At 38.8% G+C, this 576,716-nt stretch overlaps 4 protein-coding genes across 6 annotated transcripts; 3 read left to right on the forward strand and 1 right to left on the reverse strand.

Annotated features, from left to right (window-relative positions):
- Positions 1–299: 299 nt before the first annotated feature.
- On the reverse strand, positions 300–6,606 carry CCDC59 (coiled-coil domain containing 59). Its single transcript, XM_060777379.2, has 4 exons — positions 6,381–6,606; positions 3,057–3,279; positions 2,317–2,416; positions 300–616 (listed from the first exon to the last, which is right to left on the reverse strand). Exons 1-4 carry the CDS (start codon positions 6,499–6,501, stop codon positions 455–457), a joined length of 606 nt encoding a protein of 201 aa, XP_060633362.2. The 5' UTR covers positions 6,502–6,606; the 3' UTR covers positions 300–454.
- Positions 6,607–6,614: 8 nt separating this feature from the next.
- On the forward strand, positions 6,615–53,505 carry METTL25 (methyltransferase like 25). 3 transcript variants are annotated; one of them, XM_067469120.1, is made up of 13 exons: positions 6,615–6,985; positions 11,033–11,191; positions 16,035–16,141; positions 19,766–20,395; positions 22,611–22,755; positions 29,695–29,789; positions 32,138–32,167; positions 34,366–34,439; positions 37,190–37,283; positions 42,960–43,034; positions 43,872–43,943; positions 49,389–49,524; positions 52,638–53,505. In XM_067469120.1, exons 1-12 carry the CDS (start codon positions 6,712–6,714, stop codon positions 49,500–49,502), a joined length of 1,869 nt encoding a protein of 622 aa, XP_067325221.1. In that variant the 5' UTR covers positions 6,615–6,711; the 3' UTR covers positions 49,503–49,524; positions 52,638–53,505. The 3 variants fall into 3 exon arrangements, with proteins under 3 accessions (XP_067325221.1, XP_067325220.1, XP_060633360.2); XM_067469119.1 differs by lacking the exon at positions 52,638–53,505 and adding an exon at positions 51,711–52,449; XM_060777377.2 differs by lacking the exon at positions 52,638–53,505 and having other exon boundaries at positions 49,389–49,842.
- Positions 53,506–137,870: 84,365 nt separating this feature from the next.
- On the forward strand, positions 137,871–369,513 carry TMTC2 (transmembrane O-mannosyltransferase targeting cadherins 2). The gene is made up of 12 exons (XM_060777375.2): positions 137,871–138,009; positions 241,716–242,286; positions 277,569–278,397; positions 289,215–289,329; positions 296,065–296,150; positions 298,536–298,720; positions 302,993–303,071; positions 318,807–318,928; positions 339,269–339,350; positions 346,655–346,769; positions 347,627–347,690; positions 367,373–369,513. Exons 1-12 carry the CDS (start codon positions 137,927–137,929, stop codon positions 367,550–367,552), a joined length of 2,511 nt encoding a protein of 836 aa, XP_060633358.2. The 5' UTR covers positions 137,871–137,926; the 3' UTR covers positions 367,553–369,513.
- Positions 369,514–434,677: 65,164 nt separating this feature from the next.
- On the forward strand, positions 434,678–434,883 carry LOC132775378 (large ribosomal subunit protein eL39-like). The gene has a single exon (XM_060776130.2). The coding sequence runs from the start codon at positions 434,687–434,689 to the stop codon at positions 434,840–434,842; it is 156 nt and encodes a 51-aa protein (XP_060632113.2). The 5' UTR covers positions 434,678–434,686; the 3' UTR covers positions 434,843–434,883.
- Positions 434,884–576,716: the final 141,833 nt, after the last annotated feature.

Here is a 576,716-nt window from a genome sequence, read left to right on the forward strand (position 1 = left end):
TATTAATTTTAGATGCAACACTCCAACTAATCATGTGTATTCATTATAATCCTCAGTGCTGCAAAAAACCCATATCATTTACATTTTGCTGTCTACCCCCTAAAATCCTTTACTCTGAGAAACTTAAAGAAAAATCCCTTACTCTGAGAGAATAAGACTTCCTGCATAAGAAAATGTGGATTTGACTACACTGAGAGAAAAGAACCTGGACATTTTAGCTGACTCCCAAAAATAAGATCTAAAGAAGGATGTTTAAATTTAACACATCAAATGTCAAATGAACAAATTAAAATACAAAATGAGAGTTTGCCAACATGTTTTATTCTGCAACCTTTGAGTCATAAATTAACAAAATTAACAAAAGTTATATCCCAAAAGTAAAGGAAGAGGCACTTACAGGAAGAAGAAAATATCAAAGCAGCTTTGCACCTGTAAAAAAATGATAATCAAAAGATCATGGATTCTGCTGTATTTTCTGAAGGAGATACTCCATTTGTATGTTTAGATTTGGCTGTCCTTTTTTGGTTCTTTTACTTAATATTTTATAAGCTTCCATTTTCTTCTGTTTGTAGAGTTTCCTTGCTTTCTCTCTTTCTTCCTTCCTTTGTCTGGCTGCCTGAAACAAACATTGAAAGTATTAAATGAGCCACTAGTACGTAGAGGAGAAATCCTCCAAGCAGGGAATACATTTTTTGAACTAAAAGAAATAATAAATATGTACTGAATAATTGTAATACTTGAATCTGTTGTAGATTGCAGTAAAAAATTTCTGTAAATGGGTAGCAGATGTCTCTTACCACTATGCTACTATTTAGAGTAGTGACTCATCTTTTCAAAATGACTTATTCTGTAAATTATTTATTTTAGAAATCTGCATGCTAGAACAAACGTAAAAAATGACCTAACTCGACCCAGCTCTTCCAGCTTAATCCTGCCACAGGGAAAGGGAAATTCTTTCTCCCAATCATTTTAAGGGTTGATGGTTAAAAATCTAATAATAGTATGTGTCCTAATGTCATATATTATAGAATAAATTGGTGCTACCATTTTAAATGTCTTCTCAAACTTTTGAGTTATTTCTTTTCTATACGGTTAGGTGGTAATCCAACACATATTTCTATCAACCAGTTCTAGAACATAGAATCAAGGAAGAAATATGGATAGATTAAGATATGAGACTACTGGATATGTGGTCATAAATATGAAATGAAGACAAAACAAAAAAAAACTTTGAAAGTCATGGTTTTCTAAAGTAAGCTGAATGCTTCTGAGAGTTTGTATAAGACCATGTAAATGTTGCACAAAAGCTCCAAATTTTGTTTTTGGTTCACTTTACATAGAATGGCTGATAGTGATAACGAGAAATTATAAGACTGAAGCAACAATTTTGAGAGTATTACAGGTGACTATTGCTGTCTCTTTTCTCTCCCTGAAAATTGTTAAATCAGATCACTTGTTGCATAACTAAAAAGATTTGTCTGCCCTTAAAAAATGTTTCATGAGGGCCAATAAGCCCTGTTAACAAATGGATGGTGCAAGATCATGTTTTTCCTCTACACATGCACATACAGGACAGTCAGATGAAGACTGGAAGCAGATACAAGCCATCAGCAACTGCTGACTTGGATGTGCCTTCCAGGTCTTTTTGACCTTTTCCACACAGCTGAATAAAATCTCTCATTATCTTCTTTAAACTGGAATATACGGCAGCGTGGACGCAGATAACCCAGTTCTAATCAGATATTGTGGAGTTTTTTGCCTTGATATTCTGGGTTGCATGGCTGTGTGGAAGAGACATTCCCCCCCTTAGATAGTTTTGCTTGGTTTTTGAAGGCAATCCACTTCCACATACAGTTGTCATTTTTATGCCAAATCTACCTGGTGTCACCCACCACTTCCAAGCAGAGGTATTATCAGAAGATCACATCATCACTTGGCACAATATATCTTTCTTTTGGAATGGTAGATAACTTTTTTCTATTCTGTCATCCTATGTGACAATAGATAATGTATTGCTGGATATTTTGCTTCCTCCCAATGCTGTGCAGATAGTGTCATATTGTTGATCTTCAGAAATATATTCTGAGATATATACCCTGTAATTCTAGAGTTATACCAAGACCAGTAAATAGAGGTAATAGAAAATAGTATCTCCATTCCATATCATTATATGAAAGAGTTGGCTGACAGGATCAACCTGCATGGGAGAGGGCAAACAATGATAGCCTCTTCTCTGCCCACTCAGAATTCCACAATATTACCTATTTCAGTTAAAGTTAAGACTGTGTCAAGAAGATTCAGCATAAGTTTCCATACCTCTTTTTTTCGATCTTGCTCTGCCTTTATCCTCTCATAATCTTCTTTGGCTTTCTGGTTTGCTGTTTTTGTTTTTAATTGCCTCCCAACTCTATTGGATCTGGATTAGACAAGCACATGGGTGGTTAAATTGAGTATATAGGTACTGTTTAGTAATTGACAGCATTTATGAAATGACAAAACATAATGAAGACATAGTCCTTCTTTAACCAGTTAGACAACAGTAGTGGCAGTAGGAATTTTACAAATGTTGAGTGCCTCTTCTTACTACTATACTATTTTAGGGGAGCAGCATCAGAAGCCATGGGTTTTCATTGCTAGAACCCCATATTTTGGATTTCATATCAAAAGAACAAAGTAATTTGCCAGGTTAGTGTTTTGTCTTTATTGTTCTAAACAACTGATGTTTGAACATGCAAACAAGTAGCAATGGAAAAAACAAACCTAAGGGAAAATATTAAATAATACACATTCTAACTGACGACTGAATTTTGAAAGTGTATTTTAAATAGCAAAAGATGAAAAATACCCTCTAAACAATCAACTGGTTTTGCTTAGCTGAGATAAACATAAAATGTAATCCTAAACACACTTTTAAATTTTTCCCTCTCATCAGTTTCATTTTAATATCTGAATCAGACACATGGATCACTTTGAAACTTGAGTTTCACCAGTCACAAAAACAAATTTGGTTTGCATAGGAAATCACAGTAAAATAGCAGCTATTAAACATTTCTTACTTTGGTGTTATAGACTCTTTTCCTTCCAGTATATCTTGACTAGTATTCCTAGGTTTCTGTTGTTTCTTAAGCATTTCTTCTTCTGCTAAATAAAGATGTTTCAAGTGTTCTGGGTAATCTTCTGTGTACTCAATCTTCTTGGAATTTGCATTGCTTTCCTTTTTTAGTAATTTCTTATAATCATGTCGGATCTTTTGTTTTCTCCAATAAGCAAAGCCTTTACCTAAAGGCATCAGAATGTGCAATGTGAAAAAACATGTCGTTATTAAACAAACACAACTTTTTTGTGAATATTGCTGCCTCCCCAAGTCACTGTTTGAAATAATACTACTTTGTAGCAGTCAAGCCAATAAAGATAGCTACTATTAGTACTGCAGCAAGTGAATTAGAGAAGAACATTTATTGAAAAACCTTATGTCTATGGGGGGTAAATCTGATTTACTCCAAACAAAATGATTACAGCATATAAGACTTCCTAGAAATTTTAATATTACATAACAGCTTTTCCCAGCCCATTTTTGTAGTGTAAGAGCGTTTCAGGCTAATTCAGTCTTATGAGTAACATTAGTTTATCACTCTTGAGCAGTCAGTGACAAGGGCATCTGTCAATATTATGACTGAAACAAATACTTTGTTACATCAAGTAAGCTGGGATATAATGGGCAAAACAAACTTAGTTTTTTGTAATAGTCCTACATATTCTGCTTGCTTCCAAGGAGAAATGGTTCTGAACTAATCTTTCTTTCCCAAATGAAACTTCTATATAGTGTTCCTGGCACTGTAATATACAAGATACTTTGCACTTATTATTCTGTCAGGAGAGAAGATTGCCTTGAGGAGGAAAGCAGTTCAGACTACCAATGGCTAAAGGGTATTTCATGGGCTATATGATCATTAATCAAGAGAACCACTTCAACCATGGCTCAGTGGATGGAAAATCATTGCCATGACAAGCTTCAGCTAAACAAACCTTCCTTATCATCAAGGCATGAACATTTAAGCTAGGCATTTTCCTTCTACAGCCATATACTGAAGCTTAACTAGCAAGTCAGGACGTATAAGTGATTCTAACCTTTGATCTAAATCAAGATTTTACTCTCTCTGTCACTCATGTGAAAAAATATACTATCAGACATATAATGAATAAAAACACCTCACTGATTCACTTTTGGAAGAGAATCTCTTATCAGCAGCATTCCTTGTGCAAATTGTAAGGAGAACTTATAGACTTTGTTTGGATATGAAAAGGAAAGACAACTGTGTTGGCTCATAACAAACATTCCACAAAACTGTACAATTATCAGAAAAAAATAAAGCATCACAATATCATATCATATCTAAAATTTTGTGTTTCCCAGAACTCTTGTGGACACATTATCAGGAAAACATTTAGATGGATCAGGCTGTCCTAGATCAGAATGGTGAGGACGATAGGTCTTCAGCTAATAGTAGCTCACTAATGGAAGGTGATAACTGTCAGCTGTTTAATAAAAGAACTACCAAAAATTTTCTATTTAAATTTGGCTGCTAAATTTAAGCATGCTGGTGATAACCCAGAATGAACTTTGGCCGAATAGGTCTGCCATTACAGTTCTAATCCTGAAACAAGGCTCAAAATGTGGTCATTATCACTCCCTTCTTGTATGTCTAAGTATTGTGCTCCTGGCTTTCACTAGTTCTATAAAAAACTAAATAAAGCCCAACAAACCTGAAGTCTACCTTCCCCTGTTTTTGATTGCATGTGGATTTTAGGTTATATTTATGAATACACATTGAGCAGCCCTTACTAAAACTTCCAGATTTTGTGCATAATGAGATTTCTTGGAGATTATATTTTATATAGTCTGAGAGGAAAATGTATGTAAATATTTTAAATAATTTTGTTTGTGGATGGCCTCATCTCAAATGTCCATATGAACTATTTGCAACATTTATAAATGGAATGGAAAGGAAATGGATTTGATATGCTATCTTAGCTGGCTTTTAATGGTTTAAATTTTTATTATTTAACTGTTATTATTTAAATTACTTGTTTTAACTTGTGAAATGTATTTTATTGTTGTTGTTTATACTTTTTACTTCTGTTTTATACAGGCATTGAATGTTTTCCTTTATTATGCTGGAAGCCGCCATGAGTCCCCCGGGGAGATAGGGTGGGCTACAAATGAAATACTTATTATTATTATTATTATTATGATGAAGGATTTGGGACTTCCAGATAAGGGATGTTCAACTTGTACAGTATGAGAGAGAGCAAGAGAGAGAACAAAATACCTACTATGAACACAGAGGGATTAATTCCCACAAGAAAAAGGAATCCTAAAGTATGTCCAAACATTTGGTGTGATGCCAAAGACCTGTGCGTATATGTCTAAATCTAACTGTAAGTCCAAAATACTTTAATAGCTTGGCAACTTCCATGGGCCTCATCTCTGTGAGGATTATCAATTGGATTTAACCTACAGCCAAAAAAAATTATGTAAGGAACACAGAACAACAAAAAGAAATAAAGAAAACAATCTGCACGGCGAGGGGTCCATGTATGCTGTAGAAGTAATGTAGCTTGACACTACTTTAACTGCCATGGCGTAGTGCTATAGTATCACGGGAGCTTTTATTTATTTATTTAAATCTTGCTTTATTTCTCCATACAAAGTCTCAAAGTGACTCACAATCAAAAACATTATAACTTAAAATATACGATAATATCACAGTGTATCATTATATATTATTATATATAATCAGTAGTATTATGTTTACTATATTAGTCTTATTATAATACAATATTATTATTCGGTGGTGCAATGAGTTAAACCCTTGTGCTGGGCAGGACTGAAGACTGACAGGTCGGAGGTTCGAATCCGGGGAAAGCGTGGATGAACTCCTTCTGTCAGCTCCAGCTCCCCATGCAGGGATATGAGAGAAGCCTCCCACAAGGATGGCAAAAAAACATCAAAACATCTGGGTGCAGACAGCCAATTCTCTCACACTAAAAGCGACTTGCAGTTTCTCAAGTCGCTCCTGACACAAAATGTAAGTCATATTATTAGATATTATTATTATTGCCTTGTATTATATTATAATATTATTATCAATTTATTCTATTATTAGCATAGCACAATATTAGTATTGTTAGTTGTAGTCGTTTCACTAGGTTTTTAGCCGTCTCTGGCGAAGAGTGCGGGTGCCTCATCAAACTACAAATCCCGGCATTCCATAGCACTGAGCAGGGCAGTGAAAGCGGCGTCATACTGAGCTGATTCTGTAGTGTAGGCCCACCGGAGGCCCCCTCCCTCCCTCCCTCTTTTCTGCTGCCGCTCTTACCTTCCTGGACGCTGCCCTTCACCTGACGAGGGTCCCTCCTCCACGGCCGCTTTTTGGACTTTTCCGACCCTCCATTTCCTTTCAAACCCGAAAAAACACTCCTTTTCGTCACCGGCGCCATGAGCCTGGAAGTCTGCCTCTTTTCTCTCCGCTTCGTCGCGTCCCTTTTGCGTCACCAAGCGAGCGCCCTTCACATCCTCTTTCGAATAGATTTTACTTCGACGCTCGATTCATTTTACCTGGGGTGGATACAGCGCATGCGTGGGGGAAACCTCGGCAACAGGACACCTCAGTGGATCGCCGAGCCTTGGTTTCTCTTCCAGCCTTGGCCATGTCGGAGGCCGAGGCGTCTTCTGAAGAGGGCCGCTTGCTGCCTCCGGAGCCGACAGCCGAGAGGGTGTCCGCTCGGATACGGGCCGTGGCTCGGTTCCTGCGCCGGGCCCTGCCGCTGTGCCTGGCCCACACGGTGGACTTTTACACGCGAGGCCTGTGGGAGAAGATGGTGGCGCTTCCCCCGGAGACGGTGCTGGAGGCGCTGAGCGGAGACGGGCTTCGGAGGCTCCTGGAAGAGGCGCCCGAGCAGCGCCCTCTGGAGGAGCCCGCCGGTAACACCCCGCAGGGAGGGGAGGAAGGAAAGGGAAGGGAAGAGGGAGGGAAGGAGGAGAGCTAGGGAAGAGAAGAAGGAAGGTTGATGAAGACATAGGTTGTTAGAAGGGAAGGAAGGGAGAGAAGGAAGGCCCGGTTTTGCCAAATGGGGTGATGCCCAGGGAATAGAAGAGTTACACCCTGTTGTTTCTATGTGCAGGTCTCTCATATATATATATTAGGCCTGGGTAACAACGCAAAAATTTGTTTCTAAAATCGATTTGTATTTGAGGTTTTTTTTGTTTCGATATTTAAAATAATTACAAAATTTTCCTTTTAAAAACTTCGATATTTACAAAATTTCGTAAATGGTCAAAAATTAACGAATCGATTTCTGAAACAATAACGAATCGATTCGTTAATGGCGGACGCGACCGCGAAATACGCTAAAAAACCTCCAAAACCTTCTGAAGCTTCCCTCTCCCTCTGTTGTTGACTGTTGGTGTGATATTATAATTTTTTTCCACTAATTAAACCATAAAACTGGCCCAGACATGCGGAAATAATAACAAAACGACCTCAAAACAATAACGAAACGAATACAATATCGAAATACGAAGCATTTACAAAACGTTTTTGAAAATTCGTTTTTTTTAATAATTGCTCCAGAATGGTTCGTTATCATTTTGTAATTGAAAAAATTAACGAATTATTAACGAATTATGAATTAACGAAACCGCCCAGCCCTAATATATATATATATATATGTATATGTATATATGTATATGTATATATGTATATACTAGCTGTCCCCTGCCACGCGTTGCTGTGGCCCAGTCTGGTCATCTGGACAATACGTAATGAGAAAGTGTTGGTTTCTAATATATGTAATTTCTTTATGCTTGTGGATAAACAGTATTCCTTGCTTTTTCTTTGTCAGTGTTGATGTGGAGGTTGTCTGCTTTGCCCACCCTGAAACATGCAACATATCATTATCCTTCTTTAAGGGTCCTTTTCAAATCTATGATACTATATCTCTCTCTGTGTGAATCATATCCATCTATATCTATATCAGTGGCTGGATGGCTCTTTGTCAGGAGGACTTTAATTACGTTTTCTTGCCCTGGTGAAGGGAGTTGGATTGGATGGCCTTAAGTATTTTCTGTTGGTCATGGAGGTCCTGTGTGGGAAGTTTGGCCCAATTCTGTTGTTCGTGGGGTTCAGAATGCTCTTTGATTGTATGTGAACTGTCAATCACAGTGACTACAACACCCAAATGTCAATGTCTGTTCCCCCAAACTCCATCTGTGTTCATGGTTGGGCATATGGAATATTCATACCAAATTTGGTCCAGATCCATCATTGTTTGAGTCCACAGTGCTCTCTGGATGCAGGTGAACTACAACTCCAAAAGTCAAGGTCAGTGCCCACCAAACCCTTCCAGTATTTTCTTTTGGTCACGGGAGTTCTGTGTGCCAAGTTTGGTTCAATTCCATCATTGGTGGAGTTCAGAATGCTCTTTGATTGTAAGCAAACTATAAATCCCAGCAACTACAACTTCCAAATGACAAAATCATAATTTTTTGAGTGATGGTCACTCCTTGCGTTGTGAGACATTTTGTTGCCAAATTTGGTGTGATTTTGTTCATTGATTCTTTTGTTTTTAAGGTACTAATTATGCACAGAGCATTTATATATATATAGATGTGTGTGTGTGTATATATATATATATATATATAATTTCTATTTTTATATTTTATATACATATACATACACACACACACATATATATACACATCTCTCTCTCTCTCACACACACACACACACACACACATATATATGAGAGCTGTGTGTATGTATATATATTAAAATATAAAAATAAAAATGTAATGTTTGTTTGTGGGATTAACAGAACTCAAAAACCACTGGACGAATTGACACCAAATGTGGACACAAGACACCTACTATCCCAAGGAGTGACCATCACTTAAAAAATGATTTTGTCATTTGACCCAGTTTACCTGTCCGAACGGATTCTCCCCATGAACCATCAAGGTTGTTAAGATGTTCTGGAGAGGCCCTGCTCTCTGTCCCACCACCCTCGCAATTGCTTCTGGTGGGGACGAGGGACAGAGCCTTCTCAGTGGTGGCCCCTCGGCTCTGGAACTCTCTCCCACTGGAGATTAGAACTGCCCCTTCTCAATAACTGAGTCAATAACTCTTGATCACACGGACGGATGGTGATGAATTGTGATTTTATTTTGACGACTTGGCCTTATGTAATTATATGATTGCTTTTTAATGTATTTTATATATTACTGTATTATGGGATGTGATGTTTTAAACTATTGTTTATGAATCTTTGTTGTAAACCGGCCTGAGTCCCTCTCTGGAGGTCGAGAAGACCGGTATATAAAAGTTCTAAATAAATAAATAAATAGTTGCTGGGATTTATAGTTCACCTGGAATCAAAGAGCATTCTGAACCCCACCAATGATGGAATTGAACCAATCTTGGCACACAGGACTCCCACGACCAACAGAAAATACTGGAAGGGTTTGGTGGGCAGTGTCCTTTGGTTTTGGAGTTGTAGTTCACCTACATCCAGAGATCACTGTGGACTCAAACAGTGATGGATCTGGACCAAACTCTACACGAATACTCCATATGCCCAAATGTGAACACTGGTGGAGTTTGGGGAAAATAGAATCTTGACATTTGGGAGTTGTAGTTGCTGGGATTTATAGTTCACCTACAATCACAGAGCATTCTGAACCTCACCAACAATAGAATTGGGCCAAGCCTCCCACACAGAATCCCCATGTGAGCCACAGCAACGCATGGCAGGGGAAAGCTAGTATATATATATAAATATAAATATAATGTTCGTTTGTGGGACTAACATAATTCATAAACCACTGGACGAATTGCTGCCAAATTTGGCCACATGATACCTACTAATCCAAGGAATGACCATCTCTCTCTCTCTCTCTATGATTTTGTCATTTGGGAGTTGTAGTTGCTGAGATTTATAGTTCACCTGCCATCAAAGAGCATTCTGAACTTCACCAACGATGGAGTATTGTGTCCAAATTTGGTGTCAATTCGTCCAGTGATTTTTGAGTTACTTTAATCCCACAAACGAACATTACATTTTTATTTATATAGAGTAGCTGTCCCCTGCCAGATGTTACCGGCGGGCTCCTCCAGAGGGCGCTGCTCGGGTGCCTCTTCCAGGAGACTCCGAATTGAACCAGACTTGGCACACAGGGCTCCTATGACCAACATAAAACACTGGAAGGGTTTGGTGAGCATTGACCCTTGAGTTTGGGAATTGTAGTTCACCTACATCCAGAGAGCACTGTGGACTGAAACAATGATGGATCTGGACCAAACTTGGCATGCATATTCCATATTCTCTAATATGGACACAGATGGAGTTTGAGAGAAATAGACCTTGACTTTTGGGAGTTGTAGTTGCTGGGATTTATAGTTCACCTACAATCAAAGAGCATTCTGAATCCCAGTCAACCTCCACGTTCACTGGACCCTCACAGGACCCTGGCAGAAATGGAAAAACTGAATTTTAAAAAATCATATTTTTTAACCCGAGTGAACACCTCTCAAAATCTCTGGGTCCTCCAGAGCAACTCTGTGGTCAATTTCTGCTGGACGTTTATCTAGAATTCCATTGAAGAACCAACAAAAGTGTTCTGTTTAAGAGTCTCTTGGACCTCCAGCACAGCTCTATGATGGAAGTTGAGCACAGGGTCATGCTGGAGGACCTAGTAATCCATGGAGAAAACATATTACTCTAATCTGTGAACAATAAAATCTACAAAACCAAAATCTATGAATGTAGAAGGCAGGCTGTTTTTCTCTAGTAAGGAAATGAGCACAAATCAAATTGTTTCCTAACTTTGCGGAAAATCTTACAGATCTGAAGTCCTCAGTATTTTCTTCTGTTTGTAACATATTTTGACTTGGCTTGGATATAAAGGCTTTAACACAGTCTTGATTTCTAATCATCTTGAAGTTAACTTCTTTTTCTTTTTGTTTCTTCTCAGGTGAGTTTCACAACATTTTTTGTGAAAATTCTCAGAGGTTGATTAATGTACAAGCTTTTGCTTTAGCTGCTAAATACTACTCTATGCCAAACCTTGGAGTGTGTATCCCATTGGAACAGATGCTCAAAATTCTGAACAGTAAACAGCAGCCAGAATCTGGTAAGTTATAACCTTGGAACATCTTTTTAAAGCTTTCTTTTTTATTAGTCATTATTTCTTTGTATGTGATATTCCTTAGTTCTTTTTTTCCCTTTTCTCTTTTCCTTTTAATGTTTTCTCTTTTGTTTGTAAAATGAAAGTGGTTAAAACCACACTTTGACAACAGCCCACTTTGTGACATGATCTGGACTGTGAGCCATAATATTGTCATATGTAATGCTACTTTTCTCTGTGCACCCCCACTGTCATTTTCTTACTGTCCTTTAACAAGGAACTAACTGGCTTTTCAACAGCTGCTTACTTTCTTCCTAACTTAATATATTAAAGCTTTCCTGGTAGAGATAGTCTTTAAAAAACGAGACACACAGTTCTAACAGAAGTAGAAATTGTACATAAGAACAAAACCATTTCAAAACATTTTTTTTCGCTATTTGATATCAAAAGAAGACTCAGTAGATTGAAATTGCTAGCACTTACTGGAGAGGCAAACACTAAACTTCAAAACTGTAATATCTTCTTTTCATATGATCCCTGGGACCTTTAAAGTGTGAATGTTTAACAGACTTTGCTAAATACTTTCCTCCAGAAAAGAGGCACATCTGTTAGCTGTTGAGGAATGTTCTTCAACAAACCTGATTTTTTTTTTAAAAAAAAGGTAACTTGCACATGGAGAGGAATGTTACAACATCCAAATGTACTGTTTTGAAAATTCTCTTTCATGTTTTTTTTTGTGATTTTTCCTATGATAAGGAGAAAAATATGCCTGAGAGATTACTTTGAAGATCTCTGCTGCTTGCTTTAGCAATAACCAAAGTAGCTTGGAACATATTACCCATTTCTAGTCTTCCATGAACAGAAATATATATTTATTTAAAAAATCAACTTACTTCTATATCAATGTACCCTAAGAGCAGAAGTCTTGTGAAAATTCAGTGGCAGTCTAGAGTCCTTAAATATTTGTGAAGTTTCTGCAGTCAAAGCATGTTTGAAGCTGCCTCCTTCAAGAATAAATTAATATTGCTTAAAGTAATTTGAAGATTAAAGGCTGGATCCAAACTGTATTAGTTGAACTTAGGTTCTTTTGAATCAGTTTGAAATCTTAGTAATTACCTACTTAAAGTTTCATTGAATAGAATATGAACAAAATACCTTGTTATGGACACAACTTATGATTTCTAGGCAGAAACATATGCCCATATGCCCATATCCGAATTTTATTATTATTGTTTCATTTTAGGCATAGTATCACTTCAGGTTGAAATTTCAGTGTGCATTCAGACTTCATAAAAAGTCTTCTAAGTACAGTATCTTTATCTTAAAAACATGGACTTTGAAGTAGTATTTTGGTGTTAATAAACATAACATTTCAAAGAAGCAACCAAGCAACAAAAAAACCCCCACAACAAAACATAAAAAAAATATTGTATTGTATTGTATTGTCGAAGGCTTTCATGGAATCACTGGGTTGTTGTAGGTTTTTCGGGCTATATGGCCATGTTCTAGAAGCATTCATTGTATTGTATTGTTTCCTGAATAGCTTTTCTGAAATATTAGGGGACTGGAAATAGAAGCAAGGCAGGAAAGTTTTATTTCACATCCAAAACCTCATATTGCAGCCCATTGGATCTTAGTCTTTTCTCATCTATACCTCAAAAGGTGTTGCCAGCACACATTCAAAAGGCATGCCATACTTACTCTTTTTGTTTGCTAGTATCATATTTTATGCACTCATTTGTCACTTGATAGAATGTTTATGTGTGCTAACAGGTTTTATATATTCTACCAGATGTTTAAATGTACATGCCTTTTGGACATTCACATGGAAAATTTAGGATATTTCTGACCACAATACAGTTCTCAACTTTTAAAGAAGCAAAACTTTTTGGCAATTATTCCCAGCATGTTCTTATTAAGTTATAGCCTGGTGATTAGGAACTTGGCAGATGTCAGTAATGTATGAAGTGCAAGGAGGGGATTCTTCCTACAGGAAAGACTGCAAAGTGTCTGGTGTCTTGCAAATATAATTGCGGAGACCTTTTTCTTGCAACAGTCAGCACATGTAGGGCTGCTAGTTGTTTTGTGTTTCCAGTTCACACAGACTCTTGATATCTTTAGAATCCAAACTGAAAATTGAGAATTGGCTTGGCTTTCCATAACATCCCTGATTTCTGTGCCAGTGTTCTTTCTGGTGTATTATGCTGCTCTGTAGACAATTTATATTTTACTAGCTGTGCCCTGCCACGCGTTGCTGTGGCCTATAGTAAAACTTATCAAAGTTGAGGTAGATATCTGGACTATTATGAAAGAGAGGTCCCTACCTATTCCTTCCCCCTTTCCCTCCCCCTTTCTCTCCTTTCTTCCTTCTCTACCTCTTTCTTTCTTTCCTTCTTTCACTACTTGGTTTCATCCTTCCTTTGCCTTTCTTCCCTCCCTGTTTGCTTCCTTCTTTCACTTTTTATTTCCTTTTATTTCACCACCATCATAACAATAACAATAATGCAATGCATTGCCTCTGGGACCTGACACCTCTCCCATTCCCCCTAAAAGGGTCTCAGAGGAACAATAGCATAATAATAATAATAGAAATAACAACCTTTACCTGCCAGGTGTTGCTGTGGCCAATCTTCCCTCTTTCTCTCCTTCTTTCCCTCCCTCCCTCCCTCCCTCCCTCCTTCCTTCCTTCCTTCCTTCCTTCCTTCCTTCCCATCTTTCCTTCTCCTCTTCTTTCTCTATCTCTTTCCTTCCTTCCCCCTTTTTCTTTCTCTTCTGCTGTCTCTCTTTTCTTTCCTTCCATCTTTCCTTTTCTTTCCTTTTCTTCTTCCTCTAACTTTCCTTCCTTCCCCCTTTTTCTTTACCTCCCTTTCTCTTTCTTCCTTCTTTCCTTCCTTCCTGTCTTTCCTAGATTTTGACAGGGCGGGAAGGGGCGGGGTGGGGTTTGGAGGTGGCGTGAAGTAAAAGGAGGTAAGATTGGGGCAGGGGAGTGATGGAGCGTGGGGTTACGTGTGTGTGTGCGGCAGCGGGGGGAGTGATGGAGCGTGGGGTTGCATGTGTGTGTGCGGCGGCGGGGGGAGTGGGGTTGCGTGTGTGTGCGGCGGTGGGGGGAGTGATGGAGCATGGGGTTGCGTGTGTGTGTGCGGCGGTGGGGGGAGTGATGGAGCGTGGGGTTGCATGTGTGTGTGCGGCGGCGGGGGGAGTGGGGTTGCGTGTGTGTGCGGCGGTGGGGGGAGTGATGGAGCGTGGGGTTGCGTGTGTGTGTGTGGCGGCGGGGGGAGTGGGGTTGCGTGTGTGTATGCGGCGGCGGGGGGAGTGATGGAGCGTGTGGTTGCGTGTGTGTGTGCGGCAGGGTGTGTGTGTGTGCGGGAAGCGGCGCGGCGGGGCTTGGAGTGGGCATGGTTTCCTCAGAGGGAACGTTGGCCGGAAGGCCATGTGCGCGCGCCAGGAAACTTGCGGCTGGGCGCCAATGCGCATGCTCAGTTGTTTTGCCGTTTTGTGAGTGTGTTGTTGTGTTGTTTTTCATTTTGAGTAGATATGTTTGTACCTTGTGGGTTGTGTTATGGGTATGGGAATTTTGGTTAAGTTTCGTTGAGGTTTTTTTGAGTTTTGTTCTTTTGCCGTTTTGTGAGTGTGTTGCTGTGTTGTTTTTCATTTTGAGTAGATATGTTTGTACCTTGTGGGTTGTGTTATGGGCACGGAGATTTTGGTTAAGTTTCGTTGGGGGATTTTTGAGTTTTGTTGTTTTGCCGTTTTGTGAGTGTGTTGTTGTGTTGTTTTTCATTTTGAGTAGATATGTTTGTACCTTGTGGGTTGTGTTATGGGCACGGGGATTTTAGTTAAGTTTCGTTGGGGGATTTTTGAGTTTTGTTGTTTTGCCGTTTTGTGAGTGTGTTGTTGTGTTGTTTTTCATTTTGAGTAGGTATGTTTGTACCTTGTGGGTTGTGTTATGGGCATGGGAATTTTGGTTAAGTTTCGTTGGGGGGTTTTTGAGTTTTGTTTCCTCGTTGGATGCCCCTAACAAATTTATATATATAGATATAGAAAATTATATATTCGGGCAGCTTTTGCATAAAGAGTTACTAGAACTTTTTGTCCAAATATTTTAACTGATGAATCAGATCAGACAAACCAAAAGAAGTATAGAAATGTCTAAAGATTACATTATTTCTCTTCTGTGAGAAATTGAGTGATCTCAGGGATGGACTGTTGCATAATGACCATGTTATTTCATTGATTTTCAGCACCATCAATACAAACACTTTAGCTGAACTAGCATATTCTCAACTATATCTAGATGACCTTACATGCATAATTAATCCTATTTATTTATTTATTTATTTACCACATTTATATCCCACCCTTCTCATCCAGAAGGGTAATCAGCGTGGCTTACAATAGAGGCACAATTTAATGCCTTGATTACATATAAAATAAAACAACCTATACATTAAAATTACATAAATAAAACGTATCAATTAAGACAATTACTTAAAATCACATAGAAACATAAAGCTCACATTTCAAAACTATAAACTATACTTTGATAAGAGATGCTTATATAAATATTGTAAATGAGACAATATATTTAGCGAAAGGCTATTAAATATGCTGTTTACCTTTCAGTGGCACTTTAAATGATTTTTTGAGATTTGTGATATATAGTTTTCCTGCCTATTTTTAAATCAATTCGAACATTGTATCTATATTAAAAAATCAACTTGTACAAAATAAATTTGATGGTTATTTCAAAAGATTGATAGATACTCATTTTTGAGAGAACTAGATTGTGACCATATTGTAAATTCTGAAGTTCAAAGACTTTTAAATTTATTTTTCTCTTTTTGATTAGGTGCAGAGATGAAAACAGATGATTTCATGAATAATAAGAAGTCACATGAAGTGCAGTTGATGTCAGAATTAGTGTATGGTATAGCAAAATATTGTGGCTTAAGCCAGGTAGGAATTCTTAGAATTTGATATTGTGTCTTCTTAAAAGCTCTTATTATTTAAGGCCTGTTGATGGTTGAGGTTTGTGGAGAAGTTGGCTCTCTTTATAGGGCTGTCAGTAGAAACTTAAGTCTAGATTCAGTCATCTACAGAGAATATAGGTTTTACTAAATAGTGTAAGTGTTGAAAACAAGAACTTTGGAAATACAAACATATTTGTTTACCGCATTTAGCCATATAACATTTAGCCATATATAGCAAAACAGCAGATTAAACAGGGGCAATGGCATAGTAATGTGGCCTCTGAGGATGATCTCAAATTTCTAGAAGGTTGATAGGGAAGGATAGACAGGCTTTTGGATCTCATCTCCCCAAGGCATTTTAAAGAGATTCCAGTCTAAACCTGAAACTGTCTTTCCCTGTGCCTACAATTTGTAATGGATGGCAGAAAGTGCTATGGTGTGGAGATTGATTATGTTCTATATCACAATGAAAGAAAATAATAGAATATTTATTTTGAAGGGTGGTTGCTTGAAACTTGAACCTCCTCAAAATTTCTAAACTGTTCAGTTAGGTTCAAGAACAATATCACCTGCTCAGAAATCTTTCTCAGAAAATGTTAACTCCTTTGGCTCTGTCCAAGGTCCTGGAAGATGAAATGCTCACCTGGTAGATGAAATGCTCACCTGGTACAGACCTATTGAAGGTACCCACTTGCAATTTGGCAGGGTTAATCCACATTATAGAGTCTGTCATGTCTTAACATTTCATGTAGATGTATTGGGACATACAAAACCCAACACATATATTAAACATTGTAAGGTTTTTATGCATTGTCAATAGAAGGACTAACAATATAAATTTCTATATATTCCATTATGTCTGAATCAATTGAACACTGAATTAAACTCTAAATTGAATTGAGAGACCTTTGTATAGCCATAATTATCAGTCCATTGGTATTTGTTCCTGTCATGGTTCATAGGCCCAACATCTCCTCCATTTATTTCCATATTGTTGTTGGATATTAGGTTTATGACAGTGCTAACATGAAGCAACTTCGCAGCATATGTGTTGCAAGAAAGCCAAGCCTATCTAGTAGGGAGAAGCTGTTTATCTAGTAGGGAGAAGCCTATCTAGTAGGGAGAAGCAGGAAGTAGTGCACTGCTTCCTGTGCACTACTCAAGATGGCTTATGAACTTTCAGCATCACAGTATCACAAAATACAATAAAACATATTAAAATTCAATTGAATCTGAAATGATGGAGAACAGTAACATTAAGCAGCAAATCCTTGGCCGGAAAAAGCCTATCACAATAAGAAAACCTACCACCTGGAAGACGCTGAGGGGATGAGAAAAATGTGTTTCATAGTATTGACTTACTTACTTAAGAGAGTAACTGGTTAACAAAATCAGATGAAACGAGGAAACTGCATCTGCATGCAAGCGTCACCTGGAGGAACAGATGTATATACTAACAACCGGATGTAAGCTAGTCCTCTTAATCGGGTATTCCCTAGTTCTGTGTAAAGGCTGACTTCAGAAGCGTATTGTCTGAGGCTCCTTCTCAACAGCCACTTCCAGGACTCTTGGAAAATAACTGCTAGGCAATAACCAGTTATGATACACTGACAAAATAACTAGAAGATAAGGTGCTTGGATATCTGTTTGCAGTGGCAGTCTGTGAATTTCAAATTGCCAAGCTGGCTAGAAAGAGACAGAAGTTTATAGGAAGACAAGAACTACAAAGCATAGTTAAACGTTCAGCCACAAATGGAAAAAATTGAAAGGAAAGCCTAGATGCACTGAGGTAATTGTAGGCCTGTTCGGCTTATAAACAGGCCAGAATAAGGGAGTATTTGCTATGATTTGTACCAGCTGGGCCATATTGTGCATGCCAGATGATCTGAAAAGCAGGGAGTGGTGCAGCCAAATGCAATGGAAGCCTGATTCACTTTCTGCACAAACTTCCAGCACAATTTGGATGAACAGTTTCCTACTGTTCTTCCAATGTTTATACTTGTTCGTTTTCAATTGTTACTAAAATGTATATTTTGTTGATTAAACTTTGTGGATTCATTTGTATAAGATACAATATTGCAAATCTAAATTACAATAGCTTTAAAACTGTTAAAAGAAACCCCTTTTAAAAACATTTGGCCTTATAATATTAATTGAACAGCTGTTTTAGAACTAATGTCTTAATTCTGACTTCCTCTTGAATTGTTTTTTTGCCTTGCTACTTACAAGAACTGAACTCAGTAAAGATTTCATTATGCTTTGGAACAGTCGTTTTCATTGTTTATATTTGTGTTGCCCTTCCAAGTTGAGTCAGTGGTTCTTCAGTAGGGAACAGTTTTTTCCAGTATGTTTTATTTCAGTGTGAATAGCATGACTTTCATTGCTCTTTCAAAGGGAATATAAAGGTTCATTAAATGTCTGTAAAAGTATATATACTTTTTTCACTGATTAAAAAGTATATAGAAGTGCCAAAATATTGCTGGCACATTGACAGACGCTAGAGGTCAGTAGAGTACAAGCAATTATCCCTTGTGCTTCCTCCTAGGAGTGGTAAAGAGCATTTTGAAATAACAATGGAAATGATGAAGGAACATAGATTTAAAATTATATTCATGCATAGCGCTTTCACCCTTCAGTTGTTGGGAAATCAGTTCATGCATTCTTTTTCCTTTGTTCTAGCTGGAAACTAGATGTTATGGAATTCATATAGCTGAGAGATCATTTTTAAAAAGAAAAAAATCAGAGGTGTCTGTGTTGAAAGCACACAACCACAGCTGCGTGTGTATCTTTTGAAATCTTTCTAAAGATAAACCAGATGTTTCTGGTGGAACAAGACAAACTTTTAATATATGAAACTATGATTCAGTTTTCTGTTTTTGGTTCTGTTTCTGTTTCTTTCTCTTTTTTTGGAATATTCTTCTTTTGGAATAAAATCTATTGATTACCAATACAATTTTAATAATGTTACCTAAAACCATTCTCTCTCATAGGTTTCCCAGATTACAATTATTTTTTGTACTTGATTCAGAACACTGTTGTATTAAAAAGTAATACAATCTTGGTTTAATAAACTAGACTTAATGTTCTCACACACAGCTAGATGGAGTTTTCTTCATACTGAGGCCCCTTCCACACAATTGAATAAAATCCCACATTATCTGCTTTGAACTGGGATATGTGACAGTGTGGAACTCAAGATATTCCAGTTCAAAGCAGATATTGTAGGTTATTCTGCCTTGATATTCTGGATAATATAGCTGTGTAGAAGGGTGGAACTCTCTGCCCCAGAGTGTGGTGGAGGCTCCTTCTTTGGAAGCTTTTAAACAGAGGCTGGATGGCCATCTGTCAGGGGTGATTTGAATGCAATATTCCTGCTTCCTGGCAGGGGGTTGGACTGGATGGCCCATGAAGTCTCTTCCAACTCTTTGATTCTATGATTCTAAGGGCCCTGAGAGTTGATTTTTCAAATAAGGGGGCCATATGTTGGAGATAATTTGCTTCAAATAATAGAAACTATAGTTGGTTTTGTAATTATTTTATGATGGTTTTCCACTTTTTGTTGTTTGTACCACTGTGCGCTATTTTAAACAAATCTTCTTGTTGTCTCTAGGTTATTGACCTGGGCTCTGGTAAAGGCTACCTGAGCTCCTTCCTGTCCCTGCAGTATGGTTTAAAGGTTTATGGAATTGATTCCTCAAATACAAACACCCATGGAGCTAATGAAAGAAACAGGAAATTGAAGAAACACTGGACAGCCTATCAAAGAAGGGCAAGAGCCAATGTCAGAGGCCAAGTACTGAAAGACAAAAAGGAAAGGCCAGAGCAAGATAAAGAGAAATGTAAAGCAAATAGCAGCGAAAATCTCTTAAGTACTAATAACAGTCTTCAAAGTCAGGCCCAGGTGGCTGCCCCAGATTCTCAAACAGCTGATGTTTTCACAGACTCTGATATATGTATTGCTAACAAACAATATGAACTTCATTCTGGCGCCCAGCTGCAGTCTGATGAGAGCAACACTCCAGAATATGTGTTTCTTAATATTCTGCCGGCTGATGCCGTTGAAGCTGACTCTTCACCTAGAAGTAATTGCAGGGATCTCTGTGAAGAGGAGAAAGAACGGAGAAAAATGGCTTCCCTTAAAGCCAAAGCAAGCAGGTCAAAAGAAGCCAATGTATATTCTCCATTAACTTCATACATCACGGCAAACACGGAACTCCGTGACATTGTTGAAGATCTGGAGGTTATTTTGATTGATACATAACATTTTAATCAACCCCCCCCCCCTTTTTGTTGTCGTTGTTATTAGAACATAAGCTAAAAAATCACGAATCAATAATGTGGTATTCTTTTTTAACACAGTACGGGAAATATGCAGTCTGGAGTCTCGTACAGTCACAGCATTGTTGGGATTTCAAAAATACCAATCAGAAATAGAATTTTAGCCATGTGGGGTTTGATTCATAATAGCTATTTTATGGCCATGGGTTTGTTTGTTCATTTATTTTTACAGCTAAGAAATAAATTCACAAAAGAAAAGAAAAGGAAAAGGATAAAATAAAATTAAAAAGATACATATGGTTAAAGCATGGCAGGGCTCCATTCCTGAAAAAGTGTATTATTCTATTATTACATTGGACCCAATTTCATAATCCTAGTAATTCCTAGGAACCATAACCACAGATTATATTATCAGCTTTCTTATTTCTCAAACTTAATAAATGGTTTCCAATCTTTCAGAAAGTCTTCAGTTGGCATATCCTTTAGAATCCATGTTAATTTGGTAATTCAGCCTAACTCAGCAACTTTAGCAATCTATTCTTTAATAATTGATTCTTCAGTCTGTTTCCAGGTTTGAGCAAACACTATTTCTACTGCTGTGGTTGTGTGTTTAAGACGTGATTCATTTTACCATCCAATTCTTTTTAAAGAATTTTCACATATTCACCTTGTGACAAATATGGGCATTTTTCCTTGTATAGAAAGTTATGCCTGTATGAAGTACCATTACTTTAAATTCAGAAACATTTTGACCTCCCAATTAATTCAGTGGTTTGTTCACAATGCCCTTGGTGACCATTATTTTTCAAGAACTTCTGTATGTTACATGATAATACAGATGTTTTAATATTAAACCTTATTTTACATTTGTAATTACTTTACAACATTTTCAGTTTATAGAGCATGTAAGGCCAATAAAAGCAAAAATAGATTCCGTACTGGAACTTAAATTCAAAAGTAAGTAGAGGAAAAGAGTATGAATTGAATTAAGCTTTAATATAATAAAACTAAACAAAATCTAGTTTTACATTTCTGTACCAATCTGAAGTTCCAGTGTTTAAAAATTCAAAAACATGGAGAAATGCCGATGATGAAAACAAACTTTTCATGTGTTGGAGACTGCAGCACATTTCAGAAGTTAAATCTATAAATCAATCATACATGTTGAAGGTACAAAATATTGGAAATATTTTTATACAACTCATCTTCTTATTCCTCTTATGTAAATCCTTCACATCACAGGAAAAAAAATACAAGAATGTATAGAAAGTTGCTATCTAAAAAGATCAGCATTTCACAAATGAGCCTTGAGTGGAATTTTCTAAGAAAATAGGATGAGGGCAATTTTGGGTGACTCCCCACTTCCTTGTAGTCTCCTCTAAGAGTGCATCTACATTGTGGAATTAGTGCAGGCTGACACCACTTTAACTGCCATGGCTCAATGCTATGGAATTCTTGGAGTTGTAGTTTGTTGAGGCACCAGGACTCTTGGGCAGAGAAGGTTAAAAACTAGGTAAAACTATAAATCCCATGATTCCATGGCAGTAAGCCATGGATGTTATCCATCTGCATTAATTACACAATATAGAGGCTCCTAAATCGGCTTAATTTTCTAATTAAAATTACCATTTTAAAACTGGAAATTTGGGTGACAATAACCTTTTACGTAGAGATAAATTTAGAGTAATACAGTATTTTGTTACTATTTCGTGCTTAGTTGTTGCAGTTGGGTTTTCCATAGCTATCATTGGACTAGCTTTTGTTAATCAAAGTTCCACTCCTACATACTATTCTAGTACTTGGCCTTCTTTCCATCTCGGCCACTGTGGTTGATATGCCATCACTTTACTGTCCTACCAAGTTGTTCCCTATTATTGTAATTCTCTATTTTCCTTTGTCTTTGGTGCAAGAGTAGCAACATTGCCTATGAACTCTGCCGTATCCTGTACTTAAGAATTTACACACAGATCATCATTTTTTTACCTCTGCCCAAAGTTGCTATAGTATTTTTTGCATATAATAGTATTTTGCTCTTAGAGCAGTGGCTCCAATTGTTAGGATTTCGGGGAGTTGAAGGCCAAAACATTTGGGGACCCACAGTTTGAGAACCACTGTCTTAGAGTGTCTATTATCCTGCTTGCTAAGTTCAGAACCTGCTTTTTTTGTCTCTGTTCCAGGACTGTGTGCTTGTGGGCCTTCATACTTGTGGTGATCTTGCACCAAGCACCCTACGTCTTTTTAATGCTAAGTCTGAAATTAAGGCAGTTTGTAGTGTGGGTTGCTGTTACCATCTGCTATCAGAAGAACATGAAATTGAGAAAGGTACCTAAGTCAAGTTTTTTTTCTTTTTACAATATGTTCTAATTAATAAATACCTTTTGTTCCCTTTACTGGCTCCTTTCTCACTAATTTTAGCTATTTTTGAAAGTAACTCAACTTTTGAATGCCCTGTGGCTTTCCTTTTTTGTCTTTATTTTCATATGATCTTTTCTGATTATAGGCTTATTAATATAAAATGCTTTAATGTGGCTACAGGCAGCTGTTTTTATTCCACCTCTATATGCAAACTATATGTTTTGTTCATCATTATATTTCCTTCCTCGTAGTGTTTATATGAGATGCTCCCCTTGGCTGTGTACATGTAACAGCTCACTAATTCATAATACAGAAACTTGTGCATCAATATAGTGCTGTTTACAACCATTTCTTCACTTTAAAAAACCTTAAATTTAAAGGAATTGTTTTAAGTTCACATAGTTGCAAAAATTAATGCAGAAACTGATTTCCTTCATTTTACTTCATAGATTTCATTCTAGATGCTTAATGGGGGTCTGAATATATTCAGAATTGTCTTGCAATTTACTACAAAATATTCATTACTAAGATGAGGAAAAACTACTTTTGCTTTTATTTCTAAAGGCCCATCTACACTGCTATATAATGCAATTTCAGAATGCAGTTTTTAACTGCATTGAACTGCATTATATGGCAGTGTAGACTCATATAATACAGTTCAATGCAGATAATCTGCATCCTGTAACTGCATTATACAGCAGTGTGGATGGGGGCTACATCTTTGTTTTGATTAATCTGGAGTGTAGACAGTCAAGCACACACATTCTGTAGGACTAGTTTTGTTAGTATCTTAACAAAAACAGATAAAAGACAACAATTTGCCTAAGTGCATGGAGATATCCTTTTGAATAATTCCTTGGGCACAGTCCAACAGCGTTGAGCAAATTCAACATGCTTCACTTTATGTTAGCAAATTCAACATTCTTTACCTTAGATTTCTTTCCTTATTTAAAGGGGGTCACTTGGGTTCTGTAAACATACAAAGAGCCTAAATCTTTCTTTATTGATTATGTATCTTGGAGAACATAAATGTTCTATGTCTGACCCTCTTAGTGCAATAAATTTATTTTTCTGTCTCCCCTAATATTAGTAGGGGGAAAAAAACCCTTTGATGCCATGGCAATTTATTAAATAATCCAAAGAAAAGATCAAAGCACTTGATTTCATTTCCATACCATCTCTAAATACAGCTATAAGGGGAAACAAGGCTGTAGTGTGTGAATGAATTCATGAAATATCTGACACATGGTGTTAAAGCAGTGGTTCTCAACCTGGAATCCCCAAATGTTTTTGGCCTACATCTCCCAGAAATCCCAGCCAGTTTACCAGAAAATTGTGGTTTTAATCTGTTTTCTTTTTCCTTTGAAGCACAAAAAAGCAGAAGTGTTTTCCTTTGTTGCTTAAATTAGAAATATTATTTCAGTCATGCTGTGACAAGGTGTAAGAACCAATATTAACTCTTCTTTGTGCTCCAATGATTAATGGGAACTGTATTTGATTGTGTGCTCCCATATTTACTCTGATATGTTATTCTAGATCTTGTTAAGAAATTAAAATTAAGCAAATAACCAGGTCCAATATCTCAGTTGTTAAATTGCTGATCTTTTAACAAGCAATGCCCTTAAAGTTGGCCTTTTTACCAGTGAACCGTGAAGCATCCATCATAGCACTAATTCTGTAGGTGAAAGAATCCAGGAATATAACAGACCAATCAATTTCTTCCTGTTCTGGGCAAATTAGCAGAAAACATATCTGTTGAGATATAGTTAAACATGGAAAAAAACAATAATCTCAACAAGTGTATCTATAGGAGTGATTCAGTAGACCAGGGAAAGGTGAAATGTCGTCTTGGTGCCATATGCAATCACCTGAGGCACAGAACTCCCCTAAACTGCCCTTTTCACTGTTTAGCATTAAAATATGACACCCCCCCCCCAAAAAAAATCACACACACACACAAACAAACAAACAGATGTAACCTCAAGCTATTCTCAATTTTCTTTTGTTCTTATGTTTGGGGCACAAGTTGTGGGTGCATTACCATTGGTGAAAACTTCTGTTTCCAGTGTTTAAAAGTGTACCTTGATAATATTAGGTCTTTATACAATTCATATTGGCTGTTTTCTTTTAAGTTAATGTGCTTTTCTTAGTTTTAAAGTTTGGTACAAGCTTTTCTGTATTTTGAATTGAAAATGACAGTAGTAACATTTTAAAAAAAATTGTGCTGTGTTTGTTGTTTATTAGTTTTTGCAAAGACAGGAGGGGATGTTTATAGCTAATCAAAATAAACAAAACTCATGTGAGCGTGTGATTTCTAGGTTTTTTAGCTTTAAGGGTATTGAGGGATAATTTTGATTCTGCATCTACAAACACTCCAGTGGACATGGGCCATTTTTAGTACCCAACAGTAAATTTAAGTCCTCCAAAAAGGAAAATACTTGAGAGGTCACTCAGTGCAAGGTTTTTACTCTGCTTGAATGAAGATTAGAACATTGTCACTCATATATCATGGACAACCCAAGTAAAAACACAATTTTGGTAGCTAGCTACCCCAGTTTAGTAATCTTTATAATTAAACAATTTATAAATGTCAGTACCAGCCTTGTGAATTCAGATGTTTATGAGATATAGGTTCCATATGATTTTCCTTCACTATTTATCTATGGCCTGCATCCCTGCTAATAAGTTTATGATTAATGCGGGGGCTTTTTGATGTTTTTGGCAGGTCTTGGGTAATTTACACTGACAGCTGCATCTGATCTTCAGTCAATTGTTTATATTTTGGCAGGTTTTGCACAAATTTCATGTTTTGCCTTGAGGCATTCCATTATTTCCCAGAAGTGATTAGAAATGAAGTCTGAATATGCTTTCAATTCTTGTTGTTGTTATTGTTAAACATTCTTATGGTGAATATAAAGTCTGGATATATCTATGTACAATGGAACTTTAATATATGAAAAAAATAAACTGGGGTGCAAGCTAAAATGAAAGTTTGCCAACTTTGAAAATAAGATAAGAAAATGCTTCTTCAAGACCAGTGACAATATTAATTTTTATTTTCATTTGCAATGATTATGTACTGTGTGCAAACCAAGTGCTTTTTCTGACAAGATGGAAAATATCTTAGAATTTACTGATTTACTTATACATATTTTTAGATCATGAATACTGGACTTCATGTTGAATAACTAATAATTTACAGTTTCCTTTTACTCCAAATTGCACATTACTGCTGCTCAATATTTACTTTTTACAAAGTTTCAAACTACTATTAATCAGTATTATTAATTTTGGAGACATATAGAAATGTGTTGTGTGGATTCAAGTTATTTCTGACTTATGGTAATCCTAAGAGCAAACCTATCATAGGGTTTTCTTGGCAAGATTTGCTTGAAGAGGATTCACCTTTGCCTTCCTCTGAGGCTTTTTTCATGTCAGGAGTGACTTGAGAAACTGCAAGTTGCTTCTGGTGTGAGAGAATTGACCATCTGCAAGGATGTTGCCCTGGGGACTCCCAGATGTTTTGATATTTTTCCATCTTTGTGGGAAGCTTTTCTCATGTCCCAGCATGGGGAGCTGGAGTTGACAGAGGGAGCTCATCCACACTCTTCCCAGATTTGAACCTCCGTCCTGTCGGTCTCCAGTCCTGCTGGCACAAGGGTTTAACCCATTGCACCCCCAGGGGCTCCTCTCTGAGGCCGAAAGTGTGTGACTTATCCAAGGTTATCCTCTGTGTTTCCATGGCCAAGCAAGGATTGGAACTCTTGTATCCTAGTGTCCTAGTCCAAAATTCAAACTAAGGCACCACACTCTTTGAATTGTATGCATTTATTAATCAACTGCAATATAGGAAGCAATAAGCAGTTTTTTATATGGATTTACATGCGGAATAAATCTTGATGTAGGTACTGGGTCATGCTTAGGATTTTTCCTCCCTAAAATGATTGTTTACTTTTTTTGGTTTGTATTGATTTCTTAAGAAAAATATTATGAGGCATTTTGAGTTGTTCTTGATTGGTATCATTTTAATAAATATGCATGTTGACAGTCTTCATTCGATAATAACAAATACTGTGGCACTTTAAAACTCATTAATTTATCACTACAGGAACATTTGTGAGCTGTAGACTAAATGAGTTTTTATAATTTTCTGTTTTTCCATAAAAATCTATTTTCAGAAGGTTTCCTGAATGTTAAATTTGTAAACGTCAATATATATTGAACTAATACTTAAAAAGTTGCCTCTCCCCTGTGTATTGTGGCCAGCTTATTGATTTGCATTGTAATTAGCTTGTGGCCAAAGTTTATTTATGTGTTTATTGCTTTTTAAAAGGCAGCAGGACTTTGTTTTAGAAAGACATGGATTTTTTTGTGACTCTATTTTTTGGCATTATATAAAAGCATCTGTCTGTCACAGTATTCCAAATATGTTTTCCATGGGCACAATATCCCTCTTGACATAAATAAAGGAGGTAACGAGGAGAAAAAAGAAACATGCTGTGTTACTACTACTTTATTTCATATCTCAGATTTATTCTGTGAAAGTTTTTTAACCTCCAACAAAACTGAATTTGAATGTCATTGAAAAGTTTTTACCTGTTACAGTTCCTAAACTTATCTATAGATGTAACAGTGCAAAAAGTGAGACTCACTATAATCAGCTTATAGAGTAGCTTGCAGGCTTGCGCAGTTTAGAGATGGCCTACATTTCAGTGAAAATTACTTTGTTACTCTTAATGGAGAAATAAATTTTATTGTCTGCCCTTGTCCTCAATCCCCTTGTGACTAAGAAATAGATATGGTCCTCTCTCAAGGCCAAATTAAATACCAACCTAAGCAAACATCTCAAACAACACTAGTGATGTCAAGATTTACTTTTCTTCTCTGGTATGGTTTTCAACTTCTTTGCCTGATGAAGAAGTCAGTGAACATGAAATGGTAGCATAATGGATTTTGCACCTTTTGGTGTGACGAATCAGTTCCATTGCCCTTCTACATCAATTAGTCATGCGCTCCCCCACTTAAAAAGACAACAACCCAGATTTGCTCAGCTTTCCAAAGAGCATCCCACTTTGTAGGCTGGATAGAGCGCTATTGCAACTACTACTCTAATCCAGGAGTTCTCAGTTTCTTTACAAATGCAGAGCCCATTTGAGGGAAAGTTTCTCGTGGAGCTCAAATAAATGTTTCTATATTATTTATTAAATATTATATTATATATAATATATTACATACATATCAGACATGAGCAAACTTTTAGGCACAGGGGCTGCATAAAATTTGATAGCTAGGCCAGTGGCAGATGGTTGCAGAGTGTTTGTGTGAACTTTTTGAAAAAACATGAACGAATTCCTAGACACACAGCACATATCTCACTTATAGTATAAGAAAGAAAAAAGAAAGAAATATGACCCCAGAGGTCATCCAGTCCAACCCCCTTCTGCCATGCAGGAAAAGCGCAAATCAAAATACCCCCAACAGATGGCCACCTAGTCATGATGATGATGATGATGGCAGAAACCCCAGGGGCCATCCAGTCCAAACCCTTTCTGCCATGCAGGAAAAGCATAATCAAAGCACCCCCTGAGCAGTGGGAGGGAAAAGGGGTTTTGGAAGCAAGAAAGGCGAGGGAAAAAGGACCTGAGTGGCAAGGAAGGTGAGGTGAAAAGGCTTTTGTCATCAATAAGGTACAGAGAAAGGGAGGAGCAAGAAAGAGGAAGGGAAGCTTGGAGGTGGGCAACCCCCCCCCCCCCGAATTTGAGAGACTTAGGCCCCTTCTACACTGCCAGATGAAATCAAGATTATCTGCTTTGAACTGATTATATGGCAGCGTAGATTCATATAATCCAGTTCAAAATGGATAATGTGGATTATCTGCTTTGATAATCTGCATTATATGGCAGTGTAGAAGGAACCTTAGGAAGAACTTGTCATCATGTAGTGTACATCCAGATTGGCTATGCCTCCCTGCTACAAAAGAATGCTTTGCTCCATTTGTATTCACCACAAACTTAGTTTGCCTTTTGGGGAAAGCAACATAAAGCAAGAATGTAATCAGGGTCACTGCCTCTAAATTGGATGTTCCATGGTATGGATGGGCTTTTAACTCATTTGATTTTGTTCAGAAACATTGGCATGGGCTGTTACTATAATATAATGTTTTCTGTACTCCTGTACTCACTATGGAAGGAAATGTTAATGTTAGTGTTTCTTTCATCAATGATTATTATATCTTGCAATCAATCTTATATTGAAGATTTTCTTTGATTTCTAACCTAGAATTAAACCTGTGAAGAATGATACACAGGGGAGAAGAACAGATGTTGCAGCATCCATTTATAGAAGTCCATTTCCCAGACAGTTCTTGCGTTATAATCTAGCATTTTCTCTGTTCTTTGAAAGTCTTTGAGGTGACAAGGTTAGAAAAGGCATTTTATTGCCGTGCAGCAAGAGATATGTTAGCATTTAATAGGCTAGGGAAAAAAATCAATAGATTTGGTTTTTAAAAGGTGATTAAGTTGAAACAAACTTTTAGTGTTTGATGTTTACTGATTGGTCTCCTCAATATGGTTCTCCTTAAATAGTGCCAGGAATGTTTGGGCTTGATCCATAACTGTGTTAAGAAAGCAAAAACACCTAATGTATTAAGCCACAGCTGTGACTGTCTGCTAATGTGTTGAAACAGTATTGTAAACTGTATATTAAACAGTGTTGATAATTGTTTCCAATACACTGCAGTCCTTTAGACAAATGGTTTTTTTTTGTCAGATAAAACATTTTTTCCATACTGTTCTTTTGTAGTATTACGCCTAGTAACATTTTAAAAAGTTGTAATGTTGTGCTGTCAAGAGTAATTTAGATTTTTTTTAAAAAAAAAATTACACATTGTTACTTTTTCCTCTGCAGATGGTACTCATAGAGTATGGGGTTTCCCCTTGTGCCGATATTTAAAAGAAGAAGGTTGGTTCTGTGGACGTAACGCCAGAATGGCAGCCTGTTTGGTACAGTTTCCTCTACCTCCTTTCCTTTTCATTTGGAAGCCTAGAATTGTGTCCTAAATACACTAATAAGCAGAGGTGGTCATCATTTGATAATCGAGATCAGTGGTTCTTAACCTGTCGATCCCCAGGTGGTTTTGCCGACAGTTTACCAGTTGTTAGGATTTCTGGAAGCTGAAGGCCAAAACATCTGGGGACCCACAGGTTGAGAACCACTGATCTAGTTGATGTTGGCTGCAGTGCCCAGCAACCTCAGGTCTGGATAGCTAATTGGGAGGAATGTTGGCAGCTGCAATCCAAAACTATTTTAAGGGCTTCATGAGTTGCACTGCTGGTATGAGATTAATGTTATTAGTGGTGTATTCATGCTCAGTTTCAAGCAACTTTCATAATTGGTTAACCATCCAGCTACTCATATTTTGTTACTACTATGGTTAAGAAATAATTAAACTTAGGCCACAGATTAATTAGATCAAATTGGATAAAGGCTAGTGGTTCTCATTCTGTGAGTTCCCAGATGTTTTCGCCTTCAATTCCCAGAAATCCTAACAGCTGGTAAACTGGCTGGGGTTTCTGGGAGTTGTAGGCCAAAACATCAGGGGACCCACAGGCTGAGAACTACTGGTCTAAAAGAAGGAAAGTTCATTGCAGCCCAGTCTTCTCATTGATTTTGCTAGTATTTTCTGGTCACCCTAAGCACATGGGACAAAATAGATAGCCTGTCAATTTGCAAAGTTAAAAAGTTTATGTTTTTAACCAGATACCTTGAAATGGAATGTTTTGTTATCTCTAACCTTGCTATCTCGATATATATTCAGATTTCTATGGATATTCACATTGGGAGGCTACTTTGTTAATCTGTTACTCACCTCTCAGTTTAAATGTATGTGATTTGTTATATTTTGACAGATGCTATCTATGAATCAAAATGGGCTGGTAGTGTCTGCCAAGTGTTAAGCAGATCAGAGTATTAGAGCTGCTCTGCTGCTCCTGGTTGCAGTGCTATCCCAATCTTGTAACACACATCTTTCCTTTGACTCAAATGCTTATTTAATCCTCATCTGATCCTCTTATATACCTCCGTCTGTGCCCCCTTGACATGTTCATCCTTTGTTTTAACTTGCATAATTCCACCAAAATGCATTCAGATCTCTTTTGCTTATCTTGCATTTTAGTCCCCTATGTTTCACTATGCTGAAGAGAGGGCTGCACCCCCCTCCCCAAATTACATTGACCCACCCTGTTCTTATTGATATTCTGGTTAAAAACGTGCTCAATATACAGTTAAAACATGATCAGTATACATATATAACCACAACATGACAATACCTGCATGAACACAGCAATGATTTTGACCCATCACATTCCAGACTATTTCTGGAATTATGGTTCCAGTGGCTGCTAGATCAAGGTTTTGTTTTGGCCAGCAAATTACTGAAACTGTTGTCTTATTATAATCCCTCCTTCCCACAATTAAGGGTCCATCTCAGCATCCATTTGGGAAGAGATTTTTAGGTGTCATCATTGCAAAACATTGCATTGCCCCTCACCATTATTACTTTTTAAACCCCATTAAGTTATCTTTAAAATTAGCAGCCCTTTGAATATTTATTGCTGGCCTTTCAGGTCCTTCAACATATTCTCATTACCATCATTCTCTCTTTCCTATTGTTCCAGTAGGGACTGTCATGTTTAGGTAGTAATTTAAAAAAATATTTGCATAAGACGTTAGCACTTTTGGGAAAATCTGAACATTTTCAGAAGTAATTACTTTTAAAAAGAAAGAAAAAAGAGCTTTGAATTTAGGAAAAACCCCAAAGCATTAACTCTACAAATGGTTAAAACCAACCTAGTATTTCAATCTGGATCAAACTGCTGGTTAAACAAAAGCAATAGCAGCAGCACATATGGACCATCAAGGTTTGCAAATGTAAGTAACAATTTACTATCATTCCATCTCCTCCCCCCATATTATTTTATTCATAAATACACTGCAGAGATTGTGTTTTGTGTGAAGGCCTACATTTTCAATTTTATATACATTATTGAATGTGAACTAGAAACTCACTGGAGACCAACACTGGTTATTAGATTGAGAAAATATACTTCAAAATATACAGTCTAGTATTATCCTAGCTCTTTGCAGAAGTAGATATATACATTTCATTATAATTGTGCATTCTAGATTGCAGTCTTAAATAACATGTGGTGATGATAACACATTTCAGCCAACAGACTTTTTTTGTATATCACATAATCCGTTAATGGGTTATTTTTTCTTTATGAAGTATGTATACAAAATGTTTCATTTGGAAAAAAAAACCCCACAGTACTCTTTATTCTGTTTAAAGGCTTTGGAGCGAGTTGCAGTTGGCCAAGTGGTGAGTAATGTTGTATGTTTAACCCTTCTAATGACAAAGCCAGTTTTCTCTCTTTGAATACTTTGAATGCATGACCTTGTGCTGAACTTGTGGTTTGCTGGAATCGAAGAGTCGGGCAATAGTAAAGCTTGCATCTGAGGCAGATTGATATTCTGCATCAACACCATGAAATTGCACTTCTGTTTTCTGCTCTTCGTGAAGCAAAGATAAAATGTAATTTTCTTCAGCTAATTAACAGTGACTGAAATAGAAAGAGCATACATTAAAAGCACTCTGCATATCTTTCAGTTCAGTCTAACTTTATTTATCGTCAAAGCTTTCTTTAAAGAAAGCTTTGCATTATTGGATGTTACTGAATAACTGCATTGGGGCTTGTTGTAAACTGTGTTTCTGTAGTCCCACCTGTAAATTTAAAATAAAAAACACATTTTCTGAGTCTAAAGCTATATTAGTTAAAACGTGGTAATTTTCTTCTTCTGAGAATCTAGCAAAGAAAATCAAATTAAAGTATGTGACCTAGTTGGAATCCATGTTCTATTCACTTTTGTTTTTTCCAAGAATTTATTTGGATAGGACTTAAACCGGATGAATGGCCTTTTTGAGCTTACTGTCTCTATAGTAATCTTGCTTCCATTGACTGTTGCAGACTATAGAAGTCTTTCTTGCGTCCGTCAGTGACTGCCATGGACCTCCATTTCATTCCCTAAAATATACTACATGACTTTGTAAAGAACACAAGGTGTACAGAAAATCACTTTATGATTGTGAAAGTCTGAGAATAGGATATAAAATTCATGAAATACATTTAATGAGTCACATTTAATTGTTGCCGTATAACAAAGTATGAAGTACATTCTTCCAGTTGCCTACTTTGATACACAGCACATGAAAAAAGCAAGCAGAAACCCTGTTTTAGGCACTCAACTCCCATCATTTAAGTTTGAGTTGCTTGAAGTTGCAGCTTTTTTTTACATAAATACAAATGTTTAGGGTGTGTTGGAGGAGATTTGGCTGTTAGTGCTCAAAGGTTAATGGATTTCTGTTGCTCCCTTAAATAAAGTGATTTTCTTCTTTAGTTGGGCATCTTACAAGATTGATTTTTTTTTCTTCATCTTGCGTGCTTTCTGAGTAATGTAATCAGAGTTCATAAAACTATATTTTAGAGGAAAAAAGCACACCCTTCTCTTTTCATTTTTATAGTTGGGTAGCTGTGTTTTCTCATCGCCGCAAGTTCAGATCTTTCCACAAGACTTGCTAGTTGCTGAAATGTTATTTCTCAGTTTATAGCCCAATATTGGGAGAAAGTAAAGCCATATTGTACATCATAAAAAATAATTTTCTGCCATTTAACCAGGAACACAGTGGTCAGATCCAAAATCTTGCCAAAATGTACCAATGAACAATCTGTGAATATTTGTCTCAATATTAGGTCCTACAGAAATAAAGATATAAAAGGAGGAGAGTACAGCAAGGATTTCCTTTTAATTTATTGCAAATGTTTGGTTTTGGCAGAAATCTCAATATTCTTTGTTTTCAAATCCCCATCAAAATTCTTTCTGTGGCTACTTCAAGTAATTGCTGTGCCACATACCAACCCCTATGGTATATGTAGACAAAAGATGTGGTTGGTTATCCCATGAGGTTTACATGTCAGTGTATCCCTGCTGCAAAGTCATTGATTCAGGAGATTACATAAGGGGGTAATTTGCCCTACATTTTCAGAGGTGGAAGATGACAACTGATTGAATAATTGGTCATTCTTAATAGCAGTAACTCCTTCAAAAATTACATTGTTTTCAAGTTATTGTGAAGTATGTGTAAAGGAGCTTATAAAATTCTTTTAAAATGTTTTGCCTCTTAACGTTTGAAAAATATTATACTAAATGGTTACATTTATGCTGTAAAACACACAACAGGGACTACTTTTGCCTGTAGGTCTTTCTTTCTTTTCCCTTGTTCCAGTTCCTTTCAATGTTTGCTGTTTCCTGAATTTTGTTCCCCCCCCCCCCCCCCAGTAATTATGGCTATATTATTATGTTTCTAAAGAACAACAATTTAACATGGAAATGAGAAACTTGCTAGCAACATTAGTAGGAATGAGCACTAACCAGTAATTAGTTGAAGACAGCAAACTATTTTTACTATTCTGGTTGTGGTATCTGCTTCCAGCTAAACTTCCTGTTGTTGATTCCTTGCAGCTGCCTAATGAATCATTGTTTTATCGAGCTGTACTGCAGGTTATTGTAGTAGAAGAATATGGAGTCAAAAGAAGGTAGTGTGCTATAACTTCACATATCATTAAGGACAGACTTCCTTCTTTTTATTCATAATCTCAGTGAATCCTGAAAATAATGTACAGCAAACATTTACTATCCCAGTTAGCTGAAAGTGTTTTTTTTTTAACCTTCGGTGTTGATAGTTTTTTTTTTCAATTGGTGCAGCCTGAAGATGTGGACAGGATCCTTGGAGAAGTGAGAGCTACCACATGTATTCAAGATCCTTGCCCATCCTGGTGGATTAAACAGGCCAGAGGGGAACTGGCAGAGTGGGTGAAGGTGGTGGTCAGTTCCTCCTTGGAACAAAGCAAAGTTCCAACTTGCCTAAAGTAGGCAGTTGTGAGACATATATTAAAAAGTCATCCCCAAATCCCTCTATAATGGATAACTATTGGCCAGTGTCCAACCTTCCATTTCCGAGCAAAGTTCTGGAGCATGTGGTGGCCTCCCAAATCCAGGAATTTCTGGACAAAACGGATTATCTAGATCCATTTCAATATAGTTTCAGGCCTGGTTATGGAACAGAGATAGCTCTGGTTGCCTTGGTGGATGACTTATGAAGACAGCTAGACAGAGGGAATGTGTCCCTGTTGGTTCTTCTGAATCTCAGTGGCTTTTGATACCATTGACCATAGTATCCTCCTGGGCCATCACACTGGGATGGGACTGGGTGGCATTGTCTTACAGTGGTTTTGATCCTTTCGGGAGGGCCATACCCAGAAAGTGGTGCTGGGAGACTACTGTTTGAACTCCCCACAGTTGACCTTTGGGGTTCCTCAGACTTCCATTTTGTCTCCCATACTGTTTAACATATACATGAAACCGCTGGGTGAAGTCACAGTTTTTGGAGTATGGTGCCACGTGTATGAGGATGTCACTCAGCTTTACTTTACTTTACAGGGAAGCTGTCCTGACCCTAAACCAGTGCCTGTCATGAGTAATGCACTAGAAGAGGACAAACAAATTGAAACTTAATCCACACAATTCACAGTGCTGGTTTTGACCTTCAAATCCCTAGATGGTTCAGGTCCAGGCTATTTGATTGACCGCATCCCCTTATATCAGTGGTTCTCAACCTGTGGGTCCCCAGATGTTTTGGCCTTCAACTCCCAGAAATCCTAACAGCTGGTAAACTGACTGGGATTTCTGGGAGTTGTAGGCCAAAACACCTGGGGACCCACAGGTTGAGAACTACTGCCTTATATGAACCTGCCTGGGCCCTGAGATCTTCAGGAGAAGCCCTCCTCTCAATCTCACCTCCATCTCTAGCACAATTGGTGAGAACAAGAGAGTGGGCCTTTTTGGTGGCTACCCCTTGACTCTGGAGCTCCCTTCCCAGGGAAGGTAGAATGGTCCCCTCCTTGCTGTCCTTTTGGTTGAAGGCTAAAACCTTTTTATTTAGACAGGCTTTTGAAGAGGAAGGTTCTTAACATCAATTCAGGGGATTCTGTGGTTTTTTACTTCGAATTTTTTTAAACAGGGAATTTTTTAATGCTCTTTATAGTTAATCCTGTTTTAATGTCCGTTTATTTGTATATTTTAAATGATTATGCTGGTGCTTTTTTGTTAAACCGCTTTGAGTCCTTTTCGGGGAAGATAAAGTGGGATATAAAAATAGCAACAACAACAACAACAATAATATAAATCTGTCCTGGACTCTGCATATTCTGTTGCAAACTAGCTCACACTTTAAAGTCTCTTCTCATTAAACCAATTAGTGGCAAGGATCTAGTGAATTACATGGTGCTCTTTCTGTACTAAATTTCGCAAACTCAACTCTTTGGAATGAAGACGGCACATGCAGTGTCTGCTTGAAAAGCAGGCAAAATTAAATGGAGGAATAAGTAATGATGCCTGCTATGAGAAAGCCAGTGGGGTGTAGTGGTTTGATAATTGGTCTCTGGAGACCAGGATTCAAACACTTGCTCTGCAATGAGAACCCACAGAGTAACCTTGAGCAAGTCAGGCTTAGAAGAAGGCAAAAGCAATCCCTTGTTGAAGAAGCCTTTCTATTATAAGTTCACCCTAGGGTCACCATAAGTCAGAAACAATGTGAAGCCAGAGTGGAACCCATAGCTTCAATATGTTTTGTTTATCTTTCATTGGCTTTAAATGGTTATAACCTTATAACTTGTCTGGTAAGATTCCTTCCTAATAATTAACTAATTTAAGATCAGCAAGGACAAATAGCAGCTTCTTTACACTAGAAGATACAAAACGCTTCCCAATTCTTCCCAAGGAAAGTGGGATTAAGTAACAAGATACTAGTTGAAAGGACGGCAAGGTTGACTGACTCATTAGTAACAAAATACTAAGCGGTAGCATCAGGATTATTTGTCACCAGAGCTCCGAAAACACTATAGTATAACTTCAGATGAGGCTTATGCTGTGTTTAGAGGCTCATGTAAATGCCACCTATATAGATAGGACTCTCCTACTATTCCTTTGGACATGGTCCAATATATCTACACCATTATTTTAAAAATCCAAAAGAAACTGGAAAAAAACATTAGAAAGAATATTTTAAGAATACATTGAGTATAATAGTTAGAACAAAAACAGACAGGACACTGAGATAAGCAAATATAGCAAAACCTTTCCCTTTTTTCTGAAAGTAATTATATTATTTTTTTATTTAGCTTTTACACAGCTGTCCATAGTGTATCATGTTTGTGTGTGTGTTCTTTGGGGAATTACAATAAGCAGCCTCTTAATACAACAAAATAAATGTTTTTTATCATTTCAGTGATCGCAATATTGGAAAAGTATATTCCAAAACATCATCCTTCCTGGATTATGTCAGGAAATCTTTAAAAAAGCTTGAACTTGACGAGTCAAAGGTAAGTTGGTGATTATATTGATTTCTCATTTATTAAATCAGATGTGTTGTTTGCTAGATGGTTCTTTTGTTTGCTAGATGATTCTTTTGAAATCTGATTCTGTTTTTTGGATAATGAAATTCAGATCTATTGTATATCTAAGTTACAGACCAATGCCAAATTACTGCAAGCTGAATATTGATTTGAAAAAAATTACTACATTCCTAAAATTGTTTTATTATCTATAAGAAATATTTTTGAAAAAGCTATCCACTCGTAAAATTGTTTAATTTAAAGCAGATGCAAAACAGCAGACATAAATGGAACTGTCGTAATTTGTAGAGTAACAAAATTAATTTGAGATTATTTTCTTATTGGACCTGTGTTAGCTGAAGAGTATCTTCAGTGTCAAGTCAGTAGTATTATTGATGTCAAAATATGGTCTGTAATGCTGCACAGTGCCTGCTCCCACCCTCTGAAATGGCCTTATGTGGAAGACTAAGCTGTCACCCTCTGTTTTCCTTTTACATTTCTATTTAAGTAGGCTTTTAATGTGTGAGCAGGGAAACTTCTTACTATGATGGGTGTTTCATTTATTTTTTAAAAAAATTGCATGTCTTTCAATGATTTTATGGTAATTAATATGGGTTTAAAATTATTTTAAAATTTGTATTGCATTGTTGTTTTACTGTTTTTGGCTACATTGGGTCCCACTTTCGGTGAAAAGGCAGCATAGAAATGAAATCTATCTATATATTATTTATAGCGCAAATAGGTTTGTATATGTGTGTGTGTGTACGTGTGTGTGTGCATGTGCACGTGTGTATACATACATGCTTATGGATGATTTCCAAGACAGTTCCTCCTTCTAGAGATCATTAAGGGCCCTTCCACACAACACAAAAGAAACAGGAGATAACAGGTTGGGTGGGGGGCAGATGATGTTTGTGCTAAATGTACATTCAACCTGATACAAAAAGGTCCTCCTTTATCCTGCTTCCAGGTGAAAAAAGTGGATTTTCCTATGACTGTGTGGCCCTGCAGTCATATAAAGTTTGGGATTTCCCTCTGCTTCCTGCCTGTGCAGATTTTAAACATTCTGAAACAGCTGATCAGCTGTTCGGACTCCCACAGAGACCCAGCTGGTCTCAAGAGAAGAGAAGCAGAGAGCCATTAGAGGTCTCTGAAAGTATTTATTTAAAACTTTAAAATATTAAATTGTGAATAAGCAACTGGGGAAAGAGCAAAATCTGGTGGCATTTTTTTTTATAAAAAAAAACCCCCATCGTTATGTGCTGATATTTGTATGTGCACATAGCAATCTCTCCATATTTGTATTAGAATATTTGCATGTGTGTATATAAACATCAGTGCATAATTCTATCGGATGTTCCCCGTCTGCCTTCCATTTTATCCCAAGACACAGAAAGGATGTGAGGATGGCAAGACTGTGTGGGGACTTGATCTTAGGCCCCAGGTTTGTGTATCCAGCATATTAATTCCTCATTTTGGAGCTGTCTAGTAACTTCATCAGACTTACAGGAATGATAGATCTGGACCAAACTTCCCCCATGATCAACAGAAATTATTGGACGGGGGGGGGGGGGGGGGGGGGGGGCGTCGGATGATGACAGTTACAGTACACTTTGCATCTAGGGAGCACAGTGAATCCCACAAACGATGGCTCTGGACCAAATTTGACAAATATATCCATCATGAATACTCGCAGGGACAATGACAGATGATGACAGGAGTTGTTGTTTACCCACATCCTTATGAATTTTCTATTAGATCCATTAATAAAATCCAAAAACAAACAAAGACTATTTCTAATAGTTATCCTCACTAAGGACATAATCCAAGCATCGCCAGATGCCAGAGGGCCCTTTCACACAGCCATATAACCCAGAATATCAAGGCAGAAAATTCCACAATATCGGCTTTGAACTTGGTTATCTGAGTTCACACTGCCATATATTCGAGTTCAAAGCAGATAATGTGGGATTTTATTCAGCTTTGTGGAAGGGGCCAAAGCTAGTAAGTAAATAAATATTAAACCACCTGCTCGGTGTTGTGAGGTTGGGCATCACAGATGCAGGTGTGGACTGCAGAAATTTGTGGGAGTACTAAAATGACTCCTGGACAGCCTTGTCCACCGTAGCATCAAGGTTGTATGAATTAACAGCTATTAGCCATGGGAGCTAAATAAAACGTTAATGGGCAGAACTTATGTGCCTCCGCATTTCATATTGTTTAAACATTATTTATCATTTCAAACTGTTCTGTATTGATTTTATTGTATGTTGTTCTGTGATCCTTGGACTTAAGTTGGGATCTAAGTATTTTAATAAATAAAATAAACAGAAGCAATGCTTTTGGACATTACTCAGCAAAATAAGAAGTCAAAATAACTTTTCTTTATACTATTCTTTATATTTTAAAAATACAAGAATGGGTCTTGTTATGTTAAAAGCAAATATGAAGTTGCCTCCTCAGGCTGCTAACTCTACCCCTGCCCTCTTTTAAAAAAAATAAAACCCAAACTACATCTTATTTTCATATGGTTTGAGGCACCTTTAGGTTTAAAAGTAATAATAAATATTGGAAGCCCTCTAATCCTTTGGAAGCCTCCTCAAGTGATCCAATCTCTAGAATCTGAAGTGATGTCCTCCTTTTTCAAGACATTTGTTTGCTGCGATATCAGAATGTCTGACACATTAACCATAGGCCATTACTTTGCAAATCTGAAAAAGAGTATTCAAGGAATTGAATAAATCCACAAGGATTTACTTACTTGCAATCACTTATTTCAAAGTTGCTATTACTGGACTAACTTCACCTTTGGCAAGAACAGAGCAGTACATGTAGCTATTTTGAATAGTTCTTTTGCACAGGCAGAGGTTGCATCATATATTTCAGAAAACACAATCTGCCATGTGCCTTACCAGAATTGATGAACCAGCAATAGATTTGCAAATTTGACCATTTCCATCTGTATCAACAAACCTCTCAGATATGAGTAGCACAGTCTTTCATGTATTTCTCCAGAAGTAGATATTGTCAAGATCAGCAACTCTTGTTCTGAAGTTTCACAACTTGCCCTCATTTGGGGTTAACTTGAGTTATAATGTGAATAGGTAATCTGTAATAAGAACTTCAGTAAGAATGTTCACCAACTGATTGTTACAAAACAGATATAGATCAGCATATGTACTTCAAAGGGATTATGAAAGGCTAATAGGGTAGCGGTGTGAAAATGTATATTTGTGCTCTGCTTCAAATCTAGTTGTATTTCATATATAAACCAACATGTAATCTACATGATGCCAATGCCAAATTCCAGTTTAATCTGACAAGGAGTTTCAACAGCAGTAATATCTACAGAAATCACCTGACAAACCACAGACTTCAATTTAATATAAGCAAACAGGAAAGCCCCTACATTAATAAGGTGCTGGAAGAAATGGTAGACATCTGCCGATAAAGAGTTCCCAGTCAAATATGTATGGGATTTCATTAAAGGCATTTCATCAGTGTCATGGAGAATTGACCCCTTTCATGTGATTATTTGTACAATATAACCTTGATGAAGATGGCCTACAGTATATAACTTTTATTTGTACTTTGAATATGAAATAATAATGTAAGAGTTTCAGGAAAAGTTACTTACCTTGATTTTCTCCTTTTCCTGCTTCAGACGTAATTAAAAAACCCCAATGGTTTTGCTACTACAAATTGACTTTCAGCAACCAATCTCCTCCTTTTCTTTGTATGGTCTGATTTGTGCCCTCTATTCCTGGCTTTAGCATATGATAATTCTCAAAATTATTGTTATATAATGATGTCTGAAGTTATACAAACTGTGCCGTATGCAAACAGTAGTTTGCTGTGAAAGCAGAATTAGGAAGTATGAGAAGAGGTGGAGGATAAAGCAAAACAAGCTCATTCATGATTGTCAAAACATGCTTTAATATTTATGTCTTAACTAGGCTTACATGTTCCTCTTCCTTTCCTTAGTTCTTTTTTAATGTTATTTATTTATTTATTTATTTACTGCGCTTATAGACTGCCGTTCTCAGCCCTGGGGCGACTCACGGCGGTGTACAACATGTAAAATCAGGTGCAATTTACAACATAAGCCAACATCAACTAGCAATATCAAAAACAACATTAAACAACATCAATATCAATAATACAATTACAATAAGTCATTCGCTACAAGATACTCCACTTTGGCAGAAAAAATGAGATGCAAAGATACAGAATGGGGGACGCCTGGCTCGAGAGCAGTACGTGTGAAAAAGATCTTGGAGTCCTCGTGGACAACAAGTTAAACATGAGCCAACAATGTGATGTGGCGGCAAAAAAAGCCAATGGGATTTTGGCCTGCATCAATAGGAGCATAGTGTCTAGATCTAAGGAAGTAATGCTACCCCTCTATTCTGCTTTGGTTAGACCACATCTGGAATATTGTGTCCAATTCTGGGCACCACAATTCAAGAGAGATATTGACAAGCTGGAAAGTGTCCAGAGGAGGGCGACTAAAATGATCAAGGGTCTGGAGAACAAGCCCTATGAGGAGCGGCTTAGGGAACTGGGCATGTTTAGCCTGAAGAAGAGAAGGCTGAGAGGAGATATGATAGCCATGTATAAATATGTGAGAGGAAGCCACAGGGAGGAGGGAGCAAGCTTGTTTTCTGCTTCCTTGGAGACTAGGACACGGAACAATGGCTTCAAACTACAAGAAAGGAGATTCCATCTGAACATTAGGAAGAACTTCCTGACTGTGAGAGCTGTTCAGCAGTGGAACTCTCTGCCCCGGAGTGTGGTGGAGGCTCCTTCCTTGGAAGCTTTTAAACAGAGGCTGGATGGCCATCTGTCAGGGGTGATTTGAATGCAATATTCCTGCTTCTTGGCAGGGGGTTGGACTGGATGGCCCATGAGGTCTCTTCCAACTCTTTGATTCTATGATTCTATGATTCATCGTTGAACCACAATCCAAATCTCGTTATCCATGTTCCGTTCCAATCGTCATTGCCAATTGTTGCCGCACTTACTCAAATGCCTTCTCAAACAACCATGTTAGTCTTGTGAATCACAATTATACATACAATAAAAAGAGAGCTGGAATACACCACACATGCAGACACTTTGAGTGCCCTCCTCCATTTTTTCCAATATCTTCATTCCAGTTTGGTGCTCCCTAAACATCTGCTTTATAGGAATACTAAACTCATCAGCTGAAATAATTGGATCCAAGTATCTTTCTATTAGTAGTAGAGTCCATATGGATCCAACTCAAAGTTTCCAAGCTTGTTCTTTTATCAGATATTGACATAAACTTACAGAACTTGACATATTTGTTAACGCCAAATTGACACCCCACAGAATTCAGTGGGATATACTCCATAGTGAAAGCATGTTTAGAATGGCAGACTTAGAGGTATTTTCATTTTTTACAATTCTAGGCATAGTTACAATTCTACAATATTGTGTAACTTGTACTGCAGGTAACTCAGGCATAAACAACCTCGAGAGTAGAAGGGTAGAAGAAAGTCATTAATAGCAAGTTAGAAAAATATTGATTGCCAAATGAAATTTTTCTTTGTTCTGAAGTATTCTTAATTAGAGAAAATAATGTTAGCATCTGCTTCAGGTAAGCTTTAATTGCTGTCATCAATTTTCTTCCTATTGCAGATTTCAGACAGCCGCATAATGGAGTACTTTGAAAAATACAAGCACAGAATGAATGAGATGGAAGCTTTTAATATGGTAAAAATAACAGTATTTGAAAAGTTGTTTTTTAGGTTTACACTAGGCTATCATTGATTTGTAAGAAATTTTATAATAGGGTGGATCAATTTGTGTTATGATACCATAGAAAAATTGAAAAAAAATCACCCCTTAATAGGGAGCATGCTCTCTTCCAAAAGTATATTAGGTGTCAGTAAAACAATAACGAGAACATATGGATATTCTTTTTGAAGTATAATAAATGTGAAAAATGTCAGTTTCCTTTTGAACTCATATTAGTCTCTGTGCATTCCTTTTAGTACATTTCATTGTTGGTTTTCCTTTTAACGAGATTCCTGCCACTTGAAGTGGGTTTTTTTTAATGCTGAGTTATACCTCAAAGCTACTAAATCAATTGATGCCATGCCTAATACATTTGACAAGCTTTGATCTTTTACTGCACTGATATTCCAAAGATGTCCGGCAAAATAGAATTGGTAAGGTAGGAGTTGTACTGTATTTTCTCAAGAAAACTTGCCCTTTAATTATTTTGGTAAGGAAAGGGTTTTTTTTTGGGGGGGGGGGTTTAAACTGTTTGGTAGCACAGACTCAGTGCTGAGGACCATTTTGAAAACTTAATAGGAGGCAAAGGATTTTAGTTAGGTAAGAGTATATTCGTAACACAGTTTTTATGCTTTTGCATTTTGAATGTCTATTAATAGACCATGGCTAAATCCTGTTTTGAAAATGCCTATTTTTGTCAGCAGGGCTGAAAAGCTGCTGACATTGTTGATAAAATCATGAAAATCCCATTAAGATGAAATTTAAATTATATAATAAATATTTGTTAGCTAAGTTGGCATTTAATTCTTTCAGCTGAAAGTTGTCCTGGGACCTTGCATAGAAGTACTGATCCTTCTAGATCGTCTCTGCTACCTTCAGGAACAGGTAATTAGATGTATGACCTGCAGTAGTAGTTTTATGAACCATATTGGGTCTCTTTGAATTAGTAAAATAGCAGCAGAGTAAATCTTTTTCATATTGAAAAAACACACATGTGGTTTTCACATATTTGCCAAACTTTTAAAATGTTCAGACCATCACTCCCAACATAGCCTAGCAGCTGTTTTTACTTTGGCACAATCTGCGGCAGTTAAGTTTTTATCTTCTCTAAATTGCTTGGTAAATTACTAGTAATAAAGAAAAAGTATTGCCCAAACAGATATTTTAATTGATAATAGTTGAACTGCTGAACAGTTTTTACTTAGTGCATGCTACTGTTGATGTCAGGAGTTGTATTCATATTTTAAAAATCCATACACATTGGGATTTGAATTATGATAGTGAGTTATCTGGGATAATGTTTGTAAAATCATCTTGGGTGTTAGGTTCAAAATGGGGTTGTCTTCTACAAAAATAATTATGAGTGAATTTAGGAGTCAGTCACATACTTTTTTGGTACTGGTTCATTTAACCAGTCTTTGCTGTTCTACATATACTTACTATATACTAATGTGGAAATGTTTCACCCAGAATACATATTACTTCTAGCAGCATAGTTGTACTATGATTCTAGATGTCACATATATCAACCTGTGGGTCCCCAGATGTTTTGGTGTTCAACTCCCAAGAATCCTAACAGCTGGAAAACTGGCTGGGATTTCTTTGAGCTGTCAGCCAAAACACCTGGGGACCCACAGGTTGAGAATCACTGTTCTAGGGTTATTGTGTTGCCACTCAAATGGAGATTATGCACAGTATCCAAAATGGTGGCTTAGCAACATCATCTTGCAACTTCACCCTCTGCATTAACCACATGACTGGATGATCTATAGCCTGCAGAAGTAGCATCCAAAGAAGAGTGACATCTGTATACTTGAGCAAAAGGGTACTCATTTGATCTGGCAAATGATTTCCCATTATAATATTTAGAAGGAAGATGTTTGGTGATAGACTCATAGGTCATTTCATAACTTGCATCATATATGTTCATCAGCCTCATGCAGTTTCCTGTAAGAACATGACACTGTGGAGTTCCAAAAGGTATCAAATCCAAGCAATTGAAAAATGAGTTATAGGTGGCAGCACATTGTTGGCTGAGAGTAGAATATTATGTAGAGATCAAGACTATCAAAATGTATCAAATCACTTTGGTACAGGGCTTGGAAAATTGCAAAAGAATGCATGTCCTCAGTAAATATTTTTAAAATTCATATACACTTGATTCAGATGAATTTGGCACCTTTTGGAAACGCTGCAAATATATGGCCATTAGTAGGAGCTGCATGGAACTACAGGTTCATGTAGTCACTGCAGCTACATAACTTTGGCTTCAGAAAATTCCTCATCAACAGTCTGGGGCAAGAAAGCAATTGACTATGCAAGCAAAAAAAAAAACTGCCAGAAAAACAAAAATCCAGACAGACTTTGTTGCATTACAGCAGCTACATTAAACAACCAAAAGAAACAGATTTTTTTTTTTTTTGGTATCTTACCCGTTTTCTAAGTAGTAAATTCAAGGGGTTTCTCCCCCTATTCTTTGCTTTGCCTTTCAAAGTATAGATTTGATTTGTGAACTGATCGTTGGGGGCACTGACCGCACTATTTTCATTCTTTCTCTCACACTCTCTCTCTACTACTGTTGATATATAGTTATATTCTGGTATGTAGTTTCTCTACCTCTCCAGGTGCAGGCCCACTTTCCCCTTTCCATCTCTGTTCCCCCAGCACTGGCCTTTTCTTGGAATTCAGCAGAAATTGCTTAAAAAAACAACCCTTTGTAGCCCCCACATATAGCCCTTACATTGAGAATTTATTTCTTCCTAGGAAAGAAACTACTGCCACTTCATTCTCTTTGCAGGCAGTTGCTTTGTTTTGTTTTGTTTTTATGCCTTAATTGACTAGGGGAAGTTATGAGGCAGGACCAAAACTTCACATGCCTACTTGTTCTTCTTTATGTCTCTGCCTTTTTTAGCATTTCTCCTTTGTCAACCCTCACTTGCACTTTGTTTCTTTCATTCTGTTCTTTTCCACCCCAAAAATAAAGGGGCAAAGGAAGCATTCTTTTTGTTTGTGCTCTTGTGAAGGAAGAATAATTGAGAGCTGATTTGTTTGGGGAAGAGAAGGAAAACTGTTTCTAGAATCTTTTATCTTTGTTATGAAAACAGATGGTTGTTGTACTCTAATGGAGCTCTCCATGGAAGTGGAGACAATGTTCACTCTAGATACACGCAGGAGAATCCTAACTATGGAGATCAATGCCATCTGTTCTTGCAGTCTTTCTACTTTAATACTTTTTTCGTGTCAGGGGCAACTTGAGAAACGGCAAGTTGCTTCTGGTGTGAGAGAATTGTGCGTCTGCAAGGATGTTGGCCAGGGGATGCCCGGATGTTTGATGTTTTGCCATCCTTGCGGGAGACTTCTCCCATGTCCCCGCATGGGGAGCTGGAGCTGACAGAGGGAGCTCAACCTGCTCTCCCTGGATTTGAACACTAACTTTTTAGTCAGCAGTTCTTCTGGCATAAGATTTAACCCATTGCGCCATCGGGGGCACCTACTATGAACAGGAGAGATTTCCAGTTGTTATATGGAAATAGAAAGCTTTCCTCACATGTCCCAATCACTTGTACAGTCCTGTAATGTTTGTTTTGCTGCCTGTATCCCAGTTCCCTGTGACAATTGGATTTTGAAAATGTTGGCTTGTTGTGGAAACAAGGATTGGTGATAAAGCTTCCAAGGAGATACCTTTTCCCCATGACAAATCTTACAGGAGTGAATTTCCCTTCCTAAGGGTAAATTTCCTCTTGTTGCTATTGTCCCAGTCCCAGGCCAGAGAGAGAAAGAGAAGGAAGAGGCCTCCTCGCCCGGAAGGCCTTCCTGGGACACAAGGAAACTCTGAACCGGGAAAGCAAACGCCAACCTCCGTTTATATTTTGGAATTATATCACAATCAAATGTTTGTAACTCAGGAATTGCCTGCTCATTGTATGGATGAAGAAGCACTTACAGATGCAAGCAGCTGCTTCACTCTTCCCTTTGCACAAACCAAGAAGCCTTTCATTAAGTGTAGTTTTTCATTTGTCCAAGTGGCTCTAGTTAGTGGCTTCTAAACAAGCCAAATATTTAATATGATGACTTCTTCTGAAGTTAGAAGCTATAGTTTTCTGGTTCAGAAAACAATGGTTAGCGAAAAACTTCACTGCAGAGGTTTATTTTCAGCTGGCCCAAAGCAAGGAACAAAGTAGCTGTCATCCCATGGGCTAAAATGTTGCTTCTTAATATGATCTGTTGATGGTTTAAACACGACCAATGGTTAGGCATTATCACATTAGTAGTAAATCCATTTTTCTCATTCTTCAACCTGGATCACCTGTAAATAGTGCTTGCATTTTAGATGTGCAGTGAAGTTTAGGTAGGATGGCTGAACATTTTGCACATAATAAAAAGAAGGGATGAACAATGAAGACTGTTTTGTATTAATAAGAGGTTTTGTTTTTGTTTGTGTTTCCATGCACACGTGCATGTGAGCGTATATCTATACATGGGCACTATGCTTTTATAGCCCTAACTTTGGACTGTGGTTGATGTTTTGCAATCTTTTTTGTATTAGGAATACATCCATGTGAACTGCTCTGGGCTTTTTTCCCCATGAACAAGTCCTTTGAAGATTTTTATCCTAGGATTTTAATTTTTTTAATTTAGTCTACAGTGTACTACTTGGAACAACTGATTTCTAATAAAAGTATGCTTTTGCTTTTAGTGGCTATTTTTAGAGAGACTGTTGAGATATCTAAATAATGATGTAGCTTTTTCCTCAAGAGCCAACAAGTTTTAAATTATACCTACAGTGCCAGGGACCTTTTCCATAAGATACAGGATTTGTGAGCAGACCCAGAATTCTGATTCTTCTTCTAACATTTTGGTTTTTTAAAAAACTTACTAAGTGCAACACAGGCGGACCTGTGAGCCAGAAATCCCACGCATACAAAACATTTTCTACTGCTGGCATTTCACAGCAAGATTTTTAAGAAGAAAAAGGGACCAATCCGATCGTGTTTAACACTTTGTCTTTACTAAATTTGTCATTCAGTGATATGTTCACCATGACTGCTCAGATATCTGACTGTGATATCATTAAAACAATTCAGTGCTATTTTTCTGATACACGTCTTGGTACAGAATTGGAACTGGTCATTGATTTTATAAATGTTTTTGTATTGTATTTTATGTGTTGTGTAGCACCATTGTGCGCTACTTTGCAAGCTGCCCTGAATCCCTTTGGGAGATGGCGGTGGGGTATAAATAAAGTTGTTGTTGTTGTTGTTAGGTAAAGATTTCCCCTTGACATTGAGCCTAGTCATGTCCAACTCTGGAGGGCGGTGCTCTTCTCCATTTCTAAGCTGAAGAGCTGGTATTGTCCATAGACACCTCTAAAGTCATGTGGCCAGCATGACTGAATAGAATGCCGTTTACCTTCCCGCCGAAGTGGTACCTATTGACCTCACATTTGTGTGTTTTTGAACTGCTAGGGGCTAACAACTGGGGCTAACAGCAGGAGCACACTCCACTCCCAGGATTCGAACCACCAACCTTTCAGTCAGCAAGCTCAGCGGTTTAACCTGCTGCGCCACATGGGGTTGTTGTTGTTGTTGTTGTTGTTGTTGTTGTTAAATTTCACTGTTTCAGTGGGTCTATTTTTGCTGGAATAAGAATTACATTTAGTCTGATATCCTCATTTTAGAGATGGCAGAAGATGCTTTTTACTTGATGTAGAAATGCAAAATGACACTTCCAGTCATTAAACTATTAATTAATCAATAAAAAAATGGAAAAGTACATTTGTTAATACCCCAAAAATCTTACGGTCATTTTTGTCATATACTTGCACAGCTAGAGTTTCAGAAAACAAATGAAATAATACACTTTTAATGCATTAATCAAACATATACCTTCCCACCTTGTTCATAGAAATTGCTACTGTGAACTACTTATACTTATGGATTTCTCAAACACACGCACACTAGCTCCTGATAGTAACCCAACAAGAGCTTGTAAAGCTGGCCAATGAGAAAAGTGTTTCACTTCTGTAGACATCTGGTAAGTTCTTGGACTGATAGATTAACAAGGATGAAATAGAAATTCTTCATGTGGATTGTGAATTCACAAGGAAATGGTCAAGATAAGATAAAGGTCTTTTAAAAAGCAAAGCATTTAAAACTGTTGTTATTAGCACTAAAAGTGCCTGGGAAAGATACTGGGAGATTAACTGTTGTTCGTAGTTGGCACGTAACTTACAGAATTTGTGTAATGTTTTAAATATGAATGTGTTGCTATATATGAGCTTTCAAAGTCAAATGTCTTCTTGATATAGTCTGATCAAATATCATTTTACAGGACAACATTGCCTGGTCTGGACTGGTAAAGCTTTTTGATCCCATAAAATCCCCCAGATGCTATGCAGTTGTGTCTCTGAAGAAACAGGCGTTTCACATGCAAGCAAATGGCTAAATTGATCCAGACTTCAAAACCGGTATTACTGATGGATTTTGAGTTCAGTTTGTTTTCTACAGTTGTTCTAAAATTATTTTTAAAATCTGCTGATTGTTATTTTAAAATGCTTTGGTATGTTTATAGCTTAAGGCAAATTAATTATTAGAAAAATAAAATCTATTTTTGTATGCCTGATTACCCTAAATTATTAATAAAACAGGAAATGCAAATTTTTATTCTAGCTTTAAATGTCATGCGAATTCTTCGTTTCTTCATGAAAAATTAGCAAACTGTAGGCCAGAAAACCCATATCACAGATCGTCCATAAACAGATCTCCCAATTAAAAATGTGAAGCTAGCTTTGTGTGTTTCTATTTATTCTTTTCTCACACACTTTGTTCTAATTAAGCTCCCCACCCCACCCACCCCCACACACATTTATCCCCAGAAATTACTGTTGGCAACTTCTTTAGTGGCACAGTTTAATAATTACAACCAGTATAAGTATGGGCTATCGGAAAGTTGGATCATTCCTTCCTTCCTTCCAGCCATCAAATCTCATTTTTGCAACCTCCGAAGCCCCCCCCCCCCCCCAACTGCTTTTTAAAAAAAGTTTCAGCACAATTTGAGGGCATTTTTGCCTGAACGATGTTCAGAAAGTTTCCAAAGGCTAGGAAAGTATCCCTAATCTGTCTATTTTCATAGGAATCCTCAACGTTTCACCATTTCTAAAAGATTCTGAGGACAGTAGAGCACTATTGGTGCGGCCCATGGGGCAGTTTGGTAAGAATTGGCTCCTGACTCCTGTGTAAAGCCTGCCCATGCTTTAAAGAGTCACACATAGAAAGTCAGGGAATTGGCTGTGTCATCCTCATTCTTTGCTTCTCATCAGAGTCAGTGCCTACTCAATGCTGCCTCAGGTTTTTTGCCTAGTAAATAGTTATTAGTACTTCTTTACTGCTTAATGTTCTCCCTACATATCCATACTTCATAGGGTTTTCTGTGAAAATTGAATCATATATAGCTAACAAGGACAAGCGTAACACTTCAGTTGCAACAATCATATCCCCCAAATTCTTGTATTTATCAGGGAGCTATGGCCAAGCCCCACTTTCTTGGCCTATGTACTCTTTCTACAGTGGCAGGCTGCAAAGTGTCTGTGCGCGGCTTACAAAATCTGGCAAAAATTCAATGCCGTAACATACATATTACAATAAAAAGGTAAAAGTTGTCCCCTGACATTAAGTCCAGTTGTGTCCAGCTCTGAGGGTTGGTGCTCATCTCCATTTCTAAGCCTAAGAGCCGACATTGTCCGTAGACAACTTCAAGGTCATGACTGCATGGAGCACCATTACCTTCCTCCTGGAGCAGTACCTGTCGACCTACTCACATTTGCATGTTTTCAAACTGCTAGGTTTGCAGAAGCTGGGGCTGACAGTGGAAACTCACACTGCTCCCTGGATTCGAACCTGCGACCTTTTGGTCAACAAGCTCAGCAGCTCAGTGGTTTAACCCACTACGCCACCAGGGGCACATATTACAATAAAAACCAATATAACCATAAAACATACCCTATCAGCTATAAAACAATGAAAGCATATTAGCAAATAAACACATTAGACAATGAAACTGTTTAAAACATATAACATATTTAAAGTATAAAGTGCCAAGTCTTGGGTTAATAATTCGTAATTAGTCCATAGTCATTGTCCAAATGGTTGAAGTCAAATTCCGTATTGGCCTGTTCTCCAAATGTCTGAATACACCCATATTTATTGACCAGTGTTTTAAATTGCTCTATATAATAATTTAATCTGACGTAATGGTGCAACATGGGTATATCTCAGTTAACGATGGAGATGTTTTCCTAGGATTTACTTCATTAACAGAAACTTTGGAACCAGAAGTAGAAATAACATGTAAAAAGTATCTATGCCACAAAAAAGACTTGTTGAACATGTTTCAGCACAAAAACAAAGAACTTCCACCCAGACAGAAGGCAAGAAACGGAATGCTGGGCTGGGCTCTGATAAAAAAAAATCTTTATAAAAGGAAGCAGCTTTGTGTGAGGCTTTGTTAACAAAGGTATCCCTGCTTGGGTTTTTTAAATTTAGTTTGTGAATATGTTAACTTAAAGAACTAAGGAGGTAACTCCAGAGTGGAAGAAATAATTTCTGATAGTTTTATATTGTATTTTATAGCAAATATTTTAAATATGTTTTTCAGGTAACACAAAATGCTGACATATTTTAAACTGTATTAAATTGGCAGGCTGTTTTGTAAGTAACATGCCTTCTTAAATTATTTGGGCTGGTGGGTATTATTTGGGATCTATCTGTTCAGTGGCATTCATGCTGCTGGTATGAAATTGTCTGTGGCCATTGCACAGCATAACATATTTGCATGAATGATCTTTCAGACATTCTCAATAAAGACATCAAAAGAACACATTTGTAATTACACAACTCCCTAGGACTAATGTTGCATCCCTTCACCTTTCTTGACTCTCCAGATGTGGCCATGAGAAAGAGTATTTTCTGGAAATGTTGGGGATCAGCAGCTTACCTTTTAGATGCACGGGGACACACAGTGCAATATTCTTTTTTTTTCACCCACTTCCTCCCCCTTCCCCTTTTGCCTTGGGGAGAAGATTGTTCCTAAAAAATGGCTATAGTCACCCAGCCTTTCTGTACCGCTCCAGTAATGAATAGGAAAGTAGCAACAACAAAAATGACATCCATTTGTTAGTACTAATTGGCACAGGCCTATTAAATCAGTGTAAATTTGGTAAGTCGATAGTTAAATAAATAGCATTGGTTTAATAGGTATACTTTACTGGGGACTAACAACTGGATTTAGGTCACTGCTATTGGATAGCCTGGATTTAGGTCAGTGCTGTTGGATAGCAAATGAATACAAATGTATTTGTGTGATCATTTATCTTGTAATGAAATAGAGGATAGACGGAAAAGATACATACAAGTCTGCTGGGAATATTTCTGATATAACTCCTGCTGAAAAAAATGAATTACACAAGGACTTTCATTTAGCAAGAACTCAGAGAACGATGGCTTATACACTCTGAAATCGTTCACATGGAGCAGTCATGTGTAGAAAGTACTATTTGACCTGATTTGACTCCATTGTTTTCAGGTTACAGTGCATGTAAATGAAGGTTTCTGTCATTCCATGAACTATTGGGAAAGATGGTGTTGACCTCATAGTTACACTGCCTCTTACTGTGACCCAGATCTGATACAATGTCAATAAAAACCTCTACTAATGCACCAGAAATTATACAGCGGATACCCCAAGCCAGCAATGCTGACTGTAACAACTTGCCGTCTATCTACCTACCCAATCATGTTGTGGAAAGTGAAAGAAATTAGAAATATAGTGTCAAGGAGAAAGAAGCAAAGAAACAAATACAACTCTGAAAGATAGGCGGCAAGAGACTCGGTGTTATATTATCACCTAAAGGCTTTCTTCTTCCTGTGTTGGTGGCACAGATTGACCTCGCTCAGTGTCCTTTATGCAGTTCTTTCCACAGAAGTTCTCTTCCTGAGGAATTTTAAACCCTATAAATCGGCCTTGTGGCTTTTATGGCATATTCCACATGTTAACAATCAAAGCATTTTGAAAGTTCACATTAAGGGTGCAAAAAGCCAAAAAGTTTCATTAGATTCTGTAACAGTATTTCATTATTGATGTTATTGGCTAGAGGGATGTGAATTGATTTGTTGATGTGTGTATTTTTAAGTGTGAGTTCATTAGACCTGTACAAATTTTATCAGTTTAGTAAGGAATAAATGAGTGAGTTCTGTTACAAGTCAGATCGTTTTTAAAGGTGCAGATCGAGAATTATCTCAATGTATAAAAATTGGGTTGTAAAATTGGATGTGTAAAATTGAGTTTATTTCATGCTCATATCAACATGTTGAGCTCAGTTGTAACTACTAATAAACATGCAATACAATGTAAAAATATTAACATGTATATGAATGATAATTTGCTAGAAATTAGTAATCGTGTAAAATAATATGTTTCTTTACAAATGCTTTATCAATTGTAGATATTATAGGCAATGTATGCATAATAAAGATTTATTAAATTATACTGATGCTAAGAAACTTGCTCAACTTGAGATTTTAACAATTCATGTGTGTTGCTGGAAACTTTCTGATTTCTTTTCTAAATCAGAAAGTTAGTGAACCATGAAGAAAAATGTGCATGCTTATCCAAGCTTAAAAGCTAAGTAAGTGGCAACAGTGACTGTTGCCATATTAAGAGGTGAGGATTATTCCCTTTCTGTTCCTTGCAATATCTCTTACTCAGGAGAATGTCAAGATAGCAGTAGCCTGAAATCAGGCATTAAATGCTATAGCTGTAATATATTTCAAAACTGAAAATCCAGGTGAAAGAAATTCCAAGTAAAACACATATAAAAGGAAACATCCACATAGTTATGTTTAAAAGGCAATTAAACTATACATAAGACTAAAAACCATCAAAACCGTATATATTAGAAACATGAAAGATAAGTATAGTACAGTACACTTATAAAGTCCTCTGTAAAACAGGTCCCAGAAGCCTGTTGGATTTAGCATATTAACTGAAGGAAAGTGTAGCCACAGAGAAGGTTCTCTCTTACATTCCCACACAAAATCCCTGTCAGGGATGGCCAGGTGGCCAGGTGGATAGATGGCCTCCCCTGAAGTTATTAGAACTTGAATAGGTTCATTTTAGGAAGATATAATCCATCGGATAGCATGGGCTTGAGCCAGATAATAGTATTATAGGTCACAAAGAACAAAATACACAAAGAAATGTAGAAATGTCAAGGCTTTGGAAAATTCACAGTGAAAAATTCACCCTGTTTGAACATACAATTATCTTTACTCAGACTATCTGAAAAGGATGTTATTTCCCAGGTCAGCACTGAAAAAGGAAATGTTTTTGAGACTGAGTATGGGAACTCTTTCATCACTGTAACTAGGAGCCCCTGGTGGCGTGGTAGGTTAAACTCTTGTACTGGCAGGACTGAAGACCGACAGGTTGCAGGTTCGAATCCGGGGTGAGCGCGGATGAGCTCTCTCTGTTGGCTCCAGCTCCCCATGCAGGGACATGAGATAAACCTCCCACAAGGATGGTAAAACATCAAAACATCAGGGCATCCCCTGGGCAACATCCTTTCACACCAGAAGTGACTTGCAGTTTCTCAAGTTGCTCCTGACATGGAAAAAAAATCACTGTAACTAATTGGTAACAGTTTTCTCCTGCATTGGAAGAGGCATAGGACCTCATCCCGTAGAGGCTGAGAGGTGTCATGTCCTTGCTTCCCCCATAGCCCATCATATGACACGGCTCCATGCCAGCAGAAAGCACTCGACTCCTCATAGAAAAAAAGCTAGAGAAGGTGAAGAAGTGGGGGACAGCAGGAAAATGTTGTGGGAAGGAATACCACGATCCCTGATATTAAAGAAATGCAGCGTGATACTGTCCCACTGTTTCCCCAGCTGTCTCCTGACTTCTTTGCCTCAATATGATGAGGTCCCTAGTGAAGATGATAACAGGATGGTGGCCATAGCCAATTCTGGGAACTGTATCCTCTTCAAATACTTGAATGTTTCCAGACTTGTCTGAAACAAAGGCAATCAAAACAAACAAAGATTGAAAAATGTTATATTACTAAAATACAGATTTTAGATTATTGTGATCTTGAATTAGTTAATTTGTTTTGTTTTCTTTATCTAACTCTTTTTAACTTGTTCTACATTTTAAGGGCTGTACTGAAAATGTTTTATTAATACAAGATGGTACCTGAAGTTAAAACTACCGGAGTAAAGAAATCAAAGCTTCTAAAACACTTTGCAGATGTATAATGTAATCCCTGATACTTAGAAGTTGTGAGTAGGCACGCACGGATTGTGCTGTGAAGCTATTACAGAAGTATTTAGTAGCAACAGGTGAGTGGGAGGAATGTAATCAATAGGATAACATTGATTGTTCTGGTGTAAAAGAGGGTGCAAGTGCTGTATCTCAAGTGAACTGAGACAGAAAATCACATGTTCTTCTTAACAAGCCAATATCATATCAGCATGACATCAGATGGTTTGTAGTGATACTTTGGCATTGTCTAACACAGCTGTAAGAGTAGGGAGTGTAAATACTAGGCATTAGGTGAAGCTTTGCATATGTGAACAGGCCACACGTAGAGAGCTTCTATTTTGCTTGACATCAGTCAACAGATCGTAAGCACACAAAAGTCTCCTCTGAAGATACTGCATGGAGGTAATATGCATGAATTGAAAAGCCATGTTAGGCCTCATGCTCAGACCATTGATAAACTGTTAATGTCTGAGCTGTACTACTTCTGAAAGCTGACGGGAAGCATCATGATGAATTACCTTTCAAAAATAATTTCTTGCACATTTATAAAAATTAGTATTCTAGAAAGAAGTCTTGGCTTCTCCCTGAAATTTAGTTTATAGAGAATAATGAGTATAATTATTTCAATCAAGTGGGCATCTCAATGTTGTTAGGCTGCAACTTCCATCAGCCATAGCAAGTGTTGATGGATGATGGGAGTTGCAATCCTACAACATCTGAAATGTCATGTCTTTTTTGTTTCTTGTACAGAAGGCCATTCAATCACATCAACGGCTCCCATGTGCAGGCACAGTATTGATGCCTTTGCTATTGTTTCAGAAAATAAGGCCATAGAATACTTCCTATGTAGAAAAGAAAGGCATAGCAGGGTAATAAATTAATGCAACACTACATTGCTTGGAAGACATGGAAGTTTCCATTTTCTCAGACAGACAGGAAATAATGAACAGAGAAAGAAGTAATCCCTTCTTTAAAGAGGAGTCTAAATCCATGATAGTGCAGTTTGCATTCATGTTGATAAAGGTGTTGTTAGGAACAGCTGCTTTTCAGCTCTACATGGAATTTATCAAGAAAAACAAGACATGATAAATCTACTTGGCTACAGCCCAGATGGTTAGACTGATGCTCAAAGTGCCTTAATTCACAAGCTGCCAACTGCTACAGAGGCCTAAGATGAAAAGAGAATAGTCACCTGCTCAGAGCATAAGTTAGTAGTGTCAGACACTCTTGAGAGGAAATTTTAAATCAGCAGGAGCAGTGCTGATGCCTTCTGGTTTATTAAATCATAGAGAACAGTAATTGAAATGTACGTGGGAAATCTACATTGGCCAGGGCCTTGCATATTCTTGGAATAATGAATGAAAGTTGACAAGCCCACAATTCACAAGAGTTTTTCCACCATAAATCATGAATTCACTTCCCTTGATTTTGAAGGACTGAAGTCATTGAGAGGGTACACAGATGTTTAGAACACTCAACACAGGTTGCTTTTGCATAACTGGTGTCTACATGGATTTTTTGTTTCTCGTATAGATTTTTTGTTTCTCGTATGTTTCATTAATGATTGATAATATATACCACTTAGAAGAAGATTATTTCCTGGTCCTGCTTGGATCACTGAATTTGTAGTAACTTAACTGCAAGGCACCTACTGAACTATTCAGTAAAACTCTTGGACTACTGGATTACAACAAAAAATCTTCACAATTAAGTCACTCTTTGTGTGAGATTTTCAAAGACAACCTCTGTTAGACAACATAATAATTTTAATTAGGTTTTAAAAGACAACTTATGCTACTCAAAATAAGATTTTTTTTCCTTTTTTAGGCTTCTTTTCTTACTATTTGCACTATGTCTAGCAGACATGTTGTCAAATAGGCTTGTGCATTTTGGCTGAACCTTGATCTATTTCTGCTGGCTGAATACCAGTATCCATTTTCATGCGCCTTCCAAAAATGGGTGGGTAGCTGGATAGCAGTTTTTGCTCACTAGCCCAGAAATGCAGCAAGATCCGACCCATTAGTAGCAGTGAGGCTCACCTGGGACCCTTTCTTTTTTCCTTCAAGGGAGCCTGGGTGTCAGCAAGCAGGGTTAATGAAGCACCTTCTTGGGAGCCTTTCCTTTTTTCCTTCAAGGGAGCCTGGGCGTCAGCAATGGGGTTAAGAAAACACCCTATCCGGCTCATTATGGGGGGGGGGGGGGGACGGACTTCCCACAGGCTCCCCTTCCACATCCTTGATTAAGACCTGGATTAAAAGCATCAGAGTTAAGATACCACTGTTTCTTTGATCCTTTCCCTTCTGTCTGTAGAGGAGACCAAGTTTAATGCTTCGTTAAAGCTGTTTCTACTCTAGAGGAGAGGCGCTGCAGGCAGATGCGTGCTTTCTTTCCCTGCAGCACATCACACAACTTCCCAAGGCATTTTAAGGAGGCCCAGATAAGGAACAATGACCTAGAGCTATCTTCCGTGGGCTTTCATAAAAATCCCCTCTTTTGCCTCTACTGCAGGCCCTGTCTGGAGTGGGCATGCTTCAATTTCCTTTCTGTGGGTTTAATACTTCCTTAAAGCTATTTCTACTTTTTACTCTAGCGGAGAGGTAACTAGGTGGTAGTTGTTTTCAGAGTTTAAAAATTTTCTTTATGTTTGCTGGGATTAATAAAATTATTATCCTTTAAAAGTATTTGAAGGAGAGGAAGAGAAGGAGAAAGAAAGCTAAAAGGGTGACTTTCCCAAGCCCCCAAATGCGAAGGCGCACACCACCCACCGACCCCACATGTCCCCAATTCCCAGTCAGCTCAACTGAAATCAAGAAAATAAAGGAAAATCAAAAAGATTAAACTGTGATGCCAAGTAGGGGAGATGGGGCTGAGATGAGCTGCCACGAGTCCTGTTATGGACAGGAATCCTTGATGGCTGAGCCCTTGCTGCTACGGGCACCCGAACAAACTGAAGAAGCTAGATTGGCAGAAGGAAATGGCTAAAAACAGATCCGCGCTCAAGCCTATTGTCAAGCATAAAACAGAACTGAGCTCTAGTTTAAATCAATGCTGTGTTTTGTACCACTACTAATTGCTGTTGTAAGCGGTTAGAACATATACTCCTATATATTGTTGTTATTGTTGTTGTTGTTGTTTATAAGAGGAAATGAATTAAATAAATGTATTTTTGTACTTTTCAAAAATTCACTTCACAACTCATAAATGTAGAATATGAGCCATATGTTTTGATTGATTTTACATTTTTCTTTCAGATGGTATTGCTCAAAAGAGTTTGCCATGGAAAATATTTTGGAAATATTGTTACATTGAAAACTCTTTCCATTGAGATTTGAAAGTCATTAACTAAGGACACATGTTAGAAAAAAATGTCTAAAGACAACATGTCAGAGTGTCAGGACTAGGACACCTCTATTACATTGATGCATTTTTATTGCCATTAATCCGTAAATTCCCCGCAGAATGTACACAAATATATTATTACCGTGCTGTATTTGTTTTCCAAATTCTGACCCTGTTTGGCAAAATGCAGCCTAGGATATGTGAGCACTGAGACCTTTTTCTCTTCAGTAAGTCTGAAGCATCATTTCAATGTGCCATTCTCTGTTAAATAGCTTGGAGAGTTGCATATGAAATCAAAGTAATGCTCAGTTTCTATGCCAACCTAGTTTTGCAACATAGGTATCATAGATGGAGAAGCAGGATAATAGAATAATTTCACTGATAGTGCTATTCAAGCCAAGGTAGGCAGATCAGGTTGCATTTAAAGGGCTGGGGTGGGTCTTGAAAGTGCTCTAATGTATGCTCCCTTTTGACATTTGCTCAATTTGCTTTCACTAAAATGCTGATGATGGCAAATAAGACACTTTTTTAAAAGGCTGGAGAAAGCTGTAAAAGCTGTAATCCATCGAAATCAGTATGGCCATGTCAACTAGTAGCAGCAGTTTTTCAGAGTTTAACAAAGGGAATATTCTCTGACTAGAAAAGTCAGAGACGGGGGGCGCATCCACACAAATTGTAAAATGCATGAGCTCCCACACTTTTACCTGAGGTGTCCAAACAACATCTCAGGGAAAAATAAATTTGACACATGGAAAGACCCAGGTCTATACAGGTGTTGGCCCTGTGTGGATTGGGCCTATGGATTGCATTGCTTGACTTCAAGGCCAATCCACACAGCTGCCTCAGGATTTCCAGCCTCCTAGAGCCTGGAAAACCCAAGATAACCCCCACCCCAAAATCACTTTAAAACCCTAAAAAGTAAAAATTACTTACCTGGCCGCCATTGCCCTGTGGCTGGCCTTCTTGGCACGTAGAAATGACATGCCAGGAGAAGGGGGACAGGAGGAAAATCGGTCCTTCCCCCCTTCTCCTGGCATGTCATGGGTAACGGCAGCCAGGTAAGTAATTTTTACTTTTTAAGGCTTTTGGGGGTCGGGGTTGTTGTCTGGGTGCCCTACCGGAAGGTCCTTTCTGAGATGCTGGAGGTGCCACCATCACTATAACAAAAGGGGAGGGATATGATCCTCTGTATAAGAATAAACTATTTATCCCTCTGTTACACCTTTAAAAATGGTCACCGATGGTCAAAATGATCTACTTAAGAATTTTATCATCTCTTCTGTTTCTACGCCCCACCATGTTTTTTTTTCCTCTCCTACTATATCCCATCCATATCAAGCTATTCCATTTGCACTTATGCCTTTGATACTTCATTTCTATTATTATTGATCTGATTTGATTGATGGGGAATGCCACTTTTATTTTAATGAACAAAAAAAAAACTACAGTCTCCAAGAAAAATGTTTTTAAATGTACTATAAAAAGATTTTAGAACTAGCTGTGTTGACATAGCATTTTATCTACACTTGAATGTGCACAAGTGGTTTTTTTCCCTGAATGAATCCTCATTCCTTTCAGTGCAAGAGATAACTCTGTACATTCATGGTAATGCACACATGAATTGTTGAGCTCATTGGAGGAAAGGAAATGCTCAATTAATAAATACATCTTCTTTCTCCAGTGGAAATTTATTCCCTCCCCCTCTTAGTTGATTTCTTTACATCAAAGTCAGAACTCCTGTATCTGAGTACCAGATAGTTGTTAAATTGCCCAATTTCAGAAAATGTGCAATATTGTTTAATCCAACTCAAGATAATGCTATAGACAGAAAGAGTGAAACATACTTTCTGTAACTGTATTTTTTAAACCAAAAAGAGATGTTACCAATGAAAAATGGGGTGAAAGAGTATGCCTACCTATATATTGTTACTTCAATAATTGTCACTTCAGTAATTGTAACTGAATGTCATATGGTAGAAGCAGAGTGACACAGATGCAGAGAAGATGTCAAAGATGCCTAAATATTTCCACATACTTTAGCCCAACCCAGAATGTCTATGTACTGAAAGACATTCTACTGAAAAACAACTACACTCAATTTAATGAGCAGAAAACAATAGCAAGGCCAATATAATTAATGGAAACCAGGTGACAGCCATTGGGGGAAAATGTCAGCACTGACCACACCAACTGTTTATTGTGGGAAGAAAGCATAAGGATTATAATCATTACCAGTTAATGAATGTTGGTTACTAACTTCACACATGTACTGTTTTATGTTACCCAGTAACCGAGGTAAAAAAAAGCCCTAATGCCTTCCTTAGGTACGAAGGGTTACATTGCATGTTTACTACAACTTTTCCTAATATAGAGCTTTCTTGGGTGTTCCATGCAGTATGCCTTTTAATGGCTGTGTCAATTTAGAAACAGATGTTAGATTTATTTCTTCTGTAAACAGGACTGTTTTCAAATAAGAACAGTACTGCATACACTTTGTACAAGAGAGATTTTAAAAGTAGACCTTATTTCTAAATACAGTGGTAGAATTCAAAGATGTAATTATTAGAGGTGTGCATTTTTCATCAGTTCTCGTAATTCGGATGAAATTCGTTAAATTCGTACTTATGAGGCAATATCCGATACATTGGCGTGGCCCACGCCAAAAATGTAATAATCAAAACTTACCCCATAGTTTTTTGTTTTCGTTTTGTAAATCTTGGAAGCCACTCAAAGTCCGTTTCATATTCAGTGCAAGGAAGCAAAGCTGAAAAAGCAGAATCAAAAAGGCTGCCTTAGTGCCTGCTTTGGCTTCCCTCTTTAAATTAGTAGCCTCTTGCCATTGGGAGAGGGGAAAAGAGAGAGCAGTATTTTCTGGAAACAGCACAGAACTCTGGGAAATGTAGTTTGGGAAGGGAGGGTTCCTATGCCAGAGAATTCAAAAGGCCCTATCCTAAACTACATTTTCCAGAATGCACTGCACTGCTCAGCATCAGAGAGATCTGCCCTCCACAGACAGCCAGAGTTCCAATAAATTACGTTTTTGTTCCTGTGTTATAAATGTAACTTCCTAATTGGTCCTTTCATAAAAACATGGTGAACATTTATTAAACCACAGAAACTTTGTCTTTGAATGAGGGACAGCACATTTTGCTGTAGTCTCCAGTCTACCAATTTAACATTGTCATCCACCCATATAACAAAGTTTTTGGCGCAAAAACAATGTTCCTGGAGTAGAACTACTACTTTTAAAAGTAAGGACTACACAATTAAACAGGAAATAACACTTTCAAACTAGGAATATTTTTATTATTAAAAATGATATTTATATAAGCTTTTGAAAATTCCACAAAAATCCCTGGATAAGTGAAACATTCCAAAATTTGGTGAGCTAAGAGTGATAAATGTGTTCTACCATTGTAGTGAGTTTCACCCCAATAGGTGTAGAAATAAGGGCAAAAGAAGCCCCTGAAGTTCCCCCAATTATACTAATTATATGCAATTACTATAACAAAATAGTACTGAAATTTTGTTGCTCTAGTTATAGTAACAATTTTTTCACTAACTATACTTTAGAAATGAAATGCGAGCACCCCCAGTTTTGTAAAGACTTCTGGACCATTTGTGTAATGGATTGCACATCCCTAATAACTATGTTATTCTGAATCAGTATTAGCCAAAATCTTTTCTCCTGACCTTGCCACTCATATATGCCACCTCATCATCTTGTCTACAAATTTTGTCATTCAATTGCTCATAGCCTGCTCATAAAGTCTGCTCCTAAACATTTTACTCCATGCATCTGATGAAGTAGAATTAAGTATTATGAAAGCTTATGCTACCAACTTCTTTCTCAGAATCTGAAATGTACAACAGGATCCCTTTGTATACTAATATATAATTGGCATTCAATACATTGTTCAGTCATAGCAGTAGTAGGGTGTAAATTATTAACTCTAGTTGTGGGAGTGGAGCAGAGAGTATAAATTATCCTGTTTAGATAAAAAGCAAGTGACTTACTCAACCAATGGAAGCTGCTACCCTTTGGTGGATAGAATCTGCTCCTAATTGGGCTAAGGCAGAATTATTGCTAAAAGACTATATATAAAGGCTAATAAATTGGTCTATCTTAGATTATGTCAACTTCGCATCATTACCCTCTAGAGATTTTTCCTTTAAAATGGTTGGAGATCTACAAACCAATGCATGCCTATATACATTTTGTACATGAATGGCACTATTTTGGTTGCATATAAATTCACACTAAGGGGATTAGTCTGCAATTAACATGTTGAAGGAACAGGCAATTTTGGGCCTTCTAATTGTTTGGGGTTACAACTCTCATAAGCCTTGACCAGTGGCTGAATTGCTGAGGATAATGGAAGCTGCATTTGAAAACAGCCAGGGAGAAGCAATAGCACTTCCCTGTATTATACTGAATGCTCTTAGCATGACAAAGGGCTTGACCCACCAAGAACTCTACTCTGAATCTCAACATCAGCTTCTTTAATTCCATTTAAATTACCATTGTAAATCATTTTAGGAGTCTCTAGAATGAAATGTGGGGGATTAAAGAAATGGTCAGTTGACAAGTTTGGTTTTCTAAGAAAGTAAAGATATAAAATGAATTGATGCCTCCCAGAGTTGTCTCAAAATTGAATTAGTATGTTAAGCAAAAACATGTAGCAACAATAAGATCCCTATAGTTTTCTTTGAAATTGCAGTTATTGCATTTTGTCAAAAAAAAATTCAAGGTTTAATAAGAAGTTAGTGACTAATAAATGATCCTCTTGGAAATGCTGGCAACCACAAAATCATTTTTTTCTTGTGGAGGGTTCTGTGTTGTCTTTGCATACCACCAGTACCTGATTTGTGAGCACAAAACCCAATGGTTCATTAGTCCTTTTCTCAGACTAAGTTCCTATTGCTCTGAATGCAAATGCAAATCACTTTTTAATGGCAAAGCTGACAAGATAGGGAGTGCTTTGTTAGAGCTATGACTTGCACTTAATTAAGCCAATTAGCATTTAATGTAGGCACCTTTTCCATGCTAAGACTAGGCACTAGTTCTCAGGAGACAGTATTGCATTTTTACACAGGGAAAATGTTACCTTTTTAAAAAGTAAAGAAAAAGAGAAAGTAGGTCAGATGTTTCAAATTATTTTTTCTCTCTTTGTGGATGAAAAAAAATGGACTGGGCTGCTTTTTCTGTGGAAAAGACACAAATGTTACCCTCTTTTGGTAGGAAAATAAACAAAAACAAAAAAGTAAGCAACCCTATCCTCCTGAATACAAAAATGGTGTCTGTAGCCAATGGAGAAGACAAAAGCTAGTTTCACACATAATATTAATCCATAGTTTAGCACTCCTGGAATAAGACTGGCTTTTAGAAAAAAAATTAAAATCATGGTTTTGGGACCAGGCCTTTGGGCAGTAGAAGTAAGTGTATGCAGCATTTCGGAAAGACAATGACTGCAATGGCGATTCGACGGACGAGACTGTTTTATTGTTTTAATGATTGTTTTATTGCTTGTGGATGCACTGTTTTTAACTTGATTTATGTCTAATTGTAGAGTATAATTGTAATTATTTGTACTGGCATTGAATTTTTGCCATTACTTATGTGTAAACCTCTTTGAGTCCCCCTCGGGGGTGAGAAAAGCAGTATACAAATACTGTAAATAAATAAATAAATAAGTTTTGGTTTCTTGCTTGCTGTTTTCCTTCTTTTGCCAGTATGGCCAATAAGAAAGTTAGAGGCATCCACTTTTTCTTTTAATCTTTATGGTCCATATATATATTCATTCTCTCTCTCTGTGTATGTATGTATATGTGTGTGTGTGTATATACACACACACACTTATATATGTATGTATAAGCAATATATTGCTTTGAATGAGTTATTGTTATTTACCCTCCAGTTGATTCTGACTTACTGTGACTCTATTGTAGGGTTTTCTTGGCAAGATTTATTCAGAGGAGTTTTGCCATCGCCTTCCCTTTAGACTTATGAACCCTGGCCTATCACAAACATACGTTGGTTAATGGAATGCATCAAAAAAATTCAGAGAAAACATCATTTTCAGAAGAAAATCAAATTAATTATGATGAATAGATCTTTGACTGTAGCTCATGAAAAATTATGATTCACTCTGGGAGTGCCACAACATCTGATTCCCCTGTCATTTGAACCATATTCCACAGAAGACACCCCTGCCAGGGCACAATATGGGAAAAGCAGAACGATTTCCCAATAGCAAAGGACAAGATTTTTTTTTATCACCCTGTTTAATTTATATGGAGGATGTATGATACAGAAAACAGGATTAGACTAAGAGGAGCAAGCATGAAACCTGCAGAAAGGATAGTAATCAATTTAAGATATGTAAATGACACCGTAGTACTTGGAGAAACTAGCAAATATTTGGAAAGTAAGGGGGGAAATTCAAAAATAGGGTTGCAGCTGAATGTTAAGACAAAAATGATTACCTCAGATGGTTTACATAACTTTAAAGTATATAATGGAGACAGTGAGATACAGTAAGATCACCATATCAGTGAAACCAGTACATATGGTTTCAGTTATTCATGGTTTGACTTATTCAGTTATTCACTTAGGGTCTACCATACCTTTCCTTGGTACCTCATTAATTATTCCAAATAAATCTCTGTTCCACAAATACGTTATGGAATTCTTTGCTTTTGGCCTATGATAAACTGGCAATCAACAACACCGCTCACTCATGGTAGGTATCCTTCCTTCTCTCATCAGAGTTTCTGCTAATAAAAGATCTGCTATCATCAGCAGTTTCACATATCCACACAAAGTCTGGGAATGTATCCTCCATGGATGTGGAGGTTATACTGTAGTTTAATGTTTCATATACTGTTGTAGTTCAGCTTCAGCCAGGAGCTGCTAATGGGATCACTGATGATTCAGAGGGGATTGTGGGATTTCCTGGGGTGCAAAGTGATACAGATTCAGACCAGAGAAATGAAACTGGCTCAGACAGTGCCTAGCTCCAAACAGGAGCTAGAAACAACGTCATTAGATAAGGGGTCCAGTGAAGAAGAATTAAATGAAATGGAAAACGCTCAAGGGAAGGCACCTGGTGTTACGGAGATAAGCAAAATACTTCATTTATAGTTCAAAGCAGAGAATCAGCTCCATAGGTCTGAGAGAGTACGTGGGTGTAACGAAGCCACCACTTTGTAAGGACGACACCAGAAGCAGTAGTAGGGACTCCTACTATTTGTAATGGATTTACTAAATTGATAACAGCTAATAGCCTGTACTATTTTGTTGGTCTTTCTTCAATGTGTAGTATTCGTAACAGAGGCTTGGCTTTAAAGGAAACTGTAACAAGTTTATTGAAGTATAGAAAAAGCTTGATGGTTTCAATGTTTCTTAACTCTTAGAGGCACATTTCTTCAGTGGTTACATTTATAACATTTCATAAGACAACTCTTGAGAGGACTGTTCCTTCCACTGGACAGGTTTTTAACTTCTTTTCCTTTCACATGTGTTTCTTTCCTTAACAGATCACTTCAGGACTAGCTTATTCTTTCCCTATGTTATTTCTGTTGCAGTAAAGATGCTTACTGGGTTTCTCTCTCCTCATGCACTAACTACTAATCTAAATAAGTCAACTTGACTTATCTAAACCTCACAGGCTAAAAGCCTAAACCTTCTTGACTCTCAACACAGTTCTCTGACTACAAACTGCTATACTGGTTCTCAACACTGTAGAACCAGCCTTCCCTGCAGTTCCTAGACTACAGACTGACTGTTTTAAAATGCCTGCCCTGCCAAGTGGCAGTTGGCTCCTCCCCTTTTTCCATGGCAACCCAGCTCAGGGTGAGCTGAGCTGGCTACCATCCCCCAGTTATGCTATTTTAAATACCCTTTTTAAACACCCATCTATAATTATATATAACTGTAGGTTAAAATTCACACTTCACCACAGTGGGAAAGAGAGAGAAAAAATGTGGGAGACATCATTATTTCATGAGTGCTTATTAACAGCCAGTTGATTATCTTATGTTAGTTCAGGCAACGTTGGCTTTTGAGGGAGAAGCTAGGCCTAAGTTCTTGTGTCAAGTCAAGTCCTGGTTTTGGATTCAAATATCCTGGAAGATTTCTATATTCATGTGGTCTGATTCTTGATCAAGTTTTTCTAGTATACCTTTTGTTTATGGATTTATGCTGTACTTGTGAGCTTTGGCTATTCCTGGACTGTGTTACCTTTGGATTTTTATGAGATCTCTGTATGGCTATCACCTATTGCTAACACTTTTTTTGGATTATCCCTCTTCTTTTTATTTCCTGCTTTTTCCCATATATTTTATGTGTTTTTTTGTTTTTGTTTTTTTACAATAAACTGTTTGCTTATATCCTGGACTCTTGTGTGGTGTTATGGTCAAGGTGGCTCCAGGCCTGGGGTGCAACATATACCTTCATTCAGGCATTTAAATGGAAACTGTAGGTAAGAAAACAGAAAATTACTAAGAGGCCATCTACATAAGGAGCTCCTGGTTCAAAATGGCAGGTTGCCAAACGATGTCCTCTGCAAACATGGGAGGAATTACTACAAAGTGCTAAAAACACAAGATTTTCAGTTGTAGGAATATCCTGGTTCTGGCTGGAAAATGCAGATATTTGAATTTAAGTATGGCTCTACACTTGTAAAAATATGGGATTTTTTATGTTGGGTTGTTCCCAGGTTATATATGTTGGTTCCCGATTGGTTGTATCCTAAAACATGGCAACAGTTGACTAGAGGGTGAAAACTTTATCCTGGTAAGAGAAACTTCATCCTCCACATATTTGTGACACACGAACAAAGGTTTTGCCATGTAATCAACTTTCCATATGTTTTTATGATAAAAGCAATGAGGAACAGATATGTATAACACAGGACCATTACCCTGAGGACCTCACTATCTCTGAGGATGTTTGCCATAGATGCAGGTGAAACGTCAGGAGAGAATGCCTCTAGAACATGACCATATAGCCCCTCAAAAACCTACAAAAACCCATCACCCTGTTGTTCCCAGGCACAAGTACATAACCAAACCTGTCTGGACAGATGACCATGCAGCCTCTGAAGTAATAATAATGATGAAGTTCTGTTCCTGCCTTAAAAGTGTCAATTCCTGTTTAATAGTGTAGTCCTGATTTTGAAAGTAATGGTTCTACTCCACATGTGCCAGAAAAATAATACTTTTTCTGTAAAATACATATTAAAATACACAAAGCAGAGATTAAACAAAGAAAACACATTTAAAATTCATGTTTAAAAACTGTCTGGATAGGCCTGCTGGAAAGGATAGGTCTTTAGATATTTTTTTTAATTCTGACAGTTAATTCTGAAAGAGCAAAATAGAAAGACAAGTAACCTAATTCTTAAATGCAGTTTTTGGGATAAAATTCAGGATTTTTTTAATCACATGAGACCCAATGTACAATGTCTCTACTGTTCTAAGCTATAATTTGTTCCAGTTTTCCACACATTAAAAAAAATCTAATTCTTTCATTATCTGAACTTCATAACGGCACATGATGTATCTGTTAGAATACTTACATTTCCTATAGTACGTATGATATACAGCTTCTTTTTGTAGGGAGTTTTCAGAATGTTTTATGCAGGTGAAACAAATCCTCTTTCAGCCAGTCTTAATGTATTTGAACTTTAGCACTAATTTGCAATATATACTATTCTGACATATTATAAAAAATCATGACATGGAAAATTGTCCTATCTGACCTAAATAAAGCAGGATTAAATTAGAATTTTGAAGGCAGTCTTTCTCAGTAATGAATCATTCTTCTCCCCCTGTTTCTTTTCATGGGAAAATAATGTTATGTGATAAAAGTAGAAATAGAATAGTACATTTTTCCTCAGCGAGATATTTCATATTCTTATGTTCATAGTGGAAGTTAATGAACTGCAGAGAGAGGGTGGGCTTGGAGTCTTAGAAATAACAGCATTTCTATGAGTCTTGTTCTTCTCCCCACAATTTCCACAGGTTTTTTTTTACACTTAAATATAATATTTGGTACTTTTTAATAAACACATTTACTGCATATCAACCATGGTTAGAAAAGTCACTTTTTTTGGATTACAGGACTCCGAATTTCCCAGCTAGCATGACTACTTTCAGTGGGAGTCTGAATGCTGTAATAATTTTAAAAAGCTTTTTCCAAGCAGCACCATTGTAATTGTTGCAATAGCATTATAAGCTTTTAAATATCTATCTAAAATCTCTCAGGGATGTCATCCAGAAAGTTGAGCTGAGATGTCATCAGTATGTTGATCATATTCCGTTCTACATTTAATTTCCATCTAGCCATGTCAGAAATGCTGTAGAGTTCTTGAAACATTGTGTGGATAATTTTTTTATTTGTCTGAGCAAGAAGAATCATAATCAAGGAAAGATGAAGCATTGCGGATAGACAAAGCAGATGCCTTGAATGGAAGCTTGCAAGTAATCCTAGATAGAATTGGTCCCTCCCAATAAGGCATGCAATATAGTTCTCATTTTTCAGTAGCTCTAACCATCATTGCCAATCGTGAAGGATGTTGGAGCATGTAAGAAATCAGTTAGTGTGTGTGTGTCAACTGTAAAATAAGATGCAGGAAGCTGATTGGTTGGGCTACACCTGGGGAGCTGGCTGAGCCTGGGAGTTTTGGATACTGTTAAATTTTTCAGGCCTGAGCTATGCAGGTGCTTGAAGAGAGAAGCAGAGAGAGACAGTTTGGAGTGTGTTCTTGCTTAATGAGCTGCTGGAAGGATTTTTACCACATGGACAAAGAAATACCATTTTGAATCTCTCTAAAAGGATATTATGTAAGTTAATGCAACTGATTACATGATTGTAGAAATGTTGTTCTGAATTACAAAGAGTAAATTATTTGTTCTTTATTGATCATCTGTGTAGCATATTTTCTTTCTCTGGCAAAGTGTGTGGACAGAACAAACACATGATTTATTTTACATTTCAACACAAAGGATGCTGGAAATGCATGGAGAATCACATGATTCCTAAGCCTAATCAGTAGAGATTTTTGTGTGTGTCAGGAGTAACTTGAGAAGCTGCAAGTCACTTCTGGTGGGAGAGAATTGGCCATCTGCAAGGACATTGTCCAGGGAACGTGTGGATGTTTGATGTTTTACCATTCTTGTGGGAGATTTCTTTCATGCCCCAGCATAGAGAGCTGGAGCTGACAGAGAGAGCTCAAACCACTCTCCCTGGATTCGAACCACTGTCGGTCAGAAGTCCTGCCAGCACAAGGGTTTAACCCAATGCACCACCAGTAGAGATTATATGATATATATGTTCTGCAGTGACTGACCATAACTGTCACCATTCCCTTCCCTGCTCACACCATGCAGAACAACCCTTTGGCACCACTCCCTTCTGTCTCCTTCCCCAGCACATAACTCATCCAATCTATCAGTATTATGTACACACATATTTTGTACTTATTTTCCATTAAGTAGGTGTAGCCCTTCTGTTTTCTATTCTACATGGACTTGGTTATTGCTTGTTTTGACTTGTATCAGAAAGATTCAAGGGAAAGAAGCTTTGCTCCCATGGCAAAAGAACTTTGTCTGAAAGGCCCTAAATCTAACACTAGCAAAGACTCATTAGGAAAGCCCTGAATTAATTATGGCTTACTAATAAGCATTCTGGATAATAGGTTATTCTTGTTAATGTACTTAGAGAGGTGAAACTTTGCACATTCAAAGTGTTGTCTAGGCATCTCTGTTTAGTGAAGGTTCTCATTTAACAAAGCAAGGATTACTTTAAGCTACAGTTGACTGGTTGATAGATAGTTTTTAAGGCATTTTTTTCAGGAGTTTTTGTATAGAAGGTACATGAATAAAGACTAGAAGTATGTTAAATCTCTTAGAAAGTTCACTGTGGACATTAAAGAGACAAACCAAGTATTTTATAGTTGAAACTCAGGTATGGGCTATATCTAGATAGACACACATAAATTGGAAAGGAACTCCATCATATATATATATATATATATATATATATATAAATGTGTGACTTAATTAGATTTTCTTTGACATTGATTAACAGTTTGCAAAGTGTTTGACAAAGTATAAAAGGTTAAATATTATAGCTAGCTGTTAGTTGCTTCTCTTCCTGCTGTCATAGCCTCATACAGCAAAAGCACATTCTAATAAACTTTTAAAACAGTTTTATGTTGCTTTAGTTTTATATCAATCGATGTAAATTTATCAGATAAGAAGCCAAAGAACATCTATACAGACAATTATGAAGTGACTGACTTTGAGTATCTGGTCTCCTGCATACTGATTGTGCTTGCACCAAATTTTGTGTAATGTTCCAAGATGCAGAAGAATTTCTTAGTAAAATGATGCTCAGTTTCTGAGACACTGAAGCATTTAAGTTTGACAGCGTTCATTTTTCAAGACAGGTAATTATGACTTTTGGCAACATCACTTGTCAGAACACTGACCCGGCATGACATTTGCTGATATATATATCAATATTAGTTTTCCTGCTGTTAGAGATTACATGGTTGCATGGATACACATTATGCATTAGAGTGACAGCATTTTGGTGAAGATATTATTGTTGCTGTAGGAACTGGCCAAATACAAAGGTATTTCTTACTAATGCTAGTCACAGCATGTGACTTCCCGAAAGGGCATTTTGTTAATACAGTTATGATTTAATGAACAAAAGACCAAAGTTAACATTGCTGAAAGAAGAAAGCCAGTAGAGGTCACCATTTACCATGCCTAATATTCTGTAAATTAAAAAAATTGGAAAGGTAGTATGGGTAAAGGGGGGAATGAAAACATCTGCATTAAGAAATATATACTGTTGTTTTAGTCGGAAATCTGAAATAGAACTATTATTAACTACAGCATTTTCTCTTCTGAGGAATCTCTCCCTCTTTCCTCACCCTCCTGAATTTCTCTATCCTCTCTGAAGACTAAGGTTCCTTCGACACAGCTGTATCAACTCCACATTGAACTGCATTATATGGCAGGGTGGACTCAGTAACCCAGTTCAAAGCAGATATTGTGGATTATCTGCCCTGATATTCTGGGTTATATGAATCTGTAGAAGGGCCCTAAGAGTAAAATACAACTTTATGCAAATAAATTTCAATTTGAGCAACATGATTTTCCTTCCTCTTTGACCTGCATCCTCTTACATCTTCTCTGATGGTTTCTGTTCCAATCCTTCTAGCCATATTTAGGAAGTGTTCTTTTAACGTTTCCCTTATTCTATGAAGTTTGGGATGATACTCCATTCCCCATGTTATCCTCTAATAGAATGCACAAAGCTGATATGGAAAGCCCAAACTAAATCACTGAACGTCATGGCTGTAGGGGGATTTAAATCTCCCTGACCTCCCTGACAGTCCAACTGAAAAAAATATCACATTACTTCAGAGTCCAGTTTTTAAGGGTGAAAAGGATGAACCCTCAGTAACCTCACTAGTGAAATTAATAGCTGACCAACAGTTCAGGCATGGGTATAGCTCAGTGATAAAGCACATGCTTGTCCACAAAAATGTCCAAGGTTTCATTTCTATCATCATCAACTACAGGAACAAAGAAGCAGTTACCATAATTGGTGAGAGGGTTGAGTTTGCTGTGTCAGAATAGACTATACTAACACACATCCTCCAATATCTCTCTTAAAAAATAGGACAGAATGCTCATTCATTCCCCCTCTACACTTGTGACCAAGTCAACCTATTCATGCTAATAACCTATTCATGCTGATAAGCTTCCCTCACTGCACAATGTTTGCACCCTATCCAAGCCATCAGCAGAAATGCTGACGGAGGATAATGTGAGTAGCCTGCTGGGTGCAGCATGGGAGGAGGCAGAGTTGGCTCAGCTCAAAGAGGAGGAGGATGGGGATGAGGGCAATGGCTGGTGAAAGGCCTTCTCTTAATTTTCCAAATGCCATTGCTCTGACTCTCAAGGGGAAGAACAGCAGCCGGCATGCCTCCATCATCCCTTTATCCAGCAGATTGTGAGATGCCTCTATTCAGACTGCCATTGCTCTGGCATCTGAGAAAAAGAATAGCCCACATTTGCCCTCCTTCACTGCTCCTTTCTCTTCTCCTTATGTGTCATCCCTTATTTACTGTATACTCATATATAAGTTTAGAAATTTTAGACACAAAACCAACCCAAAACTTGTAACAGAATAATTAGCACAATATCTTTCAAGTAGAAAAAGTTCAAAACTAGAACTTTTTATTATGTTTATTGGTATTTTAGATTAGCTATTATGCAAAATGTTAACATGCTCAAGGATTTTATGCTGTGTTAAGACATCATTTTTTTTTTGGTTTTTAAAAAAATATTATGTACTTTCTTGATTTAGATATTGTTTTTAATGCCTAATTGTATATTCTGTTTTGATTTAAAAAAAAGGCTGCAAACACACACAAAAAGTCTGGGAACCATTTTTAAACTTTGTAAAAAAAAAAGAAAGAAAGAAAAAAGAAGGGAAACTTTTTATAAAAGGCTTAATAATTTAACCTGTTAGAATATGGGTAGGTAATTTATAAGTAATAAATATCAGGACAGAAAAAAAGAGTAGAAAAACAATGTAATATGAAGGAAGAACAGAATTATATATGAATGTCTCCAACCCAAGAGATGAGAAGTCACTAAATTGGGAGTTGTTGAGGACTCCAGAACTAACAAAAACTTGTCCATCTCCCTGCAATGTTAACAATGTTAACATCAAACTGTTTCCCAACCTATATCCTGGCCTGAAACCAGATTGAAATCATCATCATCACCAACTTTATTTGCACTATACATCATTTTTCTCTATGTATGCATTTAGACCAGGTATGGGCAAATCCAGGTCCAGGGTCAGATGCGGTCCCTTAGGTTCTTTTCTCAGGCCCTCCTTTCTCTATCTTTCCTTCCTTCTCTCTTTTCTTCCTCCTTCCCTCCCTCCCTCCCTCCCTCCCTTCATTACCTCCCTCTTTCGCCCTTCCTCCTCCCTTCCCTTCTACCATTTCATCCTTCCTTTCTTTCGCTCTTTCCTCCCTCCTTTCCTCTCTCTGTTTCTCCTTCCTTTCTTCTCTTTTTCCTTCTTCCTTTCCTCCTGGGGGATGTTTAGCTGGAAGAAAAGAAGGTAGAAAGGGAACATGAGAACCATGTTTCAAGATTTCCAAGAGTGTCCCACTGAGGAGAAGGGGGGATGATTTTCTGCTGCTCTAGAGATCAGGGCACATGGGAGAAATGGGTTCAAATGGCAGGGAAAGAGACTCAACTGAAAAGATTAGGAAGAACTTCCTGGAGATTGGCATTGGCTGCCTAGGAGTGTAGTGGAGTCTCCTTCTCTTGAGGCTTTTCTGCAGATGCTGTCTATTGGGAGTGCTTTGATTGTGCCTTCTTGCATGGCAGGGAGTTGGACTGGATGGCCCTTGGGGGTTTCTTCCAGCTCTAGGATTCTAGGATTATATATCTGTAGTAGGCAATATGGAGTCTAATGGATACACTTTTTCTCTCCTGTCCACCAACTCATCCTGACCAAGATCAACTCTTTTGGGATCCAAATGTTTCCCGTCTTTCCTTCATTTTCTGCCTCCGAAAGAGACGAGGAAGGGGAGGAAAGGGCAGCAAAGGGACTTTGGAAGAATCTCCTCCCTCCCAGCCCACTTACCCCACTCCAGTCCCCCATACAGCCCTCAAGTTAAAAAGTTTGCCCAAGCCTGATTTAGACAATCTGTCTCACCCAGGAAGCTTTGGAGCTAATATCTGCTATACTGTGGGAAGGAATGCCCACACTTGAGACATTGTGAATCAAACCATTTTAAGGTCACCATTATTGGGTGGGTTGTTAATCTGATTTATTCTTTGAATTCACAGGAGAGCATACAGCTTGAATGTCTAAAGGGGGGACGGGACACATACATGTCAATTTAAGCATGCTCACAATGTCTCCTCTCCTTCATTTTTAAAAAGATAAGTATGTCTTATTTATATAGAGTAGGGTTTATGTCACAAACAGGTGTCTTTCAGTGGATTACAGTTACACACAATTAAGCACTAAGGAGTGGAAAACTGATGTGTCTTTGACAGTAACTTAAATTATGCACCAGTGGAGACACTATCTGCACTGATGCAATTACACATCTTCAAATTATTTAAAGTATTTCTATTATTTTAGGTACTGAGAAGCACACGTCTTACAACAAGTGCACTTACAGCCAGCTGCCTTGAGTGGTATTCTGGGTAACTCATCACCAAATATATATAGGAGAGGGGAGAGATACAACATATATATGGCTCCATTTCCCTTTGTTGCTGTTTATTTATTTATTTATTTATGCGCTTGTATACCGCTAATATCTCAGCCTAAGTCGGCGACTCATTGCGGTTTACAACACTTAAAAAACAGTATTCAGTTTTAAAGCATAAAACACATATACAATACAAATTATTGGGCCACCAATAATAATCCCATGCATCTCGTAACTGGAATCGCAATCCAAAATTCATTGTCCATGATTACCAATCCTTTAGTCATCAAAATTTGTTGCAACGGATTAACCAAATGCTTATTTAAACATCCATGTTTAAACATCCATGCTGTTGTGAGCCTCCACGTAGTAAATCAATCCTTTCATGGTTTTGCGATTTTTCAAAAGTGGGTTTGCCTTCCTGTGAGACTGAGAGAATGATACTTGCCCAAGGCCATCCAGTGGGTTTCCATAGCCAAGAGAGAATTCAAACTCTGGAGTTATTACTACACTGTAGTTGCTCTCCCCACATCCCCTTGCAACATCCTTAACTTCCAGGGATTCTTGGACTTCAGATGGCATTGCCCAGAATAAAAAGAATGATAGAATTATAGAATCCTAGAGTTGGAAGAGACCTCATGGGCTATCCAGTCCAACCCACTGCCAAGAAGCAGGAAAATCACATTCAAAGCACACACACATCCCAACATGGCAAGGCTTATCTTCTTAAAACACTAAAAAGGTAGACAAAAGGAAGAGAAATGAGATGTTGAATTCTGTGGTCAGTAAAACTTTTTATCATCAGTTAGTAGCACACACAGGAGTCCATCAGTCTTTGTATGCCTGTGTATGCCTTTATATTTTTATTGATCCAAGCTTAGTATTTTCTTACTCCATCCACACTGACCAATGCTCCCCCATGGTTTATTGTAGAGCCACTGCAGCTTCTCTCAAAGGCCATTCCATGCCTGATGGGAAACTAGGGGAGAGGAGGGCAAAGGAGCATCTAGCTATGTGTGCATAATCAGACACAAGGCAATGGCATCATCTGTAGAGATCTCTGGAGGATCTAACCAGACTTTTCTCTGTTTTTTTTTCCAGGCATGGAGTAGCAGGGTGTGAATGGTTACAGTCATTCTTCAGTAAGTTGGTGGGCTATGCTGCACTCCAGGTCAGGAAGAAGCCCTCTGACCTTAAAACACACCACACAAAGAGTGAAGAAACAAATCTTCTTTTATTGAAGCTTAGTAAATAGCCAGAAGAAATAAATGCTTGTAAGAAAATAAGAAGATTCCAAAAAGTAATAAGTCTATAAAAAGCAGTAACACAAAGCAATGTCCACACAAGTCATAAAAGCAATCCAAGACAGCATTAATCCAGACAGAAATCAAACAGGATGCAAAAACAATCCAAAAGGCTAAAAAAAAAAAAAAACTCCAAGGAACAAGACCCCTTGAACAGGATTTCCATGGCACATGAACTTGGTTTCCAAATGATGCCTGATCTAACAGGTTTCCCCTTGAGGCAAACCTTATATCCCAAAACTCAGAAATTGGTTTTGTTTCCTCCCACATTTCCCCCTTATCAGACAAAGCCTTTCGGAGCGACGTAAACACTGAATTTACTGTCAATCCTGGCTAATCTCCAGCCACCTATTCTTCAGCTCCCTATCTGGCTGCTCATTAAAATTCCCAGGTATCAGATTGTTTTCCAAACCCAAAACTTGAGAGCTCACAGTGAGAGGGAGTGAACTATCATTGCTAGGCCCAGCATGAATATTCTCATGAGAAACTGTCCTTTGCAGTGGGACCTCTCTATCATTGTCTGCCTGAAAATCATTGACCAAACCATCTCCATCTTGTACCTCAGCACCATCATTGCCCTCATCATTTCCCACATCATAATTCTGATTCCCAACAGGCTAGTTAATAGATTTGTTGTTGTTATTCATTCAGTCGCTTCCGATTACCTCATGGACCAGCCCATGGCAGAGCTCTCTGTCGGCTGTCGCCACATTTAGTTCCTTCAAGGTCAAGCCAGTTGCTTCAAGGACAACATCCAGCTATCTTGCCTTTGGTTGGCCCCTCTTCTTTTTTCCTTCCTTTTTCATTCCATTTCCCCCAGAATCATTATCTTCTCCAAGCTTTCCTGTCTTCTCATTATGTGGCCAAAGTACTTCATCTTTGCCTACAACTTAATTCCTCATAAAGAAGGGCTGGTGCTATGTTGAGCCACATAGAAGGCAGCCTTTATGTGTGATGCAGTCACTAACTGCATACATTTTCCTCCAGGAATTATTAATGGCAAATCTTTTCTTTTCTCCCAAATGAATTTCAGGGTTTTTTTTTTTTTTTTTTTTTTTTGCTGTGAATGATGAAGACAAGCCATTCTGAAGACTGAGATTGAAGGTTTTAAAACTGTCATTCATAATCATTCTGCTTGGCATACTGTGGATCAGTGTACTACACCTGCCAACAGTGGTCATATTTTGATGAGTTTGTCTATTTTATCATGATCACCAGCCTGAATTGAATGCCTGCCATATCCCAGGCAATATTAGTATCAAAGAAATATACTCTCTGGAGATGCACATGACTCATTTGTATAAAACTGTGAAAGAAATATAATTTCCCACCCCAAACCATTAAATTACATTCAGCATTACATGAATGGGATGCACATTTTCCTTCTGATTTTCTGTGCGGGATGTAACTTTGATTTTATCTTTCCTACCCAAGCCTAGCAGGTTTCTAATGGCAATTTTTAACTATGGTGTAATGCTGATAATCATAGCAAGAATAAACTGAATAATATTAAGTGTACAAGGAGATACTGAGCCAGATAATGTAAGAGCCTTAGTCATAAGTGGCAGTTAATTTTTATCATCATTAGTTGGAAAATATGATCACATTTTAATTATGCTTTTTATTAAATGATGCTTTTAATGACTTCAAATGGATTTTTACATATATTTAGATATCATATGTAAGTAAAAGCTATTTTATTTAAGACCTTTCACCTTTCATGTATTTTGAAAGAAATTATTTCGTCCCCAAGATGAAAAAAACAGTCTTGAAACTTTAATGCAAGCCTAAAGTTTATAGTGCTCCAAATGAGATTTAAAGAGTGTTCTGGGATTCCTTTGTAGTCCATTCATATGAGTATGTGTGAGTGTGCCTTAAAGTTGCCTGTTGACTTATGGTAACCTCATGAATTTCAGAGGGTTTTCTTAGGCAAGGAATACTCAGGCTGGATCTATATTGCCATATAAAATCTAGATTATCTGCTTTGAGCTAGATTATATGGCAGTGTAGACTCGTATAATCTGGACTCACATAATCCAGTTCAAAGCAGATAATGTGGATTATTCTCTTTGATAATCTGGATTATATGGCAGTGTAGAAGGGGCCTTTGAGAAGCCCTGTTAAAATCAGTTAATCTTATGGCTTGAGAAGATTACTTTAATGTAGCTGCTCTAACTGTTCTTAGGTTTGAATCAAGTCTTATACTTTTCAGTTATACATAAATCCCCACAGACTGTTATGGGGTACAATGCACCCAGGATTTTACATGGATGGATCCACAAAACCATAGATATTAGTGAATCCTACTGAAATGACAGACCTCTGGCCCAAGAGCAGGCATGGGCAAACTTCTTCTGTCCAGGTGTTTTGGACCAATTCTCACAATTCCTAACAGCTGATAAGATGGCTGGAATTTTTGGAAGTTGAAGGGCAAATACCTAAGACAGTGGTTCTCAATCTGTGGGTCCCCAGATGTTTTGGTCTTCAGCTCCCAGGAATCCTAACAGCTGGTAAACTGGCAGAGTTTTCTGGGAGTTGTAGGCCAAAACACCTGGGGACCCACAGGTTGAGAACCACTGATCTAGAGGGATGAAGTTTGCCCATGCCGGTCATAGAGTAATGCTGGAGGTCCTAGAAACTGCCTAGAGAGGACATATTTTGTCAGATGTGGATAAACAAAATCACAGCTACTGGCCCTGCCTATTTCAAAGTATCCTTGTTAGTTTATTACTTTTTGAAGTAATATTTGATAATATATTATATTCTATAATAAATGTTATATATTTTCTTAGCACTACACAAAAATGGATGGAATATTTTAATAATGTTAGTGATTCGTTTACCAGCTATGGAAACCCTCTCCCTTTTTAAAAGCACTTTTTTGCTATCTACTAAATTGCCATCTGCTCATGACTACAGCAAAGCTTTAGTACAAGTAATGCTATCTTGGATAAACAAAACTAATAGAAGCCAATTTCTTTAATTGATAAACAATTGACTCTTAACTTGAACAAGGATAATAAGTTAATGTCTCCTAACACAGCTGGGAAACAATGCTACTTTAAGGGAAACAATGCTACTTTAAGGAAACCAAGACAAGTGGTATGTCATGCATGAGTTTGATTGTCAAAAATAAATAAATTGGAAACTCAGAGAAAGAGCAGCCTGGAGAATCCATCAATGCTCTCCAGCATAGTCAATTTCCTCACTCTGGCTAATGGTAAAACCTCAGTCTCATGGGCTGGTTTTTCTAATGTGGAGCCTCATGGGATACAGACTCATGGATCTTTTAGTAGACACTTTTGGCTTAGCCCTAGTATCAGAGTCCTTCCATGGATTTTTCTGAAATGATTGCCTACTCCTTATGTAGTTTAGAGTGTAAGCTGCTACTTATGGCGTGGATCAATACAAGCAAAACCCATTCCCTCCCACTGCCCATTCTATGGCTAGACCACATATTCTGCCCCCTATACTAAAATACTAGTAGTGTATCACTTTAAGATGCCTCATATTCAAAATGCGACTCCCATTACAAAATCATTCAATTCAAAGGAACCATTAAACCATCGCTGGATGATACTGTCCTTAACATGAGCATTCTTCCTTGCTGCCCTTTGGCTGAGGCTTGATCATCATCTTTTCTTGATCTCCAAGAGAGATTCTGCAACCTCCTTACACCGCATGTTCCTAATTTTCTGGAATTTGTGTTTATTGTGTATATCTGGAATGTGGAATGCAGAGTTTATTGCACAATTTCACCATAATAATAATCTTACAATCCTACGCACATGTTTTCAATTCGTATTACATATATAAATGCATATGCATGCCATGGTGGCCAAAATGCCTTCAGCATGATGTACAGGCAAATTATCCCAGTCATGTTTCTATTCTCACCCACTACTGTTAAACCATGCTTGCAAAATATGTACATTGCACAGACTTTGTTCTATTGTATTATCCATTCATTGTAGGTTTTCTCTAGTCCAGTGTTCTTTATCTAATGTTACTTGGAATGTTGGTCACTTGGGAGGGAACTGAAAATCAGTTTTCCCTGGTTGGGCAGTGGGTGTGTGAAAGCAGGACGACAATAGAAACAATTAGGAAATGGTTGGTGGCCTGCTTGAGAATTGAATGACATGCATTACTAAATATATAGCATGCTGCTCAGTTAATCTTTCTTTTTGACTTAAAAATCAGTGTGCAGAGCACAGAATTGGAAGGAAACTTGGCTTTTCTCTCCCCCCCCCCCACCCCATATTTGCCTGTTCAAAAAACACACACAACAACCAAAGGGAAGTGACTACTTTGATATCAATTCGCACAAACTAGTGCCACCGCATACCAGAGAATCACAGTTTGACTTGCAATTACGAAGAAATGTAATGTCAAGGTACACAATATCCTGTTTTCTCTTGGTAGTCCCAACTAGAGTATACCTATTTCAAACGGTTCAACTGTTATGATTTATTAAGAGCAGTTCCAATTAATCTTGGTCAACAACCTTTTGCAGCAGTTTTTACAATATCCCAGTTTTCTCTCTTCCTTCCACTTCCCTGCTTTGTCCTCTGCTTACATCAATTGAACAAGCTTGAGTTCAAAGTGAAAAAGTAGTTTGCATTCAATTAATTCAGCAGGAGAGAGTCTGAAATGAATATTGCCCTTTTTGCTAGTCTTAGGCATAAATTATCTGTTTTTTCTTCATTAATAATTTTTGGCATCTTGACTACAGTCAGATGTTGTTTGGCTCCACATGTCCTGGTTTTCATCTGTGACATGCTGGAGGGCATGCTGTAAAATCAATGGGATTTATGTAGGTGTTCTTTCCTCATTCAATAATTGATTCAATAAGTCTACTCTAGGTTTTGATGACCAACAGGATTCAGGCTTGTATGTTTAGTACAGCAGGTACTTGGGTTCCAAAAGACTATGTGTGAGAATAGGGATGGGAACAGACAGAGAGACAGAAACATTACAGTAGAGTCTCGCTTATCCAACATAAATGGGCCGGCAGAACGTTGGATAATTGGAAATGTTGGATAATAAGAAGGGATTAAGGAAAAGCCTATTAAATGTCAAATTACATTATGATTTTACAAATTAATCACCAAAACATTGTTTACAACAAAGCAGCAGAAAAAAAGCAGTTCAATACATGGTAACGTACTGTAGTAATTACTGTATTTGCCTGCCCACCCCTAAAATGAATAGACAACACACACATATCTTGGGTTAATAATTGGGCAACATTTATTAATTGTTACCTATTTAACTTTCAAATATAACTAATCTACAAGTGTGTTGAACTTGGTGTGGCGAAGCCGAGGTAGCGTCCCTGTCCGGCCTACCCTTCAGCTTATCTGGGTTCCCTGGTGACCTAAACCTGGAAAACCTCTAAGGAAAAAGTATGGAGAAGCCTCTCTCAAAGTTGTTGGAACCTGACCCTTCCAGTTTCTGGGCCATTCGATTTCACTTCACCCATCAAATGGATATCCAGGTGAGTGATTAGGTAATGGCCCACAACCCAAATGGGGGTGCCTTGGATGTACACCAACATTTAGTGTTTCCCCAGCTATTTACACTAGCACCTATTTAAACAGACCATATAATCCCAGCTGGCCCCTCAACAGTATAGGGTAGGCGAAAAAATCCTCCCAGATCATAGAAAGGAAAAATTCCTACCTGGTCCCGATATGCAACCACATTAGGTATACTGTTAATGGGCAGGAGTGGGGGGTCAATGGTCAGCAGCCTAATGGTGTTGGGGCAGGCTGCTCTTCAGCTTGCCATGCCCCCTTTTTTAGATGGTTCCCTCGGAACCATCTCTCCTCTTCCTCAGGGGAGGAGGCAAATTGCTCTCCCTCCCTAGCTTCACGAGGGAGGTAAAGTCTCTTACCAATTTAGCACCAAAACATTGCAAAGTATTGAAGCAGCAGTGGATCTGGGTGAGAGGCAGACTGTGTTGGATAATACAGAACATTGGTTGGATATGCAAGATGCTACTGTACTTTTATCAGATTGAAAGTTCAGACTGGTGTTGCAAATGTTGTTTCTGCAGCTACATCTACACTGTAGAATTAATGCAGTTTGACATCCCTTTAACTGCCATGGCCCAATGCCATAGAATCATGGGAGGTGTTGCTTTACAAAATCTTTAGCCTTGTCTGCCAAAGAGTGCTGGTCACTGCACATGTTCTCACAAAACCTCATCACATTTGATTTTTTCAGTGTCCTAGGATGCTTCCAGGACTCCGAGAGGATGAAACCTGCTGGATCCCATTAGATGATGCTCAGCTACTTTCAGCAGGGTTCTGTCCTCCCAGCTTCCTGGCAGCACTCCACAACGGAGCCCTGAGAACATAGGAGGCTTCCCATGTTCTTATAGGACAAGCTGAGGAAAGCGTGGGAGAAGCCAGGTGGCAATGCTTCCCCCCTTGAGATGGGGAAGGGGGGTTCCTCCACTGCCTGCCGGATTTGCCCCAATACCCCACAAATGCCTCTGCTTTCCCCCGACTTGAGGTCTGGTGAGGTCCATAGAGACATGATGGAAGTCTCAACTGCTTTCTTGTCAAAGAAAACCTAGTTTTTCAAAGGCTGTTTGGGATCTCTCACTGCATAAGTTCATGAAACTCTTTCTCTTTTGACATCTCTTGCCTGTTCAGTAATGTCAATCTAATCTACTATACTGCTATGATAAATAATATTGACTGGAGGCAATGACTTCTGGATCTCAGTCCTGATTTATATTTTGGTTTGGCACAGTGATCAAAAGGAGACAGCATCCAGCCTATTCTGTAATGGTGCAGGTAACTCTACATATAACTTTGTATCAGCTCTTGGAAACAAAGTTTCTATGCTCGATCAGTTGTTGAGATGTATTGTTTATATAAAAGATACAAGTAGTCACGCCCGTGTCTACCTTACCCTCTGTAAAATCCACAGGGATTTTCTTTCTCAAATAAGAAAGATTAAAAGAGAAAGGAGAGATTACCACAAAATCCCTTCTACAGTAAACTGTAAAATCTTACACCTTGCAGCTGCCAGTTGTAATCCACAAAAAGCCATACTATATAAACATTTAGTTCAGGAAAAAGCTTTTGGATTATAACAACCAGAATCCTCCCAGATAGCATGGTCACTGGGAGCTGTAGTAAAAAAGAAAAAGGCAACTGTACCATTTTCTTCTGCAGGACCATAGGAAGGCCCTCCTCCTTTAACACTTTCTGTTTTTCAGATTTTTTTTTAAATAGCACAATTGGGAGAAAATAACTTTCTTGATTACCAATTGTGTAATTCCAGTAATTGATGTCACACAGTAGTTGACACCTAGTTCTGGGCCATGCTTATGTTGAAGGAGGAACCATGAGTGTTTTGCTTGTACAACCCCAGGGATAGGAACAACCTTGTTAGAAGCAATTGAGATCTTTTTAAATAAAAGCAGAAATTTGTTTAATCTATTTTAACTGAAATGAGTTATCTAAAAGGGAATTGCTGCAAGAATATAATTATACAGTTATTAGCTTATTAATGAATTAAATATAAAAGAAAGGGAGAAACAATGGCAAAGAACTAACAGAGTGTGTATTTCCCAGTAGGTTCTTTGCCCCAAAGCCTCATTCTTTGGCGTTATTGCTAAATTAATTCTCCTATTGCTTTGTTTTTGTAAATTGCAAAATATAGATAACATGTAGACCAAAAAGGAGAGTGTGTGGCTTTTTTTAAATCTAGGTGGTCTTCTATGTTTTGTTCTGGACAACAGAGAAAACCAGTTTTGAAGTTCATAAACCTAAGGTTAAGAACTAGGATTTATGTACAGGGAGATGGGATTATAATGGAGCAAAAAAGGTTAAGAAGTGAGTTTTTAATGTATTTTGTTTATTTGTTTATTTTTAAAAGGAGATAGAGTTTATCTGTTAATTTTAGTTAATTTTAGACTAGAGTTAGAGAAGTTATGGAGAGGGTATGTTATGGGATTATATTTGAATTGATTTCTTTGATTTGTTTTCCAGTTTTGTGTTTTTTATTTTTTTTTGTTGGAATTAAGTTACATTTTTGAAAAATTCGTTTTTAAAAAGAAAAAAATCAGTTTTCAAACATTCATGACATTTCCCAGCTTTGTTTTTGCAGAGTTTTTAATGCAGGTATTTGATTTCACTTTAAATAGCAAGTTAACATAAGATTTACATCTAATTATCAGCTTCCACTGTAATTAAATTAGATTTTAAGGCTTTTTCGATGGTGAAGTAATTGCAACAATCCTTTTTTTAAAAAGCTAATGAAACTAATATGTAGGATTTGTTGGTGAATTCACCTTATGTCAATTAATTGTAATATCTGGAAGTTGTAATCAATCATTTTTTAAACACACACACACACACACACAAAGCTAACTTTCTATCGATGGATAGCAAGAAAAGTGGGTGCCTATATTGGAGCCCCCGGTGGCGCAGTGGGTTAAAGCACTGAGCTGCTGAGCTTGTTGATCGAAAGGTCACAGGTTCAATTCCGGGAGCGGCGTGAGCTTCCTCTGTCAACCCTAGCTTCTGCCAACCTAGCAGTTTGAAAAAACATGCAAATGTGAGTAGATTAATAGGTACCGCTCCGGCGGGATGGTAACGGTGCTCCATGCAGTCATGCCGGCCACATGACCTTGGAGGTGTCTACGGACAACGCTGGCTCTTTGGCTTAGAAACGGTGATGAGCACCACACCACAGAGTCAGACATGACTGGACTTAATGTCAGGGGACTACCTTTACCTTTATACTGGTACATTTTATCATCATGTTAACTTTTAAAACTTATTTCTTTATTGTGTGAGAAGCAAATTGAAGGTTCAGTTATAATGTATTTAAAAAAAACACAAAGTTAAAAACTTTACATTGTATGAGATTTCCTTTGACCAGAAGCTGGCCACTTGGAGTACCTCTGGTGTCGCTGTGAGAAGGTCCTTTATTGTGCATGTGGCAGGGCTCAGGCTGAAATGTAGTGAGTGATCTGTGGCTTGCTTTTCCCCACACTCACATGTCATGGATTCTACTTTGTAGTCCCCTTTCTTAAGATTAGCTCTGCATCTTGTGGTGGCAGAAAGCAGTCTGTTCAGTGCCTTCCAAGTCGCCCAATCTTCTGTGTGCCCAGGAGGGAGTTTCTCATCTGGTATCAGCCATGGATTGAGGTTTCAGGTTTTAACCCAGCACTTTTGAACTCTCTGAGGTATTCCTGCAAATATCTCTGTAGACCTTAGAAAGCTGTTTCTTGATTTAAGGGATTGGCATGCTTGTTGATATCTGAACAGAGGGTAGGTCAGAGATGTCAATGCCTTGGTCCTTCCATTATTGGCTACTATTTTCTGACAGATGTCAGGTGGTGCAATACCGGCTAAACAATATAATTTCTCCAGTGGTGCGGGGTGCAGGCATCCTGTGATAATGTGGCATGTCTCATTAACTGTTTTAACGTGCTGATATGTATTCTACACTTGGCATGCATATTCAGCAGCAGAATAGCAAAGCACAAGGGTAGATGTCTTCACTTTTAAAAAAAAAACCTTAAGGCTATGTCTTTATTTTTTCTTCTTAGCATTTGGATAAACACATATAAACACAGGTGAGGATAATGTAATTTACACATACAGTTGCTTAACACCACCTTGTCTGCTAGTGCACATGGCTTGCTAGGGAATTCATATGGCGCTACATCAGCGATTGGAAGAATTCAATAGTGTATTATTTCCTACTGCTAAAGGTACATCAGATTTAGGCTGTCTTGTGACAAAATGCTTTTGGTTTGTTCTGTCAAAAACATCTGTTTACTATTACTTTTCTTTGCTGTTATGATTTTAAAATCCATTCTGAATATGCCCTTGACAATAAACCACACTAAACATGACTGGATTAATATTCTCTCTAGTTTACATATTTCTTTTTTAAAAAGTGTAATGTGTTAATGATGACAAATTATGCTAAGATGCAGCCAGCACTTTCAAAATAAAATCTGTTCCTTTAATATAACAAATGGATGATAGCATTTACCAAAATGAATACCCATCAACCTACTTCACGATTGATGAATTCATAATGTCAGTTTAAACAGAAGTAATCCAATTACACTTTCAATGAGCACATCAGTCTTGTTTTAGCTAAACATTTGCAGAACCAGTAAGAGGTAATGCCCATGCTTGTGCTCTGTTTAGAATGCTAACGTGTACTATAAGCACTTTTCTGAGGATATTCATTACACATAAGAACTATGAAGAGTGGTTTCCAGTCTCCAAAACTTTGTTCATTGTCTTTGGCTTTATATCAGTCAACATCATGGCATATTCCAAAGAATTTGCAAGGCTAGGGCACACATTTAAGCAGACTTTCCCCCCATCTATTGGCAAGTAAGTGATATGTGCTTGTATAGTGTTGGAGGAAAATTCTGAAAGTGCCTTGGACCGCAAGAATATAAAACCAGTCCATACTCCAGGAAATAATACCCGGCTGCTCACTGGAGGGAAAGATATTAGAGGCAAAGCTGAAGTACTTTGGCAACAACATGAGAAGATAGGAAAGCTTGGAGAAGATAATGATGCTGGAGAAAATGGAAGGAAAAAGGAAGAGGGGCCAACCAAGGACAACATGCATGGATGGTATCCTTGAAGTGATTGGTTGACCTTGAAGGAGCTGGGCAGGCCCGTAGCCAGGATTTCGATTCGGGGGGGGGGGCTGACTTTTTTGCAGGAGGGGTTTCAGGGGGGCTGAGTTTTGGGGGGGGCTGAGTCTGAGTGAAAGAGGGTCTACCCTAGCAAACCTTTTGTATGGTTACCCCAATACCCCCATGCATATGAGATATATTGAGTATGGTGATCAGATCATGATATGAATAAACATAACAGTTTAAATAATGCACCAGTAAGGCCTTTTCGTGAACCACCATGAGAATTTCGGGGGGGGGGGGGCTGAAGCCCCTCAAGCCCCCCCCCCCCCCGGCTACATGCCTGGAGCTGGGAGTGGCCAAAGCTGACAGGGAGCTCTTGTGTGGGCTGGTCCATGAGGTCACGAAGAGTCGGAAGCAACTGAACAAATAAACAACAAAGTATACTCTGTATTATCCTGTAACCACAGAAAAGAACAACCTATATTGTGGCTATACCTGGGTCAGAAGCATATCATGCAATCACTGGAGAACCTAGAGAGGCCCACAAACACTTACAGGGGGGATATTTTTAGAAAAGTGGGTAAGTGGATAAGAGATCGTATTATTTATATGGAAGTGTAAGTCAGTGTATTAAAATCTGTTGTAGGATTGAGACATGCCATGAATCAGACCTTGGTTGTTTTTAAACTAGCTATATGTTTGAGGGACTGTGAAATGGAAGTGAATGTTTCCCAGGCTGGATCCAAAAGGAAAAGTAGCTAACATCTTCTTATAGAGTTGATCTACAGATTGCTGTATGATCTTCAATCTATTTATATAGCACCTTTATAACTTTTCTATCTAACTTTCAGGCAAAATACCTAAATGAAACAGACCACAGTTCAATGATGATTTTTAGTCTGAAATATGAAGTTTAGACAAAGATCCAGAGCACCATCCCATTGGCTTAAAAGCCATCAGTTGCCAGTGCCACAGGTGAATGGCCAGAATATATATGAATATGGAATGTAGATAGAAAAACATCTATGAAGACTGTTGTTCTTATGTTCTTGCAAATTTCCCAGAGGCTTTTGATTGGTCACTGCCATAGGCAAGGTTTTTAGGTAGATAATATATACTACCAACTTGCCCACTCTTGTATATAGAATGCAATTATACCTACACTAAGATTTATGCATTTACTGGAGAAAATAATAGTGGAAACAGCATCACCATATATGTTCTTCTCATTGTCTGTGTCTAATCCTTACCGAGGCTGATATTCTCAGGATGATTTTATTTCCTCCTCTTGTCAGCCTGAACTCTTTCGCTCCAAGGCACATGGAATCCCAATCTTATCTATCCATTTCCAGATGTAGATCCTATAAGAAACACCATTGTATTTTACTTAAAACAGTATTTTGTATTTATTCCAAGCTTTGGTTTCCATATATATATAGCTCCTGAACTCACAAAACAAGGCAGAGTCAGAGATACAAACATCAAGTCATCCTTTGAATCACCATATTCTATTCCTACTTTTTCTTTACCAAAGAGTGGAAGAAAGAGTTTGGAAACTGGCTTGTTTTCATGTGTACTTCTGCTTGGCAAACAGAACTTTTTGATACTTTTCTCTGAAGCTGCAAGAGTTAAAAACTTTCTTTTTTAAAAAACCAAAACCAAACAGATGTTGAGGTTTCAGAAAATTCTAACTATTTGGAAATCAAATATGAGACTCTTAGACAAATTCTATAGCAGTGTATAAGTTTCCTCTATACCTTATGTTCTCAGAATGTGCTGTGTTCTTTACTATGTGTGCAGTCTAAATGAATGGGATACAGATGAAGGAAAAATAACTATTGAATCTCTGTAGAAATTATTCCCTAAATATGGAGGACAGATGAAGGGTAGGAGTGAAAGGAGAACAACATACAAATGGTGTGGTGGGTGGCTAATATCAATTTTGTCCTATACTGTGAGAAAATCATAACCTTTTGAAGTACATCTGGACAGGAAGCTTTTCCTTTTGTTTGCTTCCGTTCAAACACAGTGTTCCCCTTAAATGTTATACATTTGGCAACAACAATGCCTAAAATTATTCTGAATGTTAATCTCCTGATACTGTTAACCATGGTATCTTTGGGTTTAGTTAGATGTAGCCATCTAATCAAAGGCATGCATTTGATGAATATTCTTTAAACAATCCAGGTTGGTTGTTGCTCCTACATCTTGCAGTAGCAAATTCCATAGTTTAGCTATATGGTGTAAGAAGAAATATTCCTTTTTGCCTGCATTCAATTTTATCATGAATTTGCTTCACTGAATGATCCTTGATCCAAATATTATAAAACTGAGCTTGGACAAGTTACCTGTTTCTGAGTATTTTTGATTGAACTGGGAAACTATAAGCTAAGATCCTACATTATGCTTGTGTAATGTAGTTACACTACGGTTCCCTACACCACTGCTTCTTAACGTGTGAATCCTGGCCCCAAATGGAGTTTCCTTAGCTCAGTGTTGAAGTCCTGAAATATTTGGTAACAGTAAAAAATTTTTTACCAAGTTTAGACATTACACAATTATGTTAGTGACAACATGCATTGTTTACAGTGGACTCTGCAGAAAATGCTTCACTTGTACTTCTTAAAGAGAAAATAAGTCAGTTTAGCAAGCCTAGCAAATGAATTATTCTCAGTATATGTTTTATTTTTATACCTGTTTTATATACCTATGTACTTATGGTTGCATAAGGATTTATTGGTAGAAAGGGGTCATTAGTGGAAAAGGTTTAAGAAGGCCTGCTCTACACCAGCGCTACTTCAATTGGTAGTCCTTTGACTGGTGCCAGTATCTGGGCTATTGACTGCAGATCAAAGGAAAGTTCCAGGAAAGAAAGAAACTGGTAGCCAATGGGCATAAATATAGTGCCAGTCTATGTGATCACATAGAGTGAACTCTCTCCCTTCCGTTGATCCTCCGCATCAGATAGCTAAAGAAGCACTGCTCTTACACTATCCTTATACTGAACATGACATTAAGTACTGTTTGTGAATCTGCAAAAGTCCCTGATTATTGTCCCATTGTGCAGTGGGAATTATATAGCAATTATTTCTGCAGTCCCAGTGAATAAAGTGGTGCATTTTAGGAACTGAAAAGTAGCCATGCACCCAAGAAGATGTATTTTTTCAGGCAGGCCTTTATTTGTGTAAAGTGTTGCACTTTCATCTTTATTGGAAATTATGTCTGAAATAAATTTAAGTGTTTTTAATCATGTATCCATTTTTGTTTAATTCTGTTTTAACATTTTTAAATTAATGTTGTAGCTTGATCTTTATAAATTATTGTAAGTTGCCTCAACTCTCATTTGGGAGATGGGTGGGATATACATTCAATAAATAAGTAAGGTAAAGTAAAACTTTATGACTGGAATCCAGTAGATGTTTTCCAGTTAGAGTAGATCCATTTAATCAATTTCTGATTGATTAGTCAATATATGAATACATCTAATTGAGTCATTGACTGTAATCCAGATGAACGATTCTCAACCTGTGGGTCCCAAGATGTTTTGGCCTTCAACTCCTAGAAATCCTAATAGCTGGTAGCATATTTGTGTAATGTCTAAATGTGGTCAAAAAACATTTACTGTTACCAAATTTTTCAGGACTCCAACACTGAGCTAAGGGGACTCCATTTGGGGCTAGGACTCACAAGTGAAGAAACAGTGCTGAGATTTCTGGGAGTTGTAGGCCAATACACATGGGGACCCTCAAGTTGAAAACCACTGATCTAGATTATACTAATAACAGGATTTCAGCCCATGTGAAATGATTGATTACACATGTGAAACTGAATTAATCTGAATTATCACAAAATGGTAAAGATACAACTGTAGCAAAGAAGAAATGGGTTTTGCTGGAGGAAGTTTGGTGACTGCATGATTTTTTTGTATGATTTCTGTTGAATTCTAACCTCTGCTGTGGTAAGAAATTAAGTTTCTTTTGTCATCATACTCAAAACTAGGATACCAAACAAAAATTGAGTTAATATTCTGGCATATATGAAAATTTGTAGCAAAATTGCTAACTACCACTTCAATTCATATTAACTCAGATTACAACATTTGACTGTACAATGATTAAATCTATTCTTGACTGCCCTGGATATCCCACAAATTAACTTCATTTCTGGTATCGTAATGGTGACATCATCATCATCATAATTATTTATATACTGCCCTATCTCCCCAAAGGGACTCAGGGTGGCTTTCAACAACAAAAATAAAAAGACAAACATTCAATGCCAGAATACACCAACAAAGAGAAATACCCCCCCCCCCCCCGGATCCCAAAAGAAAATCCACAACTATAACATAATAAAAATTATCACAGATAAACCAAATTAAATGATAACATAACTAATAAAAAACTCTCTATTATTTTCACACCATGACAGACATAATTTTTAAGATCTCTGTGGTTGTCTGTTTTCTTCATTTTTTCCTCTATTAATAAATTGATATGTTTTCTGTGGAACACATTTTAGGAAGAAAGTGTTTAGATTTGGAGATTTTTTTTAAAAAACTCAAATAGTTATCTAGAAGGAAAATCAGAATTAGTTTTCCTTCTAGTTGTCTAGAAGGAAAAATGAAAAGTACAATTGGATATTACCTCTTATTAGATCATTAAAATGTTACACTAAAAGTGGCATGGCTTTGTGGGTTTATCCAGAAAGCTTTGTCAAGCACAATACCACAAACATTAGGGGGCTGGGAAGATACAAGTACAGTAATTAAAATTCTCTCTCTCTCTCTGTAGCCACAAGGTATAGAATGCCAGCTAATTGAACTGAAGATGTATTTTACATCTTTCTCTGAAATGCATTGTGATTTATTTATGCCCATTCTTCACAGACTAGAGGAAATTGAAACTTCTACAGAAACATAGATGTGGTTTGGTTGGTTTCTAATAGAAAATGATCAGTGCATGCTCCCATTCTTTTCTCTAGCATGATTACAAGTACAGATGATGAAGAAGAAAATGTTTCCTGATGACTGGGAATTAGCCAGCATGGTGTAGTAGTTTGGACAATGGACTAAAATCCAGCAGAACAGGATTTGAATTTCTGCTTGAGCATGGAAACCCACACTCACCCAGCCTCTGAACAGATTTTGCCAAGGAAACTCCATGGTTAGCCACCATAAATTAAAAATTATTTGAAGGCACACAGCCACAATAAATACAATAAGGCAGTTGGGGTGGGGATATTAGGATCTAACAAAAATTAGTGAGCCTCAACATAGCCATCCATTAAACAAAATAAGAAAATATGTTAGTTTTTAGCTTAGATTGATCACTGAGTTGCACAAAACCATCTGGACCTTTTTGATAACCATAGTTATCTGACTGAAAGCCTACATGTAAGATCCTTGTTTTCCAGTCAATGAAGACTGCTAATTCTGATTTTAGTGGGCCAATGAACTCACAAATGGTTTTAATTTGAATTTCAATGATCTATCAAAGGTGCTGAAGCTATTTTAGGTATAGAGTTCAGCACTCTGGATAGTTCAGATTAAAAGATTGAGAACATTCGCTGCAACATTAACATTGGATTTTCTATTTTCCACTGCTTATATTTCAATGTACTGTATCATAAGCATAGCAGAAACCAGCTGTCTGGAACCAGGGGCATGTGAGCAGAGGCTGAGGAAGGCGAGCCATCTACCTGCAAGTCAGAAATAACCTCAGGATAAGAGGTGAAAGATATATGCTGAGAACAATCTCCAGTCAAGAGGCAAGTAAATCATTGGCCTAAGATGTTGCAAACAGCAGCTGAATTTTCAAAACAGAGATATGAGACAGCCAAGACTGGGGTTCTTTTCAAGACTTTCAGAACAACTTCCCTACTGATAAACCTAAAAGCTTGTATCCATACCCAGCTTCCCAACTGTTATCCGTTAATATATTCCTCTTCTTTCTTATCTGCTGAATTACTTTACTGCAACCTTTGAACTCATTTTTCAGCAACAGAAGTAAACTGAAGAACATAGGACAAAGTGGAGGAAGAGTGAGAAACTGGGACATTTTAAAAGCAGGTGAAAAGTGGAACAACCAAGGATTAATTGGGAGTTCCTGCCAACTCAGAAAAGTTGTGTGGGGGGTTCCTCATGAGTACCAAGGGAGTCGTGTATAGGTGCTGCTTTATGGAAAGTATCTGTATAATTTTTCCCTTTTTAGAAGAAAATGTAATAAAGAGAAAACTTAAACTTAGCTCAAGGGTCTTTCCTTCCCTGTTCCAATTTTCTCCATGCAAAATGAGGAATGCATTTACCACCAATGATCACCAAGCTTATCTGTTTGACTTTCTATTTAAGACTCAATGGAAAGTTCCTCAGGAGAAAAAACTCAATCTAAATCTCAATTGAAGATTTGGTATGAAGAGAATGCTGGTTTAATGCTGGTATTTCTCCATCTTTTACCCTTGGCCTGTTTATAGCATAGAGGTCAGAGCACCAGTCAAGTGTTATGACTGAAGAATCTGTTAAGATGGGGAAACTTCATCCCATTGTTCTTTTATCCAAGATACTCAGGTTGGTAAGGAACATGTGACATCTCCTCGGAAGTTCTGGGGCTGGACAGAGACCAATCCTGTTTCAAAGTCAACCCTAATTGAACAGGATTCTAAATGAGATCTTCAGTGTTTAGGCTCTTTCAAATAATCTCTGGTATTTCATGCATGTTGACATTGTGAATGTGTTCAAAAGAGGTGGCATAGAGGGAAGCTATGTGCTCAATGACCTTATCTTTATTTTGATTGCCTCATCTGTTCTCCATCTCTTTAGAAATGCAGGCAAACATTCCAGTCCTTTGAGCCAGCAAAAGCAAATTGCCTAGGCAAACAATCTGTCTTCCAAAAAGGATTTTTTTCTACCTTAAAGCAGCAGATTGTCAGGGCCTAAAGGTTAGTGATTCATTACCCTTTAAAACCACTGATCTGTTGACCAGTCTGAGAATTTGTTTTTTTTTACAAAAACCCAAAAAACTTTGGTAGCTTCATCACTCAGACATCTTGAACCACACCATAACTGCCTGAATGCTTCAGCAGCAATATACTCAGGAATAATTTGGCTAATTAGCACTCTTGACATAACTCCTGCTATAAGGTACCATTTTTTTTATTGGCCATTTTGATGATCCATATTGTGTTAGGGAAATAAAACTGCACAGCAAAGAAAAAGCCTCTTACAGAGAATGATTTTTAATATTTCTGAGTGTCCGCAAAAATCAAAGAAGTATTTTGCTGATGCTCCTAACACAATTTTCAAGGGTTTCTTGGGAAATTGAAAATCTCAATACCCTTCAATTTTGATGTAAAGCAAATATCATCTGAAATTCCTTGAAAGGAAGAAATGATAGCAGCAATTCTCAAGAAACATTTCAACAAAAATTGTTCATATTATTATATGACTAATTGTGAATGCTGACACATGAATATAACAGTGATTGGCTATTTATCATGAAGAAAAACAATTCGAAATTCAGTCTTTTAAGGACCAGCTTCTTTGAGCCACATTTGTAATTTACAAGTTCTTTTATTGCCAAGTATCAATACGATGGTTTATGAATGCAGATTGCCAGATGAATTGGTTTCAAATAAATTAATGGTCTTACTTCAATCTATTGTTTTGATATCGAGGATGACTACTGGAAATATAAGATCACATGCAACAGTTGTTGAATAATTCTGTTGTTGACTTATTTCCTTTGATTCTATGACTCCAGGTGCAATCTTTTACACTGCCTTTCAACCATTAAAAGTATTGATTTCTTTTAAGCTAGCAAAAATAAGATTCCGCTGTTGAATGCATGTCCACTTTGATAAAGCTGGTGATAACAATATGCTGCCAATCAATGTATGTTTATAAATCTGAAGGAAAATTATTCTTCTAATTCTGTAATGGGGTGACATTTGCGTTCACTTTTGAAAGCCTCATATAGTCATTAGGCTTGAATCCAAAACAGTTTGACTGAAAGTGATATATAATATTTAGTGGTGCATTTTCTGTAATCCCCTGAAAACAGAATGGGGAGGACTGAACCAAAAAGCCTAGCAAAATGGATCAAGACAGCCAAATTTATCGGCTACTGGAGAGGATGAAGTTAAGTCTTCATTATACCTAAGGCAGGGGTCTGCCATGATGCTAATGGAGAAGATCCTGCTGCATCTTTTCTCCCTCCCCAGCAGCAGAAAAGTTCCCTAGGCTCCTCCACAAGAAAGAGCTCTGCAGGGAATGTATTTTCCCAGTGGATTGGTGAATTGTTCTGAAACCTGGGAGGCCTGCAGTTGTAAATGTGGTCTAAAATTGAGGTAGGTTTCATGCAGATGGGTCTTAAAAGGACTGAGGATTGAGCCTTTAAAGTTTTCCATTGGAGCCAATGGGCCAAGTCTTTGGCAAATGAAAACAGCAACATTTTTCCCAATTTGAGTAACTTCCTGGTAAATGGAATGAAGAGTTAGCCAAAAATGGTCCCTGAAATGGCATGCCTTTTGGCTACATTGCAAACCTCTAATAGTCATAGCTAAAATCTCTTTAAATAGAATTGATAAAAGAAACTTGGAATTCAGCAATGGTGAGGGGCGGTAGTAGTTGTGAAGGCATTCCTTCCTCCCAACAAGAATTTTGTCCCCTAAATGAAATTTTATTTCAGTCCCCAAATTTCTATCACTGGAGAGAGTTGAAAGTTAGAAATATTTTATACTGAGAACTCCTATATTTGTTGTGTTCATATTCCTTTCGTAATTTTGCCTGCCTTTCTAATTTGTCTGATTAAATTATATTTCTAAATGCTCAGCTAAAGTTTTAAATCACTATAACACTGGAAATTTAGAATATTAGGGGAAATTCCTGTGAGGGACGGAATAACTAGTAAAAAAATGAAAAATCTGGCTATTATTGCATGAATATGTTTATTTATTACAATAAATATTTGAAATTTCAAAAAGTCATGTTAGCAATGACTAAATAGAAACTAACTGTTTCAGGACTGTAATTACAGGGAATCAAAAGGATGATATTGCTCCTCCAAGTAAGAATGCTGTCCCTTCACAGGAATTTCCCTTAATATTCTAAATAATAATAATGTATGTGGGGGGTTTTTTTGGAGTAAAGCTGTTTCTTGGAAATGTGCACTTTCTCTCAACAATAAATAGTAAAAATGAAAAATCTGGCTATTATTGCTATTTATTGCTATTTATTGCTGAGGGAAAGTGAACATTTCCAAGAAATAGCTCTACTCCAAAAAGACATACATTATTTATTTATTTATTTATTTATATCATATATAAGGTATGTAAAACTATGCTTCAAAATATTTTATCTTGATATCAGGTTGCATTGGAAAATTCTCAGTAGTACAACTAGTTCCAAGTTTCATTAAAGCCAGATGTGAAATCTTCCTTATATTTTCAGGAAAATTGGGATAGCTATCTGTCAAATCAGAATACCCTATCTTCATGTCAGAAGGTTCAGGAGTAGGACAAAAATGATTGATGGGCTGTTATAGACCTTCTAGTCTATAGCCTGGTGAAGCCAAATCATTCAGGACTGGAGAATTCTAATTTTATAATAAATATTTTCATTAATTTTAAATTATAACAAACAGAATAATCAAAACATGGAATAACAGAGAAGTATACAAGCAGTCCAAAAGTTCACTGAGAAAAAATAGGCTGTACAAAGAAAAATAGACAATTTAGAGTTATTTAGTCTCTAGGCTGACATCTTGTGATGCATATTAAAGAGACTACTTTGTCCTTCAATAGAATGAAATACCTGGAACAAAGTACAGATTTAAGGAAGGAAGATAAAGAATGACAGAGATGGGAAGAATGCTGTAAGTAATTCATAGTATAATGTTGATGATCAATCATAGAATAACAAGACCAGGCACAAAGACTGAGGCCACTTTATTTAGCCCATTCCCTGCTTGGGTTGAAAGGAGCAAGGAGGGAATCAACCTGATGTTGGTCCAGCTAAGGCTGGATCCTATGGCTCCTCCATGAAGGCATGATGACAATAATCTTGGACAACAGTGGCTCCCAAAGTGACCCATTTAAAGTAGGATCCAGTATCAAACAATTATGCATTATTTCCCCAGCCTTATTTTCTACCTTCAGAGCTACGAGTCTACACCTTGTTGATGGGAAGCTTCCCACCGGTGCGGAAATCACATATCAAACAGATGGAAAGCTCTTTAACCTCAGCAGACTGAAGTAAGCTAAAAGTAAGGTCACAACATCTTCTGTTATAAACCTCCAATACACAGATGATAATGTAGTCTATGTTTATTCAGAGAAAGATCTGCAAGCCACTTTAAACGCCTTCACAGAAGCATATGAAAAGCTTGGCCTCTCATTGAACATCAGGAAAACCAAAGTGCTCTACCAACAGACATCAACCAATCCCTCTGCAATGCCAGAAATGGAGCTTACTAGTGTAATACTAAACAAATCTTGACCATTTCCACTACTTAGACAGCCACCTCTCCACAAAAGTTGATATCAACGTCAAACACAACACAGTCTGAGCTCTGCGAACACAGCCTTTTTCAAAATGAATCAGAGAGTGAATATCAGGACATTCATAGAGATATTTGTTTATAAAGCTGTTGTCCTTCCAACTCTATTGTAGGCCTGCAAAATATGAACCATCTACAAATGTCACTTTTGACTTCTTTAATGATTCCATCAGCATTGCCTTTGAAAAATCCTGTAAATCTTGGGAAGACAGGCGGAAAAATGTAGCATTCTGAAAGAAGCAAAGCCCACCAGAATTGAAGCTGGAGAAAGAAATGCCATTTTAATCCACATTCTGACTGAGCCTATTCGAACAGATACAAGTTCACACTCAGAAAGTTGGGGTGACTCCCTCACAGGGCAATACAAATGCTATGCTGAATAATAGTGTCATTTTTGCAGGAGCTGTCCAGTCTTTTTGAATGGTCAGTTCCTCACATAGCAAACCATACGAACAATCAGTCCCTTCTGTTTTTTTCTCTGACTGGCCTAAATGCATCTTCCCATCAGCCTTTGTGTATACCTTGCTGGTAACACCACTAAGGCCTTTATGCCCCATCAGAAACCTCACAATCAACCTTGGATGAAAAAACTAAGGAGATGCTACTCCCCCTGAGCCCATCATGCTCCCTGACAAATCCTGTCCCATTGCAATAGGTGGATAAAAGAGGGATCTGCAGCCATTGCTAATTTGCGACAGAAAAATGAAGAAGCAAAAAAAAAGTTATCACCTATATTGATGAATGGTGAAGAAGGCATTAAAAGGAAATTGCCACTGAGTCCCCCCTAGGGGGTTGAGAAGGGTGGGGTAAAAATGCTCAAAATAAATAAATAAAATAAATGTAAGCTTGTCATCTATTGGCTCCAGTGGGTCTCTTGCAATTTGGACAGTGGCTCTAAAAAAGCAAAATAGCAAGTGAAATATCTCTTCTGGCACCAAGTCAATGTCAGAAATATCAAGCTTTTGCAAAACTAACTGTCATGGATCTTGTCTGGGATAAATAAATTAACAACCCTACTTGAAAACTAGCAGGAAAGACCAGGAGCATCCTCATTACTGTGCTAATCAGGTTAAGGAATATACCTCAATAGGGTGTAGGATGCATGCCATTAATGTGTGAGAGATCTTTTGATTGAGATGGTGCAGCAGTCCTGCCATTTTTGAAATTCTGTATTTACCACTTCACGGCCTGTTCATAGAAATCTGTATATGACTGAAGGGTTTTTTTTTACATGTGGTTTGGACAGCTAAGATTCTGTTTGGTAACTATGGTGGCAAGAACAAACAAAGCCATTGGTGCTCTGATTGTAAAAGAAGGAGAATACATTTTTACTGAGTGGAGAGAGACTGGCAAGTGTCAGCAACCATATTTTCTAACCCGGAATCCAAAATAATTGTTGGAGAAGACCATCTACATATTCATGGCAATTCTCTCAAGGGTGCCTGGCTCCCTTTCTGCTGATATCTTTGTTCTTCTTCTTTTCATGTCTCTCTCACCAAGGGTTACAAATATTCTTCCCATTTCTCATTGGGGGCTACAGTGAAACACTCAGATGTCTAGTTCAAGCATTTCTCTGTTGCTGGGTTGCACTTTTAGAAAGCAGAGGTGTCCTTGAATGTCTGGTCAGTAGTTGCAATGAAAGCATTTACCTGTGGGAATATTTCAAAACATAAAGGATCTAGTCTGCTGCTGGATGCAATAAAGAGCAATAATGTTGAGGCCAGATGCAATATCCATATAAATTCAGTGAAACTCTTTGGAGCAACCCAGTCACCAACTGTAGTAATAAGGTCATATGGCCAGCCTACGTGGAGAAGACTAGCTTGGTGAAATGCCAGAGCAATGCAACCAGTTCACCCCAGTTACCCTGCATTAAGAACTAGAAGTTCTTTTATGTTGTTTGGACATCTAGGAGCAACTTCTGGTCCACCTCAGGGTTTAGGGCTGATGTAGACAATCCTCTAATAATTGACGTAGACACAGGTATACTTTAGGGTGGGATTTCTGCATGTATGCATCCTGAAATTACTTAGATCCTGTGCAGATTCTATACTAACTACACTAGTCACCCTCATGGCTCAAATAGTACATACATTGTGGACTTCATTGTAGCCTCAGCAATTTCTTGATTTCTCTAATCTCTTCTTGGAGTTCATAAATCTCTTCTATAAGACAAAGACATCTGTCACTTTTCCCAGAAGGTATCCTGGCAAAGAACAAGTTCATAGTTAATCAGGAAGAGTATAATACAATTTTCTTTAATGTCTGTCCCTTCTTACTCATTATTTTGAGCTTGGTATGATAGCTTTTATCGAGACATTAATAAATGGAAACTTTCGGAGAATGTAGTTTTGTAGGTTATAATAATTATGCCTTCCACAATTTTGCTGATGTGACCAGTTCTGCTGAAGTCAGATAGCTCATTACTTCATATTTTTGCATTGATATCGATATAATTAAAGAATCACTCATGCGTGATATCCGAGGCTTACTAAAGTAGCTCCAGCTAAACTCCCCAGTGTTGATACTTGACCAGAGGCTCTCTATGTTAGATATCTGAGCCCATGAACCCCCATTTAAATTTCCCATCACACCACAGACTGATAACTTGGTTGAAGTGCAGGAATGAAATTTCCAGACCTCTTGGGGGGGGGGGGGGGTATCTTCATTTCAATTGATGTCAGATTTGGCTGAGAATGTGGTAAAGTAAACCAAACCAAGTTCAATTTTTCACTTCCAAGTACAGAGGGACTCTTAGGACAAACCTTTACTGAGCTCTCTGGGTGGGATAGGTAGAAAAACACAGCTTGTTATAAAAAGATCACATCCTGAAATAGCATGATTCTATAAAACTCAACATTTAAACATTGTACAGTAATACTATGAAACTATAAACTGAGATGTTTAATTCCAGCCTGCATCTTTATAAGGAAAAATGTACATGCATGCCAAAGAAAGAAAGAATTCTAGTCATGAACACCAAAGGAACAATATAAATCAGAACAGTATAATTAATACTATTTTAGATCACAGTCAGCTCCAAGGTTAATTCAACATAACTATTCCACCTGATAGTGTAAAGTGATGTGATAGTTTAATAAGAGATGCACACCAGGTGCAGCTAACTGACAGACACCTTCCTCATGCTGACAGATAGAAAGCTCTTGGAAATCTCTACAGAAGGGTCAATTTATTATGGCATTCAGTACCTCCAGCTGTTATTTTTCATCTGAAATATGTGAGCTGCATTGCCTCAGATGTAGAAGGAAATTGTTTCATGGTTAATGTTTCTTTGTCTGTATTCTGAATGCTTGATTCTTAAGGAGAAGAGGAACATACCGGCATCTTATTTCCAAGTGAGGTGGCCTGGATGCTTTCAGGGAGCTAGGCACACACACACTATTGCAATGGCTCTATTGGCTACTGGTAGTCTCTGCTATTCAGATTAAACACGGAGATTCCTTTCACTCTTCTGGAAGCCTTCCCTATCTTGAGTTTCTCTTGATGCCTTTACTGAGAATTCCCACCATTCCTGGCCATTGATTATGCTACATTAATGACTGTGGCTAATGTCAGATGTTGGGTTAAAAAAATCTGGAGGGAAAAAACTGAAGGCATTCAGATAGGGGAAAGCAGGCAACTATTTTACACAAACAGCATATTCCTCCTATACAAGTTCTATTCAGAAATAAAGTTTCACCGAGTTCAAGGGTGTTAGGAACAGCTTGGAAAGTTGCTTTTGAGATGAATTAATATAATTTTGAATCAATTCACTACTAAACAGTGGGACCCAAATGGTATTCTGGATCCCATTTAGCTGCCATCTCAGGAGTTAAAATCAATAACACATCCCACTTCCTCAATTCTCATATCACTTTCCTGATAAAGCTTGTTGTTATGGCTGTCCTTCTTTGTTATTGGAACTCTTGGTTTTACATAGATGAGGAAGAATGTTGACATGGTTTTCTATAGCAGGAGTCAGTAAGGTGTATCTCTTCTAGATCTTATGTCTACTTGGCATGGTTAAAGGTGAGGAAATCTGGGAATTCCAGTTCAACAATATCTGATGGGCTATACTTCTCACACCTTGTCTTATAATATAGATTAGAAGTTCTCAAGCTTTCAACCTCCAGATGCTTTGGCCTTCATCTCCCAGCTAGCATAGGCAATGGTCAGGATTCTGGGAACTGAAGTCTAAGGGCCCTTCTAGATAGGCCTTATATTCCAGGATCTGATCCCAGGTTTTCTATTTTTTTTCACAGATGATCTGGCAGTGGGGACACATATAATCCAGTTTAAAGCAGAAAAGCTGGGATCCGATTCTGAGATATAGGACCTGTCTGGAAGAGCCCTAAAACAGAGGGTTAATGCTTTTAGGACTTTTGGTGTAGACAGAGGCCATGTTGGCTGGAGGAATTTTGAGACTTGAAATCCAAGAAAATAATCATTCAGTGTTCTGAACTGTATAATAAAATTTGAAATGGTTTGTAACAGTGGAAGATCAAGACCAAGGAAGGAAGAGCCCCTACATACCTTCTTTTTGTCTTACCATTCTGCCTCTTATAGCCATACCATCCATTTGCCAGATACTTCTGAGGGAGGAGATTAACAAAAGGATCTATGATTTTGTTACTACAGTAGTGTCTCACTTATCCAACCTTAGCTCATCCAACTTTTTGTATTATCCAATGCAATCTGCCTCCCATCTGGAATAATGTCCAGGGTGGGAGAAAGAAAGAACCCTTGTCTGCTTTAGTGCTAAATTCATAAATACAGTAATTAGTACATAACGTTACTGTGTATTGAACTGCTTTTTCTGTCAATTTGTTGTAAAACATGATGTTTTGGTGCTTAATTTGTAAAATCATAATGTAATTTGATGTTTAATAAACCTTTCCTTAATCCCTCCCTATTATCCAACATTTCATTTATCCAATGTTTTACTGGCCCGTTTATATTGGCTAAGCAAGACTCTACTGTACTTGCCTGTTCAGTCAGATGTTTTTACAATTTATGAGCTACCATGAGATTAGCAACTTGTTCAGACACCCAGTGGGTGTTAGGGTGTTTTTTTCCATCAGTTTTTGGCCATTCCCACTCAGCTTAAACTCACCAAGCCCACCATGTTCTATGTATATCCTACAGTTAACTTATGCATACTGCTATCCATGCTTGAGGTTAACACCATCTGTTAGTTATTAAACAATACCTGAAATGAGAATGTATAGCTTTCGTTTATGCATATTCTCTGACTAAACATCAGCAGCCTTTGCATATTTGTTTTACTGCTTTTCTATGCACGTCCTTTGTGCTTACCCACACAGAATGCATTTCTTTTTCTCACTTTCTTTTTGATAAAGCTTGAAACAAAATGTTGATAGAGGATTAAATATATATCTTTGAAATAAATAAAGAGGGGGTCTCTCAATGCATACATCGCTATGTGGTATCTTGTGCTTTATAAAACAAACATATCTGTCCTTCCCATGGTCTGTCATAAATTTATATTAGATGGAAGCCGCTTTCTCCGTAGAATGATGCTCCATTTTAACTGGAATGATACTCTTCACACTGGAGTAAGAAAAAATAATTTAACTTTGTTTTGTGTTTGGATAGTTATTTCCCAAGTTTTGGATGATCTAACAATGATGATCAGCAGGACATCCAAATCTATTCACAATAACCTTTTAATATGCTAGGTTTTTCCCCCCTTACTTCAGTGAGTGGTTGGTTCATTTCTCACTACAAGCATCCTATTGAATATGGATGCACACTGAACCGCTATCCAATCAGAACTGCTGTACTTGTGTTCCCACCCATATTTTAATGGATCTGAATTTCATCCAACAAAATGGCTATTGCCTCTGATTTCTTGTAAATTGCTCCTAGGATCTATAATTGATGATAAGTAGAGCAGAGATAGAAAATGTGAGGTTCACCAGATATTGTTGGATTGCAGCTTCCAACACCACTATCCAGTGTAGTCCCACAACATGCAAACGGCATGGGAAATACTTTATTTTTCCAAAGCTAGTGAATGCTACTTTATGCACCGATATTAATGGGAAATACTTTATTTTTCCAAAGCTAGTGAATGCTACTTTATGCACCATCCTTATACTTTTCTCATGTCTGCTGTAGTATATATGACAAAGACAGAACAACAGAAAATTGAGTTTATTTGTATGTGCAAATTGATGTGAAAAATGACTCAGACCGATGTGTATTTTTAAATGTAGTTTACCAAGTTCTGCTTCAGGATTTGTGGGAGGCTTTTTAATCTCCCAAAAATAGGTACTCCCACATTGAACATGGAAATTGTCTATATATTTTTTTTCCTTCCAAAAGAACAACATGAAATGTTTTTCAGTAAAATTGTTCACCAAATCTGTTGTAGCTTTGGCATGGTTGTTTTGGAAAACAAAAGCCAGTACTTCTAGTTTTAACATATCCTACACAATTGACAAAAAAACAAAACAAAACAAAACAAAAAACAAATAAGTCTAAGACAATTGACTATTGATTTTAAATGTCACATAATGAAAGAAAATAAATGGTTGCAAAATTACTATGGCATTCTAATTACCAAAAAAAAAAATCATATAAAATAAATCAATTTTCAATGACATTACACCCTGATACGATTATGTGCATTTACTGTGTGTGTGTGTGCATGTGTATGTGTGTGGTCCCAATGAAATATTCCATGTTTTGTCATGTAAAGCTATATGGAATATCTCATGGGTCAACCTTTTCTGTATGATAATCTCCCATTGATCTTAATAGACTGTCAGAGGAAGCAGCTCTGAACTCCATCTTTTTTACAATGTAGTATTGGCATCTTTTGTCTAGAAACAGAGAAAAATATATTTGTTTTGTCTTGCCTTTCCCCTGCCTGAGAAATGGCTACATGATTGATTCCGATTATAATTATTTACTAAGCGGTTTTAGGGTGCGGTCTTATAACACTTATCTGAGAGTTACCCAAGTGTGTTTTTTCCCATTTATAGCATTGGAAATTAATAAATTAAAAATAAAAATATTAACATACATTTTAAAAAATATATTACAACTCTAAATAAGATCTCTTAATGACAGCATGACATGAAAAGTCCAATGCTAATTGGTTTATAAGAGCCTGATGGCTTAAAATGGTTTTGACTTGCCAACGGAAGAAGAGGAAGGATGAGGCCATCTTGACTTCTCTAGGGGAAAGTTCCAAAGTCCTGGAGCAGCCATCATGATATAAATATATGTGTAAAAAGGAACTATATAGATGAAGATTTTGTAGACTCTACATGTCTATGGATGGGAATAGAGGAATGGGAATGATAGAAGATGATGCAATTTTTGGCTTGTTGCAGCAGTTCCTTGCATGTGTTCTTTGCATTCACTATCCTGGATTTTCCTCTCACTTATCATCTGCAATCGGGTGGCACATTCCTAATGCAAGGGAGAAAGCTGCAATTTGTATTCCAAGACACTATTGATTATAGAATGAGTTATTCAGCTTATGATTTTTTCAAAGCAAGGTGGATCATGTTTTAGGGAAACAATCTGTTCCATCCCTCCTTCCCAGTGTGGTAAACAATAGTTAACTCTGTCGAGGATTTGGTCGATTTTTTACGGGGAAGGGGATTCATGATGTTCAACTCAGTAAGAACAATATAGCACCAGGGAAGATTTATTAATTGCAGACAGGTATTCTGAGTGGTCTGGTAAAAGTTATTAAACTGATTCAATCTGTAAATATTTGGGGCTACATCACCTTGTTCCATCCATTAGAAGCAGATGGTACTTCCTGCAGGAAACATTCATGTAGCTTTAAAAACACCCAGGTTCATGGATCCTGGTGAATTTGGGGCTCCTCAATATTTGTTGATCTGTCTGTTATCTACTTGTGACATGCCTTCTGTTGTGAAGGTATATAATGGACTGAACAGGTCATGTGGAATTCAGTTGCTGTGCCCATAATAAAATAAAGGCACAAATTGACAAGCATAAGATAGCACTTGTAGGATATCTGGAAAGGTCAACCAGCAACTCCATAATGTATAGTTTGCATCCATAAACCAGCAAAAATTGTTAACATTTTAGAATAGATTAAAGTGGGGAGTATTTGCCTTTCTATCTGTTTTGGTTCTCTGCTCTTATCAACCCCAACTAGCTGGCAAATGGTAAGGGACAGTGGGAATTATAGTTTAAAGATTCCACATTGCTTCTGCAGATTATCCCTTCTCCTTGACCCAAGGAGAGATTTCAGTGCACTGCTTTTTTGTTGCATTGAGTGAAGCAGGCTTCTCTTTTCTAGACACTTGAAAAATAAATGAAATACATATTCTGTTTGTGACGTGAGTGGCAGATTGTCTCTGTGTATGCAACAGAAACAGCAGCACTAAAACTGTCTTCTTCTTGCCTCAAGAGTGTGCCCTGACAATGACTTAGAGGGCTTACTTCTAGAACTAAGTGAATGCATGGAGGTCATTTAGTCTGTGAGAGATTTGTATGGTCCCCTGACTAGCACTATGGAACATGAGTGATTGAGAGTGCCATCGATCAATATTTTATACTAGAATGTGATGAAGTGTAAAAAGTGTGATTAATGGGGCAATCACAATCTTTTGCTTCTCGTGGAGCTGTAAAGCTGCTGTTTTGTGATATTAACCTTTTATGCAGTGAAAAGTTATGTTAACTTTCTGCACTGCTCTTTCCATGATTTACACCACAATCACAGCCTTGTATTAACCTTATGACTATCTTCCTCCCTCTCCTAGAATCATGAGACATGAGTTGGATTTGCTCTACATCTGTGTGGTTCTATCACGAAGCCTGGTCTGCTGTTGCTCTTGAGTGTAAATCCATAAAACAGATTTTTTTTTTAACTACAACTCCTGTGATTCCCTGCCAGCATTTGGGGGATTTGGGGAATTATAGTTTTAAAATGTAGCTTTCTCCATTTCTGTCATAGCTTGTTGTGCAGAGAAAGACATGAATTATAAACTAGAAAGGTGAGTACTGAATATTTGAACTTAGGGCCCTTCCACACAGCCCTGTATCCCAGAATATCAAGGCAGAAAATCCCGCATTATCTGAGTGTGGATTCAAATAACCCAGTTCAAAGCAGATGTTGTGGGGTTTTTTGGTCATGGTATTCCGGGATATATGGTTGTGTGGAAGGGCCTTATTTATCTGAGTAATTATGCTGTAAAATTTCTCAGTCCAATAAGGCCAGGCTGACAATAAAGCAGGAATAAAATCTTTGAAATACTGTTTCTTTCTGAATGAACATCTGCAAAAAATTAGTCATCTTGTTACTCTTTATTTTGGGGTTTTCTACACAGAAGAGGGCTCTGTCATATGAAATAGATCTGTTTTTATGGTGATTTAAAAAACACTAGGTCTGGATAGCAAGTTGTTCTGAGTCAAAATTAGCTTTATATTGTCTAAATAAATACATGTTATTTATAATAATAATAATAATAATCATCATCATCATCATCTTTATTTGTATACCGCCCTATCTTCCCAAAAGGACTCAGGGCAGTTTCCAACATGTAAGGCAAACATTCAATTGCATTCAAACATTCAGGGAGATAACCACTCCCATGTTGCGGCTGCTCCACTGGCTGCCAGTCTGCTTCCGGGCTAAATACGAAGTGCTGGTTCTTACCTTTAAAGTCCTAAATGGCTTGGGTCCAGATTATTTGACAAACCGCATCTCCCTCTATAGACCAACTCAGACACTGCAGTCATCGGAGGAGGTCCTCCTCTCAGTTCCACCCCCGTCCCAAGCACGGCTGGTGGGAACGAGAGAAAGGGCCTTCTCTGTGGCTGTCCCCCACCTCTGGAACTCCCTTCCTAAGGAGTTAAAGATGGCCCCCTCCCTCCTCGCTTTCAAGAAACAGCTGAAGACATACCTTTGCTTCCTGGCTTATGAGGAGGAGGAATAGTAGTTGGTAATACTACCATTATACCTTCGATTAACAGTTGCCATCCGTATTCGTGCCCTGTTCACCCCACCAGCTCAATAGATATCTTGAACAATGATCAATTGATCTGCCCCAAGGAAATGGGAAATTGTTTTCCATTCAATGTTTGATGTTTTGTTTTATGTCTGTTATAATAGGCTGTGTTTTTAATTTAATTTTAGTTGTTCAGTTATAATTCGTGTTTATATGTTGGGCTGTTTAAATTTTGTTAGTATGTATGTATTGTTGTTGTATTTGGGCATTGAATGTTTGCCTTTTATGCTTGGAATCTGCCCTGAGTCCCTTCGGGGAGATAGAGCAGAATATAAATAAATTATTATTATTATTATTATTATTATTATTATTATTATTATTGCCAGAAAGAAACCATACAGACAATTACATCAAAATAAACACATTTGACAACATAATACAACCTAATTAAACTCAATAGAAAAAAAAATATTGAAACATATGGTTCCATCAGGCTGATCCATTCCTGTACATTTGAGTATCATCATTCTTCTGAATAATGCCAGGAAGAAAAGTAAAAATCTCAAACTAGGTGAAATGGCCTTTGTGGTGATAGCAGAGAAATAGTGAAGTTGGACACATAATCGTCCTTGGAAAACAGAGCCATACAAAAAATAAAAATAAACAGGATGGCTTTAATCATGGGCTTTATCACACAAGGTTCTTCAGCTAAAGTAGCATTGTTGCTGAAAAGGCTATGCAGTCTGGATTGTTCTTTTTCCTATTGCACCTTGGGAAACTTTCCAGGATTCCAAGGTTAGCTTACACAGTGAGACTGCCCACCCAGTAGCTCTTATCTTTGCCCCCTTTTCCTAGTTCGGCTTTGTATCTCTGAAGGTAGCTCTCAACTATCCTCTTTCTGATTAGAATTGTTTTCTTTAAACACAACTTGTTTATATAGAGAAATTTAAATGAAAACATCTTAGTTTTAAAAAGTATTTTTTTACCTTAGTCTTCTGCTTTTATCTGGGGTGGAGGGATTTGCATAACCACCTCCTTTGTGGTGATCCAAAATGGAGAGGGTGGAGATCAAGTCTCTTGAAATCAATGATTTCTAAAAACACACCAAGATGCACTTTTGGGGAAAATGCCTCAAAAGAAAAAAAAAATCAAAGTCCAAGTTGAGGAACTGGGCTATATGTGTGTTCATAATAAAAGATTGTCCATCCCTGTCAAAAGCACAAAAGCTCTGCCAGCCTGTTTGGTTTCTTTGGCACTCTAGTTCTCTCAAATGTATCACTGTTTCTGCATTGTTTTGGCCTGCTGTAAAAATCAAATTTGAATTTTTCTCTGTCTGTGGTCCAACCCCGCCCTTCTCTTTCACACACACACAGTATCCCCATCTTAAAGCTAAATAATCATTAACTGATTTGCTTGCAATAGCAAGTACTCTTTAACTTCAACCATGGCCGATTAACAAATATAATGGGAAATTGATTTTTTCCTGCTTAAGGAAAGAAATCAATGGTAATTTAGACCAAGATAAAGCAGTGCACAATTGAGAAATTGGAGTACCATATACAAATTGCGGTAGACCTAAAAAGAGGAAAATATGGATATTAGCTAAAATCAGGGGATAACTTTCTAAAGGGTCCTATATCTTTGCATTAGCACAGTAATTCCATGTACAACATCTCTACTGAGATTTGGAATCGTCTAATCTAGCACCTGCCAATGACTCTCATCCTCTCCACTTATTTTCTTGATCCAAATACTTTCACTCCAACATTTAATATCAGAATGGCACTAATGTTATCACAGGAATATGTTTGCTGTAACAATCTGCTACCCCTACCATCACTGTTGTGTGTGTGTGCTTTCAAGCCACCTGTTGACTTGGGGCAACTCTATGGATTTCATATGGTTTTCTTAGTCAAGGAATACTCAGAGGTGATTTTACTAGTTCTTCTGAAATATAATAAAGGTCAAGGTTTCTCCTTGACATTAAGTCTAGTCGAGTCCTACTCTTGGGGGTGATGCTCATCTCAGTTTCTAAGCGGAAGAGCTGGCATTGTCCGTAGATGCCTCCTAGGTTATATGGCTGGCATGACTGCATGGAGCTCCATTACCTTCCCACTGGAGCAGTACCTATTTATCTACTCACATTTGCATGTTTACGAATTGCTAGGTTGGCAGAAGCTGGGGCTAACAATGGGAGCTCACTCCGTCTCATGGATTTGAACCGCCAACCTTATGGTCAGCAAGTTCAGCAGCTTAGATGTTTAATCTGCTGCACCACCATGGCCTCTATTGTTATATAGGTAAAGGTAGTCCCCTGACATTAAGTCCAGTCATGTCTGACTCTGGGGTGTGGTGCTCATCTCCATTTCTAAGCTGAAGAGCCAGCGTTGTCCGTAGACACCTCCAAGGTTATGTGGCCGGCATGACTGCATGGAGCACCGTTAAAGCAGCTCAGTGCTTTAACCCACTGCCCCACCAGGGGCTCCCTATTGTTATATAGCCTATAACAATTACCAACCTGCTCATTGTTGCTGGTCTATCATCCAAGTATTAACCAGAGTGATCCTGCTTAACTTCCAAGTCTAGATGGGTACTTAAACCACCACTGTCACTAGCGCTCATGTGTGAATTTGTGACTTCAAGTTGGCTGTCTGAACTTCATAGGGTTTTACTGGGTGAGGAATCCTGAGAGGTGATTTCTCCAGTTTGTTCCTGGTGCCTTTAGGCTTTTTAATTTCAATACCATTGCTATTACTACTTTGCCTCTACAATGTCTCAGATGTTGTAGCACAGAAATTACATGAGCCTTGATGCTGTTTAAAGGACTGTATGAAATTGCCCAACAAAGACTGACAACTTGGCTTTTTCTGCTCTTTACCAATGGCTCTCATATGTTATCAAAACCTGTCCAACTGACTCTGGTTAAATCAACAATGGAAGCACAAGGGGTAAAATTATGAAGTACTACATTTATGTATAGAAGACGGCATGGTGTAATACAGTGGTTCTCAACCTGGTAAACTGGCTGGGATTTCTGGGAGTTGTAGGCCAAAACACCTGGGGACCCACAGGTTGAGAACCACTGGTGTAATGCTTTGGGTGTTGGATTAGGAGATCAAGGTTGAATTCCTAATCAGAAACAGTCGCACTTCCTCAGAGGAAGAAAAAGGTCTCTGAACACATTTTTGCCAAGTAAATGCTATCATATGGTGACCATGAGTTGGCTTGAAGGTACACACGAACCAACAATTTTATTGGTGAGTTCAGATAATTTGCAAAACAATGAACTAATTCTTAAGCCAATGTGCACTGGTTATAAGGATTTCTTTCTTGCTGCTATTCTTCAAGAGTTTACTTTCTTTTGATTGTCTAAGTTCTCACATTCTTTACTTAAATGGGTTGTGAGATATCTCGTGTGATAGTTTTTTCTATTTCTCAATATGCCTATTGATCGCAAAATTACCAAGTCAAAAGCCACTCCAGATAATTCTTTAAGCTTCTGTGACAACTTGCGATTAAGGGGGAGCGAGGGAGCTTCAGTGGAAGCAATTGCTGTGAAATGAATGTGAGCCAGACAGTCATGTCTCTTTGATAAGTAGGACAGTTTATTTTTTGTCTGAGCAGCATTTATTTTTGCATCTTCTTTGTTCCAAATGTTTGCACTGAAGCTGCACTTCATTAAAAACATGAGAATGTTTCCCAAGGTTCTGAGATAATCTGCCAGCAAACTGCATTAAAAATGTGCATTCCTTTCTTGAAATAATAATTAGAAAGAAATGCTGCTCACAAAAGCTGGACAAATATTGGCAGCCCACAACGAGAGAAGAAGAGTATTTGCAAATTTGATGGGCCAGTTTGTGCAATGGAAGAAACTGTCGGCGTCAGTCCATTTAATTCAAGTCAGCAACTGCAGCTTATGTCAGTTGCAGCTTTGGCATCTTCATCCTTGTTACTATATATCAAATATTTGTATTCCTGAGTCCTGTTTGCAAGAGTGTTTGAGGAGCTCTTGTTATTCATTGAAACTAGTCATTTGTGCACAATTGAGCACATTCACATAAGAAATGTTCACCTGGACAGTTCATATGAAATGGCTTTTGTATTCTGGATTGGCACTCAGTTCAAGCAGACAAAGGAGAGGCCAACATGGGAGAGGAGAGAGAGAGGAGAGAGAAGGAACCTGGCTTTAGGCTTTGTCACAAAATGAGTCTTAGTATACTGGGGAGAAAACAGTAAACAAACATATACAGAATTTCATAAACAATTAGGAAATTAATTGAATTAAAGGAACTAGGATATATAGTGCAATTCTTATGTAGAAATGTTAATTTGGTAAGAGTGAAAACCAGTACAGTATGCACTGTGTTCCTATCACTTCCTAAGAAAGCAGAAACAAGTCAGTGTGTTTTCTTTTAATGAGAGTGTGTAGCATTTGTCTATGCCAGGATAAGCAATGTTGTTCTCTAGCTGTTGTAAGACATGTGGCTCCCATCAGGCTCAGTAAATGGTCAGGAATTATGGGAAAGGCAATTTGAAACATTGTTGAGAATACCATGTTATTTACTTCTGCAGTTTTGACCATGTGGGGTAGTGATGCCTGCTTCCTTTGAAAGACAAAAGAATGGTGTGTAGGTAAAGATTGTATCATCAGGGCCTTCTGGTGCATGCTCTATCTCCTTCGTTCTCAGTCACTCCATAGAGCTTGGAAAGTTGTGGTCCAAAAATCTCTTTCCTACTTTCAGCATCTACAATTTCCCCATGTCCAAGGACTTGGGAAAACAGTGACAAGTTACAATGTAAGGTGAAAATACAAGGAGTGATTCCTTATGATCAAGGATGTAGTTGGGAGAAGGAGAGGGATGAAGGCTTTCATACACACACCAGAATTCAGCCTAAGTGATATTTTCATCTGATCCCTTAATTTTTAGCACTGCAATAACTTGAAAATTCAGTTGCCTATTGAGAAATGGATTAAGGCACCCTAAGAGCAAGAACAGGCAGAATTATCAATAGAATGCGAATACAGGCAATCCCCAAGTTGCAAACATCCAACTTACAAACGACTCATAGTTAAGATGAAGCTGAGACATTAGAGAGTGAGAGAAATCTACCCCTCAGTAAGGAAAACCACTCCTGGAAGAGTTATTATGGGGAAAACCTGTTTCCACTGAAGCTTTCTCGCCAATCTTTGTTTCCACAACAAACTACAGTTTTCAAAATTCAATTATCACAGGGGCAGAAAGTGATGTGAAATCTTCTGAACAGGGGCACAGAGAACAAAACAAGCCCCACAGGAGTGTTCACACATTCCTATGGTTTCCAAAATACACACACACACACACAGCTGGAGTTACACTTTAAAATGTACCAGTTCCAACTTACATACAAATTCAACTTCAAAACCAACCTGCAGAACCTATCTTGTTTGTAACTTGGGGATTGCCTGTACAGAAAATATATGAGTTCTGGATGTGAAGTTTTCAATGTCTCCCTTCTGCAGTGATAGAAATCTGGGGGAAAATTAGCTCCTGTCATAACTATACCTTGGAACAGCCATCCTTTCCGTCTATCTTGGGTAGAGAAAAGAGGAGATTGTTTTTCCCATGGGAAACCAAAAATTACAAGCAGCATTTCCCACATGGATGTGACTTGAGGACTACCAAGTAAGTATTGCGAGGATCAGTGAGTCTGGAAGCAAGAATGGTGATTTTGTTACGATCTTCTAGTATATGATTCACAAATATTTTGAAAATAATGTCTCCTAAGTGAAAGCCAGTGGTTTGATCACTGGGCTATGACTTTTGAGACCAAGGTTTGCATTCCTGCTCAGCCATGAAATTCTCCTGGATGACTGTTGGCAAATTACAGACTCAGGGAGAAGGCAAGGCCACTCTGACCAAATTTTGCCAGGAAAATTCTTGATAGGGTCCCTGTAAGTCGGAAACTACTTGAAGGCACACAGCAAAAACAGCAATCTCTTGCAAATTGAGTCACGAAGTGTTTATTATTCCCACCCATGTAGATCACATATGGGGGATTCCAGATGGAAAGAAAAAGATAGATATAGGGATTCTTTTCTCTCTCTTTAAACACGCTTCATGTATTCTTCGATGAAATATTGGATTTTTACTTTTATTATCTCACAGGATGAATGGAACTATGAAAGTCAACTGTTTCCCTGCACCTGGGCTCAAATTCAGATGACAGATAGAGTACAATACAAACTCACTGTGGAATGAAGCCATCTATTAACATTTGCCTTATCATGGAAATTTTACCAGTCCAGCTCCAGTGAAAATATATGACTGATGGGCAATGTGATAGCTCACTGTTGAGATGAGAAGAAACAGATTTTAGTTGTTGCTAAAGCCTTTTCATTTAGTGAACAATGTATCTGCCAAGAAATGATGAAAGACAGGATATGATGCATACACCACGCATGCAGCAGTGTCCTCTCTCCACCTGCATAAATTTCAGACAGTGGACTACAGTTTTCTTTATACCAATATATGTTTGACATACAGAACTACATTTCATATGAACCTATTTAATTCCAGCCAACTCCCTCTTTACTTTGTATAAGGACTAAGCTAGATGTTACAACTTTATATATAAAGAACTTCCTGGGGGTGTTTTAAAAATAAAAAAATGGGTAATGGTGAAAAAGACTGATGGGGTACAAATAATACACTGTCTGAATTGAGGGGGTGGGGAGTTTGAGAGTATGTGGCAGAGGGAAAATTTGCACTATAGCAAAAGAATTAAAGCTTTGTAGGTGGCTTTGCAGTAATTAATAAAAGTATAAATTGCATATAACATTTAGTTTGACATTACACGTGTTGTTCTGAAATAAACATGCTATTTAAATGTAAAGTATTGCATTAACATACCTGCACATTAACATTCACATGCACAGATACATGTCAAGAATGAATGGCTCAAAATCCATAAATAAGCTAGAATGGCAAATCTATGAAATTGGCTGCTCAAGTCAACATTCTGATGGGGATGAAACATTTATATTTATTTCTCCAAATAAAAACAAGAAAACATAAACTCATACCCCTTTTCTTGCTTTACAGACAGTCCTCAGGTTATGTACAAAATAAGTTCTGTAGGTCTGTTCTTAAGTTGAATTGTATGTAAATCAGAACAGCTGCATTTTAAGTGTAACTCCAGTCATTTTTTTAGTTTTGAATAGCATAGGGAAGGGTTAACAGCTCTGTAATATTTGTTTTACTATGTGTTCTCCTCTTTGGAAGATTTCTCCTCATTTTCTGTCCCTGTGACAACTGAATTTTGAAAATGTTTAGTTGTCATGGAAACAAGGATTGGTGATAAAGCTTCAATGGAGACACCTTTTTCCATGATAACTCTTCCAGGAGTGAATTTCCCTTCCTAGGAGTAGATTTCCTCTCACTTCCTGTTGTCTCAGAGACAGGAAGTGAGATTTGGGCTTTCACCCCACAAGGAGGATAAAGCAGAGAGAATTGTCTTCTTTGTGTGTGGAATCGTCTTCTTTGTGGGGTGTTTCATGAGGTTCCATCTTTAAAGAAGATGGAGTATTTACTTATCCCCATCATACAGGATCATTTTCTCCAGCTTCTAGCTCAACCATCTGCTTAGAGGAGACAAGGCATTGTTTTTAAGACATCACTTCTGTGGGTCCTTTGCCTCTCACTCCAAAGGGGACACACACCCTTTTTAGGAAACTTCTTTCAATGGGACCCACACTGTCTTTAAACCATAAAGCACAGAAGAAGGATCACGGAGGGGCACTTCATGAAATGGAGAAATTCGCCACTTCCTATCCTATGGACATTTTTAGACATTTCTACATGCATGCAATGGAGTGGAGTGGATTATTGCCTGGCTTAGAAATCCTTCCATGTACATATGCTACAGAGGTGGAGTCCCATGCTGGGGAGATGAACCACCACCGAAAGCAGTCCTGTATCATTTGATGGGCTTCATGGGAGTCCACCTTTGACCTGTCTTTGAAGTGTGTAGAAATGGAGGAAGAAAACCATCTGATGAAGTCCAAAATCTTTCTAATGAGGTTACAGACAGCTGTAAAAAATAAATAAATCTCACAGTAGTTCTAAAACTGCACCATAATAACCAAAACTAATAAAAATCATGGAGTTCTACTTTAAATGCACCTTTAAATGGGCGGGTCTTTGTTTTAACATCTAACTTTTTTTTACCTGTGCATGTAAATGCTTAAACATTTTCAAATACTACTAAAGAATCACCTCATGCAGATGGCTCCAAGGTTCACCTAGCAATGCCACCCCCATCTTTGTAAGTCATATTTAAGTTGGATGCTTGCAGCTCGGGGACTGCATATTACAAACGTTAGGACACATACAGCTCTTATTGTGTGTGTGTGTGTGTGTGTGTGTGGGGCGGGGGATGAGCTGCCTATTTTTTCAATGGGTCAATTGGGTAATTTCACCCTGTGAAATGGAGTGTGTTTACCACACCTAGGGTGTATCTACATTGTAGAATTAATGCAGTTTGACACTACTTACTATTAGGTCAGGCAGTAAAACCACTTTGGCTGTTCTTGGACATCAACATAACAGGCCAGATTACTGTTACACATGGTCATATGAGAAACATCTCAAAATCCATGAATTAATAGGACTCTGGGGCAAGCTAATAGTAAATAGTGAGGAATCCTGAGAGTTGCAGTCCAACACCTGGAGGACTGCATGATTCCCATCCTTGCAATACATAGATGAAAGCACAATCATATTTGAGTATTCATAGCAGGGGGTTATGAAGTATATTTATCAAATGAAATATACAAAATGCAATATATGAATGGAAATTGTTAGCAAAACTGTATGCATTAAGGAACACTGCAAAATGCATTTGTATTTGTGTGTGTCTGTTTTATATCACCAGTTTGTAATTTACATTTTCTGTTAAAAAGACACATTGTTTATTTCTAAATGGAATAATCCTCATTGTGGATTTCAATGTGTCTAGCAACAGAGAATAGCTGTTTAGTGTTCACTTCATTCATGAAGTGCAACATATTTGTATTCTTTGTCTGATAAAGTGTATATATTCCACCTTATCCTTCAAAGCTTTAGATTGCTAAAGTACGTAGTTTGACAAGGCAGCAGAATATTATGAAGAAAACTGGACAGGTAAACATGCCAGTATGGCTGCTGAAAGTAGGAGCTGCACAGCAGAAGGAGTTAGACCAAAAGCATATTCACGACTATTAGGATTTCTACTAGAGATATATATAAAAATTTTAAGGAACATGTTTCATCCACTTTGGGTTCAATCTCCAGAGACATGTGCGAAAGTAATTGTAAAAGGAAAAAATAAATATATCCACCATGCTGCTTAGGGCATGGCTATGCCACACCCTTTGTTCCCTGCTTGCCAGCCTATATGGGAAACAGAGAAACACCACATACTGTACATTTACTGCTTCTTTTCCTTCCTTCTGCAGCTGTGATCAAAGAAAGCTTTTCCGGCCACACAAACCAGAGCAAAATGTGGCCCTATGAAACACGAAACCTCCCAGGAATGGCGATTTCATGTGGAGATTGTTCTTAAGGTATAATGAGCTGATCTCATGTAAACTGATAGCTAAACTAATCTTAAGGCAGGATCTGGAGCTCAACCTCATTTTTATTATAGGTTACCTTTAGACTAAAAGAAGGATTAAGCAATCGTGGTTTAAAAAGATGGGGAAAAGTAAAGCAAGCATGTTTTAGCAAGTCAGGGGGAATTTAATTTTGCTTTTGCAAATCATTTCCTAGGATGAGTTTTGCTAACCTCTGGACCTATACAATGTTACAAACAATTATGCTGTACCCAGAGGAATTCTGGCCCCTGGAAATGTCTTGCACACATTTTTCTAACAGTCGAGAGACATATCCAGATTGCCTTAGTACTTACAGTTAGTATGAAAGCAAAACATGTGTATTTTGACAGATAAAACCTTTTATTTTATTTTACAGGAGTGTATGCTGACTGTATACAGTATTATAACAGGGCTTTTCTTGACTCATTATGAAAGAGACAGAATGTAGTGGTTTGGATCAAAGAATTGAAAGAGAACATAAGGAACATTCAATCCAGTTCCCTGCCATGCAGGAATACACACCCTATAGCAGTGGTGCTCAACCTCCCAAATGCTGCGACCCCTCAAAACAGTTACTCATTTTGTGGTGACCCCCAACCAAAATTATTTTCATTGCTACTTCGTAACTGTAATTTTGCTACTGTTATGAATTGTAATGTAAATATCTGATATGCAGGATGTATTTTCATCCACTGGACCAAATTTGGCACAAATACCTCATATGCCCAAATTGAATACTGTTGGGGTGGGGGATTTATTTTGTCATGTGGGATTTGTAATTGCTGGGATTTATAGTTCACCTACAATCAAAGAGCACTGATGGAATTGAACTAAACTTGGCACACACAACTTCCATGACCAATAGAAAATACTGGAAGGGTTTGGTGGGCATTGACCTTGAGTTTTGGAGTTGTAGTTTACCTACATCCAGAGAGCACTGTGGACTCAAACAATGATGACTCTGAACCAAACTTGGCACAAATACTCAGTGTGCCCAAATTTAAATACTGGTGGAGTTTGGGGAAAATAGACCTTGACATTTGGGAGTTGTAGTTGCTGGGATTTATAGTTCACCTACAATCACAGCAGGAGGAGGATTTTTGGTGGGAGGATTTGTCATCTGTTTCCAAAGAGTTAGAGAAGGACTGGCCTTCTCTGTCAAAGGGGTTCTTAAGAACATCAGAAATATGTGCTTTCTGGTGGTCTTTGGTGACCCCTCTGAAACCCGCTTTGTGACCTCCTCCCCAGGGGTCCCAACTCCTAGGTTGAGAAACGCTGCCCTATAAATTGCCATCCAATCTCTGTTTAAACACCTCAATACTCCCCCACACTTCAAGGCAACCTATTCCACTGAACGTTGAATTGAGATGCTGAGTCAAAAACTCAAATCTCTGCTTAGCTACGGAATGAATGTTTTTGGGTCAATCACACTCTCTCAGTCGAATAAGAAGGCAATAGCAAACTTCCTCTGAACAAATCTTGAAAGAAAACCTTCTGCTAGGTTCACCTTAATGTTGCTATAAGCTTGAGTCAATTTGAAGTAACATAACAATAAACAACAAAAACTTCATTATGAGTGGGGAAAAATGACACACAGCAAGCATCAAACTGCATGGGGAAGTTATTGAACAGACCTGTATGAAGAAGGGATATTACTTGTATGATGCTGCATCTCAATCTGCTTTTAAACATTTAGTGATCTATTTTAGATGAACATAAATCACGCAGGTTGTTGCTCCAACTGGTCAAGTAATTTCAACGTAACAGGGGAAACAAGAGGTTCATCCTTACCATATCCATTTGTTTTTTATACAGAGATGTAGAGATTGTTTCTGTGCCTTAAATATCCAGAGCATGTACTTATCAAGAGATAAGTACATGCTCTGGATATTTAAGATAATTGTGGTCTTTCACACATAGCTGGGAAGTGCCAGACATGAAAAGAAGAAACTGCAGCATTTTAAAAGCATTTTGACTAACCTGGATTTCTTTTTCTTGAGCAGGTTTAGCATTGCTGCTATCCTCTAGCTCCACTGACTGATCGGAATTAGGAACTGGTCCTTCCTAGAAATAAGCCATTATAAGACTTATTCTATCCACAGATCCTCTCTGAACTTCGTTTCCATTGTAATTGTTTTCCTTGTGGAAATAGTGGCTTGCCCAAATTCCATTTTCTCATCGGGGCCCTAGGAAACAAGAAAGTTAAATGGCACAGCACGGATTTTATTATTGTGAAATGGATTTGCCTTGGATACAATGGTTTCCTATTTCAGAGTAAATCATGCAGGAATGAAGAAAAGCTGTGGTGCTGAGCCCTCTTGAGAATGAATGAGTTTTTACATATATGACATTGTGGCTGGACGCCAGCTGCTAAACCTCCGAAGATGGCCTCAGATGATTGCTTTTGAGCAACCTCATTCCTACGAAACCCTCTGTGATTTAAAGCGAGGCTCTAGAAATGAAACATGGATTTCCTCCCCTTCACCTGATATTTTTCTCTAAATAAATGGCCAGCTTATAGGCCTATAACTTATCATTGGGAGCAGTTACCAAAGCATAGCCCAGCACATGCTTTGCATGCATAAAGTCCCAGAGGTAAATCCCTGGCATCTTTTGAATTGTTTGATTAAATTTCAGGAGAGGGGGAAAATGTAAAATTATTGCTTTGAAACTCAAATGCAGACTATAAATACTTGATTTAATCTGAGCCATATACATGAATGGCCCACAAGAGAAACACATGTCCAGCTAAATGTATTTAACCTAATGGTTAAAGAGCCAAAGACAAAATATTTTTCACCAGCTTTACATATTGACATGCATTGTGCTCCTATGGGGCCTTATTCAGAACTATGTTCCATGGGAATTGCCAATAGCCAAGTGTGCAAGATTTCAAGCTTTAGTTGGTGGCCTTTATCAGTGGCAAACTCATTATTGCCACTGATGGGCTAATTTTAGAAGCACTTATTTTGTGTGTGTAGTGAATTAATAATAACTAAATATATTACAAAAACTTTATAGACCTCCTTCTCTCCCCGAGGGGACCCAGACCTGTTTACATTCAAAAAAAGACAAATATTTAATGCCATAATAAAATTCACACAAATCAAATAATATTGAAACATCAATAAACTTACAACTTACGGGGAACTAAAATTAAAATGAAAAAATACAAAAGAACACAAATACTTAACTAAGACATGGTTACATGGTCCTTCTATGTCCCACCTCGGAGTTTAAGATCTGCTGAGGGGGCCCTGCTCTCGGCCCCACCTTTATCACAAGCGAGACTGGTGGGGATGAGGGACAGGGCCTTCTCGGTGGTGGCCCCTCGCCTGTGGAATGCACTCCCCAGGGATATTAGGACGTCAACATCCCTCCTCTCCTTCAGGAAGAAGCTAAAAACCTGGATGTGGGACCAGACCTTCGGGTAGGCTGGCAGATGGACAAAGACAACAAATCATGACCAGAGTAGGAAAGGACAACGACAATGCTAAATGGTTTACGGACTTGGATTTGGTGAACACTGACCACAAGATGTTTTTATTGCTGCTAGTTTATTGTCTGATTGTTTTAATCAGTTATAACTGTGATATTATGTGTTACATTTGTGTATTGTATATTGCATTGCATGTTGTAGTTGTTAGGCATCGAATTGTGCCTTTTGTAAGCCGCCCTGAGTCCCCCCTAGAGGGTTGAGAAGGGCGGGGTAGAAGCACCCCAAATAAATAAATAAATAAAATTACATTGGTTACACTAATAAAACAGAATTATAATAAAAGCACTTGCCCCAGACAATTAAACAACTAAAGTGCATAAAAAGTGCTTACATCAGTTGCGATTTAAAATATACCGTAGCAGCCATAAAATGCGAATAAATTAGCCAGCATTTCGGACAGATTGGCTTAGGATGTGCTATTCCTTCTCCTGTCTATACCCTAAGTGTATAAGTGTGTTTTCAGAAGTTTTTTTTAAAGGAGAGGAGTGTGGGGGCCATTTTTATTTCTTTGGGAAGGGAGTTTCAGAGACAGGGAGCAATCATGGAGAAGGCCCTCTCTGTCGTTCCCACCAACCATGCTTGTAATGGGGGTGGGATTGAGAGCAGGGCCTCCTCCACTGATTGCAGTGCATGAGGTGGTCTATACAAGGAGACTCAGTTTACTTGGACCCGAACCATTTAGGGATTTATAGGTAATGAGCAGCACTTTGTATTTAGCCTGGAAGCAGACTAGCAAGTAGCAACCAGTGAAAGTGCTGCAACATAGGAGTGGTTCTCTCCCTGTATGGAGCCCCAATTAGTAACCTGGCTGCCGATTTCTAAACTAGTTGTTACAAATCAGCATGTCCTGTTATAGTTATTGATTTGATACTTGTCTCTTAATTTTTATTCCCACTTAAGTGTATTACACTGACTATATTAAATGCCAACCCATTATGTGCTACCTATGACAATAATTATGCATTTTGTGAATTGGCAATACATAAGAATAAGGCAGATTATAAAAGCTGCTGTTATAGCTACACTGTTACTGTTATCAGAGATCTTCAAGGAATGGATTTAGTTTTCTTTTGGCCATTGTTTTGAAGCTGGCTTGACGAATAGAACTGTTTGATGGCTGTAAGCTGCCTTGGGCCCCAAACAAATGAAAATAAAATAATAAAAAATTAGAAAGACAGAAAGGAAATTTAGGACATATATCCTAATTTTGTCTCTCAAGTGATAGATGAGAAAGTCAGCAGTTTAGTGGTTGCATAGTGGATGAATTTGGCAACATCACTGAATAGCATGTTTTCTAGACAAATAGAAGATAGCAGATAAAGAGAATTGTTATATAAACAAATGGTCCTACACTGGCATTCTGATACTAGCCCAAGGAAATTATAGACAGATGAGAATTTTGGTCCCATTTGTCTTTACCAAAATCTGCATATTTTCTTCATATTCAGATTGAAAGTAACTATTAAAATTGAGAGAATTTCCAGCTGATAGATTTGTTCATTGAGGAACAGACCTTTGAATAAGCATCCCTTCAAAGTCTAGATTTAGAGCTCTGCGATTTCAACTACATTTGTGCCACTGATTTAGGATCATCACCTCTTTTTCCCCTGAGAGCCTCCTCCTCATCTGCACCATATGGCAAACAGATGCACCGTACTCCAAACTGGAAAGAGCTGTGCCTAATATGAATGGTGTAGGCAGGAGAGGATTTTATTTCAGTGCATTTTACAAAGGAATTTACAAACATTTAAAACTTTTATCATAGGCAAGATGAAATCTCAAATCTGGGAGACAGCAAACCAGAATAATTTCTCCACCCCTAATCAAAAGGATAATATTGTGATAGTAAAATATGAAATCTAGAAGACCATTCTTCCATGGGTTTAGGGTTTGTGAGAGAACGTGGTCTCCCTCCCCTCGCTCAGTTGTTTGTTTGGTGGGAACATGGGAAAATACTTTCTCTGAGGCTGCTTCTAGACTTCAGAACTCCCTTCCAGGGAAGGGTATGCTAACCCCTCTCTGATTCTGACCAGCGAAGACTTTACATGTTTATAAAAGCTTTCAGGAATGGTACCCCTCCTACAGACAAGGGTTGAACTTTCAATTTTTATTTATTATTACCAAAATTCTATAAAATGTTTATAACTTGAGTTGTTGTTGTTGTTGTTGTTGTTGTTGTTGTTGTATGCCATCAGGTTATTTCCAACCTATGGCAACCCTAAAGTGAACCTATCAAGACCATCCCAATGGGCTAATAATAATAATAATAATAATAATAATAATAATAATACTTTATTTATATTCTGCTCTATCTCCCCAGAGGGTCTCAGGGCAGATTCCAAACATAAAAGGCAAATATTCAATGCTTGAATACAACAACAATACATCCCAACTAACATAATTTAACAACCCAGCATATAAACATGAATTATGACATTTAACAACTAAAATTAAATTAAAAATGCAGCCTGTTATAACAGACATAAAACTGCATATGGCTGAGCAAAGATTCAAATCCTTGGTCTTCAAGATGCCAGCACAAAACCAGTATACAACACTGGTTTGATTTTGCTGATTTGATTATTCTAAAGTTTAATTAAAATGTTCTCTCTAGTAACCTCTAGGCCTTCCAGTGTGACTCTATGGTCAACTTCTGCCACAAATTAACCTAGACATTCCTATAGAGTGCACTTATCTAGGTATTAGCAAGGTCTCTATTGGAAGTTTATAATAGAGTAGCGCTGGAGGACCTAGATATTCTTAGAGAGGTACTCTTGGCATAAAAAAAAATACTTTTTTCTTCACATTTTCTTTGACAGGGGTCCTGTGCCCCTAACCCTAGCGAATGTAGAGGCTGGCTGTGATTGTTTATTTTAAAAGTTTAATTTCTTTTAAAATTTGAACTTTTAGAAAAAAAATTATTATAAACAGTTTTCAGAGACAAGCAAGATGCAGTTTCATCACATCATACTGATATATAAAATAGTGTGTATATCCCAACACCAACTATCTGTCATTCCGTTCTGCTGGTACAAGGACTCACAAAGTACCCATGAGAAGACCAGCTATATCTGCCAGAAAAGTTCAATTCATGAAGGGTCCAATTATATATTCAGCACTATCTTTAATTAAAGGACTTCAATGTCTTGCCCTGGTTGCTGAGTATGGCTCTATAACAGATGCATATTATTTTTATTGCAGTGCCAGAACTTTCCCTCCCAAACACAGCTTTATATTTTATTTGGCAAATAAATTATTTTGCATCTATGCTACATCTGCTTGTTCAATGTGAGTCAGGATTTCCACAATACCATTCACAGTTGCGCTTTCCCACCAGTTTAGACCTAATTTCAGCCCTCTTTGACAGTTTTTAGGTTATGCTGCTCATCTTACCCTTACAATTACTGGCATTTGTATGTGTTCTTACAACCCTCCTACTCTCTCCTTCCTCTGTTAGTCTGTGACAACACTAATTCCATATAATGAAAGCTATTTTGAAAATGACTACTTAAAGATATATCTGAATGCTAAAATCACTGCTCTTTATACCTTGTAATTATCACACATCAAACACTGAGTAACTTGACAGATTCTGGTGAAGTCTAGCTAGTTAGTATGCTGTTTATCTACTTTAACCAGTAAAATACCAAATAATCACAGTTGTACAAGTTTTTACTCTCTTTCACATGCTGTGTTGATTTTTTTTAAATCTATGCATAATTATTGCCTGAATTGGTTGGATAAAGTCTGACCCCAGATTAAAACAGCAAGTGAAAGAGCAGCCTATTTTGCCTACTTTTCCATAGTCTTAAACATCACAGTAATTCTGTTGATGTGAAGAATATTGCTCTACAACTTGAAATGCTAAAGTACAGTTTTATATTCATTATTCCACAATTACTGCTTTACCTTGATATACGTCCTAGAAAGTTCAATGGGGTCTATTCCCAGGTGAGAAGATAACAATTTTGTTGCATTAATGATGATGATGATACCACTATTACTAACATATGAATGAAGCGTAGTGCTGACTTCTATATTGGTGTATCCCTGAATCTACTCTGTGCTAACCAAGGTGCTGAAATTATTTTGGGAGTAGGATTCAGCATAATGGATAGCTCCTTTCAAATTAAAAGTAAAATCCAGAACAGATCCACAACTCTACTTTCTTGGTGGCCACAACCAAATTTGAAGGAAAAAAAATCTAATAAAGTAATAATTAGAGATGGACAAAGTGACTAGGCTTATACAATCACCAGATCTTTCCAAATTGGAAGAGGAATGGCAGCCTTTTATTGACTATTTAAAAGAAGAAAAGGAAATGAAAATATTAGGCATTCTATAGCACCAAGAGAAAATTAGTAGTACAGGGATGTAGAAACAACAACAACAACAACAACAACAACAACAACAGCAACAGCAACAGCAACAGCAACAGCAACAGCAAAGAAAAAATAGATAAGTCAGTGACAATAGTAACAGGATCCCCAGTGGTATCCAAGGGATCCTGAAAAGTTAATCTGAGCTAAGAAGTTTTATGACAAAAATAATAGATTTTTTGATTATGAATAAGACAGCAGAGACAGGACAGGAAACGTTATTTAGGGTTTTCTATTTTCCATTTCTCAACTTTTCTATCTCCTTTGTTTCAAAGCACTGTTTACCTATTTTTCTATTTTTCTGTTTTAGAATAAAAAATGTTATTGTTAAATAATTATTTCTTTTTTTCCTTTTCAACACCATAGAAACCTTTTTAATATTAGATAGCAATTGAAGATGTTAAAAATGTACCCATTCTATAGCCACTCTTGTACCCCTCCCAGTTCTTCAGAGATTTGCAATAAAAATTATATAGAAAAAAGTTAATTAGGATTGTTGTTGTTGTGTGCCTTCAAGTAATTTTGGTCCTAGGGTGAACCCAAGTCTAAAGTTTAGAGTGTAAATATTCTTGGGGGGCCTCATCCAGCCTGCGGACCTTAGTTTAGGTACCCCTATTAAAACCTTTTTAAACCTCTGCATGTCCCAGAATGCCATAAAATGAAACAATGGCAGTTAAAAATTGAATCATTACACTGTGATTCTTCATAGTGAAGAGGTGGTGGTGGTGGTGGTCAAATGGTTTTATATAAGCAGAAACAATCTTATTTTCAGACAATGCATAGTCACAGTATGGAGCAGCCGCTTTCTTGGCAAAGATTCCTGCATTGGAGATAATTTTGATCTTCAGAGCAGTTCCTCTGAGCCTGAATACTAGTCAACACTAGTCCTGTTGGGAAAGGTTGATAGAAGTATAGGCAAATCTAAACTGTGTAAGCTTTCATGCATAGAGCAGCTAGGAGCTGCTAACATCTTGCCCTGCATGACTTTTCACACAGATGTGTGTGTGGGGATCATCTTACAAATGAAAAAATAAATAACACCAAATAGATAAAAAAGGAGCAAAAGAAATATGACCCTTGGCTTGAAATCTGTTTTCTCTTCTCCATTCCAAGCCAGCTGCTGAACTGGACTATGACAGGAAACTTATCAAAAAGAATGAGCCTAAAGATACTTGCATAAATAAATAAAACATTGTATTTTAAGACACATAACTTATTATTACTATTCATTATTTTTCAATTAATTTATTTTTTCCATGTTTTTTCCAGTAGGCATCCTAAAACAACTTACAAGTTCAAATGGAATAGTTAAAATAAGAGGAAAACTAAAAGTATGACCCTAAACTTTAGACTTAGAGTCATCCTAAACTCAGTAAAACTGAATTTTACTGTCAAAACTGGTTTCAGAACTTTCTTTTTTGAAAAGTGAAAGATAAACATTATAACTAAAATAAAACAATATATTAAGCATAATGTTAGAACACCAAGAAAAAATCAATGTTCTGCCACTGAAAAAGGGATGCCTAACACAATCAAAAAAGTGAAAGATTTCTGTTTTCAGTGAAAAATGAAAAAGAGGCTGTAATTTTCATGTAAACCATGAAAGTCAAGTTAATGAAATGCAAGATACTCCACTTTGGCAGAAAAAATGAAATGCAAAGATACAGAATGGGTGACGCCTGGCTCGAGAGCAGTACGTGTGAAAAAGATCTTGGAGTCCTCGAGGACAACAAGTTAAACATAAGCCAACAATGTGATGTGGCGGCAAAAAAGCCAATGGGATTTTGGCCTGCATCAATAGGAGCATAGTGTCTAGATCTAAGGAAGTAATGCTACCCCTCTATTCTGCTTTGGTTAGACCACATCTGGAATATTGTGTCCAATTCTGGGCACCACAATTCAAGAGAGATATTGACAAGCTGGAATGTGTCCAGAGGAGGGCGACTAAAATGATCAAGGGTCTGGAGAACAAGCCCTATGAGGAGCGGCTTAGGGAACTGGGCATGTTTAGCCTGAAGAAGAGAAGGCTGAGAGGAGATATGATAGCCATGTATAAATATGTGAGAGGAAGCCACAGGGAGGAGGGAGCAAGCTTGTTTTCTGCTTCCTTGGAGACTAGGACGCGGAGCAATGGCTTCAAACTACAAGAGAGGAGATTCCATCTGAACATTAGGAAGAACTTCCTGACTGTGAGGGCCGTTCAGAAGTGGAACTCTCTGCCCCGGAGTGTGGTGGAGGCTCCTTCTTTGGAAGCTTTTAAGCAGAAGCTGGATGGCCATTTGTCAGGGGTGATTTGAATGCAATATTCCTGCTTCTTTGCAGGGGGTTGGACTGGATGGCCCATGAGGTCTCTTCCAACTCTTTGATTCTATGATTCTATGATTCTATGATTCTGCTGCTTTGATTTCAATTGTAATTTTTTTAAAGGACAGCCAGCTTGAGTTCCCCCTATTCCTATTTTTAATTCCTAATTTGTGTTCATTGTATAGAGTGTTTGTGCTGTCTGATAAAGAAACTTGCATACTTCAGTATAAATTAGAAGTGGGAAAGATGATGCTCTTGAGATATTTTTGGACTGCAAGTATCATGGTCTCTCAACATCTTCTGTCCTGGCGAAGACTGATTGGAATTGCAGGCTGGAGACTGAAAACTTTTGGAGGGTCATGCCTCCCAATTCTCTGCTGTAAGAGGGGCACCTATGTGATAGACAGTATAGAAACCTGCCATTTCTCTTTTTATACAGAACTTTCTGTAATATATGATCACTATTGTAATGTATGTCATGTGTGTCACCACCTAGAAAGGCTAGATTGCTGTAATTTGAAAATAAAAGGGTGGAAACACCCCAATTCGTGTAGTAATGTTTGCCTTCCTCCTGTGGGAAGTGACATTGTTTCCTTCCATATTTTTAAAGCCTCTTTTGTTCCAACAGGCTTTAAGGTTGACATGCTTTGCCAACCTTAAATTTCAATTTTACCATTGTGCCCAAAGCATAATTTGCACTTACGCTCCTTGCATTTCTAACTAATAGATCGTGACACATTTTATATGACTTGAAGCACACATTCACAAAAGTTTGGCTAATGTGTATGTACACTCACACTGAGAGTGTACAAAAGAAAGACAAAAACCAAACAAAATTACCCCCCCCCCCAATAAATAACAAGGGCAGAAAAAAAGGCCAAGTGTTGCAAAATGAATCAATGCACCATGTCCCATATGACAATGCATGACAATGTAATGTTGGTAGACAACAAAAGAGATTTAGAGATGAGCTTAAAGCTAACTTGAAAGAATGTGGTATAAACACCAAGAATTGGGAAGCCCTGGCACTCAAGCATTGTAATTAGAAGCCAGCTGTTACCAACAAGTGAAGGAAGAAATATGCCAAGAGGAAGGAATGCCAAGCAATTCCATGTTGTGACCACCTTCCATCTGGAAATTTCTGTCCCCAATGTGAAAGACCATGCAGATCCAGAATAGGTCTTCACAGTCACTGACTGTCCCACTGTCAAGACTCTACCTCTGGAAGACAAATACCTTCAGTCATGAGTGATCATCCATAATAATAATAATAATAATAATAATAATAATAATAATAATAATACAATATTCAGTGAAAAATGTGATTGAATCAGAATGGATACACACATTGTGACAGACAAGATAGTGTCTGTAATTCAAAGTTTGGATACAATTTGGAGGTCTGGTCTTTTCAAAATGGATGGGAAATCAAATTGTCCCTGTGGTTATTGGACCATCTTGGGATCAGTCCTATTTATTTATTTATTTCACACATTTGTACCCCGTCCTTCTCACCCCCAGAGGGGGACTCAGGGTGGCTTCACAACAGGCAACCATTAGATGCCATCTCATAAATTATAAACAAACAATTACAGTTAAAACAAGCAGTTAAAACATCAATTATTAAAACATTAATTTAATATCACACAGGTTCAAGCTCACACAAGACCAAGGGAAGCCCTTTGCTTTGTTGCCATGTAACTTAATTCTCCCATTCTCCATACCCCTCTCTATATGGAGAAAAGGCTTCCTTAGTCTCACACTGTTTTTACCCATTTCATGTATTATCTAGGCATTATCTGAATTGGGACCTGGCTTTATTCAACATTTTCTGTTTCAGTTAGGACCATATCTATTGAAGTAAATGAGATGCTTGATACCTAGAAGAGCTACTTTTTCAAGTGCTGTACAAACTTAGATGGCACCTGATTTTTAATAGGATGTTCAAGAAGGAGAGGACTATTCAAGTCTGGATGGATCCACTTGATGTATCAGATTTGAGCAACAGGCTGAAAGTTGCCAATCACTCTCTCTCTTTTTAATAGTTTGAAGCTACAGTACAATTTCTGAAACTGCAAATCATTTCTATTTCTTTTGCTTATTGCAGTTTACCCTTTCGCTTGACATCACTGCAGAAAGACAGTTGGCACATGTATTAAATCAATCAGTACAGAAAAATTATTCTGTGTTGATTTGTGAAGGAAATAATCTTTTCTTTGCTGTGCATATCAATGAGGAAAACCCAACGCAAGATTAAGTTGAGCTAAATTAACATCTTCTGAGTTGAAGACCAGATACACTTAATAAGGAATAGCCCCCAAGCAATCACTGAAAGCTGAATGAAACTCTCTTGCCAGGGCTTTAATATTTCACACATAAATGCTTCCCACCCTAGTTCTGAAATTACCACGATTGGCGATGACACATTGAAGCCATCAGAACTAACTGAAAGCAGCAAGGGGGATTGGTGCCATTCAAAAGGAGGTTTCACGAGAGCACTTTAAAAACTGCTGGGGAAAGGCCCTAATGTGCTTAAATGCCTGATGAGTGTGGAAAGGGTGTGTTTAATAATAAGGGACTGGGGCTGGAAGAGGAGACTTGTTAAAAGCTTCTGGATTTCTCACACACAGCTGGGTGTGTAGTGCTCTCACCGTCCGGCTGATGCGCCTTGCCTCACGCTATGCCACTTGAAGAAACACTTTCATTGCAGATGTCTGGCATAAAATGGAGTTTATTTTGAGACACCAGTCGTTTTATTGCTGGCTTGCCTTCTCTTCATGTTTGAATTTTTTTTAATGTGGGGATCAACTGACCTATTTCCTTTGGTTCATTTGTTTCCATATGTTTCAACTGCTCCGAAATAATTTGCCAGTTGGGAGGCAAACAAAACAAAATAAACGTTCTTTAAAATCCTTGTTGCATTTTATTCTGGGATGTTGCTTTGTCCTGCTCTTGAATTTTTCGTCATTTCATACAAGTAGATGAAGGCTCTATTCCAATTCCCACTAACCTTGCCTGAGAGGGAGAGAAGAGACAATGGGTGCATCTACACTGTAGAATTAATGCAATTTGATACCACTTTAACTGTAACAGGTCAATGATATGGATTCATGGGAATGATAGTTTGGCATAGCACTAAAATTCTTTATTTATTATTTATTTATTTATTTATTTTTTGCATTTATTGACCGCCCCTCTCAGCCCGAAGGCGACTCGGGGCGGTGAACAACAACAAAGAAGACAATGTACAATGAACCAAGACAATACTAATCAAACAAATACAACATAACACACACCTATACTAAAAATCCGCTTCGTCAGGTCCTGGGGTCGTAAGCAAAATCGTAGTCCTGGTTCATTCCGTTTTCATTCACTACACTCAACTGAAGGCCTGCTCGAAGAGCCATGTTTTCAGGCCCCTACGAAAGGCCATCAAGGAGGGCGCCTGTCTAACTTCAGCAGGGAGGGCGTTCCATAGCCGAGGGGCCACCACCGAGAAGGCCCGCTCCCTCGTCCCCGCCAGACGTGCCTGTGAGGCAGGCGGGACCGAGAGAAGGGCCTCCCCGGATGATCTCAAGGCCCTCGTGGGCTTATAGGCCGAGATGCGGTCTGCAAGGTATTTTGGGCCGGAACCGTTTAGGGCTTTGTAGGAGAGCACCAGCACCTTGAATTGGGCCCGGTAGCAGATCGGCAGCCAGTGGAGCTGGGACAGCAGGGGCGTTGTATGCTCTCTGCGTCCAGCTCCCGTTAACAACATGGCTGCCGCGCGCTGGACTAGCTGGAGCTTCCGGACCGTCTTCAAGGGCAGCCCCACGTAGAGAGCGTTGCAGTAGTCGAAAGAAAGCAAAGAAAGCTGAAGACCTTGTAAAATACAACTCCCAGTATTTCTTATCAATGAGCCATGGAAGTTAATGCCAAAATGGATTAATTCTACAACATAGATCACCCAGTGTCTGCAGGGTTTAATCTTCTTCCTCACCGGCATCCTTTTTCCCTTGTGTGTTCTGTCTTATTTAGACAGTAACCCCGAGTGCAGGGAACTGTTAAATTAAAAATTTGTAAACAGCTTTGATAGCTTTTGTGGCTAAATGTATACATAATCCAAACAAGCAAATATTATGTACTTACTTGTGCCTTTATTGTTAGCATGCCAAAGAACTTGATATTGCATTGTGACATGCAGACAGGGCAGAGGAATACAGTCAAGCCCTGTTCACGGATTCTGCACCCATTCCATCATCTAAGACTTGAACATATTTTTTAAAATCCAAAAAGGAAGACTTGATTTGGCTATTTTATAACAACAACAACAACAACAACAACAATTTATATAAGGGGCACTTTTTAAAATAACCTTTTTTTCTGTACTAATTGATTTAATACATGTGTCATTGTTAATCATGGGGCTTGAACATCCATGGATTTGAGTATCCACAGCATGTGTGTTCTTTCCTAGAACCAAACCAAAGCAGATTATTCCAAGGACTCACTGAAAGAAGCAAGACACACATAACCTCAGGGGAAGGGGGCTCTTGCAGGATTCTTGCTCAATTACAAACACAATCCCTTTCAGTGAAAGACCTCCCTTCATATGCTCCTACAGATTTATTTATTTATTTATTTACCCTATTTATACCCCGCCTTTCTCTACCCTGAAGGGGACTCAAGTCAGCTTACATATAGGCAATTATTCAATGCCTTAAAACACATACAATTCCAAAAACACTAAAATCAAATTTAAATTAATGCATATTAAGCATTTAAAAACATTACATTCAATATTAAAATCATGCCATCCATAATGGTAGTCCCAATGCTGTTTCATAGTGATGCACATATTCCAAATCTGTTATTGCACTGCATTATTCTCTGAAGGTCTGATCCCATAGCCAAGTTTTTACTTTCCTTCTGAAAGCTAGGGGGGAGGGGGCTGATCTAATGTCACTGGGTAGGGAATCCTATAGTCAAGGGGCCATCACTGAGAAGGCCCTGTCTCTTGTCTCCACCAGTCATGCTTGCTAGGAAGGTGGAACCAAAAGCAGGCATCTCTAGATGATCTTAATCTCCGAGGTGGTTCATAGGAAGAGATACGTTTGGACAGATTTCAATTTGAAATGAAAGAGGGCACACTAGCTCCTCCCATCCACCCAACCCCAGCAACATATCCCAAAAGCACTTTATTAGAGATTAAGATTGTCCGCACATTGCACCTATCCAAAAATCCTTATATATCACTCAGCACACTCAGCACTTTTTAATCTGTACCCATTACATTTGCCCGGCCTAGTTTTTATTGTATCACGGTGTGTTGCTTTATTGTTTACTGTTATTGCTTTAACGTTTTTGATTTGCTTTGGTTTATATGTAATAGCTATATTGTTGTTTTATTGTGGCCTTGGCCTTTGTAAGCCGTATCGAGTCCTTTGGATAGCGGGGTACAAATAAAGATAATAATAATAATAATAATAATAATAATAATAATAATAATAATAAAAGCAAGTATTATTTTTCATGCAGTACTTGTTTGTTTTTCTGTGCTAACATTTTTAACAAAGAAGTGCAGTCTGGTTCTTATGACTTATGATGATCCAGGTTATTTGAAGGTTTGTATCTCTATATGCCCCATTAGATCACTAGATCCTCTGGAGAGGGCTTTCTCTCTGTCCCACCCTCCTAAGTGTGTTTGGTGCAAACAAGGGAGAGGGAGGGCCTTTTTGGTGGCTGCTCCAGATTCTGGAACTTCTTTTCCAGAGACCAGGATAGCCCTATCTCTACTTGTGTTTTGCAAGTAGTGTGTGAAAATATTCCTCTCCTTTTGGGCATTTATGGAGCAGTGGCAAATCCTGGGAATGTGGCGAGCAGGATTCTGGGACATGTGTGTTGTTTTTAAAATATATTTTAATTTTTTAAAAATATATTTCTTTGATTCTAAGATGCATTTTCTCTCCATAGAAATATCTCTAAAAATGGGGTGTGTCCTAGAATCAAGTGTGCTCTCTTATATATTTAAAACTTTTTTTCTCTTGGTGGTACTGAAATTAGTGGCATTTTGAAAAGGAAAAAAATCTTTGCTTTTATGTCTAATGACTCAAAGGGTTTAAATGTTTACTTTTTACACCCATATTTTAATTCTCTTGTGTTGTTTAATCTGTATTGTGTCAGATCTGAGGTTAGCTGCCTCGAGTCCCTATGTTGGGGAGAAAGGTGGGATAAAAATACAGTAAATAACATAAAACGATTATGCTCCTAAGCCTGTGTTGCCTTGGTGACACTTTAAAGGTCCATGTCATGGGCGATCACAGGGGGCCGAGAATGATTGCCTCCCAGATGTTGAATCTTGGTGGTGGATCAGTACATGACTGTGAAGGCCTATTCTGGAATCGCATGTTCTTTCACATTGAGGATAAAGATTTCCAGATGGAAGGTGGTCATGACAAGGATTTGCTTGATATTTCTTCCTTTCATCCTCTATTCATGCTTCTTCAAAATCCATGGTACTGACGGTAACAGCAGACCCGTAGTAATAAATAATAATAATATATAATAAAACTTTATTTGTATTCTGCCCTAACTCCCCAAGGGGTCTCAATTACAATGCCTGAGTGTGAGAGCTTCCCAGTTCTTGGTGTTCAAAAACTTGTGATGAGCAGCTTTTGCCTTTCTTGAAACCAGCTTGTTGTGGAATCATACATGGGTCTATTTTTCCATAATTCTATGAAAAAAATGGCACAAAAAGATTGGTCTATAACTTTTTGGATCATTATGGTCTTTGCCAAATGGTTATGACTCTTGCTTTCCTCCAGATTTTGGGGACATGACAGGATGCAATGCAGTTGTTCATCAGCTTCAACAGCCAGCACCTTGCTTTTGGGCCGAAGTTCTTAATTTGTTCCATCCATAGATCATCTAGGTCAGCTGCTCTGCTATTTTTATATTTGCTGAGAACCGTTTATAATTCAGTTGATGTAAACAGTTCATGAAAGTTGTTGTTCCCCTTATCTGGCTGTCTGGTTACTGGTTTCCTTCCTTGTTTGGTTTCCCATTCTTGAGAAGTTGATGCACTGTCTGATCTGCCTTTATGTTGGTATGGGTAGTGTTGGAGCTCAGACTGTGATTGTGTGTAAGGAACAGGGTGCTTTGGATGTGGGGAGTGATGACAATGAGGTTCATGAAGGTAATGGTGTTTCCAATGATATTGATGCAGAGAAGGACCAGGAGATCCCTGTTCAAAGTGTATTTTCTCATGAGAATATCCCTGAAAGGTGTGGGGATGATGGTGTGCTCCCTGAGTTGCTACCGGAGAATTCCCATGATTTGGAGTTTGAGAACAGCTCGGCACCTGGTTGAGCTGCAGAAATTAAAGAGCAAATAGATAGACGGGTTGTGATTAGTCCAAACAGGCAAGCAGATCAGTGGCTCCCGCGTTCTGCCAGGCTCAGAGAATGAAAGATAAGAGATTCAAGGCTAAAGTGAAACCAATTTCTGGCTGCTTGGGATATAGCTTAATGAGGAGATAAAAGTCCCAGGTACAGGATCTGTAGTCAGATGAAGCAAGTCCAGATCTCGTCCCTGTTCCTTGGAAGCCTTGCTTTGGAAAGATTCATGTTCTAAGTGCCTTTGATTCATGTTTTTGATTCTTGGATTATATGATTAGGTGCTTAAGTGCTTTGGATTCATCTTTCTGGTTATTTGAATTTTACTATAGAAGTTTCTGCTTTTTTCATGGACTTTGATGGACTAATTCCTTGGACTATTTGGTTCTGGCTTATCTTCCTACCTAACTGGATTTACCTATACTTTTAAAGTGCTTTTTTTTTTTTTTTTTTACTTTTACTGCTTTTTAATTATCTTCAATAAACGGATTGCATTTCTACTCAACTGTGTGGTGTTTAAAGTCAGAGGGCTCTTCCTGGTCTGGAGTGCAACACGTATTAGTTTGTGAGGGAATCATTGCTCAGCCATTTTAACAGTCTCCACACCTTCTGATTACTCCTGCCCATATTGACTTCTGTTATCAGCTTTATTCTCTGTTCCTTCTTGACTTCACAGATGGAGGACAAAGTGCTCTGCGCTGCCTGAAGAGTTTACTCACTTATTGGGTCTTCATCATGGAACCTTAGTTTTCCAACAAGGTAGTTGTATCAGAAGTAATGCCTTGAAGGTAGTGTGTTCTGCAGCCTCTTGGTATAGAAGCCTGTGAGCAGATTTTTACTATTTCAATAGAGCGCTCGTATTCCTCAGGGACTGGGGCAACTGATATGATCTTGCCATCTAACATATCTGATAATTTAGACCAATCTGCCTTTCCGAAGTTGAATTTTCATTTCAATAGGACTTCCTAAGGACTTATAGTTTGGAGCAATTGGCATACTATCAACTCATGTTGTGTGTTTGGTATTGGTGGTCCCACTGATGTAGTGCACTGATGCACAATGCTGTCACTCACAAATAGGGTGAGGTTGTATCCTGAGTGCCCTTTCCTACTGGTGTAAACTGGTGGGAACTTACTATCCTGAAAAAGCTATAGTTTGTGCAATTCAGCCCATAAAAGGACAGCCTCTCCATTAAAAACACATATTTGGGTGTTTATACCACATTTTTAAAGTTAGCCTTAAGGCCATCTTTAAATATTTTTTGTTGTCCACCAACATAAAGGTAGGGAAAGACCAAACAGGCATTGGGTTGTTGTGAGTTTTTCGGGCTGTATGGCCATGTTCCAGAAGCAATCTCTCCTGACGTTTTGCCTGCATTAGGCTTGTTTGATTTAAAAAAATGGTTCAAAACTTGTTTCGGATGCAGGGGGTGCTGGTGGTTCGATTCTAAAGTCAATTCCAATTTTCACAGAAAAAAATGTTCAAAATGTTTTGAAACTTCTGAGACTTCAGAATCCTTTCGTTAATGCTTTGAAAGTGTTATTTCCTGTTTCATTGGGTGGTCTTTAATTTGAAAGTAGTTGTTTTACTCCAGGAGCGGGGGGAAACAAGCAGAGGAAATTCCTTCCTTCTCTGGTTTAAAACTTACTTCTCTGGCTTGAGCCAGAGTAAAACTTACTTCTTTGGCTTGAGCCAGAAGCAGGAAAAGCAAACGGAGGTAATTCATCCTTCTCTAGTTTATATCTAGTTTCCCTAGCTTTAAAACTTACTTTTCTGGCTTAAGCCAGAAGTGGGAATAGCAAATGGAGGACATTCATCTTTATCTAGTTTATATCTGGCTTCTCTGGCTTTAAAACTGGCTTCTCTGGCTTGAGCCAAAAGTGGGAAAAGCAAACAGAGGAAATTCATCCATCTCTGGTTTAAAACTGGCTTCTCTGGCTTGAGCTGAGGCCAGGGACCAGAAACAGGGGGAAAAGCTGAATAATTTCCAACTCACTTGCTGAATCAGAAGAAAAATGGGGAGACTAGCTTCAGAAGGGCAAAGGGACTTCCGATTTCCTAAAAAAAATTCAAAATTGCTTCAAAAGGTAATTTTTCCAAGCTTATTCCGAATTACAGATTCCAATGGTACCTAACCATTCCTAGCCTGCATCTACAGCAGGCATCCTCAAAGGTTGTGAGGTCTGCTGGAAACTAGAAAAAAAATATGTTTATGTATTTGTGGAATGTCCAGGGTGGGAGACCCTTGTCTGTTTGAGATAGGTGTGACTATTGCAATTGGCCACCTTGATTAGCATTTATTAGCCTAGTAGTTTCAAGGTCTGGCTTCTTACTCTCTCCATTTGTTGGGAGATGATTATGTGCACGCCTGCATCCATTTATCCGTTCTTTCTTCCTCCCATTCTTTCATCTATTCTTGTATATATCTATCCATCTGGGCTCTGTGCATCTCAGGCATGTATGTATGCATGCATGCATGCATGTATCTATCTTATCTGTCTTATCTATATTATCTCTCTCTCTCTCTCTCTATCCATCTCAGCCAGAGAGGCGACAAAAAGCAATGCCTGCTTGCAGCCCCCACGCCTGGCTCCCCAGCAGCCTTCCCGGCGTGGAGATCTTTCCACCTGACTGGGCTGCAAGGCGGGGAAATCCACCTCCGTGCCAGCGAGCCAGGCTTTCCTTTGTCCCCCCGGGCACTTGACCCCCTTTCCTCTGCCGGGCCTGGGCTCCCTTCCAGCGCCACCCTCTTTTGTTCCGGCGTGAAAGCGAGAGCGCGCAGAAGGGAAGCGGAGGGGAGGGCGAGGAGGAAGGGGAAGGGGAGGCGGCGGAGCGAGCGGAGCGCGAGGGGGGAAAGGGGGCGTGTAAAGGGGCGTGGCCGGCCCGGAGTGGGAGGGGGCCAAAGGGGGCGGTGGCGGTGGCGCGCAGGCGCGAGGGGGAGCCCCGAGAGCCCCACGCGGGCGCTCCCCTCATAGAGCCTCGGCGGCCGATCGCTCAGTTCAGTGGAGGGAGGGAGGGGAGGGAGGGAGGAGGGAGCGGGCCGGGAAAGAAGGGAGCCGCCGGCTGGAGAAGCAAGCTCCGCTGAAAGGCTCCGGCTCGCCCTCCTCCTTCGCCGCCCCCAGCCATGGGGTAAAAGGGAGCGCGCGGACGGAACAATACAAGCGGCTCTGGCTGGCGGCTCCACCCGCCGCGCGCGGACGGAGAGAAGGAAGGAAGGAAGCAAAGAAGAAAGGAAGGGAGGAAGGGAGGCGGGAGGCGGGAGGCGATGCGTTGGGCGACCCACGACTGACCCGACCCCACGGAGAGCCGGAGGGATGATCGCGGAGTTGGTGAGCAGCGCCTTGGGGCTCGTCCTGTACCTCAACACCCTGGGCGCCGATTTCTGCTACGATGACAGGTAAGCCAGGAAGGGATGCGGGAAGGAGGGCATCTTCCCTTCTTCTTCTCCGTCTTCTTCTTCTCCTTCTTCTGGGAGGCATTTACCTTGCGCATCCTCGCTGTAGGTTGAACGCACTTTGGCACCGCCTGGGCCGCCCTGGCTCAAGGCTCAAGGGGAGTCGGAGTTGCCCATCGGGGGAACTCTTTCGCCACACAGACCTTGTCAAACTGCAATCCTCGGGGTTGCACAGCCATGGAAAGGGAAAGCGGGGTCAAGCTGCGTTCATCCTGCCGCGGAGACGCGCCTCCCAGGAAGGCTTCCCTCTGGGATTTCCCTTCTTCTTCTTCTTCTTCTTCTCCTCAACCTGCTGAGCTTTTGAAGTTAATCGCATCAGAGAAGCGCCGCCTCCGCCCGGTTCCCCATCGCTTTCCCTTTCCTGATCCAAAGTCACGCAGGGTTGTGCCTCGTTCCGTGGCGGGGTCACTTTCCCTTCCCTGGGCGCATCTGCACTGGACAGTGAATCCAGTTGGAGCCCACTTTGGCTGTTCTGGGATCCTGGGAGTTGCCTTTTTCTAAGACAGGGAAGATGAAGACTTTAGAGTATCCCATACAACAACTCTTCCGATGCCATAGCATTGAGCCATGGCAGTTCAAACTGCCTCCGTTCCTTCGTTCCCTTCCCAGATCCCCCTCTTTCTGCCACTCCTTTTGCGGGAAAGGAGAGCCGGATCACTCTGAACGCAGAGCACGTGGGGCGCTCCCCCCCCTTCTTTCTTCGGGGAAGGCGCTGGGCTCTTCTTCCTCCGGCCAAGGCTGTTATGTCTGGGCTGAGAAACTCCGCAGGCGCTTCCCCTTCCATCCGCACGCAAGGAAGAAAGGAAGAGGCGAAGGCTTTTCCTGGAGCCTTGCCACTTGTTCCTCCGGACACTCCTGTTTCCAGGGCGCCTGACCCTTCTTCCTTAAGCGCTAACGCACATGGAGGACTTGTGGGGTGTGGAAAAACACGCGGGCTGCCAGAAGAGTTTGGGGAAAGTCAGCTCCAAGGCGCAGAAGTTCTCCCTTTTCAATCCCTTCCCTGTAGAACTTCGTAGCAGGAACTTTCCTAGACAGAGGAGGCATCTTCAGTGTAGAATTAATGCACTTTGATAGTCTAGAGATAGGTGTACAAACTGCAAGTCGCTTCTGGTGTGAGATAATTGGCTGTCTGCAAGGACGTTGCCCTTGAGATGCCCAGATATTTGATGGAGCCCCCGGTGGCTTAATGGGTTAAACCCTTGTGCCAGCAGGACTGAAAACCAAGTCGCAGGTTCGAATCCAGGGAGAGCATGGACGAGCTTCTCTATCAGCTCCACCTCCCCATGTGGGGACATGAGAGAAGCCTCCCACAAGGATGGTAAAACATCAAAACATCTGGGCACCCCCTGGGCAACATCGTTGTAGATGGCCAATTCTCTCACATGAGAAGCGACTTGCAGTTTCTCAAGTTGCTCCGGACATGATTTTGACTGCCATGGCTCAGGGCTATGAGTTCGGGAAATTGGTAGTTTGCTGTGGCACCATTTTAACTGTTGTGGTTCAATGCAGTGGAGCTGTCATATGGTGCTGCACCAGGACTCCTTGGCAGAGAAGGCTTTTATTTTTTGGTGACAGGAGCAACTTGAGAAACTGCAAGTTGCTTCTGGTGTGAGAGAGATAGACAATTCTGGTCCATCTGCAAAGACGTTGCCCAGGGGACACCCAGATGCTTTACCATCCTGTGGGAGGCTTCTCTCATGTCCCCACATGAGAAGCTGAAGCTGACAGATTGTAGTTCACCCTACTCCACAGATCTGAACCACTGACCTTTCAGTCAGCAGTCCTGCTGGCACAAGGGTTTATCCCCCAGTGGCACAGTGTGTAAAAACCCTTGTGCCAGCAGGACTGAAGACCGACAGGTTGGAGGTTCAAATCCGGGGTGAGTGCAGGTGAGCTCCCTCTGTCAGCTCCAGCTTCCCATGTGGGGACAGGAGAGGAGCCTTCTGCAAGGATGGTAAAACTTCAAAACATCTGGGTGTTCCCTGGGAAACGTCATTGCAGATGTCCAATTCTCTCACACCAGAAGCAACTTGCAGTTTCTCAAGTTGCTCCTGACACACACAAAAAAGGCTTTAACTCATTGTGCCACTGGTAGTTCAAGAGGCTAAAGATACCTCTTGAACTGCCATGGTTCAATGCTATCCAATCACAGGGTTGTCAGGTGGTAAGGCAGGGAAGATGAAAGACCTTATAAAACTATAACTTCCAAAACTCCATAACCTTGTGAGCCATGGCAGTTCATGTAGGGTGAAACTGAATTTATTCCAGAGTATAGATGCACCAAAAGATCTCTGTAGCCACTTAGAAGAGAAGGAAGGATGTTCTGCACATGATCTTGTTTTAGAGTTTTGTAGGACAAACTACGTCCCAAAACTTGTTCTGGATGAAAGCTGCCATTCTGAAGCCCTGGAATGGGAAACTCTGCCTTGACTTTACTCACAGGGGCAGTACTTGCTTGGAAATTGCCGAGTACATGTTCAGTGTGTTTCCCTGTGTGCCTGTGTTTGCAGGCGCATTGTCCTCTGGAAATATCTGCCGAGCAACTGTTCTGAAAGCTGTCCTCTTGTGCTCCTTTGCCTGTACGTCCAACAATCCTTTATGCTAATTCATGAAGATGAAGCCCCCCAGGACTCAGGCTGGGTCTCTTTTGAGTTTGGGCAGCTAATGAACCTCAGTGTTGAAGAACCAGCTTTGAATTTTAGGAAAATGTCACAGTTGTGCCGGTGCCTCTGCCATTCCTTAAACAGACCCCATGTTTGGAAAGCTGCTGAAAAGCTCGATGAGCAATTAGAGAAAATTCCAATTTGTGCCTTTTTCCGGTGACTTAATCTGATTACAATTAAAGCAGATGCATAATTAAAATATATTAGGGAGAACAGCATGCTTGGCTGAGCTTATGAGCCGTCCTGGGGTGTTTGCATGCTTCATTGACGTTAAACCATCCAAAAAGTGAGCATAGATTTACTCTGACAGCTTTTCATCAGCCCCTTTCCCCCCTCCCCCTTCTCTGTGGAAAGTGAATGGATCCCCTGGGTTAGTGAACTAAGTTTCAGCAGAGTGGCTTTATACTGTGGGGAGGGATGCCCCTTGAATTCTCATGGATGGGAGTCATTTGACACCGCAGTGTATAAAACCAAAAGTAGCTCCTTGGGAATCTTACAAATGATAACGTCAGCAGTCCTGTCTTCATATTTCCATTAGGTTCCACTGTTGTTAACAGATAATCTTTGATTATGGCTCCCAATATATTATACTCTTGTGATGGAGTAATATAGAGAGTGTATGCAAGGACAAAAGTGAGAGGAGAGAAACTTGTTAGTTGTTAGAAAAAATGTTTCCAACTTTGAGAGGCAGAGAAGAAGCTGTTTTGTCAAAGGTTGCTTTGAGAACTATTTGCCTTCAGACATAATCTGTCTGCAGTTAAGTCAATTAGTTGCTCAGTCTTGAACTTCGTTCCGCTTTGCTACTCACTGCTGTTGCTGCAGTTATGTGGCTACTGGTCGGGTAAACATATGATGTGGTCCTTTCAGTGTTGCACTAATGGCATGCCAACTCTTTTGCCTTGTTCTTTGGGGTCATAAATAGTTAGTTTAACCATTCAGTTCCATATGATCTCTAAGGTCTTCTTCTTCCAACTCTTTGGCAAAGACCTTAAGTGCACTGTCATTTTAGTGTGGTTTAAAAGCTTATAAAGTCATTTTGAAAAACAAGCCATTGCTTCCAGATGAGCAACATAAAGGCTTTAGAAATAAAATCAATTTGAAAGGAAATTTTCCTCTGTTAATGCTGTCCTCTTTGGTTTATGTCCAAGGACTGTAATAGGTAGAGGATATTGGGATGGCTCTTAAGCAACCAATACTGCCAAAGCTAGTTGTCATTGTACTTAAAACATGATGGTTGTACTTGAAGAATAAGTGCATTTCTGAAGCCTTACCATTCAAACTACCCATCCAACAAAGACAACTGCATCAGTCTCTAGGTCAGTGGTTCTCAACCTTCCTAATGCTGCAATCCCTTCATACAGTTCCTCATGTTGTGGTGATCCCCAAACATAACATTATTTTCATTCCTACTTCGTAACTGTAAATTTTCTACTGTTATGATTGTAATGTAAATAACTGATATGCAGAATGTATCTTCATTCATGGGACCAGATTTGGCACAAATACCCCATATGCCCAAATTTGAATACTGGCGGGGTTGGGGGGTTGGTTTGGTCATTTGGGAGTTGTAGTTGCTGGGATTTATTGTTAACCTACAATCAAAGAGCATTCTGAACTCCACCAATGATGGAATTGAACCAAACTTCCCTCACAGAACTCCCATGACCAACAGAAAATACTGGAAGGGTTTGGTGGGCATTGACCTTGAGTTTTGGAGTTGTGGTTCACCTACATCCAGAGAGCACTGTGGACTCAAACAATGATGACTCTGAACCAAACTTGTCACAAATACTCAATGTGCCCAAATTTAAATACTGGTGGAGTTTGGGGGGAAATAGACCTTGACATTTGGGAGTTGTAGTTGCTGGGATTTATATTTCACCTACAATCAAAAAGCATTCTGAATGCCACCAATGATAGAATTGGGCCAAACTTCCCACACAGAACCCCCATGACCAACAGAAAATACCGTGTTTTCTGATGGTCTTTGGTGACTCCTCTGACACCCCCTCACAACCCTCCCCTTGGGGTCCCGACCCCCAGGTTGAGAAACGCTGAGGTAGAAGATATTGGTATGGCTCAAATTTGAAAGGAAATTTTCCTCTGTTAATGCTGTCCTCTTTGGTTTATGTCCAAGGACTGTAATAGGTAGAGGATATTGGGATGGCTCTTAAGCAGCCAACACTGCCAAAGCTTGAAATATCCTGTGCACCTGGTTGTCATTGTACTTCAAATGTGATCGTTGTACTTGAAGACTAAGTGTATTTCTGAAGTTTTGCCATTCAAGCTATCCAGCAAAGACAACTACATCAGTCTCTAGATGCAGATGGAAGGGTCAGTGCTCCTTGCCTGCTTAAATGGCTTGATGTTCTATGATAAATCAAAATATTACCGGCATGAGTATACAGAACAAGCTCTTTGTTGATCTCAGCCTGATAATGCATTAAAGAATGCTAGCAGCACTTCTATTGTACTTTGTGTCTTCTTTAATTATCAAGGTTATTGCTTAGGATTAAGTCTATTTTAAAACAAAGTTTACCTAATTTATTTAAAAGCCTAATACATAAACAATATTGATTTTCAAAACCCACTGTTTTATGTGAACTGATATTATTGATTATTCTGTGTTCTATGGTTCAGTTAGCACTTTCATTCAGCACAGGCAGACAGGAGAGATGAAAACTGCAAATTGTGATTGCTTCTGTGCTTCACCGACATATCTTTTAAAAATAGAAAGCCTAAAATATTCTAACTAGAAACACAGAATAATGCTAACCATTAGAATCCTGTATTAAAATATAACTCTGCAAAAAGGAAACTGAAAAGAAAACCTTGTGATACTGCTTTCCAGATGGGAGATGGATCATACGCAGAGCCTGAAAAGGATCAGTATGTTTATTGCACAGAGTTATTGTACTTTCAAACTTTGAAGCTGACAATCCTTTTTAGAGCAATGCCAAATTCTTCAGGTCCCTGTTGTACCAAATGCACTGTTAATTTAGAGTGTTTTCCTTCTTGAGTGGGATCACTATGAAAGAAGTGCCCGTAATTGCTTTAGGTCTTCTAGTAGGTTATAACCATAAAACTGTTTTTACAGAAATATAATTGTATTTCATGATAAAAAATATCATGGAAAATAATATGGAAGGCTGGCATAGGATAAAAATAGTTAGAGTCACAAAACACTTCCTTATTTGTTCTGTTCTGAGACCAAATCTCACGTTGAGTAAAGTGAGTTAAATTAATTCTTGAGTTTAAGAACTGTCTTAAAAAGAACTGACATACCAAATGTCTATATATAACATTGCAGAAAGATTGCTTGAAGGCAGGACACTATGAATGCATATTTGTATCCTTATAACTGGACCAGCTGCTGAAATTTGAAGTTAAGTACTACTGATTCAAAGATGCAATAGAAGGGAAATAAAGCTCGCCTCTGATCTTTCTGTGGTGTATGGAAATGTATATCATCTTAGGAATAATTGTAAAGCAAATAGTCCCCCATCCTATTTCTCTAGTGACTTCTGTGTTGTTAAAATCCTTGAGTTTTTAATTTGTTTGGAAAGATTAAAGGATTGAGTAAAGGTGATATGATATATGAAACGCTGAAAGACTAGAAAGAAAAATCTGCCATGGCTCAGTATGTCAGGGAGGCTTTTGTAGCAAGTGAAGAGAATGCCCGTTGAATCTGTTCCTATTCTGCTGAAACCTTTTCTTTCTCATGTTGTTACAAAACATCACCATGTTTGCTGAATTAGTGCCTTGGATTCCACTCAAGATTCATGCAGGTCTCATTCTTTATAGCTAAAATCTGGTGCACATCATGGCAGCTGAAAACACTTAACGCACCAGTTGGACTCCCATAGTTGGAAAAACTGTTTTTATTTGGAATTACACTGATTGGTTTGGCAGGCCAACAAGCCATAATTTACATTGAGGAGTCAGTTATCAGTGCGATTTGTAGTCAAAGTTTGTGACTGTTAGTATACAAGTAGTTTGTGTATGATTTAGTGCCTGAGATACTGAAGGTCATACAAAACTGTAGTGAGTTTGCAGAAAGGTACTCACACTTATCCATTGAAGTATTGTCTCAACAAACAGTGCATTTTACAGATAGTGTAGAGATAAGTGTACAGATAGTTTTTTTCCTCTGTCAGGAGCGACTTGAAAAACTGCAAGTCACTTCTGGTGTGAGAGAATTGGCCGTCTGCAAGGACATTGCCCAGGGGGTGCCCAAGTGTTTGATGGAGCCCCTGGTGGTGCAATGGGTTAAACCCTTGGGCCAGCAGGACTGAAGACTGACAGGTCGGAGGTTTGAATTCAGGGAGAGCGCGGATGAGCTCCCTCTGTCAGCTCCAACTCCCCATGCAGGGACAGGAGAGAAGCCTGCCACAAGCATGATACAGATAGGTGTACAGATAGTGATGTACAGATAGTTGGCACAATGGGTTAAACCCTTGTGTCAGCAGTACTATTGACCGAAAGGTCAGCAGTTTGAATCCAGGGAGCAGGGTGAGCTCCCATCTTTCAATTCCAACTTCTTCTGCAGGGACATGAGAGAAGCCTCCCACAGGATGGTAGAACATCTGGGCATCCCCTAGGCAATGTCCTGGCAGAGGGCCAATTCTCTCATACCAGAGGTGACATGCAGATTCTCAAGTCACTCCTGATGGGGAAAATAAAGATTGTTTTATTATATTGCTCTTTAATCTTGGATGATAAGTCCCACAAAACCACTGACTTTGAAAGAACTATGTTTCAGTGTCAACAGAACCGTGCTTGCATTTGGTATTTGGTTTTTCATTTTGGGTCCTTTCACAAGTATCTTGGATTAGTGCATCCTTTTTCACAGTTCCTCAGTAATTTTTTTTAAATAAATCTCATGCATCACACTTCTCAGATATTGCTTATATTCTCCCTTCAGTAAGTTAACAAAAAGAGAGAGAGAGAGAGAGATGTATAGCTGACCCTGTCTTGTCTTGCTTCCTTTGGAAGTGTATAAAACCATTTCAGGACAGACAGGTGTATACTGACTTCTATTTCACTAAGGTCTAACATAATTAAAACTGGGCTTCATGAATCAACTTGTTTGGTTGGTAAATTAATCAGTAGGGAACCCATTTTAATCATTATGTCTGGCTTTGACTGACATGTTGGTAATTGTGGAAGAGAGAAGTTTTTTTTTACTTGGGCAATTCATTGATATAGAAATGGAAAATGTCAAATCAAGGCTAAAAGACAGTTGCCAATTCTCATTTGAGTTAGCCCACTGAATTGTTTGGATTTACATGACTGTAGTTGATCCACCTTTAGCTGGCGTTAACAATTGGATTTAGACTCTTAACTACTTCTTTCAATAATGTGGTGTTTTGTTGAAGTGTGAATTGAATTAAACTCCTGGTTATGTCCTCAGAAACTACTTATATTGAGATGTTGGTGATATGAATTTATGTATTTAAAGTTTAGTCACCATTTGATCAGTGAAAAGATTGAGTACATAATGAATTAACTAGGCAAGCAACCCTAATTTAGAGGAGCGTAACAGTGGCTTCTACAAGGTCCCTTATGACATTCTGGCAAACAAACTAGTCGAAAGTGGACTAGGCAAAACTACGATCAAGTGGATCTGTAATTGGTTAAGTGAATGAACCCAAAGAGTGCTCACCAATGCTTCCTCTTCATCCTGGAAAGAAGTGATCCGTGGAGTGCCACAGGGTTCCCTCCTGGGACCAGTTCTGTTCAACATCTTTATTAATGACTTATATGAAGGGTTAGAAGACATGATCATCAAGTTTCAGGGGAGATAGCTAATACCCCAGAAGACGGGAGCAGATTTCAAAATGATTTTAACACATTAAAGAGATGAATGGCCAAAACTAACAAAATGAAGTTCAACAGTGACAAATGCAAGATACTCCACTTAGGCAGGAAAAAAAATGAAATGCAAAGATACAGAATGGGGGACTCCTGGCTCAACAGCAGTATGAAAAAGCCAATGGGATTTTGGCCTGCAGAAATAGGAGTATAGTGTCTAGATTCAGGAAAGTCATATTACCCCACTATTCTGCCTTGGTCCGACCACACCTGGAATACTGTGTCCAATTCTGGGCACCACAATTGAAGGGAGATGTTGACAAGCTGGAATGTGTCCAGAGGAGGGCAACAAAAATGATTAAGGGTCTGGAGAAAAAGCCCCATGTGGAGCAGCCTAAAGAGCTGAGCATGTTTAGCCTTCAGAAGACAAGGCTGAGAGGAGACATGATGGCCATGTATAAATATGTGAGGGGAAGTCATAGGGAGGAGGGAGCAAGCTTGTTTTATGCTGCCCTGGAGACTAGGGCATGGAACAATGGCTTCAAACTACAGGAAAGGAGATTCCATGTGAACATCAGGAAGAACTTCCTGACTGTGAGAGCTGTTCAGCAGTAGAATTCTCTGCCCCGGAGTGTGGAGGAGGCTCCTTCTTTGGAGACTTTTAAACTGAGGTCGGTGCTTTGAATTGATTTTCCTGCTTCTTGATAGAGGGTTGGACTGAATGGTCCACAAGGTCTTTTCCAACTCTATGATTCTACAATTCTATGAAATATTTAAGCTAGTATAATAGATCTTGGTGGCTACAAGATCATGTTCCCCCTTGAAAGCTTACCTAATAATATATTTCTCATAGGAACATTTGTCTTAAACTATTTTGGTTATATAATACAGGTAAATCCTCATAATTCAAAACAGCAATAACATGTAAATAAATTTGTTTTTCTATCCCTTGGGATTGGTAATATAAACATTAAGAAACAAATGTATGTTAGCTGAAACTTTCCCCAAGTTAATGTGCTTTAGCTGAGCTTCTCCCTTGGGCCTGTCATATGAGTTTATTTGGCAACTAATCAACATTTGTTGGAAGATTGAGAGCAAAATACATTGCCATCTGTCTCTTGATTTGTTGTGTATGATTTCTTTTTAAAATCACTGCATAGCTTCCATATACTTTCAACGTCATGGGAATTGTGTTGCTACTGTAAGATTTTCAGGTAACTTTTTTTTACATTTGACTTCCAGTATTCATAAAGAGAATTGAATGATGGGTTCTGTCATGAAGGTTTGACACTGACATTAGCAAATATCTCATGGAGGTTTGATAGTCACATCAGGATATGTTATTGTATATATGCAGTAACTACTTGGAAAACTCCTGAATGTCAACTTCCCAAACTACCATGTGAACAAAAATAAGGACAACATGGATATGTGTGTCTGGTAAGGGTGAAATAACATAAAGAGGAAATATATGAGAAATGGATTAATAAATGGCTATGAGACCTTCAGTATCACTCAACAGAAGATCCAAGCAGTGCTAATGTATTCTACAATCTAGGTGATATAACCTTACCAATGGTTACTATTACTGTAGGCTATATTTTAGAGGAGGGGTGTCAAACATATTTTCATTGAAGGCCACACCAGCCTTATGGTTGCCTTCAAAGGACTGTTGAATCCATGAATGGAGAATCCGTGGATACAGAAGGCCAACTAAAATGTTTTTGCATGGTGATTTGTTTTTAGTTTTTCCCTAGTTTGGGTCCCCAGATGTTATTGAATGACAACTCCCATCACTTTTAATTATCTACCATGTGGACTGGGAATATAAGAAACGTGTTAATTCATATAATTCATATAATTTATGTCTGTTCTCTAATGTATTAGAGGACAATTGAAGGGGGAAAAAACCCATAACTGTTGTGTTCTGATATGCACGTAATAACTGAATCCTAGACTCTGTCTGAAATTTCTGCCTTTAGCTATACCAGTACATTAGAAACGGCAGTTGTTACTTATCTTTAATCTTCAGTAGCTAGCATTACAATTGAAGGACTTCTCTTGATCCATCTTGTGCTTCATGCAGATTTTTACTGATTGGATGTGTGTGAAATACACATTAATGTGAAGTTTGTCTCAATTCAAGGAGCTATTCAGGCTGTTTGTGAATTAACTAGAAATGTGACCTCATTGCCAGTTATATTCACATATATGTGTAATTGGGTGCTAAAACGACGTCTGGTAATATTTTTTACTATTATTTTTTGTTCTGTTCTTAGTAATAAGTTCTAACCCTTGCATTCACTATATGTCTTCGCTTTGTGTTATAATATAGTACATACATAATAAGTATTATAGGTCTGGCATTATTTCTTTGAGGAACAAGTAGCTTTTGGCTTTTACAATATGCAAAAAGGGATCCCATAAATTTATAAGTAAAAAGTAGGCTCTTGTTCTACCTTTTTTTTGCTACTTTTCCTTCTTTAAATGGCTGTGAGGTATCTCGTGATGTGGCATATTCTTGAGGGTGAAGTGCCACAAGGGCTAGCCAACCCCACTAAGCACCACCTCCTCTCTGTGTACCCCAACTGGGAATCTGGCTGGAAGGTGATTCAATGGGGCAATACTTCACATGTGGCTTTGGATTCAGGTATTTCACCTTTAAATTGTGTGTTATGTATTCTGGGACAGTATTGTTTTATTTCCATGATGCAGATTGGTTTAGCTTGACAGATTCAAAAGGACCTTGAATCAATTTAAAGACTAGCTGAGGGATCAGTGTTGACAGCATAAGATTTATTGGACTAAGATCCCTTCTACACTACCATATAATCAGATTATCAAATCAGATAATCCACATTATCTGCTTTGAACTGGATTATATGAGTCTACACTGCCACATAATCCAGTTCAAACCAGATAATCTGGATTCTGTATGGTAGTGTAGAAGGGACTTAAGACTACTTGCTTATTCAGATGTATCTGAGAAAGTAAACTTTGGGTGCATTTACAGTGTAGAATTAACCCAGTTTGACACCATTGTACGTGTCATGTCAATAGAACCATGGGAGTTGTCATTTTAAAAAGTCTTTACCATTCTCTGTCAAAGAGTGGTGGTGTCTTGTCAACCTACAGACCTCGTGATCGCATAGCGTTGAGCCATCACCATTAAAGTGTTGTCAAAGTGTATTAATGCTCTGCCTATGTACCCTTCTACACAGCTGAATAAAATCCCACTTTATCTGCCTTGAACTGGATATATATGGTAGTGTGGATTCCGATAATCCAGTTCAAAGCAGATATTGTGGGATGTTCTGCCTTGATATTCTAGGTTATCTGGCTGTGTGGAAGGGCCCTAAGAAACCTTATACTGCCAACTTTTGTTTTTGATGGTGTCTTCTACACTGCCATATAATGCAGATTATTACATTGGATAATCCACATTATCTGCTTTGAATTGGATTATATGAACCTACACTGCCATATAATCCAGTTCAAAGCACATAATCTGGATTTTATATGGCAATTTAGAAGGGGCCTAAGGCCCCTTCCACACAGATGAATAAAACCCCACATTTTCTGCTTTGGACTGGAATATATGGCGGTGTGGACTCAGGTAACCCAGTTCAAAGCAGATATTGTGGAATTTTCTGCCCTGATATTCTGGGGGCCTTTCCATACAGCAATATAACCCACAATATCGAGGCAGAAAATCCCACAATGTCTGCTTTGAAAAGGTTATCTGAGTCCACACTTCCATATCTTCTATTTCAAACCAGATAATGTGGGATTTTATTCAGCTGGGTGGAAAAGGCCTGGGTGATATGGCTGTGTGGAAGGGACCTAAGATACCGTAAGGTCTCTTTGCATGCTGATATTTCATACTAACATCGCTATGGCTTTGCATTCAATTTAAAGATTGTTAGACCCATGTTCAAATCTGTTGTTGCCATTATTTTTATTGATGTTCCAGTCTTTTGTAATTTGTTTTACTAGCATCTGTAGTGCCCTTCAGTAAGCTGTAAAAACACACTCCAAAAATAAGCAACTAAAAATAAGTGAATAAATCGAACAATATGACAGGGAAAATGGTGGTAATAATACAACTGGAATCTTAAAGGTCACCAGGTATTAAAGCCTTGGATTTTTTTAAAATATATAGTTTACTATTGTTGGGAACATTTTATAGAGGTTCAACTGACATTGATCAATGGACACTTCTATAGATGATGTAGCAGAACCTTATGCAGATACAGCACGAGGTTCTGCAAAAAGTTGCATGAGTATATCAACAGAATATACTAAGAAAGTACCTGCAGTTGAGAAACCTAAACACATGAAGATCTGGCATATGGGAGCAGGGTTTAAATGCATGTCCATCTCCCACCCCCTTTACTTTGAATTCTGTGCAGGCAATTTCGAATAATAAAAATAACTCTAGCTAGTAGTGAACAAACAAAATGAGCAATGCTGCTTCAAATATGGATGAATGCCTTTATGTGTCTGGTATGTTTACAGTATTTGTGACAGTAACCTCTTTTTTCCAGTCAGATTTAAAACTCTCCTGTCTTTTCGAAAGAAAGATTTATATGAGAATGAAAAGGACAAGAATGCCAAAAACTGTCAAAACAATCAGGTGTCTTATTGAAGACTTGGAAGTACATCTGGTGCATTTAGAAATGATGCAGACATGCTTACTAAAGACCATCTCTACCCATGAACATGTTTAGCATTCCAAGTGTGTATGGTAGCCTTTTTTTTTGTTTGTGTTAAATAACATAAAGCAACATAAGGCTTGTGAGCACATAAACTGATCATTTTTTAAAGGGTAGACTCAGGTCCCATCTACACTGCCAAATAATGCAGTTTGAAAGTGCATTATATGGCCATGTAGATGGGGCTCAGACTAGTAAATGTAACCTGGAGTTTTGCAGTTCTTTAGTTGTTAGAGTCACACTTTTGACACATATAAGGATGCACATCATGACGTGAGGTTGGTAATAATATGAACTTTCAAGAAAACACACACATACCTAATGAGATTTGAAATATAAATATTGAAAGACTCATTGAACACATAGCATTAATATAAAATATATCATGGGCCTGGTTAATAGAATTGCTGACTTGTTAATCATGAAGCCTTGTGTATTTTATTTAAAGATGGGGTTTTTTTGCTTTCTGATTTGATCTTTTTATTACAAATCCTTTGGATTTTCATTTACAGCTGCTTGTATTGAGTACTTGAGGTGCAAGTCATGGTTATAGTGCAATCCTATGCATGGAAAGTATATCTTACTGTCTTGAATGGAGTGCAGTACTTAGATCAGTGTTTCTCAACCTTCCTAATTTATTTTGTGGTGACCCCCAACCATATCATTATTTTTGTTGCTACTTCATAACTGTAATTTTGCTACTGTTACGAATCGTCATGTAAATACCTGATATGCAGGATGTATTTTGATTTACTGGACCAAATTTGTCACAAATACCTGATACATCCAAATTTGAATACTGGTGATGTTGGGGGGGGGGGGGGGATTGATTTTGTCATTTGGGAGTTGTTGCTGGGATTTATAGTTAACCTATAATCAAAGAGCATTCTGAACTCTACCAACAATGGAATTGAAACAAACTTGGCACACAGAACTCCCATGACCAACAGAAAATATTGAAAGGATTGGTGGGCATTGACCTTGAGTTTTGGAGTTGTAATTCAACTACATCCAGAGAGCATTGTAGACTCAAACAGTGATGGATCTGGACCAAACTTGGCATGAATACTCAATATGCCCAAATGTGAACACTGGTGGAGTTTGGGGAAAATAGACCTTGAGGTTTGGGAGTGGTAGTTGCTGGGATTTATAGTTCACCCACAATCAAAGAGCATTCTGAACCCTACCAATGGTGGAATTGGGCCAAACTTCCCACACAGAACTCCCATGCCTTGAATGGTCTTGCTGGCATGAACCTCCCTCCAACCTCGGATGTTCTCCCTTGCCTGCAGATGCGTACCATGCTGCCATGCACCAAGCATGCCTGCTCTCCCCTCCTCACTTGGAGTCTCAGAAACAGCCCTCCCCTTGGCTGAGAGGCCAGCCAATCACATTGGAGGAGGGCTTTTGGTAGGAGGATAAGCTGTCTGTTTCTAAAAAGGAAGAGAAGGACAGGTGGAGACATCTTCAGCCTTCTTCCAAAGGGGTTCCTAAGATCATCAGGAATATATGTTTTCTGATGGTCTTTGGCGACCCCTCTGAAACCACCTCATGACCCCCCTAGGGGTCCTGATCCCCAGATTGAGAAACACTGCCTTAGATAATAAAGTTGCTTAGGATTGCAGTTCAGCACTTTAGTTTTAAATGAATTGAAGTGGGGAATTTCATTGTAGATAATATGCGAGTCCCAAAACTCTGCGTACTTACACTAGCTGGATGTGAAATGCATTTCAAATTTTATTCTTATGGTTTTAACTTCTTAGTCTTTCCATACCTCCTGGCAGATATTTGCTTCTCCCTCCCATTGAAAGCAATAGGAGGTAGAAACATGCCATCTGAATGCCTCAAATAGACCCACCTACTTGCATAAAGAATGGATTTGTAATTGTAGGTTGTGTGGCTTGTGTTAACACATGATTGTTTTAGTCATTCAAGAATGGATGTTAAGAAGAAAATTTTCTTTAGCTTTAGATTGGTGCTCATGTTTTTCTCATCCTCTTTTTATTTTTTAAAAAGAAGGAACAAAAAGAGTAAAGACACCTATACAATGACTGAAACCTGTTTCTGAGTCAGTTGATAGGTCTTTGTGAATAAGATATTATACTTGGAACAAAACCCTTGAATATAGTTTCAACAAGCCTCTGAAAGGAATTTCAATTATGAGGCTTTAGTACACTTTATTTTTATTGTTTAAGCACATATCACATTTTATTTTATTAGATCTTTATTTTTGGTAGTCTAGTTTTTATGAGACCACAGTGGTGCAGTGGGTTAAACTGCTAAGCCACAGAACTTGCTGACCAGAAGGTCAGCAGTTTGAATCCACTGTACAGGGTGAGGTCCTGTTGTTAGCCCCAGCTTTTGCCAACCTAGCAGTTTGAAATGCAAATGTAAGTACAGTAGATGGTTAGGCACTGCTTCAGCGGGAAGGTAATGGCACTGTATGCAGTCATTCCAGCCACATGACCTAGGAGGCATCTATATACAACACTGGCTCTTCGGCTTAGAAATTGAGATGAGCACTACCCCCCCCCCCCCAAGAGTTGGACTTGCCTAGACTTAATGTAAAGGGGAAATCTTTACCTTTACTAGTTTTTACAAAATTGTCATGTTTTAATTTTTCTAAATACAATGTACTGGAAAATGATGAAATTATCATTCTTTAATTTAATTTTTTAGTCGAAGTGCTAAAGTGCTATTTCTGGGTAGCTACTAACCTTCTGTATCCTTCAACTAATTTGGAGCTGGCTTTGGAACCATTTTTATTGTTGGGGTGTAGTTATTGGTAATTGAGAGTTAGTAACCTTTGAACTCTTTGTGTTGTCTCTTTCACATGAGTGACCACGTGGATTCTTCTTATTTCTTTTCAAAAGAGCTGAACAAATTGTCAGAGTTGTTCTGTTAACAGAAAACCATGAAGAACCATTGGTTTTTAGCTCTTTGCTAGAAAGTTTGTTCAACATGGTACCTTTTGTTCACTACTCTAGCAGTATTTTGCTGAAAAATTTCCTTTGATCAGAACTTATCGTGGTGGTCAGAGTAAGGAAAAAGGAAATAAGATTCCAATTATATTGACATAGCCTTCTAGGCAGCATCTTTAGTTATAATGCAGTCTTTCCTCAAAGAAAGTACTTTAGACTTTAAAGTGCTTCATTTTTCATCACTCTAATGAACCCTGAAAACAAAGCAAAACAAAAAGACTTTGGAAATTAAAGCTCAGTCTTAAGATACTACAATCTTTGTTACTCTTTCTGAATTTTTTTTTAAAAACAGCAGCAGTATTACTTTACAGCAGGCAATCATTTAATTTTGGCAAAATTCCAAATGTCAATATTTTTCTCTTGTAAAATATTTATCATTACAACAACAACAGATTTCAAGCAGTTAAAGGTGCCTTGAAAAACCAGTGAGATGATTTGGATGATGTTTATAAGAATCACTCATAAAGTAAATAAACACACTACTTACCATAGACTTCAAGGGTCAATATTTTTGCCTTTCTTCCTTCTGTCAGATGACAGAATGAACCATCTGTTCAATTCTTCTGGTAGAACCCTTGAAGTCCTCCTTGAAGTAACTGCTGAATTCCATGAAGCTTTTCTTCACTGGAGCCATAGATATTCACTAGTATAAATCTTATCACACTGTGCTATTTTAGCAACATAGCCCACTTTAAGTGGGCACCTTCTTTGGAGGTTTTTGAACAGAGCTGGATGGCCATCTGTCGAGGGTGCATTGAATACAATTTTCCTGTTTCTTAGCAGGGAGTTGGACTGGATGGCCCACAAGGTCTCTTCCAATTCTAGGATACTGTGCTAACATTTTTTGGAACTCTGGAGTTTGTAAAGGCCCAAGAGCTCTCTGGTTGGGAATGCCCCTTCCTAAACTGGAGACCCCAGTGTTCCATATAATATTGACATGGCAACTAAAGGGGAATAACTGTAGTGTGATAGTCCTATATCTCTTCCAGGCCATGTTTGTCCTGAAAGCAAAGTTTGACAGATAAAGAAACCAGGATTTCCCACTTGGGAGTACAAACCATTACCAACTAGGCTGGATTATAGGATTCTTTTGCTATTTATGTCCTTGGTTGCTGAACAATGTAAAAATGGGTTTGCTTGGATGGGTGGCAGATTTATGAACAGGCAGTGCTGTTTCAATTCTATCATAAATCAGGACAAAATTGTATGCCTTTAATTTTTTTCTACTGTATAGATGGTGTTGAGTCATCTCTGTATGGGCACTTTTTCATTTGTTGAACAGAAGGAACTGGACACTTTTAGAAACATAAATTGACATTGCCCACAATGACTGGGCCACGATGCTAATGATACCTAAAGCATAGCTTTTCTAAAGTATCTAGCACATTTGATGTTGTGATTTTGCAAACATTGCAGATTTTCCACAGCAGTTATCCCTTTAGAGTTGAGAGTCTTTTATGTTTCCTTATATACAGCACAGTTGAAAATAGTTTGGCACTGTAAGATGATTTCAGTTGATATGGTCTGTTCTCTTCAAGGCTGAATGTTCAAAACAGAGTCTTAGGTCAGGTTTGTTGTCTTAACATAATGCTTTCGGCTGAGCACTGTATCAGCTTTGGTTGTTTTAACAGTGATCTTGATCTCTTTGTGGCGGGATGCTAGAGACATACAAATTACTTAATATCCATGCATTAATCAATCTATGTGATAATGTATACCTTTTAAGTAAGGAAGCTTTTGTATTAGTCATGGCAATTTAGGATGCTTGCAATTGGTAGAGATATGTGCCGTAGAGATATGAGCAGTTGAGTCATTTCCTCCTATAAACAACTTTTCAAAGCATTTTATAGCTAGCATATGTATTTCTAGTCTTGACTGGTTGCTGTTTTCCACAAATGAAGCTAATATGCTTGTGTAAGAATCAAATCTTAAGCAGAATGTATCAGACATTTTATGTAGGGTGATATGGGCAGCCTGCTGTCCAACTCCTGTTCCCTGACTGCAGTTGGATTCCTTATAATCTAATAAAGTTACATTGCCAAAACTTGAAGTGTGTGTATTCCTGGACTCAGTGATGACAGGGGATACATTTGCTCTGCCCCTGTTCTGGAGATTGTTAGGGTTTGTAGAGATTGGCTGGTCTTTTAGTGTCTTTTCTATCTTTTCTCTGTATGTTGCCTACAAGTTAGCAGTTTGTAGGAAAAGTTCTGTAGGAGACCAAGGAATGAAAAGTATGATAGGACTGCACCTTCATCCATTGCAACTTGCCCTTCATCTTCATTCATCGCACCTTCATCCTCTGCAATTCACTCCATGTCTCCATTTTAATAGGAAGAAACATTTGACTTGTGACATTCACTGGTGGCTTGATGTCAGTTTGAAAACCAGATGAAGGGACACAAACCAATGTCATTCTCCACTACAGCAAGTTTTTACTAAAAGCACTCAGTTCAGGGCAGATTTTAACAACTTGGATATGGAATTTGGAGATTTTTAGCTTACAATGAGGTGTTGTATGCGTGCCGTCACATTCAGACACTATGAAGTTAAAACTAAGATGTGCTTCTCTCTTTATCTGGGCGAACCGCAGGTGCCTTTCTTAGAAGCTCCAGATTCTCAGCAACTGAGGCCAGTCCAGAATTGAACATCAACAGAACATTTATTTTACAAAGTCCTTGACAGACTTGGCACAGCTTGATGAAGTTATAAACACAAACAGTCAATTTGGGAAACCATATAGATGTTCTTTCTTTCCTTTTTCCTTCAGTTACCGAGTTAACTTATCCCCAATGGTAGAAATATCCTGGGATCTTTTACCCTAACCCTGAGCTGTTATCTTTCAGAAAGAGCAGGTCTTCCCCTATCTAAGCTCAAGATTAGTTTTGGAGATGAAGTAATGGAGCCTTTCTCAATGGCAGAGAAATATGGAGATATTCCTTGCCCCAGCACTGAGCTACTGTCCTTTAGAAGGAGCAGGTCTTTCTCTATCTGAGCTTAGCGCCAGTTTCTAAGGCGAGAGGGTGACTTTACCTTTAACCTCAACCCTCAATATGAATTGTACTCACAATGGCTTGTCCAAGCTGCCTAGCTGGCCACCAGCACTAAAGAAAGCAGGAGGGCTTTTCCAAAATGGAGATCTCATCCCCAGGAAAAAGGGCGATCTCTAGACCAAAAGTATACCTTTTAAACCAATAGCTGCAAAAGGCTTGCAGGCTGGCTTCCAACCTCTGTTAATAATTAACTTTCAGGGTGCTGCTGCAACCCTGGGGAAAATGCAAAGGGATGTTATTTTATGCAACTAAAGAGCAAAGCAAACCAAGCTCCTGGAAGACGGAACAGTACGGTTTCCGGGCTGTTCCTTATAAGTTAGGCAGAATGCGGTGCCATGCATTGAGTAAGGAAAATGATTGGAGGAGGGGGTTTAAGCGCTTTTTGATCTGCAAATAACAACCAAGTTCAAAAACTTGTTACATCACATCGTACTTTCTTTCATTGAAATTACTCATAACAGTGAAACAATTCAGTTTTTTTGTAATTTAAAAATAAGTAAGTGTGACAGGGCATTAAACACTGATATTATGATTCTTGTATTTGTTTTGATGGAGCTAAATGTTATCACTAAAGATGGGTGTCTTTTTTGTTGCAACAAAAGTACACTTCTCTTTCAATAGATTTTCCCAGCTTTGCCTATTTTACTATTGGCACTGCCTGAGGAACTTGCCTCATTTTGCATTCTTATCCAACCTCCTTTGGCATCAGTGAAGTTCACTGGATGAAGGATTTGAAGACCTGAATGTAAGATCAGGAAGGGGGTGAATGGGTGGCATATTGTTCAATTGTATTCTTAACAGTGAACCTTTACATTTAAAGAAAATGTGATTGGATTAGAAAAAAAATATACTGCTAACAAATCTGGATCTATTTTTTTCTTTGAGTTTGATTGGATAAGATTTCATATATTGATTTTGGATGCATCTTTTGGTTCAGCACATAGCAGAAAACTTAAATGTCGTTCGGGTTATTTTCATCTGTCAAAAATAGGTTTCTCTGTCTCTTGAAATGCTGGATGATGTATGATTTGCATAATGCAAATGCATGATTCCGATAGATAGAGTGCACATAAGAACGGGATATATAATTGCCAGAGATGTGAGACAGGGGTGAAATTCACATCTTTTTCTTTGCACTTTATCCAGGAGCATTCCTGTTAATAACCAATTCGAAAAGGAATGCAGGGCTACCATTATGGCAACAGTGCTTTCTTGTTTCATAAAGGAGTGGTTGGCAGTGGTGATCATATTGTACTATATGGGAGAACACAGATACCTTTGCAGAAAGAGCTAAACCGTTTTCCTAACTAGAATAGGTCTGTGCCTTAAATCAGTGCTTCTTCTATGTTCATATCCATCCCGAGTTTTGTTTCTTGATAATATGCACAAAATGCTGATTGCAGTATTGCTTAGTTTAGTTCTGTGGCTGTCTGACCTTCAGATTTGTCCTTGGTGGATAATACTTGCTGTGCGAGATGACCTTCAAATTTGTCTGCCCTAAGGCCAAGCAGCAGCAGGAGTTGGATGTACTAGTTCTTTATTCAGGAACAATAGATGGAGAGAACATAACACCTTTGGTGTGCTGTATAGATCACCTAACATATCCTGACTGAACCATGGAAAAAGCTGCAACCACCCAAATAGCTATTATAATGTTAACATGAATCTTGAAGATATTGCATATTCTATTGGCTTTTATGACCTCTGCCAAACTATAGCACTGAATTTTCCTTGAAGGACAAGGTGTTTGGGAAACCTCTCATAAAGCAGAGCCCTGCTGACTTTCCCCTCATTTCCTTTAAAAAATATCTTTCACTGACATATTTTGGTTACCAGTGAAGCCAATAGGACCCTGGCAAGTACCTGTTTACTTGTACTGAAGAAGACACTATAATTTATATTGGTACTCCTACTGTAGAACAACAATATGAGATTAAATGCAAGATAAGAAGGAAGCTGCAGTGCGAAGATTGGAAAAGTATTAGTAAATCTTTATTTCTTTGCTGTAGTGCCATGTCATTCAATAAACTTCCTCAAAATGCCTTGACTGAGAATCTTGTTCACAGAAATTTGGTAGGAAGTCCTAACAGTGTTTATGTTATAGCTTCAGGTCAATTCCTTCTCCAGAAATGTTTTTGATTTATTTATCTCTATTTTAGTAGATCTTCTTGGGGTCCAAAATGTTTCAAACATTGTTATTTCTTGAATTAATTTCATAAACTTTTCTGTGCTACTTTTCAAATGTTTACAGCATATTTTCTTAGTAAACTTAAAACAGGCCTTTGAAGTTGACCCAGTGTTATTCTCCCTTATTAAGATGTATAGTTGTCCATCCACATTTTCAGTTTGAACCTATACAGATTTGATTATTCACAGATTACAAACATACACACTTTGTAGGAATCACAGTTTGGATTCTCATTTGAGAACCTAGATATGTGTTTTCAGAGTTGAAAGATAGTGTATTTTAAATTAGCACCTTGCCCAGTTTTACATGGGTCCTGCATACCTAACCCCCATGAAAGTGGACAGCCTACAGTTACATTGCATTGATGCAGCTGCTCGCAACTTTAAGCATTATTCAATTCCAGCTTTGAAAAATCTTGTGGGTACATTCTCTGGATGAGGCTCATCTTGATTTCTAAGGTATCCTGGTTCATGTTTTGGCCAACTATGCTCCCAAAATAGAAATATTGAGGCTCAGCACATGTGGTATCATGCATTTTATCTGTCTCTACAATAATTCATTAATCATTGTCATATTTATGGAAATGTTTGGATACTTGCTTATAGTATGGATATATCTATATCTAGGTTGGTTTATGTTTCTTTGATTCCCTGTTGATAAACATTTTATTGCCTGCTGATAAAAATAGCATTTTTCATTATTTTTTTACTCAATGGTTTCTTGGTTTACCATGCTTGGGCTATGCTGATAAGACGGTTCTGGGAACTGGATTCCAAAAACATGTCCCATATCCATGAAATCTCTTTATGATTCGGAAAAAACTAAAGACATGGATGTTTGAACAAGCATTCGGATAATCCGACAAAATGAATTTTGACGATTAAGGATTGGTAATTACAGACGACGAATTTGGATTGTGATTCCAGTTACGAGATGCATTTGGATTGTTATTGGTGGCCCAATAATTCTGTATTTTATATGTGTTTTTATGTTTTTAAATTGAATATTGTTGTTTTAGATGTTGTAAACCGCAATGAGTCGCCGACTTAGGCTGAGATATTAGCGGTATACAAGTGTAATAATAAATAAATAAATAAATAAATGATGTGGACCCAAGAAATTTCTCTAGTGGAAACCATGGCTGAAGTCCAGGAGACATCCATGGCAAATCTCTTGGTTTGGGTGAGCATCAAACTGCTGGGGTTAAGTATGGTATCGGAACAAATTATACTTCATGAACATTATTCAGCATATTTAAAAGATTTCCTGTTAGAAGCTGTTTGTTTCAGATTTTTTTGTAAACATGTCAGCATATAAGAGGTTGAGGTAATTATAAGGGAAATGGGTAAAGACAATTTTATTATCTTAGATTAAAACACACACACCTATTTATGACTCAAAGCCGAATAACATAAAGTGAGGTTGTAACAATCTAGTCAAGGTCTTTGGCTTTCTAAATTGTGCTTTGACTGTTCTATGTTCAGGACTTTGAGTCTCGCTTATCCAACCTTCGCTCATCCAACATTCTGTATTATCCAACAGCCTGCCCCCTGCCCGGATCCACAGCTGTTTCAATACATTGCGATGTTTTGGTGCTAAATTCATAAATACAGCAATTACTACATAACATTACCATGTATTGAACTGCTTTTCTGTCAATTTGTTGTAAAACATTTTTGTGTGTGTTTAATTTGTAAAATCATAATGTAATTTGACATTTAATAGGTCTTTCCAACATTTTCGCTTATCCAACGTTCTGCTGACCTATTTATGTTGGATAAGCAAGACTCTACTGTGTACTGAAAGGGTTGGAAAAGGTCCATATCTAAAACAGTAGAGAGCCACTGTCATTCACTGTTAACAATATTGACCTAGATAGATGCATATTCCAAATTAATATTTCAAAGCGAGCACCTTTCTTTGGCTATTAAGACTTATATAAAAATAATTAAATCAAAAGATTTAAATTACATCTACAGAATATACGTACAATATTTTGCTGTCTTCAGTGATTCACTACCACTCCTTCAAAAGCATGAATTATCCAGCCAAACTTTGATCTTCAATGGGATTAAATGAACCTTGTTAGGTGATTTACATTTCACTTCATTCAAAAGTAACTTCACAGATACCATTTGCTTAGTCGAATTTTCAATCTGCTGAGTGAAAAGGGTGCAACATGGGAATGCCTGCTCAAAGGGGAATGTGGTAGGACTGAAATATATATAATAATACCCATGACCAATATAGACCATGAAATCTGTTCCATCATGTCCTTAATGTGTTATTCCTTCTGTACAAGGTTTTCTCAATAATAGGTGCCAGCTCATGGTTCTGGATATCAAATTAAAAAGCAAACTAGAGTTCATTCACTCTGTAGGATAACAGCATTGACAGTCAATTTTAACTGCCATGGTTCCAGCCTTTGTATTTCTTGCATAGGTAGTTTGATGAAGTACTAGAGCAGCTCTCTGCCTGAGAATTCCATATAAGTAAATTGCCAATCCCAGGATTGCATAAGACCCCAGACTCTGACCAGAATTACTTACATCACATAAAAATGCCAGCAGGGAAGAAACTGTAGATGAATCTTCTAGGTATGGAATTCATATTATATTTAATTTTATGGACCCCCTGGTGGCACAGTGGGTTAAACCACTGAGCTGCTGAACTTGCTGACTGAAAGGTTGGCGATTCGAATCTGGGGAGCAGGGTGAGCTCCCACTGTTAGCTCCAGTTTCTGCCAATCTCGCAGTTCAAAAACATTCAAATGTAAGTAGATCAATAGGTACCAATTCTGCGGGAAAGTAATGGCAATCCATGCAGTCATGCTGGCCACATGACCTTGGAGGTGTCCACTGACAACACCAGCTCTTTGGCTTAGCAATGGAGGTGAGCACTACCCCCAGAATCAAACATGACTTGACTTAATGTCAGGGGAAACCTTTACTTTAACCTTGATATTAACATAATAAAAATGTTTGGTCATGAAAAAGTAAAGTATGACCCCAGTACCCACAGAACCAGTACCTATTCACATTCAACAAAATATGCCTTTTCTAGGAATTTTCGAAGTTCTTCAGGTAATTCTATGGCATGCTTTTACCAGAAGTCGCTATAGAGTTTCCCTGGAAGACATAATAAATTCTCAAGTTTTCTAGGTTTTTCAGGGTGCATCTATGGTAACTTCTAGCATTTTAATATTATCAACAGTGTCCTGTTTCCATGGTAAGTATCCCCCAGTGGATACATAGGTTGTACTGTAGTGATAATATTTGTAGTCTTTATGGTTTATTACTTTCCCCCACACAAAGATATGAAACATTAATATATTTATATTTCAGCATTTAAGATCTGATCAGTATGCATACAGAAATTGTAAGTGTAGAAAGTAGGAGAAAATTTGAAATTGCTTTTATATTTGGATCTTCATAAGTTCTTAATTTTTATACACTTGCTTGTTTCTTATCATAAGAATGATGGACACAAAATTATGCATTTCTACAGTAGTATGGGTTTTAGCAAAATTTAAATATTCTGAGTGTCCTTCTGTCACCCATCTTTCTGACACCCTCCTTTTTTTTTAAAAAAAGTGAAGCGATGAATGTCACATTTGCTATTTTACAGTCTACTATGAGGATTTTTAAAAAATAAAAACAATATGAAGTGTGTGTAAGTCATTTTAACAGCTTGGTTTCATATATCTTGGCTAGAAAGAACAGTCTGAATTAAAGCTTGCTAAATCCCATAAGATTTAGATAAGCAGAGCTTTCTGTATTTGAAAGGCATATATGAAATGTAAATTAACATTGCATTTGTACTGCTTAACAACCCGCCCTGCTGTAGTCTCTCAGCATTTGTGTGGCACTGCGAATTGTTACATGCAAATAATGTTTTGAAATAAAATGCTTAAAATGCGATAGTTGCAGTTTCTGACAAGCTGCACTTTCTTTAATCCTTGCTCCTCTCCTTCTTACTGATTCCTAAAATACGAGTTGCTAGGGTTTCTTTTTAAAGGCTGAAAGTTGGCACCCAGCAGCGTCTAAACGAAAAGTGGTACAAAGACTTCTGGTGCAAACAAGTCCTTTCATTTGCAAACTGTAACAATTTAGACGGCAGCCTATGGTTAGGCTTGTTTTGTCCTAGTCTAATTTCTTGACAGTGCATAATAAGTGCTGAGTAATTTATAAGCCCTCCCAATGCCAGCACAGGAAGCCCTTAAGCCAGTACAAGAAGGCTTCCCTATGTTGATACTGCAGACTTCCTGGGATTGCTGCCAGTATTAACACTAGATCCCTAGATATGCCGCTCCTGTGCCAGGCGGCCTCCTAGGGTGTGTGTGATTCTAATATCAGACAGATTCTTCCTTGCATTAATGGCAATAGCATCCCACGAAGTTACAGAGGGGAAAACTTTTTCCGAAGTGTCTGGTGTCCTTTAAATGACCAGGGCCCCTAACTTTCTCTCACTCTTGTGCTTTTTAATGAGATCTTGATGCGCAGATACTGACTGGGGAAACTCTGTGCATATAATTTAAACATTACCGCCAGCAATACCATCAGTGAGACATGACTCATCGGAAGAGGCTGTAATACTTGGTAAAGTAGAAGACATTAGGGAAAGAGAAAGGCCCAACTGCAGGTGGATTAACACATTCAAGGAAGTGGTGGTCCTGCGTTTGTTCGGTCGAAGTCAACTTGACAGCCTATATCAACAGTAACAAATCCAGATATTAGGACTGGGTTTTCATTATTGGACTCCATGTTCATCTACCAGTTGCTGTGTTGGCTAAGCCTAATGGGAGTTGCAGTCAAGCAGCTGTTAGACTCCATATGCTCCTAAAAATCTTCCGATACTTACCCATCAAATTGTTGTAGAAGGAATGGTGCTGGTTGATAAGTTTGTTTCCTTTCATGGCTATGTGGAACCTCAAGATCTTAATTATCTCCTTTTGTACTATGGAAAAACAGTTGAAAAGTGTATGCCCTGACCTCTGTTCATTCTCTGAAATGACATAGCCTAGTTATCCCTGCTGTCTAATTGCAGTAAGGCAGTTGTCTCTGATGGTGGGACATGAGGAATAGCAAGTTTGCTGCCACATCCTTTGAAAGCTCTTGTCACTCAGAGGGTGCTTTCAGACAACCCCAAAACAAGCATTTTAAATCTGGAGAAAAAACATCCCACACAGCAAACCCACACACAGACCTGTCAGTTCAAGTAAATTGTCTCCCACTGTCTTCACATTTTTCTTTGAATCATATAAAAATGGAAGGTGGATGGGGGACATCCGACAGAAGTATTTCTTTTTTTAAAAAAAAAATCACTCCGCTATGCACTGGACCTCATATGCACACATGCAAATATCTAAATGTAAACTCAAGCAGATTTCTTATCTCTCTCTTCACCCAATTGTTAATTTAAGCACTGTTTAGTATTATAAAAGAGAGAGTCTGAGAGAGTTCTAATTGTTTTCCACTTGTGCTTCTCTTGAGCCACCTGTGTGTCCGTGGCATGTTTTGACAACTCGATCAGCTGATCAGCTGTTTTGGGCTTTTTAAAAGTACATGTGCACTTCAGCAGTCCACATAGGGGAAAAGGAAAGAAAGCATGTGTTTTGCATGTCTGCAGGCATATACAGTCATGCAATGGTGCACATTTTTTGGACAGAATTGTCCCTTTTAACATGCGCTTTTCAGCTGGTAACCAGATTCTGCCAGCACTTTGGCTAAATGTGATTTAGCCATTCCCTTTTTTAACTCAGTTACTTCTGAGTTTTAGCCATGTATAGAAGGGCCCTGAGTTGCCCCACATTTCCAAGAACCATGAATTGTCTGAGATACAAGGGGGCCTTGCGCTGCCTTGACTCTGCTGGAAGTTAACTCTGACTTGGCAGTTGCCTTGCATTGTGGCACCTCATGCCATCCTGCCTTTGTTCCAGAAAGTCTCAGCAGCACAATCAATGGAAGCAGAAGTCAGCACTTCCTAAATGCCTGGCTTTCAAAACCCAGGTCTTATGAGAGAGGCAAAAGATTTCTAGGAAAATCTTGATGATACAGTTCATTTGGGGCTGTGGGAGCTAGAGAAGACCCTACATCAAGATACCTCACAAAGCCAGATCAGTGGTTGGGAGCAGAGTAATTATCTTCCACATCCCTTTTTAGCCAGTGTTTTTTAAACCCCCACCCCAAGTTTTGATTGCTCAGTGTCGTTCTTTTCACTAATCATGTGAAAGATGATTGATTCAGAAAGGTATCATTTATTATCCTGATCATGTAACTGTGTCCCTAATTTCCCTGGAGTTGGGACAACACTACAGCTCTGCAGTAGTAATTACAATGTGGTTCTTCCTGAAGAACATTTTTTTTAAAAATGCATTGCAAATTTAATCAGCAAACAAATTTTATTTTCATTTCTCCATCTTTTTCATGTGTCTTTTTTAAAGCAGAATTCCTTTCCTGCTCCTCCCTTCTCTCTATCAAAGATTGCCTGGGGACAGTGGAGGAGAAAACCTGCTTAAAAATGCAGAAAGCAATTTCAAAGGTGGTGCTGTTGGACTGCTTAATATACTCCATACTCAGATGTAATTCCAGGCTGTCCTTGGCGAGTGCATACGTTTGTCTTCAGAAGTTCCTTTAAAGCTGTTCAGTGTTCAAAGCGATTGTCCTTAGTTTGATTGGAAACCTGACATCTCAAACGGAATAATGATGAACACTCCTTTGTCCCTCTGATTTGCATGCAACAAAGGGCTTACATTTCAACACCAACTTTGGTTACTCTGATAGTTTGTATGGAGCTAAAAGTTTACAGTTGCAAAGGGATCATGGATTTCCAAAGAGAGACTGTGAAGCAACATGGAAATTACAATCAAGGTCTTTAATAAATACATATAATTTAAGATAAAGATGAATAGAGCTATCTATATCATTGTCATATGTGCTCACCTGTAAGAACTTCTATTACTTTCTAAACTTGCAAATTTCTAAAAAGTACTGGTCTACAATTGATCTTTTTTTTTAAAGGTATATTTTGTAATGTTACCAGAAATGTTTCTGTTTAGCATTATACATAAATAAAGAACTGGATCATAAACATGGATTACTTCTTCGATTCGTGATGACAGTAGCAAGAATATTATTTGCCCAAATTGAAACGCTGATAAGGTAAGAATGGTTGTAACTTGTTACAGTTGCTGATTTGACCCAAATTGCAAAATTACCATACATTTTACAGAATAGGTTTTTTTTTTTGACATGTCAGAAGCAACTTGAGAAACTGTGAGTCACTTCTGGTGTGAGAGGATTGACCATCTGCAAGGACGTTGCCCAGGGGACGCCTGAATGTTTTATCATCCTATGGGAAGCTTCTCTCATTTCTCTGCATGAGAAGCTGGAGCTGACAGATGGGAGCACACCTTGTCTTGTGGATTTGAACCACCAACCTTCAGGTCAGCAGTTCAGCCAGCACAAGGGTTTAACCCATTACACCACCGTGGTTCCTACAGAATAGGTTAGTTGAAGACTTTGTGAAAGACTGCAAACCATTTATGGACCTTTTGAGCGATGAGAACTCTAACAATGTTATATGGTTATTAGTAATTTTAGTAAGCTCATTTAGTCTGATCTAGAATGGTGGGAACAGAGCTTTATGATGTTTTAGTTGTTTCGTATTTTCTTTTTTATTCCTTTTTTGTCCTGCTTTTTCTCAGTTTTTAAATGTATATGATTTTGATTGTAAATAAATTTGTCAGTGTTATAAATAAACAAATAACTTGGACATTTCTTTTTTTGAAAATCCATAGAAAACATTACATTTAAATATATATTTGAACAAGTAGTTTTCAATTGCATAGCCATGTTACAAAGGGGAAGGAAGGGGGAAGGAAAGGACATTGCAAAGGAAGACTAGACAGAGAAACAGCTGAATCCCCAAATTTCAAACCATTAACCAAGAGGCATGAACAAAGACCATGGCTTCATGGAACATTACATATACGTATACATACAACAAAGGGAATTTTCTCAGAGAGAATTTTGAACCCATGGAACAGATTTTAGGTAAGCAGGTATATTGTTTTCACACATCAACACTGAAAACACATTAGCTGTACTTCCGAAGTGGTAGCGAATGGGTGTAGGAGGAACCATAAGTCGCTGACTACCAGTCAGGAGTATGTGGGTGAGAAATTAAGTGATAATGGCTTCTGTTCCTTCACTTTCACAGCATGGGTGAAATGTTTGCTCCTAGTGGAGTCTGATAGCTTTATCATTCTAGATAATCATATTTTTGTGTGGTGGTGGGGATTTCTTTGTGCAGTCAAACTTGTTCCCCAGAGCAGCTCGCAGTGCTGAAAATATATCCCTTTTTAGCAATTAGGGTACAATTGTTGGGGAAACCTATCAACCCTACATATGTTGTTGTAGGTTTTTTCAGGCTATACAGCCTTGTTCTAGAGGCATTCTCTCCTGACGTTTTGCCTGCATCTATGGCAAGCATCCTCAGGGGTAGTGAGGCTATACATGGACATATAGCCCGAAAAAACCTACAACAACCCAGTGATTCTGGCCATGAAAGCCTTCGACAACCCTATGTTTTATTAAAAATATGTTTTTTTAAAAATATTTTGGTTGCTGATTTTTTTAAAAAAAAAGAAGATGGGGAGAGGAAATTGTTATGACCTGTTATAGGAAGATACACTAGTCTTGCCTAAAATGGAACAACAATTTTCCAAAAGGCATGAATTTGGAATGGTGTAATATCTACTGTGTGGAGCCCCCAGTGGCGCAGTGGGTTAAAGCACTGAGCTGCTGAGCTTGTTGATCGAAAGGTCGCAGGTTCGATTCCGGGGAGCGGTGTGAGCTTCTGCTGTCAGCCCTAGCTTCTGCCACCTAGCAGTTCGAAAACATGCAAATGTGAGTAGATCAATAGGTACCGCTCCGGCGGGAAGGTAACGGCACTCCATGCAGTCATGCCGGCCACATGACCTTGGAGGTGTCTATGGACAACGCTGGCTCTTCGGCTTAGAAATGGAGATGAGCACCACACCCCAGAGTCAGACATGACTGGACTTAATGTCAGGAGACTACCTTTACCTTTTAATATCTACTGTATATGCTCTTTATATGTCTAGAAATTTTAGACAAAAAAATTGACCCCCCCCCCCCAAAAAAAAAACTGGACAGAGTCATCCATGTGTTTATATAAGTACTGTACCTTAATTCTTGTCAGAAAAAGGAGTCAACTGCTTCTCAGAATGGAGTGGCAAAAAGCAAATCTTAGTCCACACCTTGTTATTGTTGTTTGTTTGTTCAGTTGCTTCCGACGCTTCATCACCTATGGGCCAGCCCACGCCAGAGCTCCCTGTTGGCTGTCGCCATACCCAACTCCTTCAAGGTCAAGTATCATCCATCCATCTTGCCCTTGGTCCACACCTCTTCTTTTTTCCCTTCCTTTCTTCCCAGCATCACCAGCAAAACAAGATCCGACCCATGTATTCTCTCTTCCATGGTGCTGCTTCTGGCCTTTTTGAATTCCTGGGTGGGGAAATGGTGATGATGATCAGGGACAGCTATCTCCTTGCTTTCCCCTCTCTGTGGAATGACCCTTGACTGATCCATGGGTCAAAGTGATGTTCATAATTTAGGTCCCAAAATCTTTTGGCTTCATCCATGAGGTTGATATAGACATGAGTATATAAGGTAGTTGGTACTGAAACTCCTGACATTTTCTAAAGGGAAAAGGGTTACACCTATAGAATACTGAATGTTAGCCAGGAACTCAACATTGCTTTCAAATGCCTTATTTGGGATGCATAAGCTTGCTTTCTTCTATTCTGGCTAAGCTATTACGTCCCAATAACCTCAGCTGTTATCTTATAAAACCAGGTTTCTATGTCCATTGCCTCTGCTACCTAATTTAATCAATATTTTCCCAGTAAACACAATCCTTTCCATATGAGCCTTAATGGTCTTTTTGGAACTGTGTGTAGGTTTGTCTTGTGGCTGAAAAGTTGCTGGATGGAGGCTGCTTAATATTGAAGATCAAAATAGATAAAGCAGAAATATATATTGCTTGCCACCGCCCCCTGTTTTGTAGATAGCTTACTTAACAAATACCCCAAGAAAGAAAAGTGTGATAGAATCTCTTTTTTGGCCAGATTTTCCTAATGTCTTTTTTGGCTGACTTACATTTTTATTTGGATCATTTTTGTGAAATGGGAAAATCCCGGCCTTCCTTGGAGAACCCTTTCAGGAGTACAGAAGCCAGCTACCTACTGAGCAGACTGCCAGGAATTAAAGCAAACATTTGTTTTGCTGTGCTGCTATCCTGCGGTGGTGTACCAAAATATCTGAAGCTCTCCAGATCAGACATTAAGTTACATTTCATTTTCTGTAGTTTTTGTTTGTGGTCTGGGAACAGATCCATAATTTATCCTAGATTTTTTAAGGCTTGGTTATATTTTACCATACATTACAAAACGCTGACTTTGAAAAATGGCAACAGTGTTTATTATTCCTGACATGTTTGCTTCAGGTTGCCAAGATAGTGCACTGAACACAGGGCTGTCGTATTTCAGTCCCCCAAATCTCAGACTTCTGATTTGCATATTATGCAAATTGTTTGTTACATTGAGAAAGGTTTTACTCATCTCCCCATGCTGTTTTCTCACTCCAGCTCACTCCTTTCAGTATTGCTCTTTAGATAAATCTCATTTTGACAGCCAGCATGGTGTAATGGTTTGAGCACAGGATTACAACTCTGTAAACCGACACACTCATGGAAACCCATTGGGTCACCTTGGGCACTTTCTCAATCTCAGAAGAAGGCATTGACGATCCCTTATCCTGAGCAAATTCTGCCAAGAAAATCCCCTGATAAATTATAGAGTCACCTTCACTCAGAAATGGCTTGAAATAACACAATATTTTAGTGGAATAATAAATGGTAAAACACATATTTTAAAGAGGCTGAAAGTGCAATCTTGTATATATACCTTTCTTGGCATAAGACCCATTTAACACTTTATTTCTGAAGCTTTGCTTTTGTGTAATTTTGCTTATAGTTCTAATGTTAACTCCACCCACTTGCTAATGCTGTAATATTATTTATAAATGGTCCATGAATAAGAAAGTGTATTTTTATGTCTTCTGTTATCATGGTTCAGAACATAAATTAAGTTGGTTTGAAAGGAGAAAAAAACCTGGTTGAAACAGAGGGCCAACTTAAGACAGTTTAGTCTTTCATTGTAACCAGAATGTGATTGAGCTTTTGCTACATGGATGTTAACTAGTATTCTCAATTTCACTGCTTGTCTGACTTTTGGAGACTTTAGGACAAAGGCATTACTTATTTACAGTAGGTCCCCCCACATTTGTGGTTTTGACTTTGGCAGATTTGATTATTCATTATTTTTATTAAAAATGTTCTCTCTAGAAATCTTTCGGGTTCTGTGCTCAACTACCTCCAGTCATGCTGGAGGTCCTAGAGATTTCTAGAGAGAATACCTCCTCAGGAATCTCTAGATCCTCCAATGTGATTCTGTGTTCACCTTCCAGAGAAAATTGAATACATTCTGGAAGACCTAAAAGTTCCTTGAGAGGTATTCTCTCAGGAAAAAAATAGCCATTTTTTATTTGCAGGTGTCTTGTGCACCTAACCTTAATGAATGTGGAGGTCTGGCGTTATTTTCTGTATTACAATGGATACATGGTCAGGTCAGTCCCATGGTTTGTCATGTTTTTGGTGGCCCTTTGTGGCCATTCTTAAAACAAATCATCATGACCATAGTTGATGTACTACAGAGTTTGCACTGGAAAAAGAACGAATTTGAATGTGGAAGCACTGATGGAGGAGGAATTAGTCATACTATGCCTATAGACTATTTTTACAAGCAAAATCCATACCGTGGCAACTTTCTATTTTCTCCTATGGGCATGAAAGCAGCTAATTAAACTTTGCCCTCAACACTGCTGCTGTAGCCAACTTAATTGCTCCCATCGAACTGCTTTTCCCACCAAACATCACAACATAACCTGCCAGGAAATTATATAACAACACTGGCCCCACTCTGTGGAGTTATCATAAATTACTTTCTCTCAGTCACTTCCCAGAAATATTAGTGTAATAATGCCAATCTATTTTAAATAAAGAGCTAATTGAACTTTATCAAGTACAAAATGAGTATATTTATATAATTTATTTAATTTTTATCTTTGCATACAATACAATATCTATATGTAAAGGTGTATTAACCTTAGGTTTTATTTACACAGAATAGTTTTAATGTGCACAAAATTCAGGAGAAATGCAATTTATGCATAACATTCTACAAAGAGGAATGTTATGCATAAACATCAGGAATAACAACAAGGTTTCAGTAACAGGCTGCACTAAAACATCATCGAATCTAGAAGAGGGATAATGCACAAATACTATTTAAACAGCTTGAACTGATAGGGATATATCCGGTAAGAGTGTATCATTGTTCTGTGCCTTCAGGTTGAAGGTGACCATTTTGTAAAGGTTTTTTGTTTGGCAAAATTTATTCAGAGGACATTTTCCTGAGAGTGTTCCATGTCCATGTTTTCCAAATGAATTTCTATGGCTGATTCTGGTCCAATTCTCAAACAATTACATAGTGCTGCCTGTTATTTAGAGTAGATCCACTGATATCAATTAAATATTAATCATAGCCAACTTTAGGGTAAATAATTTTGGTGAATCCAAATTGAGAACAAAACATTGGATTTAGCCTGAAATGTTCTACAAGCTTACGTCACCAAAATCTGTGTAAGAGAAAACAGGAAGACATGATTTATAATGTAGAGCACTCCTTGAGAGCCGGTATGACATAAGGTATGACATAATTGTTTGAACATTGGATATGGACCAGGGTTCATATGTCTGTTTGGTAATGGGAACACAGTGAGTGATTTTGGGCAGGCCACACACTCTCAGCCTCAGAGAAAGGCAGAGGCAAAACTTCTTTGAACAATCTTGCCAAGAAAGCCCTAGTGAGGTTCACCTTAGGATTGCCATAAGTTAAAAATGACTCGAAGGCACACAATAACAATCGCCTTGATATAGTTCTGTTAAGTCAGGATTTTCATAATTTTTAAAACTACAGCATTTTTAAAGCAGAAAGTTTGGGCTTGATAGGTTTTCTTATAACTAGTTCATCTAGAATTTGTGATAAAATCTTCAAGCTTTTTTTTTTTATACAAAACAGCTAGGACTATTTTTCTCTCTTTTCGTGAGGATGCTTTTATGGAACGGAAATGAAATATCTCTACCTCTGAACCTAGAAAATGTGATTAACAGGCTAAGTCTCTGACTATTTATTTTGGTTGCTGTGTGCATTCCCTGCTCTGCTTTGCACAGTGGAATTTGTATTAAACCTCATGGATGCACAGGAAAAAAAAACACTCAAGAAATATCTAGAATAAATGATAGTGGTCTCATTTCTCGATATCTTTTGATCTGGCTTGTGTGTATGTGTGTGTGTTTTCAAATAGTTACAGAATACAATAACGTTATTGTTCTATCAATGGAACTTTTTCAGTATCATGTATTTGCACACATACATAAAGGTCGTGACAGTTTGAAATCTGGGTATAAACTTCATGTCCTCACATTTGAGTGTACACAGTGTGTCCTAGTAGAAGACACAGTTTCATTCTAAATATTACCTATACTAAGAATAGTAAGTACAAGAGTCTTTTATAATTTAATAGATGGAATGTAAGCATATATTCTAACTGTCAGTAGGCTGTTTGTAGCATAAGTCCCATGATTTTTAGAAGAAGAGCAGTACTATTCTTGTCAGACAGATGATGGGGGCAGAGATGGGAGAATGACAAAGAGGCAGCTTGGAAAGGGGCTGCTGGATACTTACATAATTGAACACATGCATTTGCATAGAAAGGGCATATTTCTTAACTAGAGAATCAGAAACTATTTCTGGACTAAATCTCACATTAAAAATACAGGCTTTTTGCCTGGAAAACAAAGATCATTTTAATTTGTTAAACATATTAGCTGGCTGATTGTGTTTCTGACGTTTAGCACCATTTTAACTGCCAGGCTTCAATGTTATGGAATCCTGAGATTTGTAGTTTGGTGAGGACCCAGCAGGGAAGACTAAAGACCTTGTAAAAGTACAACTCCTGTGATTCCATAGCATTCAACTATGGCAGTTAAAATGGTGTCAATTCTACTGTGTAGATTTACCCTGGGAAAACACCATGGAGAAATCTTTAAACCTGTATGATGGTTATGGAAGGCATTTTTAAGGAATCAGTCATGCATCAATACTCACCAGCCATTTAATAAACAACGATGCAGTTCGTGTGGAGAAAAATGTAAGCCATTTGTAGTTGATACAATGCTATACTTTGGCAGACCACTTTTCTTCTCAGGAATTGCTAACCTTTCTTTCCAAGGTTGTGGTTTCCCTTTCAGTAAAAGTTTGAGTTGTTTTTATCTCCTTTCATAGCAACTGACACCATCTAAGATGACAAATGGATATTCTGAATGATTTCAAACTGTAAATTACAGTGCTTTTTATATGACAGTATGTAACTGTTTCTGGATTTTCTTATTCAACTACAGATGTAGACATCCCATTGCAATTGGGCTTTAGTGTATGTGTTTAGAGCTTGGGAGAAGGGCTGTAACTCTGTCTATTTTGGTTTGGGCCACTCCAGTGCTTCTGATTTTCACCTCATTTGATTCAGCGAAGGCCTTTTTCTGTGCAAATTACAGGTGGTAGTCTATGAAGACTGACAATGACCATATTGGAGAACAAAGGATTTAAACTACCCCACATAAGTCTCCAACAAGGGAAATACAGCATATTAAGTTATGCATTTAGTCTGACCCTAAACTGAACTGGAATCAGTATTCTGTGAGCAATTCCTAGCAATTTAGTAACAAATCTGGGTTTGAGGAAAGTCACCTTTGAGGGGAACAGGAATTGACAGCAGTCAAGAAAAAAGTGTTTCCCTTCAATCATCAGGTCAGGAGTAGTATTATCCTTAAAAAGAACAAAGTTTTCATGCAAATAGTCTTGTGATATTTAATATGATTTGTGCATCCTAGCATTGAAACTTATTTTTTTGTGAAGAATAATTCAACAAGGTGCTATTCTTTTGCACCTGAACAGGTATCAATCAGACCAACTAGTGCTGGTTGTTACCTTCGATATGTGTTTTAAACATGGTTTGGTAGACACTATCTAACAACGTTTCAGGTTTGCTGTCTCTACTTCTTGGAGATAGTGGCTTTCCAATTCAAGGCAACTGCTGGTTTGATTTCTATTACCTACCAGCACTAAGGTCACCTTACCCTGGAGAAGAAGGTGGTGTGGAAATAAGAAAAAGGCAATGCTGCAGTTCAACCCAAGAAGCTATTCAAATGTCATTAAAGACTGACTGTTGAAGTCATTGCCTTCTTTTTTGTTTCAGGTGCTGATTGCTGTCCAGACGAGAAACATATGACAATAGGAATAGACTAAAAACATATGGCGACAGAGATTTAAGTAACTTCCTGACATTCCTTTGGCTACAGTTTTCAGGCAGCACTTTAAGAACATCCATGCATTAAAATTCAGCCAAATTTGATTTCCCTTAAAAATTACTGACTAAAATATAATTCTCAAGGAGTGGAGGTGTGAATTCAATATTTCTAATGGAAATAATGTTGGAATTGCAGCAATCTGTTTTTTTTTAACAGGAGTGGGCACAGTAAAGTATAGAATGCTTTCTTTGTCTCTTATGTGAAGCCTTCAGTAGATTGAGTATAAACTGCATAGATTGTAGACAGTTTCTGTCTCTGAATTGCAGCAGTAATGACTGCTTAGTGCAGACTTAGAATGATGTGTTTCTGCGAAGTTCACCACTGCTTCCAGGTTGACAGGCATTTAGCTCTCGGCTACCTTTCATAATGATTTTTTCCTAGCCTTTTCTGAATTCAATCAATGTCTGAGGCAATTTTTTCACCTTTTTAATATTTGAATGATCAATTTAACTTCTGAAATGCAGGACACATGGCAGCATTCTTTATGAAATGATTCAAATACTGAATCTTGAATTACTTTCTTCTTCTTTCTTTGTATGTGTGTGTACAACAAAAGCTTACGCTTTTTAGAAGTAAATCCATTACATTCAAATATAGTTTTTGAAGTGTTGCTAGATCCTAGCCCTCTCAAATTATGTGTCAGGTGTCACACTTTGGCTTGATGTTGGAATTATTGATCTTGCTTTCATTTTGCTCTTGGTCTCTAAGGAACATATTGTGGCATTGTGTAGTTTGGCAGCATTCACCCCATGACTCCCTTTGAAATTGGTGCAGGATCGACAGTAGGGTTATTATTTGATATATACAGTGTTCTACATGTGCCCAGGAACATATCACAGTGTCTTGTCCTTAGTTTTACATCTTTCTTTGAAATCTTTTGCTCTTGAAATCTTTTGAGAAAGAAACTGGTCTTTGAAACATAGCATTTGACTCTTCATGTAATGGTTTTTATTTTTTGGCATTTCTTTGTAAACTGCTTCAGATTTCAAATTTAGATAGCAAACTGTGTCCATATTCAATAGGCAAAGGAGTCTTGTAGCACCTTTGATGTGTTATCAGACCTGATGAAATAGACCTAAGCCTGTGAAAGCTTCTGCTTCTTTCTCTCATTTAGTCTTGAAGATGCTACAGGATTCTCAGTCTTGCTTTGTAGGGCTTGGTTTTCAGAAGCTTCACTGTTTAGGTTGGTCTCATATGGATACATTCAATATCATTCTTAAAATTTGGTGCTCTGAATGGCACACAGTTTGTAAGTTCTGACAAAAACAATTAAATAAGGTCTGAAAGACCAACTAGAGTACTTGCATGTGAAAATCCTTGGAGACTGAGATGCCTCATACATGTCCTTCACTGCTGCAAGGGGCTAGGTTGATGAGTACCCAAAACAAGACTTCCTCTGTTATAGTGTCCTCATTGTAAAACTCTCTCCAAGAGGCATAAGGCTGGCTCCATCCCTACTAAGCTTCTGGCAAGCATCCAAAGTAGCACTGACCAAAGACCATATAAGTCTTTAGTCCTTAAAAACAGGCTTGGCTTTTGGGACTGTTTTAGCTTAATTCTTAAAATGAGGGTTTAAAAATACATTTCAGTATGTTTTAAATCATCTGTGCATTGTTTTAGGAGACTGCCTTTCCTAAACATATACTTTGAGTAAATGAATAAGCACCATAAAATGTTCCTATGGTTTTGGATAGCCTATTTTAAAAAGTGACAATGATGGGAGTTCTTTTCATTAGCTGTTGCTTCTTCTCTTGCTCTTACAGAGGTGGCTTCTGTGCAGAGTTGAGGGACCCTGTCTGCTGTAGAAATATTATCATGTAGTGATTATGGTAATGCAGGTAACCTATCTCACTGGGGGCCCTTCCACACAGCCCTATATCCCAGATTATAAGACAGAGAATCCCACATTATCTGAGTGTGGATTCAGATAACCCAGTTAAAAGCAGAAATTTTCTGCATTGATATTCTGGGATATAGGGCTGTGTGGAAGGGCCCTGGATGGTGAGGATGTCTTTATGTATTTGCTAATTTATATCTTGCATTTCTCCCAACTCAAAGTGGCTAATATCATATCTGGAGGATCATTTTCCTATGCTCCATTGACCTCTGAGACTGGTAAAGCAATGGAAGATGAAGGTGATAAGGATAGCATTTTAACCTTACTGGCTGCTCCTACTGTTTCTGCTTCCATTTTGTATGGCTTGATATTCTGTGTTCAAGATAAGAGCCTACAATTGCTTTCCTTGCTATTCTTGTTCTCCTCTGTGCCTTGTTACCTTTTCTTTTATTGCTAATCTCACATTTTTCTCAGCTGGTTGTAAGCATTTTGCACTGGCTGAATCAGCAGTCGGGAGGCTGCTAATGTGGTTTATGCCCAGAAAAGCAGCTTGAATTTTAGCAGGCTGGTCTATCCACTCTTCTCACTGCTCCTCTCTTCCCACCCCCCTTGGTTTTACAGCGCTCTACCATCCAAAGCAACTGGGTGTTACAAAGCCTGCCTCCTCCTTTCCCCTTTCTGAAATGTTCAGAGGCCCTATGGGGCCCTCACTTTTATTTCAGTGGGAATTGCTGCTGTTTGGGTTCTTTTGAACAAAGCAGGCTGTTGGCTTTCGTCTGCTTTAGAAAACGCCAACGTTCAGCCCTCTTGCTGACTCTGTCGAGCCTTTGAAATTGATAGCTCTTGGAGGCAAGCCACTGTCACTGAGAGCAAAGTTACTTTTAAAATTGCCCCAGTAAAATATTTCATTTGGAGCTGATTTAGATGAAACACTGCTCTGCGGAGAAGAGTGCCCTTTTAAAAATGTGCAGCTGAGCCGTCTCCTCTTATAGGTTATTAAATATCTATTACTTGTTAATGAGAGCTTAGAAAAGGCCCTGCTGCAAAGAAATAGTTAATCTCTGCCGTGAGCCACTCACCTGACACTACCCCTTAATACGTGTTTTCACTATAAACACCACACGTTTCTTCAAGTTATGTAACCTTTACTTGTTTCTGAACCATTTCCATGAGAGATTTCTGAAAATCAGAGCAAAGCTAGAAATAAGATGCCTTTGAGTTCCCTTTGAAAGTGCCATTCTGCTGAGTAGGTGAGCAACTGTGTTAAAAGCAAACATCTGTTCCAAACGCTCTCCTGGATGTAACCAGTGAATCCCTCAAAACACACAAGTAAGAAAAGATTTTCCAAACGTCAATACTATTTTCATTACTTTCTTTCTTCTTGACTGTCCTTGAAAGAGGCTTATTGGTAGCCCTTGTGCAGCACTTGTGTAAATTGTTCCTGCTTTCCCTGATTGCTGTTAATTGAGAATGTTAATAAGAGGAAATATTTAGGATTTGAGGGAAGATCATAAGAAAGATCATAAGAAAGAAGACTTCTTTTGTCCACAGTATCTGCAGTTTCATTTATCTATAGCCCACAAAATATATCCTGTTTAGGCATTTTCTAAATCCTTTAGTGTGACTCTATGGTAGTTTTAGGCAAGAAACCCTTCATTTCAGTAGGGTTCACTATTTAAAGTTTTGCGTGTCCACAGAAAGTCCAGGAATGTGGATATGGGGGTTGTACTCTCCTTAATCATCATCCCTCAAGCATGTCAGTGTACTTACTTTCAGAGTATGTTTTTTCAACTTTTGATATGAGGTGGCATCATTTTCAGTGTAACAGTGTAAAAAGTTATTTTGCAATTTATTCAAAGTAGGTATGCAGACTGCAACATCTGTTATGTTAAGCACCAGATCCAAAATAAAACCTATAAGTTTCATTTCAGAGATTTATGCTTGATGTGGAGACACTGAGCCCTCCATAGAGCAGTGGTGGGTTGTCAGCTTTTCGGCTATATGGATGCTGGATTTAAATAAAGTAATATAATCTAGTCAATGCAGAAAACCTAAAGTTTGAAATATCCATCTTTTATCTCGAAAAGCCTTTCAAAATCCTTCCTTGCCAAGTGTCTATAGTTGTAACATAAAAGCCCCATGATACAGTTCTCAGGTTATAAATTGAATTGCATCTTAACAGCGCTTAGGATCACAGAGTAACAAGTGACAGGAGGAAACTGGCTGATATAATATCCTCAACTCTTTCCAGCAGTTGAGGAGGTGTTGTACAAAAAAATAATAGATATTTTAATTTATTCGCTTATTTAATGGATTTATACCTCACCTTTCTTCCCAAGAATGACCCTCAAAGCAGCGAGGGTAATGTGGCCTCTCACGCCGTAATGAGTTTCACGTGTCAGTTAACTGCCCATTTTGCAGAATAATGTGTACTCTGGTTACAGCTGATGGCAATGCTGCAAGTGTAATTTATACAATATATTATTAAGTGCAGTTTATCACCTGCACTCCACTACTACCTTTGAAAACAAAAGATTTTGCAATGTTCATTGTGTCTGAGCTTGATTATAGTAATTCATTCTCTATGAGGGTTCTTGATCTACATCATAATGCCGTTGCTTGCTTTCAGGTTGGAATATTGGACTTATTTAACTTCCCTTTTGTGGTATCTACACATGGTACCATTTGATTTCAGGATATAATTTAAAACTCAAAGAAAGGGCAAAATACCATATTATTCTATTTTCTTTTCTTTTCCTCTCACCTCCCAGTGAATGCAAGCAAAGTTTATTGAATAGTCTATTGACCGCATCAACATTAAAAACAGAAACGTGCACAAACAGACAACAATCACCATCCCAAAACCCCCACAACAGCAAACCAACACACATTCACACCTGATTAGGTTAAAAGATAACCTGTTATTTTCCAACCCCGGAAGGATTGTGTTGACCATCTCTTATCCCGCTTTGTGTTGATCATCTCGTTATTTCACTTCCGGAAGGATTGTGCTGACCATCTTCTTATCTTGCTCTGTGTTGACCATCGTGTTAATTTTAACTCCGGAAGGATTGTGCTGACCATCTCGTTATCTGATCTTCGTCGCCATTGTCTGCCCACCCCTGGCAACCCCACACTACATCTTTTGGGGTTGTAACTCTAATTACGGGGGGGGGGTGTGTGTGTGTGTGTGTGTGTGTGTGTGTTAAAATTGTAACAATAACAACAACTATATTCAAGATTGAACTGAGAACTTATGAACTACCATTGCACTGCCAACAAACTGAATGGTGCTGCTAACTGTATAATCCCAGCACTTTAATCTACCAGCACTTTAATTTACTACCTCTGTACCGAATTGGTCACCTGCTCAACCTCAGCACGTTAATTTATTGACTGAATCCTCTAGCACTTGAAATACCAATTCCTCCATGATGCACTTTATTCTAGCACTTTAGAGTCAACTCGATAAAGCTTATTGCACTTTAATAACATCTATACCATCTCGTATGCTGATACAATTATCTGCCTGCACCTTAAGAATTCTTGGGTAAATTCTATTGATTGTGTTTTAACATCTACCATCCATGCTGCTACCCATTCCCTGGTACTTGTTAACCCTTCTGTTAATTGACTGTGGTAAAAACAGGGAGTGGAGTGGACCAGAGAGTTCCAGAACAGCAAAGCTGGGGTGGGAAATGAATGGAAGGGAAAACTATGGCGAATTGAATCTGCAACAAAAAAAATAACCAATACTGAACCATGGGTTGAAGTTATGGATGTTGAATGCGTCATGGAGGAGGGGGGGGGTGTTCCGTCGGCCGGGGGGCCCCCATAGAAGTTGTGGTGGGGAAGGGGGAGATACGGGAAAGGGAGACCTCTAATTCGGCCTAGGGATCGGAGAACGACATTAGTAATTCCAAATCAGTCTCCTGATATGGTAAATTGGTGTAACCAGGATGGCGGTCCCTCCGGGTTGAAGGTGCTGCTGCTGAACGCCAGATCTGTCAATGGTAAAACAACTTTCATCCAGGACCTAATCCTGGATGAACGGGCAGATCTGGCGTGCATTACGGAGACCTGGCTGGACGAAGCAGGAGGCATGAATTTGACCCAGCTTTGCCCGCCAGGTTTTTCCGTGCAGCACCAGCCAAGATCTGGAGGGCGGGGAGGCAGAGTTGCAGTGGTCTATAGAGATTGCCTCCCTCTGACCAGGGGTCCCATCCCGCAGTCAACAAATTTTGAATGTGTCCATCTGAGGGTGGGTGACCAGGACAGAATAGGGATTCTGCTAGTGTACCGTCCACCTCGCTGCACTACAGTCTCTCTGCCTGAGCTAGCGGGGGTGGTCTCGGACCTGGCATTGGAGTCCCAACGGCTGCTTGTGCTGGGGGACTTCAATGTCCATGCCGAGGCCGCCCTATCAGGAGCGGCTCAGGACTTCATGTCTGCCATGGCAACCATGGGGCTGTCCCAATGGGTATCGGGCCCCACTCACAGCGCAGGACACACATTGGATTTGGTTTTCTGCCAGGGATGGGAGGAAGGTGGCGATGTTGAGGAGTTATCCATCTCTCCGTTGCCATGGACCGACCACCACCTGGTCAGATTTAGACTTACTGCACCTCCCAACTTCTGCAGAGGTGGAGGACCCATTAAGCTGGTCCGCCCCAGGAGGCTTATGGATCCTGATGGATTCCTGATGGCTCTTGGGGAGTTTCCCGCCACCGTGGTAGGTGATCCTGTCGATGCCTCTGGAATGAGGAGATGACTAGGGCAATAGACACGATTGCTCCAGAACGTCCCCTCTCAAGTAGCCGAGCTAAACCAGCCCCTTGGTTCACTGAGGAGCTGGCAGTGATGAAGCGAAGGAAGAGGGAACTAGAAAGCGTGTGGCGTTCAGATCCGAGCGAGCCAAATCGAACACGGTTTGTGTCCTTTTTAAGGGCATATGCCGCGGCAATAAAAGCCGCAAAGAAGACTTTCTTTGCGGCCACTATTGCGTCTGCAAAGAACCATCCGGCTGAACTGTTCCGAGTTGTCAGAGGCCTTTTAAAACCCACCATTCAGGATGCGAGCCCTGGTGACTCGGCAGCTCGCTGTGAAGCCTTTGCTCAGTTCTTTGCAGACAAAGTCGCTTTGATCCACTCTGGCCTGGATACCATATTAACGGCAGTCTCTGAGGATGTAACACGAACACCTGCTTGTCCAATTTTGATGGATTCATTTCAATTGTTGAAACCCGAGGATGTGGACAAGATACTTGGAGGAATGAGGGCAACCACATGCATCCTAGACCCCTGCCCATCCTGGCTTCTAAAGGAGGCCAGAGGGGGATTGGCTGAGTGGGTGAAGGTGGTGGTTAATGCCTCCCTTCGGGAAGGCAAAATTCCAGCCAGCTTAAAACAAGCTGTAATAAAACCACTGTTGAAAAACCATCACTGGACCCCACTCAATTCATCAACTATCAGCCTGTTTCCAATCTCCCCTTTTTGGGCAAAGTCCTGGAACATGTGGTGGCCTCACAACTCCAGATATTCTTGGTAGACACAGATTATCTGGATCCGGCACAGTCTGGCTTTAGGCCGGGACATGGTACCGAGACAGCCTGGTCGCCTTAGTGGATGATCTGCGCCGGGAGCTCGACAGGGGGAGTGAGTCCCTGTTGGTGCTGCTGGACCTCTCAGCGGCCTTCGATACCGTCAACCACGGTATCCTTCTGGGACGCCTCGCGGGGATGGGTCTTGGAGGTACTGTTTTACAGTGGCTCCGGTCATTCCTAGAGGGCTGGTCTCAGAAGGTGTTACTGGGAGACACCTGTTCAACTCCTCAACCTTTGACTTGTGGGGTTCCTCAGGGCTCAATACTGTCTCCCATGTTATTTAACATCTACATGAAGCCGCTGGGGGAAATCATCCGGAGTTTCGGAGTGCGATGTCATCTGTACGCAGATGATGTCCAACTCTGTCACTCCTTTCCACCTGCTACTAAGGAGGCTGTCCAGGTCCTGAAACGGTGCTTGGACACTGTGACGGTCTGGATGAGGGCGAACAAATTGAAACTGAATCCAGACAAGACAGAGGTACTTCTGGTTAGTCGCAAGGCCGAACAGGGTATAGGGTTACAGCCTGTGTTGGACGGGGTCGCACTCCCCCTGAAGACCCATGTTCACAGCTTGGGTGTGATCCTGGACTCATCGCTGAGCCTGGAACCCCAGGTTTCAGCAGTGACCAGGGGAGCATTTGCACAGTTAAAGCTCGTGCGCCAGCTGCGCCCATACCTTGGGAAGTCTGACTTGGCCACTGTAGTCCACGCTCTGGTTACATCCCGTTTAGACTACTGCAACACTCTCTACGTGGGGTTGCCTTTGAAGATGGCTCGGAAGCTCCAACTAGTCCAACGTGTGGCAGCCATGATACTAACAGGAGCGGAGCGCTGGGAGCATACAACTCCTTTGCTGCACCAGCTCCACTGGCTGCCGATTTGCTACCGGGCTCAATTCAAAGTGCTGCCGTTGGCCTTTAAAGCCCTAAACGGTTCTGGCCCAAGCTACCTATCCGAACGTATCTCTGCTTATGAACCCACCAGGACTCTAAGATCTTCTGGGGAGGCCCTGCTCTCGATCCCACCTGCATCACAGGCACGGCTGGCGGGGACGAAGGACAGGGCCTTTTCTGTGGTGGCCCCTCGGCTGTGGAAAGCCCTTCCCATGGACATTAGATCAGCCCCTTCGTTAATGGTGTTTTGAAGAAAACTAAAAACCTGGCTGTTCGAACAGGCGTTCGGTTAAACAATGCAATGTACACGATGAATATAGGAAACGGAATTATGGAAGACGAATTGGATCACGATTCTAGTTACGAGACGTTAATGTGTTGTTATTGATGTGTCATTTTGTATATTATACTGTTAATGGTTTTTAAATTTTGTATGCTGTTGGATTGACTTTTGCTCTTGTTGTAAACCGCGTTGAGTCGCCTACAAGGCTGAGAAATTGCGGCATACAAGCAAAGTAAATAAATAAATAAATAAATATCATCATTAAAATGTCAAGACCTCTCACCTCCCATTCTCTTTAGTTTGGATTTATTTTTATTTGGAAATGCTTAATACAAATTATTTGGAAAAAGAAAGGCCAAAATATTCTTTGTATACTAGATATATTGTCAGTTAAGATGAACAGAAGAAGAAAGGCTCAGAATGCTTCCATGGAATAAGATATGAATTAACATAACTAGGAACCGCAGTATTCCAGTAGGTACTTTGACATGGAATTTTCTGTAGAGAAGTATGTGCTGCAGATGTTTTAGTTTAGAAATTCTGCCTGGAATGCTGTTGTATTGTAAAAGGCGTTGTGAAAATAGTTTTACTTTCTGAACAGCTCAGTGAGTATGCACAATACACCAGTCAATCATTCAGGGGAGATTACCTGAGGAAAAGGAGCCACCGCTGGAAAACCAGGGCAAGCTTCTTGCCCCACCCCCCACCCTCAGGAGCAAGGAATGGAGCAGCTCCTTCACTTGTGCCAATTCTTGCCTCATCACCTGCACTTCTTGGCTGCTCATCAAGTGGGGATGGCCATACTCCCAGACTGTTGCTGGCCTGGCTCTGTGAAAAACTAAATCGGTGTGACCCACCAGTGGCTGGTCATAGTTGGAGGGGGTTTGCTACATCCAGGGGAGTGTGAGATTCTGCCACCGCTCCTCCTTTGGAGCTTGCTTCTTCCCCTGAAATGTCCGCAAGTTGATTCTTGGCAGTATCTTACTCTCTCTCTCCTCCCTCTATGCTGTTGTAGGCAGAAACTAGAGAGAGTTAGGATTGGAAACAAACTGTAAGCTTTCGCAGGTCCAACTGTGTTGCTGTGAATTAGTCTTCTGTTGAACGAACATGCCAAGATGCACAAGGTCTGAAGATACCATATATTTTTATTGTTCAGAATACAAGACTCTCGCACTACTGCCCGTCCATATAGGCCTAGCTACAATATCATAAGTCACGCAAGAGTCCTGGCACCTGGAGCTTGCCCCTTTTGATATTCCAGAGCCCACTTTTCCTCCACCTGGGAGCAATTGACTTTTATGGCTGGTTCATATGTCCTGTCCTCCCTTTGGGTCCATGGCCATGTGTCAGAAGGGCTGATAGTTGGGTGGCATGAGACAGAGATCATGACATAGAAAACCTATCCAATTAAACAAATCCCACACATATTAACACATATTTAAAATGCACTGCAACAACAGCATTTTGCCACAATCATAGCCAAGGACTAAAAAGGCTGTATCCCATGTCTTCAACAGAAATGAATGTGAGGATAGTGGCATAAAGAGAAAGAAAGCCCACTGATGATGACCATATGACTCAAGCAGTTTCATATAGAGAGATGCATGTTTTCAAGGGGGTCTTACCCTCATTCCTATATGGCTTTAACTATGTTTATAACCATTGGGCTCTTAATACTTCATGTTTTGAAATGTGTAGTGGCTTTGAATACGTCCAATATAAAGTTCTGATTTTTTAACACTTTATATATTCAAGTGAGTTATGTAATTAAATAAAAATGTTTTGGCACATAATAACAGAAACAAAGAAAACAAGATGACAAAAAGCTAAGATGTTCTTTTAAGGCATTTGTGTTGGTTCTTTGTTTATTTACAGTGGACAATTGCCAGTGGTTCTAGGTAGATAATTTTCAGGTCATATTCTCAGAAGGGCTAATATGTGATGACACCCTTCTTTTCAGTTCCAAACCATGTTGGGTTATATGGTATTTTAAAGATAGCATTGGTTTAGCCTACCATAGCTCCAAGCTTGAGTAAAAGGAGGAATTATCCCATACTTTCCCTGGGTGCTATGTCAGATTGTTGCCATATAGAAGAAGCATGGTTAATTTACCAATTTGATCTGGATGAAAGAAGCAATACTTCCTTCTGTAAGCCAATAACTGCATTGCAGGGTTGTTTTTCCTACTGGCCTCCAAAGATATTAAAGTGAGTCTTGCCCTGTGGATATCGACAAAGGTAACAAAGGTGATACAATAATAATCTATCCTGGAAACGTGAGACAATATAATACTTGGTATGTTCACTTTTCAAGTGTTCTCCCACTGGTAACTCTCTTGGCAGATGGTGCCATAGCATAACTTTGGCAGGGAGGAAGGAACAGCTGAATCTCGTAGTGCCTTGAAGACTAACAGATGTTAAGGCTGTCCTGCTTAAAGCTGGCAAGCATTCAGCTGAGTGCACCTACAGATAGAAAGATGTCACAAGGAAAAAACCATGGCAAGGGAAGGTTTAAATGGGTTATAGTGCTAGCAGAAGCATGGTCAAGGCAGTCTGAGATTCAAATGGTAAAAACTATCTCGAGCAGAGCCCAAAGCTGAGAAAAAGGTTACCAGAATGGCAGATCTGAAGTGTACTCTGAAAGTCAAAGATCTACAATGTGGGAAATGTTAAACAATGTTGCAAGGAAATGTTGGAGCTGCTTGTCTGCAGCAATGGAATGATATGGACTGGGAAAATTTTAGTCCAACTGCCCTCATTAGTTCAGTGTCCTGTATTTAAAGTGGAGCACAGAATTACCTCACCTTTGGCTCCAAACATTTTAATTGATGATACTCTACAGGGCCTTTGTATTCCTCTCCAGATACTGCATGTGATGGGCTTTACTTTAGATAAAGGTAAAGGTAGTCCCCTGACATTAAGTCCAGTCATGTCTGACTCTGGGGTGTGGTGCTCATCTCCATTTCTAAGCCGAAGAGCCAGCGTTGTCCGTAGACACCTCCAAGATCATGTGGCCGGCATGACTGCATGGAGTGCCGTTACCTTCCCGCCGGAGCGGTACCTATTGATCCACTCACATTTGCATGTTTTCGAACTGCTAGGTTGGCAGAAGCTAGGGCTGACAGCGGAAGCTCACACCGCTCCCCGGAATCGAACCTGTGACCTTTCGATCAACAAGCTCAGCAGCTCAGTGCTTTAACCCACTGCGCAACCGGGGGCACCGGGCTTTACTTTAGCCAGTGTGAAAACAGGAACTGCCAGCCGCCTCTGGCTCCATCAGGGGGCCCTCCTACACATGCCTAAAAGCTTGGAAGTAACCCGGTTATGGGGGTGGTGGTGTGGTGTGGTGTGGCTAAGTGTGGGCAGAATTGGGTTAACAGCTGAAAAGCACATGTTAAAAAGGTACGCTTAAAACCCTATTCCACCTGAAAAATGTGCACCTTTGCATGACTGTTTATCCCTGCAAAACACGTGCTTTCTGCCCTTCCTCTTGTGTGGACTTCTCCAGTGCATGTGCACTTTTTAGAATGCCTGAAACAGCTGATCAGCTGACTAAGCTGTCAAAACAGAGGGCCATGGACACACAGGTGGCTCAAGGGAAGCAGAATGGGAAAGTAATTAGAAAATTCTGAAACTAATTTAAACTTGATAATATTAAACAGAGCTTTAATTAAAAATTGGATGAAGAGAGAGATCCGATGGAGGTTGCACATCATATGCACACCTGCAAATCTGCTTGTATTTACATTAAGATATTCTTATATGTGCATATGAGGTTTAGTGCAAAACAGTGATTTTTTTAAAAAAAACTTCCGCTGGATGTCCTTTATCCACTCCATCTTGATCCGCTACAAAGGAAAGCTATGAGGATGGCGAGGGACCATTTTATGGGACTGATAGGTCTGTGTGTGGACTTGTCAGGTCCTGGTATTTTTTGCTAGTTTTGAAACGTGGATTTTGCAGGTGTCGGGAAGTGCCTTGGGGCTTATCTTGGCATTTCTCTTCCCTTCTTTGTTTGAGGAGGCCTTCCTCACGTAGGACATGACAGTTACTGTGGCATAAGCTTTAAGAAACTACTGCTGTATGTATCACTGCTGTGTTTGTGAAGTCTTATGACACCAGTATCAAGAACTGCAGTTGTATTATAGGAATATGCTACATAAGTAGTGATGTGCTTGCCTCTCCTCAAAGATCTTGAAAGGCAAAAATAATCTCCCTTCCTACACTGTGATTAGTGCTGTGTAATGTGCTGACAAATGATATCTATAAAATAAAATGCCTACTAACTAGAATAGGAGGAGTACAGCAATCTGTTGCCTGATCCATTTGCAGTAAAAATGCTTCATCTGTGTAAACACAGTTGAATCCCCAATCCAGTGACTGTAGTTTTTTCAGCTTTACCGGAGAGTGTAGCCACTTAATATGGAAACAGTTTTTCTTTGTGACATATTGAATATTATTACACCGAAGAATGAATCAATACACACACACATTATGAAAACTGCAAAAAACTACCTGTCCCAGAGATTATCTATCTAAATGTTTCATCGTAATTAATTTTTATGATTTTTCAACTTACTATACGGCTATTCTCTGTGTGTTTTATTTTGCAGTATTTCAGTGCAACTAGGACTTTTATCCATTCAATGTTGCATTGGTTGTGTACTACTCTTCTATGGAAACAAGCATCTAGAATATGGGTGGAATTATTAGGCACAATGGAAAGGATATTTTTCCCTTCCACACTGCCCCTATATTCCAGGATCTGATCATGGATCATCTGTTTATCCCAGGTTATTTGGCAGCGGAGACTGCTATAATCTAGTTTAAAGCAGATAATCTGGGATCAGATCCTGGCAGTGCAGAAGGGGTCGAAGAAGGACTTTCCTTTTTAGGATTCAAGGGATAGAAGAAACCAAAAGGTCATGTCTTGCCGGTGGCTTTTTCTTTCCCGGGGAGCTTTGTTATAATAGGAAAGTCTCTTTCTCAGCTCAGTTTAAAGTGCAGCTTTTGACCTTTAAAGCCTCAAATGGTTTGGACAGGTTTTTGTAGAGAGTGGGGTTGCCAGGTGAAATAAGGGATAGAGTTTTCATCCCTTTAATAGAAATGTTGAAGAAGAAATTTCAGCAGGTAATGCTTGTCACCTGGAAACTCTAATACAGAACCACATGAACCCATAAACTTTCCCAAACTTTGAGATGGGCTTTGAAGACCTGCACACAATTAGATTGGGTGATACCAGGGGACCAGATTGGGCGGTATCTGAGAAATATTTGGGTTGATTTCATTAATGATTTTTAAGTATATTATGAATGTTTTTCCGTATTCTTCTTAGCGTTTTGGTGTGGTTTCATTTGCCTTCCTGTTATTCTCATGAGTAAATTCATGTGATGATGAACTAAAACAATAAAGGGACTGTTGTAGTAGAGCCTGTAAGTAACATTGCAAGCACTTGTATGGGTGCCAGAAGGGTCATTGTACTGGAAAGTCCCAGTACAACATCTGGACACCCAGATGTTCCAGGGAGGCCCTGCTCTCGATCCCGCCTGCTTCTCAAGCACGGCTGGCGGGGATGAGAGATAGGGCCTTCTCGGTGGTGGCTCCTCGGCTGTGGAACGCCCTTCCTACGGACATTAGACTAGCACCATCTCTAATGGTATTCCACAAAAAAGTGAAGACCTGGCTGTTTGAGCAGGCTTTCGAATAATTAGTGCAATGATTGGTTAATGAACACTGGAATGGAACAATGGATGACAAATCTAGAACATGTTTTTGATGATGAGACGACAGTGAATGGGTATTGTAGTAACTGTTTATTAATTGTGTAATGTGTTAGGTTGTTAACTGTTTTTATACTGTAGCACTGAATTTTTGCTGTTCGTATTTGTTGTGAACCGCTGTGAGTCGCCTTTGGGCTGAGAAAAGCGGTATATAAGTAAGGTAAATAAATAAATAAAAAATAAATAAATAAATAAATAAATAAATGGGTCCATGAGTGAAGGAGAGGAAGGAGATACAATGGATGGGAATAGAGGAACAAAGAGGGTTACTCGGGAGCAGGAATTGGATGAGGAGCAACAGAGGAAGAGGATCTGGGATATACTTACTGCTCCTACAGATGAGGAATCATTCATGGGTTTCTCTGGGGGTGATGGGTTAGGGAGTGATGAAGACGAAGATGACACATTGGACTGGACTAAGGTAAAAGAGGTACAAGCTGTATGTGCGGAGCCAACGTCTAGTGATACTTTTGTAGGGTTCTTTGGTAATGAGGACTGGCAATTGGGGAATACATCTGAGTCTTGGGGGGGCCTAAGTCTTGACAGAAGAGGGAGAAATTGGAGAGATGGGAGTAGGAATTCACGTGTGGAATCAAGAACAGCTGCAAGGGATAACGATGGGGTGGAGGTCAGCTCATCTTGTGATGATGATGTGTAAGATAAAAGTAGGCTCTGAAATGGGAAATCTTTGCAGAAGGCAAGGTGTTGGTTACGTTCGTGCATTGGGTACTGTCTGGACTTGTTGCTGCCTGTCCCATGTTGGCGTTTGGGTTTGGGATCTGCAGGTTGCTGCTCCTGTTCATGTGTTCTTCGACTCGGCTTGGATTCTCTTGAGTGTGGATTTCCCCCTTCCTTGACCTTGGACCGGTTTGACTATGATGCTGCTTTTGTGGACTTTGGAACTTTGCTACTTCGGATACTGCTTGCTATGACCCTGAACTTCGTTTGACTACACTTTCTTCCCTGCGGCTTCTCTGCTTTGTTAACCATTTGCATGCTGTGCTATTTTGTGTGACTTTTGGAAGTACTTTGTTTAATACGATTCCTTTCTCCGGATAATCCGGATTATAATTTTGGTTAACCTTTTTGAACCAGGACTTGTTTTTATCTTTGAGTTTTGACCAGAGACATTGAGTTAAGTGTCTCTGAGTCTTTTTCCTTTGTTTAATAAACTTTGTTTTGGAATTAACTCAGAGTCTGGCCCTTTAAGGCATCTGTGTTCTGACAGGGACCAAACACAAGATATAGGTTGGACTATGGGCCACTTTATTTTAACTATAGTTACTATTCTGATTAGTATATTCATTTTATTTTTTCATATTTTTGTCTTTTGATATATTATACTTGTTAACGTAAGCCATCTTTTGAAGATTTTACACCTATAGGTGAAATATACACATATAATCCCAATAGCATTTTCTTAGGATATATTTTTTATCTGTCTCTTGTTTGCAGTTCATGTACAGTAAATTCAGAAAGCTTTACAATGAGTGTAATCCAAAATATAAAAACCAGATCTTGGAAAGTTTAGATTTGTGGTCTGTGACTCTCCACATCCTCTGATAGCCATTTTAGCTAGAAGTTGTAGCCCAAAATATCATTTTCCTAATCTCAGAAAAAATGCATCCTCTTTCCTATTAATAAAAGAAATGCTTGCTGATAAGCCAAATTTTATAAGTATATCAGTATACAAATATTGATTATCTTAAACTAGCAACAGCAATGCATTAGATCATAGCAGTGGTGGAATATCACCATTAAAAGAGCTTCAGGTGGCACCAAGGATGGATGTGAAAATTCCAGTGGCAACAGAAACATGGCAGAATACCCTTTGATGATGACTAAGGGTGGTTCCAGACATCCCTTTATCCCACAAACATCTGTGTTAAAAAGACACGGATGTTTCTGGGGGGCTGTCTGCATGGGTGTCCAGACGTTCTTTTGGGACTAGCCCAAGAGAACATCAGGAGACCCTACCCTCCCTCTGATGGCCTGGTGGGAGTGGGGTGGGCATTCTCACAGTTTACCGGGCTTATTGAATGGTGTCTGGACTGCAGTATTCTGCAGTCCAGACCCTGAAGTACTGGATTTATCCCAAACCTTCCAAGAAGGTGCAGAATAAATCCACTAACAAATTAATTTGGCACAAACCAGAGTTTTCCTGGTTTCTGCCGAATTAATGTGGGACTGCCCAAAATGTCATCTGGACAGCCCCCTTTTTATTGTGGAAGTTTCTGCAATAAAGGGGCTGTCTGGGCGGGCCCCAGAGGATAGCAGAGCTCTTTCCTCTGGTGAAAAAGGCAGTTGCAGCAAAAGTCATATTCAAAGCACTGTAAAGGGAAGTGAACCCAGCCCTTTGTGTTGCTAGATAGCAAGCAGCAGGTGGCAAAACTTTCTGTTTTGGTGTTGGGGAAAAGACAGGCAGGAAGCCAAGGTAATGATCTCTCTGTTGACCAGGAAGCCCAGATAATTATTTTTCCTCAGTAGTATTCTAATTAATTCTGAGAATATTGCATAGTCAGCAGGTTGAGAGGTTTGACAAAGATGTTTCTGCTTAATAAGGTAGCTAGCACTTTTACTCCAGTAAACAGTTTTAAATGCTATATGTGGCCTTGACTGGAAGATTAAGTGAAATGTTGAGTATCTCTAGTTCATGTGAAACATGATCAACTGTGATATACTGTTGGAGGAAATCCTTTGATGCAGTCTATGAAGGAGCTGGTTATAACAAAGGATATCCTCCCACAATGAAGGATAAAGGACAAGGGTGGAAAAGCTTACGACATACGAAAGACAACTCCAGAATTAATGTTTTGTAGTATGTTGACAGTACAAAAGTAGAGCCTCTCAAGTGGAATTTCATTCCTTTTGTCAGCAGCAAAAAGGTGCTAAATGATGATATGAATCTAATCTAAGCCTGCCTTACTGAAAATCTGTGGTCTAGACACTTTGGCAGCATTGTACACAAGAAAACCATATGTCTAAAACAGTATGTTTTTAGTTTTGTTTGATAGCTGTGAAGAGGAAAACATTGATCTTTTAGCATTTTTGGATGCATACAGCCTACTGATGGGCATTGATCTGATAGGTCTTCATCTTGTTTTCTACCAAGTTAGAAATAAAATTTGCTTGGGATATATTAATCCTTTCTTTAGGTATTATTCCCCTAAAATATTTTGTTCATTTTATTCATACTGATTTTTTACTATCAGAGGAATCAAAGCAGCTTCCTTTAAAAAAAAAGTAGCAATCTTATCGTAAAAAAGTTTAACAATTAAGCAAACAATTATCTTTTTAAAAGGTTAGACTTTCAGCAGCCTTCAACCTTCTTGTCTCTTTCCTCTGTGGAAAAAAGTGATGGAATACTATGCAAATATATTTTCATATGTTAGGAAGGAATAGCATTTTCTCGTAAACCCCTTAGTTGTGTGCTCTTATACGCACAAAGTGTGTATACAAAGTGGGGCTACAAAGTGGAATCCACGACATGCGAGTGTGGAGAAAAGCAAACTACAGACCACCTGCTGCAATGCAACCTGAGACCTGCCACATGCACAATGGAGGACCTTCTTGCGGCAACACCAGAGGCACTCCAAGTGGCCAGATACTGGTCAAAGGACATTTAATCAACTACCAAGCTTGCAAATTTTGTGTCTTATCTGTTTGTTTGTTTTGTTCTGTTAGAAATGTAATAAAAATTGTCTGGGTGCATGACACAATAAATAAATAATAATTGTTTTTGCTATTGGGTTGATTTCAACTATGAATGAGAGCCCTCCAAGAGCCCTAGTCATCAATAGCCCCACTCAGGGCACTTCCAGACAGCCCTTTATCCCAGGACCATCCACGTTTAAAAATGCGGAAGTTCCTGGTAGGTGTGGGCTTACTGGGGTGGGTGTCCAGATGTTGTACTGGGACTTTCCAGTACAATACCGGGGCACCATAACACCCACCCAAAGCCCTAAAACCCTTTAAAAAAGTAATGAAAACTTACTTGGCCTCCATTCCAGTCTTGCCACAGCTCTCCCAGCATTTAGTAATGATGTGCCAGGAGAGCGGTGGGGGGAGGGGGTGGGTGATTTTTAAAAGGATTCCCTCAGTTTCCCAGACTAATTTGGTCCGGAAAACTGTGAGAATGACGTCTGGACTGCAGTCCAGACACCAGAAGTGCTGGATTTATCCCGTGCCTTCCAAGAAGGCATGGAATAAACCCACTATCTAATTAATTCATCACAAACCAGGGTTTTCCTGGTTTGTGGTGAATTAATTCAGATTGTCCAGAACGTCATCTGGACAGCCCCCTTTCTATGCAGAAGTTTCCACAATAAAGGGGCTGTCTAGATCCACCCTCAGTTCTTGCAGACCTAGGACCATGGCTTACCTTGATTGAATCCATCTTGGCTTCCAACCAGAATTGTGGCCTGATTTGTTCTAGGACCCTTTCATTTATCCTTTTAGTGATCCAGAGAATTCTATGTACAGTAGTTTCTTCATAGCTGTTCATTCAAGCTTTCATCTTCTTATTTGTTTGTCTACGCTATCCAGTTTGATTGAGTGAGCCAAGAAGATACCTGATGTCTTCATTATTTATTTGAATCACTTGTGAACAATATTTTTAAATATTCAGCTATAACTTTTCTTGTGTACTTTCTTATTTAACTTTCACCAATAGTCATTTTAAATCTTTGCTATTTTCTTCAAGTAATATGGCATCATATGTATATCCTAAATAGTAAATTTCCCTAGAATTCACACCTTTTTCCTGTGTCTAATCCTGCTTTTCACATATGTTCTGCCTACAAATAAAAGAGATTGATAGAATCCAGCCTTGTCTGACTTCCTTGCCAATTTATTTTTATTTTTATTTATTTGATTTGTATACCGCTACTCCCAATTTGGCTCGGAGCGGTTTACAGAAGTAGATTGAAATCTATTGTTTCTCCATATTGCATATATCTGGAGAATAGGCTATGTAGTAGAACAGACAAGTGTTTAGTACAGCAATTTCTTTTTCCTTGTTGATGTTGTTGTTGTGTGCCTTCAGGTTGTTTCTGACTTATGGCATCCCTAACAGGACTTGAGAGAGGTTGAGGCAGTATGATCTCCTCAAAGTCACCTAATAAAATTTGATGGCCTAGAAGAGTTTCAAATACTAGTCTTCCAATCCAACACTCAAACCACTTTTTTTCTTTTGGGGTAAACTATAATTTATCAATCTGTGCAGACATAGGCTTTAATCTAGTTTGTAAAACCAAGATTAATTTTATTCTGAAAATTCTTTGGTGCATTGTATTGCCCATTATATGTTTGCAATATGAACCTGAGTTCCTCTTTCTTTTTTGAACATAGCATGAACATTTGGTGGTTCTTGCTCCCTGTATGATTCAAGCCTTTGCTGTAAATTCTTTAGCATGATTGTCTATGCAAGGAGATCAGTACATTAGTTCAATGATTACTATACATTTATGTCAGTATTCAATATGAATTGTTCTTATGCCTGGAAAAAGAACCAGACAAGTTCCTCTTTTAATATATTTCATTGAGCTAGGATTTCTCTGCCTGTCACATTATACAACATAAAATTTATGGGGTAGTTTTTCTATTTTTTTCTGTCAAGGTTCCTATGCATTTAAAATCGTTGCAACAAACAATTGAAATTTATCCCTTCTCTTCACTTTTATACATCTAAAGGATAGCTATCCTTACAAATCAAACCCTATTCATCTGACAGAATGTTCAACAAAGTTTCAGTTTGCCTCCAGACAGGAAAACTCTGAAGAAATTACAGAGGTTTTATTGTGCTCTAACTACAATTTTAAAAGAAGCAAATGTAAATTGCTTTTGTTTATTCACAGGGTTCAAGCTAGTTTGGAATTAATCGTTACTACATACTTCTTATGAAAATGCCACTTGGAAAATGGGTCTCATCTCCTGTTAATGGATGAACATTTAATCACTTGGTACAATTAATTTTATTTTATGTACATTCTAACTTTCTCCAAGGATACAAAACCTGAATTACTGGTCATAGTATTTATTTGGGTATTAATTAAATCAAAGAATTGAGTTGGGTTGTTTTATTACCTGTGTATAGTCATTATAGAAAGGAGATAAATCTATGAGTGTCCTCCACTCTGTCAATCGTAGTTGTCTGACAGTTGGCCTGCATCAGCAGTTCTATGTGTATCTTCTAAAGTTTCCTAAAGGGAACTTTATTCCATATCAGCCTTCAGCATTTTAGTGGGCTTTTTCAGTGGCTAAATGTCTTAAGAGAGAACAGTCTTTGATACTTCTATTAAAATGAAAAATAACAGGTGAGCAGTCAAAGTAGGCATCTTGTTTTTGGTCATTAAGATGGGGAAAGGTTCCAATACTAGCTGCTGATGGAAGCTGGGGCTAAAACGCAGTCTTCCAGCACAGAATTACATTTCTTGTTAGTGATCCAACATCCTAGTTTAAAGAATGGTTAAACTGTGTGTATAGAACTTCCCAAAGGAAAGTAGGAGATTGACTACTGAGAGCTTTGTTTTGTTTTGTGTGTGACATTTTAAAACTTTGAATTTGTATCTATTTTAGTGTTGCTATTTCTTGTCTTGAAGCAACCTACATGTCATAAGTAGAAAAAGTGAGTGCATGTCTTCTGGACAAATTGTATAAATATAGACCACAGCTGGCATCATAATATGGTAATCCATGTCTTGGGGCAAAACATAGTTTTGGATTGCTCATCTTTGTATATTCTTAGTAGACCATGTATCATATGTTAGTACATGCAATTCCTAAAGTGGAAGTGTGTGCAATTCTGAGGATGGTGAACTGTGCTACATAATACTCAGTTATGCTACCATTGGTTTTTCTCCTCAAGGATTATTTGGCAAGAGAAGGCAGAAAAAAAGTATTTCTATAGAGAGATAATGCCTATAATTAATCTATATTGCCATGTTTCTGGGTTGAGTCCTCAAAACCTAGGAAACTCTGAGAAGATGGACTTGGAAAGTCATTTTTGCCACAGAACAGGCAATTTCCCAAGCTAGACTTTCCAGACCACCTTGGCTTTGAGGACCTGTCCAGTAGCTACTAGGCATCTCAGGAAGGGTTGGTCAAAGTTGGAAGTCTTTCCCTTTGAATGTGGCAAGAGTAAGTTATCTGGCTTCCCTTGTGGCTGTGGTGCACCTCCTTTCCACATAAATAACAATTGCTAGTTCCAGCTAGGATATACCAATGAATCAGTGGGATACTTACTAAGCTTTTATGCCTTCTGTTTCACGCTTAAGAGCAAAATTGAAATTTGAGAATTAAGATATTTATATTCCTTCACCTGTATTCCCCTTTAACATCCAATGAAATATTTCCCATGTTTGGGTGAATCGCATGATTTTAGATGTTATGCAGTGTGACCATTATTTTTCTCGAATGACTGATTTGTATTGTTTTAAAATGTTGTGAGCCGCTTTGGGTCCCATTTAGGGAGAAAAGCGGGATACAAATAAAGATTTATTATTATTGTTCCAAAGCCAGTAATAGCTGCCCTAAACCTAATAAGGGTAGTAAATTAGTGTCATCAGTATATAGAAGCTTGTTTACTAACAACAAAAATGAAATCTATTTTTTAAATAAATAAAGTGTTTTCTAAAAAAGATTGAGATAAACTTGAGCATTGAGCAGTTTTCCCTTACTCAGAATACTAGACTCTGATGTTAAAATGGACTAGCGTATTATATTAGTCCAATGTGGATTTGTGAGGGTGAAAGCTAATTCGTTGTTATCCAGTGTTGTCTTAATTCTCAGTCTTGGTTTGCAATTCATCAGGCAAATACCTTGTGTGCAATTTTGTCATAAGGTTTATTGGATTATAATGAGCTAGTGCCAGGTCTTCCTGTCTAAACATAGAGATGATGATTGCTTTGATCTACGCATCAGGAAACTACGCAGCATGACTTAGAAATCTAGAAAGATGAGATGAGTATCTATGAATATGTTTTGAAAACCATTCATATTGTTTAGATTCTGGATCTGAAGCTTTCATTTGGGTCGATAAGATTTTATTAGGCAGAAAAAACGAAATGCGAAGATACAGAATGGGGGACGCCTGGCTTGAGAGCAGTACGTGTGAAAAAGACCTTGGAGTCCTCATGGACAACAAGTTAAACATGAGCCAACAATGTCATGTGGTGGCAAAAAAAGCCAATGGGATTTTGGCCTGCAACAATAGGAGCATAGTGTCTAGATCTAGGGAAGTAATGCTACCCCTCTATTCCGTTTTGGTTAGACCACACCTGGAATATTGTGTCCAATTCTGGGCACCACAATTCAAGAGAGATATTGACAAGCTGGAATGTGTCCAGAGGAGGGCAACTAAAATGATCAAGGGTCTGGAGAACAAGCCCTATGAGGAGCGGCTTAAGGAGCTGGGCATGTTTAGCCTGAAGAAGAGAAGGGTGAGAGGAGATATGATAACCATGTATTAATATGTGAGAGGAAGCTACAGGGAGGAGGGAGCAAGCTTATTTTCTGCTTCCTTGGAGACTAGGAAGGCGGAACAATGGCTTCAAACTACAAGAAAGGAGATTCCATCAGAACATGAGGAAGAACTTCCTGACTGTGAGAGCCATTCAGCAGTGGAACTCTTTGCCCCGGAGTGTGGTGGAGGCTCCTTTTTTGGAAGCTTTTAAACAGAGTCTGGATGGCCATCTGTCAGGGGTGATTTGAATGCAATATTCCTGCTTCTTGGCAGGGGGTTGGACTGGATGGCCCATGAGGTCTCTTCCAACTCTTTGATTCTATGATTCTATGATTCTATTATCTGATAAATTTGGTTCTCCAGAAAGTCTAATGGTAACTAGTTCATAATGTGAGCTGAGAAGATGGATGCATCATTTTAAAATGTACCCAAAGTAGCACTCTCTACCAAGCCATATTTTTGAACTCTGATGCTAGCTTATCATTTTCTGTTTTAAAACCGTCGGTGTGGAGAAAGTGTTTTTTGTGGTTTTCCAATTCTCTCCACAGGTTCCACAGCTCCTCTAAATGAAGAAAAAACCCTCTTACAAGGCACAATCTCATCTGAGTGATTAGTACTTAAATATGAAACTAATCTTTATGGAATCTATTTGGGGTCTTAATTAATGGAGAGAAGGAAGAGGTAGTGGATAATGGTATGGGATCTGCAGTGATACTGAAGAGGCTCCAGCAGCAGGATAGAGAACTACTAGAGAGTTGGAGAGGACAAAGATTCCATTCTGCCTATGCATTAAGAGGAATTTACGTATTTCTTTGGATCACTCAAAATCCCTTAACTCTATGAATTTGCTCTCCCTAAGACATCTGTTTGCAATTCCAATATTTTTAAGTGGATGAGCATGAAGGTTGGCATACAATGAACTAAACTAGTCCTTTGTGCCCAGGTGGGCTTTTGGTCTATACTGCATGAACAGCAGTGACACATTATCAAAACAATTTAGACACTCAGGTAATTATCAAAAACAGATTGTGATTTTGGTGATAGGATAGGTAGGATCAACTAACTTAAAGGGAAATAGTATCTCCTTTCTTTGCTGGGTATTCTAAAGCTCTACCAGTTCCAGTCATATTGATTGTTTATAATGGACATCTATCTGAGAGCCATGGAGCTGCCTATGTCTCTTGAATCCCAACAGAGATGTAATCATATGTACTGGATAACTTTTCATGTCTTTCACTTTTTACACCCTCATTTCAAAGCAAATACGAATGAGTGTTTTTTTTTATGTTAAAGTGAGCTACTTTGTTTTAAGCAGCTGATCTTGTTATATATTACAGACAACAGGATTGTACTGGATTGGAAAGTCTTTTTCCTGGTATTTACAGAAAATCTCCAGGATTTTTCCTCTGGCCCGGCATTTGCCATGCTATTCTTCCTTCTATATTTTAAATTCTATGCTTATGATGCTGTGGAAGTGAACTAATTGTGGGCCAAGTTCCATTTGAACTCAGTGGGATTTCTGAGTAAACCTACTTAAGACAGCACATTATGGAACAACTGGGGACTTCCTTTAAAGTGTTCTGTAGTTATGTGCTGATACTATTTTATGCTGTGTTTAATTCTGCTAAGCTTGTGGCAAACTTGCCCCTCTGTTTAAAGCTTTGTATTTCTCCTGGAGCAATTCAGTTTAAATTTGTGAACAAACATTAGCTGTGAGTAAAAGCATTGATATAAAAACTATAATGAAGTCTTTACCATTTCAACACTGGAAAAAATCATAAATATAAACGTTTTTTCATTATCTGCATTATATGGTATAGAGTTCACATTATCATGACTGTAAGAGAAGCTGTGTGTTCGATTTTAAACAATTAGCTTTTCACAGCTGTTCTCCTACAGACAAATCTTCTCTTGTTTCCTTTTGTATAAAGTGCAGTTTTGGTTAATTTCTAACATGAAATGTGATAGTGCAAATAGTCTGAATAAATTCCTTGGAAAAAGCACATGTAACCTTTTAATGGTGGTTCAGTGATAAAAATTAGCAATTAATGCAGTAAAACCTAGAAGTACTTGTCTCCTGTATTTATATATTGCCTTAGAAAAATGGCCTCTCTTTGTTTCTTGTCATTACTGTGGCCTTGGGTGCATATTCACTGTAAAATTAATGTAATTTGACACTATTTTAGCTGCCGTGACTCAATGCTGTGGTATCATAGGCAGGCATGTAGCCGGGGGGGGGGGGGGGGGCGCTTTGGGGGCTTCACCCCCCCCCCCAAATTCTCATGGTGGTCTGCAAAAAGGCCTTACTGGTACATTATTTAAAGTGTTATGTTTATTCATATCATGATCTGATCACCATGCTCAATATCTCTCACATGCATGGGGGTATTGGGGTAAAGATACAAAAGGTTTGCTAGGGTAGACCCTCTGTCATTCAGACTCAGCCCCCCCTCCTCCAATCAAAATCCTGGTTATGGGCCTGATCATAAGAATTGTATTTTTACAAAGTTCTAGCTATCTTCACCAAAGAGTGGTTAGTAGTGCTTCACCAAAATTCAAATTTTATGTTTTCATAGCATTGAGTAATGACAGTTAAAGTGCTGTCAAACTGCAGGAATTCTGCTCTGGTGATGCACTTTTTACAACAAAATTTCCCAGTATCCCTCAGACATAATTCTGGTTGGGGTCCCTTTTGTGATTGAGAAGGGCAGGGTATAAATGTGGTAAATAAAAATAAATAAATAAATAAATAAACTGTTATTTAGGATTTCCTTGCATGTTGGTTTTCAGATGCTTCTACAGGAAAAATATTATTTCTTTATTTTCCCATCCTTGTCTCATTTACAGTCACACAGTTTTTCTGTTACCCAAATGGCACATAATTTCTTCTTTACCACCAGTAGCAGGCACATCAACAAGATCTTACATGTCTTTCCCCTTTTGCCATGTGGGATTTAGTTTTGTTGGAACACTGATATAAATATACTTGAAACCATAATCAACTGTTTATTTGACTTACATATACCTGGAAAGGTTTGTTTTCCAGGTATTTGATTAACAAATACTTGGGAAATAATCCTTATTTTCACGTGTTTTATTGGAATATCAATTATGTGGTCTTGGTTTGATGTATGGGCAAGAAGGGATTCTAGATGGTTGCTTCTCTAGTTTCAATGTCTTCTCTTTCATTGTTGGATTATTTTAATCCTCTACATTTGGGGAGCAGAGGAAAGAGCTTTAGTTTAATAATACATCATTTCTAATGAGGTTGGCAAGAAGGGAATTTATTTTATAATGAGGTGTTTGTGTACAGTATTTTTGTAAAAAAAGGATTTCTGCTGTAGAAAAGAATATGGTGTAGGCCAAGAAATACATTCTCGAGGGAATATATTTTACTTAATGATGAGTCCAACCAAATTTCAAATGAGAGCCTCCCCTGTTCTCATTCTTCTACCTCCAGCTGTGAACTATAGATGACTAAAGAGGGAAGAGATGTAAGATCTTGTATCCCTTGTTGTGATACAAGTAAAGAAGAAATGATTTGTCATTTAGATAATGTTTTTATTCATAGGTGTTCAGAGTGACTTTTAGTGCTTGCATTTACAGCTGGCGAATAAGAAAAAAAAAACCCAACCCACTCCAAATCCTAGACTGTTTCCTTAATCTGTCCTTTGTGAACAGTAACAAAATGCTGGTATTGAGCAGCTTACTTGTTTCAAATTCAATGCTTTTGTGGCTGAATAAGATGACTGGAACTAAGTGGCACCAATTCTAATGCTAGCTTCTTCTAGATGTTTTTGGTCTTCACTATGCAAAGGAGGAAAATATGCCCATTTAGTTTTAGAAATGATAAGAAAATAGGGATGATAAGAGGATTGAAAAATCATTCACATCTATACCAATAAGCAGTGGTAAAACAACAGTTAATATTCAATTAAAATTCTAATTAGTTTGTTTTTAACTTGGAACAATTTTAGAGCAACTTAAGCACCAAATTTGGGATGCATGACAAATCTTTCCTTTTCCCTGTCTAACTTCTGATGTGAGCTATTTATACAACATGGATTTTGGAATCAAGCATGACTGAAGATAAAGGATTAATGTCTTTCTGATCTGGAATAGTGTTGTCAAGATAATGCTGGCTATTCCATTAAGTGATACAATAGAATTTCTGAGGAATGTTCGCTTTGCTTCTATTTTGGTTATATTTTGTTTTCCTTGATCAAATTCTAGCCCCCGCCCCCCTGCATAACTGGAGTATTTTTTAAGTGGTAATGGCTTTGATAGCTCAACAAATTTGCTTCCTACCCAGGCTTTGAAATAAGGATCTAATTCAAATTATTTTTGTAAAACATGTACTGAAAAACAAAAGAATAGTTACAAAAACCTGTAATCTCTCTGAAGAAACCCACAAACATTTCGGAAGTAACAAATGCTCCTTGTTATGTTAAAAAAAGGAACATTGTTGTCAATTAAGTCATTTTATTAAATATAATATTGCTATGCTCTTGTTGGCATAGCAATATTATATCCTAAAAGGAGTATGTAATAGATAATGTGGTTACTTGTAACACATTACTTTCAAGCTGTGTCCCCTACCTCTCTCCCCTCCCAGTAACCCATCTATACCAATGCTACACATTCTGGTAGAATTTACTTTCTGATACAAGTAAAGTAATATAAATAAGTTGCTGCATGCAGCCCTTGGAGGTACCAAAACATTTTTTGGCCATGTACTTAAAATAGCTTTGAAGACAGCAGCCACTGAATATCAGTGTACAAATATGTTTAACTGGCAAAAGTTCATACTTGGTAATTGGGAACAGGTTCTAAATATCTCAAGGGCAATACGCAACTAAATAAAAATAAAACAGGAAACAGTGTGATTTGTTTACCAGATATCTAGCATGATGAAAAACCAACAAAGTAGAAATCATTAGAAAAGCAGGGACTGTTGAAAGAAAAAAAGTCATCTCAGATGCATTTTAGCAAAAACAAGAACCACAAAATTCACAAAAATGTGATGTATGACATCTACATGTAAAAAGATCTAAGAGTCTTAGTAGACCACAAACATAGCATGAACTAGCACTGTACTTTATTTATTTTCATGTATATTCTGATTTTGTACCAGAGTGTGACACAAGGTGGCTCACAAAAACAATAAACTTAAACCTACTGTAACAATAAATATTTAAACAAAATGGAAAATGTTGCATGAAAAAAGTGTGAAATTAGTAACCAAGTGTGCGAAAGTTGAAAATAAAGCGCACATCCTCCCATAAGAAGCTTCCCTGTGAACCGTGACACATTGATTTGACAGCTCCCAAAGCCAATGCAATTCAAAGCTGCATTAACAGGGACATAATGTTCAGGAAAAGGAAAGTAATAGTGCCACTCTATTCTGCTTTAATCAGATGTCAGCTAGAATACTTTGTCCAGTTCTGGCCACCACAGTTCTGGGAGGATATGCACAAGCTGTAATGCATCTAGAGTAGGGCAATCAAGATGATAAAAGACCTGGAAACCAAACCCTATGAGGAACCCAATAGAGAACTGGCCATGTTTAGCTTGGAGAAGAGAACATTGAGATATGATATAATAGTCTTTAATATCTGAAGAAATGCCATGTGGAAAACCAGATAAGCTTGTTTGCTGCTGCACAAAGACTAAACAATGTATTCAAATTTCAAAAAAAGAGGCTACCTAAAAAGCTTCGTGATAATTTAAGAGTTGAAAGGGCTGCCTCAGAAGATGGTGGTCTCTCCATGTTTGTAGATTTTTCATCAAAGGTTGGATGGGTATCTTTCAGGGTGCTTTAGTTATGTTTTCTTTATTTGCAGTGATTTGGAATTAATTCCCCTTGAGTTCCAAGTCTATGAATCTGTAATTCTAAGGACATGCTTTTCCTTTTCCTTGCAATGGTGGATGGATATCTTTACTAGTGAATTCCTTTGCCAGCTGCCATTGCTTGTTATATTTGTCTAGACAATACAAGGAAGATTGACAAGGAACAAAATCCTTCTTCAGTGTGTAACTTGTTTCCTTTCAGCAAATCCTGGGTGTGTAGACCTAAACCAAAAATTCCATCTTAGCTGGAATGCAGGTTGTACTGGTTGCTGTTGAGTTGTATCTTGGGTGATACAGCTGGGACTGAAGAACAAGTGTGTGAAATATTTTGCTGCTCAAAGAGTAAACAAACTAATCTGGCATACAAATTGATTATGCCAAAAAGCCTTTCATTTCTGCTTACTCCAAATTGTTTTGACTGCTCTAATATCTATGTTGTTGATTTTGACATAGTGTTTCTTGAGATGCAATTTTTTTTTTTTTAGTGGGAAGAAATATCTAGGAACAGTGAGTGAACTTGCTCTTTTCTTAACACTAAATTAGTGTGAGGTCAATTTATCTAGGAATAAGTCTTATTAAAGTTTATGGGTCTTTCATTTTAGTAGATATATTGAATTACGTTGTTTAGTGTTTCATTTGTTACAAGGGGTGTGCACAATGCCTCAAAACCGTACCATATTTATTCCATTTTTGGCTGCCCTCTGGTCTGTTTTCTGGGAAATTCCCAAAACCTGGACCGGGGGGGGGGGGGGTGCCATTTTGGTTTTGGTAAGATTCAGTCCATTGGCGCCAGTGGAGAAACTTTAGAGTTTTATTCCTTCCTTACTTTTAGGCCTACCAGGATGAAACTTGCCTCACTTGTAGGCCACATGTACATTTCACCAATCCACTGATTTTTGGGAATCTTAAAAAGTTTTTATCATATTTTTTTTTTAAAAAACCCCACAAGATGGAATTCTGGGGATTGAAGTTCTAACCAGTGAGTGCCACAAGAGAGGAGGAGAATGAACACTGTCAAGCAGGCCTCTGATTGGCTGAGAAAGAAACATGAGAAACACATAGAGAGAAAAACCTGAACTCCCATCATGTCCCGGGAGGTAGTGCAGAGGCTCCTTCAGTGCCTTCACCGCACAAAGTGCTGCTGGGAAAGTGAGTTTTCAGTGGGGTCCTCTCTGGAAAAGAGGCCTAGAGAAACTTTTCATGTGTTTCTCTTTCTCTTTCCAGTCTTATTTGCCTAAAGTGGACACTTCATCAGGGGGAGGGAAGGGATGGAGGCTGCCAGGGAAGAAAAAAAAGGAGGAACCACCGCTACCAGATTGCCACTCTTGCCTGACTTGCGAGGTCACCCACACACCGGGGTGTCTGCTTCAAGTAGAGTGCAGCTCAGCCTCATAATCCCCATTACTTGAAAGATCTGGCCGCTCATAATCCATTCCTATTAAAGCTTCTGCTATGTCCTGCCTGGTCTGTTTTTGGTGATCTGGCTGCTGGATCATCACATTTTCCCAAATTGCTAAATTGAATTCTGTACATCCCTACTTGTTACTTAAAGCAGAATAATTTGAAAATATTACCTCCTTGTTGACCATCTACTGACTTACAATCTCGTGAATTCCATAGGGTTTTCTGAGGCAAGGAATATTCAGAAGTGGGTTTACTAGTTTCTTTTTTTTCCATCTGAAATATAGCCTATAGTGCATAGTATTCATTGGAGGCCTTATGTAAAAGTACTAGTCATGCCAACCCTGCTTAGCATCCATGTACAGATCGGATCTTTTTTTCTCCCATCCGAATTCTTCCATATTTTTTGGATCATCTAGTCTGATACAGCTCTATCAAATTGAAGAATGTCTTTGATGTTACCAAGCAGTGATGATACAAAGGAAATATATGACAAGTGATTGAGTGTGACCTTTTATTTTAAAAATATGCAAAACCAAATGAATCTACACAGTTGTTATACAGAAAAATAAATGATCAATAGTCTTAACTTTCCTGGTTTTCTCTCAATTTCTTGGTTGGGGCTAGCTGATAATTATTGACAACCATATATCTATAAGCTGTTTTATGTAAAAATGTAATGTATCAACATTTAGCCAGGTTATTGACAATTGATGAAAAAGTTTCCTAAACTGTCTTCATATCAAAAGGCCACCTGATATAAATGTTAAGGTATACAGGCAGAGTTACAAACATCCAACTTACAAATGACTCATAGTGAGACAAACAGAAAATGAGAGAAATCTACCCCTCAGAAGGGAAATTCACTTCTGGAAGAGTCATCATGATAAAAACGTGTTTCCAATCCTTGTCTCTACAACAAGCCATTTTAAAAAAATCCAATTATCACAGGGACAGTATGTGAGGTGAATTCTTCTGAACGGGGCTCAGACAGCCAAACAAACACCACAGGGGTTTCCACCCTCCCCTATGCTATCCAACACACTCAAACACACAGAGCTAGAGTTATACTTAAGAAATGTACCATATATAGGTTCCTGCCAAGGAAATCTTGGTTGTAGTTTCAGTTGTTAGTCTTCCAGAGGGTGAGTTGTAATTCACAAGGTTTTCACCCCCAAAATTATCCAAGTTTTCTTTCTCTATATGTTCATGGATCTTATTTTTTAAAGTAGCTCTGGGCAATTTATTATTTGACTCTTAATAAAATGCATCATTAAAAGTCCAACTGTGACTTTTAACTTCTGTTCTTCTAGGAAGCAATAAACTTTTCAGCCTCTTGAACTTTTGAGTTTTCACACAATGTAATATATAATGCCAGAAAAAAGGCTTCACATCTTTTAAAAAAATAAAAAATGGACAGTTTTCCCCCCTCCCCCCCCCCCCTCCTTGCACCAGTAATAGTCAGTTGTTCATGTACTTAGATAGCAGGCTAACTGTAGAAATAAATAGCTGTTAGAAGGAACCTTTCCATAGCTAAGGTCATGAAATAATACAATGGGGGAAATAAACTATGGTTTAAATCATGGACTGATGATATTTTGTAGGAAGGTTTTAGAAGACATTACAAAGCATGTGTCTTGAAAAGCAGAAGAGAGATATGGGAATATTGTTGCTGTTGACTCCAAAATGAGTGGTCACTTTTAATATTATATTTTTAAAACATATTTTAAAATAAATATAATCGACCTCTTACTGCTACATTTGAGTGCTGATGGTTGAATATTTATAATTCACTCGATTCAGACTTGTGAGTCCCTCATATGCTGGTAGATTTCACAGAACCATTTTGTGGTTTTGTGGTGTGGAACACTTTATTTTATAGAGTTTGAGCAGAGGCCAACAAATTTGTTTAAACTCCAACCAGAGGCTGATCCAAGCCAGTTGCTGTTGAGAATGAATCCTTGTGCTAAGGATGGCCAAATGCTCTTTACTATGGTTACCCTTCTCTGTATCAGATATAAATACTAGCTATTGTATGACTTAAATATTGGCATGGTGTAGATGTCAGGGTTTTTTTTGGGGGGGGGGGGGATTTAAACATAAATAGTTCATGGTACTAACTGGGGAAAGAACCAATTTCTTAAATTTGTGTTAATCAAGATCCTTATTCACACACACTGTTTATGATTCTGGTGTCATTTTATATACTCTGTTATTAGAAGTATTCATATTGCTCTATATTATAGTGTTGTTATACTTTTTAAACTCTTGCTTACTTGGCCTTTCTTTGTAGACATTAGCTTTATTCGCATATAAACATCAGTTAGAATGTGTACCTTATCAAATAGGAACACTGTTTTTGGATTTCCTGTCCAAATGCTCCTACTTGGCTTCTCCAATCAGTAGAATAGGTTAAAAGAAAAAGGAACTAACGAGAAACAAATATTTAGTATTCTTTTTATGTACAGAAATGTCTAAAGTTTTTGTTCCCAAAGTTGCCAGGAATTGGAAGCCATGACCAACAGTAGGCTCAAATGCTCCCCACCAGAGGATCCATCAACCCGGAATGCTGTTTGGACATGGGGCTAAATTGTGTTCCTGACTTACAAACAACTCATAGTTAAGAATGGGGGTGAGACAACAGGAAGTGAGAGAAATCTACTCCTTGGAAGGGAACTTCACCTGAGTGAGTTATTCTGGGGAAAATGTGTCTCCACTGAAACATTAACAGCAATCCTTGCTTCCACAACAAGCCAAAGTTTTCAAAAACAAATTATCACAGAAAATAAGGTGAAATCTTCTGGACAGAAAGTAAAGTGAAATCTTCTGAACAGGGACACAGACAGCAAAACAAACATCACAGGAGTGTTACAGAATCATAGAAACATAGAATTGGAAGAGACCACATGGGCCATGTAGTCCAACCCCTTGCTATGCAAGAAAAGCAGAATCCAAGTCCCTGTGACAGATGACCATCCAGCCTCTGTTTAAAAGCCTTCCCTATATTATCAAAAGCTTATTTATACACTTAAAAACAAATTTACAAATTCAACTTAAGAACAAATCTACAGAACCCCCTTTGTTCGTAACTTAGGGGCTGTCTGTGTTTATGATCTGAAGTGTATCTCAATTGACTTCTAAAATTTCTCAGAATCTAACTTTTTTCTGTTGTTATAATGTAGGAAGAGATGCAGTCAAACTTCTATATAATAGGCACCTTTGTTGCCTCTGACCGTAAAGGTGTGTAGTGCAAGTCAACATCTTTTTTACTGCCTAAACACTGTTATAGAGAACATGTGGGTTTGATCCTTTTATCCAAGCACCACTTTATATTGATTTTGGTATGAGGGGAAAATGGTATGTTAACCCAGCTGTTGCCTGAAGTCCTTTAAGAAGTAGTAGCTCACTGGACTGAGAACAAATTGCCTTCTGTAGTAGTAGTAGTCACTGATGCAAATTAATAAAGAAAAATGTTCCTGAAGGAGTATGTACGAAACTGAGATGAAATAATTTAATACTATGTTTCATAACCCTATTGCTTTCTTTAATTTCCTCATGGATGTTCCATTGCATATGGAAACTGTTCTCCAGCATTAAGGAGAAAGAGAAAGCTCTTGCTTACTCAATGTTCTTTGCAAACACTGAGGGCCATGCTGAGAATCATGTGTTCTTCCCAGTGTTAATTCTTGCCTATGTTTGTCAGAATCTCTGAGAGGATCATGGTATTAGTTTCCCCTCTTAAAAAACCAATTTAGATTGAGGCAAGATGTTCTTGGCTGAAGTTCTTATATCTCAGAGTACTTATAGTTCCCAAAGATTTGGACTTAAACCAGAAGAATATTCCTCTTTTGTCTTATATAGATCTTTTTTCTGTCTGGGACTTTTAGATTAGTGATAGGAAGTGGAAGTATTCTTATGAGAATATTTGCCAAGAACAAATATTCTAACAATTCTCAGAAAATTGTCCATGTCTATGAATTTTTGAGAGCTTCTTCATTTTTGATTGGCTTTAAACAATATTATGTATATAGATTATTCTGCTTTTAGATTACCCCTCAATAGGAAGAGTTGAGGATAGGAGAGGGAAATGTCATTGTGGTCATTAGAGGGCCCTTCCACACAGCCCTATATCCCAGAATATCAAGGCAGAAAACCCCACACTATCTGAGTGTGGACTCATATAACACAATTCAAAGCAAATATTGTGGGATTTTCTGCCTCAATATTCTGGATTATATGACTGTGTGCAAGGACCCTCAGACAGTTCTCCCATCTTCACTGAATCTGTAGAGGGCTGATTTGGGGCCCTTCCACACAACCATATAACCCAGAATATCAAGGCAGAAAATCACGCAATATCTGCTTTGAACTGGGCTATCTAAGGGCCCTTCCACGCACCATCCCTATATCCCAGAATATAAAGGCTGGAAATCCCACATTATAAATCACCAATTCTGTGGAGTCTATAGGTGTGTTTTGGTTGTCGGTACAAAAATAGCTTACACTGATAAACCTTGTCATTGAATGAATTGTGTACATTATTTGGATTTGAACAATTAAAATGAAGCAAAATTTCTGAATATTTTAGAGAACTAAGCAATCATTTTGAGTGACTACTTCCCAACAGTCCTGTTACCAAACAAAAACAAACAGGATGTGTATGTGCATGTGCCTATCTATCTATCTATCTATCTATCTAGTATCTATCTATCTATCTGGCTCACTTTCATTTTAAAAACTAGAAACTTTATTAACCATGTGAAGTGAAGTGAAGTAATGCATTAATAAATAATGAAATTGTTTAAAATATGTTTAACATATTAAAGATAACATTCTCCAAAGGTTTATTCTTGAAAACCTAAAGTTAGATATTGTGGACATCAACCAAATTCATAGTAGTGATCCAAGGAGAGCAACGTTTCCCTGCTTCTTGACAAGGACAATGAACTTGATACAATCATGTTTTCCTTTTAATTTTCTTTTGGCTGTCTGTGGGTGGAGCTTGCCCTCTGTTTTCTTGTTATGTTCAAAGCAGAATAATTGCTAATTAGTGATAGCACTGCATTGAAGTGATTTGTTTATCGCCTCTTTGGAAATGAGAAGGGAGAAGAAAGAGGGTGAACAAGGTTAAGGGATCTCAGTGCGGTTGGCTTTTACTTGCATGGGATGAGCTCTTTTTTTAGAGTGGGAGTGTGCATTGTCTCAAAGTGTTTTGATAACTTGACCCTATCCTGAATCTACTGACCCTTGTCTTTTTGTTCAGGCATTGGCTTGTCTAATGCTAATTAGAGCATGGTTTACCAATGTATGCCTTTTGAAACCAGGCCTTCGTGAAAAGACTACATTGGTGGTCTTTGGCAATGCAGTGAGATTTTCTTTAGCACTCTTTTTGCTTAGTTCTGTATGGCTTCCTACTATAATTTTAAGATATTGCCAGGTAATCATATATATATAGAAGATGAAAACTAGGTGTGCCTTGGTCTTGAGTGTGAACAGCCTATAAGCAGTTGAATAAAATTGACTCTTGGCTAGACAAAAACATTTTCAACAGCTGCCTACATTTCTTCCAATACAAACAAATGGGCTGTTTTGCATTCCCTTACTTCTGGCATACTTGCCTTTTTCTTGCTTCTTGAAATGATGTTTAGCAAAGTCTTACTTTATTTACCTCTCACCCCAACCCCCTTTTATCATCATTTGGAAAATTTGTAAGGATTCATTGGTTTAAATTGAAAGAGTGAGGTAGAGTAATATTAGAATGGACTTTAGTTTGCATGTTCCTGTGTATGAACAGGTTTTAGATTACTTGCACTCATGTCAACTTTATATGCCAGTTATTCATTGGATAGAAAGTGCTTTAGCTAGGAAAGTAAATCATGCATGATTTTGGATGTCATGGCATTCCCATTGAGGCCCAGGTGGTTTTGCAGATGAAATGTGAGAGTGTATGGAACCACACACTGGGAACACTCCAAAGCCCCCTTTATTTTCCTTTTTAATTGGGAGCTTTGGGCTTTATTATGTGGAATATGTCGCAGTGCTAAAAAGCTGATGAGCTGAGAGGAGAAATGTCCTTAGTTGCAAAATATGTCAGCACAACAGTCTATGTCTGATTAAATAAAAGGTCTGTCATTACTTTTCTGAGCATTAAAGATAAATTGTTATTACTCTAAAAGCATGTGAACTTTCTATGAAAATTATCAAATCGGGTTTCTAAACATGGAGTAATATAAGAACTGATGAAGAGAGCAAGAGCAGGGAGATTCTTCCTTTTCCTTTGATTGGTACATTTTTTTCTCAGTTGCTGAGGAGAGGATGGATGATTTATGCTGCTGACTTATTCCTTGTGGCAGGTGGAAAACAGACATACCTGTTGTAATGAACTTTTGTCAGAGTTTGTAGCATTTGACAGTACAGAAGACTTGAAGAAACAAGCATTGCTGAAGGATTTCTTCTATTCATCTTTTCTCTTGTGATTACTTCCACCTCAATTATTGTTGAAGTAAGTTTGCTATAGTAACATTATACTGTATAAAGTTGTATTTTACTTGTAGTTTTGAGAAGAGATTTTTCTTAAGAACTTCAGTGATTAGGACAAAGATTTATTTATTTACCATATTTATATACTGCCTTTCTCAGGCCAGAGGCGACTCAAGGTGGTTTTCAGTCGGCACAATTCGATGCCACCAACAACATAAAATACAATTAAAAACATTAGCATATAAAATATAAAACCATATAAAAACCAATAAAAACACAAGTCCTGTGCGTCTTATTGAAATCATTATCCAGTCGCATCATCCAGTCATTCCATGGATCTATCCCTGCCAGTTACAATGTATTTGTAAATGCTTCCTCAAAAAGCCAGGTTTTAACTTTTTTGTGGAATGTTAAGAGGGAGGGGACCGATCTAATGTCCCTGGAACTCTCTTGAACTAACTTTAAAAAACCTAACATTTCTTTTGGGTAATACTGATTTAATATTAGTTGGATGTGATCAGAAGCCTCAGTGTTATAATAGCATTTTGAGAAAGCCAAGAAACGGTTCAGTATTGTGAGTAAGCTTAACTATGTGTTTTTTTTAAAAAAATGTGGTTGACTGTACACTAAAGTTTCTTAGTTTAGTTAACCTAATACAGTTCTGTGTCTTCTAACATTCTAAAAAGTTGCATATCCTATTGCTTTGTAAGTAATTTTGAAACCCTGATTGTAAAAAATAAATAAAGAGTGCATGATGATGTATTCAGTGTATGTTGGCTTATCATAACCAACGTGGTATCTTCTGTGTTGAACTGAGACCGTTAATAGATTACATATATATATACACACATATACACAAGCTTTGGATAGCATAGGCAAGGATTAACATTTGTTGTGTACTCTTCTTCTTCTGAGGAGGAGGTATAACAGGAGGCTGAAGATGTAGGAGTTGGGGATTTGGGGCTAAGTGTTGAGGAGGAAGAAGAAGGTGAGGAAAACATACTGTGCTTCAGGAAGTAATCAGACCTTGTCCTAGGAACACCTGTGCTATGAGCTGAGTGCTATAAATAAGCAGTAAAGCAGGTGGTCAATGCTGGCAGCAACGGTTCTATGTAGTGCCTCTATGCTCCAGTCTCCTTGTTTACAGCTCCAGCAAAGTGCCTCATAAAAACTTTTTGCCAAAGACTCTTATTTCATATCTGACATAAGACCTTTGCTTTGCTTTTGGGATTTATCTTCTGTTCCTTTGTTGCTGTTTGTTACATTATTATTATTTTGCTGAAATAAAGCTTTTTTAGTTGCTTTAACCCTTGTTGTAAGGCTGTTTTCTGGGGCAAAATGGAACACTTACTTAGGTGATCCCTCATAATCCAAGGATGATGGTCCTCCAAGGTTGGTGTCCTGGCAGTGGGTCCGTAGGTGACTGTGGAGCCCTATTCTTGATCTGTATCTTCTCCCACAATGAAAGCATCGGTTTCCAGGTGGAAGGCGGTCCCAGTTGAAATTGACTTGACGCGCCTTCCTCTTGGCATGTTTCTCTCTTTCACCTTGTATTCATGCCACTTCAAATTCTACAGCGCTTCTAGTCACAGCTGAACTCAAGCTGGAGTGCTCAAGGGCCAGGGCTTCCCAGTTTTCGGTGTCTATGCCAGAGTTTTTAAGGTTGGCTTTGAGCCCATCTTTAAATCTCTTTTCTGGGGCAAAACAGGACAACACCCCTGTAATGATTGCTTTGCCGTCTGTGCCCCTGTTCAGAGGATTTCATCTCACTTACTGTCCCTGTGATTATTGGATTTTTTTTTTAAATGGCTTGTGGAAACAAGGATTGGTGAGAAAGCTTCAGTAGGGGTGCCTTTTCTCCATGATAACTCTTTCAGGAGTGATTCTCCCTTCTAAGGGCTAGATTTCTTTCACTTTCTGTTGTCTTTCCCCTCTTCTTAATGATGAGTCATTTGTAAGTCAGATGTTTGTAACGTGGGGACTGCCTGCATATATTTTTCATTTCATTCAAGGGGTAGTTTTATTTCTTTGTTCTTTTTAGTGCAACAGACAATATGCGATTTGTAAGAAATCAATGAACATGTTCATGACATAATAAATCAAAATTACCAAGAATCTTGGCTTATCATGGTCATGTAGCATTTTGAAGTATGCTGCCAGTATGTATGTCTATATATGTGTGTGTGTGGGGTCTGTGTGCGTGCACTCACACTCACATTGAAAGTAGGTACAAAATTCAGTGCATAATGAGATATGATATTTCACTATAGGTGTTTTATATTTATCGAATCATCAGCAACCAGTCATTTATATTACATTTCTAACAGAACAAAGCAAACAAACAGACAAGATACAAAAATACAAAATACAGAATACAAAATTTATGAGTTTGGTAGTTGATTAAATGTCCTTTGACCAGTATCTGGCCACTTGGAGTGCTTCTGGTGTTGCTGCAAGAAGGTCCTCCATTGTGCATGTGGCAGGGCTCAGGTTGCATTGCAGCAGGTGGTCAGTGGTTTGCTCCTCTCCACACTCGCATGTCGTGGATTCCACTTTGTAGCCCCATTTCTGAAGGTTGGCTCTGCATCTCGTGGTGCAAGAGCACAGTCTATTCAGCACCTTCCAAGTCGCCCAGTCCTCTGTGTGCCCAGGGGGGAGTCTCTCATCTGGTATCAGCCATTGGTTGAGGTTCTGGGTTTGAGCCTGCCACTTTTGGACTCTCGCTTGCTGAGGTGTTCCAGCGAGTGTCTCTGTAGATCTTAGAAAACTATTTCTAGATTTAAGTCATTGATGTGCTGGCTGATACCTAAACAGGGGATGAGCTGGTGATGTCTCTGCCTTGTTCCTTTCACTATTGGCTGCTACTTCCCGGCGGATGTAATTTCTCCAGTGGTGTAGGGTGCCGTGATAATGCGGCATGTCTCATTAAGAGCCACATCCACTGTTTTAGTGTGGTGAGATGTGTTCCACGCTGGGCATGCGTACTCAGCAGCAGAGTAGCATAGCGCAAGGGCAGATGTCTTCACTTTATCTGGTTGTGATCCCCAGGTTGTGCCAGTCAGCTTTCGTATGATATTATTTCTAGCACCCACTTTTTGCTTGATGTTCAGGCAGTGCTTCTTGTAGGTCAGAGCACGGTCCAGAGTGCCTCCCAGGTATTTGGGTGTGCTGTAATGCTCCAGTGGGGTTCCTTCCCAGGTGGTCTTCAGAGCTCGGGATGCTTCTCTGTTCTTGAGATGAAAGGCACATGTCTGTGTTTTAGATGGGTTGGGGATCAGCTGGTTTCCCCTGTAATAGGCAGTAAGAGCACCTAGAGCTTCGGAAAGCTTCTGTTCTACCATCTCAAAGCTCCCTGCTTGAGCAGTAATGGCACGATCATCAGCATAGATGAAACTCTCTGTCCCTTCTGGCAGTGGCTGTTCATTTGTGTAGATGTTGAACATGGATGGAGCAAGCACGCTCCCCTGAGGCAGGCCGTTCTTCTGTTTCCGCCATCTGCTTCTCTGGCCCTGGAACTCAACAAAAAAGCTCTTGTTTTGTAGCAGGTTTTCTATGAGGCGGGTGAGCTGGTAGTCCTTTGTGATATTATACATTTTTCTCAGGAGGAGGCGGTGGTTCACAGTATCATAGGCTGCTGACAGGTCTTTGAAGACAGCTCCTGTGATCTGCTGCCTTTCAAAGCCATCTTCTATGTGCTGAGTCAGGTTCAACACTTGCGATGTGCAGCTTTTGTCTTTCCTGAAGCCAGCTTGCTGTGGGATCAGACATGGATCTATTTTTTCCGTAATTCTATGCAAAATAAGTCTCTCCAGAACTTTGTAGAGGTGGCACAACAGGGAGATTCGTCTGTAGCTTTTGGGGTCATTGCGGTCTTTGCCTGGCTTCTAGATGGTGATGACTCTTGCTTTCCTCCAGATTATGAGATCTGTCAGGATGCAGTGCAGTTGTTCATCAGCTCCAGCAGCCATTGCCTTGCTTTTGGACTAAAGTTCTTGATTTGTTTCATCCGTAGATCATCCAGGCCAGCTGCTTTGCCATTTTTACATTTATTGAGAGCCATGTCCAATTCAGTAGATGTAAAGGGTTCATGAAGGTTGTTGTTCTCAATCTCTGGTTGTCCTGCTATTGGTTTCTTTCCTACTTTGGTGGCAAAGTTGGGTTTCCCATTCTTCAAGAGTTGGTGTGCTATCTGATCTGCCTTTATGTTGGCATGGGTATTGGTTTGTGAGGGGTCGTTGCTCAACCGTCTCAGCAGCCTCCACGCCTTCTGGCTGCTCCTGCCCATGCCGACCTCTGTGATCAACTATAGGTGTGATTGCTGAAGATCTTTATTTTATTTCTGGTGAAAAAAATATTTCAGATAGTCTAAAGTGTAATTCATTGTACAATAAGTTCAGTTTGGATTGTATAATTTTGTATTGGGTGTTACCTTAACTGTAGCAGTTTTGTGTGTCCAGTTTGTTGAACGGTGCACAGCATTTATGGTATATATTCTTTCCTTTTTTGTTTTGGTTGAGGTGAAGGGAAATAATTTATTATATTTTTCAAGTATATTTACAAAATACTATTTCTTTTGTTTCCTGTTTCTCTGATCCTCCCGTCCTTTGTTTCCTATGTTTTTTTGAAATGCATGTATCTGTTTAAATATATAAAGTGACATCATTTAAGTTTCTTCAAGGATGTTTACAACTGACAGTCCTAACATAGTTTCCAAATAATGGTTTTGTACAGGACAGTAAGCAAAAGCTTTTAGGTATTATTTATATATAGAATATCCGTTTATCAAAGGTTAGCTGTGTGTGAGAGAACATTGAAAGATATTACATCAAGGATACTATTGTGGTATTTCAAAGACACCAGACATAATTACATGGAGGTATTTATTTTAAACCAGATCTTCGGAATGTGTTGGTATTTTCAGTTTCTTTTTAAATCCTGAAGAAGCTGACCTCTACTGAGTAGTGGTTTATACAAATGATTATAGAATTTGTGACCCAACCACATTTTATGCTGCAGAAAATAGTTGGATACATGCCTCCCCTCAAAAAAAAAAAAAAAGCCCTAATGTCATATACAGCCTACATGTAATCGTTGGGATGAATAGCTTTATTTCTTCTTGTCATTTCAAAGAATCAAAATCATAGTAGATGCACATTCCAGTTCTGCAGATAAAGGATGAATGGTTTTGAATGCCCTATGGACATTTTAAAGAAACTCTATAAGTAACAGGGATACTGCTGCAGGATGGTCCTTGAAAAGCAGAAAATGCTCAGTGTTTAAGGAGGACAATGTCCAGTCTGAGGAACTGACAATCTCCTTGCTCTCCTATCAAAGGCGGGCGAAAACGCTTTTGTTTTGTTATAACTTTGAAACCATTTTTGTGCTTTAGTATTTATATTTGTTGTTTTTCTTTATAATGGCATGGCTTTAAATTTTATTGATGGCTTAAATATATATATTTAAAACTTTGTATGGTGTAAATCCTTTTGGCTGCATCTGTTTAATTCTGAAAGCCACTTTAACTCTCGGACTGGGAGATTTAAGGTCCTCTCACCCCTTTAAAGCCTTGACTCCTTTATTCTAAATAGGAAGTGACTTTCAGAATGTGACCAAATGTGACATCGCTGGAAAAAATGTCAAGTGTGTATTAGGCATCTTTAGGAGACAAGTATAAAATATCACAATGGCCCTATAGAAATCCAGAGTGTGGCCATATTTGAAATAGTGTATGCAGTATAGTTTACCACAGCTGAGAAAGGATATTGTAGAGTTGGAGAAGGTGCTACAAAAGGCAATAAAATTGATCAAGGGGTTAGTGTAAATGGGAGCAGTAATTCACACAACATAGAGTTAGACGATGGACTTTGCTACTACAGTATATACAGATGACTTCCAGTTGGGCAACATTAAAAGGAGGTTGGACAGCATCAGGGATCAATCTAAGGATGGTTTTCTGTAACAAAAGTTAATATTAGTTCAGATGGTTGTCATTTTTTTCCAGTAACAGAGGCAACTGAACACCAGTTTCTGGACAATACAACTAAAAACATGCTGGTAATCTCCAGTTCTTTTATGGGTTTCTAATCGTCATATTGTTTTGAAAGTGTATCTTGGGCTACATAGGCCTGGTCTCAGGTACATCTGCACTGTAGAATTAATGTGGTTTGATATGACTTTAACTGCCATAGCACAATGCTGTGGGATCTTGGGAGTAGCAGTTTTACAAGGTCTTTAGCATTCTCTGCCAAAGAATGCCGATGCCTCACTAACTAGAAATCCCAGGATCCCATAGCATTGGGCTATGACAGTTAAAGTGATGTCAAACTGCATTAATTCTACAATGTAGATGCCACCCTAGTCAGGTCTAGCACAGCTCTTCCATTGTTGATGGGTCAGAATTTTGTTTTGTTTTTCCTTTGGGATCGAGTATGGATTTTCCAAACAGAAGGAGAGAACAACTGATGGAAAGAGAAACTAAATTCTGAGGAAGATAAATTAATAATAACCACAGTTTTATTAAATGATAAACCTGTTGGCTTAGAGGTATTCAATATATGTAGGATAAATCTGAAGTTTAATTATAAATATGAATTCTGTCATGACTTACTTGCTAGCATAATACAAATTGAACTTTCGTGCTAATTTTGGGGATGCCTGAAGTATGTTTGCTTTGCACATTATTATTATTATTATTTTAATTAAAGCTTATTGGAAATTATGAAACCCTATAGTGTACTACTACAGGAGCAAAAAGTTCAAAATGCAGAAGATGAGGATGGGAGAGAAACCTTTTAGATAATGATGGGTTCAGGAGGATGGTGGGAAAAACTAAAATAAAAGGCCTACTTTAAAGAGAATATGCCTGCAATTTTGAGAGTCAGAAACTGTAATTTGCTAAATTACAGTGCTGAAAGCCAGTGCGTGCTATTACGGTACTGAAAGTTGTGTATGAACGGACCATTTATAATAGGAAAAATGCTACTTAATATTGGAGTCCTACTGAAAATGTAATTATACTTTTCACATTATCTCAGTACAGTCAGAAAATACCTTACAGTCAGTTAATGGGACATCAATCAAATAAAGTAATTTTATGAAATAAATGTACAGGATAATAATGGCAAGTCTGCCTTTAATTCCATCTCAATCTAGATAGATTCTTATTTTTCATTTCTAGTTTTTGTACTACAGATGTAAGTCTCCTAGAATTTGGTGCCACTGTTTCTGTTTCTCCTGTGGCCAGTGTTTGTTTTTGATAGATGAATGAGAATTTTCCAACATGTATGTACTGATGTACATAGCAGTACAGAGGTCAGAAAACTGATGCTTTCTGGACTAAAAATTCTCCAAATCTGTCCGTCAGAATGACCACTTTTCCAAGTGCTAGTACAAGGGTGGTTAAATATAGCAGAAGGGATAATTGTAAAATATGCTGCATTAAAATAATATATCAATTTTCTACTGAGTTCTCACAAGGCTTGTGGGAGGTGATAGTCCACCAGACTAAAAGAGTATGAAGGTGGATAAAGGAAAGAAGGAGAGCTTCCTTTCTCATTCTAAAAAATGTTTTTGAAGTATTGTGTTTTGATAGAATTGTCAGATCTTCAGCGACAATAGAAATGCAAGTAACCTTTGAAGGTCAGGGGGGAAAGAAAAGGAAGTAGATTGAAAGGGAAGTTTCAAGAAAAAAAAAACTGGTAGTATAGCCCTGTGCATTTATTCAGTCTGCTAATGTGAAGACAATTTTGGAACCAGTGCACTTCTACCTTGGTCCTAGTGTTGCAGATCTTCCCATATTTAGTACAAAGATCTATAGCAAAGTGTCTGCCTAGATTTGCATGAATACAAACAGATCCTGCAATTTCAAAACCTGATAAAGTTGCATAGATAGCCGTGTTAAGACCAAGATGTGTGTTTATGCCTGTTCCCTTCCCACTTTTAGACTTTATGCAAGCAAATTATGAAAGGAAAGAGTTATAAGTAATGGACTTACCTGTGGAGAGATGAGATGATGATGATGATGATGATGATGATGATGATGATGATGATGACAATGATAATAATGTTCCCCACCTCTCCTTAAATCTGCTTGAGGTGTGGTACAATGTAATTAAAATACACAGATGAAACAAAATGACCATATATTAATATATTAATAATTACATATATTAAAAACAGAACAAAAATTGAAACACCATTATCAATAAAGTGTAAATTTCAAATTCATGGATTAAAATTGACTGGATGTTACATTTCCAAAATAATGGGACTCAAAATACATTGATGAGTTGCAGTGAGTGACACTTTCTAGTTATTTTACAGTTACTCTTAAAGGGCAGTGCATTAATTTTCTGGGGTGTTGCTTCATATTAGGCTCCTTTTACTTGGAAGTGAAAGGGGTTTGGAGCTCACATATGTGAAAAATAGAGGGAAGAAAATTTCATAGGAATTGGAGTAATTGGGAAATAAACCAAAAAAGTGCTAATGATAATTAATGATAACCTACACAAGCTTCTTCTAGCAATTTGCATAAATTCTCATTAAGAAAGATAATGTATTTTCTCCAAGACTCGCTACACATGCCTCAGTCACCTGAACTTATAAATGCTACCATGAAGCCTGAGTTGTCAGGTCATTATACAGTGCCTGAAATAGGTTTTTGAAAAATTACGTAAACATTTTCAGGAGACAACTGCATCCTTCAAACAAAGGTCTGTGTAAATAAATATCTCCAGGTGTTCGAAGTGGTTCATTTTTGTTGGATTCAGTTTATGTTCCTAGACAGAAGGCATCTCATTAAAAATAAAACTGAGAAAGACAAATTAAGGATTGCAGTACAGTGTAACTGCCCAGCTAGGATACGAGTTATTGGCTGTCTGAAGCAGATAGATAAAACTAGAAGATCCTTAGCTCAAGGTTGCGGAATTAGTATTCCTCGTATGCTGATGCTTTGAATTTCCATCCCCTCTTCATTATTGCTGGCCAGGGCTGATGGAAGTTGTAGTCCAATAGTAGCTCAAGGGCTGAACAATTACTTCCCCTGTCTTACAGTGCCATGGTCTTATTAAGAGGTTGGTTCAGTGGCTCACCAATGATTTGGTGGTTTTCCAGACTTTTAGCTTGCGAAGGGGAACAGAAATGTTTGGTAAAAGAATAGAGACTAACACTGTGTCCATTCATTTCACAAATGGAACAACCCCAAGTGTCTGAAGAATGGTTTCAAACATGGAAAAATGTTGCTGAAAGAACTAGTTTGTTCCAAACCATAGATACAAAAATGCAATGGAATTCAACTGCTTCCATTGTTTTCTGTAATTGAAGCAAACAAGTGTTCAGGTTAGTCCAGTTTACATCTCGATAATTCTGACCATTTAATATCTTTCTAAATCATAACTGCTACAGAAAATCTGATTTCTAACCTCTTACACCACTTTTCAACTTCCTTTGCTTCATGCATTTTGTCATTATTTCAAAAGCGTTTCTTTTGTTTCTGAATTTATCATTGAGGACTACAAAATGTGCACAGTGTGGAGGAACATGTATTCATCTTAAGGAAAAGCACATTTAGTGCTTTTTGTAGAGAGCCAGCATGTCATAGGCATATGAGAGTTATACAGTAGCTCTGGAGACCAGGATTGAATCCCCATCAGTCAAGGAAACTTGTTGAGTGACCTTGGGCAACTCATACTTTCTCAGCCTTAGAGGAAGGTAGAAGCAACTCCCTCTGAACAAATCTTTCCAATGAAGTTATGCCTTAGGGTCTCCATAAGTCAGAAATGGCTTGAGAACACATGGCAACAATAACAACAATGTAATGCATACAGATTTTCTTTTTGGAAATTTCAAAACAATATTAATTTTTTTCTTTGCTTCTCCTCCTACTGTTACTGTTTACCATGATTTGTACCTCAGTTATACTTAATGAACACATTTACATGTCATGCTAAACAAGGGGTGGAAACCTCTGCTCTTGGAGCCAGGTGTGGCTCTTGTAATTGTATCTGAACTGCATTTATGAACTTTTTTTCCTTACCAAGTGGGATGTGTGAAGGGAAGTCCATATGATGCGAAAGTTGGCTATATTTCGTTCATGTCTTGCTAAAACAGTTTTGCATTATGTGTGAATATGGCAAATTATTATTATTTAGTTGGGAGACATCTTTATTTCCTGTACTGTTGGCGTTAATGTTCTTTGATAGGAAGTAACCCATGCAGAGTTAATACACCTACCTATATTTTTAGCTTTCCTGGTTTTTCCACTTTTAAGTCAAATATTTAGAAGAGCTTCAATGTTTTCTTAATGCTGTTTTATATCCAGTTCCTTGTTTTAATGTCATATGGATGCCACACATACCAATAATTACAGTTTTTGTGGAGCTGACCCTCATTTAGGAATAGTAGGGTAGTTTTCTGGTGAAGAGGTTTTGAATTATTGCTGATCCAGAAACTGGACTCAATCTTTTGATGTGGTCTGAAAACCTTCTGTTTTAGGAATCTATTTTTACTGAGCTGTCCTGCTTAAGCATTCCATACTGTTTCACTTTACAAAAATAGGTTGGTGGTTGTATCTCATTAATTCATATTTAGCTTAGGGGGAGCAATGAGGTAGATAAGAAATCTAACATGTTATCATTTTGAAACTCTTTATGTAAGCTTTTCTGCTTTCCTCTAAATATTCTGACGTATATTATCTTGATGATGTGACTACTGGAAAGCATCTTCTGTTTGATCTGTGCTTCTGCTTCCACATCACAGTCACATAAATAGTAGGCTAGTTCCATTTGTGCTTTGGTCAGATTCATGAATGTCATTCTTGTGCCAATACCACTACTCCATCTGTTATTGGTGGTGTGTTAACTGCCTTCATGACTTATCCAAACCATGTGAATGATACTAGCATCCAGTTTTAGATGTGGATTCCTAGAAGTTTCTTTCTCCATTCTTTTCAAATGATTTAGTTTTAAAAAGAAAGTATTCTAATTAAATGATATGGACTTATTTGTGCATGTATCTGGAGGATGCATTCCAGAACTTCCTATGGAAACAGGAAACCATTGAAAAATAGCCAACCCTATTGAAATGAACAACTTCCATCAGATGTTATAAAGAGAGCTGCAGTGGAGAACCAAGAACACTCCTAGAAAGGTATCATCTCTAGAAATTTGCTAGCACAATTCTATTTACTTCTGAGAGAAACATACCATAGAATTGCTTGGTGAACCTAAAAAACACCTAGAAACCAAATGTGGGTAGGTGAAACAGTGCGATATGAGAGTTGTACCGCATAGATAATACTGAATGTCATTGATTATCTTAAGTTGCATGTAGCTTCTTTTATCAAATTCTAACAATTGCCCTAAGGATTAACAAACAATACTGGGATTTATTCTTGTTGCCAGTATACAATTTCAACTCATAGATCTCACTAAGATGGATGTGGTTTATTGTACATGAGGATATTACTAGGTGGAATGATCACCAGAGAGATCCATGCATAAAGACTGGAATGTACAGAATATTCATGAATAGTCCGATCCTCTTTGAAAAAACTAGTCTGAGCAGAGTGAGACCTCTCTGAAAAATTGTCAACTTCTGTGATATTGTTTACTTCTATGAGAGCAAAAAGCTCAGAGCTTTTCTTGATTATGGTAGCAAAATAAATGTGCAAGAAACTTCTCTGTTAAAGCTGCTTTCTTTCCTTCCTTTTTAAGTAAAGAAGAGAAGAGGCTCATATATGAGCAATATTACGATTTGCAAAACGTCCTTTGCCAAGTTGTACAAACCAAGTCTTGAAAATGTTTACAAATTTCACAAGATGAAAATCATTTTTATAAGCCTTACCCAAGAAGGAGAAAATAGTTTGAACTTTTTCATTTCTGCTTCAGTTTCTATTAAAGATACCCATGAAATCAGATGCTTCTGGAAGGAAATTGCTATTCCTGATTACTGCTCATTACTGGACAATGCAGTGTAGCTTGAATAGAATGGAAATTTGGCTTAATGACATGTGATTTTTAGAGTGGCTCCAACAGTGAAACAGCTGAAGAGCTTCCTTCTTAGTTTTTATCCCTAGAGGTCATGTTATGCGTGAACTGTGGTCCTTTTTATAGAAATATCTGCAAGTGTTGTGTTTATTTCTATGCAGGAGGAATGAAGGCATTATCCATTGAAACCAAACACAGGTTGCCTGTTTCCCATTTTAATTGTGCATATTAAATAAATACTGATCTCTGGAAGGAAACTGTCTAATTCTTCAAAGCTATTTTTATCTCATTATGTACACTTGTTATTCTGATTTCAAGCAGCTGTACAGAATTGGTGTTGAAATGTTTATGTCGAGGCAAAAACATTCTCTTTCTCTTCAGTAATATCTAATTTATTATTTTTATAAGGTTTTGTGTCACATTTCCTGTCATGTCTCCTTGCTACTTTATGATGGGAATTTATGGTTGAGTGTTGAAAGTACTGATCGGTGTCTTAATCTATTGCGGCCTTTTGTGATAGTTGGATGCTTTTACAGCTGGCGATAGAAACAGTCACTGCTGCTGTGCAAAAAGTAGATGGACTTTTAATATTGCGCTAGGGAGAGGAGGAAAGTGGTTTACCAGTGGTTTTGGTTTTTAGTAGGATTGTAAAACAGCTTCACGTTTCACCCATGTACTCCTTAGGAAAGTGAAGCCTCCTGGAAAATAGTTGTTAATTTTTGCTCAACATCCAAGGTAATACCAAAGAGAAGGTGATAACTGCTGACTGAAAGTTGGCCCTTAAGTTGTTTGAAGCATTGGATTGGTAGGGTATTAAGAAGAGTACTTTATTATTCTGGAAGCTACTGGTTGAATCTAGTAGAAGCAATTAAAATTTTTAACATGCTTGCTGTTGCAGATTTGGTGAGAAAGATTGACAACTTCATGGAACATATATTCAAATACAAGAGCACTTCACATAACTCACATTTTTCTATTACAGGGCAGTTATGACAAATGTTAACTCCCTGTGTCACTCATGGTAACTAAGTCAATTATGCTAATATAGTTATTTTTTTTTGCTTGCAGATTTAAGAGTCAGACAATTTTATGAACTGGGACTGAGATGCAAATGCTCTTTTCACCTGTTCTTCTCCTGCTGCACATTGAACATATAAGCAAGCAAACCATGATAACTAAACTCGCTATAATTATTTGTCCTGCATCATCAGTAGAAGATGCATTGACAGCAAATGAATGCAGAAACAACACATCTAATGTGGTCAAATTGGCTGTAAATCCTCCATTTCTCAGAGTGTCTACCAGTTATAGTTAGCTCTGAGTAATTAACACTACATGTTTGGTGTATATGTACACACCAATTTCTCCAGGGTTGTAGGTAGTGTTGTTTTCCTTTTACTCCTTTTTTTTGACAATAGGTGCATCTACACCAGACATGGGGAAACTTCAGCCCTCCAGGTGTTTTGGACTTCAACTCTTACTATTCCTAACAGGAATGGTTGGAGTTGAAGTCCAAAACACCTGTAGGGCTGAAGTTTCCCCATGCTTGATCTACACTGCAGAAGTAATGCGGTTTGACACTATAGCATGGAGAATGCAATTTTGTGAGGCACTATTACTCTTTGGCATATAAGGCTAAAGACCCATGATTCCATAGCACTGAGTTGTGGCACTTAAAGTTGTGTCAAGCTGCATTAGTTCTGCAGTGTAGATGTGCTTCAAGAGACAGGTAAAGATAACCCTAGGAGGTTTTCCCTTGCTTTTATTAATTCCCATCATTATTATTTCTGATTTAATCAGATAAAAATAAGAAATAAACATGTTCTAATTTAACAAAATGCTTCCCTCCAGAATATGATTAGATAAGGCAGCTCCCAACATTTCTAAATGTTGGGAAAAGGTCCGCAAGGCTAAAGCAAAAAACGAGCTCAGACTTGCCAGGGACATTAAAAACAATAAAAAGGGCTTCTATTCTTATGTCAGTAGAAAAAGGAAAAACAAGGAGGCGATAGGACCTCTTCGAGGAGAAGATGGGGCAATGCTGACAGGGGATAGGGAAAAGGCAGAACTACTTAATGCCTTCTTTGCCTCGGTCTTCTCACAAAAAGAAAGTCTTCAACCTCAGCAAGATGGAGTGGATGAGGGATTGGAGGACATCCAACCCCAAATTGGGAAAGAAGTCGTCCAGGAATACCTGGCCGCTCTTAATGAGTTCAAGTCCCCAGGGCCAGATCAACTACACCCCAGAGCAGGGGTCCTCAAACTTTTTAAACCGGGGGCCAGTTTACTGTCCCTCAGACCGATGGAGGGCCGGACTATAGTTTTTAAAAAAAAATCAATTAAAAAATTCCTATGCACATTGCACATATCTTATTTTGCTGTGTGGAAGGACCCTTAGAGGGGGTTCTTTCTAGCCCTCTTTAGGCAGTAATTCCAGGAGCAGAGAATGGGAAATCTTCCTATTTCTAGTCTGAACAAAATCTAAAATTATAACTGTAAATAAATAACAATACTCAAACACAGGTGAACTCCAGACAAGAAACAATCAGGGCCAGCTAATCACCTCTCAACAAAGGATTCTCCCTAAAAACTGTCAGGCTATGAAATGGCAACCAAGGTGGCCAATTGAAACATTCATACCTACCTCCAACAGACAAGAGTTCTTTCTCCCACCCTGGATCTTCCAAGATTTTCCTGGTTAAAGGTTTTCCTCTGACATGAAGTCCAGTCGTGTCTGACTCTGGGGTGTGGTGCTCATCTGGATTTCTAAGTCGAAGAGCCAGTGTTGTCTGTAGACACCTCCAAGGTCATGTGGCCAGCATGACTGCATGGAGCACCAGGGCAGCCTCCCTTGGACAGCGTGAGCCTGCCAAGGGAGGAGCAGGACCGTGCGGCTTACTTGCGAGTAAAGCACCTCGCGAGGTGCTTTACGCGCAAGTAGACCACGTGGAGCAGCCTCCCTTGGCTGGCTCAGGCTGTCCATCAGGCCCAATGGACAGCGTGAGCCTGCCAAGGGAGGAGCAGGCCCGCGCGGCTTACTTGCGAGTAAGGGAGGCTGCTCCGCCTGGCTCAGGCCCGATGCACAGCGTGAGCCTGCCAAGGGAGGAGCAGGCCCGCGTGGCTTACTTGCGAGTAAAGCACCTCGCGAGGTGCTTTACACGCAAGTAGACCACGCGGAGCAGCCTCCCTTGGCTGGCTCAGGCTTTCCATCAGGCCCGATGGACAACGTGAGCCTGCCAAGGGAGGCTGCTCCGCATGGTCTACTTGCGCGTAAAGCACCTCGTGAGGTGCTTTACACGCGAGTAGACCATGCGGAGCAGCCTCCCTTGGCTGGCTCGCGCTATCCATCGGGCCTAACAGATAGCGTGAGCCAGCCAAAGGAGGGGCACTGTGTGGGGGGGGGGCGCTCCTCCTCCGCGGGCCGGATCAGGGCCCTTGGCGGGCCGGAAGTGGCCCGCGGGCCGTAGTTTGGGGACCCCTGCCCCAGAGTATTGAAGGAACTAGCGGAAGTCATTTCGGAACCATTGGCAACCATCTTTGAGAGTTCTTGGAGAACGGGAGAAGTTCCAGCAGATTGGAGGAGGGCCAATGTGGTCCCAATCTTCAAGAAGGGAAAAAAGGATGACCCAAACAACTACAGTCCGGTCAGCCTCACGTCGATACCGGGCAAGATTCTGGAAAAGATTGTTAAGGAAGCGGTCTGCAAACACTTAGAAACAAATGCAGTCATCGCTAATAGTCAACATGGATTTATCAAAAACAAGTCATGCCAGACTAATCTGATCTCTTTCTTCGATAGAGCTACAAGCTGGGTAGATGCGGGGAATGCCGTGGATGTAGCGTACCTGGATTTCAGTAAGGCCTTCGACAAGGTCCCCCATGACCTTCTGGCAAGGAAACTAGTCCAATGTGGGCTAGGCAAAACTACGGTGAGGTGGATCTGTAATTGGTTAAGTGGACGAACACAGAGAGTGCTCACTAATGCTTCCTCTTCATCTTGGAAAGAAGTGACAAGTGGAGTGCCACAGGGTTCCGTCCTGGGCCCGGTCCTGTTCAACATCTTTATTAATGACTTAGATGAAGGGCTAGAAGGCATGATCATCAAGTTTTCAGACGACACCAAATTGGGAGGGATAGCCAATAGTCCAGAGGACAGGAGCAGAATTCAAAACGATCTTGACAGATTAGAGAGATGGGCCAAAACTAACAAAATGAAGTTCAACAGTGACAAATGCAAGATACTCCACTTTGGCAGAAAAAATGAAATGCAAAGATACAGAATGGGTGACGCCTGGCTCGAGAGCAGCACGTGTGAAAAAGATCTTGGAGTCCTCGTGGACAAGTTAAACATGAGCCAACAATGTGATGTGGCGGCAAAAAAAAGCCAATGGGATTTTGGCCTGCATCAATAGGAGCATAGTGTCTAGATCTAAGGAAGTAATGCTACCCCTCTATTCTGCTTTGGTTAGACCACATCTGGAATATTGTGTCCAATTCTGGGCACCACAATTCAAGAGAGATATTGACAAGCTGGAATGTGTCCAGAGGAGGGCGACTAAAATGATCAAGGGTCTGGAGAACAAGCCCTATGAGGAGCGGCTTAGGGAACTGGGCATGTTTAGCCTGAAGAAGAGAAGGCTGATAGGAGATATGATAGCCATGTATAAATATGTGAGAGGAAGCCACAGGGAGGAGGGAGCAACTTGTTTTCTGCTTCCTTGGAGACTAGGACGCGGAACAATGGCTTAAAACTACAAGAGAGGAGATTCCATCTGAACATTAGGAAGAACTTCCTGACTGTGAGAGCCGTTCAGCAGTGGAACTCTCTGCCCCGGAGTGTGGTGGAGGCTCCTTCTTTGGAAGCTTTTAAGCAGAGGCTGGATGGCCATTTGTCAGGGGTGATTTGAATGCAATATTCCTGCTTCTTGGCAGGGGGTTGGACTGGATGGCCCATGAGGTCTCTTCCAACTCTTTGATTCTATGATTCTAATGAACTAACCTGTGCAGAATATTTCAATAGGTCAAAGTTTCATTTAGCAGACTTTAAATGTTCCTCTTGAAATTTAGCTTCTTATGCAATATTTTTCTTCAGGTCTTCTAAGAATTTTTTGTTTGATGTAATGTATAGATTTTTTTTAAAAAAGGATTCTATGCCACCATTTGCTGATTTATAGTATCTTTCTTTGAAAGGCTGAAAAGTGAAATTCATAAAACCCATAATTATGCAGAACATTTCCCCAGTTTCCTTCAATCGTTGTGCATCCTTGGAGGACCACAGAACATTTTTACATATGAAGGTAATATTCATGAGAAATGGTTTCAGGCTGATTTTGGCATTAGTTTCTACAGCAAGTTCTACTTAATCTGAAGAAAAGAAAAGCTCAAAGGATTTTGTCTGACATGTCTGTGGATAATGAAGCTCACCTTTGGTTCTTGGTGAAATAAATTTATTAGGTTTTGATCACTATATTGAGCATTTTTTTGCTTTCTGAGGAAAGAAAAGATAATCAAACATGCTTCTAAAATAGTGAGTTTTTAACGTGCCATTCTGTTTGCTTGTAGACTTATGTGAAATCAGTCTTACTATTAAGTTAAGACTAGGCAATGACATTAAGCTTATATTGAGACTCTATTGAGTTAATCTGCAATAGAGGCTGTCTTTAAATGATCTTCTGTGGGTAGAATATTATTTTCCAAATGTAGCAAAGGTATCACAAAAGAGCATAGGAAAGGTAAGCTACAAGCTTTCCACCTGACATGGAATTTTCTGTGAGTAGAATTCAGTTTTTGCATAAAGTAACATTCTGTCATGTGAATACCCTATCCATAGTCTCCTGACTAAAGAGGCACCCTATGTTATGCTATGATGCATGTTTAATGTAAAATTCCAATGGCAAATGACCTCAAAATGAATAGAACACAGTTTCATGTGTACAATTGTAATCCCTCAAGAATCATCTGCTATACAAGAAGTACAGGGTGAGGAAGCATAACTTCCTTTTTTCAAAACTTAATAAAACCCATTGTATGAATCAGAATTTTTTTATAATGTAGGCACATACCTAAAGTTTTGTTTTACGTAGTTTTGAAGAACAAATTAGGTAGGTGACGTCACCCATTCTCCATACACTGAGTAAACCGATTTCTGGTGTTTGTCATGACTCTTGCTAGCATAGCAGGCGTTACGTTGGCAATTTCTTCCTGGATGTTGGTCTTCAAATCTTGTAGGGTCCTTGGATGGTTCACATAAACACAGGATTTCAAAGAACCCCATAGAAAAAAATCACAAGGAGCCAAATCTGGAGAGTGGGCCGGCCACTCCAAATCCATTCGAAAAGTAGGCCTCAATGGCAAAAGCACGCTCCTTACTGTTCCTACACATGATGGCGATTGAACTGTGTCAGGACAAAACTTTATACTCCCGCCTCTCGAACGAAACCACTGGCGCTCCGCTACGTCTTCAACCGACTGAATGGTGCACATTTTAAAAAAGGAAGTTATGCTGCCTCACCCTGTACTTTAATGTATGGTAATAGTCAAAAGCTGCATGACCAAAAGATCTAACAAACTGTTTGCTATTTTTAACAATCAGAATGGTAAAGTGAAAAACAATGTGATCTTCAGTCTCCAAAGAAAAGTACTTTGGATTTTTAATAAAATCAAGCTTTTAACATCTTTTAGTCAGATTCAATATTGCTCATCAATAGAACCCAGACAGTGTCTTGAATGAGTTAGATGTTTTCAATTCATAAATCATTCTTTTTCTTTCTGATTTGACAAGAGTATAGACCAGGGGTCCTCAAACTAAGGCCTGGGGGCCGGATGCGGCCCTCCAAGGTCATTTACCTGGCCCTCACTCAGGGTCAACCTAAGTCTGAAACGACTTGAAAGCACACAACAATAACAATAATCCTATCTCATCAGCCAAAAGTAGGCCCACACTTCCCATTGAAATACTAATAATTTTATATTTGTTGAAATTGTTCTTCATTTTAATTATTGTATTGTTTTTAAGTGTTTTTTTGCACTACAAATAAAATATGTGCAGTGTGCATAGGATGTTTTTTTCAAACTATAATCCGGCCCTTCGACAGTTTGAGGGACTGTGACCTGGCCCTCTGTTTAAAAAGTTTGAGGACCCCTGGTGTAGACAGTCTTTTAAACATTGGTGTAAGATCTTGGACTAGTTGCTAATAGGTTTTCGATTTTGCATTTTTCCAGAGCAGACTTAATTTCACCTGTATCTTCCATGTACTAGTACAATTTAACTCACTAATGAGACTGGAAATTTTAAAATGGTTAGATAATCTGTTTTGCTAAAATGACATGCCTTATTAAAAGAAAATCTTTAATAGATTGCATTGGTTAAGTTTTTCTTCCTTTGTAACTATATTATTGTAGTGCTTTTATAAACTGGAAATGTGTTGCTGAGTGCATAGAAGGGACATAGAAGACTCCATAATCTGGAAATGTATTGCTGAGTGCATAGAAGGGACATAGAAGACTCCATAATCTGGAAATGTATTGCTGAGTGCATAGAAGGGACATAGAAGACTCCATAATTTGGGAATTGACTGGGAGATTAAATTACACAGCTGAAAACATCATCTTGGATGGTAAGATAGATAGATAAATGACCCTCCAAGCTGATGCTGTCAGCTGTTTAATTCCACTTTTTGAATAGATGTTTATTTTATTGTCTGTAAGGAATTGATGAATGTGAGTTTATTGTTTGCCTCTTCATGCTTACTTCACTATATTGTCCTTTCATGCCTGAGGCTTAGAACCTACTTCAGATTCTGAAGAGGATTGTATCTTTGAATCATCCCTTAAATAGGAGCATTTAACTAGCTCTTGAAGACTAAGCAGATGTTTGCAATTCCCTTATTACTATGCATAACATGGTATATTTCATGGTGAAATCATATCATTGATTTTCCCTAGTTGTCAAATTCTAGAGCTGAATGCAAATAGTGCAATTGATAGATTGCCTTTCATTAAGTGTACTTTAGCTTACCGCCCTCCTCCCCTCACAACCAAGATGGCCACATGCACATCCATATGGCGGCCTTTGGCTTCGGGGGGGGGGGGGGGAGGACACCAGCAATCATCACAACTGTTGTCAACTACCTTTCATAGCCTGGAATTGCTGTATTAATGTGTACTCAGCAGCTCTGGGGTTTTGGTGGGCAGAGCAACAAGGATCTCCCTTGCCAACCACCTCTGGAAGCCTGCCAGTGCATAGGTGATGGTTGGTGATACCTATCACTGCTGTTTGGCTCTCAACATAGCTTTGGGAGGGTGAAACTGCAGTGCTCCTAGTCCCCCCCCCCCCCCAAGAAGCTAGCAAGTTTGTAGATTTCATGTGGGGGGAGGCATCATACTGTAATTGTGCTACTTGGCTTTCACCATCACTTCGGAATGGCAAGGCAGGAGCATTTCTAGATTCCTACACCACCACCCTTCCAAAGCTGGTGTGTTCATGGGCTTCATGGGGAAATAGTGTGACTGAGGTTGCTGCTGATTTACAGTCCCTCTCCTCCCAGCTCCACAAGGAATATATTTCCCCTGTTCCCAAAGATATTTGCTGTTTTCCAACTTTTGTCGGGTTTGTATTCCCCAAACCCTTACAAATGTGGAGGGCCGACTGTATTCCTATTAGATACACACATGTATCATCTTTCCAAAGGCACTACAAGCAGCATCTCTGTAATGAGATTTCTTCTGGGATGCAACATCATGTGACTCATTATTGAAAAAACTGGATTCTGCTCAGTTTGTGACACTCTCAACTTCAGCCCCAATTTTACTCTCAGTAGTTAGTTTTTCTTTGCTATTTCTCCCTTCTTTCTGGGAAAACTCTCCATTTTATAGCCATGGGTAATCGTAACATGTCCCTTGGCATCTGAAACACAGAAGAGGTGCAATAGATTATTATAAATCACGTCCTCTATTTAACTGTAGGAGAAAAGCCCAGTTCAACATAAATGTTTAGACAGGGTATGCAATGAAATCTATCTATGCCATGTCAATAGTCAAAGTATACTGCCTGTATCTGTGGGGGTTATGTTCCAGAACTCATTGTGAAAACAGGAAACCATGTGTAATAGTAAACCTTATTTATATAAACAACTTTTACTGGAAGTTACCAGAGTCATACTGGATGACCAAGAAAATTTCTAGAGAGGCATCAACTCTAGAAATTGTTCTAGAACAGCGTTTTTCAACCAGCGGGTTGGGACCCCTGGGGGGGGGGTCGCAATGGGGGTTTCAGAGGAATCATGAAAGACCACAAGAAAACACAAATTTCTGATGGTCTTAGGAATTGATAAAGCTTCAGTAGAAACACATTTTCCCCATGATAGCCCTTTCAGGAATGAATTTCTCTTCTGAAGGATAGATTTCTCTCACTTCCTATTATCTCAGCCCTGTTTATTTGTAAGTCAGATGTTTGTAACTCAGGGACTGCCTGTAATGAATAAAGGGCAGAGAGTGAATGTAGTAATTTTCTCCACGTGTTCCATGTTAACTTGGGTGTTCTGGGAATTGTAGTTCAAATCCATAACCTATATAGGGTTATGGTTTGCATTACATTTGGTTTCCATTACCTTTTTGTGCTGTCACACGCTGGGCCTAAAATAATGCCTTCTATATGTCCAACGGGACGCCGGGGTGCCTCAGCTGAAGGGCCCCTTGGATTTCCCAACAAAAAGTTCTATTGAGGCTCAAAATAAGTTCAGCAAACTTATTTGGGCTTAAATCTTCAAACAAATGAATTAAATCCTTTATAACCTTGGAAAACCGGTAGCTTCCTCAATCTGCTATCAAGGGCAGGCAACTGGTGGTAAACTGACCTTTCTTCCTTAGGGAAATCTTCTGACCCCTCCCTGGGCAATCTTTCCTTACCTTGCTGGCGTGAGGCCCCTACTCCCGGCTCCAAGCTACTTTATGGATAGCCCGAGTGGTCCCTTACCAGACAAGGTTGCTGTAGATCTGCCAAGCCGAAAGGTGTCCTTTAGTTTTACTCCGCGAAGGCTGTAGGAACTGTCCTTTTGCCCCAGCAAAGGCTGGCTGTATTCCCCCAGCAAAAGCTGTGGGACTATCCCTTTACTCCCTCAGTAGAACTGTGAGTAGTGAAGCCTTTGTACTGGTAGGATAGAGAAACCCACACGTCCTGCTGTTAGGCTTCAAACAGTGAGACTGAACAAAAGTCCTCCTTTGCCTCCAAAACCCTGGGAAAGGGGCGGGTCTAAAGATTCTAATGATGATTCCAGGTTGCTGGCCCTATGGCTGCAACCTGGGGAAGCTACCTGATTGCAAAATGTGTGGCTAAATAAATTCATACAAACTAGCAGTGCAAGAAAAAAAATTCAAATCTCCTGGCACTGCTGTGCCAGCACACTTTTCTTGAAGCCTCGCTGAGGAATTATTTTTCTGGCTTCCCTAGAGAGGTTTTCTGTGACTTCATTGTTCTTCTAGATTTTAACAACTTTACCCAGTGTTATCTATGGCAGAAAGGGAGTGAGAAATACTCAGAATTGTTGCAATGCTATAGTAAATCCAATCTTTATGTGCCAGCATAGCAACTGTGGGCTTGTCATGGTTTGTTTATAGAAGTAGATCAAGGATGTCTGCTCTAGTAATTGAGATCTAAATTCCTACTCATGCCCATCCCTGTTTGGAGTTGTTGGGTGGTTTTTTGGAGATGTGAGCCAGCTGCAGGCAGTGTGCACAAATATAGGCTATCTTGAAATATATACTTTTGTGCGAGATGAGGAACGAGGGAGTCCTTTGCCATTATTTTAAGCCTTTAATCAATGTCTTAGTCATTTAAAACATTTTCATAATGCACTGTGTTGTCATACTTTTTAAAAAAAGCACTCCATTAATGTTATGAATAAGCCACACATCCCTCCTGAGAGGCATGAAAATGGACTGCCATTAGAAGTTGCTTATTGAGGCAGTAAGTGTTATCTCTGGTTGACAGAAAATAAAAGTGCCAGTTGTGCTGGACCAGTGACAAATGACTTTGGTTCTTGCACTTTTGCCTTTCAGATAGGGCAGAGCTTAGAGTCAGTTACTGGATGGCCCATGGAGAATTTCTTTTATCATGCCCATTAGCAACACTAGTCTAATGAGCAGGCTGTAACCAGAAGATAAATTCTTTTCAACAGAAACTTGCAGGTGGTAGGAACTTGGAATTCCTTGTAATCCAGAATTTTTTCCTGGAAATGTTAATTACTTGAAATTAAATGTTAATTACTTGAAATAAGGTGCTAAGTGGGTCTGTAGCACTTGTCAGGGTGTGAAAAACTCTGCTTTAAACAATCCTGGTCTGGGTAGAAAGCATTACCAAATGATGTAAACATGCCCACTCTTCTTTCTTTTTCGTTCATTTCAGGATTTTTATTTGGGGCGGAAGGGAAGAAATTAATCACAGAAGCACAGCTGTAAGGTGCAGGTGTAACAAACACCATCATGGCTGAGACAGCAATGTTGACCTTTCAAAGCTGTGGTTTTTCAGCCTCCAAGGCTCTGCTGGCAACTACACAGAGGAATAGCTTTTCTAGCTTGTATTACTCTAAAACATAAATAAGCCAGTATCTTTGATTCCAAACTAGAATTGATTTAGAGTTCTGACCTCCCCCGTTTTCTTCATTCTCTCTAATTCCTGTGGGTCTGTGTTTGCTTCCTTGAAACCTTCGTGTTCAGCCATAAGTAATAGCTGTAGTTGTATCATCATTCCTCATATAATGACTGCAAATTGTTCCACATATTGCCCTATGTCTTCCACACTTTTATTGGTGTTTACAGAGTTTTTAAAAAGTATGGGTTTAGATTACAGCTCCCAGAAACTCTTAGCCAGTATGTCTTATTGGCTTAGAGATTCTGAAAAGTGCAGTCAAAAAAAGTAACCTTTTATGCACTTATATTTAAGACATGAATAAAATTATTAAGTGACAGGATGAGCACCACTTATGGCTAGTCATTAAGGCTGTGCAAAAATTGTCATCCTTGTGAGTTGGATCAAATTTGTTAAATTGGTACTTATGGTGCGATATCTGACATATGGTGTGGCCTGTACCAAAAACTTACCCAATACTTCTTTGTTTGAATTTTGTAAACCTCAGAAGACTCGCAAATACAGTTTCATTTTTAGCACAAGCAAGTAAAACAAAGTCAAAAAGTGTTGGGTTTCATCTCTGACTGCACAAGTCTCCAGCCTTCAATGAGTAGTTAGCCTGCATAGACAGGCCTGTAGCGAGGGGGTGGTTTTAGGGGTTCAACCCCCCCCCCCCGAAATGTTTCAGATTTTTTTAAAAAACCTAGTTTACTCATGAATTTTAACTGGTTAACCAAATCCCCCTGCTAAGTATATGAGATGCAAAAAAGTAAGAGTCCCTCCAGAACTGTAAGCACTATCTCAAGCAAATATTGACAATTTATTCACACTGCCATTACTTGCAACAATAGCTGATGTAGCAAAGCAACCAAGTTGGGGGCCAGACTTGGTGGATGTGGTTGACAGGGGTGGAGCTGCAGGCTATTGAAGGTTGCTCTGCCCCCTGCAGGTGTGCTCTTGGCTTCAATGTGAGCTAGGAGACAGGTTTCAACCCCATCCACCCCCAAAATTTTCAACCCTCCCCGAAATTTTTTTCTGGCTACGGCCCTGCGCATAGATTAGAATGAGGGATTCCTTCCCCAAATTCCTTATGCATGCCTATCTCAAGAAGCGGCTTAGAAGGGGGGTTGTCTTACTCATTCTGCATGCCACTATCTCCTCCCCTTTGAATTTAATAATCTTTGCTGTAGTGAAAATGACCTTATATGCTCTTCTGTAATAAAAGTATTGCTTGTCTGTGTGTACAATATATATGTAAAGTAGTGTGTGACTGTCTCCTTGCTACAATATGCTGCTCTATCTTCAGTGGCACAGTTTTAATGTGTCTTTCCCACTGAAACTCTGTTGCTTTTGGGAATGGGGGAGACTTTTATAATTTGGTATTTTAAATATCAATTCTTCCTTGTTTTTTATGTTTTTGTTATAGGTATCAAAATGTATTTTGAACAAAATACTATATTTTCATGCCAAATGTGGTGTTTTACATTAAAAATGTGTGTGTGTATTTTCCAGGAGAATCCCAGAAGATAAATAATCATTAAATGTACCAAATCTTCATTAATCATTAGTCGGGGGTAGGTGAGAAGGCTGAATGGCCATCTGTCAGGGATAATTTGAATGTACTTCCTGCATGGCATTGAGTTGGATTAGATTGCCCATGTGTCTCTTCCAACTCTGTGATTCTATGGTTCTATTCTAGATACATTGACTAACTTCTCTACAATCTCATACCGCTAGCCATAGTGGGTAGGGTGGATTAATTTTGTAAACCAAAGATTCTCCATCCCTGACTTAGAAAGAAAGATGATCATTGTAGAATTTATGTTCCAGGGTCCCACTGCAGAGGGAAATCTATATAAATAAAAATGTAATGTTCATTTGTGGGATTGACAGAACTCAAAACCACTGGGGGAATTGACACCAAATTTGGACAGCATACACCTAACAACCCAATGTATGTCCTTCACTCAAAAAAATTGAGTTTGTCATGTGTGAGTTGTAGTTGCTGGGATTTATAGTTCACCCACAATCAAAGAGCATTTTGAACTCCACCAATGATGGAATTGAACCAATCTTGGCAGATAGGACTCCCATGACCAACAGAAAACACTAGAAGGGTTTGGTGGGCATTGACCTTGAGTTTGGGAGTTGTAGTTCACCTACATCCAAAGAGCACTGTGGACTCAAACAATGATGGATCTGGACCAAACTTGGCACAAATATTCCATATGCCCAAATATGAACACAGATGGGGTTTGGGGAAAATAGGCCTTGACATTTGGGAGTTGTAGTTACTGGGATTTATAGTTCACCTACTATCAAAGAGCATGCTGAAACCCATGAACGATAGAATTTGGGGCAGACTTCCCACACAGAACCCCATGACCAACAGAAAATGCTTGAGGCCATTCAACTCCCTTCACGAGGGCAAGAAAACATAATCAAAGCCCTCCTGACAAAGAGCCATCCAGCAATAGATATAGAAAGATATGTATGATTCACACACACAGATATAGTATCATAGATTTGAAAGGGACCCCTAAAGAAGGACAAGTATATGTTGCATGTTCCAGAGTAGGCAAACCAGACAATCTTCACATCAACTCTGCAAGGAAACAACAAGAAATACTGTTTACCCACAAGCATAAAGAAATTACATTTATTAGAAACCAACACTTTCTCATTACTTTATTTTCCAGATCATCAGACTGGGCCACAGCAACGCGTGGCATTTTTTATCTTTGAAAAGCCCCCAAGCCTAAAAAGTCAAGAACTTTTGCCTGAAGTAAAATCTAGGAAACTAACCTACTGAACTGCTCTTCTTCTGATTTTCCAATTCCTTTGAATTCATGTTACTTCAGTGCAGCCCATTTTGATGGTGAAATCTCCATCAGTACAGACCACATTTGTTTGGCTTTAGCAATAAACGGGCAGTAAGTTTTGATAGTCTTCCACATTCCATGTATTGTCTCTTGCCCCAGAGACTTGTATTTCAGTACATAAAAACACAAGATTCCTGTTCCAAATTAAAGAATAAGTGGCAATAAAAGTGCAAGGTATGAAGATTTTGCTTGCTTGCAATGTCGTAATAACAGTTAAGCAAAACTAGAAATGGAAGCAAAAATCAATAAAAATGACCAGAGCAAAAATTGAAATGAGTGTTTTTACTGACCTTCTCCTAACCTCAGTATATATGAAAACAAAAAGGATTTGGAGACAAGCAAATACACTTAAAAGGATGCAGCAATGAACTTTTGTCAATGGAATTGCTGAGCTTAGTCTGCACTAGTACATATTTGGAGGTCTGCAATTTGAATAATTCTGCCCCATTTTTTGTTTTCTTTTAGAGTAAGGCCACTGAGAGTAGTTCATTAATGTGGCGCTCAAAATAAAAACTAGATAATGACTGAATAAGAATACTGGAAGATTTTTTCCTTGTTGCATTCTATTTCCTATTGCATTACATGCCTGTGCCTACATACTGAAAGACGCTGCAAGGACAGTATGCTCTTTGTGGCCTCCATGGTCAGAGATCAGTAGGCTTTACATGCAGTGGAGGGCACCAGAATATGGCACATGATGGAGTGTGTTTGTAAGCTATATAGCCTCTCATATGCCTCTTTGGATTTGTTGCAACGCAATCCACTTTCCTGCAGTGCAATGTTTTTGCAGCTTTATCTGTCTGAGTTTTCTTAATGCCCCATAATTGTATCTGAGGGAAGAGATCCAATGAATCAGCTGTTGGAATTTAAGGACTTCTTCACACATGCCACCAGAATCATTGTGTATTGCTGCGGATCACTGTGATATTGGTGGCGCCTGCACAGAGGACATAGGAACCTATCGCCCAATGCCCCACACCGTCCCGGCTTCTCCCCAACCTCATCACAAGAGGTCACAATGGAAGACCCACCTCTTTCGGCAGGCCTTCCCAGTCAGTTTTAATATGTGAATTTTAATCCACCTTCTGTCAGTGGATTTTAATTTGTATTTTAACTCTGTACGTAGTATGTCTTTTAATATTGTTTTATATTTTGTTTTAATGATGTTGTATCCCACCTCAAGCCACAGGGAGAAGTGGGTAAATAAATTCATTATTATTATTATTATTATTATTATTATTATTACAAGGTTATGTAATTAAAATGGTTTTATTTGACAAGTAGTGGTGGGGGATTTATAACTTCTATATATATTCTTGGCACCCTTTGGTAAAGATTATGGCTCTTCAGTTCCTGTGACTTGGAGTGCAATGGGATGAAGAAGGAATCTCCCCTTCAGACTGACCTGGAGAAGCTCTCACTTATAAGACCCACTGACTTGGGTGGGAGTACCCTCAATTTATTTTTTTGTAATTTATTTATTTATTTCCTTCATTTCTACCCCACCCTTCTCCCACAAGGGGACTCAGGGCGGCTTCACGTAAGCATCAATGATGCTGTCAACATATACATTCAATTAAAAACAGTAAAACTCAATTAAAACATTATAAATTCATCAATAAATTCATTTAACATTCAATTAACATGCCGCTAAAACCAAGATCCAGCCAGATAAACCCAATGTCGTAATGTTCAAAGTTTCCTTTCCAAGCTGCTATTGTCCTCTAGTCAACGCCTCTAGTTGAATGGCTGGTCCCGTAGCCAGGTCTTCAGTTGTCTCCTGAAGGACAGGAGGGAAGTGGCCAGCCTGATATCTTTAGGGATGGAGTTCCACAGGTGGGGGGCCACTACTGAGAAGGCCCTGTCTCTCATCCCCACCAACCGTGTTTGCGAGAGTGGCAGGATCGAGAGCAGGGCCTCTCCTGACGATCTTAGACTACATGATGGTTCTTAGCAGGAGATGCGTTCGGACAGTAAACTGGGCCAGAACCATTTAATTGGCCAGCCAAGGATTAAAGCAATGATCAAACTGCCCATGAGGTTCAGGTATTCTTCCCAAGGCAATGCTAAGAAGGTAGTCTACAGTAGATAGCTGAACCCTCATCAGGTTGCTCCACCCTTGCTCCTTTCTGGACTAGTTAACTTAAGTGGAATAAAAGTCAATTAATGTAGCCCTTATTTAATCCACCTTTTTGTGTCTGATCTCATTATTCCATGGTTGGTCATCAATTTACTATTGCAGTTATTTGTTTTCCTATTGCATTTTCCTGCTGCAGTCATTTGTTTTTATATCTTCTATGCTCCCTTAAGCCCAATGTCAATCATGTTTGTCAAGGCAAGGTTTCTTTTGGGAAGACTCCTCAGGCAGTTAAGTAGTGTTTGTTTCCCAAGGTCTATAGTGGAAGAATTTGCAAATAGAATTTATAATAAACTTAAAATATTCACATTTGTCCAGTGTTTGCCTCAGGGAAGCTGTTGTTACACATTTGTACACCCAGGAAGAATCTCTTTTCATGTTAAGGATAGCCAGAGTGCGGTCATTGTGACACTTGGCTCTATTGAGAACCGGATGGTAATTGTCACATACTATTTCAGTAACATATTTATGTCGACTCGTAGAGAGATACTTGCAACAACTGGAACAACCTACAATTAACAGCGTTGTATATATCTCAGGCTGTAAAAGATAATGTGTGCACATAAACTCTATGAAAGAACTGAATCCTTTCATGCTAAATGAAACAAATACAGAGAAATATAAAACTCACATTTTATTCTTGAACTAGTAAAGTGTAATGGCTACTGAGCAGAGAAAACAAGGTTTTGATCTTCTAGCTTGTGCCTTGAATTTACAATTTGACAATGGAAAGGGGAAACTATTCACTTTCTCTGAATGAATAGGGTAGTTGACCTTGTGAAACTCTAGTTCTGTTGTAGCCAATGTCTTCCGACGATTTAAACCTCTTAAAAATATTATCCAGAGGTACCTTTATTTTACATATAGCAATGTGTGCATCTGTTGAGGAATTTTCCAAATAAAAATGTGCATGCATCTGGTAACTTTGTCAAATTATGGCTAATTCACACCAGCAAAAATGAATTATATCATGCAAGTTAAAATAGTTGTGTAAAAGGCCAGTTGGGGGCTAGTTTGGAATAGCTAATGGATCACAATTTTGAACCACAGTGTTTGCCAGTTGCTCATATTTTTTTTTACATTTTAATTATAACTCATCAACTCATAAGTGATTACTTCTAGAATAGACTCAGATGAATGTCATTGAAGGGTTTTTTAATTTAATGGGTGCAACTGAACATCTGTTTCCAAGGTTTAAAAGCCAATTTATATGGAAATTTATTGTAGCAAAAAGTCTATAGAAGAAATACTTCTAACACTTCTTGTACTATGGAATTTAAAATTGAAGAGGCAATGTAACTGTGATATTATATCCTTTTCTGCTAATTTAATAATGATTTTTTAAAATAAGAGGACCATACATAATAATTCCACTGGGATTGCTATAGTGATCTCATTTGTAGTGGCCACATAATTTGATTCTTTCTTTTTCTGTTTCTTTTTGTTTGTAGCCGAGCTATCAAGACAAACCAGGACCTTCTCCCTGAAACTCCGTGGACTCAGATATTTTACAATGACTTTTGGGGCACACTCCTCACCCACAGTGGGAGCCATAAGTCATACAGACCTCTCTGCACACTCTCTTTTCGTATTAACCATGCCATTGGAGGAATGGACCCTTGGAGCTACCATCTTGTAAATGTCCTTTTACATGCTGCAGTCACAGGCCTTTTCACCAATTTTTCCCGAATACTCTTTGGCGATGGTTACTGGACCTTACTCGCTGGCCTACTGTTTGCTTCCCATCCCATCCATACAGAAGCAGTGGCAGGAATTGTGGGGAGAGCAGACATTGGAGCTTGCTTTTTTTTCCTGCTCTCTTTAGTGTGTTACATTAAACACTGCTGGACAAGAAGCTACTCTGAAGGTACCTGGGGCTGGATCTTGGGTTCAGGACTCTGTGCCACTTGCAGCATGCTGTGGAAGGAGCAAGGAGTGACAGTTCTAGCAGTTTCAGCAGTTTATGATGTCTTTGTATTTCACAGACTAAAAATGCACCAAATCATACCTGCTGTTTATAAGGTAAGCGAGTTATATGTATAAAAGTAAGGTTTTATGATACAGTTCATAATGCTACAACTACTCAGCTAAATTATATCTACTACTATGCTGCTAACTATAAACCTATATCAAAATACAAACACAAAAATAAAACACACACCTACACATACATGCACATAAGCTAAATGAACAAACAAACAAGAAGCAATTTTATGAATCTCACACTGACTGTTGGATGGTTTTTATACCTTATTATTCTACTCTCTTTAAATGGTATTAGCTGTCAGCCCCAGCTTCTGCCAACCTAGCAGTTCGAAAACATGCAAATGTGAGTAGATCAATAGGTACCGCTCCGGCGGGAAGGTAACAGCGCGCCATGCAGTCATGCTGGCCACATGACCTTGGAGGTGTCTACGGACAACGCTGGCTCTTCGGCTTAGAAATGGAGATGAGCACCACACCCCAGAGTCGGACACGACTGGACTTAATGTCAGGGGAAAACCTTTACCTTTACCTAACCACAGTTCTACATTGGTAACACTATTTTAATTAATAATTCCTACAATTGGCATAGAGTACTTTCAACAAATCCAATATGACCTTTTTAATGCTGCCCAACCTGTATGCCTTTAGTAAACTCTGGTTTACGTATAACCTAAAGACATTTCCATAATGCTTTCGCATGTATCTGATTTTGTTATACTAAGGATGATAGGTTTCTTTGGCTTAGATTCAAGATTCTTGGGTATTGCATGACAACACCACCATGAGCAAGAATTAGGGTGCTGTATAGAGTTTCAGCATACACTAATGTATGCTGAGGAGGGATACAGTAAATCCGGATATTAATGAAGCTCTTTTCTATCAACATGCCTGAAATAGGCTGCTGAAAAATGTTGAGCTGGTTACAGCTTAAGTGTCTGTGTACACTAGACGACTGAGGTTGGGAAATTATTATTTTGGTCAAAATCAACCCAGCCAGCCTGACTGCTAGATTCTGGGTATTGTAGTCCCAAAGGTAAATTCTCAAAACTCTTAAATTCATTCTTAAACTATAGGTCACATTGGCTTTAAAACTATCTGATGGTCATTCCAATGTATGAAATTGTGCTTGTGTTTTAAATTAAACTGTACCATTGGTATCTGCTGGGGTTTGTTTCCAAGATTCCCAGTGGATACCAAAATCTGTGAATAATGAAGTCCCATTATTTACAGTGATGTATCTCTTATACAGGATGGGGCATAAAGATTTTCCACATTTTGAATAAGTATAAAAATGAATGAAGGTATCTAGATTTTTTATATATATTTCTGAAAAGTACATAAAACAGTTCCGTTTAATAGGTTTTCAAATTATGAGACAAATGGCAGCCGTCATTAGCAATGCATTGCTGAAGACCATCCTGGAATTTCTTCACTCTCTGGGTCATTTCAGATGGAACTCTGTCCATGTTTTTATCACAGAATGGTTTCTCTCATAATACGCTTGAACAACCAAGCCCTGATGTTTACAAGTCCAACTCCTGATGGGTATTGAAACGACAGAGCCTAACTTACCAAATTAGACCTAACCGCACTGAGTACCCCCTCAAAATATGAGAGATCTTTATGCCTCAAGCTGTATAAATAGGAAAATTTATGTATGTATCTATATCTATATATATTCAAGCCATAGATGGTTGAATCCATGGATGCAAAATCCATGAATATGGAGGACTGACTGTATATTCCCTTAGTTAATATCATTTCTTTATTTTATTTATGTTTCACCTTTCTCTTGACACAGGATTGAAAGTGGCTTTCAAAAATTAAAACAAAGACCAGCTATCTATATATATAAATTTGTTAGGGGCATCCAATGGAACCACAAAACTCAAAAAAACCCCAACGAAACTTAACCAAAATTCCCATGCCCATAACACAACCCACAAGGTACAAACATATCTACTCAAAATGAAAAACAACACAACAACACACTCACAAAATGGCAAAACAAATGAGCATGCGCATTGGCGCCCAGCCGCAAGTTCCCTGGCGCGCGCACTCCAAGCCCCGCCGTGCCGCTTCCCGCACACACACTCCCGCCGACGCCGCACACACACATGCAACCCCACTCCCCCCGCCGCCGCACACACACACGCAAGCCCACGCTCCATCACTCCCCCCGCCGCCGCACACACACACGCAAGCCCACGCTCCATCACTCCCCCTGCCGCTGCACACACACATGCAACCCCACACTCCATCACTCCCCCGCCGCTGCACACACACACACAACCCCACGCTCCATCACTCCCCCCACCGCCACACACACACGCAACCCCACGCTCCATCACTCCCCCCACCGCCGCACACACACATGCAACCCCACGCTCCATCACTCCCCCTCCGCCGCACACACACACACAACCCCACGCTCCATCACTCCCCCCACCGCCACACACACACATGCAACCCCATGCTCCATCACTCCCCCCGCTGCCGCACACACACGCACAACCCCACGCTCCATCACTCCCCCACCCCAATCTTACCTCCTTTTACTTCCCGCCACCTCCAAACCCCACCCCGCCCCTTCCTGTTCTGTCAAAATCCAGGAAAGACGGGAAGGAAGGAAAAAAGGAAGAAAGAGAAAGGGAGGTAAAGAAAAAGGGGGAAGGAAGGAAAGTTAGAGAAAGAAGGAAGAAGAAAAGGAAAGAAAAGGAAAGATGGAAGGAAAGAAAAGAGAGACAGCAGAAGAGAAAGAAAAAGGGGGAAGGAAGGAAAGAGGATGAGAAGGAAGAAATGAGAGACAGAGGGAGGGAAAGAAAAAGGGGGAAGGAAGGAAGGAGAGAAGGAAAGAAAAAAGGGAATGAAGGAAGGAAAGAGGGAGTGAAGGAAGGGGGAAGATGTAGAGAAAGAGGGAGGGAAGGAAAGAAGGAAAGAGAGAAGGAAGAAAAGAGACCAGAAGAGAAAGAAAAAGGGGGAAGGAAGGAAGGAGAGAAGGAAAGAAAAAAAGGGAATGAAGGAAGGAAAGGGGGAGTGAAGGAAGGGGGAAGATGTAGAGAAAGAGGGAGGGAAGGAAAGAGAGAAGGAAGAAAAGAGACCAGAAGAGAAAGAAAAAAGGGGGAAGGAAGGAAAGAGATAGAGAAGGAAGAGGAGAAGGAAAGATGGGAAGGAAGGAAGGAAGGAAGGAGGGAAAGAAGGAGAGAAAGAGGGAAGGTTGGCCAAGCAACGCGTGGCGGGTAAAGGTTGTTATTTCTATTATTATTATGCTATTATTCCTATTAGACCCTGGAGGAATGGGAGAGGTGTCAGGTCCCAGAGGCAATGCATTGCATTATTATTATTGTTATGATGGTGGTGAAATAAAAGGAAATAAAAAGTGAAAGAAGGAAGCAAACAGGGAGGGAAGAAAGGCAAAGGAAGAAAGGGGGAGGGAATGAAGGAAAGAGAGAAGGATGAAACCAAGTAGTGAAAGAAGGAAAAGAAAGAAAGAGGTAGAGAAGGAAGAAAGGAGAGAAAGGGGGAAGGAATAGGTAGGTACCTCTCTTTCATAATAGTCCAGATATCTACCTCAACTTTGATAAGTTTTACTGTAGGCCACAGCAACGCGTGGCAGGGCACAGCTAGTTACTAATAAATTCATAGCATAATATTGAGGAAGCATGATTGCCAGGATGCTGTGACAGTTTTTTAATTTGTCTTTTACATGTTTTTTCAATTTGAAGCTAATACTTCATGCTGAGGATTTAGACTTGTGCATATAGCTAGACTGTTCTGTGGGATCCATGTATCCCGTGTATCTCTTGATGTCAAATGTCAGCAGAAAGATCCATCCAAACTGCATGACTATGTCAGCATGAAGGAGACATTCAGCAAGTTAATGAGCTTTGAAAAGAGTTGTAATTATAAAAATTTAGATTCCTAATTCTGTTTCTGTTTTAATGCCTAGTCTAAGAACAGGGCCATTAATCAATTTTGCAGATTGCCATATTGTGTCTAATTAGTACTATAGAGCTAATTTAAGGATTTTGTGTTTGCCTTATCATCCCTCTTTTGCTTTTTTTAAATGGGGCAGAGGCCATAACAATATTTTGATTTAAAATGCTTTGATGTTGGTTCTTTTATTGCATATTGTATTAATTCAGCACTATTAAATTTCTAGCTCTTACACATTATATGTGCAAACCATTGTTACAGAAAATTGCTATTTTTAATGCATACTGTAGCATTTCATAAAATGTCACTAAATAACTTGACTTTGCAGGATAGGAATATTGTTTAACAAATTAAAAGAGTTCCCATGTTTTTTAAAAGTGGGAAATCTGATTCTCATGGAATTAGATTCTACTTTTCTATAGCATGAAAACGGGCTATCTTACCTTGTGCGTACATGGGTGAATAAAACATACCCACCTCAGGAAATAATAATAGTAATAATTTATTTATTTGACTAGTCATATGACTATTTCAAAATGCAACACGAATAAAATACAAGGCAAAAAGGGGAGGACAGCAGCTGACCTTCTATTTATAGTCAGAGTATTATTGTTCTGGTTCTTCTTTCAGGAAATGTTCTCTTTTCTTGATAGCTTTCAGAATAAAAAGGCTTACTCTGATTATGGTGGATCTTTCTTGTCCTTGCAACAGGAATGTCTTGCAGATAGTCCAGACAATGTACGGCCAGTTCTGCAGCAGAAACACAACTTCCAGCCTTTAATCTCTGACAAAATAACCCTAGAGTTTTTACTCTGAAGATTCCAGGAAACTCTGTAGGGAACCTGATGTTTTTGAAGTGTGATCAGCTTGATTTGGGTGAACCAGTGTTCACAAGACAAAAAAAAAAAAAGATTCACTGCCATTTCACTGGTCAGAAGCAGTACCCTGTTAGAATCACACTGACAGCATTGCTTCTGGGGATCACATGGATGATCACCCTTTTTTTTCACCTCACTAGAGGCGACTCTGCAAGTGAGGTTCTTCTGGCCAGTGAAACAGAAGCAACAGCTCCCAGGGGAACAGGGCACCAGTTGACCATGTAGAATGCAATATAATTTTGGGGTGCTTCCATGCCTGCATGTGTGGATCTCTGTGGTTATTTTTTTATTTATCATGTCATCCGCAACCAGAACATTGTATTACATTTCTAACAGAACGAAACAAACAAACAGATAAAAAAAAACACACACACAAATTTTGCAAACTTGGTAGCTGATTAAATGTCCTTTGACCAGTATCTGGCTACTTGGAGTGCCTTTGGTGTTGCCGCAAGAAGGTCCTCCATCGTGCATGTGGCAGGGCTCAAGTTGCATTGCAGCAGGTGGTCAGTGGTTTGCTCTTCTCCACACTTGCATGTCGTGGATTCAACTTTGTAGCCCCATTTCTTAAGATTGGCTCTGCATCTCGTGGTGCCAGAGCGCAGTCTGTTCAGCGCCTTCCAAGTCGCCCAGTCTTCTGTGTGCCCAGGGGGGAATCTCTCATCTGGTATCACCCACGGATTAAGGTGCTGGGTTTGAGCCTGCCACTTTTGAACTCTCGCTTGCTGAGGTGTTCCAGCGAGTGTCTCTGTAGATCTAAGAAAACTATTTCTTGATTTAAGTCGTTGATGAGCTGGCTGATACCCAAACAAGGGATGAGCTGGAGATGTCTTTGCCTTGGTCCTTTCACTATTGGCTGCAACTTCCCGGCGGATGTCAGGTGGTGCAATACCGGCTAAGCAGTGTAATTTCTCCAGTGGTGTAGGGTGCAGATACCTTGTGATGATGCGGCATGTCTCATTAAGAGCCACATCCACTGTTTTAGTGTGGTGAGATGTGTTCCACGCTGGGCATGCGTACTCAGCAGCAGAGTAGCATAGCGCAAGGGCAGATGTCTTCACTGTATCTGGTTGTGATCCCCAGGTTGTGCCAGTCAGCTTTCGTATGATATTGTTTCTAGCACCCACTTTTTGTTTGATGTTCAGGCGTTGCTTCTTGTAGGTCAGAGAACGGTCCAGAGTGACGCCCAGGTATTTGGGTGCGCTGCAATGCTCCAGTGGGATTCCTTCCCAGGTAATCCTCAGAGCTCGGGATGCTTGTCTGTTCTTAAGGTGAAAGGCGCATGTCTGTGTTTTAGATGGATTAGGGATCAGTTGGTTTCCCCTGTAATAGGCAGTTAGAGCACCTAGAGCTTCGGAGAGCTTCTGTTCAACCATCTCAAAGCTCCCTGCTTGAGCGGTAATGGCATGATCATCAGCATAGATGAAACTCTCTGTCCCTTCTGGCAGTGGCTGGTCATTTGTGTAGATGTATCTCTGTGGTATATTTGGTACACTTCCGGAGTAGACTACTCCAGATTATTTTGCTGGTCTTGACACAGCCTTAATCTGGAATTTATACCTTTAATAAAGTTGATGGAAATGAGAATTGGAGGCTGGCTAGCTTGGCATATATAAATATCTGCACTCCCCCCCCCCCCCCAAGCTGACCAGAGTGAAAACCGGGCATATGAGTCACTCCGGCCAAGGTGGGGGGAAGCCACCAGCCAGCGAGAGCTGGTAGGATGGCTATTGTTATTATTATTATTATTGACACAAAACACAGTATGACACAGCAAACAAGATATATATCCTGGATTTCATATCAAAAAATCACAAGGCGAACACTTCCCAAGCGTTTAGGACTGTGCGATGTATTTTCAAATGATGTGCACAGATCCAAGTAAGGTGACCTTTTGCAGTTGAAAGATCATGATTTTGTCAATGTTTATTGTTTCCAAATGCCAGCTAAGAACTTTTGGCATGGCACCCAGTGTGCCGATTACCACTGGGACCACCTGTACAGGTTTACGCCAGAGCCTTTGCAGTTCGATTTTGAGGTCCTGATAACCACTGAGTATTATTATTATTATTATTATTATTATTATTATTATTATTCATACCCTGCTTTATCTCCCCAAAGGGGACTCAAAGTGGCTTGGCATAAACGCATTAGTATACAATTTAAAAATTACAAATATACAAACATTAAAACAGAATTAAACACAAACGACGCTAAAAAACATCACAATTAAAATCCATAATCCATCAAAAACATAAAACTACACCTCAGACAGAGAGACTACCAGGAAATACTGCACTATGACTCCTTTCCTAGCCTGCACTGGAACCTGAGCTGGCCAGTGAGTTGAGCATCTCATTTTTCACTTTAAGGCAACTGAAGAAACATAATGACATAGTTTACACTTTACATTTAAATCCATCTCTCTTTTATAAAGCACACTTTCATACAAACAATAAATCCACTTTATCACAAGATGACTTGAAATGTATAGAGCCCATTTTGCTGCTTGTCCAAACATCTGTAGTTCTCAAAGGACATGAGAATTTGAGTGTGGAGCCAACTATGCCTAATGAGAGAAAAATTCATTACTTCAAATACGCTTAAGCAGAATAATCTAAAAATATAACTGCTAGCTGTAAGATTTTTCATGTAGCAACAATTCATCGCTTAGAGTGAAAAAATTAGTTCAAAGAATTGCAGTGCAACCACTGAAAAGTTGAAAATTACCTGCTCATTTTAATATCACTTGTCAGCTCTATACTTTTCGGTTCAGCTTTTCCAGCTGTTTTTTCTTGCCATATCATAAAACTTTGACAGTATGAGCACATGCTAACACATTGCTCTGTAAAATCTCATAGACTGAATGAGTAAAGACATTTCAGATTTTTAAAAAGATTATTCCTGGGATTTTTGGTCTTTGTTTGTGATTCTACCAGTAGATTCTCAGAAGCTTATAAAGATCCCATTGCAACTCTTAGAACTACAGGGTGTGATCATTACTAGAAAATGACTGGTTGTTAGCAATGCAGTCTAACCTCTTGCCAATTCTAGTACTTACACACAAATATTTTGAGACAAATCTATGCACACAAGTGCACTAAACTGTTAAACATGGCTTTTGTGTGTGCTATGGATTTTTACACTTTGAAGAGATTAATAAAAGGTTGGGAGCAAACTGATTACTCCCTTGTGGAGTCCTTCTATTCAAGGTTATTCGACTGAGAATTAATATCCTCAGCATTTATATCTCATTATAAAACGTGTGAAAGTCTGAACAAATATTTGCATGTATTTGCACCCTGCAGCTTCTTTCTTCTAGAGGACAACAGGTGCTATATCTTTTTAATTAAAAAAGAGCCATGTAACTGCAACGCTTAGTCGGTAGGTCAGGTCTAGAGAGATTTACGTCAGGATTATTCATCTTTTATATAGCACATTGCAATACAATGTGAGTGTCAATTTTCTTCTTTGAAAATTGCAAGAACATGGAAGGGAATTCTCCCTGCAGACATATATCATTTCAGTCAAAATATAACATGGCAATATCATAACTTGACACAATGGAGAGAAGGTTGTAGTCTTATGTGTTCTTCTTCCTTTTCTTCTCCCCATTTTAACATTGGTTACCATGGATAACCCAAAACAAATAGTGATGTAACAATTCATTTTAGATTTTACTATGTTGTCATTATTATGTGCCTTCAAGTTGACTTTTGACTTATGGTGACCCTATCCTAGGATTTTATTGAGAAGATTTATTCAAAAGAGGTTTGCTGTTGCCTTCATTTGAGGCTAAGATTTCCATAGCTAAGCCGAGTTTAAAACCTGGTATCCAGATGTTCTTTTCTATTACTCAGATCAGTATACCATGGTGACTCTATTTTATGGGTTATTGTTGTGCTGTTTTTTTATGCAGTGGTTTGCTTTGCTGAAGTCATATTTGGTCATTTTACTATTCATCAGTCATGATGGGTATACGTGTTTTTAAGCTGCCTTACATTTTAAAAAAGATAAAATAAGTTGTAAAATGGTTGACATCCCAATTGCTTTTTTGCTTGCAATTTCCACCAACCAATTCCAGCCAGTGGTAAGGGATTGTGCTCTTAGTGATTCAGATTATTTGGAGGACCACAGTTTTTCAGCACTAGATTAAAAGTTGTGATAAAAGTATTTTGAATGAATAAATAATATGTAATCAGTGGCAAGGAACAGAACTTCTCCCCTACTCTATTTGAAAACATGTTTTAGTTATATTGATTTGTGTAATCACCAGTTTCACAGCCCCAGCACACAGGCCTGTAGCGAGGGGAGGGGGGTAGGGGTTCAACCCCCCCCCCCCAAATTTTTCAGGTTAAAAAAAATTAAACCTGGTTTACTCAAGAATTTTAACTGGTTAACCAAATCCCCATGCTAAGTCTATGAGACGCAAAAAATTAAGAGTCCCTCCAGAACTGCAAGCATTATCTCAAGCAAATATTGACAATTTATTCACACTGTCATTACTTGCAGCAATAGCCGATGTAGCAGAGCAACCAAGTTGGTGGGGGGGGGGGGTATTGAATGCTCTCATTAAGGAGGCCGGACTTGGTGGAGGTGGTTGACAGGGGTGGAGCTGCAGGCTATTGAAGGCTGCTCTGCCCCCTGCTGTGCTCTTTGCTTCAGCGTATGCTAGGAGGCAGGTTTCAACTCCCCCCCCCCGCAAATTTTCAAAACTCCCCCCCACTGAAATTTTCAACCCTCCCCGAAATTTTTTTCTGGCTACGGCCCTGCCAGCACAGAAATGCAAATCCACACATACCCACTTTCTGAAGAGTAAAATATGTGTAAAATAATCTCTTCTTCTCACAACAATACTTTTAATATTTAGAATATTTACCCTCTATTTTGCATGACACATGTATTCAATATAGTCTGTTACTGCAGCCCGTATCGACATAAAATGATTGAATTAGTATAGTGCAATTTTTAAAATGTAGTGTAAACATTTTATTGTGCTTCTGGTGGGGCTCTTGAGATTTTACTGATTTGGGGCTCTTGAGATTTTACATCACCTGCCAATATTCCTCACAATTGGCAATACTGGTTAGTACTTCTGGGACCATTCCCAACATAAAATATACCTGCTTTAAGGTCAGATACACATGACAGTAGTCCCCTGTCTTTCTAAAATTCTGTATGATGTCTAGTCATAAGCTGTTAGTCAGAGAAAAATTGTTATTATGTGAATAAGCCCAAAATGCTTCTTCTTCCTCTCATTATTGGCAAAATTGCCAAGAGAAGATCAGTCATTTATACTTCTGGTTTTGTTAACAGTAATTCAGTATTATGTTCAACTACTAATGCAAGGATCACAAAGGAGAACTATAATAATCACCAAGGTTTTACTCTCCTATGGTTCAGCATTAATGACAATGAAAGGCCTTGCTTTCCTCCAACAGAGGCAGTTATAATCAAACTGGCTTAGATATAAGAAAGATGTGTGAAAGATCTGTTGTGGAAGTTCAGTTTCTGGTACTAAAAATAAAGTCCTGTACTGAGAATGAGATCAGAGGCACCTAATCCTATAATTCTCTCTATAATATAGGTTGTGGTTGTGCATCAGGTTTTGGTTTGTGGACCTTAGGGTCATGCAGAAGAACATTGTTAATCCTTCAAAGCTAACCACTGTTCATCCCTACAATAAAGTATGGACAGTCTGGGGAATCAGTAGGGTTGGTGTTAATCAGTATATTAACTCGTAGTGTTACCCACCTCCCGTACCAAACTAAAGCGCAATATTGTAGCTAAAATAAAAAATAAAGCTATGTGCTTGTAGTGTGTGCAAACAAAACTCCAGGATTCAAAGCATCCTGACCAGAGCGAAGGTGTATCAAAAGGTTTAAAAAGTTTAAGCCTTGTAGATAAATGAATATAGAACATGTAAGCTAGGCTCTAAAAATATTTTTGTGTTGATATCTGACTATAACACCTCACTAAAATTTTATAGACAATCATTTTGGTATCACCCCCTCTGATAGTGTCATCCAGTGTCTTTCACACAACCTGCATCTCACAGTGATGCCACTGTGGACAATCATGCCTATACAAATGTTTCGATTCATAGATCATGGCTTGATGTAAACTAGTTCTGGTAAAACTAAGCCACAGTTAATCAAGATGAAAATTGTGTGCTGCATATACTAAATGTCTGCTGTATAACAAATGTATTGAACTGTTTTAAAATAAATAAATACATATTTTTAAAAGAGAGATGAAAATGAAAATTTCTGTTCTCTCCCATGGTTTTGCAGGCGAAGAAGGATGAGGGGACTTATAAGCTCAGGGCTCAGAGAATTTGCATTCCCTCAAAGTACATCGTATATGAGATGTGATATGCTGCACATTTCATCCATAGTGCTTGAAATTTAGCTGATGCTTGTGTGAGTATGGAGATTGGATGACACATTAATATCCTTATATTACAGAGGGCCCAAGAAAGCTAGTCAAGGTGGTGAGAATTTAACTAACAATCATATGTTACATTTATGTAAAACATGTCAAAATTATGTTACAGACTTTTATTTTTCCCCAGCATATAATTATTCCAACAAGTCCATCTTGTGGAACTTCTAACAGTTGCAGACTTTGGATATTGAATCCTAATTTAAAGTAATAAGACCTCTGAGGATGCAACAATTAGCACAGTCTTCCAGTTTTGCTAAATTAAGTCTTCATCAAATTTTGGTTTATATACTGGTACTATAGGTTTGATTATAGTACTGCCAGGATTAAAGTAGCATGCTTTTACACATCTCGATGTTCTTCAAGCTCTTGTCTTTCAGATACAGATTTTAAATGTTTTACTTCTGAAAATCAAAAATTGTAAGTGAAGGTAATGTGTGAAAAAAAAAGGTGACACTTTAGAAATTCACTTTTAGATGCTTTGTTGAATAGCAAAGAAAAGCGGTTTGGTATTCCTCATTAACATGCATACTTGACTCCACCCCATCCCACAATAAACTTTATAGTAACACACATTTTCTTCTTGCCTTTTGGGTTTCCATACTATTTTGGATTTGATTGTATTTCATATAATACAGTTATTCCAGTTTAATTCAGATTCTCAATTCAGTTCAGAAATAACTATATTTTGTGCTGCTGGTTCGGAGTTAATGCAGTTAGAGACTTACATCAGTCTTAGCTAAGATCTGTTTGGGTTGTAATAAGTTCTGCACTTGTGGTTTGTCTCTTCATAGGGCAGGAAAGTTCATGTGACCTTTTCTAGTGAGGTCTATGGCTCCCTGGTGTGCTATGCAGTTTCTCTATGCTCCATTGGGTTTATTAAACTTGCCATGAAGTAAAAGGATACCATGAAATCCCTGCACTAATACCTACTTATGTCTTTGATGTCACCTATTTACCATTTTGGTTGAACTGCTGTGTGGATTCCTCTCATTATCTTTCCAATTCTGGCAATGTCTTTCCTTCCAGGCAACAGGTTCAATAGTAGACTGTTTTTAAACAGCATATATCCAAGTATATACACATATTCATTGTTTTTATTGAAGTTGACTTAATTTGGAAGTAACTGCTATCCATATATATATGCTCACACGTTACACCAAAAACAATTAAGGCATCAGGTCTTGGTACAAGCTTCTTAACTTTTTAATAAGAAAGTAAAGTTACTATGGCATTGAAACAAAAAGCCTCAAGGTAAAAATATGGTTGCTTCAACAGTATTTAACAATAGTATTTTGTGTTGTTGTATACCTTCAAGTGATTTCCAAGTTATGGCAACTGTAAGTGGGGATCTATCATATGGCCTTTTTAGCAAGATTTCTTCAGAGGGATTTGCTTTGCTTTTCTGTCAGACTGAGAGAAAATGACTTACTTGAGGTCACTCATTAGGTTTCCATGACTAAGCAGGGATTGGACCCCTGGTCTTCAGAGTTGTAATCCAACACCATGTTGGCTCCCAACACCAGAAAAGATTTTAAGTAGGTACAACAATATTCATGTTAAGCTGAAATGTTTCATTTAAAGTTTTTCTTTAAAAAAAATGGTGTATCTACCACAACCTTATTAGATTTGGTGTCCTGAAATAAGCACATTGCATTGATTCCTTACACTGCAATGGAATTGGACTTCTCTCCATGCATAGAGGGTTTTTCTCTTAATGAGTATGGTAACTGAAAGGTTCTGAACCTCAGCCAATGATGGGAGCTAAGAAGATTATTTATAACCCAGGATCCAAGCACACACTTGGTGGGCTTTACTCCTGTCTAAATCTTTGAGCTGTGTAAATAAAGAAGTATCCTCATTAGCTGCAACATAATCCACAGTTGCATCCACTGGTACTGATAAAGTATAGGCCACAGATCCACATATCTGAGTCGTGTTATTTATATTGGTAAGAAGACCTGGGGTTTTTTCTTCTCATGGGCCAGAACATTGTTGGTCTGCCTCTCCTGAAAATTTCCGCCTCATTACATTGCCTGTCCACAGCATGTCCTGCAAAATCCCAAATTACAGACCTGTGGTTGCCATCGTAGCCATGAAATCTTGAGCTGCACCATGGAAATGGAAAGTCCCCAGTATGCCAATCCCAGAGGAATCCATCTTAAATTTTAATTCAGTCCTGGCTAACTCAGTATAGGAAACTGTTGGGCAACATGAGGCCTAGTTCCACAAGGGAATTCCAGGAATCCATGCTCGAAGTGAAAGGCATCAGAACCATAGACAAGATTGCCTACTGTGTCCCTGTTCTCTGAGTTCCATCTGCTACTGTACAAGCAAACCAGGTGGCCAGTGTCAGGAGAGATTTACCCTGAAACCTCCTGAGTCTCATTCAACCAGAACTCTGTAATATAAGCCCTGTCAGTATGGATCGCAGGAACACGTCCCAGATGGCTGTTGTTTTTCTATTCATTGACAATTTGGATTTTAAGAGTACTTTTAACCAATTATACTAGATGTGTGGCCACTAGGAGCTATGCTGAGTGTGTAAAATACACAAAAGATATTTTACAGAAATGCATATGTTGTCACCTGGGATGAATTTGTATTGAGATAAATTGTCTCCACCAACAGCAGTTTAAATGTTATTGATTCACTAAGTAACTTGCTTGCTGATCTTTTCTGAGTTTAACCTGCAAAAATTGAAATGTCTGATAAAACACCCCCATCTCTTCTCAGCAGGCTTACTAATGTTGAAAACCAATCCAGGGGATGATTGACAGCTTGATGAAAGTTCTTCAGCTGGAGCATGATGGCTAAATGAGACGGAATTCCCATTAGACACATACCTTTAGGAGCTTATACAATTACTGAAATCTAGGGTGTAGGTTGTCTAATCTCATGAGTTTGACTATTTGCAAAACGGGAGTGGATGCATGATGTCTTTTAAGAGTGGCAGAATTGTCAGCATAATTTAGCACACACCAATGGGCTGCAATAATTGCAAAAGACCATGTCAGGTCAGAGGATTGCTCTAGATCATTAAAGCCAGTTGCTCTTACAGAAGCCATCCCTTATTAGACAATATAGTGATTACAGAAAACTGAAGCAGAGGCAGATATTGCAGTTCGTAAAATAAAGTGAAACAAGGTTAGATTATCCTCCATATGTAACAAGATGAATTATGGTAAGAATTGTGGGTTACACACACACAAATACACACACAATGGATTCAGGCCTTAAATTCCCTTTTTGGTTGCAAGTGAATTACATGAGATTTTGTCACACATGGATAACATTTGTGCATAATCTTTGGATAAATAGTGTCTGGAATAAACAATGCATATTTTATTCAGGTTGTGATTTTGTGTCTTAAATTGATCTTGCAGACAAGTTTGGATTCAGTGAGTCTTTGATGTTAGGGAGTTAAGGTTTATTAGATGTTGCCAGTTTTTAAAAGCTATTGAAGACACTTTGGGAATTCAACATTGTTGAACGATCAATGTTTGAAGCTGCATGATATTTGAAAGATAATCTTGCTTTCCTTTCCAAAGACAGAATTTGGAAGAAAGTGACAATAAACTGCTTTCATATTTTGCCAAATGCTAGAAAGAAAACTGTCAGAGGATGAATTTGGAATACAGAGATGTTAACATACAATTCCATGCAGAAATATTCACCTTGTCCTTTGACTTTTTTCATGTTACAATTGATAACTGAAGCAGATTTAATTGGCATCATTACCATTTGACATATGCGATATGGATGTGGAGGGGCCCTTGGTTTTTTCCTGTGCCAGGGGGATGCCAAATACCCTGGACATAGCCAAGAATGTGCTCAGCAGATGTGCACACTCTCCACTGCCTTACTCCCTACAAAGAGAAAGTCATCCAAATAGTGGGTGATGAACCTGGAGCGGGACAGGGTTTTAGCTACCCATTCCAGGAAGGTGCTGAAGGTTTCAAAGGCTGCGCAGCTAACCGCACAGCCCATGGGCATGGCCTTTTCAAAATACCAAAGGCCATTGAATTTGAAACCCTGCAAATTGAAATCATCTGGGTGGACAGGCAGAAGCCAGAATGCCAACTGAATGTTGCATTTTGTCATAAGGGCTCCTGGCCCCCTAGCCTGCACTAGGCTGACTGCGTGGTCGAAAGAGGCATACTTAACCAAGCAGAGCTCTGGTGAGATGGCATTGTTGACTGATGCCCCTTTCGGATAGGAAAGGTGATGGATTAGCCAGAATTCACCCGGCGTCTATTTGGGGACCACTCCGAGAGGGGAGACCCTAAAATTATCCAAAGGGGGGCCTGGAAAGGCCCCGTGATTCTGCCTGCTGCTGCTTCATTAGTGATTTTGCTGCTGAGCACCTCCGGCATCTGTGCAGCCGATTTTAAATTGCCCGAGGTGCAGGCCCTGTGAGGGCCCCCTGTTGGTATGTGAAAACCAAAGGAGAAACGTTCCTCAAGGAAGGTAGCTGCAGCCCTGATAAGATACGCCCTGAGCCAAGTAACCTGGGGGGGAGGGGGAGTCTGACCAGAGTGATGGCCCAACAAGACTCCTTGCTGATTGCAAGGTTACTATTGCAAACACTCCCATTTTATCTAGAAGTCCTCATCAGAACTTGATTCAGCCAACACCCTTGTCCCAGCTGCATCTTGTTGCAGCTCCTCATCCGAACTGGAGTCGCCCCTAGTTTGGCCCAACCCATCCCCAGCTGTGCCTCTTCCACCACTCCTCCAAGTAGTCCATCTCTGGTCTGATCCTGAAGTTCCCCAAGACCCATCCATGTCTTCACTACTCCAACCTTCAAACGTGCCACTGCTTGTGGGTTCAGCACAAATATCTCGAATCTCTTGAACCCTTGTCCAATCCATCCCATCAGACCCAGAATCTGATATCCCATCATCCATATCATTTGCATCAAAACCTTCAAAAGAATCCTCATCTGTTGGCTCACTAAGTATCTCCCGGATTCTTTTCCCTTGTTGCTCTTCATCATAGTCTTGCTCGCGAGTAGTTTTCCTGCCTCTCCTAATACAACTAGTGTTACTATCACTGCCAGCAGACTCTATCACAACACTGTAGGCTTAAAATCCACAGGCATCTGTATGCGGTAAGGTGCAGAATTTATTAAACCAGGTTGCTGAATCAAAGTAAACTATTTCCCATTATAGTTTGGCCTTGGGGAGAGAACAAAATGTGTCTAAATTATAGCACCTCATACATAGAAAATGAACTGCAAATGTTATAAAGAAAAAACAAAAGAAAATAAGGTTAGAATATCCTGGAGCAGAGTTAGAACTTTAAGTTTATTTTCTTTTTGCTTTGTATTTAGATTCTTAAATATTAACTCAATTTTTTAAACATTCACTGTATTCCCTGCTTCATCTAGGCAATTTGTTTAATTGCCAGTTCTATAGCTATATTTGGACCATTTTCCCAATGAGAGAGTAGTGGCAGTGCTATATTTGTCTGAATTTTTATCTGCGCCTGTCCTCTTTTCTTTCCAGGGACTGGGAGTTAGATGATGCTAAACTGAAAACATGAACACACCTATCATTTGCTTTATTGCCATTAGGACAGGAGGAGGCAAAATACAGTGTGCCATAGACATAGTGCAAGACTGAATCCGACTGTGACCCCAGTGAAGAAAGTAGGAGAAATATCTGAGAAGTGAGCCGAGCTATATGGCTTTGGGGTAGAGAAGGTCTTTAATCTACATGAGCTTGGATAAGCATGTAAAATGGTATATATTTTAGGTTTGAAATAAAACATGGGAGTGTCCTTTGTGTCAAGTGTCATGACCTCCCTACCAAATTTCTGCTAACTGATTTTCAGCCTCACAAATAAGGGAAATAATCTCCTCTTTTCCCCAGCTGGTTCTCAGCTTGATCTTTTAACCTTTTGCTTCCTATGCAAGCTTTTCAGCAAAGGCCTGTGTTCACCCATACAAGACTCCTTTGTAATAAAACCCAGTGCGTCAAACTTCTCAACTTGTTATTTTCTTTTGAGCTGCATGATTACCCCTCTGCTGTACTTTAAGCTCTACCTTAAGTCTCCTTTGGAAATTCAAGCCATTGCAACAAAGTGTTGGCTGTGCCTTTTGAGTTCATATTGTGCAAACAGACACATTGGATCACTGTTGCAATCAGCCAGGCGTTTTCAAGTGGGGATGATATGTATTTTGTTTTCTAAAGTTAGGCTTGGTGGCTTTCTTTTATTGCACCTTCTCAACTGCAATTTCCTCTGTTTTGTTTCTGATGCCTTTTGAATGTTTTCAACAAGTGTGCATTCATGTGTCTGCTGAAGTATGATTAGAGTCCAAAGTAAATATGTAGCACAAAAATATTGTTCAAGGGACTTATAAAAGCAAGCCTTTAGCCTCTTAAGTTTCTGAGATCTTTTTCTGTATTTTCTTTTTCTGGGAATCACTACTGGTTGCAGGAATAGATGCGGCTGCTGTTTTTAATGACTTGGAGAGCAAAGTACACACCCTCAGGCTGACTGTTGGCAATTTAATAGCTATCTTTCATTTCTTCTCAAGCCAACATTTTTTGATCAATTTCTGAACTTCTGAATGGGCATGCTGCATTGTTATAAGGTAGTGGTTAAAACTGGAATACTGCAAAGAAACCTGAAGACAGCAGTTGAGCATCCCTCATCTGGAATTCCAAAATACTGCAACATCTAAAATTGCCGACATGAGTGGCTAAAATTATCTACATCGTTTAGTTACGCAAACTTCATTTCATGCACAAAATGATTTAAATTATTATGCATGTAATTAACTTTTGTTAATTACATGCAAGTTATATGTATAAGATATATAGCATAAATTAATTTTGTTTTTAGAATTGAGTATCAACTCCAAGATATCTTATTATGTACGTATATCATAGAATCATAGAATCATAGAATCAAAGAGTTGGAAGAGACCTCATGGGCCATCCAGTTCAACCCCCTGCCAAGAAGCAGGAATATTGCATTCAAATCACCCCTGACAAATGGCCATCCAGCCTCTGCTTAAAAGCTTCCAAAGAAGGAGCCTCCACCACACTCCGGGGCAGAGAGTTCCACTGCTGAACGGCTCTCGCAGTCAGGAAGTTCTTCCTCATGTTCAGATGGAATCTCCTCTCTTGTAGTTTGAAGCCATTGTTCCGCGTCCTAGTCTCCAGGGAAGCAGAAAACAAGTTGCTCCCTCCTCCCTGTGGCTTCCTCTCACATATTTATACATGGCTATCATATCTCCTCTCAGCCTTCTCTTCTTCAGGCTAAACATGCCCAGTTCCCTAAGCCGCTCCTCATAGGGCTTGTTCTCCAGACCCTTGATCATTTTAGTCGCCCTCCTCTGGACACATTCCAGCTTGTCGTTTTGAATTCTGCTCCTGTCCTCTGGACTATTGGCTATCCCTCCAAATTTGGTGTCATCTGCAAACTTGATGATCATGCCTTCTAGCCCTTCATCTAAGTCATTAATAAAGATGTTGAACAGGACCGGGCCCAGGACGGAACCCTGCGGCACTCCACTTGTCACTTCTTTCCAAGATGAAGAGGAAGCATTAGTGAGCACTCTCTGTGTTCGTCCACTTAACCAATTACAGATCCACCTCACCGTAGTTTTGCCTAGCCCACATTGGACTAGTTTCCTTGCCAGAAGGTCATGGGGGACCTTGTCGAAGGCCTTACTGAAATCCAGGTACGCTACATCCACGGCATTCCCCGCATCTACCCAGCTTGTAGCTCTATCGAAGAAAGAGATCAGATTAGTCTGTCATGACTTGTTTTTGATAAATCCATGTTGACTATTAGCGATGACTGCATTTGTTTCTAAGTGTTTGCAGACCGCTTCCTTAACAATCTTTTCCAGAATCTTGCCCGGTATCGACGTGAGGCTGACCGGACTGTAGTTGTTTGGGTCATCCTTTTTTCCCTTCTTGAAGATTGGGACCACATTGGCCCTCCTCCAATCTGCTGGAACTTCTCCCGTTCTCCAAGAACTCTCAAAGATGGTTGCCAGTGGTTCCGAAATGACTTCCGCTAGTTCCTTCAATACTCTGGGGTGTAGTTGATCTGGTCCTGGGGACTTGAACTCATTAAGAGCGGCCAGGTATTCCTGGACGACTTGTTTCCCAATTTGGGGTTGGATGTCCTCCAATCCCTCATCCACTCCATCTTGCTGAGGTTGAAGACTCTCTTTTTGTGAGAAGACCGAGGCAAAGAAGGCATTAAGTAGTTCTGCCTTTTCCCTATCCCCTGTCAGCATTGCCCCATCTTCTCCTATCGCCTCCTTGTTTTTTCTTTTTCTACTGACATAAGAATAGAAGCCCTTTTTATTGTTTTTAATGTCCCTGGCAAGTCTGAGCTCGTTTTTTGCTTTAGCCTTGCGGACCTTTTCCCTACAGGTGTTGGCTATTTGTTTGAATTCTTCTTTGGTGATTTCTCCCTTTTTCCACTTCTTGTGCATGTCTCTTTTGTGTCTTAGCACAGTTAGAAGTTCTTTGGACATCCATTCTGGCTTCTTTGCACTTGTCCTATTTTTTCTCTTTGTTGGCACAGTTTGCAATTGCACCTTGAGTATTTCACTCTTGAGAAATTCCCATCCATCCGTAACTCCCTTGTCTTTTAGTATCTGTGTCCACGGAATGCTGCTCAGTGTTTCTTTCATTTTTTGGAAATCAGCTCTCCTAAAGTCCAAAATGCGGGTTTGACTTGTCTTAGTTTCGGCCTTCCTTTGTACCTCAAATTGCAGGAGCACATGGTCACTTGCCCCTAAGGATCCTACCACTTCGACCGCATCGATCAGGTCCTCCGCATTTGTTAGGATGAGATCAAGAGTAGCCAATCCCCTTGTTGCCTCTTCTACCTTCTGGACCATGAAATTGTCTGCAAGGCAAGCGAGGAATTTGTTGGACCTTGTACTCTTGGCCAAGTTTGTTTTCCAGCAAATATCGGGATAATTGAAATCGCCCATGATTACTACATCTCTTCTCTGTGCCTGTTTGGTCAACTGTTGGCAGAAGACTTCATCAAGTTCTTCCTCCTGGCTTGGGGGTCTGTAGTAGACGCCTACAACGACATCTTTTTGAGTCCCAGTTCCCTTGATTCTTATCCAGATGATTTCAAGCTGGTTTCCCAGATTGCTGTCTTGAATCTCTTCTGCAGCATAAGAGTTTTTGACATATAAGGCTACTCCACCTCCTCTCCCCTTTGTTCGGTTTCTGTGAAAGAGGTTATACCCCTCGATATCTACATTCCAGCGATAGGAGTCATCCCACCAGGTTTCAGTGATCCCTATGATATCATATTTGTGGTGTTGTGCTAAAAGTTGGAGTTCGTCTTGTTTATTTCCCATGCTCTGTGCATTAGTGTAAAGACATGTGAGCCCCTGAGATCTTCCCTTGAGCTGTTTAATTGGGATTATTGTGCTTTTGGTACTTGGTCCTTGTTGTGTTTGTGCAGCCCTCCGTTTAGCCTTCTGGCGATTCCCAGACATTATGGGTAAAGTAGTGTTCGCAAGGCTGTTGTCCCCCTCCCCCGGTGGACCTAGTTTAAAGTGCGTCTAATGAGGTTTGCGAGTCTGTGAGCAAAAAGGTGTTTTCCTACTTGTGTGAGATGCACCCCATCCCTTGCCAGTAGGCCATCCTCCTGGAAAAGCAGGCCATGGTCGAGGAAGCCAAAGCGTTCCTCCTGACACCATTTTCTAAGCCAGTCATTGACCTGTACTATTTTTCTGGCTCTTGTGGGTCCGTGTCTTATATATACAAATACAGATATTCTAAATTTAAAACAAAATGTAGAATATCTTGGATAAGGGATATTCAACCTGTAGTAAGGTTAGAAGTATGTGTAGCTTTAATATTACCTAAAGAAGATTATATTTATTATTTAAAACTGGAATAAAGGCAATTATCTACTGTCCAATTCAACATAGTTCAAGTGCACTTCATAAAAATTGATGCTGGAAGAAAATGGTATAATTTTAGATGCATCGCAACATTTCTAATTGCTCCAATATATTTTTTAAAGGATGGATAAGGTCTTCAATGTAATTAGAAATATGTCACAGGAATGAAAAAGTCCTGCAGTTTGAAAGCTAGCCCACATGTGCTTGTCTAGAATATTTTCTCTTGGTTCCCTCAGTTTCAAATAATTTTTAAAATGTGAAACTTAAAAGCCCATCAACATCTACTCTCTGAAGTCATGCAGTCTATTTTCCAAAGTTAACCACTTCCTCCTGGTTTGTAAACCAAGCCTCTGTTTATGAAAGATGAGAAGCATATTCCTTCTTATTGCTGTTTGTCAACTTCAGAGAAGCTAACATTTGTATGTGTAATTTCTTTAGTTTCAGATATGAATATGCACCTTTGATCCAAAGGTGTGTCATTATATAAAAGCAAAGTATGACAGAAACATTTGCAGAGAGCTAGACTTTTTAAATCAAAGTATCAAGTCTTCATTATTTAGTTTTCTGATTTCACTAAACTAAGAATGGGAATGTGGTTTTTATAATGAAAGCAGTGCGATACTTATGATATTTTTCACCTTTTAAATGTATCTATATCTGTAGTATTTTTCTTTGTTACCTTTGGAGATGTAAAGTAAGGAAGCCTTGATGAAGAAATACAGTTATGATATAGCACACATGTGTATTGCGGATTGGCTGAAAGCAGGATTGTTTCAGTGCCTCCTCTATTAGCTGAGGGCCCTTCCAAACAGGGCCCAAAATGCGGGCCTTGACAAATTTTTACCTGAGGTGCCCAAATGACAAATTAATTTGGGACAAAACAGGAAAGCCCTGCTTTATCCCGAATTAATTAGATACCCCATTAGATCCGGGCCTTCCTGAAAGGCCCAGTTCTAATAGGGTATGGCCCCCACAGCCCAATTCACTTCTTCAGGCTCCATTATCTCACAGAAGCGAAGAAGGCACCCACCACCTTCTCAACCCCCCCCCCCTAAAAACCTTAAAATAAAATAAAAACTTACCAGGGCACCATGAGGCTGCTCCGGCAGCCCTACTGGCATGTAAAAATGATGTGTCAGGAGGCGGTGGAAGGCAATTGCTCCTGGCTCCCCTCCTCCTGGGACATCATTTTGACATGCTAGGAGGGCTGCCAGAGCAACCTCATGGCGACCAGGGAAGCTTTTATTTTAAGACTTTGGGGGTGGGGGTCCCATTCCAGCACATTAGTTACCTCACTGGAATGGGGACAAGCCCTGGGAAAGTCTGAAGCAGGTTTATGTCCTGTGTGGAAGCATCCGGACTTTGTGATGTTGTGTGCCTTCAAGTTTGTCTTGTTGAGATGTTAAGTTTAAGCTATGATGGGTTTTCTTGACAGAAACTCCGTGCCTTCTTGTGAAGCTTGCACAAGGTTACACAATGGGTTTCCATGATTGGAGTGATGATTTGAACCCTGGTATCTCAGTGTCCTAGCATGACACTCAAACTACTAAACCACACTGGCTCATTACCTATTTTTCCTTTCACAAAAATATACATGGGGGCTCTGTATTACCAACAGAAACCTTTTTTTTTAAAGGAAAATATGTGTAATTTAGATTTGTGTAACTGGATCATTGTAATGTTACAGCATTATATACAGATTATAAGTCATACAAAAGCTTTGTTTCCCTTCAGGCATATGCAAGTCACACAGATGCATAGTACTTTCGAATACATACAGGACTCATGAGATTGAATGATTCAGTATAGTGTACTTTGTAGCCTTAAGAGAAATGTAATATGGAACGATTGGGTTATACATAGAATCCTAAAGTTGGAAATAGACTTCAAGGACCATTCACTTCAATCTGCTGCCATACACATGCAAAGACATCCTAAGACATCTTGTATATTTTAGTGTAACCTAAAGATGTGACAACATAGGCACACTGGATCCTACTGTGCAATCAATCACAGAACTGGTGCACCTGGCCCAGACGGATTCACGGCCACATTTTATAAGACCATGCAAGAGGAAATCACCCCCCTATTACAAAAAGTGATGAACCTAGCAATGCAAACTGCTAAGATCCCAGCAACATGGAAAGAAGCGGAAATAACTTTAATTAGTAAAGAGAAGGCAGACCCACTACTGGTAGAAAACCAATTTCCCTGCTTAACTCGGACTATAAAATCTTTGCCAATATTATGGCAAGAAGACTAAAAAACTTTCTTAAAGGTTGGATCGGGGAAGAGCAAGCGGGCTTTTTGCCAAACAGAGGAGTCAAAGAGAACATAAGAACCATCCTGAATACAATTGAGTTCTACGACTTAAACATTCAGAAAGAAGTGGCATGGCTTTCTCTAGACGCGGAGAAGGCCTTCGACAATTTAAGCTGGACCTACCTTAAGTCACTGTTGGATGAGCTCGATATGGGCTACTTTTTTAAAAACGCAATAAATGCCATCTACACAGAACAGTCAGCAACAATTCTAATTAACAAACAGAGGTCGGATAGAATCAACATTACAAAGGGCACAAGACAGGGCTGCCCATTGTCGCCCCTGTTATTCATCCTAGCCCTGGAGATGTTATTAAGATCTATTCGAGAAGATAAGGAGGTAATAGGGCTAAGGTTGACAAATCAGGACTATAAAATCCGTGCCTTTGCCGACGATATAATATGCATAGTGGAGGACCCAATTAAGAATATAGGAAAATGGCTAAATAAATTAGATGAATTTGGAGAGGTAGCCGGATTCAAACTAAACAAAAACAAAACAATGATCCTAACAAAGAACATCACAAAATCAAAACAAGACAAATTAAGTACGATGACGGGCTTTAAGATCTGCTCCAAAATTAAATACTTGGGCATATGGCTGACTGCAAAGAATATCCAACTTTATAAAAACAATTACGAAACCACATGGGCTAAGGTGAAAATGGACCTCGAAAATTGGAAACATCTTAACCTCTCAATATTAAGTAAGATCGCCCTCATAAAAATGAACATCCTCCCCAGATTTCTCTATTTGTTCCAGAACCTACCTATTATAAGAAATGCAAAAGTATTTGAGCTGTGGAATAAAGAGATAGGTAGGTTTGTGTGGAACGGGAAAAAACCGAGAATCAAATTTAAGATCATGGAAGACAAAAAGGAGAGAGGAGGGTTTGGCCTACCAAATCTCAGGCTCTATTTCGATGCCTGCGCTCTGGTGTGGATTAAAGAATGGGCTCTCTTGAAGAATGAAAAAACCCTGAACCTGGAAGGTTTCAACCTTAATGTAGGATGGCACTCCTATATGTGGTACAGAACAACAGGACCACCCAAGACTTTTGGAAACCACTTCGTTCGAGCGGCCCTGATAAAGGTGTGGGATAAATATAAAAGGTGGTTTTACACCAAAACACCGCTATGAGTGTCGCCAGTAGAAGCCAAACAGAGGCGCCTTCTAGGCTGGCACAACTGGCCGACCTATAAGGATCTACTAGACTATGACACCCTGAACAAAACACACACTCTAAAAACACAAGAAGAATTAGCAAAAAGTCTAGACAACATGACATGGCTAAAATACTTCCAAATAAGAGAAACATTTAAACAAGACCAAAAAATAGGATTTGAAACCAGTGACTCGGTCTGGGATAAAATACTCAAATTAGAAAAGAAAGCAATCACAAAAATATATAATCAATTACTCGACTGGGAGGTGGAAATGGAAGGGATTAAACAATGCATGATATCATGGGCCAAAAACCTCGGCAGAACGATAAACATCAAAGAATGGCAGAACATCTGGCATAAAAACTCAAAATACACATACGCCGCATCACTGAAGGAAAACTGGCTGAAAAGTTTCCATCGCTGGTATATCACGCCACAGAAACTGAGCCAGATGTACAAACAATATAAGAACACATGTTGGAAGTGCAAGAAGGATGTGGGCAGCTACTTCCACATGTGGTGGTCCTGCCCAGTGGTGGCCAAATATTGGAAAGCGATAAGGGAAGAAACGCAAAAAATCATCAAGAGAAAGATCCCGCTGAAGCCGGAAATCTTTTTACTAGGGCTATTAGAGGAAGATTTAGACATGGAAAAGAACGAGGATATCATTCTCTTCTACAGTGCTACAGCAGCGAGAATCGAGTTCGCGAAAGTCTGGAAAGGGAACCAAGTCCCCACTATCGAACAATGGCTAAACAAGCTTTTAGATATCAAGGATATGGATAAGCTAACATTCTATCTGAAGAAAAGTTCTGGGTCCCCAATAAAACAAATTAATTGGAAAGTACTAGAGGAATATGAAAAACAGAGCTTAGTAGTCAGAGCAATTCACAGAAAATAAGGAAAAGGACAAATGGTTAATTTTCTGAATCAGGAGGGTCAAAACCGGAATCTCCTTTACCTCCACCGGGCTTGAACCGGAAAGGGGCTCCGGTTAGGAACACTCAAGAAAGTTTACGAGGATACAAAGAAAAGGAAGTTTTTTATATGGTGCGAAAGATTTGTATGTTAGAATGGTGTAGTAAGTTAAGGCATAGCCAATGGTGTGCAGATGTGTGTTACCCAACCCCCCCTGCCCCCCCCCCCCAGTCTCCCTACCATCGACCCTTCCCCCTTTTCTTCCCCCTTTTCCTCCCCCTTGTTTTCCCCTTCACTCCCCCAGAGCTGTTACCCCTATATTTACCACCCCCCCGGTATGAGTGTAAAGAGGTAATGCATTTTGACGAATGTATAGCTGTTGTTTATACTTTTAATTTTTGGAAAATGAATAAAGATTACAAAAAAAAAAATCACAGAACTGGTGCACAGCCTTTAGTGATCCATTAGCTCTCCACACTCTATGTGAACAGTGTAAAAATTTATCTTTGTTTTCTTGCAAAATGATGAGTTGTACATTATTGTAGAATAGTAACTAACAGGATTCCATCAAAAAGTTTGTAGAACTACAGAAACTGGTCTTGCATCAGCTCAGTCCATTTGACTAGACCTTTATGTGACTGGCAGCAGGCATTGAATATCATTAGGAGAAACCCTTCTTTCACTTGGACGTGCCAGGGACTTATATCTTGCAATCAAAACATATATTCTATCATCAGTCTATTCCATTTGCATTTATTTTATGTCTTGGGCCAATCATATTGCACATGGGTAGAGTTTTCACTACTTATAGTATTGTGGGCACTATTCAGAATCCATCACACAAGTAACAAAAGTGTTTGCACATTGATTTATAACCCAAAATGATATTCTTAGAATCTGGGTGCCCATTGAAATCATCGTAATATTGACTTGGCAGTCCTATAAGACTTGCAGCTGCATAGTCAGAAATTACAGGCACTAGAGATCTGTGCTAGACCTCATACAGAAAAGATGAGTGACAAGAAGTGAAGCCAGGCAAGCGCCTGTGTAAAAATTGTGCAGCATTACTTGTTCCGCTCCCAGGCAATTGCTGGAACAAACATGAGTCTTACATATTAGAGCTGAAAAGAGAAGTTGATATTTCTTTGATGTAAAGGTTCAGAATGAAGGCCGTCTTCCTTTTTACTGCTTTGTATATGAATCGTGAGTATATAGTGTTGACTAATTTGGAGGGCGCTGGAAACCTTTTTGGTAGATTGGACTGGGTTTTCTTTTTGCCTCACCCTTGGGTGGGAGAATTATTCAGTATAATCCTCATCACAAATATATTCATACTTAGAGTTGGCTTTATCCTTACATTTGGGTATTCTGTGAGTTGGTTCATGGTGCATCCTTCAATCTCATCTTTTATTGGCTCACCAAAGCTAGGAATGTGATGGATTCTTCTTGGAGCCTATTTGAATGGCAGTTTAGTTGTGATAACAGTGTTTGGTGCACTATTTTCTTTTGAGATAGTTAAAATGTGCTACTATGTGTCTTTTAAAAATGCAACTGTAATACATGCATCAGTTTGCTATGTTTACTTCTAATTCATCAATATAAATTGATCTCAAAATCCTCAGAAATATCAACTACAGTATAATGTGCTGGTGACCTCATGTTGAAACACAGCCCTCTTATCATATGAGCAATTCATGTATCTCAAGGCATATGTAACTCAATATAGATAATGAACAATACTTCATTTTGACTGTTGGAAATCTGAGAGAAATTCTGTTCTATCACTGCCATTTTTCAGCTGCCATCTTGCTTTAACGTCTAGTGTTTCAAGGAAATAAACTAAGTTATTCTGCTCAGGAAGCTTTGCATATCCTCTCATTCCCCCCTTACTCTCGTTTATGTAAATCTGGCACCAGTTTGACCAGAATGCCTTAGAAGACACAAAAGTGCCTTCAGTTTAGCTGAAACCCAGCAAGGTGGGCATGTATGTAATATAATACATCCTCTTCATACAGCGAGTGCTTTTGGAGCTCTTGAAGAAGGCCTCTCACTTGTAAAAGTGTTTTCTATTATGATAACTTTGAGGGAAGGCTGCCCTCCTCAGCCTTCCTGCTGAGTTGAAGTCTCATTATAAATTGTCTCTTTATGTTTCCAAAATGCTGGGTTCCCAAGCTTAGCTCATTAATGAGACAAGAATGTATTCCATAATGGTTGGCTTGTTGCACCAGAACCACACAGAGTAAAAAGAATGTTGCAATTTAATTCATTGGTGCTGGAAACACATTTGTACTGCTAAAGAGAAAGCAATGAGGACTGATTCCAACTTTCCCCCTAAATTTCAATTACTTTTGTTCTTTCTTTATTTAATCTACATATCTGCTCTTGAAATTGCTTTTCTTTCACAATAATATATAGAAATTTATTCATTGCAATCAACCTTTTATTAAAGAAATGAAAAGAAGTTGTAGGATGCATGACGTTTTCGAAAAGAAACAAAGAATAATACTTTCATCCTTAAAGACTGAAGTGTTCCACAGCTGAATTAGTACAGGCATAGTGTTCTCCCTGGGGGAAGGGCTAAATCTCTTATTTTAAAGCTAAACAAGATTATTCCAAAAGCTGACATTCAAATAGCTTTTTGCGTAATGGCATAATAGGTTAGGGGTTCCAACAGTCTTCCATGCAGATCTGGCAATTGAAATCTTGAGGTGCTTCGGGTTTTAGAAGTTTGCTTTAGAATTAACTTGCTGTAAGGAGGCAAGGGATTGCTATTTGATTTTCAGACATTACTTGAACAAAGAAGAATCAGTCGCCATGTCAACTACAGTACCGTGAAATGGAATGAAACTGCCTTTCCAGTTGTACTCATTCAACAACTTTCTTAGTTCCCTGCTTCACTCCATGGAGGCTGTCATTTTCCCCCACTTAGGTTTACCATACCCTTGCTACTGGTGCTATGACCAGACCCCAATTAAGAATTTTATGATTTTCAAAATACATACATTTGTATTAGTAGTGACATCTTTTTGTTAAAAAATGACACACGTTTATGAAATAGTCTGCTTTGGGAACAGTACTTTTTCCAGCAAATACTAATTAAATCATCCCATATTCTTCATAGTAATTTGTAATTGCTAAAGGTTTTGTCCCTTTAATACGAAGTTTGCTGCATTCTGATTTACGGATCATCCAGTATTCATTACCCATGGCAAGGAAAGGATATTTGCTGCAAATAAATTTAATTTGCTCTTTTCAGTCTTTCATTCCTATTTCTTCTTAGTACAGTAAATAGGAAATGAATGAGAACCAGCAGAAAAGAAAGAAACATTGCAATGGAAACCTTCCTTTTATCAGTTATTTTCTTTATTTGCATTTCTGTAAACTAAAGTCATATCATTTTATAAATGACTTTAACTCATCATATTGCTACCATCTGAGTATGGACTGACTGCGCTTGTCAATTATGCATCTCTTGCTTTTGTTTTTATGTTCAAATGAAATCAATGAGCTTTTTTCATAAACATTGTCATGCACATTACACTGGGATTGTTACATGTGGCAGTGGTGCTCATGCTGATATATAAATGGCATATTAAAATATTGACTGATATATGTAGGCATATGATTGTGTCAGGGATGAGCAACTTTGAAAAGTAAGGACTTATTTTTCCTGTCCTTGGTAACTTTATGGTTTGTAACCTATGTAAAAGGTGAATAACAGCTCCAAGAGAGTTTTTTTCCAGAAAAAAAATCTGGGTTTGTTAGGAACAGTAAAAGGATTATTATGAGAAATGTGCAGCCCCAGAGGCTGCTTAGTATAGAGCAGTGATGGAACACATTAAACATGTTTGTTTCAAAATAACTTTTAGAAGTCTGTGCTGATGCCCAGTCCCTCCCTTTATTTAGCAGGAGAGACTAATTAAACCATAGACTTTCCTTGCATGTTGTGATGAATGTTGTCTTTGATGGGTTTCTTCCCCCAAAAAAATAAAACCATGAGCCAAAGACAAATGGTTCTTTCTAACTTATTAATAACTTATTAACATATTCCTTATAACTCTGACTTGTCTGAGAAGAGACAAGTCAGAAATCCTGGTCCATCCATCACATTAAGGGAAAAAAAAACACAGGCAAGTTAGTCCAGTAAAGATATGAATGTTTATGCTTATCATATAGACTCACATATAAGTGGAGGGCAGGCTTGGGGACAATGTCATGGATCTTGATATGACCCATGGATAAATCAAGGGTCACTCTGCAGAGAGGGAAAAGCATCGGTTCCACCTGAAAGGGGCAAATGCCCCTGGCCACTGCTACCATTTTGCTACCTAAATGTTTAAAAAACCCAGAAGTGACACCACAGTAGAGGAAGAGAGAATCTGGGCTTCTTTTAGGTTCTCCCAGAATGGACTAGTTTTTTGCCACTCTACTCAGAGAAAAGGAAACTCTTAAATAAGAGTTAATGTACAGTACTCACAGTGAGCCATGGAAAAATTGACCAAGGTTTTTGGAGTTGATTTTTTTAGCTTCAATGTACTCCAGAAAGTACATCAGTTTCTGAATTGGTACTATGTAGATATATCTCTAAGATCTGTTGCAGACAGTATATGGTTACTGGCAACAGCATTTCTCCAGGGCAAGCAGAAAAACAGTGAGAGAGCTGGAAGAATAGGGAGAGTTAGAATTCATTACGTTACCTCAAAATACATAATCTGGAAGCCATTTCCAGCTTTCTTCATGTGACTGAAATAATGTGTAGATGTTGAAATAGTTTATCTTGTCACTTCCTCTGGATCTTCTCATTGTGGAGATACTGAAAAGAAATCCACCTACATCAGCACATAAAAAGGAGAAATATAGATACTGCTGACTCAGTTAATGACTGGCAGGTACTCCCGTTGATTGGATTTCAGTTACATCTGGATGGCTTTTTCTGTCAACCTCAGAGCCAACTTGCTATTTATACTACAAATAGAATTCAATATTGGAAGGTTTTCCACTGTTAGATTGTTAAAGCTGCTTAGACTTTCCAGAGGCTTAATTTGGGATTAAATGACATTTTGCTCATAAAATCCATTTAGTTAATTCTCTGCAAAGTGTGTCCCTTCCTGCAGTTTCAATGTACTACATTTTTTTCCTCTGTTGGAAATAAAACATGCCTCTTGGCTTGAGATTTGCTTTAGCAAGGCACTGTTATTAGTACTACAAACAAATGTAAGATTTTGCATAATAGTTTGAACATATTTTATGACTCTTGTAGCGACAGTGTTTTGTACATTTCAGATTTAATCTTAATGCATACATCATAGATGTCAGATCAGAATCTTTCAAGTCCACTGCCACTCCAGTAATCTTGAGAATGACCTTATCAAATAAAAAATACTGTTGTAAAATCTGACATGTATGGGTTTTTGAGGTTTTCTTTGTAGGGTACTGTGCTGAAAGCTTCTACTCAGTGGAAGGTGCTAGTAGGTCAACTTCTTATCTACTTCACCATCTCTTCCCATAGTTTTGAAAACCTGACTCATACAAATGATTAGTCTACCAACAAGTATTTTCCCCATTTTGAATGTTATTGGGCAGATCTAATAAAAAAAAGTTTTGCAATTCTCCTGGAAGCTAGTTGTGTTTTGGTTAGGAAGTGCTCACTGTCACTTAATTATTATTAGACTGTATTGTTGTTTTACCATACTATTTGCTTATGTCAGAGAGATGTGAATGCATTTGTTAGATCTGCATTCTAATGAAAGATCTGGTGTCTTCTGAGACAAGTATATGTGGATAAGTATTCTGGGGATCAATTGTTAGTCCCAGTTTGAGCAGACTGAAAGAATCACAGAAATGTAGTTTTTAAAAAAAATAAAGTTCCAATTGATTCAATCCGTCTTCTTTATTTTGAATCAACAAGAGCATTTTAGCCAAGGATAAAAATCATGCAGCCTTGTTGGATTACACTCTTCAGTATTCCTCACTTTTGGTTAGAATTGCAACATTGAGGGACCACACAATTCCACTCCTGATTAAAGCTTTCTCTGGAATCAATATTGAAGATAACTAAGATTCTGTAGAATTTTCTTACCACCTGTAAATTGTCAGTTTCCGCTAAACTGTCAGTTGAAATGTGAGTGTTATATCTAAAATTAAATAATTGGAAGAGTCTATCTTTTAGAGTTCTTTGATTTGCTAAAATTTCAGTTTTCACTTGCATTGTATACATACAAATCACGTACAAAAGAGGCCTAAAGGAACCATGTAAATAGAAAATGTAGGGTGGTTCTTAAGACAATATTTTTGTTGGCAGTGATTTCCTGTGATACAATAAGTTCACTGGATGTTGTATGTCATGTCTATTAGATACATGAAACTGAGTTGCTGTCATTGTTTGTACTGGCATTGAATTTTGCTATTACTTATGTGTAAACTGCTTTGAGTCCCCCTCGGGGTGAGAAAAGTGGTATACAAATACTGTAAATAAATAAAATAAATAAATTGGAGACCTGGTCAAAAGACAATGGGAAGTTCAATTTGTTCTGCTCCTTCATTCCTGTGTACCATTTTAATATTCTTCTACTAGCTCATACTTTGCGAAAGTTATTTATCTGCCATATTCTGCAAAAGATAAGCAATCGTTACAGGCTGCTGGATATAAATTAGTAAGAAGTCTGAATCCAGTCCTACTTCTTCTCTAGCCATTTGTCTGAAGGGCCTTCCTTCCTTCCTGGAAGAATTTCCTTTTGTGAAAAAAAAAAAAAGAATTTTGATGTAGACCTGCTTCATACTGCTCTTTCAAATCTTCAGAGTATGTTTCTTTGATTTTTGTTCTTCAGGGGATAAGGAGAGAGCAAAGAGGAAATAATGCTTGCCTTCTGGAAACACCATATGCCACAGGATAAATGAGGGCTTTACAGTGAAAAGGGTTACAGGGTGGGGCAATCTGCTGGGAAGTTTAATTCAGCAGTATTTATTGTTGAGTTCTGTGATAGCAGTTTAATGAGATATAGTGTCACATCATGCCTGCTATGGAGGGGTTGGCCTTGGTGAAGCTCGAAGTTTTCCCTGATGGAAAAATGCAGCAATCATGCGTAGCATTTCAATCATCTTACGTTCACCTCATTCTCTTTCCCAGACAAGAATTAAAACTGATGAAGGGTGGAGGATTTATAAGGGTGCCAAAGCATATGGCAGATGGGTTGGATTAGGGCTCAGGACTATAGTAATCCAAATCCTGGTTGTCAAGCATTATAGTGGATTCTGCCTCCTGCTGGGTTTTTCTAGATTTGCAGCCAGAACGAAGAAATGTCAAACACTTCGAAAATGGATGGGGGAGAGATGGTGGGAGAGAGTGTTTTACATTTTCCACCATGAAAATGTACTGTAATTTATCCTCCTGGTTGAATAAAAAATGATTGATTTCTGGACATTCAAAATATATAATAATTTGCTTCAATGTGTTCTCTATATGCCATTATGCACCTCTTTTTTCTCTCTTATATTGAAAAGTGTGAACTTTTGTAAAAAAAAACAAAACAAAAAAACAACAGTCCTCTAATTCTTAATGTGACTGTTCCAGGATGGAATACTGAGGGGGGAAAACATGATTTGTTAAGACACACACACACACACACGTACGTACACACACATACATACAGGTCTAGGCAGGTTGAGCAGTGAAATGAAAGGTCTCCCTACTGAGCTATCGTAAGACATCAAATCACCAGTTGCCAGGAGTGGTGACAGTGTTGATCAGTGGCTTTTAGTATTTTTGAGTTTTTGCTGCCCTTGTTCTGAGAAACTCAGGAGGCATGTTCCTGTGAAGTGAACAGAACTGAGAGACAGGGACTGACCCAAAGACTGGCAGTGCATTCATTGCTAAGCATGGATTTGACCCTTGGTGTCTTTGGCATCTCTGATATAAATTCAGCACATATCAACTCTGCTTCAAACCAGGTAGTCTTGGAAACTGAATATATACACAAAAAATAGGGCTCACTGGAAAAAGAAATCTAGAAGGTTCTACTAGCAATGTCAATCAGTAATCTAGGAGACAGAATCAAGTAGGCAGGGGATGGTTTGCTTATCTTGAATCGGTTTTGCCTCATATAGGTAAAACTTCAACATGGCAGTAGAACTGTGTCCAAAGCTAACCAAGTTTTAATTTTTTTAGATTAGATGACAACATGATGTGATTGGTTGAATTGTTGTGTCCAAGCCAACCATATTATTGTTGTGTTCAAGCCAACCATATAAACAAAACATATTTTGTTAGCCAGTCACAATCCACAATTAAAAGTCATTTTGTAAAAAAAAGGGCCTTAACTGGCCCATAACTTGTTGTTTTATCCAAACAAAATCAGTTTATTCCAAACATGCTTCCTCAAATGTCCATTCTGATCTGACCAAATGTGTATGTCAGAAACAAAATGGAAATGGGGAAAACAACTTATGACTTGTTTTGGTCTGATGGAATATTCATGGCTCCCACTATGAACAACAGCTATAACAAAGGATTGCTTAGCATTACATGCAAATGTGCCCATTGTTTGGATTATTGTTGGCACATTAAAAATATATAGGCAGGCTTATGACTTAAAACTTATCTATGCTCTGTGAATTTGATGTGAGCTCTAGAGGTAGTAAAGGAATTGTATAAATAATGGCTGTGTAGGTGTCTAAACATCAAATAGGAAGAAGATTCATAATAAAGCAGTGGTATATTATATAGCATGAAAGTGATGTAAGTGATTTAGAGAAATATTAACATATTACAGAGCATCAAAAATAAACTAAAAAATATAATTTCCTATCTTCTTCCTTTAAAAAGGACAGGGTAACACTTTTACTACTTCAAATGAGATAAATAATTCCATTATTGTATTGAATGATCAGACCCAAACACAAGTAAGGTGCTGATGACTGTGAAAGGTGAAGACATATCCTCAACAAGCTGATTGCAACTGTATTGATGTAATTTTGGGTTTGAATTGCTCCTGTGAGAAATTGCTTTAAGCCGGAAGAGGAAGCAGGTTCTATCAAGTGAACTAAGATAAAGAAGGCCTCTTGTGTGATAAAGTATTTGTGATTGATACTTATTTTGTGGAATTAGTTATTGTTTAGATAATGTTTGAAATAAAGTTTGAGAGATACAATTTATTTTATTTATTTATTTCCTATATTTATACCCTGCCCTTCTCACCCCTGAGGGGGAACTCAGGGCGCCTCGCAAACACCATATGGTGTCATCATAATAAAACAATCAACAATACATTAAAATATTAAAAATACCAAAACAATAATTAAAACAATTAACACACACCTATTAAAATTGGAGTCTAAAGATACAACCATGTATATATTTGAATCTGGACAATCCGCATTGCCTTAGCCTTAGGAGATGGCAACAGCAAACCCAGGAATAAATTTTGTCAAGAAAATCCCATAGGAGTTCTGCCTCAGGGTTGTTGTAAGCCAGAAATGACTTGAAAAACAACACAATATGTCCTATCGTGGTGTCATTTTTAAAGTTCACAACAAGGTTTATAAAATTATACAGAATATTTTAGATTTGAATATGAGAAACAAAGAAATAGCACTGAAAAAACTGAATCAAGGAAAAAAATGGAGTGAGATTTCTTTAGGCTATGATTTTAAGTTTTCTTTTCAGAGCTCAGGAATGTGTGGTTATTTCTTTTAAACAGCTAGTTCCATCAGTGTAAATATAGTTTTTTATATATATTCTCTTTTTCTTTCCAGAGGAAGAATTTGCCCCTTCTTTTGAGCATTGGTTTATTAATCTTCTGGGGAGCTTTGCTGCTAGGTCTTCGCTTCTACTGGATGGGGAACAAACCTCCCAGCTTTTCCAATTCTGACAACCCAGCAGCTGATTCGGACAGTTTTCTAACACGAACTCTCACTTTTTTTTACTTGCCAACCAAAAACCTTTGGCTATTGCTGTGCCCAGACACCCTTAGTTTTGACTGGTCCATGGATGCTGTGCCTCTTCTAAAAACAGTCAGTGACTGGAGGAACCTACACACAGTGGCCTTTTATGCTGGATTTCTCCTTCTTGCTTACACCAGTTTGAAAAGCCCCAGCAAGGAAAGAGAATGCAATGGGAAAAATATGACAAATGGCAAGCTGAACACCAATGGACATAACTGCCTCTCCGAAATGGAATATAAAAGTATGGAACTCAAGTCCAGTTTCGTATCTAAAGAAGAAAATGGCATTAATAAACTCTTGCGGCAGAAGCTGCCACTTCCTTCAACTGAGCACATTGTAGTATTGTCTCTATCTTTATTAATTGTTCCCTTCATTCCTGCCACAAACTTGTTTTTCTATGTAGGCTTTGTGATAGCAGAGCGTGTCTTGTATATACCTAGTATGGGCTTCTGCCTTCTGATTACTGTGGGCACCAGAGCCCTCTACATCAAAGCCCAAAAGCGTTTTTTGAAGAACTTGATTTTTTTTGCCACTGCTGCATTAATTTTTTTCTGTGGACTCAAGACTTTTGTCAGAAATAGGGACTGGCAGGATGAAGAGATGCTGTATAAGTCAGGGATAAAAGTAAATCCAGCGAAAGGTAATTTTTCTCCATTGGGGATTGTTATTTTGTTTATGACAAATTCTACTGTATATAATGTCTTTTTTAAAATATATATCTAAATTTGTGTTTCTCATTGCCTGAAACATGCATTTAGAGACAGTTCTAAATACACTAGTGTGGAGTAAATGATATACACATTTATGTCTGTAATATTGGAAGGAATCAGTTAATACATAAAGACAAACTGAGGACCACTGAAAGGATTTTATTAACATATTGTATGCTTCAAAGATTTTTGTGTTACTGTTTATTAAGCCATATAAGCAAGTTTTAACTGCACTTGGCGCAGATTCAAATATTTGACTGCTATATAGGTACATCTGAGGAACAAAATCATTTGAGTATGTGTACATTAAATTGTTAAATTTGTAAGTATTTGTAAGGAATTCGGACATGTAATTTCTTCACCAACCCCTTTACCTTTTTTAAAAAAGTTCCTAGCCTTTGTTTACTTCTGTGTTAATGCTGATCTTTTACTATTAGTGATTTTGCAACATACAAATACTCATTTAAACATTGTGATTTATTTTCGGCTTCACTGTTGAATCTTCTATGCATTTGTGTATTGCCTAGGTATTTGCAATGCTAAGGAAGCTGAAACAATTAGCAATCAGAGATTTCACTGAACAGCTTGTCTTTATTCAATGTGGTATGTCGCAGCAGCCTGGAAACTTTAGGTTGGGTTTAGGCAAAATTAAAGTGGTTTGTGTGTGAAATAATGTTATTTCAAAGTGTACTGTAGAGCATTAGATATGGTACTTATCTACTTAGTAGAACAAGCCATAAAACTGGGAGTACTAGGAAATTTTTCTAGTTTTATTAATTGTGACATTTAAAAAGATAGGTAATGGGAAAATAATACTCAAATATGGATTGGCATCATCCTCAGGTTACAAAAAAAGTTCAGTGCTTCAGATACAAATAGGAATGTTTATAAATGTATGGCTTGGCTCCAAAAGCTCTGTTCCTTTGACAAAAGCAGGTCCTCTAATGGGACTGTTTGAATCAATTCTACCACAATTAGAAATTCCCCCTCCCTTTAAAAAAGAAATATTCCAAAGTGTTCAAATTACAGAATGTCCTGTTACATTTGATAACATTAGGGGATAAATTAGTTCATATGCAACTACAGTTATCTAACAGCAGAAGGATTAAAGTGAGTAAAACTGGAGAAGGAAGAACTTCTGTTTAGCTATCTTGCATTCTTGCTTATAGCTTTGTATCTATTCTATATACTCATGTATAAGTCTAAAATGTGAGTCACAAAATTTACTCCCAAAATCTGTGTTGACTTATCTGTGAATCAGTGTAAACTTTAACTCTGATAAAAAAGGAACTATTTTATTCTCTGAGTAGAATGGCAAAAAAACCCCTTTTTGATTGCCTTGACAGGACATTTTTTTTGTTGTTGTACAATCAGTATGCCGGCAGTTCCTGAGTTACAAACATCGGACTTACAAATGACTCATAGTTAAGAACAGGGGTGAGACCTCAGGAAGTGAGAGAAATCTACTCCTAGGAAGGGAAATTAACTCCTGAAAGAGTTATCATGAGGAAAAGGTGTCTTCATTGAAGCTTTCTCACCAATCCTTGTTTCCATAACAAGCCAAATTTTTCAAAATCCAATTTTCACAGGATCAGAAAGTGAGGTGAAATCTTCTGAACAGAGACAGCAAAAGAAACACCATAGGAGTGTTAACACTTCCGTATGCTATCCAACGCTACTATATATGTATTTGCTTGGAGCTTTATTTCAAAAATGTACCTGTTCCAAATACAAATTCAAATTAATAACAAACCTACATAAGCTATTTTGTTCGCAACTTAGGGACTTCCTATATTCGGTTCATGACTGTGTATGTCATTATGTGGAATTTGCAAGTGTAACGATTTCACATGTACCTATACCCTATTGTTAATCGTTATTAAGGTTGAGCCATTGAATAAATTTACTTGTGTTTTAGCACTTGATCCTGAGTCTACTCTAGTTGAGAGTAACCAACATGATTCCAGCCATGCAATTGATAAGTTTTGAATGGTGTGTTTCTCAGTGCCTTCATTTACCACTTTATTTATTGGGATTGCAGTAGCAGCTACTGTTTATTCCCTTTGCCCAATTGGACAATAAGGTGGCATTTTAGCAAATGGTTAAGAGATGACACCACTTGTTGTACACTAATGTGGATGCTTTCTGTGGATTTATGCTATTATAGAATTTTGTCTGATGACATGTAGTTTAATATATTGATGTCAAGTTAAATTTACTGATATTAGGTTTTACTTTGATGTTAGGTTTTAATAGTACTTTTATATGTGGGTTTTTTTTGGGGGGGGGGGGATTTATGTTAGTATCATGTGTTTTATGTAGGCATTGAATGTTTGTCATTGTTATGCTGGAATCCACCCTGAGTCCCCTCGGGGAGATAGGGCAGAATACAAATAAAGTTTATTATTATTATTATTATTATTATTATTATTATTATTATTATTAGACTAAGTAATCAAGATGTAGAATCTGGAATTTTAATAAGTGTTTGCTTTTTAACTTTGAACATCTGCATAACCGTCCTTATTTGAGATATATTTTGGATATTTTAGTTTTCCATCCGCTTTACTCAGTTCCAGTGTTTTATATAGTTGTTCCTTTTTTAAAAAAAATCACTAAATAGATGTTAGTTAGGTTAGTCATTCCTTCCTTATATTCCTGCTAGTCCTAGTAGCGAGTCTTCAATTCAGTAGAAAAAATAATTTTCTATAGGAATAAGCAGACATTTAGAGGAAAAATGTAATAATTAAGTGTGGTAAAAGGATCAAATTAAAAAAAGAAATCCAGAGAAATTGCAGAAATGCCTATGGAGCACTGTTGGGCAAACAAGTGCTTATTAACAGTAGGAAAATAGCAGTGTAGCCATCACCCATCAGCGCTGCAGCATCTGTAAAGTGCAATTTAACATTATGTATGTCATTCCTGAATCCAGTGAAATGAGTGAAATCAGCTACACACAATTTTGCTCAGTGTCAGGGAAAAATATGCCCAGGAGAATCAACTGAAAGGGCTGTGGAACTGCTGCCTTAAAAACTGTCATGTGGAAAGGGCATTCTGTTTGACCCTGAGCTTAGCAGGCAACCTGCCAGTCATTAGCTGGGAAACTGCATTGGGAATTGGGACAACCACCTCTTAATCATTTGTCGTGCCTGCCCATTTCTTATTTTGATATATTCAGGGTGCTTTGTGCATTGTTTTAGATGTTTGATGGCTTTTTCTGATGGATTTTGAAGTCAGATGTGGATGCGCTTAATTATGATGATGCTGTTAATTAAAATAGCTTAAGGGGTCTGAAAGAAAGTGGTACTGTCAAGAAAGTGGGTAATCACCACAGTGTCACAAGTGATTATCAAATCTATAGTCCTGATAGTAAAAAAGACTTCTAGACTTGTGAGGCAAGTGACTCATGTGTTGTTAACTCCTTTGGGTCATGATTTCTAAACTGGGATAAATTGATCCATGACAAGCTGAACAAGCCATGGTGAAAAAGTCTTTAATAAAAAAAGGAAAGGATAATTGAGTTTTTAGAAGAATAATTGAACTGAGCTAGTAAGAGCATTAACAATATATGCTTATATGCAAAAATCAATATATAAAAGAGATAAATTGTAAATGTTGGGTTTGTAGAAGCCATTTATTTATTAAGAAATTAGTTATAGTGCATTTAGTTTGGCAAGGTAAAAACAATTTCAGCCTTTTGGTAACAGAATTAATCTAAAAGATGCTGACAATTTTCTTGTTCCATATATTGATAACATATATTAGATAGCTTTATAGAATTTTATGCTCTTTCTGCGCAGCATATAATAAAAGCTTGGGAGTTTTGTTGTCTTGGCACCCCTAAATATGGTCTTGAGTTTTTCATATTTATTACACTTAGTTTTATCAAAACTCCAAGTATTTCTGCATTTTCTGGGATTCAAATGTTGTAAAAACACCCCCCCCCACACACACACACACACATGCATGCCGTCTTACATTAGAAATGTACAGATGCTTCCAAATTGAACAGACAATGTTTAAACTTGTGTACAGAAGTATTTAGTGCTGGTAATCCTAGCCCAAAAATAAAGCCAGAAGGCAACAGAAAAAGCCAATATGCTCTTTCAGAATTGAACGAAAGTAATTAATCAGAACGCTGAAACAGAACGGCTGTGAAATGGCTAGGGAGATTGTAAGCCAGCAGCAAAGTCAGAATAAAGAGAATATAGAAGAGGTTGGTTTGGTTAATGTCTAGATGGGAAAATATGATCTTCTCTGGGGATCTTCAGGTAGGGTTAGGAAAGAGTCCAGGCCAAATACTCTAGAGCAGCTGCCAGTTGGAGTTGATAATACTTCAATAAATGGATCAAGTATCTCATTGAGTGAAGGCTGCTTACTGTGTATGTAAAAAAAACTTCTCTAGAAAGAACAAACCATCTAGCCTTCCTTGCTCCCTCCCCACTCTCTATATATACACACATATGAAAGAGAAATAGCACCATATAGCTGGCTATTAGCATAGCAATTAAAATTTAGAAGTAAAACTCAAAAAAGCTGTGGGTTGAATAACTTCAGAAAAATAGCAGAGAAAGAAACTCAGGCAGATAAACCCAGAACTTTCTTAAAGTCAGGAAATAATCTAGTGGAGCAATGTCTGAGACAAGGGCAGGCAGGGCTTCAGAACTAGTGCCAGAATAAAAGATCTGCACCAACAAAGTGGAAACAGCACTTCTATTGATTACAGTGTTTTTAATCTCTATCTTGATAAACTCAGATGAATTCTGTGGTTCTTTGTGTTGACAATCTTTACTTGAATACTCTTTATTTTATCAAGTAAGAATGAATATAAACTTGCAAGAATCATAGAGTGCCTTTCTTTTCTTTTCTTTTTTAAAAAAGTGGTTTACTAATTCTAGTGACTATTTTAATTAGCAGATCAATATATGTGTTTATACAAATGCAGATGACATGATCCCTAAACCATTCAAGGAATATGAGATGAGGTTTATAGCATTAGATGTGCAGGTTCCAACCTATATGGAATTAATCAGTACACTGTTCACACATTATAGTAGATATATGGCTACTTTGGAAAATTTTATATGTGGATAGACTCAGTCAGTGAAAGTACTGCCCTATTGATAACAGGATGACTTGGAGGTTTCTCATTCATACGTTTTCCATGAGCTAACTGAACAGCAAATAAAATGAATATAAGGAATATTAGGACCTCTTCACACAGCACCTGGGACTGTGCCATTTCACCAGCAGTCACTGGCAAAAGAGAAGGTGTGTGGGGTGCCTCGTTTTTCCGTCCCAGGAAATGGTCCTCCACCATTCTCACACCTTTCTTTGAAGCAGATCAAGATGGAAGGTGAACAGAGGTAGATTTTTTTTAAAAAAAAATCTCTCTTAGATGCACTGGGCCTTATATGCACACATGCATACATCCCAATGTACACACAAGCAGATTTCATATCTCTCTCTTCAGCCAACTGTTAATTCAAGCTCTGTTTAATATTATAAGAAAGAAAGGAATGATTGCAGAGAGTTCTAATTGTTTTCTAATTGTGCTTTCCTTTAGCCACCTGTGTGTCTATGGCTCCATTTTTTGATAGCCTAATCATCTCTTTCAGGCTTTTAAATCACGTTTGTTGGAGCAGTCTACACATGAGGAAGGGAAGGAAATCACATGTTTTGCATGACTGCAGGGATATACAGTCATGTGAAGATGTGCATTTTTGGGGTGGAGTCGGGTTTTTAATGGACAATTTAAATAGTTTTTTTTGGGCAGATTCAGGTTTTAGGTCCTTTTCAGTTGTTATCCCAATTCTGCCCGCACTTTCCCCAAACATCATTTAGCCATACACCTCTTTTATCCCGGTTACTTCCGCGTTTCACTCTATGTGTAGAAGAACCCTCAGAGAATGAGCCATCCTTCTAGCTCTGAGCTAAATCAGGAGGTTTCATCCTCATTAGCAATAAAAAGAGACACTCACTCTGACAACGATGGCAACTGAACTTGTAGATAAGCAACAAGCAGTACATTTCAAATGTCCAGAGGTTATAATATATATGTATTTTATATGTAAAATGAATTTATAGGATTAATCACTGATTGAGACATATAGTGAGAAAAACGTGATTTGACTTTGAACTGATCTAATATCAAAGTCTTCTTCACTCAAGGTAAAAATTGTTTGAACAATGGCTTCAAACTACAAGAGAGGAGATTCCATCTGAACATGAGGAAGAACTTCCTGACTGTGAGAGCCGTTCAGCAGTGGAACTCTCTGCCCCGGAGTGTGGTGGAGGCTCCTTCTTTGGAAGCTTTTAAACAGAGGCTGGATGGCCATCTGTCAGGGGTGATTTGAATGCAATATTCCTGCTTCTTGGCAGGGGGTTGGACTGGATGGCCCATGAGGTCTCTTCCAACTCTTTGATTCTATGATTCTATGATTCTATGATTCTATGAAAGACTATCTTTCAACAAACATGGGGGGAAAAAGAAAAAGCTTCTTGTGGTTGCACACTTTGAAGTTTCAAAACTGACTTCCCATTTTTGAGGTATCTCCTTGTATTGACTTATAGAAAATTACTTTGCTAAGTGCAGGTATGAGTTCAGTGCTTAACAGAAATGTTGGTGATTATTAAAACATTAGTTGAGTGCTCATGACAAGATAAGAGGCTTACAGATACTTTGACAGACAACAGAAGCAGGTGATGTATCTCACCTTGAAAACTGAGATATCTGTCTACAATATTATTAATCTGTTTGTCTTTTGACAAGCAGTATCCATTAAAAAGAGATGCTGTAGCTAGTGATGTCTGGGAAATCAGCTGAAGACCAAACAAAACAGACATTGTGGAGTGCTTAGTCAATTTATGCTGTACATCTTTATTTCTGTTTTACTGCTGTAATTTATAGCATGCTATGAAAAGGTGTTTAGGAAGGGTAACACAAGTTGGTGTGTACCAGAGACCTAATCTGTCATGGTCTAAGAATCAGAGGCTCATAAAAGTTTAATGGCAAACAAAAAAAGAAAGAGATTAGATTGACTGCTTATCTAGACTACCTTTAAAATTTCAAATTAATGGTGCTCCAAATAATTGCACAACACAGAAAATCTGTGAAGTCAATGTTTATATTAAATACTCTTTGTCCCAGGGTAAGCTATTCCATATCTTGCTGTCAAAGAGTGTTGCCACAGTGGTCAGTGAAAAGAAATATTAAGAGAACCAGTTGTCCTTTCCAATGCAGTCCTCCAGATCCATGGAGATCTACATGGCACTTTCCCCACTGAAATATTTACTTTCACTTAGGCCCCTTCTACACTGTCCTTATTTCCAGGATCTGATCCCAGGTTATCTGCTTTGAACTGGATTATATGATCGGTGTACACACATATTATCATAACCAATGAACACCTCTATGTGAAAATGGCAGTATCTACTAGGTGTCTACACTGATCATATAATGCATTTTCAAACTGGGCTCAGTATTAACTTAAATGGACTGAAAGTGAGACAAAGTAGTGAGGACTGTCTCTGGCCCCTTCCACATAGCTGAATAAAATCCCACATTTCCTACTTTGAACTGGAATATATGTCAGTGTGGACTCAACCCAGTTCAAAGCAGATATTGTGGCATTTCTTCCTTTATATTCTGGGTTATATGGTTGTGTGGAAGGGGCCTCTGTGAACAATAGAAGCAACGAATTTCAAGGAGAAAGGTTCAGACTGCTCCAAACTTCAGATGGTCAGTGGATATTAAACAGGAACCAAACCTGTTCTCTAATCTTGGAAGTATGTTTTTGTAAATGGAACCATTTTAAAAAGGAAATTTTATGTTGTCAAAAGGGTATATTTGTCGTTTTAAGCTTGATAATTTATGGCAAATATAGAGTTAGTGCTGAGTTCTGAATTTATATATGGAATTTAATCCAGCTGAATTCTAACTTGAAGAATGCATTAGTAACAATATTTCATCTCTACCTAAAAGGTTTGGTGTTTGTCTTGCTTAGTATGCATTTTCTTCCACCAAATGAAAAACACAAAGAATCTAAACTATATCAAAATTATAATTTAATTAGCTCAGCACCCGAGTTTGGGTCATCAGTGTTACCTAGACATCTATACAGAAGAGGCAGGGAGGCATTTCCTTTTCCTTTTCTTTTTATCCTGTATAGTGCAAATGTGTGAAAGTCATGTGGCACCATGGTTTGAGAGCTGAATTAAAATCTTCATTTGTGTAAGGAAACCAGGTGGGAGATTTTGACAAGTCACTCTCTTTCCACTTCAGACTGCGGTGTAGGCATATCCCCTCTGAATAAATTTGACCAATAAAACTTTCATGACTGCATGAAGTTTTAAGTGGATGGAGCCTTCAGTGGTACAGTGGGGTAAATCCTTTTTCTGGCAGGACTCCTGACCCACAGGTCAGTGGTTTGAATCCAGGGAGAGCGATTTGAGCTCTCTCTGTCAGCTCCAGCTTCCCATGCGGGACATGAGAGAAGCCACAAGGATGGTAAAACATCAAACATCTGGGTGTCCCTTGGGTAATGTCCTTGCAGTTTCTCAAGTTGCAAAATGCAAGAACCATAACCATCACGTTATAGGTGTGCCCTATATAATATTCCATTTCTCAGTTTCTGATGCCCAACAGGGAATGTACAAATTAAAAAGAAAGAGACCTGACTTTTAAAGTATTATGGAGGAAAGTCAAGAATGTATCATTTTAACATTTTAAATTTTCTGCTCCAGTATTTTGTTTTGTGTTTTGTTTTTTTGTTGTAAAAACTCATTCTTTCCTTTATAGTCATATTCTTTCATTGGTCTGGTTATCCTTTCCACTTTAGTATAAAAACCACAGGCTTTGGTTATGATTTGGTGATTTGTGTGGAAGTAGTTGTATTTTGTTAGCTGTGTCTCTTGGAATGAAGAAAATGAAGTGTCACGGATAGGGAATAGTTTGGGGCTGCAGAGTTGATAAAATTGAATATATTTGATGTCACCTGATGTTTTGCTCTGGGCAACAGTTGCATATTAACTTGGAAAATACAGCTTGCTATTGTTTAGGATCCAGACCGACTGTTACCTTGGGCAAGCCCAAGGCCTTATTCAAACCAGTTATGTATTTTCTTCATCTTTGAATAGACAATCCCCAGGTCATATATGGAACAGTTTTGATATCATCCTCGCTTGCTGAATGGCAAGGTTTGTTATTAACAAAAGAGAAGACCAAATACTTTCCCTTCAGTATAGGAAACTAGCCGTGGGATTCCTTGTATCCAAGCCATTTTAAATAATGTTTGATTTTAAGCACATTGACTTTAATATGCATTAGAGAACACACCTGATTTCACACAGGGCTGTTCCTTACACCAAGCCTTCAGACAATGTTACATGGTGTCAGAGATGATTCTGAGATCTCAAGGTTTTATGTGAATCAAGGTAGATCCCCTGCTCTTAATACAAGACAGGATTGTTCCTACACCTAAGTTTGCTCCACTGAAGGTTCCCTGGCATGAGAAGGCTACTTTTCATAGAATCTGCTCTTACGACTTTGCTTTGATACAGGAAAGGTTTTCATGAAAATGTACAGCAGGCCGTTAGTATCTTGTTTGGTTTCAGGGCCCCCCATGAATATCAAAATCCATGGATTATATATATTATATACAATAGTGTAGATGGTGTCCCTTATCAAAAATGGGAAAAATCAAAGTTTGGTTTTTGGGATTTTTACAAATATTTTAAAGTTATTTTGATGCCTGACTATGCCTGTTTTATATATTGTTACAATGTTGTTTTTCTATTTTGTTTTATACTGTTGTTTGCATTTTAATGTGTATTTTTAACTGTGATGATCGGGCTTGGCCCCGAGTCCCTTCGGAGAGATGGAGACATGGTAGGGTACAAAAAAAAGTTATTTTAATATTATTATTATGTTTTGGATGATTGGATCCATGGATGTAGAGTATGTGGATGGAGATTTAGCTGTACACTTTCCCATCCCTTTTGAACTGCAGCCTTTGTGCACATCTACACTGTAGAATTAATGCAGTTTGATACCACTTCAACTGCTACGTGTCAGCACGATGGAATTATGTGATGTATAGTTTGATGAGGCACCAACATTCTTTAGCAGACTTTGTAAAACTACAACTGTCAAGATTGGGCCTGACAGTTAAAGTGGTGTCAAACTGCATAAATTCTACATTGTAGATGCCCCATTTGACAACTTTAATCATGCTCCCTCAAGATGGATCTTGCAACAGCAGCATATTGGAGGGCTTAGTTTGACACTACATTATCTCTAGTTATTTTATGAAAATGCAGTGGGACACACTGTGCTGGAAAACTGGCACTGGTTATGTACTGTATCATTAAGGGCCATTTGGCCATTGGGTTAGCAGGATCTGGAATGCATAGAATAGCCATTTCACTGACATTGTTTCACCCCATATACTTATTTTGCCTCATCTTTCAGAGTTCAGAAGGTTTTTCAAAGCAATCATGCAATAGTTATCTTTTGCCAATATGTTTTTGCCCTTGGAAGAAACCAATGATTATTTTTCAGTATGCATACACTCATTACTAGGAAATAGTACAATGTAATGAAAAGATGGGATTTTTTTTTCTCTTTCATATTTGGGGAAAAGTCTACGTGGGTTTTATTCCCTAAGGATTTTCTTGATGTTCAGATACTGTGTTGCATATAATTGGATTGTAGATCTTTCTGAATATTGCTTTCTCCTCCTGGCAGCATGGGGTAACCTTGGAAATGTTCTGAAGAGCCAGAACAAGATTTCGGAAGCTGAGAATGCTTACAGAAATGCCTTGTACTACCGCAGCAACATGGCTGATATGCTTTATAATTTGTAAGTATGCTTGAATTTCTTTATATAGTGGTTCATCTGTTAACTCTATTGTGAATGAAGCCATTTATTTAGTGATGTTCTCTAGCATTTTCCCCTTGGTCTCCCTGCCACATAAACACAGATACACACTGCCCTTTCATTAATCATATTTCAAACTCTGAAATAGACAGACTTTGTTCTGTCTCCACGTTTATCAGATCAACATGAATTTCAATTCAGTTTCTTAGTGAGGAGGAACAGTTGATTTTCCTAAAGATCTGGCAGAGTGTTGTGCCTTTGAATATGGCTTTATAGGCATCCTAGCCGCTCTTTAGAAATATCAGTCTCACTAGAATGCCTCAGCAAGTCCAGAAGCAATAGCATAATTTTTCTTTTTCAAACTTCACTTGATTCATCAACTGTAGTCCTTTCTCTCTAACAAAGATTTTCAACCGGCTTCCATGTACTGGCCAAGCTTTGTTGCATTGTCATTTATATATCATGCCTTTGGAAGAGCTTGAATGGTGCAAACTGTAGCCTAGTGCTCAGATGGAACATAGAGATAATGAAGGAACATCTTTAGCTTGCCTATGTTGCTTGTGAATCCAATTTATTAAACCAGTTTTAACTTTAAAGCCATAATTGGTCTGGATCTCACATACCACCAGCAAATTCTTTCTTGCTCAGTGAGAACTGCTGGACACTTTATCCTGTTGGAGTTAGTTCTTTTGCATAGAGGGAGTTAACATTCTATTTGTACTGCTAACACTGTAGGGCTATTTCTATTGTGGCGACCACATAATAGATTTTTTTGGAAAACAAAATTCCACCTCCGTATTCAGTTCACATTGACAAGTGGAGAGTTTTCTTTTATGGCATGTTTAAAATATATATTTGATATAAAAGCTAATAATGTGATATATTAAGTGTTGTATAATGGTTTTAAATGAGACCAAGGTTTAAGCAACCATTCAAAAGGTTCAGCCGATCACACCTAGACCCAAAGTTATTCATGTGTCAGTCCTTAATCCTCCCCTCCACACCGCCACCTATCATTTTTGCATATACATTCATACAAGGAGATTAGAGTACATCTGCAAAATATAGCTTTCTCTCCATGGCAACCATTAATGCTCAGAAAAAAAGTTGTGTGTGGTGGTAGTGAGTAATTGGTAAATTAATCTTCACAGCAACACCTGTGTTTTTACAAGAAAGCTCATTTTCTAATACATTGTAGAGATCAAACTGTGGTGCATGCTACATGTGTAATGAAGAGTGGGTTTTGTAATAAAGAAACAAAAGACCAAACATTCTTTTGTGAGAAATAGTATTTAAAAAGCAGACTTGTTGAAACAATTGTAAACCAGTGTTGTATCTGAAGCCTGGCACAATGCAGAAGAGTCAATTGAAACATGGATAGATGCTTGACATCTTGGCAGCAGAAGCTAAGTGTGACTTTCATATGGACGGCTGCTAGAGTGCATCTAAACTGTAGAATCAATACATTTTGACTCCATTTTAACTGCCATGGTCCAATGCTATGTAATTATGGGAAATGCAGTTTTATAATATCTTTAGCCTTCTCTGACAAATCCTGGTGTGCTACCAAATTACAACACTTATGATTCCATTTCATTGGACCATGGCAGTTTAAGTAGTTTCAAACTGCATTAATTCTACAGTGTAGATGCACTCCTAGTGCTATCTAAAGCTATTTTTTTCCAATTGTTACCTGATGTTTGTGTGGGTGAAGAAAAGCAATTGACCAAATGGTGTTAATGGCACAAATGAAAGAGAACATTCTCTCAACCCCATGTAAAAGGCTATCTTTGTAGGAAGCAAACTGTACAGATACGGACATATAGCTTACATTGCCATGCAACCATTGTTGTTTTGATTGATCATCCCTTCTCTGGAATTTCAAAATCTGAAAGAGTGTAAAATCCTAAATTGTCCAGAATGGAGACTGAGATTGTGACACTTTCGCTTCTTTGTGGATCTCTGAACACAAACTTTGTTTCATGCACAAAATTATTAAAATATATTGCATGCAGGCTATGTGTATATATAGGGTATATATGAAGCATAAATACACTTGAGTCCCATCTCCAAGATACTTATTATGCATATCTATGCACATGCAAGTATTCCATTCAAAAAGAAAAAAAAACCACTTCTGGTCTTAAGCATTTTTGATAATGGATGCTCAACCTGAATTTAAAAGCTTTAAAATATTTTTTTCTTTTAAATTTGGAGGTAAAATTGCTGCCGTTGCTTCAATGTTTTTGTTAACAGACACTTTTGAGAAAGGAATAAGATGCCAAAGGTCAATGCAGAGGCAATTTATTTTTTGGATGATTTTTTTAAAAAAATTGCTTAAAACTCTGTAGGTCATGGGTATCACTGCATTACAATAACATTTATAAAATAAGACTTTAATTATTTGTCAGACTTCAATATTCACTCTTGCATCTGCTCTTCATTTTGAATCTATATGAATTTAAATACATAGAGAAACAGCTGTAAAACAGTCTGTATTCAGAAACAGAAGGAAAAATAAATCTGAATAGCCTTAGTGAATGCCAATATTAAAGCTACCAATAAAAGCAGAAAATTAGTTCTGAGGTCCTCTAATGAAGAGAACAGAATATTTTAAAATATTTTAGAAATCTTAGTGGCATAAACATAATGCAAAAGCAATGGATTATACTGAGCACTGCAAAAACAATACTTAATTGTTCCAATATGCAGAAGCAATTAATCTAAAGTTTATAACAATAGATCCATTCCAGAACTGGAGGATTATAAAGTGAATGTATCAAAGAATAAGCATAACACAGAGCAAATGGGAAATTAATTCAAAGCGTGTGCCTTCTCTGGTATCCCAAAAGTTTGATGTGTTGCTTTAAGTTGTAAGTATTCTCCTGTGCTTTTCTTATTTTAAGTATACCCTGCACTGCGTTATGTCATCCTGTGTGGTAACTATTGGTCAAAAAGCATATGCCCATTCAGATATGACAAGCAACCAGTCCACATTTGTGCATAGGCCTCAGACACATGGATTTCCATCTTTGATTTTCTGAGCAGAGAAATTTAAACATTATGTTTCTGAATAGGAACTGGTCTGTGTTCGCAGTGAAATTCAGTTAAATCTTTGTAAGTTTCCTATTTTATTCAACCATGAAACCCACTTTTTTCAGTGGACTACAGTCCTATTTACTATATTTTATAGTTATTCTGTTTTCTTCCTCTATCCTGTTAAGATTTTAAAGTTTTACTTTTGTCTCAGGATTTTACTGTGCATCAGCCTTGTAATGTTCCAGTGACTTATCAATGAAAGGGTAAAAATTTCAACAGCTGTAGGCAGGAAGCTCAAATTTGGAATCTGTTGTTATTTGGGTTACTATTATTAACTGTTCAGCTGCAGGGTACGATGCAAACATACTGTGCAGAGATTAGGGAAAGAAACATTAGCAGAGCCATGCAATAAATATGTATGTTGTCAGGCTTAGTTGTTTCTCAGACAACTCCTAGGAATATTTCTTATACAAATGCTAAGACAACTGTTTAGACCACTGGTTCCCAAACTTCAATTCTCCAGCTGTTTTGGACTACAACTTCACAAACTTGGCCAACCATCAGGAATCCAAGGAGTGGAAGTCCAAAACATACGGATCATCAAGTTTTGGGAACCAAACTGGCTAGACCAAGCCTATCACTCAGTTCGAGAAAGGAGCAGCAAATAGAATTACACTATTGAATTGTCTGAAATAATGTTAAATGTCTCCTTATAATTGAATGGGAAATTATTGATGGATCTGACTTGCACTTTCTCCCACTTTTGATTCTCTAAAGACTTTCCCTTCCTCTTCTATGGGAGATGAGCATCCTACAAATACATGCACACAGAAATATGCTGAACAAAGATATGTGGAGATGGAGTGAGAAAAAGCAGTCTTTTAAGAAAAGCTTTTATTCTAAGCAAACAGTTTTACATTAGCAAAAGGAATCTTGTACATGAATGAACCTTCCTTCAGGCATTGCTTAAAAGGAGTAACAAAGTACACAACTGTTTTCAAGCCAGAGTTAGAAAGGAAACAAGAGCCCTAATGTGACAAGGTGAACATCCCTACTCTCCTCACAATATTGATGGTGTTCTGGGTCTTTGGATGTTCATGGAAAACTGGGAGTATGGACTTCTTTGTCCAGTTTATGGTCAGGCTTCCCTACCAAGCAGGCAGTCACAAGCTTTTCTTGTCTGTTGTGGCACTATGTTTTTTTAAAATAATCTCTCATCCTAGAAGCATCTCAGAGCTTCCACATTTCTCCCAAACTGACCCAGTTTGGATAATTGTGTTGATAAATGTATTGCATCTCTGTTGTAATACATTTAACCTAAACTATTGTTTTGTTGTTCCCGGTAATGAAGTTATGCCTGAAATAATAGAAGAATCCATTATCACATATCCTCAACCTATGTGTAGAATAAAATAAGATTGAGATCATTTCTCCATTCCTCTCATAGTTGATGGATTAGTTTTTTAACACTTGTTCAGGTGGATGCAGCACTTCAGTTCCACAGAATCACCTTTTGTTGCAGAATTCATACAGAACTAGACAAGATAGACATTTCATGGCACTGTGTCATTGTCACCTGAAGAGTTTTAAACCATGTTGGACTGGATGGCCCATGAGGTCTCTTCCAATTCTATGATTCTATGAAATGCTTCCAAATTTTGGTCACCTGTTCTGTGCAGAAATTATTAATAGGCAAATATTTTAAGACATTGGAATTGTAATGATACACTTTTTATTCTATTTCATTGGCAAAAATGAGGGCTGACAACAACACAATAAACATTCTGCTTCATGTACTTTCAAGCTCTGAATACTCATATTGAATACCCTTGTATTTTCACTCAGAAAGATTCCTGTAGACATTGACATTTCTTTTACTTTGAGGTCAGAAAATATTCTAGTTTCAGTCACTTGGTGGAATTTTTTTCTTTTTAAAAAAAGAAAACAACCACATATGTTTAAAGAAGGTTTAAAGAGAGGGTAGACAGGTGTTATGTTATAATGGTCAGCATTCTTAATGAATCTCAATTGACCCTCAAACCAAATGAGTTGCAGCTTGAAGCTGCTTATAGCTTCATCTGCTTAACTCAATCATTACAATCCTCCAATTAAAAACAATTAGTGTATATCCCTATTTTTGGACTTGCTGTAGGAAAGGATAAATAACTTCAGCTATACTTACAAGTTTCATTTTTGTTGTAAAGTAGATTTAATATATTAATATTTCAAGAATATTTATAATTTCAATTTATGATTTTTAAGGATTAGACTGTTATAAGGAATGTGAAAGTTTGCAAAATAAAAAGGTGAAGGCATGTTTTTGGGTTTTTTTGGCAGCTCTGGCAGTCATTACTGCTTTACATAGATTTGAATACTAAAACATTGAACTATTTATATATTTGAAAATTGGAGGATAGAACACAAACAGGTTCATAAAGGCATTTATAAAGATGTTTCTGTTTCTAGCAAACCAAGGATGGTATTTCAACATATTTTTGCAAACATATTTCTTGGAGTTAAATTTTTTAAAGGCAACTTAGAAAAGTTAAAAGATCTGCACCTAAAAATTCACATCATATGAAGGTTAAAAGTGTAGTTAGTCCTCAGTGTTCATCAATTCTGTGACCATGGATCCCACTATCTATGGATTGAAAATATGCATTTAAGATATCCAGGTATTTCTGAGGATAATTCCCATGCAACACTGGCTACCCATTGTGTAACCAATAATAATACGATATGCTTTATATTCCACCCTATCTCCCTGAGGGGACTTAGGGTGGATTACAGAACACATTTACAGCAAACATTAAATGCCATTATGCAATTAACAAAGACAGACAATGCATAAACAGAGGTAAAGGCTTCACATCTTTTTCCATCTGTGGCATCTGAAGGCTATGCTTGACTCCGGACACAAGGGGTGGAGGTGCTATCGCTCCATCTTCCATGTTGAGGAGCTTTGTTTTCTCTAAATGCTCTCCTAATCAAATTGCCGGCATGTCCACATGGGCACCTTTTATTACCTCCCTGCCAAAGCAGTACCTGTTTATCTACTCACATTAACGGTTTTTGAACTGCTAGGTGAGAAACTTAGTGTTGACATCTTTTATTCCGGAGATCTAAACTAAGTAATTGTACTAAGTAACATGCAGAGCAACTGAAATATGTAAATACCAGTATATGCCTTCAAGTTATCTATAGACCTTTGACCAAATCATAATTTCATAGAGTTTTCTCAGGCAAGGAGGCCACAGAAGTGGTTTTACCACCTCCTTCCTCTAAATATAGCCTATAGCACCTGGTATGCATTGGTGGCCTCCCATCCAACTATTAAACAAAGCTCAGTTTGCTTAACTACTAAAATTAGATAGGATCCTGAATCTTCAAAATACTTAGACCCTATTACAGAAATGTGTGCTCTCAATTCTCTACATATTGAAGTATTTTAACCCCGTTTCTTAGCAAACTGTTTTTACTTTTCCGGTTTAAGTAAGTTCACATCAAAGTCTGTGAGAATTCATCTCTACTTGCTTTTTTCTTGGCTGATAAACATTTGCATAATGCATTACAAGTATATAGAACAGTAAATGTTCCTCTTGCTATTTTATTTTTCATAATTAAATTCCTCCTTGCTATACAATTATCTTTTGTTTCCATTTTTTCTTCTAAATGCAGAGGATTGCTGCTTCAGGAAAACAGCAGGTTTTCAGAAGCACTACATTACTATAAATTGGCTATTGGAAGCAGACCTACTTTAGCCTGTAAGTAAGACTTCATATTCATTTGCACTTAAGTGACACTTTTTTTCTTGCTGTGTTATAAACACCACTGTTAGAGGAGTAAACAGTAAAATGTATTTAATTTGTCAGAAATTATGCAAGAAGGAATATCTGCCTGTACACAAGTCTTTCCTATTATACTTGCTGAGATTTGGGTTTTTTCATGCCATTAGCGAAAGAGTGGTAACTACCTCAAAAGGGTGATTTGGGATGTCATGTAAATCCATCAAAGTTATTTATTTAATTATTTTTATATTGTAATTGCTATGGAAGAAGAGTGATACATGTGAATTTTTCTACCTGAAAATAATTTGGCTGATGGGTTGCTGTGAGTTTTTTGGGTTGTATGATCATGTTACAGTAGCATTCTCTCCTGACATTTCACTGGCATCTGAACAGACCTCTGAACAAACCTCTGAAGATACTTGCCACAGATGCTGGTGAAATGGCAGGAGAAAACGCTACTGGAACGTGGTCATACAGCCCAAAAAACTCAGAGCAACCCAGTGATTACAGTCATGAAAGCCTTGGACAACACAATTTGACTGATCTTGATTATCAGTCAAGGGTATCATTTACTGATTCAACGAATTGTTTTAGACCTGTACCATTAAATGCCCAAATCGGGATCATCCATACTGTAGTATATCATAGACTACTAAAAAGATAAGTTCGTGGATACTAGTGCAAATTAGGACTAAATTTTCATTAGGAAGCAAAATGACATGATGGAGACTATTGTACTTTAGATACATTGTAATGTGGTAACTCATTGGAAGTGGAAAACAGTAGGAAAAGAGGAAGGCTGTTCTATTGAGTCAATTGAGGAAGCCATTACTGCTCTAAATTTACAAGACTTGAGGAGGGGAGTTGATGCCCCCTATCTACACTGCCATATAATAGAGTTTCATATTGCAGTTTAATTTCATTGAACTGCATCATTAGCCTACACTGCCATATAATGCAGTTAAGCTGCATTTTGAAACTGCATTATATGGCAGTGTAGATTGGGTCATCAACTCCCCAGCATTATATGGCAGTGTAGACTGGGTCATCAACTGGAGTCTTGTAAAATCACAGCAGTAATGGCTTCCTCAATTGAATCAATCAGTTTGTAGAACAGTCTTCCTCTTTTTCTACTGTTCTCCACTTCCAATATGGGACCAATGACAGTGGTTTTTGGAAGTCTTTCATTCATATGGCCCCCATTGTTGATTTGACAGCAAAATAAAAATAAAAACAAGCAGCAAAGTTCTAAACTTTACTCTTGATTCAGAAACACACACACACATACATATTTCACGTCTAGAGTTCCCCGTTCACTTGAAGTTGAGTTAACCTTTCTGTTAACCTAGATGGCAAAAACTTTGTTCATTCTTCAGATTCTCATCTTTAACTGATTTGGAATTCAGTAGCTCTTCTTCCTGCAGAGTAGGATACTTTATCATTTTTCATCAACTCTAGGGTTTTATTTTGGGTTTTTTTTCTATAGAGCAAGTCAGATCTTTTGACATGCGCAATCCATTCTCATGAAATGCACCGGGACTGTGGCACAGCTGGCTGGGAGTCAGCTGCATTAAGATCACTACTGACCAAAAGGTCATGAGTTCGAAGCCAGCCCGGGTCGGAGTGAGCTTCCGGCTAATTTGTGTAGCTTTGCAGCCCGAAAGACAGTTGCATCTGTCAAGTAGGAAAATTAGGTACCACTTATGTGTGGGGAGGCTAATTTAACTAATTTACGAGGCCATAAAAATCTCCAGCAAACATGCAGGGAATGAGGAAGTACTTCATCAGTGTCGCAGATAGACGGTAAAGTGACAGCTCCCCTGATGGCCAGAAAAAGTTGGAATGTTAAATAGCCTCTGACTGTCTGTCTATATGTGTTGTGTATCTATGCCATTGCATGTTTGCCATGTATATGTACATTGTAATCCACCCTGAGTTCCCTGTGGGATGAGAAGAGTGGAATATAAATACTGTAAATAAATAAATAAATAAATTCCAATTCCAATTCCAATTTTCCAAATTGTTTCGACAAAGAAACAAGTGCTGAAAATGGCTTTCCCTAATTTAAACAAAGTTGTTGAGCTTCTTTTGTATTTGGTTCATTTCCAGTGGTGGTCATTAAGCTGTGTTAGGATTTTCTGGCCAGCAAAGCTGATTGCTGTAAAAATAACTGTCCATGTTAACAGTATGATACAGAACGGCTGTTATAACCTATAGCTGTGACAATAAGAAATTTAATCAATTACAATAAATGGCAATTCTAGATTCGAAGAAGAGGCACAGCTTTTCTTTTAAACAAATTTAACTATAATGCAGTCATATGCTGATGTATTTAATATCTTCATTTTGCCTCTCTCACAGCTGCCTATTTAAACACTGGTATTGTCTTAATGAACCAAGGCAAGGCTGAAGAAGCCAAGAAGACATTCTTGAAGTGTTCTGAAATTCCTGATGAAAACTTAAAAGATCCTCATGCTCATAAGAGTTCTGTTACCAGCTGCCTTTACAATTTGGGAAAACTCTACCATGAACAGGGACAGTATGAGGTGAGAGCTTCCTTGTTGCATGGTTGCACAAACCTTCATGTAAAATCACTTGCATTATTTAGTTAAGTTAGATATTTTAAAAAGTAAATTAATTATTTGAATTATTGGTCAGCATTAAGTGAGAAATATTGACAAAATAAAAATATAATGTGCTCTATATTTGCTTGATTTGTTGAATTTATTTGATTCATCTCTAGTTTAATACCCTGTGGATCTACTTTGGGGATATTGATCATGGAGGAAACAGCATGCTGAAATAGATAAAGGTTCTGTTCTTGCCCAGCACTGCCCTCTTCTTATGTTTATGTTAGCTAGTAACTACATTATTTCTTTATTGAGACACTTTATACTGCTTTTGATATCAAATTCTTAAAAATATAAAATGCAATCAAATCAAGTTGTAAAACAGAAATAACCACAAATTTCAGTAAAATCACTAAATTCATGAGGCGTTGGTAGCATAGCAATCTTAAAATACACAAATGAGAAAAACAAGATTTCAAGCTTTGGCAAACTGTACCGCCTCCCATATTACGTCTCAGTGGAAGATAATTCAATATGGTTGGTACCAGGGGAGCTGCCTCGGAATATACTGTTAAAGCAGAGACTCACAATTAAAGCATAAATGCCAAGTTAGCCTCCATAACTTTGTCTTTAGATGTTTAGATATTTACAAACCAAAACTACCCCTTGAAACTAATTTGGTAACTAGTGAAAAGCTTTCACCACAGAGATTATATGTATCTGGTGGGAAACTCTACTAAGGTGCCACCTTCTATGCTAACTGCAGTCTCTAAACCAGGTCTATGGGTAGTCTTATTTAAAATTAATTACAGTAGTCCAACCTTAATGTTACTGTTTTCTCATGTGGTGCACATAATTTCTAAAGAATATGTCCCTGTTCTTATAGAAACATTCTATGAATAATTATTGTTATATGATGGGCCTTGATGTGAGCAGGAACATCTCTTTTTCTAGCACACTGCTTTCCATGTGAGGGAATGATAATGGAGAGAGACAGGTCTAAGTGCTCCATTCTTCCTGGTTAAACTGAACATGATGAGTAATTATTCAATAGACCTAAAATCTGCACATGGTCCATATATAGGAATAACTACATCTGACACTGAGTACTGTTAGCCATTCAAGTCACTCCAAAGATTAATGAAAACACCACATACTCTCCCTGGTGGTTCTTGGGGAGGAAGCCAAGTTTATCTTTCCAGGAGACAAGTTCAGTTGATTAGTTCCCGTTCAGTATTCCTGATACAAGGCCAGGTTTTGAATGAATGCACCTGTCCTGGATGTAGAGACCAGTACATCCAAATACTGTTACCAATAGAATCATAGAGTTGGGAAAGACCTCAAGGGCCATCCATTCATACATCCTGCCATCCAGGAAAACCCAATCAGTGCTTTCCTTGATATTGGTCCCTGTGATACCCCATAGCATAATTGCCCAATGGACAAAGGCACAATATCCAATGCTACTGTTGGACTGGATGGACTTTCAACTTTATGATTCTGTGACCAATCCTTTTGTTAGGGTCCTATTTTGTGGCCAATGTGGAGAAACTCTAAATCCTTCACTTACATCTTTTAAAAAAACAGATAAAGATGTGGACCCCAAATACCAAAAAACAATGCAAACCACAAATCTTTGAAGTCCTCTTCCCCTCACTCCCCAATAAGTCCCCAAACTGTGCAATTATCAGTTGTATTTTTGGCATTTCCTGGAACTCGTAGTGACATGACATCAATTCCAGCCACATTGAGATTGCAGAGGGGAAAAGATGAGAATGAAGTGATCTCTGCTCCCTCTGCAGTTGTTCATCCCTACTCTAGGTAATCTCGGCAAGAGCCTTTATATCTCTGCTACCACCACCTTATCAAATGCCTTGTTCAAAAAGGAGTTGTTTGTAGCTGCTTAATAGTTAATGTTGCCTGCTGTTAAACAGTTATATTTCATTTACTGGTAGAATAATATATGAGTTCTCTTCATGGAAGCATCACCATTTCATATTAAAGTCAACATAATGTAATATTTCTCCTAATGTAAATGAGACAAAGCAATTTATATACTGTTCAGACTACTTTAGCAACAGGAGAATTAAAAAAATTACACAAACACACTTAGTATGCCGTTTGACAATATCTACTAACAATTGGATTTTTTAAAAGAATGAATAACAGTTTCAAAACTTTTTGGACTAAGGCTATAACTGCTTTTCTTTTAATCAGACAAAAGTACTTTGGGGTCAACTTATGGGACATCTTTTTGTTTTTAATTATGAATATCTACTTTGTACTGAGAGAAGATTCCTTGTGACCCTAAATTAGTTTTCTAATATGAACCCCATTTATTATTTTGTTCTTATTTTGCAATTTTATTTTTATTTCATTCCTGGCATTTAAATTTAAAAATAGTAAAGGACTTTTTCATGACTAAATCTTTAAGGCAATTTATGTGACAAGTGGATTTTTGTTCTACCACAGTGTTTTCCACTCCTCCTGTAAACTTCAATCCTTCCAGTCAACTCCAGACAACTGGTGAACAGATGTTATTATTTTCCATGCAGAAAAAAACTGTTTCCTACATAAAAATACTGTTTTATGCACAAAATAAATAATGCAAATAACTCCTCAACTATACAATTTTCTGAAATTGTTAAGAAGCCCTGATACAAATATAGACCAGTGGTTCTCAACCTGGGGTCCCCAGATGTTTTTGGCCTATAACTCCCAGAAATCCCAGCCAGTTTACCAGTTGTTAGGATTTCTGGGAGTTGAAGGCCAAAAACATCTGAGGACCCCAGGTTGAGAACCACTGTAGTAGACAATCAGAAAACACATTTTTTCTATTTTTATATGATCTTTCAATTCCTAACAATGACAGGAGTTATGCTTTTATTCTGCTCATTCACAACTGAGACATTCCTTCTTGCAATAAAATGTAGATAGAGAGAATGGAACTGCTTTGGCCCTCTCCTTTATAATGCTATGTTGTTTGAAGGCACTTTTCTCTAGTTTGCTTAGGAATGAAAAAATAGAATAATATAATCTCAATCAGAGGCAGGAATTGTGTAATCAAACCTACTTGAACTACACTCCTATCACCACACATTGTTCACTATGTTGGCCTTGAACTGCTGGAAGTTGCAGTCCAATGATTTATAGCTAAATGTATACTTCTCATCCCTATAATATACTGAAAAGCATGGTGAGATATTTTGAAATCTATATTCAACATCCCCCCAGTTAAATGTGAATAGAAGGATACATAAATCCACTATTGTCTCTTGTCCCATCTCATATAGTTCAATGAAGGGGTGAAAACATTATATGCATATTGGAAGGGGGAAAGATTTGATGTGTTTTTTAATCTTCGTGTTTTGAGGTAAATGTTAGATCCAAGCATTTTGGAGCAGATACAATTATAAATTACAGAGGTGAAGTAATGGCAATTTTAGGAAAATGAATAGGCCTGCAATAAAACAACTTTATGCTGCTTTGAATTTGTAAAGATCTGCAAAAGATAAAAAATGCCATACAGAAAAATGAAAATAGACACAAATGTCAAACTCTTGGTGAACATTTATGAAATGGATCAATTTATGTGTTTATGCATGGCCTAAGGAAATCCAGCTGAATAAACTTTCATTCAGACATTCCTATGCTTTATGGAGTTCTCTTGTTCAGTTTTGAAACCTTTAAAAAAATACATACATCCTTTCTAACAATATATACCAAAATTGGTGTTTGTTCTTTTATAATACACTGAAAGCTGTCACTATCATTATTCGAATCTGATAGTAAAGATACTCATCCACAGTCATATTAGTCTGGAATATTGTGTGCAAAGGGAGAAAGTAGACTTTGTCTATAAAAGCTTATGCAACCAATTTTGTTCTCTCAGTTAGTCTCTAAGGCGCTACATGATCCTTCATCTATAATAAAACTGATTTGTATACTATGTCCTTCTACATAAATGAAGGCTAACACACCTTTCTAACTTCTGAAATACTTCATTTTGACATCCATAAGCAGGCAGGGTAAAGCTGGAAATTATTCTATATTGCATTGAGGGGAATCATCACATTGATTTCTTTACATAAGAAGGGTGCGTGATTTGTGAAGGCACCTTTTCTTTATGATTGGTAAATGTACCCATTTATTCTACCTCCCCATATAAATTTGCATGTAAAATGTATCTCCAGTTCCAGTGCTTATATATTATTTAATCCTGATATATTTCTCAATGTTCCCTCATAGGATGCTCTCACAGTTTACAGAGAAGCAATACAGAAAATGCCAAGGCAGTTTGCACCGCAGAGCTTGTATAATATGATGGGTGAGTAAATAACAAACATCTGAGATAAGAACTAATATATCAGCTATTAAGGATACTAGGCTTGGGTAAGTTTGTTCGTAAGGTTCTAAAATCATAATTAATTCGGATTTAATTACCTTTTGATCCAATTTCGAGCCATGCAGGAATAGTGGGAGGAGCAATTCCGAACTGAAACTTCCTCATTGTTCAGAATTATTTTCGGATGTGGCTTTGCACACCCGGTGATGCAAAGAGGGACAAGGTGGTTGTGGCTAAGAACAGCTCTTCCTGAAGGCCACTGGGGGAGTGGCCTTCAGGAAGAACTGTTCTTAGCCACACCCACCTCTTCCCTCTTTGCATCGCTGGGCGTGCAAAGCTGCCGATGCAAAGAGGGACGAGGTGGGCGTGGGTAAGAACAGCTCTTCCTGAAGGCCACGCCCCCAATGGCTTTCAGGAAGAGCTGTTCTTACACACACCCGCCTTGTCCCTCTGCAATCCATCGCCATTCGTTGCCACCCAAGGAAGGGGAACTGCGAGGTTAGTTTTAAAATCTCGCAGTTTCACTTACCTGGGTGGCGGCGAACAGCGATGGATTGCAGAGGGACAAGATGGACGTGGCTAAGAACAGCTCTTCCTGAAAGCCAATCCCCAGTGGCCCTCAGGAAGAGCTGTTCTTACCCACGCCCGCCTCGTCTCTCTGCAATCTATCGCCGTTCGTTGCCACCCAAGGAAGGGAAACTGTGAGGTTTTAAAATCTGTGCTTAGCCACGCCCGCCTTGTCCTTCTGCATTGCAGCTCCCTGCAAAGGAAGGAAGGGAAACTGCGAGATTTTAATGGTTCTGGAGGGAGGGAGGGGCACCTTCCATTAACGAAGCAAATGAAGCGATTCGAATTTCCTGATATTTCCGATCTTTTTTTCAAGAAAATTATAGGAAATCATTTCAAAATCGAATCGCCAGTGCCCCCTACATCTGAAACGAGTTGTGAAACTTTTTTTTTTTGGATCACCCAAGCCTAAAGGATACTAATCTGTTTACATAAGCTTGGAGAAGTTAGCTTGTTCCTCTTTGGGACCCTGAGAATTTTCTTCTAAGAAAGGAACTTTGTCCATTTAAAGCTTGTTTTTGTAATATTGTCAGTATTAGGCATTGCTACAGAAATACCATTTTTGAAAAAGAAGTCATCTTCCCTTGAAGATGAACTGAATGTATGGATAGGAACTGCAGGCTCTTGGTCACCTGTAGTCCATTGCTCAAACCATTACATCAAACTGGACAAATTTATGTTTATTTTTTACTTTGTATGTGCCACGTCTACACTGACAGATCTAAAAAGTGTACATCAAACAGGATATACAGTAAATTTAAATCAATAAAGTAACACTGTTATGTGACAAAAAGAATAAATAAAGCTAATAATGAAAAGCTCAACAACAGAACAAGACAAGATTATTCTGAAACTACATATACATATTCAAGGAAAGACATCTGAAGAACACATCTAGAAATAAGTAGAGAAGATGCATGCAAGATGTCCCCAAGAAAGAAGAAAATAACACCAGCAGAGAAACTCTTTACTGAAACCTGGGACATTTCAGGGAAGTGTGTAGAATGAGACTAATTGTAGCCAAAAGGAAGAAAAGGCTTCACTAAATTTCAGCTGAAGATTTTACCACAGACTTCTAAAATAAAGACTTCTATCATATAGGGAGTGAAAAAAATACTGGATGTCCCATCAATTTGAAATGCAAAAACGATGAGGCATTAGACATCATGTTACCAATGTACATAGGCAAAATATTTTCGAAGAAACCCCATCTGTGGTTTACAGATTACCAGAAAGATTTTGAGTTTTACGATCATGACAAACTAGGGATACCTGAAAAGAAAAAGAAACTATGTCATAATATTGGATTGTCATCTGGACAGACAAATGGATGTGGAGGAAGGTTTCCAATTGGAAAGGTGATTTTTAAAAAGCTGGATTTTATTATCCTGTCTGTTTGACCTATATGTAGAAAAGTGAGATTAGACTTGGAAGAACAAGGTGTGAGAATTGGAATAAGGAATACCAGAGCTTAAAAATATATATATATATTTATATATATATTCTTACCTTTTCCAGAATGCTTAATGTTCTTGATTTGTTTTTTACAGTTCAGTAGTTTAAAAGTGTTAATGCCAAGTTAGCGAAATGCTCTTCTTTTCCTATATTTACAGCAGGCTTAGTCTGCAATCACATAAATATTTTCCTAAAAGTAAGTTAGATCTGTTGAAAAAGTGGGACTTCTGAGTAGACATACTCAAGATGGACAGTCAATATAATGTTTCACATGTCAAAGTCTTAAAAAGCAAAAAATAAAAAAGGGAAAATAAAACACTGCCCTTTTCTTACCTGCTTCAGACACAGTTTCATAATTGCATTGTTAGCTGTGTTTAGATTTGAGGATTTTAAAAATCTTTTTGTGCCATTATTCCACTAGAATATGTAAGGAAATATTGTTGGGTAGATCTCATTCTTCAACCTTCCATATATTTAGGGCTGTGGTTCCCATCAGATGAAGCCAATATGGACAGTGGTCATCTAAGAAAACCTGGTTAGCAAAGTCTAGTGTAGATTTATTATTACATTCCAGATTCTCCAATAGTGATTTGCGTTATCACTTCAGCAGTGTGAATCTTAAAAAAAATCTCTCTTTTTTTTTGATTTTCTGAAGTACTGATTTTACCATACTGGTTTAGCCAGGTGGTACCTACTTCAAAATCTAGCTGCTGATTTATATATCAACATAAAATGTTCTTTTTGGCCTGCGGGTTTAAAGTGTAACAGTTTGATTCTGGCTTGTACTCCTAGGTAGCCTGGTATTTCTTATGTTGTCTATTGAAAATGTGCATTGTATGGAAAAGTATGCAGTAAATTTTGTCTGCAGCATTGGTGTGATTTATTTCACCAGGTGTATTTTAACCAAGCCGAGGAAAGCATATGTTTTGGACCTTTACCAAGGAAAAATATTTTGTCAATATATTTTTTAAAAAATCTTCAAAGAAAAAAAGGCTATAAAAGGGTATATTTAAAATGGTCATCAGGATTATTTTTAAAGAATCCATGAAATGTTGCATTGCTATAACTCTCTCTCCCCCCCCCCCCCCTCCATTTTTTGGCACTCACTTTCAAGAAGTAAGCATGTGAGGTAAAACAGATTAATTGCTTTGGCTTTGGGGCATGCCATAGAAAGGATAGAGTCCAACTCAAGTGCATTAAATAGGTAATCTATTTTGTTTTAAAGCTTCAATTAAATCCTGGGGTCAAATGAAATAATGATCCCCTTGGGACATTGAGTACTTTTGTGCTAAAATTAGACCAGCTTGGAAGTCATTCTTGGTATAGATATCTTTTGCAATCCTGGAAATGTGATACCATGCAGTTGATTGTATTGCATTGCTCTTGAAAACCACACAAACCCTCCTGCTAGAATAAGTCATATGGTAGCTAGCTTAGTGGTATAAATATAAATTGGAGCGTAGGGACTATATTTTAATATTGAAAAGTAATAGGAAATAAAGTTAGGCGATCTACTCAAGTTTCACATCGTTAGGAAGTTTTTCTAATTGAATTCCTCCAAGAACATCATGTAGCTGTTGTTCAAGTGTAATTCTGATAAATCAGGTACAATCTGTTTGACAGTTTTCTGTTCCTTCAATTATTGACCTCCATTCATCAGAGTGAGTTACTGGCATACAATGCACTCTCATGGCATGATGGCTTACCCCTTTTCTGGTGGTTTGACAATATGCACAGAAATTAATCAAGAAGCATGTTGTGTGACCTAAATTTTATTGGTCTCAAATCTGTGGAACAGGAATAAGTGTTATAGGACCCACCAGGTGCTAGCCATGCTAACTAGGGCTTGGGGCACCTGATCTACATCAGCATCCAGTATGCCATTGTGTCCCATTCCAGCTGCAGCCATATGCTGTGTCTGAAGAGTTTGAAGAGTATGAACAAGGATAGCATGATTTGAAGCACAGCCATAGATTTTGATTGCAGTCTTCCAACCCATTATGGATCAATCTTACAGGGTTTCCATATATTTCAAGTTTATTCTGTGTGCTCATGTATATGTTCTGAAATTGTAGTCAAAATATTAATATTATATTTTAATATTAATATTAAAACATTGGGGTCAAGATAAGAGCAACAAAATAAACTGTCCCCCCATCTAAGTGGATTCTGTACCTTGCTGTGATTTCAAGGGTTTCTTTACTATGGAGGGTGGCAACCTATGACAAGCTCTGAGTGAATAGAAAAGATCAGGGCTTCGTTTAGGTTCTCCCAGGATGGACTAAGAGCTCATCTCTATACACAGAAAAGGGGATTATTCCTTCATTTCTAAAATTAGTATGGTATCTTTAATATGGCATCTATTTTTATCACACACACACACACAAAGTAACCACCCCCTCCCCTGTGTAGCGTGGCAAAAGGACTTTTATGAATGGGGTCCCCAGGAATGATGGTGATTCCAGCTGGTGTGGTTGCCCCCCCCCCTTGATGGAGCACTAGTGTTTTTCTTCTCCACAAAATCCCCCAAACTTACATTTGACTTATGCATGAGACCAACGTATACATTAGTATATATGGTAATCAGTTTGTGAACCAAAATATCTTTTGAGGCCTTATCAAATGCTTTGCTGAAATTCAGATTAATGACATCCACTGTATTTGGACTCTCTACTAAACTAGTGACCTGATCAAAATAAGAGTGTAAGATTAGTTTGGCCGGATTTGTACTTGACAAATCCATGTTGGCTCCTGCTAATCATTGCCTTGTCATCAAAATACTTGCAGACAAATTCCTGTATAATCCAGATGATTATCTCAGTGTATGATTCTCTTGAAGCCTTGTAATTAGGTTTTGTTAGAAGTCAGTTGAATATAATTTCGGCAGGCTAGAACTGTGTGCTTATAATGCAACTGTATTTGTGCCTGACTGATTCCTACCAAATAGCTTCTCATATGGCTGCAACAGATGTTTCACCAAGTGACTACAAAGCCCCTTTAACTCAGTTTGTAGCAGTAGTTCCCAGTACTCCTCTTTTGTATGTTTTAACAGAAACAATAATAAAGCCCCTAGGCTTTCAAAACTGTTTTGTATTTCTGTTGTTGTTGTTCATTTGTTCAGTCGTTTCCGACTCTTTGTGACCTCATGGACCAGCCCACACCAAAGCTCCCTGTCGGCCGTCACTTCCCCCAGCTCCTTCAGAGTCAAGCCAGTCACTTCAAGGATGCCATCCATCCATCTTGCCCTTGGTTGACCCCTCTTCCTTTTTCCTTCCATTTTCCTCAGCATAATTGTCTTCTCTAAGCTTTCCTGTCTCCTCATGATGTGGCCAAAGTACTTCAATTTTGTCTCTAATATCCATCATCTGATCATCATCATCATTATCTGATGTGAAGTGGCCCATTCCAGTCCATTTCAGTTCGCTCACCCCCAGAATGTCTATCATTAGTCTTGACATCTCACCAATAACAACATCCAGTTTGCCCTGGCTCATCGATCTTACATTCCAGGTTCCTATGGTGTGTTTATCTTTAGAGCATCGGATTCGTCGTTCACCTCCAGCACCGTTGGCTGCTAGCCTTCCTTTTGGCTTTGAGCTAGCTGCATAATCACATCTGGGGTTAGTTGAACGTATCCTCTGCTCCTCCCCAGTAGCATTTTGGCCATCTTTCGACCTGGAGACCCATCTTCCAATGGCATACCGACATATCTCTGGTTGTACTGGTCCATTTAGTTCTCTTGGCAAGAATACTGGGGTGGTTTGCCATTGCCTTCCCCAGGGATCGCGCTTGGTCTGACCTCTCTGCCACAACTGTCCCGTCTTGGGTGGCCCTTCACGGTTTCGCTCGTGACATCATTGAGGTACTCAAGCTCCAGTGCCATGACAAGGCGGCGATCCTTTGCTGGAGTATATTTTCTATAGATGTAGCCTTTTCTATTCCTAAAGCCAATGTATCTAATTTCATTCTCCAGCATGTAGAAAAGAAATTCACTGTTCTTGGTTTCTTTATTTCATATGTCTACTGACTTTCTCTTGAAGTTGGACTCAAGGAGGCTCACAAAACGAATAAATTTAAACCCTAAAAACATTCAAAATTAGTCACATTACAATAGTATGAAATAAGAGGGAGGGAGCAGCAATTGAGAATGCTTTCTCTCATGTCCTCACCAAGCTAGCCTGTGATGGTGGCTTATGTAGTGGTATTTGTAACAATTCTGTGCTCAATTTGTGTACAAAGAGAAAAAAGTATTGATTGATTCAGTCTTAATAGCTATGTGTTTTTCCTCATTTCTAAGAAGACATATTATTTATCTAAAACAGATAATTCAGTGTCTCCAGGCTGAATTCAGTGCCTCAATTTTGTTCACGATTAGTTTCTACTCTTAAGGTTATGAGAGTGCAGAATTCCTATTCCACCTAACAATTGTCTCTTCTTTGTTGAAACTGATTAACATTAAGTTTCATTTTTTGCTTCAATTTCAGTGGTTGAGTTTTCTAAAATATACTTTTATTCTGTGAAACTTAGCTCTGTGTTTATTGGCTGTCTGGGCCCATATGGAGCTATTCAAGAGAAATAAATGGAAACTAATTATGTTAAAAATATATGTAGTGCAGGAATCTTCAAAGGTTCCTAACCTAACAAAGTCACCAGCTACACTATACTTTGGTGTACCATACTATACATTGGCATAACATTATGCCAGTCTATAAAGTAGCACACAGATGCCACACTATTCATTGGCATAAAATTGTGCATTTACATACTTGGACTTTAATATGAACTTAACTATGTGTTACACTTTATAGTTCTTCTCTTGGGCCTGAGTATTTTTCCTCAAAGCAATTGCCTGTGGGGTCCAATCCAGAGTAGGTACCTTAACACATACACACACACACACACACACACACACACACATGCTGCTGCCGTTTGGTGGTTCTTCTTCCTATAGCAGTCTTGTTCTGTCTGAAGACCTCTATACTTGTAGTTCTCAGTGCCAAAAACTATTCATTAAATGAAATTTTAACAGCTTTTAACACTGCAATAATGCTTCTGCCTTTCCTTTCTCACTTTTATATAGGAACATGCAATTTATATGTCCAGATGCATAAGTTATTAGGGTATCACACAAGTTAACACTTTTAGTGTGAAAAATGTGTCCTGGGATTTTTTTCCCAATGAAATACATTCTCAAAGTATACATTTTTGAATCTGTCTGTTGTACTCTGGACAACTATTCCAGGAACATTTTTTCCCAATCAGAGCTGCTGTTTTCTCGCAACAGGAGGCTGGAATGGAACTGCCCTGATTGATTTTCATGATCCCATAGGTATCATTTTCAGTATTCAATGAATCCAATACTGCTTTTTTTTTGCTGCAGACTTTCAAATTACTCTACAACTGTTTAACACACACAGGCGGTTTTATTTGGTCACCAGCTAGAACACACCGATATGAAATCAGCAAGAGAGTCTTGTGTCACCTTAAGGACTAATAGATTCATTATGGCAAAGCTTTCTTTAACCCATAGTTCATTTCTTCAGATACTTTAAATCTATCATAAATTATATTTATAAATACACATGGTGGTGACTGAATGTGCAGAAGGGAGACTATATAAGCAGTGAAATCTGAGCAGAATGAAATGCAGAAAGTCCAGACAGTGTCAAACGTATTATCAACGCTAACCATTCTTATCTTGGCTTTGGATAAGCCTATTAACACATGGAGGGGGTGGGGAGATTCATTAAAAAGCTCTCTTTATATCTCCAGCTGCAGAAGAGAGAACTGATGAATTGCAATTTACCAGCATTTCGGTTGAGTCTCCATTTGATTCTTCCTTTGCTAAAAATGACCACTTTAAGATCAGTGACAGAATGTCCTAGGAAGTTAAGATATGTTCCCTCTGGTTGTTGAAGATGGCCATTTCAGATGTCAGATTTGTCTTCTTTCATTTTGTTGCCTAGAAACTGGTCTGGTGATCCTATATAGAGCTCAGTGAGACTCTGTTGATAGATGATGACATTTGTCACATTTAAAGATGAGCAGATAATGGCATTATTAAGTTCTGTATCGAGGCTGCTGAAGTTGACTTGTATTTACATTTGGAATGGTTGTAGGGTCTGAGTACTTCTGTTTTTATCTTTGTTGTGGTGCCTTTTGTTTCTAATAAGTAGCTGTTTAATGGTAGAGTGCCTGTGTACCTTGCTGTCTCTATTTGCACATTATGCAAACTGTAGTAGAACAGTCCCCTTTCCAAATATTAATGTAAAATAATTTCTTTCAGTTTTGTTTCTCCTCTCCTGAGAACTTTGAGAGGCACCAAAGGGCAGTAGTAATTGGTGACTTTAACAGCCATAGCCACATATGAGGTAATGCTCAGGAGGATAAAAATTGAGAGGCTGTCCTTCCTAGGCTGAATTGCATAAACTATCACATATTCATGATAGTAAGCTCCCACCATCTTACAACAGTGGGAGATGACACCGAGGATATAACCCAGATCTTTTGTTTGTGAGTGACAGTATTGTGCAACAATGCATTAAATCAGTGAGATCACCAATACCAAACACATAGCCTCAGCCGATAATATGCCAACTGCTTGCAATTATAATGGCTCAGGAAGTTCGATTTAAATGAAGATTCAACTTCAGAAAGGTGAATTGGTCTAAATTCTCTTATATGTTAGATGACAAGATTATATTGGTCACCCTAGTCCCTGAGGAATATGAGCGCCTTACTGAAATAGTAAAAATCTGCTTACTGGCTTCTATACCGAGAGGCTGTAGGACACATTATCTTCAAAGTATTACTCCTGATATAGCTGTCTCGTACGAAGATTATTACAGTCTCCACAATGATTACCCATTCAATGAGCAAACTCTTTGGATAGTGCAGAGCATTCTGTCCTCCATCTCTCAAGCCAAGAAAGAATAGTAAAGTTGATAACAGAAGTCGATATGAGCAGGAGTAGTCAGAAGGCATGGAGGTTGTTAAGATGGTTGAGCAATAATCCTTCACAAACGAATACTAATGCCAACATAAAGGCAGATCAGATAGAGCATCAACTTCTGATGAATGGGAAACCCAACCTTGTCAACAAACTAGGTGTCAGATAACCAGTTAATGGGAACAACAACCTTGATGAACCCTTTACATCTACTGAACTGGAAATGACTCTCAATAAATGTAGAAGTGGCAAAGTAACTGGCCTGGACAATATACAGGTGGAACAAATTAAGAACTTTGGCCCAAAGGCAAAGTGCTGGCTGCTGAAGCTGATGAACAACTGCATTGCATCCTGTCAGAGATTAAGTTTTCTAATATCTACAAAGATACTCACAGGAACACCTCAGCAAGCAAGAGTCCAAAAGTGGCAGGCTAAAACTCAGAACTTCAATCAGTGGCTAATGCCGGAAGAGAAACTCCCTCCTGGGCACACAGAAGACTGGGCAACTTGGAAGGCGCTGAACAGACAGTGAGAGGCAGAGCCAATCTCAAGAAATGGAGCTATAAAGTGGAGTCCATGACATGCAAATGTGGAGAAAAGCACACTATAGACCACTTACTACAATGCAGTCTTAGCCTGCCACATGCACAATAGAAGACCTTCTTACAGCGACACCAGAGGCACTCAAAGTGGCCAGCTTCTGGTCAAAGGAAACTTAGTATAATACCACGTTTTTAACTTTGTGGTTTTTAAATACATTATAACTGTATTCTCAATTTGCTTCTGACATGATAAATAAAATAAATTCTTTTCGGTGTTACTTAATACAGGTAGGAGATGGATTTGTTTTTGTTTTGCTTTCTTTTAGCTGTTTTTCACATATAATGCAGAAAGGTACAGAAAAGGGACAGACGAGCCTCACCAAGAATTTTTTGTGTGCCCTTCATCCCAGAAACATTTTCTATATTACCTTTTTACTACTTATTTTCCTCATAGTATAGGCTGTTCATGCATTCAAGTAATACTGTTCAGAACACAATAACACTCAGCTCAAAGCAGATGTTTTTAACACAGAGGACTGCATCATGCTCCAGGCATAGAATGTGAAAGCAGTTCAACCAAGGAAGAGCTACAAAAGAATTCTGAACTATGTAGTCCTTTAACAACTACAGACCTTTACATCCAGTACCAAGTTACATAACTGCATCTGTACTAATTCTGAAGCCCATCTCTACAAAATTGAAAATCAAAGCAGTATGACTTAGGGTTATGATTGCTGATGGCATAAATAACCCAAAGACTCCAGATCACCTGATCTTAGAAGCTAAGTAAAATCAGCTTTGGTTAGTACTTGGATGAGGTACTACTAGCGACTGCCAGGTGTATAGGCTATATCTGAAGGGGAGAAATTGTAAAACCATTTCCGAGGCTTCCTTGCTTAAGAAAACCATGTGAAATTTCTGAGGCAACAAGAAGCTGACAGGTGACTTCAAAGTGTGTGCACATGCATGCACACACAATAATCAATTACTAGACTAATGTAGCAAAAGTACCTTGTACAGTCAAGGGAATTCAGACCAGTCAGTGTCTAAGGCACAGTAAGACCCTACCTCATTCTGTAGAGTCTCAGAGAAGGCAAACTGTTTCACTTTCTGATCTTGGAGATCATTCACTGGTTCACTTCCCTCTCTTCTTTCTCCTTTACCACACCATCTCCACATCCCTTTCCGATGATTTCCATTCTAGGGGAAAGGCAAGGTATGCATCTAATATGCCAGGCCTTGCTCCCAATCGTCTTTCTCCTGTGCCCCACACCATTTCCCCCTTTCCTACATTCTTGCATCGCTTGCCTCACCATGCCTAGCAATATCATACCTCCCACCCCCTCTTGTCCCTGGTCTCAATTCACCATGTCTCTCACCCCTTGGAAGTCATGTCCTGTTATATCTTCCCTCCTTGTACCCAGTGTCTCACTTCATGTCATAGCATCTCTCGAACTTGTTTCCCATTCTGGGAATTATGCAAAATGTAAATCTAATAAATAAATAAGTGAATGAATAAATAAATAAATAAACAAATGGACATTACCTTCCTTTTTTGGTTGTGTGCTTTATCTTAACTCATCTGCCTCTTTTCTTTGTCCCTTACCTCTATAATCTCTTCTTTTCTTCTCTTCCTTGATATCATTCATTATTTCTTTGAATGTCATGCCAGTGTGCAATCCTATTTTCTTATCCCATGTACCTAGCCTCCTGCTCCCTCATTTTCACCTTACCCCCACTGCTACCAGACTTCCCTTTGTCATTTCCCGTTCAACTTCAAATGGTTACATTTCCTTCCCTTTTCCCACTCCTTCACATCTTCTCCCATTTCCTGCCTCTTGTCTCACTTTATGTTATCCTGTCCAATTCTTGCACCTATTGCTTCACCACTACCTCTGTCAGTGCCAACACCATGAGAAAAGGAAGTGTGTGAGAGAAGCAAGGGAAACAGTTGTGACAGGGGAGGGCAGATAGCAGGGCACACTTTGTGAAAGAGCTTCATTCACCCTTGGAGAGTTAGTATTATCCACCTGGGATATGAACTGGCTTCTGTTTTTCCGAAGTGGACCTGATAATCATTTGCTTCAGAAACTGCTCAAAAGGCTTCGCACTATTGATTCTGTTTAAGAAGTAACTTGTAAAACCAGTTGTCTCTGTGACTACTAAGAGTTTTGTGCTGTTGGTCTTACTCCTGAATAAATGGATAGAAAGTAGGCTGCAGCCTAAAAGCGAATCTACGTTTTAATCTATTAAAATGATTTTTTGTTGTTGTTCATTCGTTTCCGACTCTTCGTGACTTCATGGACCAGCCCACACCAGAGCTCCCTGTCTGTCGGGAAAGTGCTGAGAATGCCTTTCCCCCAGCTCCTTCCACCCCCAGCTCCTTCAAGGTCAATCCAGTCACTTCAAGGATACCATCCATCCATCTTGCCCTTGGTCGCCCCCTCTTCCTTTTTCTTTTCATTTTCCCCAGCATCATTGTCTTCTCTAAGCTTTCCTTTCTTCTCATGATGTGACCAAAGTACTTCATCTTGGCCTCTACTATTCCTCCCTCCAATGAGCAGTCAGGCTTTATTTCTTGAAATATGGACTGGTTGGATCTTCTCGCTGTCCAAGGCATTCTCAGCACTTTCCTCCAACACCACAGTTCAAAAGCATCTATCTTCCTTCTCTCATCCTTCCCTATGGTCCAGCTCTCACATCCGTAGGTGACTATGGGGAATACCATTGCTTTAACTATGCGAATCTTTGTTGTTAAAATGATTAGTAGATTTTATTTTAGAAAAAGACATGGAGCTCCATGTGACTTTCAGAGCCAGTTCTGCATGTACTTGCAAAGCCAGATCCATTGGTTCACCATGTTGTTGTGGTTGGCTGCTTTCAAGTTCTTTCCAATTTAGGGAAACCTTAAAGCAAACCCATTGTAGTGTTTTCTGAAGCTAAGAATTGGTGATTCACCCATGGATTTGTCTGGTTGAACAGGGATTAGCACCCTGTTTTCTGGAGTCATAATCCAACATTCAAATTCCTACAGCATGCTCACTCCGAGTCACCATGTACTCACAGCTAACATCTGATCTGTTCAGTTAGAACAATGCTTTTAATTAAAAGTTATAATCGTAGTATGATCATAATAAATTACTATAACTAATAGTGATCCATTGTTCTAAATACATAATAGAGAACATATTACAAAAGCTGAAGTAATTGTTGATAAATACAGTTAAACATAATTTAATAATTAGGTGTGGTGTGTAGCTCCATCTGGAATTAGGTTCTTGGTGGCTTAGGTTCTCTCTGCATAGTTAATGGGTTGTTGATGGTATGAGATTAAAAGAAATACAAACATTTGAAAGTTTTCTTGTTTACTTGATCACATGGAAACACTTCTTACTTGCTGTAAATTGCCAGTTGCGAGCTATTTTCAGGCTTCACTGTTGTGATTTTTCTTATAATACTTGTACAGAATGCTTCTGGCTTATTTATAAACTATTGAAACTGACATAAATTTGCTCTTATGCTTACCTCCACTGCATGTACTGTAATAGGACAAGGATATTTTTAAGGGCAAATAAATTGCTTTAAATGCTTAGTGAGTCACTGTAATTTGTGGAATCCTTACATTTGCATTATATATGCTTGAAGCTAACCTTGAAGCTTAAGCCATTTTGTTAACTAGGAATAAACCAGCGGAAGACCCTATAGGCATATTATTTTATATCTGGAACTGCGAATACATACTTTCTCCTTTTAGATTATGTAAAGCCAGACTTTGGACCCCCCCCCCCCAACTTTTTTTCCACTGAGAAATACAGTAAAATATAATTGCTTCTTTCCCCCTTGTCCCCTTAAATACCAAGATGACATTCAATTAGTATGCTAAACAAGGTGTCTCATTGTAGCCATTACTTGCATATATTAAATATAACTAATATTTCATTTCCTAGAACAGTTTTTGTCTGGTGTAATTAAGACTTGGAATTCTCTTGAGGAATAAATGTGTTTCTCCCACACCCTTTCTTTTTATGGCATGATTTAAGTACTGTACAATTCTATTTCCATGACATACACTCCGGGGATATTGTGTTTAAGTCATCGAATTTCTCTTGGGACAGTGATAGAAGTCCCATCATTTATCTTTCTCTGTTATGTGTATCATTTAAAGATTTAAACTATCATTAATTTCAGTCTCTGAGTTGATGTAGTGCTAATTGAAAGCTCTGTGCCACCCATATTGCTGTATCTGTACTTAGATATTAAATTGTGAGAATAGTAATAGAGGCCTAGAAATTATTCCACGTGATAATATAAAAACCTTTCTTCATGTTTTTTTTTTAAATTCTCATCCAGCTAGTTTTCCTTTGCTTGGAAAAGGGTTGTGTTCACCTCCACATGCTAGACATTTGGTTCCTATTTCCACACCAGTATCTGGGATTCTTTCCTCTGAGATCTGTTTTAAGGACAGAAACTCCAAGTATTGGTTATCTTGCAGGGGAATAAAGGAGTTGAGGTTATTATTCAACTTGCTGCAGCCTGAGGCCCGTACATCTTAAGGAATAACCTTGTGTTGTTGAAGGCACTTGCAGTTCTTTCGAACATTAATTCAGAGAAAGAGATGTCCAGAGGAAACTTTGAGTTGACTACTGACCTCTTACAACCTTTGAGGCAATCTCTTACAAAAACCAGACTTAAGGACACAATTTTATTTCTCTTTTTCATAAGAAACATGGTAGCTAAGTGTTCCCATTCTTTCTCAGAGCTATATGCTAAAAGTAGACAAAGAAAAATGCAGTCATTGTAATACTGTGAAAAATGTGTGTCCTCTCCCCCTCACTCTAGCTGTTCACTTTTAGTTAGACTTTAAATACTTTTAACTGTTATTGTATACAGTATGATCAAATGCCTTACAATATTTTGTTTGCTCCAATTACTTTGTCAAGTAATTTTTCTGTTGTGTAGATAGAAGGAACTTGAATGCTTCATAAAAGAGAGAATGGAAATCAGTTTCTGCCTCTCTACCTCTGGTTTCTCATGACCTAAGAGTGTGATTCAAGAAAAAAACTAATAATTTGAATATACAATATTGGACATTTTACCATAGAATAATAGAGTTGGAAGAGACCACATGGGCCATCTAGTTCAACTCCCTGCCATGCAGGAAAAGTACGAAGTATCTGATAGATGGCCATCCAGCCTCTGTTTAAAAGCATCATCATGTAACATATATTGACCCCCTAATGATATTAATGAGACTAGTGAAGCTCACTGCTATATTCTGTGACATTACAAAGTGGTCATCTCCTTCTTATCAGAAATTATTGTCATTATTTATTTTAGTTTGAAAACACCACTGCAAAATCTCAGCTCATGATGTTCACAGAATATACGCCTAATATTTTTTTTAAAAAATGTTGGATATGTATTAGTATAAATACTTCAAAGTGCTTCTTTATTCATTAGATACATTTTCAAACAAATATATCAAAACACTTTTTCAATAACCACACAAGGGCTTTAAAGACCATTCAGCAAATATTCTCAGCCCTCACAAATGGACACTGGAAAAAGAGAGATTTTTATAGCAAACTGTAAGACTTTACAGACTATAATATTCTGAATTATTTTCTTCAACATAACGGCATGCTCCAAGTTGCCAAGAAATCTCCACAATCATAAATACTGATTTATTTTTAACAAAAAAGAGTTATTCACTGAAGAAAAATGTTTCAGCTGGGCTCTTATTTCTGTTTTTAACCAAGCCTTTATCTTTTCACACAATATGATACTGTTTGTATATATGTGCACGCAAGTAGGGGGGTTTATTGTCACATCTACAAATATAGAAAAAATACTAAAGGCTACAGAAATTACTACATTTTTTGTTAAAAATGTAATAATTTCTGTAGCCTTTTGCATTTTTTCCTATATTTGTAGATGTGACAATTGTATTTCTCTCCATAAACATCAAAGCCAGTTTTTAGCATGCTACTACAGCTGCCTGTATTAGGATAGAGAGCACTGTCCATATTTACAAACTGAAAGTTCAAGATAAATAGTAATCATATTTCTTCAGAGGAATTCGGAGATCAGTTACAGAATTTCTGGCAGCTCAGTCTAAGACGGGTGTCAAAGTGTCTTGTTCCCATCAATTAGTTTTGTTAAACTCCTAACAGGATCTAATTGTTATATAATTTTATTCTTCAGGAGAAGCCTACATGAGACTCAGTAGATTGCCTGAAGCAGAACACTGGTACGTGGAATCCCTGCGCTCCAAAACAGACCACATCCCTGCTCATCTCACATATGGAAAGCTCCTGGCTTTAACAGTGAGTGTAACTGTTAAACTAAAAGTCACATTCTGGGGGGGGGGGGGGGGGGGAAGGTTTTCGTTTTTCAAGACAGACAGCAATATTGGTTAAGGTTGTCTTAATAGCAATATAAGCGTTCTGCATAATTTATTTTAATTTCAGTAAATAAACATATTGATGGCCTATTGTTGGTTCAATGAAAAGCTTTTTTTCTTTCTCTTTCTCTCTATAGATCCCCTAACCTCATTCCTCAGTCTCCATCCATCACTGAATTCAGAAAAGGGACTGAATACCCCTTGTTCCTTTGAACAAGGCATGGGTACTAAGCTCTAAATGGGCAGATAGTTTTCTTTTTCTATGAAGTAGTCTACACTGGCTGCTACATCCCATCTGAAGCAAACTGGTATATTCACTGACTTTGGCCAAAGCAAAGCCAAGACAGTTTAAGCATGCTAAATCTGCAATACCCAACAAATGTTGGTGAATATCATGGGAACAGGCAGAAGTAATTTTGAAGTGAGTCTGGGTTTTCCTGCCTACGTAGACTTCCCCTATGTCCATAGTCTACATTCAGGTTAGAAGTCTTTCCCTTTTTAAAAACAATGTAATGGAGCCATGGCTTCATTGGGTAAAAACCCAAGAACTTTCTTATTGAAAAGACTATGACATCATATGGCCATTGGGCTTTTCCAGTATTTTAACTATCTGTATTTTACAATGCTACTGGTGGTAATCTTAGTATGAAATTTTGCTCTTTTGTGAAAACATTTGTATCTTAGACTAACTGAAAGAAGAGAAGGTTGGAAGAATTCTTTTTGCCTTTTAGAAAATAAATCCAACCTAATCTATTTTGTAGTACAATGGCTGCTGAGATTATAATTGCCTAGCCCAGAATCAACTCTAAAAGTGTTTCACAACCCACAAGTCAAGTCATATTATGGATTCATATGTAAAAAATTGTAACTCACCATGGCATAGTTTTCCAGAAAGCCATAAGAACAGGAAAATTTAGTGGTTAAGGCATTTGAGTTGTGGCACAGCTAGTTAGATAATTGGAAAGTAGCCAACTCTTGGCTAAAGCCCCTGTTTTCATTTTATTTATTTTTCCAGAAACTCTGTTTAGGTACATTGCACTATGAGCATGCTATTCTAAACGCCTTCAAATCTCCAAGGCCAGTTTAAGTGAATTGCTTAAAGGCAAAACCAACAAATAATTTTGTGGCACCTTAAAGTTTAACAGATATATTATGTCATATAAATAAATATGCTAAGGTACCACGAGACATCTTTTATTCTTGCAAATGACACTAGATCAGCACAATAGTCCTTAGGAATGGTTTGTGGTTAGTAGTGGTTAAAACTTGCTGGCTCTTTAATCTAGTTCATCATATAGTATATGTTGAGCATTCCTTGTCTGAAATTCCAAAATCCATAATACCACAAAATTTAAAAATGTCCAGATGCATGCTGAGGTAATGAGCTATTTGCATTCTGGTGGTTCAGTGTACACAAACTTTGTTTCATGCACAAACTGATTTTAAAGTATGGTATACAAAATAACCATCCGGCTATGTGTATAAGGTGTACTTGGTCCGATCTCCAAGATATATCACTTTGTCCATCACATACAAATATAAGTATTCCAAAATCTAAAGGCACATGGTCTAGGACCCTTCCACAAAAACACAAAATGAAGTTACAAAATGTATTAAAATGCTGCTCCCAAGCCACATTTTGTCTAAACTAGATCATAAACATCCTCTGCAATGGGAGATGTATCACCAGCCCAGCTGTGCTAATGGCTCACTCAGCAGGGCTTGCCAAGGGCAGTTATTTCCTAGCCTCCCTGTACCCTGATGTCCCTCTAAAAAAAATTGAAACTCCTCCTTAACATCACTGCAAGGTCTATGCTTCTTCAGTCTGCATCACAGATTGAAGAAGTTTCGATTTTGCAGAGACATTAGGGAGGATTTTCCATAGTTCCCAGGGGAAATCAGGGTGCAGGGAGGGTAGGAAGTCACTGTCATCCCACCTGAACTACCTGAGCTTGGGGAGCTCAGAATGACTTTGGGGACATGATCTCAGATCACACATGATTTGAGATGGCAACCCCCACTGCCAAAACATGAGCAAAGGTATAGTTCTTCCTTGATGAGTCAAACCTTTGCCAGTGTTTTTTTTAACCTGGGGTCAAGCCAGATTAATTGGCCTCCCCATGGCTAGATCATTAGCCTATGTGCGTCATGCATTTCCTACAGTGTATTAATGAAAGTGTAGATGTACCTAAAGACCCAAGCATTTTGGATAAGGGATATACAGATTTTAGTGTGTGAAGCTGAAGGAGAACACCAGAGATTTATTTATTTATTTGGAAGTTTTCTATACCAGCCTTCTCACCTCAACGAGGGACTCAGGTCGGTTTACAACATATAAGCAAATACAATAATATATAAGTACAACAGAGTGCAACGTCATTACAGATTAAAATAGTACGATAAAGTACAATAAAAACAAAATGAGAAAAGGAGATCCTTTTCTCATTTTGCCCATTTGGCTTCTAGAGTACCTAGACATTGCCCTCCAGTCTTTCTTTTTCATGCATTTTAAAATGTCCCTTGTGTATATGTTGTTCTAACTGTTCTTTCCACAGTTCCTGTCCAGACATGAGGCACTCTAGAGAACTTCACCAATTTTTTTGGTATAAATTTTTATTAAAGGGATTTTTCTACATACATTTGGTTTTCTATCTATGTAGAAAACCAAATTTCTCAAGGTGCAGTTAGGTCTACAGAAGAATCACTCAAAGCTTTATGAGTCAAGACTCAAACCATATAGTAATTAATATGAACCAGCACTTTTAATTTCAGATTAAACATATAAGAAGCCAGTGAAATTGTTTCAGTCTGGGCTATCTGAAAAAGAGCCAGTGTAGTGTAATGGTTTGAGTGTTGGATTATAACAGGGGTCCCCAAACTACGGCCCGCGGGCCTGATCCGGGCCCCCGAGGGCATTTATCCGGCCCGTGGGGAGGGTGAGAGGAGGGCGAAGGGGGAGGGAGGTGGCGGGTGAAGGCGGGAGGCGGCGGGTGAAGGGGGGAGGCGGCGGGCAAATCCGGTCTGAGCTGGCCGTCTCTGTGGGCCCAGCCTGCTTTCCTGCCTTCTGGATGCGGCCTGACCTTAATTCCAGTCATGTCTGACTGGGGGGTGGTGCTCATCTCAATTTCTAAGCTGAAGAGCCGGTGTTGTCCCTAGATACCTCCAAGGTCATATGGCCGGCATGTCTGCATGGAGCGCCGTTACCTTCCCGCCGGAGCGGTATCTATTGATCTACTCACATTTGCATGTTTTCAAACTGCTAGGTTTATATTTATTATAAACTGCTAAGTTTATATTTGTTTAAATTGTTCTTCATTTTAATTATTGTATTATTTAAAGTGTTTTTGCACTACAAATAAGATATGTGCAGCATGCATAGGAATTCATTCATTATTATTTTTTTCAAATTATAATCCGGCCCTCCAACATTTTGAGGGACTGTGACCCGGCCCTCTGTTCAAAAAGTTTGAGGACCCCTGGACTATAAGATTGGGAGACCAGAATTTGAATCATTATTTAGCCATGAAAACCTACTGGTTGACCTTGGGCAAGCCATACTTTCTCAGTGTCAAAAAAAGGTGTAACCCCCTTCTGAACAAATCTTGCTAAGATAAAATCATGGCAGGTTTGTCTTGAGGTTGCCATAAATTTAAAAAATGACTTGAAAGCACACAACAAGAAAAATAAGACTGGCAGTAGAGGAAGCTCTGGCATACTCATTAGTCTGGCCAGCCCAATCTAGGATGTTGGGTTTGAGTCTTCTTTATATTTGTCTGTTTTTCCTCCAAATGATCAGCTTTGAATTTATTTTGTTATTCTTTGTGACAAAGTTATTTATAAAAAAAGCTTAACACACGCATATTTCTGTAGCAGCCGACAGATTTCTCTACATGTAGTTATTTTTGCAAACTGGCATCTGTCAACCTTGCTTGTCATGAAATTGGCCACATGCCCAAAAGTTACTTTCAAATGTATATTTGCATAGAATTTGCCATCCAATTATAGGATATTTGTCTGCCTGCCAGGATCTTGTAACTCTAATTTTGAAACAGAAGGCACTTTCCTTTTAAAATAAATATATCTCAACAACACCCAGAAAATATGCAACATTGTTTGTTTATTTCTTGGTGTCAACAGAGAAGATTGTAGTTAGCACCTTTCAGCCACATTTTTTTTACAGAAATATGGTAGATTTGGAGGGTTTCATGAAAGGCCACACATTCCTTCTTGTACTTTATTAAAAGAATCAAATAGAAATTGTGCTGTCGCATGCTGGGCTTGAAATAATGCCTGTTTACAGGACGTGCTCTCTGTATGCCCAACGGGATGCCGGGGTGCCTCAGCTGAAGGGCCCTTTAGATTTCCCAACACAAAGTTCTATTGAGGCTCAAGATAAGTTCAACAAAGTTCTTTATTTGGGCTTAAATCTTCAAACAAATGAATTAAACACTTTATAACCTTGGAAAACCGGTAGCTTCCTTAATCTGCCAACAAGAAGCAGGCAACTGGTGGTAAACTGTTCCTTTCTTCCTTAGGGAAATTCTTTGATCCCTCCCTGTGCAATCTCTCTTTACCTTGCTGGCGTGAGGCCCCTACCCATGGCTCCAAGCTGCTTTATGGATAGCCCGAGTGGTCCCTTAACAGGCAAGGTTCTTGTAGATCTGCCAAGCTGAAAGGTATCTTTTAGTTTCTCCACGAAGGCTGTAGGAACTATTTCTTTACTCCCCAGGAGAGCTGTGGATCTATTTCTTTAACCCCCAGCAAAAGCTGAGGATCTATTTCTTTAACCTCCAGCAAAAGCTGTGAAAAGTGAAGCCTTTGTGCAGGTGGGGAAGAGAATCCCATACGTCCTGCTGTTAGGCTTCAAACAGTGAGACTGAACAAAGGTCCTCCTTTCCCTCCAAAATCCTGGGAAAAGGGGCGGGTCGAAAAATTATAACAATGATAGACAGGTTGTTGGCCCTATGATTGCAACCTGAGGGAAGCTACCTTATTGCAAAATTCATGGCTTAAATAGATTCATGCAAACTGGCAGTGCAAGAAAAGGAATTCAAATCTCCTGGGACTGCCGTGCCAGCACACAAACCAGTCACTCAGTATTAAGTCTTTATTTTTATGGCATTGGCATGCAGCTGTCCAACACTAATGTGAATAGCATTTGATTAAATAGTGGCTCCAGAGGATCGAAGTTGGCCTCCAGTTAAATTCATATTAACATGCAACATTTTTATTTATTATTATTATTATTTACTGTGCTTATATACCGCCGTTTCTCAGCCTAAATCGGCGACTCAACGCGGTTTACAACACAACGACAAGCAGCAATATTCCATTAAAAAGCATAAAAACACATACACAATACACAATATTATTGGGCCACCAATAATAATCCAATGCATCTCTTAATTGTAGTCGCAATCCAATTTCGTCGTCTGTGATTAACCAATCCTTGTTCATCAGTTTCGTTGCACCAGATTAATCGAATGCTTGTTTAAACATCCATGTCTTCAACCTTTTTCGAAATACCATCAGTGAAGGGGCTGATCTCACTTCTATGGGGAGGGCATTCCAAAGCCGAGGGGCCACCACAGAAAAGGCCCTGTCTCTCGTTCCCGCCAGCCGCACCTGTGAAGCAGGCGGGATAGAGAGCAGGGCCTCCCCAGAAGATCTTAGGGTCCTGGTGGGCTGATAGTCCGAGATATGTTCGGATAGATAAGTTGGGCCAGAACCGTTTAGGGCTTTAAAGGCCAGCGCCAGCACTTTGAATTGGGCCCGGTAGCAAATCTGCAGCCAATGGAGCTGGTACAGCAGAGGAGTTGTATGCTCCCTGCGCCCCGCTCCGGTTAGTATCATGGCTGCCGCCCGTTGGACTAATTGGAGCTTCCGAGCCATCTTCAAAGGCAACCCCACGTAGAGAGCGTTGCAGTAGTCAAGACGGGATGTAACCAGAGCGTGGACTACCGTGGCCAAGTCAGACTTCCCAAGGTACGGTCGCAGTTGGCGCACAAGTTTTAACTGTGCGAATGCTCCCCTGGTCACCGCCGAAACCTGGGGTTCCAGGCTCAGCGATGAGTCCAGGATCACACCCAAACTGCGAACCTGCGTCTTCAGGGGGAGTGCGACCCCGTCTAACACAGGCTGTAACCCTATACCCTGTTCGGCCTTGCGACTAACCAGGAGTACCTCTGTCTTGTCTGGATTCAATTTCAATTTGTTCGCCCCCATCCAGACCGTCACAGCGGCCAAGCACCGGTTCAGGACCTCAACAGCCTCCTTAGTAGCAGGTGGAAAGGAGTGACAGAGTTGGACATCATCTGCGTACAGATGACATCGCATTCCGAAACTCCGGATGATCTCGCCCAGCGGCTTCATGTAGATGTTAAACAACATGGGAGACAGTATTGAACCCTGAGGAACCCCACAAGACAAAGGTTGTGGGGTTGAACAGGAGTCTCCCAGTAACACCTTCTGAGACCGACCCTCGAGGAATGAGCGGAGCCACTGCAGAACAGTACCTCCAAGACCCATCCCCGCGAGGCGTCCCAGAAGGATACCGTGGTCGACGGTATCGAAGGCCGCTGAGAGGGCAAGCAGCACCAACAGGGACACACTCCCCCTGTCGAGCTCCCGATGCAGATCATCCACTAAGGCGACCAAGGCTGTCTCGGTACCATACCCCGGCCTTAAGCCAGACTGTGCCGGGTCCAGATAATCCGTGTCTACCAAGAATGCCTGGAGTTGTGAGGCCACCACACGTTCCATGACTTTGCCCAAAAAGGGGAGATTGGAAACAGGCCGATAGTTGACGAATTGAGTGGGGTCCAGTGATGGTTTTTTCAACATCGGTTTTATCACAGCTTGCTTTAAGCTGGCTGGAATTTTGCCTTCCCGAAGGGAGGCATTAACCACCACCTTCACCCACTCGGCCAATCCCCCTCTGGCCTCCTTCAGAAGCCAGGATGGGCAGGGGTCTAGGATGCATGTGGTAGCTCTCATTCCTCCAAGCACCTTGTCCACATCCTCGGATTGAACCAATTGAAATGAATCCATCAAAACTGGACAAGCAGATGCTCGTGTTACATCCTCAGAGACTGCCGTTAATATGGTATCCAGTCCAGAGCGGATCAAAGCGACTTTGTCTGCAAAGAACTGAGCAAAAGCTTCACAGCGAGCTGCCGAGTCATCAGGGCACCCATCCTGAGTGGTGGGTTTTAACAGGCCTCTGACAACTCGGAACAGTTCAGCCGGACGGTTCTTTGCAGACGCAATAGTGGCCGCAAAGAAAGTCTTCTTAGCGGCTTTTATTGCCGCAGCATATGCCCTTAAAAAGGACACAAACCGTGTTCGATTTCGCTCGCTCGGATCCAAACGCCACACACTCTCTAGTTCCCTCTTCTTTCGCTTCAACGCTGCCAGCTCCTCGGTGAACCAAGGAGCTGGTTTAGCTCGGCTACTTGAGAGGGGACGTTCTGGAGCAATCGTGTCTATTGCCCTAGTCATCTCCCCATTCCAGAGAGCGACCAGGGCATCAACAGGATCACCTACCGAGGTGGCGGGAAATTCCCCAAGAGCCGTCAGGAATCCATCCGGATCCATAAGCCTCCTGGGGCGGACCAGCTTAATGGGTCCTCCACCTCTGCGGAGGTTAGGGGGTGCAGTGAGTCTAAAGCTGACCAGGTGGTGGTCGGTCCATGGCAACGGAGAGATGGATAACTCCTCAACACCACCACCTTCCTCCCATCCCTGATAAAAAACTAAGTCCAATGTATGTCCAGCACTGTGGGTGGGGCCAGATACCCGCTGGGACAGCCCCATGGTCGCCATGGTAGACATGAAGTCCTGTGCCGCTCCCGTTAGGGCAGCCTCGGCATGGACATTGAAGTCCCCCAGCACAAGCAGCCGTTGGGACTCCAATGCCAGGTCCGAGACCACCCCCGCTAGCTCAGGCAGGGAGACTGTAGTGCAGCGAGGTGGGCGGTACACTAACAGAATCCCTAATCTGTCCCGGTCACCCACCCTCAGGTGGACGCATTCAAAATTTGTTGACTGCGGGATGGGGGCCCTGGTCAGAAGAATGGAATCTCTGTAGACCACTGCAACCCCGCCTCCCCACCCACCGGATCTCAGTTGGTGCTGCACAGAGAAACCTGGTGGGCAAAGCTGGGTCAAGTTTACACCTCCCGCTTCGTCCAACCAGGTCTCTGTGATGCACGCCAGATCTGCCCGTTCATCCAGGATTAAATCCTGGATGAAAGTTGTTTTACCATTGACAGATCTGGCGTTCAACAGCATCACTTTCAATCCGGAGGGACCGCCATCCTGGTTACACCAACTTACCATATCAGGAGACCGATTTGGAATTACTAATGTTGTTCCACAGTCCCTAGGCCGAATTAAGGGTCTCCTTTTCCCGTATCTCCCCCTCCCCACCACGACTTCTATGGGGGCTCCTCGGTTAACGGAAGCATCTCCCTCCTCCATGACGCATTCAGCAGCCAAAGTATCACCCCATAGATCATTATTGACTGTTTGGTATGTTACAACTTCAGATTGCCATAGTCTTGCTTTACATTCATTTCCCGCTCCTGCTATATTATACACGGGTCTTTCTGAGCTACTCTGTTCCCTCTCTCCACTATAGACAGTTAGCAGCAAGATTAACAAATGCCAGGGAATGGGTAGTGACATGAATGATAGTTGTTAAACACTGTCAGAAAAGTTCACTAAGTTCCTAAAGTGCAGATAGATAATTATATCAGCATACACAATGGTATAATTGATTAAAGTGCAATAGCTTATCAATGGCTCTAAAGTACTAGATGAAGTGCGTCATGGAGGACTTAGAGTCAACACTAGATGGTTAAGTCGATTAAAGTGCTAAAGTTCGATAGAGTTAATAGACCATGAAGGTAGTGAGTTAAGGTGCTGATAGAGTAAAGTGCTAGAGTCACACAGGATAATTGTATGCTGTACTTACTAACAGTGCAACGGTTAGTTCTTAATTTCTCCGTTCAAACAATTAAATATAGTTGTTGTTATTACTACAGATTAAAAAACCCCGCCTCTCTTAGATTGCTGTCCCGAAAGATGTATCAGGTGACAAAATGGACAGCACAGTCCTTCTGGAGATAGCGTTGAAGAGGTGCTCCGTACAACCACAATAAGGGTGGTCAGCACAATCAGGGAAGATGGTCAGCACAGTCAAAAATGGTCGGCACAGTCAAAGGAGGTCAACACAGATGAGGATGGTCAGTACAAGCAAAAATGGTCAGCACAATCAAAGATGGTCAACCCAATCTGAGAGGATGGTCCACAAGGTCAGAGAAGGTCAACACAGAATGATTAAACGAAGGACAACACAGTCTATCCAAAATTAGAAGCAGTTGGAAGCAACGAGATGCCAAAAGATGGCGATAAACAGGCCAAATGATGGTCAATACAGTCTTCCGGAATTAATAGTTACCAGACGAGATGATGGAGTCTCGTGCGATGGCGGCAGGTTAATCCCTGGTCTGGGCCTGCTGGAGGGCATGCACGTTGGATGGGATGGAAGGGATGGCTAGGACCCCGAAGGAGCAGACTAGCCCACAAGATGGCGGCAGCGCGTTGAAGTGTGTTAAAGTCAAAGCATTAGAAAGCTGGGCCGAAAGCCAAGCCTCAGAATGGGGCCGCGGCGCCGCCCCACAGCGACCCAGACAAAGCAGCCGAAACGGAGCCCGAAGACCCGCAGGCAGCGAGCGCCAGCCACCACAGCAGCCAACCGGACGATGGAACACGGCCCCCTAGGAGCCAAATGGCCCGGAGCAGCAGCAAAGCAGCAAAGCAGCAAAGCAGCAAAGCAGCAAGCAGCAGCCGAGCAGCAACACAACGCCGACAGTCAAGCAGCCAGCCGAGTCACCGCAGCCGAGAGAGGAAACCTTTGCTGTTTTCCTCTCTCTTTTCTCTTGTCAAATTTTGAGTAATTTGTAGTTTATAGTTTGTAAATAATTCGACTTCAAAGAGCTCCCATTCAAACAAATAATTTACTCTTATGTCCAGTCTCTATGGGTAGCTTATTCAGCAAGTTTCCTTTCTTTGCTCTTTGCTCTTTCTTCCCTCCGTTTCCTTTATCTCTCTTTACTTTTTGTTTCTTTGTAACTCCAATTAATTAATCTTAATGGAGGCGGTAGGCCGCAATACCATCCCATTAGGTCGGCGTCCTCATCCCGGGTCTTATCTCCAAGGTCTCTCGTTGCCAGTAGAGGTTTCCAAGGAAACCCCCCCTCGCTGCGTGCCTTGGAGGAATGCCAACACAACTTTACCTGTCGTTGTTGGGGGGTAATATTACTCCCCCGACCCCTTAGGTGAGGTTTCAGCTTTGGAGCTCGAGAAGCCTCAGCAAGCTGTTGCAGCCTCCATGCTGCCTCCACCAGAAGAATAGCATTTGGAAGTGAGATTGGAGTGATTAATTATGAAATTAGTGAATATGAATTACCACCAGTGACTCCCAGAGAGGTTGTGTACTCCAAAAAAAATAAAAAGGGAACTTTTCTCAAGGCCAAATCAAGGGAGGAAGGTGTTAAATTCCCTTTCTGGGCTTACTGTGCTGCCTTATGGTCATCACAATGCTGCTATCTACATTTGGAAGCATCTACATTTTAAATACTGCAAGCTCTAGAATCTCATGTCCAGTTTAGCCCCTAGTCATTCCTAATAAGACTTACATGCCGTAATCACAACCGGTTGTTTATAATTCATTCTTCGGTTATTGTTTCCTTTTTATCAAGACCTACTTTGCTTTAATTTGAAAGTGAATCTTTTCTTCCCTGTGCATTGTTGCTCCATATGTGTCTCCAGTGCCTTGAGACTATGTTACACTGCCCTCAGACCTCTACATTCACTGGGATGAAAGACCTGCAAAAAAGTGGGAAAATGCAAATAAAAACCCTATTATTTTTCCAGTTCTGTTGGAAACTCTAGCGCCTCCAGGAAGACTGTTGTCAACTGTTGCCATAAGTTGACTATAGCATTGCATTAGAAAGTCTAGAGCAGTGGTTTCCAATCTGTGGGTCCCCAGGTGTTTTGATCTACAACCCCTAGAAATCCCAGCCAGTTTACCAGCTGGTAGGATTTATGGGAATTGAAGGCCAAAACATCTGGGGACCCACAGGTTGAGAACCACTGGTCTAGAGATTTCTAGGGGGGGGGGGGGAATCAAATCTGCAAATAATCAAACCCACAATAGCCAAACTGGTAAATATGGAGAACTGATTTTCAATACATTGTTTAGACATGTGCTTACAATTATATGTGTTAATGCATGTGCTTTCTTTCAGATACACAATTTTTATATAATATAAAACTACATTAACATGTCACACAGACTTTTAACAGAAACAAAAAAGGGGGAAAGACAAATGACTTCCAACTTCCTAGCTAATTACCTAAATTTTCATACTTCCGCTAAATATAATTTAAATGAACTTTCACATATTATTTAAGCTATCTTCAAATCCAACTATTGATGATTTCCTACAATAATCCCTCGGAAAAGCAATTATTACTTTCCAATTTTTATTAAAACTACTTAATGGCTTTTCTGTAATCAAAACACTCAATTTATCCATCTCGGCAAGGTCCAACAATTTCATTTTCTAATCTTCCTGTGACAGAATAGCCACATTCTTCCATATGCTTATAAAATGTTAAGTGGGAACTAAATCTTAAAACTTAAAAATCCAAAGTGTGAATACAGCAAAGATGGATGTGAATACGTCAGAGTATTATCGGGTCACAAATCAGAAAGCCCAGTTTGGCTACGAGGTCACTGCAATTGTTGCTACCTGATGAAGATACATATATGTTCACTTGCCTGTGTGTGTGTCTCTCTGTGTTAGAACTAATATTGGGATCATATCAACCTAATTAATTGATAACATTGGTAGTAGATTCTAGATAGCATAGACACCCCATGAAGTTCACCTCCAGATCATGTAGTTTCTCTATCTATGTGACTAAATACAATACTCCAATAGATGGTTAAAATCACTGACTATGTAAACATAACATAACTTTCTAAAGCAGGTGCAATTTTCCAAATGTTAAATTTCAGCTCACAGCAGCAGCATATAGAGTCCTGGAAAGCATATAGGTCTCTTATAATAATAAGGGTTAGACAAAATTTATCCAGTGAGTTGCACTTGGACCCAGGGATGTTTCTGTGGGTCCTATGGACCTTTATGAATTAAAAAGTTTTTTCCACACATTTTTTCCTCTAGGGGCCATTTTCTTTAAACAGGCAGTAAATTTTAAGTCACTTCCTGTTGCTAATAAAGGTTCTCCTGGACCTAAAATGACATAGGGAACCAAACAATGAGATAAAAATAACCTCTCTGCTCCTTAGAATTGCTTTGGGTGCAGTGGGAATAGATCCCCAAAGCCTACGAAGTGCCCTATCTCCTGACAGGTGTTCTTTCCTATCCTAAATGGTTGTTGACATACAGCAGAGCAGGCAATTTATGAACCATCGACCATAGTGTATATAGCTAATGGGGAAGGATCATGGTAATTGCCAACATCTGGAGATGAGCATGCCTGACTCACTGTTGTTTTGATGTAACACATATCAAGACATCTTTTCATGTAACAGTTAAGTCTTCCTGTCACAGCCATTGTGTTTAACTGAAGAGAGGAAGTCTTTTCTTAAATGTGAAACATTTATGCACAAAACAAGTTTGATTGGGGAAGTAAACTAATGGTTTGCTGGCAACATGCGTATGAATGACTTCAGTTGCATTATGCATAGCTGTTTGACAGCATTAGCCTCTCCCACTGGCAGCTTAGAAACCGAAATTGTTCGGTGGCTTTTAGTATGCCAGCTGGCCCACCTGCACACAGACCTCAACCCCTGCCAGTTGTCAAAAGTATACTGGTGTTAATGTAAAAAATAATAATAACAACAACAACAGAAAGTCTACTTATAGAAAGAGGTGTATTCTTGCAGAGTTTCTTCTTCCTTGCATGCAGATTTTATAGCATTTTAATCAAAGAAAAATGTCAGCCTATTTGAATGAAATGTCACATTTTATTCAATAATTGGATTTTCTTCTTTTCAATTATTCCCTGGGTGCCATTATTTAAAAAGTATTTTCAATCAGAAAGCTCAGTGGTGTGTGTGTATATATATATATAGCATTACTCACTGAATTAGCCTAAGGCCAGTAGATTATTGTTCTGCTCTCCTCTGTTCCCCGAATGCTAAAATGTTACAGAGCAGTGCTACTGGCATTACCTTTATTTCAGAAAGGGGGCATCAGGAAATGGTGACGGGTACAGATTTGCTTCTTGGCCTTGTATTTGCAAACACTAAAAAACTATAATGCAATTGGGAGTGAATTAGAGTGACTTGAGTGAGATCCTGTTTGAGTTGTCACTATATGTCATTGAACGTCTGTCTTTTCTGTCTGTCTGTCTTTCACTCTCTCTCATCTATTTTCGCCCTTTCAGTAACCAAGAAAAAAAAAGGAAAATAACCAGATAGGTCTGAAATGGCCTCTTTTGTCATTTGGTTCTACTCCTAACTTTGGGTGTGATCAGATTAGGCCATTGGAGATTATAATACTGTACTGCTCAATGGCCAGGAAGGTATATTAAAAAAACATTCAAGATTACTATGGAGGCACCTTATGAACCTACTAACAGAAAGGCACTTTTGAGAAGGAGGAAGTTTGAATGGGGTTCCAGGAACTATGGACTGTTTTTTATTTTTCAGTTAGAATAATTTTATTAGAATTTTTTTAATACCCCGCTTTATCTCACCTGAAGGAGACTTCTACATACATTAAAAACTTGGCATAATAAATAAAAAATACATAGTATACATACTTTAAAATATCCATAAAAATCGATGAGCAATATGAGTTCCAATGATCTTTTCTATGGTTATATGTTAATTCTTAACCTTGTACCTCCCTGTCTCTTGACCTAACTTGTAACACTTTGTAGATAAGTTTAACTCATATTAATATTCAAAAACTAGCTATTATATTGGCTTTTCATTTTCCTCAAAAGTCGATTACATGCTTCCAATCATGTAAACAAACTTACTAATGACTTTAATTAAAATTATCAGCTTATCCATCTCTGCCAATTTATTGATCTCTTGAAGTGACTCTTTTGGTTGGAATAACAATACATTTCCATTTCAGAGTGTTTAATAACCTTGCTCCAGCAGTCGTGCTGTGGCATGTTCTCTCTCTTTCTCTATATATACAAACACATGCACATATACATACAAACATACATACATACACACACACACACACCCACATTTGCACTAACTGAGCGACGGAACATAGCACTCCCCATAAAAAATCATGACTAAAGACATTTGCTATTTTTTATGTGAGAACATTTTTCTACAAATTACTTAGTCATCAACATGACACTTTGGATGACTGCAGCTGGTAATTGGCGACAGAGTCACAGTTGGAGGACTTAATATTCCTAGCATTCTCTCTAGAAATCTCTCAGTCCTCCAGCATAAGTGGGGGAAGTTGACATAGAATAACACTGGAGGACCTAGAGATTCTAGAGATAACATTTTAATGAAAATCATGAACAAATAAATCTACAAAAATGCAAATGTGGAGTAATGACTGTAGTTTTTTATTGCTTTGTCACAGTGAGGATAAATAGAGTATTGTTCTTGCTTCCAAGAACAAAATGTACAAAGGTTTACCTCTACAGTGCACCAGCATCTCCCCAGCTATATGTCACTTAAAGCCCAGAAGAAGCCATGAAATAACTCCTGATATTTGATAGAGCATCATGTAGCAGAACACGCACATACAGTCCAATACTATTGACCACCTCACAATAAGACAAGCCAGACAAGCAGAAAAGGTAAGTGCGAAGCAAACTCTAAATTAAAGGTAATCTGAGACTGAAAAGGGGAAAATGGAAAGCCTCTTTCATTAGAAAAGAAAACTTAAAGGGAATCAGAGGACAGATTTCAGCATGATACTTCAAGAAACTGATTATGGTTCTCTTTGGTGGGTGTTGGAATATTTAGCATTGTTTTTTGACTTTATGGAGATAACTCTGCATTATGAAGCATCACAGGCAAGGAAGAAATCTGGTGAATTGTTCCCCTTTTCTAGAAATAGAAAGCTGAGTGTTCAATGAGATGGAATAATTAGCCAGCTAAGACTAATAGTGTTTGTCTGACTCAGGCTAATGACACAAACGATGTAAATGTTCATTCAGTCAACATTAGCAATGTGTTCCAATCTAAGTCTGCAGACTGGGAGAACTCCAGATGAATGCTTGTGGCTGGAAACTTGCTGCAGGAGGATGAATGTCCTGTTCTGGTGTTTCATTTCTTGTATTTATCCGATAATCCAAATTATCCTCAATTCTGCCATGGGGTACTGTTTCTTCTTTTCCACACATCGCTGTCTTTCTTTTTCTGAGCTTTGTTAATATCTTTGTTTTAACTAACTCATCAAGACAGCAATCTGGGAAACCAGCTTGAAATCATCTGGATAAGAATCAAGGGAACTGGGACTCAAAAAGATGTCGTTGTAGGCGTCTACTACAGACCCCCAAGCCAGGAGGAAGATCTTGATGAAGTCTTCTGCCAACAGTTGACCAAACAGGCACAGAAAAGAGATGTAGTAGTCATGGGCGATTTCAACTATCCCGATATTTGCTGGAAAACAAACTCGGCCAAGAGTACAAGGTCCAACAAATTCCTCGCTTGCCTTGCAGACAATTTCATGGTCCAGAAGGTAAAAGAGGCAACAAGGGGATTGGCTACTCTTGATCTCATCCTAACAAATGCGGAGGACCTGATCGATGCGGTCGAAGTGGTAGGATCCTTAGGGGCAAGTGACCATGTGCTCCTGCAATTTGAGGTACAAAGGAAGGCCGAAACTAAGACAAGTCAAACCCGCATTTTGGACTTTAGGAGAGCTGATTTCCAAAAAATGAAGGAAACGCTGAGCAGCATTCCGTGGACAAAGATACTAAAACACAAGGGAGCTACGGATGAATGGGAATTTCTCAAGAGTGAAATACTCAAGGCGCAATTGCAAACCGTGCCAACAAAGAGAAAAAATAGGACAAGTGCAAAGAAGCCAGAATGGATGTCCAAAGAACTTCTAACTGTGCTAAGACACAAAAGAGACATGCACAAGAAGTGGAAAAAGGGAGAAATCACCAAAGAAGAATTCAAACAAATAGCCAACACCTGTAGGGAAAAGGTCCGCAAAGCTAAAGCAAAAAACGAGCTCAGACTTGCCAGGGACATTAAAAACAATAAAAAGGGCTTCTATTCTTATGTCAGTAGAAAAAGGAAAAACAAGGAGGCGATAGGACCTCTTCGAGGAGAAGATGGGGCAATGCTGACAGGGGACAGGGAAAAGGCAGAACTACTTAATGCCTTCTTTGCCTCGGTCTTCTCACAAAAAGAGAGTCTTCAACCTCAGCAAGATGGAGTGGATGAGGGATTGGAGGACATCCAACCCCAAATTGGGAAAGAAGTCGTCCAGGAATACCTGACCACTCTTAATGAGTTCAAGTCCCCAGGGCCAGATCAACTACACCCAAGAGTACTGAAGGAACTAGCAGAAGTCATTTCAGAACCATTGGCAACCATCTGAGAGTTCTTGGAGAACGGAGAAGTTCCAGCAGATTGGAGGAGGGCCAATGTGGTCCCAATCTTCAAGAAGGGAAAAAAGGACGACCCAAACAACTACCGTCCGGTCAGCCTCACGTCGATACCGGGCAAGATTCTGGAAAAGATTGTTAAGGAAGCGGTCTGCAAACACTTAGAAACAAATGCAGTCATCGCTAATAGTCAACACGGATTTATCAAAAACAAGTCATGCCAGACTAATCTGATCTCTTTCTTCGATAGAGCGACAAGCTGGGTAGATGCGGGGAATGCCGTGGATGTAGCGTACCTGGATTTCAGTAAGGCCTTCGACAAGGTCCCCCATGACCTTCTGGCAAGGAAACTAGTCCAATGTGGGCTAGGCAAAACTACGGTGAGGTGGATCTGTAATTGGTTAAGTGGACGAACACAGAGAGTGCTCACTAATGCTTCCTCTTCATCTTGGAAAGAAGTGACGAGCGGAGTGCCGCAGGGTTCCGTCCTGGGCCCGGTCCTGTTCAACATCTTTATTAATGACTTAGATGAAGGGCTAGAAGGCATGATCATCAAGTTTGGAGATGACACCAAATTGGGAGGGATAGCCAATAGTCCAGAGGACAGGAGCAGAATTCAAAACGATCTTGACAGATTAGAGAGATGGGCCAAAACTAACAAAATGAAGTTCAACAGTGACAAATGCAAGATACTCTACTTTGGCAGAAAAAATGAAATGCAAAGATACAGAATGGGGGACGCCTGGCTCGAGAGCAGTACGTGTGAAAAAGATCTTGGAGTCCTCGTAAACAAGTTAAACATGAGCCAACAATGTGATGTGGCAGCAAAAAAAGCCAATGGGATTTTGGCCTGCATCAATAGGAGCATAGTGTCTAGATCTAAGGAAGTAATGCTACCCCTCTATTCTGCTTTGGTTAGACCACATCTGGAATACTGTGTCCAATTCTGGGCACCACAATTCAAGAGAGATATTGACAAGCTGGAATGTGTCCAGAGGAGGGCGACTAAAATGATCAAGGGTCTGGAGAACAAGCCCTATGAGGAGCGGCTTAGGGAACTGGGCATGTTTAGCCTGAAGAAGAGAAGGCTGGGAGGAGATATGATAGCCATGTATAAATATGTGAGAGGAAGCCACAGGGAGGAGGGAGCAAGCTTGTTTTCTGCTTCCTTGGAGACTAGGACGCGGAACAATGGCTTCAAACTACAAGAGAGGAGATTCCATCTGAACATTAGGAAGAACTTCCTGACTGTGAGAGCCGTTCAGCAGTGGAACTCTCTGCCCCGGAGTGTGGTGGAGGCTCCTTCTTTGGAAGCTTTTAAGCAGAGGCTGGATGGCCATTTGTCAGGGGTGATTTGAATGCAATATTCCTGCTTCTTGGCAGGGGGTTGGACTGGATGGCCCATGAGGTCTCTTCCAACTCTTTGATTCTATGATTCTATGATTCTATGATCATGTGGATCCAAAGAGGCATTTAATTTGACTGTACATTGGACTTGATAGATACTCTCATTGTAAAATACTTAATCTTTTGAGGTTAGATACTGGCAGGCAAACATTTCATTTTAGCTAAACATTGCAGTGCCCCATGCATTCCCTTTCATAATCTCTACCTCTTCTTCTGACTTTACATCAAACCTCTTAAGATGCTGCAAACTATAAAGGAAACCACATGGCTGAGAAGAAAAATCATAGAGACATTACAGGCTGTGAGACCTGTATGTGAGAAAGTGCAGTAGGGGTTTTCCCCTTTTTTTTCCTGTCAGGATAAGGCAACTTTCTTGTCCCGTATCTGAGAATCTGGAGTACAAAGGATTTGTGTCATGAAATCATAACAGACCTAGCCATCATGGTCTGCCACTTTGTTTTCACATACAACTACTTTACTTTTAGTAATAATGTATATCTTCAAGTCCACAGTACTACCATCTGTATATGAATAATGCCACAATGAAATAAATGAATAATCATCATTTACCAACCAGAACACTGATTTTGACATAGGATATAGCTGTGAGGTGAGCTGTAACAAGTGCAGAGCCTGGAAAAGTTACCCTTTTAGATCAGAGGCCAAAATACTGCATCTGTCATGGAGAAAACTCTCCAGCTGGAAAAACCCTACATTGATTTCAGGAAATCCAAGTATATGTAGCTTCTAATGTAGGGTCAGAGCAATGGTGGAACATAGCCTTTCTTCTTCGTTCCAAAGTCTGTATCAACTAGAAAAAAACACCTCTAGTTGAGAAACTAGTGTGTGTGTGTGTGTGTCTCCAGTCAAAGGAGGCCAGAATATAGTGTTGCCTACTTCTGCTTGGTTTTGCCTTGGATAGAGATTGTTGGTAAGTTTATAGCAATAGCTGTCAGAAACATCATTCCAGATGAAATCATAGCAGACCTAGCCATCATGGACTGCCACTTTGTTTTCACATACAACTACTTTTCTTTTGATAACTTCCATCTTAAAATTCACAGTAGTACCATCTGTACATGAATAATACCACAATATGTTAACTTCTTCATGGATGACGTAGAACAATGTTTCCTTAACTCCTGCCTCTTTTCTACCCGAGGTGCATTGATAGATAATGTAGAGTTGTGGAGAGGATTTACTCAAATTTCAGCAACTTCCACCCCACTATCTATCTCAGTCTGGAACTATCAACAAAGAAAGTTCACTTTCTGGACATCTCCATATAGCTACACAATAGTCATCTCAGCAACACTGTACCACAAACTCATTGACCAGTACACGTACTTATGTACTTCTAGTTTCCACCCCGAATGCATTACCAAATCCATAATTTTTACATAGTTAGCAGATTTTATGATGACATGAGTCTTCTTAAAAACTGTCCATGGAAATGTATGCTGTTCAGCTCCAAGCTATTTGGCTGACCATATCTCCTTGTATGGACCTGCTTGGGCCCTGAGATCTTCTCTCAGTTTCACCTCCATCTGAAGCTCAGTTGGTGCAAACCAGAGAGTGGGCCTTCTAGGTGGCTGCCTCTTGACTCTGGAACTCACTGACCAAGGAAGCCAGAATGGTCTCCTCACTGCTGTCCTTCCAGAGGCAGGCTAAAACCTTTTTATTCAGACAGGTGTTTAAAGATGAATGTTTTTTAAGATCAAGTCAGAGAGTGTGTCGTTTTTAACTTTGAATATGTTTTAATTGATTTTAACTGTGATTTTAAAAATACTGTTTACATTTAATTCTGTTTTAATGTTTGGATTTTGTATATTTTAAATTGTAGGGTAATACTTTTATGTTAAGCTGCTTTGGTCTCCTTCGGGAGAGATAAAGCGGGGTATAAATAAATAAATAATACTAGTTACTAAAGTACCTCAGGAAACTTTGTTGTATTTGAAACAAACTAACATAACTATATCTTTTGGAAAGTGCAAAACTAGGTCGATTGGAAGAAACACAAATAACATGGAATTAAACTTTGTATTCTAGCAGGTGTTATCATTTAGAGGAAATGAGGAATATTGCAGTTTTTTCCCATTGTAGTACTTTCTCTTACCATTTATGCAGTAGTATATTGCTACAGGACAAAATTTCAATGATACAGTGTCCAATAAACCATCTGTGTCTGCATTTTCTTTTTCTTAAGGGTCGTAAAAGTGAAGCAGAAAAGTATTTCTTAAAGGCAATTCAGCTAGACCCCACAAAGGGAAACTGCTACATGCATTATGGTAAGTTTTCATTGGATGTTGTTTCTTCACAAATTTCTGCTTACTGAACTATCTGAGTGATAAGGATTTGAACATTGCTATTGACATGATATTGTTTAAAGAAATAAGAATAAAAATAAATGTGCCTGTTAATACTTTCCAGGATAAAACTCACACTGTGGCAGCATGAACCTTAAGTCTAGCTGACTGCAATATGTGAAGAGAATTCTAGTGATATATACAATCCATACAGTGCAAACAGGGACTCAGTAGGTGGAAACTTGGGCATCAAAACAACAAAAAGAGTTCTTCCTTTTCTTTTTATAGTTGCATGGCATTCAAGTAAAACTTACTACAGAATTGCTAGCTCTCCCAAAAGAGAATGGAGAAAAATCAATCGTTATGAAAGGTTCATTGGCATCTTTGTTTTTCCCGGGCTAGTGATTGTGGTTCTGGGCAGGCAAATCAATATTCATCTACAATATGGAGTCAAGATAGCTGAGTTTTTTTACATCACATATCTAGACTTCTTCTATAATGTACAATTCAGTTTGGCCCTAAGAGAGATAACCCCTGAATGAATGCATGTCTCAGCAGAAGAAAAGCTGTACTCCCCTGTTGCAGACAAGAGAACTGTGGGAATTGTTAAATAGGGAGAATTGCTTTTTCATTGGGCTAGTACAGATTTGAAATAAAACTCTCCACCGAGGCATCCTCTTCATACTGTTTCAGAAAGCATATGAAAAATTCCTTCCTTCACCTAGTCTTATTTATTTGATAAATCTCTTATTGGCTTTTGGGAAAATATTCAGCTTGTGTGTTTGTATTATACTGATATTCAGTGTTTAATTTTGTGTGTATTTCGAATAGACAATGAATAGATTGCAATAAGGGCACATTTTATGACCAAAGGAACATTCTTTTAACATTCTTGTGCTCATTCCATCTTGGCTTCTAAACAAAATGCATCCAAATCCAAAAGAGTGCTTTTGACTTTTTCTGTTCCCAGAGAAGTAAAAGTGACAAGGCAATCAGGAAGAGACAATCAGGAATGTCTGGTTTGGATGGCATGATAAGCCACAGAGGTGGCGGACATATGTGTGTTCACCTAGAGATAACTTCTTTAATGTTGAAATTACTCCCTAGAATAGTTTGGAGGGGGAGCAAGGAGTTGGAACTGCTTTTTACAAAACTTTCAGCTCAGTATTATATATACAGAGTAGAAGTGACTCTACAGTTTTGGATCAGAGATTTTGTCTCAGCTCTACCCTAAAATGCCAACAATTGAAGCAGGGATATTTCACTGAGTTACCAGTGGTGTTTTACAAACAACATTTGTAGAGGCAGGTAAAGGCTTTAGTTAGGCTTGAATGTCATGAGAAACTAGCTTATCATCATGAGAATAAACTTCCCTACCCCTCTCACACTCCCCTTCAACAGAATTGCAAGGAAGTGAAAATATATGTCTTGTTTTTCATTAACTTGTGGTATTGTCAGAACATGATAAACTATGGTTAATTGAAATGAAAAGAAGCAACTGAAGCTCATAGGTTATGGCCTTGCCTGTCCTGTCTTAATAAAACATAATTAGCATTCAGGTTACATAGTGTCTGGGCTAGACCAGAAACCCAGAGGAAGGAGCCTTTAACAGGAATGCTCACAGATAGTTCTGTGTTTGATAGAGAAGGCTAAAGCCAGGTACAGGACGAATACATCTACTTAAAAAACTGGTTTAAATCACAAAAGAGAAGTCACAGCGTGGCAAGGAACTAACAGGACCCTAGAGAGTAGATTTCAAGGGATTCTGGCTGGATGATTTACCTCTTAAGGAGAACCGTCATTTCATCTGCTCTACACATGCCACTTTATACCACTTTAATTATTGCAACATCATTTTAAGAAATTCTGACATTTGTAGTTTGGTGAGTACTGTACATATAAACCTCTCCTAGAGAGCTCTAGTATATTTCCCTGAACTACAATTTCAGTAGTACACTGAGTATCTCTTCACATTGCTGGAATAAAATCCACTGTATCTCTCTTGATACTTTCTAAATCCAAACGACAAACCTCAGGTTTCCATGGAATTGAGTCATAACCATTAAAATAGTGTGGAACAGATATAACCTGGTCGGACATATATATCCACAGATAACTGAAGTCTGGCAGGACTTGGACATTTGGAGGCTTCATTTTGACAAAATGTCTTTTGTGGTCCCAAAGGGCGCATCATTATTTCTGTGGTCTTGTGTAGAGTATAGTACAAAGAAAGCAGAGGCTAAGGGAAAAAAAAAACATCTTTAGAGGAGATGGTTGTACTCTCAGGTAAAATGTGATAGAATGTGGAAAGTTTCCTCTTAAGTGGAGCAACCAGGGACTCATGGTTGCTGTTGGCCAGGTTTCTGTTGTAACTTGCACTGCTGTAACTCCATTTCTGCCAACAATTGTACTTTCTTGGTCCTGGAGGAAAGTCAATACACCTAGAAGTAAGTGGCTCCACTGGCTTTGAAAACAGGCATGCTTTCCTGAAATCTAACATTAAAACATGTTCTTCATTCTAAGTGTTTCAAAATGGGGACAGTGGATTGAGGTTCCTGTTGTACATTTGCTTGTGCCATTACCCAAGCATCTGCATAATGAAGAATAAGATTTTGACATCTGAATCTTCCTTGAAGAGCTGCTGAAGTTCTAAACCTTGGAATATAATGTACACTAAACAAGTCATTAAAAAAAGAATACTGCATGGCTGTGTAGGAGAGGAATGAAATTGGGAGCTTGAAAGACCTGGGAGAGGCTGGGCTTATTCCATCGTACCTCAGCTAAAGCATATATTCTTTAAGGCATATCTTTAAGAGATGTTCTCTATGCATTTTTAAAGAAGTCAAGTGTTTTGTTAACGAATCCCTTAGCATTGTTTCATCTTCCCCTTTCCTTCTTTTTTTGTCAACGACCTAGCAAGCAGTATGAATTGTTTGACTCTAGATCAATTACCATTAGCAAGGCATATCTTAAGTTGATGCTCTAGACATTTCCTCTCAATTTCTCATGAATTTGCTTTAGCAAGTAGTCTTTTGTACACTTCATAAACCATTTGTAGCTGTGATAAACCACTGGGAATTCAACCCATATTATTAACATACATCTCAAATAGTGATCTTTTGGCACATCAAGGAGTGATAAAATTGGTATCGATACCCCTAAAAATACTAGAGCTCATCAAAGTGCCAAAAGGTATAAATAGCCATTTATGACTTAGAACTCAACAGTTCTGTATGCATTATGCATTTTATTTCTATGGTCTTGTCAAAAAGTCTTTTCATATTTATATAGTTCTCCCTAGCCATTTTTATACAGTACTTCCTTTATATCCTATAAGATTGGTACAGTTATTGAAATAACCTGTAAAGATAGTGTTTGCAAATGATAGGCATTTTGATAACTAGATGAAACCAGGAAAATGTCAAAGGAAAAGATTCTTGGTGCTTTTTAGCATTCAGTGCCATAGAAAAGGCTGAAAGAAATCCTTGATTGTTCATTTATGGCATCATGTAACATTTTGCCATAGCACGAGATTTTCAAATTCATTTTAGGGTGAGCCATTACAATTTCATTTGATTAGAGATGTTACCCATTTCTACAGATGTCTGCATCTTGGAGAAAATAGATATGGCCTCACGATCCACCCACTCCCACCCCCTTTGAAAGAAAACAGAGAACTCCAGCAAAGCTTCTGGTTTCAAAGGCACTGTAAGCAGATTTAGTACTTCCATTTGTGCTGTGCCTTCAAGGGATTTCCAACCATTGACAATCCTAAGGTGAACCTAACACAGTTTTTTTTTTTTGCAAGATTTGTTCAAAGGGTATTTGCTGTCTTCTGAGGCTGAGAGAGTATGACTTGCCTAAGATTACCCAGGGGTGTTCATGGCTCAGCCTGGTTTCTGGAATCCAGTGCTTGAACCCTTACACTATACTGGTTCTCTATTGCTTTCAGACCTCAGAAATGCTTGAAAACCAACCTGACAGACCAATATAATCTTACACAGTTGTTTGAAATTGTATGAACAGTTTGTATCTTTCTGTACCCTGTTGCAAGACTCATCCTGACAACTATCTAACTGCTAATATACCTTTGGTTTGATAATAACTGCATCTGAAGAAGCAGACTGAAATCCAAAAAGCTAAAGCTAAAATAAATGGGGACAGTGTCAAAGGTGTTTCTAGATTCCCTCTCCATTTTTGCACTTCAACAGACTAACACAGCCATCTTTTTGTGAACTCTGTATGGTTTTGAGTTAGGGTTAGGGTTTGAATGCAGAAAATCTACATAATTTTGTTCAATTGCAATCCCCATCAGACCAAATCAGTAGCCATTCCATTTTAATTTATTTACAGAACTTCAAGACTTTGTTTTTAAATCATGTGTTCATCCTGATGCAAGAGAACCATGAGTTTGTGACTCTTGTTTTCCCCTCTTGATTGTTCATATCACACTACTGTACCTGTGTACTCACTAGAAATGCCCCTTGTATGTATGATACATGAAAAGTTTTAACATCTTAAAGAAATCTTAAGTATATGTTTAGTGAAATCTCAACACTTACATTAATAAAGAAATGATTCCTCTGTTCTCAGCTAACAAAATGGAAAATACAGAAAATGATCCAATCCTTACAAGAATAGAAAAAAATTATTAAAATTGCCAATACAATAAATATCCAGCCGTTAATATGAGAACATGAAACAACTATCTCCAGTTGAGCAGATTTTTGCCTTTTGCTTTGTTTTTGGTGGCATAGAATAATGAGAATGCCTCAGACTAGAATATCTGGTCTATAACTTATAGCGCAGAAAAGAAATCTGTAGTTACAGCTCAGTAGTAGGCAAGTGTATAGGGCAAAGGTGAGAAATGAGATCATATGTATATAACTTGGATAGAAAAATATGCTGCTTTTATTATAACAAGCAGGAAACAACAAACATGTTCTGCTAAACAATACTCTTTATTAATAAACACCAAGACTTGAAGTGAATTTCCTCATAATAATACATTTTCCTAATAATTGCAAATTACTTAATGATTCACTGCTCTAATAAAATTGATTATTCACATTAGATTACTGTAATTATGCACTCACTTGATGTACTTTACAATTTATTATGTAGTTTCCTCTGTAGTTGAACCTGCCGAGTTTTTGTTGGTTAATGTTTTTAATTTTTGCTTTTAGTTCAGACTGGTTAACGTAGCATGAAGTTAATAGCTCACATCACATATCAGTGTAGTATTGTAAGTAAAACTGGATTGGAGAGATCCTGGAGTGCTGAAAGTATTTTTGGCTTCACTTTTTGTTCCTTTTTCTTGTTTGGCTGTTTTAAAGTACTATATAGCACTTCAGAATAATAATAATTATTAGGAATAATCATTGGCTACCCTTGGAGGGGACTTGTCAGGAAATATTAATGTTTTATTCTGTTGCTCAAAGACTTTTTTTTTTGTTTTACAATGGATTAAAAATTAAGGATTAGCCTTAGACTTCTAGAAGTCTATTTGCTCCAGGAGAGGTGTCCATGTTCAGAAATCCCCACCTTAATGCAAGGTTCCTGGAGTTCTGGAACAGATGGAATGGATGAAGAGAATTGTGGAGAAGTGGGAGGTGGCTGCTGCTGGATCCTGTGGATTTTCCTTCCAAGCCTCCAGCCTCTCATTCTACCTGGGCCCTGCTGCTTGTGTGTGTGTGTGTGGGGGGGGGGGGGCTCAGGCGGGATGTTTCACCTGGAGTAGGAGAGGAGGTTTCTGGAGAGGGAATGCCAGTGAGGTTGGAGACAAGAACTCAGCAGTGACCATGGCCCGGGGCCAAGGAGGCTTTGCAGAACATGTGGCCCTGGCAGCCCAGTGGCAACCCCATGTGTCCAGACTCATTCTGCTTGCTAGCAGAATGCCCTGGACCCACTGCCGCTTCTTTGCCGCCAATGTTTATTCACCGCAACCACTTCACTGGCAAAGTCTTTGCCACCACATTCTTTTTTGCCATCACTTCCCCGCCTCCGCAGTCTCCACCACTGTGACTGTTTCTCCACAACAACCGATCTTCTACTGCCTCAGTTCTTCAAGCCTCTTGAAGCTCCTGCTCCTCTGCCTACTCCAGCTCCTCTGCCTTCAAAAGCTTAAGGCAACTGAACTGGGGTAGGTAGCACACCAACTTAAATATCTGGCAGGCACATCAGAGCAAAGGTATCCTTCCTCTGGTTCTCCCACCCCAGCCAATCACAGTGAAGCAATTTGCCCACTGCGGATTGGCTGGTCCCCTGAATGGCACGCAGGGCACATGAGGGATGCAGGGATCCCTGGGAAGGTGAAGCCCTGTAAGATGGTGGGTGAAAGGAGCACCTGCTGCTGCAACTTCACTGCACAAGTAAGTCAGGCAGGTTACGTGTTTGCCTTAGTGTCGCCATAAGTTGGAAATTACAGCCATCCATCTTTTCTAGTCATATAGGTCCTTAATTTCCTTCTCTTGCAGAGTAGTATAGTAATCTATAATAAGTTATGAAGTAAATCATGGGCATAAGACTGGAGAAAAGTTCCTTAGCTTTTCTTGCAATGGCTATAGTTCAGATTCACCCCAAAATGTAGTATATTATCTTAGCGGATGTCCAATATCCCAACTGGAAGCCAACTGGACTTGTACTCAAATTATGCATAAATGACAACATCTTTCCTTGTAACTGACAACAGCAGACTCACTTACTGGGAATAGCCCATATGTTAAATACAGCTATATCCTCAAATTTCTACCTACTGTTCCCTTCCTAACAAGATTTAATTAGATATTTGAACCAATTCTGATGCCTTACACCTTAGGCTATTCTGGAGGAACTGAATCTGTTTGAATGCACATTTCGTCAGATTGAGGGCTGAATATTTGAATGCAGATGATTTATTCCTATCAATAGACATGGTGTTTCATCTGAAGCACTCAATAACTTCTAAGGACTTCTGGAGGATTTGGGAGATGTAACAAGTTTCCAGGATATTCCTTTGCTGTTTTGTACCTTGGTGGAATGACATAGGCCAAGGACATCTTCATCCACTTGAGATTCTGAACAATTGTATGCAAATCCACTTGGGTTCTTTAGGAAAAGAGAGAGATACAAATGTTACTGTATATTTGCCTAATTAATCTGAAGTAGTTTCCTGTAGGTAACTCTGGAGCACAGCAGAATATGTATTTTTCAAATATATATATATATATGATTTGGTTTTCCTGTCCTAAGGCCTTCTTTTTCTGTGCCCATGGCAGTTACTTATATTCATTTTTTTAATATTTCAGGCCAATTTCTCTTAGAAGAATCTCGCCTGATAGAAGCTGCAGAGATGGCAGAGAAGGCAGCTGAGTTGGACAATACAGAATTTGATGTTGTGTTCAATGCTGCCCACATGCTCAGGTTAATCTTTTGGTTTCCCTTTTTCTCAATATTTTTAGTTCATAATTTATTCAGCTAGAAATCTAAATTTCCCCTGTGCAGAAAATGCTGGATTTTTTGTGAAGGAAACAAATAACATTACGAACAGAAAACAATTTTCTGCACATAAAACAACACTTTCTGCATAGCAACTTTGCTGTTAAACCCCCCAAATTATACTGCTGTTTTCTATACAAAATAAAAACACATGCATTTTTAACAAATAGTCTTCAAAAGCTGCAGTTTGAATCATTTTCACAAAATGAGAAGAAAATGTGAAATTTATTCTTGGCCCTGTGAATGAAATTTGTGAAGATCCAAAGCTCCAGTATAAAGTCTCCCCAAATGTTTCCACATCACAAACTTTTGTAATATGAGAATTCCCTCATCAGGGAGAAAAGTAACCGAGATATGCATGTTGAAAGAGACCTTGGTTTCTTCAGGCATCCCAAAACATAAAATGAACATATGTATGAAACCATGACGCTAGCATTTCAGCTGTTAGTGGTGGCATGAAGATAGTTGAACAAAACTATGGAGAAGGGGAGAAGAATCTGACTTGTCTTGCCCTAGCATCCTGCTAATTGAAATCTGGCAGGCCTGTAGATAAACCAGATATTTCAACCTTAGAGTCAAAAATAAAACATGAATATGGATCATTTAATACATGTCGTAAATCTAATTTTCTACTGGTCAACATGTACGACTTATATGCAATGTGTCCATTCGCCCATTACTGTTAATAATAAAAATATACTATTAAAAAACCCCTTTGCAACTGCAGAATTTCAAATTTTCTTTATGAATGCAACTAACTTCTTTCCATTCTCTTCCAACAGACAAGCCAGTCTCAATGAAGCAGCCGAGAAGTATTATAAAAGAGCAGCTGAATTGAGACCTGATGTAAGTACTGACATGGGAGGTAATACACAGCACAAGGCTCACCACAGTACAAGAATCTGTAATATTCTGAATATAATTAGTATTTCGGCTGTTTGGGTCTGTGAACATGTCTTACAAAATTAACATTCTAATTATCACAGAGACAGTAAGTGTAGTGAAATCTTCTGAACAGGGGCACAGACATGAAAAGAAACCCCACAGGGGTGTTAACCCTTCCCTATGCTATTCAAAAATATATATACACACACACAGAGAGAGAGAAAGAGAGAGAGAGAGAGAGAGAGAGCTGAAGTTACACTTTAAAATATACCTGTCCCAACTTACATACAAATTCAGCTTAAGAACAGACCTACAGAACCTATCTTGTTCATAACTTGGGGACTGCCTGTAGATTGTACTTGATATATTTTGGTGTTCAACTAAGATATTCTAAATATATACCTAAAAAGTTTAAATGCACTTAGTACTTTACCCCAAATGCATGTGCTACAGGGGGTAGTAATAATTGGAAACCATAGTTGGATTAGTCACAAAATTGGATACAGGTTTCTACTGAATTTATGTGGATACTAAACCCAAATATGCTTCTGAATAATGTTTTTTTTAAAATCTAGTCTGATATAGCCAGTTTCTTCTACTTGACATTTTCTTTTTTACCATATTGAAAAAAGCTTTGCAGAACCCTCTTGAAGTACATCAATTCTGAAGTCAAGTTTGCCAAATGTATTTAATCTGCCTTCTGCTGAAGTGTTTCAGAGCAAAAGGTAGCAGTCTTGTTCATCTGGATCAGTTGCTAGCCAAGTGAATCTGTTGGAATTAGTAGTGTTATTAATTCTGCAAAGTATTAAGTCTGTTTAATTAAAGCAAATGCAACCTCAAAGGAAACATATTGAGGCAGTTCAGCTACCACACTTAATAGCATTCCTGAAAATGTCCATGTTTGAGATAGTATCTTATTACTGGGGTGTTGTGTGGTTTCCGGGCTGTATGGCGGAGTTCTAGCAGTATTTTGTGTTGTGTGGTTTCTGGGCTGTATAGCCATATCTTATTAGTCTTGCTGTGTTTAGGAACCAAGATTCTAGATACTTTAAAAGTGCATATCAAACTAGTTTCTTGTTGTAAAAATGAAATTCATTCCCCTCCGACTGCATTTTACCAAAACACAAGTTACACTCTCAGTTTAATCATTCATATGTCGAGAAAAACAGTATCTCAGTAACAGTTCAACATCTAGCATATATATTTTGATATCTGAATGTAAAGAAAGAAAGAAAAAAACTTCATTCATCTTAAGAGAAGGTTGTTGAAGTCACCCACACAGCTGCTCTTAAAAGGCAGGAGTACTTTGAAGTCTGGACTCTCATGTATCAAATAAAAGCTCGGCAGCTCATGGGCTTTTTAGCTCACCGCCGTGGTGCATTCCTTACAAAGGTGCCATGACCTACATGCCACCATCCTGGTCTCATATCAGTCCTGCTTGATGAAGCTTTACAGCTTGTATCTTTAGCACCGTGTCAGATACAGCTGTTACTATTCAGCTGCTTTGAAACCCTTTGATTAAATATCCCAACACAATAACAAAACCCTATACACGCAAATGCCCAAAATTCAGGGAGGGGAAGGAACGACTGGTTGTAGCCTCAGGAAGAATAAATGCAGCCTCAGGTACAAAATATTCATGGGAGAGGAAACAGATTGCCATTTTGGGGGATTCTTTATATGGAAAGAGACAATATGTATACTGTAATAAGCTTTTCTCCAGAGTTCTAATCGGTAAAGCAATCAAAGGCAAATTCTGTGCCATATATGGAAATGCTCATCAATGAAAACTGACGTTTCTCCCAGCTTTCTGGAAAATATTAGCAGTCAACTATGCTGCTTTAATAACCTTATAATCAGAAGCATTCTGGAGCCTCCTAATAATGAACATCATCTTCTGTGATGGCAGAACTCAGTGGTAAAGCACAAACTTTGTATATAGAAGGTCTAAGTTCAATTGTCATGTTGAGCCCTTTGGAAATCTGAAAAAGACCCCTTTCTGAAACCTTGGAGAGTCAATGCATTCAATGTAGAGGATACTGGGTTAGATGGACCAAGGATCTGCCCTAGTTTATGGCATTTTTCCTTATGTTGTCTTGATAAATCATAGTAGGCTATTTTATTACCAGTAAAATCTATGAAAATTTCGAACTTGATACATGCCATCACCCATCATATGGGAACTTCATGAAAATTATGACTCAGAATAAACTTTAATGTACCAAACTAATTGTACAAAATTTTTATAATATACAAGAGATGCATGCACTTTTTATGACCTTTTCTACACTGAGAGACTAAAGCATTAGTGTCTGTGTGTGTGTGTGTGTTTTAGCTGTGGAGGGGGAAAAGATGGCTACAGGGGACATGATAGAAGTTTATAAAATTATGCATGGTGTGGAAAAGGCAGAGTGGAAAGCCTTTTGAACTGGCTTTTACAATAAATCCTTTGTCACTTCTTGAAATTGATTGGCAGGAGATTCAGGGCAAGCAAAAGAAAGTGCTTATATCCACAAAATGCATTATTAATGGGGATGGATGGATCAGACTGTTTTCAGGCAGTGCCAGGTTTCATGTCATCTTTCTTATATTACTGCCATCTTGCTTCCATACCATTTTAGCTTTTTTCATAGAAAACTATATATTTTATCTGGTAAGGAAACATTTTATATGTAGATTCACTGGTTGATGGATTGACTGATAGATAGATATACATTTGTCATTGTTTTTGTTTTGATATGTGATGTTTTATACATGTAACACATTGAATTTTGCCATTGATTGTGTTGGGAATGGCTTTGAGTCCCCCCGGGGTGAGAAAAGTGATATATAGATGCAATAAATAAAATAAAATACATTCTAACCTAAAATGTGAATTTTCTTGACATTTTGTTAAAATTGGATGATAATATTGGGAAGAGAGTAGAATCAGAGGAGAGTTGTATTTTATTCTATACTGCAATTTTGGGGAGATGTGGATCATGTCAGTTCACTCCTTAACATGAACCCAGCAAAATGCTCAGGCTTCTGTATTTATTAATGTAGGAAATATATTGCCATAAACCCCTGTGATGGTCACAAACTTAGACAGTTTTCAAAAGTGATTAGGTAAATTCGTGGAGGATACATCATGATGGTAATATGGAATTTTAACAGGTAATATGCCACTGAATACAAGCTGTTGGTGGAACAGCAGAAGAAAACTATTGCTTTCCATAATTGCTTGTATATTTATTTGAGGCAGCTGGGTTAGCTAATTCAGGTCTAATTTTGAAAAGCTGTCCATTTATTTTCATGAAGAAACAGTAGAATGTTTCTTAGAGCACTTGAAAGAGGTAGTGACATAAATTTTTAAAAAACAGTCATTGAGTTAAAGTAAATGGTTCTGAAATTATACCTATACTTGTTATTTCCATTTTATGAGTCATAGTCCTATACAATATCACAATGGATACAGAACTGCCCACATATTTTTTTCTTCAGAACTATTCTCTGTGCCTTTTGCATGAATCCCTTAATGTCAATCAAAAGTAAAGTGCAGTGAAATGAAGAATTAACAGCAGTATATTAGCATTTCAGAAATTAAACCATCTGTCTGAACTCAATTAGAAAGGACTCCAGCAAGATTTTTACCCCTTGCAGAGTATTTTAATCCTTATTTGGAAAATAGCCCCATTAATGTATCAGTAAACTAGAATGAATGATGAAGGTTTGCTTGTTTAATAGTGTGCTTTGGACATGATATTCTAAACTTATTCCTTCTGACATATGGCATACTTCTCCACCACTTCGGTTTCAGAAATCTTTCTGGATGTAGTATTAGTACTTTAAGAGATGTTCATATAAATTATTCTGTTCACCATATGATCTCGTTCACATTATGTAGGCTGACACATATACATAGCTTGGCCATTATTCAGGCCAGTACAAAGATTCCCATGATATGTATCTTTATGAGAAATGCCTCATTTAGGTGGTTACATATGAAGCCTTTAACTTTACTACCATAAGATCTGCGCATTGACAAATATTTTAAGTTGCACTGAGGAGAAAAGCAACTATAGTGTGCTGCTTAAACATATGATCTTTTACAGCATGTTTAGTCAAAAGTGATCCCCACTGAGTTCAGGATGAGTTCATACTGAGACACTTCATTCTTTGAACTTTTAACTTTACTTCAAATTAATATTTCATGTTTTACTGGGGGAGAGACTGAGCAAAGAAATAAAATTCCATGTGAGACTGCAGGGACAGCTAAGCTATGGATCAAGAAATCCCAGATTCACTATTCTGTTCTCTCAGCTATAGCTGCAGTATAAAATCCTTATAATCTTGGCTTTGTCTTATAGTAGAGGGGCAAACCTTTTTAAGCCCCAAAAGGCATATTTTACATTATCTGGCAGCTACACGTGCATGCACAGCCCCCCCCCCCCCCCCCCCAATCACTGTACATTCAGGCATATTCACATGTTGGTTTATAGAGATGGGGAGGTGAGCACCCACATCAGTACATAGATAAGTCTCCTCCAACAATCAGAAGCCATCACCAACAGTATATTCTATTTGTAGTAGATATCCTAATTGCTTAAGGCAGTCAGCAAATTCCCAATGTTTTTCTAGAGTAATCAGCAAGCCGTCCTTTCCACCAACTGCTTCATTTGTAGATATTTCTGCTAAAGGTTGTCCTGAAAATAATAGTCATCAATCCTGGGTCATGTCCTTGTAATTCCAAGTGTTTTATCACCTGTACATATTTTAGGAAGACAGTCACTTTTAGGAGCACAGTGACTGCCAGACCTACTAAATTGACATTTCACTTGCCAATCCTGCATTCTTATTTCTATGACTGGATGCAGACATACAGGATGCTGTCTTCAGTATGTGGAGAAAGCTACCATAGACTTCTGTATACATTTTCTGGTCTGCAATCATGACCAGAAAACTTGAGCAATGAGTGGCTAGATGGTTTAACTCAGAACTTCAGCCTCTCTGTTTTCGTGTATGTTTATGTGTTGTCAAATGTTTTTGATACAGCCAATGGGCTAATCAATAAAACGTACTACTGCAGCCTCTCTGATTGTTTGGAATAGAGGTTTCATCTCTTTCATGTACTTTGTGTGCAGTGAAGCTTCTAGACCCACTGCTTTAAAACCACCTTGTAGTCTTTATTATAATACATGGTATAAGGAATATCACACTAAGAGAGGAAGGAAGGCCGAGTAGTGGAGTAGAGAAGATTTTAAATAATTTGAATTTATCAGACAGGGAAAGATATAACTGTGTACAGATATATTGTAATGACGTCTGAACTGAGAGGTTTTGTAACTGTTTCTTCAATTTGGGTATGTTGCCACCTTATTGCTTAGTATTCAGGCTGAGTTATATGTGTGGAGAGGATACTTAGTAACACCCTTCTATGTTACTATGGTGTTTCTTTCCGTCAGTGGGTTTAAATACCAATGATGTTCACATACAGGCTGTTGTAATATGTTAACTATAATAAAATGTTTATTTAACAGGCTTAAACTCTACAGGTACAAATGTGCAATGGTTTCTGTAAGTTAATGGCACAAAAGCTTTTGGTTACGTTTGATGTACAATTCTTAGATGGGTACTGGGTTCAAATCTAGAGTTAACAAACAGGAAGTTATCTCAGGAAATTAATCTCTGATGATACTTCCAAACCAAATTCCCACTTTCTAGAATCTAGCCAAACAACCTTGGCCTAGCCTTCCTCAGGAATAAAAGAAACAGACCATAAGTGAGGTCCTTTTCCTACTATCAGCATTCCTGGCTAATTCCTGCAGCCCTTGAATCCTACAAAAGATTAACCCAATTCTCCTATCCAACTGTGAACACCAACCAACTACCTAATTCCCAACTGACAAATCCCAACTGCCAAAACTCAAGCTTCAAATTCAAAAAGTACACTTTTTTCCTCTATTTGAATGTTAGGCTCCGCCCCCTATTCCTAACCAATCCTGGCCTTCTACTCTTTGCTTACTGGATTAGGACATGCCCCCACTAAGAAAACCTGACCTAAGATGGCATCTCCCTGTTTCCCTATCCTAAGATGGCCGCTAGGCCCACATTCTAACTGTTCAGGCCGACAGGCTTTGCTAGGCCCACATTCTGGCTGCTAAAGGTAAGGGTTCACACATGGCATCTTCTTCCACTTAAGAATATTGAAAGGCAAGTTTTCTAATCAGCCACCTTGGATGCAATTTCTTTTGATTTCAACAATTAAGAAAGGTAGACATATTAAATAAACAAACAAACAAACTTTATATACTGCCCTATCTCCCCAAAGGGACTCGGGGTGGTTTCCAACATGTAAGGCCACATTCAATTGCCGGAAAGAAACCATACAGACAATTACATCAAAATAACACATTCGACAATATAACACAACCTAATAAACTTAATAGACAAAATAGCAACAGCTAAAAACATCATAAAATTTTAAAAAATCTGCTGAAACACATTCAATATAAAAATATCGAAAATCCATTTCATTGTAGCTCCATCAGTGGAGGTTCAACAAAACCAATGGCCAGGGTTACTAAATAGACATAGACCAACTATAAAAGGGCTGTTCATGGGATAGTACAATTGACAAATCATAGGGCCAGAGGGGTGGATGACATTTTTCTAGTTCATTTCTTAAGTTAAATTTCTTCATCACCCATATATATGTGTGTGTGGTCCCTAATCCTCTATTTATTCTACTACACACATCCTGAATAAAACAACTGAGCACCTTGGGTCTTCAGATATAACTCAGATCCCAGAAAGATACTGAACATTTAAAATAGATACAAAGATTGCCAGCAGATATGTGTTTCAGGGTCCACTTTCTTTACTGATACCCTTTGAAACATAACTGGCATTTCATGGACATATGTATGAATATGTATAGAACATTTCTGTTGCCTTGTATTTTTAGCATGAGAGTTGTGTGCAGTGGAAGAACAGTGGACTTAGAAGAGGTTGATGGGGCATGAAAGAAGGGAAATGTTCTATCATTGCTCCATTAATCTTGAGCACCCCACCATCCAGCTATACTTATTGATATCACTGTCCTCATACTGCAGCAAGTCCAAAAGAATAGTAATTTCTCCCTGCTGCTCAGGCAGCTGTTGTCCTTCATTTCAGAGGGCTGGTTAATCTTTTCCAAATTTTAGTGTGGGTTTTAATCTGAACTTTTTAAAATTGCTGAACTCTAAATCCTCAAGAACTCCAGGACCTTGGATAGTTCCTTTACAGTTCTTCCAATCCTGGAATGGATTGACTCTTCTACTAATATGATAACCACCGGTCATCCACTGAACTGAGTGTGTGTGGGGGGCCTCTTAATGTTGTATTGTGAGGTCCTATCTTGCAGATTTATTGAAAAGGTGTGGATAAGTGCTTTGCCCACTTTATAGGACTGTAAAAAGGTAAAGGTTTCCCCTGACATGAAGTCTAGTCGTGTCTTATTCTGGGTAGTGGCACTCATCTCCATTTCTAAGCTGAAGAGCAGATGTGTGGTCATCATGACTACATGGAGCGCTGTTACCTTCCTGCCAAAGAAGTACCTATTGATCTACTCACATTTGCATGTTTTTGAACTGCTAGGTTGGCAAAAGCTGGGACTAACAGCAGGAGCTCAGCCCGCTTCCTGGATTTGAACTGCCGACCTTTCGGTCAGCAAGTTCAGAAGCTCAGTAGTATAACTTACTACGCCACCGAGGGCTCTTTATAGCACTGTACAGATATTGAATACTTTGTACTGGTTGAGCGGGGGTTAAAGGTGATTTTTAAAAACATAAAATTTGAGTTATTCAGTTAGTTTTGCATTCTCACATTTTTGAACTCTTCAGATTTCAAGGTTTTTATTTTTTGCCCCATGTTTATGGAGACTGGCATGTTCTTATATCAAAATAATGCAAACTGAATGGCATTCTCCTCTAACCTTCTCCCACCTCTGTCATTTAGAAGAAATTAACAAAACAAGAATGGAGGGCTGTTCTTTAAATTGACATGTCAGATTTCTTTTGTCTATTAGAAAACAAGCCACAAAGATTTGTTTTGATGTGTTTGCTACTGGTGAAAAGACCTTCAAACACGAAACAGTTAACTTTTTTGCTTTGCTGCATGTCACAATTTTTCATAATGAATCCCATTTCTATGGCATTAGGCAACTGGCCAAATTAAAAAGAAAATAATTACAATGTTAAACAGAGGAAAGGGCAGATGAAAAACAAGCTGTTATTGAAAACATAATTGGAAAGCCACATGCAAATGCTATGCGACTCTCCATGTGATCTTATTACATGGAAAAGAATTAGTTACTAGTTCAGAAGCTAATGAGCAGGAGCTCAGCTCCACCTGTGTGTAGTTTAATAACATACAAAACACACACCCTTCAAATAGCATTGAAATGTCCTGGTGTTACACTTCAAAACTACTCTGATTAGAAGTTTTTCTGAATTTCCCAGCTCACTCTTTTGGAAGCCTGGCTTCTGGCAAATTCATCTGAAGTATCTTGTTAAAGACTGTTGAGAAATGGCTCTGTCTGTTTTATTTTATTCAAATGTTTACATATCACCCTATCTCATGGGATCTCAAGGTGGTGTGCAATAAAATCCAATATAACCAATTTAAACAGTTAGAAAGACTTTAAACAGATGAAAAGCATATTAAACAACCTTAAAACTGAAGACAGCAGAAAACCAGTTAAAATGGTTTAAGATAAATTTAAAACAATGCAGATGTTCATATTTGAATCAAAACAATTTATTTCCAAGGGTTTTAGTAAAAAGCAGTTGCTGACATTCTGTATTGCGGTTATGGATTTGTAACTATTACAGATCCATAGCTGCTCACTCAGTATTCAGTAGGTATAACTGTAAGACTATGCAAGTCCCTCTTCCAATCCAGCAGCGTATCAGGAAAAGAAGATCTGTTCAACTTCCAGTTGGGGCACTACGGTGATAATATTTCCAGCCACATCCCACCATCAAGCAAAGATGTGGCAATTAGAAGCCTGCTTTCCTATTCCTCATCACAGCTTCACTCTTTAGATTTTCACATAAGTTTGAGCTGAGCACTGATACTTATGTTAAAAAGATTCCGTTTCAGATATTTAACAAAAATCAAATTGTTCATACACTCCTGGTGGTCAAGTGTCTAAAAGGAAAGCTTTTGTCAACTGGAAGAGAGCTTGCTCATTTATTTTTTCACTGATTTGTATCAATTATTGCATGTATAGTCAATACTTTGCTACACATCCTTTGCAAGGAATTGCACTGTTTCACAGCTGAAACAAGGTATTATATGTGTAACCAAATGGTCCTTCACATCCATTCACATTGCATAAATTAAGGGTTTTGAACAGATTTTGACCTTTGTCAACATGGAAACATTTATTTTATTCTCATGTTCCTAAGTGAATATGAGTAAGTAGCCATAGAATCAGCCCCTTGGGAGATAAATTCGTTACTGAGAAGAGTGAAATTGTAATACTAACTGATAGGAAAGATTTTGATGTACTATACTGCTATTGGAAGTCACAGAGGCTCTATAAATGAGCCTATTACAGATGAATTGTGCTCTACTTGATGAGTTTAACACCTGAGTCAATGACTTATTTTTCATTTGAGGCACATGGAAAACATTAAAACAGCAGCAATATTTGAAACAGTGTGTTTATGTAAAGGCAAAGTACTTCATAATATAATTATATACAATCGTGCAATCAATGTAAACCAGATTAGTATGTCTGTGTTTATCATTGCTTGCAGTCATTCTGTTCCACCTCATATATCTGTATTGCCCATCCAAGTCACTCTTAGCAATATCAAATTTCAAATAGCAGAAAAGTTATGAAACTGTCACTAACTTAAATAATTTGATAACGATCCCAAATCAAAGTAGAAAAAAATACTGTTTGATAAACATGACAAATTGCTGGATGTGAAAATGATTGAATTGTAGGTCTCAGGCATGAGAGCACAGCTTGATGCCTCTAAATAAAAATTGAGTGATTTGAATATGCTGGTATTTTCCAGATGATTGGACAATTGCAAACAATAATGGTGTGCCTTATAATCTTGGGGCCATTTGAGATAGGAAACCAGAGGAGATTAATTATAAGCACATTGTGATGTCTGTAGTATACATTCCAGTTAATTTTAAACATTAAATATTTCTATACACCTTGCAGTTTTCTTCCAAAACTTTAAATTTGTATGAATATTTAGCAAATTTATTATATTATTGAAATAGTATGACATGTTCCATTTAGTTATTCATTTCGTTATTGCTTAGTTAGTTATTGAGAGAACTAAATGGGAGAACAAAATATTGTATGCCTCAAAACACTTCAATACCTAGTAGTAACAACAATAACCAAATATCTTGAGACTTTTGGACTACTGTGTAAGATTTAAGACTTTTACATTTCATATTGTTCCATTACCAATATATAATATATAATAAATGTATGAAAATATGAAAGTCAGACATCATTCATATATTTGAGCGTGCAAAGTTTCCCCTCCCAAATATAGGCAAATTCAGCAAGTGAAATCGAAATAGATGTTTGGAAAAATGAATGAACATTTATTATATTATTCAGCAATCTGAAAGCTAATGTAGAGTTCACGCTATTTTCATGGTAAACCAGATTCAATATTCTTCTCCATTTTATCTTGAATACAACTTATGGGCCAATTATCTAATCAGTAAAAAAAAACCTCTGGTATATGCCATGTTCTCAATATATTTATTATTTGTTGTTCCACTTACTGCATTTATATGTTTTAATTGTTTTATAATTTGATATGCTATATTTATTATTTGTTGTATGATGCGGCATTGAAAGTTGCCATAATCTGTAAGTCACTCTGAGTCCCCTTCGGGGTAGAGAAGAGTGGGGTATAAATACTAGGCCTGGGCGGTTTCGTTCATTAATTTTGTAATTCGTTAAATATTCGTTATTTTTAGCAATTACAAAACGATTACAAAACATATTTTCAAACCCAGAAGTGTTTTTAAATATCGAAACGGCATCCTCCATCTTTTTTACGGGCTTCCGCCCGTTTCGGAAATGACGTTTTAGGGATGGAGGATGCTGGGTGCGCTGGGAGCCAATCGTGCGCTCCCAAGCACCGTGGCTGATTGTGATTGGGCGGGCTGCCCTTTAAAAGCGGCTCCGCGTGGCCGCATTGCTCATTGCTGGGGAAGGCGAGGAGACGGGAGGTTCGGGAGGGAGGCTTGGCTTGCATTCATTCATTGCTTGCATTCATTCATTCCCTGGGCTGGGAGCAGCGGGGAGGCTTTGCCGTTCGTTCCACAACAGGGCAAGCATTTTTAAATATTTCTGAAAAATATCTTTCTTTTATTCTTAAAAAAATTCAAAAAATATTCTAAAAAAAGAAAAGACCCTTGTGTGCCTGTGTGTGAGAGTTTGTCCCTGTCCTGTGGCTGTGTTTGCTCCACAACAGGGCAAGCATTGTTAATTTTCCATTTTTAAATATTTCTGAAAAATATCTTTCTTTTATTCTTAAAAAAATTCAAAAAATATTCTAAAAAAAGAAAAGACCCTTGTGTGCCTGTGTGTGTGAGTTTGTCCCTGTCCTGTGGCTGTGTTCGCTCCACAACAGGGCAAGCATTGTTAATTTTCCATTTTTAAATATTTCTGATAAATATTTCTTTTTTAACGAATCGATTCGTTGCCACCTTAACGAATCAACCCCCGTCTTCATAACGAAGTTTCAGAGGTGATTTGCACATGCGCGGGGGGTCCGCCATCTTAACGAATCGATTCGTTAATATTAACGAAATTTCGTAAATACTGAACTTTTTTAAAGGAAAGTTTTGTAATTATTTTAAATATCGACACGCAAAAACCCCCCAAATGCAAATCGATTTTAGAAACAAATTTTTCCGTTGTTACCCAGGCCTAATAAATACAGTAAGTAAATAAATAAATAAATAACTTGTAGTTTGGTAAGCGGATAATAATGGCTTTTTCATGCATTTCAGTATGGATGGACTCCTAACTCTGTTAAAGTAAAGAAAACAACCTCTACAAAATTTTATTAAATACTGTCTTGGGAATTATATTATGCTTTATGAAGTTAGATTTTTGAAATAGTCTACCAAGGTCAGTCGGCACAGAGAAGTGTAAATCTGTGCAACAGGTCCCTTTTGAATTTGTTCATGTCTCCAATGTCAGTGGATAAGAGATTCCGCACTGTTTTTTTTTAAAACATTAAAGGAGCTGTTCAAGGTTCTGGACATATTTGGGGGGGGGGCATAAAATTACACAGTTTTAACAGGTTTTTTACAATTTGGATTACAAGCAGTATGGGTTTCTCACTCCTGCTTTGAAGCCATCAGATATTTCTGGATGCCTTCTGGAATGGATTTTTCTACAAAAATTAATGCATGAATTCTACAGTGTAGGTGCTTAAATTGTCCAAATAACAGAGGGCAAAAGGCACCCGTAAAATGTGTATGTGTTTCTTTGAAATAGAATATTACTCTGATATGTTTATTAGGCACAGCTTTTCTTCGTTCCATTTATCTTACCATTTCACCATTTATGACCAACACAATTTGCTGGAAGAAAGTATATGCAAAATGTGTTGATATTATAATTATAAGGTGCATTACAACTATCCAAAGGAAATTTATCCCAATGCAGGACTCTTTAAACTATAGGTTTTCCTCCCCATAAGAGTTCCCTGGTGTTAACATTTGGCATCCTCAATTCATGTATCCTTTTTGTTTGATGGGAATTGGCACCTGTTTTTAAAAGTAGTATCAGCAAGAGCCTCCAGGGCAGCCTCCATTTTCATGTCTCACTCTGAAAGTAACACTTCAAGGGTCTGTCAAAAATTAAATGCCACCTCCAAAATGATTCAGCTCTGCGCATTTCTGTTTAGCAATAGAAAAGAAACTGTTGACGTTTTGATTGCTTTGGAAAATAGCATGCTGCAGTGTGGCAGTGACACCAGTAATAAAAGTTCAAGCAAAAATTCTTGCCATCACCACAGGAGGATTAAAAGGCCTGACGGCACATTATAACATAGTCATCAGCGAGATGAAGCAGGGCCACTGTGAGCAGCTCCCATGCTTAGTGATGCAGGCTGCAGATAAATCTTTTTCATTTTCTCTTCTATTACTCAATTGCTCTTTATCAAGCCACTGTACATGTTTTCAATTAGCAAACTGAAACTTTCAAATAGAGATCAGTGGCTCTGTCCATTTAGGAGCAGGAGCTGTTTCAATGTGCAACTAAAATTCTTGGGTTCTGTGCCTTTCGGAGCATTAAATCCCATGAAGTAGCAAAGACTTTAAAATGGTTTGTTTTTTTTTAAAGGAAAACAAAGCCAAGTACAAGACTGATTATGCTTGGCATTAAACAACAACACTTTGATCAGGCTTGGACAGTCAAGCAATTGAATTTCAAACAAACTTACATCTCTTTCGTTTACACAATATATTCAAACACTAAAGCATACTGATTGTATCACCCAAAGGACATGTGGTTTTGTTTAAAAATACATAATTGCAAAGTATTAGGGACAACTGTTGCAAATGGGGAAGGTGAAACAGTGTGAGCAAGGCATTTCCCTCAGGTGTTTTGGACTTCAACTCCCACAATTGCTAACAGCCAGTCACCTGGCTGGGATTTTATGGGAGTTGAAGTCCAAAACACCTGGAGGGCTGAAGTTTGCCCATGTCTGCTCTAGGGCATTTTAGCCCTGTTACAGGTCTTCATGCAAAAGCATTTTTACACATCTGAACATGGTAACATAAAGGGAGGTGTGTGCATGCACAAAAAATTATAAATTCAGATAGATATCCAGTGATTCCTAGATTCAAGTAAGACAAATGTCTTTCTATTCATTGTATTTCCAAACTATCTACCGAGACATGCACAAAACCTGTCGTTTTGATCTGCAGCTTCTTATACTGTAGTTCCTGTTACCAAAATGTAGGTTTATTGCATGATAGTATCAGTTATCATGAGACAACTTATGTTCTTAATATGGAACAGTTTCTAACATTTCTATCTATGTTAGCTCTTATCCCATAGCAAGCAAACCAGTAATGTTAAGCCATTTCTTCTGGGGTTTTTAGCTTTTTTAACTTGTTAGAGGGTCTGCTAGTGGCACAGCGGGTTAAACCGCTGAGCTGCTGAACTTGTTGTCCGAAAGGTTGGCAGTTCACATCAAGGGAGCAGGATGAGCTCCAGCTCTTAGGCCCAGCTTCTGCCAACCTAGCAGTTTAAAAACATGCAAATGTGAGCTCAATAGGTACCGCTTCTGCAGGAAGGTAACAGTGTTCCATACAGTCATGCTGGCCACATGAAGGTGTCTATGAACAATGCCAGCTCTTCGGTCTAGAAATGGAAATGAGCACCATCCCCAGAGTTAAACACGACTAGATTTGATGTCAGGGGAAACCTTTACCTTTACCTAACTTGTTAGAATGTGCTCAGCCAAAAAAATAGTTGAAAGTGTTGTATGAAAGATTTGTTCTTGCATGTGGTGATGATGTGACTCTGAACAAATAGATATTTGAGGAATTTGGAAATCAGTCTGGTTCCCGAAAAGAAACACTTTCTGTTCATGTTTGTCAGATTGAGTTTAGAACGTGCTCTTCAGCTAATATGGAAAACACTGCAGTAGCTTTCAATTTTGCATTTCACATTTATATTGACCTAATTTATGTGGCATAAATGAGAATGTATGTTTTCACCCTACCATCTGTACCATCACGTTGAACATGGGTTTCCAAATGCAGCATGCTTGCAACAGGAATGAAATGCCATAATAGTTAAGGTCACTTTGGTGTCATGAACATCACTGCAGTTTTCCTGGCTAATATAGCAAGTCTTAAATGTAGTGAGACCATAAGTCTCCAAAGGCTAAGCTAAGGATTACATGGGAATTCCCTAATAACTACATAATTCTCAAGAGGACCATAAAAGACTTCTATTAAGACTTTAATAGAATTGCCAGCTGGCTTCTTTTGATGTAAAGCCTTTGTCTCTCAAAAGGAAATGAGTGAAAGCAATGGTTTTCTTTTCATGTGGTGTGTGTATCTTGTAGGTAGGCGGTCATTTGTTCTACAACTATGACAAATCTCACACATTTGGGACCAATAGCTGCTGACTGCCATTGCTAATGTAATGGAAGTCTTCTTCAGCTGTTTTGGATAAAATCTAAACTGAATGAAGAAGAAAGCAGAAGACTGTGGCTAAAACTTCAGCCATGGCATAAGCAGACAAGTCTCCTACATTCCTTAGCCATTCATTGATGTATAATCTTAAAATTAGGTCTAGCTAGTAGCAATTACTCATGTGACACATTCCAGAGAAAAGGCCATTTTGTGTTTGACTCCACAAGTCTTGTCATGGCAAAAGATGCCATTTTGATTTAACCTGTAAAAATGTCTAAGACTTGGAATAGACATAGCATTCACATCTAAAATAAAATTGACACCCTTTCCCTTCCCAGGACACATAGGTGGTAAAAATATATATTTTGAACAGAAAAATACATTTGTTACACTGAGAGATATATTGAGAAATCTACAGAGTTCTCTGTTTCCGATAATTAAATGGTATTATTTTTACCAATCCACAAACAATACTGAAAATTGCATGCTCAGTTGAAATAAGAACACTGACTTCCACACTAATATGAAGTTGGAACAGAAAGGCAAATTAAAAGCACCAGTCTTTTCAAAACAACATATGTTTATTAGTGAAAGACAATTAACATCACTTTACAATCTAATACTTCAGTAGTAATTGCATCTCATACACCATTTCTTTCATTGGCATTTCAGAGGACCAACAGGATATTTTCCCCATCTTACCTTCAACTGAGGCATTTCTCATTCAGTATGAGTGCAACAATCACAGAATTTCAGATTTGGGAAAAGGCCTTTTCTACCCAAATACACTAGAAACACCAGATCCTGCCTGATCTTGAAAGCTTAGAGTCATCTCTGGCCAATACTTGCATGGAAGACCACCCATGAAAATCTGTTTCTGTAGGCTATATTTCAGACGAAGGAAGTGACAAAGCCACTCCTAAGTCTTTATTGCCTAAGAAAACCTTATGAATTGCATGGAGTTGCCAAATGTTAGCAAGTGGCTTGAGGCACAGATACACACACAAACCTGACTAGCAAAGTTGGTTTTATCCAGTTTAGCAGAAGAACTGTCAAAATAAGATGGGGTTGCACACAGTGAATATTTGCTGGTCCTGGCACCCTCTACATCAGGCATGGGCAAATCTAGCCCCTCCATTGTTTTGGACTTCAAATCCCACAATTTCTAACTACTGGTAAGCTGGTTGGGACTTTGGGGAATTGAAGTCCAAAACACCTGGAGGGCTGAAGTTTGCCCATGCCTGAGATAGATAGATAGATAGATAGATAGATAGATATTAGAGTATACTCATCATCTGCATTCATTATGATACTTGTGAAAGTGATGTGAATTGCAGTCCACTTTATCTTAAGGATGCCAGTTAAGAATGGCTGTCCTATGTTCATTAATATTATTATATTGCAACCACCAACACTGGGACTTATTTTGGGGGCATCATACTCTTGTAACATCTTCAGTTGTTTTGTCATTTATTGAATAGTTTTTTTGTCTGCGTATTTTTGTTTGACATTGAGTGTTTTTTTTGTAAGCCGCCTTGAGACCTCTTAGGGAGATAGGGCGGCCATCTAAATAAAGTTTCATTCATTCATTCATTTATTTTTCTGGAAGTATGGGCCATTTTAAACATAATCAAAATTATTTGAAATGCAGTAAAAGCAGACCTGATTTGGCACAAACTGAGTTTCAGTGAGAGATGTTCACTCTCTTTATGTGAGCATGTTGCTGTTTTCTTCTCCTTTTTGTCATCAAAGTACTACATTCCCAGATAATTTTGATGATTTGTCTGGAATTATCTGTTTTCTCAAACCCATTTTGTCTACATCTCTGCATGACAGCCGAAGTATACCTTGTTCACTCTTTGCTTGGGATATTGTTATCTTGAGTGCATCAATTACAAAGTATCAACAATTGGACAGCAACCTGGTCTAGACTGAGTGTGTGTCAACTTCAGTACTGTGGTTCTATCTAGGAATCTAATTTGTTTGTGCTATTTATAGGTAGAACAGGTGTCAAATGTCAAGTAGGACAGCACAGAAAGGTGATCAAAGAGGATACTTAGGAAGTTTATCTTCTATTTGATTTTTATCCAGCTTTTGTGGGCTAAAAATGAAATATCCCAATTATCTTGGTAACAATATTATTTCTAGAACTAGCAGCATGGAGATCCATCCTGTAGGGATGAAGATACTTTATGAATTCATTTATAATTTCACACTGTTTATATTGTTCAGCTAGAAACAGGTTGGCAACAATGAGAACTAATTTAAATGTGATATGTAATATTAATGTTGATTTCTAGTGTCCTCAGAGGACAGAATGAGAGAGAAAATAATAATAACAAACATAACTGAAACCTAAATAGGTTGTGGTGTCCATTTTATCTAGTTTTATTGGCAAGGTTGAACGTTCTTGCATCATTCCACTTTTTTTTCTCTCTCTCTCCCTCCCCCTTTTTTATTTCCTAAGATGAAAGCAGAAATAAGGTTGTGAAGACACTGTTTTGTTGGAGCCCACAGATACATTGATTTCTGGGGACAAATATGTGCACTTAGATAACTTTTGAATTATATACACTCCCTTACTTCACCTTCCATACCTACAGAAATCCAGTAAAGAGTAAATGGAAGAAGAATCCTGTAACTCCATGTATAAAGAAGCTCAGGATTTTTAACCGTCTGTGAAATATTCTATTGTTCATTTCTCACAGACAGCTGTTTACATTTTTGAGCTGCATGGAAATCTTAATTCCTTTAGTATTTAACCAAAGTGAGACATAGGATTTGAACAGGAGAAAGGAAACCTCAAGTTCTAAACTTTCAATTTGGCTAAGACTTTCAGTAGCTGCAGATTTTCATGTTTAAAAAGGGTGGTGGTTTTATGCAATAGTCTAGAATGGAGTGATTATAATTGCCTCTCACGATTTTTGTTCCAGAGTTATAAACATCATTTCCTAATTGGTCCTATCATAAAACAAAGAAAAGGTTTATTAAACTTTGTTTTTGCAACACATTTTGCTATAGTTTTTCAATGAATATTAATCGAGTCTCAACCAATTCAACATAGTTTGTGGCAGCCACAAAACAAAATTTCTGGAGTATAACAACTACTTTCAAAGTATGTACTGCACAATTAAAAAGGAATAACAGTTTCAAACCAGGGACAGTTTTTTTTTTCAAATGTTGTTACACAGTGTTATATTTTGTAATACTGGCTGAATGAGATAAGCTACCTGGTTATCAAAATAAATTCCTCTTTATTTTGTGAGCCAAGAACAACAGAGAGCTGTGACCTTACAGAAGCCCATCTGTTTGCATCCACAAAGGCATTTGGGTCACAACCTGGCCAGCTGTAGTAATACAGCATGGTGTGCCTATAATCTGTAGCATACTTTCCTTGAGAACATCTCCAATGCTGGATGACTCCTACTCATTTTTATGGGGTAAAATGTTTCTGGTTATACCAATATTTATTTTGATATGCTAGGATTCTATTGAGCATATATTTTTGTCATTAGCACCAATGAAAACAACTTGCTTAAAATGGCCAGCTGTTATGATAATCTCCAAAGCAACCATTTAACTAATGCATGGATTATGATATCTTTATGATTAGTGATTGATTTCAAATGGATTCCCTCTCACTCAGTCATTGGACTACTTGGTTTCATCTCCTCAGAAATCATAACTTGGTGTTCCTTTTTTTTTCGTGTCAGGAGCAACTTGGGAAACTGCAAGTCACTTCTGGTATGAAAGAATTGGCCGTTTGCAAGGACATTGCCCAGGGGACGCCTGGATGTTTTACCATCCTGTGGGGGTCTTTTCTCGTGTCCCACATGAGAAGCTGGAGCTGACAGATGGGAGCTCACCCCACTCCCCAGACTTGAATCACTGACCTTTCGGTCAGCAATCCTGTCAGCACAAGGGTTTAACCAGGGGCCTCCTGGTGTTCCTACATAAAAAGTTGTCATAAGATCAGTTTGGTAAAGTAGGCAGGGCAGTCTCTCTTTGTCAATATTCAGCTTGCCATGATTGAGGCACAAAGTATGATGCATAATAGTTAATTCCTTCCCTTTCATTGGTTCTTTCAGACAGTGCAATAAATTGCAATGAGTACAATAATTCCACTTTAACTACCATGGCAACATTTTTTGAAATCCCAGGATTTTCCAATTATTTAGAATAAATAATTGTAGTTTAGAGAGTTCTAGTGCCTCTTTAAACTACAAGCCTCACGATTCCATAGGATATTTCCATAGCAGTTAAAATAGAAACACGGTGCTATAATTATAAGGCATTAAAATATTCCTCTGCCTTTTTAGTGCATCCTAGTACTATCTCTGCCTTTTTAGTACATCCTAAAGTAGTCTACAAAACCATGAAAGGAGGATGTTGGAAGAAAGAAAATGCAGTGTAAACTCTTAATCGTGTCTTCACTCTCTTTGTTTTCATCTGTTTCTCTTCAGTATCCAGCTGCCCTGATGAATCTGGGAGCAATTCTTCACCTCAATGGCAAACTCCTAGAGGCTGAATCAAACTATCTCCGTGCCCTTCAATTTAAACCAGATGATGTCATCACACAGTCAAATCTACGCAAACTCTGGAATATTATGGAAAAACAAGGCTTAAGGACATCTAAAGCATGACATGTGGTTAAAGAAACCTTTGCAGCCTTTGCAAGGGGAAAGGTGAAAAATGTCAAATTCAGAACAACCGTCAGGGTACTATATTGTTGAGCGCTCTTTTTCAGTTGGACTGTAGTTGTCTAAGGTTAGAATTGCTGCTAGGAGAACCTAGAGGGCTGCTTTTTAGTGTGACATTTAAACAAAGAGAGGGAGCTGGGAATAATCTGAGGAGCTTCATGAAAGTCTTGATAGTTTCTGCTACAAGCAAAAAAAGTGAAATAGAGTTGAAGCTGGAGCACTTGAAAGGCACCCTTTCAGTACATTCATCAGGTCATCCTAGCCATTTTCACAATGCTCATTCTTGTGTGGTTTCTTATAGAAAATCACACTGACCTATATGACATCCATCCAGTCACCATGGGAATTTATGAAAGGATAAAGACTAGATTAAGTTATTTTCTGAGGCTGTAACCCATTAAAATGCATACTAAAACCAATGTGTTTGCAATTTGTCTTAATATTGTATAAGTCCTTGCGGCTGCCTGCTTATCTCTTTCACAGACTAGCACAACTACTGGAAAATGATTTGAAAGATATGGCATTTGGAGTCTCTTAACAAATTTGATAAAGTTAGTGTATATTATGTTGGCTGGCTGTGGTTTAGCTGTTGCAAGTGTAATAAGAAAGAGACAGAAAATAGGACATGTAATGTTGCAATCCTCTCATGCAGCAGAAATGTACCCACATATGAAGAACTCAGACAACATCTACATTATTCGTATTTGATGTGTGTGTGGTCTTAAGAAGATGATCACTGAATGAGGAAAGCTGAGCACTCCTCTGACCTGTTTTACTCCACTGTTTTCTGTTTCTTTTGGTACTTTTTTACTCAATCAGGACATTTTCTGAATCAGAGTCAGTCAACAAGAAAACTGCAAGAGATTATGGCTTCAGAGGGTGGATGTCTAGGAGAGGATCCAGCTCATTTAATCAACATGCATCATCTTTTGATTTACCAAAAAGGCCTTACCATATGAACACATACCACATTTTATCTGGGAACTATATGTGTGTACAATATGAACATATACAATCTGCCACATCTAGCTTGTCTACAGTACCTTGAGTATGTTAGATTGCTAGTCCTAGTTTAAGCAGCCCCATTGAATCGATGGAAGTCCAAAGTCAAAGTTCACATTGGTCTGATGGGACCATTCAGGTTTGAACTATGGATTAAATTTAGTCCAGGGTCACTCCAGGTTACAATAGTCCAAGTTGTTGTAACGGAGTTTCCATCATCTCTAGTCAGCAGAGAATGATGAGGGATACTGGAAGGGCCAGTCCAAAAACTTCTGGGCCACATCATTTTCAACCCTGGTTCAGATCATTAGAAATAAGCCAGGAATATAGTGTAGGGCAACCTGGTCCTAACACTGCTCTTAAAAATGTTCACACATCGGTAACATGACTCTATTCTTTTCTATTCTATATTATCCACTCACAGTTTAGATTTTCTGCTGAAACATATGATGCAGCATCGCTTACCCAGGACACAGTAGAGCTGATGCACAGCTGGCCCATGCCAAAGTTCAACTGTACTCCTGTTGTTCCTGTTAAAACACAATGCCAAACTGTTCACTGTATCTCTGCCTCCAGATCTGTTTCCTGTGACTGGAACAATTTAAGGAGGTGTGCAGTAGATGTTTTTGAAATGCTAGGGTTGCGATGCTAAGCTTCTCTCAGCAATCTGTGAGAAGGCAAACATTTTGCTTGAAGCAGCAAGAAACTAAAAGGATTTAATGCTTTTAGCATCTAGTGAATTCACAGGGTGTTAGACCGAAAGGGATTACATGACTGACAATGGTTGCCAATTATTAGTGCATACATTTTACATTTTTACATATGGAAAAACAGTTGTTCAGAGTCTAACCCAATATTGTATCTCCATTTCTTCATTTCAATCAAGTAAATTATTATTATTATTTTTAAAAAATAACATTTTAGCTTACCATAGCTCTTATGATACGTATCAAAACATTTTTTTTTCAAAAAAAAGTCTGCTAGATTATCCTTGGCTCTCCCAAGTTGTTTGCAAACTAGCTTCAGTTAGTGAGGCAAATTGCTTGGATATAGAAAAACATTATATTCAAGCATTCATTCTGACACTTTTTGGCTAAATCTGAAAAGCTAGTTGAGGTGTTTCAAAGTAATTGGCTTTACCAAGGAGAACTTTTTATTTTCTGTGCCCTATCACAAACTCTTATGAAAACTCTGTTATTGAAGCCATTTCCAATGCAAATAGGTGTAATGGGATTGCTCTTCAAGAAATGTGGAGGTATTCATGTGCATCCTTGCATCTTAGCCTTAAACCTTGGGGCACATTTGAACTAAAGAGGATTGATGGTCTCTTATAATCCCTTGTTTGTACACATCTCCACTTAATTGTGTATTGTTCCATTTCTTTAATGCAAGACTTAACACACAGTTGAAACTTTATTTTCCAACTGAAGAAAAAAATTAAGTCAGTAGCTAATGTTTCACAATTGTTGGTAGCCCCCTAATGGTTTTTTTCACGCTATTTTAATTGTATAAGGTGCGTATTTGGTGCTTAGAGAGAAGCAGGAACACATTTATTCTGTGCTTTGTAGACACTCTGGCTATCTTAATGTACACGTTAAGGAATTTTGGCATAGCTTTCATAACCTTTTCACAATTTTCATCATCATTGTAATAGTTAAAAAGTTTTTTTCTCTATTAGAAGCAGCATTTTCTAGAAATTATTGATGGCTGTGTGACCATCTTTCAATTTCTGCTACCTTACTTCCTAAGCTTCTACCACTTTCTTTTGGCCCTTGTGCTAAATGAATGACCTTTAGATTCAGTCCATGGTTCATCCTCCAAAAGCTCTTTTTATACTGAAAAGGGGGGTGGGAGACAAAACGAAAATGCTAAAAGGCTTAAATTCAACATTTTCAGTGTTTCAGGTGAAATTATATAACATATTAGCTTTGAGCCTATTCAGTGCTTAGCAGCCATTATGCCATTATGCCGTGCAATCTTTTTGGAAATGTGTAAAAATAAATGCTGTTTTAATGTGTAAGACTGAATTTACAGGGCAATTTTCTGCATGTCTGGTTAGAAATAAGTCCCATTGACTTCAGGAAGGCTTATTTCCACTGAAGTGTGTACAGGATTGCAATTGAAAGTGTATAATGATAACATCCTGAAACTTGCTTAATTTTAGCTGTCAAATGCAAGTACAGCTTATAACATTTCATTTTCATTTTATCTTTGACCTTCTTGTATTTTTTTTTACATTTGTTTCACAATTTTGATTCACACAGTATTATGGGAGTGGTGACTCATATCAAACAGTGATATGGACATTAAAAAAGAAAAACAGAAATAATGTTCCATGCTCCTCCATACAATTTCACTATAGGGCTGGGCTTCATAACTTTCATCTTTGGAATAAATTTAAAATGTCTCTGCTCAGGGATTTGTGGTGGCTATTGCAGACAGTGCTTAAAAATATAGCACAAGTTTACTAAATTAAATTTTTATTTTTTGAAAAAAAGCTGTTATTTGTATAAATTATCAAGATTTGTAGGCTTTCCTTTTTGTAGAAATGATTGTTTATGTGCCAGATAAGAAAATCCAATTTGTTTTAGTAATAAACGATTGATAACAAATGTTTTGTGCATGCTGTCCTCTGTTACCTAGTCTCAGTAAAAAATCAATAGCAATTGATTCTATCAAAGCTATAAGTTCCTTTTATTAACTTTTTAAAAAAATAAAAGGTCAACCATTGTCTTTAATGTGAAAGGTAACATTTACAGTGTCACTAGCAATTATTATAAACAAGTTGATTGTTTCCTTCCCTATATCATATTCTTACATGCAAGAATCATGATAATACAGTTAGGTTAATAATGATCTGTTTTAGATAGTCTGCTGTTAGCATAATGTAGTTGTTGGAGCACTGATCTAAGGGTTAGTCTATACTGGCCGCTAAACCCAGGGCAAGTTTAGGGCATTTTTGGGACTGTGATAGCAGCAACCTACACACTGGACTAAATGTACTATAATACTGTATTGACATGAACACAGTCTAGCTGGGCTGAGATTGTATGGCCCCACTAGACTATCACCAAATCATTTATGCCATAGAATCATACAGTCAGTGAGTTGGAAGAGACCTTGAGGGCCATCCAATCCAACCCTCTGCCAAGAATAAGAAGCAGGAAAATCGCATTCAAAGCACCCACAACCAAAGGCCATACAGTCTCTGTTTAAAAGCCTCAAAAGGAGCCTCCACCACAGTCTGGGGTAGAGAGTTCCACTGCTGAGCAGCTCTCACAGTTAGGAAGTTCTTCCTAATGTTCAGGTGGAATCTCCTTTCCTGTAGTTTGAAGCCATTGTTCCATGTCCTAGTCTCCAGGGCAGCAGAAAAAAACACTTGCTCCCTCCTCTCTATGACTTCCCCTCACATATTTATGTATGGCCATCATGTCTCCTCTCAGCCTTCTCTTCTGTATGTCATCATCAGTGTTTCCTTCTGGAACCAGAGCTCTGTCTGAGCACATGGACATCACCTGTCTAACTATAACAGGACACCTGTGCAAACAGTAAACAGAGGGGATATTTGCACCCTCACTGGTTATGCAGGAGCCCCATTTTGACATCAAAGATGTGATTGTGATGGGCTGGCACTTGCATGGGCCTCCATGGCCAGCAAGGAACAGTGGCAAGAAAATGCCAAAGGGAAAAGGCATGGCATGGTGTCTCTTTGGACAGCTCTGGAGTGGATACTTCAGCAAAGTGGGCCAAATCAGTACAGTACATGTGGGACAAGGTTATGGTTTTAACTGAAATGTGGGGTTTATTGATTGTTGTTTTATCATGGTTTTATCTATTTTGTTCTCCTGATTGAAGGATTTTAATGTTTGTATTTTGCTTGCAAGCTGCCTTGGGTCCATGTTGCGGAGAAAGGTGGGATAGAAATATCCTAAATAAAATAAATAAATAAATAAAGTGGGCAATACCACAATACCCACTGGAAGTCAGCCCATGTCATAGGAACAGCCAGCAGTGGATTCAAAGTGACTCTACTTTTTCTTGCCTATGTAGACTTACCTTCTGACTCTGATAGATCAGGGTATGAATACTGATTCAGCTACGGAACCCTATTAGCTGAGTGTAAGCAAGTCACATACTCAGCAAAAAAGGAAAACAATAGAATCCCCCACTGCATGACCTTACCTATGATATGATTGCCATAAATAACAATTGACTTAAAGGTACATAGCAAGATAATACAAAGAGATTGCTATGTCCATGTTATAGGACAATGATAATATGGCCAGCTAAAACAAATCCCACATTACCCCTGTTTGAATGCTATTGATTACCAGTGAGGTATTTTTAACATGTAATTGAAGTTTCTGTTATATAATAGCTTCAATTGCACGCCTGTATACTAGATCATCATAAAGCAACAATCTCTCATCCTTAGCCTTATATTTCTTTAGCATTGTGCTTTTTAAAAAGTTTTAACTAGGGTTCTTTACCTGCTAAACAAATCTAGAAATCTCTTTCTGCCATTGCACAAAAAGTATGTCATTTATTATGACAAGGATCATTTGAAAGAGAAATAAAAGACTTGGCAAAACATTTGCTTTTATTTCCACAATTCTATCCAAAAGGGATACATTTAACTTGCTCCATTTTTCTAAATCTCTTTTAATTTCTTTCCAAACTTATTAATAATTATTTGGAAATAATAAACAATTGATCTTTGTAAGTGTAACGCCAAAATATTTAGTCTCCTTTTTCCATTTTAGAATTTGAAAGAACGGTTAATTTATTATGTTCTTCAGGGGTCATAATTTTTCTCAACATTTTTGTTTTATCACAATTTACTTTAAACCCAGAGCAAATCCCGAAACAACAGCTGACCATATTTGAGTAGCATCACAATTGGAAATCTATGAGTTAATGGTCTGAAAAGTAAAATGTATTTTTATAGCCTGGTTGTAAACCATTAGCTTATCTTGGCACTGCTATACCCAAGATCTTAATTGCTTCAACCAACAAAAACTTAGTGAAGTTATGGTCCTCCAGTCCATTTAACTTACACAAGTATGCTAAATATAACTGATCTTTTCCAGTTCATGGCAGACCTAATACAGCTCCAAAGTAATCTAAATGAAATCCTATGTCTCATAATTTTTCTTTGAACAATTTCCAGTCATACTGATTCATTTTCTTCAAATGTCTGTCCCTTATGATATCTGAGTTATACTTTCAACAGCAAAAACCTTAACAGGGAGATTATCTATATGTTCTTCTATGATGTGCCCATTAAATATGCAGATATGCTTTTTAGCCCTTAACAAATACTACAATTTTAGTAGTCTGATGGCAGAAGGGTGATGGATTGCCTTTCTTGAAGATTAGTACATGAATGCTGGATAACCAGTCTTAGAGAACTAGCAATTTGGCTGAAATAGGTTAATAATTTTACTCAAATTGAAGACGACAAATCAACATTTATTATGAAAACCTGAAGTGTAATCATATCTATCCAAGAGCCTTACCAGTTTGAAGAATCAAGATCTTGTTTACAATTTCAGCAAACAATTAAAACAGTCTGTAAGATAAGATCACTGTCATTTAGAGTTTCATACATACATACTTGCTTACACTGCTTCTAAAGAACAGCTTAAGTGGTAGATGTCTTTTTCAGGAGTGATTGGGAGAGCAATATTGTGTATTTCCTGAAGGGGCTTCCTCAGATGTGGAAGGAGAAGAACCAAGATGGCCAGCTTCATCTTGAATCAGCGGATGACGACAGCCCTGCCATGGAACTAGTACAAGTTAATCCCAAGCCATCCCATACAGTTCTTAAAGATAAGAAATTACATAAGCAGTCACTTCATCCTGCGGAACCTCATAAACTCTAACCTAACTATAAATTAGTACAGTAGCATTCCTTTGCTGAAAGCTACAAAACCTTTCATGAGACTATCTGACTTTTTAGCTATGTCATTCTCTGGACTTTGCCATGTACCTTAGATTACTCTTTCCAGTGATTACATGACTACCATTGGGTGCTGCTCAAGGCTACTCCTGTTTACACTTTGAACTTCCTTAACCATATTCCTGCTTTCTCTGACATGCACTCTATGACCATGAACTGTCTTTATTCCTCTAATGTTTGTTCTTGCATTCACCTAAGCATTCGACATGCTTAAATGAAGCAAACAACCTGAATTTGATTTTTAAATTATTGTTAATGAGAAATATGCCACAAAATTTATGGGTATTAATTTTAAAAGGCTCTTTCATACTCTTAAGAAAATATGTATATTTCCTTGATTCTTATTGTGGGAGGATAATAACTTCATAATTGTTCATATGTTCACCCATATAGTTAAATTGTATATCCCCCCTTCCTTATATTTCCAATCAAATGAAGATCATTGAATTACAGAAATTATCTCAGGCATGGGAAAATTTCAATCCTCAAAGTGTTTTGGACTTCCAACTCCCACACCTTCAACTGGCTGGGATTTCTGGGAGTTGGAAGTCCAAAACAGCTGGAGCGCTGAAGTTTGCACATGCTTGGACGATCTGAAGAAGCAATAATCAGATGAAGTCTAAGTACACCTATTATGTCGGGGGAGGGGGGATGATGATGATCTTTATTTATATTTCATCCTATTAAAGGTGTGTTAAAATATTACAATTAAAAACATACAAAACATCAACATTAAAACTGGATTAAACTAGCAACCATATAAAAAACATACACTCTAAAACAGACTTTAGAAAGTTAAACAATAGTTTATGTTAATACAGCTCCTAGAGTATTTTCCTTAAAAGCCAACAATTCTAAAAGCCTATCTGATTAAAGGGCAATTGGGATGGAAGCATCTGAGGGCAGATGTAAATTGAGCACTTATGTCTCTTTAGAACCAGTTTCACTCTACTGATGATTAGATTGGCATGACAGGAACAGGTTTGAGACCAGGAAAGTGATTATGTTACCCTTGAAAGATGGCCTCAAACCAGTTCCACAAGCCACCACATTTTTCCTATTTCCCCTTGAGATGTTCATCAGAGCTCCAGAGGCATTTTTTTTTTGGGGGGGGGGGTTATCATTTGCAGTAGATGTAATCAATTACCTGTCTTAGGGAGTCATTGGTGACGTGATGCCCATCAATGCCCTTGGGGGTATTTTTGGCAACCTCCCCCCCCCCTCACATACACACACCTCATCCTTCCAAATTTAAGAGTTTCAGTGGAGGTTGGTGTCTATAAGGTTTAACTCAGACTTTTCTGTAACTTGGCTCGATGCACTTAAACCCCTTTAATTCATGAAGTAACATGCTTTGACAGCATCCATTTTCTAGCTGCTGCAACTGGAAGTTGCCTTGGAGCTTCATTAAATGATTAGTGTAGATGTACTACCCATAGCCTCTTGAATGAGGGAGCAAGTTCCAAAGACATCCACTGCATTCCTACCATTCATAATGGTGGCACTGAGCCATGGTTCTCTCATATGGATTTGAGGATCCAGGCATGGTTGTATCAGAAGATATCGTATCTCAGATAGTCTGGAGCAAAGCCATATAGGGATTTCTAGGTCATTACCAACACCTTGAAGTATACCTAGAAACAGACCAGCATCCAATAGGTTATTGGAATACAGACCTTTTATTATCCCTGTTTTCTTAAAGATATGTCAGATTGTATATCTGCATTAAATTGAAATTAATTTGAAGGGACCATTCACACATGCACCTTCCCTAAAGATGGCACTGAATTTTCAAATCTACAAGAACTCCAGAAGGTATTTCCTAAAATGTTAGGGTCAGCCTAAGATAAGAAATTGTCATTTTAACGTATGCCTTCTATTGCTATAAAAAGGATATAAGGCATAATTGAGAGTGTCTAGCATGTAATTATCAACCCTGGCCATCCCACATTGATTATATATATCCCCTCTGAATCTAGTTATATACTACTGAAACAGTCATCATTAAACATGCAATAAAGTGCTTGATTATACTTATTGATGTCCTTATCTTGTGAAGTTTGGAAAATATTTCTGCCCTCTCCTGGCTCAAATCCTAGAATGTTTTATTATGAATTAAAATCATTACCCATCCTAGCATATTAAATTCACCACATTTTTAATGAGGTTGGAATTGTTTATTGAAAAAGTCATCAAACTCATAATCGAACACAATCCAAACTTCTTTTCAAGAGCTGGGAGTTGCTGGGGAAAGTAAGGTTGCTTACCTGTAATCATGTTTCTTCTAGTGGTAACTGTGAAATTCACACCTGTGGTATTTCCCTGCGTCCACGCAGCTGACTCGGATCTTTCTTGAAAGCTTTTCCTAATTAGGGACTCCAGCCCCGCCCATCTACTCCTAATAAAGCCAGGCAGCGGGGCTTGGAGCCTTAATTCCGTACCGCGAAAGACAGTCGGAGATAAAAGGCATGACAGAATGTGGGGAGGATGGGCGGGTTGTGTGAATTTCACAGTTACCACTAGAAGAAACATGATTACAGGTAAGCAACCTTACTTTCTTCTGCGTGGTACTGTGAAATCCACACCTGTGGTAGACTAGCGAGCAGTCCCACGGATGGCGGGTGTCATGCTAGTGCAGAAAAAAGTACTGCTCTCCCAAATCTGTCTCCTTCTTGGCAGCTAAATCCAATTTATAATGGGAGACAAAAGTATGCGGTGTTGACCATATGGCCACTCGACAGATATCATGCAGAGGCACACTGTGCAAAAAAACCATGGAGGGTGCCAATGCTCTAGTGGAATGAGCATGGATCTGAACAGGTAAATCCAGTCCTGCCATTTCGCAAACTAGCTGGATAGCTGCAACTATCCAGGTCGCTACCTCTGGGTAGAAACAGGAAGGCCCACAGTATCCCTACGGTACTTAACAAAAAGTCGTAGGGACTTCCGTAATGGAGCTGTGCGGTGGACATAAAAAGCAAGAGCCCTCCGCACATCAAGAAGGTGCAAAGACTGCTCCAGGGGAGTAGAAGGATTTGGAAATAAGGTTGGAAGGACAATGTCCTGAGACATATGAAACTATGATGCTGCCTTAGGTAAGAAGGAAATGTCTGTGCCCAGCATGACATCCTTATGAAATTTCAGGTAAGGACTATCGACTCAAGAGCCATAAGCTCGCTAGTGCGACAAGCAAAAGTAATAGGCACTAAAAATGCCCTTTTCCATGATAGATGGAACATGTCAGAAGTGACCATTGGCTCAAATGGTGGTTTCGCAAGGGCGAAAAGAACAACCTCCAACCTCCAAGGGGGGCACAGGCCTACTTGGGGCCAGAAATTTCTAAAGCCTTGCAGAAATCTCTTTACAAAAGGATCGGATAAAGGAGAGGGAAGAGAATGCTCGCTTCTAAACGAATCTATATTTGCCAGATTGACCTTCAAGAATGATAATGAGAGTCCTGAATCTGACAGAGAGATCAAAAAATCCAGGAGGAGGGAAGTGGAAGCAGACAGAGGCTGAACCCCTTGCTTTTGTGAAAAAATGCAAAAATGACACCACTTACAAATGTAACAATGTTTAGTGGCAGGGCTCAGGGCAAGGTCCAAAATGCCCTTTACTGGTTGAGAGAGGGCTGAGGCTGGAGCTGCCACGCCGTCAACCGGAACTGAGTGACCTGGGAGTACGGGACTGGGCTGTTGCCCATAGCCAGCAAGTCTGGTCTGAGTGGCAACTGAATGTAACAGCTGCCTGCAAGTTGGAGCAGAATGACAAACCATGGCTGGCGGGGCCACCATGGTGTGATGAGAATGCAATCTACCTGCTCTGCTTGAAGACGAGAGACCACGCTGGACAGCACTGGCAATAGTGGAAAGATGTACAGGAGGGTGGATGTCCAATCCAGGAGGAAGGCATCTCCCAACAGCCTGTCTGGTGGAGGTAAGACGTGCTCCAAAGAATTGGCACTTCATGTTGGCGGGAGAGGCAAACAAGTCCAGAAGGGGAGTTTGCCATCTGACAAAGAGTTCCCATGCCTGGGAAGGATGAAGGGACCATTAGTGGTCAGTATAAACTGTCTGACTAAGGGAGCCAGCAAGAGAGTTCTTGATGAATGGCACTGATGGTTATGGTATACCAGTCCCAGATTCTGATGATGAGGGCAAGCAAATCACAATCGTGGTGGTGGTGGTAAGCTGGACAATACTGTCCATGAGCAAATGACAGATAAGGTGCAGTGCCATTTCTACTGCGAGTAACTCCAAATAGTTGATGTGCTCCATGCCCTCTATGGCCGCCTAAGGACCATGGATGGTGTGACCCTTGAGGTGAGCTCACCACACTGAGAGGGAAGTGTCGGTTGCTAACATCGCCCACACAGAGATTGGAGCGATGAGTCCACTAGTTGAGAGACCTGTGGATGGCTAAAGGGACAATGACACATTCATTGGGCTCATCCTGCATGGGATGAAGTGCCCGAAGAAACCAATTCTGGAGAGGCCGAAGGTGCAAACAGGAGAAAGGAGTGGCAGCTGTGGTGAATGCCATGTGTCCCAAAAAGCACTGGACATCCCTGGCATGGATGTATGGCGTCTGCCAGACTCAAAGAGCTAATGAATGCAGATTCAGAAACCTGTCTTCTAGCAAGTAGGCCCTTGCATGCCAAGAGTCCAATACAGGCCCCATGAATTGGTTGTTTCGATAGGCTGAAGAAGAGATTTTACCTTGTTGATAAAAAGACCAAGCGTCTGCTATAAAAACAGAGTAAAGTGAATGTTCCTCTGTAGATACTCACAGGACTGTGCACCAGCAACCAGCCATAAATATAGGGGGAAACTACTACCCCGTGCACCCAGGGATGAGCCGGCATACAGCCATCTCCTTAGTAACACCTGTGGAGCTGTGGAGATACCAGAATGAAGAACTTGAAATGAAAAAACCTGACTGCTAGTAAAAAGTGACAAAAATCTACCGTCTTGTGGTCTAATACACATGAAAAAAGGCATCCTTCAAATCAATGCTACTGAACCATGTCTTGCTGGATAACAGAGGGAGGATGGTTGGTAATGACAATACCTGAAATTTGTAATATGCAATATATGCATAAAATCCTGTAAGGTCCAAACCTGGCCAAAGCCCACTGCCTTTATTGGAAACCAAAAAACAGCTGGGGAAAAGGAAAAAGAAGGAAACATAGAAAGATGTAAAGAAGCTACTGCTCCTTTGAAACAAGTAATTACCTCCTGCTATAACACAGGAGGAGGAGTGGCCCGTAGAGTCCCTACTGGGGACAGTTTGAAAAATTCAATTGCATAAACATGCTCTGTAATCTCCAACACCCATGAGTGAGAAGAGATCTAATGCCATGCACCTAAAAATGATGAGGTGGAGCTCCAAAAACTGGAGCTGAAGGGTTGGAGGCTATTAAAGAAGAGAAAATGCATGCGAAAAAACTATTGGCCCTGATCTTCTTCTTTCCCTTTAGTTTGTTGTCACCCCTGGATAATTAAGCTGAGGGGCTGGCCACCACAATCTAGGTTAGATTGTGGTAAAAAGCCAAACTTAGAAGCAGGCTATGTTCTGCCATGGGCAGTTATCCTGCCATTGCTCTGCCTACTTTGGAGAGGGTAGAGGATCTACACATGCTGGTGGATGGCTGCTGCAACAGCAGCAAACACCTTAGTACTGTATCGGTGCTGTGCTTAGCCGTAGCGTTGTGATGAGAAGCTAAGGTGAGATACTACTGACAGAAAGCCCTTGGGATCTGTTGATGTTGTAGGGGAAGAAGATCCTAATAAGGTGCTGAGCTATGCCACAAGAGCACCTGAGAGGCTGCCAGACAAGCATGGTAATGAATCATGCAAGTAAGTAGGCTAGCAGTGGGGTGGATCTTCTTATCACAGTGGATTAAACAACTTTGACCACAATAAAGTTCAGTTTAGTAGGCTTAACTAACCACTCTGCTGAAAAGGTGCGTATGCAGTAAAGTGCAGTTACAAACTTAGAAATTCCAGACACAGATACAGGAGTTGCCCTTTGTTTTTCTCCAAGCTTAAGCGAATATGGAAGTACTGGGAGAACTGTACTTGGAGCTTGTTCCTGCTATTGCTCAACTGAGAAAAGCAGATCCTCTAAGCAATCAAGGAGGAAAAATTAGGTAACACATCCCCTAAGGAAGCTGGGATGGAAAAGTCCTCCTCAAGAGTAGGAGAAATCTGCTACTCATAGGAGTCAGAATCTACATCAGACTCATTGACTGGTTGCAGCTGAAGGAAGCACCAGAATGAGCTTAGGAAAAAGTTTTAATAAACTTCTGAAAACCAAAAGAAGGGACTACAAATCCTTGAAAAGGAAAGGAGGGTGCAGTTTGCCTATGCAAAAGAGTAGCAACCTACCTGTTGAGGCATGGGCCAAGTGGAGATGGGGTCCAAAAGACACAGTACTTACATTCTGAGCCGTCACTGAAGCTCCCAGGCAGCATGACGCAGAGGGAGGATAGTAGCCCGAAGGCCCCTCCAAGGAGTTATATTCCATGGGCTTAGACCCAAAGTCTTGGCAGCCATCACTCACACAGGTGGCGTGGCTGCCTTGAGCCTCCCCTCCCCTGAGGGGGGCAAAAACATGGCAGGAATTGTTGCAACCCGAAGGCCCCTCCAAGGCGTTATATGCCATGGGCGTGGAGGCAAAGCCTTGGCTAGCCATCACTCACACAGGTGGCGTGGCTGCCTTGAGCCTCCCCTCCCCTGAGGGGGGCAAAAACATGGCAGGAATTGTTGCAACCCAAAGGCCCCTCCAAGGCGTTATATGCCATGGGCGTGGAGGCAAAGCCTTGGCTAGCCATCACTCACACAGGTGGCGTGGCTGCCTTGAGCCTCCCCTCCCCTGAGGGGGGCAAAAGCATGGCAGGAATTGTTGCAACCCAAAGGCCCCTCCAAGGCGTTATATGCCATGGGCGTGGAGGCAAGCCTTGGCTAGCCATCACTCACACAGGTGGCGTGGCTGCCTTGAGCCTCCCCTCCCCTGAGGGGGGCAAAAGCATGGCAGGGATTGTTGCAGCGTCCACTGCGTGCTGGGGTAAATGGGGCAGAGAAAGCACGGGCAGTGAGAGCAAGCTGTCCTTAAAAAACAGAGACAGCTGAGAGGCATGGCTGCAACCCAAAACAAAGTTATGGCACAAAGCCACAGTGGCAGTTTGTTGCCACAAGCTCTACCAGTTCCTGGGTCTGTAAGGGGTGGTAGGCTGGTAAAAATCTTCTTCCCTCCTGCTTTCTGAGCGAGGGGAACAGAAGAAAAAGAAGGTAAGTTACTGCCCATTGCCAAAGGCAAAAAAGCCTGCGCCTCAGAGGACACGGCACTTTTTTTTTTTTTTAGAGGAAGGGAGTGGGTTTGTCCTCCCACTAGCCTAAATAGGATAAACAAAGGTCCCAGAACAAAAGTTGGAATTGCTGTCTGTTAGAGTAGTCAAACTGGAGTCCTTGAGTCAAACCAATAGTTGTTTTAGGAGAGAACACCGAGTTGTTGCTGCTTTCGCGGACAAAAGGAATTAAGGCTCCAAGCCCCGCTGCCTGGCTTTATTAGGAGTAGATGGGCGGGGCTGGAGTCCCTAATTAGGAAAAGCTTTCAAGAAAGATCCGAGTCAGCTGCGTGGACGCAGGGAAATACCACAGGTGTGGATTTCACAGTACCACGCAGAAGAAAGACATATATTATTGCAGATCAATAAATCCAGTTTATAGCTTTGGATATTTAAAGTCTGGCAATAGTTGAAAATTAACCTAGTTGCTTTGACCCAGTCCAACTCTAGAGTAGGATTGATCAAGATGGCTGGGCCATTGCCATGACCTACAATAAATGGTATTTTCTGAGCAGGTTGTTCCTAAGTCCTAAAATTCTGTAAACTTGCAGGGGGTTTTCTACAAGACTCACGTCTCTTACCAGTAAACTATATTGAAGTGCTGAAGAATGAGGGTACTGTCTAAAGCAGTAGTTCTCAACCTGGGGTCCCCAGATGCTTCTGGTCTACAACTCCCAGAAATCCCAGCCAAATCACCAGCTGTTGGGATTTCTGGGAGTTGGAAGCCAAAAACATCTGGGGACCCCAGGTTGAGAACCATTGGTCTAAATCAACCAAAATATCTGTTTCTTGCCTACTTTGACAAGGATGCCAAACAACTCACCAGATTAAGCTCACTGGTTTTTGTTTGGCCAGAAAAATATTCAAGATGAGAACATGCTAATCCTATATATTTAACTGAGAATACTTTATTGAAAAGTTACCACATAATTTTGGACAATTTTCTATTTTGTTTATATGACTTTAAACCTAGAAGTATAGAATTATATAATCATAGAGTGGGACAAGATCATAAGGGCTACCCCATCCAACCTTCTGCCATGCAAGAAAACACAAACACTTTTAACTGATGACTGTCCAGTCTCTGTTTAAAAAGCTCCCCAAAAGGAGTCTCTGCCACATTCTGAGACAACAGAGTATTCAACTGTCAAGGAGCTCTGACGGTCAAGAATTTCTTCCTAATATTTAGGTGGAATCACTTTTTGTTCAGTTATAAATCATTGCTCTGTGCCCTAGTCTCCAGAGCAGCAGAAAACAATAAGACACTCTTTGAAATGTTTAAGCACAACTATCATGTCACCCCTTCAAACACTAGTTAAACCCCACTGGTTCCATAGTGACTGCTTCTACATAGCCATTTAACCCAGATCAGAATGTGGATTAAAGACATCCAGTTCCATTTCTAAGAACTGCAAAGAAGCTCCCACAGCACCCACAAAGCTCATGCAAAATTGATCCAACATACATACTTTTTTCTTACCCTGTCAGGAGAAATGTACCAAGCAGAAGCAACCCATCAGATGGGAATCATGTCCGTGGGGTGGGGGTGGGGGTGGGGTGGGGCGGGGGGTGGGAATGATTCCTTCTTAGGGGTGGGGATGCATTTGTTTACCTTCCTGAAAACACTATATCTGGTTCCTGCATTCTACAGGTTGTGCTGTTTCCATGAGTGCTGCATATATTTCTCCCAAATTTCTGCTTTGCAGTGACCATACACTGATCAGCTGCAGTGCATTTTATTGCCACATTTGGAGTTTCCAGTGAGTTTTTTTTAATGTGCTGTACTGGGCTAAACTCATGCTCCAATACACTTGGGGGTATGCATTTTCTAGACACCTCCCTCCCCCCAATCCCACTTCCTTCCAGATTTTCAGGCAGGCCTACACAGATGGAACCTGTGTAGACCTTTATCAAAAACATCCACTTCTCCCTATTTGAACTCTAGTTCTATTAGATGTCCTGACTTCTACAGAATTGCCTTCTTCCCCAAAAATGAACCTATTATTTTCCAGAGTTAGATGCATCAAACTTTTCAGTACATGGCAAACTGGTCTCTGATGCGGATTTTTGACATGATCAGAAATTTAGGCCAACTTTTCAGTTCTGTGGAAAGCTATGTGTTAAATCACAGATACGATGCTTTTCATTCACCAGCTTTGGATTATCTCAGTGGTTAAATTAATTATAGAAAGTAAATATTTGATCTATTAACTTGCCCATATGAATAAAATGTATCTGTCCTCATAGATAAAATGGAAAATGGTCACAGACACTATTTGTAGGCTTTAAATTTACCATGCCTTTCAGCTTCTTAAACTGAGTGGAAAAGACAGGAGGATTTAATCACGCTGAAATATCCCACTTACCACCCATCATGCCTAGAATATCCTATAGCACTTCCAAGCATGAAACCCTCAGATTATTTATCTTTCTTAATGGCCAGTCAAACATAATAATGAAAATCTCAGAAATGAGTAACAGGTGTGTGGGGTGGGGGTGGGAGTGTCATCCTACAATACTATGGTCAAGCCAGGATCTATAGTGAGCATGACTGATTATTACTTCAATGCATATACATTTCACAAGCTTCTGATGCAGATAACATTTAAAAAATAGATTTCTTTTAAAATGTTTTTCATGCTACTCATCTAAAAGATTTCATTGTGGATTGGAAAGAGTGAGTTAAAATTTTCAATAGCATGTCTTGAGCTTCCTTCTCTAATTAAAGTCTTCAGTGACCTCTTAGAACGTATAACCCTGTTATGTCCCCCAATTGCCAGACAAATGGCCCATCTACACAGCACCTAAAACATAGAAGTTATCGGATTAAAAGAAAGTGATGGCTACATGATGCTAACGTAAATCTGCAATGGATAAAAAACACAGGGCAAAAGGTCCATTTTATCCTCATTCTGGCCAGAAAATGTGCATATTCGCATCACGGTAAATCTCTGCAGTCATACAAAACACATGATTTCCTTCCCTCTTCCTATGGAGACTGCTTCAGCACATGCCCACTTTTAAAAAGTCTGAAACAGCCAATCAGCTGATTGGGCTGTGAAACAGACACAACACTGATTTAAAGGAAGCATGAATGAAGAACAATCAGAACTCTCTGAAACTCTTTATTTTAAACTTTATAATAAACAGAGCTTGAATAAATAATTGGGGAAGGGAGAAATACATTGGAAGTTCTTTTGGGGGAAAAAATCACTCAATTATTTGCTGACCCTATATGCGCACATGTAAATTTCCTTATATTTATATTAAGATATTCACATGTGTGTATATGCAGTCCAGTGCATAACGGACATCATCCAGATGTCCCTCATCTGCCTTCCATCTTGATCTGATACAGAGGAAGATAGCAGGAAACCCAATCCCAGGACTGTGAAGATAGCAGGAAACCCAATCCCAGGACTAACAGGTTTGTGTGTGATCCTGCTCTCAGATCCCGGGATTTTTTGTCTTCCATTTAAAACTCACATTTTCATGCTGTCTGAAAATGCCCAAAGTCTCTGGCTTGAAAGTTAACAATGAAGTCTATTATGGCTCACTTTTCATAAAGATACATACAAAAAAGAGGGCAATATAGTAAACTAGATCCTTATAATCCAGTGATGGCAATGTCGACCATGGTTCGAGCAGTCTGTCATTCAGAAGCAACCAGTAGTTCCCTATCTACTCGTACAGCAAGAAAGCAATGTGTTTCTCCACTATTTATATTTTTATTGGTCTGTTTGGCTTGTATGTAAAACCTATCCTCTACCTTTTTCCCTTTAACAATTCCTTATGATAATTTTTGAGGCTGAACGAGTCAAACCATTACCATACTCACATATTTTGGATTTCTGTTACATTTCACATATATAACAACCATTGGTGTGCATATCTATCCAGTTTCCTCACTCTCTACATCTGATGAACCCGACTGAAGTCCATGAAAGCTTATCCTAGAAATTTATTTTTCTATATCTCAAAGGTACTTACAAGACTCCTTTATATCTTTTTCTGGTTAACAGTGCAGACAGCATCACATTTTTTGTTTTTTGCATTTACCACAAGCAATCTACAAGGTACTACAAGTAGCATGTAAGCCTTCTATTTGGCACATACATAAAGCAAAGCTGGAATGTTTTCATTTTTTTCTTTCAAAAGGAACTAACAGTGATTTGGTGGATGTGAACCACTTCCTGACATTTCTTTTGCCTTTAGGAAACTGTCCCTCTGTTCTTTGAAGGTCTACTTGGCAGCAATTCCTGCATACTCCTAATAGGTAGAAAATCACTGGTGGTTCACATATCTCTCAGTTAAGTCTTCGAACTGTAGCAGTATTTTTTTTTTAAAAAAAACAAAACAACATAGACACACCTTCTACTGCAGGACTGTATCTTCAGCCTTTTGGCTACCCTATCCCAGATAATAGACAAGTAATTTGAGGCAATGGCAACCTGTGATCTTTGTTTTTATTGTGGAAAGAGCACTTAGAAAGAGTTTTTGACAGGGAGAACTTTTGCTAGTGGTCTGTCAAGCAACTTTGTCCTTCCAGCTTTCCATGTTTATTAGTCATTGCTGATTTGGTAACTGTATTAGGTTGAAAGTAACTTTGGTGTAATGGTTCTTTTTTGTTTCCTGGCATTATCAGTCCCATCTCCATTAATGAGTATAGCAGTCATCTATCTGAGTTAGAGAGACCATAATGAATTTGCTTATCCCTCATTGTAATTCTTTGAATGGTTGTTTGGGTACTCAACTCATACCTCCTTTCCTTTTTAATATTCTTCTTGTTTCTTCAGTATGGGCTCAACTATGGTTCATCTTGGACTGAGGTACTCAGCAGGAACAAAAATAAGACCTATGCATGGGGTTTGAGTAGCTACTACCAAAAAGGTCACTCAATTCTAGAACTATGAATTATACAGTTTTCACAAATGACTAGTTAAATACCCAGTTACACAGGTAAACAAACTATTCTTAAGTTGTAAATTGCAGAGGAATATCATTGCTATACATTAGCTATTAGGAAATTAACTGATCACCAGTAACTAGTTCTTTGAAACTAGTAGTTTCTAAGCTATGGGAAAGAGTAGTCTGCATTCAAATAACAATGGGGCTTAGAGAGCATACCATATTTGAAAATTTCTTCTCTAATCATGAACCCGCAGATCTCACAAGAGTGCTAATACCAACTCATCTCACTGAAACTTTCTTTGGAAAACAGTGTCTGGCTGTTACACTTGGTTACTTTAAATTGTTATTAGGATCAGACCCAATAATGAATCAGCATCTTACATGCATGGTTAATATAGCCAATTATCTGAATCTTGGTTTTCAGAATGAACTGAAAGAGCTCATCAACATTCTGGAGACTATAATCAATCACGTCTGCCACTCAAAATGTTCATCTGATGGCTTGGTACTGCAAGTGGGGCATACCAAGCAGTTTTATCTAGTGTTGCAAGTCTGCACAGTTTTTTTTCCCAAGACAACTGTCATAATCTATCAAGGATATCATCACTTCACTTGTCATGCTTGACAGTATCATGGCTGTCTACAAAGGAACTATGCACAACATGGCAGAGAACTACTCAGTAGGAGATCAGACATCCTACTAGGCCATTTCGAATGTTTGATACTATGTACTCCCATATGACAAGGACAAAAACTTCAAAGGCAGTTCTCAAAGAATATAAATGAGGTAGGTTTTAAAAAGAAGACAGGCAAATTAAGAATCTCTGTTTTATTTAGGTGCTATATTTTTATTTATTTATTTATTTATTTATTTCGAGGTTTTATATACCGACCCTCTCACCTTCAAAGAGGGATTCGGACCGGTTCACAACATGTGTTAACATACAAAAAATATACAATAACAACACAATGCCACTTCATTACACGATTAAAATATCAGCACCATACACATTAAAACATTATCATCCCAGTTAAAAGAGCCAAATCGTCCGACACCATCACAATCCCATTTTCTATTTGTCTTGGCAAACAAATGTTGCCTCCTGAGATTATGTCCCCCACTTCCCAAAAACTTGATTTTGCCTAGAATCTACAAACATGGTGGCTCTCAGGTTAGCAAAAAAAGGGGGGGATTTGAAGGGGAATTGCTAAAATGGGCAGTCAGTCTTACTGTATTATGACAAAAAAAGTGAGTGGAGAACAGATCTAGTGGCAACTAAGTAGATTTTTCACTGACAGATTTTTCTTGCTGGGACATGCATGGGGCAGCTAGTAGGAAGCTTTTAGGGATCTGTTCAATTATCCGGGCAGACTCCAAAAGGGGGCCTAGACAGAAAAGGATAGTCCATTTTATGAGGGGGGGGGGGAGTTGAAGGAGGAAAACCATTTCCTCTTTTTTGTGGTTATCCCCACCCACCCACACACACTTTCCCATATCATAAACTATGGTTGTTTTCACAATGACACTTCTTCAGCCCAGCCTCCACCCCCATAAAATGAACTATTCTTCTCTCTCTCGCACCCCTTGTGGCCTCCGCCCAGATAATGGAACAGGACCGCTTTTAGTTTAGCCAAGTAGACCTCTCACACAATTTATAACAAGCAAGAACAGGTTTCCATGTTAGCATTCTTGCAGCTGCCTGGATCTGCCAGCCTTCCTCCCTGTTCAAAGATAAGGAAAGGTTGAGAACTCTCCTTTCAAGGGACCCAAAAATAATTCAGCTCCATTATTATGTGTTTTTGAGCAACTTTTGAAACATGGCATCTGGCTATATACATTTACATCAGGAGAAAATCCCTTCAAATATTTTCTAGAGCAGTGGTTCCTAACCTTTAGTAATCCCGTTGTTTTGGACTTCAGCTCCCACAATTCCTAACAGCTGGTAGGCTGGCTGAGATTTCTGGGAATTGAAATTCAAAACAGTTGGAGTACTAAAGGCTGGGAATCACTATTCTAGAAGAAAGATAAAGATGGATGCTAGCATAGGAAACTCAAATGTGAAGGGTAATGTTATGTATCTGATATATTTGAGGCTGTGACCTTTTATTGACTGAGTGAACTACAAGTTTCCTTTGCATTCATTTCTTAACTTTACATTCATGTATTATCTATGTACAGTATAATAAATAAACTATCATTTTTTCATTAGAAGATTTGTTTCATTTTGAGTGGATCAAGCCGACTGATTCATCATAGGCAATTGGTTTGGCATCCATTGGCATCTTGGTTTGCCCATTGACATAATGCTACTTATTGTGGTATGCTGTTGACAAAGACTGCATGCACACTGTGAAATTAGGCACCACGAATCTTTGACAAAGAAGGCTAAAGACTTTGTAAAACTACAACTCCCATTATTCCTTGTATTAAACCATAGGAGTTAAAGTAGTGTCAAACTGCACCAATTCTACAGTATACATGCCCCCAAAGAAATGCATCCTCCATATGACGTCTATTCTCTATCCACTTTAAATGGCCAGTATGTTGAGCCAATGCAGGGAAAATGGCAGCTAGAACAGTAAAATACTTCTGCTTAGGAAGAAAAACAATGTTCCCTATAGCTGCTCATTTTCTGGTGAAGTTATAGTGGTTAAATAGCATTAAATCTAACTGAGCTGTGCTTAATCTTTTTGACATCTCTATAATACACCTGTTTTCTTTTCATTTACTCTTTTCATCAGTAGGGTATATTAGGGAGCCACATCATTACATGAGATCCATCAAGTTCTGAAGTAGTTTGGCACATATGGTGCATTTTTTTCATCAGCTAAACATAGCATTTAGGACTGGTAATTTATAAAAAGCAATACCATGCATCAAGATCATTGACAAACAGAGAATTCCACCTGGTTTACTAACAGAATTCCCCTCAAGGAAACAATTACAGGATCATGGTAGACTAGACTCACAACTCTTTCAAATTAAATAAATGTCTTTCAAATTAAATAAATGTCTCCAGATTGTAATGGGTTGCAATATCCATGATGCCTTGCTGTTGTATAGGCTAGCCAGAGTTGACAATAATTGAAGTCCAAGAACATCTAGAGGTCTTCTGGTTATGCCACCCAAATCTTCAACCTTAAGAAGCATCTTGGTTTCATTTGAAAATTGTTTTAGTGCTTCCGACTGAGATACATTCTAGCTCATAAAATCATGCATCACTAAGAGCCCCACATTCTGTTGCCATAGCATATTCCAAAGGCCTGTTCTTAGACCTTTATCTGAAAACAGAACTGGAGAAAGAATTTAAGCAAAATGTGAGGAATCATTTTGTTGTGTTAAACCTTAACCCATACCTTCTGGTGTGTTTAAAAGTATTATACTACAAATGTCACCCACAATAACTTTTTTTGTACTCCTCTTTGGATAAACATGGATTAGAAAAGGAATTGAACTGGAAATGGTGCAGCTTCAAGGACACATTTTCCACATGTGGTAGGAATACAAACTTATAAAATAAAACCACATATGTCTTAGTGACTGGTCTGTATCCTGACCATAGAAATTCCTTTTGATACATTTATATTTTACTGCATTGCAAACAAAAAAGTTATTTTTACATGTACTGCTCCAGAATGTAATAGTTTCCAAATTAAAACTATGATGAGACATCTGTCCCTTTAAGGGTACGTAGGAGAGAGGATTTCACCAGGTGTTGCATGTCATACAACCAGGCATTAAACATTTGCTGAAATTCCTTCTACACAATTATTAAAGGAACAGGGCCACTCTTCAGTTTTTGTTCAGGCAATCTCATTCCAGATTCTATCAGCCTAAATAATAGGCCTGGGCGGTTTGGTTTCGTTAATTCGTAATTTGTTAATAATTCGTTAATTTTTCCAATTACAAAACAATAACGAACCATTCTGGAGCAATCATTAAAAAACGAATTTTTAAAGACGTTTTGTAAATGCTTCGTATTTTGTTATTGTATGCATTTCGTTATTGTTCTGAGGTCGTTTCGTTATTATTTCCACATGTCTGGGCCAGTTTTATGGTTTAATTAGTGAAAAAAATATATAATATCACACCAACAGTCAAGAACAGAGGGAGAGGGAAGCTTCAGAAGTTTTTGGAGGTTTTTTAGCGTATTTCACGGTCGCGTCCGCCATTAACGAATCGATTCGTTATTGTTTCGGAAATCGATTCGTCAATTTTTTACCATTTATGAAATTTCGTAAATATCGAACTTTTTAAAAGGAAAATTTTGTAATTATTTTAAATATCGAAACAAAAAAACCCCAAATACAAATCGATTTTAGAAACAAATTTTTGCGTTGTTACCCAGGCCTACTAAATAACTATGTCACCTACTAGAATCTGAGAGTTGTTTTCCAAACAAAATATGGTGTCTTTAAAGTATGTAGGGAAAGAAAGACATATACTCTGCTAAATTTTAGTTAGCAAGGCTACTGCTCCAGGAGCTCATTTATTAAGTATGACAAACATCTCAGCTTGACAGTGTCACCACCTTGAACTGTTTTAGTCTAAAAATATATGTTTAGTTGCAGGGGAAATCCAGCTATTAACAAAACAGTACACTTGAATCTTGCAGTCTTAATCTTTTATGGTCCCCCTCTTTTTTTTTTTTACTGATTGAATACTTTTTAAATAAAAAATATCAATTGCTGACCTTAGTTTTCACTAATGATTTCATTATTTGATATTATCATTCTATAGCTATCTCCTCAAGAAAGGATGTGCATATTCCAAGATCACATTAGTGAATTTTACCATTTTTGCCATGTACATTTTTTAAAATGTGCAATCATTTCATTAAACCTTCAAAACAAGAAGATAAGTCTGGCTATACATTTAAGCAGATGAATTAACTGATGTTGCATCCTTCTTTTGTGGCTTCCTGACCTGACAGTTGACAAGTGCAATTTGGCCAAAAGGCATGCCATTTTGGGTTCCACTGCTGGCTGGCCCCTCATTCTGTTTACCGAAAGTTACTTGAAAAAGGAGGGGTGTTTCCGTTTTCATTTGGCAGAGATTTGGGCCATTGACTACAATGGGAAACTTTAAAGGCTCAATTCTCAGCCATTTTAAGGCCTATCTGCATGAAACTTATCTCAGTTTTAGAGCCCATTTACAACTGCAGGCTTGATTTTTAAGAATTATTTTAAGTTTTAAACATAATATTTTAAAAAATAAGACAAACTGCAAGAGAGGGTTTTGGGAATTGTAGTTGCTGGTTGTATCCATTTTCAGCCAATGAGAGCATGGACACCACCAAGTTTTTTTATTGGCTGAGAAAACAGAGAGAGAGAGAGAGAGAGACTTAAACCCCCATCATGCTCCAAGAGGAACTTTGTAATGTTCACCCTATGCAAGAACTGTTGGGAAAGCAAGTTCCTGGGCCTTCTCTGGAGGTGGAGGGAACTTTCCAAGGAGAGAAAGACACAGCAGAATCCCTGCCTCAGTTATATTGTGGACTCAACTCTTTCATCTCTAGAACTGAAAATATCCGGCTCTCTGAATCTGTTTTGCTGAACTGTCTCCCTCCTTCCCATTCTGTTTTTGAAAATTATTGAAAACAGCCCACCAAAAACTCCAAATCATTTTGTTAACAGCGATTCGAACCCACACCTATTTGACAGTTCTCTGAGAAAAAATAGTTTGCTTGAATAATTGACTCGAACTACTACTGCTGTTTTAATGTGACTATATGCCTGGGTAACAACGCAAAAATTTGTTTCTAAAATCGATTTGTATTTGGGGGGTTTTTTGCGTTTAGATATTTAAAATAATTACAAAATTTTCCTTTGAAAAAGTTCAGTATTTACGAAATTTCGTTAATTTCGTTAATTTCGGTTTTTTTTTTAATTTTTTGAAGAATAAAAGAAAGATATTTTTCGGAAATATTTAAAAATGGAAAATTAACAATGCTTGCCCTGTTGTGGAGCAAACACAGCCACAGGACAGGGACAAACTCACACACACAGGCACACAAGGGTCTTTTCTTTTTTTAGAATATTTTTTGAATTTTTTTAAGAATAAAAGAAAGATATTTTTTCAGAAATATTTAAAAATGGAAAATTAACAAAATGCTTGCCCTACCCTGTTGTGGGGCGAAAACAGGGCAAAGCCTCCCCGCTGCTCCCAGCAATGAATGAATGAATGAATGAAAGCACAAGCAATGAATGAATGAATGAATGCAAGCAAGCAGCCAAGAGCCAAGCCTCCCTCCTGCACCTCCCGTCTCCTCGCCTTCGCAATGAGCACTGCGGCCACACGGAGCCGCTTTTAAAGGGCAGCCCGCCCAATAACAATGAGCCACGGTGCTTGGGAGCGCCGGATTGGCTCCCGGCGCACCCAGCATCCTCCATCCCTAAAACGTCATTTCCGAAACGGGCGGAAGCCCGTAAAAAAGATGGAGGATGCCGTTTCGATATTTAAAAACACTTCCGGGTTTGAAAATATGTTTTGTAATCATTTTGTAATTTCTAAAAATAACGAATATTTAACGAATTACAAAATTAACGAACGAAACTGCCCAGGCCTAGTGACTAACCTTGATAATTTTTTTCTTTTTTGAAATTACATTTGCTCTGTCAGGTGGAGAAATTCTATCTCTATCTACTTCAGTGCTAACTTTTAGTCAAAGTCTCTCAGTCACTTAGTCCCTGACCATTTAATGTAGTTTAAAGCTGCCTTAAAGCTTAGTGAACTCCGACAAAAGCATATGAAAGAATGCCCTTAATGTACATCCATCCTCTGTGGTTTGTGTAGCCACCATCAGGGCCTCAAACTGGATTCAGGATTTCCTATGTAATCATCTCCACAGTGAAACCACTTTCTTCAAAACCGAAACTGCATTAAATGGTCAGTGTAGATGGGGGTCATCATTATCAGGAATTATATTTGGCTGCACTATTTGGCAGAGAAGGCTACACACCTTGTAAAACAACTCCCACAATTCCATACTATAGAGCCATGGAAATTAAAGCAGTACCAAACTTTATTAATTTTGCAGTATAGATGCAACCACTGACATGTTGACTTGGGCATACATGTAGAAGAAGTATATGAATTTACTATACCTCACTATGCAGCTACATATGGTTGCAAACCTCAAAACAAGTACCTTGGATTATTTGACATGTATATTCTGTTTCCAACCCACACTAGAATTACCCTACTCAATGCAAACATATACAGCTTCCCTGCCAGTAAGTCCCTTTGAACATAGCAGGACTTAATTTGGAGTAGACATGCATGGCAAATCATGCATATGCAATCATTTGGATGACTTGAATTTTATGCATGCATTTTTCAGGTATTAAAATATTTTTTTCATGGTCTTCTGAAGAAGTGAGAGATAGTAATAATGTGTAATAAGCTCTTCTTCAAAATTGTATTATAATAACAAATTGGAAGTGCAATACATTTTCTATTACTTTGGTATGTTTGTGGTTGCAGTGGCATTATGAAATATTCTGAAATATACAAAGAAATTAATACAAAGCAATCCATTGTTTCTTGCCTTAATGCAAAACTGTTCTTTCCTTTCTGGTCTGCATCCTTCTTGAAAAGGCATTTCTCCAACAAATGCTAAAGCATATTCTTTTCAACTCCCACAAATGTAGGAATTTCTTTTGTGTTGTGGATATATGTTTGGTATTAAGGGAAGGAAAGTGTATGGTGCCAGCAAGACTGGGTTATCATCTGGAATTTACAACTAAAGTCACTCATGTACAGGGAAAATACATGAGACATCTTTGTCTTCCCCTTATTTGATTAATCTTTTAAGGCATTTCTGGGCCTTCATTCAAATGCTTACCCTTTCACTATGGGTAAGAAATACAATAAAATATGTTATTGGTATAATTTCTTTTAAAAACAAAAAAGATAGATGAATGATATCTATGCATGGAGAACTTTGCTCAGTTCATTGAATTGTCCAGAAAGGTCCTATTTTACACTTTTGAATTTAGTGGAATGTGAAAGTGTCACCCCGGTGGCACAATGGGTTAAACCCTTGTGCCAGCAGGCATGCTGACAAATAAATAAGTCAAAGGTTCAAATCCCAGGAGAGCAGGTTGATCTCCCTTCGTCAGCTCCAACTCCCCATCAAGGGACATGAGAGAAGCCTCCCACAAGGATGGGAAAAACATCAAACATCCGGGCATCCGCTGGACAACATCCTTGTGCAGGCGGCCAATTTTCTCACCCCAGAAGCAACTTATGGTTTCTCATGTCACTCCTGACAGAAAAAAAACCATTATATGGACAAATCAACAGTCAGTATGGAAAAAATAACTTGAAGCATTGACCTTACATCATGACTTCATGATATGTAGACACAGCACACAAGCTGGTCGAAATACAGAGTGTTTTATCTTGCTTACCAAAGAGAATTTTAAGTAAGTTCACTAGATGAGGCACCTGGTGAGGCAGCAACAAAGAAGACTAGAGATCTTGCAAAACTACAACTCCCATGATTCCATAGCATTGAGCCGCAGCAGTTAAAGGAGTATCAAACTGCATTAATTCTACAGTGGAGATACACTTTTGGAGAAAGGGCCAAATCAAATAGAACAAAAACAAAGTATGCTATAGTATGTATGCTTAGTGAGGCTCTCAATAAAGCAGGTTCCGAGAAATAAAAAAAAATTATATAAGCAAGGGCATATATAGAAACATAAAATGGTGACAAGTAAGCTAACTATAAAAAAAGATTCTCTCACCACACTCAGTGCTTCAATTTGTAGCCTCAGGTTTTGGGGTCCCATAAGAATTTTCTCACATAATGACATTTTCTTTCTGTTTGCCAATTTCTAGCATTGCAAAGGATGAGACTTGTAAATTGGTCACACCTAGTACTCCTATATTTGCTGATTCTAATTCCACTGGTAACTATGCCTCTCTGTTCCTTTGGGTGCTTGGACTATATTTTTTAATGCTCAGATGAAGTGTGACTTTACTGCAATGCTAAACATTTAGAGACATAAGAAAATTTTAACTGGTGGGACAGCATTCTTATTTGGGCCAGGCTGTCCCCTTACTTTGCTCCCATCCTCCCCCTGTCCCCATAAGAATGTTTTGCTGCTTTTGCAACAGCTGAAATTTTCATGGCTTGCTTCTTCTTTGTTAATTCAAAAAATGTTATCCAGTAGAGTAAATAATAATTATAAAACAGAGCTAGGGGAAGTGACCCTTTTTCCCTACAACTCCCAGAATTCCCAAACATTTTGGTGATTTAGTATGCTTTTTAGAGGGATTCTGAGAGTTTAGCTATTTTTAAAAAAAAATGTATGAATCTATAACACAGGCCGCCAAAGCTGCAAAGAACCTACTTTTAATTCACTAAAGCTTCATTCCTGATAAAGCAGGACAGGGGCATCACACCTGAAAATCTTAATGTTTAAGTATAAATGTTGTTATTCTGTGCCTTCAAGTCATTTCTGACTTAGGTTCACCTTAATATCATCATATTGTGGCATTTTAAGACAAGATTTGTTCAGAGCAGGGTTGACATTACTTTCCTCTCATGCTGAGAGAGGCTCACTTGCCCAAGGTCACACAGTGAGTTTCCATGTCTGAGCAAGGGCTCAAACTCTGATCTACTTGACTTAACAAAAACAACAAAAATCTTTGAGAACATTAAAAGATTCCAAAGGACTGCTGTGTTAGTCTGTTTCAGGATAAAAAGAAAAAAGTGAAACTTTTAAACCTAACCAAAGTATTTTTGTATAAACTTCTGTGGACTATGGTTCCTCTGAACAAGTAGCCCATAGTCCATGAAAGCTGATGCTGAAATAAATGGATTGGTCTTAATGGCCCCACAAGATTTGTTTGTCCTTTTTTATATTAAAAGCAAGTTTTGTGATAAGATGTCAAGCCCACTCCATGGTGATAGCTCTGAGGTAAGTATATGTTAAATCACACTGTGAGGGTTTTTTCTAAGTTATCATGCTACTGTCGACAATGAATAAAGTTTATTGAAAGGCTAGACTTGGAGTGAGAATACTGTCTGAGGCAGCTGATTTTAGATGTCATGCAATGGCAGCCAATAGTTAATTATTTAATTATTTGTCATGTTTTTCTTACTCCAAAGGAGATGAGCTTCTATGATTTGTTTTGCCTTAGGTCCCAAAATAAACTATCATTTGAGAGTAGAAATCTTTGCTGTTCAGCTGCAGTAGCAAAATGACTTACAACCTTGTCACACGGCTGCCGGAGGTGCTCCGCTTGGTTGAGGAGCTTGGGAACTCAGCACCCCTTGCCCCGCATTGTCCAACTCCAGCTGAGGATGATCAGATAGGGAAAGTGTAGCACATGCGTGGAGTGCATGGCTTCCTGCCATGGAGTCTAACAACAACACTAAGCTTGCTGTGTTGCCCTGGCAGCAGCATTCACTGGCTCCGCCACACTGGTGCCATCTGATCAAAGCCAGTAGGCTTCGTGGGTGACCTGGGCTAAATCTGGGCATGCTGCCAATTTTAGTCTGTTTGAGGAGGTCCATAGAGTAGTACTCCTTAAAGCTATGAGTTTCCAAGAAAGGGAGGGGTTAACAGGTGACAAGTTGAAAAACCCAGTGTTTTTAACTATGTGTACATGATGTACAGCTTCTAGCAAGAATCAAGATCCCTTAACCCAAACTTGTACTTAGACATAAGCAAAGCTGAGGATACTACAGAGTTATCAGGAACATTATTGGGGTTTGTAGACATGTGGAGAGCTGGATGAAGTTCCATTTGGCCCATTCCATGGTTGAAATGCATACTGCCACCATCACCCTTCCACTGAGCAGGGAAGGGAATGGGTCATCTTCGTGTCACCATTTCTTGCTCGTCAAAGAGCTTCCTGTGAGATCCCAGCTGTTGGAGACACATCTCCTGAAGTCAGAATGTGGCTCACTCATGTGATTAATAAATTGGGTGTCATATTCTCTCCTTGGTTTTTTTTTTTTTTTTTTTTTTGCATGGGTTCCCTTTTATGAATGCAGCAGATGCAATTGCAATGATCAGGTTCTTTCAGGGAGCTCTTTGGCCAGTGATAAGCAATGGTGCCAACACAAGGATAAGGGGATGGGTCACCAGGGCTAATGTGGTCTCATCTTGGCTGAACTATCTGGACATTCACACTGCACTGCAGAGAATTTGGGCCAATGTGTTTAGTTCTGCTGTCCCCTCTTCATTTCTTTTCATCAAAGAACATTTTTTTTTCTTTTTTGAAAGGGTGAAAGTATAGGCATTTCTTATTTTAGTTTTTTAAAAAACTTTTTAATCTTGTAATCTTTTTTACTTTCAGTTTAAGTCAAGTTTCATTTTTGAAGATTAACATTTTCCTTTAGAGATTTTTTTTAAAAAAATAGTATTGTATTTTTTGGGTATGTACACTGTTTTAGGTCCTGTACTGGGAGAAAGACAAGACATAAAATAAGTAAATAAAATAAATAAGTAAGGAAATTATGACACTATCAGGATCTGAAATGTATTTGCCTCCATAGAATTTTTCTATAACGGGCAGCTGAGGATGCCTGCACAAAGTATCCAAATTAATGTAAGGGTATCTAACTTTTTTTTTACTAAGAAATACACAAAATTACACATGTTCATAGAATCATAGAATCAAAGAGTTGGAAGAGACCTCATGGGCCATCCAGTCCAACCCCCTGCCAAGAAGCAGGAATATTGCATTCAAATCACCCCTGACAAATGGCCATCCAGCCTCTGTTTAAAAGCTTCCAAAGAAGGAGCCTCCACCACACTCCGGGGCAGAGAGTTCCACTGCTGAACGGCTCTCACAGTCAGGAAGTTCTTCCTAATGTTCAGATGGAATCTCCTCTCTTGTAGTTTGAAGCCATTGTTCCGCGTCCTAGTCTCCAAGGAAGCAGAAAACAAGCTTGCTCCCTCCTCCCTGTGGCTTCCTCTCACATATTTATACATGGCTATCATATCTCCTCTCAGCCTTCTCTTGTTGCATGCATGATAAATGAAACACATGAATAATGTAAAATATTTAGGATTAATGTATGTGTTTGGATTACAGATCACGCAGCCATTATGCACAATGATTCTGCCTCTGATCAGCCTTGTTAAATCAACATTTTCCTCTTTATCATGCTGTGTTAGACTTTGGGTTTTCTGCAATGTGAGCAATGCTTAACCTTTAGCAGCATTTCTCCAATATCCTCCCATGTTATGTTAGCATAATTGTTAGTTTTGACTGATAGACGATTGCCTTAAACCAAACCTCCTTGGCCATGACAAAAAGGGCAAATCATTAACATCACACATGCACTTCTCAAAGCATTTGCAGTCTTCACAACATGTTAATTGTCAGTGACTTTTGACCTTATAAGAGTGTGATTATTTTCAGCTTTGCTGCTCATGTGAAATTTAATGTTACTGGCCTTTGCTTTGATACATATGATCTATCAGTGGCCAAAATGTGCCTAGAAACTAAAAAACCAAACAAAAAACACCCTCTCTGTCCTTACTGCATTTTGGAAACACAAACCCACTTCATGTTTGGAAAATTAAAAACAAATTAGGTTGTTTGCTTTATTTTCCCTCATAATTACATTATTTATGCACTTGATGAACCAGTGTTTAATTTGTTCAGAATGACTGTCATTTTCCTTTTGGCAGTAAGATTTTTAGAAACAAATCAAGAGACCAGTTATCTTACCCTCCTTTATAACCTAAAGAAGGTAGACAGTAGTCACATTTGGGAACAAGGATGTGGGTTTTTTGATTATATATATATATATATATATATATATATATATATATATATATATATATAATGGATGCCATTCAGTAAAAAAAAGTCAATTCAGTATGCAATAGGTATAGAAAAAAGCAAATTACTTTGCTTGGGATAATCTGAAAATGTTATAGTATAGCTGTATAAAATTATGAGTCAAATAAACCTTAGGTAGATCTCTGGGGAAGAAGGTGACCTTCAAAGTGCTGCAGAAACACATTTTTTAATTTTGTTTAATCCATAGAAAGCAAAAACGTATTTATGTGTCTTAGGTCACATGTACACTATAAAACTATACGTCCCATGATTTCATATCATTGTGCCATGGTAGTTAATTAATTCTACAGTTTAGATGTACCTCTATTCTATTAGCAGCAAGAACAGATAATTTTTCTCAAAATTCTCCAAATTTCCATTTTCACTTAACCGAAACCAAAACCATGTTAACCCACTGATGCTGAGATCCTGCTATATAGCTGATCGAATATAAAGATCTGCTGGCATGTTTTTAGTACTGATCCAAGGAGTAAAGTTTTTTCCTAACCATTCAATATCCACTGATAGCAGCCAGAGAAACTCACACAGGCCAGGGATACAGTCATGCCGAGCCAAGAGCTTCCAGCTGCCAATGTATAGCAGAGGCAAAAGTATTGTGTAAGGTACTAAATACTTCCTTGCATAATGCCTGGAAAAGTATCGTATTTACTCAATTATAATGCTCGCGTATTGTGGTGATCTTAGTGCTGAGTGAAAGCAAAAGGGGAAGCTGCTTCAGGAGCTGTATCTATTGCTCTTCTTTGAGGGATGCCATCTCTAATTTAATTACCGTAGCTCAATGCTATGCAATCCTGAGAATTATAGTTTGATGAGACAACAGCATTCTTTGGCCAAGAAGGCTCAAGACCTTGTAAAACAACAGCCCCCAGGATTCCATAGCTTTGAACCAAGACAATGAAAGTGGATCTACAGCATAGATGCACCCCAAGGTTTTCTTTTCCATACTTGAAAGCTTTGGAATTCTAAGCAGGCATCAGCTGTAATGGCCAAATTACAAAGAGTGTAATGGCTGCTGCAGGTTACATTTAGCAGCAAATACTTCTTTTTGTTTCAAGGTTTTGAAAATTGAGGTGCACATTAGATTCAATAGTGCATTAGACTCAATTAAATACAATGGTACCTATGCCAACATAGCTAGGGCTATGCGAGTAAAAATCACCAACAGGAGATTTGTGATTGTTTGCTGCCTCACATTATTATCAGTGTAATCATAAGCTACAATTTACTCTTTTGAAAACAATAATACATTCCTTCTGGCAAAGAGATGGTCACTATATTGCCTTTGGAGAAGTATTATAGATGTGGTCTCAAGTGCTTGTTGCTTCTATCTGAACTAGAGAACTGCAGTGGTATCGCTTTTTTACACAGGAAATTCATGTGCAGCATAATACACTTACCCTTAAGTTGTATAGCACACTATCCCTTAAATGATTTTCCATTTTAGTATTATAATAGCAATATCAGCAAATTTTTGACTTAAGAATGGAATGCCATGCTCATCACTTCATCATAAGGTTATAACTTTTGCTTGTATTTCAGCATTCATGTTGTGGGGGTGGGGAGAGAGATGACAAGACAAAGATTGGCACATGTCCAGTCTAACTTTTGTGTATTAAGTTAAGATAAAATACATACACACACCACTTTGCAAAACATCAAAAGGCTGTGTAAAATTATACAAACAGCATTTTAAAAACTGCCACTAAAGTGCATTGATCTGAAAGCAGTAGAACAAAAGTTAAAAAATGTTTAAAAGTATGCAACAACCCAGAAAATACTGGTTTACAAAGAAATGTCTTGACACACTAACAGAAAAAGTGTAGAAAGTGACCTAGCAAATAGGACAGGAAATGATGTGTATCTCTCACCCCACACCAATATTTATTGCTGCAGTCTGGTACCTTGCTAGACACTTATATTCCTAAGTAATGCAATATGGGATGGGGATCCCAGCGGCTGTTAAGCAAGGGGATTTACTACATCTGCTTTCTAGCTTTGCTTGTGGACATTTCTAACAGCATTGTTGCAATTAACACAACATATGTCTTTATTTCTGGAATCCCTAATGATTGAAAGGTGGGAGGAGACAGTTGTGCTGTGTTATGCATTTTGAAGGTTGGTTTCTCCTCTCTTGTAGAGAATTTATGGCTTGGATATGTTCACTGACATTCAAGCCTCCAGCATGAAAGTTGCCAAAGACATTAAGTGATCTTATTTAAGGTACATTGAGATTTCATGTGGGATTTCAGGTAACAAAGAATAGCAACAAACAACTCCCATAGCTAGGTAAGAATGCTGAAAAACAACCAAAGGCAGCATGTAGTTTCTTTAGCCCAAAGTGATCTGTATTAGTTAAACACCAGCTGTAATGATTAGAGGCCCAACATACTGTATTGTTCTCATTAGACTGAATTAGAATAAACAACTGATTATAGTAAAATCAACTTTAAATATACATTTTTACAAAACCCTTCTATTATAGTAAAAGCTATAGATGAAAGCCCTGAATATTTGTTTCTTATTTGAATTGCTTTGGTTAAAAATATTCATCCAACTGCTGTTCTATACATAAATTCAGTAGGAGCATATGCTATGCCCATCTGTTAGCTCATGGCATTGTGTTGTACACAACAAAATACAAATTCTGCAGATTATGTAGCCAGAAAATTGGCATAGCAACAAGGCACACTGATCTTTCCCTCAAAAGATATTCTCTAAGCCTGTGCTGGCCAAGAAATCGTAAAAGCGTAAACTACAGATTGCTTTATTTCAAAGATAGGTGCAGACTAGCATATACATTAATATGGTTGGCATGAAATGGTTAAAATCTCTTTCCATGGCTATTTCCATCAGACAGATATTCTCTGCTAGTGTGTCTCAGGAAGAGTCATAAAATATCTTAATAGCCCATCAAAGATGCAATGATTTTACTTTTTTGTTTGTTTTCTCCCGAAAAGTGCCACCACTTACATTTTTCCTACCAGATTATACAGCATACATGGAACTAATGTCTATGTAAATAAAGGTTATCACTTATCTATTACTTACCATTTATATCAACTCTCCAGCTATTTAATAATAATACCATCATGATCAAAATCAACATGATGTTGAATTGAAACCAGATGTAGAAAAGAAGGATTGGGTTGTTGTCATCGTCATCGTCATCGTCGTCATCATCATCATCATCATCATCATCATCATCATCACTGTATATTCCCAGAAGTCTTCCATCAAATAGATTTTACTATCAATGATATGCAAGAGCCAAAATGTTAATCCTAAAGGACCTTACAAGGAGGACTTGTCAATGTAGTGGGGCAAATCTGCACTATTGAACTAAGGAAGTTCAACACCACTTTATTTGCCATGGCTCAGTGCTATGGAATCAAGGAGGTTGAAGTTTTACAAGGTTTTCAACCTTCTCTGCCATATTCCAGGATTCTATAACACTAAGCCATGGTAGTTGAAATGGTGTCAGATTGCATTAATTCTGTTGTATAGATGTGGCCTTGGAGAGAAGTTACTAATATTTTGATTCTTCAATGAAAATTTCCCTTGACTTAAAAAAAATCGGAAAAAATATCATTTGATGGCATGTAGGTGTGTTATGGGAATAACCATTCATTCACCAATCTTCCTCAGAATTAAGTGGTAAGAAAAATATGTGAGAATGACTAGTTCTAGTTCAGCCCCAGATATTGTTGAATACAGCCATATCTTTTTCTACCAATTACACTGGTCACTTCCTCCTATTAGGCCCTGGAAATGAACAGCCATAGACTACACCTATTATTGTTGCAGCCTTCTATAGTATTGCACCTAATTTCCCAGGCCCTCTAGAAATTGCACTTGCCTTGGCCCGTCCTTTTAAATTGACTGAACAGGCAGGATTATTTTAAATATATCTGTGCTATTGTGATTTTTATGCTTATATTGCTTTGTTAATTTTATGTTTATGTTGTTGTATTGATGATGTTACTTGGAAACTGCTCTGAGTCCCCTGTTGTTGTTGTTGTTGTTGTTATTGTTGTTGTTGTCTTGTTTTATTAATTAATTAATTAATTAATTTACTGCATTTGTATACTGCCTTCCTCAGCCAAAGGGGACTCAACCAAGAAACATTACAACTTTATGAACATTCAGCATTCTGACATCTCTGAGATGTGCCAATGATAGTCAGAGCTTGAGAGTATTGTGTTTCAATAACAATGTTGTCCGTAACGCTACGTTTGAGGGGTAAAATAATTATCAGCATTGCTATTTTTTAAAAAATGAAACAGCTTCAAATAATATTTGCCCTCCTAAATGTTGCCTTTTGAAGACCATGAAGTAGTAGGCATCTATATATTTTAATACCTTTCTAAATTAATTCTCCCTAAAAACATTTCAATAATAGAAGCTAATATTTTAAGAGTAAATTATTTTTTGAAAATTTTGAAAATTTGTAGAGACCCCAAGTTCTACTTATATATATATATCAGATACTTACTTATTTGGGGTAATTTTTAGATTAGATTCAACTACTTGTCTTAGCTAGCCAGTCTTGTAATTCTCCAATATGCTTTGTAGTATTTCCTGAAACTGAACTCAAAGAAGACAGACATGACAAGTGTATGCTCAAGCTCTTTGTTGTTGTTGTGTGCCTTCAAGTTGTTTTTAGATCAAGCTAAATATGAACAGCATGCTGTAGTAGACAGCAAAGTTTGTTGCTGTAAGACCTGCTGTCTTAGATGGAAATGCCAAGTCCTTCTGCTAAGTATACTCAAGACAACAACAAAGTTATTTCGATGAATCATGCTCAAGGCAATGTTTGTAATGATTAGCAGGCAATGTGTTGTTTTTATACTGCAAGGTCACATTATCAAATAACAACAGACTTTATAAAAAGGGAATTTTCTTCCATTTGTTTAGGACAAAATCCCATTTACTGTGGGGGATGTTTTCATTCTGTGTGCCAAGAGAATTTCTGTTAGTGTTTATGTTACAATTTCCAACAGAGAATTAATTTGTGTTTGTTTGTCAAGAGTAGGCTTTTAATTATTTTACCGCTGTATTCTGATGGTATTCGAAAGCCCACTATGAAGGTGTTTAAGCCTGATAAGAAGGTGAGCCCACTCTTTCTGTGCTGCAAACACATTCACCATTGCAGAAAAGGCATTATGTCTTGTAATTTTTAGCATAACCGCTCTCCTGACACATGCAAGCTATACTTCACAGTCTACTAAGCAATGTGGTTTGGAAATTGATTAAAAACCCTTATTATTGTAACAGGACTGTAATCATGATTGATAGGACAAAGAGCAGCAATCATGGAGAGAAGTTCTTCCACAAAATATGCTGTAGTCTAGAGGGGAAAGTGTTTTACAAATCAAACTTAAACTGAAAAAGTTTTAATTTTCTATTTTTGGTGAGGAACTCTTTGAGGAACTCCATGGGCCCTAGATATCTTGGGTGTTTTGTCATTCTTCATTTGGTTTTAGAAACAAAGTCATGCTCTTCTCTGTTGTTCTCTGCTCTCCACTGGCCACTAAATGACGATGGAGCCCTTGTCCCACAAAGCATGGGTAGAAGGTGAGTCCTATGTCGGTTTTGGTTGTTGTATGATTAAGGTAATGAGTTTTGCCCTCTGCAATGACTGACAAAGGATACAGCTATCATGGCTGTTCCCTCAACCAAACAGAATCAATATTTTCCATTCACCATGTTTGAGGAAATGAGAAACATCTACAAAATATATATCTGAGAGCTGCAGCAGTGACATGGAATGCTCTTAGCCTCTTTGAAACAAGGGTGTCTTCATTATTTTTCTGCTTCTTTTCCATTTCTGAAGCTACGTTTCCACATTTATCTTTCTTATTGAATAGTGTAATTAGCAAGTCTCTTTGTATAGGGGTGACTTTGTTGGCTGCCTTCTAGCAGTATCTCATCTAAAATCTTTTGATCTTAAATGATTTTGACTTTATGAGAAGGGGGAAGATAGTTTGTTTTCCCCTCAAATTAACATCTCAGCAAATTAGGTGAATGGATACAGCTCAGAGCAGTGAACAAACACATTATTAACTGATGTTGTTAGAAGAAAAAGAAAAGAAAGAAGATTTGCAATATATTCCATGTTCAGTATTGCCAGGACATCAATGTTTACTTCATTTCCATTGTAAACTCTCCCATCTAAATCTCAGCTTCTATAAATTTTCTTCTGGGAGTCTTAACTTCATGCTGAATGGAAATGAGTGTTTCCCCAGATTTCTGCAAAGCTTTGCTAGAACCTCATGTGTGTTTCTTCTGTTCACATTCATTAGCATGGTTTGTGTTTTGAAATAGTTTCACAATGCTCAACATTACACCAGCTTTGCACATGTTCATCTATTTGAAGTACATACATGACAGGTGTTTTGAAACTATGTGTACCAATAGAAACCACACAGGGATTGACTGCTTCTTCTTTTGGAGTTGGCATTCAGGAAAGTTTATTATTATGTAATGTTTAAATGATTGCTTTATCATCTTGTAGAAATGAAGCACATAAGTGAAATAAACTTTTAAACTAATCTTTTTCTTATACTGCCTTTGAAACACAGTAGACAGCATTGGCAGAGTTTGAAGAAGATCAGTGCTCCTCAAAGAAGTAGTCCACATTCCAGACCAAAAGCTTCCAGATTTCTGTATCTGGACAGTTTCCAAGAAAGAAAGAAAGAAAGAAAGAAAGAAAGAAAGAAAGAAAGAAAGAAAGAAAGAGAATTATAGCTAGTGAGCACATTTATGGTACCAGTCCCTGCCACACTAGTGATAAAATTGCTTATGCCCTACATCAAATAGCTTAAGACTCACTAAACAAAATGGTTGTTGCACCCAGTTCTAAAATTCTCTGTACAATTATCTTATTATAAGTAGTAGTGTAGCTTCATTGTGATCCGGGGGTTTAAACATGTATGAAGACACAAATAGGACATCTAAAAATATCTAAAGTGAAACGTTTATGTACAAAGTCTTATTAGAGAGTGGGTAGTTAAAAGAACACTTATAGTTGACCTTTCTGTTGAAAATTCTACAATGCAAAACACTTGAACAATAAAAAATGTCTTAGAAAGAGTATCAATGATAGGGTTAAGTAAATTTAAGTGACTTAAAATTTTTTCTGTTAACCCCCATTATAACTTCTCTCAGATGCAAGCTAATACTTTTAGGGATCTTCCAAACTTTCCTCTTCCTGTTCCTTATTCTCTCACTTCTACCAAAAATGAACTAGCTTAATTTAATGTTAGTTTAGTCCTTAGATAGCTTTCCAGTCTTGAATGGAATTCTTAACAATAATGCTTTGGGTTTCTTTAGCCATGAGTGTCTTTATTCCTTATGTAAGTTGTATGTTTGTTGCATAGATTTTTTGCAGTTTCTGTCATGCTAACCTAGAATGATCAAATCCAGATCCTGAAAACATCTCCTATACTTTAAAGCACTGCCAAAAACCAACAGTTTCAACCCCATACTTTTTTCATGGTGCTTAAAGGGACCTGGGAAAATTTCAAATAATTCAAATTTCTAGGAAATGTTTTAAAAACAGACGTTTTCATGGTTGTCATTCCCAGGCTTGATTGAAATAGCTCATACAGTTATACAGCTCCTGTTGTTTTTTTTTTGTAGCAGCTGCTGTTGACTTATGGTGACCCCAGCAATTTCATAGGGTTTTATAAGGGAAGCAATGAAGCCAATGAAGTAGCTCTTCTTGTCTTCTTCTGAAATATAGCTTACAACACCGGGTATTTCCTGGGGGTCACACATCCAAGTATTTACTAGTCCTGACCGTGCATAGATTCCAAGATCAGATGAGACTTGATGCCTTTGGATATTAAAATGTATTATTTTTCCAAATAGAGGTATCTGTGATTTTTACCCAAGATTATTTTGCCAGAGTATGCCTGGGATTAAACTTGGGGTCTCTGATTTTAAAAAAATGTATCAGAGCCTGGAGAATTAATGTTAAGTGCAATGGCTTTCAAAAGATGTCAGACTCACTCATAATTGAACATGGTAGAATTTCTAGACTCCAGAATATAATCCTCCTAGTGTATTGTCGGAAACTTTCATGGCCGGAATCACTGGGTTGTTATAGGTTTTTCAGGTGGTATGACCATGTTCTAGAAGCACTCTCTCCTGACGTTTCACCTGCATCTATGGCAGGCATCCTCAGAAATTGTGAGGTCTACTGGAAAATAGGAAAATTGGGTTTATATATCTGTGGAAAGTCCAGGGTGGGAGAAAGAACTCTTGTGTGTTGGAGCTAGAAGTGAATGTTTCAACTGGCCACCTTGATGGCCTGACATTGTTTAGGTGTGGTTTCTTAGTGCCTTTGATGAGAGGTGATTAGCTGTCCCTGATTGTTTCTTATCTGCAGTTCCCCTGTGTTTAAGTGTTGTTCTTTATTTACAGTTATAATTTTAGAGTTTTAGAGTCAGGCCATAAAGTGCTAATCACGATGACCAGTTGAAACATTCATACCTAGCTCCAACAGACAAAAGTTCTTTCTCACACCCTGGACTTTCTACAGATGTATAAACCCAGTCATCCTAGTTTCCAGCAGACCTCACAACCTTTGAGGATGCCTGCCATAGATGCAGGTGAAACATCAGGAGAGAATGCTTCTAGAACATGGCCGTACAACCCGAAAAACCTACAACAACCTAATCCTCCTACTGCTCAATTGTGAATGCTTTCACAATCTCATTGTATTCATTCTTCTTGAAAGTAACTTTCCAGGCTATGTATCTACTTGACCTCTGACCAACAGACTTAATTACTATTAGGACCAAAACACTAGAATTGACATTTTTTCCTCATAAGCAACAATACACTCAATATCATTCTGATCCTGGAGTCAAGCATGAGGAACTTTTAGCATTCCATATGTTTTAGATTTCATTTTCCATATGCCAAAGAGAACATGGCCAGTGGTAAAGAATTATGGGAAGTGAAGCATAAAACATCTGGAGGGTCAAAGGGAATGTCAGAAGTTTTTTCTCGTGTAATATGCAGTCCCCCATCTTGCTTCTCTGTCATTATAATCTAGAATACATCATTTTCTTTATCAATTAAGGAACACCATCCCAGGACCTTTAAAGGCATTCCCAGCTAGGAAAGAAAGCTCTGACTTGAATTGGTGATCAAGTCTACAAACACAGCCCAGTTTCCAATTCAAATAGTGCTTATCATTTCCTACAGGATCTCATTCCAAGCTGTGTCACTGCCAGCTGCAGCTCATCTTTCATCTGAGAACATGCAGGTTTTTCTCATATCAGATTGGCATGTACAGATTCAGTTTCTGGAGTGTATTCCTCTTGGCCGTTTTATAAAATACTGTCTTGCAATAGATAAGCCTTTGCCAGATTATTTTTTTTTACAATTCTATAATTGTAAATATATAATTGTAAGTTTCTGTGTATGGGAGAAAGAGGAAAAACCATGGATGACTATCTTTTTCAGGTCATCACCACATGTTTGATGCAGCATTGTAGCCAGAAATGTTGAGCTGGGGGTGGCCTTAGCATAATGCCGGTGGCAAGTATTGTGAAATCAAAACCATGATGTTTGTAGATACTTTATCAAATCATCAAAGCAGCTTTAATTTCATTTTTAAAAATGACTTTCTTCAACTCTAAAAATGTAAATATGTACAACAGTAGTCAACACTGATCATTGTGCAGAATACATTCATCTATACAATGTACCCCGTGAGCCCAGTGGGACTTTGGAAAGTCATTTTCTTCAAACAGTAGTCCTAATGGACCATGTTTTTCTAGCTGCACCACTGGAAAGCTGAAATTCATAATGCAGTAATACCTATACTGTTTTTATTAGGTCTACAAAAACAAAGGCACACCCTAGCCTCACAAATAGAATTCTCCTATTGCAATTCCACATTGCACCAAATACCACTTGCAAGGGGAATTTCTTCTACATCCCGATTGTTAGAAAAACAGACCTCCATTATTTTTATTGGCTACTGTCTAGGATTGGACAATTTTTATGATTATTATGCTTTATCTACTCTATTGAATATATAAGGATCTCAAATGCAACTACTCTTGGGTAGTTCAAATGAGAAATCAAAAAAACGTGAGGAACACATAATCCCACAAGTCCTAAGAAGATGTGGTTAATAGATGAAAAGAGTATGTTGAATGGTGGTCTAACACTTGCAGAAAATGTGTACTGAAAAGTGTCTAGAAGAAGCTAATCTCTCTCTCTCAAACAATTACTCATCATTCCTTAGGGAGGCATCCTTCAGACTTCAACATTAAAATGCTGAACAGAATCTAGTAGAAAAGGAAAGAAGACCCCTATGAACACAAGCTTCCTTGACGTAAACATAATGAAAGCAAATTGACATGAGATGGGAGAGGGAATAGGCAATGAGAAAATGTCTCTTGAATAAAATATCTGCTGAAACTAGTCAAGGGGAGCTAGCAGTGCATGGTGCAATTTATCACCAATAGAAGGAATGGGATAGATCAAGGACAGTGAATGTCATGCAGGATGCTTAAAGCAACAGAAATGAAGTGATCCCTATCCTATCTCTTTTTCCAGATACTCTGGTTAAAGAATTGTTGTCAATTATGCCAGGGACTTAATGGCCTCATTTTTTGCTAGCACGCAATGCAATGACTATCCATCCACCACCACCACTGCTGTCCCTGCTGTCTTAAATAGCAGCAGGCTACTGTGCATTCACATAATCTTCACAGGTGCTTATGAATATGATTGCCTTTATAGAAGTCCCCATTCAAATTTCATTGCAGTAAATGGATGTGAAGTAATTGTAATAAAGCTTTTGTGTCTCTCTCAAATTTAAGAGAATGGATCGAGGTCCCTACTCACATCTATAATGGAAGCAAATTTGATATAAAATGAAGGCATGTAGAAGCACAAGGACAGGAAGAAATAGGAGTGATTGCTCATTATTCAGGCACACAATCTCTTTCTTGACAGTGTAAATTTTATCAATAAAATGCATTTTATCGATGGATCTTAACTTGTATTTTAAATGTGTGTATTTCATCTTCTTGTATGCCTTTTAATAGTGTTTTATATATATTTTAATGATTTTGCATCCTGCTTCGAGCTGCAGGGAGAGGAGGGTAATCAATGCATTATTATTATTATTATTATTATTATTATTATTATTATTATAGTTGACTGGATATTCCTTCCCTCTTTTCATGTCAAATCATGGTTCCTATTCTCTTCATGATTCAAAATTCATATGTACTTCAAACTTCCAAACCAGTTTGAAAACTAGCAGAGCACGAGGTGACTCAACGTTCATTTCCAGCTGCCCAGGGATAGGAACCTACAAGATTCCGAATTTGGAAAGTGTTTGGAAACTACATAGAATGAGAAATGATATAGCCATTTTCCCGTATTACAGAACTTGGTCCCTTAGGATGGCTGCCTTGATTTTAAGGTGGGTTTGAGGGCCATTTAAAATGTGACAATGATTGTAATAGGTAAGAGGTCATAAGCTAAGCTTATGGTTAGGTAGACCCACACACTGTCCTCCTTCTGGAAGGAATTGAAGACTTGAATGTTTGGACAAGCTTTTGAAAATGCCTAGTCCCAATGGTCTGCAATTAATGCCACAGCACAGCCATAGCACAGCACTTTTGCCCCATGCCCTAATTCATTCGCTAAAATTTGCACTTTCCTATTCCCTGCTCCTGTTTGCAGTTGGCTATGTTTTACGACAGTTTCCATCATAGGTTATTGGGCGCTGTTTTGAGCTCGAACCTTGTTTTATATGTTATTGGTTTTATCTTGTATTGTATTGTGTGTTTATTATGCATTGTTTTAGACACATGTAAGCTGCCCCGAGTCCCTTTGGGAGTGAAGATGAGAGACAAAAATAAAGTGATGATGATGATAATGATGATGATGATGATGATTACCTTACCTCATGATAATCCATAAGACCATATTTTATCAGGAATTTAGGTTGTGTCAAGATGGGAAGGTAAAGTTTTGAGTTAATGTTGCCTGAGGAGTTCTGAGAGTTGAAATAAAATAATTACTTCCAATGTGCTTCAGCCATTGCCAGAGACCCTCACATGCTCACCTGGCAATTCAGTTTTTAAAACTGAGTTCACACCTCTGTGAATCTGACGTGAGCCTACTTTTTATGCCTGTTGAAGCATAGGATAACATGACAGTAAATAGTTGAGATCACCGATGCTACAATTTTTACCATGTACTGCCAGGATCATGAAGATGAACCTAAAAGATGAAATTGAAATAGACAGTATTTGAGAGACCAAAGTTTACATCATAGTCACCCTTTTGTTATGCCTATGGACCTCATAACATGTGAAAAAAAGGTCTGTCTTAGGACACTGCCAAAATGCAGCGAGACGGGAGCCCACCAGAGGTCATCATATGATGCAAGGCTACTTTCAGTGGGCTTTCATCCCAGTTCTGTGCACACTGTTTCTTGGCTGCATGCTAAGAGGGCAGCATCTGCCCCATACCGCGTAACAGGAGAACAAGCCAGACTGATCTCAAAAGAGATCCAAGAAATGTTAAACCTTGGTTTAATTGTACCATCGAGTAGCCCATGGTCATCTCCTATTGTGTTAGTCCCAAAACCAGATAATACCATCAGATTCTGTGTAGACTACCGTAAATCAAATCAGGTTACCATCTCAGATGTGTATCCGATGCCGCGTATAGATGAGCTCATAGAGACCATAGGGTCAGCCCAATACATAACAACTCTGGACCTCACAAAAGGATATTGGCAGGTGACTATGCACCCAGAGGACCAGGAGAAAACCGCTTTTATTTCAAAGGATGGTTTGTATCAATTTACTGTCCTCGCTTTCGGGCTAAAAAACGCCACAGCAACCTTTCAAAGGTTAATCGATCAGATGTTATCAGGGATGAAAGACTTTGTGCAGGCCTATATAGATGATTTATCGATATATAGCCAGACGTGGGAACAACACCTGGAACACTTAGGGAAGGTGTTGCACAAAATCCGGGAGGCTGGTTTAACAGTCAAAGCCTCTAAGTGCCAAATGGCCAGATCACATGTCAAATATCTTGGTCATATAGTGGGAGGAGGTTCCATATTGCCGGATATGGATAAGGTACAGGCAATACGCGAATGGCCTAATCCCAAAACCAAGAAACAAATCCGATCTTTTTTAGGAGCTGTAGGATTCTACAGATGTTTTATTCCTAATTTTAGTTCTCTGGTGGCTGTGTTAACTGATTGCACGAAAAAGACATCACCTGATAAGATAAAATGGACAACTGAGTGTCAAACTGCTTATGATTTACTAAAGAGTGCCTTAATGACTGAACCTGTGTTAATAGCGCCTAGTTTTGATCAACCTTTCATTTTGACCACAGATGCATCCAAGGTAGGACTTGGAGCAGTGTTAGGACAGGAAAATGAAGAAGGTGTGGTACAACCTGTGCTGTATCTCAGTAAAAAAACTAATAGAAAGGGAACAGCACTTATCGGTAATTGAAAGAGAGTGTTTGGCTATAGAGTGGGCCATCACTAAGCTAAAACCATACCTATGGGGGAGAAGGTTTACTCTTTGCACAGATCATTCACCCTTAAGGTGGTTACACCAGGTTAAGAGCACTAATAGTAAGTTAATTCAATGGAGTTTAGCACTCCAAGATTATGATTTTGAGATAAAGCATATAAAGGGCACTCAAAATGTCATCGCAGATACGTTGTCCAGAGCCATGAGTTAAAGTAAAAACTAGGATTGAAAAAGGTATTTGTTCAGAAGTGTTTATTATAATGTGTTTATAACTGTATTTGTGTTTTACATTGGTTGCCTATGGCAGGAGCGGCCTAGCTGTGAGAGATATGTTGCCATGGAAACAAGGCAGAAGAGGAGGTGGGAGGAGCTTAGAGAGAAAAAGGTTTAGAAAGTGACAGTTAGGTTCAGTCAGGAGGAAGAGACCCTGAGAGAGTAGCAGAGTCAGATAGGGACTCTGAGAGAGTAGCAGAGTCAGGGAAGAGACTCTGAGGAGTGAAGAAGTGTAGTTAGTTTTTAGTGTTCGTGAATATTTCTTCAGCTAGGAAGCTGAAGGGGAAATTCTGTTAGATTGCTTTGGTTAGAAAGAGCTAACAGAGGCTTTTTAGGATCGCCAGTCGGTGGAAGACTGGAGATCAGTGATTTGATCCAGTATTGATCAAACAGTGAGAGTATTCACAGCAGGGAACACTGAATAATAAAGCACTTCACTACAGCAAGAGTTTATAAGTTGTAACATCAAAAGTCTGAACTGTATCGCAACCAAGTCATATTGTAACCATCAAGTATATGCCAAGCTTAACCTCTTCATATTGTAACCATCAAGTATATGCCAAGCTTAACATCTTTATATTGCAACCATAAGCTTTGTTTAAAAATAAACTTGTTCTCTTTGTTTGTTTTAAAACTGCCTCATCTCCATTAATTCTACGTTCTGTGCATCCGCTCTACCAAAATTACCTCACAACACAAACAGAGACTTTTATACTAGAGTCTCTTTACAGTTTGGTGGCAGTTTAATTAGCATTGTCGGAGGTTCTTTACAATTTTTGGTGGCAGACGACGGGATACGTTTAACAACTGATCAAGTGCCTTAAGACTATTTTAGGAATAAGTTGTGAGGTAAAAGTTATTGGAATATGGCTACCAGGCGACAGAGAAAGCTTGCTGAGGAAACAGAGGGAGACCAAGAAGGAAGTTCGGGCTCTGAAGCAGAAACAGAGCCAGGACCTGTGTCAGAAATGGCTTATAAGTACAAACTAGAGATGAAACGATTGGAGATGGAGGCAAAACAAAGAGAATTTGAAGAGAGAGAATTTGAGAGAACAAAGAGAGAGAATTTGAAGAAAGACGAAGAGAGAGAGAATTGGAACAGGAGTTAGAATTGAAGAGAATGGAATTTGAGCTGCAGAAGCAAAGATTAGCTTTGTCTCAAACATCCAGTGACATCCAGGAAGGGAGATCTGGAGTGGATACCCCAGATTTGATGAAGAAATTCCCTAAATTTACCAAGGACGATGATGCAGAGAAATTTTTAATCTCTTTTGAGAGATGTTGTAGAGATTTTGGGGTTGCTAAGGAAAAATGGATGACATACCTAAGGCCTCAGATAAGTGGAAAGCTCTTACAGATTTATGGACAAATGCCTGAGGAGTCTTATGGAGATTATGATTTGTTTAAGAAACAGATTCAACAAGAGTTTCGTTTAACTCCTGAATACTACAGATTTAAGTTCAGGACCCTAAAGAGAGATAAAACCCAAAGTTTTGCTCAGGTGGCCTCTAAATTGTCTCAACTGTTCGATAGTTGGCTGAGGACGTCTGAGGTGGAAGATTACCAACAGCTGAGAGAACTTTTAAAGCTGGAACAATTTTTTCAATTAGTGCCTTATGATATTCGCTGGGTGATTCAGGATCGCAAACCATCCACTATTGTAGAGGCAGCGGTTATGGCAGATCAAATAACAACCCTAAAAGAAGGATTCAAAAGGGAAGATCTGCCAAGTGATAAAAGAACAAACAGGCAGCCATTTTATCAACAACAAACGCGCCCACAGCCAGAAAAAGGTTCTGACATAGAAAACACCATCTGGAGGAGGCAGGGTGTAACAAGACAAACTGCTCCTGAGGTAAAAAGAAGGTGCTTCCAGTGTGGAAAATGGGACCATATAAAGTATCAATGTCCCCTGTTAAGGAAAGAGAAAACAACCCTCTTTGTGAATAAAGTAAAAGAAACACAAAAGGCAGAACCAGATACTTTGTCAAAGGAGAGTTCAGATTCAGAGCCTCAAGAGAAACAATGTTTGTTCATCTTGTCAAACAGCCCAACTAAAGATTACTTAGAAACCATTTCCATTGACAACAAAGATGTAAAAGGACTTCGAGATACCGGCTCTGAAGTATGTATAGTACATCCAGAAATAATACCTCAGGAATTTCAGTGGCCTACCTCTGAAATAAGATTAAAAGGTTTGGGACCTGCGATACCAACAGCAGTGGTGACTTTGCCAATAGAATATGGAGGATGGAAGGGTATGTGGGATTTTGCAGTCAGTCCTGACATACCATACAGATGTTTAATTGGAAATGATCTGGCTAAGAAGATTGAAAACTGGAGGATGACGTGTGAGGAGGAAGAATATAACAACGAAAACCCTGATCAAAAAGCCATGTGTTATGCCATATGTAGAGATATGTTTATTATAAAGTGTTATTTATAATGTGTTTAAACTGTATTTATGTTTTACATTGGTTGCCATGTCCTAGCTGTGAGAGATAGGTTGCCATGGTGACAAGGCAAGAAGAGGAGGTGGGCGGAGCTTAAGGAGAAAAAGGTTTGAAAGTGACAGTTAATTTTCAGTCAGGAGGATGAGACCCTGAGAGGAGGAGCAGAGTCAGATAGGACTCTGGAAAAGTAGTTCAGTCAGGAGGAAGAGACCCTGAGAGAGGGTAGCAGAGTCAGATAGGGACTCTGAGTTAGTTTCAGTCAGGAGGATGAGACCCTGAGAGGAGGAGCAGAGACAGTTAGGGCACTGTGGTGTGAAGCAGTATAGATTCAGTTAGTTTTAGTGTTTGTGAATATTTCTTCAGCAAGGGAGCTGAAGGGAAACCTCGTTAGATTGCTTGAGTTAAAAAGAATCTAACAGAGGGGGTTTTAGGATCGCCAGTAGTGGAAGACTGGAGATCAGTGGTTTGATCCGGTATAGGACAAACAGTGTGTATATTCACAACAGGGAACACTGAAATAATAAAGCACTTCACTGAAGAAGGAGTTTATAAGATTGTAACATCTAAAGCCTGAATGTATCTCAACCAAGCCATTTTGTAACCATCAAGCATATGCCAAGCTCAACATCTCAATATTGCAACAATTACATTTTGTTTAATAATAAACTTGTTCTCTTTGTATTTTAAATCTGCCTCCTCCATTGATTTTACGTTCGGTGCATTCCACTCTACCAAAGTCACCTCACAACGCAAATAGGGATAAATAGAGACTTTAAGACCAGCGTCTCTAAACTTATTGGTGGCAGTTTAATTTAATAGCAGTCTAGGAACTTTCTTACATTTTTGGTGGTCCCATTTGGTGGGATTAACACCACGTCTTTACATTTTATTGGTGGCATTGATACGTTCTTTACACCATACAACAGGATGGGGATGAGAGTCCGGAATCCAGCGCTACGGTTGCTGAGCTTGTTAAGAAGACGGGAGGAATTGAAGAAATTCGGCAGGAACAAGGAGCCGATGAATCTCTTAAACCTCTATTCGTTTTGGCTCAAAACCCCACAGTATCGGCAAAAGGACAGCCCTCCGAGTTTGTGTTAAAGAATGGTGTCTTATATAGAGAAACCAGAAATGTGAAGTCAAATGTGAAGTGACATGTAATCAAATCGTAGTGCCTCAAAGTTTTAGAGAACAGCTGATGAGGGTGGCACACGAAAACCCTCAAGGTGGTCATTTGGGTGTGAGGAAAACCACAAAGAGAATCACTAAGAACTTTTATTGGCCTGGCATGTTCCAGAAGATCAAAGAGTTTTGCCAGTCTTGTGATATCTGCCAAAGATTGAGTAGTGGAAGGGATAAAATTAAAGCTCCTATGATCCCTATGCCGATAATTGGAGAACCATTTTACAGAGTGGGCATTGACATAGTGGGTCCTCTTTGTAAGCCTAGCAGACGTGGTTACAGATACATTTTAACCATGATTGACTACGCCACAAGATATCCAGAGGCTGTAGCTCTAACTAACATCGAGACAACAACGATTACAAATGCACTGTTATCCATTTGGGGAAGAACTGGTTATCCTAGAGAATTGGTTTCGGATTTGGGAACTCAATTTACTTCCAGACTTATGTCGAAATTGCTTGAGTTATGTGGAATCAGACACCTGACTTCAACAGCTTATCACCCACAGACAAATGGACTAGTTGAAAATATGAACAAGACTTTAGTCAAAATGATAAATTCTTACAGTCAAAAGAAGCCATATGACTGGGACGTCAAATTGCAACAACTGTTATTCGCCTACAGGACCGTCCCTCATGACAGTACTGGCTACAGTCCATTTGAATTGCTATATGGAAGGAAAGCTCGTGGTCCATTAGACCTGATAAAGGAATATTGGGAGGAAAGTCCAGCAACAGATCCAGTTCCAGTGTCGGAGTATTTAAAGGATCTTCAAGCAACAATGCAACTAGCTAGGGACATTGCACAAGAACATTTGCTTGCGGCTCAGCAGAGACAAAAAGACTATTATGATTCTACTGCTAAACCAAAGATCTTCAACATCGGAGATGAAGTTTTATTTTTATCTCCCAACAAAACCAACAAACTTCAATTGGATTGGTCGGGACCCTGGAAGATCACCGGGAAGCACAACCAAATAAACTATGATATTTATGATGAACATTCCAATGTAGAAAGAAGAGTTCATGTAAACATGTTAAAGCCTTATGTTGGAAGGTCTGCTAATGTATGTTTTGTTGTTTCGGAAGAAGAGTCCGGTCCCTTTTCTTTTTGGGAGGGTGATCGTGAACAGTACAAAAATTTAGATCGAGTAGAAATGAACATAGAATTGTCCCAACCACAGCGAAGAGAGGTTGTGAAAGTTTTGAGTAAATATAAAGACATATTTTTAGATTTGCCAGGAAAGGTCCAGGGAGTCCAGCATCAAATAAACACCGGTGATGCAACTCCTATAGTATCTCCACCCTACAGGGTCATGGGGAGAATTAATGAGTGTATTGAAAAGGAGATTAAAGAAATGTTGGACCTAGGTATTATTGTTCCATCAGTTAGCTCTTGGGCTTCACCCATAGTGTTAGTACAGAAGCCAGACAAGACAATTAGATTTTGCGTGGATTATAGGCGGTTAAATAAAGTAACCCAGACAGATACTTATCCTATGCCACGTTTAGATGGAGTTTATGTTTACAGGATTTTACATTTGAAATTAAACATGTTTCAGGTAAACGGAACATAGTTGCAGACGCCTTATCTAGAATTTCGTAGGGTTAAAGGTTTGTATGTATGTATAAGTTGTAATGTATTTAACCATAATATGTTTCCCTTTCAGAAATGGTGTGTATGTATATATTGTTAGATAATATGTAGAATTATTTTTGCCATTCCGGGATTGAGAATGGTCCAAAAATAATTTTTCTAGGGGGGAAGGTGTACAGAAGTGTTTATTATAATGTGTTTATAACTGTATTTGTGTTTTACATTGGTTGCCTATGGCAGGAGCGGCCTAGCTGTGAGAGATATGTTGCCATGGAAACAAGGCAGAAGAGGAGGTGGGAGGAGCTTAGAGAGAAAAAGGTTTAGAAAGTGACAGTTAGGTTCAGTCAGGAGGAAGAGACCCTGAGAGAGTAGCAGAGTCAGATAGGGACTCTGAGAGAGTAGCAGAGTCAGGGAAGAGACTCTGAGGAGTGAAGAAGTGTAGTTAGTTTTTAGTGTTCGTGAATATTTCTTCAGCTAGGAAGCTGAAGGGGAAATTGTTAGATTGCTTTGGTTAGAAAGAGCTAACAGAGGCTTTTTAGGATCGCCAGTCGGTGGAAGACTGGAGATCAGTGATTTGATCCAGTATTGATCAAACAGTGAGAGTATTCACAGCAGGGAACACTGAATAATAAAGCACTTCACTACAGCAAGAGTTTATAAGTTGTAACATCAAAAGTCTGAACTGTATCGCAACCAAGTCATATTGTAACCATCAAGTATATGCCAAGCTTAACCTCTTCATATTGTAACCATCAAGTATATGCCAAGCTTAACATCTTTATATTGCAACCATAAGCTTTGTTTAAAAATAAACTTGTTCTCTTTGTTTGTTTTAAAACTGCCTCATCTCCATTAATTCTACGTTCTGTGCATCCGCTCTACCAAAATTACCTCACAACACAAACAGAGACTTTTATACTAGAGTCTCTTTACAGTTTGGTGGCAGTTTAATTAGCATTGTCGGAGGTTCTTTACAATTTTTGGTGGCAGACGACGGGATACGTTTAACAACTGATCAAGTGCCTTAAGACTATTTTAGGAATAAGTTGTGAGGTAAAAGTTATTGGAATATGGCTACCAGGCGACAGAGAAAGCTTGCTGAGGAAACAGAGGGAGACCAAGAAGGAAGTTCGGGCTCTGAAGCAGAAACAGAGCCAGGACCTGTGTCAGAAATGGCTTATAAGTACAAACTAGAGATGAAACGATTGGAGATGGAGGCGAAACAAAGAGAATTTGAAGAGAGAGAATTTGAGAGAACAAAGAGAGAGAATTTGAAGAAAGACGAAGAGAGAGAGAATTGGAACAGGAGTTAGAATTGAAGAGAATGGAATTTGAGCTGCAGAAGCAAAGATTAGCTTTGTCTCAAACATCCAGTGACATCCAGGAAGGGAGATCTGGAGTGGATACCCCAGATTTGATGAAGAAATTCCCTAAATTTACCAAGGACGATGATGCAGAGAAATTTTTAATCTCTTTTGAGAGATGTTGTAGAGATTTTGGGGTTGCTAAGGAAAAATGGATGACATACCTAAGGCCTCAGATAAGTGGAAAGCTCTTACAGATTTATGGACAAATGCCTGAGGAGTCTTATGGAGATTATGATTTGTTTAAGAAACAGATTCAACAAGAGTTTCGTTTAACTCCTGAATACTACAGATTTAAGTTCAGGACCCTAAAGAGAGATAAAACCCAAAGTTTTGCTCAGGTGGCCTCTAAATTGTCTCAACTGTTCGATAGTTGGCTGAGGACGTCTGAGGTGGAAGATTACCAACAGCTGAGAGAACTTTTAAAGCTGGAACAATTTTTTCAATTAGTGCCTTATGATATTCGCTGGGTGATTCAGGATCGCAAACCATCCACTATTGTAGAGGCAGCGGTTATGGCAGATCAAATAACAACCCTAAAAGAAGGATTCAAAAGGGAAGATCTGCCAAGTGATAAAAGAACAAACAGGCAGCCATTTTATCAACAACAAACGCGCCCACAGCCAGAAAAAGGTTCTGACATAGAAAACACCATCTGGAGGAGGCAGGGTGTAACAAGACAAACTGCTCCTGAGGTAAAAAGAAGGTGCTTCCAGTGTGGAAAATGGGACCATATAAAGTATCAATGTCCCCTGTTAAGGAAAGAGAAAACAACCCTCTTTGTGAATAAAGTAAAAGAAACACAAAAGGCAGAACCAGATACTTTGTCAAAGGAGAGTTCAGATTCAGAGCCTCAAGAGAAACAATGTTTGTTCATCTTGTCAAACAGCCCAACTAAAGATTACTTAGAAACCATTTCCATTGACAACAAAGATGTAAAAGGACTTCGAGATACCGGCTCTGAAGTATGTATAGTACATCCAGAAATAATACCTCAGGAATTTCAGTGGCCTACCTCTGAAATAAGATTAAAAGGTTTGGGACCTGCGATACCAACAGCAGTGGTGACTTTGCCAAGAGACTCTGAGGAGTGAAGAAGTGTAGTTAGTTTTTAGTGTTCGTGAATATTTCTTCAGCTAGGAAGCTGAAGGGGAAATTCTGTTAGATTGCTTTGGTTAGAAAGAGCTAACAGAGGCTTTTTAGGATCGCCAGTCGGTGGAAGACTGGAGATCAGTGATTTGATCCAGTATTGATCAAACAGTGTGAGTATTCACAGCAGGGAACACTGAATAATAAAGCACTTCACTACAGCAAGAGTTTATAAGTTGTAACATCAAAAGTCTGAACTGTATCGCAACCAAGTCATATTGTAACCATCAAGTATATGCCAAGCTTAACCTCTTCATATTGTAACCATCAAGTATATGCCAAGCTTAACATCTTTATATTGCAACCATAAGCTTTGTTTAAAAATAAACTTGTTCTCTTTGTTTGTTTTAAAACTGCCTCATCTCCATTAATTCTACGTTCTGTGCATCCATTCTACCAAAATTACCTCACAACACAAACAGAGACTTTTATACTAGAGTCTCTTTACAGTTTGGTGGCAGTTTAATTAGCATTGTCGGAGGTTCTTTACTGTATTGTATTTACTAGGTTAGAGTGTTTATATGCATTGTTGTAATGTATTTAACATGTTTTTTTTTCAGGAATGTATTTATTGTATATATTGATTGCTTAATGTATAGCATTAACATTTGCATATGTGGTTATTGCAGAAGGTATATAGATAATGTTATATACATAGATTAGATAGGTTAGTTAGAGGGGTTAGTTAGACTTAGGATATTGTTAGGCTTTGCTTCAGAAGAGGTCTGCAAACCTCTTCACTCCGCAAACCGACTCGAGGTGGGGAGGGAATGTAAAGATCCCTTACCTTTTTCCGCCTGGATGGCAGGGCCTAGAAGAAGTCTGCCAGCTAGTTTGCAGCTTATGTGGGCCTGGGAAAAGCAGCAGTAGCCATTTAAAATCAGGGAAGGCACCATTTTAGAGGGGGGGAGTGTCTTAGGCCCGAGTCAGCATGAGAATGGCCAGGATTGGTTTAGGAAAAGGGGCAGAGTTTAGAGAGACTTGGAGGGGAAAAGAGCCTTTTCAGAAAGAAAGAGAGAGTTGGAGATTAGAGTAGGGAGAGAAAGGGTGTTTTAGAAGTTGGTGCTTGAGATAGTTTAGGAGAAGGCATTTTGTCATAGGTTTCCCAGCAAAGTCAGCTGAAGCAAACTGGAACAGCTATGAGGGGAAACATAGCTGGATTGTAGTTAGTTAGGCCATAGTTTAGGGTAGCTAAGCTACAGAATTAATCCTGACAGAGATTCAGTTCCTGTTAGGTTTGCTTGTTAAGGAAGAGAAGAAAATCTCTGTATTGTAACAAAGACAGAACCATTATATGTAACCAATTCGCATTTCAAGACAAAAGCCAAAATTTCTCTGTAACAACCAAGATATTAAACAGCACTTTCTTGTGTTTTTATCAATAAACTTTCATCGATTATTCAAAATTTTTAAAAGCCTGAGTCAAGTGTGCCTTTGTGGCTATAGTTCCTTAAACAGCCTCAACTGTTTTTTTTTTTAAAGAAGAAATAATAAGACACAGTGCTTGGTGGTCTTAAAAACACCTTTAATATTTTGGGCAGCTAGAGTGTTCCCTTGTATCTTTATATTGGTGGCAGCGATGCGGGATTGATCAATAGCAATATCATTATAGATGGTAAGGAGGCAAGGTGGGTTGCTGCCCGATGGTTTTCCCCACTGCCCCATTGATTCTCCTCACTGCCCAGTGGATTCCCCTGCTGTCCCATGGCTTATGGACTCCATGTGATGAGGTCCTAAGACAGCAACATTTTCCTACATTCCTAGTAAAAGATGTAACAGGAAGCTTTTATCAGAAACTAACAGAAACAACTGAAAATAGCCATTTTTATCCAGTTTTCCAGATTTAGTTATGTTGCCACCAATATTTTATGCAGTGGGAAAGGAAACAAAGGGAATCTACAAGGGATGTGCAATTTTTCATTAGTCATTGTAAGTTGCATCAAATTAGTTAATTTTATACTTATGACATGATATCTGACATGCGGGCATGGCCTGTGCCGAAAACTTAAGAGTCAAAACTTACTCAATACTTTTATATTTAAATTTTGTAAACCTCAGAAGCCTCCCAAAGTCAGTTTCATTTTCAGCACAAGCAAGCAAAGCCAAGCCAAAAAGCCTGCCATTCCTCTTTAAATTAATGGCCTCTCACCATTAGGAGAAGGAAGCAGCAGGGAGAAATAAGAGTTCACTGGGAAAGAGACTGAGAAAACACAGAATTCTGGGAAATGTAGTTTGGGAAGGTGAGGAGCACTATGCCAGAGAATTCAAAAGGCCCTGCCCTAAATTACATTTCCCAGAATTTTTCTCTGCATCAGAAAGCCCAATCAGGATAGGGGATTTGTCTCTCCATAGCAGCAGCCAGCCAGAGTTCCAGGAAATTGTTGAATCTGCAAAGAGGAAGATGGACTGATACTTCTAGTAGGTAAATTTCTGTGTTAGGCTAGGAAGAAATCCCTAAATGAAAGTTCTATTGGTTAATATGAGAGACATTCAATGAGATGGCTGTTGTGGCTTTTTTTTTAAAAAAAAAAATCAAAACTTTTTAAAAATCCTAAAATCAGTATGAATATATCTGAAAGCAATAGAGTGGTCCTCAGCAGGTTCAGAAGTACTTCTGCAAGTCAATAGTCCAGATAAACAAAACTAGTAAAAAGTAAAACAGAGTGGTCCAGGGTCAGAAACATGCTGACATACAAAGTACTGCTAGTCATCAAGAACAAGGAATAACAGTAACACAATTCCAGGGAATGGCTCTGAGATTTATTGATAGGTTTTTCAAGACCTAGGTGCCCATTTAGATCAGTGTCTCCTACTTAACAACTACTAGTAATGATGCAATCTCACTCTGTGTCTTCATTAAGATGATGGCAATGAATCTTCAGCCTCTGAATCTCCTGATGGTGAACAAGGCAACTCCTCAGCCTCTTGTGCTAGATTTTCACACTCAGAAAAACTATTGCTCTTAAGAGATGCAGACTCCTAGCAATCTGCCTCCTCATCTTTCTCTGAATCTTCCAACTCCAGAGTAAGATCGATTAACTAAACTTTGCAAGAAAGAGGTTAAGTAGGATTTTTTTCAGGATGGTGTCCTTTAAATAAAACTTACTCATGAAAAGTCTTTTATGAATTCCTGTTGTTTTTATTTGTGCCTCTAGCAAACCAGTTGATGAAAATATGCTTAGAATGATAAATATCAGCTGCACATAACTTGAAAGACAGTCTCTCAGCACTCTTCAGGTCATTAAGGAACCCTATAGATATCTTCGAAGTCTCTTAAATGCCATCTTCCCTATTATTGTTGGCGGTGGAGTGTAAAGTCTCAGTGTGTGAACGGTGAACTAAGAAGGGATTACTTATATATTTTGACAGAGCCCTTGACACTGTGGAGAGAAAAAGATATTTTCTGGACTCAGGACTTGGAGCTTTTCAGGCTAAATTTTACACAGACAGCTACATTCTTTGAATACTTATGCATTTGGCAACACATTAATGGAATTGCTTATATTATAAATAATATTGCAGAAGAACCCCAACTCATCTTCCCTATTCCTGCTGATGCCTGTCACTGCAAAATGATTTGGATTATACAGCATCTACATGGGGTGAGGAATAAGCAGACAATTTCTTTCTTAATGCCAGACTAGTCAAGAGGGATTTAGGCACTAAAAATAAGCAACAGTGTTCTCTTGTTCAGCATTTGACTTCAGGGAGAGAGAACTGAATTTGTCAACAGCTTTGCTAGTTGGGGATAATCAGAGCAGGTCAGCTATGCAGCGAAGGTCTTTCTTCCTAGGTGTGAGCAGCAGAAGTAAGCAAACAGGTTGAACAAACAAGGGAGCTTTGTGTGAGACCTGTTTGAAGAGCCAATCCAGGGTTGATTTGAGGGACTATTGGAAGTTTCTTTCTCTTTCTTTTGAACTTTGTTTTCTCTCTTTCTTCACTAGGCCTGTCCCATCTCCTGAGTCAGGCTTTTATTGTAGTTAGGGTTGAATTCATCTTTCTTGTTGGGTATTTTAGTGTTATCTTTATCTCTGTTCAGAAAATGCTAGTGTGTTTGGTTATTACCACTTTTTAAATTCTTTTTCTGTTTAAGAGTCATTTTCTACTACATAGTTACAGCATCATGATTCTATTTTAACTGCCATGGCAAAATCATCTCAAATCCTGAGATTTGTACATTATGGAGAGGTATTTGGAATTGTTATTTGGTGTAAATATTCAAAAGGCACCAGATACCTGGTTAGTACTTGAATGGGAGACTTCTAACAAATACCAGGTGCTGTATTTATTTATTTATTTACAGCATTTATATGCCACCCTTCTCACCCCAAAGGGGACTCAGAGTGGCTTACAATATATATTTTCATACAATATATTATATTATTAGCATAGTACAATATCACTATTATATATTACTATATTGCACTGTACCATTATATTGTAATATTATTAGTAATGTTGCATGTAATGTAAATATATAATTATAATTATAATATTTTCTTATTATTACTAGTATTATATTGTATTACATTATAATATTATAAATATTATATGTACATACAATATATTATATTGTATTATTAGTAAAGACAGAGGACAAGATGGAAATGTCTTCTGCTCCCCTCTGTCTTCGCTCTGGCCAGAGCAGCCATTGGTGCCAGAAGGGAGAGGGGCCTCCCAACTGATGAAATAGGCAGAAGACAAGATGGAAATGTCTTCTGCTTCCCTCTGCTTTCTCTCTGGCCAGAGCACCCGTTAGTGCCAGAAGGGGGGCAGGGGCCTCCCAATTGATGAAATAGGCAGATGACAAGATGGAAATGTCTTCTGCTCCCCTCTGTCTTCGCTCTGGCCAGAGCAGCCATTGGTGCCAGAAGGGGGAGGGACCTCCCAACTGATGAAATAGGCAGGAGACAAGATGGAAATGTCTTCTGCTCCCCTCTATCTAGATTTCTGAGTATTCCTTGCCCAAGACAATCCTGTGAAATTCATAGTGTTTTCATTAGTTGACAAGTGACTTGAAGACACACATTTAAAATTGTTACACAGGTTTAGTGTTTCACCATACCCAAGAGTTCCACAAGATATTCCTATGGTAGTTAGAGTAGAATATAGCCCAAAAGGTTCCTTAGTTTTTGGTGTAACTTTTTCTAAACTTCTAAACAGATCCACTCCATGATTTGTTCACATTTTAGAACCTAAAATAGAACAGATCAGATGAAGAGAGGCAAAAACAAAAGAAAAACAAAGAAAAGGGGAAGTAAAAGGAGGGATGGGAATACTTTCAATTAAAAAGCATCTCAATAGAAAAGAAAATACAAAAAGTGAAAATAAATCTATTGGACTTTGCAATTAAGTCTTTATCCAACTGAATATTTTAATTCACATTGCACAGTGGGGTTTCATATTTTGAATTTAATCAAAGTTAATATAACTTTCTGGTGTTGAAGGTCTTGGAAATATTGCTTTCATATTCATGCTCTTTGCATTTTGTTAGCAGTGAAATGTCAGAGTGCACTAGGCTAAAGGCTAAAGACAGATTTTGAGTGAGTTCCTGCAAGTTTTTGTGGGAATAAATATCACTGAATTATTTTGGGCTTGTTTAGAGACCTATAAAGGGAGCCCCCGGTGGCGCAGTGGGTTAAAGCACTGAGCTGCTGAGCTTGTTGATCGAAAGGTGGCAGGTTCGATTCCGGGGAGCGGTGTGAGCTTCCGCTGTCAGCCCTAGCTTCTGCCAACCTAGCAGTTCGAAAACATGCAAATGTGAGTAGATCAATAGGTACCACTCCAGCGGGAAGGTAACGACGCTCCATGCAGTCATGCCGGCCACATGACCTTGGAGGTGTCTACGGACAACGCTGGCTCTTCGGCTTAGAAATGGAGATGAGCACCACACCCCAGAGTCAGACATGACTGGACTTAATGTCAGGGGACTACCTTTACCTTTACCTAGAGACCTATAAAATAGTGGCAGATAGTATATTCCTGTGATAGCTTCCTTTGTTCTTGGCTTGCTTTAAATGCTGCGAACTGAGTTCATGGTGCAAAACTAGTTTGCATTTAACCCAGTGTGGAGGGTGATAGAATTTTTCCTTTCCCAGTAGGTTCAGGCAAAAACAAACAACTGCAGCTTCTCTCAGGTTGTCTGATATTTATCATTAATAATGTTTACCATCTTGAGAATACTCAAATGTTTCTTGATCATACATGCTCCAGTTTTCATCTGTGAATTTATTTTCACTGTTACAGAGATACTATATGTGCTTTAGTGAAACAAAAACAACGTCTTCACACATGCTACTGAAATTGCCAGGGATTGTGGTTATTCTAGCAGTGCCCCGCATCGCCTGACTCACCCGTATTCCCATCCCATGGAAGGAAGCGCCTGCTGCCGGGCTTTCCCCTGTATATCTAAAGCAACATGGAAAGCCTCCCATGTTGTTACCATGGTGGCATGTGCCAGTTTGTTTTTTTCTATTAAGATGGAGCCCCGTCAGAAGTTGCAGTATGTCATGTAATGGAAGCTCGTGGCCTTCTTCTTAAAGGAGAAGGTGAACTGGCACATGATTCCAATTTCACCCCATGTGATGAGGTTATCTACTTCCATGATAGAAATGTGAAATCATTCTCCTCATTGTTTACTATTTCAAGTACCTGGAAAAAAATCTGGAATCAATGCTAGCCAAGAATTTAATTAAAGGTAGGGGTATTTTTAGTTGAGGATCCCTTCACCACCACTTAGATCCCCAAACACAACTGACTACATTCATGATGAGAAGACTATTATTGTAGTGCAATATCTAAAGTTGTAGGCTGCTCCTTGAAGGAGTGGTTTCAGTTTAAATGTTAGTTTGGTAGTTAAACTACTAGATATTTATACTTATGAAAGTTTTTTTATTTAAAGTAACATAAACAAGAGTATAAAGCTAAGAAGAGTGCATAGGTGACCTAAATACAGAGATTTACCAGAGATTTACCAGTTTTAAGAGGAGGTGGAAAAGTGTCACTCTCCAGATTTAATTAGGGTGCTATAAGAAGGCACTCAGGAGAAAAGATTAACTGTTGCACCTCAAGATTATCTAAAACTCATTTACAAGCCATCACAAAGGGTCTTAAACAAAGACAGTAATTTAATTAAAAGTAAGCCTGATTTATCTTTCTGAATTGTTTACAAATAGCAATTGTTTGGAATTTTTAAAGTTGTCTATTGCATAGTAATTTTAATTTAGGTCTATTGTAATGAAACCACTAGTTTTAACTGAAATAGTAATGCAATATATTGATGCAAATAAACAATACTATTTTATACATTTACCAGTTGGCCAATATTTCACTGATTTGCCGGCATTGTCTTAATAAGCTAAAGGAATCAGACACTAAAATTCTCAATAATCCTTGTCATAATCCAGATACTTGGAGTACTCATATACATTATAATCTTTAGTAATCTTGTGGCATCTAATTAATTAATCTTAATTAAGACTCAGCTTTAGTTCCAGTCTTCCTGTTTTGTTTTGTATGTGTGTTTTCTTAAATGCCAACTATCAGAACTTCATCTATATAATAATAATTTTACCAGCCTTTAAAAACCCATTTGTATGTCTTTTAATGTGCGTAAGATGTTTTCAAAATAGAGTGATTACAAAGAGGGTAACATTTGGCTATAAAAGGATTGAATTGTGGTTGTGCTTTAATGCTGCTGTATTCATTACGGTTATTAGGATATTAGGTGCTATAGGCTACATTTTAGAGGAAGGAACTGGCAAAACTATCTCAGAGTATTCCTTGCATAAGAAAATCATGTGAAATTCATGGGGTCACTATAAATTGACAGGTCAAATGAAGGCACATGCACACATATCATGTGTAATTGTTCACATGAATAAATCCACCTACACTACTTTCAGCTGCATACAGTCATTGTGCATTGTCCATAAAGATATCTACTGCAATGCTACATACCCAAAACCATTATTAACTGAAGGGAGGAGATAGCCTGACTCCCTTGAATCATCACAGTGAAAATTTAATTCCTCCCCAGTTCTTGTTGAAGGATATGAGGGGAGCCAACCCTAAAAAAGGTGAAACATCAAGAGAGAAAGCTTCTAGAATATCTCCATACAGCCCAAAAAACCTACAACAACCCAGTGATTCTGGCCACTAAAGCCTTCAACAATACAGTGGTTTTGTAAGTCTGATGCCTTAACCCAGGTCTAATTGAAGCATTGTTGGGGCCTGGTCTGAGGAGTAGAAGGGGGGACCCTTTGGTGATGGGGCCTGATACTCTTCAAATAGAGTCTGAATTGTAGCCCAACATATCTGTAGTGTCTCAGGGAGAAAGTAATTCTTCTTGGGATGAAGGGAATTGCTTCACAGACAGATCTGATTGTGGTGAGAATGGTTCCCAGGAAACGCAGCCAGAGGCTTGGCCTCACCCTGGGAATGATGCTAGAGAGAAGGGAGAAACTGGGTTGTTGCCTATATCTCAGTACCTTCAGTTAAGATGATAATGCTCACAGCATCTAAAAGATTAACAGAGAAATGCTGGGTGGTAGATTGTTAGTGTCCCCTTGGAAATGAGTTGGTTTCTTAAGTCAGCGCTGTGAGTTTTTCTTTGTGAGAGCAACTTTGCATTTTCAAGAGAAGATTATCCTGTTTCGATGAGCTGTGGGATAAAAGATTTTTGGCTTTGCTTTCATGCCATGTTTCCTGGTTTGGAATTGAAGAGTTATGTTTTGGATATAGTCTAAGTTCTGTGGATTTTTGGCTTTGCTTTCTATACTGATCTGTGCAGTTTGCTGCATCAAGAATATTATGGCTGTAACCTGAATTTTGGAATGTTCCTTGAAACCAGTATTTAGAATGCATTCATGCTTCTGCCTTTTATGTACAATCTGAGGAGATTTTTCTAGTTTTTATTTTGGAATGTATTTTTCAACTAGATTTTTTCTATATTACACTTCTTTTTACAGTACATTTTAATTCAGTTCAATTTTTCCTTGTTGGCTGAGTGTTATTTTGGGTGCAGAAATATCCACTTGGTGGCTGGACTGCAACAAGGAAATTAGGGGAGATGACCCCAGAAAAAGTGGTTTCTTAAGTCTGATGCCCTAACCCAGGTCTAGTTTAAAGATATTAGGGAGGCAGCCCCAGAAAAAGTGGTTTCTTAAGACTGATGCCTTAACCTAGGTCTAGTTGAAGGATCTTAGGGGAGACAACCTCAGAAAAGGTGATTTCTTAAACCTTATGCCTTAAAACAGGTCTAGTTGAAGGATATTAGGGGAGATAACCCTGAAAAGGTGGTTTCTTAAGTCTGAAGCCTTAACCCAGGACTAGTTGAAGAATATTAGGGGAGACGATCCCAGAAAAGTGGTTTTTTAAGACTAAGACTCTAAAAATGATTTAAAGGGAAGCCTCAGAAGTTCCCCCATTGCGACCAGTGGGCCGGATCTTCTCAAAGTGAAAATTGATCTTTTGATTGCCAGATTGAAAAACGAAATTTTATCCACCCAAATGCAGGAGGCTCCTGAAAAATGAAGGGGGGGGGGGGTGGGTTGAAATTCAGACACTGAAAATGGCACAGAGTTTAACTAAATTGCACATCCCTACCGGTCCAGACTCCAGGAAATAAAGCCCGACTGCTCACTGGAGGGAAGAATATTACAGGCAAAGATGAAGTAATTTGGCTACTCATGGAAAGCTTGGAGAAGACTATGATGCTGGGGAAAAGGAAGGAAAAGGGAAGAAGGGCAGACCAAGGGCAAGATGGATGGATAGTATCCTTGAAGTGACTGGCTTGACTTTGAAGGAGCTGGGAGTGGCCATGGCTGACAGGGAGCTCTGGCCTGGGCTGGTCCATGAGGTCACAAAGAGTCAGAAGCAACCGAATAAATAAACAACTAATTCTCTGATAGACAAATTTCCATAGCATAAATGAAGCAATTTACAATGGCTTGTGGAGACACATATTTCTTCAGTTGTGAAATTGTGTGACCTCTTTTCATTAATGTGCTTGATATATATTTGTCATCATAACTTGCTGCAAAAGGTTAGCTTAAGCATTAATAAAAAAGATACATATTTTTGCAAGACTGTCACTGGACAGTTACCAGAGACTTGCTGGTTTCCTTTTCTAGCATAACATGTTAATGTTGCTGCTGCTTTAATCAGTAGCCCTACCATTAAAATTAATGATTTATTTTCACTTTGACACATTTATTTGCAGAGTGCGGAAAATAATGTTTATTTGTAGCTTAAAAGTCCCACTGGAGATTCTACATATGTACTTTCACGTATTATATTTATTACTGTTTCTTACATTTTTCTTTTACCTTAAAGCAGCAAGAAGAAAGATGTCTAAGTATACTGAAGTGCAGCAGATATAAGGAGAAAGGATCAAAGAGAATTTAGAACAACATGATTTGGGGTTACACTATGAGCCTACAGATCAATGTGTGGGTTGAAAAGAAATGATCCTGTCCTTGAAGTAAATCACACAGGAGAAATGAAATCTTACATTCAGTGGTATAATCCTAAGAGATTTTAAAAAATGGAAAAGAAAAGATAAAAAAACCCCTCAAACCTTGCATAACATATAAAAATACATTTCCTCCAGGATTAGGAAACTCTTAAGAAACACTACACAAATTAATGGAGCATTAAAATGCCCAGTATTGAAAAAGGAAGTTAACACTAATTATATGTTATTTACAAGAGTGAGATAGCTGCCTCAGGATGCTATACAAAGGCAGCAAATAGTTAATTATTTAATATGTTTGGGCGAGATCCGACATCACAGGCTGTGAGTTATATCTTTACAATGATGCAGGTATATCTCTGACAAAGGAACCACCCACCACAACAGACTGTAGTGTTACAGGTCCACATCTGTGGTCTTCATTAAAGCACAATGATGCAGTGGTTCTTGGTGTTCACTGCGATGAAGATAGACTGATGGCAGCTGCAGTTTATAGCTGTTTCAAGGAGTGAGTCACTCTCTTAAAGAAGGCTGGCAGTTCTGTCCCCTTCACCACTTGCTAGGACTTTGGATGGTTTGTTTTTATTTCTTCTGCCTTCACACCGTTGTAACATGTACCATGTTATCTTCCACTTGATCTGCCATTGAGGTCTCCAGGTCTTCAAATTGTGCTCGGTCTAGAACCCCCCTGTGGCCCCTCCTGGGAGTGCATGACTTTGGTGGTATGCTCGCAGGCTCATTGGAACACAAAGCCCCCTCACCACATCTGTAGGGATACCAAAGTGATTGTCGGAATCACAGACGCCTTAAAGGGCCAGGCTCAGAGTTAGTTCCAAAACAGAGTTTATTTAAACATGAAAAAAAGACTCAGAGACACTTAACTCAATGCCTCTGGTCAAAACACAAAGGTAAAACCAGTCCTGGTTCAAAAGGGTAAACAAAAGTATAATCCAGATTATTTGGACAAAAGAACCGAATAAAACACAGAACTCCGAAATCACACAAAGAAAAGGTACAGCAAGCAAATGGTTAACAAATCAGAGAAGCCGCAAGGAGGAAAGTGTAGTCAAGCAAAGTCCAGGGTCATAGCAGGAGAAATCTAAAGTAGCGAAGTTCCAAAGTCCACAAAAGCAGCGTAGTAGTCAAGCTGGTCCAAGGTCAAGGAAGGGGGAAATCCACACTCACGAGAATCCAATCCAAGTTGAAAGCACACATGAACAGGAGCAGCAAACTGCAGATCCCAAACCCAATGCCGAACACGAACAGGCAGTGACAAGTCCAAACAGTACCCAATGCACGAACATATACCAACACCTTGCCTTCTGCAAAGATTCCCCATTTCTGAAGCCAATTTTATTACACATCATCATCATCATCATCAGAAGATGAACTGACCACCGCCCCATAATTATCCCTTGCAGCTGCTCCCAACTCTTCAAGTGAGGTCCCATGCCCATGCCCATCCCTCCATCTTCTCCATCTCCTGTCAAGACTTAGATTCCTCCTAAGACTCAGCTGTATTCTCCAATTGCCAATCTTCACTTCCGGAGAATCCCATAAATGTATCACTAGATGCTGGCTCCACACAAATAGCTTGCACTTCCTTTACCTTAGACCAATCCACAGTGTCATCCCCGTTTTCCCCACTATGTGACCCATCATCCCCAGAGAAACCCTCAAATGATTCCTCATCTGTAGGTGCCGTAAGTGTTGTGGTTCAACAGGCCCCTGAGTCTGATGGTTTTCAGTTTTCACAGTTTTCTCAGCCTGCAGTTGAGCTGGAGAAGCAGTTCTCACAGGACAGGAATGTTGCTGATAAGGAGGAGGGCCAGGTGCTCCTTCAAAGGGATAGCGAATCCGTGAGATGGAGCTCTCGGATCGCAGCCAAGTTAGGTCAGCCACAGGTCAAGGGAGCAATGGGAAAGCAGTCTGTGGGAAGCTAGATTGTTTTGATGTGCAGAATTTAGGGCTGCTTCGGGCAATTCTTAGCTGTCAGTTTCAACGTGGCTATCTGCTAGCTGTTTCATGCTTCTGTATTGGATTCCTTCGTGTGGCTTTTGGGCTAAGCTGCTGGGCACAAGGGTGTGCTTCTTGATTCCTGCTTACTTTGATTGCCTCTGAAGGATTTCTGGTCTGGATCTGTACCATGCATTTTACCTGAACTTTGTAACTTTGTATTGACTTAACCTTTGCATTCTTTTGGAACTTTTACAATAAACTATAAATCCTACAGCCGTGGTTTGGTGGTGTTTGAGAGCAAGGTGAAACTTATCCTGAGGTGCCACAGTAAGTATATCCTGGATCCTCTTCCTTTGTCGCTCCTCATCCAATTCCTGCTCCCGAGTTACCCTCTTTCTTCCTCTATTCCCATCCATTGTGTCTCCCTCCTCTCCTTCACTCATTGACCCTTCATCCCCAAAGAACCCCTCAAATAAGTCCTCATCTGTAGGTGCCATAAATATATCCGAATCCTTTTCCTCTGCTTTTCCTCATCTGACTCCTGCTCGTGAGTGACCCTTTTTCCCCTTCTGGCACCCATACTACTGCTTGCAACATTACTTACAGGCTCTACTACAACAGTGCTTGTTTATAAAACTATTGTCCTTCCAACCCTGCTATATGCCTGTGAAACGTGGACTGTTTACATACGTCATACCCAACTCCTGGAACAATTCCATCAGTGTTGCCTCCAAAAAATCCTGCAAATCTTGTAGGAAGACAGGTGGAAAAATGCCAGCATGCTGGAAGAAGCAAAGGCCACCACCATTGAAGTGATGCTTCTACTCCACCAACTTTGCTGGACTGTCCATAATGTCTGAATGCCCGACCACCATCTCCCAAAGCAGTTACTATACTCCCAACTCCAGAATGGAAAGAGGAATGTTGGTGGACAGGAAAAGAAATTTGCAGATGGGCTTCCTTAAAAACTGTGGCTTTTCCTTTCAGCCTTTGGCGTTGGGGGCAGAGTTGCGGACATGTTGTCCCCCAAGATGTTCAAGATCAAGCGCTTCCTGGCTAAGAAGCAGAAGCAGAACCGGCCGATTCCCCAATGGATTTGGTTGAAAACCGGCAATAAGATCAGGTACAACTCCAAGCGGAGGCACTGGAGGAGGACCAAACTGGGCCTGTGAGGAGCTCCCAAGCCCCAGAATGGCTCCTTTCGACCAATCAACCACAGCTCTTATTTTTCAGGGCTGAACACCATCAACATATTGTGCAGTTTTCCTTTCTTTCCTGAAACTCCTGAGATTTTCCCCCAAGAATTAAAACCAAATAATGGGGGGAAAAACTGTGGCATAGACATCAAGAACTGGTAAGCCCTAGCCCTTGAGCACTCTAACAGATCTGGGGTGCCCCAAAATTTAGACAGCAGAAACAGCTCAAGGTTCAGCTGAAATGCATAAGCCTAATAACAACTCCCATAATTATGTTTTCAGAAAATAAAGATTAAATGGAAAATTTTGTCTATACATCTACCGTATAACATCAGACGGTATGGTAAATCACAATCTTAGAATTCACACTTCTTTTTTCTCTGAATGGGAGGTTCAACGATATCCCCTGTAGCTATCTTTCATCCTTCTTGAGATAAAACTGACATTCTGGAAACCTCTGGTTTTACCTTCAGGCCAGCAATCAGTTTGCTACCATGGTGCTGAATAAATACCTGCAAAACTGAATTCTCAACAAGCAAAATAGTGAGTGTTTGATAGGAATTATTCAGCCTTTCCTTTTGCTATGATAAATGAGTGACTGCTTAAGGCAACTCAGTGGAAACACAGTTTGGTCTATAAAGTTTCCCAATTAGGAGCAAAGTTTTGATTTAGTGGAAGGAAGACAAGTGATGCTAAAAGGTCTGGAGCAACAATAAAAGCTTATTCCATGACCTGCTTGCTCAAGGTGAACATTCAGTGTTTTCTGAATCGAAATCAGGAAGGAGAGCTCTACTCTCCTATAGTTAATAAAGGCCTTTAATGTTGTAATGTATTGTTGATTTGTTGTTGACTAGTTCATTTATCTCAACAAAACACTGATTGCAGGGAATACAAATCAAAATCCCAATTGCTTTAATGTGGATCAGGGCTATTGCTTCACATTTATCACAAATGCAATTAGTGCTAATAATACTAATAAGGATTACAAACAGAAATAATGAGCACAGTGCTTTCTTCACATTAGACTGTGTCATAAATAATTTGGTTTTGTGAATCTAAGGTATGTGATCTGCATAATTTCCTGATTCTTTTCTGTATTAGCAGTACCTGATATGACTATAATCTGCAAATTACATCAGCTTAGTCCTGTTTCCTCAGACACCTCAACATGCAAATTAAAGAACTGGAGATGCTTCAGACTCTCTTTCAAAAATTGTGTTTTCTAACAGATTTATCTCATTTCTAATTCCAGAATTTTTGTTTCTTCCCACTTCTAGCCATCCATCAGACAGTATATCATGTTTTTCTCTCTTTACCTTATAGAGTTGAGGAAACCTTTCTGAACTTTAATAAAAGAAAGTGACATTTTCAAAAGTGTACAATTGAGCTCCTTGCTCATCTGTCTGGTTTGTTTCCTCTTTTCAAAATATATTTAGACATCTACTTTTAGAATCAAGTACTTTGAAGGAAAAAAACAGGTGGCATTTGTTGAGAGATCCATTCAAAACTCTTACTTCCCTGCAAACTTCCCTTTCCCTTTTACATTCCTGAATACTACAGAAATTGAGTGGAAGAGTAATGAATGAACATACTGAATGAACAAAAAACAGAGTGAGTTGTGTAGCCAATATTGTAAAGAGAAAAACTACAAGCTTCTTTCAGTATTTTTATGTTAACACTGTTAAGTGTGGTGTTAGAATATGCTTCATACTTTGAGTAGAAAAACCTGTTTCAGAGGATTCATTTGTGCAAAATACCATTGCCAGAAAGCAGTTTGGGAGAGCCTGTGGTTCCATTTCCTTGATTTAAAAAGTCATAAAAAATGTCATCTGAACCCTGTTTTGACTGTAAACAGATGACCTCTGTGAGCAAGTAGAATTTACACACATTTAAAATATCCATTGTCTCTTTCCAAGACCTATGATTCCCCAAAAATGAATGTCAGATAAAAATGATCCACACTTTGACTGTAGAATTTATTTTAATCAACTTTCAGAAAAACAGATATATCATTTTTACATAATTAACTACCATGCTTTTTATGGGATCAAACAAGTGATAGTCCAAAGTGCTAAGATCAGGACTATAGGGTGGAATGCTGTAGTAGCATTTCAAAACAAAGTTTTTGGAGAGTGTCGACAATGTGTTCAGTGGTGTGCAGATATGAATTGTTACGTAACAGCACAACACCCTTGGATAGCAGTCCACAGTGTTTTATCTAAATTTTAGATTTCAGTTCTTCAGTGAGGATCTCACTGCAATGGGCCCTGTTGATTGAACATTTTTCACTGCACACTCTTCTTCCTTTTTGCAAAGCACAGGGGTGGGGCACCGTTTGTTTTCACCACAGTCACAAATAAGCTAATGTAAGCTAATGAAGACTGTTCTTGAGCCATATACAACACCAAAATAAGTGCCAAGGTGGATAGCAAATGCTTAAATTCTTCTTTCATAAGTTCCTAGATAACAACATGGTAATAGACACTACTCTCACCAACTGGCAAAGTCTTCCCAGGTAGATTATGGGGTAGAAAAGTCCATTCTGTGTTTAGGATGGGAGTATTATGTTGTAGAAGTCAAAGAGGCAACCTAGTTTAAAATAGTCTGTAAATCCTGCCTCCATCACATGTAGTGTTTCCACACTTAATGCTTATTGCAGGATCTCCTAATCTCCAACAGTGTTTTGTTGTGCTGTTTAAATATGCATAGTAAACAGCAAAATAAAATTGAAGACTTAAGATGTATAGCATGAACAACATGCCACATCTCCAAACAAAAGCTAGAATCTGGAAAACATAAACACATTAGTAAACAGCAAACTTCCAAGAGGTTGATCATATGTCTTGAATATCAAGGATCTCCAATACTCAATACACTGGATTGATCTTTCACCCATGCCCATAGCAGTATCTATAGAAGCTGCCATAATGTAGAATGAATAGTTTCCAAATTTAGCACCCTATAGATGTCTGACAAAATAGAGGGTCTGGCCTAGGCTCTGGCATACAAAGGTAATCAGGCATAAGGACTGATTGCAACAAAGCCCCAATGTTATCATTCTCCCTACCCGCCCCCCCCCCCCCCCCGATCCATCTTAGACCACATTTTCATAGACCATTTAATACAGTTTGAAACCAACTTCAAATTGTGATGGCTACATAACACATTCCACCAAAGTGCATTGCAGTGCGAATTAGGACCTTTTAAGTGCATCTAGGAAAGTTCGAGTTAAAATCCTTAATGCACTTCAGTAAGCCCCCAATGTAAACCACATTTTACTGTAAAATCAGGTCTGCAGAATACCAAGTGCTTTGTAGAACCCCTCTTGTGCTGGATCTCTTTGTAAAATTTGGAATGCAAGGGTGGGAGTGCTATAGGAAAACACCCCAAGGACATTTCTGAGGGAATTGACTCCCTAGGACAAGTTTACCTCCTCTTCTAACTACTAACAATCATATTCCCTTTTTGTCATGTCCCAGTGGTGCAATGGTGCAGTCAGCAGTCCTTGTACTTGCAGGACTGCTGACTGAAAGGTTGGTGGTTAGAATCCAGGGAGTCAGGTGAGCACCCATCTGTCAGCTCCAGCTTCACGTGTGGGGCAATGACAGAAGCCTCCCACCAGATGGTAACACATCCGGGCGTCCCCTGGGCAACGTCCTTGCAGATGGCCAATTCTCTCACATCAGAAGCGACTTGCAGTTTCTCAAGTTACTCCTGACACACACAAAAAATGCCTCTTATGCCTCTGGAGCACTTGTGCACACATCAGCCAGAAATTTTGGGGGGGGGGGGGGGGGCTGCTGATTTTGGAAGCAGTTTGAGACCATCTTCCATGGTTAATACAATCTTCCTGACCTGAACCCTATACCAGGCATGTCATCCTTGCAGTGAAATTGGTTTCTCCCAAACAGATTTCAAAAAGACAAAAGTGGTCAACGTAGATGTGCCATGAATCTGGCCTGCCATGTCATTTTATATGGCCCTCCAATGTTGGATTACAATTCCTCTATTCTTTATTATTAGACACCATGACTAGAGATCATGAGAGTTGTGATATTGCAACATCTGGAAGCCTTGTGATACAAGGCTTGTGGGTATGATGTCTTACTTTAAAATGTCCTTTAAACTTTCTCTAAACTCAGAGCCAATTTGGGCTGCAATTTCCATTATTCCCAGTCTGCATGGCAGATAATCAAGTATGGTAAGACCTAAATTGGGTAAAAACTAAAGAGCACCAACCACTATGTAAAATAAATATATATATAGTTGGCCCTCTGTATCCATGGATTTTTCATCCATGGATTCAATGTCCTTTTGAAGGCAACTATAAAGCTGATGTGGCCCTCTATGACAATAACTTTGACACCCTACCCTAGAGAGATGGGTCAGCAATACAGCTTTCAAACAAACAGCTGAATCTAATTATACTCACATATTTCAAACCATTTGCAGAGGTATAAATAAAGGTAATGGCTTCATGGCACACTAAATGTATTAATACAAGGGTCCTTACAATTGCACATATAACAAAACAAACCTTCTTAGAGAAGGTTTTCAACTCAAAGAAACTGAATTTCTGAGCAGATTAATTGCTTTCACATTTCAACACTAGCTGACCACTTTTTTTGTCATGTCAGGAGCAACTTGAGAAACTGCAAGTAACTTCTGGTTTGAGAGACTTGGCCATCTGCAAGGACGTTGCCCAGGGGACACCCAGATGTTTTGATGTTTTACCATCCTTGTGGGAGGCTTCTCTCATGTCCCTGCATGAGGAGCTGGAGCTGATAGAGGGAGCTCATCCGCACTCTCCCTGGATTTGAACCTGCGACCTTTATATCTACAAAACCTCATGCTAAAACAAAAACAATTTAGTTTTAAAGTTGCTATCATTTCCTCCTATTTAAATCTTAGTTTTGCACCCTGTCTCCCTCCAAAACCAGCCTTGATTAGCTGGCTCCAACCAGCCTTGTAGCATCTCTCATCACACCACCCCTCCTATCTTTTAAAGGTGGGTGTTAACCTTATCAATGGTTCACAATCAGCACAATCCAGAATGGTCCATCACATGGATAAACAGATTTGAACAGTCTGTACCAGCTTGTGGCCTTCATTAGAAAGGAACAATCCTCCTTTGATTTAGCATTATTAAAGCCTATGTTAATCTTAATAAACCATCCAATTTCCTGGGGAAATCAGATTTAACTCACTCATTGCTCTTTATTCTCCCTATTTAAAGAACAGATTAATGGGTATGACATTTATCCTGATTGTTATGCTTTTTAATGAGCTCCACTTTTGTACACACCAGATGGAATTGACATTCTTTAAGAGGACTCTGTTGACAGAATTTTTATCCACCAATTCCTCTTGTTATGGATATTACTGAAGTACCCAAAGAAGTAGAAACATGCTAGCCCACCACCTGCAGAGAGTTTTGTGACTTTATTTTTGGAGTTCATTGGCAATGCTAACTTTCTGTGTTAAATTAAAGTTGAACGGTTTTGAGGCAATCCAGGAAACATTGCTGGACCACTTTCAAAGCTAAGTGACTAAAGTTCCTCAGCCAGGATATGAATATCTGAAGGCAAGCAGACTTTGCTAACCCAATAAAGGCATGGCAAGGCAATAACTGGCTAAATGCCACTTTCCTTAGAGTTTGTTATCTGTACAGATGTGCTGGACTGAAACTGACCAATGTAAAACATGTAGCACTCTTTGGAATATTTTGGTGATTTATCCTGAAGTAGTGAGAAAGCATGGTGTAGTGATTTGAGTGTTGGACTACAACTCCAGGAGGCAAAGGTTCAAATCTCCAATCAGACATGAACAAGTCACACATCCCCAGCCTTAGAGGAAGGCAAAGGTAAACCTCTTTAAACTACAGGAAAGGAGATTCCATCTGAACATTAGGAAGAACTTCCTGACTGTTAGAGCCATTCAGCAGTGGAACTCTCTGCCCCAGAGTTGGTGGAGGCTCCTTCTTTGGAAGCTTTTAAACAGAGGCTAGATGGCCATCTGTCAGGGGTGCTTTAAATGCAATATTCCTGCTTCTTGGCAGGGGGTTGGTCTGGATGGTCCATGAGGTCTCTTCCATCTCTATGATTCTATGATTCTATTCCTCTGAATAAATCCTGCCAAGAAAACTTTAGAGTAGGGTTGGTGCTGACTTGAAGGTACACAACAATAACAGTAGCATAACTACTTTTTTCCAGCTTTTTGTAAGGATGTATCAAATATCTTCCTATGCAGTGATTTTGACAGAATGTACAGTAGTTTCTGTATGGTGCATGGAAATCCCTTTGCCTCTATTTCTTTCCTTAACTCGGAAGCACTAATTGCTTTACTTTTCTCTTTTCACCTTCAAGATTATTTCATAATAATTATACTCTGTAAGCTTCAAATAGAATCTTGGCCATTATGTTTTATTAGTAAATCTATAAATACAGTGTCACCTTAAAATCGAGAGTAAGTAAAAAAAAAAATTCTTCAAGTGGAAGAACTGATTATAAGGATAGACAATATGGATTTTATTCCATGGGCATGAGGGAATAATAATAATAACAATAACAATAACAACAACAACAATAAGAAGAAGAAGATAAAGAAGAAGACTCATCTTGTTGTGTTTCAAACAATAATAATAACTTTATACTTATATCCCACCACCATCTCCCTGAAAAGAGTCAGAGCCGTTTACAGACGGCACAAAGTGCCTAAAAACAAACATAAAAGTTAACACAATATAAAATACAATAAAATAAAACACATGCACATATTAAAAACATCAATTCAGACTCAATCAAGCTGCGATCCTCTAATTGTGGTGGTAAGAGAAGGGGGCAGGGTGGAGGAAAGTGGGGGTAAGCATCAAGGGGACCCAATCTAACCCAGCAAGGTCCATCTTCAGGATTGGCAAGCCATCCCATGATGTTTCTCTGTCTTCTTCTAGTTTTCCCCTGCTTTCCACCACTTTCTTCAATCAGGAGTCAGAGAACATCTGACTTCTGAAAAAGATGTCTTCTGACTGTCTTTATACACTGGCAAGACGGATTTCCATGTTATGGAATGATATCATGGGATGGCCTCCATGGCACTCCATTTTTCTAGTGTACAAAAATGATAAGAAAATGGGAGAAATTAGGTTGGGGTAAGGTCAAAGTTCAAGACCTATTAAACAAATCTTATGAAGAAAACTCTGTGGTGGTTTTGCCTTAGAGTTCATCATAGATTAGAAATGAAGGCACAGTACAACAACAACAAACCTTTTAAACTGAAATATTATAAATACTACAGTGTTGTGGAGGTGGAAATGCAGTATTCGTTTTAATACTAATCTCTGAATAGATGAAAAAAATGATGGTGCAAACTTGTTCGGGCACATTAGCTACAGGTTGGATATCCCTTATATGTAATTCCAAAACCCAAAATTGTTTATGTGAGCAGCTGAGATAGTGACACCTTTTGATTCTTATGCTTCAATGTACACAAACTTTGACTGGTGTACAAAATATTTAAAATGTTGTATACAATTGCCTTAAGGCTATGTATATAAAGGACATATAAAACATAATCAAATTGCACGTCTAGACTTGGGTCCTATCTTCAAGATATCTCATTATGAATGTATGATGCAAATAAAGGTAACCCAAAACATGCAATTGAAAGAACATCTGGTCCTAAGCATTTTGGATAAGGAGTACTCAACCTGTCTTAAATCCAAAACTATAAGCCAAAGAACTCTTCATTTCTTTTACTTACTTACAGAGACAATATCATATTTCCATATATTCTTACCAAAGCCCTGCCAATTGTTACAACACTTTTCTCACTTTATGAGACCATAGATGAAAAATAACAACTCTGAGCTAAGTGCCTCGTCAGTTCCCCTCGACCCCCTGGGATGCTTATTGAAATGATATCTCTCTTGAAACCACCTGGAAGGTCTTTCATAAGGACCCCTACCATCTGTAGATTTCATAGCTTTCTTCTGATGAGGGTGGAGAGAAAATATACTGTGTAAGTATCCTCTGTGGTGATAATCTCAGCTGGGGTTTTGTTACTTAAAGCACCCCTAGAAGACATACCAACCCAGATTTTAAAATATGCTAAAACATCTGTCAGGAGCAGATGATAGCATTCCTTTGATTTTGTTTCTATTATCTTTTCTATTAACAGACAGTAAAACTGACAGAATGAATTTTTGTAGTTAACCAGTGAATATGTAATGCATTTGCAAAGCATTTAATGTTGATAAAAGAGCTCTTGACATTCTCCACCAAGGCATTAATGGAAGGACACAGTCTTCTTGCTTGTGTGGCTGGCTTGATGCTTTTCCATCACAATTCAGAGACAGAATGGCGTGTGACATGGGACAAAAGCTTACAGAAAAATACAGACCAACCTGGGAGCTTGTGGTGGAGCCACAGTATGGCAGGAAATGGCAGGGTTTTAAACTGAAAGCATAATGATATTTTTACGTAATTAAAACCATCTGAATCAATAACTAAATAAAAATGTAAAGCTGGAAAAATGCAGCTCTGGAAACAGTTAAGAGTAAACCAATGGTAGGAGAAACAGGCATTTACAGCAACAGTTGCTTAATACTTGAACTGCAGTATCTCCTTTTTAGGAAAATCCTAAACCAGTCTATATGATTCAGGAAAATCTCATGGCCAACTTTTCCTTCCCTTTAGGATTTGCAGTTAGTGGGTATCTACTGATTATGATATACAGGCTCCAGTGTAATACAGTGATCTTTCTGAGGGATGTATTAAAAGCTGACTTCCTTCCTTCCACAAATCCTATCTGTATGCTGGTCAGAAGTGAAAATCAAGACCATTGACTGTTTCTATAGAGATTATTAATCTTGGCACCACTCCACATGTCTTCTTCTTGCATTAGAAGACAGGTTGCCAGTGGAGGAACTGTTTTTACATGGGCCTCAAGTGAAGCACTGGGACATTGTTTTCAGAAAGGTGTTTGTGGATCCATCAATCTGCCCTCTGGTCACTGGGCTGAGATCGCACCTACAGGTTCCCAAAAGCCCCAGCATTAGAGTGGACAGTCCACCCATTTTGGCCCCCTCCAGTTAGAATCCCATTTTGAGACACCCCCCTAGCTTCCATACCTTCCTCTTCCAATCGCCAATCCCATCCACTCACGCTTCCATTGTTCAACCCGCTCTCTATGTCAGATGCCTCCTTTGCTCTATCTCCTGTGGAGATCTCCTCCCTCTCCAGTAAAACAAACTCACTAGGTGGTTCCCCAGTCTTGAAGAGCTGACTAATTCCCTCAAGAGTATAATTCCTACCAGTCTAGCCTTCAGGAGGGTGGGGGTTCAAATGGGTCGGGTACCATTGAGGTGGTGTGGGACAGGAGGAAGAACGGTCACACTCTACCCAGGGAGAAGCACAACAAAGTTCTTGTGACCCTGGAGAAGGATAGGTGTGGTAGTCTTCATGACAGACCCCCCCCCCCCTCCAGACTCAAGATCCTGCTTTTGAATGCCAGATCTGTCAATGGCAAAACACCTGTCATTCAGGATTTGATCCTGGATGAGGCGGCAGATCTGGCGTGCATCACTAAGACCTGGTTAGATGATTTGGGGGTGGGAGATAAACCTCGCCCAGCTGTGTCCTCCAGGCTTTGGGGTACATCACCAGGCTAGGTCTGGGGGGGCGGGGAGGAGGAGTTGCGGTGATCTTTCGGCAGACCATCGCCCTGATCATATGCACCATTCTGCAATCTCTGAGGTTTGAATGTGTCTACGTGAAGGTGGGTTCCAAAGACAGCTTGGGGATTCTGCTGGTGTACCATCCACCCCACGACCCGGCAGTTTCCCTACCTGAGCTAACGGAAGTGGTCTCAAATTTGGCCCTGGCCTTCCAACAACTTTTAGTTTTAGGAGACTTTAACATCCACGCCGAGACCACATTGACAGGCACAGCTCAGGATTTCATGGTTGCCATGACAACCATGGGGCTGTCTCAAGTAATATTTGGTTCCACTCATCAGGCGGGACACACGTTGGACCTTGTTTTTATTGTGGATGGTGGAACAGTCAGATCCTTTATTCCTTGCTGTACCTACTTATATTAACCTATGACCTCATTACTTGGGTAAATTTATCCATCATATGACAGTTTGGGGACAGAGCCACTGGATCCCATCAAATGACACAGAGCTACTTCTGGTGGGGTTCTGTCCCCAAACTGCAATGAAAGTGTTGTAAGAGGGAGCAATGAGAACACAAGAGGCTTCCAGTATTCTCGGTACCTACAATGGGGTGAACACAGGCAGAAGTTGGGCAGTGATGCTTTCCCCCATGTTATGGGGAAGGCATTGCTGCAGGCAATGTGGTGTGTGGTGTGACAGATTCCCCTGCTGTCGGCCGGATTCACCATGCTGCCTGGAGACACCCCCCCCCCCATTATTGCTTATGTTGCATGATGAGTTCCTTAGTCCTAAATAAAGAATAGTGAAGTGTGAAGTGGCTAGCACTGATCTGTATAAATTCAGGAAGACATAGAAGCTGATTCTTGGCACAGTTGTATCAATCTGAAATGGATTGGGAAAACTGGAGAAATTGCCTATGCTTTAAAGGTGGCTGGTTTGAAAGACCATGCCATCTGTTTAAAATGATGAAAAAGCTTCCCTTAACCTTCAGGGATATGGCCACTGTGTTTCAGAAATATGGATAGTGGTGCTGAGGAATCTGTGGCCCTTCACATGCTGTTAAACTACAACTGCCATCTTTCTCCCTCACCATGGGCTACACTGGCTATGATTGATGGTAACTGCAGTCCAACAATATCTGATGGGCTACATATCCTCCTATCCTGATCTAGATCAAAATCTAAACATAATGTATAATAACTATGTGAAGAGAGGAATATTCTTACTGATCATTGCTCTGCATGAAAAAATCAACAGCAAATATATAAGACTAAACAACATGACTTATTTATTTTCAGCAAGAAATGTATTAGCTAACCACACAGATCAGATATTGCTTTCTTCCAGTTTTGTAGAAGAAAGCAAAATTGATTCAGAACACATGGATAGGGAAAAAAATTACATTCCTGACATCAAATAAAAGTTCCTTACTATCGTGCAACACCAACATATGCAGTGTTTGAGCACTAAAGAAAACTTTACTCCTTTTACGAAACTCAGAAAGAAATTACTCAACCGAGGGGTTGAGATATATATATATATATATATATATATATATATATATATATATATGGCCCTGGATTACTCTTTGATTGAATATTTTTATTTTTAATTAAATGCTTCATCTGATCTCACTTTGACTTGGGTGATTAATACATACCTGAGTCATGTATGAAATGTAAATGGTAGCTTAATCAAGTGAGATCTAATGACTAATCTGTTAAAACTTCTAGAATCAGACTGCTGCTTTACTACATGTTTGTCACTGTGGATGGATGTATATTGGTCCTTTCAGATGCTTTACACAACCTATGTGTATTGTAGATGGAAAAATGAATCTGCATTAGGCAAATGTTTGGAGGATCCATTTTATCTCTTCATTATGATTATTGCACATCTACTGCATATATGAAAAAGGCCCACATATTTGAATGGAGACCATGGATATGAACACCCCCTGTATCATAGCCAAAACAGACCAAATGCAGGATGGAATCAGATCAGTGATTCACAAAAATGTCATGACTGTCATTAAATGCCCATCTAATATGTCATATTCCTCTCTCTTCCCATTGATTACTGCAGCCCACAGGACAAGAATAAACAGGAAAATAAACAGAATATGAGGATCATCCAATGAAATATACAAGAAAAACAGCAAACATGTCACAAGATGCTCATAAAACTGCCTATTAGTATTTCAGCTAATTAAAAGATTGCCATTTGAGTATCTTTTAGTTAATGAGCATTCTTAAAACATGTCTCTTGTTTATCTTCTAAAAATGAATAATATCTTGCTGTTAATTCAATATATGTTCCTGGTATAGCACTCATCAGGTTACAATAATGTGCCATTAATGAAGTGAATCAAAAGGATAGATACACAAAATCTGAATAAAGATGGACTAAGACTGGAATGGGATGGATATGACCGAGTAGTATGTGACTTGTACCATCCTATCGCCACTTGGAGGAATAAGGACCCCTTCATATCCAGATAGTGCTTCAGCTGAAAATAACAGCTGTGGATTATATTCTCCCATAGATAGAAACTTTCAGTATTGTTGCAAAGTGCAAAATTTTTCATGGAGTGGAGGTATGGCAGGAACAATATAGCAGACCCGAAGAGCAACTGTAAAATGGCAATACCTTAGAATAATAGAATCATAGAGTTTGAAGAGACTGCATGGGCCATCTAGTCCAACCCCCTGCCATGTTGGAAAAAGCACATTCAAAGTACCCCTGTATTCAATAATATCTATTTTTATATAATCGTGTGATTAATAATATTTGTTAGGTTCTACTTGTTTGTTTTTGTTTGCTTGTCTGTTTGTTATCAGATCTGTTGATTGTAATAAACATATCCAGCTCTTTAAGATGCTTCTCATAGGGCATGGTCTCCAGACCTTTGATCAGTTTAGCTGCCCTCCTCTGGACACCTTTTATTTTGTAAATATCACTCTAAATTGTGGTGCCCAGAACTTGACACAGTATTCCAGATGATATTCCTTCAACATTCCTTCTTCATATTGACTATAGAAACACACTCTGATGAGCCTGGTCTAACTACATGTGTCTATGGATTACAAAAGAAAGAGATCTGACAGAAGCTGGTGAGATGGGAAACACACTAAACACAGAGTTTAAATCACGATAATCTAGCCAATTTATTGGATGGAAGCCAATAAGGCAGTGGTTCTCAACCTGGGGTCCCCAGATGTTTTTGGCCTTCAACTCCCAGAAATCCTAACAGCTGGGATTTCTGGGAGTTGTAGGCCAAAAACATCTGGGGACCCCAGGTTGAGAACCACTGCAATAAGGAATATTTTTTTCATGGCACCAGCTGTGCTCTGTTAAACCAGATGAGTACTTTAGTTGTTCAAATGTTTAAATCGACTTTTCTGTGTAAATATTTCACTTTCTATGCATTTTCTTGTCTTGTTTTCATCTTCTGCGTAGGAAGTGGAATTCTGTAAAGGCAAGGATTGTGGGATGATTCATTCCAAATTCTAATTGCATGGAAGTGGAAAACAATGAGTCTGTTTAACATAACAGCACATTTTACATTATACAACTGGCAGGTACATTTTTGTTTTTTTTAAAATGGAGACGTTTCTTTGACAAGATGTGAATGTTTCGCAGTGAAGAATGTCTGAGAACCCTTTTTCTGTAAGTACAGATTAGAATAGGCTTTTTATAGCTGTGCGTTGTTTGTGGTTTAGTTACTGTAACCTCTTAATAGCTTTAATATTGAAATCAGGGCGCATAAGAGTCTGGAATGAGCCATTTACATTCTGAGTGGTTCCTACCACAGTTGAGGGATTTAAATTATTTATTCAGAGACTCAAAAGCTATTATTCTCTTCTTTAGTACACTAACTGCATATTGGCTGTGGGTGAGTTTTCCCACTCCAAAATTGATCTTCCTTTTCAAAAAAACTATTTTTAAAGAATCTTGTCAATAAGAATACAAAGAAGATGAAGAGAAGCTTCTACATATTGTGCTTTCACAGAGTTCTGAAAGAGTATCTGCTTTATGTCATTTATGGAAGATTCTAATGGCAAACTAAGACTTTTTGAGTCTATACAGTCCTGGGCCCTTGATGGGCTAAAACAGGCTCAGGGCACTGTGTTTTCCTGGTAATGGAAATCTGCTTCTAAATGGAAGCAATCAGTGGGCGAAAGAAAAATCTCTTGTAGTGAATCCATCTGTTTGCAGTGGAAATAAAATTCAAAACCACATTAAAAGAAGAAGTAATGAATGGATTTTAGACTTACGGTAAAATGTAAAAGCCATATATATCAATGCAGTATTGTCTTTATGGAAATCAAAATGAAAACATTCTAAAAATTCTCTTATTTTTTAAATTTAAGATGATAGAGGAGTAAGTATATTAAGAGTTCCGATTCTATGTACATCACTCCTTCTGCTTCAGAAAATGGTATCAAGAGCTATAAGTGACACCAAGAGCTATAATTTCAGATCCTCTGAAGATGCCAGCCACAGATGCAGATGAAACATCAGGAAAAAATGCAAGAACACGACAATACAGCACGGAAACCATACAACACTCCAACTATAATTTCACCATCACTGTTTTCTTAACACTGTTATTTGCAATGGGAGATTCCCTTTTAGTACAAATATCAGTTGTGTGAGGATTGTCCTGATAGAGTCTATTGACCTCATCAGATGGCAAAATTGCTTGTTCTATAATACTTCAACTTCAGTTGAGGTACGGAGCCCACCGTCTCTCATCATACAATGTTGATCTACTTCTGGTGGAAATCCATGCCTCAACTGAAGTCAACGTGTTGCAGGGGGAGCGGCGGCAATATGGGAGGCTTCCTGTGTTGCATAGGAAACAATGGGGGGGGGGGGGGCTGGGTGGTGGTACCCCCCTGTGGGATGAAGTGAGAGGGAAGGCAGGAATTGTGTGGCATGAGGCAATGGGACCCCCCGCCAACCCTGCTGGATTTGTCATGATGCATGCTGAATCCCAGTCTCAATGTGATGAGATCCTATGAGTATTATCTACACTGTAGAATTAATGTAGTTTGAGACCACTTTAACTGCCATGGCTCAATGCTATGGAATCACAAGGTATATTGTTTGCTGAGATGCCAGCACTATTTGGCAGGGAAGGTTATAAAACCTGTAAAACTACAAATCCCATGATTCCATAGCATTGAGCCATTGCAGTTCAAGTGGTGTCAAACTGTATTCATTTAGTATGAATACTCCCTAGGAGAGGGAAGAGGGAAGAAAGGATTAAACTTCCTTCCCCTGCAAGATGCTCTTGATTTGAATCAGATGCCCTTATAGAGTTCATTTATTAATACTAATATTATTTTTAATAACCTCAAAACTACTTTTGCAATCATTTCCTTTTTTAGTCCTTGTTTCCCAATAATTATATAAAATGTTTTCAGTTATCTGACTCTTTAGCCCAGTTGGTACCAATGAATTTCTGTAATATACAGTAACTTTCTATAAACATTTACATAAGCAACTAAAAATATGTGGGCCATCACAAAAGTAATGAGAACATTTTTTTTTTTTAAAAAAAGGAAGTCAAACGCACATGCAATTACAGTTTATCCTCTTCAAATTAAGTTCCTTGTGATCAAATACAGCGATTCCAGCATTGGAGGAAGTCTTTGTTTGAGATATTGCTTAAAGCCCTCATCGAAGCTAGCTGGATGCTTTCAACTGTCCCGACATGTCCTTTGAGGTGGGTTTTGAGCTTGAGGAAATAAATAATATGAAGTCAGGTCCAGGCTACATAGTGAGTGGGGATTTTTCTGTGCAGCACAGAAGGGCAAGGAAAGGAAAGTGGGGATCAAGACAGGTAGAAGGAAGAACCCAGGCATACAGTTTGACTTCCTCAAACTTCCTCTGTGACTTTGTAGCAGTCGGTCTATTAGCAAAGAGTGTAATACTTTGTGTGCCTTTTCACTGGTAAAAATGCAGAAGAGTCTGGAGCAACATCTTTCAACATCAAGAACTGAGAACAATGTCGCTCATGTGAAGGATTTTCTGAATGCTTCCCCATTTACAGTGCAGTCCTGATTTCTCTCTCTGTGGTTTCTTTTCCCATGTTCAAAATCTTCTGGAGGATGTTTATTTCAACCAGCCAGAGCCTGACTGAAAATCAAGAGGATCCTTTCATAGACTATCCCCTAGACTGTGCAATAACCTGTTGGAAGAGCTCTGACAGCTAAATGAGCTATTCAGAATTGTAAACATATTTTAAAACCTATCTCTACCCCATCAGTTTTAAACTTTGACTCTTAAATTTGCATTCTCTTAATATTACACTTTACTCTTTATACAATGTATCTTAATAGATGTATGTATTGTATTTTACCTGGGTGTTTTAAATGTGTTGTATCCTGCCTCGAGCTATAAGGAGAAGCGGGTTTGAAATACAATTTTTATAATAATAATAATAATAATAATAATAAGTAATATAAAGTATATATAAATATAAATGATTTACATGTTTAGATCTGGGTCCCATCTCAAGATATCTCATTATGTTAACAGAGTTATTCTAAAATCTGAAAATATGCAAAACCTAAAATGCTTTATTTCAGTCAACCTATATATAGAAACCAGTAGGAAACCTTTATAGATTGTAGTAGACATTTATAAAGAACAGGGACTAATTTTTCTCTTACTGCAGAAAAATGCTTTTTGATTGTAACAGATTACACATTTCTTACACTAGAAAAAATTACCATGGGAATCAATCTCATTTCTTTGAAAAGGAATACAGTGGGTGAGGGAATATTCTTTATTGTTCCTTTGGCTAGTTATTACAATCCACTTATCTTTCAAAAATTCTTTCCTAAAATATTTATCAATGATGAAAATTTGATTGTTCTTAATATTTTAATCAGTAAAAACAGTACAGAGATTTGGCTGGATTGAGGTTTGCATTTACAGCTCAGTTAAGTTATGAAAATAAAGAGGATAGAAAATGATTTAACCTCTGTATTGGGTTAATACCTTCATACAGCTTTCATTTTCATTCTAATCTTCATTCACCTCATATGACCTATTAGTGCTCAGCTATTCTTTACCTATATTTATTTATTGTATCAGGAGTGAAACAAACAGTTGTATTGTATTTAAAAACAAACAAACAAAATATTCCACAAAGTTTTCAAACTTGGCATTCTATTAAATGTCCTTTGAACAGGAGCTGGCCACTTGGAGTGCCTCTGGTGTTGCTGCAAGAAGGTCCTCCATTGTGCAGGTGGAAAGGCTCAGGTTAGGGTGGTCAGTGGTTTGCTCTTCTCCACACTCAGATGTTGTGGACTCCATCTTTATCTAACCTTATATTAGGTTTCTATCTATCTATCTAATATAATATTGTGTTGCGATTCCAGGAAAACTATGTTTTTAACAACAAAGTATGCTGTGCTGTTTACTTTGCAGCTTATACAAATTGAAGAACAATCCCATTTTATGGGAGCAGAGTTGCCACATTCTATTCCCCCAAATGCAAATTTAATGCATCATGAACATTTGCACATCATGCAAATGAAGTATATTAACCATTGCACATTTTTTTTCTACAGCAAAGTTTTGCCTTGATACCACCTGTTTTGTCATGGTGTATGGTATTCCCTTCTTCCCTCTGCAGTGAGCAAAAACCTCCACCCCACCCCAGGCCTAGTGACTGAAATCCTCTATAACCGTTCCATATCTGGTAGAGAGCTCAAAAATGTTTGGTTATGTCCACATCCCAAGGAAATGCAATGATTATTTATTTTTTATTTATTTATTTACGATATTTATAGTCTGCCTTTCTCAGCCATACGGTGACTCAAGACGGGTTACAGATTGGCATAATTCAATGTCAGGCATTTATAAAAGTGCAATTAAAAACAATCAACATTACAATATAAAACATAAATAAAAACCGTTGTTAAAGCATATAATCATTGGTGTCATCTTGTTAAAAACATTATCTTGTAACATTGTCTGGCCATTCTACTTTCATCATTCATAGTTCCATGTTATCTATTCTGCTGCATTCTCAAAAGCTTGCTCAAAGAGTAAGGTCTTTACTTTTTTCTGGAAAGTCAGGCGGGAGGGGGGTGATCTAATATCCATGGGGAAGGAGTTCCATAGCCAGGGGGCCAGCACTGAGAAAGCCCTGTCCTTCATCTCTGCCAATCGCACTTGTGAGGCAGGTGGGATCGAGAGCAGGGCATCCCCAGATGATCTTAAGCTCCTAGATGGTTCATAGGCGGAGATACTTTTGGACAGGTAAGCTGGGCCAGAATTGTTTAGGGCTTTATAGGCTAAAGCCAGCACTTTGAATTGTGCTCAGTAGCAAATTGGCAGCCAGTGTAGCTGACCCAACAGAAGAGTAGTGTGTTCCCTGAGCGCCGCTCCTGTTAGTAATCTGGCTGCTGCCCTTTGGACCATTTAAAGCTTCCAAAAAGTCTTCAAAGGCAACCCCACATAGAGCGCATTTCAGTAATCTATTCGGGATGTAACAAGAGTGTGGACCACCATGGCCAAGTCAGACTTTCCAAGGTACGGGCGCAGCTGACGCACAAGTTCTAACTGGGTAAATGCTTGTTGCCTATTGTAAGGCCGCTCTGAATCCCCTTCGGGGTGAGAAGGGTGGAGTATAAATACAGTAAATAAATAGATAGATAGATAGATAGATAGATAGATAGATAGATAGATAGATAGATAAACACTACAAGTATTTGATGAAGTGGGATGCAGTCCAAGGAGAGGATGGTGCAGGCTTTTTATCAGATATTCCGTAGCAGCTGTCTCAAGCTGCAAAGTGTACTATATTCCCCATAGATTGGGTTCTATCCCCACTGCTACCTCACTACTTTCCTGCTGTTTCTGTTTGCCATTCCTCCATCTCCTAACCTCCATCTTCTGCTCAGTGATGTAGTGTTGGTGTTGCTCATACTTTTTCCAGCCTTGGCTGCTGCCTCTCTATCATTCTCCATCTCCTACCCTTTCCAATTTTCACCTACGTCTGGTAGTAAAAGCAGCTGTTTATTGCTGCCATATCTGCTTGTTGCATCTTATATTTCATGTTTGCCTGATCCTTCTCATGTTTAAACCTACTCAACACCACTCTCTGCCTTTAACTGCACACTTGCATGGTGGCTTTTGCATCTCCTTGCCATGCCTACCTGCTCAGAATAGGTAGGACAAGACTATAGGAGGGGAAAGTTAACAGCTGAAAAAATGCCATTTCCTCCTGTCTGAGAATGTCCTGCTGTTCCTGGAAATTTACTCGGTTGGAATGATTTAAGTGAGTAATTGATCCTGAGGACAGATAGGATAAGTTTCCAGTTAGTTTTTCTTTTGGAAGGAACAACTCCCATGTGAATTTTAAGAGGCTGTAAAGAAGGCCTGCTAGTCCCAATTCTTTTATTCAAGGCACTAACAATATTAACACTAAAAATCCCTGATAGAATGGAAAAGTGATGCAAATTGCTAATATACTGTGTACCGGGCATTCTTGTAATTTGTTTAAAAAGAAGACTATGGGGAAATCTATGCTGATTTCTGAAGTGAGTGATTAATTTTATATTGGAAAACCTTTTGACACAGTCTCTCAAAGGGTAAATAAGTTCCCCCAAAACAATTAAGGGATTACTCCTGTCTTACCTACCCAGGCACTGCAATTTAAAATTTGTGAGATCTAGTTGCAATGCCAGATTTGAACATAAAGAAGTCTCATGTTTCTGTATATCTTCAGATGAACCAGGATTGGGGTTGGGGGTGACATCTTGATTCCTTCTTCTGCTCTTGGGAATGGCCCATCTCAGTAGCACAGTGTGGTATCTTGAGTAATCAGTAGCTGGCATTTTCTGGCAGGGTTAAAAAAGATCCATTGCCAAAGCCTTTGAAATAATTTGCCTGTCAGTGATGATTAGACATTAATCAGATTAGTCTAGATCCAAATGCTATAACCTCTTGTGAGATTGTTCTCATCTTTTTTAAAAATAGAATTATCAACTCAAGAAAGTGCTCCTTATACAGACTCGTACTGATGAGCATTGACTTTCCCCCATAAGCTGCATTACAAAAACTGCATTGCAACTAAGCTTTGAGTTCTGGCTGTGACAGAGAGGGAAGCTCTACAAATTGAGCAATTACTTGATAACATCAGCAGAAGTAACACTTTCAACCCCACCCGCTCAAAGAAAAAAAATACACCACGAAAGATAAAGCAAATCTTATCTTTTACCATGGGGCCCTTTGATAGTTCTCACTGCAGGAAAATGCCCCCCCCCCCCCCCCGCAGTTTTTCAAAAGCACTTAGTGTGTCAGTAAAATGTTTGGACAACAAGCTGCCAGAAAATGGAGTGCTGCATACCTTTATTTATATACAGTCTTGATTAGTATGCATTGAACACCCTTCAACCCCACTAGATTTTATTGCTGAGCTGATGACAGAACACATTGCCCTGATCAGATAGCAAAGAGAAGTCTAATGGGATGTTTTTTCCTCTTCTCCCCAAATAAACCATTTCAAAATTGCTCCATTTTAAGGATCATGAACCACCAATTGCTGCACAATGTATTTTATCTGGCAAGAATTAGGGCTGCGCTGCATTTTCATGAGGTGTGATTGTCAGAGTTAGTGTTTCCATCTGAGATAGACTCAAAAATGTCAATGAATACCTTCTGCTGTCCATCCTTTCTTCTTGTTTGTTGCATCTAGTTGAGACCAGTTTCCCTCCAATTTGTGTCTCAGTGAATGATGGGGTAGAAGAAACTTTTTCCAGCTGCTGAAAAAGACCATAGAGAGCCCTTTGAATTCATATACATAATTCAATGAAAAATAAAGCCGTAACTGGAGATATTCATGAAGAGTAGGACCAAAACATGAGATAATTAAAATTATATATCTCATTCTATATTTTTATATAGACTTAATTAAATCAAATTTCTATTTTAGCAACAAAGTTTCAAGTCTAAAATCCCCCTGGAAATGACTCTTAATTGGTAATTTAGTGGTTACAAAAGAATATCATAATGCCTGTTGGAAATGAAAATTGTGTCAATACACTTCAACAGAAATCAAGCTTCATCAATAAACTTCAGTAGACACTGAAGTGTGCTATTGTAGTCAGTATTTCTTGCCCACTTGTGCTTCTAATGTATGTTTTCAAACATTTAGGAGAAGAAAACAACCGTTCATTTGTAGCTTTGACACTGGCAATATTGCAGAAATTTGTAGACGTTTCTTCATATTCGGGAAAGAAATGTCTATCACAGACAAGATATGCTTCCAATGCATTTTATGGTTTTTCTGCAGATGTAATCTTTTCCCATTTTCTACTCCACAGATCATATTCTTCCATCAGTGTCTCAGTATCTTGAAGTCATTCATAGTAAAGTTCGGTGCACTTGTTCAAGTTGGATTTTAAATGGCTACAATTAATATGAAGGAATACTTGCAGTTCCTGAACTACTTCCCTGTGCCTTGTAAATCTTTCTTGAAGTTAACTGCAGAAAAAGTCCAGAAATGGGATGTACACAATTTATTTATTTATTTACTTCATTTGTATACCGCTTTTCTCAGCCCTTAGGCGACTCACAATTAGCCTATAATATTTCATTGGTGTTGGTGAAGTTGCCTGGATGTTATTTTTACAAATTTGCCTTGAATAGATGTGAGGAATCCTCACTTCTTTACCACTGATCTTGCTATGTCAAAATTCTCCTGTAATTCTTTCACAGATTCTGTGCGCATCTCTCTGGCTTTTTCTAAAAGACTGTCAACATGTTTAGACAACCAAATGTCTATATCTATTCTTTATAATGTTTTGCTAAGTTGAAAGAAACAGTCTTTTGTCCAGTCTAGTGGATGATGCTCTAAAGAAATTGCACACAGATGATATTGTTTCTTGGCAGTTTTTGACAGGAAAAGTACTGCAAGTCTATGATAAGGCTAGATTTAATGAGTGAGCACTGCAGGCTAGATTTAATGAGTGAGCACTGCAGCGGATGTAGACAGCCATTGGATACTTCTGTGATATAATTGCCTGTTTTCTACTAATATGACCAATTATATTAGCAGCTTCATCATAACCCTGTCCACACAAGTATTGCAAGTTCAGCCCATTTTTCCAGTGTTTTCAAAATAACGCCTGTAAGTCATCCACTTATCTTCACAAAGCCTATGCAGTTTTATTTTATTCCTGCAGCTTCAACATCAAAGTACCTTACTAAGAGTGATAACTGTTCTGCCAAAATAGAGAAACACTGTGATGCATTGCATCTTTCAATAATTTTGGACTATGTTGTCATCACAAAGGTTTATTAGTTCATTTTGTATTTGAGGACTAGTATATTGCGCATTCACAGCTGCAATATCGAAATGACTTTTCAGGTCAGTGTCTCCTAATCTGGCATGAGATCTCAACAAGGCCCTGAAATTACCACCATTGTGCAAAGGTTCTTCACAGGTAATAGGTCCTGAATCACTGCTCCCTCTTAAAGCCAGTTCTTGTCAGTCTCAAAGGAAAATAGACAGAAGTTTTTTTTTGTTTAATTTGCTTTTCTTCTCATTTCCTTTATCATGATGACGGGTTATATCAAGATGTTTTTCACTGTGAATTAGCAAGAAGTTTTCAGCCAAGCACAAGTTGTTCTGATGGTACTCTGTTTTTGGTGTCCATTGAAGACTTGCATTGCATTTTTCCATTGTAAAAATGGTTTAGCAACCAATGCACCAAGATTCTGACCACCTTTACCCCAACTTCTCCTCCAAACACCACACAGTACTTACAGAGTACTTGTACATAATATGAAAACTTAGATATTTATTCTTAGCCACAGGAAATACATATCCTGGCAAAGGACTCGATGGATTTTACATTAATTGAGTTTGCACTTGGTCATCAGAAACAAGCACAAGGTGTTTGTTTATAAAGCTATTGTCCTCCCAACCCTGCTATATGCTTGCGAGACATGGACAGTCTACAGACATCACATGCAACTCCTGGAACGATTACATCAGTGCTGCCTCCAGAAAATCCTGAAAATTTCTTGGGAAGACAAAGGACAAATGTTAGCACGCTGGAAGAAGCAAAGACCACCAGCACTGAAGCGATGGTCCTCTGCCATCAACTCCGCTGGACCGGCCATGTTGTCCGGATGCTTGACCACCGTCTCTGAAAGCAGTTGCTCTACTCCGAACTCATGAACAGAAAACGGAATGTTGGTGGACAGGAAAAGAAATTTAAAGATGGGGTCAAAGCCAACCTTTAAAATTGTGGCATAGACACTGAGAACTGGGAGGCCCTGGCCCTTGAGTGCTCCAGCTGGAGGCCACCTATGACCAGCAGTGCTGTGGAGTTTGAAGAGGCACGAATGGAGGGCAAAAGAGAGAAACGTGCCAAGAGGAAGGTGTGTCAAGCCAACCCCGACTGGGACCGCCTTCCACCTGGAAACCAATGCTCTCACTGAGGGAGAAGATGCAGATAATTGGGCCCCACAGTCACCTACGGACCCACCAACAGAACACTGACCTTGGAGGACCATCATCCTTGGACTACGAGGGATCACCTAAGTAATTAAGCATTGGAAACAGTCTTGTCCATAAAGTCCATGGTCTAACAATGACACAGCTTCTTGTCTTTGATCCTGTTTCTTGGTTTCTTTGGTAGGGTTTAGATGGGTAAAATCAGTGGTTCTCAACCTGTGGGTCCCCAGGCGTTTTGGCCTACAACTCTCAGAAATCCCAGCCAGTTTACCAGCTGTTAGGATTTCTGGGAATTGAAGACCAAAACATCTGAAGACCCACAGGTTGAGAACCACTGCATTAGATGAACCAGTGGTAGACATCTCAGTTTCCACAGTTTTTTCAGTTTTCACCTATAATCCAGGTGTGCATGTTCTGGGGTCTTCATCAGTGCTGCAATGGTTCTCAACTTGCTGTCTTCTTGGTCTTCAATATTTGGCTTTCTCTTTTTTGCCATGAACTCAAAAACATTCAGTTGCTTTGATAGACATTTAGCCATTTTCTGCAGTCAGGTGGGTGAAAGGAAACGCTAACAGCAGCTAACAGGGCTTTATGTCTCAGAATAGCAACTTAAGCTAGCAGACAATTGCGCAGTAAGACAGCTGTGTTTAGAATGACCAACAGCTGCTTTCTTGACTTCTTTTTATACCCTAGTGGTATAAAAAAATACCCCAGAGCAAGAAGGCAGATTTTTTCCACAAAAAAAAAAATCATCTTTTTAGTATCCTGGTGTGTGCCTTTTTTCTTCATTTATATATTATCCAGTGCATATCATATTAAAAAGGAGTGCAAAGCAATGTCTGCATTAATGGGCATTGAAACAAAAATACCATTCCTATACCCTCCTCTACTTCAAATGATGGATCTCATTTGCCACTTTCCCCTCTTCTTCAACAAATTACAGCTACTTACTAGGCTTGGTTGATCGAATTAGTTAATTTCTTATCTCGTTATTAATTCATTAATTAATTACCTTTAGAAGCTATATCGACGCGTTTTGGCAACCCGGAAGTGTTTTTGCCATTTTGAAGCTGCGCCCCCATCTTCCTTACGACTTCCGCCAGTGAATCGTAAATGCTGGGGTGTGGCCTTCAGGAACAGCTGTTCTTACCCACGCCCACCTCCTTTGCATCGGCGGCTTTGCGAGGTGGGCGTGACTACCTCCCTGGCAACAAGCAGTGATGCGGAAGAGCTGGGCATAGCCACGCCCACCTCGCAAAGCCGCCGATACAAAGAGGAAGGAGGTGGGCGTGGCCAAGCACAGTCCTCCTTGGAGGCCTCACCCCCAGTGACCTCCAAGGAGCGCTGTGCTTGGCCACGCCCACCTCTCCCTTGGACAGCTTGCCAGGGAAGAGAAAGAAAGGTGAGAGATTTTAAAAGTGTTAGTTTTAAAATCTCCAAGGAGCTCTGTGCTTGGTCGCTGGGGGCGACGCCTCCAAGGAAGGCTGTGCTTGGCCACGCCCACCTCTCCCTTCTGCATGGAAGCTCACCGCAAGGGAAGGAAGGGAAACTGCAAGATTTTAATGGTTCTGGAAGGAGGGAAGGGCACCTTCCATTAACAAAACAAAGGAAACGATTCGTATTTCCTGGTATTTTCAATCTTTTTTTAAAGAAAATTTCGGAAATAATTTAAAAATCGAGCCTCCTACATATGAAACGAGTTTAGAACCATTTTTTTCTTGATCAACCAAGCCTACTATTTACCTATCAATTTCCCAAAGGCAAAGAGGATGCAAAATATTTATAAAATGCGATCTCCATTTTAGATCAGCCCTAGAGCAAATGCATAAGTCAGAAAGAGATCATTGAAAAATTCTTTCAATTTCAAATTGTTTTAGATATAGTGTTTTTAACAGCAGCAATAGCATCAGCAATACCCTGGGAAGAACTAGTTTCAGATCAAATTGTAGCAACTTGTGAAACTCAGTACATGAGCATGGGTACTCAGTACCCATTATGAGCACAAAACAAAGGGCAAAGAACAAGTAGTGAGGGTTTTTTTGTTTTTTGGAGTACAGATAAGGTTTCACTGCTTTAACTGAATCAATCAGCCAATAGTGAGACAATTAATTATTCACAGGATTCATGATTAAGCTGGAGGTAAGGATTTCAGTAATGAATTGATGTAAACATTGAAAGCAACTGAAGCATTGACTGAATGAAGTAGGAGTAAATGAAAGGATTTAAAACAGAAAAGCAGTAAGATACCAGTGTTGGAAAAGAGAAGATGAATTCATGGTAAGGACAGGATATGCAGTCCTAAGCATATATGCCATACAGCAAAATTGCCAGATCATCATGCCAATAATATATTTCCCAGGGTGCTTCCAGACAAAACTAAGTTATGGGTTTTAAATAGGAGCAAAAAAATCTTGGGACTTCAGAAGAGGTCCACATACAGACCTGTTGGTTCTGGGATTTCTGCCTCCATTGTCCAGACTTGATGCTTTGTTGCAAGATTTAGAGGCTACCAAGATGGCCATCGGGGGATTTCCGCCAGAAAACAAACAAACAAACATCAAGATGCAGATATGTAGAGAATTACTGAAGCAAATAACTGCAAAAGTCCATTCTTTGTCCTGGCCAGAGAAACTGTGTCCCCCAGACGTTTCATGAAGTATCTGACACACAAACAAAGTTTGTGGGGTAGGATCATTTCTGCCTCACAACCAAACAAGAACACATACTTTCAAGCCAGGAACAGAACTTTGTCATTATTGACACTTTCTAGAGCCCGGCTACTTGGCCATCTGTCCACACAGATTTAGTTGTGTATTTGTGGCATCAAACAACAGTGTGTTCCTGGGTTATACATGGCTGTTCTTGATTGCTCTTATTGTGAAAAGATGTACAACATTGACCAGGGGGCACAACTTTGCCCTGGCCAGAAAAAAAATGCCCTTCACACATTTCATGAAGTTTCTGGCACACAAACAAAGTTTTTGCCTTCTGCCCAAGTGTAACCTTCTGTTTAGGACCCAACCAATCAGGAACAAACATCTAAAACCTGGGAATAAACTCAAATAAAAAAAATCCCATAATTTCCAATTGCAGGGACATACAGACATGCGAAGATCTACATATTCAGATCAAAACTGTAATATTCCTGTACCTGGAAATTTTGTTTTTTTTTTTAATTGTAGCGATCACTTCTTTGTTTATAGGGAATGGAGTCTGGCCACCCTCCTGTTTGCTGCAGAAGCTCCTGGGATAAAGGTACTGTCAAGACAGGCCACCAGCAAAAATATATCATATCTGAGAATATATAGAGGCATAGGCAAACTCCAGCTCTCTGGGTATTTTGGACTTCAACTCCCACAATTCCTAACAGTCAGTAAGCTGACTGGGATTTCTGAGAGTTCAAATCCAAAACACCTGGAGGTTTGAAGTTTGTCCATGCTTAGTATAAAATCAGGTTAACAAATAGATGATAGATAGATAGATAGATAGATAGATAGATAGATAGATAGATCATTGTAAATATACACATCCTCCATGAGATAACTTTACCTATTTAATTTCTTCATTGCATTGTATTCCTTCCCAATGTTTTACTCTTGCTTAGAAGTAAGAGGCCAGGCAGGAGAGTTTGGTGAATAGGAATAATTTTGTTTAACTGCTTATGAGGATCTATATGGGATGGAACACATTGTGGACTGAAGTGAGGTTGCATTCCTTCAGACCTTTCCTGTGCTGTGGGAAATTCTATTTCACACTGTAATAACAAGCCATATGTAACAGCTTGCCCCAGCCAGCCATATTTTGCCAAGAAATTTGGCCTAGGTCACATAATCCAATCCAAACCCAAAGACGTAAAAAAGAGTTCATGCACTAAATAGAGCCCCTAGATGGTCAACCATATTGTAATTTCCATCATTAATAGATAGGTATCCATTGGGTATCCACCTGGTATCCAACTGGGTATCCAACTGGGTGGAAATTCTAATTTAAATGTGGTTTCGGTATGGAGGGGAAAATATTAGCCAGCTTCAAAGCCTGTGTAGACTAATATGGCACAGCAGTTTCAAAAAGACCAGGGGAAGGATTAATGCTGGTGTTTCATCCCACCTCAAATTTATGGAATCACATTTTGATGTCATTCCTTACCTCTTCATGCAAAGAGAGAAAAAGCAGCCCTTGACAGCCCCAGAACCAGCTTGCTGCATGTTTGCATTCCAGCCTTTTGGTGCTTTGTCACGTGTGAAGGAACTTGAAACATTACAGAGCCTTATGTGCTCCTAAGCAGGTATGCTGAATGTGTTAAATGATGGGGGAAAGGTTTAACTGAGGAGCTGAGGAGCCTTCTAATCAAGGTGAAAGAAGAAAGCGCAAAAGCCGGGTTGCAGCTAAACATAAAAAAAACCAAGATTATGGCAACAAGAATGATTGACAACTGGAAAATAGAGGCAGAAAATGTGGAGGTCGTGACAGACTTTGTATTTCTAGGTGCAAAGATTACTGCAGATGCAGACTGTGGCCAGGAAATCAGAAGACACTTACTTCTTGGGAGGAGAGCAATGTCCAGTCTCAATAAAATAGTAAAGAGCAGAGACATCACACTGGCAACAAAGATCCGCATAGTCAAAGCCATGGTATTCCCTGTAGTAACCTACGGATGTGAGAGCTGGACCTTAGGGAAGGCTGAGCGAAGGAAGATCGATGCTTTTGAACTGTGGTGTTGGAGGAAAGTTCTGAGAGTGCCTTGGACTGCGAGAAGATCCAACCAGTCCATCCTCCAGGAGATAAAACCCGACTGCTCATTGGAGGGAAGGATACTAGAGACAAAGCTGAAATACTTTGGCCACATCATGAGGAGACAGCAAAGCCTAGAGAAAACAATTATGCTGGGGAAAGTGGAAGGTAAAAGGAAGAGGGGCCGACCAAGGGCAAGATGGATGGATGGCATCCTTGAAGCGACTGGACTGACCTTGAAGGAGCTGGGGGTGGTGCCGGCTGACAGGGAGCTCTCGCGTGGGCTGGTCCATGAGGTCACGAAGAGTCGGAGACGACTGAACGAATGAACAACAATTGTATGTTTTATATATTGTAAGCCACCTTGGGTCCGACTGCAGAAAAAGGCAGGGTAAAAATATCTTAATAAATAAATAAGTGCAAAAACATGTATTAACGAAATGGTGCCTAATAGTACAAAATGGTGTCAATCTTGTACTAATTCTCCTATTTGTCTTCATTGCATATGCATGGAAGAAGCAAAGAGCAAAAGTTTAAGATTTTAAATTTAATGTTTGCTTCTATTTGCTCTGGAAAATGCATTGAACCCCCCATTCCCATTTGTGCTCTCTTGTATTGCAGTTTTAGGAGAAATTCTTGCCCGGTGAAAATAATTGGTAAAAGACACTTAGGGTGATATAACTACATCAAAAATATATAGCATTCCTATGCTTTACTTTTAAATAGAGAAAATGTGAGTTTCTGAAACTGCATAGAATATTAAGTGGCAACATTACAGAACTTCTCCTCCTTGGTCGTTTCGAAGTTTCAGCTACAAAATAACTTCCTGATCTGTCAACATTATTACACTCATATTTTTTTTTACTTTTTTTAAAAATAGAAGACAATCTAGACACATTTATTTGAGTTCAGAAGCAATCATTTGAAAGGTACAGTTAAACAATTATAAATCATGATGATTCAAACAATTTCATGAAAAAAATGCATGGGTATCATGTACTGTATGACTAGCATCATCTTGGATTTAGACTCCTGGTCTTTTCTCTCTCTCTCTCTCTCTCTCTCTCTCTCTCTCTATATATATATATATATATATATATCACTCCATTACATAGAGCAGGGCTTTTTTTCAGAATGGTTAATAACTATTCATACATATTTTCTTTTTCTGGGGCAATGGCTTGCAAATAAATGTTTTCTTTTCCCACTATAATGATGGATCTGTCTATTTCCTACACTGCTATTTCAGTGATAAATGAAAAGACACTTCATCCAATATCCTATCTTTAGGGGGTTAATATATTAACCAGCGTTCACTTTTAAAGCTAAAGAAAACTGTGACTGGCAGGATGTGAGTCCTATAGCCTGTCAGTTGACTAAAGCAGCTGTTCTTATCCATGGTTCATGAAGCCCTGGGAGAACAAAATGCCCTCACAAGTGAATTCCTAAAGGCTTGAAAAAATGACTTGGAGGAAGGAGCTGGCCCAAGAAACAGGCAGTCCTGCTGCTTCTACTGCCTTTCCTAGTCTGGTGGTGGGTCAGATAAAAAGAGACATTATAATTGATTGAAGGGCTGTTCTTGGCTTTGGCTACTCCTCCCTCCCACCTTCTTCTGAGGTGAAGCTCACAGAAATGCTGGCATTGCTTGCAAGGGGCCACCTTTGCCTCCTGGGCAGGCATGTAGCCGGGGGGGGGGGGGGGGAGGGGCTTTGGGGGCTTCAGCCCCCCCCCCCCCCCAATTCTCATGGTGGTCCACGAAAAGGCCTTATTGGTACATTATTTAAACTGTTATGTTTATTCATATCATGATCTGATCACCATGCTCAATATATCTCATATGCATGGGGGTATTGGGGTAACGATACAAAAGGTTTGCTAGGGTAGACCCTCTTCCACTCAGACTCAGCCCCCCCCCCCCCCCCCGAATCAAAATCCTGGCTGCACGCCTGCTCCTGGGGCATTTTCTCTCAGAGTGTGACAGCAGCAAAGCAATAATAGTAGTGTGTCACCTTCTTCCTCAGACAAGTGATCCCAAACAAGTGATATCATGCTAAGCAAGGCTGGACAAAGTGAGGCACATGCTTCTCCTACAGAAGGTGGTGGTTGTGATGTGCTGATGAGCCAGGCACAGGCCAGAATGTCTGTGACTGAGCTGAAGGCTGAACCTGAACTTCATAGTCCACCTTCAACAAGGGCAATGCATACCTCTGCAACATTGCTAAAGTTCATACTGCTTTATTCACAGCCATCTCTCACTTCTACCAAGGTGAAGGTGAAAACCCTGCCACTCTTGATGGAGGAAGATGCCTGCCTAAATGTTCTCTATCCACTCCAGCTTTGCCTCCTTCACTTCCTACTTCACTATACTGAGAGTCCGCAAAGAAGCTGTAACTATGTTCAGACAAATATAGTTCCCATGTGAAGGCACAATTAGGGTGCCCATTTCAACACATTTACCAATCACAGCAACAGAAGAGTGTGTTCTTTGGAATAATATTATTTTATCTTTTATAGAGTTGACGTTGTAGTAGTTTGAATGTTGGACTATGATTCTGGACATCAGGGATCAGCTATGGAAACTCATTGGGTGACTTTGGGTGAATCACATGCTCTCAATCCAAGAAAATTCCACTACATTTCACAAATAATATGAAGGCACACAACAGCAACCTTCTTATCTCTGTCCATTTCAAGCTTTTCTTCAGTGTGCAGATGGATGTGGAAGATGCCTATAAATTATACACAGAGTACATACCTATATGTTATTTAACGAGATAAATTTCTGTTTGTCTGTCTAAAGTTTGCTTTTTCATAGTCAAACATGACATTTTAAAATCTAAATTAAATATTAGGGAGTGGAAATGTTCAAACTAAAAATATTTCTCTTGCCTGAAATTTTAATCAACATTTGGGTCCATCGTATATTTACACATAATAACCTGCTATAAAAATGTTTAACGAAGCTGAAAAAGGAAAGACACCTTATAGAATGTTGAGGCATTTGAAAAATATGGTTGCAAAGCAAAGGATACATGTTACTAGTTCTGGTAAAAAAATTGATGGAAGTCTACTTTCCAGCAATCCCCCAATATTTTCATCACGGATAGCCACAATCCCTTGAGCCTCTGAAAATGATTTCCTTGTCTCCACCCCAAATAAAATATGAGCACATTTCCACTTTTTAAGCTGCATTACCAGCAGTAGCATGGTTGTATCCATAGTTTTTGAACCTCTTTTTTTAGAATGACAGGCTGAAACACTGTGGACATTGTGGTTCAGGAGATCATGAAGACCACTCCTACTTGACTAAAGTATCTCTAAATAGTTCAATAGTGTTTGTTTGTTCAATTTGAAAATGCAATAGGAAAGAGTATTTTCTGCCATTGCAGCAAAGTGTCAGTGGCACAATGTTACCTGATCCACAAGACATATTGAAAAAGGCCAAGATTCTCAGCATAAGCAGTGAGCCATAACTTTGTGTTCTGAAATCTTCTTCAGAAGCATTCTTGTCCTCAACAGGAAAACCAGAGATATGAGGTCTAGTTGCTCATTTCTTTTTCCTCTGTGAAAAAGGATGCCTCAACAAGAAAAAGGTAAGTCATGGTGAAATATTTCTATTCCAAAATTGACTGTGAAAAGTATGATTGTATAAAAAACTGCCCCCTAACAAAACAATGTTTGCAATAATATTTTTCAGATAAAACTACATATTTGCAAAAAACAAAACAAAAACAAAACACAACACAACACACACACATACACAAACCAATAGTACATTAAAATGTTAAGATTATTATCAAAATAGGAGATTTTTGCACAATTTTTTTTTGCAAAAAATACATTGAAATGTAAAAAAATGGGATAGCTCATAATAAAATGACCATACAATTTCCCTTCTTTGGGACTTGCCTATAAAAGCGCAGCCACAAACAAATTATTTATACAAGCAATCTAACCTAACATTTTTAAAAGTACCATAGCTCTGAAAGTATCCATTATTGCAAGCATTCTATTGGCATTTGAGGTCATCTGGGGTGATAGATAGATGGACAGGTGAATGGGTAGGGACCACAATGGCTTTTTGTGAGCTGCACAATAAAGGCAAGCTCAGTGATGTGGAGACTTGAGAATGATGGATGAAACTTTTGAGTAATTGCCCCTCTCAATCAGCAATATCAATCACCTATTTTCCTATGATTCCTGAGATCTTCATTTGTTAAAGAGGAAAACTTTATACATTCAGTTGCAGTTGGTTCTTTTGCTGATAGATTTCTACAGGGGATGGTCATTCTGGTGAAATGTGCCTGCCCCGATCACACCAGTTCATGGCCTTGCTTATCCCTCTACAAATTCTGACAAGATGTGGAGCTGAATACTTGCATAGGACTGTATTGAGAAAGAATATAGAATTCAAGTTAACTTTACTGTATCCTTTTGGAACAGTCTATTAGCCCACCTCCTCTCTGCCACTCTGAGGGATTGCAACTGATTATCTTCCCCTGTTTCTGAGCTTGATATGGATTTTTCAACCAGGTTCCATAACCGCTGTTCCTATGAATGTTCAACCTGCAAAGTGGCTCAGGTAGCCAAGATGTTAATGGCTAGGAGGGTCAGAAAAATATATATCAAAAGACAGGAGAAGAAAGCCTTTTGTTTAGTCAGTATTATTCATATTCCATTTGTGAAATAGAGAACTGAACATGTGTTTCAAGTAAGCAAACTGGCTCATCATTATTACAGAGAAGCGTGAAGATTATATTGATGTGATACATCCATTTGTTTCTGATGCAGCTACTTAAAAAAACCTTTGAGATGCTACCGTTTGATCATAGAAATGTCAAAACCATATTCCTCATCACTATAGATTTTGCCTACCTATCTAGTTGGGCAGTTTAGTGCCTCTGAATGATGTCACACACAAACAAACAAATTATACAGAAAGGAAAAGCCATTTGCCTTCTTTGCATGTGATTAATTTTTATTATGTTTTTCCAGACAATCAAACTAGTGCACCTAATTAACATCCAGCTTGTTCATGTTCTAATATTATTTCTAAAAGGCCCTAAATCTTCCTCCAGATGTATAGTAAATATTATACCTTCTGGAGAGGGATTATAGTTAGGATAGAAATGGCTTTTTGCCAGTTTACCAGATGCAGACTTATAGGCAGGATGACATAAACAAGAACTAGGTTCAGAAAACATGAGGGCAGACATACATGACATGACATAGATAATGGGATCTTACGGATAGGAAGTGAAGATTAATTTACCATGCACTAGTAGATTTCCAGATGTTCAAAGAGAATACATAATCAGAAGTGAGGAAAATGAGCAATCCCGTCCAAGACACCGAAAATGTGAACTCTGTATGGATTTCATTTTATATTCACAGACTCACCTTTGTAAAAGTTGTCAAATCAGTTCCAATTTATCAAATGTCTTCAGTATTATAAACATTTTCTTCTGAAACACTGCAGTTCCTGTGACAGAATGACACTGCCATGTTATGTCTGGTCACACAGACCATGAAGAAGCTATAAATTGCTTTACTGCTTAATCCGGTTTTGAGAAACTTCTGATTTCTCTTGAGTTCTTAGTAAATCCCTGACTGCCAACAAGAATTCATTTCAGCTTCAAGATACATTGAAAGTTCTCTAAAAAAAAGAGCTAAGACATGAAGAAGAAAAAGAGATCAAAAGGGGAAATGAAGCAATCTTAGGATGAAAAAATATCTATGGTGGCTGAGGCTTCCTTCAAAATACCAATAGTGTTCCACCATCTGACCTGTGCAGTTTTGCTTACCCAAGCTTTGCCCTAAAGTAGATTTCTTTGTGAAACTAACAACCAACAGCTTCTCAGTCAGAGGTCCCTAAGGTGAACTTCTGAACTGTATTTCTACTTCAGAATCTTCACCAGGTAGAGGTGGGTGTACTTCTATCCACATCTTTTACCATATTGTTTCACTGCTCACATTTTGTCTGTGCTGTTCTGAATAAGCTTGAGTTTTTTTAAAAAAATATATTAATTTTGTACACATTTTTGTATGGATTTCTTTGTACAAAACACCAGTCCAAAATATATCTTCCTGTATGGTATTTTCTGGATTACACACTTCTAATTGATGCATATGCATACAAAAAAATGTGTTCTAACTTGCATATCAATTTGGGAAAGAATGGAACAGGGGCCTGCAATTACAGTAATACAACATAATGCATGTACAAAAAAATCAGAAAGCATCGTAAGTCAGATCAGTTTCGTATGATTCATACATATCAAAAATTAGGAAATTGAAACTTACCCCATACTTTTTCATTTTAGTTCTGTAAATCGCGGAAGCCTCCCAAAATCAGTTTCATATACAGTGCAAGGAAGTAAACCTCAAAAAGCAAAGCCAAAAAAGCTGCCTTAACGACTGCCTCGCCTTTCCTCTGCAAGTTAATGTTTTCAGGGAACAGCACAGAACTCTGGAACATATATTTTCGGAAGGAAGGAGCCCTATGCCAAAGAATTCAAAAAGCCCTGCAATAAACTACCTTTACCAGAACGCATTAGTGTCAGAAAGCACCAATTAGGGTAGCAGAGAGAGAGAGATTTGTCCCTCCGTAATAGCAGCCAGCAAGAGTTCCAATGAATTTATTTATTTATTTATTTATTTATTTTGGTTGCTTGTACCCCGCCCTTCTCACCCGGGGGGGGGGGGGACTCAGGGCGGCTTACAAAAGCGAGGCATAATTCGATGCCCGCAGTACATAACAATAGTAAAACAATAACATCAGTTAACAAAACAGCAGCTTTAACAATAACATCAATTAACAGGAAACAGTAATTATCATAAGGCAAAAACAACCATAAAATCAATAAAAGCGATAAAACCAATACAAACCATTTTCCTCATTAATGGTCTGCACTTCACAGTCTCATAGTTCAATTCCACTTCCGCACTCATCAGTCCTTTCGGTCCTATCCATCTGGTTATTCATATCTCGTTGACAGATTGCCCAAAGGCCTGGTCCAACAACCATGTCTTCACCTTTCTCCTGAAGGAGAGGAGGGATGTTGATGCCTTAATTTCCCCCGGAAGCGAGTTCCACAGGTGAGGGGCCACCACTGAGAAGGCCCTGCTCCTCGTCCCCACCAGTCTCACTTGTGTTAGAGGTGGGGTCGAGAACAGGGCCTCCCCAGATGATCTCAAATTCCGAGGTGGGACATAGAGGAAGATACGTTCAGACAGATACACTGGACCGGAACCGTAAAGGGTTTTGTAGCACCTTGAATTGTGCTCGGAACTAAACCGGCAGCCAGTGGAGCTGATACAACAGGGGGGTGGTGTGCTCCCTGTATGTCGCTCCGGTAAGCAATCTGGCTGCCGCTCGCTGGACCAGTTGGAATTTCTGAACAGTCTTCAAGGGCAACCCCATATAGAGTGCATTGCAGTAGTCTATTTGGGATGTAACAAGAGCGTGGACCACTGTGGCCAGATCAGAATCTGGTTGAATCTGCTGACGGATACACTATAGGGGAAGCATATTAATTAGTTTAGAGGCTGGATGGCCATCTGTCAGTAGAGTTTGGATGGTGCCCTTCTGCCTGGAAGAAGGGGGTTGTACTAGATGGCTCTGGGGGGGGGGATCCCCTCCAACTCTAGGATTGTATGAAAATGTAGAATTGGTCAATATTGGTTTCTACTGGTTAATATGAGAGACATTCAATGAGATTGCTGCTGTGGCTTTTAAAAAAGTTTTTATCAAAACTTTTTTTAAAAAATCCCTAAAATCAGTAGATGTATGCCTATTTCTGAAAGCTGGCAATTTCCCTAGTGGAAATTTCAGCCAAATAACCTCTAGAAGGCAATATTGCATTTTGTAATAGAGCTTTATAGGTCAAAAACCCCAACTAACTAAAACAAGTTCTATTGAAATAGATTTTCATCAATGAAAATCTCCTGGAATATGCCCTTTGGACTGCATGGTTTTCGTAACTGGTTTTAAGATTATGATATTTTAATTATCTGGGTTTTAATGTATTTGTTTTGTTTTATCCAATGTATATGTTAGGCCTGTTTGATCAAGAAAAAATTTGTTTCTAAATTCGATTCTTAATTGGGGTGTTTTTTTGTTTCGATATTTAAAATATTTACAAAACTTTCCAAAAAAATGTTTTGTTATTTACGAAATTTCGTAAATATTTACAAAACATTTTAGAAACAAATTTTTTCTTGATCAAACAGGGAGCCAAGAGGCATGTCGAGAATGCCAAGCAACCGCATACCTTCCTCGCCTCAGCAAGGCTTTCCAACGCGCGCGCGCTCGGATAAAGAGGAACATTTCCCAACTTTGTACGCGACACACACGAGATCAAACACGAGTGTCAGAGCTGATAAGCGTTGGGGGCAATGCTCACTCCACACCCGATCCATTTCCCGTTCACAGGCTCCTTCCACGGTGCCAGGAAAGCCGTGCCAAAAACAAGTTCCCAAATTCCGTGCGTAAAAGCGCACGGCGAGGGCGCAACGGCAAAGGCGCACGGTACCCAACATCCAAGCCCGAAAAGCACCGCTCTTTGCTGGTGGATTGGCTCACCCATCACCTGAAGTGTAGATCCAACCCAGGACGACCCTCTCCACGGCTCCCATCCGACTCCAAGCCCTTCCCTGCCCCGACTGAGCAAGAAACGGAGCGGCTTCCCGCAGCGCCTGGGTTGGGCTGAGCCCTCCTGATTCTCAAGCCTCCAAAGCCCAAAGCGCTCTTCCCATTCGTGGAGAAGCACGTCGCTCAAAAGGAAGAGGCATGCATTGGTCTCTTAGAGGAACTACACCTCCCAGCATGCCTCAGTCTTCCAGGGCGGGGCAAATCCTCTTCCTTTTGAGCGACGTGCTTCTCCACGAATGGGAAGAGCGCGCCGGGCTTTGGAGGCTTGAGAATCAGGAGGGCTCAGCCCAACCCAGGCGCTGCGGGGAGCCGCTCCGTTTCTTGCTCAGTCGGGGCAGGGAAGGGCTTGGAGTCGGATGGGAGCCGTGGAGAGGGTCGTCCTGGGTTGGATCTACACTTCAGGCGATGGGTGAGCCAATCCAGGCACCAGCAGCAAAGCAGCCTCCATCCCATTAACGAGCGGAGCTGAAGCTCGTTAAAAAAATGGGGCTGCTGTATCGATATTTTCAAACCCTTCCGGGTTTGAAAATATGTTTTGATATCGCGTCGGATATGCTAAAAAAAACGAATAAATTCCGAAAAAACGAATTAACGAACCGAAACGGACAGCCCTAGTATATGTGTAATTGAATTGTGCCTTATTTGTAAGCTGCCCTGAGTCCCTTTCGGGGTTAGAAGAGTGGGAAGCAAATGCAGTAAATAAATAAATCAGTAATACAATTTTGAATGCAGTTACTTCCATCTGCCTATCTTGAGGGGATGGGGTTCACAGAACATCTAATGAAATATTTGAGTCAAAATACAGACTCTAAATGGGCAAGAGTTTTGGAATGTGTCATGTTGAATTTCTCCCTACTTCATTTCACACCTTCACCACAGATTTCGGCATCAGTGGAGTTATTCTCACAAACATTCTCACTCACATATATGGCACTAATTGATATAACAGCCATGATTAATTTGGATCCTTAAACATATGGATATCAGATCTGGAAAGTGTAAAGACTAATTAAGGACCCAGATAAATGAAGTTCTGACTCCTGGACAAAGTTTCAGCTGGTCCAGAGGGTTGGGATGATGAAAATCTTGTTGTAGCTGCTGTGTCAGGTGGGAGATAGTGATAACAGTGAGGGTATCTTCCATCAGCATAAGTACCCAATAGATCCTGTCCAATAGACAATTTATGTCTCTGCCTCTCCTGACCACTTGCCATGCCCTGCTCTCAGGATGTAGACAACAAAGAGGAATAACAGATAGAGGTGCAGCTCCCAACAAACACCCAACTTAGAGCTGGAAGATCCAGCGGATGCAACTGAGAGGAGCAGCTCCCAGCAGCCGCAAAAGGACAGCACAGAAATACCTACACTACTGGAATGCTGTTGAGAAAGGGAGAGCCTTGGAAAGTTTGAATGGCTTTATAATCATGCTTGGCCATTAAGGAACAGCTGAGAAATTGCGACTGGGCCATTAATCTAGCAGCTATACTCTGATGCTTTTTTTTGCTCACAACTGACCTGCATCATTCTGCTTCCTGTCTCTGGCTCATCTAATCCATGTGATTTGACCTTGGCTCGGATTGGTTATTCTCATGGATTGCCCAGATGGACTTCTTCATTTGTCTCCTAGTTTGGGCCATGAACTGTTTAATTGAGTTTAAGCTCTCACTGTTTGTCCGCCGACCCCCCGAAATAACGAGACCACCCAAATAACTGGAATTAAAATATGGGCAACTTTATTAACTGTTATCTGTTAACTTTAACTGGTCCTAAATTTATGTATAAATTGAACTTGGTGGCAACGCCAAGACAGCATCCCTATCTGGCCTACCCATCAGCTAACTGGGGTGAAAACCTGGTCTCCTGTAAACTAAATCCATATAACTTGTAAGGAAGTGTTTTGGGGAAGCCTCCTTCAAGATAACTAAGGCCAGACTTCCCTACAAACTTAGGCTGTAAGTATTCACCTCACCTGATGAAAGCAACCTCAGGTGAGTGTTTAGTTAATAGCCTATCACCCCTGAAGGGTATATATCAAATATTTACCTTTCTTCATCTGATTTCTGGGATAGCCTATTTAATGCCACACCTTCCCAATTAGTATAGGGTAGGCGAACCCCCCCCCCCCCCCAGAACATAGGGGAAAAAATTCCTACCCGGCCCCCTAGTGGCAACCATATTATACTGTTTTATGGGTGGGCACAGTGGGCGAAGGACAGACAGCGTCTGAAAGTAATAGGGGAGGGAGCCAGGCAAGAGCCTAGCCCACCCCCCCCCCAAAGGTAGTTCCAGCAGGAACAATTTCTTCCTTCGAGGGGCGAGGGCAAACCCCTCTCCCTTCTCCAGCTGCACTGGAGAGGGAGAGCTTTTTCTGCTCTACTGGATATGTTTTTGGCTTGGGCTTTCCGAAAAGGGAAATACCAGATTTCTGGTCCTGTTTGCTGGTTATTTTTAGAAACAACCCCAACTGCTGTTTGGGAGAGGACACTATAGCACTGGCACCACTATCTTGCCATCCATGAATTCAGTGTGGATATATACTCAGTAATATGGTTTCATCAGGCCATATTACTCAAAGTAGTGGTCCATGGACTAGTGTCAGGTCATGAGCCATCAGACTGAGTTCTATAGTAAGCTCCCTAGAAACAAACAATTGTAGCCAGCAAGCACAGATTCTGTATTGATCCCTGGAATATTGAGGAACATGTTTGTCCCCTTCCTGGACTAGATTGTTTAAGAAGCACAACACTATGCTCCCTTATACAGGAACAACCAGAAACAGGAAGAGGAGGGGCATTTAGCCTTGGTGTTTTTTTAAAACAGACAGCATAGCTACTGCAGCACAAAGATTCTGGCAGCTGTAGTCCAAAAAAAAAAAAACCCACCAAAAAACAAACATTTTCACACTCTGGCTAAAACTGACAAACAATCAAAGTGATTCTGTGGTTTTCTAGGCTTCTGGAAGGGACTACCCCTCTATGCCAGTAAATTATGAAAAGCGCTTGTGTGGCAGAGCACTCACATTCAGCAATGTCTTGGCCTCTATTTGCCTTTTGCTGGAGCAATTAGAATGATATACTGAAAGTACTTCTTGACTTTTTGCTTGCTTGTCTGGCAAATTATTCCGAGTGACAATGCAAATAAAAATAGCAAACAAAGAGGACAAAAGTGACCTTAGAATTTACTTGACATGTTTTCATCATATGGAAATTGCTGTAATGTATCTAATTTTTTAAAAAGCTTAATCTAATAATGAATGCAGAACACTTTAAGTAAAGTGGGAGTTATTGACTGGGTCTTTGGTCAACACTAATATCACCAGGTTCCTTAATCAGATTGCTGCTACTGACGACTCCATCAAAATACTGTAATTGCCTAAACAAGGTCAATAGGCTTCAGAATCCATTTTTAAAATGCATTATAATGACATTAGCATTCTTTTGTGAACCCAAACACTACATTTTATTCCACCTACTATTCACAAGGTACAGTGGAAAATTTACTGGCAGAAACATTTAGAAGCTTTGTGAACAAGATTCATGGGATCTTTCTGATAAAAGAAAAAGCAAATTGATCACAAGCAGTTCCAACAAATGACAAATAAATCAGTTAGTTTGAACTAGCAAAGAGAACATGAGCCTTTTTGATGGTGTTAAAAGTCTTGACAACATGTACATATTGAAAACTTACTATAACAGTCTTGCTGTGTTCAGGACCAAGCTATCTGACAGACTGTATCTCCTTGTATGAGATGCATCAAAGATGGCCTTCTTTCAATCCCACTACTGTGGTTGATGGGAACACAAGATGGGGGAGAGAAATCATTTTCTTTATTCAAAAAGTTTCCTGGAAATGAAAGATTTGAAGGAAAGGGCTGCAAGACCACTATTTTTAAATATATATACATACATACTTTTTGGCTTTTAAAAATCTTTTAAAAGTGTATATTTAAATTGTTTAAAGTGGATGATTTAAATTAAATGGTTAATAGTTGAATTCAGTTTTAAGCTGTATTAAGTATTAAGCCGGAGGATGTAAAAATGCCTAGATATAGCACCTTTCTAGTATCTCTAGTATTTCAGTGCTACTCTATGGTAAACCTCTGACAGTGGCAATTGTAGAATCCTACTGGAAGATCTAGAATTGCCTATAGAGAACACTTTCCCAATATTTTGAGGTCCTCCAACACAATTTTATAGCCAACTTCTGGAGGAAGCATACTGTAAAATTCTGCTAGATACAAAAGACTTAAGGTCCTTCCACACAGCTCTATATCCCAGAATATCAAGGCAGAAAATCCCACATTATTTGAGTGTGGACTCAAATAACCTAGTTCAAAGAAGATATTGTGGGATTTTCTGCCTTGATATTCTGGGATATCATGATGTTGGAAGTTAAAGTCAAGACGTCAGACATCAGACCCAGAGCGATCGCAAAGGCAAACTGTTCTGTGCTGCTGCATTTAAAATTAGACAGATGATGATCGACCCCACAAGGCAACACCCTGTTGAGAATGTAGTTAGAGCAACATGTTACAGCTGAGATGCTACTAGACTCGCAATGTGTCCCTCCCTTCCCCACTAGTGACCCCTCCTATCAATCTCCCCCCTCCCCCCTTCAAATGTGATTTTAAATTGTTTTCTAATCTACTTTTAAATAACTGCTTTACTGGAGAGTTGTCCTTCCCCTCCCAGGGTGCTTGTGCTGGTCAGTGACCATAATAAAGTTTTGTACTATTCTGGGATATAGGGCTGTGTAGAAGGGCCCTTAGAGAATACCTCTCTAGCATTTCTAGTTCATCCAACGTTACTGTGGTCAACCTCCAGTAGAAGCATACCAAAGAATTGTGCTGTAGGATTTATAAAATATCTGGAGAGACCATATTTTGGATGTAATAAATAAAATCATAGATATGGGGGGGGGTTCTACATTATTATTATTATTATTATTATTATTATTATTATTATTAATTTCTTACCCACCTCTCCCCATGGCCTCAGGCAAGTCACAGCACAGTAAAAAACTATAATACTATAAAACATAAATACTATCAAAATTTCACACTTATTAAAATGCAGTTCCATAAAAGATACACATCAAGCATTTTTATAAAATACACATTAGTCACACAGGCCAGAGACCAAAACGGAGGACATGAGTTTAAACATTTTAATTTACAAGCTATGATAGGTATACTTTGAAAAGAAGGTTTTAAATCTTGGATATAGTAAACTGCATAAAGGTTTGATTATTTGCATTTTTTGTCAGACAGCAAACTGACCTAAATAAACAGTTAAATAGAGGCCATTCTAACATCCTTGATATTCATGAACCTTTAAGAATGATATGCATCTATATGATGTACACAATACTTTACTGAACTCCACTGTATAAACTACATTTTCTCAGAAAATAATAGGTATAATTCATCAATGCAATTTGTGCTTCAAGTGGATTGGTTAAACTGTCTTTGAATTTAATTGAGCATCCAACCCTGGGGAATGTCTATGTAGAAATAACTTGGTCATTTCTTTACTGTATACCAATCTTATTTTAAAGTATAAAATGATAAGGTACATTGTCAGTAGATCAATAAATGTTTCAGTTGGGAAATTTGCTCTCCTCAGAGGCTATTATGACATCTCTCAGGAAATTCCTGTGACATGGGAAATCATCTATATCACAGACAGTAGAACACAGAATCATTAGCAGACACTTGGCACAAGTTGGATTCAGAAAAGCCGATTTTATCAAACTCAGGGAAATACATGGTAGGACAGAATCTCTTGGCTAGAGATGCTAAAGGAGAATGATATTTGGCATGGGTGGTTTTCATGAAGAAGGCATTGCTAAAAAGAATATACAGTAGGCACAAAATTCAAAAAGACTTGAGAAACTAGAAAACCAGGAAGAAATTAATAAAGTGAAATACCACAGAGACAAATGCAAAATTCTACATTTAGACCTCAAAAGACAAGTGCTCAAGTATAGGATGTGGGATACTGTCTCAGCTGTGCTACATATGAAAAAGATCTTGGGATTATTGTTGATCATAAATTGAACATGAGCCAGGAGTGATGCTGCAGCAAAGTAGGTCAGTGCTATCTTAACCTGCATTAAAAAAAAGCACTGTTTCCGGGTTGAAGGAAGTAATAGCACCCCTGTATCCTGCACTGGTCAGGCCTCACTGAAGTTCTACATTCTTTCCTGGGCCTTCCATTTTAAGAAATATATAAACAAGTAGAAGCGAGTTCAGAGAAGGACAGCAAGGATGATAACAAACATATAGGGAGAGATTGAAGGATCTGGGTATGTTCAGCTGAGTGAAGGGAATGACACAATCATACTTTTTAAACACCTCAAGGGTCACAAAGAAGAGGGTGCTGGCTCCTTCTTTGATGCCTTAGAAGGTAGAATGAGATCTAATAATTTCAAGATGCAGGAAGATAGATATTGATCACAACATGGTATTTGGATCTTCTTGATGGCTACTAATGTGAAAGGAAACATTAGTTAGTGTCTTCTACAATGTTTCCATTGTCGTAACTGGAGGCTACAACTGTGTATTTAACAAACATACCTTCAGGCAATGTGTTTAATCTCTCTTTTTCTGTCATGACACTTGAGGCAACTCTCTAAAAGTTTCTGAATTGCATAGAGAGCCTCCACAGAGATGTTTTCCATGCATGAAGAGCAATAGGTATGCCTGAGGGCTGGAAGGTCTAGTGCACCCTCTTCTCATGCATTAGTTAAACACATTTGTATAATATCTGACTAAGGCTATATTTGTCATATGTTATCTGGAATAATATGGCATTATTATACATACTAGGTGTCAAATTTATTACCTTCCCTTTTAAAATACATTACTGCCAACAGTAAGAAAATATGTAATCTAAAAAGAATAGTGTTAATATCATTGAACAGAAGAAATTTAATGTCAGGCTGTGATAGTATCAGAGGTTAATAGTAATATTTGCTACCAGGATGTTATTAAGAAATAGGAGATTATGTTGTGATTTTAGATTTTCTATGTAATTTGTATGCCTCTTTGTCTTGTCAGTCAATTGAACTTAAGACTGAAAACTCCTGACATTTGAGATGTGTTTACATATTAAGAAGTCATAACTAGCTAGCAGCAAGGTTTCCAAATGTAGTCAGACACAATTAAGCAGATTCAAGATGCCCACTGGGAACAATAAGCGCTGCTCTTGTAGTCATACAACAATAGTTATTTAGGGAGGCCACAGTTTATGACTCAAAGCAGAGTTTAGGAGCAAAGAGGGAGCAAAGACATAAAGTATGTAGACCCCACCTGTGGACCAACAGCTTAAAAAACAGAAGCTGTTCCATTGATTTTATACTTTGAAACTGTGAGAAAAAGGATTAACTGGTAACTGAAAAGTCGACATAGGATAATGTAACTGAAAGCCATTCTTCAATATGTAAAACCCACCTTAAGGCAAGAGAGCATAGATTAAAACTCAGTAAGATAATTTATATTTGACTTGTCATAAATGATAATGAGTTGCTGTAAGTTTTTTGGGTTGTATGGTCATGTTCCAGAAGCATTCTCTCCTGGCATTTCACCTGCATCTATGGCTGCCATAGATGCAGACGAAACATCAGGAGAGAATGCTTCTGGAACATTGCCATACAGCCCAAAAAACTTACAGCAACCCAGTGTTTCAGCCATGAAAGCCCTTGACAAAGGAAAAAGGAAACACTAACTTTTCGGCCACTCAGCCATGGTTTATGGCACTGGCAGAAAAAAATTAACAAAGCAAATTAAAGATGATAAGGAACAAATATATTTTCAACAAGCTATCTTTTGCCTTTACATGGTTTCCAACATATGATGACAGAATGTTCTGCAAAGTGGGAGAAAATTAAATTCATCCATAGGGATATAACATGGTTTGGCAACAATATATGTGAGAAAAGCATCTCGGCAACTTAGGCTCATCATATAAGGCATGGTGATGCATCTACACAAATAAACCAGACGCAAGAGCAGCTGTAGTTTTTCCCTTGTTAGATGTATTTAAGCAGAGCCTGAGCAGCCATTTTAGGTGAAAATGGCATTTTGGATTCCCTGAATCAAGAGGGGATTGGATTAGGAGAGTGTTGGCTACAATTGCTTGGAACAAGCAGAACCCTCGTATAGTTTTTATGTCTTTCCCCACATTAACATTTCTGTCTTGCAGATTGTCCTACACCGAATGTGCAGATAACTTGCTTTTATGACCAGCTTTGTGATTAATGACTAGAATCAATGAGCAGATGGCCTGAACGTTTTACTGACAATGAAAATCAATCACTTTTATACTGCAAAACACAAATATTTCTTTCTCAGTTTCATTCACCATATTGTTCTAAGCTGTTTCTTTCTTACTCTCTGGCAGTGGTAATGGGAAGTAAATCTTGGTGAATCATTTTCTTGCTAGAATTTGCTCCCTCTTCTGTGTCAGTTCTGCTATTTGGTAGGAGGAGGCCTGGAGAAGAGATATTTCTTTGCCACTGGGAGCCCTGCTCAACTAGAGAAAGGGAATAGGAAGCTATCAATTTTCAAATGCATTCTGCACAACAAGTAGGAGATTCTTCTTGGGAATAGATAATCCATACAGAGCTCACCCCACCTCCTCCCAGGCACACACACACACACACACAATCAATCTGTCACAATGTCTTCTCTTCACTTCCAGGAAGTCTGCTTAACTTTACTTTCTGTCAATATGCTCAGCAGGCCTTCAAATTGCAGTTGGTCAGCAGCAGAAAAGAGACTGATCTATATAGGAAAACTGGCAAGCAGATATAATTTACAAAAATACAATTCAGCAGCCGGCTCCAATGAGGAAAAGACAAAGCACCACGGATGTTAATGAAGTTCCAGTACTATTTTTTCCTTCTCATCAAGCCTGAAAATGTAATAGTTCTCATGAAAAAGAAGCTTATTAAGCAGGGATTAATAATAGGTAGAAGGGATTCAAGAATAAAGAAAATAGCACCATGTCGGCGGGGAGGGGGGATGCGGTTCTCCAACAGAGTCTTTCAAATAATGCAAAGTCAATGAACTAACATTGTTTGCTTTATTTTCCTGCACTGAAACCATATCATATCCAACAGATCAATAGGCTTTTTAATGTTTCCCTTTCAGGGTTATTGCTGATTTTAAATGCAAAAGCTAATTAGATTGTCTCTTGAAAAAAAATAACACTGTTGAGTGTGTGTACTTTGCAAAATCTACATGATGAGTTTGCTTTTTAGAAATTTCTCTTTCTCTTACTGTCTGGTTAGTTATAGCAAAACTAATTAGAGTTGCTTGCTCTTAATTTAAATTAAGCTCGGTCTTCCCTCCTTCCCATTTAAAGGTAATGCCTTTTATTTAGATTTCTGTAAAAATCTCTAGTAGTGCAAATCTTACTTTGACCAGCCCAGGAGGCCACTCCCTTCCAGCCTAGCATAATGCCAATATAAGAAATCACATCACCTGATTTAATTTTAGTAATTGCTTGAGAAGATAACTAGTCTTTTATAGAGATATCTCTATAAAATATCTCTATGGGCTGGAGAGTTGGAAGTCATTTAAAAATGTGTTTACCTTATGCCTTATGTTTAAGTGCAAAGAGGTAGAGTAATAGGGATGGTGGTAATAATAGGTGTTTTCATTTATTAGTATTGATTGTATATGTTTAAATGTATCTTATTTGACTATTGCATTTTCATATTAATAAAGATAATTGTAAACATTTGGAATTTTCTGGCCTTTGTCAGGGTAGGAAAAGTCAGGTTTTGAGGGAAATTAGGATGAGTGAACAAAACCTGGATCTTGGAATGTTACATTTGAAAATTAATTCACTACTGTTAGGCATTATAGAATTAATTTCCAAATGCCATAATCATTAGAAAGTGAAACTGTCTACTTAGATAAATTAGAATAATAGAATAATAGAATTGGAAGAGACCACAAGGATCAACCAGTCCAACTTCCTGCTATTATTCTTAATGCACTCTTTTGTTAAAATATTAAGGTTAGACCAGAGCATAGGACTTGTGGAGAATGTTGTGGAGTTGTCCTTGGGTTCCTACAAAAATTGCCATTTGTTCCTTTTCAATTTGCCTTCCGTTGGTCTGGAACTTTCCACTACAAATCCTGAAATAGGATCATTGCAATGAGATCATTATAGTTCCAAAGCATGGCACCTTATCTTACAACCTCTTCAATTAAATTTGTCTTTTATCTATATATCTCTTTTCTTTTCCCGTGCACCAACATGAATACTCCACTCACTGCTTGATTGCCTTGTTTGTTAAAGGTCAATAAGAAGTGATTCATTTCATTGGGAGGAGCTGATTCACCTCAACTATGGAAGTAAATGGATAGCTACAAATATCCATCTGTGAATCAAAACTGAAGAATTCTTTTTTAAAAATAATTTTATTGAGATATAGTGTGATTACATGGAAAGTGGGAGAATATTGTGAAAGAGATAGGAAAGTAGGAAATGAAAGCAGGGATTGGGGAGAGGGGGGAGGTGGGATTGGGGAAAAATTAGGGAGAGGAGGGGGAAAAAAGACACTCCACAGTCCCATGGAGTCTAATCAAAGGTACTCCTGGGAGAAAGAGAAAATAAAAATAAAAATAAAAACAGAGATAAAAAGTAGAGTAAAAATGATTTTTTTTTAAAAAAAGGGAAAGACAAAACACAAAGTATTGCATTTTAAAACTGAAGAATTCTTGATCTGAATGCTTTGAGAGACTCTGACCATATGAAGAATGTTTTTCTGTATAACTCAGTCACTCCATCCTTTCTGCCTCCCTACTCACAACCAAGAAGTGTGGTCTGCAAAGATCAAGCTTCACGCACAGGAATCAGGAATCCCAAGTTCAGTATTTAACACCTTTATTTTCAAACATATAACTGTCAAGTCTACTCTTTTTTTACCCATCTGATATGAATTATATAAGGTAAAAGGAGGAGCTGTAAAAAACCAAAATGGGAAAATTGGGGTGTGTATTGAGAGATGGAAAAGCCAAAAGAAAAAGAAATGAAGGATGCATTTGAGAAATGTTTATCACTTACCTAAGAGTCTAGCATTCACAAACTTTCTTATCTGTGATGGTAAAGGAACTGCTATGAGTTTTTTCCACTTTAGAATGTTTTTGCTTTAAAAAGTTCATGTAAAATATTTTGTGCAAATTATTGTATTCTATGTGTAAAACACAACTTTTGGTGCATTTGCACTGTAGAATTAATGTCATTTGACAATACTTTATGGACTCTTAGGAGCTGTACTTTCCAATGGCTTTTGTCTTCTCAGCTAGTGCTATTGCTTCACAAAACTACAAATCCCAGAATCCCATCACATTGAGCCGTGTTAGTGTCAAACTGCATTAATTTTCCAGTACAGATTGTGTGTTTGTATGACAAAGGGTATTTGTATACTGGGTTAGTAAAGCATTTTTTCTAAGAAAAACACAACAAACAATGTTTTCCTGCACAATTAATTTCTCCTAAAAGTCTTAAAGTGCAAACAAATAATCTAAAAATGTCCCCCAGATCTCAAAATCTCATTGAAAATATTTGAAATCATTTGTTCTTGTATGTGAATATGGGAAAAAGCAAGATTTGCACTCACCTTCCTAGCAAAATTATGGTATTGTAATAGTATTATATATTATTTATGATTATGTTGTATGCTACATTGTCTGCTTGTAGCATACAAGCATGAAATAAACAACAATATCATAAGTGAGCCTGTGTGATGAAAAATCCTGGGCCAAATTAATATTACTTGGTTATGAGTGTATGAAGAACCCTGCACTTATATCACAAGATTGTAGCCATGGCTGATTTAGTAAAACAATTTTGAAAAGACTGGTTTAAATGTGTGTCATAGCATTCTTCTACTAGTCATTATTTAATCAGTATGCTTTATAAATATAGTGTATTTTTAAAGTTACTATAGCAATGAACCTCTTAGCCTTCCCTACAGACCACTAAAACTTCAGAGTAGAATTTTCACCTGACAGCTTTAATATTCCATAATCCTTAGACTACACTCAAATGTTTAAAGATATCAGTCATACTGCTGTCTATAAACTATGGAAAACAGCCAGACAAATAGTGTAGGATGGGGCATTTTTATTTCAGAAAATCTAATTTGATTGTAATAGCTTGATTCTTTTCATTTGAAGAATTACTTGAGAAAAATCATTACAACGAACAATGATTGGTTTTACTAATTGCAGATATAAATCTGAAGGAGTGTATGGTGAGTTACATTTTCAGAAGAATGTTAGGGAGCTCTGACCCTGACAGTAACGTAGATGAACATTAGATATATATAATCCAGTAACTGAGGAGTAATTTTAACAGCTTCATCAGCAGCCGTGATTGCCTAAAATATAATAAGGTGGCCCTGGTGAAAATTTTCTGCTTCAGCTTTTTTTCCTTAAAAATATTTTATGAAATATTTCTAAATATATAAGACAACAGTATAACAACTTATAACACAGGAAAAAACAGAAAGAAGAAAACAAGGCAAGAAAATAAGATATAAAAAGAAAAAAGAGTTATAAAAGTGACTTCTAATCTTTCCTTCAGCTGTGTTTAGCAGATACTAATCTAGAACAGGAGCCCCCGGTGGTGCAGTGGGTTAAAGCGCTGAGCTGCTGAGCTTGTTGACCAAAAGGTTGCAGGTTCGAATCCGGGGAGTGGCGTGAGCTTCTGCTGTCAGCCCAAGTTTCTGCCAACCTAGCAGTTTGAAAACATGCAAATGTGAGTATATTAATTGGTACCAGTCCGGAGGGAAGGTAACGGCGCTCCATGCAGTCATGCCAGCCACATGACCTTGGAGGTGTCTATGGAGAATGCCAGCTCTTCGACCTAGAAATGAAGATGAGCACCACACCCCAGTGTTGGACACGACTGGACTTAATGTCAGGGGAAAAACTTTACCTTTACCTAATCTGGAACAGTGGTTCTCAAACTGTCGGCTCCCCAGTTGTTTTGACCTACAACTCCTAGAAATCCCAGCCAGTTTAACAGCTGTTAGGTTTTCTGGGAGTTGAAATCCAAAACATCTGGGGATCCACAGGTTGAGAACCACTGATCTAGAAGAACCTTCACTGTTTCTCTAATACATCACATCATCAACCTCCTTTATATAAAGAACAGTTATTAATAATCAAAATCAGAACTCATATATTCATATGGCTATGAATATTCCCCTTGTTTGATTGTAACCTTGTTGTGGTGAGGGGGTTTATGTGTTCCAATGAACCTGCAGGCGTAATCACCGGAGTCATACACTTCCAAGAGGGACCGCAGAGGAGGTTCAAGACTAAGCGCAATCCAAAGACCTGAAGACCTCAACTGTGGATCTTTTTGTAAAGGTCTAAAAACATGGTTGTTCCATTGTACATTTGATTACACAGTTCTCCAGATATTTTAGACCCCAGCTTTGACCCAAGATCTAGTTCTTGTACTTTACTACTGTCCCCTGCCCATAGATATAGTGTGCTACTTTATGTTGCACTTCTACTCCTAACTCTGTCACCTGACTTTTGCACTTTATCCACCAGCCCTGTCCTTGCAATGGATTGCACCAATCCACCTACCTGAGCCCAGGAAATGTTTACTATATCAGGGTACTATATTGTTTTTATACTGAGCTATGATGTTGTTTGCTCTATATTGCTTTATGCTGTTGTTTTATGAATTGTATTGCGCTGATTTAAACTATGTTGATAGGGCTTGTACCCATATAAGCCACCTCGAGTCCTTTCAGGGAGATGGAGGTGGGATACAAAAATCAAGTTGTTGTTGTTGTCATGATGACGACTACGACGACGATTATTATTTATTTATTTATTTACTTCACTTGTATACTGCTCTTCTCAGCCCTCAGGCGACTCAGAGCTGTTAACAACCAGTATCAACAACACAATACAAAATCATTAGTCATTTAAAACAGTAATATCAATTAATTAACATCAAAACATCAATACAACAATACAGCAAAATAACAATCCATCATGTCTCATCAATAGAATCAGCATCCGAGCTCGTTGTCCATTAATCCATATTCCAGTAATCAATCAATTGCACTGCTTAGTTGAAAGCCTGTTCGAAGAGCCAGGTCTTCATTCTCTTCTGGAATGCCAATAAGGAGGGGGCCGATCTGATGTCTGTAGGAAGGGCATTCCACAGCCGAGGGGCCACTACTGAGAAGGCCCTGTCTTTCGTCCCCGCCAGGCATGCTTGTGAAGCCGGCGGGACCGAGAGCAGGGCCTCCCCATACGATCTTAACGTCCTAACTGGTTCATAGGAGGAGATGCATTCGGACAGGTAGGTCGGGCCGAACAGGTCATTGAATGCCAGGGATCTTTTTTCATTTTAGAGTGGGATGCTTCTGTGCCAACGTTTTCCAGGAAAAAGAATGAACAAGGTAGCAACCAAGGAAAAGCCACACCTTTGAACTTATCCTTAGGAGAATTTGAACATAATTAGGCCCAAGATTCCAGCCTGTGGTTAATATTAAAACATACTATTGGAAATTCTAGTGAACTCCACCTGTGATGGAAACTGGCTTTGAATGGCTTAAAGGACCTATTAGTTGTCTTTCCTTTCACTTTTATTGTTACATCCCTTTTAACCACAATACGTAGTCAATAAATCCTGATTTTGCTATATCTTTGACTTTGATCTACTTGGACAGATCCCTAAACTGGGACCTTTGTAGATTAGGATCCCACAATTGTCACCAAACAATTGCTTTTATAAAACAACTACTTGCTAAAAGTGGCAAATAGAAAAATATGCCATTTGAAATGATCCAGAGTTATTATTATAACTGATTTCTATGCTATTAACACGCACGATATATTGAACTATCAAAAATAGTCATCTAATACAGAATTTTAAACCCTCAGGGAATGCAGACCTCTGGCTGACCTACTCCACTAATTAGTACACGCTTCATTGAAAAGTGTGCTACCCTTTCTAACAGCATCCAGTATAGTCTCTCCCTTTGTCCCCTCACATTTTAAATGGCTGAAATACAGTACATTCATCATATCATCAAGGATTGCAGTGTTAGATAAACAGCAACATTTTATACATTTCAACAAACCCCTGGGCAATGTAATAGGCAGTTCAACAAATAAACTAACTTCTTGACTACATAAATGGTCTAAAGTATGGCAAACACAATCCTACATTGCGTGCAGATTGTGAAATGGACTCCCTCAATGTTGTGATCAGTTTCTCTTCTCAATACTTTAAGGGAAAATGTGAACCCATCATTTTTATAATATTTATGATTACTGATTTTGGTGGTCTTGTGATCATTTTATGATTCAGTTGTCTTTAATGGTTTTGTTAGATGTCTTGAAAAATTATTTTTAGTGGAAAGTAAGACAGAAATATTTATATTATCTTCACCAATTCCATTTATTTCTTTGATTTATACGTTACTTTTCTCCCCATAATAGACCTATATCACCACCACCACCTTTTTCATCACCCTACAAACTTCTGCATTTTTATTTGGACATTCTATTGCATGTTTTTCTATGACTAGAATTCAAATTAGCATGCAAAAATTCATTTTTTTAAAAAAATAATAAACCCAAATGGGTTAAATACAATTTAAGAATATTTTAAAATAAATCAAATATGTTTAAAATCTCCACAACAGTCCATGTCATGCAAAGACCTTTGCCTTCAATTGAAATGAAAATAAAGAGGGGACTGTTTAGGTTTATAGTTGTCATCATCAGGGAATCCCTGCTTATCTTGGGAACATACTGGTTGACCCCGTGCAAGTCACACTCCCAGGACCTTATCACATTTACAATGGGATTTCCATGAATTGTAGCAAATCTGATGTGGCCTGATATGGGGAACCCATTGTCCTATCCCCCACATTGCCCACCTTGCCACTTACCCCATTCCACGTGGGGAAGTGCCTGCTGCCTGGCTTCCTCCCATTGTTTCCTATGCAACACAAAAGGCCTGCTGTGTTGCTGCCGCAGTCTCCTACAACACTTAAACTTCAGTTGAGGCACAGAGCCCTGATGGAAGTAGATTGATGTTGTGTGATGGGAGCCAGCGGACTCCATGCCTCAACCGAAGTCAAAGTGTAAAGTGTTGTAGGATAGGCAATTTTGTAATGAGTTTTGAAACATTTTTTTCATTGATCACACAGCTTAAGTATCCACACAAAGCTCAGGAATATATCCCCCACTGATATGGAGGTTATACTTTGTGTGTGTGTGTATAAATCATCAGGGCCTCGAACAAAGTGCTATAGGGAAGTGATTTTTAAAAGGTACAATTTTGTCTGGATGGAGTAGTACTCTCACTGTTTCATGACTGTAGGCATCTTTGGCTTGGGTAAAAGATGGCATCATTAAAATAAAAAAGGATCACATCAACGTCACCAAAAAAAAAAAACAAATCTTTTGGAATTTTACAACCTTTTCTACTTCTTAACAGTAGCAATATAAGGTAAGATGTTCTTTTTTAAAAAACGGATTTCAATCTCATCTAAAATGACATCTTTTAAATAATTGCTAAAATTAATAATGAATTCAGGTTTGTGGAGGCACTATTTTTATCAAAGGAGAATGTTGCTCTCCCAAGATAGCATAATGTTGATGTAAAAGAAATATAAATGATGTACATTAATCATGCAAATAGCTTTGAGCCTCATTAAATAAACATTGTGGCTACTGAGATGCAGGTAATATTTTAAATGTAGCTCCCTGCCTTTTCCTTCAGAAATCGCTACAGTTTTCACTTTGTACATTTTTTGTTTTTTAAAAAAATCTTCATGTCTCTTTTGCTTCATTTGCCAAATAGCCATAGGGCCCTTAGTGTAGCCTTTTCTTTACACAGCCATTAATAGTTATGTGCAAAGCCTTTCACAAAAGGGTCATGCTCTCCACAGATGATAAGGCACACAATGTCTTGCTTAGAATCTTTTTATGTCCTATTTGACTTTATCCAATTGGATACTTGCATTGCAGACATTCATTCCTTCCCCATCTCGGTTCTTGAAGTAAATGGTTATTAAGTCATCATTTGCATATTAGTACAATTATGTTGCTAGCCTGCCTAAATACTAATGTTATCCCTTTCTACAACATTGGAAATTCTAGCACTTTTAAGAGGGTTTTTTTTAAATGCTTAGTGTTCATTTAATAAAATGTGGTTTGTAGCTCTGGTTTGTAGCTATGGGGGTTTGGGTCATTGGGACATTGCCCTGGAAAAAAGAATTCTCTTTCTTGATCACACTGAAATTCTCCTTCATTTTCCAAATTTGTAGAATTGCAGTAACTGAAAAAATTATTTAAGCATGTAGAAATATACTTTAGCCATCCAAAGAAAAGGAATAGAGAAAGTTACAGTGTGATTGTGAACTGATCAAATAAAAGGGTTTTGGGGGGAAATGGTTTTCAGTTACTCACTTTGTGCAAGGCTAGAAAATTTTGAGTCTGAACAGAAATTTTGTTTGTGGTAATAGTAAGTGGGAGAAACAAGAGAAAATTATCACAGAATTAAATGGCCTGAATGCCTCATTAGGTTTATGAGACAAAATATTTTGGAGTACACTGCTTCAGAACTCTCATAGATTTTCTATGGAAGTGCTGCAAAACTGTTCTGTTACAGTATTCAGATGGTTGACTGAACAGTGAACCCATTAGCATTTCTGTCCTGTTCTTGTGAGAGCCCCCCCCTCCCCTGGGGCTCACTGACCAAATGAGCTCCATGCCTTTATTGTTTGTGATGAGATCAGAAAAGGACACCCAAGTCAGCAGTAACAACATTGCTAGCAGGGCTTCGTTGGAGAGATGCTTTTGGCCAGCAAAACACTGGTGGACATTGCGTTGCCATGGATCCAGTCTAATCCAGCTATTAACATATCAAAAACATCGGTGGAGTAATATATGGTTCTTTATGTGCTGGATTCATAGATAGAAGTAGTACATTTTATTTGGCCCATGTAGACATTGGACAAGACATTTTTGCTGCTGGAGACAAAGGATAAGTTGGTATCTCTCTCCTTCTTTTCTCTCTATACAAAAGTTTCCATGCAAAGGATAACTTAGAGTATGGAGAATAGGCCCACAAAGAAGACCTCTCTCCTCTATTGGAGCTATCTCTACTTTGCCTACTGGTTGTGTGGCCACTGATGCCCATGCTTGGAAAGAACCCTATCTGACATTCTAACTGTTTCCAAAATTTGCCCATGCTCAAGGAGCACTAAATGAGAAAGCCTTTGGCTTGCCGAATTCCACCACCAAAACAATGGAAGCAACAGAAACTGTATTGTGCAATTAATGTTGAGCCCTGAGAATTTTGCAAAAATGTTAAAGCAGGCAATCAGCCATTTCCATGACATATGGAACATCAACTAGTTTGTGAGACTAATCGATATCTTTCTTTTTGACAGAGTGCTTTCTTTTATCACTGCAGTGGCTGGCCATGAGTATTCTGGAGCACACTGCATATGAAAGAATTCTACTTAATGAGGATAATTCTCCTAAATACAGAAAGAGTCACTGCAACTAACTTGCCGATTTTAACTGGAAATAATTCATTATCCAAACAAATCTGTAGGAAGAAAGATGCATTTGTCTACCATTTTCCAATAGCTGTAATTGTAAATGGTCAATATATTCCCAAAATTTACAAGAGACGTGACCACAATATCTTCATAAAGCAAATTAGTTTTCTGTGTAGTTAATGGAGAGTGTAATCTCTGAACATCATATTGAAGAGTTTACTACCATATGCCTTCTAAAACATTCTACTAAAAGATGATCTTGAAATAAAAACAGCAACAACTGGCAAACCACTTCGTCAAATCTACTTACACTGACACCAACAGAGTGTAGAACTGCAAGCTTTCACACTACTCCATTCTAGCACTATGATTCCATTTAATTGCCATGATTCCATGCCATGTTTGTAGTTTATTGAGGCATTAGAGCTGTCCGACTGATAATTTGGATCCACTCCCTCACCCTTCCCCTCCTTGCTTCCCCCACCTCACCTGCACAGCACTTGAAAGCAATGTGAGGAAGCCTGAAGAATGTGATGTGCCCACTGTTTTTGGGAACTTGAAGTGGAATGCAATGGTGGTGGCTGTTTTTAATAGTAACTTACTGCCTAATTCTCTCTGCAGAGAGTTTGTGATAGCCATTTTTAATAGGGCCTTACTATAAAAATCTGTCTACACATGCAAAAATGTATTTACCATAGCACAATGGATACATTCGGCTGATAATGACAGATGTGGGTTACATTTACAGCATCACTGAATGTTGCAGTTCTACATTGTGCATTTGTTCTTTCAGCATTTCCCAATAACACACAGACATTGACATGTTTAATGCAATGTTGCTGTTTTATAAAAGGGTGTGTAGAGTTGGTGTAGTATATACTTTATATGCTGATATTTATGCAATACTGAACAGTTGTTGAATTGCAGCCCAAATATGTCATGTACCACTTGAATTTCATTTCATATGTTTGATAATAATTCTCACTCAGAAATTTACCTAAGGAATCACTTTGAACCATAAAGAATCCACAATGACTGTGCTTAAAAAATGCCACTTTTCTTCAGATTTTATGCTTGTGAAACCAGGACCATGGTAGTCTGTTGTCAGATTAAAAGTGGAGCTGGAGATCTTGTTAGAAAACAAATCTTTTCATTCAGAGTGGAATGACAGAGATGATAATTTGAGTACTGTAGGCAGCCTATCCTCTGAGATAGGATCATAAAGACAGTAAAAAAAATCATAACAAGTACAGCTGAGAGATGGGGAAGTCTCCCCTTGAATCTCATCGGTCTTCCAGAGACCAGCATTATCTCTGTTTTTCATAGAACTTTGTATGTGGTCTTTATATAGACTGCCAGGGGATGCCAAGGTCTGTAAGGTATCATCAGGGAATCCCTGCTTATCTTGGGAAATCACCTCTAACTATATAATAGGGGTGTGCATAGTGCCTTTTTTCAAAACAGGATCCAGGAAATCCAGCAGTTTAGGAAACCAAATCCCCGGAAATGGAACAGGGTGGTGGGGCTTAGATTGACTCATCCAAAATGGCCAACGTGGGTGCCAACATCAACTGCTTTTGAGCAGTAGCTGCACAGCGGGTGTCCCCACCCCTTGGCCTTGCCTGAGCCAATCAGAGCAAGAAAGCTGATCACATGATCTATATATTCCAGGGCATTTTCGTGTGATGTTCTAGCTTCTGAGAGAGAGAGATGTGCTAGCTAGCTCTAGGTTCTATCTCAGTGTCGTCACTGCTTAGGACACTAAAAACAGCATGGGGTTTATCCAAATTGCACACCCCCAATATATAATGCCCAAGAAATCTACAGGACTACTATAAGTTAAGTGGAAACATGGAGGCACTTACTACTGTCATCACTGCTACTACTGCTACTGCTACTGCTACTACTACTACTCTATGTGCCTTGAAGGTGCTGGCTAAGGGCCCATTTACACTGGCCATTTAATGAAGCAATAACACTGTAGGGTAGAGCGTCCTTCCAGAACATTTTCTGGTCTGGTGAAAATAGGTAATTTAATAAATTGACATAGAATATCTTCATTCTCTGGAAGAATTTAGGGGTAAACACTTTTCTCAGCCCAACACCATCAGAGGCATGTTTGGTAAGGAAAGGGGAGATAACCTTCTCTTTTCTTTTCTGTCCCCTGACCAAGAAACTGAATCTTTCACAGGGTTGTTACTGCTTGGTACTGCTTGATATTCTTGTGAAGATAATGTCTACCTTTCCTTCAATCAAGGAAGTTGTATCTTTCTGATACAATTGTATCTCACACTTCAAAATCAAGTTTAGAATGCAACATGGTGATTTTGTAAAGGATTTAGTTTGTAATGAAGCAAATAATCATTTCAGCATAGTAAGCAGATGTTTCTCCTGTCTGTTGTACTGCTCAACAAAATATGCAAATCATAAAATAAATTAGAGTAACAAATGAATTTTCCTTGTGGTCATACTATTCATCATAATCAATAAAGTATTGGAACATTGGTAAAACAGCTTTTCCCTGAGGATATGAGAGCTGTTAAGATCAGTGCAGCAGTCCTATGAGAGCAAGTACCAGAATATATTCCTGGAAAATTTATTAAAATATAGCGCCAACAGAGATAGTAATGGTATGATACTAACAGGGCAAAAGACATGCCAAATTGCAGCATACCACTATTGACCTAATCTATTAGACCGGTAGTGCTGTGCTTAGGGCTTGTTTCATTTATTTATTTTGGCTTCAGTAAATGTAAATCAAAAAGGTTGTGATGTTGTCAGTAGGGACATTCCAGAAGCAAAGCAATTCACTGTGACAGAACTTTCAGTTTCTTGACACAGCAGATCTTGATTCGGTTGTACAGAAAATGTAAGAGGATTGGGCTATTTTTGGCTTATGGGTTAATGCATTTGAACTGGATTTTCAATCATATTTCTGCTCAGGAAATTAGCAATTATTGTTCTTGTATGGAAAATCTACTGTTGTGATATCAAATTCTAGAAACAAAAATGGACATTGAGTAAAACTAAACATTAAGGAATGGCTTTAAAAGATGCTCAGCCAGTGTTGTCACTAAGGTTGGTATAATTCCAGTATGTTCACTCATGATATCACCAGCAGTCAGAAAAGCCTCCCCACAACTCCAGTGAGTGGGAACCATCAGTGAAGAGAGGGAAACTATCTTGGCTGTCTTCCCCCATCCCCAGAGCAAGGATAGCAGCAAGACGGGGCCTGGGCTGTGGAAAGAAGAAAGGGGGAGGGAAGAAAAGGAGGCTGCTGTTGTTAGTACTCGCTCCCATCATAGTTGGGATATTCATGGCTGGGAAGAAAACAGAAGAGCTGGGCAGGAGAAAAAGTTTTTATTTATGATTTTCACAAGCATCAGCTCTCAAAGACATTGCACAATGTATTAATTTATTATTCAATCATTTAATCTTCCCCTTCACTGACTGCTTCATTTAATTGACAGTGAAAAATAAATCACACAAAATGTGAAGAGACAGCATGCCACCACCTGGTGATGAAAATATACATTTTGGCTGAAGGTCAGAATCCGCACAGAAGCATTGTTTCCAGCTCTTCTGTTGGTGCGCCTTCCCATATTTAATGAAATTACTCTGATTTATAGCATGAAGGATCTAGCTTCACAATGGCATGGAAAATCATTAGCTAACAAATCAAATTCAGAGCATCTAAATGCTTTGAAAATGTGGCATTTTCTTCAGCAGTCCTATGGGTTCTGAAGATTTCTGACCCTGCATACAAAGTAGTGAATAATGTAGAAGGAAAAACAATGAAAATGCTTTAGATTCATGTACAGAGCCTTAGTAGATAGATCAGCCACATGTTGGATTGTGACAAGAACTCTATTGAGAACTGTACACATGTTTGATGATTAAAGATGAACTGATTTCCTACCTGAGTACATCTGGAATGTGCACTAAATTGAATTCTGTTGTTTTTCCTGTCAGTGTATAGGCATTAAAATATAACTTGCAATGTACACATTTTGTGTTTGTGAATATTGTCCCTTGATGAATGTTCACACCACCTCTTTCTTTTTGAACTTCACACTGTACAGATTAAATTGTTTTTCCCACAAGTCCATATGACACTTTGAACCCTTAGATGAAGTTTTTCAATTTCTGAGGTGAATATTCATGGAGGTAGGCAAGCAATGGGTGTTTACTATAAGCTGTACTAAAATAATTTGTGTGTAATTTTTGTGCAAAAATACTATTTATGAGCAGAAATGTTATTTTCTGTGCAAAACATTCACGTGTAAACTTTGCCTAGACAAGACTCTGTACTGGAAAAATTTGAGTCAGTATAGAATTCTCCCCATCAGGGATTTTCAACACTCAAGTGACTTATTATTCAGATATTTTCATATATTTTTCTCCTCACCAATCCACACCAGCAATCACTGAGTTAAATCAATAGAGCATGCAGACATTCTGTCTGAGTGCCCTTCCATACAGGCACTACATCCCAGAATATGATCTCAGGTTTTCTGCTTTAAACTGGATTATATCAGTCCACACTGCTAGATAATCTGGAATAAACAGAAAACCTAGGATCAGATCCTGGAATATAGGGCCTGTCTGGAATGACCCTGACTTGAACAAGGAAATGTGTGAGACAAAGAATCATTCAAGGGAGCTAAAGCAAAGGGATATATATATATATATATATATATATATATATATATTAGGGCTGGGCGGTTTTGTTTCGTTAATTCGTAATTCGTTAATAATTCATTAATTTTTTCAATTACAAAATGATAACGAACCATTCTGGAGCAATTTTTTTAAAAAACGAATTTTTAAACACGTTTTGTAAATGCTTCGTATTTTGTTATTGTATTCGTTTCATTATTGTTCTGAGGTCGTTTCGTTATTATTTCCGCATGTCTGGGGCAAGTTTTTTGTTTAATTAGTGAAAAAAAATTATAATATCACACCAACAGTCAACAACAGAGGGAGAGGGAAGCTTCAGAAGTTTTTGGAGGTTTTTTTAGCGTATTTCGCGGTCGCGTCCGCCATTAACGAATCGATTCGTTATTGTTACGGAAATCGATTCGTTAATGTTTTGTAATTTTTTTCACATTTACGAAATTTTGTAAATATCGAACTTTTTAAAAGGAAAATTTTGTAATTATTTTAAATAACGAAACGCAAAACCCCCCAAAAAACGAATCGATTTTAGAAACAAATTTTTCCGTTGTTACCCAGGCCTAATATATATATATCACATAATAAAATCCGGATGTGTATGTGGCAGAGGTGTCCACTTACAAACAGGCTATATTTCCAAGTGCTGAGAAACCTCCAAAGGCACACCTTCCACTGACATGTTATAGCGAGTGCCATGAACATGTAGCCCAAATCCTGCCAATGTCCTCCCCAAACACTAGGCCCACCACCCAAGTGAAGGCTGTCCTGGTGTCCTCCACAAACACCATATTGCCCACTACCCAAATGTAGGCTTTCATATGGGGACAATTTCATCCTAGATTTTATGAGTTTCCTCCACATTTCAGTATTTCTCTCTCCATTGCTGTGTTATTTGCATGACCCCACCCACTGTCTCTTCTTTAACCGCATCCTACTCTTTCCTATGGCGCACAGAACCCGGACAACACCAGGTACCCAAATGTGTGTGTGTGTGTATAGTTACACTGGCAAGAAGAAAGCCAAATTGAACCAAGAGACAAAGTCAAAAAAGAAAAGAAAAAGAAAATATATACACTTAAAATTTTATTCATTTACTTTTTCAAGTTTATATCTGTATTATACATGTGAATTATTATATGGAATTTTGCAATTGGATACATTCATAAATTGTATTAGTCGGCATTAAAAATGAAATGTGATTTAACTTGGAAACAGATGGAATGGGGAAAACAGAGGTGTGACAATAATTTTCACCTCATTGCTAACTATTGTTCACTTTATGGATTTGATTTAGGAGACAGATCTTTTCCCAGTGTATTGTGCTAGGATTCATAATATGGGGCTTGAAGTTTGGATTTGCAAAACTATAAATGATACTTCAGATTCTTTGAAAGAGTGTTGTAAAAATATTAATGTTGATATTGGTTCAAAATGAACTTTGACTTCTTTTTAATGATCCTGTTGAAAATTTGATGAAAACTATGGAAACTGTCTCCTTCCCACTGTCTCCCATTGCCTTCCACTGTCACAATACTCACAAAGATACAGGCATATAACATTTGCATACCATTTGTATGGGGGCTTGCATACAGTTTATTTTACTTCATTGGAAATTAGTTTTCTTCACATGGACAGAACAGAAATACAGTCTTTTCTATATTTCTCACTCTTGGGCTTTATTTCATGGAAAAATTAACAGTAACTTCCTGAAAAGATTGAAATAAATTGTTCAAGTTAAATTGGATTCAACTCAAAAGTCAATTTCAATGAGATAGCTGCTACTGTTTGACTTGAATAAGAAATTTAAACTGTGGAACGGGCTTTATCATGGAAGCATGCATGCCTCATTTGTGATACTGGATTGGTTTCAATTTGCCATTTTGATGTCCAGATTGCTGAAAACACTGACTCATAAAAATATGTAGCAGAAAACAGAAACAGAGTTTCCACAGACCCTCCATAACATGTCCATGGACCCTCTAAAACATTTACCATACACACATTTGACTTCATATGTGGAGTATCAGTATCATAGATGGAAATTCCATCTTGATAAACTTTAATGACATGAAAACATGGCTGAAACTGAGTGACATGATCTATTCTTTTCTGGATTTGTGTGTGTGTGTGTGTGTGTGTGTGTGGAGTGACTTAAGAAACTGCAAGTCACTCATGGTGTGAGAAAATTGGCCATCTGCAAATTTTCAGGGAATGTCTGGATGTTTTGATGTTTTACCATCCTTGTGGGAGGCTTCTCTCATGTCCCCGTATGGGGAGCTGAAGGTGACAGAAGGAGCTCATCCATACTCTCCCCAGATTCTAACCTCCGACTTAGTCTTCAGTCCTACTGGCACAAGGGTTTAACCTACTGCACCACTGGGGGCTCTGGACTGTAGTCTTGTATTTTTATTCATACATAGTTTTGCATTGAAGATCCTCTCTTAATGAAGTCATTTTTCTTTAAATACAAGAAAATGCAAGAAAGGATAATCTAAAACATACACTTTTTTCTTCTTTACCTCTTAATGTGAACTTCTGCAGGGAAATGGCATCTCTATCGGAGACAATGAACAGTCTATTACATTGAAAATGCACATTTCTTTTCTCCAGATAGTCACCATGGAATACTTTTTCCACAGTAAAAGAACCCTCTGGTATTTGGGCGTTTTTGTAGAACAAGGAACTATATGGGATTAAAAAGAAAAAAAATGGACAGTCCCTCTGCATGAATAATAATGATTAAAAATCTTGACTATAGAATTTATCCTGTTTCTCCAGTGTATATGATGTCCTGGAAATGCATGCATAACTTTTGTTAATAAAATATACCCTAATGGCATTCTCTGTATGCAATGTAGACTTAATAAATGGGGAAAAGTTGGAAATAATGTTTGTCAGTAAAGCTCAACAGAACACTGGATTTAGGTATTTTATTTGGGACAGTAGAAACCTACACATAAATATAACTTTCTTACATCTGCTGTTACCTCCTCTTTCTGTGTGGGATTTACCTGGAAGTAGGCTTCATTAAAAATAATGATACCTACCTCTGTGTAGACATGAATTGGATTGCACTGATGTTTACCTTGAGCTTCTCCACTTGAACTTTCTTTCTGTTCTGTATTATGTGTGGCTACTTTTCCAGATGTCTTTGAAAAGGTACTCCCTTCTCTGGTAAGGACATGTATTTCTTCAACTTAATTATCTCCCCCTGCTTCCCTGTGTTCCATTTGCTTGGAATAGACAGATTTAACCAATACTGCAATAAAGCAACAACAATATTCACTAAGTATATGCTGCACAGAATTACATGTATCCCTTTTGTCTAACTCAACTTTCAGCAGAGTAAATTCACAGCTAAGAAAGGATGAGATGCCACTCAAGGATGAAAATACACCAGTTGCTAAAGTTAAACTAATCTTTATTAAGAGATCTACATTATTGATGGGAAAAAGAGTTATTAACCTTAGATAGCCTAACAGCATACCCCAGAGAACAAAGAAGATAGAAAGTTCCAGGGATGGGCTGGTAACCTGAAAAGAGGCGGAGGAACCTAAGAGTATCAGTCTATGTCACTCATAGCCATAGAAGGAAACAGGGGGTTTCAGGCTGCCCTACAATCTTCCTTAACTCCCTATATACTGGTCTTCCCATCGCCTCTATGGGACACTGTTTCTTGTACAGACATTGTTGAATTCTAACAACAAGTCCATATGCATACATTTGTGTAGACAATATCGTGCTCGGCTGTTCTTTTTTATTAAAATTTAAGCTGGCCTTTGATAACAACATACTTTTCACCTGTAAAGCTTGTTGTATACTATGAACACTCCCCACATTTATTAAAATTTATACACATTCGTGAAACATCTGTTTTGTCAGCCTGCTTCTCTTGCACTTTCAGATTTTCTTTCCTTTCCATCTTGTCTTGCTTTCCTAAATTCATGCAGGAGCTTTCCAGTTTTCTCCTTTTGCTTCATTGATAGTGTTGTGTCCACACTTTCAAACAAGTTAATTAAATCTTTAGATTGTGCTTTCAGTAGGATTGCAACTTGTGCAATCTCTCATTATTCATTTCCTCTAATTTGATATTGATTGATTTTTTAGCATGGATTTTCAGTCAAGTATATAATTTTTATGCAAAGCTGAAGGTTTCCAGCACAACATGGGACATTTCAGAGATAAAACAATACGAAAGGGGGCTGTGTTAGTTTAAAGAGGTTTTTTTTGTTAAAGAAAACGTATTTCCAATAATTGAATATGATTATGGTTCTGACTAAACTGAAAAAAAAGACTTGCTGGAATGCATGATAATTGAGTCTGAATCCTAGCAATCTTGGGAATTAGAATTGCCAGAAACTAATAGAAACTTGATTTTTTAAACATGACAACAAGGTATTTTTCTGGTCACTTCGTGGCTGGGTAGGAAGTTTTTATTCATTAATTTTTTTTTCACCTACCCTATTCTGTCATGGAGGATTTGACAACTGGCTTAGGGTTATGTCTTAAATAGGTCTCCTGCCAGATGTTGGGGAATGATATTGAGTTGGCAAGCACATTTCTGGTATATTTTGAGAAAGATGGGAATTTGGAACTGTACCTGAGTATGAAATCATCAGCTGCTGGCATTCTGGTCTTTGCCCTCATCGGGGGTCTTTCAGCTTGAGGGCTTAAAATATCTGTTCAGCCATCCAGTTTCCTAGCTGACCTGGGAGTAATCCTGATTTTCAATTGATCTACTTGAGATTTATGGTGCTTTTGCCCAGGGGAGTCTGGGGTGTGACTATTGCTCCAGGTGAGACTATTGCTCCAGCTGCTTTATTTGTTTGCTTATCACCAAAAAATTAAAATAGATAATAATTAATAAATTTGCCTTAATTTTGTCCCATTTTTTGTGTCTGGTTTTGTTATTCCATAGGCTGGTTAGCTAAATATATTTATAGTTGAATAAGAAACTAATATAATAATAATAAACTTTATTTGTACCCCGCTACCATCTCCCCAAGGGACTCGGTGCGGCTTACATGAGGCCAAGCCCACAATACATCAATAAACAAAACATCAAATAAAACAATTAATACAATACAATTCATATAAATCACATAAACAAAAATAAGCAATAAACAATCAACAGTGACATACTAGCACTTAAAAACCAATGGCCAGGCCAAATGTAATATATTAAAATTAAAATAATGCTGATGTGACATGAACATTTTCAGAGAGAAGTGACGGAATGCAGTCAGTCCTAAATCAACGGTTAAGTGCATTTTGAGGGCATATTGCTGAGAGTTTTTCTTATTGTGGGAAGGCATACTGGAACAACCACATTTTCAGACTCCTCCTAAAGACTGCCCAAGTTGGGGCATGTCTGATGTCCCTGGGAAGTGAGTTCCAGAGTCGGGGGGCCACCACCAAGAAGGCCCTCTCCCTCGTCCCCACCAATCATGCCTGCGAAGGAGGTGGGAGCATGAGCAGGGCCTCTCCAGATGATCAAAGAGATCGTGTGGGTTCATACACAGAAGTGTGGTCACACAGATAGGCGGGTCCCAAATCATTCAGGGCTTTGTACGTCAGAACCTGCTCTTTGAATTGGGACAGGAAAATGAACAGCAGCCAGAGCTCCTTAAACAGGAGGGTTGACTGCTCTCTGTAAGAAGCACCAGTTAGTAACCTGGCTGCCGCCCATTGTACCAATGGAAATTTCCGGGCCGTTTTCAAGGGCAGCCTCATGTAGAGTGCATTACAGTAATCCAATCTGGAGGTGACTAAGGCATGTACCACCCTGGCCAGATCTGACTTCATGAGGTACGGTCGCAGCTGGCGCATGAGTCTTAATTGTGTGAAAGCCCTCCTGGCCACCACAGATGCCTGAGCTTCAAATGTAAGTGATGAATCCAGGAGGACACACAGATTGCGGACCGGTGACTTCAGAGGGAGTGCAACCCCATCCAGCACAGGTTGCCACCCATCTGGCTTACGATCGACCAGGAGGACCTCTGTCTTGTCGGGATTGATCTTCAGCTTGTTCCTCCTCATCCAGACAGCCACAGCGGCCAGATACTCACCCAGCACCCGAGGGGCTTCCTTGGAGTTAGGTGGAAAAGAGTAGTAGAGTTGTATGTCATCTGCATAGAGGTGGCACCCAACTCCAAAACTCCGAATGACCTCTCCCAGCAGTTTCATGTGGATGTTGAAAAGCATGGGGGACAGAATGGAACCTTGTGGGACCCCACAGGTCAAAGGCCATGGGTCCAAGCATATGTCTCCCAGCTTCACCATCTGGGAACGACCCTCCAGGAAGGACCAGAGCCACGACAGAGCCATGTCTCCAAGGTCCATCCTGGAGAGTAGTCCCAGAAGGATACCATAATTGATGGTATCGAAAGCCGCTGAGATATCCAGGAGAACCAGCAGGGTCACACTCCCCCTGTCCAGCTCCCTGCGGAGGTCATCCACCAAGGCGACCAAAACCGTCTCAGTACCGTGACCAGGTTTGAAGCCAGACTGTGACTGATCCCGATAGTTGATGTCATCAAGGAAACCCTGGAAGTGAGACGTGACCACCCGCTCCAGCACCTTGCCCAAAAACGGGAGGTTGGAGATTGGTCTGTAGTTACTCACGACCATGGAGTCAAGGGAGGCTTTTTTCAGGAGTGGTCTAACCACAGCCTGTTTCAGCCCAGATGGAAAATTCCCTTGCTCCAACGATGAATTAATGATTAACACAAACCAATCAATCAATCCACCTCTGGCCGATTCAATTAGCCAAGAAGGGCAAAGGTCCAGAGCCCATGTGGTTGCCTTCACAGCCCCAAGGATCCCCTCCACATCCTCAGGATGAACAAGCCGGAAGGAATCCCACAAAACCAGAGAAGTAGATGCTTCGGTCACCTCCTCTGGCACTGTGTTTAAGCTGGTGTCTAACTCAAGGCATATCTGAGCGACTTTATCTGCAAAATGGTGCGTGAACTCGCAGCACCGAGTTGTCGGGTCGTCAGGGGCCTCCTCCACCTCAGGGGGGTGAAGGAGCTCCCCAATGACCCGGAACAGCTCCGAAGATCTATTAGATGCAGACACTATGTGGGCAGTCAGGAAGGTCTCCCTGGGTACCCGTATAGCTGTGATATAGGCTCTAAGTGAGGCTCTAGCCCGTGTTTGGTCAGAGACACCCCGAGATTTTCTCCAGATGCACTCTAGTCTCCTTCTAGTGCACTTCATCACAGCCAACTCCCCAGTGAACCAAGGAGATGGCATGTCTCTGCGCAATGAGAGGGGATGTTCGGGAGCAATCATATCTATCACCCTGGCCATCTTGCTGTTAGAGCGATCGACCAGAGCATCAACAGGATCGCCAGGCTCCATGACAGGAAGAGCCCCAAGATTCCTCAGGAATCCATCTGGATCCATCAGTCCCCTGGGGCAGACCATCTTAATTTGTCCTCCACCCCTGCAGAGGTTAGAGGTCATAACAAGCCTAAGACTGATCAGATGGTGGTCAGATGTGACAGTGGAAGAATATTTTGCTCTTCCATTCTGACTGTTCCGCTGTCCTCAATAAAAACCAGGTCGAGTGTATGTCCAGCCTGATGGGTGGGTCCAGATATAATTTGTGATAGCCCCGTGGTCATCATGGCAACCATGAAATCTTGAGCCACTCCTGTTAAAGTGGTCTAACTAAATTAAAAATATTAAATAAACCTCACTAGTAGGGTGTGTAATCAATCAGTGTCTTGATTATATGTTTCCAAAATCAATCATAAAATCATGAATAGATAAAAAAATAATCAGAACAGCTGTCAGCTAGCTTTCTTTTTGTGTTTTCTTTAATAGTTGGCTCAACCAAAGGACAAAATAAAGCCTAACATTTATAATGTGTTGCAAACAGATATGTGTACCCATAGCAACATCACCTCTAACTCTGAGATATTTCAACACCTAGGATGGCATTTATACTTTCCTTGTTATTCATATTTTCACAAGTTATAATGGCAATAATAACCTTTGGGTCAGATATTTCCTCTAAATTATGACCAAATCAGAACCTCATTTCCTCTGCATAGCCGCTAACCATTATGTAATGCCTTTCTTGGTCTACATTTTGCATAAAAATACTAAGTTAATCATTATGCTAGAAACAGATATTGTTTTTTCTCTATATTTTAAAACTATAGATGAAGAATATTTTTGAATTGAAGGACACATCATAAATTTTTGAACTTTTGTGAGTTTAATTTTCAAGCACCATATGTTTTAAAAATACTTTATACAATATGTCACATTTTATATCTTTTTGAAAACCAACTCAAATACCGGAAAAGTGTGCAATCTTACAGTTTCTCCAGAACCCATCATCCAATCAGGTGAGTAAAAAACAATAGGGTCAAAAAATCTGGCCAGAGTTCTTAGCCAAAATATTGTACTTAGGCTCATTGGCAAGGTGAACTAATCACTGTTATCTATTTAGAAGTTTAATGGTCCCAAAATCTGATAGTATCTTAGCCACAATATTTATACTTAGGGACCTTTCAGACAGGCCCCAAACCCGTGATGGATTCCAGATTAACCTGAGGCATCCAAACAATGTCTCAGTTTAATTTTGAATAATCCAATGTAAACTGGGATTTCGTGGTTTACTCTGGATTAAAAAAAACACCTCAAGAGATCCAGACTTTACAAATCTGTTGAGGTGTTGGATCTGTTGGTATTGATTTTCAGGACTGCCTTCTGCAATCTTGAGGACCAATCTCCATTGCCACCCAGATTCAGCCAGGAAGCAGGATAGCACTCCTACTCTCTCAGCCCCCCATTTCCCCTCTAAATTTACTAGAGGGGTCAGGCTGCATCCTCAGGACCTTCAGAGACAGCTCCTGGGGTGTCAATGACTCTAAGGGCTAAATTATGAAAGAATTGGAATTTAAAATCCCAATTACTTTCAAGATTTAGGTTACATATAGTTCCTAAATCCTAGGTTTCTCCTGGGTGTGTGTGTTTGTTTGTGTGTGTGTGTGTGTGGCTATATGCCCTCCCAGATCAACCAGAGGTTGACCTGGAAGGGTATATATCCAGCTTCCCATTTTCCCCTCTAAACTTACCAGAGGGGCCTGGCTGTGTCCTCAGGTCCCTCAGATAAAGTGTCAGAAGCTTTCTCCATGGGCCTGAGAATGCAACAAGCCTCCTTTAGTAAGTATAGAGGGGAAATAGGGGCTGGGAGCTGGCTAGATGCCCTCCTAGATTGAGCTCTGGCTGACCTGGTAGGGTACATACCCCAGCCCGCAGGAGAAATCTAGGATTTGTGCCCTCTGTGTAACTTAAATTCCTTTTGTGATTAGGGCCTGCCTAGAAGGATCCTTAGGCTTATTGACAAGGTGGACAATGCACCTTGAATGAATTATTGGTATCTCTTTAGGTATATCTAAAAAGCACCTAGAAGTGCCTTAAAAAGAACCAATGTCTAATCAAACACAAAGGCAAACTGAAAATCAGAAATGTGTCTCTTTGTTGCACACCAGGCTAGGAAGAAGCCCTCTGACTTAAAAATACCTCGCAGCTGAGTAAAAATGCCAGCAGTTTATTACAGGTAATTTAAAAAGCATTCGCAGTAAAACACTCCAAAGAAATAGGTAAATCCAAGTAGGTAGAAAGATAAGCAGGAACAAATAATCCAGGAAATAAATCTATCAGAGTACATGAAATACCCAAAACAGGAGCTTCCAAGGTAAAACACCAAATCATGAAATCAAACAAGGATGTAACTTGAATCTTTCCAAGACAAGGCTGCAAAATTCACCACTATGTCTTGATCCAGTTCCAAACGTTGCTTCATCTGACTCTAGATTCTGCACTTGGCACTTTTATCTCCTAATCTACTCTAAATCCCCACCAGAAACTTGTTTCTATTCAACCTTGAATCTGTTTTCATTTTCTCTTTCAGCCTGGCAGAGTGCCAAAGAGATTGTTGAATGATTTTGTTTTGTCTGACAACAAGCCGTCTATCTTCTAGCTCTTTAACTTCTGCAGCTGGGCCAGGTGCTGAAGTTTTCTAAGACTCAAAGGCCTGGGAATTCTCTGGTAACAATTCACACCCTCTTCCAGAGACCATCCCATCATCCCCAAACTCTTTAGGAACATTCTCATCAGCAAAGACACTTTGAACAGGAATCCCATTGTCATTCTCTGCATCTAAAGCACCCTCATCATAAGAAGCAGCATTGTCATTGTCATTCCCAACATCATTAACAACAGCATTGTCATTCCCAACATCCAGAAAGCCCTGATCATTAGACACAATAACAGGCTGAACTCCAGCACTCTTCACATGTATTAGGTTCAAGTTTCATTCACTGTCATAGAGCAGCATATTTTCTCATAGACAAATCAAGGATTTACAATGCTATTCCCTGGAGCTGAAAGGATAGGAACTGTTGACACTAGCTAAGCTTTGGTGAGAGAAAGCATTTTGGAGATGGAGGTCACCACACTGAGTTATTCCTTTATAATAACTAAGCTCTAGCACAGGAATCTGGAGAAGATCTGTCAGCAAAGATCTTAAATTGTGGCCAGATTGTTATTGAAAAAGATGTTCTTCATTTATTTTAATCCTGGGTCATTTATTGATATCAAGGTAAGCAAGAACACTGTTAATTGTCTTGGAAGTTTAGGTTTGCTGAAATGATATATTTAATAACTAATGGGCTAATGAGCAAATGTTCCACTTTTTATGCAATTTCTTGCCTTTTCTTTTTGGCTCAAGAAAAAATGAATATTTTCATTAGATGTGCATTAGCATACTAGAATTGTCTGGTTTCACCATCCAGTTCTGTACAACCAGCTAAACAGAAAGCAACTAGGTTTTATGCAAAATACGTACATGCAACATTTTATTACAGGGCAATGGAAAGATAGCTGTCCTTCTGTCAGAGAGGAACAATAAACCTTCTGTTCAAATATCTGATCCATAATTGCTTCACTTGCATTACTGAACTTTTCATTTCTGTATTTGTTTCCTGTCTTCTCTCTTTTTCTTACAAAAGAGGTAAACAGTTTAAAAACCAGATTGAATAAACTTTTAAAGAATGAATTTAATAAAGATTTTGGTGTTTTATATGGTATGTATAATATTTTGTACAGACAATATCAGAAATACCTATGCATTTAGAGAACATATATGGTTGTATATAGAATATATATATATTAGGCCTGGGTAACAACGCAAAAATTGGTTTCTAAAATCGATTTGTATTTGGGGGGTTTTTTTGTTTCGATATTTAAAATAATTACAAAATTTTCCTTTTAAAAAGTTCGATATTTACGAAATTTCATAAATGGTAAAAAATTAACGAATCGATTTCCGAAACAATAACGAATCGATTCGTTAATGGCGGACGCGACTGCGAAATACGCTAAAAAACCTCCAAAAACTTCTGAAGCTTCCCTCTCCCTCTGTTCTTGACTGTTGGTGTGATATTATAATTTTTTTGACTAATTAAACCATAAAACTGGCCCAGACATGCGGAAATAATAACGAAACGACCTCAGAACAATAATGAAACGAATACAATAACGAAATACGAAGCATTTACAAAACGTGTTTAAAAATTCGTTTTTTTTAATGATTGCTCCAGAATGGTTCGTTATCATTTTGTAATTGGAAAAATTAACGAATTATTAACGAATTACAAATTAACGAAACGAAACCGCCCAGGCCTAATATATATATATAGGAAAGAGGGAATGGGAGAGAGGGAATATATTGTTGAAAGATATATTGTTGACTAATTTTTCCCTGCTTTGACTATTTCTTGAATTATCCATTCTAGATGGCGGATCATATTGTTGGGATGTTAAGTAATCTTCAGAGACTAGGAGAACCAGTTTGTACTGTTCTCTTCCTGGACTAAATACTCAAATGTAAGTCTGTACTATACAGCTCCAAGAGCTAAATTGCTAGATTCACTTTGGATAGTAAGACTGTTTTAGTCAATCTGGTGCCTAGAACATTATTTAATACAACCTGCCAGGGTTTTCTTCTGCACAGGCTGTCTTGATGGCATCCTATTGACTACTCCCAACTAAAGGAAACCCATTAAAATGACTGATGAAAGTTGAGTCCACAAATAAGTAAAAGAGCCACAGCTATTCAAATTTCTTTTAAGATCTATAGTTGATCTTAGTGGATGGGTCTTTTAAGGTATCTTTCCTGTACGAGGTGAAGCATATGAGTCCAAAAGAGAGGGCCTCTTCATTGGTTGAGCTCCCTAATACTTTGCCATCTGAGCTGGTGACCACTTAGTGTCAAGGCTGTCTTGAGAAAAGGGGCAAACTTCATTGTGCCTAGATGCTATATTTTTACATAAAACAATAAGATATAAGTACGAATCTCTTGGCAGCTGGCATCTAAAAGATTATTAGGGACACTGGATATAAAAGAGATAGTGAGAATCAGTTGAATTAATTACAGGATGATGCTGACTTAATATAATAATCACATTTATGTTTTTCTTTAGATATGTATTTTGAAATTATCAGATTAACCATAGATAAGCAAGTTTCTTGATAATGAGAATAATGCTAATGCTAACATCACCAAATGGTGATTTTGTAAACTTATCCACAAAGTATCCCATGCTATTCACCACGTTTTCCTCTCTGTTGGTGTTGCAACTTATAACAACAAGGATCACACATATGGGGAAAGAGATCTCCAAAATACTACAGATCCCACAACTATCAATCTGGTGGGATATGTTACTTGGCACGGAGCGATGTAAATGATTGAGGAGGTAACTTGTATGGACTGATTGTAGTAGCTGCCACCACCCAAGGGAACCTTTTTTTTGTTGTGTCAGGAGTCGCTCCTGTTGTGAGAGAATTGGCCGTCTGCAAGGACGTTGCCCAGGGGATGCCCGGATGATTTGATGATTTATCATCCTTGTGGGAGGCTTCTCTCATGTCCCCGCATGAGGAGCTGGAGCTGATAGAGGGAGCTCATCCGCCTCTCCCCGGATTCAAACCTGTGACCTGTTGGTCTTCAATCCTGGGCTTTAATCCACTGCGCCACCGGGGGGCCCTATTACCCAAGGGAACTTGGGAAACTAAAGATGTTGTTGTCTCTGAAGTAAATCCTCCTATACACCAGCTCTTCCTTTTGGCTCCCTTCAAATGACTGAATTGTAAAGATGTTGAAAATCACTGGAACTAATCTTATAGAATGAATCAATGCTGAGGCTGTTTAAACAGTGAACTAAAGAATAAGTTTATTAAGATATTTGAAACAAACTGTCTTCTTACCGAGGCACACAAGCTTAAATGGTTACAGAGCACAATAATCTTAGTGGTTACTAGAATAGGTTCCAGAACTTAAATGTGAATTAGATCACTCACTCTACGCTGATCCAGTAGCTGTGAGTCCCTCAGACAAACCAAGCCCGGTTGTCTCCAGAGTAAATAGCTTCCCTCTTAACAGAGTTCACTAACAGCTAAACTACTCTGATCCCCAGAGAGTAAAACACTTGTGTTCTCAATCCAACACAAGCCCCCAGGTGTCTTCTTTGACCCTTCTAACCAAATAGATGTAGAATCACCTGCCCTAAAACTCTCTGTCAGTAAAATCTGTGCTCACCCAAAAATCTGTCACCCTCTCCCTTCAAAGCCAAATTCCTTCTCTCTTTGTGACAATCTGACAGTTTTTTTTCTCCCTGGGCTAAAACTCCTCCCAGCCTGCCTTAGCCAATCCAGAGTTAGCTCCAGCTCCACCCCTCTGCTGTTCTAACACTCCCAAGATGTCTACCTCCTAGGATTACCTTCACAAAATGGAGGCTGGCTTACTGACATCTTAGGCTCCTACTGTGGCCTATGAGGTAAGGATCACCACACAATTCCTCAGAATTTTCCTTTTAGCTCTATTCTCACTGCCCATGGCATCACCCTGTTTTGATCTAACATGCTGTTGTAACCTCTGTGATTTGTTTATACATGTCCATTATGTCATCACATCGGACACATTGTTGTGATGTCATAGATAAATTTGTGTAGTTCACTGCAATCTGTTGATTGGGGACAAATTAACTTAGTACAATGGAAGCAAAGAGAAAGGGGAAAAAGCAAGTGCCAAGATGACATTGCACAATGTCATTGTATTCTGAGTCACTGTGAGAACTCATCAACAATCATAAAACTGAAGGTGAAAACAAGCCAATTGTTTTATGACAAGGGTCAAAACTGGAAAGCATAGACTATCTCTATCTATCTCTATCTAACTATCTATCTATCTATCTATCTATCTATCTATCTATCATTATTTCGATTTAATTTCCAAAACTCAAATAATTGAATATTTCAGAATGGAGTGAAATTGTATAAAAATAACTATAACTCTTGGCCATTACTACTTTAATTTCAAGTTTAGGTTGACTTTGAAGTTCATAAGAAAGAACTAAATATCAGGGTTAAGACATAGGCACATAAATGATACTTTGTGTCAAGATCAATTGAACACCTGCATGTACTGAATAACTGACATCTAATCCTATGAATATTTAAAAAATATTCCAGTCTCTGTGAAACACTGTGAAATGAATGATATTATGCGTTAGTTTCCCCTTGGCAAATAATGCTTATTTTAATGCCAATGTTTTTGATAATTATCAAGCAGAAAATTGTGATAACTCTAGCATTTGTACATAGGATTGTCAAAATATATCAGCCACATTTTAAAATTTCTCCAGGGTGAAGAAGGTGCCTTTCGAGTTAAGCTCTTCAACAGATGCTTGATTTTGTGCAAGTGAGATCTTTCATTGTGGCCCATGGGACTCTTCATGCACAGATTAAACACATGTTTATATAATTCTCAGCTCTGCGGTGGGCTAAGTACAACTAAGTGGAATTCCTTTGATTGTTTTTTTGTCTCCCAACATAATCTTATATTACGAGACACCTTTAATGAAAATGTTGTTACATAAAAACATTTTGGATGTTGACCCTGAAGTTTTGATGGAGTTATCTGAATTGTTCCACCATCCTTCCTCCTGATCTTTATGCATGCAGCATATATACATCTGGCTCTTTTTGTGCAGCCAGGCACTCTGAATTATGCATAATAGGAATTCCAAAATGACATTGACTAAGTAGATGTCGGAATCAATGTTGACATGACATACAATACACTTTTTACTCTCTAAACATTCAATGTAATTCAGTGTACCTAAAAGGGCCATGTTCCTTGTAGAGTCCATCTATTCTATCTCAATAAAGCCCTTGTATCGTTTTTTGCAAGCTGATTGTAATAATGAATAAACAGGCATTTATTTCATTTGTATATCAGTTCTATAATGCATATGGAAATTATTGTACTAAGAAATATGTGACTGAATGTTATCAAGTCAATAAAAGGTAAAAGTATGAAGTGAGAGCTCCATAAAGCCCTTGAGCAGTGACATTTTACAGAAGGGGCATTTTACATAAGTTCAGTAATGAGATTTAAGATTATGCATATTTCTTGTTCCAAAGGGGAGAAATATGTAAGAAAAATAGAAAAGAAAAAGAAGGGAAAGAGAATGGTGAGAATTTAACAATTTAGAAGGCCCCAAAGTAGTTCAGGGATTTGATGTGGTCATAAGGTTGTGCGGAATGGAGATGTGTTCTGCACAGAGAAGTCTACTGAAAAAGGAATATATAAAAAAAGGGTTTGGTGGATAGGATATATCTCCTCATCTGGCAGTGAAGAGAAAATGTATGCAGCTTCCCGTTTTTGTATCTAAGAAGGAGAGAAGGAAAGTCTTCTGTTTGAAATAAAAGTCTTCTTTAAAGATTAATAACTACAAGATGATAGACTCTTTCATTTGATCTGGCAAGTCTCTTCCTATATTTTTACAAGAGCAGTGGCTTTGAAGTTGCCAATCAATAATGAGCACCTGGATAGCAGATCATCTGGTCATAAAATTCACCATTATGGTGAGATGCACTGTATTTCTTTTTGAATTATAGGAATTGTACCTACCTTGACATCTCTACTCCTACTACCCCTACAACTGCTAATTTTATGTAAATCTGTACTCACTTTTGTTCTTGCTTTGAGTCACATTTTGGTGAGATTTGAAATAAGTTGAAATTGACAGATTCATCTATACCTGTTTCCAAGTATGTTATCTATTGAGTTGCCATGTACAGTATGACAAAACTTTTATCTCCATGGTAAGTGACCCTTTCCCCATCTGAAATGCACTGAAATACTTGCCACATATAGTTCTATGATCATTTTGCAAGTTTTCACTTCATATTACTTGTTCTTGCTGGAAGGTTTGCCACCCAAGCCCCGTTGGGGAGATAGGGCAGAATAAAAATAAAGCTATTATTATTATTATTATTATTATTATTATTATTATTACATTAGGCTAGGAAAATGTAATCTTTCATGTCACTTAAAATGGGAAGTAGTCCCCTGCCTCATCCTGCAACATTACAGGGCAGCAGAGCATTCCTTTCACACACAATGGCACTTTCCTCTCCCACAGACATATGCACACACTCTAATATGACTAAAACCATTATGATAATGATACCAGTGGTGATGGTGGTGTTGTGACTCAGCTTGACTCTGAGTCTGAAGCTGACCCCTGTGGGCTTTATGAGCCAGAGTTCCTACAAGACGATGAGGAGATGATGGGTTACAGATTTATGTTCATGCTTCAGACAGGGTTGATGGTGAGGCTGCAGAAGGGGAAACAGCAAGTCAGTTCTCAGGGGAAAAGAATATCAGTGAGAATGATAATGAGAGTGAATTCCCACACGGCCAGGTGGAGATGTCTTTGCCTTCTTTGCCTTCTCACAGTGATTTGCTCCAGCTGCTGGACCAAGCTGATAAGGGGTTAGAGAGCGTTGAAGATAACAAATTAATGAGCAGGCAAGATCTTCTGCAATTAAGGGTCCTGAGAACCTCTCGCTTGGCAAGCAAGCGAGAAGCCAAGTGTGCCAAAGGTCACTGCAATGCGTTCATGTCTGCAAAGGGTATTTAGTAGGGCTGGGCTATTCGTTTCGTTAATTCGTTAATTCGTTAAAAATTCGTTATTTTTTGAATTACGAAACGATAACAAAACTTTTTTTTTAACCTGGAAGTGTTTTTAAATATCGAAACGGCAGGCGCCAAAAAATTTTGTATTTCCGTCCAAGATGGCCGCCTGCCGATGCTTGCTGGGAGCTCTGCCGGCTGAGCAAGCGAGGGAGAGGGCGAGCGAGCGGCGACGGTGAGAGCCATTCAGCTGTGAAACTCTCTGCCCCAGGGGGAGTGCGGTGGAGACTCTTTGAAACAGAGGCTGGATGGCCATCTGTCAGGGAAGGGCTTGGTGGGCCATTGACCTTCAGTTTTGGAGTTGTAGTTCACCTACATCCAGAGACCACTACAGACTCAAACAATGATGGATCTGGACCACACTTGGCCAGCGAGAGGGGTGAGCGAGCAGAGAGCGAGAGGGGCGAGCGAGCGGAGAGCGAGAGGGGCGAGAGAGCGGAGAGCGAGAGGGGCGAGAGAGCGGCGAGCCGAGCGAGAGGGGCGAGAGAGCGGAGAGCGAGAGGGGCAAGAGAGCGGCGAGCCGAGCGAGAGGGGCGAGAGAGCGGCGAGCGAGAGGGGCAAGAGAGCGGAGAGCGAGAGGGGCGAGTGAGCGGCAAGCGAGAGGGGCGAGAGAGCGGAGAGCGAGAGGGGCGAGAGAGCGGTGAGCCGAGCGAGAGGGGCGAGAGAGCGGCGAGCGAGAGGGGCGAGAGAGCGGAGAGCGAGAGGGGCGAGTGAGCGGCGAGCGAGAGGGGCGAGAGAGCGGCGAGCGAGAGGGGCGAGAGAGTGGAGAGCGAGAGGGGCGAGAGAGCGGAGAGCGAGAGGGGCGAGTGAGCGGAGAGCGAGAGGGGCGGGCGAGCGGAGAGCGAGAGGGGCGAGTGAGCGGAGAGCGAGAGGGACTCAAACAATGATGGATCTGGACCACACTTGGCAAAAGCACTCAATATACACCCAAATATGAACACAGATGGAGTTTGCGGGAAATAGACCTTGACATTTGGGAGTTTTAGTTACGGGGATTTATGGTTCACCTGCAATCAAAGAGCGTTCTGAACCCCACAAGCGGCGAGCGAGAGGGGCGAGCGAGCGGCGAGCGAGCGAGAGGGCCCGCCAGAGTGAGTGCCTGCCTTCCCTCCTTAATAATAATTTAAATTTAATAATAATAATTTTAATTTCTCCTCCCTATTCTACTAAATTAATAATTAAATTTAAAAAATATTTTTAAAATATTGAAAAAAAAAGGGCGCCATCTTTATAAAATGTTTTGTAAATATTTACGAAATTTCGTAAATACCGAACTTTTTGGGGGGAAAATTTTGTAATTATTTTAAATAACGAAACAAAAAAACACCCCAATTACAAAACGATTACAAAACCAAATTTTTGCGTTGTTACCCAGGCCTAGTATTTAGCCTTCTCACTGACACACAGGTGTTGTCAGTTCAATGTGGCTCTTTCCATGCAAACTTCTATGGATTAACCTTGGCCTTAAGCAGCACGCTTCTGGCTTCTTGAGTCTGAGATTTTGGGTTCTTGTGTTCAACTGTTTTTCATGGACTATTGGTTGACCATTGCTTAAAGGATTATGTTACATGTTTTTGCCTTTGGATCTTGGGAACTTTGTCTTTGTATTTTAGCCTTTGGTAACTTTGCATTTCTCATACTATGTTTTGATTTTGCCTTTTCTTCCATAAACTACAAAATCTACAGCTTTGGTGTGGTGGTGTTTGGGAGCAAGGTGAAAACTACCCTGAGTTGCAACAGGTGGCACCTCATACTTAGTTTGCATATTTCTCTATGTATAAAATACCTGGCTTTGAGGAATCATCCTTTAGGTCAAGAATTGTATATGAGTCTCTAGAAAAAATAAAAGTAACCATCTTACAAAGTCTGGCTTGAGAAGGACCCCTCAGAATAAGATAGTTAAAAAATGATGGTTCTCTGAAGGAGGAGGAGGAGTAAAAAAGTTGTTGCTTTTGATTGTTGATGTTGCTTCTGCACCATTTGACAGAACTATTCAACTCTACCTGGCCTTGTTTATCGGGCAAAAGTTACATCACTTGGGCATTTAGAAATACAATTTAGACATCCCCCAAAAGGAGTAGAGACAAAGTTATCAAGGGAATAGTAGAGTTCTAGATGTGAATAATGTTCAATGTCTCACTCACTAAAATGTTGGAAATTTAGGGGAATGAAAGAAATAATTATTGGGTGCAATGATGAGAGTACACAGAATAATCTGAATTTCTGTATAAAGTGGTAGAAAGAAGTAAACAAAAGGATTCAACTATGTACTTATATAATAATAAATATTTTTTTATTTATATACTTCCACTGGATTTCACTGCTTTTTGCTACCATAACAGTAGTTTCATCTCTGTTCTGAATAATCATCCAGCCCTCTGAAGCAGGTTTTTTTTAAAGAGCAAATAGGGAGCTCAATTTTACTTGAGGAAAAGAAAAATCCAAAGCAAGTTCACCATATGATCTTGGAATTGTTATTGAAGACTTTATTTTTGTTGGTGTCCTTATGTTTAACAAGTGCTTCAACCTTTCCAAGGGAAAGTATCTTATTTTGTTTTTAGAAATCTATCCCAGCTAACATCTCAATCTGTAGTTTAATAATATAACTTGGCTGTATTTAGTATGCAAAACTGCTTTCCAATTTAAATTATAGACAAAGTCTTTATCCTCCTAAACCTTCCGTCTAGAGCAATTCAGAAAGTTTCCTTTGATTTCATTCCCAGTGTTTCTCTTTTATATAAAAACACCATTTTAATATAGTTAGTAAAGGAACTGGACCTAGTCAAAAGGCTTTGTAACTAATCTGATTTTGAAACTAGATGGTGTGATTGAACAATCAAAGCTCTAATAATAGCCCTTTTTTTCTTATGAAAGCCTAGTGTTACAGACTGAGACTTAGCTCATCTGTAGTGTCATAGAAAAATGTATACAACAAGGGCTGTAGCCAGAAAAAAAATTCTGGGGGAAAAAAGTTTTTTTAGGGAACCATGACAAGTAGTTCCCTAACACAAAATAATTTAAATTATACAGTTCATTCTATATTTTATATGGATTTAATTAATTAAATCAAATTTCTATTTTAGTTACAAAGTTTCAAGTCTTAAAATAACTGAAAATGACTGTTAATTGGTAATATATAGTTACCACAACGTCTGTTGGAAACATTTGAAAACTATGCAAACTAGTGAAATTAAAATTGTGAAGTGTACATCTGGATAGAATGCTTCTAGAATATGGCCATACAGCCCGAAAAACACACAAAAACCCAATTGTGAAGTTGCTTTTCTTATTTTAAAGGAAGTCAGAATGTTGACATGTTAATGGATGACTGTATAGAATGTCAACCATAGGTAAAGCGAACAATTGGGAACAATAGAGATTAAACTTTGATGAGGTCAGGCCAGACTTGGAAGTGGTTTATCAAACTTACAGGGTTGAAAAAAAATGAGTGACATCAACCCAAGTACCTCAAGAGACCAGATCATGTCAGATCTTGAAAACTTGGAAGATCATAAAAGTCAGATCTGGTTAGTACTTGTGCTGACTATAAAACAGAAATGTTGAACTACAAATTACATCAAAATGTTTAATTATGATAAACCGGTCATGTCATGATATTTTGAAGTCATGCAATTTCCTTTATTTTGTTGTTTTCTAGCCTTTCAAGTTGAGTAGTGGCTTCATGAACATTTTAAATCTATACTGCTCTGGTAAATTACATTGTGTTGTGGTTGAATGATTTCATAGATAAGTATTTAGATACTGCTTATTGACTTTAGGGAGCCCCCGGTGGCGCAGTGGTTTAAAGCACTGAGCTGCTGAGCTTGTTAATCAAATGGTCGCAGGTTCGATTCCGGGGAGCGGCGTGAGCTTCTGCTGTCAGCCCTAGCTTCTGCCAACCTAGCAGTTCGAAAACATGCAAATGTGAGTAGATCAATGGGTACCGCTCCGGCAGGAAGGTAATGGTGCTCCATGCAGTCATGCCGGCCACATGACCTTGGAGGTGTCTACGGACAGCGCTGGCTCTTCGGCTTAGAAATGGAGATGAGCACCACACCCCAGAGTCAGACATGACTGGACTTAATGTCAGGGGACTACCTTTACCTTTACCTATTGACTTTATCCATATACTATATGTTACAGATATTCATTAGGCCTGGGTAACAACGCAAAAATTTGTTTCTAAAATCGATTTGTAATTGGGGTGTTTTTTTGTTTTGATATTTAAAATAATTACAAAATTTTCCTTTCTAAAAGTTAGGTATTTACGAAATTTCGTTATTATTAACGAATCAATTCGTTAAAATGGCGGACGCGGTTGTGCAACATGAAAATATTAGTTTTAAATAATAGTTTTAATAATAATAGTTTTTAATAATAGTTTTAGTCCGCCCCCTCTCTATCCCTCCCTCCCTCTCCCTCCCTCCCACCCACGCGGTCGCCTCTGTCTCGCGCGCGCAGCGCGCGCACAGCCAGAGATAGAGGTGGCACACATACACAGCACTTTAGAGCAGGGGTCCCCCAGGGGCATTTATCCGGACCGCGCCGGGTCACCATGCCCTGAAGGGCTGCCCCTCCGAAAGGCAGCAAGAAAGGGCCGGATAAATGGGCGTCGTCAAAGCGGGGGGGGGGAGAGCTGGGCACCGGTGTCTGGAGGAGGAGGAGGAGCAGGAGGCTGGGGAGGAGGAAGAAGCAGAGCTGGGCTCCCCTTCTCCACTCGGCCCTCCTGGCTTTAGCTTCCGGCAGGCAGCTCACGCAGGGCTGGTCTAGCAGCATTGCCTGCTCTGGGAGTTGGAGCAGTCGCTTATCTATGCTGCCCAGGCAGCAACGCCCCTTCTCCTCTTCCTTCTCCAGCTGGCCATCGAGGAGGAGGAGGAGGAGGAGGAGGAGGAGGAGGAAGAGGAGAAGGGGTGTTGCTGCAATTTCTTCTCTTCTTCCTTCTCTTCCTCTTCGATGGCCAGTTGGAGGAAGGAGGAGGAAGAAGAGGAGAAGGGCCGCTGCTGCCTTCCTCCTCCCCCTCCTCCAACTGGCCATTGAAGAGGAAGAGGAGGAAGAAGAGAAGAAACGCAGCAGCGCTCCTTCTCCTTCTTCCTCCTCCTCCTCCAATTGGCTCTCGAGAAGGAAGAGGAGGAAGAAGAGGAGAAAGGATGCTGCTGCCGTTTCTTCTTTTCTTCCTCCTCCTTCTCCAGCTGGCCAACCAGGCAGGTAGGGAGCTGGTGAATCGCGGGAGGGGGAGTCTCCTCAGTGCTTCCATTTCCCTCCCGTGATCCACCAGCTACCTGGGGTCGCCTCCTCTCTCCCTTCTGCCCACCAGAAGGGAGACCTGGAAAGTGGGGAGGGGAATGGAAGTGTGGAAGAGAGCCCCCTCCCACAATCAAGCAGCTGCCCCCCCTGCTTCCATTCTCCCCCCTGCTTTCCTGGTCTCCCTTCTGGGGATGGGGGAGAGGAGGAGGAGGCGACCCCAGGCTTTTCTCTCCTTGGCTGAGCCAGACAACACCTTCCTCCCTTACCACCTCAGCCCCCCCCCCCACTTTTCTAGCACCCCTTTCCCACCCCAGTATTCCCTTTTTCTAGTTTCCCCCTTCCTATCCCAGTCTTTACTACCCCCATTCCCCAGTCCCTCTCACTCCACTTTCTATCCCAGCCTCTCCCAGGTTCTAGCCTCTCTTTCCCATTTCAGTCTTGCCCCCTTTCCCACTACAGTTTCCCACTTTCCAGCCTGAGCCTCCCTTTCCATCCCAACCTTTCCTAGTTTCCAGACCCCCTTTTCCATCTCAATCTTTCCTCCTTTCCCAGTTGCCCCCTTCCCACCCTAATCTGTCCTGCTTTTCCAGATATCCCCCTTTCACCTCATTTTTCCACTTTTTCTAATACCCCTTCCCATTCTTTCTCTCACACCCCCTTCCCCAGTCAGTCTTTTCTCTATTGTTATTACATGTATTAATTTAAATAGTCCGGCCCTCCAATGGTCTGAGGGACAGTGAACTGGCCCCCTGTTTAAAAAGTTTGAGGACCTCTGCTTTAGAGAGAGGGAGAGAGAAGAATCGGGTGGTTGCTCCGCTGCTGTTGCTGCGCCTCCTCCTGCGTTTCCTTTTCCCGGTGGGGGAGGCGATCGGGGGAGTCAGCGGCCTTGCCGCTGCTGCTGGGCGGGGGTCTTTCTCTTTCCCAGGGCGGCGGATGCCAGGGCCCCGCCGAGCGGGCACGCCGGACCACCCCTGCGCCGGGCCGGGCATGTGTGGGGTGTGCATGCCCAGGTGAGCCGGGAAAAGGGGGAAGAAGGGGGCGGGGGGAGCCAGGGGAGCGAGGGGAGGAAGCCAGGCCGGGAAGGGAGCTTGCTCGCTCAGTCTCTCTCTCTCACCTGCCTTCCCTTCTCCTTGCCCCTGCTCGGGCCCCTTTGCAGCCAGGAGCTGAAATAATAACGAAACAATTACAAAACAATTACAAAATAGCTTTAAAAATTCGTTTTTTTAAAAAATTGCTCCAGACTGATTCGTTATCGTTTTGTAATTTAAAAATTAACGAATTTTTAACGAATTACGAATTAACGAAACAAATTGCCCAGCCCTAATATTCATAGCTGAGCATAACAATGCATTCATAGGTTTATAAATCTGGGAAACCTCACAAATGTGCATGATGCCTCCAGGTTGTTAAATATTTGATCTCCCTGCCAGTTTAGAATTGTGTCCAATTACCTATAGGCAGACAGTTTTGCTTTGACTAGTTATCTAAGGAATGTCTTTTTTATAAATAAAAAAAACCCTACATTCATTGTTTACTTCAGCAAGTCTCATATATATTTCGCTCCAGACACAATATTTTCAAACATCTGCTTTTTAGTGGCCATGCTATCCTGAGGATATTCTAATCCCATATGCTGAAAATGTGTCAGTTTGGCCTGAGGTGAATTTTGTAAGATGACAAAATCTAAATAGACTGCTTCTCTCTCAGTTCTACCATTATGTATTATCTCTTGATGGAAGACAGTGGCAGGTCTTAGCAGAGAACTGAGTTGAAAGTAATGTTATCTGAATTTTAACTTCCCTCCTATGTTATTTTTAAATAAATGGCATTGGTTAGGGACTCATATTTAAACAGTCATTTGAGTTTCAATTGTCACACTTCTTAAAATAAGTAATTAAGCCAATCTCCCCTAGGGGACTCAGGACGGTTTCCAAACAAAAGTGGCAAACATTCAATGCCATAATAATGAAGCAAACAAACCAAATGAGACAATACATAAAACAACTTATAATTACTCAACAAAAAATAAGTAAAAATAAGTAATTAAATTAAATAAATCCTCAGAGGTAGTGAGGATGCTTGCCATAGATGCAGGTGAAACGTCAGGAGAGAATGCCTCTAGACCATGACCATATAGCCCGAAAGAACCTACAACAACCCAGTGATTCCAGCCATGAAATCCTTCGACAATAATAAATCTAATCAGACACATTTACACCATAATAAAATCTAAACTACTAAAATGCATAAAAATATAAAATAATTTATAGCTGCCTGCAGGGCCAGGGTGGGTTGCCAGTATTGAGGTGAGGTTTTATCTTAAAGTGTTCTACTTCTCCTCTCCATATGTATAGATGAGTTTTCAAAGAAACCCTACCATTTAAATCTCACAATTTCAGGGATATTGTGGGATATCAACAACAGAATAATGCAGCATAGGGTTGTAAGAGACCACAAGTACCTTCCAGTCCAACCCCCTGTCATGTTGGAGTTTTCAGTCAAAGCATTCTCCACAAATGACTATCCAGTCTCTGTGTCCAACCTGGACACAGAATATTATTTGAGAACACAGAAATGCTGGACCACTCTAACAACCACCATGTCAGACTATACAGAGAAGTCATTGAAATCCACAAGCATGTGGACAATTTCAACAGAAAGGAGGAAACCATGAAAATGAACAAAATCTGGCTACCAGTATTAAAAAAAACTCTAAAATTACAACAGCAAAACAACAGAGGGAAAACAATCAGGGACATCTAATCACCTCTCAACAAAAGATTGCCCCGGGCACTGCCAGGCCATCAAATGCTAATCAAGGTGGTCAGTTGAAACATTCACACCTAGCTCCAGCAGACAAGAGTCCTTTGTCCCACCCTGGTCATTCCACAGATATATAACACCTTTTCCTAGTTCCAACAGACCTCACTACCTCTGAGGATGCTTGCCATAGATACAGGCGAAACATCAGGAAAGAATGCCTCTAGAACATGGCCATATAGCCCGAAAAAACCTACAACAACCCAGTGATTCCGGCCATGAAAGCCTTCGACAATACATTATCCAGTCTCTGTTTTAAAATTTCTCAAGAAGGAGATTTCACCATACTCCAAGGCAATGCATTCCATTGTCAAACAACCCTTTTGTCAGAAGGTTTTTCCTATTGTTTATGCGGAATCTCTTTTTCTGTAATTTGAATCCATTGCTCTGTTTCTTGGGTTGCATCTACACTGTAGAAATAAGATCTTTAGCCTGACAAAGATAGTCAGTGCCCTATCATACTACAAATCTAAGCGTAACATAACATTAAGCCATGGCAAATAAAGCTGTGTTCAATTGCATTAATTCTCCCATGTGGAAACACTCCTAGTTTGTGATGGAACATGACTATAATGTCACCTCTCCACCTTTTCTTCTTCAGGCTAAACTAATCCAGCTCCCTAAGCCATTCCTCATAAGGTATGGTTTCCTGACCTTTCTCCTGCCTTTAACACAGCCCTGTAATTGAAGGCAGTTGACAAAAGCTATGTATTTATAGCTAAATGTACACTTGATAAACAACTTAAAATATTATTAAACAAGCAATAGAATAACAAGCAATTAAAATCATGCCCATTAAATAGAAAGACAACCAATATAGACAATGAGAAACAGTAACAGTCAGTTCTCGATGAGTAGTCAGTTCTCAAAAACTTGTTGAAACAAAAAAGAAGTCTTGATTTTCCTCCTCCTGTTTTTAAAACAGATATTCATGTGATGGAACAGACATAAAATCTTAAAATGTAGCAGACTAGTTTGCAGAGATTCAGTCCATCATATAGCTTAGATCTAAAATACCACCTACATAAAGAGCATACCTGTTTGTCAATCTATTCCCAATCACATTGGTTGCTGATACTAGATTCCACTAAGGCAACAGGAGGCCAAGAGAGGATATTTTATTTATAGTCCATCAGCCTGGAAACTCTCTTTGTAGTTCTTTATCTACTATATCTAAAGTTATTTATCTAACTTCTATATATATTGGATGTCTGACAGCTGAATGTATGGCACTGAAAAGTATACACAGGGCCCTTTACAGATTCATGGATTATCTGAAATTGTCTGGTAATAATCTCTCATTAAAGCAATTTCAGAAAGATATGGTTGTGTTAGACTTTAGCATAAGTTTCCATGGATTATAATCCACTTTCTCAAATGTATTGATACAATCTTCCCTATACAGTCTGATCCAGAAACTGAGGTCTTCTGGGGGGCAGCTACCTCAGCAAGTCAGAACCCGATTGGTGACTGTCACTCAGAGGACCTTTTCATCAGCTTCCCCAAGATTGTGGAATGACTTGCCAAAAGATCTCCAACTGCTAAATGAGTTGTCAGAATTTAAAACAGAATTAAAGTCCCATCTCTTTGGCAGGCCTACGCAGTCAGCTTTAACTATGAACTTTAAAATCACATTATATGTTTCTTGTGTTTTAACTTTTGCCTCATGTATTTTAATATGTTAATGTTTTAATATATGCTTTTATTGTTATATTTATGGTTATATAAGGAATCCCACTGGAGCATTGCAGCACACCCAAATACCTGGGAGTCACTCTGGACCCTGCTCTGACCTACAAGAAGCACTGCCTGAACATCAAGCAAAAAGTGGGTGCTAGAAACAATATCATATGAAAGCTGACTGGCACAACCTGGGGATCACAACCAGACACAGTGAAGACATCTGCCCTTGCGCTATGCTACTCTGCTGCTGAGTATGCATGCCCGGTGTGGAACACATCTCACCACACTAAAACAGTGGATGTGGCTCTTAATGAGACATGCCGTATTATCATGGGGTGTCTGCACCCTACACCACTGGAGAAATTACACTGTCTAGCAGGTATCGCACCACCTGACATCTGCCGGGAAGTATCAGCCAATAGTGAAAGGACCAAGGCAGTAACATCTCCAGCCCATCCCTTGTTTGGGTATCAGCCAGCACGTCAATGACTTAAATCAAGAAATAGTTTTCTAAGATCTACAGAGACACTCACTGGAATACCCCAGCAAGCCAGAGTCCAAAAGTGGCAGGCTCAAACCCAGAACCTCAATCAATGGCTGATACCAAATGAGAGACTCCCCCCTTAAGAAATGGGAAATGTTTGTTTGTTTTTGTTAAAAATGTAATACAAATGTCTGGTTGCTGATGACACGATAAATAAATAAATAAATATGGTTATATTTTAACTATGCCTTCATATGTGCTTTTGTAGACATATCTGGCCAGTGCCATAGCCAGAAAAAAAAATTCGGGGAGGGAGGGGGTTTGAAAAAAAATAGTGGATCATGAATAGTAGTTCCATAAGACAAAATAATTTAAATAGTATGGTTCATTCTATATTTTATATAAACTTAATTAAATCAAATTAATGTTTTCTTCTCATAAACTTAACATGGTTAACCAGTTAAAATTCATGAGTAAACCAGTGTTTGTTTGTTTGTTTGTTTGTTTTTTTTAAAAAAACTCTAACCCCCTCCCCCTGGCTAGAGCCCTGTATTGACTACCTTTCTGTTGCCCCACCTTGAGTCAAAAGGAGAGATGGGTAATAAGTATATTATTATTATTATTATTATTATTATTATTATTATTATTATTTTCTTAGAGCATAATATTTAGGTTTTATTCCGATGATAGATATGCCTTTGGGTCACCAAAAGTTAAAAAAAAATGACTTAAAGACCCACAACAATAACTTGAGATTATAACTTTTTTGGATGACAACTTCCAGACTCCCTACTGAACTTGGAAAATTTAAAGATGGAACTACAACCCCCGAATCTGCACAAACCTTAGAGAAATACTTGTCAGGCTACAACTCTGAGAGAAGTAGTTCACACACATAACATTTCTAAATTCTGATACATAATTTGGTAAGCATATGGAGCATTATGATGAATTCATGGTACTGTATGTATGAGTTCACATTTTCTGTGTGTTCTTTTTATTTTCTTCTGAATTTGTTTTTAAAAGTTGACAAAACATTCAGACTTATTCTAGAGCTTCATGATTTCATCTGTTGTATGTAACTGCCAAATGCGTGGGGACCATATGTTAAGTCCACAGCTGAAGGCTAAATGCAAGAGGAAATTGCATCCACAAGAATTTGAAAGGAATTTCATCCCTTTCTGCTACTTTTACCATCATCTTCAGTTAATCCCATCTGTGATGTGTTTAGTAAATGCATATGACAGATGGCCTCCAACCACTTCTATTTGGGAACTACATACAATCAACTTGCTTGGGATAAATATTCATTATTTCCTTAGATTTAAGTGACTCCTTGTGCTGTGTATCATTTGCAAATCTAACTCAAAAAATCATTTTCCCCCAGGGGTATCCAGCATGGATACAGTGTTAGATACAGTGAAGGTCACCAGGCCCATAAACATTATCTATTGACAGGTTTTTACACTTTGTTTTAAATTGCATATCTTGTATGCCATGAGTTTATTTACAAGAGAACATTTAACTTTCATTATGTTGAATTGAATTTGGATTTGAAAATGCCATGATGATATTAAATAAGAATGTTACAGAATTTATCAGCCACTTTCTATTGAAATGTGCTTTTATTTAGTTGGAACACTGAGGAAAGGAATACAGAAACTGTTAACATAAGCGCACTAGTGGTTTTTTAAGGAGGAAGAACTTGTACTTTAAATGCTAATAGCTGGAATAGTGAGACATTTAAGATTTGTTTACACTTCCTCTAAAATGCCATTTGATATATTCAGTAATTAGAATGCACTTTAAGGAAAATGTATGATTTCAACTCCTCTGGAAATTGAAAAGCACCCTTTCCCTCATCACTATCAAAAGTAAATTGGAATGAATATTCAGTTTGATTCACACATATTTAGCTTCGCTACTAACCATTATGAAAATGCCATTAAGAACTATGCACCTCTAGCAATGATCAACAATTATGCTGTCTATTAAGAACATCTATATTAATGTGTCAAGGGAGATGTTTGTGGTGTTTCCTGGCAACTTGCTTTATTCTCTTACTATTTTCTCTCTTATTTTTTCTTTCATTATTGTCATCATCATATTATTATATTGAAGAGCCTGCTTTCACTCTTTGATGTTTCATTTTTTACTCACCTTTTTTCTTCTGTTTCTATCCTGCTTGCCCCCCCCCCCCCCCCCCAAGTCGCGGCCCATCGCGCATTCATTACATTTCTTATTTGTGACATCTGTATTCTGTACCATAATTGAAAAGAAGGGAACAAGTGGCTTTCTTAGGAAATTGTTGCTATGAGTCCTTGAGATAGTCAAGAATTCTAAGAAGACTCAGGCTGCATCTGTCCAAAGCTGTTCTCATACCAATATTCTGTGGATCAAGCTGTCATGTCATTTATGAAATACAATAAACTCCTCTTGGTTGTGTTTCCCTGTGAGAGACATACAAAGTCTGCCTGTTCATATAACAGTATCCAAAACTTTACACATTATTGAGCCAACCTCCTGACCATTGTACTGCCTTCAAACTCTTTCCATTTTTTTTCCTCAAGTGCCATTTTCAAATTACTATTTTTCAAGCTTCTTCCTCCTTATCCACCAAGCTAATTTACTTTCTTATCTTTCAAAGCTTTCTCTAGACATATTATTTTAGAACATTTTATGTGATAAAAGGGATCTTGAAGCACCTTTGAGACCAACAGAGCGAAAGAAGTCAGGAGCATAGGCTTTTGTAGACTTAAGTCATTGGATGTATCTGAGGAAGTAGACTTAAGGTTTTTTTGTAGCTTATGTTACTGACTTTTTTTCTCAGTTTAGTCAAAGAAGCTAAAAAATCTCTTTGCATACTGGCTCAAACTAATTAGGCCAGGGCATATGGGTGATTTAAAAGCCCCAAATAACCCATTTTTAAATTGTCACATTTCTTGGTATGGAAAGGTGTTTTTTATGAATATAGGAAAAGGTGAAATTGAGACAGTCATTTATTCATAGCTGGTGAAATATCCAGGAAACTTGAAGAGGTATAACTTCCAGGGAAGTAGGTTTGATGATTATGATGATGATGATTATACAAGTGTTCTTCGATTATCGCTAGTAATAATTCACAACTAATGACCACGTTGAATATTACTGATAGGACTTGTGCTCTAACAGAGTCAGTTCTGGGTGATATGCTGATACATGTTTGCCTGATAGTTTGGTTTGGGTCCAGGTTACCTACAGGATCACCTTTTCCCGTACAATCCATCCTGCACACTTAGGTCCTCTAGGGGTTGTCTATTGCATCCTTCCAGAACCCTACTGGCAACTGTCACCCAGAGAATCTTTTCATCAGCTGCCCAAAGACTGTGGAATGACCTACCAAAGGAGATTCGACAGCTAAATCAGCTGTTGGAATTTAAGACACAATTGAAAACTCATCTCTTTCAGCATCTTTACCAAGTTAAATTTTAAGTTGTGAATTTTTATCTGCATTTTATCAGTGGATTTTAACTTGTATTCTAACTCTGCGTATCTTGTTGTATGTCCTTTAATAGTGTTTTATCACTTGTATCCAGCCTTGAGTCACAGGGAGATACACTGATGATGATGATGATGATGATGATGATGATGATGATGATGATTGTCGGTTGGCCAGTGAATTGCCAGAAAGGAGGAAAAGGAACTTGGCTTTCTTTAAACAACTCTGAAATTTACTGATTTGCTGATTTTTTTTTTGATTGCTTAAAAGGAATGTTGACTTAGTTTGTTTATGGATTTCTTTCACATTCGTGTATTATTTTACTATTCTTAGTGCATTTTTCCTGTCTTCTAAGCCCGTCTTACTCTGTTTAAGCAATCTCCTTAACTTTTAGTTTGGACCAAGTTTGAATAAATCATAAGCAGGTTAAAGAATGAAATATAATAAACAAAATATTGTTAGTTCTTCCTGAGCTTGCTTGCAGCTGTACGAATTGCATTTTTACTAGCTGAGGAAGGAAATGGGCCATTTCTGGCATGCTTATAAAGAAAATGTTGAGTTTCAGTATATTACATGACTTCCGAATGGGTTCCAGAGTGTAATTACATGCAGTCCAAATAATCCTTAAAACATAGTGGCACTCGAGGGAACAGTTCTGTAGGGTGTGTTTTTACTCAGCAGGTAGGCCTGGGTTGTAATGACATTGTGGGTAGGTCTAACAACTGCTGCAAATGTTTGCTGAATAATTCCTCAACATCTTTCCACCATCCATCTGCCAACACTGACGGACATTTGTAATGTGGTTTAGGAAATGCCAATGCTGTGAATTTTGATTCAGAGTAGCCTGGGACTAGCTTTAATAGGGAAATGTTAGGATGTTTGAAGAAACTCATTAGATAAACAAAAAGAGTACAGTTCATAAGTTATGTTGGCACGGTAACCATGTGGTCTTCCCAATGAATTATATAAATTGTCTTCTTTGTGCAAGCAAATGATTGTTGAACCAGTAGCTCATCATTGTCAACATGTTTCATGAATGCTGACACTCTTAAATGTTGGAGCTTGGAATTTTGTAAAAAAAAATTACTTCCAGGATCCTTTAACCACTTTACTTAGGCTATGCTGGGTGGTGGATTACAGCAATGATAGTCCAAAGAATGAAGTTTTTTCAATGTGCTTTGAAATACAAGGTCAACTATATATTTGATGCTTTCTGGTAATCATTTTACACAACATCACAGCCAAATGATAAAATTCTTCATGGACTATACTTCTATCAACCTAAGATGAAGATGCTTTTTGGGCAGTAGTTCTTGAAAGTAAAGCAAAATAAAAAAGTCAAGATAAAAAATTAAAATAAACAAATAAAATTGATTTCATAACCATATGGAGAATTTCAACCCATCCACTCTACCAAACTATTTATTGATTTATTTACTGTATATATACCCCACCCTTCTCATCCCGCAATCCAGCAGCCAGAAGATCCATTTTCGCTCCAGGAAGATCCAGTCCATGGGGGGACTTTTGAGACTCATCTTTCTGTCATTTTAGGGCTATTGGAACAAAAAATGGTCACACTTGGAGGCCACGTGTACCACTGCTATCCCCCCCCCCCAAGTTTAAGAATGTTTGGATCATCCACTGATTTTTAGGAAATTCTTAAACTTGCTAAAAATAAAATCTCCTAAAACTCCCAAAAAGGTATGCCATGGAGGGATCTAATTGAGATTCAGTAGTACCTCTCCCTCTGGCTTTTGCTCACTAGAAAGCCTGGCCACTTGACTCAGCAGCACCTACACCATGGCTACACCTTATTATATATATATTATTCATATATATGCAATTTGTATGCATTATTTATTGTGTGTGTGTGAAACTTTTTGTATTTTGGGAGATAGGCTCAGACTTCTTGTGTGAGAGAAGGAGTGCACGCACACAGAAGCCAGAAGAAAAATACAAGAGTAAAAGAGGAACAACAGACAACTTACATGGTATTTTCAATATTTTTTTAAAAAGAATGGTTTTTGGAGAGGAAGGCTGCAGTGCTAGACTGGCGCAGGAGTACACAAGCCAGAGGACACACACACACACACAAGGAAGGTGCAGGGCAGAGTACACAGAGAAGCAAGAAGATAGGGATATGCAGGAACTGAATTCTCTCCACGGGGACTCAAGCAAGAAAGGCCATCCCCTCTTTTCAGTAAACTACCCCAATATTTAAGCAAACACTCCCCAAAAATGCCCTTTCACAGCCGCCCCCAAATGCATGCTCATCTTTACATTCTGAGGAAAACAGTAAGAAAAGAGGAATGAAAGATAATAAACTAAGTAAAATAAATGAAATTGCCAACACAAAAGATTGAGATAGAGTCCAAAAGCAAGTAAAGTGATCCTAAGAGCAACAAAGACATTGAGATAGAACATTGAACTAGCTACCACATGAGTGGCTTTTTTCTTCTGATTGGCTCAGGCAGGCAGTGACCACACAGCCTCACGGGGAGGCCCATGCATGTGTGGCTGCCTCTCCGCACTCTTCCAAAGGAAACCAGAAGCAGCTATTTTCAGCAATCATATGTTTTGTTGCCGCCGAAAAAAACATGGCTGCAGCAGCCATGCCTCTATGGGTGATCTGGCAGCCGAAAATGCCGAATCATCCAGAGCCTGTTTTGAAAAAGGGATATGTACACAGCTGTACTGGATACTTATGTCTACAGCTGTTAGATATATTCAGGCATGAGGTCAACAGGATTCCATCCTTGGAGGGTACTCTTTGCATTGCAAATAATAACTCTTTGACAAGAAGTGAAAGCAGAATGCTGAATCCATTCTGAGTTTTAATCCAGACTTTAGTGGATCTATCCAAGGTGGAATGCCTTTAATTCAGAATTTTGAATAGCAACTTTAAAGTTTTCATTAAACCCAGAACAGATTAATTGTCTCACTGATATTGGGGGCATTGCCAGCCACTGTAGAGGGAAATAAGGTAAAAGATTAGGTTGGAAACACATTTCTTTAAAAAAATTAAAATTTTATTGTGTAAAGGTGGTATACAAAATGCAAAAGAAAGAGGAAAAATTCAAATACACATAATAAATCTGCCCACCAAACCTACCCCTCCTTCTACCTGTGAACTACCATCCATGAATTCTGACACCTCTTATTGTGTACGTAATATCTCATTAAAAACTTATCCTTATCTTTATATTAATAAATTACCCTTGCAGCTGCTTTCTAAATATTCAAATTCAAGTCTCAATTTTCTAAAAAAAATCTTCATTATTTCCTCTCCAAATACCATTGGAGAGCTTGGTCATTTAAATATAGTTTAATAATTTTCCTCTCCAGTTCTTTATAGGTACCTCTTTTTCCTCCTTCTATGGTTTTGCTATTATTAATCTTGCAGCACCAAAACAGTATTGGTAAATTTCTACCTCTTCTTTACTAATTATTTCACAAAATAAAATTAAGAGACCAATTTCTGGGTTTTCCTTACCTTTTTAGTAATCATTTTATTTGTTTCTTTTTCCAGAGAGTTTGTACCAGCCTACAAGTCCACCAAGCAAGGAAGAAAGTACTGTTCTGCATTTTATATCTCTAACATTTCCCCAGGTGGGATTTAACTATTTTAGCTATCACCTTTTTCTATTTCTCTTCAGACTTATAAATGCATGAAGACCATTTGCACTAATTATTTTAGAACTAACATATATAAATGTATAAATTTGCTAATCTTTTGGCGATATTGGAGAGTGGCTTAGACTCCAAAATTTCTTCTGTAATGAAAAATAGATGGCGGATGACAAGGCTCGTTCAAACCGATATAAACCATTGGCAACATTGTCACATTCAGCAGATCCCTGAATCTAAACTTTTGCCTTTTTCTTTTTCTGTAAAGGATTTCTATAGTACAGCTTAACTGTCAAAGCAATACAGAAGGAAGCACTAGCCAGATCCTACAGCTATGTAGAGGTTTTGGGAACAGTTTGCTTTGTAAATCCATTTCTATACCCTCGATATACTGCTAACTTAATGGAATGGAATGTATAAATAAATCCAAAAATTGGACTGTAATTAATATAACATTTCTTAGAACAGCTGTTTCAACCAAAACTCAGGTTTTTCAAATTTTTTCCCAGTAAGTGGGCATACATTCTCAAGCATTTTCATCTTATATGATGTCTAATCTGTCTGTATATTTTTGAATACAATTTGATTTTTTCCTGATGTCAGTATTTAGCTTTTGCCTTTGGAAAGTTTTGACCTCCAAATCCATGGCCTCTTTGTTGAAAGAATTGTTCAGATCTTTCAACCATGTAGGTCAGAAGTTCCAAGGAGAAAGAAAACATACACAAATGGTGATTTTTTAAATTTAAAAAATCATGATATCTTTTCATCTTGCCTGCAAATTTCCATATGTGTTCATTTTGAATGGTGAATGAAGAAACATATTCAAGGGATGGTATTGTTTCTAAAATTTTATGACCATGTTATTGTCATTAAAAAGTAAATAAGTAGCATGTACTATATAGAATCATAGAATCATAGAGTTGGAAGAAACCCCATGGGCCATCCAGTCCAACCCCCTGATAAGAAGCAGGAAAATTGCATTCAAAGCAATACTCTATATGCTACTTGAGAAACTTAGATTTTTTTTAAACTACAGTCCCCATAATATTTTATCAGTATAGGCACTGAAAATGCTGTTTGGAAAACTTTTGGACATGCAATGCAAAGAAGTAACTTTCACAAGTCTTAATACTAATCAAAATAAAGATGGCTAAAAATTAGGTGCACACAAAAGGGATGCAGTGTGCTTCTCTACTATACAACTTCAATTCCTTCCTCCTTTTTCCTGTTTCATGCCCCAACAGTCAGTCAGCACTTTGCGACAAAGGAGCACATTTGGACCTCAGTTTCTTTCTTTCTCAATCTTTCCCTGTCAGTTTATTCCTCTCTCCTCCCTGCTTTCTTCCGTGCTGAGGTGAAGATTTGCTTAGAGTTCTGAGAGCTATGGAATTACTCTGTCTTCTGTGTAGTTGATGCTGGTTTGACTACATAAGTGAATGATGATGAATGTCTCTGCAACCTATTTTGTCTAGACATCTAAAAATTTAAGTTTTTCTGGGGCATGCTAATAGGAGATGGATTTATGACACAACTTAAAATATGAGGTGGGGGCATTGAAAAGATATACAGTATTTAATAACAAAGCAGCACTGAAATAGTATGTCTCCCTGTTAACAGCCAATTGTGCTATTATAATAAATAAGAAATTAGGGAGAAAGAAATAGCATGTGATTAGAGAACAAGGTTATTCTAAACATACTAGAATGGGCACTACAGGAACTAAGGTGTGTTTGCGAAATACTTGAGGTTTCTACTTTCTCTCCTACAATAAACAAACTAGGGTTACAAAAGCATAAGATGATATGAAGAGCTGTCTTGTTCAAACTAAGGTCCTACTTTCTCTGATTTCTGTTCACATAGTGTGCATTATGATCCCTAATAACTATTGATAGCCTAATCTTCTTATCATCTATATTTGCTCTATCCATTTTTTAAAAGATATTCAGGTTATTTGCCATAACTATATGCTGGGATAATAAATGCCTTGGCAAAGAAATATTGGAGAGACATTTAAGAAAAAAATATTGCACTTAAAATTAAAATCTAAACCTGAGTACTTTCTACTAGGAATTATAGACTTTGAGATAGATAAAAATAAAGAGAAACTTTTCAACTATTTAACAACTGAGGCTAGAATAGTATATGCCCAAAAATGGAGAACAAAAGATTTACCATCATTAGAACAACAAACGCTAAAAATAATAGACATAATGAAAACCCAATTAATGGGACAAGATTCGCGGGGGCGGGGGGAGGAATACAACAGATTGGGCAGTACTGATGAAATGTATGAAACAAGAATAAATGAAATGGACAGAAGGGATTAATTATTAGGGAAAAAATTGTTCTACAAAGGAGGGAAGTACGAAGAGGGATGGGCAGAAATATAATGACTTGGGAAAAGGACGATGAAAACGCCCATGGAGAAGATTGGAAGCCAATTCTTTTTGTTTTTGTTTTTGCTTTTTCTTCTCTCTGCCACCTGCCTTTTCAAAATCCTACCAGTTCTTCTCTTTTTTCTTTTTTCTTTCGTTTTTCCTTCCCTTCCCTAGATTGTTAGTGTACCTACCCCTTTCCCCTGTTTTTGTTTATTTATTTATTTACTTCATTTATATACCGCTTTTCTCAGCCCTTAGGCAACTCAAAGCGGTTAACAGCAGCAATTTCAATGCACACATTACAAAACCATTAGAACATTTAAAAACAATAGCATAACAACAATTAAACATCAATATGACAAATCATTCATGTCTCATCAATAGAATCAGAATCCAATCTCATCATCCGTTATTCCGTGTTCCTGTAATCAATTACACTGCCTAATCGAATGCCTGTTTGAACAACCAGGTCTTCACTTTCCTCCGAAATGCCAATAAGAAGGGGGCTGATCTGATATCTGCAGGAAGGGCATTCCACAGCTGAGGGGCCACCACTGAGAAGGCCCTGTCTCTCGTCCCCGCCAGATGTGCTTGTGATGCCGATGGGACTGAGAGCAAGGCCTCCCCAGATGATCTTAATGTTTTAAAATAATTATTAAAATGACTATTTTACTTCTTCAATAAAAATATTCATTAAAAAATAAGATATAACCAAAGAACACTGAACTAACCATTGTGTGAAAATACAGCCTGAAGAACATTCCTGTAAAATGTAAAGCAAAAATCAGAATTTTAATCCAACTAGTCTATCACAAAAAGGAAGAGGGATCAACCAAGGGCAAGATGGATGGATGGCATCCTTGAAGTGACTGGATTGACCTTGAAGGAACTGGAGGTGGTGACGGCTGACAGGGAGCTCTGTCATGGACTGGTCCATGAGGTCATAAAGAGTCAGAAATGATTGAACAAATGAACAACAAAGTATATCACTGACAGGAAAGGGGTGGTCAAATTACAGACCAAATGTCTCACACACCCCTTGGGACTCTCCAGAAGTTTCCAAAGACCGGGGACCTTAAAAAAGGGATTAGAAAAAAACTTTCAGGCTGATTTTTGGGCAATTGGAAAGTCCCAATCTGGCAAAACTCATCCCGAATACCCAGAAATCTGATTCCTCTAACTATGGCCCTCCAAGATCATTTATCCAGCCCCACCCTAAATTTTAGATTTAGGGTAATCCTAAGTCTGAAACAACTTGAAGGCACACAACAACAACAATCCTAATTAACCTAGCTCATTAGCCAAAAGCAGGCCCACACTTCCCATTGAATACTGGTAAGTTAATGTTGGTTAAAATTGTTCTTCATATAAGATATTGTATTTTTTTCCATTTTTTGCAACACAAATAACATATGTGCAGTGTGCATATGAATTCATTCATGTTTTTTCAAACTATAGTCCGCCCTCCCCAACAGTCTGAGGGATTGTGAACCAGCCTTCTGCTTAAAAAAATTAGAGGACCTCTCCTCTTCTCTAACCCATCTCAAAGTCTTCAAGCCTTCTCAAAATATATTTTTTAAAGAAATCAACCCCCAAAATGGCTAAAATTCCAGGTGAAAATAATGTTGCATCACCAAAATGTGTGTGTAGTCTGCCAGGTGGGCATAGGGAGAAAAATAGCATCCACTCCATTTGCAGTTGTCCACTCTGGCTCTCTTAACCTTACCAGATCCTGTACTATGCCTTTTTATTCGTCTTTGTTTCTGAAAACCCACTTCCTGGTGGACCCTCAAGAATGGTGCAACAGTGAGCATAGAAGGTGTAGTTGGAGTCAATAATTACTGAAAACAGAAGTGCTTTACAATTGACTTAGGGTTACTTCATATCCAACCGAGTGTTTACAATCAAGATCTTACACATTTCAAATAAAGACAGTTTTTTTTTATTTTAGAGTCATATCATTTTTTTTCAATTGAGATAAGAATGGAAAGGTATCAACATCATTTAAACTTCCTGTATTTAATGCCTGAATTTGAAATATTGGGAAATTGACATACTAATATTCTAGATAGGATGATAGATAAGCTACTTGAGCTTCCATATATATATTTCTTACTAAAACAGAGGTCAGAAACTTTTTGATGTAAGCATGTTCTTTTTTCAATATATAATCACAATTCAATGTCTAATTAGCAATTCATTCTTAAGGCAGAATCCTCGAGGGATGTCTGCAAGGTGTATTTGAGATTCATGGCATAAATTGCATCTCATCACAGCAACTAATCTAATTTTGAATGCAGAGCTGACATTTCTCTCTGGTACAACTAGAAATGGAGGGGCGGGAGAGAGAAAAAGGTTGCTAAATATCACTTCTGTGCCAAGGCTGTTGTATTTAAAATCTTTAAAAGCCCTCTTAAAAGTGTAGACATGTAGTCCCCCCCCCCCCCCCAATCTTCCACCCCTTTATGATTACAAGGGAAAGATGACAGATCTAAACTTTTCTTACAGCATGAGGTCTGCCTGAAATGCTAGGGAAAAGTGCTGTGGCATGATAAAGACCCTATGATTGATTGTGTCATGAGCATAAGTCAGTTCCAATGCTCCAATAAATCAGGCAGGCTCTGAGGTGCCACTGTATCACTGCTGCAGATAACATAGTTGATGTACTTAAGTATTTCACAAAGCAGAAGCAAGCAATTCTCTTCTTTCTCTCCTTCCCTATCCCCCACTTTCTCATGGGCAATTTGCAAAAGATCAGTTCACACAAGCACTGAGTGAATGTTTCTGCAGAATTCACTAGTATTGGTAGCCAGTAACCTACTTTCTGTGCATTTAGGGGGTTGGGGGAGAGATGTGACCTTTTGTTTTATTTCATGAGACTTAACAACTATGCTTCCCAGTCTCTACACATCTGACCAAAATCTCCATCCAGAGAAACCTGTTCAGCTTATTATTATTTTCATGCTCTACTTTATTGTATAAAGAGTATAATACTCTGAGAAACCTATACTCAGCGTGGCATTAAGAGTAGCGTGTATTAGCATTTTAATAGAATTTTCATTTCATGAAGTCATTCTTGTTTGGCTGAATTGTCAGCTTAACCTATTCAACCTGCACATGCTTTAGATCCCATGGAAAAAATAGGTTAAAGGCAGGCCTGTAGCCAGGATTTTGATTGGGGGGGGGGCTGAGTTTGTTTTGTGGGGGCTGAGTCTGAGTGAAAGAGGGTCTACCCTAGCAAACCTTTTGTATTGTTACCCCAATACCCCCATGCATATGGAATATATTGATTATAGTGATCATCATGATATTAATAAACATAGCAGTTTAAATAATGCACCAGTAAGGCCTTTTCACGAACCACCATGAGAATTTCGGGGGGGGGGGGGGCTGAAGCCCCTCAAGCCCCCCCTCCCCCCGGCTACATGCATGGTTACAGTGGAATCATAGTGTATTGTCATTATATCCCCTTTTTCAACTCTACTGTATGGGATCACACACCATATTGTTATGTTTGCTAGGGGGGGGGGGGGGGGAATCAAATTGTAATGGTTATAGCTCCAAAGACTGAAGATTATATGGGCTCAAGGATTCCAATAGCATCCTCAATTCAAATACTTCGTGCAGTATGCTGATTGTGACAGAAACTTGTCTAATAATTGTGCTTTCAATTGGTTGCTTCAGATAGATAACTCTGGTTTTGGATTTATTTGTTTGCTTGCTTTATATCATGACTTCCTCCATTACAGGATCCGGTGCAGATGAAAATAACATCCAGCCAAACCAATACAATATAATGTCAAAAGAGAATTGGAGCAAAAAGTGGAAAACTAAATTAAAGACCTCATCAGATGGGGTTTGGGAAGTATCCTCGCCAGTTCCCATTGCCCATCTCATGATGTTGCTGGACTACAACTGGACTGGAAGCATGATACGATGCTTCCCTCCCACATGGGAGTGTGCCCAATGAAGTCAGCATGGATCCTCGGCACTCATTTCATGGGGAAAGAATCACTGCGAGGAAGTGGGGTGATGGATTTTCCCTGCTGCCCCTCTGTTTGACAGCGAAGCAGAACATTTAAGCTAGGTGAAGCAGGATGACGTAGCCAGGTGAAGCAGGATGCACAGGATGGCGAAGCCAGGTGAAGTAGAACGCTTTGTCTGGCTTATGTGATAAGGTTGTTTAATAGTTTTAAAATATTTAAAACATAAGAAGAAAGGGAACAAAGTTCAAACCACTACTTAAAGACTCTTCTCCACAATATGCTAATTCTCAGATCCTGTCTGAAGGAAAGGTCCAACAGAAGCATCAGGATGTCTTTACAGTGTAGATGTATTCTTTGTTAGATGCAGTTTCACACCACTTTAACTGCTATAGCTGAATGCTGTGGAATAATGAGAGTTACAGTTTTACTCTGTCTTTAGCTTTTTCTGTGATGTAGTGCAGGTGGGTCTACACTGACTAATAAAGCGGGCCTTACTGGGACTCCATCAGCTGCTATGTGGTGCTGGAGACTCCTGGTGGCAGGTGTCTGCATAGTCAAAATTCAGGGGAAAGTCTGAATCCTGGTGCGGGATTTGGGCTTTCCCTGTATTTTCTTTTTAAAAAATCTGGGTTAAAGCCACATTAAGCAGGTAATTTGGATAAGCTTAATTGTAGCAACCTGTAGACTGATTCGCCCTCATATCAACCGAAATGGTCAGTGTAGATGTGCCCTTAGTGTCCTTCAAGCAAAAGAGCTCTGTCAGGTGAATAATTCAACAATGTCAAACAGTATAAATTAATATTGCAATTTCAAGAAGAATATATTCAAAGAATTGCATATATCTAGAGTCCCAGGTTAATACATGTAGCTGTCTAATGACAAGTAGAATCTCAAGATCTGAAGATCATTATTTTTCATAAAATAGGGGGAAATGCATCTACTGAATTCAAGTCTGTTATGCACCTGTTTCAGGCTGGGAATGTTGCCAGAAAAATGGGTGGTAGCACATATGCCCATAAAATTGCTGGAGTGGATCTGTCTTAGCTATGGTAGATTGAATTCTCCATGCATTTGAGACATTCTGAGTTGGAGACATTGGATTGTATCCAAATCTGTAAGGATGTTCTTTTCTAGAGGGAGGAGGGGACTGTGATGAATTTAAGGTTCCCATTTACTGCAACATGAAGATGAACTTTCTGTAGAAAATAGAGAAAGCAGTGGTAGGACCGATGCGCTGATGCATAAGAAGGGAACTCTTGCTATAGCATTGCCACCCACAGTTTGTTCATATCTGTGTCCATGTGTGTACACATGGAGAGAAAATTCTAGCAGATATCTGTGAAATTGTTTATTATGTTTCATACATCAGCTGCCATTTGAAAATAGTTGAAATGTTAATAATAAATATAAAATTCAGCTTATATAATTGCAGGCTTTTTAGTCTATACTATAAATAGTCTCCCAAGAAAAAGGCCCTCTAATGGGATGTTCTTCTTGCTCAAGGGCCTTTTACACACCTAAGGCCAGGAAGAACATAAAGGAGTAACAGTTGTAAAATATAAATTATATACAAGTATATCTTATAGATGTGGGCTTCAAGCCAATTAATATTAATATGTTCAAAGGTTTTTTTTTAATATACTGGAAAATCAAACTTTTGCTAAATTTAGAAACTTAAGATTATATCTAATGTATGTCAAAATGCAGGGATTAAAAACTGATAACATTTTGAGGAACCTTCAAAATAATGATAATAATACAGGTTATTCAGTTTACTTGAAGAGATGCTTAGTGATGCTAGAATGAAATAAGAAAATGTGGTTTGCTTTGATTACAGTTAATTATATTGTACAATTGCAAAATTTGCTCATAAATATTAATTTAAAGGAGCTGCCACAAATATTAATGACTGAAAATGCCAATAATTGGTCTTGGGTTTAGAAATACATTGATTACAGATAAAATATGTTAGCAGACTTCAAAATAAAAAAATATGTATAATAATTTCCATGAGAAATTGCAAGGAAAGCAAGTGATTCAGGTAGGCAACCAATAAAAAGATAGCAAAATTGAAGTTGTCAAAGTAGAAATGCTCAATCTGTTGCTGTCCAACCATTATGATGGATGGGGCTGCTAGAAACGGTATTCAAGGTTAAAATTAAGTAACTCACTCTCAGTGTGTAAGTCCAACCTAGGAGCCCCTGGTGGCACAGTGGGTCAAACCCCTGTGCCAGCAGGACTGAAGACTGACAGGTTGTAGGTTCGAACCTGAGGAGAGTGTGGATCAGCTCCCTCTATCAGCTCCAGTTCTTCATGTGGAGACATGAGAGAACCCTCCCACAAGGATGGTAACACATCAAAACATCCGGCGTCCCCTGGGCAACATCCTTACAGATGACCAATTCTCTCACACCAGAAACGACTTGCAGTTTCTCAAGTCACTCTTGTCATGACAAAAAAGTCCAGCCTTTTAGAGGCAGGATCTTACATAGAAAGAAATCATTTGCATCATTCTTATACATAGAAAGTCATTTACATTAGGGATGCTATAGGTCTTACTTGCTTTGTGAGCCCCTAAACATGGAGCAATCCTTATGATACTGAGGAGAAATTACCATATGAAAACAATCTTCTTATTTATTGATTGATTTATTAGAAATATTGATGCAGGCTGAAACTAGAAATATTTTGGATTTTAGATTTTGGAAAGCATATACACATATTTAACTGCATTATCTCTCTTTAAAAAAGTGGGATACAATAACAACAGCAGCAGCCTGTACCATAATTAATGGAGACAGGACTGAAGAATAAACATGACATTCATGTATACATCTTATCTGTATAGGCTGGAGGTAATTGTATAGAATTTTTTATTATTATTTTGGACACAAAACAAATTTTGTGTACATTAAACCCCAAGAAAGCCCAGATGTCACTTTCTCAGCAACCCATGTGGATGGTTTGAGATTTTGAAATATTTTGAGGTTTTACATAAGAAATGTATTGTATTTTGCTTATTATAGAATCATAGAATAATAGAATCATAGAGTTGGAAGAGACCTCATGGGCCATCCAGTCCAAACCCCTGCCAAGAAGCAGGAAAATTGTATTCAAAGCACCCCTGACAGATGGCCATTTAGCCTCTGTTTAAAAGCCTCCAAAGAAGGAGCCTCCACCACACTCCGGGGCAGAGAATTCCACTGCTGAACAGCTCTCACAGTCAGAAAATTCTTCCTGTTGTTCAGATGGAATTTCCTTTCATGTAGTTTGAAGCCATTGTTCCATTGCGTCCTAGTCTCCAGGGCACCAGAAAACAAGCTTGCTTCCTCCTCCCTATAACTTCCTACATGGCTATCATGTCTCTTCTCAGCCTTCTCTTCTTCAGGCTAAGCATGTCCAGCACTTTAAGGTGCTCCTCATAGGGCTTGTTCTTCAGACCCTTGATCATTTTAGTCACCCTCCCCTGGACACATTCCAGGTTGTCAATATCTCTCTTCAATTGTGGTGCCCAGAATTGGGCACAATATCCCAGGTATGGTCTAACCAAGGCAAAATAGAGGGGTAGCATGATTTCCCTGGATCTAAACACTATACACCTGTTTTTTTTTTGGGGGGGGGGGGTTGTTGTGTCAGGAGCAACCTGAGAAACTGCAAGTCGCTTCTGATGTGAGAGGATGGGCCGTCTGCAAGGACGTTGCCCAGGGGACGCCTGGATGATTTTTTGATGTTTTATCATCCTTGTGGGAGGCTTCTCTCATGTCCCCACATGAGGAGCTGGAACTGATAGAGGGAACTCATCCACCTCTCCCAGGATTCTAACCTGTGACCTGTCGGTCTTCAGTCCTGCTGGCACAGGGGTTTAACCCACTGTGCCACCGGGGGCTCCTATACTCCTGTTGATGCAGGCCAAAATCCCATTGGCTTTTTTGCCGCCACATCACATTGTTGGCTCATGTTTAACATGTTTAACCACAAGGACTCCAAGATCTTTTTCACACATACTGCTCTTGAGCCATACGTCCCTCATTCTGTTATCTTAAGGTGTTGGATTAGTATTACAACCATATTAATTAAAGGAATAAATGTGATCCTATTTACAAAAAACACAAGCCCAGAATCCCTTCCTCCCAAATAGCTGTAATATTTCCTCCCTTAATTTGCACATCCCCCCGTGTCCCATTTCTGTTTTTATCACTTTCTCATAGTAATCTGCCAGGGGCTACCTTCTGACACTGAATGAAGTTGAAGCTAGCAACATCACTCAGGTTCTTCTTATTGTAAAAGATGAATTATGTAGACAGTCTTTCTACTTGTTGATCATGGACATTTCCACTAGGAATTCTACAAAGAATCTGCCAACTTGTAGTTGCCAATTGGCATTTTGTCAGCTGCCCATCTGTGCTGAATATTCTTATTTGTTACTGGCGAAAGTATGAAAGCATCTTGCAATGATGACATTCTGCATTATATCACATTTTCCTTGTTTGCATTGTCCCTGTAGTGACCACATAAGCTTCATATTCACGACACACTTTGTGGTGAGATCACTATAAGTGGCTGCACATTTCCCTCTGCAAGGTGCTCTTCAGTCAAACTGCTATGTATGCTCCACATTTTCTTCTTCATGCATGTGAATAAATGTATTTTCTGTAAATGAAAATGTGCTGATATACTGCTATCCAAGTATCTGCACATGAGCAACTTCTTTATTTTTTTTTAAAATCCAACCTGGAAAAGCGCAACTTCCTGGTGGAAATTCTCACCTCCCACTAAGTGGTTCCATCCATCACTAACTCTCCCACATAATTTCACAGTGAAACAATGCTGCTTGGAGGGCCAGATACATGCCTAAATGTTCAAATTTTGGAATAATTTTTTTTAAATAGATTAAAGTCCAAAGAAATGCATTGCAAATGGCATCTTGTATCAGAGCAAAAATGAGGTGAGTCCATTTTTAAGCCTGCATAGATAAGTTAGAGCATATTTTTTCACTGTGCATATGGGTCTTTGTTTATCAATGTATTATCCAGCTTTTGTTCAGCCTGATTGCTTGGAAAAATAAGCTTTCTTGGAACTCTTTGAGGCATCTGGTTTTAAAATTGAAGCAGGAGGACCACCCCTAGAATTAGCTAGAGTGAAGTGGCCAACTCAGGCAGCAATTACTGTTGTGTGGGAAACAAAAGCAATGTATTGGGGAATAGGGCAATGCATTCCTCCTGTGTTGCTTGACTTCTATGCTGGCTTGTTACTTTCAGGTGCAAAGGAGAACTGCCAGTGCTGAAGTTAAATTCAGCTACCAATCAACACAGCATCTATATTGGGAATAAGTCATGGGTATTGGTGCTACCTCATCCCATTGCCTTACATATGGCCTTACATACAAATTTATTTTTAACTGTTTAATAGTTTATTTTTAAAAAGCATAAAATTATATAAAATTAGTTATAAAGTGGTTAGCTACTTTTAAAAGTTATTTATTTTATCTAATCGAGAGGGTAGAAAAGAGTGGTGCTCTAAAGTGGAAATGAGAATTAAGTAAATTCTGTTTTCATTTCTCTGCCTGCTATAACAAAATTGCTTCATGTTGTGTTGATAAATTTCTGAAATAATTTCCTTTTAATGATGAAATCAAATGCCAGGCAAATATATTAATGCAAATATTCTGTTAGATATACCATACCATCCATTCCTTTTTCTCAGAGGTTCTCAAAGTGTGCTTTGTGGAATCCTTGGGGCTCTGGAAAGCATACCGAGGGGCTCCATGCTTTCCTTCTCATCCTACCTTCTCTCCCCCCTCCTCCCCAAGCTTTCCCTCTTCTTTCCTACTCCTATATCCCCCTTCCACCAAAAGCATTTTTCCTCAGTCCTCTTGCCGCCTATCACTGTCCTCGCTGCCCAGATACTTTTCCCCTCACCTCGCTTGCATTCAAAACCCTATTTCCCGTCCATTGCTAGGTTGGACTGGATGGCCCTGGATTTTCTGCTATTATTGTTACTACTACCACTACTACTGCTACTACAAAGACTGGATGGTCATTTGTGGGTGGTGCTTTTATTTATGCTTGTACTGCATGGCAGAAGAGGGTTGGATTGGATTGTCCCTGGGGTCTTCCACTGAAATACTGTTATGTTGAATAAAATTGTTCTTCATTTTAAATATTGTATTGCTCTTTCTTTCCCTTTTTTTCTGTACTACAAATGAGATATGCGCAGTATTCATTTTTAAAAATTAGTTCACACAAATACTCTCCATCCACTGGCTTGGTCCCTCTCATCAAATTTGAGAGCACAATGTGCCAAAAAGTCTACCCGTGCTTGATATACATACATTATTTTAATATAATATTGATGTCTAATATGTTATTATTTGATTTAGGGTTTGTTTATTTGCTTTTTTCTGTTGCAATTTACAGCACTGCCGCTGTATGTTGTCTACACTGGGGAGATAGGGTGGGATAGAAATAATTTTTAAATTATTATTATTATTATTAACAACATTTCTTGGGGCTCCTTGAGGAACTTTTGCTTCAAAAAGGGCTCTGTGGCTGAAAAAGTTTGAGAACCTCTGTTTTTGCAGATCAAAAATACCCTATGTGGCACTGTGTTTTCTTTATTTTATATTTGAGATTCCAAAAGATATAAACTAAATGTACTCCAGGCTTCACTCAACAATTGTATTGATTTCAAATTGTGCTTCTCTCTCTTCACTTTATTAAATCACGCTGCTGATATAACATATTCTCTTGTTGAATCCAATTACTATTTTTACCTCTTGAGAAAATGGTTTTTTGCTATGAGATGTGAATTTCCACCTTTATTAGCATACTCTGAAATATCTGTACCAACCTAACAGTACAAAGAAAAGAGGTACTTTCAGAAAAGATTGCTGGATTACAATAGTAATTCAAGAGCCATCATTAAAACTCACTTTAGAGTTACCTCCAACTGGTCACCCTTCCTTATGTGGTGACATTTTAAAGAGGTACAGGGTTACAGGTTCTTCTGCCCTTAAGTCAAATGTACTGATGTGATTCTTAGGTAGTTTTCAAGTATGTATTACAGCAAGTAAGTTTTGATAGCAGTTGCTAATGACGACTTTTCTAACTGACTGAGATGTAATAGCTGAGAATTTTACAGGAGATTCAGAAGTATGTCCTGCTGAGTTAAACAACCACACATTCTGCAGAAGTACTTCCTGCCCTTTGTAACCAGATCATGGTTTTCAGGTAGTAGAGGAAAGGAAAGAAAATGGAGCATACATACAATGATCATACAATGAGGATGTGGTGGAGAAAAGCAGCATGTGAATGACTGATGAAAACTAATTAAATGTAGTCAGAGAAGAGGTCTTCAATCTTATAAATACAATATGTTCCCATATCCATAGGGGATATGTTCCCTGGATCAATACTTGAAACTGTGAGTGATTGTGAACACTATTATTTTCAATAGGAAAATAGCTGAGGTATCGAGAATGGGCTATAGCTTGTATAGGGTCCCTAAGTGAATAAGTGAAACCATTAATAATGAAACTGCATATATTAGTTCCACAGATACAGGAGTAATAGTGTACACATAATAGTTGTGTGACAGTACTAGAAAATCGGTAGACTATTCATGATTTGAATCATTATCAAGAAGGCAGACCTTACTACTATTTCAAAGTTCTCTTCTTCCATCTACAAATAAGTGAATTGTCCTGTTTGCTTGAATTATCAAGCTTTACTTTCTCCAGGAATGATTTAAGCATTGTGCTATTCATTCATTCCTCTCTAGCCTCCTAGTCTGAACTCTGAAACTTACTAGGGATGACCAAAAGCTGCTTTGTCACATGAGGGAAAGGTCAAAATTTCACATCCATTACCATACCATGCTACATGTAGAAACTAACCAAATTGGAAGCTGAATCTTATTTTACTGCAGCAATTATCTTCCACTACACTTAATAGGGAATGAGAGCAGCCCTAGGCTTTGATAGACAGCAACCCTGTAGATATAGGGATAACTACCAAGAGATATTTGGGAGATGGTAGAGGAGGTGGAAGAGGCTGCTGACCAGCTGCTGACCACCTTAGGTTTTCAGATGGGATTCTGCAAATATAGCTTTCCAGAGGACCAATCAGCTGTTTCCAGTTGGAACTACTATTCTACTGCCAGCATGAGTGATGTACTTAATTAGTCTGAAGAATAAAAGTTAGTGAGGGCAGTATTGTCAAATGTGAAAATCTGAGTTTCAAAGGGTTAAAATGATGTAGGTCTATAAGCAAACTTCTGTGAAGAAGTGACAGAGATCCAGAACCTTTGAATTTAGACAATAATATTGTGATGGCACGCCAGGAATGGAAAGAAAACTATACGTGTCCGGCTATTTTCCCAGTGACCATCGGTATGCTCTATATGTACTTTAATTCCCCAAAATAAGACTCTGGAGACTGTAAAAACCCCTTTTTGGCACCAAACACCTCCTTCAGACAAATAAGAGATGCTAGCCTCGCCCTTTTCACTCTCTGACAGGGAGCAAGCTTCCAATATCTTTTAAAAGGGCAGGCAGACAACTTTTTTACTTTGAAAGTTGCCCCTAACTCTCCCTCATAAGTTTCAGAGAGTAGGTTCTAGCTTTTTCTTTCTTTTAGGCAAACTAATTGCCAGGGCGATCAGGTCTATAGCACTGTGGAAACACTGTCCTTTTCTCTTACACACACCCTTAGTAGAGAGCAGGCTCTCTCTGTTCTTCCTTTTGGCAATCTAAAAAATGGCAAAGCCACGCAGGTTATAAGCACTATGGAAGCTGTGCCTTTCTCTCTTACACACTCCCACACAGGGAACAGGCTCTAACTTTAACTCTAATGGCAATCTAAATCAGCCACAGGCCAACCAGGTCCTAAGCACTGTAGAAAAAGTGCTTTTTCCTCTTTCACACCCCCTTTACAGGGAGTGGGATCTCTCTTTTAAACTTTCTATTAGCGATCTAAATCAGCTACAAGCCGATCAGGCTCCTAAGCACTGTGATGGCACGCCGGGAATGGAAAGAAAACTATACGTGTCCGGCTATTTTCCCAGTGACCATCGGTATGCCCTATATGTACTTTAATTCCCCAAAATATGACTCTGGAGATGAGACCAAATTTAACCAATTAAGTTTACTGAAACAATCAAGATGAATCAAACAAAGTAGTACAAAGGCGGTTTGATTGCTAAAATGATGCAGGATTAGAATAGTGAAGTACAGATATAAAGTATAAACTCTGAGGTAAGTCTAGATAACAGGAGACTATGAGGTATAATGATGGTATGTGCTCTGAGGTAAAAACAAAACTATAATCTATGAGGTAAGTACTCTCTGTGATGATATAGATCTCATCTATGGGGCAAGTACATATATGTTCTTTGAAGCATGTACTGCTTAAAGTTTTTGGGGGCAAATACGTGCTTAGGATTGCCTGTTTCAGATCACTAAGCCAAACCAGAAACTTTCTGGCTCTGCCAAAGAAAGAATGGAGGGAAAAAGTCCTTCCACCAAGCTCTGATCCAGAAGGGCTGAACCACTAGAGCTCGGCCTCTAGGGGGATCCCAAGCTCCTCCCCCAAAACTCAGCAAATGGAACAGTCCACCTCCAAGAGAGCAAAGAGGGAAATGAACAGAGGAGTAAAAACTAGGCCGAGACTTCACAAATATTATGTGTCATTTTATAAAGAAATTTGATATATGGTATATCTTTTCAAACCAAGAACCAAGTATTGCAGGATGCCATTCCTAAGGGTGCATTTACCCTGTATAATTAATGCAGTTTGACACCACTTTAACTGTCATGGTCCAATGCTATGTAATCATGCCAAAGAGTGTGGTTCCTCACCAAACTTTAATGCACATGTTTCCATAGTGTTAAGCCATGACAGTTAAAATCAAACAGCATTAATCTGACAGTCTAGGTGCTACTTTAATTACCTTTGTTGCCCCTCATTTAATAAGCATCTGCCGTTATTCATATTCTAACTGTCTTTTTCAAATTCTATAATGTATAACTATAGTTGGCTGACTTTCTCCATCAGATTGCAGAAACTCAGGAAATGGTTTTGTGTTTCATTTAGCATTCAGCACATTTAAATTCTTATCTAAAAACCTGTCTCACATTCCCCCCTTGTTATTATACATTTTAAATTCTCTTTTCTCATGTAACTGTATTATTTAACACCACTGAGTGTTTTGGGATGCAATTTTTATGAAAAGTGCTGTACTAAATAAACCTCTATTGCATATTAGAGTTTACAGCTTTCGCTTTGGTGACAGTACTTTATATCTGTAACATTCAACATTAGCATACACAAACCATTAAAGCTACTTTGTTTAATTTGTGAAAGCACTTTGTATAATATGTCTTCAGAATTCAGTATTCCCTATACTGGGCATGATCCAAACAAAGTTAAGCACTTTGTAGAGAAGTTGAACCTTTTGTTGCTGAAATTAAATGAATTCAGTGTTGTCTAATTTTGTCTGGATGATGTCCATTTCAACATCAGTGAGATTACAAATTATGAAAAATGCAATATAACTTTGCTTGTAGGCTGATATTTCTGTCCTGCTTCAGTTAAGAAAGTCATGCATTCTGCTATGGATGGATGGCAGCTTTGTTTTAGTTTGTTTTTACAAGAATTTATTAAAATTTGTATTTGTTTTACATTTGAGGTAAAAAAAATAAGAATTTAAGAATACTCATGTAGGATAAGGAGAAACTGACAGTCTATCACCCAAGCAGTCTAAGTTCAGATCCCTATATCAAACCATGTGTGGCCACCCATTTTCCTTCATCTTTAACATACTTGACAATTAGGAAAACAAATATAATGACCATATGTAATGTTTATAACTTTAAATTGGATTATGAAGGCATCATAATAAAAAAAATCTATACCTTGACTAAATCCTACCAAAATGAAGGCAGTCATGAAGAAATCAGGCAAAGACTAGGATTTATTCTCACATGTAAAGTTATACAATTGAATATCACAATCAATATAGTATTTCAATGTATGGTTGTGAAAGCTGGACTGTGATGAAAAGAAGAACATCAACTCATCTGAAATGGAGTTCTGAAAGAGAATCCTACAGATACTGTGGCCCACCAAAGAGATGAATAAATGGGTCCTGGAACAAATCAATTCTGAACTCTTTCTAGAAGCTAAACTGACCGAACTGAGGCTATGGTAGTGTGGGACTGTCATGCTATAACAAGGCTCATTTAAAAAGACAATAAGCTCAACAAAGTGGAATATGGATAGTTCGATCAAAAAAGGCATGGCCCTGAGTAGCAAGATCTCAACAGGGTTGTTCATAACAGCACGTTTTGGAGAGCTCTCATTTAAAGAGTCACCATAAGTAGAAGCCCACTTGACAACAACAACGAACCCACACGCTCACTCCGGTCATCTGGGGAGGCCCTGCTCGTAATTCCACCCACTGCGCAAGCGCGCTTGGTGGTGACACGGGACAGGGCCTTTTCTGTGGTGGCCCCCCGACTTTGGAACGCCCTTCCAAAAGATCTTCGACAGGCCCCTACTCTAGCAGCTTTCAGAAAGAACCTAAAAACTTGGCTGTTCCGATGTGCCTTCTCAGATTAGGAATTCCCCATCCCAAGTCCTAGAAGCACTTTAGTATAATTAAGATTACTGCACACCGCACTATTTTAATCCTATGTTCCTCCTGCCATCTCAGCACTTTTAACCCTGTACCCCATTGCTCTGGCCAGCCCAGTTTTAAAGTGTCCTGATGTTTTGTCACTGTTGTTGTTATTCTGCTTAACTATTTTGATTTGCTTTTGTTATTGTTGTGTTATGTTTTTACTGTATTGTGTTCTGAGGCTTCGGCCTGTGTAAGCCGCATCGAGTCCTTCGGGAGATGCTAGCGGGGTACAAATAAAGATAATAATAATAATAATAATAATAATAATAATAATAATAATAATTAAAAAATAACAATTCATCTCAGTGTCTAATGAATTAATGGATTCTGTTAAATCTCAATTTCAGCTATAATGTCCTATGATCTTCCCATAGTTTCATGCTGTGTATATATGTTGATTAAGGGAAGCACTACTTAGGACAACTTCACACACTATATGTTTCATATGTACACACATACTCTTTTACCTGTTACTAAACTATGCAATGGATTCATAGCATTCCAAGGAGCTGAGGTTAACTATGTGTTTCTGGATTGTACATATGCAGTAGCATAAGGAATGTTTCTGGTGTTGTATATGGATTGTACTGAGCATAATCAAGTGTAAAGGGGAACTGTGACTCTCTTAAAATATATAGATATAATTCAACATTCATTTTTCCTTCATACTCATTAATAGCGTGCATTAAGCATGCATGAAATTATAATCTATGACAGATCCTGCTCACATTTACTCAGTTGGCATAATATTGTAGGCCCTGATTCGCCTGCGGGCTGAGAGGGTGCGGTATACAAATATAGTAAATAAATAAGTAAATAAAATTGACACATTAATAGTTGATGCAAGTCTCATATGAGATAACTATCATGTCTTTTCTTATTTGTAGCTCAGGGTGCATCTGACCATTATAACAGAGTGATTTTCTTTTTTCAATATTTGTCTAAAAGAACACCCTTCATGATGGAATTTTACACAGTAACAGCCAATAATATTTTAAGATTTTCTGGAAAGTTATTAATCTTTATCAAGATTGTCAAGGATTGGTAAGGTATTACTTTGATATTCCCAAAGTTATATTAAATTTGTATATAACTGAAGGAGTACCAAGCTAAAATGATAGCTCTTCTAAATCTCTGCTCCCAAAACGAAAGAAAGAAAGATTCTGTGAATCAAGTGCAGAATCCTATGCATGTTTTCTGAGAATTAATTCATATTGACCTAAATCTAACAGGATACTTCAACAAGAAAAGACCAATTGAATCAAATGGATAGTTTATTTATTTATTTACTGTATTTATACCCCGCTCTTCTCAACCCTGAACATTCAATGCTGCATCATACAACAAATAATAAATATAGCATATCAAATTATAAAACAATTAAAACATATAAATGAAATAAGTGAAACAACAAATAATAAATATAACATATCAAATTATAAAGCAATTAAAACATATAAATGCAATAAAACATATTGAAACATAATTTTAACAGAGCAGATGTTCAATCAGGGGAAGAATGAGATGCCAAACCTGGGTGGCAGTGTTCACTCAAGAGAGGGCTCAGGTGAATCAAGGGCCATGGCTGGAAGAAAAAAATGTTGGTAGTTCGATAGGTATATACATATTATTGGTTTACTCTAGTTGGGACTGAAAATTGGATTTAGGGTCTTGTGTTTGATTGGCCTACCTCATGTATAGATGTAGCACTATCCCACAATGACTATTCGGAAATATGTTCCAAAGATGTGATAAATGCAAGTGGTACCAGTAGCAGCAATTACTGAAAATAAATGGATATCAGGTTATTCTCTGGTATTATTAACTGACCCTAGACATTTTAATTTGTTAAATGATATGAATTAAGACTGAAAGAAATCTTCATCAAAACACAATTAAGTTGAAACAAGCCAGATCATTTCAATGACAAAGGAAGTTTACTGACTTTAAAGGCATCCAAAGTCTATCTTTTGTTTTTGTGATCGGTGCTTATGAGGAAACTCTGCTTTAAATATAATGTAAAAAATTCTTTTGAAACCATTTGGAAGCAATTTATTGCTCTGTTCAAAATCTGGACAAGGACCAAACAGCCTTTGGCCAATATGCTGAAATATCTTTATTTTTTTGTGAGATGCTCTTGATACAACATCCAGGTCTGGACTTAAATATCTGACTTAAAAAATGAAAGTGTGGTCAATATCTCCCCCCCCCCCCCCTTATGAGCAATTGCATCTAACTTTAGAGACAGGAAACTGAGATGTATGCCTTACACAAAGTCAAACACAGCCTCAGGGACAACAATAGATTCTGTGGTGATGCACTCCTTTTCTTTTGCTTTTAACTATTGACCTCTGATATTTGGCTTTTGATGTAGACATTTTTAGTGTCTATTTTTAATGTATCGGAGAAGATGATTAATCAACCAAAAGCTGGAACTAATTTGATATATAAAGAACCTTGCTTTGACTCTTTGCTGCCTTCTGTTGAAGCTCTTTTTGTGAGAAGCCATTTTCCAATTGTCTGCCAGAAAGTTCTGGTAAACTTACGGAAGTGAGTATGACAAACAAGGATGCTCATTCATATCCTTTGAAGTGTTTTTAACCTCTTACCTCAGATTTTCTATTTCATCCTACCTTCATCCTTGAACATTTTTATGCCTGCCCCAGACAACATAAGATGAAAGGATATCAGCTGTTCCTACTTTAAATGTTTTTCATTTCTTTAGGATCATGTCAGGAATTACCAAATGTCTCTATTGTTTCAAGTCTCCAAGTGGAATCATTCTGTCGACTTACAAGTGAATCATAAATGTATTGACTAGTAAAGGACGTATAATACTTTACATGTGCAGCAGTCCTTTCATCCGATAATTGTCTCTGCAGTAATGCAACAACGGAAACCTGGGGTCATTGTTACATTTGTTACATTAACTACTCATAGCTAGAAACCAAACCTGTTAGAAGCATTTAATTCATCTGTATTTATTAAGTAAATTCATTTCATCTTTAATTGATTTTCAAGCAAATAAATGTGTCTTTTTTCTCTAAAAAAGTTGCTCAAAATAGGTAACATGTATAAAACAAACACAAGGAAAAGACCGATACAATGATCTATCATTAAAGCAAAATTAAAATACTAAAAAGAGTAAGAAATACACTGAGGAGGAAGATCATGTATATCAGCTTGAGTTTCTTGGAGGAAAAGTTTAAAAAAAATGAACAAATTACCCAAAGAATCCAAACATAATGAATTGGTGCAGACTTGTTTTTTAAAAAAGAACTATCAGTTCCCATTACAAGAATAACTTGAGGAACAGAAAGCTCTTTTATAAGTTGTGTCACAGGCCGGTTCCACACATAAACTAGGAAACCTGCTCCAAAAGGAGTTTAAATCCACACAGGCAGGGGGAAAATAGGCTTTGTTAATTGGCTGTCCACATGCCATCCCAAAAATTTCCAGGATGACATGTGGCCATCCAAACCCCTTCCAACCCCCCCCCCCTTAAAAATAAAAAGGGAAATCAACCAGGAGCATCTGGTTTTTCCTCCTGGCTGAAGGAACATACCAATGACACACAAAAAGCTAGGGGGAGCTAGGAGTGATTTCCACCCCCCAAATGGCTCCTGGTGAGATTCCTTTTTATTTTGGAGGGTTTTTTTTTGGGGGGGGGTTGGGGGGGATTGGTGCCTTCACAGTTTTCCAGGCTGAATCAGCCTGGAAAAATGTGTGAGGACTGTCTGAACTTCCCTCTCAGAAATCCAGAACTTGGAGTGGAGTGGAAATAGTGGAGTGGAAATAGTGGGTTTCAAGAAGGCACGCATCAAACCCACTATCAAATTAATTTGGGTAAAAGCAGAGTTTTCCTGTTTTGTCCTGAATGAATTTAGTATGGACCAGATTATGACCAGTTCAGTGTCATTGTTGTAGTTCAGCATGATGGTAACGTTGCTACTACTGGTAGAAGGGAGAAGAGGGCTGCGCAGGTGTTGGAGGAGGAGCAAGGGCAAAAGCGGATTAGAGAGATACTCATGGCTCCAAGTGATTCTGAGATGTTTGAGGGCTTCTCCGATTGTGAAATGGGGAATGGGGAGGAAAGCAGAGGAGTCAAGCGGGCTACTCGTGATCAAGAGTCCGACGAAGAGCTTCAAAGGAAGCGTATCCATGATATACTTAGCACTCCTACAGAGGATGAGGATTTCATGGGGTTTGAAAGGAGTGATGGGTCAGGGACTTATATGGGGGAAGAGGATGAGCTGGATTGGACCTGTGTTCAGGAGATTAGGGACATTTGTAACCAACCCACCTCTAGTGATGAATTTGAGGGGTTTACAGGGGAATGGCAACCGGGGAGCACTTGGCAAGATCTAAGTCTTGACAGACGCTGGCAGAGGTGGAGGGATGGGCGCTCAGGTTCAGCTGTGAGGATGGAGGCAGCTGAGAGCGATGATGAAAGGGTGGGGAGCTCATCATCCTCTAATGAGGAGCTTTAGGATAAAAGTGGGTTTGGGTGGTATAGCTCTTTGCAGAAGGCAAAATGTCTCTTTTGGGATCTGAATCTTTGTTACTGCCAACTCTCGAGCTTGGGTCCTTGGACTACAGATTCCTGTGTTCCTGTGTTTACTTCTATTACGGCTTGACTCTGGGCTGGTTTGAACAACGCTTTTGCCAACTGGATTTGAACTATCTCTATACCTCATGTTTTGACCTAGGAACATTTTTTGACTCTGTTTTTGCTTCTTGAACTGTGCCTTTTGAACTGTGCTAACTTTAAAGCGGATTGCTGTATTTTTGTGTTTGTACCAGATTAAACGCCAGGATAATCCGGTTTATACTTCAGTTCATTATATTACCTCGTTTTTGATGTCAATTTGTTTACTGAACCTGCTGCACTGATTTTAAGTGCTTTAAAGACTCTTTTGTTACTAATAAACTTGTGTTTGGATCGTTTACCCTGTGTTTGGCATTACTGAGGCTTCTGGGTCTTGACAGTCATCTTGCATTCACTTTCTTTTCTGTGAATTTGAAATGTTATCATATCTCTTGTCAGGCCTCAAGAATTATATAGTCAAATGCATATTTTGTAGCAAGACATACTAGATAATGTCAGTGTGAAATTGTATACATATTGCACACTACTATTGGAAGTATTCTCCAAATCTTATGCTCATTACCTAATGATATTTACTCCTTTTGAGCTATTTTTTTTATATCAAAACAGAATCACTCTATAAATTAGGCCTAATTTACAGTTTGGATCCCTTTAATCAAAGAGCAAAAAAACCCCACTAATAGTTTTGTGGGCAGTATGCTTCTGTGTGTTTCAAAAGAGCTGCGGAATTTCAACAAAATTGAAATCAATTGAATAATTCCTCAACGTGCTAATCAAAAATTATGAGCATTATGTCCCTAAATGTAGGCACATGCCTGGAATGGGTACTCAGTGAATTTTAAGTACAGAGTTCTCCTAGTTCAATTGCCAACAGTTCATGCATAAAAACTGCTAGCGGGACCATTCAGATGGGTATTTGAAGAAAATGTGTGCTCAGGCAATGAGACAAACAGTAATTATTCTTGTTGTGCCAAGAAGCCATTTTTAAGTCTTTGCTCCTGGGCCCTGGCATCTTTTCCCTCTTTGAATTAAAATGTGAGAGGCATAGAGAAAATGGACTATGTGTTCCATATAGAAACCACTGAGATAGCTAGATAGCTAGACAGACAGACAGATAGTTAGACAGACATCATTCTACAGTTGGCCTTGTAATAATCAGCCCTATTGGTTCAGTGAACTAATATGAACATGAGCAGAAAGGGATTGATAATGATTAAAGTACTATAATTTGGCTGATGCTTCAAAAGTTAATTGGCATGCATGAAGCTGGATGGATAACAAGGGTTTTTTTTTCTTTTTAAATATAATGTTGGTTGATCACTTACTGTTACAAGCATGGACTACTAAAATGGGTCTGGCAGGCATGTTCTTTGGTCTGGTTGCAGGATATTTCATAATTAAAAGTCCTGCTGCTAAATGGATGCCAAATGATTGTGTTTGCTAATTTAAAATGAAATTAGGAAGCATTGCCCTTACTCTTGACCTCACTCTGATTAGGCTTCATGATGTTCTCACATCATAAAGTCTGATTAGCTATGTGATGGGAGTGGGTGGGAATAAGAATGAAGCTCAAAGGAGAAAATGCTTTGTATGTGGGATGCTTGCTTCTTCAGGGACACTAAAAACTTTCCTTTTTCAAAACTAAATCTTAGAGCTGAAAATGACTTTCAGACTTTTAACTTTATCTTTAAAAAGAGATAAGAATGGCTTGTTATTTTTTGAAACCCATGTTAGATTTTAATAATCATTTAGCATGTGTGCAAAGACTGTTTAATGATCTGTATTATCTGTATTGTTTAATGATCTGTTTCAGAACTTTTTCTGATGTTGACATAAATCTGACTGGTTAATAGTTGTTTGGGTCCCTCTTTTCACCATTTCAAAAGGGCCCCTTCCATCCTCCAAAATTTTTCAGTTTATTGACAATGGCCCTGAGATGACATGCACAAGTTGTTTTATTCATCTTGGAGGCATTTCATTCAGCCCTGGAAATACGAATTTGTTTAGAGTAGTTACATATTCCTCTATTCCCTCCTTATATTACAATGAGTTATAGTTTTCTTACTGCACCATTTGTTCTTTTTTTTTCTTGAGTCAGTGTACAGAAGACTGAGACAAAGGGGACATTTGATTGGAATGAGTCTATTATCCCTTTTCCCATGCCGTATAATTGCTTATTAAATGAATATCTTGGAATTGTCAGGATAGGAAAATTGTTCCTAACTTTTTTTCATTCTGTGTGTCACATTCTTCTTAAGTATTGATCTTCCTGGGTTCATCCCCTTTGTCTTGCCCTAAGAAGAAAGATTTCCTTATGGAAGATGTTTTCCCGTTATGTTGCAACACTTCAAAACATGTTTGCATGGCATTTATATGATTTATGATAGCTGGAATACTCCATTGTAAAATGGAACCAAAAATCCCGTTTAAAAAGGAACCTAGCCATAACTGTTGGGAATGAATATCTAGTAAATATACAAAAAGGGTAAGGAAGGTAAATGTATGAGTTTTACCCCAATGTCCTTTTCTATGAATTTTTATAGATTAAGTTTTAGTGCACACCCTACAAAATTCTCAGATATGAGGCTGGAGTTGACTAGATAGAATTATTTTGCATGCAAACTACTACAAGGTTCCTCTGTTTGAAAGAATACTTGTGTACAAACCTGGATTACTTTTCTTGGAAGTTTTCCTTACCCTATTATACTTTAAATATAGCCTGCTAAATTCATTTAAAATAATCCCTATTAGCTGTAATGCCTTTGAAACATAGTTAGTTTTGTTAAAAGTTCAGCATTTGACCTTTAAGAAATAAGCTACTGATGAATATAATTATACTATTTTTCCATGATTACATAAACCAAAGAAGGGGTTTCAAACTCCCATTTCCCTCTTTAACTATGCATCACAGGACTAAGAAATATAAATGTAATTTAATTATTTATTTGTCGTGTCAGAGCAACCAGTCCATTATATTACATTTATAACAGAACAAAGCAAACAAACAGACAAATACAAAACTTGTGAGTTTAGTAGTTGGTTAAATGTCCTTTGACCAGTATCTGGCCACTTGGAGTGCTTCTGGTGTTGCTGCAAGAAGGTCCTCCATTGTGCATGTGGCAGGGCTCAGGTTGCATTGCAGCAGGTGGTCAGTGGTTTGCTCTTCTCCACACTCGCATGTCAAGGATTCCACTTTGTAGCCCCATTTCTCAAGGTTGGCTCTGCATCTCATGGTGTGAGAGCGCAGTCTGTTCAGTGCCTTCCAAGTCGCCCAGTCTTCTGTGTGCCCAGGAGGGAGTCTCTCATTTGGTATCAGCTATTGGTTGAGGTGCTGGGTTTGAGCCTGCCACTTTTGGACTCTCGCTTGCTGAGGTGTTCCAGCGAGTGTCTCTGTAGATCTTAGAAAACTATTTCTAGATTTAAGTCGTTGACATGCTGGCTGATACCCAAACAGGGGACGAGCTGGAGATGTCTCTGCCTTAGTCCTTTCACTATTGGCTGCTACTTCCCGGTGGGTGTCAGGTGGTGCGATACCAGCTAAGCAGTGTAATTTCTCCAATGGTGTAGGGTGCAGACACCCCGTGATAATGCGGCATGTCTCATTAAGAGCCACATCCACTGTTTTAGTGTGGTGAAATGTGTTCCACACTGGGCATGCGTACTCAGCAGCAGAGTAACACAGCGCAAGGGCAGATGTCTTCACTGTATCTGGTTGCGATCCCCAGGTTGTGCCAGTCAGCTTTCGTATGATATTGTTTCTGGCACCCACTTTTTGCTTGATGTTCAGGCAGTGCTTCTTGTAGGTAAGAGCACGGTCCAGAGTGACTCCCAGGTATTTGGGTGCGCTGCAATGCTCCAGTGGGATTCCTTCCCAGGTGAACTTGCATGTGGATGCTTCTGTATTGAGAATATAAATGTAATAATTTACTAGTAAATGTGCTCAGGCATCAGAATATGTAACTGAGGGAAGAAATAATCACTGATTCTCTATTAAGGTTTTGTTCACCTCCTGTTATCCAAGACTTGGCATCAAATTTGGATAGATACTTGTGATAAAATATATGAGGTCACTATTCATAAGCACCCATTTTGAAATTGGTATAGGAAATTCATAATACATATATCCAAAGCAACTTTTTTCCAGCTGCTAATGATAACTAACTTTTATCATTATCTGGTTTTATCCCACTTTCTTTCAAGAAGCTTGAACTAATGCACATAATGAGGTGACTGGTAGCTCCTGTGATGGAGGGGGTGGTGATTGCAAAACATTTTCAAGTTTTTCACCAAACCTTAAGGTAGAAACCGTATATATCAGTCCCCGGGTACAGTCTGAGGTGACACAGTGGATTGTGCCATCACAACATTTTAACACATGAGGGACCTCTTTCAGATAATCAAGATATGCATGTTACAAGCAAGGAGGCATTACATGACTCTCAAGAAGCCCCAGGGATTTATATACCAATGGTGAGTAGGACCTGAGACAAAAGTAGGTGGGATCTTTCCATATTCAGTTTGAATCTCTCTCTCTCTCTGTCGTTCCCTCACACACTCATATGCTTCTTGCTCATCCTTTCTTCTTTCAGTTCCCTCTTTCTTTTCAAACAAATAAAAAAAAACTTAAAAACTTAAAACTATCTATCTGCTCCAGCCTATTTATTCTGCCAGGTACCTATCTTTTCATTTTTTTTAAGCTATGGATGAAATGATTAATAAGTTATATCAACCATGAATTAATTTTCTAATCATTTACTGATTTTAAGTTCTATGGATATTTGCCTGAGCAAAAGCTGTTATGAGAAATAGTATATGGAGCATAGTTAGTCATTTTCCATTCTACTGAAAGTTAACTTTCTTCCCTCTTTTTTGCAATGTATTTATTGATGCAGCCAACTGTGATAAAGCAGACATTTATTTTCATGGAAAGATTATACCTTACAAGTAGGAAGGATGCTGTGAATGCTGAAAAGTTAACTCTACTATTTCTTCTTTAATGTTAACATTACTGCTACTAATTGACCTGTGTTGACATATTTTAAAAGGTGTATTCTCTGGAGTATTGAGTTTGTTTTTCTATATCATCACAGTAGAGAATGGATCCACTTTAAATGTGGTTTCTGCATCCTACAGAATTCTAGGGTTTGTACTTTAGGAAGGAGCCTTTAACAGCCTTACTAAACTACAAACCCCAGAATTCTGCAGGAGGCAGACACTGGATTAATTCTCTAGTGTGATGAAGTAGTAGATATAAGCATGTTGTAGTTGTGCCCCCGCTTTTATGCCTAGTGAACCAGAATAAATACATTCTGGAAGATCCAGAGAGAAATAGGATTAATGAACTGTATTACAGAAGGGAAAACAAAACATAAAAATGCTCTAATGTAATGTTCACAGAACTAATGACCTGAAATTTATGAGAAAAGATTTCTTTAAAAGTTTACAGCCCTTCTCCATTATAGTATCAAATTTTCTATGGAATTTGTGCCACTAAGTACAATATATTGCACGCAATTGCTAATCTCACCAAGACAAGTTTGTCTGAATCAATTAGATTTTTTTTAATACTGATGGTTGATTAAACTGTTCTGTTCTAGTTGGACTTATGCAAATGGGCCTAACATTCAAATAAATATTGATACGATTAGGCTGTAAAACATTGTGCATGATGCGAGGAGCACATTACACAATGTATGATCACAATTATGTGCCACACTATACATTGTGTTCAGAATACAGTTAGATTGTCCGACTGACAAACTTTGCTGGAATATCTATAAATAAGTAATAGAGATGGGGACATATCTATAAATTAATACCAGAGACAGAGGGCACTGATCACCAAAATGGAATAATTTAAAGAGATTTGAGAGATATCTAAACTGGACTGATGCTATGCCATATTGGACAACTTCAAATCCGCATCCTGAGTATGGAGCAACATGATTATGGAATGAATGAGATCGATATGTGCATTGCCATCATTGCACAGCATATAATTTAGAACTACTTGAATTCCTTGAATTTTCTATACAATGTCACAAGATAACAGGGGATCATTCCCCCCAAGTTTCAGAAATGTTCATACATCTACTGATTTTTTGGATTTTTAAAAAAGCTTTTGACAAAAACATTTTTTAAAAGCTTAACAGCTATCTCATTAAAAGTCTTTAATCAGTAGAACTTCCTCAGTACAAATTTACTTACTAATGTCAAAGTATCAATCAGTCCTCCTCTTTTCAGATTCAACAATTTATTGGAACCGGAGGGACAAATTTCTCCCCTATTCTAACTGGGGCTTTTTGATGCTGAACAGAACTCTGGGAAATGTAGTTTAGACAGGTCCTTTTGAATTCTCTGCCATAGAGCTTATCACCTTCCCAAACTACATTTCACAGAATTCTGAGCTCTCTCAGTCTTTTTTCCAAGTTCACTCAACTTGTCCTGTCCTTCTGCTTTCCTCTCTTCATGGTGAAGAGGCAGCCTATCTTTTCTTAATTTAAAGAGAAATAGGAGCCTTTTTGGCTTTGCCTCACTTGTGCCTAAAATGAAACTGACTTCCAAGGATTACAGAATTAAAACAAAAAAGTATTGGGTGAGTTTTGATTCTTGAGTTAGATATCACATGATTTAGAAATGAAGATTTGCACACCCTTAATAAGCAGATTGTACACACACAGAGACACTTTAAATAGACAAAACACATTAAACATATTAGCAAGATTAGACTGATTTAAATGTTTACAAAATTTGATAAACCATGGGAACATATATTTTAGAGTAGTGGTTCCCAATCTTTTTTCGACCAGGGACCATTTTGACCAGGGGCAACTCCCCAATATTAGTACCAAAAGGGTTATGAATCAGTTTTTGGTCAACTTTAGATTAGGTTTGTGTGCTGATTCAGAAAATTGCATTGGAGAGACCAGATCAGCTCTAGTTTCTGAAACAGAGCAAATGCCATGGTCAGTGACAGGGAAGGAGTGGCAGGTGGCCTGAAAGGAGTGGAAATAAAATAAATAAATAAAGAGGAAAGAGGCTCACGGACCAGATTTTCATCCTCATGGCCCACTGACGATCCTTCGCCCGCAGGTTAAGAACCACTGTATTAGAGTGTCACCTAGGTCTACACTGCTTTAGTAAACAGCTATCTCTTTACTTGCCACATGAATGAAGCCAGCGTTTGTGCCAAACTGGCTTCCAAGAGCAATCTACCACTTATTTACCAGAACTGATTCCACTCTGCATATGGCACATATCACTGGATCCTGGATTGAGCAAACGGTGATCACCACTGGGACCATCTTTACTGGCTTGTGCCAGTTTTTGCAGTTAGATCTTTAAATACTCATATTGTGTCAGCTTTTCCAGTTGTTTCTCTTCAATCTGGCTGTTGCCTGGGATTGCAACATCGACAATCCATACTTGTTTTTTTTTAACAGGTCACGAGTACTGCCCTTCAAAACTCTTGCCAGTCTGAATTCAGAAGTCCCAGAATAGTTTGATGTGTTCATTTTCTGTAACTTTTTCAGGCTTGTGATCCCACCCATTCTTTGACACAGGCAGATAGTATTTGTTGCTGTTGTTGTTGTTGTTGTTATTTCAGTAAAAAGTTGCTTGGAAAATAAAACTATGCAAAGCTGGGCAGGCAAGACAGTATAACTGAAAAGACATGGAAAAATGATTGTACGATTCAACACATATTTGGAAATCAGTGTAGTGGTGGTTCCAGACTTAATCCAACCCATCTTTACACATGAATAGGCGCACCTATGATGTTTGGTTTGGCCATGTCAAATAGCTTTGGAGCAAATAGTAAAGATTCCTCCCCCTCTTACAAGCTTAGCTTTTACCTGGCATGGTTCTTTGGTTTCTAAAAAGAAGCGATCAATGTCTAGAGTGCAGCTTTTGTAGTTTTTTTAAAATACAGTTGATGGAAAATATATTTTGCCACATGGCACACAGCCCACCCTCTGATGCTTATTTTCAAACTGAATTGTTTTGTTCTGCACAACCTATTGTTTCCTTCTTTTCATTTTGTCTTCAAAACAAACAATGTTGCATTTAGAAAAGTGGTATTTTAACTGGAAAAAAATTAACCTCATATGTGCTTCAGGGCAATGTGCACCATACATCCTGCTCTGTGTCTACAGATGGCTCTAATTTGGATATGCGTTCAGCTTTCTGCATATCCTGTCTTTCAAGTTACTGGAAATTAACAAGTTGCCCTTCAAGAGGTGTAGAATGGAAATGCCCAAATGGTATTGATTTTGTTCGAGAGGAAAATGATGCTCTCTCTATAGGAATAACTGTACATGGTCAAAGTTAAAGTGATATTTTTGACTCTTTGTGCTATTGTTTTTTGACATTGCATATTTAGTAAGCATGGACTTTTAGGGAAACAATCTCCTAGTTTGAGCTATTTCACATTCAATGTGAAACAGAGCAGTTACTGGTTTCTCAAAAAGGTTGCCTCCAAACAAAGTAAGTTGTGGTTATTTGAACATATCCCCCCACCCATCCACCAAGTTAACATTACTTCCATGGTTCTCCATGTTTTTCTATCTGAAGTAAAATAATGTCACAACTCTTATTTGATTAGGAAACTTCTTTGCTTAGTTTTAAAGTGATGGCTTGAAGAAAAACAATGTGATAGAAACTGGCATTCTGTTCACACAGTGGCATCACTAAGAGCACATGGGGTATGGACTGCACTGAGTGACACCATCAGAAGTTTATAAAAATTATGTGCAGTGTTTCAGAAGAAACTTCCTATGTGCACAGTTTCAATATACTTATGTTAAAATATTATGCTTATTTACTTTTCTAATCTTCTAGTGCAAATTATTACAAAGACACTATGAATCATATGGTTTTGTCTGCATGTGCAACAAACATGAATTTTGTTTTCATTGCTGATCGGTTTTTGAAGTCACTGATTTTGTCATTTTTTCTGAAATTTTAACTACAATATTGTGGGATGGTCTGATAAGTGATGAGGCCCATGTAGGTGACAACAACTCTTATGATATCACTTTGGTGTTTATATGTAGGGCTTTACAGTTTTGAAGTAAACAGAGCCACATGTTTAGTCTTATCCCAGTGCTGCATTTCCATGCACTGGCATACCACATTTAGTAAAGTTGTTTGTGTAGGAACTTGAATGCTTTAAAAATTGCTCTGTGTAAGAGTTTTACATGAACACTTTCTATTCCATGTTAGCATTCCATGTAAACAGGACATTTCTAAACTCAGTTGTGCGTGCAGGGTGGCACCTCCCCCAAACCTGGACACATTTTAAAAGATTTTATTTACATACAATAACAACTTACAGTGTAAACAAAACACAAAACAGTGAACATTTTACAAACACATAGCCCCACCACCAAGGCCTGAACAAGTATCCTTTCCTTCGCCATATATTTATAAATCAACCATTAATCAAATGTCATATCCAAAATTCCTGACCAACAAGGTTATATTGTTTTCCATTTTTTCTCTCTAAAGCATATTTAATAAAGACTGACCAGTATGCCTCAAAATCTGATCTGTTAATTTCCCCCCTGAATACCCTCATTTCCATTGTTAGTTTATCATTTAAGGCTACGTTTCATACCTCCCTATACCATGTTTCCGATGTTAGATTAGTTATTATTTTCCAGTTCCTTGCTATTATAATTCTTGCCACTGTGAATAAAATAATCACCAATTCTTTCTTATTTGTTTCTAAATTCAACATCGTGGTGTCCATTAATAATGCTAACCTAGCATCCGGAGTAATATTTGATCCTATAATGTAGTTTATTTCGATAAATATATCCTTCCAAAAACTCTTCACTTGGGGGCATTCCCACCATAAATGAAAATATGTCCCTTTGTGCTTGCCACATCTCCAGCAGAGGTTACTTTGCTTGTTATCCATTTGATGTTGTTTGACCGGTGTGGTATATCATCTCCATATAACTTTGTATACATTTTCTTTTAATCTTATTGATAGATTCTTAACCACTCTCCACTTCAGAACCCTTTTCCAATCAAAATCTGTCAAAAGCCCTAAGTCTCCTTCCCATACCTTTTCTAACAGCTTCAGCTCTATTTCTTCGCCAACTAATCCATTATATATTTTCCCAATTAATCCTTTCCCCATTATTTCTTGGTTTTTAAGCTTGTTTAGCCATTCCTCATATTTATTCAGTGCTCTACATCTGGGATTCTTACTTAACCAGCCCCTTTTCCAATTACACATGACACAAGATGGAATAATAAGGGCAACAACTTGTTTCTGCTGAAATAGGGTTGGTAGACTCACATGGATCCTGGATCTCTGAATCAGACAGACTGAATGTTGTACTGAGTGACAGTTCTGTGAAGGGCTGTCACTCAGTTCCATGAGGGGGTACCCAACACAAGGGGCTGGAACCAAAAATGTGGTGCAGAGCAGGCTCCCGTTCATGTCACTCTGGGCTCACTCCAAAATGGCACTCCCCAAGACACAATAGGAAAATCCCTCAGCTGAGGGTGAACTATACATGACAGGATCCAGGGCCCATGCCAACTGCCCACAACTTGTGACAAGACAAAACAAAAACAACAACAACCAAGAACACAGGGTGGGAGAGAGGGAAGCATGGAAGGCAACTGAGCTGGGAAGCTCCAAGGCTGCCAATAAATAGCCACTTGGCAGACTGGATGTGGTCTTCACTCTGATCCACCAAAAATAACCAATCAGATGTAACTGAGTGATTCAATCTGATTGGCTAAGGACTTGCGCACCTGCAGGAGTGTACAAGGGGTGCAGAGACCCCTGGGAAGAAGAGAGATGTGGCAATTGTGTGTAGGGGAGCATCCGCAGACACAACCTTCGCCTCCCAGTAAGTCAGGCAGAGCATTTATCTGGTCCCATGGAGAACTGTGCATAAAGCACACATTTGTTTTCTAATACAAATATCTGTGTTGAATGTGAAGAAGTTGATCAAATACATGTATTGTTATTGTTTGAGTACAATGCACCTCCTTCTATTTCAACATGGTAAAGAAAGACTTCCCTGTGAATATGTTGTGACCCAAGGAACACAGATTGTCTCAAACAGCTACTGAGATGTAAAATAATAGTCTTTTAATGAATAACAAACTTAATGAGGCACTTTAACAGCAGTGAAGGCAGTTCAAAAGGTGTTTTCAGGCAAGAACATAAACAGTAGATAATCCGGATATCTAGCAGGCTTGAATAGCAGCCAAAAATAAACAGGAGATACAAGAGCTTGTAGCAAAATGCAAAGCAAAATAGTCTCTAAGAAATACAAGGTTCAGAGCAAGGTCCGATAGGCAAATACGTAGTCCAGTCAATTCCAAGGTCAGGTAGCCAGACGTAACACTCACGAACGAAGATTCCAAGGTCCGAAGGAACACGGCAGGGAAACAGGATGCTAGGAATCCAAGCAAGGTTAGGCATAGTAACAACACATAACAACACTTTGTCGTCTGCAACGAAACAGTTCCCAATGTGCACATTTTATTCACTATCAGAAGATTGGGATTCATTAGACTCATCTGATTCTCCTTGCGCAGCTGAAGCATCTAAGCCACGCCAAGTTTTCCACCTTTGTTCTAATGCCTGATCCTGCCAAGAAGATCCCTCATTCCAGTTATCCTGAAAACCCTCAAAATCATCGCTGGAGGTTGTTTGATTGCAAATGTCTCTAATGTTCTGAACCAGAGTCCAGTCTAAAGCCTCCTCCATCTCATCCTCACTGGCACTGGAATTATCTGCTGTGTCTTTAAGCCTCTTAGACATAGTGTCACTATCACTGCCAGACTCACTGGCCACTCTCTTAACTCCCCTGTAATCTGCTTCCATAGCTTCCTCTGGGCCGAATCCTGCAAAGTCTTCCGAATACGTTGTCACGAATACGTTTCAGCTGACGCTGATTCTCCTCTGCTTCTGCATCACTCCTTCTTCTTCTCCTACTACTAGTAGTAGGTATGGTGCTAGAATGCTGAGTCTCAACACAATAACAGAAGATTTTACCTTTAGAGACATGCTCTTGCCTTTTACCCATATACAAATGATTACTGGATGATATATAGATGGTTGTTCATTAAGGATTAATTTTGGTCAAAATAATTATATGTATTTTCCCCTTCTTCTGTTTGCCTTGATTATTACATTCAGAGAACAACACTGGGCAATCTATGCAGAAGTAAATCCTACTGAGTTCTATGTGAACTATTAAACTGTGATTTTGCAGACTTCCCCCATCCCCAAACTAGATATGCATAATATAATTTGATCCTAATTTGTGTTCTAGTTTAAATGCTGTGAAGGATTTGATTTGACCAAGACAGAATGTATTTACTAAATACCTAGAAGTTTTCTTCTGTTCCACTTTTCCAAACCATGGATGGAATGGAGCCTAGTTATTCTTTATCTATATCATCTCAGTGTGTCAGGAAATATTGCTTATTGCATAGCACAGAATATAAAGATTAATGTTCATAGATTTCATCTTACAATAGCTTTTATTAGTGCACACATTCTATTTTGCAGTTAATATGGACTTTTTACACGACTTTATAACAGATTTACATTCTCCAGTAGTGAATTGACCCAAAGAGAATTTAGCCTTATTCATTTTGATCTTTCTGCATTTTTTTCTCCTGTGAAAAAAAAATGAAAAGTAAATATGAAGAAGTGGAGCAGTATGGAAAATCCAAATTCCAATTTGGGAGATTAGTACTGGGAAAAAACCCTAGCAAGGTTCAAATCTTGTTGGCTAGTCCCAACTAAAGTGGATCAAGTCAATCAATGGTTGAATTAAATTCTTAGGTGAACACACACTTGTCAGAATTAACAATAGGATCTGGAGCCAAATTTTAAAGTATCAGAAGCCAGTTAGTCCTTTTTTATGTGCTTCTTATGCTTATACCATTCATGTTCCTTACAAATGTTTTAAAATAATAAAATATCGAGGTACAATATGTATATAAGATAGGAAACAAATGAAAATAATACTGGAACAGAAATGAAATAAAAACAGAGAAAATATAAAAATAATTTTGCCCAAAAGTTAACAAGTATCCATACATGTTTGTGAAACTGAAAGCACAGAGAGAAACTGATGCATAGTCAGCCACACATTTTATATTTCAAGCATGATTTAGATTGTAATGAACACAAGCAAAGTATGCTAATTACAAAAGGCAGTTGCACATGTCAAAAATGAGAATAAAGTTTAGAGCATGTATTCTTCCTTCTCGGAGTGCAGTTACCCACAGTTGTAGTAGTAGTACACATATTATAAATTCTCAACCATGAAACTTGATTGAATGCCCAGCTAACTGAAAATATTGCACAACTGCCAGTGAGTTCAACAGCATGGAACATGGAAAGGTGTTAGGAGGATGCCAGCAATACTCCTTTCTTCCTTGGTCAGTTGGTAGCAATGTGGAAATTTAGAGGAACAAGATGCCAAACTGTTATAAAACCAGAAAATATCATCATGAAACAGTGTCCAACAAGGATGAGAAACCGGTTCTGAAACAGTCTATCTTTATCTACCTACCTACCTACCTTGTATTTGTGTGCCTATTTCATTCTCTCTTTTATGTGTGTGTAGATATAATTTTTATTCTTATTTCAACCTTTTATTCTCCAGTTTACTCTTTCTTATTATGGTATTTGTTAGTAAGGTGGCTGTTATTTGCCATCAAATGGCTTGAATTTATGACAATGCTATGAATGAAAGATTTTCAAGAGCTTTAGTCTTCAAAATCCAGGGCCATGACTTCTCAAGCTGGATCTACACTGCTCCATAATGCTGTTTTGGAATGCATATTAACTGAATTGAACTAGATTATATGACAGTATAGACCCATATAATTCTAATGCCTTCAACCCTATCAAGCATTATTATTCAGTGTGTGATAGTCTAAATTTAGCCATTGTATCTATTGGCAAGAGTTACAGTTCCCATGTCATTGCAAGGGCAGGTCCATGTATACCACACTACAGTGGCCTAATCAGGAAGTTCACAGCACACACAGTATTTTAATAGATTTTATGGATTCGCTAATCTGCCTTGAGTTTACACGTAGTTTACTGAGGACAAATGTTTTTCTACCAGTAACCTATAGTTTGAACCAGGTTGCTTGCAATGCCTTATTTAACAATAACAGAATGAACATTAATTTTCTCGCTCTCAAAAACGTGTTACCAATGGTTTTATTTATTTATTTATTTATTTATTTTATTATATTATATTCCATCTTTCTCACCCCGAAGGGGACTCAGGGCAGAGCACAACATACAAATGGCAAATATTCAACGCCTGGGACATAAATAAATTATATGCATACAATGATTTGTCGGCTGTATACACAAATCTTGGCTTTTGTATTTAATTCCTTTTTAAAATTAGTCACATTATAAAGATGCACTTTAAGACATAAAACTGTGAAACTTCTATGAGACCTTTCAGTAGATTCTATGTTTCTGTTACATATTTGTCAAGGCCAAATGCATCAAACTTGCTTCTTGTTGTTGTTATTATTATTATTATTATTATTATTTACAATATGTGAATCGCTGCTGAAATCCAATAAATTGGATCTTCTGTGTTGAAAACATGGATCTCAAGGTATGTTTCCTTTAGAAATTCTTTAATGAAATTGCCTGTAAAGCAGAACGTATTGGATACAATATGTAAAAGTTCACTAGAGACAAGATTTGTATGGAGGAAAAAGTTTGGCTTGTATTTATAACTATGTATGGATGTGATGGAGAGCCACTTTTATTGTCAAAATCGCTGTGATGTATGCCTTTTGATCAAGGGAAGTCTTCATAATAATTTTCTTCAGGGGAAAACGTTCTACATGTAAACAGTCTCTTTGACAATGTAATTTGGGGATTTGTGATACTTTCTGTGTGGGAAACTTTTATATTTATATGTTGCTGCTTTCAGACAGGAGACAAATAGCTTTATATCATAGTTTCTGTGTTTAAACCACAGAAACCAAAGACATACGTGCGAAAGTGTGCATGTTCTCAGAAGAATCTATGAAAATGTAGAGAAATCATAACAATTTCCTGGCATGGCTTTACTCTTATGACAGAAAGCATATCTTAAAATAAACAATGTGTTGGACACATGTAATCATTTTCTCTCGAAGTCAAAGATGTGTGTGTGTGTGTGTGTGCAATGTGTGTGGTTTCATGTAGATTTTCCAAATAAACACATCATTACAATTTTAAGAGGCATTTCAGGTTTAGACTTTGATATCATTGATATGTGTGAAATGTAAAATGACAGGTAAGCTGGACCCTCCTTGAAACACTCAAGGATAAGGGCAGATGACTAATGCAACCTCTACTCATGAGGCCTTTTACAGCCTAAGCACCTTTTACAGCCTGAAACCAGTGCCTAGTTTCATTCTTAGTGTTTCAATATGCACAGGAACATACTATTCACTGTGGGACCAGGGCACCAGAAATAGCTTTATCATTTTTTAATCATTTATTATTTTGTATCCATATCAAGTTGTAAGTCAAGGTATAATTTTAGGGTAGAAACAAGGAAACTTTTGTTCTCCAGACATTTCCAAATCATAGTTCCCAGTCTAGACCACATGTATCAAACTCAAGGCCCAGGGCCCAAATCTCGCCCAATATGTCATTTTATCTGGCCCTCCACATGTGGGACTACAACTCCTGTATTTCTCATCATTAGACATCATGACTAGAGCTGATGGGAGTAACATCTGGAAGACTGAAGTTTGTTCTGTGTAGTCAGGATGGTAGGGTTTGAATGCAGATACAAGGATTATGGATATAATGTCTGACTTTGAAATGTCCTTCAACCTTTCCCCAACTTCAGAGTCACAAGTGCCATTTGGCTGCAATTCCCATTATCCCCAGCCTGCATGGCAGATAATAAAAAGTGGTGTGAGATGTCATTCAGTAACATCTGGTGACCCATACTGGATATAAAACTAAAGAGCACCGATCATTATGTAAAAAAAAATTATAGTTTGCCTTAAGTATCCATGGATTCTTCTTCTATGGATTCAATGACCCTTTGAAGGCAACCATAATGCTAATGAGCCACATGAGCCACATTTGATGAAAAATGTGTTTGACATCTGTGATCTAGACCATGTTGGGTAAGGCTGACACTGTGGTAGGCTAAAACATTTGGAAGGTGGAATGTCAAATGTGCTTTTCAGGCTAGAAAGTCAAATATACATAACGACAGTTTCTGGGAATCTGAAGAAGCTTTTGCCTTTTCCCTCTATTGATAATGGCCTGTGCTATTTTTGTTCTCCTCACAAGTTTTTTTTAAAAGGAACAAAGCCTCTTTAAAAATCAATTCATCACTTTGTGCTCTTGATCACTAAACCAAAAGTACAAAGTGGGAGGTTCCTGGTAAGAAGCCTTTTGCTTATTTCATCAGTGTGGTCTGCCAATGTGGAAGATTCTTGAGCCAATCACTCTGTCTTAATAGACTCCTTGGGTGGTCTGGGGTAGGTCACTATTTCTCAGCTTCAGTTCCTGCTTTGTAAAATGAGAGTACAAGTAGCCTAATGCACATCATAGTTGCATGACCCAACAAGGCAGAGTATTTTGAAGGTCGGACATCTGTGTTAATAATAATGATGATGATAGCTTATTTTTCCAAACCACAATAAACTCAGAGGAAAAGAACAATTAAGAATTATTTGAACTGTGCAAAACAGGGAGGGAGAAAATGCATTATAGTTTAATTTTAAAAACACACACCAGAGTAACTGAATATATTTAAAGAAATGTTTATTCATTTCTTAACATGTTTGGGAAATAGCTTACTTAAACACCCAGAAGTATCAAACTAATTACCTGATGACTTTTAAAGATGGTAGTTGTGAATAAATTATTTATTAATAATAATTTAGGAACCATTTTTCTTGCCTCCACCTAAAGAATCCTGCAGGTATTTAAACAATTAATTCAGCATGTTTTACAAAAAGCTTGCTAAGTGGTTTAAACATGTGCCTCTTACCTCTGGGAGCATGGTCTGACTTTGTACATGGAGATCAATTGGAACTATACCATGCAACTCTTCCAATTTCTATGCTATTTGAATATAGCATATAAAAATTAAGAGGGAAAGAAGCAGTGAAAGGCGCATGTTATGTAATCTTGTTTCGTGTCTGAGTATAAGCAGCAGTGAAAGCTTTTTGGGGAAATGTGGCATGCAATTTCAATGTGATTGATACATGCACCAAAAATCTATGCCATCCATTCTTATGGAAGTAATGCATTACTAACTTCCCATGTTTAAGAAATGTATGAGGCTTTCCTGCTTTTCTGAATTTGGAATAGGGAAAACAATTCCCAAATAATTTTGAACAACCTAAATATTGGTTATTTCATTAATGCACAGAATCAACTTCAACATTAATCAAGAAATCTACTTAAGTCTAATGAATCAATAACTTGACAAGTTAACTTCTGATCTGTGTGTAGATTCACAGCATTTTCTAATTCCATAATCTTAAAATATGGAATCATCCAATATACTATATTCTAAAAAGAGGTAAAGCTAACATCAGGAGCAGCTAGTGCGACTTAAGATCACCATATATGTGTTTATTTATGTCTAAAATCAATGCCTTACAGCTTCAGTGATAATGTGCAGTTCCGTGGAGGTAGGCATGACACAGACAAAAACACAGGCAGGAATTATTTCCATAGATTTCCATTGTGATATACCTAAACTCCTAAACCTGTACCTTTCTTTTCCTTTCAAAAGTAATGGGACAGTTTAGAAGTTAACAGGACTATTTTTGAGGGTTCTGTTTTATGATTGCCCATCAGTTGCTGTTGTTCAAACTGATGCAAACAAACCTGTGGAGGATTCCACTAGCCGAGGGGCCCCCATAGAGGTCGTGGTGGGAAGGAGGAGATGCGGCAAAAGGAGACCCCGAATTCGGCCTAATTCGGACCGCTTATCCATATTAACAACCCTCAACCGGTCTCCTAAGGTAAATTGGTGTAACCAGGTGAGCGGACCCTCCGGGTTGAAGGTGGTGTTGTTGAACGCCAGATCTGTCAACGGAAAAACAACCTGGATCCAGGATTTAATCCTGGAGGAGCGGGCAGATCTGGCGTGCATCACGGAGACCTGGTTGGATGAAGCTGGGGGCGTAAACCTCTCCCAGCTTTGCCCTCCAGGCTTCTCCGTGCAACACCAACCAAGAGCCGGAGGACGGGGAGGCGGGGTCGCAGTGGTCTATAGAGATTCCATCCATCTGACCAGGAGCCCCATCCCGCAGACCACAAATTTTGAATGCGTCCACCTGAGGGTGGGTGACCGGGACAGAATAGGGATTCTATTAGTGTACCGTCCACCTCGCTGCACTACAGTCTCCCTACCTGAGCTAGCGGGGGTGGTCTCGAGCCTGGCGGTGGAGTCCCAACGGCTCCTTGTGCTGGGGGACTTCAACATCCATGCCGAGGCAACCCTCACAGGAGCGGCTCAGGACTTCATGTCCGCCATGGCAACCATGGGGCTGTCCCAACGAATAACTGGCCCCACCCACTGTGCTGGACACACATTGGATTTGGTCTTCTGCCAGGGATGGGAGCAGGGTGGCGGTGTGGAGGAGTTGTCTATCTCTCCGTTGCCGTGGACCGACCACTTCCTGATCAGATTTAGGCTCACTGCGCCCCCTAACCTCCGCAAAGGTGGAGGACCCATTAAGATGGTCCGCCCCAGGAGGCTTATGGATCCGAATGGATTCCTGACGGCTCTTGGGGAGTTTCCCGCCACCTCGGTAGGTGACCATGTCGAGGCCTTGGTCGCTCTCTGGAATGGGGAGATGACCAGGGCAATTGACAGGATCGCTCCGGAACATCCCCTCTCAAGTAACCGAGCTAAACCAGCTCCTTGGTTCACCGAGGAGCTGGCAGCGATGAAGCGAAGGAAGAGGGTACTAGAGAGCGTGTGGCGCTCGGACCCAAGCGAGCCAAATCGAACACGGTTTGTGTCCTTTCTGAGGGCATATGCCGCGGCAATAAAAGCGGCAAAGAAAACTTTCTTTGCGGCCACTATTGCGTCTGCAAAAAACCGTCCGGCGGAGTTGTTTCGGATTGTCAGAGGTCTTTTAACTCCCCTTATCTCAGGTGGGAGCCCTGACAATTCGGCCACGCGCTGTGAAGCATTTGCTCGGTTCTTTGCAGACAAAGTCGCTTTGATCCGCTCTGGGCTGGACGCCACATTAAATGCAGTCTCCGTGGATGTGACACAAGCACCTGCTTGTCCTATTTTGTTGGATTCTTTTCAACTTGTGAAGCCCGAGGATGTGGACAAGATACTTGGAGGAATGAGACCCACCACGTCCATCCTAGACCCCTGCCCATCCTGGCTTCTGAAGGAGGCCAGAGGGGGATTGGCCGAGTGGGTAACGGTGGTGGTTAATGCCTCCCTTCGGGAAGGCAAGATTCCAGCGAGCCTAAAACAGGCTGTTATAAAGCCGCTGTTGAAGAAACCATCACTGGACCCCACCAAATTTGACAACTTTCGGCCTGTTTCCAATCTTCCCTTCTTGGGCAAAGTCATGGAAAGCGTGGTGGCCTCACAACTCCAGGTATTCTTGAGAGACACGGATTATCTGGATCCGGCACAGTCTGGTTTCAGACCGGGACATGGTACCGAGACGGTCTTGGTCGCCTTAGTGGATGATCTACGCCGGGAGCTAGACAGGGGGAGTGTGTCCCTGTTGGTGCTCCTGGACCTCTCAGCGGCCTTCGATACCGTCGACCACGGTATTCTTCTGGGGCGCCTTGCAGAGATGGGCCTTGGGGGCACTGCTTTGCAGTGGCTCCGGTCATTTCTGGAGGGTCGTACCCAGAAGGTGTTATTGGGGGACTCCTGTTCAACACCACAGCCGTTGACCTGTGGAGTTCCTCAGGGCTCCATCTTGTCCCCCATGCTGTTTAACATCTACATGAAGCCGCTGGGTGAGATCATCCGGAGTTTCGGGGTGTGGTGTCACCTGTACGCAGATGACGTCCAACTCTGTCACTCCTTCCCACCCGCTACTAAGGAGGCCGTCGAAGTCCTGAACCGGTGCCTGGCCGCTGTAATGGTCTGGATGAGGGCGAACAAACTGAAACTAAATCCAGACAAGACAGAGGTACTCCTGGTCAGTCGCAAGGCCGAGCAGGGTATAGGGTTACAGCCTGTGCTGGACGGGGTCGCACTCCCCTTGAAGGCGCAGGTTCGCAGCTTGGGTGTGACCCTGGACTCGTCGCTGAGCCTGGATCCCCAGGTTTCAGCGGTGACCAGGGGAGCATTTGCACAGCTTAGGCTCGTGCGCCAGCTGCGCCCGTATCTTGGGAAGTCTGACTTGGCCACGGTGGTACACGCTTTGGTCACATCCCGCCTCGACTACTGCAACGCTCTCTACGTGGGGCTGCCCTTGAAGACGGCCCGGAAGCCTCAGCTAGTCCAGCGCGCGGCAGCCATGTTGTTAACAGGAGCAGGGCGCAGGGAGCATACAACGCCCCTGCTGTCCCAGCTCCACTGGCTGCCGATTTGCTACCGGGCCCAATTTAAGGTGCTGGTGTTATCCTACAAAGCCCTAAACGGTTCCGGCCCAAAATACCTTGCAGACCGCATCTCGGCCTACGAGCCCACGAGGACCTTGAGATCATCCGGGGAGGCCCTTCTCTCGGTCCCGCCTGCCTCACAGGCACGCCTGGCGGGGACGAGAGAGCGGGCCTTCTCGGTGGTGGCCCCCCGGCTGTGGAACACCCTCCCTGCTGAAGTTAGACAGGCGCCCTCCCTTATGGCCTTTCGTAGGAGCCTGAAAACATGGCTCTTCGAGCTGGCCTTCAACTGAGTGCCATATCATTGGAAATGACGACCGGAATGGACTATGACTATGAAATCGACTATGACCCCAGGATATGACGAAGCGGATTTTTAGCATAAGTATATGTTATGTAGTAGTAGATTGTTGTGTACTGTCTTGATTTATTGTAAACTGTCTTTTCTATGTTGTTGTTCACCGCCACGAGTCGCGGTCAATAAGTGCAAGAAATAAATAATAAATAATAAATAAGACATGACTGTTTTCATTTCTGTCATTGCCCTGTCCTTGATGTTAGTACCAACATTTCAAAAGTTTTGTTGTAACGGTCATACACCACTTCCTATCTTCACTGTATTCATGGTGCCATCTGAAGCAGGATACTTTACCTAAGACCCAGGAGGTCCCCTGAGTTGATAATATTACATCTAAAACAGTTTTTCATTGAGTTGTTATGGGCCTTTTAATTTCTTAACTAATTTGAGTCTTCCAGAAGATGTGCGGTCCCTGAGTGTTTAGACCACTTCTTGTCAAGACCACTTCTGATACCTCACAAACATGCTGTGTAAGACTGTATTGGAGACATTCACATGGAGACATTGTCAAATTTGATGAAAAACAATCATGCCATCTCTCATTCTAACACAAATACACCAAACCCTACCACCCAATACTTCTAATTTCCAGCAGTAAAAAAACTTTCTTCATAAGTTCCACGTTCTTTGCTTCCCCACCCCCCCTCTCATACTATGTCATTCTTGTCAGTTCTGCATGCCTCTGTGCTTCTGGTCTTCCGCCAGAACTGGATTGGGCTGAGATTTCCTGCCAAATTTCTGCTGACTCAAGATGTTTTAGTGAGCTCTGAATAAACAACTATATTTTAGAGCCTATTCAAACTAAAGCTGACCTCTAAAACCTTTGGTGTCTATTGCCTCAATGCCAATAATTCTACCTAATGTAGTATTCAGCTGACATCAGGTTGCAATAACTGGAGCTGGAGCTATGTTGTTTCTATTTTGTTTTACAGAATATATTTATTTCATTAAATATTACTGTTCATTTCACATGAAGACCAGTTCCTGTAGATGCAATTAGCAACCTGATTTTAGAATGTTATATGTGCCTTTCCTTTTTGCCATCAAGTCATGTTCAGAGTATTCCATTCTGTTCTGTTCCATTCTATTCTAGAACTCACACATATGAAAGTCCAGAGTTTGGAAAGTGAAGAAGAAATTTTCATTAATTTTAATTAATATAATGTCATACTGGATAGATTAATGTCAAAGTAATAATATGTTGATGCTCTGGGATCCAGAAGATGAACCTATCCCTACTCATTTATGGAGCAACTTACCACTGCTTAGTTATGGCTATTTCCATGTCAGAATCTCATATTTGCTCTTCTTAAAAACAACTTTCCAATATGCTTTTTGGCAATATCCTGCCAACTTTAAACATGTGGATATTAAAATAATACAACCTATGGGAAAATGAAAGAACAATGGGAGCTGAACTTGCAATAATGATTGCTGTGATAAAATGCACCCATGGGATGGCAAAAGGTTGAGATTTCCAGTGAATTGCAGTACATTAACATGGAGTTCCAACTTCCAATGATTTAAGAAACAGCAACAATGAAAAGCTTTCCCCTCTTAAATCAGGCTGTGAGGAAATAGTAAGGGCTGCTTCCACTCTTTGGCACAGCAAGGCAGCTGCTTGGATGCTGGGAGGCAGTAGTGTTAACCATGGGACACACAATGTGACTCATATGCCCTAAATAAGCCTGCTGGCTTTGTATACATTAAAGGATATTCTTTCATCACCACCCCATTCAGCATCTGCATATAGCATGGCAGGGTGAACAACGGGCTACACTTTGGCAGGCCCCTGAGATGAGAAGGGGTAAGACAAATGTTCACGTTTCACTTCTGATTCTGAAAACAAAATGCTGCACCATATCATCTAGTTCTCCAACATGATGTTCCCCCACTTCCCCTTTCCGAGAGCTTATACTGCAACTGATTTTGGCCCCTTCCACACAGCTGACTAAAATCCCACATTATCTGCTTTGAACTGGAGTATATGGCAGTATGAACTCAGATAACCCAGTTTAAACCAGATATTGTGAGATTTTCTGCCTTGATATTCTGGGTTATATGGCGGTGTGGAAGGACCTGGAGATTGGTGGACTTCAATTTTCTAACAGAAAACAAACAAAGCTAATATATGTCAATTTTTATATTAAATAAGTTGTAACAGAAAGAACAAATATTAGTATAGAGCTCACACAGTGGGCTGCGCACACTATTTGCTAGCAATGGTGTGATGCTGATTTTTAAAGCACAGAATCCCTATATGACAATCCCAATCTTCCAAGAAGATTCTATATATGCAGGTAGCTATTAATTAGTGTGAACTTCAAAGGAACTATTAAAGGTATTGAATCTCTTTTGAAAATATCCAAGGTAATGAAATAACTCCAAAGATTTATCACTGAACTGACATAGAAGCCACCACTCACCACTGAAATCCTATCTATCAATTTTCATTTCTACTGGGAGCATGTCTTCTATAAAGTGAATGGGTCTTAACTGTCGATTAAAACCTTAGCAATTCAAACCCACCTACATTATAACAGCAGTATCTCACAATAATGAACACTGTTGGAAAAATACATTCCAGACTCTCCCTGGTAATGGGATAATTACAGTTAAGATCAGTAGAAGTTCAGAAACATGAGGGATGACATCCCAGATTATGCAACCTCCCTGCTAATGGTAATTATATGATGGTAATTTTGGCCCTGGTGCAACTCTCGTGGGAGGTACAGCTTCTAACTTTGTTACTGAAAATCTCAAGTTACCTGTTATTAGGACAGGCTGCTGGATAAGAGTTTGTAGTATCCATTTGCATGATTCCTCATCTAAACAGCAGTATATACCACAAAGGCTGTCTCTGAATGTGGGATAAATATTCCCTTAATTCTTAAAAATAGGAAGCCTTAGTTTGCAAGGAGAGTAAGTTAATTTACTTTTCTTGCCATTTGTAGTTTCCAGAAATGTGAAATAAAACAGACTAAGAGCTGTTGCCTATTTTATGATTCTTAGTGTTTGGGTTAGATCCAAAAATGAAGATGAGAATGGAATGGGAAATTGCATGCAGCAGTGGGCATTTCAGCTTAGCACTTATTTCCTAAGAAACAGCACTTGTACCAAAAAAAATCAATGTGAAGAGCTGGAAACCCTGTTGCTAAAGCTTGTAAGTATTTCAGCAACATTTCACACCTTTTCCAAAGTATAGTATAAACCAAAGAAGCAAAGGCAACAAATATAGTCATTAAAATGGCCAAGAAAATGCCTTCATTTAGCACTAAGTCATATTTCCTGTACTCAATCAAAGTTTACTATTCTGCATTTAGTTACATGCATGAAATCCAATGGATCTTCCTGGGGATGTAGCATTCCAAGATAGTAGCCATGTACTTAAGCAAAGAACAACAAATGATACAGAGAAATCTTCATAAACCTTTGACAGTGTTGTAAAATGATCAAAATACATAGATTTGTCAATCAAAAACAACACGGAATATAAAATATGCTAGCTGTCATGGTGAAGATGTACTTTTTACAAAAAGCTTCCTTTTGAATATTCTTATAACTATGATGGATTGTCATGAGCAGAAAAGCATAATAAATTGTTGCAAAGGCTGATATTTAGCCATCCTGGGAAATCAATTAATGTTAAAGTGAGGAGGCAGGGAAAAACACAATACTTCACTACTGTGCTGCTTATCCTTACTTTTTAGAAAAAGATTTATTCAAAGACATAGCTGTGTTAGTCTGGAATACCAGTATGCAAAGGGTTCTTATAGCACTATAGGAACTGAGAGAAGAAACTTCACTGTATACATTTCTGTAGAGTGTTTGCATCCCAGAAAATGTATGCTACCATATTCATCTATAATGTAGGAGCTCCTGGTGGTGCAAAGGGTTAAACCCTTGTGTCGGCAGGACTGAAGACTGACTGGTCAGAGATTCGAATCCAGGGACAGTGAGGATGAGTTCCCTCTGTCAGCTCCAGCGGGGACATAAGGGAAGCCTTCCAAAAACATGGTAAAACATCAAAACATCTGGAAACCCCT

This window comes from Anolis sagrei, chromosome 5, assembly GCF_037176765.1.
Source record: "Anolis sagrei isolate rAnoSag1 chromosome 5, rAnoSag1.mat, whole genome shotgun sequence".
Classification (NCBI taxonomy): domain Eukaryota; kingdom Metazoa; phylum Chordata; class Lepidosauria; order Squamata; family Dactyloidae; genus Anolis; species Anolis sagrei.

Coding starts and splice junctions, on each gene's coding strand:
- CCDC59 (XM_060777379.2), bottom strand. CDS start 6,501: ATGGCGCCGGTGACGAAAAGGAGTGTTTTTTCGGGTTTGAAAGGAAAT. Junction 2,417..3,056: donor AAAGAGTCTATAACACCAAA/GTAAGAAATGTT, acceptor TGTCTAATCCAG/ATCCAATAGAGTTGGGAGGC. Junction 617..2,316: donor AGCAAGATCGAAAAAAAGAG/GTATGGAAACTT, acceptor TGTTTGTTTCAG/GCAGCCAGACAAAGGAAGGA.
- LOC132775378 (XM_060776130.2), top strand. CDS start 434,687: ATGTTGTCCCCCAAGATGTTCAAGATCAAGCGCTTCCTGGCTAAGAAG.
- METTL25 (XM_067469120.1), top strand. CDS start 6,712: ATGTCGGAGGCCGAGGCGTCTTCTGAAGAGGGCCGCTTGCTGCCTCCG. Junction 34,440..37,189: donor GAATATGGAGTCAAAAGAAG/GTAGTGTGCTAT, acceptor TTATCATTTCAG/TGATCGCAATATTGGAAAAG. Junction 43,035..43,871: donor AGATGGAAGCTTTTAATATG/GTAAAAATAACA, acceptor TAATTCTTTCAG/CTGAAAGTTGTCCTGGGACC.
- TMTC2 (XM_060777375.2), top strand. CDS start 137,927: ATGATCGCGGAGTTGGTGAGCAGCGCCTTGGGGCTCGTCCTGTACCTC. Junction 242,287..277,568: donor TCATACCTGCTGTTTATAAG/GTAAGCGAGTTA, acceptor TTTTCTTTCCAG/AGGAAGAATTTGCCCCTTCT. Junction 346,770..347,626: donor AATGCTGCCCACATGCTCAG/GTTAATCTTTTG, acceptor CTCTTCCAACAG/ACAAGCCAGTCTCAATGAAG.